The sequence below is a fragment of the Rhinolophus sinicus genome, linkage group LG06, assembly GCF_036562045.2.
Source record: "Rhinolophus sinicus isolate RSC01 linkage group LG06, ASM3656204v1, whole genome shotgun sequence".
In the NCBI taxonomy this organism is placed as follows: domain Eukaryota; kingdom Metazoa; phylum Chordata; class Mammalia; order Chiroptera; family Rhinolophidae; genus Rhinolophus; species Rhinolophus sinicus.
In genome coordinates this window covers 160,409,779-160,957,821 of record NC_133756.1, presented here as the reverse complement: position 1 = coordinate 160,957,821, position 548,043 = coordinate 160,409,779, and the positions used below count along the sequence as shown (strand labels likewise).

Sequence of the window (548,043 nt, the reverse complement as noted above, 5' to 3'; positions counted from 1 at the left end):
ATTCATATTCAAATGCAATCTGGTTCTAGTGGCCGGATCTGTCCACAGGGACAGTGACGATTCAGCAGGGCCATTCAGCAGCCCGGGGAGAGAGCCGCTCCAAGCCCATCCTGAACATAAATGGGGAAGAGGCCTCCTCAGCTCCAGATCACATGAACCTGGGCTGAAAAGCTGCTGAGAGCGCAGGGTCTGCAGGTGGCAGGCCTGAGATTTGTCTGGCGGGATTCGCTGGGTGGGCTGCTGTTTTGCAGCCCACGTTTCCTCACTAACGCCACCTGGTGCCACCGTTTTAGGGCCAGACTGTGCCTGTGGTGCCTTCAGCCCAGAGGGATTAGGTGGAAGACAGCCCCACCTGGTGGCAGCAGGCAGTAAGGCAGCCAGGAGCTGCCTGATGGTGTGCAGACACTTGGGACAGGTGGCAGCCCTTCCACAGACACAGGGGATGGAGCGCCTCACACACTTCAGCCCCTTCCCCACAATTAATACCTATTTGCAGGGTGAGTTTTGTATTCCCTTTGTTAAAGCAGCAAGAATAGGAGGACTTAAAGGATTACATTTCTTTGATCTAAGAAAAGACACTGGGCTTCCAACAGCAAACTATAAACCACTAAAATCATGCACGGCTTCTTGCCTTTAGTCGTAAATGGGAGGCAGAGCAGATGCCCAGGCCTGAGGCTCCTGTCTGTCATCCACCGCGGGAGAACCTGCCAAATGGGCTTGGGTGCTCCAGGAGACAGCTCCTTTCTCCTCTGGCTCACCAGGCAAAATGGAAGCCTGCCCACTACGTTCTGTATTCTTTGAGGGAACTGCCCCTCTATGAAGGAACCTACGTATGTTCAGTCTCCTGAATAGGACTGTGGGCTACACCTGTTCTTTCCTCAAGCCTGGAATGCAGAACCGCTTACCACTGGCTGGATGCCATACTGCCAGCTACCATGTGACAGACGCTGAGGGAGACGTCTGCAGGTTCCAAGCCATGACGGGAACAGACCAAAAAGAACACGTGACCGGCCACAGCAATGCCCTGAGAACTAAGCTCCCAGCTAGGACTGAGATGAGGACGACCGAGGTTGAAACAAGATGAGATCGCTCTTCTGAGGTCACACAAGGAGCCACGAGCAGAGGGCCCAGTGTTAAGCCCACCCCCGCCAGGTCCCTCGCCCTACCCCATAGCCATTGGTCTTGCTCACAGGGCTGGTGGTGTCTTTGCCGAGGCTGCCCTTGCTGTTGAGGCTGCCAATCTCCGTCTGTGAGCTGGACTGCGACATTCCCTCAAAGAAAGGCCTGTGGTGAAGAAGCACAGCCACGGTCAGTGGCCACCAGGGCCCAGAACAGCTGCTGCTGGAGAGCTGGGTAGAGCTGGTGTTCAAGAAAGATCAATGACCTGTGCTTCAAGGACACCGGGGAGAAAGGACAGGGCAGAGGCTGGACAAGTAGGGACCTGGACCAAAGGACTTCAGGAGAGTCCTGTCAGGACTTGTCATTTAGCAGCAAAAACCATGCTCTTTATCCAGACAGCCGGAGGTTCCAGAGGAATGAAGAACCAAGATTCCCTGGTAATGGGGGGAAGGGAGGGAGGGGTCTGGGAAGGAGAGGTGTGGGGACAGTTTGCTAGAGGCGGGTGGGCCTCACTTGAGCTTGGGCTTTGGAGTGCTAAGGATGCTCTCGGTCTCCTCCATTTCAGGGCCACTGTCGCTGGGGTTGTACATCTCCAGACTATCATACAGTTCATCCAGGTCCTCTTCCACCTCTCGGATCTGCTCCCGGGACACGTGTTCCAGCCCAAAGCCCACCTGCGGGGAAAAACGCTTTGAGTTTGGGGTAACTCCTGTTAATAGTTACGACAGGCCTGCAACTCCTTCCTCCTGGACAGGTACCAACTGGCCTTCCTAACTGGTCCCCCTTAAGGGACATGCCACAGCATCACACTCATTGGGACAGTCTTGATGCCTTTGTTGTGATCCAGTCCTGAGAGCCAGGATGTGGGGAGGCCACTGGCCCCCTTCGGTGCCTCCCTCACACTCCACACTGTGGACCTGGCATCGGGAAGAACAGTGGAAGTGCTAACATAACTCACAAAGAACGGGCACAAGAAAACCCAGAAGCCCATGACCCCATGCGGGCTAGTTCTACCCTCCTCTGTAGCCCACAGGACAAAGAAATCTGTCTCAACAATTTTCACCTTCATCCTTTTTTCGGTCCACTGAGAAGAGAAGCCTGTGAAAACTGGCACCAGGCCTGCCTGAGCCCAGGGAAGAGACTGCTTCTCCGCTCATGGCCAATCCATGGTTACTCAAGGGCTGACCGCTGAGGACACTCCCACCTCAGAGGATGTTGCTCATGACACTGCCCTTGGGAGAAGTTTGCCAATGACAACTTCTTTTGTTACTGAGAGCCCAGAGCAGAGTGGGGTGCTAACCAGTGGCTGGGTCTAACCTGCTGCCCGTCTTCAAATACTGGGAAGCCTCGGGTACTACACGAAGCCTTTCTTTCTCTTTCCAAGTAGCTCAGAGCCCTTCTTTGGCTACCCTGGCCTTGGGGGTCCTGGAATCTTGACTCTCCATGGCAACAGAGTGCACTCCAGGAACGAAGGTGAAACTCAGGGTAATCTACTCACCATCAACCTCGGGATTAAGGGGTCATACCTCATCTGAAACTTTAAACCGCTTCAGGAGGGCCACGAACTTCTGTTTGATGTTGGGTTGCTGCAGGGACAAATGGCACAAAGGTTCTCAAACATGCACTTGGGGAAGGGGATCAATTCAAGTCCACAGACTGACTGAGAGCCCACTTTTGTGAAAAACTAACCGGGGAGGACACAAAGATGGGAAGGGAGGGTTTCTACCCTCTGGCCCTTGGGACCCATGCGGGGAGATAGATGCGCGCAGGACTAATCCAGGGCACAGCACTGTGTCCTGGCGTGTGGAGACAGGTGGAAGGAGGAGGTATCATGGGTCCGCAGGGCCCTGGTGACATGCAAGCGTGCACCTCAGCTCACCCCCCTCATCCTTCAGATCCATGGTGCCGACTGGCGACCTCCACCTGCACATCCCTCCCACTCCACGTTTCCAACATGGAACTCCTCATCCTCTCCTGTAACCCTCCGCTGGCTACTGACGTCACCGATCCACCCAACCGCCTGCGATCTAAACCTGGAGTCCCTCCCCTGCCCTCTCTGCCCAGAGCCGGCACAAACTCCCACCTTCTCCATCTGGAACACCGCTACTTTCATCCAGGCCTTTCTCCTCGCATCTCTCAGGGATCACTGCAACAGCCTTCGCTGGCAACCCTCCCCCCTCCTCCCCCACTTCTAGCCAGTTTCCCATCTTGTTCCCTCTGAAGTCCACAGTGACCATCCATTCCGAATGCAAATCTAATCATGTTACTCTCCAACCTAGAGGTGTTATCTTAATGGGCCCCCGCCACCCAGGGCACAAAGCTGAAGTGTCTGCCCAATGTCTGCCCGATGGCTGGTTCTGCCTGTCTCTAGCCTCATCTCACGTCCAAACCCTCACACCCCATACTCAATACAAACTAAGTGCCTATAATTCTGTGAAAAGCTGCAGGCAGCTGTGCACCTCTGGGCCTCTCCGTATGGTATCTTCTGCCTTGACTAAACCATCCCCCAAACCACTTGGTGAAGTTCTAGTTATTCTTAGAAGCCCGGGTCTCAGCCTTTCTCATCCGTGAAGCTCTCCTGTCTCCTGCTCAGAGCTGGTCACTTTCCCCTTAAAGCCACCTCTGTTCTTACACAAAGCTCTGTCTTCCAGCTCCTATCCTACTGTGTTGTAGTCACTTGTTTAGATGTGTCTGTGTCACCAGGGAGCTTTCAGATGGCATGTATTGGGCCTTCCTTATCTCTATGTCCCCAATTCTGGGCACAATGCCTAGTATGTGGCCATAAGTACTTCCCGCCTGAATGTCAGACTCACTGTTTGGGGATGGGAAAGACCAAGCTGCAAGTAAGACTGAGCTCCGCCTTCAAGAAAGGGCAGGGCTTCCGAAGGTGGAAAGGTCATACACAGCAGAGAAAAAAGCATGTGTTCGTGGTGACAGAGAAGCATAAAACGCATTCCGAGAACAGCAAGTCAGTGTGTCTAGAACAAAGTGTTCTTGGTCAGGAGAGGAGAAACCATGTGCACAAAAGGAGACAGAAACCAAAGAACAATTACTAAGTCTCTGGAAATCTGACTGCAAAGTGCCTGCAGCTAATAAAAAACCTGTGGGGGCGTGGATATTAATAGGAGCTCTGAACTCTGGTCATATAACCAGTGAAGCTATGAAGGAGACCACAGGAGGAGGTGATTTGTAAAGCTCCAGGGGGCACCCTCTGGGGAGAAAATGGGGCCTCTTTGTGGTTACAGTGCAGGAAAAGAAAAATCGAGCAGAAGGAACTATAGCAGAGAGTGACCCTCTAGCCTCTGCCTGTTATCAGAGGACAATGGTGGCAAGGTGTGTGAGGTGCTGGTGATCCCTTCCTGGGCTATTCTGGAGCGTCAATCAAGGATCAGACAGCCGAGGACAACGAAACAGTTCTCATCCTCTCTAGTCATTACTGAGTGACAGGAAATCCAGGCCCTAGTCTTGAGGATTTACATTTAAGCCCAGTGATAGCTCAGGAGGATTGGAGAGATGACAGTATCATTTCCTGGTAGAATGCCAGCCTCAGACACAACGCATTTGGACGATCTGACCTACAGTTATTTCACTCCTAAAGATGACGAGAATCCTGCTCTTGGGGTCCCTAGACTAGCTCCGCACTACAGAGAATCAGGATGCCGCTGGGGAAAAATGAAACTGTGAATTTCTCTTCTAAAAAGCTCCCAGCACTTGTGAGTCTGCCACACTTTAGCACAGGAACTCCAGAATCAGTCAAAGTTAACCTAGAAATTCAGGTATTAGGTGTCTTAGTCCAGGACTCTAATTTCACCAAAAATAGTAACTCCTGAGGAAATCCTATGCAGGAGCTATATAAGCCAAAGGCATCTGGTCTCCAAAGTTATGGTTCCATTAAAGCAGAAACTGTACCTAATGTGGCTAAGCCTTATCAAACCCGTAAGTCCAGTACTGGTCCGTTCGTTCCGGACAGGTTCAACAAATGACTAAAAATGGTGACCGTCCTAGAGAGGCCTGGAGTCTCTACACAGTGGACAGGACGCAATTTGAAGTCATCAGCTGGAGAGGGAGGAGTTCTGTTCTCCGAGGAAGCATTGTCTGTTTCAAAGTCTAAAGCAAAGGTTCTCAACCTGTTTTTTTAAAAATCCTGAGACAACCTGAAGACTATAACACACTCCCATCAGTGACGCTGGTTCTCTACAACAGTGATTCTTGGTTAGGTGGTGGTGGTGGGGGGGACACAGAGGGTGCATCAGAACTGTGAGGGGACAGCCAGTGCAGGCTTTACAAAGCCCCCAGGAACCCTGACTAGCCATGCCCATCTTACGCCCACACTGAAAATCTCAGTGCAAACATCCCTCAGACCTTGGAGGCTCACCCTGGTGATGGCGGAGGTTGAGGTGAGTTTCCTCCGGGTCTTCTTTACTTTCCGTAGATCCTCATCTTCATAGAACAGGTCCTAGGTGGGGAGGGGGACACGAGGTTGGGAAACCCCAGCAGGGTCTGGAATTGCTCTGCTTCTCAGACACTTCAGGTGAAGGGCTGTGGAAAGTTACCTGCCCGTGGAGAGGATCATCACTGCCTTCCTGCTCTGAGGAGAAACTCTCCTCCTCTTCCTCAGAATAATTGTCAATATCAGGAGAACGATCTGGAAACAGACACCTCAGTAAGATAACCTCGCAATGGGGAGATCTGGCCTACGAGACTGGTGGGAATCAGGGTTCTCCTGGGGTGGAAATACAGCAGGGTGGCGGGGAGGGCCAGTAGGCCGCGCTGCACTTTCGGGGCGCTCTATCTAAGCTGCTCTTTCCTCAGACATTTCAGACACCCTCTTGTCTAGCTTCCCAGGATGGACATCAGCTTGATCTGCAGCGCCTCCAGACACGGCAAACAGCTTACCAGACAGCTTGGACTTGATTCCTTCATGGTCAATGGGCTGGCTGGACAGGGAGTAGATCTTTATTTCTGCCACAGGCACGGCGACGTCCTTGACGTTGCTGTGTAGGCCAAGCACCAGGGCGCCTTCGTTAGGGTGCTGCATCACCTAAGGTCACAGAGCAGCAATGGCAACGCCTCGCTGAGGAGGGGTCCGCACAGTTGTCCATTTTCATCAACCCAAATGGACGCACGAGCAAATGGGCATGGCATTCTGCGAATACATTTTCTTTTTCACTATCTTCCAAATCCATGGCTACTCTTCTCCTATTGCTGTCAAGGTCTTACTTTAAAACTGTTTCCAGAAGTGCCAGCCACTGGTCAGGCCAGGTGCTTCAAGATAAAAATCAAGGCCTGAGGTGGAAAATGATTACACCCACTAAAAGGACCACATTTTAGTGTAGGTCCTTCACAGAGGAACAGTTCTCCCGGCTGGGCGGGGCTGGCTGTAGGTGGTGGTCACCTGTGCTCACCTCACAGGGAGGAAAAGGCCCTATGGCCCGTGAGAAAACGGAAGGGCCTGACACAGCTGGGAAATGCGGCATCCACATCACTTCACTCCCCCAGTCCCTCATACTGATACCAAACCTGAAGAGGACAGAAAGATAGTTGGGGACTATCCCATATATTCGATTTATTATGGCCACAAACATTTCCTACTTAATGTACTAAAGTGCAGAATAAGTTTTAAAACCGATTTTGGGACCCTTTCTGCTTCCCCTCTGTCAGGGCTGAGAGGATTTGCACAAATGAGCAAACAGAGTATATAAGACCCGGTCTTATTTTACTATAATTTTTACTTATTTTTTTAATTTTTGCTCCAAAAGACGCATTAGAACTGATTGGTCGGCTAGGTCTTATTTTTGGGGAAACACGGTATTAAGGATAAATAGGACCCTGGAGTCTTACTGTTAGAGAAGGGAATTAGAAATATGGAAAGGCTAAAATGAGCCTTACGGTGTTGCACTACAACATAATGGAATTTACTGCACATATGGAATTGACTCCAACATAAGCTCATGATCAGATACATATAGATACGGAAAGATGGTGTATGTATATATGAGTACATATGTGCACGCATGTGTGTACGTGTGCGCACACACACACCACACACACAACTGGAGTATCGAATTGGAGTATACCAATCGATACTCCAATTGGGAAAACGAGCACTCCTACTACCAGATCTGGGTTTCTAAATACCATTTTCCACTAAAAGGAACCAGGGCTCTTCAGAGAATCAGTTCATTGCAAGGCTGGGTCAGGCAAAGTACAAGACGAGCCTAATACCTAGTATCAGAAAGTAAAGAAATATGTAAAGAATGAAGGGATGTATGAAAAGGAAACAGAAGCCAGCTTGACGGGGCTCCCACTGGCCAAATCTGAGCTAATCTGAGCATGAAAATAAACAATGATAGTAGCATATTAGACCCCATTGAATAAAGCAGGAATCCACAGGTCCATAACTGATCCAAATAAATGAATCAAGAAGGGAATGCTCTATTTTATAATGGAAAGCCAACTAACAAATATGGAAGGAATGGTGGGATTAGAAATTCACTGTTTGGGAAGCGGCAAAGTAATAACTGATTCAGGCAAGAATCATTAATAGATGCTCAAACTAGCTGGTGAAGATACGAGGAGGAAAAAAATTGTTACATAATCTCAAAACATTTCGCTACAAAATATTGTTTTCATTGGTTAAGTACAAAATATTTATTAACTTTATATTGGAAATCTTGGCAGACACCATCTTAACCAAGTGATAAAAGTTAACCCTGCCAGTAATGGAACAAATTGACGAGGAGCGCTGCCTCAGTTGTACTGAGAAGAACAGAGCACTACCTCTGTGGTAATTCTGCCCTAAATGTATAAGCTGAGTCTAATCTTCAGAAGACATCAGACAAACCCAGATGAGGAACTTTCCATAAAGTAACCAGCCTGTACTGTTAAAAATGTCAAGGGACTGGAAGATAGGGAAAACCTGAGGGAGCGCTGCAGATTGAAGGAGGCTGAAGAGCCATGACAACTAAATGCAACACGCAGTACTGGATGAAATCCCGGGCCTATAAAGGATATTATGGAGACACCTGCACAGCCGGGATGGGGACTGTGGGAGATGGTGATCCTGTTCCACGTGCACGTCCTCATCTCTAGGAGGCTCGCTGTTCACACCGGAGAGTATTCCTATTTTTCGGAAATGAACCTACTGCAGTATTAACGTGTACTGGGGCATGTCCGCAACTGCCTCTCAATGGTTCAGAAAAGAAAAGAAGACGCATAAATGTATGCATAGAGTATCATAAGGCAAAGTCACTGAAGAATCTGAGTGAAGGGTACATGAGAATTCTTAATACTATTCGTACAACTTTTCTGTGAGTTTGAAAATGTTTTAAAAGTTAAAGAAAAACGTTTTGTAAGGGAGAAAGTACTTGAAAAAAGAGGTATATCCTGAAGTTTCAATATAAGAATTAACTTATAAAATAAAGTGCCCGGGCAGCAGGCTGGGAAAATCATGTGCTGGGCTTCACCGGCAGGGCCCGTGGCCTCTCCGACTCCGGGTTTTAAAGGTTTACAGGCTGGAGACTACACTCCTCTCACCTCTGCCATGTTGATGAGTCCCACGGCCAGGGTCTTATAGCCCAAGATGGTCCGGTTCTTGTAACGCTTTCTCCTTTGCAACATGATCTGCAGCTTGTTGGCATCTCGCTTCAGGAAGTGAGGGTACTGCCAAGTACAAAACAAGAGTCAAGCACGGTTAGTAAGTATCCGGGTCCCCGGTATGTTCTGGTCCTGTTAGAGAATACACAATCTTTTGGTGCTTCACCATCTCCCGTCTGTTCAAGGGGGGAATTAAGGGGTGAGGGAAGTGTCATTAAGTTGCTGCTGGGGTCTGACTGTGCTTGGTGCCTGGCTGCCACTCTGCAGCTGTGGTGCGCACATGTTCAGAAAACTGCCTCTTTCCTTGCCAGGTGATCACGTTTTCTCCATACATTCAATTTGGGCTCCTGGAATTATGATGAGACAGACATACTAAGAGGGATGAGGAGAAAGGACGGAATGGAGATTACAGGATGGGGGCAAAACGAGACTGAAGGGGCCACACCCTGCTGGGTGTGTGCCGTGGATCAGCGAGAGGTGATGGGGCAGAGCGTGGTAGGATGGGTGGGCTAACAGCCTTATCTAAGGAAAGGGAAGAGAAGAACGAGAACGAGACGTGGCGTATTTTTCTGCAGCCCCCCGGGTCTCGGCACCCTTACTGTAGCGGCCTAGTGACGGCTCTGGCCCTCCAGGCTGGCCACAGACACTCTAGGCGACTTCACTTCATTCCCGCTATAGCTAATTAACTGGGTGACTTTAATTCATTGGGTATGTCTCTTGGACAAAAGTCTCCAGATTAGAGGACTGCTTGGGGACTAGACTGGATATGGCATATTAGTGATCTAAGATGGAGTAGATTCTCACCTGAAGGGAGAAGGTTAATTGGAGCTCTGTTTCCACCAGTCCACTAGCTGGAAGGATGATCTCGTTGGAGCGAAGAATCCTTTTTGAACCCTGAAACCAAGAAAAAAATATGTCAAAGCCGTGTTACCAAAAACCAGACCAAAAGAAACACTACATTTGCAAACAACTTGTAAACTCTCCATTCTTACCAGTCCCAGTATTTCACCAGTCTTTGTTGTATGCATTAGAATCAAGGCATCACCATAGGTATGATGTTACAGGCATTATGCTGCACGTTCATAAAGGGTTTTTGCATACAAATGATTTGTTATTGCATTTCAGAAAGAGGCAGGCAGATGTCAGCACCCCGGGGTGTGGCATGATCCCCCGTGTTCACCTCAGCCTTACTTCTTCCTCTCTAAATGACACGTCATCTGCTGCACTGTCTTATCTTTGGGCCTTTTCACGTGTGTTTGTTTCCCCTCTTCTCAGATGCTCTTTTATGCTTTTGTACACAGCTAACCAACTTGTCTTTCTGGTCTTAGATCAGGTACAATTTTTTTCTAGAAACCTTTCCTTTTGGTCCCCCCCACCCCCGCGCCCCTCCAACTTCACCTGACTTAGACAATGCAGTGATTTTAGCCCTAAAAAACTGAAGTGAGGCTAACCTATCCCTAAACTATAAAAAGAGATCAGCAGGAGGGTCTGAGGAAGGCCAGTGAATTGCATAAATTTTTTTTTTTTTTAATTGAGGTTTCATTTAACTACAGTGCAGTACACAGACTGAGGAGTTGATAAATGCATACACCCGGGTAACCCGCATCTGTACCAAGACCAGAGCTCCAGAAAAATCCTGGCGAGCCTTCCCAGTCTCGCACCACTCTCAGAGACAAGCTCTGTTCTGATTTCCTCCACCATGGATTAGTTCTGTCTGTTCTATGATGCATCCGAGGTTCATGCAGGTTGTTGCGTGTATCAACAGTTCATTCCTTTTTATTGCTGAGCATTCTAGTCTATGAATACATGTAACACACTTTGTTTATCCATCTTCTTGCTGCTGAACATTCCCTTTTGGGTCAGTCCTAGTTTTTTGCCATGATGGCTAATGCTGCCGTTCTTGTACAAGGCTGTGGGGACATGTTTTGCTTTTTCTTGGGCAAATTGCCTAGGAGAGCAATTGCTGGGGCTTAGGGTAGATGTATGTTTAACTGCACGAGATACTGTCAGACTGAGCTCCAAAGTGCCGGTAGCATCTCACACCCCCAGCAGCAAAGCATGAAGGCTCCAGTTGCCCCAGGTCTTCACCAACACTTGGTGTGGTCAGTCCTTGATTCGTGGATTCTAATGGCTACGTTCAGTGAAATATCATTGTGGTTGTAGTATGCATTTCCCTAATGACTAATAATACTGAGCACTTTGTCATTAGCTTATTGGTCATTTATAATTCCCACTTATGAAGTACGTACCTGATCAAATATCTTTGCCCACGTTGCTTAGCATCTTGTTAAGTTGTAAGTCATTTTTAATACTCGACACTGTCAGATGCATGTACTGTAAATATTTTCTTGCCTATTCATTTTCTTAATAATATCTTTTGATGAAGTATTTAATTTTGATCCAGTCAACTTCATTTTCTCTTGTGGTCAATGTATTCTGAGTCCTACCTAAGAAATCTTTGCCTAGTCCAAGGCTGTGAAGTTATTCTGCAGTATTGGAGCAGATATTCTGCTTATCTTTTTCTTTAGAAATTTAAAAATTTTAGTGTTTACTTTTAGATTTATCCTTTTTTTCAAAATAAAATGCAGATTTTTGTTTAATGCAGGAAGGAAAATCTCCTAAATATGTTTCAGAATGTTTTGCAATTAGAATACCAATTAAAAATAAGAGGGGAAACTCTGCTTAATCTATTAGACAATATTTTTTGTAGTAACCTCAAAGAAGAATCTTGACAAAGTTCTCACCTGAGTTTATTTAGGCTCTTTTGATTTAAGAAATCTCTGTAAAACGAATCTCAGAAATGCTGGGAGAATCTAAAATGTGGTTTCAATGAGGGGTAGGAGACATTTGGCAGTATTTAGATGTATTTTTGGTTGTTAAAACTGCTGTGTGTGTGTGTGTGTGTGTGTGTGTGTGTGTGTGAGAGAGAGAGAGAGAGAGAGAGAGAGAGAGAGAGAGAGAGAGAGAGAGAGAGAGAGAGAGTTCTAGAAGGGAGAGGCCAGGGTTGCTGCTGACCATCCTACAATACACAGACAGCTCCAACACTGAAGCCCGACCTCCTGAGGACCCTGCTTTCCTGGGCAGTCCTCTCAAATGCTGGTTGCTTTTCTCCTACAACTCCTTGACCACAGGGCTTGGAGGTGGGGCGGGTGGCCTCCTGCTCCCCAGCACCAGCTATAGAATATCCTCCCTTCCACCGCCCTCTAAACACCCCCTTTGAATCGATGCCATCAATTGACATGGTCCTCTATTCCTTGCTGCTGCTCATCTAGAACTACCAGTCATTCCTGCTCATTTCGGGCTTTTGGCTCCTCACTCACGGTTCCTATTCCCCAAACTAACTACTATAGTCACAATTCTTCATGATTTCAACAGATGTTGTTTCCTACATCCCGGCCTCTAAATCCCCCAGCTCCTCTCTTCCAATGGTCTTGTCCCCACACTTGTCTAAGCCACTCACTCACACGATCATACTCAGGACCTTATTGTTACCAGTAATTACAACCAACACCCAGTCTCAGCTTCATACACCCCACTCGCTCTCTGATTAGCACTTCCTATCTTTCTAGCTCATTCTCTCTAGTTTGTCAACAGTGACAAGCCTTCAAACCGACCAGAGCCTACAACCCACTGATACTCCCATCGCTTCACTCCTCCTCATGCCCCATGTTATCTCCCCTTTCTTCCTTACCCAGCTTAAATGCCATCGTCAATCTTTATAAACATGTCCTTACACACACACTTAGCCACTATTCTGACATACTCATTTGGTAAATTACAACCCTGTTTATACAACCCTGAGCATGCCTGGAGAGAATCTTATAATCAGGTTAACTGTTTTGACTTTAAATTTCTGACCCCAGATCGTAAGTGGGCCTACATGCTGCCTGGCACTCATACTGGACTCCCCAAGTCCTGCCCCCTCTACTACATGATTTCATACCTTCTTGTTTTTCCTCAAACCTCCAACACCTCCTTACCCCTCTCCTCACTCTAAGCCAGTAACCTTGATTTCCACTTCACTGAGAAAACTGAAACACTAGGAAAACAGCTCCCACCACACTTACCTACTTACCACGTTTGTACTGATGTCCCCTCCTCCCCATGACACAGATGAATCCCCTGCTCCTGTCCTATCAACCGCTCCACTGTGCATCCACTCATCGCTCTTTGAGTACAGAGATTATTCCACCCACTCTTCCCTGTCCTACATAATCAGCTTCCTTCTCTATTCTGGATCATGTCTATTAGCAAACATGCTGTTATTTCTCTCGTTCAAAAAAAAAAAAATAAAATAAAATAGGGGGCCGGCCCGGTGGCTCAGGTGGTGGGAGCTCCGTGCTTCTAACGCCAAAGGCTTCCAGTTCGATTCCCACATGGGCCAGTGGGCTCTCAACCACAAGGCTGCTGGTTCGACTCCTTGAGTCCGGCAAGGGATGGTGAGCTTCGCCCCCTGCAACTAAAATTGAACACGGCACCTTGAGCTGAGCTGCTGCTGAGCTCCCGGATGGCTTAGTTGGTTGGAGTGCGTCCTCTCAACCACAAGGTTGCCGGTTCGACTCCCCCAAGGGAGGGTGGGCTGTGCCCCCTGCAACTAACAACGGCAACTAGACCTGGAGCTGGGCTGCGCCCTCCACAACTAAGCCTGAAAGGACAACAACTTGACTTGGAAAAACTCCTGGAGTTACACACTGTTCCCCAATAAAGTCCTGTTCCCCTTCCCCAATAAAAATCTTAAAAAATCAATCAATCAATCAATCAATCAATCAATCAATCAATCAATCCTTTCTTGTCTTCACGTGCCCTGCTGTCTACCCCCCCCCATCTCGCCTTTAGAGCAAACTTTAGAGCAAACTCCTTAAGAGTTGTCTGGTTTTGCTCTCTTGAAGTCTTCTCTCATTTCCTCTTAAATGCATCCCGACAGCCTTCCTAGAACATCATTCCATTAAAACTGCTACTGACAAGGTCTCAACCAACTTCCACTTGGAGGAATCTGATGGTCCGTTCTCATGTTCCTTGACCTACTACCTGCAGCTTTGACAGAGCCGATCACTCTCTGCTTCCAGCAACACTTCCTTCATTGGACTTGCAGAACTCCACACTCCCCTGGATTTCCTCCTTCCCTTTCCGCTCTTTCTTGGTCTCTGTTTCAGGTCCTCCCCCTCCTCCCGGACTTCCTAATGTTGGAGCGCCTGGGACCTCAATCCTTAGACTGTTCCTGTCTCTGTACTCATGCACTCCACTCTGGGGACCTCACATGATTTCTCTCCCCCAGACCTCTCTCCTGGACTCTAAACTCATACAGTCAACCCCCTATTCACCTGCTCTTCCTGGATGTTTCATAGGCATCTCAAACGTAACATCGTAAACTGAACTGTGGATCTTTCCCTCCAACCCTGCTTCACCCCCAGTCTTCCCCATCTCACTTATTGGCACTTCTATCCTCCCGGCTGCTTATGCCACAACTCTGGCGCCACCCTCATTCATTTCTTGCCAGGATCGTTGTTGTAGCCTATTAACTGGTCTTCCTGTTTCCTCTTTCCTATCTACAGTCTATTCCCCACACACAGCCAGAGTGGTCCTGTCACTTCTCTGTTCAAAACCCTCCAATTCACACAGAATGAAAGCCGGGGACCTTGCAATCATCTGCATACATCCTGCCCCTCCCTCGCTTTAACCTCACCTCTTACTGCTCAGTCCTTTCCATCCCCCTCCTTCCTCTCGATTCTGCCAACGTGCCAGGCACAAACATCGCAGACACATTCCTGCCTTAGGGCCTTGCCTTGCCTTTCCCTCTGCCAGGAATGCTCTGCCTCCAGATATTTGCACAGCTCCCTCCCTCACCTCCTTCAAAGTCTTTGCATAAATGTCATCTCCTCAATGAGGCCTATCCTGACCACCACATACAATTTGTAACTTCCTCACCTCTGGCACGCTCCGTTCTCTTTCTCCTTATTTATTTATTTATTTCCCCACAGGATGTATCATTCCAAGAGCAGCAACCCTCCTTATTTGAACTGTCACTATCCAAATATGTGCTATAAATACCTGTGAACATTTCTATCCCAAATGCATTATCTCACCTGCACACTTGTTAAAATGAGTCTGCATGTGTCAGTAACAGGAGGGAGAGCATAGTACAGTCACAGGACAATTGCTAGTTCTGGCACTCTGAAAGCATGGTGTGTACTTCCCGACCCTTCTCCAAAGATTAAGACCTTCACGGTCCCAATATTTGCTTCTTCCTGGTACGTGGGGCACTACTAACTTGGATCCAATTGCAAAATGATCTGTAGTATCTTTACATATCATTTAAAATGTATATAACAGTATATCTTCATTTGCAGTATAGACGCAAAATAATTTATATCTGATACTATAGTATCATTACTTACAGCACAGAAAAATACCCATTAATGAGTATTAATGTATTTTAAAAATTAGGTTACTAGTGTTTTAAATGCTTCTTTTTAAATAAAAAATTCTCAGTGGATTATCACAGATATTTAACAGTGTTGCAGTGGTATTTGAGGAACTTGGTTGAGGTGTTTGGATGTCTGAGAATGCGCTGTCATTTTTCCCATGTAAATAATGGAAGATAGGCTTCTGCCACCCAAAGTGTTTTCAAGAATGGGTTAAATTTCAAGGAAAGCCTATATATAATTTTCTTATTATGTTTATTGTCTCTTCCTTCTACTACAATGATTTTTAAACTTTTCAGTCTCAGGATCTTTCTACACTCCTAAAAATTAGTGAGGATCCCAAAAAGCTTTTGTTTATATAGGTACATCCATCGATATTTACCATATTAGAAATTAAAACAGATATTTAAAAATACATATTAATTCATTTAAAATAAATATAATAAACTTATTACATGTGTACATAAAAGTATTTTTATGAAAAATCTTTCCCCAAACAAAAGCAATTTATTAAGAAGATGGCAGTCTTTAAAAACAGCTTTATCGGGATATAATTCAAGTATCACACAACACCCATTTAAAGTATACAATTCAATGTATACTTTAGTATATTCAGAGTTGTGCAACCATGGACACAATTTTAGAACATTTTCACCACCCCAAAAAGAAACTGCATACTCTTTAGCTGTCACCCTACCAAGTTTCTCATCCTCCTACCCCTAGCCCTAGGCTACCTCTAATTTCCTTTCTGACTCTATGGGTTTGTTTATTCTGGACATTTCATACATTCTGGACAGTCATACTTTTGTGACGGGGTTCTTTCATTTAGCATAATGTTTCAAGGTTCATCAATGCTGTAACATGGATGCACTTTATTCTTTTTTATTGCCAAACAATATTCCATTGTATGGATATACCACATTTTATTTATTGATTCATCAGTTAATGGACTTGGGTTGTTTTCACTTTTTAGCTATTATGCTGCCATGGACATTTGTATGCAGTTTTGTGTGGACATGTTTTCATTTCCTTGGGTAATACTCGGGAATGGAATTGCTAGGTCATACGGTAACTCTATGTTTAACCTTTTGAGGAACTGCCAGGCTGTTTTCCAAAGTCTGGAAAATTTGCACTATTTTACATTTCCAACAACAGTGTATGGAGGGAGATGGCATTCTTTCACATTTCTGCAAATCTCTTTAATGTCTGGCATAGAAGACAGCTGGATTCTCACACCTGTTTCTGTATTTAATCTGTTGCAAAATTATGTTTTGGTTGAAAATATGGAAAAAATGCAGACTCAAAGAGATATGGAGTTTAAAAAAGGAGGAGTATTTAACAGCCTTTTGGAATATACTTCTTTGATACTACACTAAAACTCTGCAAGTGGTAGTCTCTTCAAGGTTAGCTGCCAAGTAGAAATCAAAACCATAGCAATAAGGCTTTTTATACTCTCACATATTAACATCTGATCAATTAACAGAAAAAGGACATCAGTGGGAAAATTGGGAAATCTGAATAAAGTCTGTCACTTCTGTTAACCGTGTTGTACCAGTAATAATTTTTTAGTTTTGATAAATGTACATGGCTAAGAAAGATGTTACACTGGAAGAAGCCAGGTAAGGGGTATGTGGGAACTCTATGAACTACCCCTACATCTCTTCTGTAAATTTAAATTATTCCAAATAAAACCCAATCCACTGGTTTACTTTGTTGTCTGAATGGATCTTTTTACCCAGAATAATTTTTTAACCTCATGCAGCGGTCATTTGGAAACTACAGGTTCACTGAATTATGCAAATCTCTCAAATATTACACATTTCAATATACAATATTAAAAAAAAAATCACGATTGTTACTATCACCACTGATCTCTTCAGAAAAGTCTTTAAGAATTGGGAAGCTGTTAAGCTTACAGTGACAGAGACAAGTTTTCCAAAGTTCTGATTTCCACTTGATAGCTCAAATTTTATTGTTGGCCAAAAATATTCTCAGTTGTTTCCCCTGAAGTGATAGGTTCACTCTGTTCATTTTCAAGGAAATATCTTCCAAATACCCAAGTCTGAACAACCAGGTTGCCTGTAAGCCCTTCTTTCAAGTAAAAATGGCGTTCCAAACAAAAAGCAGCTACTTTAATTCATAACCCAACTACATTGAGACAGCAGTATTCTTTACTATGAAACACAAGTGCTTCATGCATATTTCCCATTTTATCACACAGAATATTAAAAAGGCATGGATTGCAGGGTTCGGATATAATAAATTAACCATTCTTACTGCTCCTTCAAGAATATTCTTAAACAAAACTGGTTTTTTTTTTCCTCTTCCTTCGAGTCTCACAGTAAACGACACAATGATTCCTGGTGCTATCTGTGGGGCAACTACCTTTGTGTGCACTGAGGACCTGCTGTCTTACCCACCATGGCCCCTGTACCTTTAGTGCACATGTCACTACAGTGGAAAGGGCAAATAATGCCACAGTATTCTCATAAAAATTGTTTCGACCTTGTGTATTCCCTGAAAAGGCCTTAGGGAGCCTGGGGTCTCAGACCTTATGTTGAGAACTGCTGCTCTACAACATATAAAAGTCCTTAAAGGAGGGACTTTTGTCTGGTTTGTCCACTGCTATGTCGCCTGTGCCTAGGACAGTGCCGGGCACATAACAGGTACTCAAGAAATATTTATTAAATTAATGAATGAAAAACTACGTGACTGGATAAATAAATGTGATAACATCTGTAATTACTTTCAGCTGCTTGGAAGTAAAGCAATAAAAAATTCAGGGTATTTGTAGTTTTTTGGTATAATTCTAAATTTTATAGAATGTTAAATATTTAATCAGGAAATAGAAGTTATTTCTTTTGGCAAAGGCATTTAACTGTGGGGATGGCAAGAACAGCAGGGAACTTTCAAAACCATACCAACAGTGTCTGCACAGGAAAGCAACAGCTTTTAGCAAAGGAAACAAGTCCCCAAAACTGGAACACTGCCTCTGACCTAGAAACAGGGTACAGAATCAGGAGAAGAGGGAAAGATACTGAAAGTTTCCACGTGCACATAATTGTCCCACCCCTGGTTTTTCAACTGCAGTGTTTGGGAACGTTTCACAGAATCGGGAAGAATTACGCACAAAGATGAACAGCGTATTCATAAGGTGGGACATGCAGGAATTCATAAGGAGTAATTAAAATGTTTTAAGTTTTGAGAACTAAATTAAGGTAAGGTATTTATTTCAGAAACAGAGCTGAGGGCCTCAATGCATGGTTCACATACTGTGAGTGGTATAGATGTGGATTTTAATGAAACCAATATTATTAGTACAATAAATTGCTACATAATAGTTGATCTAGCTAATAAGATAACAGTTCACTATTTTGCAGTGAATAAAAAGTTAACAAACACACCATTCTTAAGCTGAAGAATTCAATAATTATTTAGTGACTCCAGAGGCACTTCAGATTCTCAGTAAACTCTAGGGAGTTGTCATTAGAAAGGACTTACCAATAAACAAGGGCTGGTGGTGGAGTTTAATGACTATATGAATTACTCACTCTTTAGTTTCTAGTCCCACTTCTGCTACTTGGTAATTAGCTGCCAACAGATAAATTCCTTAACTTTCCTATAGTTCAGTTTCTTCTTCTTCCTTTCCTGAAATTCAGGAATGCTTAGAATATGAATGCATGTGAAATATTTTGGGTTGCTTGAAGATACTGAATCAAGTATAAGGAGCTAAATGGTTAAATATGGGAATTACCCAGAAGATAACATATCCCAGTAAAATTCTAATTTCCAATTCTGAAATAATAATCTATAAGTTTCTTTTACCCTATAGAAAACCTCCAAAATGCTTCCCCAATCCATGCATCTGCTTGGCCCTAGGAATCCTGGGAATAAGGCTGAAACTGACATGAGCCACCCCAGTGATTTCTGAATAGTTTATCAAACACTTGAGCATGTAGATCACTTGATCTTCATACTAATCCTGTTAAATAGGCAGGGCAGAAAGAACCACTTTTATTCTTCATATGAAGAAACTGAGTGATTTAAGTAAGAGGCAGAACTGGGACTAAGTAGGTCTCATGAGCTCAATCAGTGTTCCACCATTGCACTTGCTTTGCCGAGGGAAGGAAGAGAGTACAGACTCCTCAGTATTTCTGAAGCCCTAAGAATGGGCACAAGTTATCCAGCTTCTTTGAACCCTGAACAAATAATCCTGCTCAACTCACCTGGAGCTTCACAGCAATGACGACTGAGTTAAGATCTTTGTCCATTTCTTTCAGCATGACGAGTTTCTTCAGGGTCAAGCTGAATAGCCTAGAAAAATGTAAAGAAAGAAGAGCCAGTCAAATGTCAGGACCTTATGAAAAAAGTGATTGACAATCTGTTGGGGAAACACGCTTTATCTAAATTAAGAACGTTAGAATGTCATTCTCAGTCCAAACTGTGTCTTCCTTCAGTAAAACAGCACCCAGCCTCTTATTTAACTTTTGTACTTGAGAAATGTCAAAAAGGTATTTTATTCCATGAACCTCTGTGGATGCCCATTTGTCTCAAACCAAAATCAACACTAGGTATTAGTGAAGAAACAGAAAAAAAGATCAATGGAACAGACCAAAGCACCCAGAAACAATCCCACAATTATACAGAAACTTGACCTAAGGGCAGTATCTCAATAACTGGGAAAAGAATAAACTATGACTAGGAAAAAAAAATTGGATCCATACCTCACACTATGTATAAAAATAATCTCTAGGTGGATTAAATACTTAATTGTAAAAGGCAAAATTTTAGGACAAATATAGAATAATATTTTTCTGACTCTGAAGTAAGAGTGAATTTCCTAAATAAGACATTGAAAACACTGAGAAATTCGGTATTATTAAAATTAGAAATTTCAGTTCACCAGGAGACACCAATAAAGAGATTTAAAACACAAATTATAAACTTGGAAAAGATATTTGAAACTCATAATACTGGCAAAGGGTCTAGAACTATAAAGAACTATAATCTAGTAAGAAAAAGACTGACAAATCAATAGAAAAGTGGGCAAAAGACATAAACAGACGTTTCACGTTTCCAGAAGAGGAAACACTAATGGCTAATAAATATAGAAAAATATGCTCAACCTCATTAGGAAATCAGGGAAATGCAAATTGAAAGCAAAATATCATTTTACACCCACAAAATTGGCAAAACTAAGTGTGGGTGAAGATGTGGCTTAACGGGAACTCATATGCTGCTAGTGGGCGTATCAACTGGAACTTAATCACGTAGAAAACTGTTGGGCATCATTGTATGAAGCTGAACACATGTGAAAGCCAGGATGCGGCAATTTCACTTCTGGAGAAACTCCTGCCCTGTGTACCAGGAGACACGTACAAACGTGTTCATAGCCGTCATTAGCTACGTGACCGTGGGTAAGTGTCTTCCTATGCCTGTTTCCTCATCTGTAAAATGAAGACTGCAGTGCCAACTCGGGGTTGTTGTGAGGATTCATCTATATAAAAGCTCGGAGTAAGCTCTCTGTGAACTAGGTATTATTTGTGTCATGTTCACCAGAACCCAATAATACACTGTCAGAAGCGTAGACAAACTGGTATATTCATACAACCAAGTGCTATCCAGCAGTGAAACTGAATGAACTAAGTTTACACTTTAACAGGTATTAATCCCAAAACACAACACTGCGTGAAAAAAGAAGTTCTAGAAGACTACATACAGTATGATACTGCATCAAAACCAAGCAAAAATAAACTAACTTTTAGGGACACACATCCAGGGAAATCTGTAAAGAGCATGAGGATGAAACATAAAATGGGGTTGGGATATGTGAAGGGTTCAAAGAAGGCACAGAGAATGAGGGGGAGCAGCAGGATGTGACTAGAAAGGCAAACGAAGGCTAGACTATGCAGTAGGGACCTTTATGTTATGATGGGAACACAGTGAAGAATAAACAAGTGGACGATATAAAATGATCTGTGCAAGATCACTCTACTGCTATGCAAATAATGGACCACGGAAAGGACAGGGTGAAAACAGGAAGACCAGTTCGGAAGGGGTTCAGGTAAAACAGGAAGAAGGTCTGATCTGTGTAGTACCATAGCAGTGCAGGTGGCAAAAGGGTAGTGGAATTCAGGAACATTCTGGTAGAACTGATAGAACTTGCTGATAAATTGAATGCAGGGTGTGGGGAAAAAGCAAGTTTGAAGACATTCTGGGTTCTTGGCTTGAGCAACTGAATGGATGGGTGGTGGTACTATTGACTGAAATGCAGAAGTTCGGGGTGAATCGGGCAGAAAAATCAGGTCATTATCAAGGTTGAGACAGCTTACGTATCTAAAATGGAAATTAAAGTAGGCAGCGGGGCCATGAGTCTTGAGCTCTAGGGAACGATTATCTAGAGATACAGATGGAGGAGTCATGGCATAAAGACGGCATTTGAAGCAATGGAAGTGGTTGAGCTCTTACAGAGGAAAGTTCAGACAAAAGAGAAAAAAGGCCAAGGATGGAACCCAGGGCATTCCAATGCTTAGAAGTCTGGCAGAGGAGAAAGGTCCAGCAAAGGAGACTGAGAAGCTGCCAGTGAGGAAGGGAAAGGATGTGCCCCCACAAATCTGAGGAGCAAGTTCTTGAGAAGATGTATCAAGTGCTGCTGAGAAGTAGAATAAGCTAAGGTCAGAAAACCAATCATTGGATTTGGGAAAATGGACAATACTGTTAACCACAATACTAGGGATTTCAGTGTTGCACTGTACCGTGTTTCCCCGAAAATCAGAGCTAGCCGGACAATCAGCTCTAATGCGTCTTTTGGAGCAAAAATTAAAATAAAACGTGGTGTTATGTTATGTTATGTTATGTTATGTTATGTTATGTTATGTTATGTTATGTTATGTTATGTTATGTTATGTTATGTTATGTTATGTTATGTTATGTTATGTTATGTTATGTTACGTTATACCTGGTCTTGTAGTAAAGTAAGACCAGGTCTTATATTAATTTTTGCTCCAAAAGATGCATTAGAGCTGATTGTCCAGCTAGGTCTTATTTTCGGGGCAACACGGTAATAAAAAGAAAAGTCTGACTGAAGTATTTTTTCTCCTTAGAAATGTAAGCAGTTGCAGATAAAGGTGAGGACAGAGAATAACATTTCAAGCTAGAAAAAAAGTACCATGTGGTACAGAGAAGGAACTTGGTCTCCATGTTGACTAGCGTGAGGCTAGCAATTCCCATTTTCTACAATTTGGCGGCTTGTTAAGATGTTGGGACCAAATGGTCTTATCTAAGGTCCCCTGTGGTTCTCAGCGTTCCTGGGGAAGAGAAATTAAGTTTTATATGAGAATGTAGGGAAGAGAGGTGACTGGGGACCTCAATGGAATAAGTCAACAAAATATAAAAGATTGTAGCTCTGATGTCACTCTAGACTTATATACAAGAAACTTGATACAGCATACAAGTAGCGTTTCAATTATGTCCTACCATCATTATCCCAGGGATGTACTATTTTTGAAACCACACAGGTGAGGAATTGATCTATGATACATCTCCTCTGCAATGAGACTTGACTGATAAACTGAATAACACACAGGAAGGCATCTTTACTCTGCACAATTCAAAAGCAGCACAGTAACAGCAAGAGGCTAAAAGCGAAGCTCTGCTCTTGCTTGCAGGTACGGAGGCGTTACAGTCCCCCAGATGCGGGCGCTTCCCACGAACCGCAGGGTCTCAGCTCCCTGCCTGTCGTACTTGCCTTTTCTTTCCTTTAGTCCCTGGTCTCCCAACATCCAGCCCCTGGCAGATTCTTAGAATGTTTAAACAAACAAAACAAGAAAATTGCATCATCTGGATTCAAGACGTTTTTCTCTACAAAGACAATTAACACTTTTTAAGTCGGTCACATTGGGGGCTGAAACAGCTTGTCATTTTACCTTTAAAGGACACATTTTTTTTTAAAGTATTGTATAACCATCTGGCTTTTTTTTTTTAAAGCTAATTCCATCTTTCTCTGATCTCCCTACCCATCCCACCTCAAAGCAGGACCCACATTTTGCTTCCAGAAACAAATAGCTGCTCTCAGGGGTGGGTCATAGGATAATCCTTAGGCATTCTTGACAAAACGTCACAGAGAGGAACTAGCATTATCTTACTGTTTGAGACCACACGGCTTCAAAGAAGAAGATACTCCAGGTCATGTCACAGCTATCTATTCAAAGACCTTCCAGCTTGAAAAGAAGGCTGGGATACGAATGAACATCTTTAAAGTCCACTTACTGGGACCACAACACATGAAGCACAAATTTTAGACGAAAGAGCTAAAAAAAATTTCGTTTTAGATCATAAATGTTAGAGACAATAAACTAAAAAATAAAATAAAATAAGCCTGGTTTCAAAGTAATTATAAATGCTGTGTGGGACTGAGACAGTGGGATAAGAAGAGCAAGCATCAGGTCAGACGGACTCTACCAGTAACTATTTTCAAAGGAAGAGCTGCAATCATTTTTTGGTATTAATACGAAATAAAACCTGTATCATTTTTAGTATAGTTTTTAAGTTATTCTCTAATGGAAAATTTAATGGATATGCTTATAAATTCACCTGATACAGATACGCTCTCTGTCTCTCCATCTCTCAACTTTTCTAAGGGCTCCAAATAAAAAGGGTCATTTCATTTTGCCTTTTGCGATTATTTCTATCTAAAATGATATATTTGCCCCCACCCCAAATTGATTGCCTATAAAATTTTAAGATTCCTTACTTGGCTTTATACAATAGATGCATAAGTCTTGGAAAATATGTCTTTGTGACTCTGCACAATGTAACTTTCCCACTGACTACCTCAAATATACTTTATTTCCATCTCTGACTGTACTAATTTCTGAGGGCTGCCGTAACAAATTACCACACACTTGGGACTTAGAAAACAACAGAAATCTATTCTCTCCTAGTTCTGTTCACTACAAATCTAAAATCAAGTTGTCAGCAGGGCTGCATTCCATCTGAAGTCTCTAGGAGAGAACGCTTCCTTGCCTCTTATACTTCTGATGGCGGCTGGCAGTCCCTGGCATTCCTTGGCTTTTATACACCTCACCCCAATCTTTGCCTGTCTTCACATAACCTTCTCTCTTGTGTCTCTCCACTGTTTCTGTGTGTCTCAAATCTCCCTCTTCTTTTCTCTTATAAGGACATCAGTCATTGGACTTAGGGTCTATCCTACATTCAGGCTGATCTCATCTCGAGAGCCTTAATTTAATCACATCTGCAAAGACCCTGTTTCACATTCACAGGTAGGGGGTTAGGACTTAGACACATCTTTTCAGGGGGCCACTATTCAACCCACTACATGGATTAATATCCATCTAGTTGGGCCCCTAAAATAAAGTGTGTTTGCCTCTCATGACACTTGTCATATTCTTCCTAGACTCCAACTTGACTTGGGAAAAGCTTATTATTTATAGTAAGTCAACAGTGAATCCCTGATACTGTGAATGCTCACTTCCTAATTTATTTTTAAATCCAAATAAGGATTTTTCTGTGCGAAGAAAACACAGCCAATTGAATCTCTACTTTCTTATCTGGCTGAGATCCCAAGTGGGAATTTATTCATTGTCCCAATGGAATTAGACTAAAGGATTTTTTCATTATTGCTGTTTACCCACACTACACCACTCCTATTTTCTACTTGAGTTTAAAACCATGTATTTATTGCATTTTTCCCCCAATTTCCCAGGAAGAAATTATTTTCCAATAGTGAGAACTAAGATTCCACCTACAGTAGTTCCCCCTTGTCTACAGGGAGGGGAAAGGAGGGGAAGTCCCAAGACCGCCTGCGGATGCCTGAAACCACAGATAGTACCAAACCCTATATATACTGTTTTTCCTATACATGCATACCTGTGATAGTTTAATTTATAAATTAGGCACAATAAGAGATTAACAACTAATAATAAAGCAATTATAACAATATACTGTAATAAAAGTTATGCGAAGGTGGTCTCTCTAAAAATATCTTATTGTACTGTACTTGCCCTTCTTTTTGTGAAGATGTGAGGTGACAAAATACCTTATTAAGTCAAGAACTTTCATCTTTTCACCTACAGGAAGCATTTAATGGCTTCTCTTTGGCATATCCGAATTGGCAGCATCACCACTCTCGTGTTTGGGACCATTATTAAGTAAAATAAGTGTGACGTGAACACAAGTCACTGTGATAGGGTGACAGCATCTAAGTGAGACAGATACTAAGTGGCTAATGGGCATGTAGTATCCACAGTGCGGATATGTTGGACATCAGTGATGGATGGAGCAGGATGGCGTGAAATTTAAAATGTATTAATTTACCTCTGGAATTTTCCATTTAATATTTTCAGACCATAGTTGACAGCAGGTAACTAAACTGCAAACTGAAACCGTGGGTAAGGGGGGCCCACCGTAATCGAGTTACTACCTCTTGAAAAGTCGTACCTACTTTAGTTCCCTTTGTCCACTGTCCTGCCCTTCCCTAAGCTGTCCTTTCCCCTAGGTTGCGCGCGCGTACATTTATTCTCTAGGATTCTGGATTCTCTAGGCCTGCTCCCCCACCATTAATCCTACTTGTTTGTATTCTCTATTTCAGAGGCTGCCGGGATTCTATACACAAACAGAGAAGAGTAACAGCAGCAGACACAGCACGTACTCTGCCTTGCACTATTCTAAATGCCTCACCTATATGAACTTACTTCATCCTCATTCTATGAACATTTTACAACTGAGCAAATTGAGAGAGATTCAGAGAGATTAGTAAATGGTGGGACGAGGATGTGAACCCTAGCAGGTAGGCTCCGGAGTCCACGCTCCTGACCACCATGCAAGACGGCTGCTGAGGTAAGATGCCAACACGCTAACTAACACTTCCGTAGTGCTGACCTTACAGGTGGGTTTTTAAAAATGCTTTTCTGCATATCCCACATGATCTTACAATGACCACATATTACTTTTGTAACCAGAAAAAGTCTTTTAAGTATAAAAGAGTATCAATTTGTGAAGGTACAACATAATAATAGCAAGCATATAACACTATGAGCCAGGCATTACAATATGTGATTTACATAGGCTAATTTAATCCTCAAAACAATGACAATCTTCATTTAATAGATGAGAAAACTGAGGCCCAGAGAGGTTACATAGCCTGCCCCCGGTCATACAGCTAGTGGGTGGCAGCCAGGACCATCTAGCTTGAGTCTGTGTTTCTAACTAGGTTACTCGGCCTAAATTAGATGTAAAACTTCACTGCTAAACTCCAGTCTCACTCCCTGCCAGAGTGTACTAATGTCAAGAAAATAGGTGTTTCACATCCTGACATCCAAATCAGATAAAAAGACAATTAGAAACTCTTCCCTAGACTCTAAATCTGTGTCTACTGCTCCCCACTATTTCAGGTCATCCTAAATACCACCTCCTGTCCTGATTTCCTGCCACAGGCTGAGATTTTTCCCTTGTCCGAGGCCCACCCTGCTTCTACCACTTATAGCACTCATCACGTTCCTCCTTGAATTACAGTCGCCTCATAGTAAATGTGTCTGAAGGACAGGGACTCTTATCTTAGCACTTGAATCCTTCCAAGTCCTAGCACAGTGGTTTGAAAGAAAACAGGAAACAGTTTGTTTAATTAAACTGTAATTTTTACCATTCAATGTAAATATATTTAAAGGGAAGATTTTAAGAGAAGAACAAAAACCCTGCTTCACCCCACTAAGCATAGAAAAACCCAAGTGTTTTCATTCTAACAGACTTCTTAATTGGACATTACTAGACCAGATTAGAGGGCATTTAAATTACCCCTTTCTAAACAGTGTCACAAACGGAATATTTTCTCCTTTTGCCACTGGATGAGCTGGGCATGTTGCCAAGTCTTTTTCTAATTAGGTCCTGTGGTTAATTTCTTAATCTGTTAGCATTTCTTTGCATCCTGTAAAATGTAAAGAGAGTTGGACCTTTTCCATTGTTTTTGTGAAAGTGGGGGTAATTCCTATGCCAGCCTCATAGGGGTAGACTCATCACTGAAATGCCATCCTTTACCTATCAGATTAGCAAACACCACCACCACCCCCTAAAAGAAAAAGAAAGAAAAACCTGTAACATGGTGGGCAAGGCTGTTGGGGAAATGAGCACTCATACATTGCTTGTGGGAACCTAAGTTGGTACACCCCTACAGAGAACAATTTGGTAACTTCTACCCACCTTGCAAATATATACAGTCTTTGACTCAGCAGTTTTACTCTAGGAATTTATTCTACAGATGTACTTTGTTTCTAATAGCAGTAGACTGGAAAACCTAAAATATCCATCAACAGGAACTAGTTAAATAAATTATGGTACATCCATAGGATGGACAACTATGCAGTTGTAAAAACAAAAGAAGTCCCAATCAGAATACCAATGACATTTTCCACAGAACTAGAACAAATAACCCCAAAATTTATATGGAATCACAAAAGACCTTGAATAGCGAAAGCAATCTTGAAAAAGAAAAAAAGTTGGAGGTCTTGTGCTCCCTGATTTCAAACTATACTACAAAGCTATAGTAATCAAAATAGTATGGTACGGGCACAAAAAATAGACACACCGATCAATGGAACAAAACAGAGAGCCCAGAAGTAAACCCATGCTTAGTATGGTTAATTAATCTATGACACAGTAGGCAAGAATATGCAATGGGGAAAAGACAGTCTCTTCAATAAATGATGTTGGGAAAACTGAACAGCTCCATGCAAAAGAAGCAACTGGAGGGGGTGGCCAGATGGCTCAGTTGGTTAGAGCATGAGCTCTTAATAACAAGATTGCCAGTTCAATTCCTGCATGGGATGGTGGGCTGCGCCCCCTGCAACTAAGATTGAAAACGGCAATGGTGACTGGACTTGGAGCTGAGCTGCGCCCTCCACAACTAGATTGAAGGGCAACGTAGAGCTGATGGGCCCTGGAGAAACATACTGTTCCCCAATATTCCCCAATTAAAAAAAAAAGAAAAGAAAAAATCTTTTATATAGAAAAAAATCTGTATAATTAAAAAAAGAGCAACTGGACCACTTTCTTATACAATACACAAAAATAAACTAAAACTAGATTAAAGACTTAAATGTAAGACCAGAAAACATCAAACTTCTAGAAGAAAACATAGGCAGTAAACTTTTTGATATTAGCCTAAGTAATACCTCTTTGGATATGTCTACACAGGCAAAGACAACAAAAGCAAAAATAAACAAATGGGATTACATCAGACTAAAAAGCTTTTTGCACAGCGAAGAAAGCCATCAACAAAACCAAAAGTCAACCCACTAAATGGGAGAAGATACATCCAATAAGGGGTGAATATCCAAAATATATACATACTCATACAACTCACCACCAACAAAACAAACAATACAATTTAAAAATGTGTAGAGGACCTGAACAAACATTTTTCCAAAGAAGACATATGGATGGCCAACAGACACATGAAAAGATGCTCAACATCACTAATCATCAGGGAAATGCAAATCAAAACCACAATGACCTATCGCTTCACACCTGCTAGACTGGCTGTTATTAAAAACATAACAAATAAGTGTTGGCGAGGATATGGAAAAAAGGGAACCTTTGTGCAGTGTTGGTGGGATTGCAAACTGGTGCAGCCACTATGAAAAACAATATAGAGGTTCCTCAAAAAATAAAAATAGAATTACCACATGATCCAATTCAACTTCTGGGTATCTATCTGAAGAAAACAAGAACACTGATCTGAAAAGGTATATGCACCCCTATGTTCATTTCAGCATTATTTACAATAACCAAGATATGGAAGCAACCTAAGTGTCCATCAAAAGGTGAATGGATAAAGAAGATGTGGCATGTATATACAATGGAAAATTACCCAGCCATAAAAAGAATGAAATCTTGTCATGTACAAAAACATGGATGGACCTAGAGGGTATTATGCTAAATGAAATAAGTCAAACAGAGAAGGACAAATACTGTATGATTTTGCTTATAGCGTGGAATCTAAAAAACAACACAAGAACAAACAAAACAGAAACAGACTCACAGATTTAGAGAACAAACTGATGGTTGCCAGAGGCGGAGGGGAGCGGGGAGATGCGTGAAAAAGGTAAAGGGGAATAAGAAGTACAAACTTCGAGTTATAAAATAAATAAGTCATGGGGATGTAACGAAAAGCATAGGGAATATAGTCAACAGTATCATAATAACTTTGTATGGTGATATGGTTAGTAGACGGATTATGGTGATTAGTTGGTAAGGAATATAAATGTTGAATAACTATGTCGTATACCTGAAACTCGTATAAAATGGTATCTCAACTATGTTTTAAAAAAATAAATTAAAAAAAACAAAGCTCTTTTTGTACTGAAAAGATCTCCAAGATCAACTGTTAAATGAAAAGGGTACAGATCAGTATACAGCATGTCGGCATTTACATTAAGCAGGAGGAAAATTAAAATGTACATTCATGTTTGCTAGTATATTCATACAGCAATTCTGAGAGAATTAACCAACTATCAGCGGTCACCAGAATGGGGCAGGGATGAGAGCTGGGAAATGCACAGGGATGGGAATTGTAGAAATCTTACAATGACAGCTGTACAGTAGGCTCATATACCAAATGGTCCGGATTAGGAAGACGAAGACTCTAAGAACGAAATTTCTGGATAAAAAGGGGAACTCCATGCAATAAATAGTATAAATGAGAGGTGATAAAAACTTGAGAATATCATAAAGGCATATTATTCTGTCAACAAGAACAAAACAAAAGCAATGAGAAATCCTGAGGTTAAACCCAAAAAGCCATAAAAGAAATGATGTAAATACTATGAGGCAAGGTAAAATATGATTTTAAATAACTGATAAAATTTATGAAAATTTATGAAAAAATTTAGGATCTTTATCCCAGGATCACTCTCCTTTGAATAAAAAAATGTAATCTTAGTACTGCAAATACTTAAGATTTGTGTGGGGACAGTCACAATGTTTATATAATAATAAGCGTATTGTTTTTCAACTTTTGGATGGGAGGAGAAAAACTAAAGGTAATGGCATTAGTGGACCCAGAAATAAAAGTATAATTAGAACATTTAAAGTTACAAAAGTTAGCAACAACACCAAATAAATTGAAAATACAGTTTTCCAATACAGAGGGAAGAGGAAGAAAATAAAGGGTTTCGCATTAAATTCTCACCTTTTACATCAGAACGTCAACAGATCTTTTACAATTCAACAAAAAGAGTAAAAACAAATATGGAGTCATGTCTCATGGGAGGAGCCCTGCCTAGCTCACGGGGTGATTCTTGGTTGGTTTAAGCCAAGGATGTTAGCATTATTCCAAGTGGATATACTCTAAGAACAAAAAGAACGACAAAGACATCTCAACCTGTATCAAGTAACAACAGCTAGTAACAACATGGTATTATTTAAAAACTACTATATATAATGTAGGATAAGGAAAATAAGTAATTCTATTAATGTTCCTTATTTTTTCAGCATAAAAGAAATGCAAGTAAAAGCCAAATAAGTTAAAAACCCTGAGAACTTTAATTGAAATCATCACTATGAAATCATGATTTTTTTTAAAGAAAGAAAAGAAACGTTCCTTAGTTCTGACCACTGAAAAGGATGAGCAGCCATGACCATCTCAGTGGCAATAAGCATCCCTATTACCGAGACTGTGGTCTCTCAATCCCATTTCTCATTAAAGGGAAAGTAACTGATTCTAAGTCTGGGGCAGGAAATGTAAAAGATGAATGTAGAAAACCTTGTCATATCAGAAAGCAAGGAAAATATCAAAGACTACTAGGTTATATCAAAATGACAAAGAAGGGGCCAGCCAGGTGGCTCGAGCGCAATGCTCCTACTGCCAAGGTCGCCGGTTCGATTCCCACATGGGCCAGTGAGCTGCGCCTTCTAGAGCTAAGACTGTGAACAACAGCTCTCCCTGGAGCTGGGCTGCCGGTGAGCTGCTGGACTGGAACTGGACTGCTGTGAGCAGCCGGAGGTTGGCGTGAGCTGCTGCAGGCTACTGTGAACGGCTGACCCACGACCAGCGACGGACGGCCTCAGCGGGGGGAGTGCAAGGCTCTTAACACCAGCATGGGCCAGGGAGCTGCGTCCTACACAACCAGACTGAGAAACAACAGCTTGAACCGGAGGGGGGGGGGGGCGCGTGAAAGGGGACAAGACAAAGAAGCCACCTTTAAAGAGACCACAGTGATCAAAGATGTAACAATTAAAGAGACCACAGTGACCAAAAATGTGACAAAAGAATAATGATGGCAACAGACTGAAAAACAAATATATGAAAATTCATGAATTAATCACACACACACACACTGAAGGTAGCTGGGGAACTAACTAACTCACCATTCTGAAAACAGGGAAACAAAGGGAAAGAGTGAAGCCCTTTGTCATCGATAGCCCGGTAGCTCACTCTCCTTGTGGTCAGACAATGGGTGGCAACTCCTGTCACCACATCCTCAGCATCCATCACACGCCAACATCCAGGGACAGAAAATAAGGACTCTCTCAGGTCTCTCTGTTTTTAAAGTTTACTTGGATCAAAATAATAGGTGGACATTATTTAAAAGACCAGATGGTACTACAAGGCTTAGTCAATAAAAGTTTCCTTCTTCATCCCTCTTCACTTCCCCGCTGGCAGGAATGGAGGAGAGGTAGTACCCTGAGAGGGTGGGATGGGAATCTGGGTGCTAACTTTCTACATTTCAGACTTTAACGAATACTGTTATCAGGCCCAATGTATATCCAGAAGTACCTAAAACTTATCCCAGAACATTGCCTGCTTGTAGCTGAAAACCAGCTTGCTTCTCATAAGTGTCCTCCTCAAATACTTAGTAGACCAAGGAAAGTTGAAACCTAAGTTACATATGCACCTATTTTTCAAAATGTTTTGAGTAAAATTCTGACTCACTGTTATATCCTCTCCCTTTCTCTTCATCTTCATAGGTTTATGCCTTTTTCATTTAAACCAAATTCCTTTACTGTCATTTTAGTGGGGTTAGCGAAAGAGCAAATATAATCCATCACATTTCTTTGTCTTCTCTAAAAGTCCTTCCTAGCTGAGACTTCTGCTCATCTGTTATTGGCCAGAGCTGGTTAATAGAGGAGGGGAAGCAAAATCATCAAGATGAAACAAAATTACCAGAATGTGAGATAGGACCAGTCTTCCTAGGACATGACCACAAAGAGACCTGAACAAAACAGAGGTTCTGAAAAAGAAAATAAGCAACCTAAACTGTAATCATCTAGTTTAAACAGCATTCTTTAAACAGCAAAAAGGTGGTGTGTGTGTTTTTTTTTGTGTGTGTGTGTGTGTGTGTGTTTTAAGATTTTATTGGGGAAGGGGAACAGGACTTTATTGGGGAACAGTGTGTACTTCCAGGCCTTTTTTCCAAGTCAAGTTGTTGTCCTTTCAGTCTTAGTTGTGGAGGGCGCAGCTCAGCTCCAGGTCCAGTTGCCGTTTTCTAGTTGCGGGGGGCACAGCCCACCATCCCTTGGAGGAGTCGAACCGGCAACCTTGTGGTTGAGAGGACGCGCTCCAACCAACTGAGCCATCCGGGAGGCAGCTCAGCTCAAGGTGCCGTGTTCAATCTTAGTTGCAGGGGGCGGAGCCCACCATCCCTTGCAGGACTCAAGGAGTTGAACTGGCAACCTTGTGGTTGAGAGCCCACTGGCCCATGTGGGAATCGAACCGGCAGCCTTCGGAGTTAGGAGCATGGAGCTCTAACCGCCTGAGCCACCGGGCCGGCCCTGTTTTTTTTAAAAGGAACAACTTTATTGGGGGAAACAGTTTATACACAATAAACATAAAACTCACATACAATATACCAATGTGATCACGATAAAGGACATTTTTAGGTGTTTTTAGACCATCCCTAAAAGTTCCTTGTGCCTCTTTACAATCAATTCCCGCTCCACTCCAAACCCCAGGCAACTGCTAATCTGCCTCTTGTCACATATGTACATTGGTTTGCATCTTCTAGATTTTTAAATAAATAGAATCATACAATATGTATACTTTTGTTTCTGGTTTCTTTTACATAACATAGCATAATGTTTTTTAGGATTCATCCATTTTGTGGTGCATGTCATTTCCTTTTTATTGCTGAGTAGTATTTCATTGGATTGGTAGCCCACAATTTGTTTATTCATTCCCCTGCTGATGGACACATAGGTTGTTTCTGGTCTTTGGCTATGATGAATGAAGCTGCTATGGAAACTCAGGAGTCTTCGTGCCCACCTTGGTTTGCCTTTCTCTGGGATAAATACCTGAGCATGGAATTGCTGGGTTCTAAAGTATATGTTTAGCAAGAAAAGAAACTGCCAACTGTTTTCCAAGCTAGCTATACCACTTCACATTCTCAACTGAAGAGTATGAAAGAAAGTTCAACTTGTTCACATATTTGCCAACACTTGGTATTATCAGTCTTTTACATTTTAGCTCTGCTAGTGGGTGTACAATGGTAGTTCATTATGGTTTTAAATTGTTTTTCCCTGATGATTAATACTGAAAGAATCTTTTCATGTAACTCCTGGCCATTAGTATGTTATCCTGTAAAATATTCATTCACATATTTTTGCCCTTTTTAAAAAATGGGTAACCATCTTTTTACTGAATTGTAAGAATTCTTTACAGTCCCCGTCAGATATGTATATTACATACACTTTCTCCCAGACTGTGGCTTGCCTTTTCCTTTCCTTAATAGTGTTTTGAAAGAGCAACATTTTAAATTCTGATAAAGTCCAAGTTAGCATTTATTTATTTTTATGGTTTGTGCTTTTTGTGTCCTATTTAGGAAATCTTTTTATACCCAAAGGTCACAAATATTTTCTCTTATGGCTTCTTCCAAAAGCTTTATAGTTTTAACTCTTACTTTTAGGCTTCTGATTAATTTTGAGTTGTGTGTGTGTTAAAATATAAGGGCAAGTGTTCATTTTCTTCCATACAGATATTCATGCACCTTAGATATTGTCTCTACATCTTTTGTTGAAAAGACTTTCCTTTTCCCATTGAATTGCCTTGACACTGTTTCTGAAAATTGACTGTTTATACATGTGTAGGTCCATATGTGTGTGGGTCTATTTTTGGATTCTCTATTCTGTCTCATCTATCTATAGTCTATTCTTTTGCCAATATTATAGCTTTATGGTACCGCAAAGTAAATAAGTTCTCCCACTTTGTTGTTCTTTTAAAGACTGGCTTTGCCTATTCTGTCTTGCATTTCTACACACATTTTAGAATTTGCTTGTCAATTTCTACAACAAAAATAAAACAAAAATTTTTATTGAGATTGTATTGACTCTATAGATCGGTTTGTAGAAAATTAATATTTTAAGTGATATTTTCAATTCTTGAGCCCATTTAGGTCTCTTTCATTTCTCTCAGAAATGTTTTAGAGTTTTTAGTAGATTTTGCACACATTTTGTTAAATTTATCCCTAAGTATTTCATGTATTTGGATGATAAGGTAAATGAAACTATACTTTTTTCATTTTCAAATTATTTGTTGCTAGTGTATAAATACAAATGATTTGGTTTTGAGTAGACTGACCTTGTGTCCTATAACTTTGCAAAACTCAGTTATTAGTCCTAGTAGCTTTTCTGTAATTTCTTTATGAATTTTTACATGTGATCATTTCATCTGCAAATAACTAACAATTTATTTATCTTTTACAAATCTCAGGTTTTTTTGCTTCTTTTTCATGCCTTATTGTCTGCCTACAACTTCCGGTATCATGTTGAATAGATGTGATTAAAGTAGACATCCATGCTTTGCTACCAATACCAGGAATAAAGCATTGAGACGGTCATATGGCTTTTTGTCCTTTCTTCTGTTAATATGGTGAGTTACACTGATTTTGGGGTGTCTAACCAACCTTGCATTAATGGCATGAACCCTACTTGGTCACAATGTATTATCATCTTGTATATGATTGATATTATGTTCAATATAATAAAACAGTAAATCCATCTGAGCCTGGAGTTTCCTTTGTGAAATGGTTTTTAATTATAAATTCAATTTGTTGGGCAAAAGGCTACTCACTATTCAAATTTCTATTTCTGTTTGTGTCTGCTTTGGTCATTTGTCTTTCAAGAAATTTGCTCCTTTCACTTTAATCAGCCATTTATCAACATAAAATTGTTCATAATTGTCTCATATTACCCTTCTAATGTCTGAAGGATCTGCAGTGTGCCCCCTCTTTTTCTTGATCACCCTAATTAGAGATTTATTAATTTTATTTACCTTTTCTAATAATCAACTTTTGGTTCAAATGATTTTTTCTGTTTGTATTCTCTTTCAATGATTTGTTTGAATCTTTTATCCTTCTTTCTACTTATTTTGGGTTTAATTTTATTTTTCTAGTATTCTAAGGTTAAAAGTCTATGTAATTAATTTGAGATATTTCTTCTTTTCTAACATAAATAGTTAAACCTGTAAATTTCCCTTAAGCAAAGCATCCCACAAATTTTGGTATTTTTCATTATTATCCAGTTCAAAATATTTTCTAATATTCCTTGTGATTTCTTTTTTGATCCCTAGGTTGTTTAAAAATGAGTTAATTTGCAGATGTTTGGAGCTTTGCTAGATGTCTTCATAATTTATGATTTCTAATTTAATTCTTTTGGGGTCAGGCAATATACTCCATGACAGGTATCACTCTTGCCCAGTATATGGTGAACATCTCGGTTTACGTTTCATATGCATGTGAAAATAGAATGTATTCTGTACAGTGTTCTATAAAGGACAATTAGGTTAAGCTAATTATAATGTCATTCAGATCTTTTATGTCCTTACTGATTTTTGTTTAGTTTTTCAATCACTTATCAAGAAAAGACTACTAAAATCTCCAATTATGATTGTGGATTTGTCTACATTTCCCTTTAATTACATCAGTTTTTTTTGCTTCAGTATTTTGAAGCTCTGTTATTATGGGTTATACGTACACAGTAAAGATTTTTGTATTTCCTTCTTCATCTCTAGTAATAGTCCTTGTCTTGAAGTCTATTTTGTTTGATGTTAACATACCCAATTCAGCGTTTTTAATGCTTACTGTTCACATATATTTTTTTCCATCCTTTTATTCTCAATCTAAATGTGTCTTTGTATTGCCAGCCTGTGCCTTATAAGCAGGTAGAATGTAAGACCTTTCCAACAGTGTCTACTTACCCCGCCCCATCTTAGTGCTGCTGCTGCTATTGTGCTGCATCTCTGTGCACATTACAGCCTCGTGCTGGGCTATTTATTTTAGTCATGTCTTTTAAAGAAATTAGAGAAGAAACATTGTCTTCCATTTACCCACATATTTATTATTTTTAGTGCTCTTCGTTTCTTTCTCTAGATCTGGTGTAATTTTTGTTCATTCTAAAAACTTCCTTTAGTGTAAATCTGCTGGCGATAAATTTTCTCAGCTTTTGTTTATTTGGAAATGTCTTTATACTTCATTTTTGAATGGGAGTTTCTCTGGATATTGAATTCTTGGTTGATAATTTTTTTCTTTCAATATTCACTGTTCCAGTGTCTTCTGGCCTCCACTGTTTCTGATAAGTTAGTCATATTTGTATATTGATCATTTGTATGTAACTTGTCATTTTTCTCTATTTGCTTTTAAAGATTCTCTTTTATGTTTTGTTTCAGCAGTTTACCTGTGATGTGCCTACAAGTGCTTTTCTTTGTGTTTATTCTGCTTAAGAGTCCGCTGAACATCCTGGATCTGTAAATTAATGTTTTCTACCAAATTTGGGAAGTTTGGGGTTTTTCATTTCTTCAAATATTGCTTTCTGCCTATTTTTCTCCTCTGCTTCTGGGACTTCAATTACAACGTATGGGGCTACTTCATATTGTCCTACAAGTCTCTGAGGCATTGTTCATTTTTCAATCTTTTCTTTCCTCTTCTTTGAATTGGGTAATTTCTATTGTTCTGTTTTTAAGTGCAGATTCTTTTATCTGTTATTTCAAAACTGCTGTTGAACACACCTACCATGTTTCCCTGAAAATAAGACCTAACCGGACCATCAGCTCTAATGCGTCTTTTGGAGGAAAAATTAATATAAGACCCGGTCTTACTTCACTATAAGACCGGGTCTTATATAATAAATATAATATAATGTAATATAACATACTGGATCTTATATTAATTTTTGCTCCAAAAGATGCATTACAGCTGATGGTCTGGCTAGGTCTTCTTTTTGGGGAAACACAGTAGTGAATTTTTATTTTAGTTACTGTTTTATTTTAGCCCTAAATCTTCCATTTCTTTATAGTTTCTATTTCATTATTGCAATTTCTCTATCTGTTCATTTTTTCCTTTTAATTTTTCTGATCATATTTTCTTATACTTCTTTGATCATATGTATACAGCTGCTTTGAAGTCTTTGTCTTCAAAATCCAATATCTGTACCCACTTTGACAGTTTCTATGATTGCCTTTCTTCCTAAATATGAGTTGTACTTTTCTGTTTCTTTACCTCTAGTAATTGCACATCTAGTAATTGCAGGTTGAAAACTAGACATTGTAGATAAGATGTAGCAACTGTGGATTCTGTTGTGTCCTGAGGATTATTGTTTTATTCTAGTAGGCAGTTCACTTGCCCAGTGCAAACCATAAATTTGTCACTCCTGTGGTATGCAGCAGCTGATAAATCTGCTCAGTTCTTACAGCTTCTAGCTACTGCTTTTTTAGCCTGGCTCACTGGGCTCTTCCCAGCGCCTGCGTATTTTGGCAGACGGCCAAAGATTTGGGCAGCTGATACTCAGATTTGATGGTTCAAACTCTGTGATTTTCCTCTAATTTTCCAGCTGCTCTGGCAGTCTCTGGGTCTCCCAATAAGGCTTTGGCTTTCTACTGCCTGAGCTCTATTCAGTTTAGGAATGCACTGTTAAAAAAAAAAAAAGAAAAAGAAAAAATATCAAACTTAACAGTTCTCAGCTAGTATAGGTTCTTTCGAGGTTTGATTCCTCTCTTGCCTCCACCTGTTTCTTTTTGTTTGTTTCATTGATCGGTTTTTATTTTTTTGTTTTGCTGGGTCCATTGGGTCTCCCCTGCAGTTTAACAATTGTGATGGTTAATTTTATGTGTCAACTTGACTAGGCTAGGCAATGCCCAAACATCATTTCTGGGTGTGTCTGTGAGGGTGTTTCTGGAAGACATTAGCATTTAAGTTGGCGAACTGATAAGGCAGACATCCCTCCCCAGTATGGGTGGGTATCATCCAATCCATTGTGTGTCCAAATAGAAACAAGGGTGGAGTGGAGGAAGGGAGAATTTGCTCGCTCTCTCTGCTTGAGCTGAAATATCCATCTTCTCCTGCCCTCGGACATTAACAGTCCAGGTTCTCAGGTTCATGGACTCAGTTTGGGACTTACACCACCAGCCCTCTAATTCGCAGGCCTTTGGACTCGGACTGAATTACACCACCAGCTTTCTTGGTTCTCTAACTTGCAGACTGCAGATCGTGGGAATTCTCGGCCTCTACAATCACATGAGCGAATTCCTATAATAAATCTCCTTATATATATCTATATAATCCACTGGTTCTGTTTCTCTGCAGAATCCTGACTAATGCAACAGTCAACCAGGGATTTGGGCAGAGTTTTTACTCTGCCCAATGTCTAGTTTTCAACCTGGGCCTCACCCTTCCTGTAGTTCTCTCTTGCTTCCAGGATTTCCCTCGTAAATTTCCAGCTGCTCTTCTATCCCTGATCTGTTCTCTGTCACCTATTACCTGTAAGGCTGCAGTTTTCCACTGTCATTTCATTTCACTTATAGCCACCATGGGGATTAGAGCACACCTTTTGGCAAAAAATCCCACAAACCTTCAAGTCTTGCTCCTTCCAATTACAATTGTTTTAGGAGTCAACTCTCCCCCAACTCTTGTATCTGTTTTTTGGATGCTTTTAGTAGTTTGTTATGTTTTTGTCCAGATTTTCTAATTGTTATCTGTGGGAGGGTTTCAGCAGCCACTTCAATCTACCTTCTTTACTGGAAACTTCCTCTCATCCAACTGAAAATAATTTACAATTAAATATACTTTTAAGATTTTTTAATAACAACTTATACCTTTCAAAGCATAGTGCTATAGATGAGACATTTGTAAGTAAAAAAGTTGAAAATAATGAATAATAACATCTCAATGGTAAAGTGTTGATTGTCCTTAGAAATTTGTTAAGTCAAGCAGACTATGTGCCACATGTAGTGAAAATCAAAGGGAGAAAAGGCTTGGGACTTTTTTTTTTTTTTTTTTTCAATTTTAAGGAAAAGGAAACATAAAATGAAAGAAAAATAGCTCAGGTCCCAAATTAAAGAAGCTAGAAAATGGAATTCTCATCCTAGAAAATGAGTCTTTTCCCTGCCTAGGCATCACCACAGTTCAGTCTGTTCTATATTTAGTAACTGGAAGACATGGGAAAACAGAGCTCTTCTTTGTTTTTGTTTTGTTTTGTTTTGATAGTTATTTGGTTTTGATGGTTATTTTCAAGGGGAGGAAAAAGAAAGACTGTGGCTTGAATAACTGCACTGTAGATTACTGTATTGAATTCCAACTGTTGTATGGAACAATTACTATTTTATATGTCTTTTATAAATATTTACAGGTGGTCTACTATATGCAAGGCATGACTGGAACAGAGAAATGGGATGGGGAGAAGTGAATAAACATCAGTAAGATCAGTTTTGCCCCCAAAATTTTATAGTGTATTACATAGGCATGTTAAAAAAAAAAAAGAGGAGGAACACGGGAGGAGGAATGGAGGTGAGAAGTACTGCTTACAGACTGAGCACCCGATTCAGTAAACCTCACAATTCCAAGTTACAGTTAGTGTTACTTTTTAAAAAGTGTCTTTGACACAGTGTCAGACAGGTAGTAGACTTGTGGACAGGTTATCCCTATGTGAGGGGTGTAAATGTTTAACTATTACCTTGTTTTGTACACCTGAAACTGAAAAAAAAAAAAGAATAAAGGGCCGGCCCAGTGGCTCAGGTGGTTAGAGAGCCATGCTCCTAACACCAAGGTCATCTGTTGGATTCCCACATGGGCCATTGAGCTGCGCCCTCTACAGCTAAGATTCTCCCTGGAGGTGTGCTGCTGTGGGCTACCGTGTGCCACCGAGAGCGGCTGGCAGCCAGCGAGAGCTGCCGTGAGCTGCTGTGAGAGGCTGACCGACAACTGGCAACCGACTGCCTCAGCAGGGGGAGCGCAAGGCTCATAATCCCAGCATGGGCCACGGAGCAGCGCCCTACACAACTCCACTGAGAAACAATGGCTTGAACTAGAGTGGGGGCGGGGGGAGGGGGGAAAGCGGAAGAAAGGGGAAAATAAAGGAATAAAAATAAATAAAAAAGTGTGTGTGTGTGTTTACAAAGTATTACTAGTATACTGTAGAAAAACTATCTAATTTATTTTGGAAATAATTAGAAGTGAAAGAAACATCCCTATAAACCTCCAGAGAAGATCACTGTTAAAAACTCTTGGGGAAAAAGTATGTGTATGTGGGTCCACCAACCTTTGAGCATATACTTCCGTCCTCCTTTTTAACCAAATGGATCATCTTATTCATGTTTTACAACTTACACTGATTAAGTGGACATCTTTCCATGTTAGTAATGTTTATGAACTAAACCTGCAGAATCGATCTCCCCCATGGTGTGCAGCCATGATGTCTCTACTCAGGTGCTTTTTAAAAAAAAATTCTTGTTTTTATTTTTAAACCTGACTTCCTAGGGGTGGCCCCTGTGTCCACACAGTTTAGTGATCGGCCAATGATTGGTTAAAGATTGTGCTCACACACCTTGAGCCAGACAGGCTTCCACCCTCTGCCCACGGATCTGTGTGGGGGCTGTAAAACAAAGCTCTGGTCTGCCCCCACTTTTCCTTGCTGGGCCCTCTTTCATCTCTTCTACACATGTATTCAATTTCCCAGCCAAGCAGCGATATTCAGATAGCTTGGGTGGTCTCCAGTCTTACCTACAGGTGCGCACAGGCTTCTAGTCAGTCAGGAATGTGTGGAGAGCTATTCCAGCCTTTCTACGTCTGTGTCATTTCCAGGATCGCTGATCAGTTTTTGGCTAGGCCATCAGTCCGTTGCTTGACCCAACTGGGACAACTAGTTAGGCTATCAGAACTGCTTTGTTCAGTTGCCACTGAGAGCATTCCTTTTACTGACAAAGCCAACAGGCACGGGCTTTCCACCAGCTGCTCCAAACCAAGTGGGCTTTCTCTGGCAGCCAGGTCGCTGGTTTTCATGGTCTGCGCCACCCTGAGAGAACTACTGCACTCGTGGGGGGTGGGGGGGAATAGTCCCAGGCAAGCACATCAAAAACTCCCACTGTTCTTATCTGAAGTTCAGCAGCTTCTTACAGATAAAAGCTTCTCAATTTATTGTTCGCATTTGTTCTATTTCCAGAGCCCTGAAATGGTTGTTTCTGACAACTTTGTTCAGTTTATTGTTGTTTTTTGAAGAGAGATTTGCTGACTTCCTCACTGCACCTACCAAAGTCCTGCCTCTGTCCTCAACTACTTTTAAATTGTCTTTCATTTTCAAGTGTACCAGTCACATGACATAAAATTACACTGCAAGTCAAGTGTGAGATCATTAAAACGAGCACTCTTCATGTCCAGTTGTCTTCCTACGTGACTATACCACGTACTTCTAGGTCTAGAGAAAGCAAAATAGAACTTCTTAAAAGACGGTTTTAAAAGAACTCTACCGGAAACCAAATGACTATTTCTTTCAAGTCTTACCTAGGTGTCAGGAGCAGGTTTCACCTTGATTCTTTCACAAAAGAAAGTTTCTTGGCTATTTTTTGTTTTCCTTTCCTGTAAGTCATGCATTCTCTCTATTGGCTGGCATCTGAAGTCACCTATAAGCCACTGAAAGCTGGTTACCTGATTTCTAGTGAAAGCAGACAGCGCCGATAGCCTTCTGTTTATCTGCACAAAAACAAACCCAGCATTTATTCTCCCTTGTTCTCTTCCTCAACACGATACAGTTCCTTTTTGTAATAGAAATGGCTCCTATTGCTGTACCTTATCCTACTAAGACTGCAAAATATCACATGGCTCGCTCTCGTCATTTAACAAACAGGTATTACTGTTACTATTTGTTAGTCTTCCCATTCTTTGATAAGAACCCAATTCAAGAAAAAGCTAAATATAGTCAGTTATCAGCGAGAGACAAACAGGAATCAAAGTTCAAGAATTTCTGACTTAGTTCTATGATTCTAAACCTCCCAAAATCAAAAGCATTGTCCAATATTGTTGCTATGTTGATACTGCAAGATTGTGACAAAGCATTTCTCTTATAGAACTCATCCTAAATTGATTGCACATCACAATTAATTAATTTTGAAACTTCTTAAAATGCTTTTTCCCCCTATGAGAGGCTTCAACAGCAAATGGCTTCAAAACTGAATATGACACATTAAATCAGGGCAAACATCATGGCAGGTTAAACTTCCACTCATTTCCTCCCTTGGGTTGGCAGTACAACCTGACAGGCATACACGAAAGACCAAAACTGCGCTGACAAGGACGCCGTCACAACGCGATCTAGGTGAGCGCACACGGCGAAGGGCGACAATGACGGCCGGAAGATGACCCAGCACAACGCGCTGCTCTCTGTGCACTGGCTGCTCCGCAACGCTCTCCCAGCACACGCTGGCCTCACAAGTGTTCGAGTAAGGAATGTCAGCTGAGGAGGGTGGACATGCCACAGATAACGCCTCTTCCAGACAGCAAGAAGTTTTAAATAATCCACAGGACGACTCTGGAAGCCAGCAGTCCATTACAAGTAGCATTCACTGATAAGGGGGGATTGATTACAAGACGGTAATTCAATTGCAAGGCTCTTGACAACACCTTCATCTAACACTGCTCGGGAGGGAAATCACTCTTTTTGTTTGACATTTTCATTAGCAGAACCAACCACCTGACTGCAGTTTGAAAAGCTGCATCAGGAAAAAGAGCCTCTTTACCATCTTTACTAGACAAATAGACCTGATTTATCTGTAAATACAGAATTTTTAGTCAAGCCATACAGCTGGAATCAATGCAGGGTAAACTTCAGTTTGTGATTCATTCTCTTTTCGCAGTGATGGCATGCCAGACACAAAGGCCACTCCTGGATTTGGGGTTTTCCAATAAAGGGAGCTAACATGAAAGGGGACGGAATGTGAAAACCCTGGGCACGACTCAGGGCTGTTCTGCTAGGATAAGCAGTGTAAGATGGCAGCTTGCTTGAACCCTCCCCCATCTTTTTTTCAGGAGTTCCATTTGATTTGGTTTAAACTAACAGCTCTGAATTCTAGAAAGATCAGGTTTACTGACAGAAATTATTTCCTTCCTCTTTTTTTTCCTATAAGATGCTGATTGTTAAAAAGATTAACACATTCTTCCTGGATTATAGAAAAAGAATACACACACACACACACACACACACACACACACACACGTTTTCGTCTGTTCAGTGTTAATAACACTGAGGGATGAGAAAACACTTCCCAAATCCATTAAGAGAATTTAAAGATATAAATGATACCTTTTTTATAGATACTGCATTAAATATATATTACTAATATATTATTAATACATAATATTAAGTAATATTGCATTAAATGTATCAACAGTTTAAGATAAATTTTAAGACTTTATAACATGGAATATTGCTGCATAACAGAAAACAAAATGTATAATGTACAAAAATATTGAATGTAATAAATTTATTCTTTGCAGGATTGCTTGTAATAGCAGGAAATTAGAAACAAGCTTCTTTCCTAAAGTAAAATCCACGAAGAACTTCTCCAAACATTCTTAACCAAAACCCTCTCATACTTCAAGAAAACAACCCTCCTTTCTGTGGTCTATAGCTGTGGATCAGAAACTTCAGATCACTTAAGAGGTGGTTAAACATGCAGAATCCCAGACCTTATCCCAGACCTACTAGATCATAATCTGCAATTTATTTATACATATTGAAGTTTGAGAAGCACTGACATACAATGCAGGTTGCAATTAAGCTTTTTACTACATAGAAGAGTTTGATTTTGAACGAAAACCATGTTACAAGAGTCATCAACACATGGAGTGATGGTTTTGTCAAATTGAAGAAGGCTTTCATCTGTAGTTTGGCACTACACCTGCTTGAGTAACTGTTGTCAGTATTTGGGGCGTGGCTACTCCTATCTCAAGTGAATCATAAACACCCAAGGTAAATGGTGCCATGGTGTTCTCAGGTTGTAAGTAAGCATTAGTGTCACAACAGGATCTAAGAAATTAATCCTAAATGTCAGAGCTTCTAAATCTCTTTTTCAGTGCTTCTCAAACTTTGGCGTGCCTAAGAATCACCTGGGGAACTTGTTTAAAAATGCTGACAGCAAGGTCTTACCCCTCGAGTCCTGCTTAGTAGGTTCATCAGTAGTGATTCGAACAATTCTAAGAAACCTGATATCAGGGCTGGAATTAGGAGGCACCCAGGGCACACAATTTAAGGAAGCTCTCACTCTCAGGTTGGCGTGAGTACCTGGATGGCACCTGAACAAACCTCAGAGTAAGTGCCTTCTTAAATATTGCATCCAGGGCATCTTGCTGCACTCAGCCAAGCCCAACTCACGCACTCCTTGGTCCTGCATGCCACAGGTGGTCCACGGACCAGCAGCTCCAGCATGGTCTGGGGCCCTGTTAGAAATGCAGACCCTTCGCCCAACCCCAGACCTACTGAATCTGAAGCTGCACTTAGCAAGATGCTCAGGTTACTCCTATGCACACTGAAGTCTGAGAAACAATGAACAGAAGGGATGCCCAAATAAAATCTTGCAACTGATACTAAAATCCTAAGCTCTTTCAAACATCACGTTGCGTCTCTAATACAGGAAAGAGTGAGCAGTGGCTCTCCACTGATGTCCAAAAGACAGCCCTACACTGGCCAACATTTTTGTCACTTTTAATCCATGGCCTGGATAACAACATAAAAGAGATGCTTATGAACCTGCAGGTGGCACAAAGCCAGAGGCTGCTAATGCAAGAAGGAACAGAGTCAAACCACCCTGACAGGCTCAACGACAGGCAGAGCATTTGATTGGTAAGTATACAAAAAAATTTTACATTTAGACTAAAAATTTCAATAACAAAGGTATAAGATGTGTGATGATTTGCTTGGCAACAAAACATATGAAAAAACCTGGGAATAGATCCAAAAGTATGTCATGAATTTAATATAATAGCATTTCAGATCAGAGGGAGAAAATAATTTAATAAATGGTGTTGGAGTAACTGGGTGCTAGCTGGAAAAATAAACAAATTTGAACCCCTACCTCACATCTTATAACAAAATAAATTCTGGAAGGATCAAAGATTTAAACATAAAAACAAATTCATTAAAGCATTTAAGTAAATATGGGGAAAATATTTTTTAAATAATTTCAAAGTGGTTTAGGCATTTCTAAGAACGAAAACAACCCAAAAGCATATAAAATCCAGAGGCTGTTTTTAAAAATTAACAAATTTCACTACATTAAGAAAAAATCTGCATGGTAAACACCATGTAAACAAAGCCTGAAGACAAATAACAAAATGGGGAGAAATTTTACAACTTACGAGGTGTGATCAAGCAATATGGTGAATGTCTAAATTTAAAAAAATTGTATTACAGTAAAAGACACATTGCCATTAATCCCCCTTGCTTCAAACACACTTATCCCATCGTTCTTGCCACTCTCTAAAGCAGTTCTAGAAGAAGTCCTCTTTCATGAGTGTCTTTAGTTGGGCGGTCATGGCTGCCTCGATGTCCTGAATCATTTTGACTTTAGGGAAAGAGCCAGAAGTCACACAGTGCCAGATCCAATGAATAAGGTGGATGAAGACACATAGTAATGTTTTTGACAGAAATTGCCATATACCACAAGCGATGTGTGACACGGAGCGTTGTCATGACAGAGGATGGTTTACCACACACTTTAAAACACACCTTCTCGGGCCAGCCTGGTGGCTCAGGCGGTTAGAGCTCCATGCTCCTAACTCCGAAGGCTGCCGGTTTGATTCCCACATGGGCCAGTGGGCTCTCAACCACAAGGTTGCTGGTTCAACTCCTCGAGTCCCGCAAGGGATGGTGGGCTCTGCCCCCTGCAACTAAGATTGAACATAGCACCTTGAGCTGAGCTGCCACTGAGCTCCCAGATGGCTCAGTTGGTTGGAGTGTGTCCTCTCAACCATAAGGTTGCTGGTTTGACTCCCGCAAGGGATGGTGGGCTGTGCTCCCTGCAACTAGCAACGGCAACTGGACCTGGAGCTGAGCTGCGCCCTCCACAACTAAGATTGAAAGGACAACAACTTGACTTGGAAAAAAGACCTGGAAGTACACACTGTTCCCCAATAAAGTCCTGTTCCCCTTCCCCAATAAAATCTTAAAAAAAAACCACACCCACACCTTCTTACAACCATAGCTCATACCCGACTGCACCCAACAAGTTAAAACTTGTCACATGCTGTTACTAAGATTTGATGCGCCGCTTCCTGTATTGAAGATCCTGCCTTTCCGTTGGATGGCACTCAGCAACAGCATTCACCGTATTTGCTGATCACAACGGAAAGGCTCCGTGTCACACATCGTTTCTGGTATGGCAATTTCTGTCAAATAAAAACATTACGGTGTGTCCTCAGCTACCTTATTCACTGGATCTGGCACCGTGCGACTTCTGGCTTTTCCCCAAAGTCAAAATGACCATGAAAGGAAAACGTTTTGAATCAATTCTGGACATCAAGGCAGCAATTAAAGACATTCATGAAAGAGGACTTCTAGGACTACTTCAGAAAGTGGCAAGAACGATGGGATAAGTGCAACAGCTGAAGGGCACTCTTGTGTTAGAGAGAAAAAACTGAGTCATTTGTTGCTATAAATGGTTGAATCAGGATTGATGGTAGAAATTCCCAATGAGTTAAACATCAGCTGAACATACAGACGAACTTTCTAAGAATTAGGAGAGTCCATGAATGGATTCAAATCAAAGTTAAACAGCCAACTTCTAAGGAAGTTTTCAGAAGGGAGGACCACATTAGATGGGAAACTAAGCTACAGTCACTGGGGTTCCGTCAAATTCTAAAATGATGCCATTCTAGCCCAAAGAGTACATCAGGTCTGGACAAGTTAAGAGCATGAACTCCAATAATGATGGGCATTATCACTACCACCACTCCAAAGACTGGAAACCATGGTATGGTGTTCACACTCTTTTTATTATAAATGCAGTGTTCTCTGGGGAGGAGTGGGGGGTGGTTTGAATGCTTTGTTGAATCATGACTCCTGTACTGGGGAGATTTTGAGTCTATCTGTAGTGGTAGGGTGGGGCAGTCCTGCTTCAGTCACAGTCCGCCCCCACCCCCAGCTCCTTCCTCCATTACTAAAGGCAAAAGCAGAGTCTGGAAAGAGTGAATTGGGTTGGGGGGTTAAGACGAGGTCTTAGGTAATAGTATGGTTCTTCCTTGTAGAAAACCCAGAACCCATGGGAGATACTTAGATATCAACATCTTTCACTACAATCTGATTATGAGCTAAAAACCACAAACAAATATTACAAGGTACAACTTACAAATGGGCTCAATTCCAGAAGCTAGTTTGCAAGTCAGTTGGGTAGAATTTGAAACAGCACTAAAAACACAGAGAGCAAAAAAGAAGGAAAGCCTGCCTATCAGCCCACAATGTATCAGACACTGAGCAGCAGCAGTTTTCCAAGCAGAAAATACCACTGGAATACTAGTAAGTTACAAAGTAAAGTAAAATTGAAGAACTGCTTTATTTACCTTGAATCCTAATGCTTAAGACAAAGCAAATTTAGTTGGAAAAAGCTGAGATGGTTAACAGAAAGATTCTGAGGGGCAACTCCTTACATGTCTCTAAAGCTCTAGAAGTCGGCAACAGTGAGTCTATTCTGGCAACTAATTTCATTTCAAAATCTAGTGCTTCCTTTTGCTTAATAAGGACATGCCACTAAATAGTATTAGCCATGACTGGGGAAAGTTTTTAGTTCAAAAGTATATAACGAAAAGAATGAGTGAGGAGAAGGTGTAAGGCACTTTTGAGGTAAGAGAGCAATAAATAAGAAATAAGCCCAAAGAGGAGACAAGGATTATCTCAAGCATAAATACCTAAAAGACAAGAGAGAATAAAAGTGTATAAAGGTTGGGGTGGGGAGAGAGTCCCCCATAAAGGTGGGGGAAAAGAGGATGACAGTGACCAAGTTTCCATACAGGCCATCAGGGGGCACCACCTGCCCAGGACAACTCGACTGCTGCGAGGGGCTAAGGAGACGCATCTGACTGGACTTCCATGTTTATAGGACATTCCCAAGTTAGGAATATTATACTCAACTATAAACCATTAGAAATGCTTTCGCAGTCAGGTTAACGGAGGAAAAAAGAACATTAAAAACAAAAGCAGTTCTCTGCCATCCGTTTGTGTATTTGCTTATCCAAAGCAGGAAGGGCAATGATAAATAGTGTCATTTGGTATCCAGAGGTAAGGAAGCCAGGGAAAGCTGAAGAAATTTCTTCAGGGACTCCTTGCTGCTCTAAGCTCAGTGGAAAGTCAGGACGGTCAATGGCAGCACACAGTGTGGCGTACGCGCCTCAGCCCCAGGCTGGAGCAATTTCTCTAATATACCGCACGAGTAAGTAATATGTTATAGATATGACCAAGATAACGTTTCATATCGCTGAGAAATGAGAATAAACATGGAGTGTATATTACAGGCATCTGAAAAAGAAGGAAGTTAAACGTCTTGCTCAGTATCACACTTAACCAGGACATGCATTACTCGTACAACTCTTACTGGTCCAATTTTTTTCCATTAGACATTTTTGTAAATAATTAGAATCATGATGACAAAAAGGAAGAAAGCACTGTTTTAAGGTGCATTTAACAAAAAGGTCTGTCAAATACCTGAGCCTGGACAATACACATAAGCACATCTGTTTCTTCAGAAACTTTGAGCGGCCCTCAGATCTCAAACCTGCTGGCAGGGGAAATCTTTCTAAGACATCTCTTGACCTATATTCTGTTACAAACCATGAGCATTGCCGGCTGTTCCGATGATGTGTACTGGGGTTGGCGACATCCTTAGCCCTGAATGTCAGTCAACAGGGAGGCAGGCTCCACTTGTGAAGTCAGAGAGACAGAGAGAAAGAAGGCTGAGGGCAGGGCAGACAGGAGAGAAGACAGACTGAGAGGAGAAAAATGGAGAGCCCATGAAATGACCAGAAAGGGCAAAAACTGTGTTAGTAGTTTAGGCTGCAGAGAGTGCCACTCACACTGTCGTGATAGCCCCAGTTCCTAGTTGTTTGCCCCTGTTCCCGTAGTGGGTAAGAATGGTTATTCAGCTGTGCAATTTAATAGTGCCTTAACTTTATGTAATATAACCAAACATGTGAGAAGTACCGTTTTTACATAAGACACTTGGCGTTTAGGAGCTGGCCCAAAGGAAGTAATGAGCTTTCAGAATTAGGGAGGCAGCTCTGAGATGGAGGGTTCTGAGACGCAAACAGGGTACACAACTGCTGGGTAGCTGCTAGGCGTTTTCATAAATTATCTCATTTATTCCCTATAAAACACCATAAAGTATGTATTGTTATCTCCATCTATAAATGACAAAACACACCTAGGGAAGATTAAGTCAAGGTCTCAAAATCAGTAAATGGCTGAACCAGAATCAAATCTGAAAAGACATCTGCCTTCCTCTCTCCTCCAGCGGGAGCACATGGCCACCATGATTCTCCGCACGGCAAGGGACACTGCCTCTGAGCCCGCTCATTCATTCAGAATGTTTACCAACAGCACCGCGCAAACACCAACCCAAGCGTGAATGAGACCGAGCTGGTGCCCTACTCCTGACGCAATGAATCAATACAATAAACAAACAACCTAACCTCAGAGAGTATAATGACTACCAAAAAAGAAGACACAGAGAGGAGAGTGGGGCAAGGGTCCTACTTCTAACTGCGTGGTTAGCGAAGGCTGCACTGAGGCGGCAACATAATGCTGGGAACTGAAAGATAAAAGCCAGTAAGCAGGCCGGCCCGGTGGCTCAGACGGTTGGAGCTCCGAGCTCCTAACTCCGAAGGGTGCCGGTTCGATTCCCACATGGGCCAGTGGGCTCTCAACCACAAGGTTGCCAGTTCAACTCCTCGTTTCCCCGCAAGGGATGGTGGGCTCTGCCACCTGCAACTAAGATTGAACATGGCACTTTAAGCTGAGCTTCCACTGAGCTCCTGGATGGCTCAGTTGGTTGGAGCGCGTCCTCTCAACCACAAGGTTGCCGGTTTGATTCCTCCGCCACCTGCAACTAGCAACGCAACTGGACCTGGAGCTGAGCTGCACCCTCCACAACTAAGACTGAAAGGACAACAACTTGACTTGGAAAAACGTCCTGGAAGTACACACTGTTCCCCAATAAAGTCCTGTTCCCCTTCCCCAATAAAATCTTTAAAAAAAAACACGACCCAGTAAGCAGGGAAGTAGTAACACGCTCTGACTGACAATTACCTAAGAACACATAGAGGGTGCCAAGACAATGTAGACACATTTTAAGAAAGGAAAAAACTATTAGTTGTAATACTCAATATATACCGATAACAAAAGATGAATACAAGTCACGTTTGACTTCTGTAATTACAAGAGGTGCTCAAAGTGGTTGCCATCAGCGTCCAGACACTTCTGATTACAGCGAACTACTGCTTGAGCAGTGTTGACCAAAGTGTCCACTTGTGCACATTTTCTGGGCACCCCCGGCATATGAGGACTTTCATCAGAGCACTGTTTGTGGTGCAGGGAGTTGGAGAACAAATGAGGTATTCATCACTAGGGAAACAGATAACTAAAATGTGGTGGCTACTAGTGATAAAATACAATACAGTAGTTAACATGAATATAACTTAAAAATATAGTTTTAAATAAAAAAGGATCAGAATGAGAATTATGATGTAATATTATTTATATACATTTACAAAAACACCACACAAGGATACAAACACATCCAAGGATAAATATTAAACACATTAGAGAAGATGCTGATGGAAATGAGGGATGTGAATGGTAAAAGAAATGGAAAATGACAATAATGGGAAATAATAAAACAAGAGAGGGGCATCTTGCAATGTCAATATAATGTTCTCTGTCAGTATAATGTTCTCTGAACCGAACGGTATGATAAATTCAACTCTGCACTTGAGATCTAAAAGGAAAAAATAAATTTATGGGGTAAAAGGAATGTTCCTTCTGTTCTAACTGCCTTTCCCAAACTGCCTGACATTCTGCCAGTTGACTCATCTGACTTAACAGGCAAGGAAGGGGGAGCTAAGAGGGGAGGGGGGCACTATGTCAGAGTATAAATGTGGCCACCACTGTATCTTGCACCCATCTTTACGATGGCATTTATCATACCGCTGAAATTGTATGTAAATACGATTATCTTCCCACCCTGATACTTATTTCCTTAAGTGCAGGACTGTATCATATCCTGCCTCATAAACCCAGAGCTAAGCACAGTGACTGGTGCAAAGAATATATTTAACAAATGCTGATTGCCTGACTGGCTTGTTTTGGTTGGTTGGTAGACTGCATGAAAAATAATTCAAAATTAGACCCCAGTTGAATTGTTTTCAGACCCCAAGTTGAATTGTTTATACTTAGTTCTTGACTATTATAACGCAGGCAAATGAATGCTCAATGAATTATCATGGGAGATGGCTAACTGTCCCACCAAGCATCACTTCTTCCAGCATCAAAATGCATATATCCATTGGGATGATGGACACACGAACAAACATACCACACAATTCAAGCTGACTCAATGGCTGCAAGGCAGAGGATGCTAAGAGAGATGCTACGGCAAAATCACGAAAGTGCGAATGACAGAAGTTCATTTTAAGTGGAGAAAAAAATACAGAAATGCAGCACAAGTCAGATAATCTCGCTGCCTGGCAGCGTGAGGTAGCATCATGTGACCTGTGTGTACAGCATGTGAAAACCTTTCTAATCAATTATTAAATCAACTTGAGCACAGCACAATTTACGTATAATAAAGTGCCCCTGTTTTAAGCGAACAGTCTGATGAGCTCAGTGTATGCACCGTGTAACCGCCACCACAGTCGGGACCTGACACTTTCCACCCCTAGAAGTCCCGCAGGCCCGAGCAGCTAGTCCACCTTCCGGCCCAGCCCCCAGGCAACCGAATCCCTTCTGTCAAGATATCGATCTTTATATTTCTTTAAATATAAAAAAGTTTAACTTGGTATTTGGCAATCTTCAAATATACACACAGAACAGTATAACGAATCTGATTTATTAAATACTCAGCTTCAACAATTTTTAATGCATGACCAATCCTGTCTCATCCATACTCTTCTTTTTTAAACTTTATTTATTTAAGTGTGTTTTTCCAGGACCCGTCAGCTCCAAGTCAAGTAGTTGTTTCAATCTAGTTGTGGAGGGCGCAGCTCACACTTGTGGCCCAGGTGGGGATCGAACCGGCAACTTTGTTGTTAAGAGCACCGGGCTCTAACCAACTGAGCTATCAGGCCGCCCCACATACTGTCTTTTATTAGTTCTTCACAACCTTCCTCCAGAGTCAGCAACACCCACATTTTACCAACTAGAAAATGGAGGTACACAGAAGAAATATGAACAGCGGCTCAGTGGAAGGTAACAGAACTCCAAACTCCCCGGTCGTTCAGAAAAGGCTGCTAACTGTGGTTCTACTTTAATGCCTCCTCCTTCCCTTCAGGAAGATACATGAGTCTAAACAGTATGAGTCTTTGAGAGAAAGGGCTGGAGACATCGCCTAGACAAGGAACCAGGGGGCCCGGTACAGTGGCCTTCCTGCTCTCTTTGGCAGGACAAGTCCCTGCTTGACAAAAGCTAAGTTATTACGAAAAGAGTAAGAGTCACTTAATGAGATAAGCCCTGAAGCCTGGGATGGGGAAGAAGAGAGCAGCCGGCATTCTAACCTAGGAAGTCCAGGGAGGACGTGCTATGAAGCTACGCAGAGGAGGTCAGTCATCAGCAGAATGCTGGGCCTGTCTGGCGTGGCACTTTGATCAAACCCTCTGCCACCTGCAGCACACTGCTGCTCTAGTAGCTACAGGCCCTGGGTGGCCAGTCACCTCCCACTCATCTCTGGGCTTGGCTGCTGCTTCACCGCCTCCAGAAACACAAGTTACACTATACTTGTTATGCCAATATCACTACCAGGTAACATAAATTCTAGAAGCACCGGCCTCAGCTTACACACAGCATAACCTTTAATACAGCAGGATAGAGCTCTCCCTCATCCCTGCCCCCAGCCCTGGACAAGCACAGATTAAATTAAGAATTCTCAAAATTCCCAGTGGTGTCAAAAGCACTTAAAGTTGCCGGGTCAAAGATTCATTTTTGCAGCAGACAACCACAAAGGATTTCAGTGTTACATACAGTGGAAATGATTGCAAGAAATTCTAAATATGGACAGGAAGTAATTTAAATTCTTTTTCTAATGCCGAATACTTTTTTTCCCCCTCAGTTCAATATCTGATTCTAAGTCAGGCTCCAATTAAGGAAAGCAAGACCCAGTTTTCTGGTTCCACTGGGATTTACTCGTTCAGGGATTACCTGGTCTGCCAGCTGTGAATCTGTTTCCAGTCAGTGCTCTGCTGGAAACCCTGTTGTGACTAACAGACATGTCTCAGAACAAGGAAACACCCTGATTATTGGGAGTCAAGGACGAAGTAAAGCCCGAAACAAAGAACTCTCACTGGTCTGGTGCTTTCCCCAGCAGGCCACTGCCATCTGTCTTGAAGCAGCTGTGTGACGTTGGCAAACCAACCTACCTAGGTCTTGATTTCCTTGCCTCTACCTGTATTACTCACAACAGCCAAAAGGTGGAAACAACCCAAATGTCCACCACAAAGAGAGACACCGGGGTAAAAACCAGTCTTTCTTCAGATGGGTATTCTGGTGTCTCTCTGGGACGCCTAGAATTAAAACAGACTCCTGAGGATGGCAAGGCAGGAAGATGAAATGAACTTGGGTCCTGAGCTGCTGAATTAACCAGCACTGGAGTCATCCTATCTCCAGACGTCTTGTTATCTGAAATCCTGCGTTTAAAGTCATTGAGCTTTTCTGTTTCTTGAAGGTGAAAACATAAGATAATACCAACCTAAAAGGTCTCAAGAGACTTACGCAGCAATGAAAGGCCAAGTTGGATCTCTATAATTCAAACAAATGCAAAACAAAATACCCTGTTCTTGTTCTGCAAACATGAGAAAGGCTTTAGAACAGGTAAAAAACAAGGCGACAAGGAAAAGTGCAGTCAGTGGAGCCACACATTTAGCAATTCAATAAAGAAACGTGGACCTGGAAACTAGCCTGGATGAACCGATTGTGCTTCATTTCAGAAATACTAGTTAGAAGACGATGACCTGAAAGACAGTTTCTATGTTCACAACAACGCTGTGAGGCAGCTGCCCTATTCTCATTTTACAAACGAGAGAACCAAAGCACAGGAGCTGAGCACCTTGCCCAGAGCCACCTCGTCTGTGCGCTTTTCTCCACCTGCAACTCCCCCATTTTCATTTAGGCAACTGACTGCTACACGTTCCAGTGTCAAGCTAAGGAAACACACTGCCTCAGAAAAAGGCTTCTTTGTGCCCACACAGGGCCCACAAACTACTGTTCCACTCCACTGCAGTCTGTTCTCTACTGCAGCACTGTGCACGCTCGTGACTATTTAAATACTTGTCTTCTCCACCAGGGTGTACGGGCCCTGGGGACATTCTAGCTTGCCCACCACCACAGGGTATTTCCAAAGCTGAGCGCAATGCCTGCCCTTAGGAGGCACACAGTCTGATAGAGAGACAGCAAGTAATTAAACAGGTCCTTCCAGCGCCATGTGGGAGGCAGACAGGTATGCACAGGACGCTGGAGGCACAAGACGGGGTGAGGGAAGGCTTCACGGAGATGTCCCTTGAACTGAGCTCTGAAGGATAAGGAAGTTAGGAGAAAAACAAGTCAGAAGAAAGGCGTTCTAGGCAGGTGGAGCATAGGCGTATGTATAGAGAAGAAAGAGGCCGTGAAACTTCAGGGGAACTACCACAAGCTCACTAAGGCTGGAATTCGATATTAGGGAGCAAAAAATGACACTTGAGGGATGGGAAGCTTCAGTTCTATATTCAAAGGGAGCAATATGTTGTCAGCCCTCTAAAATAATCTAACGATAATGGGCATGATGAAAGTGCTTACTGTACATCAGACACTATGCTGAGCACTTCAGCTGAATCATTTCATTTTATCTTCACAACCACCGTGAGTATTATTCCCACAAGGAAGTAAGATCACACACAGCTGGTACGTAACTGGCAAAGCCAGGCTTTGAACTTCAGCTATATTATCTGACTCCAAAGCCTGTGTGCTCTTACTCACAGTCTAGTACTTGTCTAGCTTACTATGCACTGATATGATCTGACATAATTGTGTGTAATTCAAACAGTAATTATCTTGATTCTATTAGGAAAGCTGGCTATTTAAAGGAAGCCCACATCTTTTTCATTAAGCAAATCATAAACACAAATATTTCATACATTGAGTTTACTTAAAATAAAATATATGATTAGTATGCAATAGATTTTATTAAAGAAGATGAAAGGAAAATTATTGAAAGACAGCACACGCAGCGTCCTGATAACCCAGTCCTGTCCCTAGAACTATTGTTACCTCTAAACCATCAAAAATCATGCTAAACAAATACTAGAACTGCTCAGTTTGAGTCTCCTCAACAAAACTAACCTTCCAAAGGAGAATTTAATCTACTCCTTAGACAACTCAATTATTGAAAATGGATGAAAAGGAAAGAAAGTAGCTAACACAGAGGAAAGATGATATGACATGGAATCTCTTTTTCCTGTTATCATTTGCTTTAAGCAGGACAAAATGATAATATGATTGAATGTGTTTACAAGGCTAGACATACACTTTATGTGCCGATTCAAGTTAAAACATGAGCTAGAAAATGTACCAGGTAGGGAAAGTCTTGGTTCAAAGAACCCAGTGTTTTAGGAAGTCACTTACCAGCAAAAATGCAAATATACTAAGTCACAGCTGATGGACTATTAATAAATCATTAAAACAAACTACTGGGAGATCTTCTTTGCTTTTTAAAATGTCTCATAATATACAGCAGAAGTTCACAGACTGATAGCAATTATCATAGTGACACTAGATTAAATACTTATTAATGCCAGGAGTTTCAAGTACATGATCGTGTTCTTATAAGGTCATTCGCACAGCCACACTTTCAGACGTGCTAACTAAGGCCCAGACAGGTCAGATAAGCTGCTCAAGGTCACTGGGTAGGAAGTGACAGAGCCAGGATTCACACACAGCCAGAATCCATCCTCCTTACACACCACGCAGCAATGTCTCTACTGAGCTGAAAGGTACCTAGAGATTATCTGGTTTACTCACCACTCAACCCCCTCATTTAGACAGACGTGTAGGGAGGTTAAAGGACTCTCCTCGGGTCCTTTGGCTAGTTTACAGCACAACTGGGAGTGAACCCCATATTTCCTACTCTTCAGACAAGCAGTCTGTAATCATTTTGACTCATAGTAAATACCCTCTTCTTGAGAAACATTAAAAATATCACCATAAGTAAATTCAAACAGACCAAACAAGAAAGCTGTAAGTGCCTGTCACTGCGCACTGAGGTGTGTGCATTACGTTGTAATGGGAGATAGGAAACGAGAAGACAAACATTTCCTGTGCACAGCTTGGAACCAGCAGACAGAAGATAACAGGATTTCATGCGTGCTTGTGGACTACCAACATTTTTTTCTGCCTCTTGCATTTCAGTAGGGCATTAAAAGCCTTAAAGCAAGAGTCGGCAAACTTGTTCTTAAAGGGCCTAAATATTTGAGTCTGTGTAGGCTATACGGGCTCTGCTACAACTCAACTGTATCATTTCAGGGAGTAAAAAAGCAGCCATGGACGATACATGAATGGACGTGGTGGCTGTGTTCCAATAAACTTTAAGTTATGGACACATACATTTGAATTTCATGTAATTTTTTACATGTCATGAAATATTATATTCTTTTTATTTTTTTCAACTACTTAAAAAAGGCACAGCTACGGGGCGGCCGGATGGCTCAGTTGGTTAGAGGGTGAGCTCTTAACCAGGTTGCCGGTCAATTCCCGCATGGGAGGGTGGGCTGCACCCCCTGCAACTAAAGATTGAAAACAGCGACTGGACTTGGAGCTGAGCTGCGCCCTCCACAACTAGATGGAGCTGACGGGCCCTGGAGAAACACACTGTTCCCCACTATCCAATATTCCCCACTACAAAAAAGGGCACAGCTTGCAAATGGCAGAAAAGGAGGTTGTGGGCCGGAGGACATCTGCTGACCCTGCACTAAACCAAAGAAGTACTTTTAGTCAGATCAAAGGCAAAACAGTGATAAAAGAAGCAAGGCTGTGGCCTTTTTCTTGACTCAGTTCTGGTCCCACTGATTCGGGAGGCCTTCTTGGACCATCCTCCACTCCTGCTTGGGGTAGGTGTCCCACTTTTGTGTTCTCACTGAAACTTGGGCCTGTCTCTGTCCTAACACTTACCCTGATATAGCCTGTGGATTATTCAATTGTCTGTATCTCCCCAAATGAAGGATGTTTTTCTTTGTTTTTTAATTTATACTCCTAGCTGACATGGTGTTCAAAAAAATAAAAACAAAAACTGGAGAAGGGTGGGAAGGAAAATAAAAGAGAAATAAGGTGAGAAATTCTTACCTTTAAACAGACAATAGAATCACTACCACGTCTTGTCAGTGATTCAGTGACAGACACCTAAGGAGTTAAATCACTGGTTCACCTATTTTTGCATCTGTTAACAATCTGTGTTTTTATGTCCCATAAATATGCACCAACCCCTCAATCTATTCTCTTACTTATGCCTCCCTCAAGGCCAGGCATCTGACTAACTTGTTTAGATTAATCTGGATGAGAAAGACCTAGGCATTAATTTAAAATGATCGTCGGGTCTCCAGAAAGGCTTCAGGGTACCACTGGGTTCTGCAGAACACAAATGGGAAAACTACTGTCCTACAACTTAGCCTCAAAAATGAATGATGGCTTCAAATCGTTTAAAGAAAACCCAAAAAGCCACAATTACCAGCTATACTATGAAAATCAACATGGAAACGTCTACCTTATCATTATCACATCAAGCATAAAAGAGAAATAAACATTTCAATCCCACGTGGTTGGATGGATGACCCTCTCTACTGCAGGGCCCTTAACCTTTTCTATGCCATGGGTCCCTTTTGGACCTCTTCTCAGAACAATGTTTTTGAATGCATAAAATAATATGTATAGTTTAAAAAAGGAAACCAGTTACAATAATAACTAACCCCTAGTACCTCCCATTACTTCCTGTCTTCTTTCCTTGCTTTATTTTTTCTGCTTAGCATTTGTCACTATCTAAGACACTATACACGGTATTTCACTTGTGTGCTCTTTTAGTAGCTGTTTCCCCAACTAAAACCTAATTTCCACAAGGGCAGGGAAGTTTATCCATTTTGTTCACCACTCTATTCCCCAAACCTACAAAATGCCTGGTATATAACAGATGCCCAATAAATATTTGTTGAATTATTAAATTAACTTCCTGTCTCCTAAGAGCTATACTCTAAGACGAATCAAAGGCAGTTCTACTAGGACCTGTCATCCTTAAGAAAGACACTATACAATACTTCATATACACAAACTTTTGGTAGACACTGGAACCCTTTTACAAACACATTCATCCACAATAGACTTCACATCGGATAACTGATGTGAGGTAGAGAAGTGAAATGCCTCCAGGTTAGTCAGTGAACAAAACTGATAAACCAGGTTTCCTGCTTGTTAACTCTGCCCCTTCACTTTACCCTTTGCCCTCTGAAATGTTTGGTGCATTGCCTTAAAGGACAGTCTCTTTCCCGCTGAAGATATCTAGTTACACTAAGAGACGCTTGCATGGGATCCGAGCAGAAATCATTCATAGTAAACAGTTACACACCCTTTTGCAACAAACTCTAGGACTACAGCTCCTGACAAGGCAATTCTTGAATGGAGGAAATGGTTTTGTTTTAAAATTCATCTTAATCACAACAAATTAAATGGTTAACAAGAAACTAAACCCTCAGACATGACAGATTGTCTCACATAGTCCCAAGAGGAAGGAAGCTTAAAGACAAGACGACTCAAAGCACCAGAGAAATGCAATTTCTACCGACTGCAAAGCCTTCACTCTACAGTGTGTGATAACAAACTGGAAAGGCAAATCAGAAACCAACAAAGGAAAGGGAGGAGGGAAGATGAGGTTAACAATGAGGTCACTTAATATGAAAGAAAACAGTGTCTGCAAACTGTTTCATAACTCAGCAAGCAGTCAAAACCTAACAGGAAGGCAGTTTGGCCCTTCTTGGGTGGCCAAGGCCCATGTCAGCCTGCTCTCCACCTCCACTATTTGCCAAAAAGCAGAGCTGAGGAAATGCGCTTATAACATGAGGGGTTTTGAGATAATCAAACCTCTCTGCTTAAAACATAACTTTCTAATTCTGTTTAAGCACCAGAATTTTCCATATTTGTGCATCTTCCTATACACAGGACAAGAAAAAGTGAAGAAACAGGTTTTTTGTGTATTTCTTTTTAATATTTCGAATATTAATAAACCAGCAATAGCTGGTCATCAATAGAAGACAGAAAGTTATACAGCAATGATGTATATTAACAGGATTTCAAATTGAAAAAAAAAAGGGAGAGAAAACATTTTTTACATATGCTTGACTATAGCTCAGTGGGAAAGTATTAACCTAGAACAACCATTACAACCAACTGTTGATTTCTTATATGGTTCTAGTTCTAATCCTTAGAGATGTATGCTTCTTTTGAACTAACCAGGTAAAAACTGTAAGTTTCTAACTGCTTATAGTGCAGCGGCTTTGTAATGACCTCTTAAGAGAAAGCCCTGAAGACACAACGATAAACAAAAAACATAATCACAGAGAACTTATAGGTCAACCTTTTCTTTTTCCAATGCAAAGGTTTTCAAACAATGTTATTTCAACATTACAATTATCAGTGAGGTACTTCTCATCCCAATAAGCTTTTTTAAAAATATGCTATAAATAATTATATAACTGATTAAAAAAGAAATGAAAAACCCTAAAAACACAAATTATACATTATTCTAAATTCACTTTTTGATGGACAGAGTGGAAATTAAAAACTAAATATCCAATTAGTGGAATTAAATAGTGTTTTGTCCATTCTGTGGAATACTATACAGCCATTAAAAAGAATGGGAGAGACTTCTAAGTACAGAAATGGAAAAATCTCCAAGATGCCTTGGTGTGGGAAGTAAGCAAGCTGAATAACTCACAGTGATTCTGTTTATGCAAAATATTTATGTGACTCTGTACATATATTGTATTTAAATGCTCAGGGAGAGATCTAGAAGAATATATATCAAATTCTTAATAGTGATTTAGTCTGCGTAGGGCCAGAGAAGTGAGGGAGCTTTGCAAGGATTTTCACATCCTACTCTATGTACGGCTTAAATGTATGATTTTATAAGGTTGTATTCATACATCACTTGTGTATTCAAAAAATCTTAATAAAGGGCAAAAGGACGAGATGATTCTATGAAGATAAGGGAAGAACACAAAAGATGAACTTACTTGATAAATACTAAAGCAAATTAATGTGAGAGCAAGAGGTTGATTACCCACCACACCTCAATGTAGAGTTTTCAGTTCAGCCACTCAAATGATAGTAACAAGATGAACCATAAACATAAAGAATAAGGTTTCGGAAGTGGTAAGTCTACACCATAATCAAAATACACAAGTCATATCTAAAACAACTGAGAGTTTTAAATGTATACTTTTTATGTCTTCCTATCAAGCTCGGGGAACTGCATTTTCTTTTCTCATTGTGTTGTAAAATAGCCATACTTCCATTGGAAGTACTTGTTTTTCAGTATTGAAGCCCAACTACTCTTGACAGCAAGTTTGAATAGCACATGTGAAAATAACCAATAGCACTGCAATTAAAAAGATGCTTTGCCAACTAGAGATGAGGACAAGAGACCCAAAAGATGTTGCTAGATTCAGAAACAGGAATGCCAGCAGGTCTCAGATGAGGCAGCAGAAGGCTAACAAAGTCATCTGCCCAAAGTAAACTCTCTGACATCGCTCTTAGTGCTGTTTTTGTTGATGTATCTCCTCAGGCAAGGGAAACAAAAGAAAAAAATAAACAAATGGAACTACATCAAACTAAAAAGTTTTGCTCAGCACAGGAAACCATCAACAAAACAAAAAGACAACCTATTGACTGGGAGAAGATATTTGCCAATGATACACACGATAAGGGGTTCATGTCCAAAATTTATAAAGAACTCATACAAGTTAACACCACAAAAACAATCCAACTAAAAAATGGGCAGAGGACCTGAATGGAGATTTCTCCAAAGAGGACATACAGATGGCCAACAGACACATGAAAAGATGCTCAACATCACTAATCATCAGAGAAATGCAAATAAAAACCACAATGAGGTATCACCTCACATCTGTCAGAATGGCTATCGTTAATAAGTCCTCAAACAAGTGCTGGCGAGGATGTGGAGAAAGTGGAACCTTCATGCACTGTTGGTGGAACTGAAAATTGGTGCAGCCACTACGGAAAACAGTACGGAGGGTCATCAAAAAAGTAAAAATAGAACTACTTTATGACCAACAATTCTACTTCTGGGTACTTATCTGAAGAAATCCAAAACAGTATTTCAAAAAGATGTATGTATCCCTATGTTCATTGCAGCGTTATTTACAGTAGCCAAGATATGGAAGCAACCTAAGTGCCCATCAACAGACAATTGGATAAAGAAGATGTGGCACTTATATACAATGGAGTATTACTCGGCCATAAAAAATGAAATCTTACCACTTGTGACAACATGGATGGACCTAGAGGGTATTATGCCAGTAAAATAAGTCAGACTGAGAAAGACAAGTACCCTGTGATCTCACTTATATGTGAAAGCTAAAGAAAAAAATAAATGAACAAACAAAACAGAAAAAGACTCACTGATACAGAGAACAAGCTGATGGTTGCCGGGGGTGGTGAGGGTCAAGGTGAAAAAGGTGAAGGGATTAAAAAGTACAAATCAGTAGTTACAAAATAGTCATGGGGATGTAAAGTACAGCATAAGGAATACAGTCAATAATATTGTAATAACTATGGTGCCAGGTGGGTACTAGACAAGTCAGGGGGATCACTTAGTAAATTATATAAATGTCTAACCACTGTGCTGTACACCTGAAACTAATATAAAATAATATTGAATGTCAACTATAATTGAAGAAAAAATTTTTTAATTAAAAAAATAACTGTTCATTTTTAATTAAAAACCATTTTTTAAAAAGAAAACTTCATAGCTTTCAGAAGAAAACAAAAAGTCACCTGCCCAAGAAGCAGGGACATAAATAAGACAAAGAAACCCAAGTGCTCCTAAATGCAGGGACCAGAAGTTTTTTCATCAGCTTTATTGAGATACAGTTTATATGTAATAAAATGGACTCATTTGAATTGTACATTTTGATAAGTTTTGACAGATTTATACACCTGTGTAACCACCACCATATTCAAGACATAGAACATTTCCCTAACTAAACCTAAAGTTTTCATAACCCAAAAGCCTGATTTCCTTGTGTCCCATCCCAATCTGGTCCCATCGCTGGCCCTAGTAAACATTTTTCTGTTACTATAGATTAGATTTGTCTTTTCAAGAATTTCTTATCAAAGGAGTAAGTATGTGCTCTTCTGGGTGAGGCTTCCTTTTACTCAGTATCATGCTTTCAAGGTTCACCCATGTTATACCATGTGTTGGTACCGACCACGATTTGTTTATCGGTTCATCTGCTGTTGGACATTTGGGATTTCCAGTTTTGGGTTCTTACGACTAAATCTGCTATGAACATGCAAGGCACCCGAGGCTTCTGATTGCTTTCATTTTCTAATCCAGCACTGCGTGCACACTCTCCGTTCACCACAGCTCCAACCCTAACATTGGCCCAATGCACAATGGGAAAAGCAATCACTTAGTCAACAAATACATATACTAAGGACCTACTGTATGCCTGGGACGTTCAGTCACCAGGAATACAGTAATGAACAAGACAGTATAATCCCTCTTCTGTAGAACTTAGTCTGGAGGGGGGGGGATCCGGAAGGGGAGACATAAATAAACAAGATAATTTTAGACAGGATGTGTAATAGAAAAAAATTAAAATATTTTAAGTAACTAGAGGCACATGTGTCTAATGCAGGTTTGGCGGCCAGGGAAGGCCTATCTAGAGGAGATCTGAATGACATAGGAAACAGCTATGTAACTACCTCACATTCTAGGCAAAGAGAACTGAACGTGCAAAGGCCCTACAGAGAGAATGAACTTCTATTCGAGGAGCAGAAAGAAGGCCAGTGTGATAAAAACGCAGTGAACTTAGGTGAAGAGAGGTAACAGATAAGGCTGGACAAGGCAGGCAGAAATCAAGCCCAACAGGATCCTGTAGGCCATGATAAGAAGTTTGGGTTTTATTGGAGGGTATTAAGCAGGAGAGTAAAGCAATCAGACTGTATTTCAAAAAGATCACTGGCAGTGTAGAGAAGAACTGTAATGGGAAAGAGCGGAAGCAGACTGGTAAGGTGGCTACTGCACAATGCAGATGGTGGTGGCTTGGTCTATAGGGAAAGCAAAGGAAACATGAGAAATGGGAAAGGTTTCAAGATATCTTATTAGCAGAATCACCCACTTTTGCTAATGGATTAGATGTGGTAGGTACAAAAAAGAAGAATCTAGGATAATTCCTAGGTGGTTGGCTTGGGCAACTAGGTAAGTGACAGTACCATTTACTGAGATGGGGGGAAACTGGAGGAAAAAACAGGTTTGGAGTTGTAGGGAGAAGCAAGAGTTTGATTTGAGTCATGCTAAATTTGTGACGCTGATTGAACATCCAAATGCAGATAATGAGATTCTTATACGTCCATGGCACTTCCTGGAGGTTTGTATTTAAGGGTCCCAACAAGGTTCAACATCCATTTGGCTGTCTGCTCCGGCATCTCCTCTCTGATATCAGCAATTTGCTAACAAATAAAGAAACTGGAAAAACAACCAACCAAACAAACACAGATGTCAAATAGGCACCTGGGTATAAGTGTGGAGCTGAGAGGAAAGTCAGCACTGGACGTGAGGCACACGGAACAGTCCTGAAGCTGAGGAGTAGATCACACACACACGGGGTTTTGCTTCTGAAAGTAGTGCACATACATATACACCCCAGTGCACCTGGGTCACACCAGATAAACAGGATTCCACGAACAGTGTTACTTGGAATCAGGGTCAGGGAGTAGGGAGGGATAAATTTTATATTTGAACACACATACACGTAGAGTGAAATGCTGAATTTACACAAATTTTCAAGATAAAACATAGGATTTCAAAGAAATTTGACTGTGTTCGTAGCAGGCAGTCTTTGGATTGTACAAGACGCCTAGTGATACATTTTCATCTGTCTCTTGGAGAGTTTCAGGAAAAAAGTTGGAGAAGCATCAGAATACACAAGAACTAATTGACAAATATTTAACATACAGACTGGACCACCATGCCTACAGCTGGGGAGATCACAGAGACAGACTAGTATAGTTGTTAAGGACATGGCTTGCATAGACTTCAGAGTCACACAGACCTGGGTTCAAATCCTCTCCTTACTAGCTGTGGAGGCAGGAGCCTCACAGGGTTACTGTAAGGTTACATGGCACAACACGCGCAATGCACTTAAGCACTGCCTCTGATTAAACATTAACCCGAGTATTTTCTCTCTCCAGGGTCTCACTGTCTAATGAGATCTATGAGACATAAATTTATGAAAGGATAATAATGTAAGTTACAAATGAAAAACGCTAACCATGGTTGGTAGGACTGGTCAGGAAAGCACTGAAATTTGGGCTGAAGATTGATACAGAGAAAAAGGAAGACTCTTAGCTTTGATTTCTGTTTTTCTTTTTTCTTTTTTTTGAAGGGGAATAGATAAAGAAAGGAAGGAAGGTAAAAACCCACGCAGATAGGATGAGAACTTACTGAGGACTCTCATGAGTCAGAACTCTTGCCTCTGAACTTCTTTTGAGATAGAATTCATATACGATACAAGTCATCTACTTAAAGCATACAATTCCATTGTTACTGTATTCAGAGTTGCGCAACCAACACCACAATCCATTTTAGGCCATCTTCATCATCCCAAAACCCATTAGCTAGCAGTCACTCCCTATTTCCAAGCCTGACGCAACCACTAATCTGCTTTCTGTCTCTATGGGTTTGCCTACTCTGGACATTTCATATAAACAGAATCGTAAAATATGTGACTGGCTCCTTTCACTTAGCATGTTTTCAGAGTTCATCCATGTTGTAGCATGAATCAGTATTTCACTCTATTTTCTTGCCAAATAATATTCTACTGAATGGATATACCACACTTTATCGGTCCACTCATCAGTTGATGGACATTTGTGTTAGTTCTACTTTTTAGCTATTATGAGTAATGCTGCTATGAACGTTCATGTATAAGTTTTATATGGACATGTGTTTCCATTTCTCTTAGGTTTCTACCTAAGAGAAATAGTTAAACTCTGTTTAATCTTTTGAGGAACTGCCAGATTCGTAAGATACAGTTAACTCCAAATATTCAAATGATGATAACTAATTTCCTGACTAACGTCTTTGGGCACCTGAAGTTACTTTCATGTCTCATACTTTCTAACTGTTTAATAATTTTTAGGTTTGCAGTATAGAATCAGTAGGAAAAGGTGAGCATGCAGAAGATAGAGAGCAAATTAAAAGGCCAGAATAACAGAACACTGTATCTTTATTTGCTTGAAACACTGAAAAGCTTCATGGGACAAACTAGACACAAAAGCCAAAACTACAGTTATTTACGAGAAAAGAGAAAAAAAGGTGCTTCACATCAATTAAGTGCATCCATGTATTGAGGATGGGTTGTATAAATGGGAAAGTTGTAAGACCAAGTGAAGTTCTGGCCGACTTTTCCATTCTCTCAGAGTAACTTTGGAAAAGGCTCTGTTCTGCATCTTTCATCCTCTCTCGCTGTCCAATGTCAGAGAAACATTGTCTCTTAACTACGTATGTCAGCCAAATAATTGTGATTCATGGTCCAAAACAGTCTCATCAGCAAATAGAAAATTTGCACTTTCAATAAATATTACCATTGCCTGAGGCAACAAGATTGTCCTTCTAGGTCTCCATGGTCCAACACGGGAACCACTGACCACACGTGGTTACTAAGCACTTAAAATGTGGCTAGTGGAACTGAAAAACTACATTTAAAATTTTTGTTTAACTTTAATGAATTTAAATTTAAAAACTATAACAGTGGAAAATTCTTTTATATTGATTACATTTATTTAGATGTAGTGGGTTAAATTAAAAAAAAAAACCCGTATATTCGATCCGCTTTACCCGCATCTACCTCTCCCCTCCCCACTTACTCTCTGGTAACCATAAACTATTGTCTGTGTCTATGAGTTTTTGTTTCTCATTTGCTTGTCTTGTTCTTTTTGTTGTTTTTGTTTTATATACCACATATCAGTGAAATCATATGGTTGATATAAAATATATTTTGAAAATTAAAGTTCCTAGTTTTCTTTTTAACATGGCTATTAGAATATTTAAAAGTACGTATGTCTGGGGGCGGCTGGATGGCTCAGTTGGTTAGAGCGCAAGCTCTCTACAAGGTTGCCGGTTATATTATATTATATTAGACCTAGTCTTATAATAAAGTAAAACCAGGTCTTATATTAATTTTGCTCTAAAAGATGCATTAGAGCTGATGGTCCGGCTAGGTCTTATTTTCGGGGAAACTCGGTATTTACAAAACAAAGCAAGTAAAATTCTAAAGCTAATAAAAAAGAATCATCTTTTCTAAAGAAATTAACTTCACTAATTACAACTGACAGCTATCATAGTATTAGAAAATATTCCATGTGAGGATGGAAATAAAAAATGGGATGAGAAGACAAAAAAAAATATGTGTGTGTGTGTCTGTATACATACATACATACATACATACATATACGTATATATGTTAAAGCCGGGGTACAGTCAAGAGGACCAAGAAAGTTCCACAACAACTAATATCTAGTAAATGTTCAATAAATGTTAGAGGGAAAAACAGAATAGATAAATGAACAAGCAAACTTAGAATAGAAAGATAAAATGAAGGATAACAGCAAACACAATTATAGAAGCTATTGAAAATAAGTTCAACTTACCTATCAGTAGATCACCTATCTAGGGAAGTTTATGACCCAAAGACAAGAAACTTCATAGACAAAGACTTAGGAATAGAATCAATAGAAAAAGAAAAGGATCACAGAGAATATCCATCAGACTTTGAGTGTTTTGCGGAGTGTGCTATGAAGCAAACACATACCATTAAAATCAGGAGGTATTTGGTTAAGAGCTTTGGTAGTTCATCATGAAGCAATATGGCACGTAATATGTGCTTTCTAATTATTTTAAGACCATGAATCATCAATGAGACTAAGGCAGAAAAAGACGACTCCCTCTATCTCCATACTATTAGGGAAATCAATTATGCTCTCATAAATGTGTCTGAGCACCCGCAGGAAAACCAGCTCAGTTTAAAGCGTATGGCAACCAACACAAACTTAATTTAATGTTATCTGTATCCCCCTGAGAAGAAAAAAGAAATGCTGGCTTACTATGTAAGGAATTCTCTGGAGTCATACTTATTAAATCACTTGTGCCACTTATATAGTAAGAATGCCACAAAATGCAGCATCAGTAATTGCAATTTCATAAACAGAGTACTAATGCTGGCTGACACCGTTCTTTATCATTTATTAATGGCAAATAGGAGGCTCTGACAGGAACAATTTTCACTTAACACCACGAACTGCCTTTGGAGAAAGCTAGGTTCAACTCAAGTTAAAGAAAAGAGAAAAAAAAGTCAGTAACTTTCAATAGAGTATGAAGAGAAAAGTCACTGGTTATTAAAACAACACAATAAAATGTTTGGGAGGTAAAGGCTGGGGGAGGGGCTGGAGTAACCGTAGCTGAAGGTCTAAAGCCAGGTGAAGACAAAGGAAGAGGGTTCAAGCTACAATTCGAAGGAAGTGCCTTCTTGTTACTGCATGTGTGGATTATTATTATATTATTATATTACATGCTATTGTGTTATAAACTATAGATACAGTTATCGAAAGATGTGCAAGAATATACATGCTCTTCCCAAGGAAGCTTTGCCTGACACATACACGCCCTCATAGCACTCGTCACCCTTCACAGCGAAGGATTTGAGCTTCATGACGGCACGATACAGGCTATCCCCTGAATCTAGCATGGAGCTTGGCACATGGTTACTCTTCAATAAGTATCAGTTAAAAATAAAGAATGACCAAAACCAAAATGAATGAAGGCCATACCACCTGTGTGATATCGCACCTGAAACATAATGTTAGTTGTCCCAATAAAAGAGATGACATGTGTTATGGACTGAATTGTGTATCCCCTCTTCAAACTCATCCGTTGAAGCCCTAACCCCCGCTGTGCCTATATGCAGACAGGGGCTTTCAGGAGGTAATGAAAGTTAAATGAGTCAGAAAGGTGGGGCCCTAATCCCACAGGATTGGTGTCCTTACAAGAATAGAAAGATCCCTCTCTTTCTCTCTGAGTCCGCACAGAGGGAAGGCCACATGAGGACAGTGAGAAGGCAGCTGTGTGCCAGCCAGGAAGAGGGGTCTCACAAGAAACTAACCCTGATGGCACCTTGACCTTGGACTCCCTGTGTCCAGAACTGTGAGAAAATAAATGTCTGTTGTTTGGTTATGGCCTCCCAAGCTGACTAATACAACACTCAAACTAGAAAAGGGGTATTCTCGTCTCACTGACAGCTGTCAAGATGTATAGGAGGGAGCGCTATCATAGCAGACTGTTAGATGGTGTCACCTGGTAAGGTCGTGTATCACATCAAGGTAAGCTCAGTACTAGTCCTTTGAAGCTAGAATTAGATTCTCATGATAAGTGAACAGACTAGGAGAGTGAGTGCAAGACAGGAGAGCAAGCTACTTACAGCTGCTGCCAAGAGTCATACACTAAAAGTGAGACTGTTAAGACTTCTTCCATTTTCTATACTAATTCCTCAATTGTTCCTAGTACTCGAAACATTTCCTCCACCTCTTTAGCCTACTCTATATCTCACTATCTCAGTTATGGCAAAGCAACAAAGAGAAGATGCTTTCTTCTTTGCTTATAAAAGGGAACAGAGTATCCCTGGTGTCAAGGTGGCACTGCGGTAACAAACATGTAAGATTCCAAGTGAAAGGTAAAACTCAGTGTCCCAGCCACTTCATTCATTGAGCAAATATTTACAAAGCACTTAGTATGCAAATGACCCTAATCTAACCACTAGGGATGCAAGAGAGCAAAAGCAGCAAAACTCCTTGCTTTCATAGTATAATATACACTTTCATAGTATAATATATACTATATAATATAATACTATATACTATATAGTATATACTACAATACTATATACTTTCATAGTATAATATATAATATATAAGGAAATTATATAGCGTTAGAAGTTGACAAGGGCTATGGACCAAAAAAAACCCGGCAGGAATGATGTGTGTGTGGCGGGGAGGGGGGGCTAGGGCAGATCTCACTGGGGAGGTGACCCTCAAGCAAACACTTAGAGGAGTGAGAATGAACCATGTGTCTACCTGGCAGACAGTACAAAGAGGCAAGTCGGTCTGACCTTTTTAAGGAAGAGCAAGAGGTCCATGTAACCAGAATGGAGTGACCTATGAGAAAGTAGTAGGTGGTCAGATTAGTTAAGTGGAGGAAGGAAGTCATATCACATAGGCTCTTGTGACCAGTGGAAAGACTTTTGGTTTTCCTTTGAATAAATGAAAGACACTTCATCATCTTCCCATTTGCTAAACCTGGGAAGTAATATTCCCTTAAAGAGTCGGCTTCTAAAATTGTGGAATTTGTCTGTATTTTGTTTTGTGCTGCAGAATTCCAGCCCCGACAAGATACTCAGATGAAGCCTAGAGGCAATGGTGGGAACACCAACTATATATAACCTAGAAATGTCGTTTGGTAGAACAAACACAATTAAATAAAAGGACTGCAAACTCACCACATCCCTGGGAGATGAGAGAACAATTTTGTACGAGGAGAAACAGAGGTACAAAGAAAAAGACTTATCCATGTTTTTAAAAGCAGTCTGAAAGTGAAATGGGAAGAAAGGACTGCATCCACGAGAAAATGCTGCCTTTCTAGGCACCACAGAAAAGATAACCAGAACATTGTCATGTGGGTGTCAGGCGGGGTCTCAGCTCCCGCTCCCCACATAAGGACACAGGATATGGTGAGGCCAAAAAGGAACGCCCACGGAGCCATGGATAGGGGAGTCACACCACTATATTCTCGCTGGTGGCTGGGCTGGAGACGCAGGAAGCAAGAGCCACACGATCCACAACTGCCGTCCGCTCCTCTGCCAACCAATCGACCACTTGCTAACTGCAACGCGCACTTGCTAGCTCAGCCACGGCAGTTATAGCAGTGGCTAATGGCTAACTGGGTACAGCTGATGGCCAACTAGTCACAGCTGGTGGCCATCTACTACCTGAGCCAGCACCTTTCCACGTGAGGCCGAGAGCCTGGAAACTGCTCTCTGGGACTCTGTCCCCACAATATGCATCTCAGAATAACAGGAAGGCAGGAACACTGCTGTGAGAAAATGCAAATATAAGACATTCTCATCCAGACCACTCCCTTTCATGCCTGTTCATGTTCCATGTAAAATAAAAGGGCTTTTGTCTAAATGTAAATTTATAACCCAAATCAGGCTCTAACCAAGGCTGCTTACAGGGATACTTGCTACTGGGAAGCATACTGTAGCAGTTTATGATGGGATAACATGAAACATCGATCCATAACGCCCTTCAACCTTTCCAATGCTGAGATTCCATATAAACTCTAATTTCTGATTATTATATGCATTATTTGTGATCCACACTAAAGGTTAGATTTCTGGACATGGTGCAGAGATGGAAGGAGGGGAGGCATGTAAAAATTATATATTTTAAAAATCATTATTGAAAAGATGAGAAGATACAAACATACCTCATTTAATTGCGCTTCGTTTTATTGTGCTCTGCAGATTCTGCATTTTGTACAAATTCAAGACCCTCTACCAGCAAAAAGATTATGATTCGCTGAAGACTCAGATGATGGTTAGCATTTTTAGCAATAAAGTATTTTTAATTAAGGTATGTACACTGTTTTTTCGACATAATGCTATTGCACACTTAATAGACTACAGTATAGTGTAAACATAACTTTTATTCACACTAGGAAACCAAAACATTTGTGACTTGCTTTATTGCAATATTCAATTTATTGTGATGGTCTGGAACCGAATCTGTAAAATCTCCGAGGTCTGCCTGTAGTATTAAAGAAAATTTTGGAGAGAAAAACCACCCCAAAAATCTATTCTCTTAAAACAATGATGTCATTTTTGCATTATCTTCTAGTCTTTGTCCATATTCATATATATTTTACAGAGGCAATGTGAATAAGATTTTGACCCATCAGAAACATGTCCCCACTTTTCTACAGTCTTCATAATTACTAGCTTTAATTGCTGCTTAAGACTCCTTTGTATTGATGAAACAATTTTCCAAACTTTGTTGGGGGAAAATTATAACGGATTTATATAACAGCATCATTTGCACCTAAAAACACATCATCCTTGTTCCCCCAAGAAGATCCAGTGTCTAATGCAAAAGAGGAGCAAACAGACTAATGCATTCACTTATTTATTCAACAATTACTTACTGAGTGCCTACTAAGTGTCTGGCACTGATCCAGGCCCTGGGGATAGAGTAGAGAACAAAAAAGACAAAAACCCCTGAATTTACATTCTAGTGGGGGGGGGAGAGACAATAAATAACAACCGAATAGCAAACGGGCAGAGAAATTCTTAGAGAAACTTACTTTCTCTAGAGTGACTGATAATGACAGCAAAACAAATTCCCAGGCTTCTGACTCCTACATCGCACAAAACCACAGCTGCTCCTAATCAATACGTTCAATCCAGTCTTCTGACAGTACTAAACCCAGGACCCAGTTTCTTCTAGATCAGGGGTCAGCAACTTTTCTGTAAAGGGCCAGAGAGGAAACACTTTGGGCTTTGCAGGCTATAGAGTCTCTGTTGCAGCGATTCAACTCTGCCATTGTAGGGTGAAAGCAGCCATAGACCACATGTGAACAAATGGATGTAGCTGTGTGCCAATAAAACTTTCTTTACTAACACTGGCTGAGAGGAAGGCTTGGTTTGTCAACCCTGTTCTATATGGCTCAAAATGACCACTCAAACACCGTTAACCAGAAATCCAGGGAAGACACACATGCTGTCCTCAACTGGAAAATCCCACTGAGTTTTCCTCTGCAGTGACTCATACCTGCCATTTCCTTTCCACTTCCATTGCCACAGCCCTGAACCAGACTTGTACTACCTTTCACTTATGCACATTTCTCTGCTTTTGCATATGCTGTTCCCTCAATCTGAATTCCCTTCCTCCCACTCACCGCCTACTAAAATCTGTCTGTAAAGTCCAGCTCAACTGACTGTAAATTAGGAAATATAAAGAATTTACTGTTAATTATTTTAGGGGGGGATAATGGTATTGTTATGTATTTTTAAAAGTGTCCCTATCTCTTAGATATACATATAGAAACTGTTATGGAAGAAATTCTATGACATCTGGGGGTGAAAAGTAATCTGGGGGTGAAAGTGGGGGGAAGGGAGGGGTATAGATGAAACAATCTCGAGCTGAATTAATGAAGCTGGGTGATGAGTTCATATGGATTCATTACACATTTTCTCTATTTTTGTATATTTAACTCTTTCACTGCATCAATTAATTTCAAGTTTTTTCAAAATGTGTCTAAAATCTATAAAAAAATAAAAAGTTTATATTTTGACTATTTTATGCATTTAATAACATTTTGAGCTGCTTTGTACATAAACAACATTATTTTTATTTTAAACCTTTGTTTTATGGTAACAAATTTACCATTGTATTGAATTTTAGCAAAAAATACTCAAAACATACTAAGTGACATCAATTAGATAGTGCAAGCCACAGGAAAGCATATCCGAACACCACAGCAAGAGTTAAAATTTTTCCACAATAAAAACTTGAAGACAAGAATTCCAGTTCCAATGCCAGATTCTACAGAGCAATTAAAGCCCTTTTCTCCTGTGCTTCCTCCGCGTGAACCTCTATTTCTCACGGATTTCAATCTGCTTTGTATGGCTGTTAGCTGTTTCCACCAAGACAGTGAGCTCTTTAAGGACAGGCCTGTATCATAGTCACCTTTGCAGCTTCCCAGCATATTTTACATATAATTGACATCTAACATTGTTTGCTGAAGTTATGTGGGGAAAGCCCAAACCCAAAGAGACTAGAGGAAAAAACAATAATAGGAGCACCTTTTACTCTCCCCACCCCAATCAAAATTAAATCAAGAGGACTTTTATCATTTCAATTGTACCATTTACATTGAGCTCCTGGGCTATCTCTAGCTTTGAGCTTCAGTAATCCAATCTAAAAGCAGAAAATAACAACCATTCCCCTCCACTTTCCTGGAGTAGGGGGTGGGGAGGGCTAGATTTTTGTCCTAAAAAGGAGATAGCATTATTATTTTCTACTACTGACTTCGAGGCCACCAGTATTTTAAACATCCTCATCCTCATTACCCCAATGGAAGCAGTGCGGTTATCAAGGCTTAAGAGTCTCAGGAGAATCACGTGTCTGGCCTATTCATTACGCACCCATTACTTAGCTGTATTACAAATCCTCTCTCTAACATAAAAGGAGAGGAGAATTCAGTGATGTTAATTATCACATAAAGCCTGGTTGGTTTGATTTGAGAGGAGATGAAGGAGGCTCCAATCAGGTAGCTCTGGTTTCACATTTTAAATGTGTTAGGTGCCTCAAAAAGACTAGCAAACTCATATTGCTATATTTAGCAAAAGATTCTCTCAGCCCATATTATATAAAATGAAAATAAAAACTCTGCTTCTGAAAAATGGACAGACAGCTCTTTAAGGAACAGAACTTAGTGCATCAAGTGTAAATACATGGGACCCTGGTCTGGAGGGAAGACGTCTCAGTCATTTTCTGGATCCACCAGCAACAGCACACACCGGCAAGACACAGCTCTCTCAAGTGAGCACCTATCTCACAGCCTGGTCTATCAGCTCCACCTCCAGTCCTACCCTGGACTGGTGCTCTCGTCCTGTCTTCAATTGCCTGGTAAGCAATTTTAGTGCTTGCAAAACGACTCATTTCCTGGACAAAACCAACCAATGCACCTCCCCACATTTTTCCACTTCCCTGTCTCCTTCGAAGGCACATTTGGTCTAAGACCACAGGAATATGGAGTGACTCCTCTCTCTCTCATTTCCGACCATCTTTTCTTTAAAGCCTCTCCCTCTCCATTCTTGTTTCCTGAGTCCAGTCTCCTATGCCTTCACAATCAACCAACCATGTCAGAAAATAGAATATGTGCAGCTATTGAAAAGAACAAAGTGGGCCGGCCCGGTGGCTCAGGCGGTGGAGCTCCGTGCTGCTAACGCCGAAGGCTGCCGGTTCGATTCCCACATGGGCCAGTGGGCTCTCAACCACAAGGTTGCCAGTTTGATTCCTCAACTCCCGTAAGGGATGGTGGGCTCCGCCCCCTGCAACTAAGATTGAACACGGCACCTTGAGCTGAGCTGCCTCCCGGATGGCTCAGTTGGTTGGAGCGCGGGCTCTCAACCACAAGGTTGCCGGTTCGAATCCCTCAAGGGATGGTGGGCTGCGCCCCCTGCAACTAGCAATGGCAACTGGACCTGGAGCTGAGCTGCGCCCTCCACAACTAAGATTGAAAGCACAACTTGAAGCTGAATGGCACCTTCCACAACCAAGATTGAAAGGACAACAACTTGACTTGGAAAAAAGTCCTGGAAGTATACACTGTTCCCCAATAAAGTCCTGTTCCCCTTCCCCAATAAAATCTTTAGGGGAAAAAAAAAAAAAAGAACAAAGTTGGAGTGGCCAGTTAGCTCAGCTGGTTACAGCCTGGTGCCAATAACGCCAAGGTTGCCGGTTCAATCCCAGCATGGGCCACTGCGAGCTGCACCCTCCTTAAAAAAAAAAAAAAAAAGAACAAAGTAGAACAAAATCTCTTGACTTAAAGGTATTTCTACGAGGTGTTCAGTGAGAAAGGCAAGATGCCAAAATCAGTTTTAATGATTCCATTCTTTTAAACAATATCCCCAATTCACTGTATGTACATGTATATACATTTCCACATTATATGAGAATGAAGAAAAGTATGGAAGGATACACATGAGTTACCTGTATGCGGTGGTGCAAAATGAGAAAGTGAAGAGAAAAGGGGAAATGAGGCAAGCAAAAGAGAAAAACACTACACTTCACTAAACAATACATATATACATGGTATAATCCTTTTTATGTATCTTTGTAAAAAGATACATAAATATACAGAGGGTGGCAAAAAAAGTATACACATTTTAAGAAAGGAAAACTACATTAAAATTTAACTCAATATACTCTTACACTGATAACAAAAAATGAATACAAGTCACGTTTGACTTCTGCAATTACAAGAGGTGCTCAAAGTGGTTACCATCAAAATCCAGACACTTCTGATAAATGTCTAATTATTACATTGTTTTGAAACTAATAAAAAAGTTAAAAATAATAATAATAAATAATAATAGTTAATATTACTGAGCCAAAAAAAAGAAGAATCCAGACACTTCTGATTACAGCAAACTACTGCTTAAGCAACGCTGACCAGTGTCCACTTGTATACATTTTTTTGGCACCCCCAGTATTTTAAAACTTTTAAACAAAATGAATTAAAAGTACTAAACAAATTCAACTGTACAAATGAAAAAATCTTCCATTCACTCAGAAAATAAAATATTTTAAATAGTATGCCGGTTTTAAAATATGTCTACAAATTCTTTGATGCTCCTCTCATGAAAGGGCAGATACTTCACTCATATGTGGGATATAAAACTGAAAGTAACAAAGAAACAAAAACTCATAGACACAGACAATAGTTTGGTGGTTACCAGAGAGTAAGGGGGGAGGGGGATGGTAGAAGAGGGAAAAGGGGGTCAAATGTATGGTGATGGAAGGAGAACTGACTTTAGGTGGTGAGCACACAATGTGATGTATGGATGATGCAGTATAGAAACGCACACTTGAAACCGATGTAACTTTACTAACCATTGTCAACCCAATACATTTAACTTAAAAAAAAAGGCAGAAACAAATTCTCCTGCCCTTGAATACAGGCTGAGCTTAGTGACTTCTAATAAACAGAATGCAGTGGAAATGACACAGTGTGACTTCCCAGGCTAAGTGAGAAAAGGTGATACAGCTCCCACCTGGCTCTCTCTCTCATGATGTTTACCCTTGAAACCCAGCCACTCCGATGTGAGGAAGACAAACAGCCACATGGAAAAGCTACCTGTATCTTACAATGACCAAAAAAGTAAATTAATTGAGCAAATAAGTAAATATATTCGAAGATAACGAAAGCCAAATTTCTCACTCTTAGAACTGGTACTTACACACATGGAAAGGGGTGAGGCTAGAGAGGTATTACAGTGGTACCTTGGTTTTCGAACGTCTCTGTTGACGAATATTTCGGTTTACAAACGCCGTAAATTTTATGGATCTACAGTATTACTAGATAGTAAACCCCATGCTAAATTTGCAGTTTTAGGGGTTGATTTTAAAGATCTGGAACGGATTAATCCATTTTGTGTTACTTTCTATGGGGAAACTGTGCCTCGGTTTTCGAACGTTTCTGAACTTGAACGGTCTTCCGGAAGGGATTATGTTAAAAAACCAAGGTACCACTGTATATTGGAAATAAAGAGATTAGTTTCACTCATGGTTTTTTTATGGTTTAAAAAGATCTGGTTTATCTACAGAAATATATATGTATATATATGTATGTATATATATACAAAAAGAGACAGAGAGAGACATTGATTTCGTGTGGTCTGTGGTGTGTGTGTATGTGTGTTACATGCTCTAGATACACACTTACCTTTCTTGGCTCTGCCTGTTGAGAGCACCTGGAAGCAACGACATCATGTAACAATGAGCACAACAAACTCCCAAATCTTGGTTCCTAAATACCATCCTCCACTGAAAGAACCAGGACTCCTTAAAGAAGTGGCTGATCCCAGGCCCAGAGCCAGGACAGGAACAAGACAAGATGAGCCTGGAACATCTTGTTCATCTAGAATTTTAGGAAGTGTTCAAAGATTGCTAAAAACATAAAAGGCAAGCAGCCTGAAAGGGCTTCCACTAGCCAAATCTAGAGTTATCTGAGCATCAAAATAAATAACAATATTAACAAATTACAAGCCGATGAATAAATTACAAATCAGTAAGTCCATATTGAAAGGAAGGAAGGGGGGGAGGGAGGGACGGAGAGAGAGAGGGAGGGAGATGAGAAAACTCATCCTTACAGGACAAGTCCAATTTACAAATGTAGGATAACAGAAACAACAACAACAACAATCATGTGGTAACCACACAGTGGTTGCTGATTTCGGCAGGACATTAATGCCGGCAGTTGGAAGTTTGATGAGGAACAGGGTATCGTCATAACCTCAAGCTGTCGCCACTCAAAACACTTATCAGTTACAAAAAGAAAAATAGTGACTTCACAGTGAAGAAAACCTGAGATACCTGGCAGACACGATGACCAGATGAGCAAGGTTAACATCGCCAGTAACGGGACTGGGTAACATCAGGTGTCCCTGATGTGATGTACTGGGAATATCACAGCATCATTTCCATGTTTTTGCCAAGAAATCACAACCTAAGTCTGGTCATGAGGAAATATTAATGGATTCAGCTTACAGATCCTCCTCCTAAGTGTAAGAGTGCTGAGGATATGAATGACAGCAACAGACTAAGGGGTGATTCCAGACTGGAGGACATGGAGACAATGAAATCCAATGCATGTTCCTACGTGGGATCTTGGACCAAAACCTATACGGAGACATTGTTGGAGCAGCTGGCAAAACGTGCATGGGGCGCATGGACTGGAGGACAGGGTTTTATCAACACTAATGACCTGACGCAGAGGGATATGTAGTAGTTGTTTAGGAGCGCCTCTGATTGGGGGGTGGGGGAGAATGCACAGAAATATTTAGGGGTGATAGGGTAGCATGGACGTAATTCAGTCTCAATTGGCTCAGAAAAACTAATTTAAAAAAGATGGTATAATAGAATAAATGTGGTAAAATGTTAATAGCTTAGGAATCTGGGTGAGGTAAGAGGGCTGTGGGAGTTCATCCCAGTCACAAACTGGAAGAAAATAGTATATATCAGATACACACACACATGCACACAGAGATACACTCACACACACACACACACACACACACACACAGTGCCAAAAAAATGTATACACACTTTAAGAAAGGAAAAAACTGTATTAAAATTGTAATACTCAATATACACCAATAACAAAAGATGAATACAAGTCACGTTTGCCCTCTGCAATTATAAGAGATGCTCAAAGTGGTTCCCATCAGCGTAATTTTAATATAGTTTTTTCCTTTCTTAAAATGTATATAGTTTTTGGCACCCTCTGTATATCTGAAAGGACTTGATCTGCACTACACAAAGAACTGCTACAAATAAATTGTTAAAAGACAAACATATCAATTTATAAAACAGGCAAGACTTGAACACATACTTCACCAAAGAAGACATCCAAATGGCCAATCAGCCGGTACTCAACGTCATCCGTCATTAGGGAAATAATGCAAACTAAAACCATAAGAGTGAACACTTCCTACCCATTAACACGGCTAAAATTAAAAAGGCTGATAAAACTGAATGTTGTGGAAACGTGGCGCGACAGGAACGTTTGTACACCACAGCATTAGTTACCTACTGCTGCACGACCTCACCACAAGCTTAGCAGCTTGAAACACACAGGCACATTATTCCCCAGTTCCAGGGGGTTAGAAGGCCAGTCATGGCTGAGCTGGGTCTTCTACAAGGTTTCAATCCAGGTGTCTGCCAGCCTGTGGTCTCACGTGAGGCTTGAATTGGGCAGGATCTGTTTCCAAGTTTACCTGGTTGTCGGCAAGGGCTACTGGACTGAGGGCCAGGTTTCTTGCTGCCTGGGGACTTGAAGCTGCCCTCACCTCCCAGCCACATGGACCTTTTCATGGGCAGCTCACAACACGGCAACTTGCTTCTCCAAAGCCAGCAAGGGAGACAGTCTCCTCAGAAGATGGGCATCATTATCTGATGTAACGTAATCATGTACGTCCTGTCACCTTTGCCATGTTCCATTAGGAAGATTGAATCACAGGTCCCAGACACACTCAAGGGGAGGGGATTACACTAGGGTATAAATACCAGGAGACAGAGACCCTGGGGGCCACCTGGGACTCCGCCACAGTTAGTGGGAATGTAAGCTCAAACAAGCACATTTGGTAAACTGACAGTTCCTTATAAACAAACAATATACTTACACTAACACCTACCAATCCACTCCCACATATTTAACCCAAAGAAATGAAAATGTATGTCCCTAAAAAGATTTGCATAAGAGTGTTCAAGCAGCTTTATTCATAAAAACCAAAACTGTAAACAAACCATATAGTCCATCCACAGGACAACGGATAAACAAATCCTATCTGTTTCAATGAAATACTACTCGGTAATAAACAGGAAGCACTACAAACACACACAACATGGATGAATCCGGCAAAAGAAAGCCAACACAAGAACACACACCATATGATTCCATTTACATGAGGTCCAAAAACAAACAAAACTAATCTATGCTGATATAAATCAGAACCGTAATTGGTGACAGGTGAGGGTTGACTGGAAGTGATAAGAATGTTCTATATCTTGATTAAGGTGTTAACCAACACCTTAATATACATGAATGTGTATGTTTGTCAAAACTATCAAACTATAAACCCAAGATCTGTGTATTTCACTGCATTTAAATTTTATCTCAACTGAAAACATGTTTTAATAGAAAAAGAATTTTGTACGGTAATTAAGAGCACAGGTTCTGAGGCCAAACTGCCAGGGTTTGAACTCTGACTACCACTTTCTTGGGCAAGCTACCTATCTTCTCTGTGCCTAACTATCTGATAATTAAATGAATTAACACATGGACAGCAATTAAAATAGCACCTAGTACATATTATGTGCCCAATTAATATTAGCTATTATTAAACAAAACTAAAAAGACAATTATTAATGCTAGTAGAAATTAAAAATTGGCCAGGAAAGAAAAAAATCATAGTTCATTACATGGCTCAACAGTGACTTGTCTTTCTATGGTCATAATAATTAAAAACCCTGAATCTAAACGAAATTACAATTTTATTGGAAAGTGAGGTGATGGTGAAAAAGCCAATCTTCCAAATTTGGAATTCACCAGATAACATCCAAAGATTGTTTCTGAAACAAGTCTTGTAGAACAACTTAACTCTAAAACATATGCGTAATTTTGATTAAAAGTAAGTATGATGGGGCCGGCTCATAATACCAGCAGGGGCCAGGGAGCTGTGTCCTACACAACTAGATTGAGAAACGACGGCTTGAACGGAGTGGGGAGGTGGAAAAAGAGGGGGAAAAAACGTAAGTATGACAAGGAAAAAACTATTAGGGGGAAGTGGACTACTAAAAAATTAAAACTAGGGAGGAAAATTATCAAATGCTGAAAACCAAAATGCAATTAAAAAGAACATCTATCTATCTGTATCAGAAGCTGCATTCCAGAGGTACCACTAACTATGGAGACTTAAGGTTGTGGAAGGGAAATCACACTGAAATTCAGTATCTTACAAGTATCGAGCATATTCCATATCGAAATTGCACAGACAGTAGTACTCTTCCTCCCTTACAACTCACATTCCAAAATCTTATCACCTTTGTTATCCAGTAACAGGCCAGGTATTTCTCAACCATTGGCTGGAAGGCCAGGGTTATAGTGACTTAATATGAATGAGAATTTAATTATAATAATGTATCACCAATATTCACATGGAAACTTTCAATGAGGAACATAAAACTTGCTTCGATTTTACCATAATCCTTAAAGAAATGCTAAGCAGTAAGATGATGAAAGAAATGGAAAGTGAGTGGTTTAACTACTTTCATTTGAAAACCAGAATTAAGACAGGAACCCCAACAGTGTAGTACTCTTGTTGCCTTCCTATAAACAGACAAGCTTTTAGAAAATAGATGCCACTGGCCATAAATGAGTCATCTCTACAGTGGCCATGCTCAAAGAAGCCCAATGCAGGCAGCGCCTGTTTGGGAGGCTTCGTCTTGGTAATCATGCTTCAGTCCCGACAAAAAAGTTCATGAATCGACATCTATAGTAGCCTAAGACTTACAAAGCATCTATAAATTGTTTCATCTGTTCTTCCCAACAACCAGGAATAGTCAGCTAGACAGTTTTTATTTCTTTCCACTCTGATGAGAAGATCAAAGAGCAAATGGTAACTCACTCCAAATCACAGAGTTTTTGTTATTTAAAGGAAGGATTTAATTCTTCTGGCTCCAAGACCAGTGTTCAATTCACTCTACCAGTACATCTGCGCAACCAGAAAAGTCTGGGAAGATTCATTATTTGCTAATTTTTTAAAGTCTAGATTATAGATGGCAACATTTGAAACTCTTGGCTTACTTTAGGTCTCTTACCCAAACAAACAAAAAGTCAAACACACTTGAGGACATTCAAGCACACTGACATTTACAGACTAGAATAACTGTAGTAAAGGGAAAGTGTCTTTAACAGTGAGTCTCAATAGAGTAATGGTGGTGGTAATGTCTCTAGGGTGCTTTTTGGGTTGTCACAATGATTGGGGACTTCACTGACATTCAGTGGTGGAAAAACCAAGAATGCCAGACATCCTACAATCCACAATTCCTTTAAGTCCTGCGCAGTTAAGAAATGACTAGCTTTCTATGTGATTTCCAACCTTTTTGTAAGTGAAAACATTCTGCCTATAGGCAGAACCGGGTTTTTTAGGGCCTAAGCTTTATAGGATCCTCCATAAAAAAAAGTATACAAAATTACAATTACAAAATTCTAGGATTTAATTCTAATTCTAGGATGTAAAAATATCAAATATGTAGGACTACATCTAAATAAAGATATACAATACTTCTATGCTAAAGAGTGCAAAATCAATTAAAGAAGACCTAAATAAATGGAGGAACATATCACATCCATAAATTGAGACTCAATATTTTAAAGATTTCAATTTTCTCCAAATTAATCCAGAGTCAACACAATCCTAATTAAAATTCTCAAAACAAAAATTTTTTTTTAATTGAAAAATTGATTCTAAAATTTCTAAGGAAATGCAAAGATTAAATAGTAGTTGAGGCAATCATGAAGACACAAAGCTGAAGACTTAGACCCCCAGGGAACAGGCTTATTACAAAGATACAGTAATAGATAGGGCGACATCGGTGCAAACACCCACAAACTGATCAATGATACAAAACAGAAAATATAAAAATAAATCCACACGTAAACTGTCATGTGATTTATGATCAAGGTGACAATGCAGAGCAGTGGAAAAGAAATGATCTTTTAAATAAATGGCGCAGGGTTAATTGAATATCCATATGGGGAGAGCTGTATCTTAACCCCTCACTTCACACACAAATATCAATTCCAGATGTACTGTAGATCTACATGTGAAGGGTAAAACAATACAGCTTTTAGAAGGTAATATTAGAGAACATGATCTTGAAGCAGACTAAGATTTCTTAAACATGACATAAAAGGCACTAAATATAAAGAGGAAAACTGACAAATTGGACTAAATTAAGATTAAGAATTTCTGTTCATCCTAAGACACCATTAAAAGAGTAAAAAGGCAACCCCCAGAGTATGAGAAGGTATTTAGAAGAACTACAAGTCAATAAAAAACACAGACAACCCAACAGAAAAATGGGCAAATGCCTGAATAGACAATTCAGAAAAGAGCATATCCAGATGGCTGATAAGCTTTGATGAGCTTATGAAAAGGTACTCAACATTATGAGGGAAATGAAAATTTAAAACACTGGAGAAACCACTTTACCTCCCACCAGAATGACTAGCATGAAAAAGACAAAGAACACCAACTGTTGGTGGAGATGAGGTACAACTGGAACTCTCATCCATCACTAAGATGAACCCACGTAAACCCCACTATCCTGCAATTCCACCCGTTATAAACCCTCGAGAAATGAAATGAAATACACAAGAGTGCTTATATCCACCGACACACGACACACGTATAAGGTATAAGAACGTTCAAAGCAGCACTGTTCATAATAGCCCCAAACTGGAGAGCTCCCCAATGCCCATCACCAGCAGAATAGTCCGATAAATTGCGACATATCCACTCATAGAATACTAACTATACAATAAGAATATATGAAACAATGTAGATGAATCACACAAATATCAGGTTGAACAGAAGAAGTTCCGAGTAGACACAACAGTGTACACTGTATGAAGCACAAAAGCAGGCCAAACTAACTCACACTGTTAGAAGTGAGGGTACTAGTCACCTTTGGTGGGGGAAGAGGCAGTGATTAGAAGGGGACAAGGTAATGTTTTGGGGTGTTGGTAATGTTCTGTTTTCTGATATGTGGATATGTTGTTCGTAAAAATTCGTCAGCTATACTTACTACATGTGTACTTTTCTAAGTATGAATTATACTTTAATAAAAAGTTTTCTTAAGAACTTAGGTACAGGGGCATGGAAGTAGCCTGTGCACGTGAAGGGAGGGCCTTGAAGCTTAAGCTTCATTAGCTTCATAATAAATCTGCCTTTGGTTCTGCTGGACACATATGTACATAAATAAAAAGCAGTTTATAATGATCTAAGCTGAAAACTAAATAGATTTTACATAGAAATGTAACTATATTTTTCTCCATTTAATATACACTGAATTTTCCAGGACTTTAACTACTATGTAAATAGAGAAAAGGCTGTATTTTGTTTTGTGTAGAACTTGATGAAGATTTACTCACCATTCTAGAAAAACTGTATCACCGATGGCATTGCCACATATCATCTGATTCACCCATGCAATGCACCTGTATCAGTCTCTATTTATGGGTGTCATATTCAGAGATAAGCTATGTGTACCTGCAAGCACCTAACGGCTATGGTTTCTAATGTGCTGTAAACATTTGTAAATAAATGTCTTCTGAGAATTTACATTTAAAAATACATACTGTATTATGAACAGCCCTCCTTTTATTTTTTCCTTTATATTTACAATGAAGACGTTGTAGACATGTTGGTAAGCTTACTGTCTGGAAATTTCATTTCAGGACAGAAGAGGGGCCATTGAAAAGCAGTTACAAACCATTAGCCTATCAAAAGAACTGTAAAGGGAATTCTAATTCCTGAACTTGGTAACTTCTTTTATGCTAGTCACATTATCCAGATCACAAGTTAAGTAATATACTTATCTAAAATGTAAAAAAAAAAGGGAAAAAAATCATAGCCTACAGCATAAGACATAAAAGAGCAATTACCCAAATATATCCATCATAAATTTGATCTAGACATAGTGAGCAGAACAAGGGGGAAAGAAGAGTTCCAACTACATGATCTAACTGAGCCCTTTTCCTTTTAGATCAGTTAGACCCAATTTGGCATTCACAAGCGAAGGGCTCCATTATTTTTCTGTTCTCTTTCAAAAATAGCTCCGCCTTCAAGATTACACAAATTAGATCATTCTGCAGCAGGATTCCTCCTTACAGAGCAACTCCTAGGAAGCAGAGACAAGCTGTCTGCTGTAGCAAACTAGTCATTTAAAAAACCCCCAAAAACCCAGATGTTTTTTACTTTTCAGTTTCACTGGGTTAGTTACAAAGGATATGTGCTTAGTTATTAATGGCTTCTGCACTAGATCTCCCTCATCAAAAACCTAAGGATCACAGAGGAGATACCAGACCAAGCAATTATGACAGCAGAATAATTAGGGATGTTGAAAGTCAGCTGCTCCAATAGCTTCAGATAGCCTACAGCATAAAAATAATTTATCTGGATTTTTCACACAGTTGCCAATCTATGGATTATTCCATCATCCAGTAAATTCCCAAGGAAATTTATTCCCAATTAATTACAAATGGCAAAAGTAGAAACAAACTTCCTCAAGAGCTTTGAAGAGTTCTGTTACACAGATCTCGTTCTCACATGTCGTCACTTAAGAATGCTTATTTTCTGGCTCAAAACCCTCTATGGCTTCCCATCTCACTCGAGGTTAAAGCCAGAGTCCAACAATGGCCTACAAGATTTGGTCCTGTTTACTTCTGATTTTCTCTCCCATTACTCTCTGTCTGGCTCAGTTGGCTCCAGTCCACTGACCTCCTCTACGTTCCTGAAATCTACCAGTACTTGTGTTTTCCTCTCCTATAAATGTGCTCCACAAGGACTGCTCACCTTCTCTGAGGTCTTCTAGATTACCTTATTCAAAACTGTAACACTCTCTGCCCCTTACTCCACTTTCCCACTTTACTTTTACCCATCTGATATACCCTATCATTTGCTGCTCACCCGGCCCCTGGAAGGTAACCTGCAGGAGAGCTGGGATTTTGTCTGTTTTACCGACTGCTCTCTCCTCGGTGTCTAAAATGGTGACTGGCATTTGACATATGCTCATTAAGTATCTGCTGACTAAATGAAGTTACTCTTAGGTAGAGGAAGAGTTACACACTTATCCAAACCTACATGGTAAGATAAAACCAAATAAGAGACCAAAAAGTCAAAGCGTTTTTAATACCATTTTGCGCACATGGTTTTAAAGGAATTATAGCAACCTGATGACATTTTTCTCCAGATACATTCAAGAATAGAAGGAAATAATGGGCATCAAGCAAAACAAAAACAGAAACCCAAATAGAGCGTCATCCCAGTCATTTTTCTATAAAATCTTCTCTCAAATGGACTCAGATAAGATGCCGTCTCCCCACACTGAGACGTGGCGTTCATTTATCAGCGAGGCTGCCTGAGAAACAGGCCCTTCTGGAACATGAGTAAACACATCACTTGGCCTAAGTCCAAAGCATACCAAACTAATCTTGGGCCAAATCTTAGTTCAGAAGATCATCTCCCATTTCCTGCCCAGGTTTTTGTTTCTCCAATGAAATGATCCTGTCCTTTTTCTCCATGGAGAGAAAAATCAACCAAAAAGATTAATGCGCAATGTTTAATAATATTAAGCTATTCCTTTTAAAAAGTATTTTTTAAAGGAAAGATAGAGGGGATTATCTACAATAAAAACAAAGCAATATAACTGTATTACATACAGTTAATGAATAATTCTCCCCATTAAAGGCAAGGGCATAAACAATTTATCGCACATTTTGGTGTCAGAGAGGAAATACAATTAAATCCATTAATAGCCACAAGAGTTTTTATGTTCCCAGAGGACCTTGATTTCCAGAGTTGCTTATTCATTTTCAACCACAGCAAACACGGTGCATGGCAGAGATGACAGATGCTGCAGACTACTTTCCACATCTTTTAATTTTGATGACATAATTTTATTAAACAACAGACTTAAGGTAGATAACACTGCCACATTCCACTGGATATGAGCTGAAAGTGCCAACCAAAAACCCACCTGTGAAAACAATGTAAATGATGACTAATGTAAATCAGGTCTACCACAGGTCTACAAATATTACATCAACATAGTCATAGTTTCACTGACATTACCCCAAAATGTTAAGGTAATGATTTCTATGATGCTCAAATATCTTGAAACTATTTTGGTTCTCTTCGTAACATATCAACAAGGCAAAAAAAGGTATCCTTGCCTTTAAAAATAGGAAGAAAAGGGACTTGCCCAGAGCTAATCAAAACAAATTTAACTAAGTACTACATAACGGCTTTACTTACTAATCCACAATACTCCAACCCACACGTAAAATTCGACTTGGATCTCTAACTACACCTTCAACAGGGTTTCTAACCCCCTAAGACTTTAGAAGATGACACCCTGACCTCACCAGCAATCCTCCTCTTGGGAGCACAAACTAGATCAAGAGGTAAGCAGACCCTCTCTTCCTTGCCCTTAAAACACCCCAGCTGTGCCTCTCACGTTCTCACATTATACTGCCCATTACTCGCAGCCTCATAGTCAGAGCCCATTCATTCGTAACATATTTGAGTATCTGGTTCTTTAGCCCACGGTGTATTAGAAGCAACAAAGCAGAGAGAATGTATACTAACAGCCACAGACAAAAACAAAATAAAAACAGCAAACACCTGCGTTTAAAAGCTAGTTAGTTACGTACCAGTCTACACGCTTCGTGTTCACCATGAGGAGCCCATTCATTGTGCTGATCCACACTTGAGAAGAGGTTAAAGCTGTTTTGTATATTCTTAAGGAATAACCACAAACATATAAATGTATTTGTAGATTTCCAACCAAAATGGGAAAATAAAGGTAAAAATTAGCATATTTACAAAGATCCAAATGTTTAGTGATAGGCCTTAAATGTATTATCAGGTTTCTCTGGTAAAAGTACAGTTTTTCTATAGTTTGAGACATAAAAAGGAAAGCTGAAGAAGGCAAGAGAAAAAACATCAACTCCATCTAAACCCTCAATTTTCCTTGGAGTTGCACAGCGTTTAATGGTGATAAATGGCTAGCTATAAACCGGTTTAGTTGCTCCTCTGGCTGCCAAAACAGAGCTACAGAAGTCAGCAGGTAGAATAGGGAAGCTGTCAAGTCAAGTTGGCTCAAAACAAAGTTGTGGTTTGCAGGCGGGGCCGGCACCATCTCTTCCGTTCATATAAGCTGGCAGGATGTAGAAACAGGATCCCGACCCAGCCACTGCCTCAGAGAACCAAAATATTTTGCTTTGACTTTCTAGTCTATTAAGCTTGGGGTTTGGCAGGATCTGTGTCTAAAGCGAACTCAAGACCTTGTGATGATCCCACTGAGGAAGTCGGAAAATCAACAGTTGCCCTAATTCTAGAAAGAAAGCAGTTTTCCGAGGGGTGTGGAAGAAAGACAGAGAAGCTGGACTGGCAATACAATGACAACAGTAATAATAACAGCTAATATTTTTAAGTGTTTCCTATATGTCACATATGCACTGAACCTGTATTAATCTCATTTAATCCTCATAATAAATGAGGGTGGGGACAATTATTATGCCCATTTTACAGATAAGAAAATGGAAGCATCAGAAAAATTAAATAATTTGCCCAAATCACTCAAATGGTAAACAACAGAGTCAGGATTAAAATCCTGGCTACTGGCTCCAGAACTGATATCCACAGCCATTAAGCTTTGAAGCCTCTCACTATCCATAATTTGGTAAGAACAGCATTCTGTAATTCCCACATGATAAAGTCCAAAGCATTAAATATTATTCGTCAACTGTGAGAACCAGAAAGGGCTTGGGGAACACCAAGTTTAAACAGAGAAATGGCTGTGGTGTCTATTGTGAGTCATGAGACAAATCCCTGCTCCACCTGCCTCTAAGCTGCAGAGCCTTGCAAAAATGCCCCCACCTCACCTCCACTCACTGGGCCTTGACTTCTCCTTCTGGGAAAGGGATCTCAGTACCTGCCTCTGATGGTTACTGCAGCACACAGTAAATGCTCAGTCAGGGTCACTTCAATCAGGCATCAGCTCAAATGTCAGCTCACCTGAGGCCTTCCCCGACCACCCTTACCTAAAACAGCCCGTCCTCCAACACGCTCAACTCCCCATTCTGCCTTATGTTTCCTGACCTACTAACCAAAGATCTAACTATTTGTTTACTGTCTGTCTCCCTCCACTAGAATGTACACTCTGGGAGAGAATGGACTTTGTCAACCTGTTTGCTGCCGTTTTCCAGCACCTAGAGCAGTGCTTGGCACATGGAACTACTCAATAAATATTTGTTAAATGAGTGAATTGTGCATAATAGATTTCACTCAATAAACATTACAAATAAATCGGCACTGTTCATTCAACAAACATTTATTGAGCACCTATAAAGTAACTACATAAATGAACAGGATTATTTCAAATAATGATAACTAGTTGTTAAGGTTTATAAACTCCCAGAATGGACTGGGCAGGTGAGGGCAGCTTTCAAGGTGGCAGGTCAATGATGGCCTGAATGACACCCAGGAGCCAACCACACGATGATCTGACAACAGAGCAGCCAAGATAGAAGAGCAAGTGCAAAACCCGAAAGGCAGGAGCAACAGTGCCCAGGTCCAGCTTGCCTAGAGCCACTAAAAGATGAGGTCAAAGACACAGGAAGGGGTCACATCGTAAAGTATCCCTAAGTATGATGAAAAGTTATTTTATAGTGTCCCTTATTTCTCTTCACCCATTAGAATGCATATTTTATGAGACCAAAGATTTTGTTTGTGAGACCACATACCAGCTGGTCTATAAACGTTTGCTAACTGAATGAACTGAGAAGATTACAAAGCAGGGAGTGACATGATCTGATTTTCATTTTTAAACTATCACTCTGAACTGCTACCAGTGGTTACCTTCTAGGAGACCAGAGTAGCAGAGGAGGGGAAGCATTACAAACAGTAGAGTAAAATGTGTTTGAGAAGTACCGTAAAACAGAGAAACAGGAGAAAATAGCTACTCTCTAAATCTTGGAGCATTCGGTGTTCTAAAACAAGAGACAGAAAAAGGTAAGTGAGGAGGGATCAAATAAATGACAACTGATGTCCTAAGCTTTTTGTGTTTTCTAAACTATTTTTAAAAATTGCTACAAAGAATCTCTATCTCACCTATGAAAAAAAGAACAAAGGAAACTCAAAGACAGACACACACACACACACAAAATGCTTTCTCCAAAGCACTGTAAAGAAAAAATACCTCCTATATCTAAGCATTTCCTCACAGACAATTAATATGCCAATTATAACCAAAATGTTACCTGGGGCAAATCTTGCTCACAATAAGGTTTTGAGACCCAGAGTGTCATTTGGAGGAATTCTGCAGTCTACAAAGGGAGGAACAGGTATTATAGGCATCTACTTTTAAAACATCACTCCTTTCATATCTACCTAGATCTGCACTAAAAAAAAACAACAAAAAACAACAACCCACGGCAAAACACATACAGGGTAAATTACAGTGTAATTTCTAAGACGCACATCACACTTCTAAAATTTTTTGGTCAAAATAATCTATGGATATTACCTCGTGTCTATGCTAACAGAACTAAAAGTACTAAAAGCATGAATGAAACACAGGTTTACCTGGAAGTTCACAGGATCATGACTCCCACAGAGACAAGAGGAAGAAAGGTATTCAGGGTCAGAAACATTGGAAGCTAGAACTAAACTCAGATATTCTGACCATCAGTGTATTTTAAAAACATTACAGCCTAAAAGAATCTACCCAAAAACATGAAAGAAATAAATGTGTCATTATCAATATTACTTTATCACCTGTGCCTCACCATTCCCTCATGAGGAAGCAGTGGTCTAGAACATTCTCCAGTCACCATTTTTGCTATCAATAAAAATGAACAAGCAACTCTGGAACCAAGAAAGGTAGGTAATGAGTGGAGTAAAACTTTAGTCCCCCATGTCTTCATCCATTCAATCTGTGCTTTTTCTTATAGCTTTATTGTGATACAAAATTTGTAATGTTCACTATGAGGTGTGCAACCGAGTACACTCAGTATATATTTTTAAATGTATATTTTTTAAACTGGTCTTTTCTGTAATACATGTTTATTGTAGAAAGTCTAGAAATCACCTAATAACATATAAAGACAAAAATTAATACCATACATAATCCTACCATCTAAACACCATTTTGGAGTTAATGGCTCCAGGCGGTTTTCTCTACAGATATTGACTGAGACCTAAAACTGTGGGAAACAAATGGCAGAGAGTCACCAGGAAGCAAATTCCCTCCAGGAAGAAGGGAGCAGACTAGAAGATAATAACATTTAAAGTGCAAAACTAAAGAAAACTAATGCACCCTTGAAGTAGCGAAGAAAAGGGCATTTTAAAGTAATTTGGAAAATGATAAAAGTATTCAGTTTAAATGAACAAGCAAGCACAAACCATAAATATTAATACTACAAATGCCATACATAGGCAATTGTCTCTCTAAAACTAATAGAACTTTCTGTGGTCCTGGAAATGTTTTAGATCTGCCCTGTCCAACATGGAAGCCACTAGCCACATGAACTAGTTGACATGAAATGTGGCTAGTGCAACTAAGAAAGAGAATTTCAAATTTTATTCAATTTTAGTTAATTTTAATTTTAATAGCCACATGCAGCTAGTAGCTACTGTCCTGGACAGCACAGCTTTAAAGATAAAAGACGTAATTGAATGTCAAATGGAATGTTTTAAGGAAGTTGTTTTCTAGAAAATATATAAGCTAAGTAACAATGTATCATCATTTACTGGCCTTCTCTACTGTGTTACCCAAGGTAGAAGCCAGGTACAGGTCTGCCTAAGTGGCTCCCTGAGCTGTGACTAACTACAGCTATCTTTTGGTTTGTTAATAAGATTAAAGAGAATGCAGGTCCAGCAGACTTTCTAAGCAGACAATTGCCCTATGGATGGCAGTAAGAGGGAAGGAAATACTCTCAAGTTGGTTCCTAGGCACAACATCTTGGTCTTCTAAAACCCTCAGAGGCTATGCTGGTTATTTTTCTAACTAGGCCTAGAGAAGGGAGGATTCTGTCAGTGTTTGCCAATCTAGAACCAAACCACCTTGCTCAATTCCAGCCCAAATGGGCCTCTGAAAGCCGTTCTAAGATCAACTTCAAATTCTGTCTTTCCTCAAGAACCCGTAATACCACTCGGAACCCATGCTGGGGAAAGACCAATTCTTGCAATCATTCCCACAGCTACCTTGGTCTCCCAAAGTATTCCCAGAATGTGGCGCCAAGGATATAAGCCAAGCCAACTCCAAATTTCAGAGGACCCACTGAGCTTTCAAATCCTAGCCAAAACAGGACAAGGCCTCCTGGGGTGAAGTTGTGAAAAGACACAGCCCAAACATTTTCTGACCTGCACCTCCCTCATGCACACAGAGGTGAAACACTAACAGTAACAGTGGCAACTTACTGGCTCAGCGAAGAAACTGGAAAACAAGGTTAAAAAGAAATCACAAAACCCCTAATGTGTCCAAAAGATCTGTAAATCAATACATGTAAAACAGACTCTGTGAAAGTCATTCTTTCTGCCTTAAGGAATCTGAGCTTCCACAGGGACGATGGATAATATTACCCCGCCAGAGAGGCTATTCTATTACAACACTCACAATGTGAAGTTCAAATCTTCTAAGGTACAAACATGCTTTTAAGACTTTTAATGCTGGGGAAATTATAGAGATTTCACTAGGTCGCTCTTATTTGATCAACTACATTTACTTTAACTCTATCATATAAGTACTTTCTCCTGTGGATCTATCTATAGGTCTTGTTTAATATTTATCTTACGCATCTTAGAACGGACCATAAGTAAAAGTATTCCCCATCAATTGATGAAAACACTAAGGTGTGGCAGAGTTTGTCCTAGTACACAGTAAGAAAACAGAGCAATATGTCCTGGCTTGCCTTGTGCTTTTGTAGTTAGAGGGGCAACTGCCCCCACGCACCTTCATGAAACACGTCTATGGCAGGCCAGCCACGCCGACTTAGCCACGGACACCTCCTTCGGCTGTAACACCTGTACAGTAAGGCTTAAGTTCAGTACTCACTTTTTTTTTTATGTCATCTAAGGAGAAATGTGACTGATAATTACTGAACTCCTTCCCTAAATACACAGACAGATAAGAATATGTAAATGTGCTTTGTACTCAAAGAAAATGTGATATGGTTCATGAGTGATAACAGCAGAGCACATTTTGTCTCCTAATAGTTTTATGCCACTGAGGAAATGTTGTACACTTGTGAAATGTCATAATTTTTGTGCCTCTCCTACTTAAGCAATTCAAAAAGAAGAAAGAACATCAGGGAAACTCTCACCATACAAAGGCCTAAGAGAAGGGATTGATAATAAGACTCCAAAACCCTTTCTTTAACATCAAGCAACGCGCTACCTGGTGCCTACAATGGTGCCACAGCACTGTCCATACCATGGACCATAGTAGAGGAAGTACTACTTAGTATGGAAGGAAAACAATGCCGACTTCGAAAGCTGTGAATTTCATAAAGAACTGTGACAGGCCTACCTGCTCCTAACAGAATCACAAAAGCAACGCTATGTCCCAGTGATTACCTCTGGGCAGTGAGAACAGACAGAGGACTGGGGCTTTTTCCTTACACTTTCCATTTTTCTGTACTACTAGAATTTCTAATCATAGACATGTATTTATCTCTTTATTTAAAAAAAAATGCTGGCAAAATGGCAATGAATAGAATAACTTAGTTATTTTAAAGCCAACTACATGTATGCTCTTCATCCATAAGAAGTTAAAAAAAATTACAATGGATTCTGAGGGAATTTAGTGGATGTTAATAAGAACACACCAATATCTGAGGAACAACGACAATGCTATCTTTATTTAAATATCTAATAAAGGGAAAGGGATTATTTTTTTTCCTAAAGAAAATTATATTTCTATAGGGATCAAGAAAAGGAGCATGACCTCGCTACCACCTGACTTTTCAACTTTCCTCTCTGCACTAGGTAGAGGGTCACATTTTACGAGACTGAATCCCACAACATTGTTATGTACAGCTAACCTTAGATCCACAATCATGTTTACATTTATGTGTATACATCTCAGATGTTTGGGTCTCATTTGAGTTACACGAGACAAGAATGCTAATCCTAGAGTATGTGCAAATACAGAGTGCTGTGTACAGAGTGCAAGCTGCCAATATATTCTCAACATGAACAAGTACGCCAAGGAGACCTCAAATTAACCAGATGACTCTGATAATTCAAAGGGCCAATAGCAGGCCATTTTCTCCTCACAGGGTGTTAGTTTCCACCCTGCAGATAAAACAGCATGCTCCAAAGAGCACAAGTGTTCCACAAGGAGCTGGGAGGCACAGGGGTGACAGCTGAAAAACAAAGTCAGAGCAGGACAGCTGACAATCTCAGGGATTGGTCACTAGACATGACACACTGCATGCATGCTCCTGCAGGTGAAAACAAGCTAGCCTAAGTCTCACACCAAGTTAGCACAATAATTATCGATTTGATCAGGACGCCTGGCTATTTCTTGGGCTAATAACTTATTATGTGGACTTTTCAGTGACTAATGGGGCAGACCAAAAATCAACAGCCATCGGTGATTTTATTTATCCCCCCTCTGCTGCACAGTAGTGTCTTGCTAGTCGACTGGTGCCTTTTCAATCTAACAAGGTAAAGAAGGCAGCTGTCCAAATGTCATCAATCAAACACAGTGACAGATGTGAAGAAAGAATGGGCAAGCATATGTTACGAACACTGGAGCCATGTGGGAAGGTGCACAGTGCTTTTATGTTTGAAAAAGGTAAATGAGAATACTTCAGCTAGACATGAGCCTATGATACAAGAGAGAATCCTGTGCAGTACTAAGAGGAACAGCATCACATACGAAACACCCACTTGAGTTTGGTGTTGTGGTAGGGCGCTGGCCAAAGCAAACTAAACTAAGAGGCTCCTGATTCCCCTAAAGGAAGGACAGAAAAAAAGAAAAGTGTAAGTCAGTGAGGTCAATGTTGAAACAAAGGACATGAAGAGTAGAAGGGGGGTGGGAGGAATGAAAAACAACCTAATATTATCTAAAAAAGTTCCAGATGTATACCCCGCGAACAGCAATTCCACCCCTACATATAAAGACAACCAACAGAAACTTTCGCAGTGAGCACCAGGAGTCCTGGATAAAAATATTTACAGCATGATTGTTCATGCTCACAAAGAGGAAACAACCCAAATGTTCATCAAAAGGAAAATTATAACATTCCTACAATGAAATTCTATCCATTAGTGAAAATATTTAAACTACAGCTACCATGCAACTTACAGTAAGTGATGATTCTCACAAACTTAATGTTGAGTTAAAAAATACACAAAAACCAACACAATAAAATAGGTCACAGAACACATACAATACGATAGCATTTCCATAGACTTCAAAAACATTCAAAATTTAAAATTAGTGTTCACAGGTGCACATAGGTAATAAAACTAGTTTTAAGACAAGGGAAATGATAAACACACAATTCAGAATAGTGTTTACCTTTGTGGGGGAAAAAGGGGATGTGGTCCGGAAGGGGCACCCTGGAGGCTTCATCATAATGGATAATGCTCTATTTCTTAACCTGAGTCAAGTATACAGATGTACTGCACATCCTTTTTTTAATAGCCTATCTAGGATATATATATGTGTGTGTATATATATATATAAAATGTTGCATGTTGCATGCATGAAATAATTCAAAATAGAGAAAAAAAGAAAAATAGAATTGAGGGTGGAACCAGACAATGCTCCCTAACCCCCACTTACACATCCATCTGCCCAAGGCTGGGCTAACAGAGTTAAAAGTGAGCCCAAGACTCCAAGGCAACAGAATCAACTCAGAGGTGACAAAAAGATCACCTCCAGGCATTTCTCTGGGCTTACTGGGCAAAACCAGCTCTCGTGTCTACTCTAGGGGTAAACTGTAAGACACTGCATACTGTCCCCAAAGAGTTGAAAAAAGACTTCCTTGCCAATACAGAAACAGAAAATATCCCAAACTAGGGAAATTTTACCAACGGAAGGAAAGTCCCCAGATGGTGCCAATAGACAGGAATGGATTGAATTTAGGAAGAAGGCAGTAATTTTATGTAGCCCAGCAGGACTGGAGAATTTGTGACCATTTACTGGGGAGGAAGAAGCAGAGAAAAATACACTTGAAGACACACAAACTAGGACTTCTACAAGAGCGTAGAGACCAGGACAGAATGTGTGTGATCTGACGTCCAAATGATCATGTGTACTGAAGACTAACTACAGGCCCCAAGGGTTACTACATGGGCTTTACCTGGCAGAAGGTGATCGTCGAGTTTGGCACATGCCGAGTATATTGGGAAAGAATAGTATCAAGAGATCTATACCACATCTATGTAACATATGTACAGCCCACGGGCGCCGGCAAGGCCGGGAAAAGAATCTGTGACTTATGCAGGGAAACTGACCGCCAGGAAGGCCGGATTCGGTCAGTTCAACAAGAGAAGGCCCAGGGCTTGAAAATCCAGAAGGCCCCGCAAGGGGAGGGGAAGAGGGTGGTCCCGGCCACAGGCAGAAGGTGCGGCTGCCCGGAGAGGGCGGGGTCCCCGCAGAGGAGGAGTCCTGGGAGGCCTGGCAGGGACCAGGCCCCGCAGCCCGGGGGAATCTAGGGAGGAGGAGTCCCCTTGGGCGATGGGACAGGATGGAATGGAAAGGCGGGGGTCTGTCACAGCCCCAGCCGGGAGCCCCCGAGGGCCCAGCCCCCCCGCCCGCCGCTCACCTGGGCACGCAGCTGGACGAGCTTCGGTCCACCTCCCAGGTGGCGTAGAGGTTCATCTGCACGGGGGCGGGTGTGCGGCCTGGCCCCGGGCCGCCGGGAGGCGCGGAGCCCGAGGCCACCGCGACGGCCATGGAAGTGGAGGTGGATGAGGAGGAGGAGGAGGCGACCGCCGCTGAGGTGGACGAGGACGAAGTGGTGGCCTGGGCCAGCTTGGGGGGCGTTGGCTGCTGCGGCGTTGGCTGCTGTGGCGTTGGCTGCTGCTGCGGAGACTGGGCGACCCCAGAGCCCCGCTGGCCGCTCCCACCCCCGGCGCCTCCGGGACCACCGCCCGTCCCTCCGCGTTCCGCCATGGCCCGGCCGGGGGTGAGGGGCGCGGGCGTTACGGGGATCGAGGCGACCACAAGCGGACGCCCAGGCTTCTCCCCCAGCGGCGGCAGCGGCAGGGGCTCGACTCGTCTCCTCAGCCCGCCCGCCGGAGCGCGCGAGCGAGCGAGAAGCTGCACGCAGGCGCGGGGCCTCGCGACGCGCGGTCCTCGCGCTCGCCCGCCGCTGCCTGTTGCGGCTCGCGCCGCCAAGACACTGGGTGGGCGTGTCCGGGGAGGGGGCGGGGAGCCCGGGCTCGCGCCGGCCCCACCCAACGCCAAGGGGCGGGGCTCGCGCTCGCGGCCCCGGCGGGCCTGTGGGCGCGCGCCCCTTACTCTGGAAGAGGGGTCTGCGGCCCGCGCGTGCTCGGCTGGCTCCTCCCCTCAAATCCGCCGCGCGAGCTGCAGCCGGCCTGCCCGGTCCTCCCCTCCCCCCCGTCGTCCTCTCAGCGGCAGCGTCCCGGCCAGCGGAAATCCCGCTTTTCCGGGGCGCGGCCCCGGCCTGGAGGGGGGCTGCCGCGGGAGCGCGCCCTGGTCCCTTAGGGTCTGCTGAGCCCAAGCCCGGCTTCCGATCGTGGACCTGGCCCCCGCCCTGCAGCCCGCGGGTTTCTTCGCCAAGACCAACGAAGGAAGCGGTGGAGACCCAGCGGCCTGCCACTGCCACGGGTGCCAAAGTGCCGTGAAGTTTCCGCCCCTGCCTCTCTCCAGTGTAGGCTGGGGGCCTTAGGGACCTAGAGTCCAAAAGGCCCTTGGCATGGGTTAATTATAAAGCTAAGCCCTGGCCCATCGAGACCCAACCCTTTTCAGTCCCTGTGGTCCCGCTCTCCCAAAGAACCATTAGAATCCTAAGCCTGCCATCGCTGCCCGGTTTCTGCCCCTTGGAATGTTTTTCTGCGTCATCACTTACAAAGTATCTAAAATCCTATTCCTCCCCAAGCTTAGCTCAACTGCCACATCCTCCGTGGGACCTCCCACACTCCCCCCTCCAGAAACCATCTTGAAACCTGCACACTGACACCTCAGTTTAGGTACACTTATAGCAACACTAGTGGGACAGCAGCCGTATGTGACTCATCTTCCCAGCGCTGAGCAAATGCCTTTTGGACTCAGCAGTCCAACCTAGTCTAGCCTGTCAGGAAGACTTCTCCCCATGGGGGACTAGATCCTGGAGAAATCAAGCCCCACACACACAAAACATGGAGACTGGTTGACTGAAACCACCCAGGGGCTCACAGACACAGGACAATCTAGATGTTCAGCTGTGTTCTCTCCCCGAGAAGGACTTGGGCTCTTCTGGCCACAAGGTCTATTAGGAAGGCCTGACCTGGCCTACTTCCCAAGCCCACTGTACTTCCTCAACCCTGCCAGGGTGCTAAGCTGGCTATTTTTAGTCCCCAAGGACAAAGCAGTAAGGTCAAACCAACCCTTCAGGTACTTCCCCCGGAGCCTTCCTACAAAGACAGGCAGTGGTAAAACACAGATTTTGGACGGCTTTAGCTTCATCACCAGCCTCAACAGCAACAGCTGATCCAGGGGCATGCCCCTGGTCACTGGGGCAGCCCAGAAGGTGTAGGAAAACGCTGTTTTAGTTCTTTTGCAGAAGGGGACTCAAAGGAGACGAGGGAAGATCAGGAGTGTTACATACTCATCTCTTGGGAAGCAGCTTTATTTACAAAACACGTCTAAAATAAGAACATGAAATGACAAGCCCTTGGGAATGTGGGAGAGCTGGCTCTCGGGGACCCATGTGTGAAGCCCAGGCATCCAGACAGAGGGCCTAAAGAAGGGCTGGGTGTGTGAGGGGGACCTAAAATTTGAACTCCTTGTATTTCTTGCTGCCCCCACGGCTGTCCTGGGGCTGAGCTTTCCGTTTCTTTTGCTGAAGGAGAGAAAGAGAAACAGGTTAAACAACCCACTGATCCCGAAAACAAGGGTGGGCAGCCTGACACATACGTCTGTGGAAAAAGGACTGAAACTGGATTCTCAGACGTGCATGAGTTCCTCCCCACCCCCCAAGGACTCCGTGTCATCATCCTCACCGAGAGCAGCCCACCCACCAGAGCTTTTCTAAGGTTTCCCCAGCTCAGGAAAGGAAGCTCAGGGCAGCAGGCAAGAGTCCTCCATCACTTTCACCACTAGAGAACATGACTCCACGGAAAAAGCAGCGCCCGGCCCCCGGCTCCAACACCCCTCTCCCCGCGGGGAGTTCTGGTGTGAGCTCCCACCTTTTGTTTGGCAGCATGTTCCGCCACCATGTCACTGAAGTCTTCCTTCTCCACTTGTGCCTGCTGCTCCCGCACGTGCTCTTCATACTTCTGGGTCATGGCCATGGGGTCCAGCTCCAACTCTTCAGGTGCCAGGGCCACTTCTACACCTTGTAGCTCGGGTGCCGGGCCCTTCCGACTCATAACCTAGAAGAAGTATCAAAGCCTGGTCATTCCACAAGAGGCTCAGCAGCCCTAGCTTTTGCCGCCTTGCCAGCCCCCAACAGCAGTAGTTTCCAAGAGCTCACTGTGGACATGTCATAGATGTGCGTCGATCCCATTATGGCTCCCCCAACGGTGGCCGTTCTTTTTTCTGGTAACACGGTGAACAGCTGAGGCGTCTCGCTTCTGCAATGGACAAGGAGGTCAAACCCAGAAGGAACACGGACAGCACCTCTACCCAGTTCCCTGAAGAGACTCCGCGAAACCTGCTGGGGAAAAGGATGCCCACGCTACCTGTGCAGGTCACGGAAACCATGAGAAGTTAAGAAGTGGGCTGGTGCCGATTCCAGGGAATACAGGCCCGGAAGGAGAACAGAGATTAAGTTAAGGAGATCAGAGGATCAGAGACCAAGATTCCCACACGTGAAGAAGGGCAAAGGGTCAGAGGCTGAAAGTTGCCACAGGATCTCTGGTAGAGAAGATGGCAGGAGAGAAGAGGCGAGGCTACAGCAGTCCCTGCCCCAAGTTGTGCCTGGAGTTCTAATGTAACCCGAACTTCCAGCCATTCCATTGGTGCAAGAGCCATCCACAGCCAATCTCACCACTTATTTCAAGGATTTCCACTCGAAACACAAAAGCAAATCTACCAATATCAACCCAGATGTGGTTTCATCCCTACCTCTCCCCCAGGAAGAGGTGACAATCTATTCTCACACAGCAGCCAGAGCAAATGCCTTAAAACAAAATTCAGGCGGCAGGATGGCTCAGTTGGTTAGAGCGCAAGCTCTGAACAAGGTTGCCGGTTCGATTCCCGCATGGGATGCTGGGCTGCACCCCCTGCAACTAAAGATTGAAAACGGCAACTGGACTTGGAGTTGAACTGTGCCCTCCACAACTAGATGGAAGGTCAAAGACTTGGAGCTGATGGACCCTGGAGAAACACACTGTTCCCCAATATTCCCTAATAAAAATTTTTTAAAAATTGAAATAAAAAGAAATTTAGGTCCTCTCCTTCCTTTGCTCAAAACCCACTGAGGCTTCTGATCATCATCTGAATGACACTCGAACTCTTTAACATGACCTAAGGGGTTCATACTTGGCTCCCTTACCTAATTCCTCCTCACTATACTCGGCCACCGTCCCTTTCTTTTTTCTTCCTTGAATATGCAAAACTTAAGACTTCTGCATCCAGACAAGGAGCATGATGGACTAGGTGTACCCTCCCAACTGAAACAACCAAAAAAATGGGCAATACAGATGAAACAGTGGTTTTCAAGTCACTGGACATGGGACAACGAAGAAGAGGGATTCCTGAGACAGGTAACCAATGATGTGAGTCCTTCAATTGCCCAGCCTACTGAAGAGAGTCTGCAGACCACAGAACAAGGAGGAGTAACCCACGTAGAGCTCAGAGGACACCATGAGTTGAAGGGCTGAAGCTGAAAGTACACAGAGACCAAGGTGGCTAGAGATCACAGGACCGGGTGTGGAGAAGAGAAAGCGGTCCAGAGCCCGAGAACTCCAGAGACCTGCAGAGGGTCCTCTTCAAGTAGATTACTGCATCTAAGGACACTACACAGGCCAGGGAGGGAAAGGATTAGTGATAACAGTACCTGCCACTCACTAGGACTAGGAATAGTGCCTGGTCCTACTAGGCCGACTGAAAAACCTGATTAACAGGGCACTGGGTACAGGATACAGGGCGCCTTGTGCCTCAGGAGCGGAAAGGACTGAGTGAGCACTGCTTCCATCACTAAGGATCCTGACAAGCAAGACCTAAAAGAACCAAACTGTTTCCAGGTACCTTAACTGTATCCCTGAACAAAGCTAAAGATTTACAGGAATACAAAAGTATCCTAGACCTAACAAGGTACATTTCACAAAGTCTGGCAGCCAATCAAAAATTAACAGGCATGCAAACAAACAGGGGAATACAATCCTTAGTGAGAAAAATAATCAATTTAAATCAACCCAGAACTGGCACAGATGTTGGCATTAGCGGGCAAATACATTAATGTTATAACTGCATTACATATGTTCCAAAAAATTAAGTTAAGAAACATAGAAGATATAAGAAGACTGAAATCACACTGCTTAGAGATGAAAACTACATTGGATGGAATTAATGTCAAATTAGAAACTGCAGGCACTATATAAGCAAACATAGGAACAGAAATTTTTTAAACATTTTTTTTTTTTTTTTTTTAAGATTTTACTGGGGAAGGGGAACAGGACTTTTATTAGGGAACAGTTTGTACTTCCGGGACTTTTTCCAAGTCAAGTTGTTGTCCTTTCAATCTTAGTTGCCGAGGGCGCAGCTCGCTGGCCCATGTGGGAATTGAACTGGCAGCCCCGTTGCCCAGAGCTTGTGCTCTAACCAACCGAGCCACCCGTCCGCCCCAGGAACAGAAATTTTTTAAAATGAAATAAAGAGAGATATTTTAAAAATGAACAGAGTATCAGTGAGCATTAGGACAACTTTAAGAGACCTCATGGATGTATAATTGGTGTTCCCAAAGGAGAGGACAAAGAGAAGAGAACTATATATATATATATATATATATATATATATGGAGAAGTAACTGCCACAATTTTTCCAAAATTAATAAAAACTATATATAAATCCAGATTCAAGACGCTTCATAAACTTCAAACCAGGAATTGTGAAGAAAACTACACCAATACACTGCCCTATACTGCACAGCATAATCCAACTGTTCAAAACAGAGATAAAAATCTTAAAAGCAGCCAGAGAAAAATGACACACATGTATAGAGGAACAAAAGAAGGATGAAGACAGATTTCTCCTCAGAAACAATGAAAGAAAGAAGACACTAGCAACACCTTTCAAGTACTTGAAAGAAAAAAACACTCTCAATCTAGAATCCTATACCTGACAAAAATCTGTCAAAAAGGAAGGCCAAACAAAGACATTTTTAAACAGTAAAAGCTGAAAGAATTCACGACCAGCAGACCCATAAGAAATGCTGAAGGAAGACTTTCAGGCAGAAAGAAAATGATACCGGATAGAAACGCAGAGATACACAAAGAAATGAAACAACACTGGAAATGCTAATTATGTGAGTTAGTATATAATTCTTAGGATTTAAATCTCTCTAAAAGATAACTGACCATTGAAATAAAACTAATAACCACACAGTGTAGGAGTTATAATATATGTAAGTGCAAAATGTATGACAAGAATGCAAAAGTCAGGAGGAAAGAAATGCAAGTACAATTCGTAAAGTTCTTAATACTATCTGGAAGTATAATATTACCTGAAGGTAGACTGTGATAAAGATGGTTATTCTAAACCCTAAAGGAACCACCAAAACAATAAAACAAAGACTTACAGTTAATAATTCAACAAAGGAGATAAAACAGAATCATAAAAAATGTTCAAATAATCCAGAAAGTGGGAAAAGGGGAACAAAGAACAGAACAGAGAAGATCCTTTCATGAAAAAAGGGGTCAATTCATCAAGAAGACTTAACAATCCCACAGGTTTATATACCTAATAGTAGGGCTTCAAAATGCATGACTCTGCAAACCCCGTGCCTGCCCAGGGCCTGTGGACTGCTTCCCTTCCAGTTCCTTCTGCCCCACATCATCCTGTGGCTGATTCTTCCCTAACATTCAGCGCTCAGCTCGAATACCTCCTCCTCAGCGAGGCCTTCCCAGAGGCTTCCCCATCACCCAAACCCTCTACATCCCATTCCCCAGTGTCCTTTGGTTCACCATCCTATCCACATCTGAAATTATCTTGTTCTCTGATGACGTTTTCGCTGCTGACTCCCCACTGCCTAGAGCAGTGCCTGGCACAGAGTTGGTGTGCAATAATTGTTAAAAGGGGGTGGACAAAAGTCAGCCAGTCAACCAAGAGGCCAAAGGGAAGAGGTGCCCTCTCGGCCCTGCCTAGTTCTCTCACCCATCCATCGCCTCCTCAATCTTTTTCTTCCTCAGCTCAATGAGTTCAGGGGTCTCCATTCCAGCTGGCACCGACGAGAACCCTCCAGGAGTGATGAGGCCACTGTGGAGAGAGGAAGAAGCCTTGGAGTAAAGAGAAGGCCCCCAAAGACAGGCCACTTCCGAGAGGCAGACTGCTTCCCAACCTGTCTGCAGGGGTAATAAAGCCTGTCTCATCTGGCTTCTCTTCATCACTTTCCTCCTCTTCCTCTTCTTCTGAAGACTCTTCATCAGATGGCTCCAGCTCCCCCCAAGGGGTCCGATCAATCTCTTCTTCCTCAGTCTTGGTCTGAAAGAGGTCACTCATTCATTCAACAACTGTTTACTAAGTACCCATTAGGTGTCAAGCTTTTGTAAAGGTAAACAGACAATCTGTGTCCACAGAGAGCTCATATTCGAGTCAGGGGCATGCATCACAGCCCAGAAAAATGTATGCCCCTTTTTTAGACTGAAAATTCACAACACCCAGCTCCTTGATAAGAAGAAGCTATATACCAACTATCTCTAAACTTCATGACCTTAAGTAAGACCAAGCTTGCCAACCATGGCCCATACCTGAAATTCAGCAGCATTGGTTCCAAACACATCCCCATAGAGTGGTTTTCCGGTCTCATCCACTGGAGGTTTGCCCCAGCCGCCAGCATGGTACCCAAAGGAACAGCTCTGCAAGAGAAGAAATGAAAGTCAGTTCCACTAAGCTCCAAAAGAAACGCTGAAGCCCTAGAACAAAGTCACTCTCCAAAGTACAGAACTAACCCTTGGGAACTCTGGAAATTATGACTTCAGAGAATTAAATGTTACAAAGCAAAAGTAATAAGCAACAAAAATCCGGAGGCAAAAGGATGGGAAGATGAGAGGCAGAAAGTGTGAGAATAACCGTAGCCTTCATGGTCGAGTCTGTATTGTCTAAAACTGACACGTACTTTAAAAAACATGACTTCTACTTCCTACTGATTGTTTCCTAACCTTTGAAAAGCTTTTAGGACCTATTTCTCTTAAAGGACAGAAATTCTGAAACTTAACAATCACTTCTTTTTCACTTACTTTGTTGCCTGTTAATTTTAACGTGATGCTTTTTATTTAAAAATAAGAATAAATTTAATGCCATTACTGACATGAAATTATTTCTATCTGTTCAGCTATGTATATGTCAGTAAGATATATGGAAACACATTCACCGCACGTTAAATCTGGTTATTTCTGAGTGGTGAGATTGTGGGTGATTTGTTTTAACCTTTGCACTTGTCAATTCTGACTGACTATTTTATAAGAGCATGTCAGGTTTTAAAAAAACAAAACCTAATACTTTTTTTTAAGAGACACATGGTAAAATGAAAGAAGGAAGAAAAATCATCCTCTAGTTAAAAGCAGAGGCAGCTAAGAATGAAAAGACAGTGCTCACCTCGGGGATGGGTGAGTTCAGCCCGGGGATTTTCAAGTTTGGGTACGATGGGGGTGGTCCATATCGCTGCATGGCAATCAGCCATGGAGGAGGGACCTTGTGAGCATTCTGCAGGAAAAAAGAGAACAGGATGCCATCTGCCCAGCCCTATCCTTTCGTCTCCCTTCCGCTCCAATTCCCACCCTCTTCTCTGCTTCCCCAGTCAGGTAACTGGCACTCACTGGTCCTACTGGCATCCCCAAAGAAATCCTTAGCTCATCAGACAGATCTCCTGGCTTCTTCTCCTTCAGTCGTGTCTCAAACTCCTTCCCCTGAGGAAAAAGCAGAGCACGCTGTATTGTAGACACCAGACACACACTGGGACACACAATGGCCAGGGGACATGAGAGCAAAGAGGAGAAGTCCCAATCCACATCGGATACACAATGCCACTGACGGCTGCCTAGTTCCCACTCTGATTCTCATCACTGCTTTCCCTGGCCAGAGTAGGGAGAGGAATAAAGGCCAGGAAGGAGGGGAAAGGCAAGACTCCCAGCCATCATTAACCCACTATGAGAACACGGCCAAGGAAAAAAAAAAAAACTAAAGAGAATATGGCCAAACTCAGGACCTGCTTTCTCATCTGCAAAATGAGGGCATTCGACAGGATGATCACCGAGATCCTTCCACCTCAAAAGTTCCACAATATCATGGTCATTAATACTTTAAGGATGGGGGGGGCTTTCTCCTACCCCCAATATTAAATGTTTCCTAAAAGCATCTGTCCCTTGGCACAACCATAAACAATTATGACTTCAAAGACATGGTCTGCACCCGTCCAGGAAACCATCTCATTGGAAGATTTCATATTCCATCCCACTCAAGGAGAGTTAACGGACAACTATGAGGCTGAAGGGAGAGGCTACTGTACCAGCTTCAAAAGCCCTTCTGACCACGAGTTACAACCGTGAGCCAAGGCCCAGCCCTGCTCCCCAGCCCCCGGCTCCCGAACCTCGTAATACAGGTCCCCGTGGATGGTCAGCTTTGGCTTGGTCTGCCACTTGAAGAAGGCATCATGCAGTTTCTGATAGTCAATGTCAATCTTCCCCATCTTGGGTCGAACCTTCTCTCGCATTTTTGACTTCATGGTCTTCTGCTCTTCCTATGGAGAACAGCAGAAGACAGGCCATAAAAGGGGAGAACTGGCAGACTAGAGTTTCACTGGGAGGCAGTTTTCACGGCGTACTTTTGTACCTCCTGAATTTTCGCATGACGTGTAAAGTATCTAATTAAGCAGTCACACAACCACCACAAATCACTATACACGAAGTGCATCAGACTCACAATGGGGGCAGAAAACTACAGACTGAGCCAAAAGCAACATGCAGAGAAAGGGGTCAGCGTGTGCAGGTCCAAGAGAGCCAGCCAAGTGCGGGCAGAGGGGATAAGACAAAGGGACAAGGTGGAAATGGAGCCACAGAGACCCAGAAGTCTCCACTGTGAACGGAGGTGAGGACTGCCCTTCCTGCCATGTGTCACATGCAGTACGACTTCTGAACTGGAGAAGGGACGATCAGACTAAATAGGTGGGTCCTGGGAAGCAGATCCTGACTCTGAAGCAGGCTGCCATCAAGGACGTGGCTGCCCCAGGGCAGCACTGAGTCAGGCCCCTCACCTTCTCCTGCAGGGCCTCCCGCATCTCCTGGATGCCTGTGCGTTTGATGAAGTCTGGCAGCTCGAAGGGGGGTTTCTCAATGCCTCGTTTGCCCTGCAGGTACTTGCGCTTGAAACACCAGTGGCGGGGCACGGGCACGGAATTCCGAGTGGCCTTGAGGTGGACCAAGAGCTTGGGGTCCTGCGCTGTCACGTCATGCATCTCCACAACGTCGGGCCGAGCCACGAGCTGGAAAACAGCAACATGCCTCGAGAAAGCCCCGACCTGTCAGGTCTAAAGCTCTTTCTTTCTCTTCCTCAAAGGACCCACACCTAAGTCACCCACACCTCCTTCGAAGCTCTCCCCACCACAGCCAACCTCGCCCCTTTAGGGACCTAGGAGCGTTAGGGCCTGCTGCGTCAGCTTGGTCTCACCTGCTTAAGTTCAGCCACAGTAAAGCGATTCATTCGGCGCAACTTCTTCTTGGACAGCTTGGGGGCTTCAGGCTTCTTTTCCTACAACAGAACAATCAGCTCTTGTGAGCAAGACTCGCAGGTGTCACTCAGGCGCCCAAGCTTGCCCCCAGCCTTAAGCCACCAAAGGGATTCGCCCCGGCCAGAGTTCACCATGGTCCCTCACTGGACGCCCCCCGAGGGCTTGTCGCCCGGAAGGCAGGTGGTGGCCTCACCTGTTCATCGTCGCTGCTGTCATCGTCACTGTCCTTGTGCTCCTCCTCGAAGCCCTTCTTCTTGGGGACTGTGGAGTTCTCCAGTTTGTCAAGTTTCTCTGGTTCCTTCTCTTTCTCCTTCTTCACATCGTCGGTGAGCTGAGGAGACAGACAACATGGAAACCCCTCCCTAGATCCTCAACCCAGCCCTGAAAAGATGCCCTCCTCTGCGCCATCTTTTCCCCTCCCTGCTCCTTCCCTGCTCAGCTCTGCCCCATGAGAGGGCCGCTCCTTGTACCTTGAAAGCCTCAAAAATCCTCTTGAAGAAGATGAAGTTGGGCTCATAAATTTCAGGTTCTTCCGTCACGTACTCAATTTCAACATCAGCGGCAGGGGAGTCAGCGCCACGGGAGCGGGTGGACTCTTTCTCTCGCTCCCCCGAGCTCTCAGAGGATGCCCCCCGCACCCGCTGGGGCTTTTTCTTCTTCTTTCGGTTCCGACGCTTCCGGTTTTTCTGCCAACACAAGGAAAATCAATTAGGTCAGAAAATCCAAGTACTGTGCCTGCCCCCCAACCCTTAACCCCCCCCCAATTTCCCCTACAGGTTGAGAAAAAAGGCCTTGAAGTCAGACGCTAAAGTTCTACCGCTTTTGAGCTTTGTGCCTCTGGGTAAATTACTATACCTCTCAGAACCTCAGTTTATTAGCTATAAAATGTAGGCGTGCATCATACTCAGAACTCCAAGAACTCATGGCCATCGAATGGAAAATATCTACAAGATGCTTAGACGGGAGCTGGCACAAAACAGCAGCTACGGCTTACTGAACACTTCGAATGGGAGTTATTTTAGGGCCTAAACCCCGTCTCCTGCCATTCCTTCCAGACCCGGCTCCATCCCATACCTCTTTTTTAGATATGGACACTGTGTCCTCCTCGGTCTCTGACGCTGACTGGCCCAGGGAGGAGCGTGTGTCTGTTTCCATTTCCTCTTCCTCTGTAAGGGAGGGAAGGTGGCCGTCAGTCTTGTCCCAGGGCCACTGCACTGTTACTCGCTCCCGTAACCCCTCTTTACCAAGAGCCAGTTTCTCTCTAAAACCCTCCTCAGGAAAGGGATGGAGGAATGTGGACTCGGCCTCAGCTGCTCCAGGTTCTCTCCTTGCAGCCCTCGGACACGGTGACACTCACCCTGTTGAGAGTTCATCTCTTCTTGGCGGCTCTCCTTTAGCTGCAGGATCTTCTCCAAAGCCTGGGGGATCTTGGGACCCACAGAGGGGTCGTCCATCTGCCAAAGGTAACACAGGCAGAGGGAGTAATCTTAGTGCCCCTTTCCAGCACTTTCCACATCTTATACTAGAAGGGCTGCAGGCCAGATGATGTAAACAGCAGACTGGACAACACCAACTAGACTCAACCATCCTTCAGCATCCCTCAGAGTGAAGCCCAGAACGCTGCCCCAGAAATGTCTTCCTGTCCTACCTCAATACGTTTCAACTGAGTATGGCGCCCCCCATCCCCACCCCCAGAAGTCTTCCTATCTTCTCAAAGACTCCCCTAAAAATCCAGCAATAGTCCCATTCTAAACCACTCTCCAGTCCCTAGGAAGAAATCACCAATCTCACCTCTCTGTTCTCATCTCCAGGGGGTGGTGGGGGACCACGAGGCCGGGGAACTGGGGCCCCCATGGGCAAAACAGTGGGGGTGGGGCCCACTGGAGCAGCAACTAAGAGGAGAAAGAAATCCAATGTCGAAAGAGATAAAACACGCTTTTTAAAAATTACCTTCCTTGCTAAAACTCAGGGTGATGGTTATCCTTAGGGGGAGGGGGTGGCTGGAAGGTAGCCAGGAGGACTTTCAGGGTGCTGGTAATGTTTCGGTTCCTGGCCCAGGTGCTGTATGGGTATGTTCGGTTTATGAAAACTCACTGAACTACACGTCTATGAGACGTGCTCCTTTTTAACGTGCTATATACTTAAGTAAATAAATTTCTCATCATCTTCCTTGCGTTGCCCTCCCATTTCCAGGGTCTTACCTCGAGGACCCAGAGGAGTGCGAACGCCAATTTGGCCCATGTCTTGTGGGGGCCGAGGGACTGGGGTGCCCATCTTGGCAATCTCCTGCTGCCGTTCTTGCTCTAGTAACACAGCTGCCTACAAGAGAAAAGAGGAAGTGGGGCTACAGCTTGGAAAGCCACTGGGTGGGCAGCCCCTGACAAGAGCATTGTTTCAGCAGGGTCACAGGACCAAGGAGAACAATCAGGTACCACCGGAGCTCTGCCAGCCCCGCCACCCCCACACTTTCAGGCTACTGGTCCAAATGGAAAAGCCCTCTCGTCATAAAAGAAAACCCCTGGAAACAACACCAAGAAAAACCCCAGGAGACTTCTGGTCCCTAGCAGAGAATTTAATATTTAGCTAAACACTGACTTCTATTGTTTTACTAAGAGTTTTCTTCCCCAAAAGATTAAGTTATTTCTAAGAAACAGTGAATTCTGTTCTTATATCTACCCCTCAAGATCTAACACAATCTGGGCAGACAGTACTTCATAAATGTTTCCATATCTGGTGCTGTTAATGCTTATTTTCTAATACTCCTGAGTAACCCCCTAAGTAACAACTGATACAATGCACCCGTGGGGCTGAATGCCTTATGTATCATCTTTCCCTAACTCATATCCATCATTTAGTCGACACTTAATACAAATAACTAAACGGATCCAGAGTCCTCTCCAAGTTACCTAAAATGATAGCACGTAACACTACTAGGGATCAGCAAACTTTTTCTGTAATGGGCCAGACAGTAAATACTTCAGGCTTTACAGACCACTGTGTGAACCCTGTTGTATATTCTTGGGTTATTTTATTTTTTTTAACGATCCTTTAAAAATATAAAACCATTCTTAGCTTGCAGGCCATACAAAAAAAAAAAACAACAGGCTGCAGTTCATAGTTTACTGACCCCTCAGCTACAAAAAGATGGAATTATTTGGGAGATATTGGAACTTAGTTTAAGATAAGGTAACCTCCACAAGAAACTTGAATGGTGCATCTTTTTTTGGACACTGAGCACTCGAGGTGACAGCCAACAGACTAGACCATGGGGTCAAAGATTAGGATGAAGGGCATTACCCGCTTCTGCTGTTCCAAGAGCTCATGTTCCTTCAGTGAATGATCTCCCTGCTTAAAAATGAAAATAAGCTAATTATATAAATGCCTAACCACTATGCTGTACACCTGAAACTAATATAAAATAATACTGAATGTCAGCTGTAACTGAAAACTAAAAAAGTTTTTTAAAAAAAAGAAAACAAGCTCATACCAGCACCAATACCCCACAGACCAGTCTGCCACAACTCTGCTTCCTGGGGTTCTAGTCTTTTGTCCAGAGCGTCCTAGAATGCTTGGCCCCAGAATCGAGCTGTCCCTGAGGCCCCACGTCCCCTTTAGGACGCTGATAAGACCCAGACCCAGGCTGCCAGATGCCCTACCTGCTTGGCACGCTCCTCTTGCTGCATCAATAATGCCGCCTGCTGCTGTGCCAGCTTCAGCCGCTCCTCCTCTGACAACGCCACAGGCTCGCCCACCCGGAGAGGAGGCGGGGGCCCCAAGTTTGGTGGGCGGGGTCCAACTGCCATAGGAAAACCAAGGCCAAGGCCTGGTGGAGGTGGTGGGGGTGGTGGAGGAGGTTGCAGAGGTGGGAGGCCCATGGGTGGCGGTGGCATGGGAATTCCAGAGAGCTGTGGGGGAAAAATATGACCATGAACTAGGAAACATTTATCTACTTAAGATATTTGCTGGAGATCTACTATGAGCCAGGTGCTGGGATTCAGTGTCAAATGACACAAAGTCCCTGCATTCAAGAGAATACTCTATAGCAGGGGTGTCCAAACTGCGGCCCGCGGGCCAACTGCAGCCAACAGCGATCCATTGTTAATTGGCCCGCAGCAAATTCCAAAAATATATTTAGTTTACTTAAATAAACCAGGTGAGGCAATACGTACTTCACCTCGAGTGAGTGGCCCGGCTGTTTGTGTATTTTACCGCATATGGCCCTTGGTGAAAAACGTTGACGAAAGTTTGGACACCCCTGCTCTACAGCAATATCAAAAGTTGATGGGGTGGGGGTGGGGGGGCAGATGGCTCAGTTGGTTAGAGCGCGAGCTCTGAACGACAGGGTTGCCAGTTCAATTCCCACATGGGCCAGTGAGCTGCACCCTCCACAACTAGATTGAAGACAACGAGCTGCCGCTGAGCTGCTGGTGGGGCAGCCGGATGGCTCAGTTGGTTAGAGCTTGAGCTCTCAACAAGGTTGCCAGTTCAATTCCCACATGGGATGGTGGGCTGCGCCCCCTGCAACTAAAGATTGAAAACGGCAACTGGACTTAAAGAGCTGAGCTGCGCCCTCCACAACTAGACTAAAGGACAACGACTTGACTTGCAGCTGATGGGTCCTGGAAAAGCAGTTCCCCAATTAAAAAAAAAAAATGTTGATGTTAACTTTGGGGCACCAACCAATGAAAACTAACAACTCTATCCCCAGCAAAATATCATGAATATACCGTGTTTCCCCGAAAATAAGACCTAGCCAGACAATCAGGTCTAATGCGTCTTTTGGAGCAAAAATTAATATAAGACCCGGTCTTATTTTACTATAAGACCAGGTATAATATAATATACTTGTTCTTATATAATGTAAGACCGAGTCATATTAATGTTTGCTGCAAAAGACACATGAGAGCTGATTGTCTGGCTAGGTCTTATTTTCGGGGAAACACGTAGATTTTGCATACGATTTCAGGATATTCAGGGACACCTTTAAAGGCCATCTAGGGACTCCTCATCCCACACATAGGAGTCAATGGACCCCACATAAGAGCCACTGCTCTAGTGAAACAATCAAATCCTGGATCAAAAAGGACATGGAAGATGAGGGGACTTAAATAAATAGCCAGTATGCCCCAAATGACTTACTAAATGGAGAGGGTATGAAATCAAATCAAGGAGTGAGCCCTAATGTCTCAAAGAATAACATAAAAACTGTGATCTGAAGGGGGACAAAGAAGAAGGTGATTACTCCCTGCTGATGGGGTGGTGGGGGAGGATCAAGTCAGGCTTCCAGATATTCAAGCTGAATCTTAAATGACTGGTAGAATTTGGAGGAGCCGACACTGGGGAAGGATCAGGACCAAAGGAGATTTGAAGAGCTCCCAGCTCTGTCATTGCGGTACCTATCTGCCCAATCTTCTAGTTGCATCCCCAGCACACTGCACCTGAGAGGCAGGGTTACCCTGAGCAGAAGAGAACTTATTATAAAGTGGAACAATATCCTTACCTGTGCTGACATGGGTGGGGGAGCAGCTTTGTCCCCATCTTCACCTCTCAAAACTGGCCGATTCAGTACGATGCCAGTCTGCAAGAGAGAAACGACTCTAGATTAGTCCAAGAGGGGTTATTCCACTAAACGACGTTGGCTCCCATTCATTCAACAAAATTTGTGTTGTGCCTGTGTGTCAGAGCTCGGGCTAAGCACTGGGGTGGATCAATATGTATAGCAGAGATTATACCAGAGCAGGTAAAGGCAAGAATAGGCAAAAAAGGCAAGCCTCGCTTGCTGTGTCGAGGTACACAAAGAATGAACAGAGTCGTGAGGGATCATGAAGGCCTCCTCCAGAAGCTCGGCCTATCCTGACATCCCACCAACACTTACCTGGCGGGTGTAGGTCTGCAGCCGTTCCACCAGCTCCTCGCGGCTCCCTGCTGGGCAAAGCACAGGATCAACAGTGTAGGTCAGGCCGAGTAGGCCAGTCGGCCTTAGTCAAGCCCCAGGGACCCGCCTCCGCCCCCCCCAGGTCTCCGGGGTAACCAGGCTCGCTTCCCCGCAGGCCTACGCTACCGGCTCTTGACCTCCCGAGCTCCTCACCCTGGATCGGAGCTCCGATCTCTGCCAATTTGGCCTGAAGCTCCTGGGCAGCCCAGGCGCCATAGTGTCCAGGAGGTGGCGGCGGCGGCAGCTGCAACTCTCCTTTAGGAGGCTCCGGATGCTCGGTCGCCATCTTAGCCGCAGAAAGGCGCGCGACCAACCCGGAAGCTCGGGCCAGACTCTCGGCCTACTTCCCGGAACTTCCGGCAGCGCCGTACGCCACGTCCTCTCCAGGGTTGGAAGGCCGTTCGGATAGAGGCCCACCCCCTGCCATTCTCCAATGGTCCCTAGGCGGCTAGGTCGCGAAGCCTTCTGGGAGTTGTAGTACGTAGTTCACGGTCTCCGGGCCACTGCACCGGGAACATTGGGGGCTAGAGTGGGGGAGGGTCTGCTGTAAAGATGGTCCCACGCGGAGGGTTTACTTTCTGCGTCTGACCCGCCCGAGCGCAGGCCTGCGGCCTTCCGGCCCGACTCCCTGATCAGGCGTGAGAGGCCCGGGCGCTTACGTTCCCAAGCAGTCCCGGAGGACTCATTCCCCCGCGGCCGCGCGTTGCCGGCGCCAAGCGGGAAGTTGCAGCAGATGCCTGTGATAAGTGTCTGATTGTTTGCTTACCCACCCCTGACCCAGAGGTGGATGAATGCGCTGAAAGCGGATCGGAGACGGAAGAGGAGAGGACCCACCCGGGCTGAGCTCCAGCTGCCGACCTGGGGGAAGGGCGACACTAAAGCCCCTTTTCCACCGGCTCAAATGTCGTCTCCGCTAGGCCTTCTGTTTTCTTTTCCTTCTTTGGAGCTCTCATAACGCGTTCAAACCAGCACCATCTGTTTTCAACTCTTTCTTGCCCCTTCTTCCTACCTCCACCCCCAAGAACGTGAGCAGGGACCTGGCGTTCAAGAGATGCTCAATAAACGATTACTGGGGGGGGGGGGGGGGAGAAGCGAATGAAACAATCTTCCCAGCGACAGGATTTGCGTCTTTTTAAGTCTCCAAAATAAACTCCGTACTTTTTATTTTCTCATCCCCATCAGCCTACTAGCAAGAGGGTGGACCCTGCCTTGCACCCCCCACCACCACCAGTGGCCTGCGCGCTTAGGGAGAAATGCAGCTTCCACCTCTCCTTGCCCTGACCCCTCAATTCAGTTTGTCTCCCCACCTCTGCCACTAGCTCTGCGGTCCCTCTCCCATTCTAGCTCTGTCCTCTGACTGACAGGCTTACTGCCTGTGTAAGTGTGAGTAAGCATGCATTTGGTGAGAGAGCTAAGAAACTCAAGTGAAATGGTCTCATTTCCCCCACACACCCACCCCTTCAGATCTCTCTAGCATGCTCCATTTCACCAGCTGTCTCCAACGGAGAAATGGCTGGGAGCAGTGAAAAAGAATGGAATGCCAGACGCAGGGAAGGTGATGTTTAGGAGAGACAGAAAAGGACTGGCTCAGGCAGGTTGCTCACATCCCAGCCCTGGCTAGGAATTTCTCTTCTCTCTGGTCCAAACCTTGAACCTTCCCCCTTCCATCACTACCACCATCCCAGACTCCTGACTCTCCCAGAGAAGCCAAACCCAGAAAGGAGAGAAGAAAGAACAGTGGTGCCCTTCCCTCCAGCTTGTCAGCCCACTCAAGCAGAACCATTCCTGACACAAAGGAAGTGTCTTTCTGCTCCCCGTAACTGGAGAATGATGGCAGGTCATCTGAGGCTGGAGGCCCCAAGGCATGTATATGTGCTGGGGAAGGGTATGTGTGTCTCTGAAGCAGGATAAACTAAGGGGGCTGATGGGTGAGGAGGTAGTGTAGCTTAGGCCAGAAAGGGACAGGACAAGTGAGGCCCCATTTTATCTTAACCTTCCTGGGACCCAGGCAGGATAGGACCCTCATTGTGCAAATGGGAAGACTAGGGGACAGAGCGAAGCTGACATGCCCAAGGAGCCAAACTGGGACCACAAGCAATTCTCCTGACTCTGAGAGACCCAATTCCCTTCACCTCCTTAACAAGAACCCTCACACAATATCTACCAGTGTGGGTCTAGAATGGAACCCCGTCCCAGCTTTGCGTGGCGGCCCCAGCTCCAAGATCCTTGCCATACCAGGCCCAGAGGACAGGCGAAGCAGGGGTCCATGAGAACCACAGAACTAATTGGGGAGCTTGGTGTCTGGTGTGACTTTGGGAAGTGCTGCTGCCCAGCTCCCAGGTGGCAGGAGCGGAGAACTGAGAAGGCAGTAGAAAATTCAAGCCCACCTCCCACATATAGGAGCTCACACAAAGCCTCCATCTCTGCGGGCTCAGAACAGCTCCCCATCAGACAGCTAAAAGCAACCAGGCCAGGTAACGGCCTGGGCAGGGGTCCCAGGCCCACTAAGGCTCTGGACCAGAATGAGTGGGTCTGGGGTCCTGATGGAGAGTGGGAGTAGGTCCGCAGCAAAGGGCTGCCTCAGAGGTTGAAAGGGAATGGGCCCCCAGGGGTAAGAAGGTAGATAGGACCAGACCCAGGGCTGGAGCTGTGCTTCTCTGCTGGAGGTGGAAAAGGAGGAGACAGGGGAGGGAGCACGTGGATGCTTGTAAAGGTACCTGCGTCTCTAACTCCCCCAGGACCCACCAGCCCAAGAGTGGCCAGTGTGGCCAGCAATGCCCAGCAATGCGGGAGTATCCAGACAACGTCCCCGCCTCAGTTTCCCCTTCTGTAGAGGGAGGTCAAGGAGCTGGCCACATTGGTGTCCAGAATCTGCAAGGTTGCCAGGGGAAGATGCCCGCATCTGAAGACAGTACCCGGAGAATGTTCATCGCCAACCTGCCACTCAGGGCTGCCCCCTCCCCTTACCGCTCCCCTTCTCCTCCCCCTCCCCTGCGCTGCTGCTGGGCCCCCGCCCCCGCCCCGCCTCCGGTGTGCGATGGGGGGCGGGCGGCAGGCAGAGCTGAGAGGAGCGAAGCTGAGCGGACGCCGCCACCTGATCCCATCCAGGCGCGGAGAGAGGAGCGACGGGCACTCGTGCACAGGGCCCCGGCGCCCTCAGACCCGCACCAGATTTCAGGACAAGGGTTGGGAGGTAGCGGCGACCACCCACCAGCGAGGTCGGAGGCAGAGCCCGCGCGCGTATGTACTGCAGTGGCCGACCTGGGGCTGGGGGGCGGGGGAGACCGGACAGGGATGGGGAATGAGGGGTGGGCGGGAGAGTGGCGTGGGGGCCCAGAGCCTGGACAGCATGAGGAGGGGGAGCATTGTGCCCCCTGAGGAGCGGGAGATGACACAGCGAGAGGGGGAATCTGGCCTATCCCCTATGGTGACCAGATCCCCGTGAGAGATCCCTGGGGGAGGCTGGGGTGAAACTGAAGGAATGGGGAGTTGGGGGAAGGCAGGTAGTGATAGAGGAAGGAGATGAGGGGAATTCAGAGGCAGGGATGATGTGGGGGTGGATGACAGGGAAAGGGGTCTGGTGCAGGCTGGAGGGGGAGAGAGAGGGAGGTGAAAAGATATTTGATGTCCTGGGACACTAATTTGCAGCCCTTTAGCCCTTGGCCCTTCCTCTCTAGTGCCCTGGGCATTTTCCCTACTCACTAGGCTGTGCCATCTTCTAGTAAGGATGGAGTTTCGGGGCAGCCACCCGTCAGGTCCCGGTAGTCCAGGCCAGGGCGCCCTCCTCCTCTAAATGCACCCATATCAGCCCTAGAGCTTGGAGGGGAGAGAGAACAGGGCTCATTTGGGAGCGGGTGGGTGTCCAGGCCGGTTTTCACAGCTCTGGCTGGCTATACCATCTCATCTTTGGTTCCCTGGAGAAAGGAAAGCAATTTGCAAAACCAGGCAGCAGCGTGAGGTAGACGGTTCTGACTAAAATTAGCACTGATATTCTGATGAGGCTGATATTCTGATAAGCACACTGACCTGTCTGGGACAGCAGAGGAAAACTCTCTCCACGGAGAAGACACGGGGTCAGCTGGGGAGTAGTTTGAAGCACGCAAGGGACAGGAGCCAGTGGCTGGCCCCAGCAGACCGCCACGCACCCCACACCAGCCAGGAGATCACAGAGGGAAACCCAGCCCCTCCTGGCTGCCTGTGCCCTGACTCCATCTCCAGAGGCACGGGGGTGTGAACTTGCCAAGCGGCGGGAGGCTGCCTCCGGTGTCCGAGCAGCACCCTCTCTCAGGACCGAATGTTTAGCCTGGCCGAGTGCCCACCCAGAGGAGACAGGGTTACTGCTTTCAAATACCTGAAGGTCTGTCATGGGGAAACATGGTCTGTGTGGTCTAGGAGGGCAACGCTAGCAACCACGCAGAGTGGAAGGTGCCAGGGGACGAGCTGAGGATCCTCGCTCTCCCAGGAAGATGCTCGGACACGGACCAGGCTGCGTCTAAAGGTGATGAGCTTCCCTCATTGACGACAGCCAAGCAGAAGCTGATGCCCAGGCAATTCTTCTGCTGATCAAGCCCTGTTCCAAGTGAGCCTCAGACTGGGGTCTAACTGGCTGGCTTCCCAGGACTAAGGGGAATGGGATGGGGGGCCCCCCAAGCACCCCATCCTCCTCCTCTGTGTGGCCTGGTTGAAGCATTTCCCTGGGGAAAATTCTACTGTAGCTCCACCCAGGTTTGACCTCGGGGTGACTGAGTCCTCTGAAAAAAAGGGTGGTTTCAGTGAGTTTAACAAAAATGGAAATAGGCTGCCCCCCACCTTGCCCCTTTGGAAACTCCTGTCTGGTCACCAAGTCCTCTAGGCAGGATAAGTGACAAAGGGAAGAGGGCCTCCATCCTGAGAGGGCCTCCGGCTCTGACTTCTCCTGGAGGCTGCCCCCCCAGGTGGAGCCAGATCTCCTCTGCCCCAGCAAGCCTTGAAAAGCCAGGGTGTGTGTGTGGGGTGGGGGAGGCTTGGACTTTCTCTGCTATGCCCTTGGTTGTCCTCTGTGGCTGGACCCTGCACCCCCCTTGGCTCCAGATGGATTAAGTCTGTCTGCAAGCTGGTAGAGGAAACAAGGTGATGGGGCCTGGGAAGAAGGGAAAGGCATAACCAGGACATCTTTTCACCCAAACAGGTTTAAATATAATCCAGGATTAATTGGGGGCAGAGGGCGGGGGAGAAGGAGAATTGGAAGCCAAGCCCAGGGTCCCCAGGGAAGGTGATGGTCAAAAGAGTTTTCACATTACCTCACCCCTCCTGGGACTCAGGTGTCCTAGTTCCACACACATGCACATGTCCGTAAGGTTCCAGGCTCCCCCTCCCCTTTGGAGAGGGGTGTATGAGGTAAAGTTGAACTGAGGCCCCTGGGGCAGAGACCCCACCCTAGCTGCTGAAGCTGACTTTCCACTGGCGCTGCCAAAGGCTGGGCTGCCCGTGTGGGGATAGGTAACTAGCCGGGAACCAGGCCCTTCTGCCTCTCATTCCTGCTGCTCACCTGGGATGGAGGCCCACCTTCTCCAGGAGTCTCAGCCGGCAGGAGCCCCTTTGCATTCCCCACACCCCTGCCCCCCTCCCAGGCTGCCATCCCACTGCTTTGGCCAGACAACTCTCATTGCAGAGTCAGCTGATGGGGTGGCCAGGGTTTCAGGTGTCTGGGGATGGAATCCAGCTAGGGTTCCAGGATTTCAAGTTCTTCATTTCTTTCCCTCATGGATTTACTGGTCTTGGGCCCTCAGGGCAGGAGCGCAGCGGGGAGGGCTCGGGGCTCAGCAGCTTGCAGAAGTGCCAGAGTCCAGGGCGGGCTGGGAAAATCAGTTCTCTGTGGAAGCAGCACACGTCTAAGGGCACGGACTCTGTGACAGTAGGGTACAGATAGTAAGCCTGTAGTATTGACCCCTTCCCTGTGTCAGAGACTTGAGAAGCTGAAGGCTTGGTGGGTGTTTCTAAGGAGCTCGGTGTTTGGGGAATCGAGACTAACCCTTCGCTGACACCATCAGGCAAGGAGTCCTGGAGGAGGGGAAACCCTGGGTTGAGACTTCTGTGCTCTGAGTGAAGCCTTGGTGCTTGGTCTACTGGGGATCCAGATACAAATGGCAAGGCCGAATTAGGGCCAGGCAGAGCAGCAGAGACAGGGAGGGAGGGAGGGAGTGGCTACAGCCTGAAGGGCTGGCCACACCCCAGAGCCTGTAATTCCACCCAAGACTGAGCTATCTGGAGCAGTGTGGAGATAGGGTCTTGGTGACGGGAGGGAGGAATCTGATCTTCCCTGGCCTCTCCGCTCACCCCACTCTTTGGAGCTCTCCTTTGCAGCAACCTGCTGGGGCTCAGAGCCCATCTCTGCCCACTGCAAACCTGTTTGCCTCCTTCTCCTGCCAGGCCTCTCAGGAACACTGGCCCTGCTACCAGAGCCTCAGGAGCCCCCATGAGTGCCGACGAAGGGAGTCCTGGATAGCGAGATCCTGGCTGGTCCAGGGGTGGGTACCCCACCATGCCACCCATCCTCCAGCGCCTGCAGCAGGCCACCAAGATGAGCCGCAGGAAAATCCTGCTGCTGGTGCTAGGGTGCAGCACCTTGAGTCTTCTCATCCATCAGGGGGCACAGCTCAGCTGGTAAGGGGACAGGGCCTCAGGGAAGGAGAGGGGCCTGGGCGGGGCGGGGCTCCAGGGAGGGGGAGGGGCCTCCGTGAGGGGTGGGGCCAGGGGAGTTGTGTCCTCAGGCAGCCAGTTGCCAGAACTGGCAGTGCTTCTTCCCCATTTCTTGCACCTGCCAGAACAGTCTGTTTTCTGCTGGGCTTTGTTCCTTCCCTCTATCCTACAAGTGTTTTCCGTACATTCTCTTTAGATCCACACCATCTCCCTGGGCAGGGTCTGATCTCCAATGAAAGGGTTGAGAGACTTGCTTAAAGTCATAGTCAGTCAGTGATTAAACTGGGATTCTAATCCAGCCCAAGTCCTTCCCCCAGCATCACGTTTGGGGTGCCTCCTGAAAGGACTGCAAACAATTTCTCACTACTCTGTTGTGCTGGGCAAATCCCTTCACTTCTCTGAGCCCCCCCGTTTCCTCATCTACAAAATGAGGATGGTATGTGTGACCCAGCTAGTCACCCCAACACCGGATACCATGTGATGACTAATAGGAGCCCCAACCATACTCCTGGCTCACGGTGAACCCAACAAATCCCAGCACCCCTGGGGCCTCAGCTTCCACATTTTCTACATGGTCTGCCCAGGAGAATACTTTGAATGGGCCCAGTCACTCTTGCAGGATGCTTGGCTGGTCTTTGGAAGGGGCGTCTGTGTAGACATTATCCTGAGCCCAAATAAGCCACAGATAAGAAATCTCAATGATGTTCTTAAAGCTGTTTATAGAGTTGCCCTTGTTACATTATGCTTAGAATAGTAGAAAAGATACAGGAGAACGACTGACTCAAAGTCTGAAGGGAGTTTACAGGTCACCTGTCACCCCAAACACCCTTGTTTCAGGAATGAGGAAATAGAAATGAACCTTCATGAAGACTAGGATTATCTGTTTTTTATACTATCAGATTTCCTGAACCTAGAACAGTGCCTGGCACAGAGTAGATGCTGAAAAAATATTGACTAACTGAAGGAATGTGGCTCCAGAGGCCTTAATGGAATCACATGACAAATGGGTTGCCTCCAGGCCCATGCCACCCATCTACAAGATGAGGAGCCAGTGAAAAAGTAAACAAGAAAGAAGACAGAGAGCAAGATAATTTGGTGACTTTATCTGGGTTGCCAGACTTATGTAAATGATTTTTCCCTTTCTGGTCCTCAGTTTCTTCATCTGTAGAGTAGAATTCCACAAGGCTCTCCACGGACCTTTGTCCCTCTATTATCTAACTCTTTGTAACCAAATTAACTCAAAACTTAGCAGCTGAGCACTTCAAACATTTGCTATCTCACTTCTGTGGGTCAGGAATCCAGGTGGGGCTTAGCTGGGTACCTCTGGCTCAAGGTCTCTCATGGGGTTGCAGTCTCATCTGAAGGCTTGGTTGAAACGGCTCCCCTTCTAAGCTCACTCATGTGGCTGTTGGCAGACTTCAGTTCTTCAAGCAGGCTTTTAGCCTGAAGGCCCAGTCCCTTGGGGAACTGTTGCCACGAGGTACCTCCCCTTGGGGCTGCTCACAGTATGGCAGCTTGTTCTCCCCTGCATGAGTTATCCTAGAGAGAGAAAGACTCCGAGATAGAAGCCAGTCTTTTTAAGAATGTACTCTCCCAAGGGACATCCATCCTTGATGCCCTCTTCTATTCCTGAGAGGCAGCAATAAGATGCCCATACTCCTGGGGAAGGAAATACACACGGAAACACACGCAAGCATGAACACACCAGGAGGCCAGCAGGGATCACCGGTGTCATCTTAGGGGCCGCCTACCATACCCCTCTACTGCTCTGTAAAGCCGAGGAATGCTCTGTGGCCCTTCCCAACTTCCTTGGGAAGGGGGTCAAGCCGTACACCCCTCACACTCTCCTCCTTGGACCCCTCCCTGGACCCTGCAGGTACCCTAAGCTGTTCCCTCTGAGCTGCCCGCCTCTGCGGGACTCGCCTCCGCGACCCAAGCACACGTCCGTGGCCTTCCTAAAGACGCACAAGACTGCGGGCACGACCGTGCAGAACATCCTGTTCCGCTTCGCCGAGCGCCACAACCTGACGGTGGCCCTGCCGCACCCGAGCTGCGAGCACCAGTTCTGCTACCCTCGCAACTTCTCCGCGCACTTCGTGCACCCGGCCACGCGCCCGCCGCACATGCTGGCCAGCCACCTGCGCTTTGATCGCGAAGAGCTCGAGCGTCTCATGCCACCGGACACCGTCTATGTCACCATCCTGCGCGAGCCGGCCGCCATGTTCGAGTCGCTCTTCAGCTACTACAACCAATACTGCCCGGCCTTCCGGCGCGTGCCCAACGCGTCCCTCGAGGCCTTCCTGCGCGCGCCCGAGGCCTACTACCGCGCAGGCGAGCACTTCGCCATGTTCGCACACAACACGCTGGCCTACGACCTGGGCGGCGACAACGAGCGCAGCCCGCACAACGACGCCGCCTACCTGGCGGGCCTCATCCGCCAGGTGGAGGAGGTCTTCTCTCTGGTCATGATCGCCGAGTACTTCGACGAGTCGCTCGTGCTGCTGCGGCGCCTGCTCGCCTGGGACCTGGACGACGTGCTCTACGCCAAGCTCAACGCGCGCGCCGCCAGCTCGCGCCTGGCCTCCATCCCCGTGGCGCTGGCGCGGGCCGCGCGGGCCTGGAACGCGCTCGACGCCGGCCTGTACGACCATTTCAACGCCACGTTCTGGCGCCGCGTGGCGCGCGCCGGCCGCGCCTGCGTGGAACGCGAGGCCCGCGAGCTGCGCGAGGCCCGCGAGCGCCTCCTGCGGCGCTGCTTCGGCGAAGAGCCGGTGTTGCGGCCAGCGGCGCAGATCCGCACCAAACAGCTGCAGCCGTGGCAGCCCAGCCGGAAAGTGGACATCATGGGCTACGACCTGCCCAGCGGCGGCGCCGGACCAGCCACCGAGGCCTGCCTCAAGCTGGCCATGCCAGAGGTACAATACTCGAACTACCTGCTGCGCAAGCAGAAGCGCCGAGTCGGTTTGCGGGCCCGGCCCGAACCGGTTCTCGACAATCCCCCGCCTCGGCCGATCCGGGCGCTGCCCCGCGGCCCCCAGGGCCACTGAGCTCCAGGAGTCTGGCCTGGGATCGCCTCCAGGTCCCGCCTCATCAGGGCCCCTTCTTCCGAGAAGCTTGAGCCCCGCGCAGTACTTGGGAGTGTGTCTCCCTGTCTGAGCCCACCTCCCTAGCGTAGGCTGAACTCCGCCTTGGGGAGGGTGCTAATAAGGCCCGATCGAGCCCCGGGCCATCCTTTCCTCTTTCCTAACTGGTTGGTGACTGACAAGAGGTCTGAGGCCCTTCAGGAACTGTCCACCGAGCCTTTTTCGGGGGTTTGAGCCCCGCTCTTGTCTTTCCAAGAGGATTAGCCCAAGCCACAGAGTCTGAGCCTTGGGGAAAGGCCGTTCTGTCTACCAGCCTCTCCAGGCTCTTGCTCTTCCATCCAAGGGTCAGAGGTCTCCACACCGTCGGTCTTCCAGGTTCTACCCTCGCCACAGACTTGAGCTGCTCCCAGACTCCCAGAACCAAGAGTTCTTGGATTGGGCTTTTTGTTTGGTTTTTCTTTTTTTAATAAAATATCTTTAAAATGTGCAGGTTGTATGTCAGTCATTGAAAGCCGGATTTCCCATGTTTGAGGATGAGACAGATGCCCAAAAATAGCTGTGGTTGTCACCATGAGGATGGAGACCCAGCCCCAATCAAGTTTCTCCACTGCTCTTCCCAGAGACTCACAACTGTCACTGACCCCTTGATTGACTGGGCCACGTCAGCCCCACTCATATCCTTTGAGAAAATCTACATTATTCCTTTTCATTCAATTCAGCAACATTTATTAAGCATCATCTCTGTAACGGGTACACAGGTGAACAAGGCAGACAGGGCCTTTCTCCTCCTGGAGCTCGTGGGGAGACATTGAAACTGGAGCAGACATGTTAACAGAGAAGAAGGACTGCAGGGAGTGAGCAGAACTGGCCCTTGGACAGAGGGGGGGCAGGAAGGAGGATCATTCCAGGTAAGGAGGGGCTGACCTCAGAATGTTACCTCCCCCTTTGGAATCAGCGATTTCATCACTGGCCTTCCCCACAAGGAGAAGACAACCCTGACGCAAATGAGGACCAGGCCCTGCCCCCAATGTCCTTTAGCACAGCAAGACACCCAGCGCTTTCAAATGAAACCTCCCTAAGACCAGCAGAGAATCGGGACTTTTTCTGTTACTTTCTTTTCTACTTTGCAACTTAGAGCTGCATTGACATACCTGGACAAGTAATACAAATATAATAGCTAACATGGTCTACTATGTACCAGCCACTGCTGAGGGCTTTATGCATAGTATTAACTTAGGAGCGAGGTGCCATTTTATGGGTGATGGAACTGAAACTTGGAGAGGTTCAGTGATACTCAGGGTCACACAGCTAAAACGTGGCCACTAGTATTTGATCCCAGACAGTGTGGCTTCAGAGTCTGTGCTCCTTAGTGCTATCACTGTGCCAGGCCAAGGAGGAAGTTCATATGTCGCAGGCTGGGCTGAACCCCAGGACCTTCCCCCAGAAGAATGTCAAGTGAGGAAACCGAGACAGTGCTATTGGCTCTTCTGTATTTTTCACAGAGACAATCATTGACCTGTTTGGGCAATGGAGATTGCAATGTTTGGTTGACACTCCCTGAACTTGAAAGGGGGCTTTTTTTTTAGAACCCCACTTTTTACCAGTAGAGCTCTGGAAAAGCAAAAAAGGCAATAATTAGAGGCATGCAAAGGCATAATTAGGTTTCTGACATTAAACAGCAGTCAAGAATTGTACTGGACTCTCCATCATCTACCCAAAGACAAGCATGTTTGGCCCCCAGGCCAAGAAATAGCCATCTATCACTGTCCCCCCTCTTCCTCTCTCTAGCCCTAGCCTCTGGTCATATCTGCTAGGAACACCCTTCACCTTGCTCCGGGTCCTCCTGGAAAACTCAGACCTGTTTTAAGATTTGCCTTGACAGGCCTCTTGCCTTCCCTGACCCTCAGGCAGGTGGGCTCTCCTTTATAAACCTTGCCCCACTTCAGCAGAGAGCACAACTCTGGACTCCGAAAAATCTGGATTCAGGGACTAACTGGAATCATCAGGCTTTGGGAGACGGTTTCTCTGTTTGACATGGGAGCAAGGGCAGACCCTAAGTAGGCACCAAATTAAGTATTAGCCTTCAGTGGCTGAGCAGGAGCCTCTTGGATGCCTTGGTCCAAACACCTGCAGCTCTAGCCACAGCCGAGGGGAACAGACTCCAGCCTCAGGACCCCAATGCCCTGCAAAGAGGCTCCTTCCATCGACACATGGTGCTGCCCACTCTACATGTTTCCAGAGCTTTGGCAGTAGGTGAAAAGTGGGCCCTGCTTGGAGGAGCTCACACTAAGTAAGGTCTCAGATTTATAAGTAGAGGTGATTACCTCCATAGGTGCTTTGGAGTTCAAACGCTGGCTCTGCCACTTACTGATCACATGACCTTGTCTTAGTCTGTAAGCTTCACTTTCCTCACCTTTGAAATGAACCATTTCCCTCCTGGGCTTTGTGAACAGTATTTGCCATAAGACACCTAGCACCGTGCCTGGCACATGGAAATATTCCCAAAGTGGGCTTCTCCAGAACTGACACCCTTCACATTGTAGAGGTTAGGGGTGGGCACATCAATTCCAAGAGTTTTCTGGCATTCTGAGGGAAGGGTGCCTGTTTCTACTTTGCCCAAAGGCACTGCATGGGCGAGCAACCTGGATATTTATGATTAGTGAAGGATGTGCAAAGCGTGTGGGGAGCAAAGAGGCGGACAGGACTGTCCATCTGGAGAGGCTCCCTGGACGAGCGATGTCCCAGCTGAGAACAGGGATGGAGGAGGTGCTCCAGACGAGGAACAACGTGCCCAGAGGCTCCAGGTCGGAGAAAGCCTGGGCATTGGTGAGCCAGGGAGTGCTGGGCTGTCCGGGTGGCGAGAAGCATGCCAGCACCAGGTAATGAAAGGCCTTAAATGTCATGCTTGGAAGTTCAGATTGTGCATGGGACACTCGAGTAAATGGAATGGCCAGAGGTGACCAGCAGGGGAAGCCAGGCTGTCCCTGGAGTGGAGGGGGTCACCATCTCAGCCCATCTGCAGCCCATTCCTGACACAGCAGCACACGAGGTAGGGTCCTGTGTTGTAGGTGAAGGGGAGTCACTGATGGAGGCAGGAGAAAGGCTTTTCATAAACTGCAAGTGCTGCTGAGAGAAGCCACATTAATAAGCACAAAGATACTAGTAACATTTATTCAGCACTTGCTGTACGCCAGGCACTGTTCTCCACGCTTTATGTATTCTAATTTACTTGATTCTTACAATAACCCAGTGAGATAGGTGTTATTCTTGTACCTCTTTCACAGAAGGGTAAACTGAAGCACAAAAAGGTGAAGCGCCCAGGCTTACCCAGCTGGAAGAGGCTGAGCTAGAACAGAAACCAGAGTGCTCGGAGTCCCGAGGCCCAGCTCCCACCACTGGAATACGTCTCACCGCCTCACACGTGCCCAGCAATCCCTGCAGTCTCGTTATTAAACAGCTTCCTTAGATAAGCCCCCTGAGAGCGGGCTTGAGTGGGAGGAAGGGGCAGAGAGGTAAGGAAGGTAGGGCAAAGAGAGAGGATGCTGTCGACCTGCCAACACAATTGGGCAGAGTGCCAGGATGTGCTAGAGGAGCGGAAAGGGGACTGGAGGGCTTAGCACCTGAGGAGAGGAGGTTGGCCATCCTGGAGAGGAGATTGAGAGGAAAAGGGGAGGTGACTGAGGGAGGAGAGCATGGCGGCCCTTTTCTCAGTATCATCTACCTGAGTTAGCTCCTATGACCCAGCAGGGTCGCAGGAATCTGAGGATCCTAGCCAGCCATCCCTCTCCTCCCCAAGAGTTCTCTGGCATTCTCCAGTGGGCAAAGGACAGGACAGGAACAACCTCCCAATCCCCCACTCTCCACCCCTGTCTCAATCCCCTGGGATTTTCACAACACTCAGGCAAGGCGAGGGAGGCAGAGCCTGATATTCCATTACAAATGGGGAGACTGAGTCCCAGAGAGGGGATGTGGCTTCCAGAGGTGGCCTAGAGCCAGGCCAGAGACAGAGTGAGGTCACTCATGAGCTGGAGCTACAAGAGGCAAGATCCTGGGTCCTCTATCCCAACTATGTCTCCAGCCCAGAGCTCCCTTCCTGAGTCTTCCCCAGGCCCATGAAACACGCTGTGTTCAAAACCAAACATCTCATCTTCTGCCCAAACCAGCTCCTCCAATGCTCTCGGTTTCAGGGACTAGCGCCCCCATTCAAGCAGATGCTCAAGCCCCGATTCTTGGTGTCTCTTTAATGTCTCCCTCATCCTTTCCCCAATGCCACCTACCTGTTACCATGTACATTCTGACTCCTGAATAATTGGCATCTACCTACCTCTCTTTCCCCACAACGTCTGCCTTAGTCCAAACCATCAGAGCTTCTCTACTGGTTGTATCAACAGCCTCCTAACTGACCTACCTGCCTCAGTCTTCCCACTGCAAATGCAATCTCCTCTCTGTATTCAGAGGAATCCTTAAAGCCATGTGATCCCATCACGCCCTTGTTTGAAACAACCCTCCCCCCTTACTAGGCCCACAAGACCCAGCCTAGCCTGAACATTCCAAAATCTTTCAGCTACATCTCCCATTGGCCCCCACCCCTCATCATGTTCCAACCACACTGGATTACACACCATTCCCTGAATACAATGTCAAGTCTGACTCTTACTAGCTCTTGAAAGCTGAATTTTGCCAGCCAGTTGAACACAATTGAATTATATTAAAAATTAAATTTAAAATTATATTATTAATTAAATTATGTAAACTTACCATTAAATCAATTACATTAATAACAAAGGTAATAAATACTTACAACTCATTACTTTCTAATTAGTTTACGAGGTTTTCCTATTCTTTATGCTCTTAAGGTTACCTAATGTCTATTATATGTGTCTGGTGGACATCCTATAGGATGGTGTGCTACTTACTGTGTGTCTCTTCCAAACAATGTTCAGTGACATTACATAAGTGGTGTGAAATCAGCTGCCATAGTGGGAGTAGTGACACTACAAATCAGCAAACGCTATAAACCGGAGATTGATTTATTGTATTGTTGATCAACTAGACCAGGGATGGGCAAACTACAAGCCAACTCTGGCCCACCACCTGTTTTTGTAAATAAATGTTTATTGGAACACAGCCACACTCATTCATTGACTTATTGGTCTGTGGCTGCTTTTGCAATACAATAACAGAGTTGAGTAGTTGCCATAGAGAAAGTATGGCCCCCAAAGCTCAAAACATTTACCAGGCCCCTCATGAAAAAAGTTTGTTGCTCATTAACCAAAACAAAAATATCAACCAACATTCACATCAGAACTACACATTGAGGGATGAGTGTTAAACATTCACAATCGTATCACTGCCTGTAGATGCCAGGCCCATTCACACCTCCATTCTTTGCACACAGTGTCCCCTTTTCCCACCACGCTTTTTTCCTTCTGGTCCACCGGGAGAGTTCATACCCATTCTTCAAAAGACAATTCAAATGTCCCTTTTCCCATTCTGCCTGTATCAGTCAGCTATGTGCTGTGTAACAAACCACCCCAAAACATAATGGCTATAAAAAATGTATTATTTCTCATGAGATTATGGGTCATCTTGGTGGTTCTGCTGATCTGGGCTGAGCTTGGTTGATCTCACTGTGCTGTGCTCACGCATGATACATGACCAGCTGGGAGGGTGGCTGGGAGCTGGCTAGTCTAAAACGGCCTTAGCCAAGATGACTCAGCTGTGCTCCAAATGGTCTCTCTTATCTTTAGCAGAGGAGCCTCACTGCCCAAGTGTGGGAGAGAAAACAGGCAAGTTCTCTTGAGTCTTTCAAGAGACATTCCATCACTTTTGCCACATTCGATTGGCCAAAGCAAGCCACAAGGTCAGTCCAGATTCAAGGGGTGGGGAAATAGAGGCTGCAAAGTCACATTTCAAGGGGTATTGTGGATAGAAGGTGGGGAGAAATGGGACTTTTTATTTACTCAATCTATCACACTACCTTTCTCTCTTTCCTCAAGCAATGGAGCCCCTCCTGATTCTGTGTTCATATAGCACTCCTAAGGAACAAAACAAAACAAAACCTGTCATAAGCTCTTTGTCAAGATAAGGACTCTACCAGAGACATTGACTTATTTACCTTTGTGTACAAAAGGGCAAGAGACATGGATGGAGTTCTAAGGCTCTTCTAACAAAGAAAACTGGCAGTGTGTATGTCTTTTAAAGTTACTGTATCAGCCAGGATTTGATCAGAGAAATAAAGTTATTGGGAGTAATTATATAGGGTCAAGATATATTGTATTATAGGGCTATGACCCTACATAATTGTAAAAGCTGATTATATAAGTGTCGTCCCTCTAGCTGGAGCTGGAGCCTAAAGACCAGTAAGCAGGCAGTTGGGGAGAATGTGAGGTGGGGGAAGCAAGAACACACTGGCATCAGTGAAGATGAGCTAGAACCCACAGGATGGACCAGAACCCACATCAGTCTCTTGCTACATCTAAGGCTCTAACTGTGGTGATGCAGATGACCTACAAGAAAAGCCAGCACACTGTCAGGTTGCTAAACATACACCTGGAACAGGAGTGACAGTAGTTGAAGGAGGATCTGGCATAAGCTGGAGGAGCTGTGGACTGAGCTGCTGCCCCATGCCCAACAAGGTGAGCTAGCAAGTAAGGGTCATTGCTACTGCTTGTGGTGCCCCTGCATCAACCTTCCCAGTTGAAAAAGGATGCAATTACTATTTTATGTCTACTTACCAAATCTTGCACAAAATGTCAATTGTGGTTCCCATTAAGTCAGAACTATGTTGGGAGGAGAATTCTGGGAAACAGAAACAGACCCTCAGATTTGTGCTGTGGTTATTGCCCCCATCCCAGAATTTATTGGGAGGTTAGTACTCAGTAGCTGGCAGAATCTACCATTGGTTCCCTGACATTACAGTGTGAGTTATTGTAGTAAAAAGGGCCAAGTGGAAACCTGTGAAATTGTCCTCCCTCCCCTGCCAAGTTATAAACCAAAAGCAATACCATAATCCTGGAGAAATTGCAGATTAGTGCCACCATCAAGGATTTGGGAGATGCAAGGGTAGTGATTCCAGTCACGTCCCCTATAACTCACTTTTTGCAGGCAAGAAAGGAAATAATGGTGTGGTGATGCCAGTCACAGCTGCCATCCTAGATTTGATGTCTTTATTGGAGAAAATCAGTATAAACCCCAGCAACTGGTATGTGGCTATTGAACTAGCAAATGATTTCTCTTGCATTCCCATGAGTATGGTAAATTACACTCAGTTTGCATTTACACAGCAGGGATAACAGTATACCTTTACTGTCTTGCCCCTGGATTATGCCATTTTCCTGCAAACTGCAAGGTCCAGAAGGATGGTGATAGTATTGACAACACAGAGAACACTATGCTGCTACATTTGATTGGTGCCATTATGCTAATCAGACTCTGTGAGCAGGAAACAGCAAGCCTCTTAGGTGCCTTAGACATATGTGTGCCAGAGGGTCGGAGATGAACTCTGTGGAAGTTCAAGGGCCTGCCACATCAGGAAAGTTTCTACAGGCCTAGAGGTCTGGGGAATGTCAGATATCTTCTAATGTACATTTTGGATTTTGGAGCCAACATATATCACATTTGGACAAGTTGCTTTGACTCATTTACTGGGTAACCTGTAAATCTGATAATGTTAGGTCTGGATCAGAAGTCCAGGCTGTGTTACAAGCTGCCCTACCACTTGGGCATTACGCCTGGTAGATTCACATGCCTGACTTAGGTGTCAGCCAAAAATGCCATGTGGTGCCTCTGGCAAGGTCCAGGAGAAGCATCATAGCCATGACCCTTGGAGCTTTGGCCATGCTGTCCTCTGCCAACAACTATTCCACATTCTAAAAAGCAGCTTCTGGCTTGCTACTGGACCTTGGTAAAGACTGAATGCCTGATCTATGGAACACCAAATGTTCTTCATGAACTGGGTGAGCCACAGAATCATGAAATTGGATTTGAACAGTTGCATCCATAAGAAATTGAAGTGGTATATATGCTACTGGGCCCAAGCAGATCCAGAGCACAAAGGAACTGCCTGAGCAGACAGCTCAGAGTCCCATCGTATTTGTTTCTACTGCTTTACCTTTGCTCCCTTTGTTTTCGTTCAACGATTTGAAGGGGAGAAGGAAAAAGGACAGGCCTGATTTATAGGAGGCTTTGCACAGTAAGCCAGTGCCAGCCAGAGTGGACAGTTATGAAAGACAGTGGTGATAAGAAGGAAAATCCTCCCAGTGGGCAGAACCCTGGGCGAAACGTGTGTTATCCACTTTATGTGGAAGGAAAGAAGGCCTAAGATGCAGATTTATGTGGACGCATGAGCAAGCCAGGTGCAGAGACTTGGAACTTGATGACATGATGTTCGAGGAGAGAGGTCTGGGGATGGCTTCTTAAAATGCTCACACAATGGGAGGATATTCATGTCCCGTGTAAATGTCAATCAGAAGGCAATCAGTACTCACTAGCAATTAGATAAGATGACCCACTCTATGGATTTGGTCAGCCTCTTTTTCCAAATTTGTACTTTCTCAATGGACGCATGCACAAAGGGTGAAGCCACTATATTTCCGTATGTGATAGGAGATTTCTATGCTCTTTGTCCAGGTTTTCACACAGTTGTTGTTTTTTAAGTTTTAAATTTAAAAAATGTATCATAGTAAAAAATACATAACATAAAATTTACCATTTTAGCCATTTTTAAGTGTACGATTCAAGTGCACTCACAATGTTGTATGACCATCACCACCATCCATCTCCAGAACTTTTTCATCACCCCAGACTGAAACTCTGTGCCTATTAAACACTAACTCCCCATTATGCCCTCTCCATAGCCCTTGGTAACCACTAAACTTCTTGTCTCTATGAATTTGCCTATTCTGGGTACCTCATTTAAGTGGAAACATACAATATTTGTCCTTTCATGTCTGGCTTATTTCACTTAGCATAATGTCTTCAGGGTTCATCTATGTTATAGTATGTTGACAGAATTTCCCTCCTTTTTAAGGCTGAATAATATGGTATTGTATATAGAGACCACATTTTGTTAATCCATCCACCTTTTGGCTATTGTGAATAATGCTGCTATGGACATGGGTGTACAGATGGGTGTTCCAGTCCCTGCTTTCAATTCTTTCGGTACATACCCACACAGTTTTTTAAATATTCTCAAATAAACTAGTGTTTGTTTAATAAAGTTAACCATTCTGCAGCATCATTTTTTTTTCATCTCCAAGAGTCTTTGACACCAGTACCTCTCTGTGAAGCACACAGTGTGTGTGACAACATCAAGTTTTTATTTGTTGGTTTTGGTTGGTTTTGTTTTTTCACAAGAGCAGTGAAAATAAAAACTCTTATGGAGCCAACTCTCAGGAATACCACCAGTTCAAATGCCAAGACAAGTTTTCCAAGACAGACCTTTTGATTCCAGATATGAAAAAAACATTAAATATAGCTTGGCCATTTGTTTGTTTCTTTATAAAAGCTGTTGCATCAGGAAAAATTATCTTGATTATCAGCATCATTTACAAATCTTACAAGTACATGGCACTTATCAGTGAAATCTATTGACTCATCAGCCTGGATAAAGAATCTCTTGTTTTCTAGTTTAATACCCAAAGAAATAAAAACAAAAGGCTCTTCAGCATCATGAGATATGTCATTAATACATCAAGTTATGGTTCTCCCTGAGAGTAGAACCTTTTCACTTTTTGGATGGCACTTTTCGCTAGCTTGATAATTTCATATGTTGGTATTATTAGGCTCTCTTTTCTGGACAATAGGTTCTGCTACCCGATAACTTGCTTTTTGAGGCTTTTTACTGAATGTGGCCTTTAAAATAAAAGCCCTTGTCTGTTTGTTTTGAGGTACCAATAGATAGAAATTAATGCATTCACTTGTCAAATGGCCATGATTTGTAGCTCTTTTCAATTTTGCTGAAGCTATTGCTACATTTGTAAATTGTAATTCTTTATCACTAACCCTGCCAGTCCTAAGCTCCTCCTCTTTCATTTCATACCTCATTACAAAAAATCACCACATTGGATCATTAGACACATTTGTAAACCACAAATGCTAATAAGATATACAATAGAAGGCCATAATAAATAACTAAATAAGAAACTTGCAAAAAACACAAAGTCATGCTGAAATTCACTTCTAACCTGCATGATTCATGTTTTATAGTGTTTACATCAACAGCAAAGTGGCAGGAAGGCAGCTGAGTCACAGCATGTAGAAATTATTTCTTTAGTAGGAAAAGTTTGTCTTCTTTTCTGTCACACCAGAGTGTGACAGTCATCAGTGCACAAGGAGAGGTGCGGGGAGGTAATTCAGGAGGGCGAGGCTGATGTCTTCAGTCCTACCTCCTCCTCTCCAGCCAATACATGCTTACAAATAGTCAACAGACTGCCTGATCTCACGTTGAAATCTGAGAAAGGACTCACCGATGACACAGTCCCACTGTGCACTGCCAGACTGAGCTGAATGACCTCTCACAGTTTCTGACGCTGCTCAGTTACTGTCAATCACTGAAAGCACTGGCTTCACACGACACATGAAGATAAAAAACACTTTTTTTTTCCAATCACAATTCAGAATTTCAGTACAGATTTCCTGGCCTAGAAGCATCTCAAAGCCAACTCCATAGTTCCATAGAACCCTAGTTGAAAACTCTGCCCTAGAGTGTTGATTCTGTCAACTTGTGGTATCTACACGCTAGCCCATAGGAAAGGGGAAAACAGGTCCGCGCCCAGGGCTTTCAATCCAAGACCCGGAAGTTCTCACATTGCTTCTGCCCTCACCCTTTGGCCACACCTCCATGCAAAGCACACTGGGAAATGTAACCTCCAGTTGGGAGGACATGTGCCCAGGAAGACGAGAAAAATGGGTTTGTGGAACAACTAGCAGTCTACCACAAACTCTTTCCTTTTCTGCTGCTGGTAAGAGACACAGCATCTCTTTTATTTCCCCTTCCTTCCGCTTCCTTGTCCCCACTCCGATTCAAGCCATTGTTTCTCAATCTAGTTGTGTAGGACACCAGCTCCCTGGCCCATGCTGGTATCATGAGCCTGTGCTTCCTTCTGGGCTAAGGCTGCCAGTCGTTGGTCGGCCGCTCACAGCAGCCCTCACCAGCTGCTGGCTGCTCCCAATGGCTGCTGGCCGCTCATGGCAGCACACAATGGCCCAACTGCTCTTGGCAGCCCAGCTCTAGGGAGAGCTATTGTTCACAATCTTAGTTGCAGAGGGCACAGAGGGCGCACCTCACTGGCCCATGTGGGAATTGAACCAATGACCTCAACCTCGGCGTTAGGAGCACGACACTCCAACCACCTGAGCCACCAGGCTATCCCTGATACTGGGCATCTTGAGGGTAGGGAAGGTGTCTCTTTTATCACTGAGAACCTGGACCCAATGCCATTCTGGACATAGCTGTGACCAAGGACTCAGGAAGGAGCTGCAGTCAAAGGAATGACCTCTAAGCTTCCGAAAGAGCTGCACTGGCACAAATGAATTTGGTGTACAGCAAAAGCTTTGCAGTGGATTTCAGCAGGAAGACAGTACAGCATGGTGGTTAAGGTGACAGACTGAAATAGTCCTGATTTTAAGTTCTTATTCATCAAGCTACTCATTTATACTCTCTGAGCCATGGCACCTTCCTTAGTAAAATGGGGATAATAATATCCATCGTGTACAGTTGTTGCGAGGATTAAATTAAAATTGCATAAAGTAGGTCCTCAATAAATAATGGTCCTTGGAGGGGTTATCACTTTTTAAGGGGTGTAAATGTCTAACTATTATGTTGCTGTGTACACTTGAAACTAATAAAAATAAATAAAATAATAGCTGATAGTTTTATTTTAGTAGTAACGCAAGAAGGGGTTCCATCATTCTCAATGATCAAGGAGAAACTAATAATACAAATTAACATGCACTGTGCTGTTAGTATAAGCTTTACATGTCTTAACTTTTTGATCCTTTGAGGTAGGTGCTATTATCCCCATTTTACAGAGAAAGAAACTGAGGCACAAGAAGATTAAACAACTCACCTAAGATCACACAACTACTTACAGTGGAGTCAGGCAGTTTGAAACCCAGAGCCAACTGGTACCTAGGTGGGACTAGGGATTGGGCCACTTGGCCTCTTAAAGTTCTTTCTAACAACAGGGCTAAGCAAGTTGCTAAGGCCTATGGTGTCATCCTGAATGTCTCTGTCCAGCTTTGCCACTGACCTGCTGGGTCACCTTGGACCATTCCCTTCCCGTCTCTTGATCTCAGTTTCCTAATTTTACAATGAAGAGGTTAGACATGAGGATCGTTGATGCTTAACAATAGCCCAGTAGGAGGCATTTGGGAATTAGGCCTGGGAGGAGGCCTGCTGGTGACATCACAGAGAGGAGCATTCCATGGGAAGAGTCAGGCTTTCCTTGAAGCCCCATTGCCACAGCTTAGGTGAGAGGGACAATCCAGGGAGAGGCCTATTGGGCCCCTGTTTTGAGCTATTCTTCTTCCAGGGTTCCCAGCATAGTCATGCAGCAACCTTCGATGGCTGAAAAGGCTCAAAATGAGGCAGATACCAGTGATTTGGATGCGCTCTCTCACCCCAGTTCATCAACTCCGCACCATAGGCCAAGGCACAGTGGAGTCCACCACCATCACAAGTCCCATCACCACAGTGTGTCTCATCACCATGGTGCGTCCCACCAACACAGCATTTCCCATCACGGTGTATCGCATCATCGTGGTGAATCTCACCACCTTGGTGAGTTCCAAAACTTACCTGACGATGCTATCCCCCACCATTCCCACCTCTCCCACCCGCACCACCACTCCCCACATCATGATGGACCCCAACAATCCACATCCCTTGCCCCGGATCCTTCCCATGGCACTGTCCTCTCCCACCGTTCCTATGATAAGGACTACTTAGATGATGATCGCCATCCTGGTAGCAGGAGACATCACGATAGGTCCCACCACCATAGTGAGTCTTATTACCATGGTCCTAGGCCCCAATATCTCAATGAGTCCTCCCACCATGGGCGGCCCCCCCATCCCAGTGGGTCTCACCGCCATAGTGAGGTTTCCCACCATAGTGTGCTCCCTGAGCCTTACCACCATAAAGAGTCCCACCACGACAGTGAGGTGCGTCACCATGATGGACCCCATCACTATGATGCTTACGACGACAGTGGGCACCACCATCACAAGTCCCATCACCACAGTGTGTCTCATCACCATGGTGCGTCCCACCAACACAGCATTTCCCATCACGGTGTATCGCATCATCATGGTGAATCTCACCACCTTGGTGAGTTCCAAAACTTACCTGACGATGCTATCCCCCACCATTCCCACCTCTCCCACCCGCACTGCCACTCCCCACATCATGATGGACCCCAACAATCCACATCCCTTGCCCCGGATCCTTCCCATGGCACTGTCCTCTCCCACCGTTCCTATGATAAGGACTACTTAGATGATGATTGCCATCCTGGTAGCAGAAGACATCACGATAGGTCCCACCACCATAGTGAGTCTTATTACCATGGTCCTAGGCCCCAATATCTCAATGAGTCCTCCCACCATGGGCGGCCCCCCCATCCCAGTGGGTCTCACCGCCATAGTGAGGTTTCCCACCATAGTGTGCTCCCTGAGCCTTACCACCATAAAGAGTCCCACCACGACAGTGAGGTGCGTCACCATGATGGACCCCATCACTATGATGCTTACGACGACAGTGGGCACCATCACCATCAAGCCCAACACCACAGAAGGCCTCCTCATCATGCAAAGACCCATTCCCACCACTCCTATGAAGGGTCCAACCACCAAGGCACACCTCACCATTACAGTGAGCACCACTATGGCCACCCCAGCAAGCACCACCGCAACGCACATCACCATGATTACCGCCATAGTGATCACCACTATGGGGAGTACCATCATGGCAGCTCTCAAGTCTCTGGCCAACACAAATCCCACAGCAAGGTCAGAGTCGGCTCAGCCTATTCTCATGCAGCAGCCGTCCAACCTAGTGTGGCATGCAGACAGAGCATGGTCTTCGGCATGACTCGTTCCCGCAGGGCAGGGCACTCACAGGCCTCTCAGAGATCCACCAAAGTCCATCCTCAAGTTTCCTCCTCTAAAACCTCGGAAAGCTGGGCTGAAAATGACGAGCAATTTCAGAAGCACAAAAGTGAGTCTTTGCCCCTCCTCCAATTCCCAATGCCCGGCCCAGATTCCAGACCTCACTCGGGCCCTCCACCGATCTTCCCCAGATCATGCACTTGACTCTCACCTGCAAGTATATTCCATTGGCTAGTCACTCACCTGACCATTCATCATCCAATTTTTATTCCTTGAATTATGTCCCTCTTCAGGCCATCAGTTGTTTGTTCATTCAGTCGCTGCTTTATTCATTCACATGTTCATGTCTCAAACATTTTGTCTTGTCTCATACGGGTGTCTGGACTGCCTGCGCCCCGGTAGCACAGGGAAGACAAACCCTGTCTTCAAGGGGCTCCAAGGCTGGGGGTGGTCACTTAACCAACCAACCCCAAACCATCCCGTGATGGGGGCCTATCCTCCATATCAGAACACTTACCATTGTGGATTCTATTTGCCCACATTTTCCACACTAACCTGTGAGCTTCTTGAGGACAGAGACTGGGAACCAGTGCCTGAATGAGGGCCTTGTTTGAGGACAGGAAGGGACCTTGGCTGTTAATGCACAACCCACGAAACTTGGCCTCTGGGAGTTCAGCAAACATGGCAACAGTCTCATGAACAAGCAGCGAGGGGTGTATGTCTAACTGGAGAGGGGTAGGGAAGGCAACCAAGAGGGGAAGGTGTTTTCGCAGAATCTTAAAGGGAGAGGGAGAGTTTAGCCAGAGGATAGGGTGGTGAGGAGGATTGGGTTTCCAAGCAAGTAAAGAAAGGCATGGAGATGTAGCAGCATGAGCTTTCCAGGTGTGCTCAAGCAGACTCCAAATCCTAAACAGGCTGGCACCTACCACGGAAGGGTAAGGCCTGTGGCCCAATACCAACGCAGGACAAACATAGAAGCACCTTAGTGAGTGAATGGCAGGCAGGCATGAAGATGAACCCCAATCCAACCTGAGAGGGGGGCCCGGGATTCCCATGCCCCGCTCCATACAGATTTGACTTTCTGGCCCCTTACAGCCAACAGAGCCCAGCGGGCCCACAAGAAGCCGCACAGTGTTGGCTGCTTCAGTTGGTTGTGGGAAAAATTAAGCAACCTCCTTCAGGGCTTCCGGAAAATGATCAGGAACCTGACTGAGTCCCTGTTCTTCGAAGTCTTCATTTTCCTCGTCGTCTGCCTCAACACCACCATGCTTGTGGCCCAGACCTTCGCTGAAGTCGAGATCCGCGGCGGTAAGAGCTGGGAGTCCCGTTCATAAAGAGAAAGGTTTTGATCCTGTCGGCCTGATGCAGTGCCGGGTGATTTATATAACTTAGCTTATTTGATTCTCACACCTGGGAAATAAACGACATTGCCCAATATTAGAGATGAGGTTAAGAAACATAGATGAAGACAGCCAGCCAGAGACAGAAAGGCCCGCCAAACTAGACGATGTGCTGTTTGTAGCTACAGCCACCAGGTGGCGCATCTGCTCTTAATACGTATGCTGCTTTACGCGGGAAGGATGCTGGGAAGCCAGGTGGACTAGAAGGGCCAGGAGACTCTGGAGGAGTAAGAAAGGAAAATATGAGAAGGTGGCCCCTAAAATCCTGGGGAGCAGGGTGAAGGAAAGGACATAAACTAGGGAGAGGAGGATAAGAGGAAGAATGGCTGATGTTTCTTGCATGAGCACTGGTTCAGGCTCCATTTTAAGCATTTTACTGTGTTAAATGCCTTTCATGCTCATGAAAACTCTATTAGGCAGACTGTTATTATCACCGTTTCACAGACAAGAAAACTGAGGCACAGAGCAGTTAAGACACACAGCCATGTGGGCAGAGCCAGGATTTCCCTAAATGGCTGTGTGCGAGCTTCCCGTGGGAAGGAGGTGAAGGGGCCAGTGTTCCTGGGGATGACCCTGAGCAAGCCCCTGGTGTCCCCACAGAGTGGTACTTCATGGTCTTGGATTCCATTTTCCTCTGCATCTACGTGGTAGAAGCCATGCTCAAGATCATTGCTTTGGGATCCAAGTATTTTTCTGACTCCTGGAATAATCTGGGTGGGTGGGGCTGGGGAGCATGTGTGCGTGTGTAATGGGAGCCACCAAACTGCCTAGGGGAGGCTGAAGACAAAAGGGGACAGGGGCAGGCGGTGTTGGCATTTGGGAGGGCTGTGGCCTAGGCTGGGGCCTGGGCAGGAGCCCGTTGCACTCAGGCGCCCTGTGCCCTCAGACTTCTTCATCGTGGTCATGGCCGTGGTGGACTTCATGCTCATGCAGATCAACGCCAGCACCTTCAAGCGCACCGTCTACAACCAAAGCGTTGTCCGGCTCTTCAAGGTCTTCAAGAGCCTACGGGCCCTGAGGGCCATCCGGGTCCTGCGGAGGCTCAGGTCAGCTGGGCCACAGCTGCCCACCCTGGTCTGGGGACTCTGAAGGAAGAGGGGACCCAGGACTGGACTCCCAAGGAGTGTGTTGTGACCTGTTCCAGGGATGGAGAAGGGGAGGCTATAGACCCCAGCCCACTTCTGATAAGCTTCCTGTCGGATCATTCGCTTCATTTTCCAAAGAGGGGCTGGGACTCTTCCAAGTCACCTCCTGCCTTCAGCGTCAGCTCTGGCACCCAGACACAGATCCGCACCCACGCTGACAGCCTCCCTCTCAACCTCTTCCCACAGCATCCTGACCAGTCTCCAGAACGTGACTGGGACCCTGGTGCGATCCTTGCCATCCATCACCGCCATTCTCATCCTCATGTTTACCTGCCTCTGTATCCTGTGCCGTGGGGGCTGGGGTGGGAGCTGGAGGTGCTGTGGTGGAGGGGGAGGCAGGGACCAGGGGTGGGGGACATGGTCAAATTGGCCCTGGCCTGGTTTGGCCCTGAACAGCCAGTCCTCTTCTCTGTGGTGCTCCGGGCACTGTTCCGCAATTCTGACCCCAAGCGCTTCCAGAACATCTTCACCACCATCTTCACCCTCTTCACCTTGCTCACCCTGGACGACTGGTCCCTCATCTACCTGGACAGCCGAGACCAGGGTGGGACAGGCCCCAAGCAGGGCGGCGGGCAGGGCGCTGGCTGGGTGGACAGATCCTGGGGGCTCAGTTACCCCATCTGCAAAGTGGGGCTTCTGACACTTGCTGGCAGAGGTGAGGTGAGGGCCGGCAAGGAGCTCCCAGCTCCAACAATCCCTTCTCTCCCAGGTGCCTGGTATATCGTCCCCATTCTCATGATTTACATCATCATCCAGTACTTCATCTTCCTCAAGTGAGGGCCCCCGCCCCTGCTCTGCGCCCCAGCTTCACTCCCCTCCCCCAGCAACCCCTGGGCAGCCCTCCCCAGCCCTCACACCCTGGTCATGCCATGATGAACCCAGAGGAGGGTGCAGGGCCTATCCTGCAGCCTCCTCCTTGAGAGCACCCCCACCATCCCCCCACCTCCAGCCTGGTGATTGCCGTCCTAGTGGATAACTTCCAGATGGCACTGCTCCAAGGCCTGGAGAAAGTGAAGCAGGAGGTACTGAGGATGGGGGGCAGGTGGACCAATCAGGGGAAACACAGGAGGGGGCACAGAGGCTGGAGGGAAGGAAGGAAGGCGGCAGGCGTGGGACTCTGACAGGATCGAGTCCTCCTCTTCCCAGAAGGCTGCCCGGATCCATGAGAAGCTGCTGGATGACTCGCTGACGGAGCTCAACCAAGCAGGTATCAGCCCTCCTCTCTTTCCTTAGTCAAACATAGGATTTCAGGCTCAGTTTTAGAATCTGAGACTCAGGAGAACTTTCAGAATTTAGAACTTTGATCCAAAGAGCAGTACGACAGTTCTCTAAAAGCCAATTAAACTGATAGCCAATTCTTGAAACACCCATTAGCAAAATGACTAATTAGCCAAATTATGATTCCCCAAACACTCGTTTCTATTAATAACCGATAAAGTTTATAGAAGTGGTTTTATATGGGATGGTTTCGACTGATTTTGAGGGTTTTGTCAAGGTCACATACACACCTATCTAGAGTCATTCTAAGGGGATTGAGAGATTTCAAAAATGACGTTTCCTGTAGATGTTCATTTTTTCACACCTGACTTTCTTGGTGAATTGATTTTGAGTCAGTTGCTTTACTTCCTGCTTAACGATCTTCAGAACTTTAGAATCTGAGCCCTAGAATCCTGCTCTTAGGATCATTAACACCAGAGGACTAAGGGACCTCAGGGGTTACCTGGCGTTTCACCTGCCCTCTCCATCAAGGACAGACACTGAGGGCAAAAAGGCTTAAGCAAAAGGAGGAATTCATTGGCTCAAATTACTTAGCAAATTGAAGGCGCATGGACTTTGGGGAATGGCTGGATCTAGGACTTGAATGATGGCTGGGATTTGGTCTCCTTCCACCTCCCTGCTTTATAGCCCTCTGTGTGGTTTTGTGCTTAGGGTGGCAGTTCCCTGTGTTGGTAAAATGGCCACCTGCAGCTTCATTCCCAAATCCTCAATTTAGCCATCCCTGTCACTCGCAGCAGAGTCCTTCTTCTCCCAGAAGCTCCAACAAAGTCCCAGAAATGAGTCTCCTTTGTTCCAATTGATCACATGCCTAGTTCTGAACCAATCACTGTAGCCAAAAAAAAAAAAAAAAGCTGTTTCAATTGGCCAGACCTGAGTCACATGTCCTTGAAGCTGGGGGTGGAGTCAACTGCAGCTAGACAGCATGGACCCAGAAGGGGTAGGAAAACTGGAAGACTGTCACCAGAGGAAGAGGAAATGGATGCTGGACAGGCAAATTAACAACAACAAAAAAAAACTGCCACACACTCCACGCCTGGAGAAACAATCTCTTTGAGGGCATCCTGGACAAAACCTTGTTAGCCTCTGTTTGTATATCTCCGTAACACATGGGGTTTTCTCCACCTCCTTTCAATCAGGCATGTCCTTGACCTCCTGCTTCTTTCTCTACACCCAGAGCTTGAAGAGGTGATGAATGCACACACTAAACACAAGCACCTCATCGAGAAGAAATTTGGGACTCTTACTGAGAAGTAAGGAGGCCCAAAGGGAGGGGAGGCCATGGGCCTAAGGGGAAAGTTCTGGGAGGCTGACCCGTAGGTTTGCAGGGAAAGGAACATTGCCCACTTCTCTGGACGGGAGGGTGGAACACCCAGGTTTATGCAGTCTGTGGCTAAGACATGGAGAACATTAGTGGCTTCTGCTCACCAAGAGTAATCTCGTGCCACCGAGAGAAGGCCACCAGCAGTGCCTAAAGGGCCGTAAGAGGTCCTCTGAAGCCAAGGGCCAAGGGCAGGGGCAGCAGAGAGGTCCTGGAGGAGCAGTGATTCTATTCATCCTTTTACTCAAGAAGCATCCCTTACCCCTGCTGTGGGCCAGGCCCTGTGAGGACTCCAGGGACACAAAGAAGGCACAGACTAGCACCTGCCCATGAAGGCCCCACCTCTAAAGACTTGTGCTGGGCCCTGGAGCGTGGGTGGACTTCAGCTAAGTGGAGGGATGAGGGGACTGGGTCGGGGGACAGCTTGGGTTAAGGCTGAGAGGCTGATGGTCGACACCCCATTCCTGTTGACTTGAGTGGCCTGCTGGGCCAGGACAGCTGGGGTTTCGGGGCTGTGCTCATGGCAGCGGGACCTTGGCACAGACTCCTGCTGCCTGGCTCTCTCAGAGCTGGGCCCCACCCCACCTCATCCGGACCAGCTCCAAAGCAGCGGACAGGGCAGCCTGATCGCTGGCACCCTCGAGACTCTCCTCAGCCACCCACACAGCCCAAACCCCAAAGGCCTTCCGTGATCAGGCCTTGTCAACCCTGCTGATATCATTGCAGCCACTACCACGCCCATACATCCTTGCTTCACCCACACTGTTTCCCAAGTGGAACACATACTTCGCCTCTGGACCTTTGCCCATACTGTTCTCTCTGCTAGAATGTCGTCTGGTTGCCAATGCCAGCCTCCAGCGACCGAGAGCTGGGAGAGCTGAGTTCCAGTTCTGCCCACCTCACCACTTGCCCTCCTGTCCATCCTCCACTTTCCTGCTCCTTGCCCAGCCTAGGCTGGCCCTTGTGCCTCTGACGTCCTTTCCTTGGGGATCTCTTGGCCTCCAAATCTTCTTCACTGTTCCACCTCCACCAAGAGTGCTCGTTGTTGGTTTTTGTTCATTTATTGTAATCATTGTTTTTTTTTATTTCTTTAGAGAGTGGTCTTTCTTAAAAGCAGTTTTGACTTTCCCCTCCTCCTGATTTTGAAACCCTACCAGGGCTCCTGCCTCCCTTAGGATAAGGTCAGGGCACCTTGCTTTGGCCTGTCCTGGGTGTCTCCACCTCCAATCCATTCATTCTCTAAAAACGCCTTCACTGAGGCTTGCCCCAACCTGCCAGCATATGCCCCCCCTCTTCTGGAGTAGGGAACCAGGAGCCCTGCCTAAGCCTGCCAAATGCTCACATCTTTCAAACTCAGCTCAGGGGTACTTCCTCCAGAAGCCTTTCCTGATCCCCAATACTAGGGCCCTCAGTGGCCTGTCTTTACATTTGTCATAAATGTGAACACACTTGGTTTGCTCCCTGGCTCTGCCACAGGCTACGCTTCTTGAGGGCAGGGGCTGTTTTTTATTTGCTCTATGTTCTCAGAGCACCTTGCAGTGTAGATTGATTGCCGTGTTAGTTGATGGATGGATTGATAGAGCGGGCGGGCAGTGAAGGAGTTAATGAATGGGTAATAAGGTGAGTGAATGGGTGGGGTTTACGTGGATGACTGCACAGCCTGGGCAGGGGGGAGGTGGGGTTCCAGGGAACAGCGGTTGGGTGGAGGAACAGATGAGTGAGTGAAAGGGTGGGGTGGTCAGATGGGCAAAGGAACGGCTAGGTGGATGGATGGATGGATGGATGGATGGATGGATGGATGGATGGATAGGTAGGTGGTGAGTGGGTGCGGAGAGGTATGGCGTGGTGGGAGGGGCAGGCAGATGGTGGACAGATGGAGGGATGGAGGGTTGGGAGGTACACAATAATAATCAGAACCCTCTGTGGTACAGGCAGACAGGGGTGGGGGCTTATATGTGGAAAAGGACACATGCCATGAAAGGCCACACTCAGGAAAGTTGGGGCTGTGGCTGGAAATGGAGGTCTAGGGTGATGTGAGTGTGTGGGTCAGGGGGGAGGCAAGCAAGAAGAGCCATCCGGGGGTCTCTGGGGGCCCAGAAGCACAGCCAGGCAGGTTGGCCCAAGATCGCCTCTGCCCCCCCGCCCCACCCCCAGGCAACAGGAGCTCCTGTTCCAGTTCCTGCAGCTGGTGGCTGGTGTGGAGCATTATCAACAGAAATTTCGCTCCCAGGCATCTGTCATTGATGAGATTGTGGACACTGCATTTGAGGTGAACCAGGCAGGACCAGAAGGGAGGGGCCGAGGTAGGGGGATGACGGAAGTCCAGGCAAGGGGGCCCATACCCAGAAGTGGCCCGCAGTAACAGTCACATGGGCATTCAGTAGGCAGAGGCCAGCGGCTCAGCCACCCTCCCATCCCCCCCTCAGGCTGGAGAAGAGGACTTCAGGAGGTAACACATGGACAGGGACACGAGATACAGACTTCAGCCTCCGGCAAGCTACCCACCGAGGTGGGTTGGGACAAGTCTCCAGATCTGCTGGGAGGATTGTCAAGCCTGCAGGGCTGGGACCCAACAGAGTTTTAAAACCCCAGGTGGCTCTGTGTCCTCACTGGCTGGGCTCGGGCACAGGGCAGGGGAACTTGTGTGTATGCACATGTGTGTGAGTGAGTGTTGCATGTGAAAGCCACTGTTCTTGGTCCACTCCAACCCCAACAGGGCCCGACACCCTAGCCTGGCCTGGCAGTACATTAGCAGCAGCCAGAGGGGTGGCCTGAAAAACGGGCCAGGGTGTGCTAGAGGGAGAGTGGATGGTCACCCTGCTTTGGGGAGGAAGGCCTTTCTGGCACACATGTCAGGAAAGAAAGAACACGTTGGAACAGCCCTCTCTTGTCAGGGTGTGGGGTGCCGGTAGGCTCCAGAAATGGGGCTCAGAGCCCAGGAACTTGGGCCTACCACAATCCTCAGCATCCAGTATAAGAATATCATGAACCCAGAGGCCAGAGGTCATTGCCAGGCTACTCCAGTCCTTCTGGCCTCAGGATGGGGACCAGGGCCAGGGCTGGAGGGTGGCAGACAGGTTGGGAGGTGTGTGGAATGGATGAGCCTGCTGTCAGAGGAAAGCAGGGAAAGAGGCTGATGGTCGTTCCCACCCTGGTCTAGAGCTTAGATGAGTTCCCCTGCTTTCAGCCTGAGCCAGGGCAGGATGCCCAGAGCCCCTGGCCCCGTGGTGGGGGTAATAGTGGGGCACTCACCTGGGTCCCCGGGTTCCCTGGGCCTGTGTGGATGCTGGAGACCTAGCACTAAGTCAGACACAAGCTCAGCCCTGGCCCTGGGGGCTCCCATCCAGAGGAGGGGTGTCCCACTGTCTACAAGACCCACCTCACCTAGTAGAGTGAAGCCAGCATTAGTACAGGCTGGAGGGTGTCAGGAGTGGGACTCCGGAATGGGGGCTGAGGGGCGACAGACAGTCTTGCTAACCACCCCCCTGTACCTCTAAGCTGGAAGAGACAGTGGCAAAATCTCCAGGCCCCAGGACACGAGCAGCACCTCCCCTACCCAGCTTGGCCGAGGGCACTGGCTGGCCCATGCCACAGGACTAGACTGTGCAGAGGAAATACCATCTGGGATTTGGGCACAGATTCCGGGGGTGGAGAGGCCACTTGGCAGATATCTCCAGAGCTCACCTCACTCCACCACCTCACATATTCATTCAACAAGCATTTCCTGCCACCTACCCTGTGCCAGCCTTGTGCTGAAAGCTCCTGCTTGGTGGCACATGGGAGCCCTCCCAAACAATAGCCCCACCACATGCCCCTGGGCTATCAAAGCTGCCACATCTCACAGGCTTGAGCAGAAGCAAGACTGGAAGTTTCCTCTGCATCCCTAACTCCTGTCTAACCCATCCCCTCAGCTCTGCAGCCTTTCCCAGGTGCAAACCACATCTATTTTTCACTTCCCATCTCCACCCCAATATGGCCGATGAAGGCAGAGTGCAGGGCCTGGGACCTGGGGCTGTTCCTCATTAGGCCCCAGCATTGGGCAGGGGACCAGGCAGGCACAGCAAGGTGTGAGGCCTTGCCTGGAGGGGCGTGGGCGTGGGCAGGGGCAGGGGCAGGGGCAGGGGTGCGCTCCACAGCCGGGGAGCCTCAGTGCCCACACCTAGTGCTCCCAAGTGGTCCAGTCACTGCCCGTCCTGTCCCAGCTGTGCATGTGCTTTTGTGCGTCTGTGGGCCAGCTCTGGGTGGGGTGTGCAGGTCTCTGGGGTTGTGTGTTTGGGGTTCTATATATACATCTCCAGGTTGTTTCTCTGGGGGTTGTTCTGTGTGTTTCTGGGTTGCTAAGTTGTGCTTGTGTTTTTCTGGATATGTGTGTGGTGTCTGGGAGCATCAGAGTCTGTATTGTGGGTTTCTGTGTGTGTGTGTGTGTGTGTGTGTGTGTGTGTGTGTAGTGAGTATGAATTGCAGCCGCAAATTCAGGTGTGAAAACATGCTGCAATTCTTGTTTACTTTAAATACCACTGAATCGCATCTGCCCCTCATTCTTCCTGCGGCAGCTGATTTGACCTGGGTCCCCTGGGAGCTCCCTGTTCAGCCGCTTCCCAGAGTCTCCCCCGGTGTGTTTCCTGCAGTGTGTACTTGAAAGTCACTGTCCCAGTCCTAGTGGTCTCTTGACCTGCAGGGGCTCTGCCATGTCTGGGCCACATGTGGGTAGAGGAACCTTAAAGGCTGGGAGCTCAGAGTCCTGGGGCCCTGCTGGCTGAACCCCCCACATGCCACCCTGCACGGTCCTGGGGGCTGAGAAACAGCAGTGCTCAGGTGCTTCTCAGAGTATTCACCTTAGGCTCAGGGGCACCATCACTCTCCCGTGACTTTGTGAAGGACTCCAGATTTTTGGGGTGGTAGTGGTATGGGCACCCTGTCAGCCGGGTGAGCTGCCAGCAGGAGTTGGGGACAGGGAAGGAGAGAAGAGACCGATGCAAGAAGCAGTGCTAGCAATTTATTGCAACAGATACGGCCCATGGACCCCAAAGTGCCCTCCACCGATGGGCCTGTTCGCTCCTGCTCCCAAGGCTGCGGGGTCTAATACACAGGCAGGCAGTCATGCTTTAGGAGGCTAGTGGAGTTCTGCCAGGGAACCACTAGGATCTCAAACTCGCAGCGCAGCTTCTGCAGATAGAGTGTGAGGAGAGAAGGAGGGATGAGCCTGGGCCCAGGCCTGCCTCCGGCCCCCAGTCAGCCCTCCGCCTGCAAGGAGATGCAGTCCTGGCCCAAGGGACATGGAGTCAGGTGGCCGGGACTAGATCCCAGGTTTTTCTAGCCCATTCCCTCACTGGGGGGGGGGGGAGCCCCAATCTCCTCTCTGCACCCCACCCTAGCCCAGAGCTGAGTCACCCAGAAGGCAGTGACAGGTTCCACCAGGCATCAGCCTGGCCAGCCAGACCAGTTCTGGCTGGACAACCTGAGACTGCCCGGTGCTGGGAGGCAGGGGGTGTGTGGTAAGCAGGCTGTTACCTCCTCCTGCGTTCCTGCGGCCAGGGGACAGGTGGTGAGGTCTATGCCGTCTCCAGCCACCGCATTCTTCCGGCAGGCTGTACTCCCCATCTCCAAGGTCAGGTAGTACTTGATGCCAGCCACCAGCTGGGACGGAGAGCAGGGGCAGGTCAGAGGTGCTGGGAGACGACCCCACCCGGAAATCTCACCTCTCTCCCCTGCCATCTCCCATTCTCTTCCCCTGGACACATCCAGCACATTAGCCTCAGGAGTCAGACCTGGGACAGGAGGGTCCTGGTGGGGAATCCCCGGGGGTGGGAGAGGCAGAGGCCTGGGCCCCGCAGGAGGCTGAGACTCAAGTGCTCACACAGCCCTGAAGCCTCTGCCTCATCCCCTCACCTCCTTCCGCAGTCAACCCGGCAGGGCAGGGACTAGGGTGAAGTTAGCGTGATAGCTGCGCAGGTTCAGAGGAGGACCCTGCCTACTTGAGATTTAGATAGTTTGTTCATCGTGAAATCTTGCATTAATTCGATTTTTTAAAATGTATTGTGCGAGAATATTATCCCGATGACTCCTGCGGCTCCCCCTCAATCTGGCGCCCCGCTGAGTGCCTCACTCGCCTGCCCCGCCCCGCCCCGCGCCCTGCGCCCCCGTCCCCACCGCAAGTCCCGCCAGCCCAGCCGCACCTGGCTCTGCGCCTTGAGGATGTGCGTGTCTCGGAAGTAGTAGAGGCTGTTGCTGCCCATGTTGTAGCTGGCCACGGCCGCCTGCGCCGCCTTCAGCACCTGCGGGTCGCTGGTCGACAGGTCCTGCCGTCCTCCGACCATACGCTCCCTCGGCCGGGCGCCGGCATCGCGGGGCAGTGCCAGGAGGCAGACCGCGAGCAGAGCCAGGCCCAACGCCAGCGGGAGGTTCGGACGCACCATGACTGTCAGTGCCTGGCCGTGGCCCGTGCCGCTTTTACGGGCTTCGAGGCTCCGCCCGGCCCCGCCCCGCGCCTGTGTGCGCCCCCGCGGGCGCGGACGGGCGGACAGGGATCCTGGGACTGGGCAGTCTGGGGGCAGACTCCAACGCCAAAGGGAGCAGCAGACAAGCCCCAGCACATCTGTGTGCCATGATGCTTGCCCTGCCCTCCAGGACACACCCAGTCCTGTGAGGGAAAGGACAGCCAGTTTCCAAATGCCACCACTGGATATGAAATACCCATCCAGTATGAAATACCAACAGCTATGCGCGCGCTCTTACTATCACCACCATTTACTACTGTGTGACCTTGGAGAAGTTACTTAACCTCTCACAAAGGGCCTCAGTTTCCTCCTCTGTAAAATGGGCATTCAATACGTGACATGCTTAGAGGAGGCCTGGTGCTATGTAAACCAAGTAGGGACATTGCTGCGTTGAGCTGGTAGCTGTTTAACCCTCACAACCAGCATGGAGTAGAATCAGTAATGTTTCCACTTAACAGAAGAGGAAACAGGACTCAGAGGGGACAACTGATTTGCCCAACGACACCAGCTGGTAAATAGTAAATGGTGATACTACCTTTTGAGCCTGGGCGGTCTAACTCAGATCTGTGCTCTTAACCAGACTGAGACCAAAGGCTGAGAACTGGTCAGGAGAGGTGTGTGTCATACCAGCTCTGCTACTTACTGACTGGGTGACTTCTGACAAGTCCTTCACCTCCCAGAGCTTCAGCGTCCTCATCTGAAGAAAGACAACTTTTTTCTTTCTTTCTTTCTTTTTTTTTTTTTTTTTAAAGATTTTATTGGGGAAGGGGAACAGGACTTTATTGGGGAACAGTGTGTACTTCCAGGGTTTTCTCCAAGTCAAGTTGTTGTCCTTTCAATCTTAGTTGTGGAGGGTGCAGCTCAGCTCCAGGTCCAGTTGCCCTTGTTAGTTGCAGGGGGCGCTGCCCACCATCCTTTGTGGGAGTCGAACTGGCAACCTTGTGGTTGAGAGCCCACTGGCCCATGTGGGAATCAAACTGGCAGCCTTCGGTGTTAGGGGCATGGAGCTCTAACCGCCTGAGCCACCGGGCTGGCCCCGAAAGGGCGACAACTCTTATCTTCTACGTTTATTCTCTTAATGGCCTGAGACTGGATCAGGTAAGTTGGATGTGTGCTGGAGGTCCCAGCAAAACAGGGCACTATGACTTTTTGGGAATAATCTGATAATTAATACATTTTTTAAAAAAGCACTGAAGTAGTCAACACGAGAGAAGTCTGGATTTTGTTGTGATTCTTTATCTGTGTTTTAGAGATCAGCACAGTTGTGCTTTTCATCATGTTGTTGAGGGGAGGTGGGCTTTTTGCCCTTGGGACACTAAGACCTGGTCCGTGCTTAGGGCCAGGTATCATAACTGGGCCTTGGAAGAGGTAGTGATTTATAGTGTGTGACAGTCGGTGCTCAATAAGTGGTATTACAGTGGACCCTTGCACAGCATGGGTTTGAACTGCATGGGTCCACTCATGCGTGGATTTTTTTCAGTAAATAATGTAAATGTATTTTCTCTTATGCTTTTAACATTTTCTTTTCTCTAGCTTATTGTAAGAATACAGTATATAATATATATAATGTACAGAATACATATTAAACAACTATTTATGTTATCGGAAGGCTTCCGGTTAACAGTAGACTGAGCAGTTAAGTTTTGAGGGAGTCAAAGTTATATGTGGATTTTTGACCATGGGGGACTGGGGTCATTTGTGCCCCTAACCCCAAGTTGTTCAAGGGTCAGCCGTATCGTGATGAATATTATGAGTAAGCATCCAGCATTCCAGGACCTGAGTGTGGCTACTGTCCAATCCAGCTGTGACCCCACCCTCTCAGCTCAGTTGTGAAAAACAATGTTGGGATTGCAAAGAACACTCAGTCGCAAGTTTGTTGGGGCTCAGGTGTCTGCCTTAAAGGGACGGAGGCCAGTTTGTGGGAGGGCTGGCACAAGCTTGGCTTGATGAGGCCAAAGCCAGGCAGGAACCCAACCTGAGAGAAGCCAGGAGCGGGAAAAGTAAGGGGCTTAGGACCTCAACACGGGAGAGGCGGGAGGGGCAGCCCCAAGGGGCCAGAAGCTTCCTCAGGCTCTCCCAGGTCTGCTCTCCTGTCACTTGGAGTTCAGCCATGGCCATACTTACCTCCAACAGCTCCCTGGAAAACGAGCCAAGGCCTGGTCACCAGCTCACTTGCCCCTGTCCTACCTGTCACTCCTCTGTGCTGACACTGATGAGTCTTGCATCCCAACCTATCAATTACCAAAGACCTTTCACCCTTTGGTCTAGTCACACAAGCAACCGGAAGTAGTAAGCATCATCCTTATTTTGCAGAGGAAGTAGGTTAATCACAGAGTCATACTACTTGTCTAAGGTCACACAGCTAGAATTGGTGTCTTGGTGAGACAAGACGGATAGAAGGGAAATGAATGATTACTGGGTTTTTGATATGTGCCAGGGACTCAACATACGTTCTCTCATCTCATAACAGCTGTGCAGAAGCAGTGATTACCTTCTACGAGGAAGAAATGGAGGGGGCAAAGGGAGGCAGTGGTGGGACCTGCGGGGGCACCCATGTGCCAGCATCCTAGTGTGTGAGTCCTGGACTTTTCCACTGGGATATGAAGTCTGCTGTGCCAGGGGAGCGTCCCTGGAGGTGGGGTACCCCAGGAGGATTTCCCAGGGCTGGGTCTCATGTGAAGAACCCTTAGCCTGGACTCCACCCTGTTTGGACCACTTTGGCTTCCGGAAGGAGGCCTGAGCCAGGTGTGAGCTCAGGGTTGGCCATCCCCACTGGCCACGGGGCACAGCCTCGTTTTGCTGTGGCCCAGAGATCCCCACCCAGGATGCCCATGGCACCCCCCTCTTGCCCTTGGCCTAGGGGTCTCACTGACCAGGGTGAACCCTTGACATTCCCTTCACCCTGGGATCGGGCCCCCCAGAGCCCTCTTCATTGAACCTTTGGCTGCAGATATGCCTTCCCCAGGGCTCTGCTCCCATTTCCTTGTGGGACCGCATCCTGGAAAGACCTTATGGCAAGGGAAGCTGTCGTGCGGGGAGGCCTGTGGGGTCTCTGGTCCCGCTCCCCACATAAGAACACAGGACATGGTGAGGCCAAAAAAGAACACCCACGGAGCCATAGATGGGGGAGTCATACCACTATATTCTCGCTGGCGGCATCCGCCTCTCTGCAATCCGCTCTTGCTAGCTCAGCCACCATCTTCTTGCTAGCCCCCATTTTCCTGCTAGCATAGCCACAGCAGTTATATTAGTGGCCAATGGCTCACTGGTTACAGCTGACAGCCAACTAGCCACAGCTGATGGCCATGCAATCACAGTTGATGGCCATTTACTACCTGAGCCAGCACCTGTCCATGTGAGGCCGAGACCCTGGAAACTGCTTTTTGGGGTTCTGTCCCCACAGAAGCTGTGATCCAACGGTGGTTAAAGCTCCCCACTGGGAAGGAGCTCTCCTAAGTGCAGGGGCTCTCCGGTAACTAGCTGGTTGAATCTTTCCAGCTCTGCACAGCTGACAGGACAGACAGGCTCAGAGCAGCGAGGCACCTGGCTCCAGGTCACACAGCCAACAAAGGAGGAACTGAGACCAGAACCAGACCTGGCTGGCTCTTTCAGGCGACCACCAATCCAGCCAGGAGTACAGTAGAGAGAGCCCTGGGTCCCTGTAGGAGGGGGCAATGTGGAAGGGAGGTCAAGCAGCTACCAAGGTTTCACACATCTGGACAGCCACTGGGGCAGATGTGTCTAGGGCTTGGGTTCGTCCTGTAGCCTCCCCCTACTTCCTTTCCAGGGGCATCAGGACACCTTCAGGACTCTGGAGTGCATGGGTTGGGTTCACTCCCAGCTCTGGGCCAGATCTGAGCACTCATGAGTAGACTGGCTGAGGGGGGTCAAGCTCTGGCTGGGTGCAGCAGCGGGAGAGGGCTGGACAATGACATTGGGTCAATATTTGCTGACTTTCAGGCCCACCCATGCGCCTTGCCAAGCACGTCCTGTTGGGTAACATGGGCTGACATTTGGATAACCTGGTATATACACATCCTCACCTGTCCGCTTTCTCCAATATCGTAGGCCTGGGGCCCTTTGTCCTACTGGCTGGGTTGGGGTTGGATCTCTGAGAGGCCACACTGTCTCAGGGTACATTCGGCATGCCCTTTGTCTTCTGCTGTTCCAGGACTGATCCAGGAAGCTGTGCGGGGTGCACACAGGGGCCAAGATAAAGGGTTCGGGCCTTTCTAACCTGTCACTGGTACTGCCTGAGCACCAAGGGAGGTGAGAAAGCAGGCTCCAGCCTCCTCAGAGACAAAGCCTGTGGGTGAGGCAGAGAAGAGCCCATGACATGGAAGCAGAGCAGGCAGTGTGTCCCACCAGGTTCTGCCAGGCAGGCCTCGGTGCCAGAGCCATGGGCGGCAAAACTGGGCAACCAGCGTGGGCAGGACCCTGGGAAGGGCGCTGTGGAGGAGGAACCAGTCTCCATTACCTCAGAGTGCCAGCAACAATCTGGCAGCGTCAGGGCTGAGGTGGGGGAGCCCCCCAAAGCACACCAGGCCTGTGTGACAGTATCACAGCACAAGAGTCAAAGCTGAGGGGACTCTGAAGTGACCCTGGACCCATCCAGGAAAACATCAGAAACATAGGTAGGCCTGAAACTCCTGGGACAGCCTGCATTACCATCTTGGTCTGGGCTGCAGACTGGCACCCTCCCAGGAGGTGGCCTGTAACACAAGCCGGGCCCTGCTCTGGCCACCTGGTGCCCTTCCAAGGGAGCCACTCAACTTCCCAGACCCAACCTTGCTCGGAACCTCCTCCGTACTAATAACCACCAGTTTCCAATTACTCGTATAATTGCTCTATACCCAGGTCTTTACTTTGGTTTCCCTTTTATCCTCCTTCTTCTATTGAGATGGAGCTAACGTAAAGTACACAGAACGCTTCTGTTCCCTTTATCAGTTGACACCTGTATTACCACCACACAGGTCAAGAAATGGAAACTGCCGCTCCCACCTTCAGGCTGTCCCACTCACCACACCCACATCCCACCCCAAAGGCAATCATTGTTGACATTTGCATTAAACCTTTTCCTTGCTCTTCTTTCTCGTTTTACCACCAATCTAGAGATCCCTAAGCAAGAACTGACCTAACTTTACTGTGTATGTTGATGTTTGTTTGCTCAGTATTGAGATTCACTCTTGTGCCACAGCTGTTGTGAATTCATTTCCCCGGGTATTGACAGCCATCAGAGCTCTTCCAGTTGGTGCTGTTAGAAAAAAAGCAGCTCTGAAGGCTCCCATAGGTGCTGGAGCAGGTGTGCCAGTGTCCTCAGCCATAGCTCCAGGGCAGTGTAATAGCTGGGTCACAGGGTGGGTGTTCAGTTATAGAAAACACCCAACTGTTTTTCCCAAGTGTTCAGACCAAGTGCCATTGCCACCAGCTGGGTATCAGTTCCTGTTGCTCCATTTCCTCATCACTTGGTATTGTCTGGCTTAAAATTTCTGCCAATCCAGTGAGTGTATAATAACACCTCATTTGCATTTCTGATTACTAATGTAATTATTTTGTTTGCTTTTCTTCATTGCAGTTATGTTATATGCTCTGGATATAGTCCTTTGTCACGTATGTGTTACAAATATCCTTTCCCACTCTCAGTCAGTTTTGTCTGTCACTCTCTTTATGGTATCTTTAGATGGAGTTTCTACTAATCGAGTTAAATGTATCAACTTTTTCTTAATTTTTCTCTACCCTGAAGTCATGAAAATCTTCTCCTGTTACCCCAATGTTTGTATTTAATGTCTGTCAGTCTGTCCTCACCAGACTGGGAGCCTTCTGAGGAACACCCTATATGCAGCAGTTCCTCAGCGAGGCCCCACCAAAACACTGAAAGCCAAGCAAGGCTGGGTGCTGCACAGCTAGCATTTCATCTGATCCTTACAACAATCTCATTTTCCAAGTGGGGAAACTGAGGCTCAGAGAGGCTGAGGGACATGACCAAGGAACATAGGGCTCTCAGGTACATGGGCTTCTAAGTTATTTTGAGGGCCGATGGGGGTACTTCCTAGCAGAAAGTCCAGTCTCTCTGAGTCCCTGGTTTCCTCACCTGTAAAAGAGAAAACAATTCTTTACTGTGGAAGAAAAAAATATTGGTAAAGATCTTAGCTGTGGGGCTGGTTCACTAAGTGTGCAATCAAAAATAGGATGAAAATGTACCAGATAAAAGTGTAACTCTCCCTCAGCTGTGATCCCATGCTCTCTGCCTCCCTGAGTGGGGCAGACCTCAAGAGCCCTGCTCACTCCTCCCAAAGGCCAGGAAAGCACCTGATGATTAGCAGGTGAACTTTTACCCACATTCCGTCCCCCTCTTCCTGGTACCTCTGACTCCCACTTCCTTTTCCACCAGGTGCTGGCTGGCTCAGCTGACTCAGCTGACATCTGGAATAGCACAGCACACCTGGATCCCAGGAAGGGACCAACCCACACTCTCTCCCATGTTACTACGGGATTGAGGTACTCTTGAGGCAGCTGCCTGAGGCTTATGTGGCTAGGGTGGCTGCCCTCCGGTGTAGGGAGGAAGCTGCCAGTTTCGACTGGCACTGATAAGGAGTGTGACAGACCTGATCAGCCCCTGGGGAAGAGGCGACTCCCAGCCCATCTGTTTTTTGACACACAAAACCCAGTCCTGAAGGCCACTAACTTTATTGATTTAAAAAACTTTATAAGGACAATGACTATTCTGCCAAAAGAGAAGCCAAATGGCATAAAACAGACCGGAGAGGAAGGTGGGGGTGAGGGAAGGGGCCAGGAATCCACTCGAAAAGCTGGTAATTATCAACATGAAATTGGCAGGGGAAAGAGAAGGGAGATGCATGCAAAACGAAGAATTCTGAAAAAATTGAAATGGTGAGAGGAGAGAACTCCCTGAAGACCCTGGATGACACTGGAGGCTGAGCAGACATCAATCCTTTGTACAGGGCAGGGGAGGAGCCCCCACTCGGCTGCAAACTCAGGAGACTCAAGGCTGGGGCTAGGGACTGGGGGCTCCCCAGAGTGCATCACAAGAAGGCATCGCACCACTCTCGGAGGCACCCGAAGCAGTCTCGGGACTGCTTGGCGTTGGCGCCACACGTGTCCTTTAGCCATTCCCGGAAGAGGTCTTCATCTTTCTTTAGCACCAGAAACTGGCCAAGGACCACATACGCCTGCAAAACAGGCAAAATAAAGGGCATGCTGTTCAGTGCCCTGTGGGACTAAGAACAAGGCCACTCCTGTGGCATTCAGAGCACATGAGCCTAGGAGGCAGGGCAGGTTCTGGCTACCTCTTTAGATTATATACCACGGTCCTCCCCCACCAGATACACTCACTTTCCTCGCTTCCAAACTGCCAGGCAATACTGTAGTCTGCCACCCCCAGCCCTCCCCAGCTGCATGCAGCCTCCGCACACCTTGTCAAAGCCCCTTTCCTCCAGCTTCTTGCCCAGGACTTCACCAATCCCGGCCAGGCTCCCCACTGGCTTTTCCCCCATGGGCTCTGCCACGAAGTCTCGATGCTTTTGGGAGGTTGTCATCTTGATCAGGATTTATCTACGAATCCCAAGAAAGGTAGGTTAGGACTGAAAACCCGGGAACTCCCAAAGGCCCACTAGCAATCTCATATTTAAAGGAAGCTAGACCAGCGATTATGGTGGGTTATTCAATTCCCCTCATTTTACAGATGAGAAAACTGAGGTCCAAGGCAAGATTTTCCCCACTACGCAAGAGAGAAATCTCTCTCACTCCCTGCGGGAACTGGGTTTTGGTATTGCCCCAGAGGAAAGACTATCCTGCCCTATCAGGTGGCGCAGGCCGGTCAGTAGCCAGAGCTCGCCCTGAAGGTAGGTGTCACAATCTCTGTGACCTTGGCTGAGCAAAGAAGGCACTGACTCTGCCTGGAAGGGCTACCCAGCCAGAAAAGCAAACAAAGGGTCCCCCTGCCCCACCCGCCCCAATTGGCTGCTCAGAGAGCACAGGCACCGGCCAGAGCGCACACACCAGCTCAGTTCCCTAACCCCACTAGGTTCACGCCTGGGCTCCCGCCGCGCCTCGAAGGCCCCGCCCCCGAGACGCGTCGCCCCGCCTCCTCCACGCGCCGCCGCGCCCGCGCCGCGTCCCGCCCCTCCTCGCCGGGCCGCCAAGCCCTCTCCGAGTGCGCATTCTCTGGCTGGCCGTAGCGCTTACGGCTTCCCTCCTTCTCGCGCGTCCTCTGCTTCCAGTCCAAGCCCTGCTGTGCAGCTCGCGCTCACCGGCAGCTTCAGCTCCCGTAACGGATACTCCTACGCCCGGCTGCTCCCGCCGATACCTCAACTCACTAGAACGTTCTTCTACTTCCGCTTCCGGGTCGCCTCAAGAGCCGCTTAAAAAATGTGGCACTTCTAGCCACTTAGAGCCATAGAGATGAGGCTCTCTGGACCTCACGGCGGCCTTAGAAGGGGCTTCTTTCCGATCGCTTAGGGGGAAACCGGGTTGCCTTCTATTGTCTCGCTTCTCCAGAAGTACTTCCGGTCTCAAGGAGTAGAGACTTCGGTGGAGAAAACTTTTATTTCCCTGCTGCACGGCATCCGGAACTCAAGGACTTAGCTTTCGCGACCTGGGGGTGGGAAGAGTTAAAGGAACGGACAGGGAGGGAGGAGCGTGGCCGAAGACTTCCGAGAGATGGCCGGAAGTACGGTACTCGGTAGGGTCCGACCCAGGCCGATTCGTGTCGCCCTCACCGCGGTGGGACTTGTACGAGTCCGGCAGGAGCTGGAGACTCCGGAGATCTGTATCCAAGGTGACGCTACCGTCGTGATCGCCGGCAAGTTCCTTTTCTACGAAGTGAGTCGTGGACGAGCCGCTCCCAGCGAGCGTCCAGCCCGGAGAACGGAATCGTTCAAGCAACGCCTTTGGGAGAAGAAGGCCAGAAAGTAAGTGTGGGTCTGTGAGCGTCTTACCTCCGGGATAGGGAGGGAGGAGGGCAGGAAAAGGCAACCTGAGGTGACACTCGGAGTTTCCTTTAGAAACCACCAGTCTTGGTGGTGCCAATTCTTGTCTTCTCAGAACCGTCGGAAACATAGTAGATGCCGCAGGCCACGCCCGCTTACCTCGACTTTTAATGAACTCGTTCCTGGCTTGGACCATTGCGATGATCTCCAAACTGGTCTCTTATCTGTAGTCTGTTGAGGTGAGTATCTGTGTTGTATGGCTGTGCTGTACTTGGGATATACAAGCATGTTGAGGAAGATAGTTTATCTCACACTCCTCCGTGAACGGTTGCCAGAATGATTTATTTCGTTTTTATGTATGCCAGTACTTACGACAACATGAGTTATTTTTATCTGCGGTACACTGTGCTAAGTGTTCTGCTCACATCATTGCATCGTAATGACAATGTTCTGGGTTAGCTGTTATTTTTCTTTGTGGCTTGGGAAAGTTAAACAGTAAGGAATGTCAATGTAAGAACGTCAAAACCCATAGTTACCAGAGGGTGTCCAGGTTCGTGGCATCTGGAACAAAGAATTGAACGAGATACCAAGATAAAGTGGTGAAAAAGCAATGTATTAGAAGAGATAGTACTCTCCAAGGAAATAGAAGCGGATCGAGCAGAAAGCAATGGCTCAAGGGCCATTATTAAAAGGGATAGTACACTCCAAAGAGTGTGGAGCGGGCTGAGCAACAGAAGAGACTCAAAAAAGGACCTGGCTCAAAGGCCCAAAGGGTTAAGGGCCCGGGCTCAAAAAGGGCCTGACTGGGGAGGACTTGGCGTTTTTATCCTTTTTTCCCTCTAGAATGGGCTGTTCCTTTGCGGGAGTGGGACCACTTGATTGACACCTGTGATTGACAAGAGGCTATTACTTCATCTTTTTAGACTCTGCATGTTCTTTCCCAGAATTCGGTCTGTTATAATGATATTAATGAACTCCCAGGCATATGTATGATATTATAATGATGGTATTATGAGGCCCAGGTGAGATTGTGGCCTTTACTGCACAGGAGTGAGGGGCTGGTTTAATCTAGTTGGATATTTTGTACCCATTTGTTCCTCATAGGCGTAGATAATTACAATGAAAAGGGGAAGTTTTGGGCGGAGAGGGGAGGTCTTTTGGGCAGCCGCATTCTGTTCAGGAATGCAGAGACCTGATGCCTGTCTCTAACTGCGTGCCTTGTTTTCCCCTTGAAAGACATGATCCCCGTAAAAACTCTATGGGAAGTTGAGGGACAGAAGGTGTTTTTTTCTGTATCTGCTTCCTGTTGGACGGGGGCGAAGAACTGTCCCTATCTATTGGGGGATTCACGGAACTCTCGCCCTATCTGATCTCAGATGAGAGGAAGGGGTCTCGGGACCTGCCTGGAAGACCATGTTGGCTTCTTTGGTTGCAACTGGCAATCTTGCTGGGGTATCCTCTGTATCCCCAAGGCCCCTAAAGGAGGAAAAATAGATTTTAATTAATAAATCCGTTAGCTCTATGGAGCCGGTGGCCATTAAACCATTTAGGTGGCATCAGTTGCCCAGGAGCTGGGCCCAGAATGGGTTGAAAAGAACCTTAGGCTTCACTGATTACAATTAACAAATATACTGGGGGGTCTGGAATGGCTTGGAGGATGTTGGGAAGTCACAGGCTTTTAAGAGACATTCTCTGATTCAGGCTAGAAGCAATCTTTAGTCTAGGATTCAGAAACTGATTAGAAGAGTAATCAAAGCCCAGGGCTAGGGAGCTAAGAAACTAGGGAAAAGGAGACTTAAAATTTCTATAGTAAGGGGCTCTCCCATATCACCATGGAGAATTTTTATGAGTTTGAGCCAAACCGATGACCTATGCTAGGGAGCAAGATCTAAAATGCTCTGGAGAATAACAGTTTTGCAGTTTGTTTTATGCATTAGAAAGTAAGGAGAAGGGGTCTAAGGAAGATGACTTGAGGATGGGAGAAAGCAGGGCAGGGATTGGGATGCAGAGTAGTTAATAAGATTATGTGCTATCTTTGAGGGTGGCCTTAAAGGGGTATTACTTGGCTGGCTTAAAAACCTTTCACTAAAGAAGTTATATGCCTGGGGTGTGACCACCCACCATGACCTGCTCATTTCTGAATTTATGATCAGGTCACTCTGTAAGGTCACTTTCCATGGAACCCCTTTTTTTGGTCCACAGGAAATAATCAAGGTAGGATTTCAATTCAAGCAATTAGATGTTAGAGCCCATGTGCTTAACCAGGAGACTGTGTCACTCCTCAGTAAAAAGTCCCTCCCCATCTTGAAAACAGTCCTGGGTTCTGAACCTGCCATCCAAGAAACTCAGGAGCAGGAGTTGACAGCCTCTGTGTCCCTCACCCCCCGGAACAGGACCCAACATGTCTCGGGCCACCAAGAGGAAGCATGTGGTGAAGGAGGTGCAGGGGGAGCACATGGTACCCTCCGAGCGGCAGCAGATTGTGAGGGTGAGTAGCATTGGGTACAAGCTACTCCGTACCCTACCCCTCCACTCCTGTTGGGCCCCTGGGGTGGGGGAAGAGTGCAGTGGGGCTCAGTGGGTCTTTGAGCTAGCTGATGAGGCCGACTGGTTCTTGGTCTCTCCTGGACCAGGTACTCAGGACCCCAGGGAACAATCTACATGAGGTGGAGACAGCCCAGGGGCAGTGCTTCCTGGTGAGCATGCCCTCCAAATACCGCAAGAACATCTGGATCAAGAGAGGTGAGAGAGCCCTCTAAGACACAGAACCGTTTCCAGTGGCCTTGGCTTCCCCCAGTGCAAGCTGAACTGACTCTACCTTTTCTCTCTACCTACAGGGGACTTTCTCATTGTTGACCCTATTGAAGAGGGAGAAAAGGTGAAGGCTGAGATTTCCTTCGTGCTCAGAAAACATCACGTGAGCTCTCTGCAGAAGGAGGGTCGCTGGTAGGTGGTTCCCTGGGTCATTGGCTGCCTGATTTCTGGGGGATTGGCTTCCTAGCTGTGAAATTGAGGGAGGGAAGATCGATCATGGCAGCCCAGGCAGGGACAGCTGGAAATGGCTTTCATGCTGGGAGATTTCTGATCTTTCTAACCCTGGCTCTTCTCTTGGCACAGGCCCGCGGCCTTCTCTGAAGTGGCAGAGAAACACAACAGGAACAGGTAAGGATCAAACCATAGGATAGGGAAGACAGAAAATAGGGTTTTAGGCTTTGGTGCTTTGAGTGGAAAACAACCTTCCTTTCTCCTACGTAGGGTCCCTGGTGAGAGCTCCTAAGTATGTGGTTATGTATATGGCTTCAAAGTCAGATGCCCTGCGTTAAAATCCTGGCTTTGTCACTTACAACTGAGTGACTTAAGTAGGTTACTTAATCTCTTAAGCCTGGATTTCCTCACCTATAAAGAATAATGAGAATTAAAGGAGTTAATGCTTACAAAATTGTTTAGTATGGTGCCTGGTAAGCAACGTGGGTCCATTGTGTGTTAGTTGCTGGTACCATATTTCCCCGAAAATAAGACCTAGCCAGACAATCAGCTCTAATGTGTCTTTTGGAGCAAAAATTAATATAAGACCCGTCTTATCTAAAACCTGGTTTTATAGTAAAGTAAGACCAGGTCTTATTAATTTTTGCTCCAAAAGATGCATTGGAGCTGATTGTCCGGCGAGGTCTTATTTTTGGGGAAACACGGTAGTAGAATTGTTATTATTAAAAACAAGGGCTCTGGTAAACTTTTGAGGTGGGGGTAGTCTCTAGCCTGTTTTGCTTGGCTGCGTTTTCCTGCTGCCTGCTGGTTCTCTCCCTGTCTGACTTGCTGAGTTCTGACTCTTGGCCATATGGTCCTCCTTTTTGTGGGGCTCCTTGTTGCAGATCTGGTTTTCCCAGAAGGCATTGGGCTAACTGTCCTTTTCCCCCATGAAGCCGGCATCAGCCAGAACTCGCAACTGAGCCCGACGCGTCGGAAGAAAAGTCCAGCTCTGAAGATGATTCTGACCTCTTTGTTAACACCAACCGCAGACAGTATCTGGAGAGTGAGGAGGAGAGCGAGGAGGAGCAGGCAGCCTGAGACCCCGGACCCACCACTCCTCTTGCTCAGAGACTAGTCCGCGGCTCCACCGAGCTGGGACAGTCCCAGGGTACGCTGCACATCTTCCCCCTGGGGGGGACAAGGCAGGACCCCTCTCTGAACTGACCTTCTGACCTAGGAGAATTAAACCCCTGGTGGGTGGTGATTGGTGCTGGTGTCCGAGTGGCTCTTTGGAGGGAGGAGGGACCTGTGGTAAAGTTAAAAACTGACTGCTCTTTGGGGGAGTCCTCATGGGCAGATGGGCTGGATGGGCAAGAAATGGGGAGTGGCTGGGGTCTTTGCTACATGTTCTCTCTCTCTCTGTCTCTCTCTTGGCACTTAGTGAGTGCCAGGCCCTGTGCTGTGCCTCCTTGCATGCATTTACTACCCGGGCACAGTCCCACTTCATGGCTGCTTCAGTCAGTGATGCAGCCATCCAGGATCAGCGCTGTAGGACCGAGTGCCATAGGACCTGCCTCTCAGAAACACTCAGGGTGAATTTCAGGAAGCCTTGGAAGCTGCTTTTCCGGCCTTTTAGTCACAGGAATGCCCACCTCCATGCTGCTGTGTACATCCCCTGGCTGGTGGCTTCCGTGTGGCCTCTCAGACCATCACCCCTCAGCCCTGTTATAACGCCCATCATCCCACTTCTCTTTGGAAGCGTTTACCTCGGGCTCTACACTCTGCCTCTTCCTCGCTGCCATCGACCTTGTAGTCAGTGCTCAGACATGGATGAGTTTCGCTTACCTCCTGGCTTAGAGTCTTCTACCCCCGAGTCTGTCATTATTTTCTGCCTCCCATGGATGGGCCTGTTCCACACTGTGGCCCTTTAGTTCCTTGATGTCCCCATCACTAACATGCCTGTCTTCGCGTCCAGGCCTGCGGCCTCCATCCCTCCTCCCTGGACCCCTGGCATCCATAGAAATGGCAGCACCTGCCGTGGGCTGCTGTGTGCTGACCTGGGCTACCGTGAGCGGCCGGTGGCCACACTGGCTGGCAGCCGGCATGTGGCCGGCAGTCGGTGTGCGCGGCCAGCAGCCACTTTGAGTGGCTGGCAGCCGGCGAGAGCTGCCGTGAGCTGCCGTGAGCTGCTGTGAGCGGCCGACCAACGACCGGTGACCGACGGCCTCAGCCAGGGGGAGTGTGAGGCTCATAACACCAGCATGGGCCAGGGAGCTGTGTCCTACACAACTAGACTGAGAAACAACGGCTTAAAAAAAAACCGGGATGGGGTCATAGGGGTGGGGGCAAAAACAACAGAAAAAGAAATTGCAGCACCTTTTGAATTCAGCTACCTGTACAATCACCGCCTCTGGCCTTCCTACTTAACTTGCTCAACTACCCCCTCTGCAAAAATTCTTTATCTTCATCCTCCCGCACTGCCGCAGTCTCATCATGACCCTCCCATCTTCACTTCCGTCCTTGTACAGCGTGGATTCCATGGTCCACACCCTCCACTCCCTGGTCTGCCTCCATTGTCTTTATCTACTAAAACCTAATCCCGGCCCACACAGCCGCCCACCCAACCGTTCACCTCTGTGCCTGCGCCCAAGTAGCTACGAGAGCAGACCGCCAACCTGTCTCTGGGCTGTATTGCACAACTTCTATGTGGTCCACCAATTCCCCCTTCCCCTGTTAGTTACCACAGCTCTTGCTTCATGAAGAAATAGCCATTGGGGGGACTCTCACCTCCCCATTACCAACCCTGCAAATGTGCTCATGGGTTTTCCTATTTTTCATCTTTTCCTCATTTATCTACTCATTCACTTTGTTTGCTTAGTATTGCTTTAAGTATATGTGTGTGTGTGTAGACGTATGTTTAAAAATCCATGTGTGTAGACGTATGTTTAAAAGTCCATTTTTGTATATACACAAAAAATTGACTTCAGGCAAGGTAGAGTTATATGTGTGTGTATATCTATTTTTAACTTGTCTGAAGTTTATTTTTTATGGGAGACAGCTAACTTTTTTCCTAAAGGGATGGCCACTTGTCCCTATTTCATTTATTGAATGGGTCATTCTTTCCTCACTGATTTTAAAATACCTCCTTAAAATAAACTGTATTCCTGCGTATAAATGGATCTCTTTCTGTCCTGCTGATGTGAGTGCATGTACCACGTTTCATAGCGTGATTGGCACAGCTCCCTCACCCCTGCCCCACTGTTCCTTGAAAATTTCATATTTTCATATATAAGAACTTCACAATAGATTTGTCAATTTTCACTTAAAAGTCTTGTTGAGTTGTCACTGGCATGGATTTAAATCTCAGTTTAATTTGGAGAGAAGTGCTGTCTTAATAGTTTTGAATCTTCCTATCCAGAAATGAGGTGTATACGTTCTTAAGGAATTTCAATTATTTGTCGTTATGAATGGGTCTTTTGAAATTACATTTCTGACCATCACTGGCATATAGGAAATCTCTGTGTGCTCACCTAATCGATCTAATTGAATTCTCTAGTTGAGTTGATTCTCTTGGTTTTCTGGCTAAAGAGTCAAGTCATGTAGAAGCAGATTTATCTGATCCTTTATGCTCATTTCTTCTTGTGAATTAGAGAGACCAGGATCTCCAGTATAATGTTGAACGGCACCCTTATTCGTTCCTCTTAGCGGGAATGCTCATGTTTCATCAAGAAATACAGTTCTTGCTTTAGGTTTCTGGTAGTGACCTTATTAGGCTGGAGGTGTTTCCGTCTATTCTGACTGGGGGTTTTTTTCCTTTTATTCAACATGATGAATTTTGACATCTGCTGATTTTGTTTTATTGTACTGATTTTCATTAATAGGTTTCCTAATGTGGACCATTCTAACATTCTGATGTAAACCCTGCTTAATTTTATAATATTTATTTAGGGTTTTATATCTTTCCCTGGGCCAATTTCACTTTTTGTTTTAACGATCTCCCTTGTCCCATTTTGATAACAGAATTATGCTACCATGTAGAATGGGTTTAGAAACATGTCATATTTTTCTCCGGGCTTGAATAATTTATAGAAAAGGAATTGTTTCTTCAAAGTTTCTTAGAACTTGTTTATAAAAACATCTGTGCTTGATGCCTTTTTTAGGGGTAGATTCTTCATCTTTAAATTTCTTCTCTGGCATTTTATCTGCTCAAGTTTTCTATCCTTGAGTCAATTTTGGTAACTTTTTCTTTAGAATCATATATTCCATGTATATTTAAGCCTTTGGGGCAAAAAGTGGGGCGTAGTAATTAATTTGTATTACTTGTGACTTTGTTACTTACAAGTGACAAAATAATTTGAATTGCAGAAGCAAACAGCTCATTGGCCAGCGTTAGGCAGGGCTGACCCTGGGCCCAGGACTCTGTCCTCGTTTGTTTCTCAGACCATCTCTGCTCCTCTTGGTTGATCAATCCCTTTCTTCTTACAAGTGTTTTCTGCAGGAAGCTCCATCTTACACTCGGTCCTTACAGACAGTTCCTTTGTCAGGATCCATGTATTTCAAGGAAGACCAGTTGGTCTTGCTCAGGTCACTTGTCCTCTACTGAGCAGCCACGGTGGCCAGGGCAGAGTTGGTGGAGGTGGTTCGGGGGAGGCAAGATGAGCCACACCTGATCCACATGACGTGTTTCCCATGGAATAGAAGCTCTTATACCAGAAAAAAGGGCAAGGAATGAGGATATCAAACCAACAAACATCTGTGTTCTGTGTATTTTATTTTCTTTGACTAGCTTTGCAAAATGTTTGTTTACTTTATTGGCCCTTCTGTTTCGTTGGATTTAATTTCTCGTTTCTACCTTCTGAGTTGTATGTTTCATTAATTTGATTCTTGCTTTTGAATATATTTAAGGGCTGTAAGTCGACTCCTTTGACTGTTTCCCACTTGGTGTGGTTTATTTTTGGCGTCGTGTCTGTAAGCGTGGCTGTATGTTTTTCTCCAGCTCTCAGTGATTCTGTGACTTACCTAATAGCCTCTTTTTTTCCCTAAAACCTTTTCATCTCCACTTCTCCATCTTTTGTCAGCCATTTAGCTCCTATGGGTTGCAACTCGGGACCCTGATGGAGGCAGAGTCCTCGAATTTTGCATGCTACTCCCTTTGTCATTCTCTGAAGCTGAATTCCACCTCTGTTTCCCAGATTAGTGGTGGAAGCCAACCATGTGTGAATAGATCTTCCAGAATGAGCTGAGTATTCGAAGAGCCCCCTTTCCCCCAGTGCCGTGGCCCCGCCTGTGATCGGGTGCCTGATCGCACTGACCCATACTGCAATTAGGTTTGAGAGGTCTAGCACTTCAGACAGCACTTCTGTCACTTTAGGACCAACCTTTACAGCCAGGTCATTTCTACCAGGGCTTCCCCAGCTCACTTTTCTCCCTTGTCATCCAGCCACTCTGTGTATATATGTGCCAAGGAGCACACATGGCAATCAGCTAGCCACGTGGTTTTTCTCCTTTAATATGTAGGTGTGGTGAGATATCTTGGCACAGTTCCTAATGTTAAAGCATCCTTGCATTCTTGGACTGAAAGTCATGGTGGATTTTTCAATATATTGCCAAGATTTGGTTTTCTGATACTGGGGGCAGGGGGGATTTGAGCATCCAGTTTCATTAAATGAGATGATTTAAGCTTTTCCTTCCCTGTACTGCCCTTGTCTGGTTTTTATATCAAGGTTATGCCAGCCTCCTAAAATGAGTTGGTCAGCATTCTGCAGGGGCAGAGTCCCAGAGAGCAGTTTCCAGGCTTTTGGCCTCACATGGAAAGGTGCTGGCTCAGTTATTAGATGGCCATCAGCTGTAATCAGATCGCCATCCGCTGTGGCTGAGTGGCCATCAGCTGTTACCGGTTAGCCATTAGCCACTAATACAACTGCCGTGGCTTGGCTAGCAGGCACGGATTTCAGCTAGCAAATGGGTGGGTGGGTTGGCAGAGAAGCGGACTACGGATTACAGCTAGCAAGTGAGGTTAGCAAGTGTGGATGGCAGATTGCGGATCGTGTGGATCTAACTTCCTGTGTCTCACCGTGCCGCCAGCGAGACTGGGGTGCAGGAAGACCCCCTGTTGGGGTACTGGCGGATGTTTGCTTCTGTGTCTCAACCAGCCACCATCGAGACTATAGTGGTATGACTCCCCTCTCTATGCCTCCATGGGTGTTTCTTTTTGGCCTCACCATATCCTGCGTTCTTGTGCGGGGAGCGGGATCAGGCCCCGCATTACTCATTCTCTATCTTTTATTTTTATTACAAGTGTATGTATAAGGTTGGAATTTTGCATTTCTAAACCTCTTGGTAAAACTTACTGTAAAACCACCTGTGCCTGGCATTTTTGGGGTGGTGGGTAGATTTTAAATTAGATTTTTATTGATAATACATTGCTCAGGTTTCTGTTTTTGAATCAATTACTTTCAAGGACAAATGTTTTCATATTGTCTCATTATCTCTTTGGTTTCTAATTTAGTGGCACAGAATTGTAGAATTGCCTTATGTTTGTAGTCTTGACTGTATCCAAAGTTATATCCCCTTATTTACATCTCATATTATTTATTTGTGCATTCTCTTTTTCATCCTGGCAACCTTGGCAGAAGTTTATTTACTAATGTCTCTTCCAAACATAGCAGCTTTTTGTTGTCATTGCTCTTCATTGTTAGCTTTCTTCAGTTTCATTAATTCCCGCTCTTGCCTTTTGGATTTATCCTGTGGTTCTTTTTCCAATCCTTTTGGCTGGGGGCTTAACTCATTAATTTTCATCTTTACCTCCTCCCCCACCCCATACTACTTAGAGAATTTTCAAACCTAAAGGAAAGGTGAAAGAGTTGTAAAATGAATACTTGGAATGCCCTTCATCGGGGTCACCAATTTATAACATTTTGCCGTATTCTGTTTCTCTGTACACATAACACACATTGTTTTTACATGTAATTGTTCCATCTCTTTAGCCTCTTTATTTAGAACAGAATCCTTAGTATTTCTCCGTTCTTTATAAAATGGACTCTTCTGGCCAAGTTCAGGCCAGTTATCTTATAAAACTGTCCTGCACTTGGGTTTGTGTGATTGTTTTTGTGTGCTCATATTTGGGTTAAACAGTTTCAGCAAAAATAGCGTAGAACTGCCGTTTGCTGATCGCATATCTCAGGGTACCTGGTACAGGATAGCCGCTATTGGTGATGCTAATTTTGATCACCTGGTTAGAAGGGTGGTTTCTAGATCATTTCCCTATAAAGAAAGGTACTATTTTCCCTTGGTGAGTAGGTAATCTTTGAGTAGGCTAAAATTTCTCTGTGTTTATATCTAGTTTTTTAAAAATTGTGTTAAAGTACACATAAAATTTACTGTCTTAACCATTTTTAAACGTACAGTTCAGTAGTGTTAAGTACTTCTACCTGTGCAACTAATCTCCAGAACATCTTTTTTATCCATTAACAACTCACCATTTGCCCCTCCCCCAGGCCCTGACAACCACCATTCTGCTTTCTGTTTCTATGAATTTCACTAGATGGCCTCAGAGAAGTGGGACCGTACAATATTTGTCCTTTTGTGTCTGGCTTCTTTCACTTAGCATGAAGTCCTCAGGATTCATCCATATTGTAGCAGGTGTCAGAATCTCCTTCCGTTATCAGGCTGAATAATATTCCACTGTGTGGATATGGATATGCCACATTTGGTTTATCCATTCCCATCAGTGGACACTTGGATTCCTTTTATCTTTAACCCTTGTGAATCATGCTGCTATGAACATACACGGTGTACAAATGCCTCTGAGAGACCTTGCTTTCAATTCTTTGGCCTATATACCGAGAAGTAGATTTGCTGCACCATATGGTAATTCTGTGTTTAATTTTTTTAAGGAGGCACTGCTGTACTGTTTTTCATAGTGGCTGCACCATTTTACATTCCCACCAGCACTGCAGGAGGGTTCCAGTTTCTCCACATTTTCAGCAACACATCATTTTCTGTTTGTTTTTTCTTTAAATAGTAGCCATCCTGAAAGGTATGAAGTAACTAGTATTTTAATTATAGTTTAGAGTGTTTTCTAATTCCCATTATGATTCCTTTTTTGGTTCATAAATAATTGTATTTAAATACCTAGTTGGTCATTTTTGATAGTATATGCACCTTCAAACCCACCACCACAAAAGCTAGACCTTTGACAATAACCCAAGCAGTTATATGCCTCCAACACCCCCCATCCCATTCTCCGTTCTGCCACCCAAGGTAACCATCTTCTTGAATTTCATATGCCCTTGTTTTCTTTTTATATATTTTTCTTCTATCTACACATATTTTTTAAAGAGTTATTTTTAACTTTATGAAAAGGTTAATGTGCTGAATGTCATAGTTGGGAGCCGACCTTTCGTTGAATAGTACACTTTTTTTTTTTTAAGATTTTATTGGGGAAGGGGAACAGGACTTTATTGGGGAACAGTGTGTACTTCCGGGACTTTTCCAAGTCAAGTTGTCCTTTCAGTCTTAGTTGTGGAGGGCGCAGCTCAGCTCCAGGTCCAATTGCCGTTGTTAGTTGCAAGGGGATGCAGCCCACCATTCCTTGAGGGAGTGGAACTGGCAACCTTGTGGTTGAGAGGATGTGCTCCAACCAACTGAGCCACCCGTCCACCCTGAATAGTATATTTCTATGATTCTCCTTATTGCTGTGTGTTGCTGTGGTTCATTTGTTTTGACTGTCGACATTATTTCCTTATGGGACTGGATCACAACTTATCCATTCACTCCTCTGTTGTTGGCCTTGGGGTTCTTCCCATATTTTTGCTATTGTAAACATTCTTGTACATATGTTTTTGTACATGTGGGAGAGTTTCTGTTGGGACAGTTCCTAGGCGTGGAATTCCTCTTTCACAACTTCAGGCAATGCTGCAGAATGTTTTCCAAAGTGGCAACACGTTCCCATTCACCAGCCATGGATCTAAGGTGGATATAATGATTTCTTCCTGTGGTCTCAGTTTTTGCTTAATACTTTGTTAAGTACTGTTAAGTACAACATGTTTAAAATGGCCGTCTCGTTTTGTGACTTAGACCGTTTATTATGGACTCTTTCCATCCCTACAGATGCTTTTATCTTAGTTTATTTCATTGATGTTAATGTAGCTAGCCGGGATTTCTTCTCGTTACTATTTTTTCCTGATAAGTCATCTTCCATCCTTTTACCTTCAATCTATATATGTCCACATGCTTTAGGTGTGTCTTAAAAATTGAATCACTATTTGTCTTATAACTGATATTTAACCCAACTACAATTGTAATAATTGGTATATGGGACCCATCTGTCATATTTGAATGACAGTTTAGATGGATATAAAGTTCTAGATTCTAAATTCTTTTCCTTCAATGTTTTGAAAATACTTCATTTTCTTCTTGCATCCATTACTATTGAAAAATCTGATGTCAGCCTGATTCTTGTTCTTTTGTATGTGATGCGCTTTTTCCCTCTGTAAGCTTTATCTCTGATATTCTCAAAATTCTATATATGATGTATGTAGGTGTGAGTAATTCCTTTTGGCATTCTGGGCTTTTTGATCCATGGTGCTTCATGTTTGTATTCCAGGAAATTTTGTCTCCATGATTTCTTCCAGTATGTTCTCCCTCCATGTTTGTATTTCTAGAATTCCTAATAGTCAGGTGTTAACACCTGTACCTCTATCTTCCATATTGCTTAGCTTTTCTTTTACATTTTTTATTTCTTCAGTCCTTTCTCTTAGATTTTCTCAACTTGGTCTTCTAATTCACTGTCACGTTCTTAAAGTACACTCCTTCTGTTTTATATCCTGCCTGATGTGTTCTTTCGGTTCAAGTTGAGTTCTGTGGCAGGTTTAAACTATAGGTGGCCATGCTGGAAATCTTAATGGAGAGCTTTGGGGTCCAGTGTTTAACATACTTCAGCGATAGCTCAAGGGGCCAGACAGCCGGGGTATTTGGCAGGGTTGCAGGTGCTGGCCTTTGAAGTCTTGCCAGCCCACAAATCTGTTATGTGCTGAGGGGATCTGTGTGGGAGCGTGCACTTCTCAGCAGCAGGGAGAAGTCCATAAATGCAAAGCCTTGGGGGCCAGTGAGTACTGGTGGAATGTAATTTCCGAAGCTGAGACTAAGTCCACAGCATCTGAAGGAGACGGGCTCAGTGGCAGGGCTTGGCTTACAGCTTCCTGAGAGTGCAAAACTTCCTGTTTCGGGGGCCCGCTCAGACTTGCCACTTGTCTGGCAGCCCAGTACAAAGGCTTTAGTAAACTTCTTAAATGTGGAGTACGCTGCCTGGTGTACAAAGAAGCCAGATTGGTGTGGGGCTTCTCTCTCTAGTTGGAGACGTAAGGCCAGTAATTGATCCTTAGCAGTTGCCCGGGTAGCCCCCAAAGAAGTGCTTGGGTTGCAGCACCCTGGATTTTGTCTTCATTCAAGGCCCAGCCATCTCTGCTTCCCTGTATCTGAGAGGCATGCAAGGCAGTGCAGACCATTTCCCCAGTAGGAACCAGTCAGTATCACTAGTGTAATGGAGTCAGGACACCCACAGTGGCTTATGTACCCGAGCCAAAGTCCCGATGGAAGGCATGGAGGCACCAGGCATGCTTGCCTGGTGACAGGAGTAAAGCATTAGCAATGTCCAAGCCTGTCCACTAGGTGCCAGTAGCGGCAGCAGTTAGAGTCTGAGGCCAGCATGCCCACTTCGGGTGACCCTTGCTAGTTCACACTGAGGTGCTGAGAACCGGGTTGTTAAGCATGGAGACTTTGCTGGGTGTCCCTGTGTTTATTAATTCTGGTATAAGACGTGCACGCTCTTCCTCCTCGTGGTAGGACTACGGTTCCAACCTTGGCCGATATGAAGAGGTATGATCATTGCCAGCTCCGTGTTCAATCAACGTTTATAGAAGTTACCAGCAGGGGTCACTGTAAGCACATCCAGCAAGTCGGCAGTGGGCTGCAGCGCCCCAAACCGTCCATCCCAGTCATACAATCTGGGGAAAACAGCAGGCTGGGTCTAACGGAGGGGTCCAACAGCAACTGTGACTGGTCCACTGCTGGTAACAGGAGTTCCCGGGAGAGTTCACTTGCAAGGCGTCACTCCCTCCCCTCAGCACATACGCTAGTCCGTTTTCAAGTACCCACATCATTGGGGGTGGGGGCGGGGGCTCATCCGGCAGCGTCTTTGGCTATGCATGCTCCCCCCCACCCCGGAAACCCTGCTTCAGAAAATGACATAGGACTCAGGAGTAGGGTTTTCGGGTGGGAATTCCCGCCTGTTCTCAGAAATTTTTTTCGCTTTCCTGTTCCCCAATCCAGAGTTACAAACTTTTCTGTTCTCCACAATGAATCATTTCCCCAGTGACAGCTGATACTACCAACCACCTGGGTTCAAAGAATAGATTTTCCCGATTTCCCAACCAACCTTTATCGGGATTCGGGAATGGGGAAAACATTTCGAGAGAATGGGTGAGAATTCCCGCCCGGAAACCCTACTCAGGAAGCCATGGAACCTTGTAGGGTGGGCTGGCATCTCGGAATCTCCCGACTCTAAAGGGGTTTTCTCCCCAGGGACCTCCTCACCCCACCATTTCAATTGTTCCCCTTCTAAAAACTGCTGAAGCTTTCAGACTCATGTCTTCCTCTCTTCCCCTCATTTGCCTCATCTCTGAAGCCTCCAAGTGCCTTCCTCCTTCACATGGGTTCCCGTCACCTTTTGTCTCCCGTAATTAAATATTTTTGCAATCATGGTCTGATCAATCCTGTTTATCATCTGTGGCCACGCCTCGTTTTGCGAGAGGCAACTTGACTGGGCTCCAAGAGATGCCCAGATATCTGGTAAAACATTATTTCTGGGTGTGTCTGAGCATTTCAGGAAGAGAGTAGCTGTGGATCACTAGACTGAGTAAAGATGGTGAGCAGCATCCAACTCATTGCCGGCCTGAATAGGAAAGGTTGGAGGAAGGATTTGGTCTGAGCCAGGACATCAGTCTTCTGTCCTCGGACATCACCCCTTAGGCCCTTCTTGCTTTTTCAGTCTCTACCTCCAGAAACAATAGGCTGACTTTCAATAGCAGAGGTTCATTTTGCCTGTTTTTGTAGAAGTGGAAGCGGTGTGTACAATTTTATGACTGGTCTTTACCTCTATCATGTCTGCGACTCATCCATATTCATATTTATTCCATTATATGAATATCCACCATTTATCCATTCTACTGTGGGTGGACACGTGGTTTGTCTCCAGTTTGGGACGGTTATACATAGTGCTGTTCTAAACATTCTTGTCCGTCGGGCTGAACATACATACATTTTTCTGTTGCTAAGCCAACTTATTTTTGCTCTCTTAAAACACAAGTTTTATAATGGAAATTTCAAACATACTCAAAGTGGATGGAATGGAATAAACACCCTTGTACTATCACCAGCTTCAGTAACTATCAACATTTTGCTAGTCCTGCCTCAGATATCCCCACTCCCCGTATTTTTTTTACTTTTTAATGTGGAGTAAGTTAAAATCCCAGCTCTCATAGCATCATTCTATCTGTATTTAGTATAATATACATATATGTAATATGTGTAATACATACATGTGTGTATCTCTAACCATTGGTTTTTCTTAACCACCATGCCAGTATCATACCCAACAAAACTTAATTCCTTGGTATCATCTAATACCCAGTCTGTTCAAATTTCCTTGATTATCTCAAAAATGTTTTTAAGCACTTGAATCAGAATCCAAACAAGGTCTACACTCGTGTTCCTCTGGATGTCTTTTGTGTCTTTAATCTATCACACTCCTGTCACCTTTTCTCATGCCTTTTTTGATAAAACCAGTTCATTTGCCTGTAGATTTTCCCATGTCCGATTTGGCTAATTGCATCCCAGTGGTGACCTCCTAGGATTCTTCTGTCCCCCATTTCCTGGTAGGTACACCACGAGGCTATTTGGGAACTACTTCCCAGGATTTCTGATCACATCGGGAGGCGTGTTCTGTTGTTAACGAGGCGAAAATTGATACGTGGGTTCAAAAGTTGTTGGCAAGTTGCATTTTTTGTCAAGTTTCCTACCCATTCTCACTGGATGGTTTGGCAGTCGTTCACTGGCACTGCCTACATCCTTCATTCATTAGGCATTGTGAGACGGTGATTTTCTAATTCTAGTATTAGCTCCACATTCTGAGCTGGAATTTTTCTATAAGGAAAAACTTTCCATTATCATTTTTTGGTTTCTCTGAAATACAATCAGTACAGGAGAGGCAGGAAAATTCTTGGCTTTTTTCCTTCCTCTTTTTAAACTAATCTCAGTATAAACGTTTGGTGCTTGTATTAGTCAGTCGTCAGGGGGACTGGAACTCTGTTACTTTAAGTGAGAATTTTATCGAAAGAATTTTTAACAAGCTCTTTGAGAACTGAAAAGGCAAAAGTGAACACTGAGATATCACTGAGCAACTGGTGGAAGCAGCTACTACCCCACCTGGAATGCCAGAAAGTAGGGTTCAGCGAGGCTAGGGAATGTGTCAGGATGGTGAGTTGGGGAGACCTGCCCAGGGACCAGGTGGGCAGGGCAGCCTGAGAAGTGCTAGCACGCGTCAGGGCAGGGAAGGGCAAGCACCGGGCCTGGGGGCCAACAGCCCCACACCACCCCAACCAGGGAGGTTTCCTGGAGGCGGCCCATTTCTGGAGTCCCCTCCAAATCCCTGGGTCACCCCTTCCTGCCTACCCAGTCACTAGGGTCAGAGTCTGGAGGCACCCTGGGCCAAACCTGGTCTGCTGTTGCTCTGGACAAGGCTTTGGTCATTTGGGGGAAAGGGTAAGGCATGAGCTCTGACACGAGGTTGGCCAGGGCCGGTGCCAGGGACACTGGACTGCCTGTCGACACCGGATGGGCTTCACAGGCTTTTGGGAGAAATGGATTGAGATCCCCCAAATCTTACACCCAGTCTAGATATGCCACGGGCACCTCCCTGAGGGATCTGAGAAAGCAGTCAAAGTGAAAATTAAATCAGTTCTCAAAACGGGGAGACAACAGGTTCAAGAAAGTGTGCTGGGAGGGTTTGCCGTGCAATAAGTCATCAAAAGCAGTTGGTTAAGGCAACTGTATTTTGTCCTTTGTTTACATTTTTCCCACCCCAAGATTATTCGTAGAAGTTCAGTTTTTTCTTATTTTTCGGTTTCATTAAAAAAAAAAATCTGAGCCGTCTGGAATGCACCTGGGTGCTGGTGGGGGCAGAATGCCGGGTCTGTCCTCACCCATGGAGGAGGCCACCTGTCACCTTCCTCACTCAGCGCTCACTCGAGGACTCTCACCGTCCCTGTTGTGACTGTACCTGGGACAATTCTCCCGGAGGTGCTCTAAGCAGCTCCTGCCCTGAGGATGCTCTCTCTTCTCCACAGACAAGGGAGCGAGGAGCATGAGGGGCACCTCCGCCCTGCACACAGCCCAGTCCCTGCCCCGCCAGGCTGGTCAGTCCTGGGCTCGGAAGGGCAGTGACTTGTGTAGCACTGGAGGCTGGGAGACTAGGTGACCAAGTCTAAAACCTTCTACTTCTTACCTGGAATCCAGCCTTGCAGAGGATAAGGTGTGACCTTCCACCATCAGCCAGGACCTGTGTCACCATGCTAGGGGTCGTGGGGGGCAGGGGGTTGAGAAAAGAAACCAACTGGCTTCTCTGATGGGCTGGGACCCAGCGTGTGGGTAAAAGTCTTAGAGGATCCGGGCTAGTTCTCTCCCTTCATCTCATTTGGTCATTCATGTCATCTGCCCACCAGGTCTCACTTAGCAGAGTCCAGATTCTAAGCCACCTCTGAATTCCAGGTGAATGAGTCAATAAATGAGCTCATTCAATCGTCACAAGACACCCTGTACAAATGGCAAAACTAAGACTCAGAGAGGTTCCTGACTTGCCTGAGGTCACACAGCTGACCATGGATCCTGCCTGAGGGCCGTGTTGCTGATGCTGCTCCCAGCACCGCCTGCCTCTCCTCCCAGGTCTAACCCTCGAATCTGCACTATGACCAGGGAGGAAAAAATAAGGAGGGAGCTTTATTTAACATTAAAGTTGGGGAGGGGGACGGCGGGGCGGTCGGCCTCACTTGGTGATGGTGTTCCTGCAGAGAGGAGAAGGGTGTGAGGCTGGAGCGAGGGTGCGGCCAACCCCAGTGGGCACCGCGGCCCCCCGTCAGCCGCTCCCCACTTACGCATTCATGCTCTTGCCGCTGCCACTGAGCACGATGTACGGCGTCTTCTGGGCCTTTTGTTTCTCCTGGAGCAAAGCCACGGTGCCCAGGGGCGTGTCGCTGGAGCTCATCTTCTTCAGGAGCTGCGGGGGCACGGCCAGTCAGCACAGGGCAGCACCAGCAGAGGCAGAAGCCACCCCCACGTCCCCTGGGCCACCTACCGCCTCCTCGTCCAGCTTTTTCATGCGCCGCTCAGTCTTCATCTTGCCTGAGCCCTTCCCGTGGAAGCGGTGGGACAGCTGCCGGAAAGCCTGAGGACACGGGGCAGGAAGGCGTTAGAGCCGCCAGTGCCCCATAGGGCTGAGGAGGAATGGTGACTCACCTGACCCAGTGCTGGGCCCGGGGTGGTAGGAAAAGGACGGGAGGACACCCTCTGGGACTCCCCGGAGTGGGGGAGACGGGCTCAGGAGATGAAGTGCTGCACTGGGGGCACTCAGGAAAGGGGTGAGACCTGCTGGGCCGAGGCTGGGCCAGGAGACAGGGTGGAAGGAGGGCAGCAAAGTCGGAGTGTGCGCGGAAGGCGCGGGTGGGGTGGGGTAGGGGTGGAAGAGCGCGAGGAGGCAGGAGGCAGGTGAGGGCTGCCAGCTGGAGCCGGGCGTCTGTGAGGGCACAGGAGTCAGTGTAGGGCGGGGACACCGCCTGCCCCAATGGCGGCCCTAAGAGCAGGTCAAGCCACTGAGGGGGCAGGTAGGCAAAGGAACCGAGGCACCCGTCTGACCCTCCTGCCAGCCCTGTGAGGGGAACTGCTGTCTGCTAGAGAAGGATGGAGACCGAGGCACAGGGCTTCCAGTACTTCTCCAGGTGTCCCGCATCCCCGGCCATGCAGCTCTGCCCCCACGGCCCTGTCTCAGGGGCGCCCTCACCTCCTTGGGTGTGAGCTTCCGGCCCGTCTCATCCACGTACTCGATCTTCACGTCAGGCTTGTAGCCATCCTTCTCCTTGAAGTCCTGGGTGAAGCCGCGGTACTCCTCCCGCCGGCTGTACTTGTCGTCAATGGCCCTGGCCCGAGACAGAGGGGACCTCAGCAGCAGCCCCCGCTCACCCCGCCTGGGTTCCGGGCAGGCCAGGGCTGGCACCGGCCCCTGGCCCTCCGCCCACCCCGCCCACTCACATCTTGTCCTCGATGCAGTACACAGCTGACGGCAGGGACTTGTTGGGTGCCTTCACCCGGGCCACCTTCTGTACCGTCGTCTCCAACAGCCCTGGGGGGAGAGAGGGGAGTGGTCAGACGCCAGGCGCCCCCCGCCCCATCGCAGGCACAGCCCCAGGGCAGGCCTGACACCCCCAACTGCACAGCAGGCACTGTGGGACCCCCAGCTGTGCTGTGGAATAAAGACATCAGGCCCATTTTGTAGACAAGGGAAATGGAGACTCAGAGCAATCAGGCCCTTATCGAGGGTCACTGACCAAGTAAATGGAGGAGCTGGGACCCTAATCCAGGGTCTCAGTCCACGGCCTGCACTGCTTCAAGCTCCCCGACTTCTCCCCAGAGGAGACATTGAGTCTTCAGGGGTGCATGGTGCTTTGTGGGAGACATGTGAGCAAAGCCATCAAAACTGGGGTGACGCAGAGCTGCCCAGATACTACTGTGCCTGCCTCACACCAGGTGCCGAGTGGCTCCTGGGTCCTGGTTCCTGGGGAGCAGCTCATGGCATTGGGAACGAGAGAAAGCCAGCAGAGGGGCCAGAGGAAGCCGCGCCAGCACCTGGCTGTCAGAGCACCCCAGCCTCCTCACCAAGGGCGCCCGGAGCCCCTTACCTTTGTTCTGACACAGGAGCAGGGCAGCTGCCAGCCCTCTATTCACAATGGGCTCCTCGTCCAGGATGGTGGTGGAGGAGGCAGAGAACTGGGGGTGGCATAGGCGGTGCAGAGGGCGGTGAGCAGGCCACACGGGCTCTTCTCACCCCCTCACCCACCCGTCACCCCCACCACACACGACTGCCTTGGCCGTGCACCGAGATGCCTCACTGAACCCGCACAATGACCCTGTGAGGTTTATAGACCCCGTTTACAGGTGAGGAGCCCGGGGCTGAGACACCGAGTCACGTGCCCCAGGTCCCAGAGCCAGAAGGGCCAGGCCCAGGGTCCCCAGCTCCCCCACGCTCCCAGGCCCGGGGTCCCCAGCTCCCTCACGCTCCCAGGCCTGGGGTCCCCAGCTCCCCCACGCTCCCAGCCCCGCTTTGCTCATCCCTGCTCACGTCCTGATGCTGCTTCTCCTCATCCAGGTTGACTGTGCTCCAGCCAATGTTCTCCTCTCCATCCGAGTCAGAGCCGCCATTGGCCGAGCGCTCCTCGTCACGTTCAAAGTCCTGGAGGCCAGAGACCAGCGTCAGCCCAGGCGCCCCCAGCGGCCCCCAGCCCGGGCAGAGCAGGTCAGTGGGGTGGGGGAGGGGCCTGAGGACCCACCATGAGCTCCTCCTGCTCCTCTCGATTACCCGCCAGCCCGTAGGTGGGGATCTCCCCCAAGGTGCGGCAGAATTCCGACGTGGCATTGAACACGATGGTCCCCTTCCGCTCCGGGTCCTCGTCCTCCTCCCAGGCCCGCTGGCGGGACTCCAGCTTCTTCACAATCTCCACCACCTGGAGGAGGGAGCAGCTGTGGGCAAACCCAGAAGTTTCTAGGGTGGTGCTATGGAGACCCAGGAACCCAAGATCCTCCTGGGGGCAGCAAGACAAGACATTCCCACCCACTGCCCCGGGCGGACCTCTGATGGTGTCCACTTCCTCACTGACCCCCAGTCCGCTCTCCACTCTGCACTGTCTCACTAGGTCACTCCTCTGATTCAAAGCCATCAATGGCTCCCTATTGCCCTTTGAATTAATATCCAAAACCCTACACGGCCCTTCAGGACTGGGCCCGTGCCGATCCTTCTCCAAAGACCCTCCACTCAACACTCAGCCTTATATGCCTCCCTCCAAAACCAGGCCATGCCCCTGCCACCCACTCTCCACCTGACAAACTGCTGTTTTAGGACTCAGGGTAAACATCGCTATCTGAACATCTAGAATCCTTCCCGGAGGCCACAACGTGATCAGATGCTTCCAGCACCAAATCCCTAAACACCCACCACACCACACCTGCCTTTCCACCTGTGGTAGCAGATGCCAGCTCTGCTCCTACCTCGGGCCACCCTCCTCCCTGGCATGGCTTCGAGGTCCTTTAACACTCAGCTCCTGACAGTATCCCCCGACTGCACCCTCTGCCCTCGCTATGGCATCACTGCCATCAGCATACCAGGATTATCTGGGATTTCCCCCTTTTTAAAAACTCAATCCCACAACCCCGCTGCTCTGTACCAGACAGCAATCTCCTCAGAGAAGTTTCTAGTCATCACACCCACTTCTGCACCCCTCCCCTTCCTGTAGTACATGTATTTTTTAATGACTGCCATCATAAACATAAAAGGGTTATACCTAACATATGCCTATATATCAAAAACAAGCAAATGCCCACGTATGGTTGAGAAATACTATTAGTAGCTCTTCAGGCCCCCATTATCTGCGGTCATGATTCACTGGTTTCTCTACAGTGTCACCACATAAGGACCCATCCACGAACAGTGTTATTTTGTTGTGCATTCTTTAAACCTTACGTAATCTGAATCATACAGTGTAATTCTATGATTTGCTTTAAAAAATTTTTTTTAAATTAATCTTGACGTGAGGGGCCGCAGCTCATTTGCTTTTCACTACAGAATCATCTTCCGTGATAGGAGTACCCCGCGATCTAGTTATCTAGTGCTCTCAGGATGGACTATTTTCTGTTATCATAGTCTGTTTCCTGTGCGAGTGTTCCTCTGGGGTGCACACTCAGGAGTGGGGATGGCTGGGCCGTAGGGCACACACACACTTTCACTCTGTAAGAATATGTCAGTATCTTCCCAATCTGATTAGACTCACACACCCGAGAAAAATGTAAGAATTCTGGCTGCTCCACGTCCTCACTTACACTCCATTGTCAGACTTGGACAGTTTGGTCACACGGCCCGGGTGTGACCTCATACATCACTGTCTTGTTCACCTTTCCCTGGCCACTGGGAAAGCTGAGCCTCACTGGGTATTTCATCGGCCATTTATCCTTCCACTTCTGGGAACTGCCTACTCAGGTCTTCCGCCTGTGTTTCTGTTTTGTCAGTTTTTGTTCTTTATATATTCTTGACATGAACCCATTGATGGTTATGCATATGGACAAACATCTTTCCTCCTTTCGGCTTTTTACATTCTTCGTGACAGTTTTTTTTTTTTAAAAAAAACTTAAGTTCTTAATTTCTAAGTAGATTTTTAAATGTTAGTTTTTTTTCCTTGATGGTTTATGCTTTCCATTTATATCTTAAAAAATATTTCTCTTGAAATAGGCCAGTCACACACACAAAAAAAATACTCTATGGTTGCACTTATGGGGGTTCCTAGGATAGTCGAACTCATACAGAAAGTAGGATGATGGTTGCCAGGAGCTGGGGGAGGGGAAATGGGGAGCTAGTGTTGGATGGAGGCAGAGTCAGTTTCACAAGGGGAAAAGAGTTATGGGAATAGATGGTGGTGATGGCTGCACAAGTGTGAATATGTTTAATACCACTGAACCGTACACTTAAAAATGGTTAAGATGATAAACTATATGTTGTATGTATTTTGACACAATAAAAAAGGGAAATCTTTCTCTACTACAAAGTCATAATTTGTTCTGAAATATGTTTCTACTTTTAAGTTCTTAATCTATCTGTAAGTGAACTTTGTGTAAGGTGTGAGGTACAAACCCAATTTCACTTTTTTCCAAATAGATAACTGATTGTGCAAAACACCATTTATCGAACTGAGCACCCTTTCCCACTGGGACACCACATGTCATATCTCAGGAGTCTATTTCTGGGCCCCTTTATTTGATCTCAGTCCTATTAGTCCACTCATAGGCCGATACCACACCACAATCAATACTACATTACGAAAAGCCTCAGTATCTGTTAGAGCAAATTCTACCACCTTATGATTCAAAAGTGTCTTGGCCATTCGGGGCCCTTTGCTCTTCCGTGTGAATTTTAGAATCAACTCGCCAGGTCCCTATTGGGATTTTTATGGGTGTTGCTTTAGTCCATAAATGGGAGGCGGACGTCTTTACCACACTGAGTCCTATCCATTCAATGGCTGTTAGGAACTGAATTGTGTCCTCCCAAAATCACATGACTGTACTTGGAGATGGGGCCTTCAGGGAGAAAATTAGGGTCAAATGAGGTCATAAGGATGGGCCCTAATCCAACACGTTGGCGTCCTTATAAGAGGGAGAGACAGCAGGGATGTAGGTACAGAGAGAAAAGGCCATGTGAGGATAGAGCAAGATGGATCAGCAAGCCTCGGAAAGAGGCCCCAAGAGGAACTAAACCTGTCAGCACCTCAATCTGGGACTTCCAGCCTCGGGACCCGTGAGAAATAAATTTCCGTTGTTTAAGCCACCCAGACTGTGGTATTTTATTATGACAGCCCCAGTTAACTAAAACAACAGTATATCTACTTATTTATATCTTCTTTAATGTCTTTCAAAAACGGGCTGTAATTTCCCCACATAGATCTGGTATGTCATTCACTCCTTTTTATTTTGTTGGTACCCTTATTTTTTATCCATACTGCCTTCTATTGTGGTCAGATGTGGCACAGTCGAGACAGTTCCAGTGGATTCAAGAGGACTGGGAAGAGATGGGAGTTGAGGAAAGCGAGGGACACTTCCTTAGAGCAGGAGTGGGCAAACTGTTAAAGGGCCAGAGAGTAAATATTTGTGCCTTAAGGGCTTATGGTCTCATTTGGAACTAAAGTGCTCGGCCACTGTAGCAAAAGCAGCCACAGACAGTATGTACATTAATGGGCATGGCTGTGTTCCAATAAAACTTTATTTATAAGAACAGGTGATGGGCCATCGTTTGCCCTCCCTCCTCTAAGCAGGATCAGGAAAGTGCGGCAATAGCTGAAGGGGCTGTGAGCTGAGGGACATTTTTCTTTTTCATACTTAATGGTTTATAGCATTAATATTTTAAAGTTATATTCAAGAATCATAGAGTTTATGGCTGAAAGGATTGTAAAGGGTATGGGGCCCAGTGGTTCTCGGCCCAGCCACAAGTTAGAATTACTGAGGAAGTTTTTAAAACGTGGCTGAGCCGCACTCCATACCATTTACATGCAGAAAAGTTGAAAGAATATTATAATGACACCTTTATCCCTCCTCTTACACTCTTAGTGACAGTTTGTAAGTGGTAATTTGGTAGTTGTGTGTGGGTTTTGCATGTGAGGTGACTGTATGAACACAGACAGCTGGCTCAGCAGACTGCTTGGCTAAGTGGTATGAAGAGCAGGACTCGGGGGCCAAACTACCGAGATTCACCCCTCGCAAGGCCTTCCCTGAAAAGCCGGTCTGAGATATCAACCCTCCCGTCACCTTGTTTTGTCCGTCCGGCTCAGATCACTGTCAGAAATTACTGTTTGCTCCCATGTTCAAAGCTGTCTCTCCCCCAACCCCCAATGAGAAAGGAAGCTCCACGAGCACAGGGCACCTGGGCTGCCCTGTTCACCAGTGAGTCCCAGCCCCAGGGTGACGCCTTACTCACAGTGGGCACACACACACATTTACAAAAGGACAAGCGAGGGAAGGATCCGACCACTGAAACATCGCAGACTGAAAACCCTGCAGAAATCTACAAACCCGCTGATAACATGGTATCAAACAAAAAGGCCAACAACGAACGGCACAGGCGCTAGAAAGAACAGGTCACCACACACAGCGGTCACTCAGCCCAGGGGGCCCACACCCACCTGGCCCGCGCCCAGCCTTGGGAGGCCCCTTACCTTCTCACCGCTGTCTCGCAGCTGCTGTAGCTGCTGCAGCTGCCGCAGCCGGCGCCCCTTCTCCAGCTGCTTCTGCAGCTCCAGCTCTGCCTCGTCCTCCTCCAGCACCTCTGGGGACCCGGACGGCGGGGTCGCACCGTCCTCTGGTGGAAACACAGGATCACCCTCCTGCTCAGATCACCCTCCGGGACCTTGGGCTCCTGTCCCTGCCCCTCTGCCCACCCTCAGCTGGCTGGGGTCCTCTCACCCTCGTCACTGATGTCCATGTTTTCCACTCGAGTGTCATCTGACTGTGGGGGCTGAGGCACGGGCTCCTTCTCCTCCTCCTCTTCCTGGGCCTCGTCTGCCTCGGGCACTCGGTACCGCCCCCGGCCCCGCCGTCTGGGGAGAGACCTTTCCGGTGAGCACTGGCGCCTTACGTCAGCCCAGCCCCCACACCCCAACCGTGTCCAAACCCACCTGGAACCAAAGTCCTCATCTTGAGTCTGGTCCCCAAGAGGCAGCAAGTCGTCGGCCCGCACTACCACCTCTTTCTCCTTCTTGCGGATCTTCTTCACCCTCCGCTTGGTCTTTTTAAAGGTCACCTGAGGGAGGAGAGGACAGACATGAAAGGGGGGTGGGGGAAGGCGGCAGCCACAGCCCCCGAGAATGAACACTTCTTTAGTGTGACTGCCAGCCACTGTCCCAAGCACGTCACATACATGAACAAGACTGGAGGTGCGTGCAGTTATCCTCCCACCAGTGTGATAAGGAAAACTGAGGCACAGAGAGGTTAAGGACCTTGCCCAAGGTCACCCAGCTCCTAAAGGAGATAACCAGGATTGTGACTCTTGGAAATGTGGCCCCCGAATCCCGCTCTTAACCACTTAGCCAGCTGTCTACCTGTGTTCATTCAGTCACCCCAAATGCAAAACCCACACACAGCTATCAAATTATCACTTCCCAAACTGTCACTCATCGTCGCAATGGCCCCCCAAGAGGCAGCTAGCTCCCACCAGTCCCATCTCAGATGGGGCATCTCAGGCTCTTAGTTCAATGACTCGCACAAAGCACAAGCTGGCTATATGGCAGAGCCTGACCGCAAAGTCACGTCCACCTGGCTCAGTCGCTGCTCTGTCTACACCCACTGCCTCCCGGCAGCACCGCCCCATGGCTGCCAATCACGGCTCCCCAACAAGGACCAAGGACCAAACGAACACTGGGTCTCCCTCCTGAGCCCCGAGCGGAAGGAGGCACCACTGCCCCCATCATGGTGTGGGCAGCGGCTGCAGAGCTCACCATCTCCTCGGGTGTGAGGTACTCGGAAGCAATCCGGGGCCCGACCGTGCTCAGGGACTGAGCCTGCAGCCGCAGCTTGGCCCGGACCTCTTCTAGCTCGCGCTCCCGAATGCCGTCGGCCATGCCGCCCTGGTCTAAGCGGAAGGAGTGCAGCCGCTCGCCCTCGAGCTCCTCATCGTACTTGGACAGGATAGAGCGGGGTTTCTGCTGCAAAGGCAAGAGGTACAGGTTGGGACCCAGCCTGGCTCCCCAAAAGCCACAGAGCCACCCACTCCTCCCAGCCCCTACGCCGCCCGCCTGCCTGGGCCAAGTCGTCCACGCTCTCGTCCTCTGCATAGGGCAGGTAGTCGGGCTTCTTCTTCCGCAGCTCCACATTCTTCTTAGCCCGCTCCTTATCCACGAGGTTCACATTCACCAGCACGTCCTCCTCCTCCTGCAGCACGCCTGGGGGCAGGGCAGAGGCCGTTCGCACACACCCTCAACTCAGTAGCGCCTTGCCCCCAACCGGACGACGCCAGCCCAACCTACCCTTGTCCTTGAGGGTGAGGACCACAGTTTCCCCTTCTTGGAAGGACTCAATGGCGTGCTCCACAGTGAGGCCCTGCAGGTCCCGGGCACTGTACAGGTCCTAGAAGGGAGGAGAGAGGTCCCGCCAAGTCAGGCGCCCAAACCCCCCAGCCCTGGGATCCCAGCACCATGGACAGCAGTGCCCCCCCTCCACCGCCCCACAACTCCCCGCGGCTGCCACCGCAGCCTCACCTGCCGCCTCTGCCCGAACTCCTCCTCCACCAGAGTGCTGACACCAAACTCTTGGTCCATCTCCTCCAGCAGCTTGGCCTATGGGACAGGAGGGAGGTGACCCAGGAGCTCAGGCCATTCAGGACCAGAAGACACGCAGGGCCTTGTCAAGTGGGAGCACACAAAGGGCAGGCCTTGCAGGCAAGCCGCTGAGAACCCAAAGTGGACGCCACTGGCCATGGACCGCCTACCTCTCTGAGCCCGGCCTCACGCCCCAGGGGTGGGATTCCTGCCTCACCAGCCTGTGAGGCCACCAGCGGCCCTGAGCAACCAACCCCGCTGCCCAGACCCTCACCCTCTTCTCTGCCAAGTCCTTCTCCTTCTGCAGCTGCCGACTCCTCTCGATCCAAGCGGTAGTGTCATCCAGCCAGGGGTCGTCCTCCCCCAGTGCCTTGATCTTCCTGAAGTGGGAAGAAAGTGACTCTCTGGGGAGCCCCACTCCTGCTCCCCCCACCCCGACTCCAGAGCTCCATGGCAGCCTCCTCAGGCCCTTCCGTCGTCCTCCCTGGCTGGGACCACCTCACCCTAGCTTTTGGTTCAGGAGGCGCTTTTCTTTGGCAGCCGCCAGCTTCTCTCGTAGCTCCTCTCGCTGTCGCAAGGCCATAGGATTGATGACATCGGCTGCCACGGGCTCCTCCTTGGTGCCCGCCTCTGGAAGGAGGGCCCAGACGTGAGGCTATGCCTGCCCATGGCTGGTGGGGAGAGGAGGGAGCCACTCACCCTGCCCCCTTCCAGCTCAGGTGACCAGAAGGGGCCAGAAAAGGGGGAAAGGATCCTTTACCTCCCTACACCCACTTTATTCCGACACTCCCATGTCTCCCCACACAGCATGATGGGAACCCCCCACCATGCCTTCCAAAGCCACTCAAATCATGCTTAAGAGATAACCAACACCTGCACAGCCCCGTTCGGTTTGGAGCAACTGTGCACATTTCTCAGCCCATCTACTGCTACCACACAGCGAGTGAGGAGCCATGCCAACTGTGCAACTTCAAGAATAAGGGGAGTGTCAGATCCCCATGAGACAGCAAGAAGGAAGTCCCATGCCTACTGGCAAGTACACACACACATGCTCCAACCCCACTGTCTTCAAAGACCCCCTCCGATGCCCTCAGCCCCATACTTACCCTTCTTGACGGCATTGACCTCCAAGGGTTTCAGCCCCAACTTCGCCCGGAGTTTACTGAGGGTAAGAGATACAAAGGTTAAGAGCTGTCAAAGAAATGGGGCACCAAATGCATTTCCGGATAGATGGGGGATGAAAACAGGATGGGGCAGAGTGGTCCTAAGGGTCCCCAACACAGGGCCTGACCCAGGAAGCTCAGGGCACTGGGAAGGACATGGGTCTCAAAATCAGGGAATACAGGCGCTTGGCCTGGCCTGGCCCTAACCAGTGGAATGCCATCCTTCCTCTAGGGCCTTAGCGTCCTCTTCTGTAACACAAACGGTGGGCTGACGTGATTTATATGGCACTTCCAATGCCAACCAGCACACTTTAGTGTGCAGAAGCCTCCCCAAGCGGCTGCTCACAAGAAAAGAGTGCAAACATACAGGAGACAGTACTCACTTGGTCTCCTCGATGCTGAGTGACGAGGCATCTCCTGAGCCGCTTTTGGAGCTGGTAGCTGGAACAAGAAGCACGACTCAGGAGCTGAACGCAGGGCCAAAAAGCCACAGCCTTCGCTCCGCTGCACGGCCAACGATACGGGCCCCTCACCAGCACCCGGGCCTTGCTGAGACACCAGAGCACGGGAGCGTTTTCCCACCTCAGGAAGTCCTTCTACCTGAGTCCCACTCTGAGAACCCCGCCTCTTCTAGATCCCTTCCTTTCCTGACCCCAAAGGTCCAACTTTCTGCATCCCTCCCTTTGCCACCTCTCCACTGTTGTGTATTGTTTTCAACCTGCACTGCCGTCTCTGGCCTCACTAACTGACAAGTCCTATCCAAACGCCAAGATCAATCGCCAGCTCCTTCGTGAAGTCCTTCAATTACTGACCAGAATGAACTGCCCTCCCCAAACCCCGTAGCATGGTCAGTCATGTCTGGGGCTGTGGCTCCCCATATGGCAGGGACCATGTTGGTAGCATGACCATGTCAAGAAACACGTTCTTGGTGCTTGTCCCCTGCGGGATGTTGGGGACACAGCAATAAAAAAGCATTTCAAACTTCCTCCACCCACCTCACAAACAGCAAATACCTTCGCTGAACACCACAGCCAGAAGCTAAAAACCCTCAGGTGGCGCTCCCCCAACCAGCTGCCACCACAAGCTCATCCGTGCTGCAACTCGCCCCCAGCCTAACTCCTCGCCTTTTATTCCACCTGGACCCTGAGTCCCAACCCTTCCAGGCTCCTTCAAAGTCACCAGCCTCCTTATTTCTAAAACCAATGCATTCTTTTCAGCTCTGGTTTTGCTCGATAGCCTGTGGTGTGTGACCCGTCTTCTAACAATCCTCTTTCCACAAATCTCATGACAGAAGACTCTATGGTTTTCCTGCCTTTTTGGCTATTCTACTTCCTTTCTGGTAGCATCAGGCTCCACTTACTACTAAAATACTGGCATTTCTCAGGCTCTACTCCTGAGCCCGGCTTCTCACTCCCCACTCTCTTCAGGAGACTTCGCATGCCACCTAACCACTCCTAACTCCCAAACTGCTCTATCCCACCCAAACCTGGGGTCCTCCCAGGTTTCTCCCAAGCACATCACACACAACACTCTCCAAAACTGAATTCATTCTCTCCCCCTAAATGCCTCTTCCAAACTCCGGACGCTCAGTAGATGACGCCACCACCCACCTAATTGCTGACACCAAAATTTGAATCCTCAATCCCTTCTTCTCCTTCCCACCCTCATCTAAGTGTGTTAATTCCTCCAAAACACCTCTTCAGTCTTTCCACATCTCTCCATCCCCCTGTGCAGGCCATCAGCAGTCCTCACCTGGTCTCATCTTGAGTACCTTTGACCTAGTTCTCCATGCAGTCAGTGATCTGTGCAAAATAGGATCAACTCACTCCCCAGCTCAACTGCATGGCTCCCTACGACCCTCAAGACAAAGTTCACATTTCATAACAGGGCTTACAGGGCCCCTCGTGTTTGGACCCCTAGGGATCTTACTGTTTCATGTCTCTACTATGAGCCCTACACGATTTGCCTAATACCTGATTTTCTCTTGCCTCTGCACACCCTGGTACCACTTCATTCAATCATTCACAGTCACTCATTTACTCACTCACTCAACACATTTACCGAGGACCTGTGATATGCCAATTGAGGAAAACAGAGAAAAAACCTCTGTTCTCACAGACCTTAGTAGAGAGAAACCACCATTAACCCCAAATAACGGTAAGAGGACCCTTTAGTAGGTGCTAACTAAGAGAGCAGCGGGTGCCCCCGCCCGGAGTGCAGGCCCGGCATCCAGCATTGCCTCCGCACCCAGGGCCTGGCAGCCCGGGGATCCCCCTGCGCACGCCTCGCCCCTCACCGGGCTCGAAGCCGTCATCGCGCTTCTCCCGCTTCACGCGCCGCTCGGAGGGCTCGGTCTGGCTACGCTCCCGCCCGTGCGCGCCGCTACGGGTCTCGGCCTCAGCCCCGCGCCGCCCGCCCCCGCGCTCGGTTGCCCGCTCCCGGCTCCGCTTCCGTCGTTCGCCGCCGCTGCCGCCGCTGCCGCCGCTCCGATGCTTATGTTTTTTGTGTTCCCGGTGCCGCGGCGGTTGCTCGGTGGCGCCCCCGGTGCCGGCCGCGGCCGTCGTCGTCGCTGCCTCCTTCTCCCCGCGGTGCTTCTTTGACGATCCCATAGTGGTACGGCCGCCCCGAGCCCGGCCGCCGCCGAGCCCAGACTACGCAAAATGGGAACACTTCCGGGTCGCCCGCTGTCGTGTTGCCGGAAACCAAGAGCGGCTGCTTCCGTCCTTGGCTTCAGAGCCGGCCCGCAAAGGCTTATGGGAAGGCTGGGATGGGCGTCAGGGTGCACAAGCTCGGCCGCCTCCGGCAGGGTGGTGGGCCGATTGTGCGTCCCAGCGATGGAGAAACTGACCTAAAATGGTGGCCCGAGTGGAGAGAGAAGTCCCCAGCCTAAGCCCCAGGCAACTCCCTCATAACCCCCTCCAAGCCACACCCCGAGCCGGACGACACCTCCCCCTCCCCAACTGAAGGAAGTTCCTAATTCAAAAAGCTGCTCAAAACCTTGCTAGGAGCTCAGTCTTTGGGAAGGATCCCGCTGAGTCCGCCGGCATAATAAAGCTGACTCTCTTAACTCTCTGAGTGCCGCTTAGGTTCTTCCTGTCCTGGTATCCGTAACATTCTTGGTTCTCTGACCATGAAACCCAACCGCGCTGGCCCCTTGAGCCACCGGTTTGGGCGAGAGCAGGCCGTAGAGTGGCGGGAGAGCCGAGACACGGGGCTAGGCGCGCCCTGATGATTGTGGCAGGCCCAGGACCAGCGACCTCCCACTGGCTCCTGCCCCTGACTCCCTGCTGGACCCCAGTAGAGAGAAAGGACGCACAATCAACCAGGACATCGGACACGGTAAGACCCTGGGGCCCGGACCCAGTTAGGCCTGCCTAAGGGCAGAAGGGGAGCCTGATCACCGCCTGCTGAGTCCCACTTTGGACTCTAGTTAGGGCCGTTCAGGGGGAGGGCGTCTTTCCTCCCTGAATGAATGTGTGTGTGCTTGGTCCCAAATGGGATTCTGTATGGATCCACTGCCTATCGGCTACAGAGCCCCAACTTGCGTTCCATGGTAGCGTCCTGGCATATGGTGATTCGCACTCTCGGAGTGCGACCGAGCCCCGGGCTTATACGGGCACACCTTAGCCAAGACGTACCCAAAGTTCCCGTGAGGAACACGGCCAGGCGGGCGCCTGATTGAGACCATTCCCTTGTCTATGTGACACCGAACATCCTGGGAGGGAGTCACGGGAAGCCCACGGTTCTAGACTGCATGTTAAAGAATTTCAGGAAAGGTTTCAGAGGTGACTACGGGGTCAAAATGACCCCTGACGTCTCCGCACTTTATGTGAACTGGAGTGGCCAAGTTTTGACGTGGGATAGCCCCCAGAAGGCACTCTTGACCTCCCCGCGATTCACCGGGTCTACATAGTTGTCACCGGGACCCCAGGACATCCAGACCAGTTCCCTTACATTGACTTGTGGTTGGAAATAGGCCGAACCCTTCCTCCTTGGGTACGGTTCTGCTTCAATAGTAAGGGACAGTCCAGGATCCTCGTTGCACGGAACCCATGAGGCCGCTCCCAGAAAGACATGACTAAGACCATTTACCAGGGAGACCCTCGACGAAGAGCCGCCACCACCTCCTTACCAAGTTAGGGGCGCAAATCTCCTTCAAACCATCAGGTCAAGCCACCATGTCACTGCAACCCCCGTCAGAGGAACTTATTCTGTCTATCACCACCCCGAGGGAAGAAGAATGGAGGCTTTACGGGACCAGCAGTGTAGAACAGAACCCAGAAGCCTACAGGGCCGATTTCCTGGAGGTTTGGGCTGAAGATAACCCGCCTGGGCTAGCAAAACATAAGGCTCCGGTTTTGGTGGAACTGAGACCTGGAGCTCAACCCCAACACCCCATCTCCAGGGAAGCTCGGGCAGGGATTCAAAAACACCTCGTCCATCTCACAGCAGCAGGGATACTCGTAGAGTGCCAGTCGCCATGGAATATTCCCCTCTTGCCGGTATGGGAGTCCAATGGAGAATACCGGCCAGTGCAAGATTTAAGAGCGGTAAACCAAGCTACGGTTTCCCTACACCCCGTAGTCCCAAATCCATATACTCTTCTCAGGCAGCTGCCCCCGGAAGCTGTATGGTTCACCTGCCTGGACCTGAAAGATGCATTCTTCTGCATTCGGTTGGCACCCCAGAACCAATCTCTGTTTGCCTTTGAATGGACTGAATTTTTTTTTCTTTTTTACTGGGATGTACTCTTTTTTTTTCAATTAAATTTATTGGGGTGACAATTGTTAGTAAAATTACATAGATTTCAGGTGTACAATTCTGTATTACATCATCTATAAATGCCATTGTGTGTTCATCACCCTGAATGGACTGAATCTGATACCGGCCGGCAGCTCCAGCTGACATGGACTCGGCTCCCACAGTGCTTCAAAAACTCCCCAACCCTCTTTGGGGAAGCGCTAGCCTCAGATTTAGCCACCTTCCCTTGAGAAGAATACCGCTGCACTCTATTGCAATACGTGGATGATCTGCTCCTAGCCTGTGCCACCGAGACCAGTGCCAAACTGCGACGCGGGCACCCCTGTCCCACTTAGCCGAGACGGGGTATAGAGTCTCCTGGAAGAAAGCCCGGCTCTGCAGAAACAAGTACAATACTTGGGCTTTGTCATCTCCAAAGGACAGCGGGCCCTCAGCACCGAGTGGAAGAAAGTCATCACCTCCCTCCCTCAGCCCCGCAACCGGAGGGCACTCCGTGAGTTCCTCGGAGCTTCCAGCTTCTGCTGGATCTGGATCCCTGGCTTTTCGGCAATAGCCCGGCCCTTATATGAGGCTCTAACTGGTCAAGAAAAGGCCCCCATGCTATGGACAGAAGATCAAGAACCGCCTTCCAGCAGCTCAAGAGCTCACTTGGACAGGCCCCAGCCCTCGGGTTACCTGATGCTGAGAGGCCATTGCACTTATTCGTCTGTGAGAGAGACAAAGTAGCCTTAGGACTGCTGGCCCAAACAGTTGGACCATGGCTCTGTCCCATTGCCTACCTCTCAAAGAAACTAGACCCAGTAGCAGCAGGTTGGCCACCATGCCTGTGGGCCCTAGCAGCCGCTGTGATTCTCATCAAAGAGGCAGACAAGCTCACCTTAGGTCAGAGACTCATAGTTAAGGTACACCACTCAGTCACCACCTTAATGAACAGTCAAGGACCCCGATGGCTGTCGAATGCACGGCTGACTCAATATCAAGGGCTACTCCTAGAAAACCCTCGGATCTCGTTAGAAACTGTGTGCGCCCTAAACCCAGCCACTTTCCTGCTAACTGAGGAAGGGGATCCAGAACATGACTGTACAGAAGTTTTCGAGGTCTACGCCACCAGACCTGACCTCCGGGACAGCCCACATCCTAACCCGGACTTTACTCTGTATACTGATATTAGCAGCTTTTGAGGGATGGAAAACATCATGCGGGGGGTGTGGTAACCACTCCCGAAGCAGGGGCACTTCCACTGGGATGGTTGGCCCAACGGGCAGAACTATGGGCACTAAGAAGAGCCCTTACTCTATCCGAGGGCCGAAAAGTCAACATCTACACGGACTGTCCGTATGCCTTTGCAACCGTCTGTATGCTTGGGGCTATATACAAGGAAAGAGGCCTTCTGACCGCGGAGGGAAAAACTGTTAAAAATAAACAAGAAATCCATAAGCTCCTACAAGCCATTGGGCTTCCCCAGCAGGTTGCAGTTATCCATTGTCAGGGCCACCAGAGGGGCAATGAGCTCTCAGCACTCGGGAACCAGCTCGCCGACACCACGGCGAAATCAGCGGCGATGGGAAGCCCTAGTGAACTACTCTTGGTCACTGACACCACCTCCACGTGCCTCTCGCAGTACACAAAAGAAGAACTCAGATGGGCGAGGTCAGAAGGGGCCACCAGATTGCCACAAGGGTGATGGCAACTGCCCGACGGAAGCCTCTTCATCCCAGCCCTGCTGGGTCCTCAACTAACCGCTGAATATCACAAGTTAACCCACTTAGGAAAAACTGCTCTCAAAGGCCTTCTAGCCAAAAACTTCTGCGTTAGCCAGCTGTCAGCTCTCTGCAAGTCCATCGGAGAACGCTGCCTCACTTGTGCAAAGAACAATCCAAAGTCCAGCCCTAGCCCCCATCCCTGGGATTCAGAGACGCGGTACCGCGCCTTTTGAAGACCTCGAAGTCGACTTCACTGACATGACAAACTGCCGCGGTACTAAGTACTTGCTGGTCCTGGTCTGTACCTACTCCGGGTGGGTCGAAGCCTTCCCCACTAGGACTGAGAAGAGCCACGAAGTAGCCAAGGTCCTCCTTAGAGAGATTATTCCCCGCTATGGGATTCCACTTTCTATCCACAGTGACAACGGGCCAGCCTTCATAGCAGAACTCCTCCAGATGGTAACCAGAGCCATGGGCATCAACTGGAGACTCCATACAGCATACCGACCACAAAGCTCAGGGAAAGCTGAACACATGAACAGTACCCTCAAGGAAACATTAGCTAAACTCCACCAGAGACCTCCTTAGGGTGGGTAAACCTCCTACCACCAGCCGTCCTTCAGGCGCGCTGCACCCCTGGCAAATATGGATTCTCTCCCTTCGAAATTATGTTCAGGAGTCCCCCTCCCCTGCTAACCAGCCTCCCTGGCAACATTCGCCAGCTGGGGTTCTCCAGCCTCCAAAACCAGATGGCCGCGCTAGGCAGGGTCCTCACAGATGTACGTGCTTAGCTTAAATTCTGGAAAGGGCCCCCATTTCTCTTTGGGGCTCTGATACACCCTTTTACCCCGGGAGATCAAGTCTGGGTCAAAGATCGGAAGCGCGAGCCCCTCCCACCACGGTGGACAGGCCCTCACACTGTCATACTTGTTACTCCCACCGCTCTTAAAGTTTCAGGCATTGCTCACACTCGAGTTAAAAGAGCTCAGCCGGAGGACGACGCCTGGATCGCCCAATCTGACCCGGCCCGTTCACTCCGCCTGACCCTCAAGAAACAGCCCGGATAAGCCTCGCCGTCGTCTGCCCAGCCTCCATCTTCACTGTTATTGGACTCCTGTTTATTAGCCTTTGCTGGTCTTGTTGCATCCTCCCCACCGAGCTGGTCACCACTGGAAAAGGGACTATTAGGGTTCTACTTCCTGTTCTGGGCTCCTTGCCTCCTCTCCCTAACCTGTCTTAGGCAGCAACCATGATGGTTGCTTTGGCTTTTTTTGCTTTGGCTTTTTCTCATACTATCTCTTCCCTGGGAAGGAATTACGACCTCCCCTTTCTGTCCCTCAAGCTGCCGGGGAAAATGTGCTGGCCACACAGCCTTCTCATACTTTACCCTCATGCCCTCGGAGTGTTACACCACAGTCTCCCTCTGCTACCTTGGGTCCAAGTGCTGTTGGACGGGAAAAATCACTAGCCCTAACTGCCCGGGCGCACTAGGAAGACAGGCATGTGGGACCTATCTTACATCGGTCACTCTGATGGGGGAGGAGTCCAGGACCTGGCCCTCGCCCAACAAATCAAAGACAGGGTCCATCAGGTTTCCATCCTCTCTGTCAGGAATCGCCCCCTTTACCAAGGTCTCAGCCTAACCTCCCTGCAGAGACTAACCCGCATCCCTGATACCTCGCTATTCACCCGGCACGTCCTGAACACCACCTACAGTTTGTGGGCGACCACCTGGCTAAATGCCACTAACGCTGCCTCCACCCCCGCCTGCTGGATTTGCTTTCCCCTCGCCCGGACCAGTTATATTGGAATCCCGGTTCCCCCTGACTGGAGCCCAGACAACAATACCAGCCCAAACAATGTCACCTACACCCTCGGGCCAATAGCTGCCCAAATCCCAGTGGCCTCCACGCCCAACTATACCTATGTAGTTTCCCCCAGGGTCACTTCCTGGGGTAAACTACAGCCCTCCTTATGCGCCCATAACCTCTCAGTTCCCTGGGGTACCCCATACTGTGCCTCGCCTGGCATCTTTCTCCTCTGTAATGGACTTGTTTTTCACTGTATAGATTTTAATCTCTCCAATCTTTGCATCCAGATTTTCCTCACCCCCGAGGCCTCTCTGTATCTGACTCTGAGCTGGAGGCCAGGCCCCCCACACACACACCAGAAATGTGTTGCCGCAGCCCCTTTCCTACTCCTGGCAGGCATCTTCGCTGGGGTCGCTACTGGGACTGCCGGGCCCAGATCCTCTGTCAGTTTCTATCACAGGCTCTCCCAGGAACTCAACGATGACATGGACCGAGTGGCCGATTCCTTCGCCACCCTCCAGTTTCAACTCAACTGCCTTGCAGCAGTCGCCCTACAGAACAGGCAGGCGTTAGACCTACTCACTGCCAAGAAAGGAGGCACCTGTCTGTTCCTAGGAGAAGAATGCTGTTACTTCGTCAACCAGTCGGGCATCGTCACCGCTAAAGGTTGTGAACTCCACGACCGCATCCAGAAACGCAGAGACGACCTCCACGGCTCTTGGGGACTCAATCCCAGCTCGTGGCCTTCTTGGCTCCTACCCCTAGCCGGCCCACTCCTCACGATCCTCCTTGCCACCATCGGGCCATGCATAGTTAACGCTGTCATACGTTTCATAGAGACCTCCATCTCCCGTCGGGCCACCGCCCAGATCCCTGCCCTGCGGGGTTATCGTCCTCTTAGCCAATATGATGATCTCCAAGTTGTCACCACTTACGATCATCAACGGGGGAGCATGATGGGGAAACTGACCTAAAATGGTGGCCCGAGCGGAGAAAGAAGTCCCCAGCCTAAGCCCCAGCCCACTTCCGCATATCCCCCTCCAAGCCACACCCTGAGCCAATCACCAGATGACACCTACCCCTTCCCCGACTCAAGGAAGTCCCCAACCCATAAAAACCTGCTCAAAACCTTGCTGGGGGCTCAGTCTTTTGGGAAGGATCCCGCTGAGCCCGCCGGCGTAATAAAGCTGACTCTCCTAACTCTGAGTGCCGCTTGGGTTCTTCTGGTCCTGGTATCCGTAACACCAGAACTATGATCTAAAATTCATCTAAGCCAGCATCCCCAGAGCTGGAAACCCCTCCCCAGCTTCCCTCCGCATGCACACCCCCAGCCACGGGACGCTCACTGCCTCGAACTTTCCGTGGACAGCTTCCACCACTCCAATAGGCATCCTCCTAGTGGACCCCCTGGGGTCGTGCCTCAGGCGGGTGCTGGACGACACAGCATGTTGTCAAGACCCCGAGATGGACAGCCCAGCCTCTGAGTCCCTATAACCAGGATTTGTCAGCGTACGCTACCTTCCCACGTTCTCTGGATTTGGTTTTGTAACCTGCACTCTGTAAACTGCGAAGGGGCTCCAGATGAGCTTCTGTGTCCGTGAACCCCCAAAATTGAGTGCAAAATTTAGTATATCTGTGTGTGTGAGCTTTTTATTCCTTGAGGGAGGCTGTAACTTGAAGTTACTTAAAAGCCCAGTTCAACTACACAATCCCTCCTGACCCCCCCACCCCCACCCTACAGTTGCTCCATCTGGCGGTCCCTGTGCGTTGCGACCCATCTGTTATGGTGTGATGGATACGCCCATGTATGCACCCCTTTCAAGGTCTGCCCTCCTCCCCCACCAAACTGGGAGTTCTCTAAGGCAGAGGCCATTCTGTCCTATTCACTCTTGAATTTATAGGACCCAGCGTATATGCTGGAGATTGGGCGGTGAGGGGAGGTAGAGGAGTCACAGCTGTTTCTCTCTGTGAGATGCCCCACTCCTCAGGAGCAAACTTGGGGAGGTGTGTACTGGGTGGGGTACCAGGAACAGCCAGAGCTCCTGGGGGATATGGGGACAAGCTAAGCCTGCTGCCTACCCACCTGCCACTTCCTACGCCCAAATGCAGCCTCTTCCCACCACCACCAGAAATTCCACACTGTATTTCCCATAAAGCCTTTAATTTTTATCTAAGGGACTGGACTCCCTGTCTGGGCTTGGGGTGGTGGAATGCCTGTCAGGCTGGCTGCCGGTGGGTTCTGTCTTTGGGGGACTCTGAGAAGAGTGCTCCATTCTCTCCCTCATTGACCTGTGGCTCCTTAAAAATGAAGACAAAGGTCGAGGCCGCTGGGCCCTGCAGCTCCCCAACCCCACACCCAAGGAGACCTGGGCTGTAGGAGGGAAAGGTCATTGTCACTGATGATGTGGCTTCAAATTTGGCTCCTACGCTGTGTGACCCTGAGGAAGGGACTTGCCCTCCTCAAGCCTCAGTTTCCTTCTTGTGAATTGGGCCTCATAATCCCTGCTCTGCACCAGATTGCTCTAAAACATAAGGGACAGTATACGTGGGGTGACTGGCATGGCACCAGACCTTAAATGGGGGGGGGGGTTGGTGTGTGGCCCCTCAGATGGCTGCAGATTCCCAAGCTGGTTCTGTTGCTTATCCACTCCTGTGTCCTTGGGCAAGACCCTGCCCTTCAGGTCTTTAGTTTCCCTCATTGGGAAATGGGGGGCTAACCCTGGTGCCTCCTTCCTCAAGTGACATGGAGAACAGAGCCTGGGGAAGGCCCTGCTGACTGCTGGACTGGCAGGGTTCTCCAGGTTGGGGCGGGTGGCTGAGGGGTGGACAGGGCAGGCCTGCAGCTGAGATTCAGGGCGGATCAGTATGGCTGCCTACAGAGTTCTCTCAGCTTTTCCCCAGACGTCCAGCGCAGGTTGAAGGGGGGCAGGGAGACGGCTGGAGGAGACCCTGCAGGGCCCAGAGTGCTGGTGATGGCACCCCTTCTCCCCACAGCAGGGCACAGCCAGTCTCTTGGTCAGCTAGATGGCCTCACCTGGGTTTCCTGGAAGTACCCTCTGTGTGCCTCTTTCCTGCCTCAGCCACCAGCTGCTCCTCATCCAATCCCAGGGCCGACAACACCTGGGAGAAGCGCCGGGTCACCGTGAGCCGGGCGTTGGCCTGAGGAGAGAGAAGGTTTCCCACACTGCATCAGGACCACCTCTGATTACTGAAGTGGGTCCCAGGGCTTCCGGATGGGCAGCAGCCTGGGGTCCCACCTGAAGGAGTCCACTACCACTTTGCCTCCCATCCCACTCAGCCAGTAAGGAGCTTTGTTCTTGGGGGGGGGGGGGGGCTGTGTGCTTGCCCAGGTGCTAGCCCTCACCTGCATGGCCTGCTGGAACAGGTAGGGCCGGGCCTGCACCCTGTGCTGGATGCCCTGCAACTCTGCCTGGTACTCAGCAAAGCGCTGTCGCTCCTGGCGCCTGTGGGGAGCCAGGCTTCTGGACACCTCACCATGGACACCACCCATTCCCACCTCTGAGTCACTTGCCCTCATTAAGGACTGGATGTCCTCCCGCCCTTACCCTTACAAAGCCGTTTCATTCCCATCCTCACGCTGGATTCCTCTTGAGCTCAGTGGAGCGGGAATTAGTCTTTGCCCCATTTTATCCATGACTACCCTGAGGCTCAGGGGGTTTGAGGGACTTGTCCAAGGTTGCACAGCTGGGAAGTCAGCCTGAGCCCTGAGCCCAAGACCCCTGGCTGTGCAGCCAGGGCTTGCTCATCCTCCCAGCCTCTCCCAAGGGAGAGGGGCTAGCGCTGGCTTTTGAGCACCTGGGCACCTGCTTGCCCAGCTTCTCCCCTCCCCGAATCCACACCCCTGCACCCTCACCCTGTACCTGTGAGAGGAAGCTGTGGCTGTTGGCTGTGGCTTTGGGCAAAGCCCTGCGCTGGGCTCTGGGTTATCTTCTCTGTGTTACAGGGACTAAACATGCTTGCCCACATTCTCTGTGGTTCTTATAAGCGGACAGCTTAGAAAATGGGACAGAAACTAGAGAAACGTGTTGTAAATGAAAGAACCCATCCTGGAAAGCTAAAGATTCTGCTGGGAAGGCACAAACCTATTTACAAAAACTCAATTTGTGCCCTTGTCAGAAATGTATCTGCTCAACAAGCTGAGGCTTCTGGCAGCAAGAGGGGCCCTCCGGCCACATCACACACAGGTCCAGGCATCCTCTGGGGAAGCACGGAAGAGAGCTGCGGGGTGTGGTGGCAGCACCCACACACGGACGGGAGGGGACATGCAGACAAGACTGAGCCTTGCTGAGCCTGGCCCCTTGGCTATGAGCCAAGGGGGGAACTTTCCTCCACTCAAGAAATCCTATGGCCAGGAACAGAAGTTATTTCAAAAAGGAGTCTTCAAGGGCGGCCAGTTGGCTCAGTTGGTTAGAGCGCAGTGCTCATAACACCAAGGTCACTGGTTCAATTCCCACATGGTCCAGTGAGCTGCGCCCTCTACAGCTAAGATTGTGAACCACAGCTCTCCCTGAAGCTGGGCTTCCGTGAGCAGCTGGGGGTTGGCGTGAGCTGCCTTGGGTGACTGTATGCTGCCAGGAGCAGTTGGTGGCCAGTGTGAGTGGCCAGCAGGCAGTCATCGTGAGTGGCCGGCAGCCGGGAAGAGCTGCTGGGAGCGGCCGACTGTCTCAGCCGGGGGGAGCACAAGTCTCACAATCCCAGCATGGGCCAGGGAGCTGTGTCCTACACAACTAGACTGAGAAACAACGGCTTGAACCAGAGTTGGGGAGGGAAGGCAGAAGAAAGGGGGCAACAAAAAGGGAAGAGTCTAGGCGTCTTCACCTTTCAAGAGGGAATTTAAAGCAGTTACGAGGCACAAGGAGTGGGAGAAACAAGCTGGCGTTCGGTCGCTGTCTTGCCTGTGACACCATGCATGTTTTTCCTGCTTGATTCTTTATGCTACTTCTGCTAGAATTGAGAAAAAGCTCTTGTCTGGGAGCCCCGAGCAAGAAAGGAAGTGGTGTTAGTGGCTGTCAGCCATGCCCATCACCTCGGAATGAAAGGAAGGCACATCACCTCCCCGTCGCAGGACGACCTCTTTTGTGCCCACCCTCCTGGGCAGGGCAGTCTCCAGTGCAGCTCAGACAGAGCAAAGCTCACAGGCTGTAAGGGCTGAGAGACCCCGTGGGAAATACCTGCTGCCAGGTAGAAAGTAAAACATGCATGTTTGAAACACTCCTTTCACTGACATCTGCTCCTTGGAGTTCTGAACCTTACACTTCCTGCCTTAGTAAAAAACAATGAACTTGAGGTCTGGCATGAAAGCATCTCCCGGGATGAAAGAAGAGGAAGCAGAGAAAGGGCTGCCCTGGGGTGCCCTATATCTGAACACTGGGTATCAAGCCCTCTGAGGCAGTAAAAGGCTGCCTGAGTTGGGATCCCAGCTCTGTCGCTCACGTGCGACCTTTGGAAAATTGCTTAAACAGCCTCAGTTTCCTCACCTGTAGAATTATGGGAATGGTGATAATACCTACCTGAAGGGCCTGCTATGAACCTAGAAGAGATTTCCTTTTAAGTATGCATTTGCTTTCTTTAAAAAAAAAAAAAAAAATGGGGTGGAGAAGAAAATAGATGACGCTTCACCAGACTGTGAATAATGGCAGTCTCCACGAGTGGGATCCCTGGTACTGCCCACATTCTACATCGACTATTTCAGTAATATTGGACTTTTTTTTTTTTAAAGGAAGGCGCAGCTCAGAGTGGCCCATGCGGGGATCGAACCAGCAACTTTGGTGTTAGTAGCAGCCTGCTCTAACCAACTGAGCTAACCGGCCACCCCCAATAGTGGAATTTTTATAGTAAGCATGCCTGGCTTTTGGAATCAGAAAGACAAGATTTGAGAGTGTGAGAAAGCACATAGAACATTTTAGCCTTGAGTGTTTGACAGCCTCAGAGATTGTTGTTATTAACCAGGTGACCTTGGCCCAGCCCCTTCTGAGCCTCAGTGTCTTCATCTGTAAAGTGTGGCAAAGTGGCCTGGCCTGCCTGCCTGCCTGCCTGGGCTGGAGGATGGCAGTGGAGGCTCAGCCCTGAGGACAAGAGAGGGCTGGGTCTCCTGGTCCTTCTCTGACACGGCACTGCCTCCCTGTCCTCTCCCCACCAGGCCCTGCGCAGCCCGGGCTTCCTACCTCAGCTCCTCCAGCTTGTGCTGGGTGGCCCCCGGCCCCCGACTCCCTCTGGGTGCGTAGGCCGCCAGGCAGCCGGCCACCTGCTGCTGGACCCGCTGCTCCCGGGCCCTCCGCAGCTCGGCCTGCTGCCGCTTCTCCTGTTGCTGCCGCTCCCAGGCCTGCAGCAGGCTTCTTGGGTGGGAAGTGGGAAGAAGGGAGACAGGAGAGGTCTGTGGGGAACAGGAGCCTCGTGGAGGGTCAGGGGCCCGGTAGGGGTGGATAAGGGCCTGAAGGGAGGAATTGCAGGAGCCCAGAGAGCCAAGGTCTGTCATGGAAGTCTGACATGATGAAGGCCGTATCTGGGGTCAGTCCTCGGGCCCAGCTCAGGGCCTTTCCCGACTCTTCCTGGAAGCCTCCTGCCTGCTCCAGCCAGCAGTGTGCCTCTACTCCGCCCTGTGGAGCTCAGCGTGCACACCTGTGACCTCACCTGCATTGCCAACTTCGCCCTGCAATGCAGCTCTCCTTGAGAGCAGGGGCCAGATTTGTTTTCTCTGGCCCCCATAGCTAGTAGGAGCTAGGTGAACATATTTTGGCTTGAGGGACAGACATGATGAATGGATACAAAAGAGAAACAAAATGGTGATGTGATCAGTGGATGGATGAACGGTATGGGTGGCTGAATAGACAACACCTAGATTGACCTGGAACATTCCTCCACAGATCTCATGGCCAGTTCCTTCTTATCAATCAGGTCTTTGCTTCAATGTCAGGGAAAGAGATGCTCCCTGACCACACCATCTACCTCCCAGGTATTTTCCAGCTCTAGCTATACATTTTGGTAATTTCTTTATTGTCTCCTTCCCAAGTAGAATATAAGCCCCATGAGAGCAGGGTTTCTTGTCTGTCCTCTGTCACCAACGTATCCCTGTTAGGTAGAACAGTACCTAACATACACAGAAACTCAGTATTGGTAAATCCATGCATAATTGAAACATGGTCAAAGAGAAAGATAGACAGATAGACAAAGGGGTAGATGCAGTCGTTCACTTAGCACATATTTGTTGAGCACCAACTGTATGCCAGGTCCCGTGCAGGGCACCAGAGAAGTGGTGACCAACAAGATCCGGCACCTGCGCTCAGTCTATACGCAGGGAAGGGCCGACAGCCCAGCACCCCACTGCAGTGCGGTGTGGTAAGAGCTATGACGGAGGCAAGCACGGAGGACTTCCTGGAGGGGTGCCTGACTCGAGAGTCGCAAGATAAATCTGAGCTAGCTGGGTGGATGAGGGAGAGGGGTCGTCCCAGGAGAGGAGGGAGGGAAAGCGTGGGGCATTCTAGCCACTCTGACCAGCTGGCGAGGGAGACGGGAGCGTCCTTCCCAAGGAATCTGGGCTTTGTCCCAAGGGCACTGGGAAGCATGGATTTCGAGCAGATGATAACAGGGTAAGAATTGAGGGGTGCTATCAGAATGCTGAGTGGATCCACACCTGCCACATCTAATTGGTCACCAAGGCCACTGAGCCAGTCTCCAAATATCTCTTAAATGGACCCGCCTCTCTCCATTCCCATGATCACCCGGCTCAGGCCCTTATTATCTCTCACCTCGACAATGCCAACAACCCCCCCCACCCAGTCTTCCCCCTCTGCTCCCATTGTCTCTTGTTCAAACCCCAAGTACAGCAATTATCTAACTCGACTGCCATTATTGCTGCTTGCCCATCTGTCTCCTTTTCCAGCAGACCTTGAGCTTCTGGCTGGGGCCAAGTCTTTTTATCTTTAATATATCCTGAGGACCCATGAGTTAATGAATTAATGGAAGGATGGAAGATGGGAAATGAATCAAAAGTTGCTTGTGTCAATAGACTGTTGGCCAAGCAGACAGAGAGATGGATGGATGGGTGGATGGGTGGATTGGATGATCAGAAGACTGGTAAATGGATGAATGACTAAGTGTCTCCTGGAAACCTGGCTCCTCCCTACTCCCTGCTGTGGGCTCCCACCCGCCTTCTTCTTCCACCTTACCTGGTGGCCTCCTGTCGTTTGTAGAAGGTGCGGTTAGGGAAGTTGGCAAACATGAGAGTCTCATCACCTCCCAAGACATGGGCCTTCCCACTCCGGTTGGAGGCCTGAACAGCAGCACGCAAAGCCTTCCAGGGATGCTTTTCAGGGCCTATCCACAGTGGGACAGGTCAGGGACTACCCTATCTCCTGGCCCACTGGGCAGTGCCACCCACACTTGGAGCACAGCCCAGTCCTGTCTGAACTCCTGGCCCAGGTCTCTGGCTCCCCAACCTCTCTCCTCACTGTACAACTTCCTGGGGAACCCAGGTGTTGAGCTCATACTCACCACAGTCCAAGTCCTGCTGTAACTGTCTCTGTAGCTTCTCCAGGTCCCATGGCCCCTCCAGCTTCTTGGCTCTTGCCTTCCTCCTTTGCTGCCCTTGGGGGTTGTTGGAGATGCCATTGTTCCCTTGGCACTGCAGTTCACCATCGTTGGAGGCCTCCTCACAGGAATTCCACCCCTTCCTCCGAGAACCCACCCTCCCTCTGTGGGGGGCCCTGTGCTCCCCTTCCTCAGCCTCCTCTGTCGCCTCTGCAAACTGTTCTTCCTCCAAGATCGACCACGTCCTGGGGAGCTGGGGCAGTTCCCCAGGGCTCAGACGACTGCCGGTCTCCTCCGCACTCGCACTCGCACTCGCACTCGGGGCTTCCAGCTCAGATGCTTCCTCAGACTCTGCTCCTGATCCTGACCTCTTCCCAGGCGGCTGGAGGCCGCACTCACTGGGCAGCTCCAGCTCTCGGCTGGAAGGGGAGCTGAGCTGCTGTCTCCTTTCCAGGTTTGGCACCTTCATCTTCCAGCAGAAGCCCTCGGTCTCTAGGAGGTGGGACTTATGCCTGCCCTTGTGCTGGGAGATGGCTTGGGGCAAAGGCAGGGCTTGGTGGCCAGGGGCCAAGGAGGAGCCAGGCTGAAGCAGAGCCCGGCCATCTGAGGTAAAGCTCTCCCAGGCCCACTGGAAGGGGAAGGAGGGTTTCCGAGGAGGAGAGGGAAAGGCACTGAGGAGAGAGAGGGCAGGGAACAGTGGTCAGGGTCAGGGTGCCGGCCCCGAGGGGGCCTGACAGCCAGCATCCCGCCCGGCATTGCCCAAGCTGCTTACTCCTCAGCCTCAGCAGAGCCATGCTCTTTCTTGTTCCAGCTCCTGGGCCTCCGGTCCTTCTTTGCCATGTGCCCTGTACTCCGAGACCTCTGCTGCTGGCCCAGAATGATTACACCATCACCAACCCCAAGACTCCCCTGGGCGAAGACAGGAGAGGAGGCCCAGCTCCAAGCAGCCTCCTTGACCACCTGACACCTCCCCCAGGTGACCCTGCTCTTCTCTGCCCATGGGCTGGCCCCTCTGGGCCCTTGTTATACCATAATATTAAAATAGCGACTGCTACTATTTACTGAGCACCTACTGCGTGCTCACGACTTTCATGCATTAGCTCATTTAAGTTTCCCAAGGACCCGGGGAGGTAGATACTCACTGTCACCCCCATCACGCAGGTGAGAACACTGAAGCTCAGAGTTCCTGGACTTGAACATGTTGAGTCTGTCCCCAGAGCCCAGATTTGTCACCATCGCACTATGCTACCTCTGGGCCTGGACCGCTCTTCTGAATGCCCCAGAGGGCCCCAGACTTGCTAAGCCAAGGTGGAAAAGACTCATTGTCTTTCTGCAAACCCTGCTTCTCCTGCAGTGCTCCCTAAATTGTTCCATCAGAAGGCTGGGAGTCATCCCCAGAGCGGCGTCATCTTCACCCCACATCCTTTAGGCCTCCCCATGGTCCCTTCCTCCCTCGAGCCTCCCTGACTCTCAGCAGGGCCTCAGCTCCAGTCTCATGGCTTCTCGAGGGCCTCCCTCAGCCCTGGCCTCCCCTGACCCCAGACAGCCAGCCTGCCTCTGGGCAGTTGGAAGTCTCCCATAGGGCCTTCCTCACCTGCTCAGCCTGGGGGATGCCTGACAAAAGCTTGAGCAGCCCTGTGGCCTTCACTGCAGCCTGGAGCCTGCGGTCCTGCCCTGGTGTCCCCAATGGCGTCCTGACCAACTGTTGGTGGGTGTTTAGCATATTGGTATCCTGCCCATCCCCCACCCCCATCTGCCAGCCTTGGAACTGCCGGCCCCACCATCTCTATGGCAACAAGACCTCAGCCAGTCTCCAGGGCTCTGGCAAAAAGCAGGCCAGGAAGGGTCAGCCAGGGTATGGGAGGCCAACTTCCTCCCAGAGGGGAGAGTTCAGCAGGATGCTGAGGAATAGTTGAAGCCTGGGAGGTCAGAGACCCGGAGCTTAGTCCTGCCTCTGCAGGACTCCTCATTGACCTGGTGTAAGTCCCCTGCCCTTGCTAAGCCTGTGTTTCCCCATCTATCTGTAAAAGAGACCTTAGGACTTGGCCATCTGGAAAAGTCCTCACTCCCTATGAAGATGGCCAGGTGGAACCTGAGGCGGTCCCTCCCCCTCTGCCTGCTTCCTGGGCTGCCCCCCAGCTCCAGCTGAGGCCCTATGGGAGCCAAACTAAACCCTCACAAGATCTTCTTCAAAACACTTTTCCTCCGAGCCTCTGGCAGGGCGGTAAAGGCCAGAGCTGAATGCCGTGTCCAGGAGCGAGGCGGCAGGCAAACCAGAGCCCAGAGGAAGCTCTGGAGGGAGTCAGAGCATTTAAATCTTAAGCAGTGCCAAAAAGTCTTACATGGTAAATCCCCATGGGACGCCTCACACGCACCACTGCGGTACAGGGCTGTGGTGCCAGGCTGAGGACCTGGAACGGAGCGGCCAGGGCTGGAGACCTGGCTTGGCCTATCTCCAGCTCTGTGGCCTTGGGCCAGTCACTTCTCCCCTCTGCAAAACTGGAATCACGGGCCCATCTCAGGTTTGTCGTAAGGATTAAATGAAATTACAAAGACAACACTCAGTAAATGTTATTCTTACTGTAATAATAACTGACCATCACCGGGAGGCAGTGGGACGTAAGGGCTACAAGCACAGAGGAGGCACTGGCTTTCAAATACCGGCTCCTCCGCTTGTCATGTACCTTCTCGGTGCCTCCATTTCCTCATGGGCAACGTGGGGCTGGTGATCATATCCACTTCCTAGGGCCGTGGTGAGGATTCAATCAGTAAATATATTCAGATATACATAGAACATTTCCACAGCTCATTGTAACTGCTACATCGGAGTTGTTACTGTAATTAGCCCGCGGTGCCGCCCAGTGAGACAGGTGATGAAGTCAATCCCAGCCGATGCCCTTGAGCCATGTGTTTCTCAGACCTCTCTGTTCCTGTGGACCCTCATCAGCTCTCAGACTCCATCCCAGTAACACCTCTGCAATGCATACATCCAATTTGACAGCCTAAATCATGCTGCAAGTGAAGATCTTTTGCCACTCAAAATAGGTAATCTCTGTTCTTTCTGGTGGGCTGTCTTGGCCGCCATCCACTTCCTCTACCGAATGTCACCTACGGGACCCCAGGGGGAAGGCAGCGGTGTAGGGAGTTCCATTTTCAGAGAGCAAGCCCCTTCCAGACCTCCACCCAGTTAATTTCCTGGACAAACTCTGGGCCGCTTCCTTCCTTGGCATAGGGCAGGTCGGGGTTTCTTGGATCAACATTTTCATGAGGTGCATTCATACTTCTTCTCTAGCCGCACTCACTCCTCAAGTGAGCTCATCCAGTCTGACAGCCTTAAAAGCCGTCCACCGCCTCCCAAACAGCCGGGCTTGCCTATCTCGGCCCTGATCTTGCCCACGAAGTCCAGGCTCATGTCCAATGGCAGCAGCCTCATACATCTCATAGTTACTGTACCACTGGATTGCATCAATTTCTCTTGTGCTTGATTTAATCTCTTGTTGTTTTGTACAGTAGTAACATACTGTACAGGTTAGTAGCCTGGGAGCAATAAGACAGACCCTATAGCCTAGTATGTAGCAGGCAATACATCTCGGTTTGTGTAAGTGATGCTCGCACGACAAAATCGCCTAATGACGCATTTCTCAGAACGTACCCCATTGTTAAGTGACACAAGACTATATAATTTCTCAACAAAAAGGAAATCATACTTTTTTTGCGTAAGAATGTGTTACACTCATCTTTCCATGTCAGAACACGCAGAGCCATTTCAGTCTTCACCATCTTCACGGTATAATATGACCAACAGAATATGCTAAACCCATCTCCTCCAGTCCAACATGTGCGTAAGCCTCTAGCTTCTCTGCTATGGACATTGCAGCAGTGACATCCTTACTGCCTCTCAAATGCACCCTTGCACATTGGGTATTTCTACAAGATAAGTTCCTATAAAAAAAACTTGCTGGTTCTAAGCAATTTATGTTTTGATAATGCCCAATCACTCCCCCCAAATGCTCAATGAATATACGTTTCCATCAATGGTGTGTACACCCTCACTAGCAAAGTGTTTTTTATCAATTTTTTAAACTGTTATTTATCTGATAGATGAAAAAATATGCTCATTGTTGCTATAACTTGCATTCCCTTCATTATCTGTAAGATTAGTATATTTTCATTTCTTTCTGGGCCGTTTGTATTTCCTCTGTGAATTGCCTGTGCATGTCCTTTGCCCACGTCTCTTCCGGTTTTCCAGAGCAGAGATTTGAGTTGATTATACTCCTTATTTCACAGTGTACAAGAATCGTCAACGTATGCAAATTCACTCTCTTGTTACGGTTTAGTTTTTGTTTGCTGTATCTTTGATCCTCAGCCCCATCCCATTTATATGAACAGATCCTTGTGAAATAAGCTAATACCATTTTTGGTTTCGGTTTATATAAACGGTGTTTACGCTATCGGTCTCATTTTTGCTCCTTACTCTTTTCTTTGAACACTGTTTTTAAAAGCTATCTGTTGGTTCTGACTGTTGCCTAGTGTTCCGTCATTTGCCTCCATTTCACTTGACTAATCCATTCTCCTGAGGATGGATGCCAAGATTGCCCCCCAACTCCTGTTTCCATGAAGGACGCTACAGTCAATGCCCTTGAACATGCCTCTTTGTACACCTGCATGAGAATTTCTGTGGCTTATGTATGCCAATGATTGAGTGTGTGGGGTCTTGGAACGAACGTATACCTCATTTCAGATTCTCTTTGCCCAAGAGAGGCTGTACCAGTTTACATGCCTATAGAAGCGACCAGGGAGTGCTCACACCCTCACCACATGTCGGTATTATTCCCTTATGAATGTTTACTCATCTGGTGTGTGGGGACAGAGCCCCAGAGAATAGTTTACAGGCTCTCGGCCTCACGTGGAAAGGTGCTGGCTCGGGTAGTAGATGGCCGTCAGCTGTGGCTGATTGGCCGTCAGCTGTGGCCAGTTAGCCAATTGGCCGCTAATATAACTGCTGCGGCAACGGAGGAGAGCCGAGGAGAGCCAAGGAGAGTAGAGGAGCAGAGTCGAGGAGAGTGGAGGAGAGTCGTCGGTCGGTTGGCAGAAAAACGGACAGCAGGTCGCACGTCCGGTGAACCCAGCCTCCAGTGAGACCATAGTGGTATGACTCCCCTACCTATGGCTCCGTGGGTGTTCCTTTTTGGCCTCACCATATCCTGCGTTCTTGTGTGGGGAGCAGGAGCTGAGAACCTGCAGGCTGCCCCGCACGACAAATGGTGCAGCGAACAGGGTCTCCCGCACGACATGGTAGTTATGGAATGATATCTCACTTCAATTTTAATTGAAGAGCACTGATTATTCCTTTGGCCACATCTCATGAATTTTTGCCATTTGGTCCAACCCTTCTGTGAGTTGGTTGTTTATATATTCTTGTCCATTTTTTTTATATATATACAAGGGTTCACTCTTTTTTAAAAAAAGATTTTATTGGGGAAGGGGAACAGGATTTTACTGGGGAACAGTGTGTACTTCCAGGACTTTTCCAAGTCAAGTTGTCCTTTCAATCTTAGTTGTGGAGGGTGCAGCTCAGCTCCAGGTCCAGTTGCTATTGTCAGTTGCAGGGGGGCGCAGCCCACCATCCCTTGCGGGGGTCGAATCCGCAACCTTGTGGTTGAGAGCCCGCGCTCCAACCAACTGAGCCATCTGGCCACCCGGCAGCTGAGCAGCAGCTCATTGACTTCATTCTAGTTGCGGAGGGCGCAGCTCGCTGGCCCATGTGGGAATCGAACCGGCAGCCCCATTGCCCAGAGCTTGTGCTCTAACCAACTGAGCCACCCATCCGCCCCTTCTTGTCCATTTTTCTATTGTTTTTTCTCTTTCTCTGATTGACTTAGAAGAGTTCTTTATTCACTGGATCGCAACCACCTGTCTGTCAACATTATCTCTGAGGGCCTTTGTGGAACAGAAATGCTTAATATTGATATAGTCAGATCCATAAATATTTTTGAATAGGGCTTTGTATTTTAGATGTCTTAAGAAGCACTTTTCCCACCTTTAAGTGGGGCATTCTCCTAGAGTTTATTCTATGAGATTATAGTTTAACATCTGTATTCAGAGTGAAATGCTCTGTACTTTCCTTTTCTGCTACCATCCTTGTCTAGTTTGAGAATCCTATGAGGAAATGGGCAGCTTTCTCTCTTTCTGTCTCCTGGAAAACTTGTATAAGATGAGGACAATCTGCTTCTCAAAAGTCTGGTGGAACCTCCCTGTCAAAGTGTCCCCACCACACTGGAGTCTTAGATTATTATTTTATTTACTGGTTATTGCTCTATTGAAGTTTTTTATATTTTTGTGCCAATTTTGGCATTCCATATTTTTCTGGGAAGGCATTCACTTTGATTACGTTTTTATATCTACTGACATACAATGATCTGTAGTATCCTTTGATGTTTTAAACTTTTGTGGGGTCTCAGGGGTCACATCTTATAGGAACTGAAGGCCATGGAAAGGACTCTGGATTTGTCATAAGCATGATGGAATGTGCAATGGAAAATTAGAAGTTGCAACTAGGCTCCAGGATAGAATGGATATGAAACTATAAACTGAATTGCTTCAGGCCAAGGTCCAAATTTTAAAGAAAATAGAAAGAACCCATTTTGCCATGCTTGAAACCCCTCCCCAGCCCACCTCCAGAGTATAAAGGGATGGATGGTGGATTCTGAAAGGGGAACTTTGTGATGAGATTAATGTGGGAAGGGCTGATGTCACGCTGAGTTCCAACAGTGTTCAAGGTGTGGGCTGGGGGCTGCCTCCTAATCCCAAATCTGGGGAGAAATGCTTTGAGGAGGCCACCTGGAGAGCTCGAATTGGGCTCTCTGAAATTTTGTGGCAGCCCAGTGGGTCAGTGTGAGACGTCCAGAAAGGCTGCAGCACCGCAGTGGGAACTGGCCCATGGCAAGGTAGCAGGTGGTCCTGATGGAGGGTTTCTGTTACCTGACAGGGGGTACCCACCAGTCTGGGTCTGTGTGTGCCAGTCAAAAGAAAACCAAAGGGTCGGACGGGTGGTTCAGTTAGTTACAGTGCAAGCTCTGGGCAACGGGGCTACTGGTTCGATTCCCACATGGGCCAGCGAGCTGCGCCCTCTGCAACTAGAATGAAGTCAATGAGCTGCCGCTCAGCTCCCGGATGGCCAGATGGCTCAGTTGGTTGGAGCGCAGGCTCTCAACCACGGGTTGCTGGTTCGACTCCTCGACTCCCGTAAGGGGTGATGGGCTGTGCCCCGTGCAACTAACAGACAACTAGACCTGGAGCTGAGCTGCGCCCTCCACAACTAAAATTGAAAGGACAACAACTTGACTTGGAGAAAACCCTGGAAGTACATACTGTCCCCCAATAAAGTCCTGTTCCCCTTCCCCAATAAAATCTTTAAAAAAAAAAAAAAGGAAAGAAAAGAAAGAAAGAAAACCAGAGCCAGACAAAAGGGAAGCCCTGCCTGAATCCCAGGAGCTTAAGTTAAGGGGGTGGCCCATAAAGGAACCATAGAGCTTTCACAGGAGTCTGCTTCAATAGTTGCCATCCAGAGAGCAAGATGCTGTCTCATCCAGGATCAAGGAAGAATGTCTGCATGCTCGTCCCTTCCTCCCTCCCTGCTCTCCCACAGCACATGGCTCTCTGGCTGGCAGAGCGGGAGCAGAAGGACAGGAAGAGGGGCAGACCTGACCTCCCTCCTCTACAGCAGGGGCGGAAATGGCTGGGGAAGTGCAGACTGGTTAGAGATTTGGCTACACCACATGGGGCATTCTGATAGAACCGATCGAATGACTTGAGGCGACCATAGCTCTGCAAGGAAACAGCACAGAGAGTCATGATTTCATTCAGAGGGCAGAGAAAGAAGTTCCCTTCTGAATTTTAGAGGGACATTGGGAAACAAAAATAAAGCAATCTTTTATTTTATTTATTTTTTTAAAGGTCTGTCAATTTTTTGTTGTTGTTGGGGAACAGTGTGTTTCTCCAGGGCCCATCAGCTCCAAGTCGCTGTCCTTCAGTCTAGTTGTGCAGGGCGCAGCTCAGCTCCAAGTCCAGTCGCCATGTTCAATCTTAGTTGCAGGGGGCGCAGCCCACCATCCCATGCGGGAATTGACCGGCAACCTTGTTGAGAGCTCGCACTCTAACCACCTAAGCCATCCAGCCGCCCCCAGCCATCTTTTATTACATCTCATCAATCTTGTTTAGTCAAAGTAGCCATCACAGTAGACGATCTTGAAAGGAGGAGTGATATGAGATAATTTATGTTTTTACAAGATCGCTCTGGCTGCTGTGTAGAGATTAAACAGGAGGGCCGGGGTGGAAAGAGGACTGTCATCCAGGAGACGGTCTGTAGGACTTGTACCAGGTGAGGCAGAGCGAGAAAAAAGGAGAAGAGGTCTGGAGACTGAGCCTGGCCCTGCCACCATTTAGAAGTCAGGAGAGGTCACGGAGCCACAGCCATGGAGACCAGATAAGAGAGACCAGTCAGGAAGAAGTGTATCAACCCAGTGAGGGCTGCCAGCCAAGGGCAGAAAAGTGTTTCAAAGAGTGAGGAGTGACTAAGTGTTAGAAGAACTGCGGAGAGGTCAAGGCGAGGCCGATGGTTAACAACTAAATTTGGCAACCTTGCTTGTTCCCTAGGCCCATATTCCAAACGTGGGAGGCTCATTATAGACTGCAGGAATGTGGCTTGGGTTGGCCTCCACATCGCTCAGTGCCTTCTCCCAGAGCCCCAGCTGAAACTTTTCCTTTGGAGCTAAAAGGAAACGTTTAGGAAAAATGTAGCTGAAGTCTAGGGAAATTTCTCTTTCCCCTGGGGAACGTGATCATGTAGGCTCTGTTTTCTGGGGCAGAGGGAGGGTGGGAGTGGGGAAGCTAAGTTACTACATCTCCCTTTTTGCTTTGACTGCCAGGCAGCTCAGAGCCAAATTTGATATTAAATTAATCGAGCCCCTTATAGGCCTTGATGGGCTGCAGATTCATATATTTATGTTCTTGCTCCTGACTTTCATTTTCTCTTTTTAATTATATTTTCATATGCTTGAGTCTTTATTTCTATTTTATCTTGCTTATTCTTGTTGGAAGCAACCTTAGCTGCCCTGGGAATGAAGCAGGTATGCAAATCAATTCCACTCATTCAACAGATACATGAAAATGCCTTGTACTAGTCAGGTCCCTTTAGTTTGCAACCGACAGAACTAAATTAAGCTAAAAGAGAGACAATAAAGGATTGGCTTATTTTACTAAATCATAAAAAGGTCAGAGATGTTTCTGACCTCAATGTTGCCTGAATGGAGGGACTTGAGTCTTTTTGCCTCTGTGTGTGTGTGTGTGTGTCTTATTCTTCGTCACTTCACCTTCATTTCTCTGTGTATGCTCCATTCTGTCAGATGGGAATGTTGGCTGCAGGCAGCACCAGGCTGCTGTTCTTGGACCTTTGCCACCAGAGTGGAGAGAAGATTCTCCCCGCAGATCCAGGTAGAAAGATGCCACGGACAGACTCTGACAAATCCTGCTGAGTCTCATGGCCATCCCTGGACCAGCCATAGGGACCTGGCAGGGAGGGGATTTTGACCAGCAGTCCTGGCGGTACCACCTTACTGGAGATGGGGCTGTGATTTGAGGTGGCCTGAAGGAAGAGAGGCAGAGAAGACCAAAGCACAAAACATGCCCACCTCATCCTACCATGTGCCAGGCTCTCCTTGGAGGTGCAGACATAAATAAGATAAGCCCCCCATCTTTGAGATATTCACAGTCCAATGTGTGTGTGTGTGGGGGGGTAACACATGTACTCACAATTATAATCCAAATCGGAGCATGGGAAGAACCTCAGAAAAGGGACAGGCAAAGGACTTGGGGAGTTCCAAGATGGGAGAGGGATTTCTGCTTCTGGCCATGAGGAAGTGAGGTGGACTAAAATGATCCTTTTGCCACAGACATTTAAGAAACTGGGTCAAGTATGAGAAACAACTACTTTCAGATGTTAGAAAACTGGTACACAGGACTATAATCTTTGAAAAAAGGAAAGCAAATGAGGTGAGCCCCACCATCATCCAGGACATCTGCTACCTGCCTAGAAGTTACTGTCCCCCTGCAGTGTAGGGAGGGGAACCCACGTAGGGTCCATCAGTTTCCCTGAGTTAAGGACACAGTGACCAGAGTTTGGAGAAACAAAGGGCAACAAGAATTTGTGGGGCAGAACACATAGAAGGAGGAACCTACACAGAGAAGAGCTCCAAACCCTGCAGAGGCGTCCCCTTGAGCTTTGGGAGGATCTATTCTGTACAGGCAGAGGGTGAAACCCCACAAGACTGGACAAAACACGTTTCAAGAGAGGAATAATTGCTGCAGAGCCGTAAGACAAATAATTCCCAGAGCTTACACAGGACTAGAAGTCTTTGTAAGAAGATTCTCTCTAGTCAGAGTAGAGAAATCTCACTGAATACGAAGAAAATTCAGTAGAGAACCCAGGAGGGCCATGCCTTAGAAACGGGCCCAAATCAGCCCTTAATAAAGGTTACTCTAAACCCATCATAAAAGAGCTTGAAACAAATCTTGAAATGATCAAACTAATTCACATGTAACAACTAAATTGCCAGGAAAAGTCCAACACTCTTTAAAGGAATTCAATAAAATCCACATCAATAATGTGAAATTCACAATGTTTGGCATCCAACAAAAAATTAAAATACATACAAAGAAGGAGGAAAATGTGATTAGTAGCCAGGAGAAAATACTTGTCAGTAAAAACAAACCCAGAAGATGGTAATACTCTCCAAATTTATTAAATTTAAACCCTATGAAAATCTTAGCTGCCTTTTGCAAGAAATGACAAGCTGATCCTAAAATGTATACAGAAAATCAAGGGACACAGAATAGTCAAACAATCTTAAAAAAAGAACACAGTTGGAAGATTCACATTTCCCAATTACAAAACTTAGTACAAAGCTACTATCATCAAAACAATGTGGCACTAGCATTCGAATAGTCATAGACATCAAAGGAATAGAATTGAGAGTCCAGAAATAAGAGCTCTTACATTCATGGTTAGTTGACAACAGTGCCAAGACCACTCAATGGGAAAAGAATGGTCTTTTCAACAGGTGATGCTGGGACAACTGGATTTCCAAATGCAAAAGAATGAAGTTGGACCCTCACCTCAAATCATATACTAAAAATTAACTCAAAATGAATCATAGATTTAAAAGTAAGAGCTGGGCCGGCCCAGTGGCTGAGGTGGTTGGAGCTCCGTGCTCCTAATGCCGAACGCTGCCAATTTGATTCCCACATGGGCCAGTGTCAGATGGCTCAGTTGGTTGGAGCAACCACAAGTTTGCTGGTTCGACTCCTTGACTCCTGCAAGGGATGGTGGGCTGCACCCCCGGCAACTAACACTGGCAACTGGACCTGGAGCTGAGCTGCACCCTCCACAACTAAGATTGAAAGGACAACAACTTGACTTGGAGGAGTCCCAGAAGTGCACACTGTTCCCCAATAAAGTCTTGTTCCCCTTCCCCAATAAAATCTTAAAAAAAAAAAAAAAAATAGCGGAAAATCTCAGGGAAAAAAACACAAGAATGACTTTATATTTGGCAATGGTTTATTAGGTATGACACCAAAAGCACAAATGAAAAAATGAAAAAAAAATTAGATTTCATCAAAATGAAAAACTTTTATGTTTCAAAGGACATCATCAAGAAAGTAAAAAGACAACCCGCGAAACTGGAGAAAATATTTGCAAATCATATATTTGTAGAAGGATTTGTATCCAAAATATATAGAGAACACTTACAATTCAACAACAAAAAGTCAAATACCCCAATTTTAAAATGGGCAAAGGATTTGAATTAACATTTTCCCCCAAAACATAAAAACAGCCAATAAGCACGTCAAAGGATGCTCAGCGTCATTGGCTATCAGGGAAATGCAACAAACAAAAAAACAAAAAATAGGGCTGGCCCGGTGGCTCAGGTGGTTAGAGCTCCATGCTCCTAACTCTGAAGGCTGCCGATTTGATTCCCACATGGGCCAGAGGGCTCTCAACCACAAGGTTGCCAGTTCAATTCCTCAAGTCCCGCAAGGGATGGTGGGCAGTGCCCCCTGCAACTAAGATTGAACACAGCACCTTGAGCTGAGCTGCCGCTGAGCTCCCGGATGGCCCAGTTGGTTGGAACATGTCCTCTCAACCACAAGGTTGTCGGTTCGACTCCCGCAAGGGATGGTGGGCTGCGCCCCCTGCAACTAGCAACGCAATTGGACCTGGAGCTGAGCTGCGCCCTCCACAACTAAGACTAAAAGGACAACTTGAAGCTGAACGGCACCCTCCACAACTAAGATTGAAAGGACAACAACTTGACTTGGAAAAAAGTCCTGGAAGTACATACTGTTCCCCAATAAAGTCCTGTTCCCCTTCCCCAATAAAAAGAAAATAATAATAATAATAATAATAATAATAATAATAATGTGTTGGTGAGGGTTTGGAGAAATTGGCACCCTCTGCACCGCAGGTGGGGATATAAAATGGTACCACTGCTATGGAAGACAGTATGATGATTCCTCAAAAACTTAAATATGATCCAGCAATTCTGCATATATATCCAAAAGAATGAAAAGCAGGGACTGAAATAGATATTTTACACCCATGTTCGCAGCAGCGTTATTCACAGGAGCCAAAAATGAAACAACCCAAATGTCAATCGACAAACCACAAAATGTGGTCTATACATTAATGGAATATCACTCAGCCTTAGAAAGAAAGGAAATTCTGGCACATGCTACAGCACGGATGAACCTTGAAGATGTTATGCGAAGTGAAATAAGCTAGACACATAGGATAAATATTGTATGATTCCACTTATATAAGGTACCGAGAACAGTCAGACACAGAGACAGAAAGTAGAACAATGGTCGCCGGGGGCTGTGGGGAAGAGAGGAATGGGGAGTTAGTGTTTAACAGGAATAGGGCTTCGGTTTAGGATGATGAAAAAATTCTAGAGCTGGATGGTGGTGGTAGCTGCACAACAGTTTGGAAGATTTCAAGTCCCGAGGGCAATGGGATTCCAACTTAGGGAGACAGGCAGTCACAGGATTAAATTTGATTACATTTGAGCTTAGATGGCCCCACAGTGGAGAAAGACTCAGCAGTGGGGATCCTGGAGGCAGGGCAGCCAGTGAGGAGTCTGCTGGGAAAATTCAGGCAAGAGAAGATGGAGGGATGGGAGACAAAACAGCACTGTTTACTGAAGGCTTAGGAATAAGGCACCGCCCTGAGTAGTTTCATGGATTTTCTTAGCCTAGTGGTTCTCAACTACCTGCGAGGTCTTTAAAATGTACCGGAGCCTGGGCCTCCTGGCTGGTTGGATCAGAATCTCTGGAGCTGGGCCCGGGCAGCCTTCACCTTCCAATCTCCCCAGCGATTCCAACGCACGGTCAGGGTGAGAACCCCTGTGGCCAGCAAAGGTCAGGTTCCTGGAGCCAGGGACTAGGTTCACAGCCGAGTGCCGGTGCCTAGAACTGAGCCTGGCACAAAATCGGTTGTCAACAGATCTCTGTAACTATCAGGTAGTCCTTACAACAACCCTATTATCATGCCCATTTATAATACAGAAGCTGAGGCACAGACAGGTCCGGTTATCTGCTCAACGTCCCAGGCTGATAAGGGGTGGTTCTAGAATTAAAACACAAGGAGTGTCACCCCAGAGCCCATACTCTAACTGGGTGCCCTACTCCTTTGAGTGTGTCAGTGGGGTGCATCCCAAGGGAAATCGGACCAGATGAGTGAGGAAGCCTGCCTTCTGAGGAGGAACGGAGGGCTGAGGCCCCTACCCCACTATCAGTCCCTCCACCCCAAAACTGATGGGCATCCCTGCAACATCAGACGTGACTCCAAACAAAATGGGGGGCAGGGCACCCACAAGGCAGAAACAAAACTCAGAACTTAGGGGAAGGGGAAAGTGAAACCAGCCCCAGGGGTGGGAGAGAATCTATGGCTGGAAATAAGGGCTGCACCCCCACCCAAAGGAACAAGAAAGGGAGTGGGACTGAAATGGCCAGAACCCCTGCACCACCCCTCCGCTCGCTGCAGCTTGAACACAGTGGCCTCCCCCGTGCTCCTAGAACAGCCTGCACACTCCTGCCCCTCTCTCTCCCCTCTCCCTGCTTCCTCTTCCTTCACAGCACTTACGCCCCCTGACATTAGGTGTCTGTGCATTTGTCTGTCCTCTGCCTGTTACCCTGCCCAACTAGAATGGAAGCCCTGCCTGAGCAGGTTCCCTTCCTTTCATGCTTTTCTCCCCAGAGCCCAGAACAGCGCCTGGCACAAAGTAGGTGCTCAGGAAATATTTGTTGAGTGAACAAAGAAAACACATATGACCCCGTCGCACTACAGGGCCACTATTTACCTGTATTTACAGGACACAATCTTGGAGGCTAAATTGGTTTAGCCCATTCTGAAAGACAATTGGCAATATTTTGGTTTTTCTTTAAACACGGGGTGTGCAGGCTTAAGCAGTCCATGCTCCTTGGGGTGGGGCACTCCATGCATCACCAGGGTCCCCTTTAATACGGACTTTCCCCTTCAGCCCACCCTGCTCCCTCTAGCCCCCCACTCTTGTGTTTTACACATGCCCTTCCAATCTGCTACCCATGTCAGTAACTGGGGACACCATTTACTGGGTGATTACTGTGTGCCAGTCTGTGCTGAGCACTTTATGTGTCATATATCTTTTAATCATCACCTGTCCCTGAGGGAGGTGCTATTATTGTCCCCACTTTACAGCTGAGGGAACTGAAGCACAGGGAGCCCCAGTCACTGGCCTAAGGTCACAGACTAAGTGGCAGGAATCTCCAGGATTGTCTGTGTTTTTAGTTTCTGTAAACACTGCTGTGCTGTAGATCTTGTTCTGTCTGTTTCTGTTTTTCACTTAACGCTGCATTGAAGCTTTGTCCCCACTGCTATCTGCTATGCATTCCCCAGTGACGGATATCTCCAGCCTCCAACTCTCCTCCACCTCAAACCACGCCTAGGACACGTCTGTTTGTTAAGAGGTTTGACCCAGGAGTGGATCCGCCAGGGGGCACTTAGCCACCGAACTGCCCTTTTCAACATTCCTGCTAGTTTACATTCCCACCAAAAACACCAGACTTCCATTTAGCCACCTCCCACCAGCGACTGGTTTTATCTGACTTCCTATTCTTGCCAACCTGGTGGGTGTCACATGGGATCTTGTGTTCTCCTTTGCAGCTCTCTGATAACTGGGGTGGGTAGAGAAATCTCGGCCTTTAATCCGTTTTTTTAAATTACATTTGAACATGCGCATGCACACAGAATAGGAAGGATATGATTTCACAATAAAAATAGCTCACTTTGCGGATGGAAGGTCAGGGTCATAGCTCCTGCTGCACTCCCCAGCTACAAGGAGACCTCGAGAGTCCAGAGCCACCTGCCACTCTCACTAAAAGCTCTGCTTTAGGGGAAGAGGGATCACAGGTGCATTCCTCTGCCACAGTGCTCATAGCCTAGAAGAGTGGGAACTTGGTCCGGTCCATGTCCTGGAGCCAAGCCTACTGCGCCTGAGAAGGGGTGGGGGGAAATCTCAGAAGGGGGAGGTCGTTAGCTCCACCCCCACACACAGAGGCCTGTGTACAGCCTCTGCCCCCGCCTCTATGTCAACGAACAAACTCAGGCCACTCATCTCACTTCCAGAGCTTCAGTCTCATTTGTGAAATGGGGGTGCTGAGGACACCTGTTCTAGAGGAGGGCTCAGGGCTCAGGGGGACTAATATGGATTCAGCTCTGAGGAGCACAGGCCAGTGAACTGCTACAACACGCTCACCCTCCCGTCCACCACGACGGGCAGTGTTCAATAGCCCCATCTGACAGATGTGGAAGGCGAAGCCTGCAGAGGTGAAGAGGTGAAGTCACACGGGGCACACAGCGCGGCTGGTCTCACACCTCCAGGCCGGTGGATGGCAGGTAAGCTCACTCCACCCCTCAGCTCTCCGTCCGCTCACCTCCTCCCCCAGCCTGTGGGGCGTCCAGGTCCAGCAGCACCTGGGGCAGGTGTGGGGAGGAGCTCCTCTGTGCCCTCACTACTACCTTCTTCCCCTCCACAAAGCTTCTGGGGACCTGAGACGCTGCCAGTGCCACAGGACACCCCTCAGCAAAGTACAGGGCTGGTCGGTGGCTCCTGAGTCGGCCGAGTGGTGGCTGAGGACGTGGGAGCCAGGGGAGCCAGAGGGAAACCCGACAGAATCACATGTCAACCCTCCTGGCTTTTGCCCCCGCTGCCCCTCTGCCTGGGGCCCTCTCCCCAGACAATTATGTGGCCACACTTAATGGGGTTTTCTACTCAAATCCCACCTTATCAGAGGGTCTCCCCTGAACCCTGTATAGAATGGCTGGGGCCGCCTGACTTTCCCGGGACTCCCCACTCCTCCCTTATTACTCGTTTCCCCCCCCAGGGGACCTATCACTGTCTGACATACTATTTATCTTCTTTATTGTCTGTCTCCCCGCTTCAGAAATAAACCCCAAGAACATTTTGTTCACGTAATCGCCACTACCTAGCAAAGTGTCTGGTGTGCAACAGGGTCTCAATAGACAGATAAATAAAAATTTTATGAGGATACCATAAAAGTGCATGCATCTCAAGTGTGCAGCTTAATATATTTTTATATCTAACCACCACCCAGCTCAAGCTGTAGACATTTCCAGACAGCTCCCTCGTGCCCGCCTCCCAGTCAACCCCTCCCCTGAAGTAACCATTATGCTGACTTCCATCACCATTGATTAGTTTCACCTGCCCCTGAACTTCACAGAAATGAACGTCATAGTGTGCTCACTCTTTTGTTCCACATAACATCTACAAGACTCACCCGTGATCTTGTGTGTAACACGGTTTTTATTCTGTTCTGTTACACAACACTCTACCATGATTTATTCATGCTCTTGTTGATGGGCATTTGGGTTTCCACTTGGGGGCTATGAATATTCTTGTACGGGTCTTGTTGTGGACATGTGCCTAGCAGAGGGACTGCTGTGTCACAGGGAAGGGTACGTCAATACTCAAGAAACTGCTGAACTTTTTTTCTACTGTGGTTGCACCAACTGACGTTGCCACCAGCAGTGTGAGCTCTGGAGTCGCCACCTCCTCTCCAGCACTTGGTGATATCAGACTTCTTAGTTTCAGGCTTCTGGTGGGTGATTGTGGCATCTTATTTCCCTGCTGACGATGTCGGGTGCTCAACAAACGTTTGCCGGATGAATCATTAGGTGGGTTGTGGAGGGAGGCTCCCCACTTGGGAGGGATGGGTGGGCCCATACCCTTCCCCTGAAGGTCAAGGTCCCCAACTCCCACACTGGCCTCAGAAGCAGCTTCCCATTTCACACACTGGTCACACTTACACCCCAGGGCGCAGCCGAGGCTGGCTGAGGTGTTCAGAAAGGACCTGGCCTGAGGCTCAAGGCTCCCCAATGGACAGAGAAGAAAGAAAGAAATTCATCTGGTTCCCAGGCGGAGCTCTGCAGATGGGGTATTCACAAGCTGCCCCAGCCCAACCGGTGCCCACAGGGCAGAGCCATCTTTCCCTACTCCCAGGAGGCATCCAGAGGCCAGGCCCAGCCAGGAGCACTGTCTCCCCAGACCTCTGCTCTGACTCGGGATGCTGCACTCCTAACACTTGGCCAAGGCTGAGTCAGGCCCTTCCCAACAGCCTGTGAAGTCCTGCAGCAGAAACTGGCTGGTCAGTCACCCAGGCTGGCTAGGACACCTTTCCTAGCCTCCCTCAGGTAGGACCCTGTGACAATTTCAACAGGAAGTAAACAGGCGATGGTGTCAATTCCAATCCTGACCCAGAAAAGCCTCTGTGGGCGCTGAGCTTTCCCCTTCCCTAGTGACCTTGGAAGTCACGGCAGGGGGAATGGTGGGGCCACAAGATGGAAAGAGCCTGGGCCCTGAGGTTCCTCTTGGAGAAGAACAGCCCACTGATCATAAAAATCTCCTTAAGAATCTTATTGAGCATGAAATAAACTTCCATTGCATTTGAGCCTACATATTTTGAGTTTGTTACATCAGCCCTTGGTTCTACAGATAGGTATAACTAGTATGTATAGTATAGTATAGTATAGTACATACAACCAACAGTAGGTAATAACTAGCCCCATTTTACAGATAAGAACACTAAGACACAGAGAAGCTACTGAACTTGCTTGAGGTTAATAAACAGAGAAGCCGTGAATTCGTGGCTTGGCTCAAGAGATTCCACTCCTATGTACTCTCCCAAGGCCAAACCAACAGGCCGAGAAGCAGAGGCACAGGCCAGGGGCTCCTGGCCCTCTCTTACCCCAACCTACACCTCCTGGAGCCTTTTGCCTGGAGGGAGGTGGTCCCAGCACCCTGGCCTCCTCGCCTTTCACAATCGTCACCCAGCCTTGTCATTCTGAACCCTCTCAGTTCTGAATCTCAGCTTTTGGACAAACTCCAGCAAGGCTCCCAGGGTCTCTTCCTCTCCCACCCCCATTCCTCATAGCCGCTTGTTCTCAGCTCTGTGGGCCCAGGTGCCCGCCTTTCCCTGGGACTGAGCCCAACTGTTCCCGCTCCCGGGCCGGTGGGAACCACCTCCCATTCACGGTCCCTGACAGCCAGAGCTCTTTCAGTTCCAAGGGACAGAAACCCAGCTGACTTCAAGGGGGGGAAATGTTTAATGTTTATTGGCTCACATAACTAAGAAGCCTAAGGCGTGAAGGCTTCAGGCAAGACTGGGTCCAGGTGTTCAGATGTCATCAGACGTCTGTGCCTCTGCGCCAACTGGTTCTATTGTGCTGGCCTTGTTCTCAGTCAGAACTGCCCCTCAGGGTTGGAAGCAGCTTCCAGCAGCACCCGGCCGACATTCTGCCAGCTTTGCTACACTAGCATGGCCTCCATCACCCTCACCTGGACTCCTCAGAGGGTTCCCTGCTACTCCCCGAGCCACGGGGAAGCCAGCGATCATGTCGAAACGCCTTCCCAATGGTCCCATCTAAAGTCCCAATGGTCATGACCAGCCTGTACCACTCACTGGGGCCAGAGCGTGTGGAGTGGGTGATGTGATTGGCCAGGCTGGTGTGATGTTCCCATCCCTCCACCCCAGGAAGTGGGGTCTGCTGCACACACTGCAGGTGGAGTACAGAAAAGGTGATTCCCCAAAAGAAGGCAGAGGTACCATATCCAGAGGGGGAGCACACGAGAGGCAGACAGGACCCACATGCCCCAGCTCCAGCTGCCCTGGGCCCTTCCACACCTGCCAGCAGCCTCCTAATTCACAGAAGTCAGATGCCTTGGGTGAAAATTGAATTCTCCCGTCCTCCCACCTAAACCTCCTCACCGCACTCTCCCTCACCAGGCTGGGTTTGCCTTGGGCACCCCCCACCTCACTCCATTAATTCTCTCCCCTCCTATCCCACATGCCCTCCCTCACTACAAGCTTGCATCTGCCATCTTAAAAAACAAACAAACAGAAACTCCCTGCTCCTCACTGAGCTGCTGCTCCCTCTCCACTTCACAGCTCTGAGGGGTGTTGCTTCAGCTCACCTCAGTTTCTCACCTCCAGCTCCCCCCCCTTGTCAACAACCAGCAAGCCTCTGAGGCAGCTGTGGGGAAGGCTTTCCTAAAGCCTGCAATGTGTCCTGGCATTCGACAACTGGCCTGTCCCTTCTCCCAGAGCCCCCTGGGTGGGCACATCCAGTGGCTCCTGGGGGTTCTGGGTCTGGCTGCTCTTCAGTCTCCTCTGATGGGCTGCCCCTCTCTCCAGGGGTGAAGTCACCTACTCTCAAAGTTCACACATCTGTCTCTAGGCCCGTGTCCAAGTGTCCACTCCATACCTCTCCTCAGCATCCTCACAGGCACCCCAAATTCATCACAGTCAAACTTGTCATCTTCAGGCCTAATCCTGCTCTACCTCTTCTGTCCCCCAGCTGGAAAAGGCCCCTGCCCGAGTTGCTGCAGAAAGAAACCTGAGAGTCCTTGAGGGTTCCCTCCCTCTCTGCCCGTCCAGTCAACCATCAGCACTCAAGTCGACCCACTGCTTCCTATGCTTCCTGCCCAGCCTCAAGCCACTGCTCCCTGAAGCACATCTGCCTCCGTGGACACTGCAGCTCCAGGGTCCGCTCAGAAGTGGCCATGGACTGACGAACTGTGTCACTGCCCGCTCACAAGCTGGCCTTCGAGACTCTCCACAACAATCTCACCTACCTCTGCTCCTGCTGCCCCTTCCCCACCCTTCATGGCACCAGGCTCAGAGCTCTCCAGTTCCTGTTACTCGCCCTGTCTGTCCCTTTGTTGCAGCCCCCAGTGGACAAAAAGGTCTCCGTCAGAAGACAAGAGACTGTTCAGAAAACAGTAGGAACCTGTCCAGGGTCACACAGCACAATGAGATAGGTTGTCCCCTAGCACAGCGGCACCTGCTGGCTCAGGTCCTACGCCACTCTATCTACCTTCCTTCTCTCAGCACCCCTGGTCCTGCCCTGGCACACCTGTGGCCTCCAGCCCCTCCTTTCACTCAGCAGCTGCCTGGCCCACCCCTGCTCCTGCCCCAGCTCAGTGTGAGGAAGTCAGGTGGATGGATGGGAAGGCCGCCACAAAGCCCTAGACAGAGGCTGGGACAGACACTGACGTTCCCTTTTGTTATTATTTTTTTAATAAATTTAAGAACAGCTCTACCTTCTCTCCTCCCCCCAGAACAACTAAAACCAACTAAAAGGGGGTGTGGCCTGGGGGGCAGAGGGCGCTAGGAGTCATAATCTTCTTCATCCTCTGCGTCAGGTGCGGAGGGAACCGGGGGTGCTGGGGGCAGAGGCAGAGTCGAGGTGAAGGGCATGAAAGGTGTTGGGGGGCTGCAGGGCAGAAAGCAGGAGAGGGAAATCAGGTCACTCTCCAGGACCCATTCCGACCCACTGAGCCCCACTCCGCCCTCCACACAGACAGCATGGAGCCCACCACCCTCTGCACCAAACGGGAGCCAAGCCCAAAGAAGAGAAGGGCCCGAGCAGGTCACAAAGCCCCTGCCCAGGCCCCATCCACTGTAGGGAAAGGACTTTCTGAGAGTACAGTCTCCTGTCTTTAAGCCCTCCTCAGTTCTTCCCTTCCCATCCCCCAAATCTGCCACAAACAACAGAAGCAAGTGACCAGGAAGGCCAGGAAGGCCAAGTCAGCCTTGGGGAGTCTGCTGGCCCCCTCCTGGAGCCACTGAGCTGCTTACCTCTGAAAGTGGGAAGGGGGGTGGCTGGCCTGGGGTGGAGCCTGCGCTGTCTCCTCTTCCCCATCGGTGTCAGTGTCCTCAGACTCATCCTGGGAGCAAGGCAGGGGTCAGAGGTGACAAGAAAGGCATGGGCCCATCACTGAAGACCCTAGACCTCTCAGAGTGGCAGGGACAGGACGCTGACCTCCATCACCCCAATTTAAAAACAAATAAACCAAGGTACAGTGAAGTCACAGGTGAGGATGGGCCCAGGCCTCCAGCCAGCTCGAAGAGGCAGGACAGAGGGCTGGGGCGTCACTCACCTCCTGCTCAGAGTCCGTCCCTGACAGCTTCTTGTCCTTGCCTTTGTTTCCCATCCCACCATTCTTCCGGCTGCTGCTGCCTGGCTTCCGGCCCCTTTGGGAAGGTATAATCCATCTGCTCAGAGGTCTCCCTGCTTCTTCGCCACCCCCCCAGCCACCTCCAACCCCGGTGGCCTTGGCCTTCCACGCCTGGACACTTGGCCCTAACTCCCCACCTGCGGGCACCCTTGTCCCCGTCCATGTGGTTGTCTTCCCCATCCCCCTGCATGTCCGGCACAGATGCCACCAGGTCCTTTAAGAAGTCAAACTGCTGCTCCAGCTCGATGCACTGCTTCCTGAAAGAGGTGAGGCGGGGATGGCATCTGGCAGGGCCCCAGATGTCTGCTCTCTCAGCAAGGGCCAGCAAGGAGCTCTGGATATTAGGAGAATGGAGTCGGGAAAACCTCTACCACCCGACTTCCTCCCTTTGCTGGAACACCCAGCCTTTCCTCTCCAAGTTCGAATTCACCAGTCTCTAAGGCCTTGCTGGTCTCCCAGTAGCCTCCCACCTCCCCAACAGGACACAGGCTCTCTTAAGTGTGTGAACGCCTGGGGCAGGGCCCCACTGGGCTCTTCCAGCTCGCAGCCACTCACAGGTGGGATGTGGTCATGGTCTTGGCGTTTCGGGACTGGGTCACCTGGCAGGCCTTCTTCAACAGCGACTCCAGGAAGAGCTCAAGCGCCCGGGCTCAGAGTCGTCAAGGAGAACGCAGGAGTGGTGTCCCAGCCCACACAAGGCGACCCCCGGCTGCCTCCTTCCCCCACGTCCCTCAACCCGGCCAGCCCCCGACAGGATACAGATGATGACAGGCACAGCCGCCGCCACCTTCCCAATCTCTTCGTCCGTCTGCATGATCTTCTTGATCCGCGCCTGGAGAGGTGGCAGAGAGGTCGGACCTCGTCGCCTCAGTCCCAGAATGGGGTACAGGGGAGAGCGAGAGGGGTATCCCGGGAGAAAGGGGGCGGGGGGCAACAACGCTAGGAGGGCATAGAAGGGGGCGGGGCGTCCGGGTCCCGGAGCACGGCGATGCGCCCGCCCCCCAGCCAGGCCTGGGCCCGAGCCTCCCGGGAGCTGGGCCCTCTCCTGCCGGGCCCGGCCACGTGCTCACCGGCGGGAACCGCGCGTTGTACTTCTTTTTCTTGCTCGGCATCTCCGGGACTCTCTCGCCGCGCCGGGCCCAGCGCCGCCGCCTGCAGCCTCCCGGCCCCGGGGCCTGCTCGCCGCCCGCCCGTCGAGGTTCCCCCGGGTCCTGGTGCCGTCCGCTCCGCCCCCGCCGCTCCCCACGGGGTCCTAGCGCCGCCAGTAGGCAGCCGCTCGCAGGGTCCGAGTGCCCGCCCCTCGGAACCTCCTGGGCTGTGCGCGTCGGTCCGGGACCCGACCGCCACTCCCGCCCGCCCCCAGGCCAGAAGAGCGAACGTTAGCCCCGCCCCCCGCAGGCCCGCCCCTCCTGGGTTCCTTGATGGCCTCGCCCCTGGGGTCAGCCCCGCCCAAGTCCCGCCCCCTCAGTGGCCGGCCCCGCCCCGCGGCGCGGCTGCTCTGGCTCGGGGGCCCCGCCCCGTGCTGCGCTTGTCTATCTATAAAGTTGTTGTTGAGGCGGCGGGGCGCTAAGATGGCGGCGGCGGCGGCGGCCGTGGCGGGGGCGGGGCGCGGCGGCGCGGAGCCCCGGCAGGAGCGCAGCCAGGCGCGGGGCTGGGTCGGTGCCGAACGCAGCGAAGGCCGAAGGTGACGGCGGGGCGGCGGGAGGGGGCAGAGTCGGGCGGGAGCCAAGCTCTTGCGATGGGCGCTAATGGCGGCGGGCGCGGCGGGGCCGAAGGCGGGACCTCCCGCTGGTTCTAACAAGCCGGGGTTCGAGTCCGGGCACCGCCCCATTGGCCTCGGCCTCGTCACTGCCTTCTCTGGTCCTCAGTGTCCTTATTTTTTAAGTGGGCCAGATAACGCCCTCCCGGGAGGCCTTGCCCTGCAGGGCCTGCCTCGGTGCTGAGCGAACGGGGTCTCCTCCGCTTCCCTGCATTAAATGCCAGCGCCCAGGATACCTGCCAGTCACTGGCAGGGCCAGGAGGTGTAGCTGGGCCAGTTGCACCCACACTTGAATTTACAATTAGGCCCTGTCGCTCACTATAGGTGTGACCTTGGGTGAATCCCCTCTCTCTGAGCTTGTTTCTTGTCTGTAAGTCAGGAAGAATAGAAATAACATTAGCCATAACACTTAGTCGTGCTTGTTCCACCGCAGGCATTTAATTGTCAACAGCGCATTGAGCCAGGAACAGTTGTTATCCATTGTTAAGATGAGGCAACTGAGGCACGAGGACTTTAAATCTTGACCAAGGCCACACAGTTTAGTCTAATGCTTGGCACCCGCTAGGGCCCAGCAAGCTGCAAATCTGTCACGAACTTTGTTTCTCTCACAGCAGGATGGAGTCAGGTGAGGAGCTGGAGGAGGAGGACTCTCCAGGTGGCCGTGAGGATGGCTTCACTGCTGAGCACCTGGCTGCAGAGGCCATGGCAGCTGACATGGACCCCTGGTTGGTGTTTGATGCCCGCACCACACCTGCCTCTGAGCTAGATGCCTGGTTGGCCAAGTACCCGCCATCCCAAGTTACTCGCTACGGGGACCCTAGCTCACCCAACTCTGAGCCCGTGGGCTGGATTGCAGCATATGGGCAGGGCTACATCCCCAACTCGGGTGATGTGCAGGGCCTGCAGACAGCCTGGGAAGCCCTGCAGACCAGCGGGCGGCCCGTCACGCCAGGTACCCTGCGCCAGCTGGCCATCACCCACCACGTGCTCTCGGGAAAGTGGCTGATGCACCTGGCACCTGGCTTCAAGCTGGACCATGCCTGGGCTGGCATTGCTCGGGCTGTGGTCGAGGGCCGGCTTCAGGTGGCCAAGGTGAGCCCGCGGGCCAGGGAGGGTGGGCGCCAGGTCATCTGTGTTTATACAGACGACTTCACGGACCGCTTGGGTGTGCTGGAGGCAGATGCAGCCATCCGTGCAGCAGGCATTAAGTGCCTGCTCACCTACAAGCCTGATGTCTACACCTACCTGGGCATCTACCGGGCCAACCGCTGGCATCTCTGCCCCACTCTCTATGAGAGCCGTTTCCAGCTGGGGGGCAGTGCTCGTGGCTCCCGTGTGCTGGACCGTGCCAACAATGTGGAACTGACCTAGTGGGGCCAAGTTGGGGAGACCACCCTCTGTGCCCCCTGCTAGGGATGGATGCTCCCGTCTTTCTCCTCCTCCTCGTCCCAAGGAGGCCACGTCCCACAGCTCTAAGACTAGGTCACTCGGGAACTGCCTGCATCTTCGATCCCCTTGAACTTCTGCCCTCTGTTCAGGGCTGACTCAAGTCCCCACCTGCTGGAGGTTCTGGCTCTCTGAGGGCCGGACCCTCAGCCTCTCTCTTCGATGCTGCTCCCCTCTGCCATCCAGGACCATAGGCTGGGTACAGACACCTGGGAGAGAGCCTTCGTTGGCCACCCTTATCCCTGGCTGTACCTCCCCCTCCTGCATTTTCCTCTTCCTCACAAAAGAGAAAACTTAGTGCTTCCAGTCCCTCTCCTTGGAGCCTTCACAGCCCGGGGGGCAGAGGCCCTGCAGGCCTGAGCATGCCTTTTTTTTTGGGGGGAGGGTGGGGGGTGCCACTTAGCCCCTGGCAGAAAGAGGGGATGCCAGGGCCATGAACATGGTGTCTGCTCCTTCCTGCCACCTCACAGCCTGCACTACCTTCTTCCCTTCACTATCTTGCCATGTGCCTGCTCCTGGCATTTCAATAAAACCCAGCTTGGGTCTGTGTGTTGAGTGTTTTTTAAAATACTGTGTTGGTGGTTACCTGCTTTGGTTGCTGGAAAGAGGCAGGGCCAGGAGAGACTGCCTCTCCTCCCTGACTGGGCCCTTGAGAGCCTCTGCGAATCCTGCACTGCTTTGCCTTCATCCCAAGAATCAGAATCAGCTTCTCAGTGATTTCCCATAAATCCAGGGGCTTGGCCCAGCAAAGTCCAAGGGGCCACTACTAACCTACAGAGTGTATTTGTGCTTATAGGAGAAAGGTGTCCTCTTGGTCCTGGCAGTTCTATGTCAAAGCACATGCATGGTCTGGTGAGTGAGCAGAAGATGGGCTGGATTTCAGTAACGTAGGGTGGACATGCTTGTGCAGCGAACAATCGGCACAACCATAAGGAACCGTGGAATCCCAGCTGGCTGTACTCACCTCTCCACCGCCCTGGCCATCACAGGGCCCACTGGACAGTTTGCAAAGCACTCCCGTATGCATTACTTAACTCTCACAACCTGTTGAGAAGGACACATTGGCCCCATTCTGTGCTCAAGGAAACGGGGCCGAGAGGGGAAGGGAGTTCCCTCAGCGTCATGCAGTGAGCTGAGCAGAGCTAGGACTTACCCTGGTCCCTGCCTCCTCAGGCAGAGTGTGGGCGCTAGCCTCACCTGCAGTGAGCTCTTCACAACCCACCCACATGATCTCTCTGGGCCACCCCCCTCAACTTAAGCTGCTGGAGCCTCCATCAGAGCCTGACTCTGCATCCTCCCAACCCCATGCCTGGTTTTGGGCCAGGGTGTCTGGCAGGAAGCCCCTTGGGATGCTGCTCGTGCCGTGCCGGAGCTGACTCAGCCTCAAGTGGCCTCACCAAATTGGAATTTGGAGCAGGGGAGCGGAGATGCCACTAGGCTGACTGGGTGGAAGTGGGTGAGTCATGAGATGCTCGCTCAGCCCCCACCCCAAGCTTCCCCAGGGCTCAGTCCCCCCTCAGCCCAGCCCTGGGAAGTCCCCAGAGCTGGGTGGTCTCCAAGTTGGAGCCTGGTGCTCTGCCTCCCGCAACTGTCAGTGCTTTGCAGTTGGCCAGAACTGGCCAAGGCTTGGGGAGATCCTGGCCAGGCCCTCAGGGGTCCCACAAAGATGCTCAGGTGGTGTCAACACCACCTGGTTCTCCTTCCATAACTGGGCATTTCACACACTCACCCCTTCTCCAGCCTCATGGCCCTGCTTTAGTCGGTTCTCCACTCTCTTGCGAAGCACTACAATTTGCCTCCTCTGCCCCGTTCCCCTCCCACTTCTCCCTCTTCTCCCCACAGCCAGCTCTCCCGCAGAGCTGCCTGTGTCCCTCCTACTCAAAGCCCTTCTGTGGCTCCCACAGCCTGCAATACACAGTCCACTCTCCTGAGCCGGCCATGACCAACTGCCCTAGCTTCCCTCAGGCACCCATTTCTGCCCATGCTCACCCCACTGGAGCTAACTGGCACTTCTCCCCCCCCCCCCCCCCCCCCCCCCCGGCACACAGCCCTGAGCATCAGGCTGTTCCTACTGCTTAAACACCTCATGCAGCAAGGAAGGTTACTTATGTGATCACTTGATTACATCTATCTCTCGTGGGCCCATAAGCCACATACCCAGACTCTGGGCTCAGGGAAAGCAGGAACAATGTCTGAATCTCAGCCCTCTTCCCAGAGCCTAGCACAGTACTTGGCTAGAGTAATCTCTCCATAAATTATTAAACGAATGAAAGCGTGAACAGCTCAAATCCAGCCCCTGCCATTCCTTCCGGCCCCTTCTCCATTCCCTGCTTCACCCTTGTTTCAGAATCAAGAGCCGCCTGTGGTTTTCTTGCACACAGTCTGGCCTTTCTCACTTTTGTGCCTTTGCTTATGCTGTCCTCTGCTTGGCGTACGTGACACTTGCCTGCTTCCCTGGCTGACTCACGTCTCAGACCCACCATCCACTGGCTCATTTTCTTGGAGGTTTCTCCTCCCCCACCATGTGCACCCCAGGCTCCCATAGCACCCACCCACCTGTGGCTCTCATCTGAGTGTCTGGGCCCCTCAAGGACAGTGGCTGCGCTTTATCCCTCAGCATCCAGCATAGGACCTTGGCCTAGCACAAGGGCCAAATCAACATTATTGAATAAATGAGGGATTGATTAAAAGTTACTCTCTGTTATGCATCACATGAGCCAGGCACTGTGCTAAGTGTTCATGTGTGTTACCTCCTCTAAGCCTCACTTGGCTCTATTATTGTTGCCATTTTGCAGAAGAGAAAACTGAGGACCAGAGAGGTTCAGTAATTAGTTCAAGGTTATAAAGCCATAAGTGGCAGAGCCAAGATTTGAATCCAGGTCATCCAACTCCAGAGCACCTGATGTATTGTTGCGTCCCCACTATAAGAAAGTGCTGTTGGGGTGCAGGGGCTGAAAAGATAAACAAGAGCCAGCAAGGACCCAGCTGAAATCCAGAGTCTGGCAGAGACAATCCCCATTCTCTGGCCAAACCCTCTGGAGTCTGCAAAGTACACAGGTTGGGTCCTCAGAACCACCTGGGAGAGAGACTGGGCCAAGACTAAGATTTCCATTTTACTGGTAGAGAAACTGAGTCCCAGAGAATACACTGACTAAGCCTACTTGGAAAGGAAGGCTCTTACAGGCTTATCATGGGATTGCTCCCCTGCCAGGACCGGGGCTCCCCAAGACCCACCCCCTCAGCCAGCCAGGGCACTCTGCCTTATTTGGCTGACCCCTTCCTACACGGGAGTAAGGAAGTGGCCCAGTCCAGGGTGAACTAGGCTGGGACAATTTGGACAAGCCCCTGTATTCTGCTCCCTTTTATAAAACCATGGGAAGGATGGCTGAGGCCAGGGAAAGGAGATACATTCATCGCATTGTGAACCCCCGTGCCCCAGAGAGGAGGCTCCCAAAGGGGCAGGCCAGAAAATGGGGGTCATCTCTGCCTGATTCTGGATTCCAGCTGTGGCTAGGTGCTGAATTGGGGAGGACAGGAAACAGCTGAGTCAGGAGAAAGCTTCAGCCAGAGCTTTGGCTAGGTTTTGGGGATTTTCCCAGCAGGGCAACTGCGCCCCACTGCCGCCTGCTGGGAGGGGCCCTGGCAGGGATGAGACTTGGGTCACACAGCTGATTCATCGGAGAAGGGAAACTCCCCACTTTTCTGACATGCATTCCCCAGGACATTGAGGGGTAACTTGAGGGCACCCAGCCCAGAAACCCACCACCCCCATCTTTCCTTGATGACTGGCCTCCCAGCAGGGCACGAAAACCCCCTCCAGGCTGGACAGAGGGACAGAGTCGGGCAGGGTGGCTGGGCATAGGGGGCAGCTTTCTGGGGCATAACACCAGAGACTGGAACCAGAGTGACAGCTAGACAAAGAGCACCTCCTTCTCACCCACTTTTTAGATGAAAAAACTGAGGCTCAGTAAGAACAAACACATACACAGACCTCCTCTGCACCAGGCTCTACGCTAAGCAGTTTGTTCTCACTTTGGTCCTCACAGCCCTCATGTTACTGAGAAGGAAACTGCAGCAGAAAGAGGTTAAGGAATTTAGCCATGGTCAAGGCTAGAAACTCTCCGGTAGCCTCCACATCTCCCAAGAGCACTTGTAAACACCTCTGCAGCAGGCAGCTCTGTCCCTGGTCCCTGAGCAGCTCTGGCCCCTGGGAACCTTAGAAAACAGGCTTGTCGTTCTCTGGACCCTGGCTCCTCCCGGGCTAAAGGGGGAGAGCTGGTTCCTACAGGGAAAAAAAAAAGAATCAGCTGAACCCGCAGAGGCCAGGAGAGGGCAGCGAAGCATTCCCGCCAAAATTTTCCTCTCTAGGGCTTTGACTCCTTTCCAAACCCCAATCCTTTTCTCCCGAGTCAGAGCCTCCCTTTCCTGTCTGCCAACCCCCCTCCCCGCCACCACACACACTCAGGCATGCTCAACCAGGAGCACATGTGCACACTGAGAGCTCAGCCTCCAGGCCCCAGAGCCTGGCTGATCCTGTTTCCTCTGCCCTGGGCCAGGGTGTTGGAGGGGAGGGGAGAGTTGTGGCTCCATGGGGCATGGCTAAGGGCCCCACAGAGGCAAGCTGTGCCCTATCTGGATCCCATTCACAGGCTTCATGACTCACCCCCTCGCCCCCCATGATTCAGTTTACACGGGTGCCAGGAGGTACTCCCAGCGAGGGTGGGGCAGTTTACTGGCCCAGGCCAGGCCCGCCAGCCTTTCATCCTAGGATGAGAGTTTCATCCACCTCCTGGTCCTGAGCAGGAGCTAGGGCCGTGGAGCCCGGGGGTGGGGGAAAGCCTCAGGTCTGGGAGATTAGGGAGAGTCCAAGAACTGGGTGACAGGCCCCAACTGCCCTGGGCCCAGGCCTTCAGGGAATAGGAGCTGCTCCAAGAAACTTCCGGACCAGGCTGAGCAGGCAGAGCCTTCCTGGGCACCGACAGCAGAGACCTTGCTGCCCTCCATTCAGAGGAAAGGGTCTACATGGCACAAAACATAACATCAAGAAAATTCTCATTAACATTTATTAATTTCTTTTTTTTTTTTTAAGATTTTATTGGGGAAGGGGAACAGGACTTTATTGGGGAACAGTGTGTACTTCCAGGACTTTTTTCCAAGTCAAGCTGTTGTCCTTTCAATCTTAGTTGTGGAGGGTGCTGTTCAGCTTCAACTTGTTGTCCTTTCAGTCTTAGTTGTGGAGGGCACAGCTCAGCTCCAGGTCCAGTTGCCATTGTTAGTTGCAGAGGGCTCAGCCCACCATCCCTTGTGGGAATCAAACTGGCAACCTTGTGGTTGAGAGGACACGCTCCAACCAACTGAGCCACCTAGAAGCTCAGCGGCAGCTCAGCTCAAGGTGCTGTGTTCAATTTTAGTTGCAGGGGGCACAGCCCACTATCCCTTGCGGGACTCGAGGAATTGAACCGGCAACCTTGTGGTTGAGCATCCACTGGCCCATGCGGAAATTGAACCAGCAGCCTTGCCTTTGGTGTTAGGAGCACAGAGCTCCAGCCGCCTGAGCCACCTGGCCGGCCCCAACATTTATTAATTTCTTACTATACCAGTCCTGCACTGAGCACCATCCATGTTTTATCTCATTTACTCCAACAATCATGAAAATCAGGCACAAACATTATCATATCGGTTTTTACAAATAAGGAAACTGAGGCATAGAGAAGTTAAAAGAATGGCCCAGGTCTCATAGCTAGGAAGTGACTCAACCCCAGGCCATCTAACTCCAGACTTCATGCTGTTATCCCCTACTGGGTCCAGAGCTGTGCTGATAGGAGCAAGGATGAAGGGCCCAAGACCTGACCTGCCCCTCCCTCAGTGGATCTCCACTGAAACTTCTGGTTTGAAGGATCACCATATGTAAACTACTAATCTGTGAGAAGGGGAAACTGAGGCTCCCAGAAGGGAAGGGACTGATGTGAGATTGCATAACAAATCAGAGGTGGGCCAGGGCTGGGACAATATCTGTGATGCCCTCCCAGCTGCCTGGGCTGGAGAGGTGGCCAGGGAGGGGAGGAAATTCCAGGGAAGGAGTGGGGAGACGGTAACCCAACTCCTTTCCCTCTGCAGCCTCAGCGTCCTCATCTGCTTCATGGGGACAAGATGGCCATCAGAGCAGTGTGACATGAGGCTCAAAGGACAGCAGATGGACACTTGTGGGTGCTCAGATGGCATCTGGAGAATGGGAAGGGTGATAACCAGGCCATGGAGGCAGCAGCCCAGGCCCCCTCTCACTCTCCTCTTCCTCAGCCCAAGCCATCAAACTCAACTTCGTGTTGTTATCCCAAGCTATGCTGGTAGGCTAAATGCAAAACCTCCCCAAAAGGCAAAATCTTTAAAAATTATTCTAAGCAGGTTTAAAAAAAAAAAAAAAGTCATATCCTGCATAGTGCATAGGATTGTATTGCATAAAGGATTTAATCTAGATTAGGGATTTATGGAAGGCCTCCCGAGGAAGTGGTGGGGAAAGTGAAATCTGCAGGATGAGAGAGTTAGCTGGGTTAGGAGATGAGGGAGGGCATCCTGGGCAAAGGAAACAGCCTGTGCAAAACTGAGAAGCTCAGTCCAGCAGACAGCCTGCAGCTAGGAGAGTAACTGGAGGCTGAGAAGGGAGGAGCCTGGGCAGGCAGCCCAGGTCTGGAAGGATCTGGAATGCCATGTTAAGGATTCTGGCTGATTCAAGAGACAGACTAATGAGGCGTTGAGAAGCTCAGGTTTTGGCCACTGACTGCTTAAGTTCAAATCCTGGCTCCACCATGTCCTCATTGTGTGGAGCAAGTTGCTTAATTTCTCTGTGCCTACATTCCCTAATCTGTAAAATGGGTGTAATAGTGTCATCTATTTCTACAGGGCTGTCGTGAGAATTAATAAATTGCTTTGAAACAGATCTGGTTCATAAGAGCTCAATGAATGTGAGCCACTAGTGTTACCCTCTTGGCCTTCTAAGCACCCCCCAACCAACATGCAACCTAAAAGAAAACAGGGTGTATCAAGCATACCCACCCCACCCCTTCCCAGGCTACAGGGCCTCCTGTGTAGCAATGCAAAGGGTGCCACAGCTTGAAAGGGTCCAAGCCTCAGGGTGAAATGGTCAGAATTTTGAAAAGATTCCTCTGTGAACATTGTCAGGATTTTAAAAATCCCTCAGGCTGCTGGGTGGGCAATGGAAGAAAGTGAGCTGAGCTGGAGGCCTTGGAGAGTGTCCAGAAGGAAAAGGATGGGGCCTGGACTAAGGAGAAAAAAATGTTTGTTGAAGTGAGTTGAAATGTCACCTCCAGATGTGGGGCGACTGAAACTCTTATGCACTGCTGAGGGGATGTGAAACGGTCCAACTACTTTGGAGAACTGTTGCAGAGAATCAAAGCTGAATGTGTACCCTAGTACCCAACAATTCCACCCTTGGGCACATATCCAAGAAAACAGCAGCCTTATTCCCAATAGCCCCACACTGGAAGAGTCCCCAATATCACCATCAGGGGCATGGAAGGAGTGATTGTGGAATATTCGTGCAGTGAAATGCTACACAGTAATAGGAGAGACCAAGCTACTACTTTATCCAACTATACAGACGAATCCCTCACACAGGTTGAGGAAAAGAAGCCAGACCCAAGAGAGTGCACGCGGTATGGTTCCATTTCTACGAAGTTTGAGAAGGGGCAAAACTAATCTATGATAATAGAAGCCAGAATAGTGGTTACTTATGTGGGGAGGAAGTACAAGGAGCTTCTGAGCTGTTGGAAATGTATCTTTTTTCAAATAAATTTTTATTTTTATTTGTTTATTTATTTATTTTTAAGGAGGGCATTGCTCACGGTGGCCCATGCATGGATATAATCGGCAATCTCGGTCATCAGCACCACGCTCTAACCAACTGAGCTAACCAGCCACCCCCAGAAATGTCCTATATCTTGATCAGGGCAGTAGCTACATAGGTTTACATACATGTAAAAAGTCATTAAGCTGAACGTGTTTGATGAATGCACTTTATGTATGTTAAACTTCAATTTAGTCAGCAAACTAAGTATAAGAACCAAAATCATAAAACTATTAGAAGAAAACATGGGGGTAAATGTTCATATATCTGATAAGGGTTTGGCAGCCAGAATATGTAAAGAACTCATAAAATTCAACAACCACAACAAAAGCAAGCAACCCAATTAAAAATGGACAAAGAGCTTGAATAGACATTTGTTCAAAAAATATATACAAATGCCCAACAAGCACATGAAAAGATGTTCATTGATCATTACGGAACATGATTGTTTTTTAAGGACGTGCAGATCAAACACAACAAGATACCACTTTACATCCTTCAGAATGTCTTTCATTTTATAAAATGGAAAATAAGTGTTGGCAAGGATGAGGAGAAATTGAAATCCTCATACATTGCTGATGGGAATGTAAAATGGTGCAGCCACTTTAGAAAACAGTCTGCCGGTCATTACAAGGTTAAACAGAGTTTGCATATGACCCAGAAATTTCACTCTTAGGTATAGACCCAAGATAAATGGAAACACACGTCCAGACAAACAACACTTGTACACATGTCCATGGAGCATTATTCATAATGGCCAACAAGTAGCTACAACTCAATGCCTATCACCTTAAAAATAAATAAACAAATTGTGGTATACCCATGCAATAGAATATTATTCTGCCATAAAAGGAAAAACGTACTGATACATGCTACAACATGGATGAGCCTGGAAAACACTATGCTAAGTGAAAAAAGCCACATGCAATAGGTCACATATTGTAGGATCCCATTTATATGAAATGTCCAGAATAGGCAAATCCATAGACAGAAAGCAGATTAGAGGTTACCAGGGGATGGGGGAGGGTGGAATTGGGAGGGATTACTTAATGGGTATGGGATGTTTTTCTGGGATGATAAAAAAAGTTTTGAAACTAAAGAGAAGTGGTGGTTGCACAACACTGTGAGTGCACTAAAGTCCACTGAAGTGTACACTTTAAAATGGTTAATTGTATGTTATGTGAATCTCACCTCAATTTTAAAAATAAACTTCAATTTAAAAAATGAATGGAAACTGAAAAACATAAACATCACCTCCAAAGCCCTGGGGGCATTGATGGAACCTACTGGGTGCAAAGCACATTCCTCCATTACCTCCTTTCTCCTCACTGCAGCCCCAAGAAGTGGGGATTCTCAGGGGCTCAGAAAAGGAAAGTGACTGAGCCAGGCTCACACAGCTGCCAAGAGACAGTGTCTGGGTCTCTCAGACCTCACAGCCCCCAGACTCCTCTAATCACTGGGGCCCCCTGGGATTCTCGCTTGGCCTCCCTGGGTGGGGGCTGGTGAGGTCAGGGGCCAGGAACGTTTCTGCAGCCACCAGGCAGGCGTTAGTGACTGAGGAGCTTGGAATGTGCTGCCTCTGAAAGGAACTCCTTGTGGCTCCACCGACGGTTAGAGCAGGAAGGGACTTTCAGGATCATGTAATCACACACACACACACACACACACACACACACACACACACACACACACTTGAGACCTGAGCCTGGCTCAGCCACTGCCCCAGGCTGCGTGGGGAGCAGACTGGGTGGTGTTTCTGAAGCAGGCAGATGGATGCAGTCCAGGCTGACCTGATTCAGACCCTGCATGTGCCCTGACCTGGCCCCCTGTGTCACCCTGACCTGTCCAGCTTGGACTCAGCCAAGGAGTCCAGATATCAGTTAATGAGCGTGTGTATGCACTCACACGCTGCACGAGGACTTTAGAGTGTGATCAGAGCCCCAAGGTCTCCCAACCTTGGCGCTTTTTATTAACACGTGTATTTAGTTTTGTTATTTGTCAGGTTCTTACTATGCTGTGCTTACACATATGTGTTATTTCTATTCTCCAGCAACCCTGAGATGTAGTTATTATTATGTCTCCATTTTACAGATGAGCAAACAGAGGCATTGAGAGATTGTGTGCCTCACCTGGGTCATACAGCTGGTGAGCAGCAGAATTCAAACTCAGAGCCCAGAGTTGTCTGATTCCAGCATGTGTGTTCTTTTCCATGGGTCACACTGCCTCAAAAAATCTCTCTGTCTCTGTCTCTGTCTGTCACACACACACACACACACACACACACACACACACACACTTCTACACTGCTCATTCTGGTAAATTGCAATTGGTTTCTTTTCTTTTTAGAAAAAGATAAGCATTGAGTAGAACAAGAGCAAGGAGGAGGCACAAGCCTGGTAACCACCTTCTGAGCGCCCAGCAATTTCCAGCTTACAAAGCACTTTCACATTTGTGATCTCATTTGATCCCACAGCAGCCCCATGAGGTCAGCAAGAGGCTCAATTATTCCCACAGGGACTGGGACTCAGAGGGTAAGTGACCAACCACCTATGGTCACAGAGACAGAAAATGGTAGCTCTGGGACTAGAAGCCCAGGGCCAAGCTAGCCTTCTGGCTCTAAGTCCTGTGTGTAGCCACAGATCCCTGGCCTCTGTCCCCAAAACAGCACCCCAGGACTCTACCTCCCTGAAGTTTTCTTTCCCTGAAGACAAAACTTGAGCTGATCAAATGGAGGTACCAGTAGAAAGCCAGAGAGCCCAGCTCTCTTTCTGTAGCTGTGTGACACTGGCAGTTCCTTCCTCCCTCTGGGCTTCAGTTTCCTCATCTGTAGAATGGGAGGAAGCAGAGAAACTTTGGGGTGGTCTCAGCACTGACATTCTGCATGTGTGAAAAGGCATCTATGAGGGCTTTGAAAGATCTTGCCTGAGCCTGGGCTTGGAGCTCTCACAGCCCTAATTTGGCAAAATGCTTCAGCCACCCGTTTAGTGATCTTAGGCACTTAATTTCAACATCTCTCAGCCTCAGTTTCCCCATCTGCGAAATGGGAGTGATGATGGTACCTACCTCCCAGGGTTGTTGGCCTTTGGTTGTTGATATTTGACCTTGGCCTCAGTTACATAGACCTTTGACATAATCTCCAAACAACACTGATGACCACACAGCCCCAGAAGAGCACGAACAGTATTTAAAGAAGATGACATTTTTCAGGCCGCAGGACTGAAAGGCTCTAACTGCTTAGAGAGGCTGTGAATTAAAAACTTGTTATAGCTCCTGAAACTATCCTGTGAGTAGCACAATTATATTGCCTCCTATTTGTGGGTAGTTCAAAGCATTAACTTGTTCACTGCACGCATTTAAAATATACCACCACTTTTGTAACCCCGGTTTGTCATTTATTCACTTTTTGATATACTTGAACCTTAAAACAATGCCAGTAGAAGTGCCCCCACGCCACAACAGGAAGTGTTGGATGGTAGTAGTATTGTTCCTGGCATGAAATAAGCATCCACTTAATAATAACAACAATAATAGTAACAGTAGTAAGAATTATAGTAATATCAATCACATTCATAATCCCCTTCAGTTTCCAGACCCTTTTCACATTCTTCATTCCAACTCCCATGAGCAACAAGGTATCTATGTATTTCTTCCCATTTTACGGATGTAGAAACCGAGGCCCTACCAGGAGGTGATAGGGCTCCGGCGCAGGCTCGCAGTCTGCGCCTGGTGGCTGGGCGGGACGGGGCGGGTCCCTGGTTGCTCGCAGGTGCGTAAATCTGCGGGGGAATCCTCGGCTCCGCCAGGGAGCGGCGAGGAAATTGCACCATGTATGGGCAGCTACGTCAGAGGGGGCGGAACCGCCGCTGACGCTGGAGGACGCCAAATCCTCCCTTTCCCGCCCCCCAAAAAAAGGCTGCTACGGGACCGTAGGAGGCGTCGAAAAGTTCGGGGCGGAGTGGCAAAAGTCGGTGCGCCTGGAGAGGCGGAGCCCTGAGGTGACCCGCACCGCTGCGCAATGCCCCCACCCCCGTCGAAGTGGTTCAGCCCGAGAACTTTTCATTCATAAAAAGAAAAGACTCGGCGAGGAGCGAGTGAGTCAGAAGCCAAGCCGCCGACGCGGACCCCACAGTGCAGCCAGCCCAGGGCATGTTCCGAGACTTCGGGGAACCCGGACCGGGCTCCGGGGCCGGCGGTGCGTACGGCGGCCCGGCGCAGCCCCCTGCCACAGGCCAGCATCAGGTGAGGGGGACCCGATGCCTGGGACGCTGAGGTCCTCTGCCCCACGCTCCGGACTGGGACAGGGAGCAGGAGTAGGGACCGGCCCTGGGGGCCGTGGTCGTGGGTCCTGCCCACTCTCCGTGGTCCGTGGGCACTTTCCCTCACAGCCCCACGGAACGCGCGCGGCGGGGTACAAAGATCTGCACATGTCCCCTCTCTTGCCCCCTTTACCTTAGCTACCTGTCCCTCCGTCTCTGTTAACTTCTTTCTTTCCTCTTCTCCGCCGCTAATTTCTTTGTCACCTGCGTTAGAAGGGGACCCCGGACACCTGCGTTAGTCCTAGCCCTGACAGGGTCACAGGGTCTGATTCATCTCGGACTAAATTCCCGGGAATGGGATCGGAGTCCGAGCTGCGACTGAGATGTCCCCACACAGGAGGGAGGCGGGATCCATCAGCCGGCTAGCCTTGACAGACTGGGAATCCTCCGCACTCTCTGTGACCGTTTGTGTGTCTGCCCGTTTGTCTGTCCCTCTCTACCCCGTCGCCAAGTCCCTATCCCCTTCTCGCCGCAAAGCAGTCTGGTGGGCTCCGGGACACTGGTTCTTGACCTCTTCCTTTACAGGTTGGGGCCAGTGGAGACCGCGAGGTGCCGAGACGTGCCAGGGGTCATGTGGCGGGTAACGCCCCCATCCCCGACTCTCGGCACCGAACGGCGCCCGCTGCGGGTTGGGGGGACCCGGGAGACAGCAGGTGCCCATTTCCTGTCGAGGGGCGGCGAGCACGTGTCGCTAGGGGAGGGAAGGAGCGGCGTCCGTTCCGCCGAGTCACGGCGGCCGAGTCACGGTGGGTGACTCACCCGGGGCGCCCCTCCCTTCCTGGTCCGGAGCGGCGGGGGCCCGGACAACCTCGGGAGCGCGAGATGCCGCCGGCGGTGCCTCAAGCCCGGAACTGGGGTCACTGGGCCACTGGGACTTTAGTGTTGGGCCGGGGACACCGCTGTACGGACTTGCCTGGGCTTGAGATGGCGCTTCCCGGACGACGGGGCGCCCACACCCAGAACCCAGCCCCAGGGCTTGACCTCAGTTCCCCTCCGGAACACTGAGCCCCCATCTCAACCCATTCCTCACATTTCTGACTGAAAGAGATAGATCTTTCTGACTGAAAGATACCTGGAGCGCAGACCGTACAGCCAGGCATGCTGGGCGGTTTTCACCGCATTTACCGTATTTCACAGAATCTAAGACCCTATTCTTTTAAAACCCGTCATTATTTTGTACCACTAAATTTCTTTAAAAGTTGCCAATTAAACTATGCTTTCAGATCAACTAAAGGGTACTTCTTAGCATCAATGAAATGCCATAATCCTCACCTATGACAATATTAAAACCGAGGAAACTGAGGCACATTGAGGTTAAATAACTTGCTCAGAGTCACAGCCAGTAACCGACTGAGCTAAGATTAGAACTGGGACAGCCTGAACCCAGAGCAGTGTCTCTTGCCCCCCACAACCCCTGGTACCTGCCACTTACCAGGCTCTGTCACACACATTATCTCACCTGATTCTCACAGCCACCCTCAGAGTTAGGAACTGTAATTATCCTCTTTGTGCAAATGGGACTCAGGCAGGCTGCAGGAGTGGGTAAGAGCCTGGCTGCCTGGGCCCAAACCCCACTTCCCACTTACCGGCTGGTGTCTATGGACAACTGTTTTCCTGTCTGAAAATGAAGATACTGTTGTGCAAAGTATATGAGTCAGTATTTGCAAAGTGGTTGGGACAGTGCCTGGAATTCACACTTTATAAGTATTAGCTCTGATGGGAAAATGGAAGTAGAAAGAGGTTATATGACCTGCCTAAAGTCACACAGCTCACGAGTGGGAATTTGTCAGTTAGTCTCTCTGACTGCCAAGCTGTGCCCTTTCTGGTCTCTCAGGGGCTGTCTTGAGGGTGGACAGAAGTGTGGCTTCTGTGTACTGGAAGCCCCTCAATCCACACAGACCTCACCCCTGGCCTTCCATTTCTTATCCCTCAGAAGTTCCACTTGGTGCCAAGCATCAACGCTGTGAGTGGCAGCCAGGAGCTGCAGTGGATGGTTCAGCCTCACTTCCTGGGACCCAGCAACTACCCCAGGCCTCTGGCCTATCCCCAATACAGTTACCCACAGCCCCGGCCAGGAGTCATCCGGGCCCTGGGGCCACCTCCAGGGGTGCGTCGCCGGCCCAGTGAACAGGTAAGGAACAGAGGCTTTGCACTGGTTTTGATGCTAAGGTGCACAGGACAAGCTCTTACCCAAAGGGAGAATACAGACTTCGAAAGGGGGAGCAGGTAGCACCACTGGTGATTATTGGCCAAGGAGGAAAATACAAGGAATCCCTGGGGAGACCCAGAGGGCAAAGAGGTCACTTCTGGATCAGGGAAAACCTTCTGGATCAGGGAGGTATAGTAGCAAAGAAGGATGGGTATGATTTGCATAGATAGAGTTGACATTCCAGGTAGACGGGATGGCAAGAGCAAAAATGGAGATGGAGGTGAAGACATGTAAGGTGTACATGTGGAAAGGTGCCTGGACAGTAGTGGGTATCTACCTGTTGATATGTATGACGAGGGTGGACTTATGCTGCCTATGTAGCTTGGGAGAGAACAGAAAGGAGAGGGTTGCCTTTAGCTACTTTTTAGGCCTGTTTCCCTTTCATTTAAAACCTCACAAAAACCGTCTGGGGAATGCACTCTGGTTTTCCCCACATTACAGCAAAGGAAATGAAGGTACAGAGAGGTAAAGTCACTTGCCCAAGATCGCACAAGGAGTGAGGAATGAGACAGGTCTATCCAATTCTATAGTTAGATCCTAACCACCAAGCCAGTCTCACCCAGAACTAAGAGAAGGCTTGAAGCAGAGTAAGCTGGGAATTCTTGCCTCCCCAACCAGGGTTCCTGCCTGCACACTGCTAATAAAGTCCTTAACAAAGTACTTAAGAGAGAGTCTTTAAAGGAGTGGCACCTCTTTCCTCTTCCTGGAGCATTTGATATATGAGACTGTAGTGGGTGAGATTTACACGTTAAAGTGATTGCTCTGACAGCAGGGTAGAGGATGGGGGAAGGAGGCTGGGATCCTGGGAAAGATGCACAGTCAGCCGCGGGAGGCTTTCCCAGAAACAGAATGGCTGGCCTTTGTGACCAGCTGGAAAGGGACTGTGGTGTGAAACCCAGAGGCAGGCTCTTGGGTTTTCTTCCTTCAGGGTGACCTTTGATTCTGGGTGCTCATAGACTGAGGCTGTGAGCTGTGAGTGGGGTCCTTTCGGGGGAGGTGCTCTCCATCAACTGGCTTCTTGCTTCATGTTGAATAGAGTGGATTTTAATTTCTGCTCTAGGGCCACAAACAAGTTATTCATCCTCCCTGGGCTTCAGTTCCTTATATGGAAAGTTGTGTTAAGAATGAATCTACCTAAAGTGCTTAGCTGGCACACAGTAGATTCCCAATAAATAACTACTTAGTAGCACTCATTAGCCTCTCCTAGTGCTTACAGCCCTTGGAAAAGAGACTTGGTTATCAAGAGACTGAAAAGAATAGGGGTCCTTCGAAAAACAGTGGCGGTCCCAGCAGCTCCAAGGAGAAAAGGCCACTTCTAGCTGGGGAATGAGAGAAGGCTGCTTCCCGGAGGCGGAGGTATCTTAATTGAGTCCTGGGAGATGAGGTGTCTTAAGGTTTGTGGAGGTATGGGGGAGGGCATTCCAAGAGGGGCATCGCAGAACACAAAAGCTGGGTTCAAGAAGGAAATTTGACTAATGAAAGTTTACTAAAGCGTGTGTGCGGGGAACCGGTCAGGGTGCGATACTTAAAACGCAGGGTGAGGGCACCCCCCCCGCGCTGCCATGCCTTCCACCAGGGTCCTACCACTGGGTCACCGCACCAAGCAAGTGCCTGACAGCCAGTGGCCCAGGATCCACCTCATTGCTCCCTCAACCCCCCAGATCAGCCCAGAGGAGGAGGAGCGCCGTCGAGTGAGGCGCGAGCGGAACAAGCTGGCCGCGGCCAAGTGCAGGAACCGGAGGAAGGAACTGACCGACTTCCTGCAGGCGGTGAGCATCGGCCGGTGCAGAGGGTGTCCAGGCCCCGGTCCACCGAACCTCCGAGGGGCCCCGGCTCCCGTGAGCCCGTGGGGCCCCAGTATATGAAGTCCTCTCCCCCAGCTCCCTGTCGGAGGGAGTCCTTCAGGGAAAAGGACGAGGAAAAAGGGATTAAAAATTAGTTCCAGCATGCCTTACTCGGAGCAGAGCAGAGCTGAAGCCTCAGCTGACAATCTCCTAAGACTCCCCCAGCCCGACTGGAGTCTTGCCCCTTTTCTCCCAAGGGCTCATGGGAGTTGTAGTTCAGACTTGTAGACTCCACTCATCGTACCCCATCCCCGCAATTACTACCACCGCGGAAGGCGACGCGGTATTCGGCGCTCATCTTCTTGACTCCTCTCTTACCCTCTTCCTGCAGGAGACCGACAAACTGGAAGACGAGAAATCAGGGCTGCAGCGAGAGATTGAGGAGCTGCAGAAGCAGAAGGAGCGGCTGGAGCTGGTGCTCGAAGCCCACCGCCCCATCTGCAAAATCCCGGGAGGGACCAAGGAGAGGGACACTGGCGGCACAGGCGGCACCAGCAGCCCACCAGCCCCTTCAGGCCCTGTGCCTTGTATCTCCCTGTCCCCAGGGCCTGTTCTTGAACCCGAAGCATTGCACACCCCCACGCTCATGACCACACCCTCCCTGACTCCGTTCACCCCCAGTCTGGTCTTCACCTACCCCAGCACCCCTGAACCCTGTGCCTCAGCCCATCGCAGGAGTAGCAGCAGCAGTGGGGATCCGTCCTCTGACCCCCTCGGCTCCCCCACCCTCCTGGCCTTATGAGGCACCTCAGCTCCCCTCCCTGCGGGTGTTACACTAGCCAACATCTCCCCATCCTTTGGTCCAGCTGGCCTGGGCCATATCCTATGCCCAACCCCAGCAGGTTCTTCTCCATCCCTCCAGATGAGGCTGAGCATAGTTTGCTTCCTGGGTGAGCCAGCTTGGGGCTACCAAAGCTGCCCAGTTTCTTTAGAGCTGGCCTCTCTAGCACAGTTTGCACTAAATCAAAGAAAAAAGATTTCCCATTTGTGCAAGAGGACTCCTGGCAGCCCCAAAGGGATTTGTAGATCCTTAGAGGTCCTCTGGAGCCCTAACCCCCTCCAGCCCACCCCTATAGTCTTCATCACCCTCTTCCTGTGATCCACGCAACCCTACCCCTTGACAAGTGATATGCTACCAGCCTAGAACACTAACTCACCCTGCCCCACTGCCAGCAGCACAAGGTGATTGAACCAGGGCATTTTGTCGGCTCCTCTTGAATGGCACAGCTCAAGAGGGTGCCAGAGGCTTCTGTGATGAGCTGACCTGCAGCCCCCAGCTCTGAGAAGACTTTAGCTCCAGAGATTCCAGGGAATCCAAGCCTCCACCGCAAGGGCAGCTGCTATTTATTTTCCTAAAGAGAGTATTTTTATACAAACCTGCCAAAATGGAATAAAAGGCTTGAAGCTCTGGCCTGGTTTCATTGGAACCCAGAGGCTAAAGGGAGAACATTTGGAGCCAGAAGCCCTAGGCTCAGTCCTCAGCTCCACCGACTCACTGCATCAAGGTGGACAAGTTATTTGATATTTCTGGACCTCCACTGTCTTATCTGACAAATGAAGTTACATCTGTTCTGCCTCATCTCCAGGATTGAGAGGAAGAGAGTGCTGTGGGATGCAAGCCAAGAGGGTTGTCATCCTCCTCCTGGTGGGGGCCCGTCTAGCTCCTGCGTGTGCCACAGGAGGGCGCTGTTATCGCTGTTAAGCCCCTTCCAGCCTCATGGGAGGTGGCTGAGTGGCTTGTAGGTCCCCAACACCTGCTTCCTGCCCCATTGTCTTGGACAGGAAGGAGCCGGGAAGGGAGCTGGAGCCACTTCAGGGACTGGATCAAGGCCTGGCCGGGGCCTGGCGGTGGTGGTGGGGGAGGTGTTGCCAGTGGCTTACCACGGTCCCACAGACCGCCTCAGGCTTGAGGTAATGGGAGGAATCAGACACCTTAGTTCTGCAGCCCCTCCAGGTGGGAATGATACCCATCTCAAAATCCCCGCCCTTGTCCTAACCTTGGCGAGTGCCAAACAGACGCTGCCCAGGCCAAGGGCTCTACTTCCGTCCCAGTTTATTAGACCCCACCCAGCCCCCTGCAAGTCCCTCCGCTCCAGCTTCCAGTGCCCCTGATGCCCTGCCAGCGAGAGCGAGGGCCCTCCTCAGTGCCACGGTTTCTCAGTCCATGCCTGCGATCCCTCGTGTGCAGTCGGGGCGGCTTCCAGGTCCTGAGGTCCACCGCAATTCGGGCGATTGGGGAGCCATCCCGGCGGGCGTCGGCGCGAAGGAAGCTGCGTCCTCAGTCATCTGGGGAGCAGGCCAGGGGCAACTGATCGGGACTGCCCACGCTGCCGGTGCTGGAGCTTCCATCGCCCAGGTCGCGGGGCCCGCAGGGGGGCAAGGCGAGCTCGGGTGTTGGCCCGGCGCCTGAGCCCCCAGCGCCGCCGGCGCCGCCACGGGGACCCCATTCCTCGCCCAGCGCCAGGCAGAGCTCCTTAAGTGCCAGGTTCTCCCGCAGCAGCTCCTCCTGGCGGCCCTCCAGCTCGGCCAGCTTCTGCCAACAACCGCCGAGGTCCTCGCGCACGGCCCGAGATGCTTGGGTCCCGAAGAGCTGCCACTGGCGCGCGGCGCGCCGCCCGCGCTGGCGCTCCGAGTCCAGGAAGCAGCATAGGTCGCGCAGCTCGCGGTTCTCGGCCTGTAGGCGCCGGTTGAGCTGCTTGAGCTCGCGGATCTCGCCCAGGTGACCCTGCAGCTGCCGATTCACCTCCTGCATGAGGCGGCCGCGCTGCACCAGAGCCGCCAGGCGCGCCGCCTCCTCCCGCCGTAGGCGCCGCACCAGCTCTTCCTTGCCCAACGCCGCCATCTCCTCGTCCGTCAGCTCCTCCAGGCCGCCCACCTCGGCCTCCATGGCTGCTCAGGCCTCTGGAGCATCGCCTGCCCGCCGCCGCAGCCCGGGAGCCCCACGTGGAGCCCAGCACCTCTCTGGATCCGGCTCCTGCTCCGCGGAAACCCGGCTGTGGCAGGATAACATAGGTTGCAGCAACCGCGCGGGGGTGGGCATGCGGCGTGGCGCGCGCCGGGGCGGGGCCGCGTTAAGGAAGAACAGCCAATCCAGGGAACCCTCCCCGAAAGCGGCGGGGCCTGAGCTCTAAGAACGCCCCTTCCCAGCCCACTCCCGACGGCCGAGTCCCAGATTCTCCCCGGCCCTGGATCCCGGCGTCCTCGCACCCCGCGCCAGTCAACCCGAAACGAGGCGCTTCGTACCTCCCAGTTTCAAACCTCCTGGAGTTCGAGCCTAGGCCTCTCCGCTCCTGAGAACCAATTCTCCCGAGTCGTCCCTGGAACTCTCCCGCCTACTCCCCGACAGACCCAGACGGATCGTCTTTCCATCCTTCCTTAGCTCGAACTCGAGAATCTCGGCTCACTGAGCATCGCTCCCGACTCCTCCGAACCCTAAATCCAAACGTCCTGGCTCACCATCAGCCTACCCTCCCTGCCATGGAGAGTTTCCTGCCCGGGGGTGGGGAACGGGGTGACATGCAAAGGATGCATTTGTTCAATAAACTTTTTATTGTGTGCAAGACCCATGCAGAAATAAATTTGATCAATGTCCTTGTCCTCAAAAAAGTCTTAATCTGGCAGGGGAGAGAACCTTTGTTAAGAAGCAAATGGAGGAGGGACACGGTCTGAAGGGACACCCCCCCCCTCCGCAAAAGGTTTCCCAAAAGAGGTGATATCCGAGTGCCCCTGAAAGATGTATAGGACTTTGTCAAGTAATGAGAGAGTTTTATCAGGGAGAAGGAATAGCCTGGTGAAGGATGCGGAGGACTGAAAGGGCCTAGATGCTTTAGGAACAGAGAATAGCTTGATTTCTTTTTGAAAGGCAGGTGTGTGGAGAAAGTGGTAAGAATTTCGCAGGGAGGAAACAAAGATAGTCGGAAGCCAGATTCTTTTTTTTTTAAAGCTTTTCTTTTTATTTTATTTATTTATTTTAATTTTATTGGGTAACTGTTTCTTTCCAGGACCCATCAGCTCCAAGTCAAGTTGTTGTCCTTCAGTCTAGTTGTGGAGGGCACAGCTCAGCTAACTGCAAGTCCAGTCGCTGTTTTCAATCTTAGTTGCAGGGGTCGCAGCTCACCATCCCATGCCGGAATTGAACCAGCAACCTTGTTGTTGAGAACTCCAGCTCTAACCAGCTGAGCTAATCAGCTGCTCCTGGAAGGCAGATTCTTAAGGGCTTTCAATAGTAGGCTGGAGCGTTTTCACAGGCCAGTAAGGACTTTAAGCAGGGGAGTAACATTTTAAAATATGCATTTTATAAAGGATTATTCAGGCTGCTCTGTGTGGGATGGATCATGGGGAGCGGATGTAGGCAGGGAGATTAGTAAGAACACTGTGTCAATGGGCAAGGAGAGCTCTGCAGAAGGACTGGCCTGGGGCAGTGCCAGCGGATGAAGAGGACAAAACAGATAGATACTAGAAATATTCAGGAGGCAAATCAGCAGAACTGAATGTGGAGAGAGGCGAGTCTGGGAGAAAGCCCAGGTTTCTGGCACGAGAACTGGGTGGATAGTGGGGTTGTCATTAAGGTAAGGAACGCAGAAAAGAAACAGATTGGGGAGATCAAGAGGTCTATCTAGCTTTTGGGGGGGTCTGTGGGGAGACAGCGTGGAAAGACTCGCAGATAGGCGGCCCTCGGGATGTGGGCTTCCAGGCAGAGCTCTGAGCTGCAGAATAAGGGAGGTCATTAGTGGGGCGGCGGGGTCAGGGGGTGGGGTGGGGTGGGGTGGACGGTGTTAAAAACCATGGGAACAAGTGTTCCAGGCCCAGGAGAGATGCTCATGCGTGGATGGCCTGAGGAGCTCCCTGCAAGGGCCTTTGGAAGTCGGCCCAGATATCTTTATTGTAGAGAAAAGATTTAGGGTTGAGCCCTGTGAAACCCCTAAGTTTAGGATACAGGTCAAAGTAGGGAGGTCCGGAAAAGGGCAGAGAAAGTGAGGGGGGAAAAAACAGAAAGAAGTAATAGGAAGGATTCTGGGGCAGGGGAGACTGGTGGGAGGCCTTGACTCTGTCAGGATGTAGGAGACTGGAATTCCCCCTCCCGCCGAGAGGAGGGGCTACTCCACTACCTCCGCCTCTTCCCTCGCTGCTCCCGCCCCACCCGCTCTGTCCCGGAAGTGGTCCTTTCCTGGCTCCGCCGGCGGGAGCTGAAACTCGGCGCTCCCGGAAGTGGCCCGGAGGCGGCGGCGCGCCGGGTCCCGGCAGTGCTCGCTCCAGCTGGAGCGCTGCGCCCCGGTCCGGGGGTCGCTATGACCAGCGAGCTGGATATCTTCGTAGGGAACACGACCCTCATAGACGAGGATGTGTATCGCCTCTGGCTGGATGGTTACTCTGGTTTGTGGGGGGCCGTCGGGGGGTGCCATCAGGGCGAACGGTTGTTTTGGATGGGCGAGGGGGCGGGTCCTGGACTTAGGCTTCTCGTGGAGAAGCGGGCAGAGGGAGTAAGGGACGTATGGAGGTGGCGGCTGGAATCCCTGGAGGGACTCTGAGGTCGGCAGGGCGGGGTCTGATACTAGCGCCCACTCCCCAGTGAACGACGCGGTGGCCCTGAGGGTGCGCTCGGGAATCCTAGAGCAGACGGGCGCCACGGCAGCGGTGCTGCAGAGTGACACCATGGACCACTACCGAACTTTCCACATGCTGGAGCGCCTGCTGCACGCCCCGCCCAAGCTGCTACACCAACTCATCTTCCAGATCCCGCCCTCCCGACAGGCGCTGCTCATCGAGAGGTGCGACGCCATATACCCATTGTATTGGCTGAAGCCGAGACCCAGGGAGGGATGGGACTTACCCAGTCGTGAGAAAGTTGATAGCACAAAGGGCCAATCCCAGGCCCTGCCAGGCCCTCTTTCCTCTCCTTTATGGAAAGTCAATAGTGTCTTCTGCCTCCACGCAGATACTATGCCTTTGACGAGGCCTTTGTGCGGGAGGTCCTGGGCAAGAAGCTGTCCAAGGGCACCAAGAAAGACCTGGACGACATCAGCACCAAAACAGGCATCACCCTTAAGAGCTGCCGAAGACAGGTGGGCACGACAGCCCCATTCCCTCCAATAAACATCCCCTCTATATACTGCCCCTTCACTCCATCCCTTCCACCCCTGCCCCATCTCCAGCAACCTCTCTCGCCTCTAGTTATGGCAGTGGCTTCATACCCCATCTCCTCTCCCCTGTTTTTACCTATTCCAAACCATTTTCTACTCTTTGACCAGAGTGACCTTTCAGAAGCCCAGATCTGACCATAGTTTTCCCCTGCCCATACACTTTCGTTGGCTCCCACTCCCTCCTGGATAGTAGTCACACTCCTTGACCTTGAGCTTCATACAATTATGCTCCTGTGATCTGCTCCTTGCCAGCCTCTCTAGGCTTACTTTCCTCAGCGCCCAGCTTTCTTTTGCTCATGTCTTCTACCCCCGTGAAATCCAAGGCGGGGACAGATGTTGCCTTCTCCACAAGCCTTTCTGGTAGTGCCAGGGAGAAGTAATGTTTCTTTTGGGCCCTTATGGCTTTTGTCTCCTGTGAGCTGCCTGTGTACAGCTCACCATTTGCTCATTTTTTTACTTCCTGGGTTTTAGTCAGTTCCAGCACAAGCTCATGAAGAACTGGAGAGTACGATGCTAAAATAGGGGTGAATTCAGAGGTAGGAGTGAGTAAATGTTTATCTGAGGCAAGATGACAAAAGCTGGCAGACATTTGTTGAATTGGTAACAGGTATTACTAACTAATAGTTTGTTGAAAGAATAATGTGCTATATCAACATCTGTTGACTAAATAGGTGGCTAGGTGAGGGAGGGTGTTCAATAAACAGTTAGCTTATTGGGTGAGCAACCTGTGACCAGTCCACCCTCCTCCACTAATTGCCCTGCAGTTTGACAACTTTAAGCGAGTCTTCAAGGTGGTGGAGGAAATGCGGGGCTCCCTGGTCGATAACATCCAGCAACACTTCCTCCTCTCCGATCGATTGGCCAGGTGAGGGACCAGGCAAGGAGCCATTGTCTTCCCCCCATCCTGCACAGTCTTTCCTGGACCCTGAGGCTGGTCCACTTTCCCACCCCAACCCACTTGACCTTTTGGCTGTGTTTGGGGAATGGTTATCTCACGGTACTTTCTAATGGTCTGTACTTCGGATCAGACTGGCCTGAATTCAGATCCCAGCCTGGCCATTTGTCAGTTGGGCTGTTGTGAGGTGCCACATGTAAAGCGCATAGCACAGCCCCTGGGGCTTAGGAAGTGTTCGGTAAGTGGTGACTGTTACCCTTGCGGTCTCCTGCTGTATCCCTTAGGAGACATGGGCTGAAACCTCTTTGCACAGACGAGGAGGCCCAGAGAGAGGTGACTTGAAACATGTCACACAGTGAGTTAGGGCAGAGAGAGGCCAGAACTCGGATGCCCAGCCAAAGTTGCAGGGGGGAGCTGCTTGCTAAGAAGGAATTGCCAGCCCTGACATGTGCACTGTCCCCTCCCTGCAGGGACTATGCAGCCATCGTCTTCTTTGCCAACAACCGCTTTGAGACAGGGAAGAAAAAACTGCAGTATCTGAGCTTTGGCGACTTTGCTTTCTGTGCTGAGCTCATGATCCAGAACTGGACCCTTGGAGCCGTCGGTGAGGCCCCCACTGACCCAGGTGCCCGGATACCTCCCCTCCTCTCGGGGTCTGCTTTCCCACCAGCAGTTTCTCCTGCAGGCCCCCTCCCCAGCATCTTTCCTTCTCCAGAGCCCCTTCCCAGCCACCCCTGTTCGTGGTCCAGTGTCTCCACACACACTGTGTTTGCAGACAAAGCGCCCACTACTTCTCCATGGCCTGGGGCAAGTCACTCCACCTCTCTGACACTCCACTTCCTGTCTGTCTTGTGGGGGTGCAATAAGGTGGTGTGTGAGGATGGCTCAGAATGTCAGGAGAGCATTTTATCCCCCACCCCAACTCTGTTCATGGGCTTCACTCAGACTCCCAGGTGGACGACATGGACGTGGACTTAGACAAGGAGTTTCTTCAGGACTTGAAGGAGCTCAAGGTGCTGGTGGCTGACAAGGACCTTCTGGACCTGCACAAGAGGTTACTGGGGGCAGCCATGGGGTGGGGGCTGAAAAGGGGGCCCAGACAGCTCTAGGCTTGACCCTTTCTGCCTGCAGCCTGGTGTGCACTGCCCTCCGGGGAAAGCTCGGTGTCTTCTCTGAGATGGAAGCCAACTTCAAGGTTTGTGGCCAATTCAGCCTATGTCCCTTGGGCATCTTCAGCCTCCGATGCACTGTCCCACCAGGCAACTCTGCTCAAGCCCTAGATTGGCCGGCAGGTGGCGCTGCTGCTCCCTCTGCCCACCTGTGAGGTGGGGAGCCAGCCACCTCCTAAACATTGGGGAGTTATTTGAGGGAGGTGGATAAATTTAGGGAGGGTCCTGTCCCTTTCCCAGCCTCTGGGCTCAGCCCTCAGCCTTTGGGGCAGAAAGCAGAACTCCTAGGCTCCCTGTCCCCACAGAACCTGTCCCGGGGGCTAGTGAATGTGGCCGCCAAACTGACTCACAATAAGGACGTCAGAGACCTGTTTGTGGACCTCGTGGAGAAGGTGAGCTGTCCCGCCTGCTGTGCGTATCCCCAACCTGGCCTGTATCTGCGCTGTACCAGTACTAGATGTTCCTTTGGGCCCACAGTTCGTGGAGCCCTGCCGCTCCGACCACTGGCCATTGAATGATGTGCGGCTCTTCTTGAATCAGTATTCGGCATCCGTCCACTCCCTGGATGGCTTCCGGTGAGCGACCCCAGGCCTCCTGTCCAGCTTGGCCTCGCCCCAGCCAGCTTCCTGCCAGGGCCAGGCCCTCCTGCAGACTCAGGGTTCCCTGTTCTGCTGTCCTGGGGGTGGAAGTCTCTCTGTGGACCAGGGTCCTGGCTCCATCTCTTAGAAGCTGTGACCTGACCTTGGGCAAGTTCTTTAATCTCTCCTGCCTCAATTTCTGCATATATACAAACGGGATAATGATGATAAGGATCATAAGAATATCGTGAGGATTAAAGAGTGAAGGTATATAGAGCAGTGTCCTGACCTGGCGGGTTGCAGGAAAACTCAGCCGTTACTGTCCCCGTTGTCATTGCAGGCACCAGGCCCTCTGGGACCGCTACATGGGTACCCTGCGTGGCTGCCTCCTGCGCCTCTATCATGACTGAGACCCTCCCACCACCCTGCCCACACTAACAATAAAGTTGCCATGACTCTCGAGGAGGCTGTGCATGGGTACACACAGGGTCTGTGTGTGGGAGGTGTGCACACGTATGTATCTAAGTGTCGTGTGTATAAGGATCTGTGTGTACGTCAGCCCTGCAGGGGCTAGGATGTGTCAGGGAGTGGTGTCTGTGCTCTCCCTGTCTACTTCCCCACCCAGCTGACTCCACTTAGACGGGGTCTTGTCTTGGTTTATTCAATCCATAGCAAGATGATTGGGAGGACAGGCAAAGGCTTTGGGGTGACGCCAGCAAGGAGGCATCTGGCATAGCAGGAGAGTTGAGGGGTGAGCTCAGCGAGGGCAGGAAACTAGCTGTTGCTGCTTCTTAGCTGGTATGTGTACTCGGGCAGTAATTGGGTACTTGGTGATGCCGCAGGCATTGCTCCCTCGGTGCAGCCGGAAATAGCCCTAGAAAGTTAGGGGATATCAGGGCCAGAAGGTGGGGAGAGACCTGTCCTGCCCTGTGCTCCCCCAGTAGATCGCACTCACCTCCTCACCCCAGTTGGCCCCCCAGGAGTTCTTCAGGATCCAGTATGGGATGGAGTGACGAGGACGAGGACGCGACTGGGATGAAGCCGCCCGCCTGCCCTCCACCGACTTGCACTTAGCAAAACCCACCAGCAGGACAGAATGATCCACCCTCTGGGGGTCACAGTTGGTGTGCGTGGCCTTGATCACACCCTTCTGGTAGTGCTGCAGCGGCAGGGGCAGAGGGGCTGAGTCCGGGGCTCCCTCCCCTATATGGCCCTACCCCATTCCTGATCATATCCTACCTGCAATAGCGTCATGTTAATGGTCACGGTGATGGGGCCCTGGGTGGCCAGGTACCGGGCAATTCCTGAGGGTAGAAGGTACCATCAGGCCCGGTCTTCCTTATGCGTCCTGCTCTCAGCTTACAGGCGTCTCTGTGTCTCCCCCCCGCCCCCATCCTTCCATCTCAATCTGTAGTCTGGTCTGTCTGCCTCTGTCATTCCCCGTCTCCCGCCCCAGCCACGTCTCCCCCGGGTCTCCACCCTGCTCGCAGTCCGGCAGCATGATGAAGTCCTGGATCCAGGCCACGTTTCTGTACTTCTTGGCCTGGCATTTGTGGGTTCTGCTGTTCCCCCGGAATGGGTAGTCCGTTTCGCTGGCCAGGCCGCCTGGAGATACGTAACGCCAGGAGGAGACTCAGCTCCAAAACATCCCTCACCCGCAGCCACCCGGTGAGGCCCAACACTCACTGTTGTTGAGAACGGTTATGAACGCGTCCCAGACGTAGCCTCCCTTGCAGCCGTCCCCACAGCGGTTACAGTCGAGTAGCTCTGGTGCAAGAAGGGGCGATGTGGGTGACCAAGCCCCATGCCCAATCCCCCCACCCCCCACCGTCACACATGCCCCCTCTCCCAGCCATACCCTGCACGGAGACTTCCACAGACTTTCGGAATTTAATGCCCCACAGAGACTCGATGTTGCCCGCGGCTGCTATGGCCCAGCAGCACTTGCAGCTTTCCTAATGGGGAGCAGGGCAGGAGCTAGGTAAGGGGTCCAGGCCTTGCCCCTCTCCTCTCTCACCACTCGGGCTGAACTGAGCCAGGTTGGGTGGGGGCAGGTACCTGGTTCTTGACGGGTGAGATGATACCAGCCGCCTTCCGCCAGTCACAGGTGCTGGGCACTGTCTGACCCCACTCATCAGATCCTACCTTCCTGTCCACGTTGAGGGCCCTTCCAGCTACACTCTGATGCCCATAGAGCTGGCCAAACTCCTCCTCTGGGGGACAGATGGGACCATCAAGGTCACACTATTGACCCCTGCTTTCCCATATTCTGCCTCTCCCATGCCAACCATCCATATCCTTGGCCATTTGAGTAGTAGGCTGGTAGATAGAAAGCAAGGGTGCTGAGGCCTAAGAGACCAAGTTCCTGCTGCCTTGGCCCTGAGCTGGGCTGGCATACAGGCCTGCAGAGTGCCTGTCCCTGCTCCCTGTAATTTGGGACAAGCACTCAGGCCTCTGGTCCTCAGGATCCCTCTCTGGAAAACAAAAGCCAAAGGTCTGCCCTGTTCATCTGCCAGAATCCCTGGACAAGGCTCTGCTCCACCCACCACTGAGGGGCCAGGAGGTGTCCCAGTACCTGTCAGGTCACTGAATGGAGTCACCCCAAACTCGGCTGTGCCCAAGTCCTCCTCCTGCAGCCGCTGAGCCTGGGCCAGGTTGCGGGCAAAGATGTCCAGGCGGCGAGCATATTCTAGACCAAAAGGGGGTCATCCTAGACTGGCTCCCCAGCCCCAGGGGGTAGGAAGTGGCCACCGGCTGGGCTTCCTCCCATGCTTGCTCAGATGAGCACTGGCTCCCTTTCTGTGGCCCCTGTAGGCCCCACTGAAGATACGTGGGCCAAGGAAGCAGCTCTCCAGCCCACCTGGGGTTGGGTTTTCCCAGGAAGTGGGAAGGGGGCAACTGCCCACCTGGGAGGAAGGCAAGTAAAGGGTCTGAAGGCAGTGACTCAGAAGGAAAGGTTTGTGGTCAGAGACTGGCTTCCTGCCCAGTCACCTCCACCTCCACTTGACACCTCTGATCGCAGGTCTGGAGATGGAACATGGTGGGGGTTGGGGGGGCAGGATGGGGTACAGGTCCATGACATGGGCAACGTGGGCTGAAAGATGCCCATAGATGATCTCCCTAAGGGAGATGAGACCCAGAGAGGGCAGGGTAACTCATGGGGGTGAAGAAAGAACCCCCAGCTTGGGGACAAGATGGGTATCCTTGGGCTCCTGCTGAATGAACTCAGGACTAGATGGTGATCTGCCCGCTGCCTGGAGTCACAGGAAAGTGGCTATGGATGCAAAGGATTCTCTGGGACTGGGCAGACCCCCCACAGCTGCCACCTCCCTCCAGGTTCACAGTAAAGAATGGCCTTGTCCCACCTGTGCATTCCGGGAAGCCCTGCTGAGTGGCCTTAGCCAAGCCCATTCCCCGCCTTGAGCCTTGATGTCCTCATCTACTAAATGGGAGGAGGGGGTTTGGACCAGAGATATAAGGATTCCGTAATACCTGCTGGGTTCGAGTAACTTCGGTTGTACTGGATCTGGAACAAAGTGAAGACCTCTTTCAGCTTCAGTGGCTGGGGACTGGGGTCCTGGAAGAAACCAAGGTTGGTGAGGGAGGGGGTTGGGTGGGGAGTCATTGCTGGGACTGCACTTAGGCTTTCCGCCAGGCAAGGACTGGACTAGGGGGTCAGCTGATAAGCCTGCGCTGTCTCCCTGTGTGAGCTTGGGTACATCAATCACCTCTCCTGCCTCAGTTTCTCCCTCTGAGAAATGAGAACAAGGCGTTTCCGAAGGGGTGAGCCCCAGGCATGGGGATTGCAACAGGAAGGGTATGGGGAACAGGTTGTGGGCACTTACCTGGCCCCTGCGGGAGTCCATGATGTCTTGAGCCAGGCCTGCCACCAACAGTGCAAGGAAGCAGGAGAGATGGACAGTTAGTGCCATGGTGCTGACAACCAGAGTGCTGGGGGGCAGGAAGCTATGCAGACCAAGCTGGAGGGGCTGAGGGTGGAGCTGAAGAGACCACAAGGGAAACCATGCTGGGCGGGGGAGGCCGACCCCTCAAGCAAGAGGCATTCAGGCTCTAGTCCCTACAGGGCCCTCTGCCCGCCTATTCCCCATCCAACCCTTGTTCTGTATTCAACAGAGGCTCTCTGCCCACCCTGTTCTGGCCAATTCTTGGGATACAGAAACGGGTCTGTCCTTAAGGTGACAGGAGGAGGCAGGTCCTAAGAGGGCAGTGACGGCCATCAGTGCTGTAACGGAAGTCCAGGGGGTGAAGGGGGCCTCAGGCCCCTGACAATGGTGCGGATAGAGGGTGGTCAGTGCCCCGTGGGAAGTACTCTAGCTCATCCTTTGAAGCTCAGTCAGCGCAAGGGTCACCCCTTCCAGAAAACTTTCCTGCTGTTCCATCCTTTGGTGTAACCTGCAGCCCCCTGAGCCCCTGCTGTACCTGTGCCTGCGGTCTTCATCTCCCAACCACACCAGAGGTGTCTGATGTGCCTGTGTTCACAGCTCCCAGGATGTGGCCAGGCACGGGGCAAGCTCGATGGGTGTTGACTGAATAATTGGTTGTCATGGGTTTTAAACAGGAAAGTACAAGGTCCAGGGGACAGCAACTAGCAGCTACTGCCTCCTCCTTTTCCTCATTGCTTTAACTATCTGGGGATGGTGATGAGGGGTCTGCGTGGGCCTCAGGGCAGAAAGATAGCAGGGTAGGCATCTCAGATCAAGGCCAAAGCCTGTGAGACCAAGAGCTGGGCAGGGGTGTTAACCCCCGTTGCTGCTGCCTCTGTTCTAGGGCTCTTGGGTGGGGAGCTCCATTATGAGCCCCCAGGTTGGAACCAGTGTCCAAGCAAGAGATGGCTGAGAAAAAAGCTGGCTTTCTCGGGGACCCATGGGGATGGGAGAGAAGGGAAGGGAAGCGGGCTCTGATCCTGGCATTCATTTATTCATGCACTCCCTACCTCATTTTTTCTTTCATTGGGAAACTCCCCAAAGCTGTGAGGGTCCATTTTGCTGCACACCCTCACTCCCACCCCAGCGCGTAAGCCAACGGACTCCTCTATTTGGAAATGAGGGCCATGCTGCCTTTACTAAAATGCGGTAGGCAGACCATGCACAGAGGGGTACCTGGCTCTGTGGTTCTAGACCCGTCATGTGCCCCAAGCTGGCCTTGGGTTGTGTGGGACTATGACTAATCCCGTGTAAGCTGGAGGTTCCAGTGTGGGCACCAAAGAGGGTGTCATAAAATCTCAGGCAGTTAGGGTTGTGGAAATTTGGGGGAGGAGGTGTGGGTCTGGGTGGCCTTCCTCTTTGATTCACTCCTTCCCTCCCTTGTATGTGAGCCCCAGAAGACAAGGAGATTTGGGTCTTTTTTGATCAGTGCTGTGTCCCTGGTGCCTGGTCAATGGTGACCACTCAGTAAATAATTGTTAAATGAATGGACTTCCCCACTCCATCATTTATTTGTTCTTTCCCTTGCTCATCCTGCAGCTCCTGCCTGGCATCCCACGAGAGCTGGGCCATGGGCCCTGGGGCCTCAGGGGCTCATGCCTGGGCAGAGCTCACGACGTGGTGGGAGAGAGACCACCAAGATAGGCCTTGTGACCCAGTGCAGAAGGGAAGAAGACAGGGAAAGTCGTTAGGGTCACAGAGGTCAGGAGAGGTATGCTGAGGAGGCCATTCAGAGGGGCAGGCACACCCAGGCCGAATAGTTCAAAGATGGATGTTCAGGTCCAAGGTGGAGACACCAGCTTGTGCTCCCAGCCTTTCCCCTGGGGGCCTTGGATCCTCATCTCTCAGGGGCAGTGACAATGCCTTTGATTGGACCAACACTCTGGAGCACCTTTAACCTTGGCTGGCACAGAGTAGGGCCTCAAATGGTGGGTCCTTAATGCTCTACTGTGGGGCAAAGAGCCCGGAAAGTCTTGGAGTCAGAGGAACTTGAGTTCAAATCCTGTCCTTACCATTCTGGCTGCGCCTACACAAATCTCAGCCTCTGTCATCTGTGAAATGGAGTGATAATGGCACCCCTGCCCTGGCTGGGCAAGAGGATTGGGGAGGTGGGAGGTGCAGGCTGATGTCTGGAATGGTTCGATCTTGATAATTAAGTGCTAATATTTTATTATTTTTTTAAAGATTTTATTGGGGAAGGGGAACAGGACTTGATTGGGGAACAGTGTGTACTTCCAGGATTTTTTACAAGTCAAGTTGTCCTTTCAATTGTAGTCGTGGAGGACGCAGTTCAGCTCCAGGTCCAGTTGCCGTTGTTAGTTGCAGGGGGTGCAGCCCACCATCCACAGCTTTATTGAGATATGTAATTTACATACCATAAAATTCACCCTTTTAACGTGTATTTCCGTGCTTTTTAGTGTATTTGCATAATTGCGCAACGATTACCACTATCTAATTTCAGAGAATTTTCATCATCCCCAAAGAAACCCCACACCCATTAGCAGTCAGTCCTTGTGCCCTTTTCCTTTGGCAAACACTAATTTAGTTTCTCTCTCAGATTTGCGTATTCTGGCTGGATGTGTCACATAAATGGGACATGTGACCTTTTGCATGTGGCTTTCACCTACTGTAATAGTTTCAAGATTCATCCATATTGTAGCACATATCAGTTATTCATTCTTTTTTAAGCCTGAGTAATATTCCGTCATATTTTTATTCATTCATAAACATTTTGTTGATCCATTCATCAATTGATGGACACTAGGTTGTTTGTATAGTTTGGTTCTTATAGTGTGGCTATGAACAGTGTGGGCAGATTTTTTTGTGTGAACATGTTTTCAGCCCCCCGTGGGTATATACCTAGGAGTGAAATACCTGGGTCATGCAACATTTTGAGGACCTGCCAAACTGTTTTCCAAAGCGGGTTCACCATCTTACATTCCCACCCACAGTGTATGAGGGTTCTGATTTCTCCATATGCTTGCCAGCACTTGGTATTGACTGTCTTTTCGGTTGTATTATTTTTAGCCTCCTCACCGAAGCAGCTGGGAAGGATTTGGGGGTGGGGGAGACATTCTCCAGGTCACCGTGAATCCCAAGGGCTCACCCTGGGACCCACTGGCTTGTCCCTCCCCGGCACAACCTCCCTCCCGGGGCGGGGCTATGTTCTGGGCGATCGTCAGGGTAAACAGGGGTGAGAAAAGGGAGGGCTCGCCAGTTCCCGCACGCCGTCTGCCCCCAAGCTGGGGATCCCTGGACACACAGCCCTTTCCCGTCTGGCCCCGCCCTGAGACGTGGGCAGGGTGAGGCCCCGCCCCTTCCTGGGAGCCAGCTCCGCCCAAACTCCTCCCCCACAGGCTCTTGCTCCACTCGCACAAGGAGGCGGAAACCCGGAAGGTGGGGGACACGGATGGGTGAGGGCGGGGATGGGGCTGGCGTGAGACCCTAGCGTCCTGCGCGCCTGAGTTTAGCCCTGCCCGCCTTTACAGGGGCTTCCATTCATTCTGGGCCAAAAAGGAACTGCTGCCCCTGCCCTCAAACTTGTAGGTTCGAGGACCGAGGGCTCGAGGGACGCCGTCCTGGAGTGAAGGGACCACCTGGCTGAAAACTGCCCTGAGGATGGAGGGAAGAGGGGACAGAGATGAAGCACTCTGGGCCTGGGAGCGTCTTGTCTTCGGGCGAGGGTCTGGGGACCCTCGATGAAGTTTTGGTATTTCCAGAGTGACTGTCCGGGTGCACAGAATAAAATTCTGGAGGATCTAGATTGAGGACTTGGAAGCCCCAGTATTAGGTTGACATTCTTGGAAGCGCAGAAAAGTCTGGGGTCCCCTGCATTAAGATGTGGGTGCACAGGATGGAATTCTGGGGGTGCAAGTTACGTAGGGTCTGGGTGCGCAGAATGATAATTTGGAGTGCACAAAGTGAGGGCCTGGGGACTCCCGGATGTGTCTGGGGGGACGGCATCAGGGCCAATGCCCCCAGGATGGAGCACTAAGGGACCCTGGCCCAGAGCCGGTAGGCGGCTCCGGGCGGCGCCGCGGGGGACCGGGTGGGGGCCTGCGGCCGGCCAGGGGCGGAGAAGCGGGGGGTCGGGGTCCCTCCCCCTGGCGCGGGCTCAGGAATCCGCCGAGGGGCGGGCGGAGGCGCCGGGGTGGGCCGCGCCGCGGCGGGCGGGCGGGGGGCGCTTCCTGGGGCCGCGCATCCAGGGAGCTGCGCCGTCCGTCCGTCCGTCTGCCCGCAGGCACTGTCGCAGCCAGTCGAGCCGCCGGAGCCGTGGGCCGCGGGGGCGTCGCGGGCCCAAGTGAGTGGCTGTCCGTGGGGGGAGGGCACGAAACGGAGTCTCCGCCGTGTCGGCGTCAGCAAGGAGCCAAGAGGCCTGCGCTCCTCTGCCTGCGCCACTGGAGGACCGGGCGGGGGCGGGGCGGCCCCGGGCGGGTGGGCCCCGAACCCTGGCCTGCGTGAGGAGTCGGCCCACGGCCCTGGGAGGCTCCCGGGCCCCAAGTACGGTCCCGAGCGGGAGGAGGCTGGGGCCAGGGCTCTTGAGTCCTGGTACAGGGAATGGGGGTGCCGTGGCAGAGGCGCCCTGACCCCCGCCCACCACCTCCCAGCCCCAGGATGCTCCCCTTCGCCTCCTGCCTCCCCGGGTCTCTACTGCTCTGGGCGCTGCTGCTGTTGCTCTTGGGGGCAGCGTCTCCCCAGGATTCGGAGGAGCCCGACAGCTACACGGTGGGGACCGTGGGGCCATTGGCCTGGGATGGGCTGGGCAGGGACACAGACCAGGATCCTGGGGTGGCTGCTGCTGGGGAAGATTCTCCCCTTCTCTGGTTGGTGGAGCAGCTGGGGCCATTGTTTGGAGCAGTCCCGGGAGGGTGGCCAGGCTCAGGGCCCTGGTCTTGGCCTGAGTTGGAGGGGACAGGGGGTGAACACTGGCCACCACTGGTCCCCTTGTAGGAATGCACAGATGGCTATGAGTGGGACCCCGACAGCCAGCACTGCCGGGGTGAGTGTGCCTGGGGGACTGACCCACCCCCAGGAACTGGGAAGGGGATTGCAACCCGAGCTCCAAGAGCTGTAGCGGGAGCCCAATGGTCTGTTCTCTACCCAGTTCTGCTTTGTGGAGGCCAGCTCTGGTTCTCTGGGGGCCAGCTTAGCTAGGGGTGGAGAAGCCATCCAGCCCCTCCCTCTCAGAGAAACCCAAGAACCCTGCCCCCACCTCTCAGTAGGCAGGAAAGCAACAGGGCACTGCCCTGAGGAGCACCTTCTCGAATCACTCTCCTACCCAGCTGTCCCATCACATCCTAGGAGGGCAGTGTCTTCGGTGGTGGGTAAGGAGGCCTGCACATCACTCTTGGTCTGAGTCAGGGCCAGAGCTTTGGGGAAGGATAGAGACTTTCCTAAGGGCAAGAGAATGGGGGTGACTGTGGGAACAGCCACCCCACCGTCAGCTCTGGCAGGCCTTGGGGAGGTGTCCTGGGCAGGCAGCCTTAGCTTGTTGAGTACAGAGGGAAGGCCCTGCCTGGGTCACACAGCATAGACAAAGCCGAGCTGGGGTCCTGCCTCCCACCCCCTCCATGGCCAGCCCAGGAGACTGGCTGTGCCCAGCAGGCCCCTCTCTGCAGATGTCAACGAGTGCCTGACCATCCCCGAGGCCTGCAAGGGGGAAATGAAATGCATCAACCACTATGGGGGCTACTTGTGCCTGCCTCGCTCGGCTGCCGTCATCAACGACCTGCATGGCGAGGGCCCACCACCACCAGTGCCACCTGTTCAACACCCGAACCCCTGCCCACCAGGCTATGAGCCTGATGAGCAAGAGAGCTGTGTGGGTGAGTGAAGGCTGCCCTGGCGCCGAGGCTTCTAGTCCTCCTACCAAGTGTCTCTCACTGCATCTTAAAAACTCACATCTCACGTTTCTCCCTTGCTCAAAAGCCTCCTTAGTACCATTGGGATAACATCCAGACCTTCCCCCAGACTGTCACTTTGTGTGGGACCTGCCACAGGTGGCCCCAGCTCCCGTCCCACTGCCCCAGCCAGCCTCTGGCACCCTCCCCTCGATTGTTGCAGACACACTGCTAGAGCTCTACCTCTCAGCCTCTGCCCCCTTTCTGATCTGGCCCCACTCTTTGGCACCATGGGCCTTGGAGGAAGGCCCTGGAATCAGTGCTCCTAGGAGTATGGGTAGGACCTTGTTTCCTGTGCTACTCTGGCATGGGGTCTCATAGGTTAGGGGTGCCTTTGCCAATGGCTCCCAGGCTGGTGGACTGTTATTGGTGCTGTTGGGAGGGTCGAATCCATGTGTTCCTGTTTTGGGGGTATATCCCCACACACCTATGGGAGTGGTTCCTGACCTGTGTCCTCCAACATTGAGGTGTCTGTCATGTGGGGTGGTACATGGGTTTGCAGGCGGGGGCTGAGCGGTGTCTCCTGCAGACGTGGACGAGTGTGCTCAGGCCCTGCACGACTGCCGCCCCAGCCAGCAGTGCCACAACCTGCCTGGTTCTTACCAGTGCACCTGCCCTGATGGTTACCGCAAGATTGGGCCTGAATGTGTGGGTGAGTCCAGGATGGGCTCTCTAGTCTCTGCTTTGTGCCCCTGGCCTGGCTCTCACCCTAGCACCTGGCCCCCATTCCCACCGACCCCCAGGGTTCACCCGAATCCCCTGCCACCTCTGTCACCAGACACAGCACTATATGGGTGTATGTGTGAGTCCTGCCTGACCTAACCCAGCCCAGCGCCCAGACACAGACAAGAATATGGGTGGTGAAGTCTTCAGTCCCAGCCAGCTGGGGCCCCACCTGACTTCTGCCCTCTGCCCTCCTCCTGCCTCCATCCCAGATATAGACGAGTGCCGCTACCGCTACTGCCAGCATCGCTGTGTGAACCTGCCTGGCTCCTTTCGCTGCCAGTGCGAACCAGGCTTCCAGCTGGGGCCCAACAACCGCTCCTGTGTGGGTGAGGCTGGGCTAGGCCAGGCTCCTGGGTCTTGGGCAGAGTGTTATGGGGTGGGGAACTCCCTTCCTGACCAGCCCAGGTGAGCAGGTGAAATGGGGGCTCTGGGCGGCTCCTCAGTTTCACTCCTCTCCTGTTTTTCCTGGCACCCCCAGATGTGAACGAATGTGACATGGGGGCTCCATGCGAGCAGCGCTGCTTCAACTCCTATGGGACCTTCCTGTGTCGCTGCCATCAGGGCTACGAACTGCACCGGGATGGCTTCTCCTGCAGTGGTGAGAGCTCCACCCCGCCAAGTGTTCCTCCATTGGTCCCCTAGGCCCTGTGTCATGTTGCGCCTCCTGCCACCCAGTCCTCCATTTGATGCCTCCATGCCCCGTCCATTCTGCAGCCATGTACCTCCTATGTCCTCCACCCCCAGCTGGTTGCAGAACTCCCAGCCTGGTGGGAAGGCACCGAAGGGAGCAGTTAGGTTCCCACTGAAGCTCAGTGGGGAGACTGAACAGGGATGTGGGTGCTCCCCTCCCCGGGAGTCAGACTGACCTGCGTTCAAATCCTGGATTAAGGGAGATGTCTCTTCTCTCCAAACCCATTTATTCATGTGTAAAAGGGGTGGTCTTGAGGATTAAGTGGGAAAATGACAAGAGACAGGCTTCAAGTCCCAAGCAGCACCACTTTAAAGGGAACGCCATTTATTGAGACACTGTCCTGTGCAGGACACTTCCTTACATGCTTGGCCTCATTTAATCCTGCCAACAATCCTGTGAGGTATGATATTTTTTTCCTTTCTCTGCAAAATGAGGACAGTAATATCTCCTTCAAGATTTATTGAGAGGATTGTAAGAAAATAATAAGCATGAAGTCCTTCAATGAAGAGAGGTTAAGTGACTTGCCCAAGGTCACACAGCTAGGGTGAAATGAGGCCACAGCTCCATCCCGACCTCATTCCATGTCATCTGGCCACGTACCCTGTTTATATGATGCTTTGCTGCCAAGTAAGGCCCCATTGGTACCTGGCTCAGTTAGGCCACCAGAGTAGGAAACCTGGCTCCTGCCTGCGCAGCTCCTGCCTTGCAGGAGGCGACTGTGTGCCAGGGCTGATTGTAGGTTGCAGGAATTGGGCAAGTTATTGAAAACCAGAGCAGATTGGACACTCAAGGCTCAGCTAGCCTGACCCATTTTTTTTTTTATTTTTTTTTAATCCTCAAGATTTTATTGTCCTCGTGACAAAATATGAAGCTTAGAACTGGCCCTTTGTCTTCTTATCTCCTCCCAGTTCAAAATGCTTGCATCTTTTAATAGCCAGCGTTCTCTTAGATCTGCAGGTGGGCTCAACAGCTCAACACATTCAAGCCTCAGGACAATCTTCTTTGCAGAGAATCAGCTTAGTCTACCCACCATAAGCACTCTGCTTCCTGTCATAACGCCTCTTTCCCTGCACATACAGAGAATCTTTGCCCTTGTACTGTGTCACTTTGTGGGGTTGGTGCTTGCCACACTTCTTACGGTCTGGCAGGTTTTAGGAACATTCACCATATTTGTGAGAGTGCTACTGGCACGGAAAGTAACCTCCTCATTTTATTGACAGGGAAATTGAGGTTTCCAAAACTCAGTCAATAGGATTTAAAGCCAAGCCCCTGGATTCCTAGCGCTTTCATTTATTTTTGTCTTCCAGTCCTGGGACAAAGAGGTCTGTGAGCTGGGCAGTCTGAGCAGACCTTTCTTTGAATCCCCTGTCCCCCTACTGTGCTTTACCCGTCTTGTCTCATCCTCCGCTGTCTTCTCCCATTGAGCCTAGCATGGGGCTAAGCTCTTTCTGTAAATGTTTATGGGACTGAATTGAGAGGATTTCCCTTGACCCAGAGTCTTCATCCCCACTCTCCCTCAGATATTGATGAGTGCAGCTACTCCAGTTACCTCTGCCAGTACCGCTGTGTTAACGAGCCAGGTCGCTTCTCTTGCCACTGCCCACAGGGCTACCAGCTGCTGGCCACACGCCTCTGCCAAGGTACAGGTTGCCCAGGGCAGGGTGGTGTCACGGGCTGGTTGGCCTGACGTCCAGGTTCCAGCCCCTCTCCCCTGACAGACATTGATGAGTGCGAGTCCGGCGCACACCAGTGCTCTGAAGCACAAACCTGTGTCAATTTCTATGGGGGCTACCGCTGTGTGGACACCAACCGTTGCGTGGAGCCTTATGTCCAGGTGTCTGACAAGTGAGTCAACTTGACGCCAGGCCCCCCACCTAAACTACAAATCCCAGAGGGCTCTGGGGCTGGCTGGCATCTATTAGGACTGACAAGTGTCCTGAGGGCTGATGGGAATCATAGTCCGTCATGACTAAACCATGCACGCTGTTGTAAGTGGGAGGATCCTTTCGGGATCCCTAATTGTGGGGGTGGGCCAAATTTGAGGAATGGGCTAGGACCTCATTTGTGTCTCCATCTCGGGTTCCTAGTCGCTGCCTCTGTCCGGCCTCCAACCCCCTGTGCCGGGAGCAGCCCTCGTCCATAGTGCACCGTTACATGACCATCACCTCGGAGCGAAGTGTACCTGCTGATGTCTTCCAGATCCAAGCCACCTCTGTCTATCCCGGCGCTTACAATGCCTTTCAGATCCGTGCTGGAAACTCCCAGGGGGACTTCTATATTAGGGTAAGCTTTCCCCTAACCCCACCCCTCAAATGACACGCATAATCCAAAACTAAATTCCATGAAACCTTAAGTGGGAGATTCGGTTATGCCACCATGCCCCGCCTCTTCTCAAAGCCCCGCCCCGAGGAGGCAGAATTTCCATAGAAAAGTAGGGGTGTTCTAAATTCCCTTGGTACAAACTACAGATTGTTAAATGCAATTCACACCAGGCACTCAGACACTGGGCTTTGAGTCCCCCCACTGGTTTACATATCTGCCCTCAATTTCCTAAGCCTTAGAACAGGGACTGAAACGAGAGGCCCTCTAAGGGGAAGCAAGTGGAACTGGGCTTTGGAGAGAGGGGCCGCAGGGGTTGGTGCAGGGGCAGGGGTCTAGAGTCAGAGAATCAGCTCTGCTGGTGGAGCTATTAGGAGGGAGGGGTCCAGGTGTGCAAGGGCTCGTGTGGTATCAGTGCTGGTTTTCTCTTCCTGAAATGGAATGCTTTGAAGGGGTGTCTGCCTGCTCCAAGTCACTGAAGGCACTGCCATTCCGCAAAGTCTCATACCTGGCCCTGAATCATCAGTTGACCTTGATTAGACAAAAGAACTAGCTGGAAAGGGTGGGAAGAGCACCAGTGGGAGATTCCTGAAGGCGGGAGCCTGGGTGCAGGAGGAATGCTAAGGGTGTCATGGAGCTGGATGAGAGCCTGGGGTCATGACCTGGCCAGGGCTCTCTCTCTACTTCACAGCCAACTGGTTGTGGGTACAAAAGCATGGGGCAGGGAGGCAATGCTGGGGGAGGGTCCTGGCACAAAGGTTGATGCAATCTACATGTCCCCCCACCCATTGTGCCCTGCAGCAAATCAACAATGTCAGCGCCATGCTGGTGCTCGCCCGGCCTGTGACGGGCCCCCGGGAGTACGTGCTGGACCTCGAGATGGTAACCATGAACTCACTCATGAGCTACCGGGCCAGCTCAGTACTGAGACTCACCGTCTTCGTCGGGGCCTACACCTTCTGAGGAGAGGGGGGAGCCCTCAGGGAGGGGGCGGCCCCTGTAGTCAAGGAGCCTGGAGCTCAGGAATGACTGTTCTGCTAAAAGGGAAGATGCTATTGTGAAGGGTAGGGAGAGAAAGGCAATAAAGGGAGAAAGAAGGAGTCCTGATGGCTGAGGTAGGTGGGTAACACTCTAGTGAACCCCAGACGGGGGAAAGGGCCAGGCTTGTGGGAGGTGGGCCAAGTCTACCTAAAGGGGGGAGTCAGCTCAGGCTGAGGGGGACCCATTGACAAGAGTTGGGAGCTGTGTCCCCAAGGCTGGGATTGGTCTACGGTCCAGGGGCGTCAGAATCATCCTGAGAAGGGAGGAGGTAATGAGGCTGCAGACTAGATCCCAGCAGAAATATGGACTTGGCTGGTTTGCTGGGAGCCTGAGGAAGCTCGCTCCAGACAGTGCCAGGAAGGCCCTGAGGGGTTTCAATCCCAGCTTGGCCTCAAACTATCAATTTGGACAAACCCTGGTAGCTCCCTGGGCCTCAGTTTTCCAATCCATAAAATGAGGCAATTGGGCTGTTAGAGCTTGTCAAACTTTCCCCCCCAAGCTACAGAACCTTTTATCCAAGGAAATTTTATTTATCAGGGACCCGCTGACATAAAACGAGGTTCACACTTGCAACGCCTCACCGACTTCAGCTCCTTGCTAGTCTCGGTACTCCACTAGGGAACCCTGAGGTCTTGAGGAGCTCAGTTTAAAAACGACCGGACCCAATGGGCTCCCTAGTTCCTGCCTGGATATTTTATAAAGCCCTAGGGCCTGGCATCTCCTCCATAACACATAAAGCTGCAAACACTTAGATTTTTATTGTAAGGCTAAAAGATATTGGTTAAAAGGCTGGCTAACCTTGGAAGATGGGGTTGGGGTCTGTCTTATGGCAAAGTTCAGGTCAGGGGGCTGTAGCTGCAGTAAAGCTGGGCCAAGGTCCTGCTCAGAGCGGGCCCCAGATTCCTGCACAAAGAGAGAGGCTTGTGAGGGTCAGGTCCCAGGCGCAGCAAACTTTGGCCTTAGCCACTCTCCAGGTCTGTGCCTTGCCTTACCTCTGCAGTCGCCCACACTTGATGGTGCTCAGCAGCATCTCCTGCTCCTTGGGGGTGGCACAGGCATCATAGGCGGCCAGTAGGCTGGGGGTGGGGTGGGGCGTTTGAGTTTCTAATGCTTGACAATGGCTCACTGCTGGCCCATCAAAGCCGTTTAGGCCAAAGTCCCGGGAGACGGGAGACAGGCAGGAAGCGGTCAACATGGGTTCAAGGAGTCAGGGCGACTGCTGCAGTTCCGGTGTCTGCCATTCAAGGCCCTGCTCCATCCCACTCACCCTCCCTTCACACTCCTGCAAATGTTCTCCAAGTTCTTTGCCCAGTATTTATGGCCCAACCCCTTCCTCCAGGATGCCTTCTCTGCTGCACCAGGTGGAATGTCTCCCTCCCTCCTGTGGGTTCCCCCCATACCTGAGATACTGTTTGGCCCCAGCTGGCACCACCCAACCTCCATGAGCTCCTGGGGTTCAGCTGAGTCTGCCTGTCTCTGGGTCTGCACAGCCCTCACAGAACCAGACCCCCCACAAAGCCCTGGTTGAGCTGAATTCCATGCAGGGAGAACAAGAGCAGTAGACCCCTAAAGGGCTCTGTGGGGGCCTACCTGGCAGGGGTGCTGTACCGATCCACTAGGGCTGCTGCCTTCTCCCCACTCACTCCTCGCACCTGCACCAGCTGCCGGACGAACACCTCCCTCACGGACTGGGCCTGGGGTCAGGAGAGGGCTGTGCTAGGAGTGGTTTAGGGCTGGACCCCGTAAGGAGGAGCTGGGCAGGGGCAGTACCTTGTTTTTCATGGCTCCCATGTTGAAGTCATTGAAGGTGAGCAGTGAGCAGAGAGGGTTTGGGGAGGGGCCAGCCCCTGATTCGGGGTCCCCTGGGATTCCCCAGGGGCGACTGCGTAGAGTGTGGCCCTGAGAGGAGAAGGGAGGGGACTGAGGCTGGGCCAGAGCTCCAGGGAAACCACCCCCCCAGCCAGTCCTCGCCCGATCCTAGGCCTGTGGGTCAACCTGAGGAATAGGGATCTCACTTCCCTCGCCTTCCTTGGGGGAGACCAGGGCCCAGGGAAGGGACCAGTGCCAGACAGGTGTACCTGCTCACCTGGTAGAGTCTCTCCAGGCCCCGTGTCAAGAGGGCCAGGTAGGCAGCTGACTCCTTAATGTCTGCTGTGCGCTTTACAAAGAAGCCATCGATGACCTGGGGAAGAGGACCCAACAGAGGGAGGTGGCTCCTGGCCCAAGCCAAGCAACGGACGCTGGGGTCCCTGCCAGCTTGGCCCTGCCCTCCCAGCTCACCTGAGTGTTGGTGACAGCCTGCAGCAGTGTGCTCTCGGGAAGGCTGAGGTTGTGCACTGAGCCATGCTGCTCCACCAGGTATACTCTGCGCCCCAGGCCGCAGCGCTTCAGCCGGAACTGGGGAGGTGGAAAGAGGGACAGGAGGGTCAGGCCTGGATGTCCCTCTGCGGGGCCATCTATCATATCACACTCAGGATCGCCAGGGGGACCCTACTCCCACCGATTCACCTCCTTGGCCTCCCTAGTCTTTCTACCTGTCTCAGAGCAGCCTCCACACCTTTGTTCACGCTGTTACTCTTGCATGGAAAGTCTGTCTACCATCTTTGGATGATGCCCATTCCAGTCTCTCTCAGCCTGTACATGGCCTCTGACTATGGGGTCAGCCCCGCAACTCACCCTCCCTTCACACTCACTACAGCCACTGCAGTTGCACTCGTCTATGCCAGACTGCAGGGCCTGGACGCCCTGAGCACCTGCTGTGCCCCTGGAGGGGGCCGAGGGGGGCTGATCTCGGGGCTGCCCTGGAGCAGCTCTAGTGGGGTGTGGCTGCAGTTGTGGGAGCTCTGCCTCAAGGCCACCTGGAAGTCCCCTGGATTCCTCCTGGCTGAGAAAGAGGCCCCCAGAACAGGAAGGGAGCAGGGGGTGTGGTGAGGCCGGTAAAAGAACCTTCTGCTCCCGGAAGCGACCATCGATGATGCTGCTACACAGGTCATCCAGCCGCTTGCGTTCCACGATGTGGTCCAGGACTAGTTCCCCAGGTCTCGCTGCCGAGAGGCCAAGAAGGTTCCTGTTGGCTTACGTCCCCCACCCACCAGGTCCTGCCTCGGACACCCAGCTGCCCTGCCTGTCCATGCCCTTACCCGGGTCTCTGGGCCTGGTCTCCTGTGCCACCCACACGAAGTCCCCAACGTGTAGCTTGCGCACTGTGTGGGTTACGTGCAGCCGCTGCAGCTGGCGGATCAGTTCTGATCTGTGCCCCGCCCTGGAATCGCAAGGCAGGAGGCTTAGGTCAGGGCAGGCCAGTGCCACCCCGGCATCCTCTCCTTCACTTCCCCCTACCTCACTCACCCCTTGGTCTCGCCAACATCCACACACAACAGCACCCTGTACTCTCCAGGCCTCAGCTCCAGCTGCGGCTGCTGGACACTGCCTTCACTGGCGCCACTACAAGGGAAGGTTGGTATGTGTGAGGCCAGAACCCCACTGCCAGGGCAGTTTCCCTCCAAACCCAGTGGAAGTGAGACAGCCACAGCTCAGTTGTAGGTGATGGAGATGGGGGTGGGGTATTGGCCTCGTTTCTGGGACCCCCTGCTCCTTTTCTCTCCATCCCCCCTTTCCCTCCCTCCCCTCCTCACAGCTCAGCGGAGAATGATCTTGGCACTTCTGGCTCCTCCCCAGGGGGCTCCGCTGGTTCGATACCCACGTTCAGCAAGCTCAAGTCCTCTGACTCGGCCAGCTTCTGGGCCAGCTCCAGACCCTGCGGGGTCAGTGAGTACCTAGTAGGTAGAAGACACGAACACAGATCTCCCTTCTTTGCTCATACCTGGCAGGCTCTCCTGCATGACCCCAGCTAGGCTGGCCTCACACCCTCTTGGTGACCCTGCACAATCAAGTCCAGTGGCTTCCACCATCACCCGCCAGGCTGTGTTCTTGCTCCTCTAATCACTGCCCTCTGGATGGCCAGGGCCATCCCTCAGGTCTGCAATATGTCTCAGACACTTTCCTTCCTCCCAACTTTGCTCATACTATTCCCTCCTCCCTGCAGTGCTTTTCCTGCATCACTATCCTCTGAATTCTAAAGTGTGTCAAATGCCATGTCCTCAGCAAAGCTCTTCCGCTCCGCTGATAATCTGTCGTACCTCTTCCTCCTTGCCCTCACTACTCGGTCTCTCACACCCTCGCAGTATTCCCACATTGTGGGCTCCTGGGGATAAGGCCTCCCCTTTCCCCCAACCTCAACAGCATGAGGGCTGGGAATTGCTGGGTGACTGCAGGCCCCACTCAGACCGTCATGCATGTTCCCCCTCCCTGCCTCCTGCGTCCCCTGTAGTTGGCCCCACCTGGCTGGCTGTTGTGTCCTGAAGACCAGGTTCCTGTGGAGCAGGGAGCGGAGAGCTGGCCAGGATCGAGCACTTCCAGGGGCCACCTGTCCATAGGGGAGATTGTTAGAGAGCACCTGGCGCTACCATGTGTCCAGCTCCCTGGGGCCCATGCCATTGCTAGCTCCTGAGAAGGGCAGCCTCTGGTGGGCTCAAGGTCAGATGCAGAGCCACTTGGTCCCAACCTTCCCCACCTCAGTGCTCACCCCGGGAGCCTCCTGGGTACACCTCTGCAGCAGCTCCTCCTTGGTTAGGAAGCTGTGGCCACTAGGATTCTGTAACCAAGGCAGAAACATAACCAAGGCAGATTCCGTGCCTGGGCCAATCTCTTCCCAGAGCCTCACGCCCCACTACCTCGGTTCCCTGACTCTGGGTGTAGCTAGGTACTCACCAGGTGTTCCCTATAGAGCAGCAGCAGTACTGCTCGTGCTCCTGAGTGCCGAGCTGGCCAGTAGCTGCCAGAGCCTCCCGCTTTGGGCTGGGCCAGAACCTTAAAGACATAAAGGACTTTGAATATGAAAATCAGCCAGCCAGCCATTGTAGACTGAATCCCAGACAGGGCTGAGGTTCAGGTTCTATCTCTGCAGGCTGCATGGCCCTGGGCAAGTCACTCAGCTGCCTCTCAGTTCCCAGATCTGTTAAACAGGACAGATGATGGGATGATCGCCTGCAAGTTTGGGATGAGACCGTGGACACTTGTGGGGTGGTGTAATCGGCCCGATCCAGTCTCAGTTCTACCATCCACTGCAGGACAGAGGTGGTAAGACAAGAAAACTCAGTAACATCAACCCCCACAACTTACTGGGCTTGGCCCCCTAAATAACTTGATCATAGAACTGACTCTATTACCAATCAACATAGGCATACCCATCTACAAATGAGAAAACTAGCCATGAGGAAGAATAAGTCACTTGCCCAAGGCCAGGTATCACTGGTGGGGAGATGTGGACCCAGGCCTGCTAGTCCCCCAAGCCAGAAAATCTTACTCCTGGTGCCCCCACAATCCCTTCCACTCCTCTTGCCCCATCCTCACTGGCATGGAAGAGTCCTGGACTTCAGCAGGTGGTCCTTCCTGGGCTGGACTCTTTGCTCCAGATGAAGCTGGGGCATGGTCACCTGCGGGAGAAGAGAGTCAACCCCGGACCCCATGGAATCCAGCAGGCGGGAGGATCTGGGACGCTGCCAGCTCGTGTGGTAGGTGAGAGCGGTGAGGCTCTATGAGAGCCAGCACCGAGCCCTACGTCAGACAGCAACTTGGACAGAAGAGTGGAACTTGAAGCTAAGGTATCCCACGTGGTTACGGAGGCTGCACCTGGGGGTGACTCAGGGAACCCCCGACCCCTGCTGCCAGAGCTCACCACCAGATGATCGGTGCTGCTGCAGCCGCTGGTCCAGCATCCGGCAGAGCCCGTCTCCGAAATGCAGCAGGATCTTAGCTTCTTTACCGCTGCGCAGAGGCAGTGGATAACGCCGGAGGGAGCGCAGCGCCTGGCGGGGTAGGGGGTACCGTACCGGGTCAGGGCTGGCCTGGTCGTTTGGCTCCGCCAGCACCTGTCCTCATCAGGTCAGGCTGGGACCCACCTTCTGAAACACGAATTGTGTGCGGCGCCCCCTGCCGGCTGCCTCGTCCCGCCACTCGGTCAGCCAGCGTACAAAGAGCGGGTTGGGGCAAACCGGCAGCGGGCGTTTCCGGCCCAGACGCACCGGCGCCGCCATGAGCCCCAGGACTAGGCCTTTGACGCCTCACGCCGGCGGTACTGAGAGCCCAGTTCTGGAAACAGGATTCGAACCCCTGGCTCAGGAGGGTGAAGGCGGGACTTCTTCAATCACGTGGTCCGACGAGGGGCACTAACTAGAGGATAACCTCCTACTGCCCTCCCCGCCCCTCCACTACTCTGAGTGGTTGGTGCCGAGCACGGTTTCTATGGTCTTTCGCCCCCTCGCTCCTCCCGGCCAGGACCAGCCTTTGGGACGCACCCCACCCAGGCCCCCGAGCCTAGACCCGCCCCTTCCTCCCACCCCAGAATCTAGGGCGATCTGCTTTGTGAAGGCAAGAGAAAGGCGGACTGCACCCCCTTGTGGCTGGGAGGGCTGGCTGGGGCGGTGCTTAACCAAGTAATCTGAGGCTGTCATTTTCAGCTAACCTTGACGGAGGAGTCTGGAGAGACTGGGCTTGTGAAAAGGCTGAGAGGTGGGGGGTGGGAGACAAATGGTTGCAGGTGTATTTGCAGGCGAGGTATCTAGAAAGTACAGGGTATGAGAACACAAAGCTAACGCAGAAGGAGCTGAAGGACCCTCCGAGGAAATAAATGATGATCCCGAGCTGGGAGGGACGACACAGGGCAGTGGGGAGCGAAGTCAGGAATTTTCAGGGAAGGCCAAAGTTAGTAGGACGGGGGGAGGGGAACAGAGGAGAAGAGGGAAAAGCAGGGAAGTGTTGGGTATCCTGGCAGGTAAAGGAGTGGCTGAGATGGATACGTGGTTGGATATGGGGGAGCAAGCTGGAGGTAAGAAGACCCGACGAGGGTGAAAGGGGTGAACGTTTCGCCGTTTTAGTGATTTATTGGAGGTTGGGGACCCTCAGATCGGATTGAGATGGTATATTTATGCAAAAAAGGTCCCAGGTTGAGGGACACGTATGGAGGAGTTGGGCACAAGGATCTCGCTTGGGAGTTGAAGCAACCCCTAGCCGTCATACCAGAAGTCGCGAGGTGCTAATTTGGAGCCTACGAGCGTAGTGGCGGCCGTGGGAGCAACAGGCCCGCCCCTCCAGACTCCGCCCAGCCTACTCCGAACGCCCGCCTTCTGTCCGACGCTGCCTTATAAGGACCCTCCAGCCATCGTTAGGGTTGGTCCCGCCCCCTCTATTCTCTTGTCCTAATAAGGACATCTAGGGCATCCCGCGGCTAGGGGCGGGAGGGAGCGCGTCTCCAGGGTAACTGCGATATCCCCCTCCCCCTTCTCGTTGCTCTTGGCAACTCTGAGGCTCGATAAAGATGGAGCCAGTTTTCTCTTCTGACAGGGTCTCTAGGGGTAGGCAGCGGTCGAGCTATGGCCTTCACCTGGGGCTCCCCGTAGCTCGGTTGGTAGGCAGTGCGCGGCGGGACGTCCCCGACTACAACCCCCGGCATGCTCTGCGAGGTACCCCACTCTAGGGAGTCGCTCCCCGACCAGTGAAGAACGGGCTTTCAGCTCATTTACATCCTTTATTACGCTTGGAGGATCAATGGCCCTAATTCCCTTGTTTGAGACCCTTTCTTCTCTGCCTGCACAGTGAAGCCGTGTCATTGTTTGAAGCCAACGAAATTTTCCCGAGCCCCCCAACCCGTTTGTTTTTGTGAAACTTGTCTCAGTTTTGGGGGGTATTAAATGAACTATATGCCTGGTTCTTAACTCGAGAACAAGATTCAAGTTTGATTTAGTATCTATTTCTTTTCGCTCTGTAGTAAAAGGCACGTAATCCTTGAGTTGAATGCACAAACCCCTGCCCTTCTACTTTTAGTGCCTTGTAAATTTGCCAAACGTTTAAAACGACACATCTATTTTCAAAGAGTTCCTTTTAACCTTTCCCGTATTTTTTTCTCTTATTTTATTGCAGTTTCATATGGCCTTTTCTCAGGAGACAAGTGTGGCTTTGCCATGGAGGGTGCTCAATGTTTACTGGATTGAAGGCGCCTTATACTTGCGATTCTCCTGCTCAAGGACTGGATTCCGGGCCAGTGAATAGTTGCTTCGCTTCAGAAAAGCAAAATACTAATTCACTCAAAGTTTTCAGAACAAGGGATCCAGAAAGTGCTAAGATGGATCTTAAGGAAACCGTTTCACAACTGGGTGAAGGAAGAGCCGCGAAGCCGGGGCTCATTTTCAGGTCATGTTACCTAGCGCCTTTCACAGCGTTTAGCGTTTCCTGGGAAATTCGACCAATGGGCGCGCTCTCTGTGCCAGAGCCCCGCCTCTCTCGGCTGTCTCGGACTACATTTCCCGGTATGCAATGTAGCGCTGGGAAGACGGTTGACCAAAAAGACTCTGTTACCCAGCGAGCTCGAGGACGGCGCAGGACCCTTGGACTTCATTTCCCGTCGGTCCGCAGAGGGAGCGCCGGAAGCCCGCCCCGCCCCTCATTGTGCGGCTCATACTAAACGGAAGGGGCCGGGAGAGGCCGCGTTCAGTCGGATCCCGGCAGCAGCTGCAGCGGCTCTCATCTTTTCTGGCTCTCCTTGCTGTCGCCTTTTTGCTTCCGGAAACATGGTGAGCGCCAGGCCACGGTGCTTGAGGGAGGCGGCTGCGAGTTGGTCGTCTCGCGTGTGGGAGGGAACGGGGAAACGACGTCGGCACCCCTCCCCCAGCACCCCGGGCGGGATGAGGGTCTCGTGCTGAGGGGCGGGCGGCCCCGGGACGCGCGTGCGCGCCCGCGGGCGCCAGGGATGGCTGGCTGGGACGTCGCACGCGCGCCCCCTGGGCTCCCTTCCCCTCCCCCACCTCTGTGGTGCGCCCGCGCGGACACTAGCCGTGGGGGAGGGGTCCGAGGCGCGCGCCCGCCCCTCGCAGATCGGGTGGTGTCGCGCGCCGCAGCGGCGAAGTGAGTCGGTTCACGGGAACGCGCGCTTGACGGGAGCACGCGGTATCCAAACCTCGCCCGGGGGCGGCGAAGGAAAAGCGCGCGAGCAGTCTTGGCGCGCGCGCCCCACCCAAGTGCTGTTCCTGTCTCCGCGTCATCCTCCCTCGGCAGGCTGGTCTGTCTCGAGAGCAGGTGGCAAAGATGCCTGCGCCTGGGAGGGGCGGGCGCGGCGGGGATGCGCGGGCGTCAGGGTCCGGGAGTGGGCGCCCGGGATTAGGGGCTTGCACCGCGCGGCACGGATCGGACACCGCAGAGGCCACGGTCCTGCTCCGGAGCGAGCTCGCCCACGAAGCGAGCTGGGTTCTCCGCTCTGTACATCGGGCAAAGGCTGGAACGGCGTTTTCGGCAGCGCGTGCGCACACGCTCGGGCCTGGGCGCTGGGCCCGAAGCCTTGGACAAGCGGGGCCATCGGCTTTCCCGGATGGGGCTTGAGGGTGGAGTCAAGTTTAGGGAAGTGACCCAGGCGGGCACCGCCCGGAAACCACCCCGCCCGAGTTCGGCCCGAAGGCTCCGAGAACCGAACGTTGTGTAACTTGCCGAGGCTCCGGCTGATATGCCGGCTTGTAAAAGCGATTCTTTCGAGTTGAGGCCTTGGAGTTGCTACTGCCTCTGGGTAGGGGTTTCTCTCTCGGGGAGGGGCCGAGCCTAGCCTAGCTCCTTTCCCCGCCTACTCCGGAAGCGGCTGAGTCACGTGGCCGGCTTCCTCTGCAGTTCCGGGAGGGGGGTGCTCCGCAGATTTCATCGTGGACAGTCGCTGCTTTTCCGGGCTAGGGTGTCCCCCGATACGACCCAAAATAGAAGTATAAAGGGCTCTCAAGGACTGTAGGCATTTGAGTTTGCGCTGTGTACTTCTGTCAGCCTTTTGGGCCTGCATTTTCCCCAAAAAATAGGGAGTTGTCGGGTAAGGCCTTAATGAGGGGTTGTAATTTTTTGGTTGAGGAAGACTCCAGCAGAGAAAAGGATAGTTTGTGTAATAACTGCACTGAGCGACTCTGATGAATTTGCCTCAACGGCTGAGCACCTTTGGTGTTTCATCTAGCATTGTAGGGGCCTGGTTCTCTCTTTCCAGAAGAGATGGCTGTGATTTCGGTGTCTAGGTTTTCTTCAAAGAGGTTCTGAGTCAGCAGTTTTATCCAAAAGCTGAGATTGTGTAATGTGAGTAGGAAACGAGTCAGTTGCCTGTGGATTCTTCTAATTCTGGGCTCATGTCTCAATCATGGTTCTGTTTCTCACGGGTCTTCAATTTCTAGCCTGTAAGATGTTGGGGTGGGGAGAAATGATGCTGAATGAGGTGATCAGAGGTCTCTTCTGTGGCTGCCATTTTGGGGTCGTGTCCCATCTGGTTTTTTGACAGTGGCTTGAGTAGGAAAATAGGGACACTTACTTTGGGAAAGGGTTTCATGAGCTCTTGGGGCTGAGGACTATAGGTATGTTGGTTGGCATCCAGACAGGTCTCCTAAGAAAGCAAAGGAAGGGACTTCAGGGGGAGTCCCAGGAAGTTTTTTTTTATGAGGTGTGTGTGGCTCGTCCCCCAGGCCTCTGGTGTGGCTGTCTCTGATGGAGTCATCAAAGTGTTCAATGACATGAAGGTGCGTAAGTCGTCGACACCAGAGGAGGTGAAGAAGCGCAAGAAGGCCGTGCTCTTCTGCCTGAGTGAGGACAAGAAGAACATCATCCTGGAGGAGGGCAAGGAGATCCTGGTAGGTGATGTGGGCCAGACTGTAGACGACCCCTACGCCACCTTTGTCAAGATGCTGCCGGACAAGGACTGTCGCTACGCCCTCTATGATGCAACCTATGAGACCAAGGAGAGCAAGAAGGAGGACCTGGTGTTTATCTTCTGGTGAGCTCCTCCTGCAGGCACTTCTTTTGTCACCTGTAGTGGCTCTGTCTCACTCCCCCTTTCTCAGGATGGGAACTCTGCCTCCTAATTAACCAGAAGTGTGTGTTTTTTTGGGGGAGGGTGTTGTAACAGAAAACTTGTCAATGAGGAACTTGATGAAAGTTTGAATGCAAGCGGCCAGCTCAAGTGTTTCTCTGGAAGTCATCTATTGCTTGAGGGCACTTGCTAGACTTGGAGGAGACTTTGCTGCAAGTTTCTGTGTCTCTTGTTTCTATCCAGGGCTCCTGAGTCTGCACCCCTTAAGAGCAAAATGATCTATGCCAGCTCCAAGGACGCCATCAAGAAGAAGCTGACGGGTAAGGGACAGCATTGGTAGTGCCACATGCCCTTCTTTCTGCCCAGGCTTTGGCTGTTGGGTGGGGTGACTGGCATGGCAGAGGAGGTTCCTCCCCCTCCTTGTCCCTGGCTGTTTGGAATGTAACCCTGTCCTTCCCATCTGTTCCGACTGGCTCCTTCCCAGCCATAAACTACCCCTACTGCTTCCTGCTCACATATGCTCCCCCCTTTTCCCCACAGGGATCAAGCATGAATTACAAGCAAACTGCTACGAGGAGGTCAAGGACCGCTGCACTCTGGCAGAGAAGCTGGGGGGCAGTGCTGTCATCTCCCTGGAGGGCAAGCCTTTGTGAGCCCCCTCCAGCCCCCTGCCCGGAGCATCTGGCAGCCCCAGACCTGCCCATGGGGGTTGCAGGCTGCCCCCTTCCTGCCAGACCGGAGGGGCTGGGGGGATCCCAGCAGGGGGAGGGCAATCCCTTCACCCAGTTGCCAAACAGCCCCCCCACCCCCTGGACCTTCCTCTTCCCTCCACCCCTGACGGTTCTGGCCTTCCCCAACCGCTTTTGATCTTCTGATAATTCTTGGGTTGAAGAAGACCAAGTTCCCCCCAGGCACCCCAGTTTGGGGGTCTGTGTTTTTTTTAACGACATCCCAACTCCCCTCCTGTTCCTCCATTTCCCAAGCTGCCAACTTCTAACCGCAATAGTGACTCTGTGCTTGTCTGTTTAGTTCTGTGTATAAATGGAATGTTGTGGAAATGACCCTTCCCCACGCCGCCTGGTTTCCCTCCCTTTTTCCAACTGGTCATGGCCACTCACGGAAGTAGGACCAGTGAGGAACCTTCAATTAAAAAAAAAAAGAAAGAAAAAGACACACAACAATAAAAAGGCTCGCTAATAGGGTGTTTGTTTCAGGGCTGGGGCCCAGGGAACCTTGTGGGGTAGGTACGCTGGGAGTGTAAGCTGCATCTCTTCTCTATATCTTAGCTCTAACCAGCCCCTACACCCTCATCTGGCCCCAGGGACTGGCTGAGCCTCCCTTCTGACAGTCACCACTCATTCTATACCAGGTGACCAGACTGGCTGTTGAGGTAGCCAAGCCAGAGCATGTCTGCAGGGACCACGGAGCTGGAGCTTTGTGTCTAAACTGCTTCTGTAGCCTTGGCCCTCGTGGGCAGTGTTGCAGTGAGGTCCCTTCTCTGATTCCCTGTTCAGTCCTGCCCAGATGTGAGCTGTGAGATTGCAAGTTACAGGTAGCCTCTTGAGTTTGGTCTTTTTCCTGCCTTCTTCCCTGGGTGGCTGACTCATTTAGGAGGGCTGGGTTCAGTGGCTCCTGTGAGTCAAGTTGAGCCTTTGGCCTTAGGTAGATGTGGCTGGAGTCCAGGGTGGGGCCAGCCAGGTGGAGCCCAGGACTTCAGACCCAGGTGTCTTGAGTCCCACCTCCCTGTGTTTAACCAAGAGGGTGTTGGCTAGAGCCCCAAGCCTTATGCCAGTATTGCTGTGGGCTCTCTCCAGCCTGTACTTTGGGCTTTAACCTGCCCGGCAGGTAAAGGTATCCTAGAAATCTTGCCCTAGGGGTGGTAATGCAGGACTTCTGCCTCCCTCTCCCAGTCAACTGAACGAAAAAAGCCTAGAATTAGAGCTGCTTCCTTAGTTTCTCCGAGCTTGCCAGTATTTCTGGGAGGGAAACAGGGAGGGGTAAATTCCCATTTTACTGAGAACATAGGTGAAGAGGATTTGTGATTAGTCTTATGTGTGGTGCTTGCCAGGAGTTTATGGGGGTGGTGACATGCCTAGAAGATTGTTCCTGGGTTTCAAGCCCTGGGTCTTGCCCTACCTATGGAGTCAGTTGGCACTCTGGGAAATGACTGAGGATACTGTAGTGTTCCTCCGCTGCTCCCCCAGGATCTGGTCTCCATAGTTCCCTGGTAGCAGGGATGCCTGATGGGCCCTGGAGCCATGGGAAGTGAGGACAAAGCAGGCCTCCTTGTTACAGAACCAGGCTCTTTATTTGTGAACTGCTGAACTCCAGCCAGAGGGTGAATGGAGGCTGCCCCTCAGCTCCCTGGGGAGGGAAGTAAGGGCTCCTGGGCTCTCCCGTGCTGCCCTACCTTCCTCTTGCAGGGCTTGGCACCTTGGGGTGGGGCTTGGGCTTCCCCTTGGAGGTTGTGGGGCATGGCCAGTGGCTGCTTGGGTGTGGAAGGAGGCATAGGTCTGGGGGACTCATGGTATTAAACGCCACAGAGCAGGCTGGCTGCTCTAAGGCTCCCCCTTAAGGGTGACAAGTTTCGGAGAAGCAGGGTGCTGGTCTGCAGAAGAGACATCCTAGATCTCCCCTGCCACCATGCTTCCTGCGACGGTGCTGTTCTTCCTGCACTTAATAACTGTCCCCACCCTCCCCATTCCTGTCCTCAGCAGTAACAGCTGCCATTTATTGAGGGCTTACTGTTGATAAAGGCCCTGAACCTCAGCTGGGACTGCTCACAGCTGCCTCACCCTTGTCCCTGAACAGACACTAGGTAAGAACCGGGGAGGCAGCAGGAAGGCAGGTAAGGATGGAAGGCTCACCTTGGCGTGTTTGAGCTCCAGCTCCGACATCTCAGGGTTCTTGCTCAAAGAGGAGACACGCCAAGACTTGACATTCACAAGCTCTGGAGAGAAGCAGAGAGGAATGGGAACTTGGGCAGGTAGGCAGCCCAGTGTCAGGCTCCAGGGCCATGGGGCTTACCCTGCTTTGCTGAGTGAGGCGTTCAGAGCGTTGGCAGCACATTTGCTGGTGGCTCTCAGCGGTTCACACTGCCTCATTCCTGGTGTGTGCCTTGTCCAAAGCCTTGGTGGCGTTCTCATACCGTGTTTCCCCGAAAATAAGACTGCCAGACATTTCAGCTCTAATGTGTCTTGTGGAGCAAAAATTAATATGAGAATCCAGTCTTACTTTACTAGAAGACTGGGTCTTATACCATATAGTGGGTCTTACGTTAATTTTTGCTTCGAAAGATGCATTAGAGCTGATTGTCCGGATAGGTCTTATTTTCGGGGAAACATGGTAGTGACCAGGGCCCGCAGCTGCCAGTAGAGCAGGTCCTGGGGCCAGCAGGGGCTCTCATCTACCTACCTCCCTGGTTGCTCCACTCCCATTGGCCCCCAGCCCTGAGATTTGCTCTGGGGCCACCTCTCACCTTGGCTGCGTGTATAGTATCTCAGCATGTCTGAGCTTCAGGTCTTCATCTGAGGCCACTTGGCTCTCCAGCTTATGAATCAGGAAGGCGGAGGCTGGGGAGGGAGCTTGCTGAGTGGATCTAGCAATCCATCAGTTGTTTGATAACCACTCTAGATGAAACCCTGATGTGAAGGGGAGTGGTCAGGGAAGGTGTCACAGATGAGGCAGTATCAGATCTGGATCTCGGGGGTTGAGTAGGAATTAAAACAACAGCCAAAGGCTTTAGAGGTGTGTAAGCCTGGTATGGGTTCAGGGAACCTGAAGTTAAGTGGGGGCACTTGGATGGCAGTGGCCAGGTCATGAAAGGCCTCAAATGCAATCTCAGGACTGGGCTTTGTGTCTTGGGCAGTTTCTGGAAAGGGGTAGGGTCCCTGAAGGACCTTGAGCAGGAAGAGAGGTGGTCCCAACACAGTTTAGAAATATTGCCATGCTTAGTGACTTTTTTTGGAGGATTCAGAGACTAGGTCTTGGGCAGGGTGTCTGGCAAACTGCCAGAGGCTTGTGTGGCACATCCTCGTAAATGCGTTGTCAAGCTCAGTTCCCACCCTCCTCCCCCATCACCACACACACTTGAGACTGAGTCTCTGTCTCCCCTCCACCTCTTATTAAACTAGCCTGGAGGGTAAGTCCAGGGCGTCATTGGGCCCAAGTTATCACAGAACATTCCAAAGTGGTCCTGGAGCTTGACCCTTTTCTAGGACTTCCTTCCCTAAATGGGTCATTGGGTGGCCTGTCATCATGGAAGACAGTATTTACCCTTCAAAGAGTTCTGCCAGTTTGAAGACGCTCCTAGGAAGCAATGGGGACGAGTTAGGGAAGGGGCCTTAGGTGGGTGCATAAAGCCTCCTTGCCCTTAGCCCACCCTTAGGGAAATCTCCCTCTCCTGTTTCCCAAATCCCAGGAGACACTTCTGCACCTCCCACCTAGAGCTGATAGACTTCCACAGTGACTCCTGGTGGGCAGATATAGCATTACAAGCACAAAAAAGGCAGGAGGGGTGGCAGGGAGGCCTCACGTTTTCAGCTGGTTGATTTCCTGTGTTCCTTCCCAGGCTGCTCAGTGCAGAGGAGATAGGGAAATAATCGTCAGCCAGGCCTGTTGGGAACAGCCCTCCATCAGAACCCACTGGTCTGCACATCAAGCGCCATTCCTGGTGTTTGTGGCCAGACGCGGGATTTCCTGCTCTCCAGTGGGAAGGAGGACTGCTGGGGAGAAGTGGCAGGGAATCCAGGGCCCCTTGGGCCCTGCGTACACTTGTGGGAGTGCATCACACGGCCTGCCCGCAGGTAGGTATCCTCGATGCAGGTGTGGTACTCCAGCAGGGAAGTCCTCTTAGGCTCAAAGAAGTCATCCACCTCCTAAGGGAACAAGACAAGACCCACTTACACCAAGTCACCAAGAGTATGGCAGCCACTGACAATCGGGTGGCACAATCTCCCTGTAGGCCAGTGGCTTCCCTCCCATAGCCACCCTGGGCCTCAATCCTTGCTGTGGACTTGAGGCCCTGGGTGGAATCCAGAGGGGCCCTAGGGGTCACCTTGAGCCCTGACATGCTGGTGATGAGGGCCTCATCTGCAGACTTCACAACATTCCTCAGAAACCCACCAAGGAGCTCCTTCCTGTTCTCTCCTCGGACACTCAGCTGAGGCACACGTGGGGAGGGTGTGATGTTGGGGTGAACATTTGCCACTCGTGGAGCTGAAGAGACAGGCTTGAGCCCACCTAGAGCCCTGCCCTCCATCCCCGGGGTGACCCCTGTGCTCCTGCCCAGCTCCCATCCTGGCTGTATTCCGAAAAGACAAAGAAGTTGTCTTGCCACCGAGGGGTGGGCTACCAGGCGCTGCAGAAAGACTTCATGTGTCGCAACGCAACTGTCTTCTTAAAGATAGCGAGGTACTCGCTGCAGAGAATGGCAGGCAGCTCGCGGGCGCTGTGTGGTTCTGATCATCCTGCCTCCTGAGCTCTGGGCTCAGAGTCGGTCCCTTAACATCCAGGCGATAGGGGGGGAATCCTGGGGCTCCCAGGAGAGGGCTGGGGCTTTGTCACAGACAAAGCTTCTCATGCTTCTAGCTCCTGCTTCATTTTGGCAAACTCTTCCCGAGTGACGGAGCTGTCTCCTCCACCCAACTTCTATAGCTTTTCCCTTGAAGCCTCCAAGTCTGGCTTTGGAAGGGTTGGGGGCATCTTCTCAAAGGAGGGACAGCTGGAAAACTTATTGCTGAGAAGGCCATCACCCGCATCCAGAAGCTTGGGCCAGCCTTCTATCCTCACCCAAGCACCCAGGCCTACCCCTCCCAGCCCCAGCCTGCCCGGCCCCTCCCAATAAGGCCGGTGTACTCGTTTTCCACATAGGCATCCTGAGCCAGATGAATTCCTCAGGCTGCGGCATGACTGAGAACTCTGGGCGAAGGGAGGGAGGCAGCTCTGAAAGCCGGGAAGCCTGTCTGAGCCTCTCCTCCCCTCTCCAAGCCATGCATCAAGCTTTCTGAGCACCCACTCAGGGGCCTCCCCAGTCCCAACACCCAGGTGAGGCCCAGATGGGGCTCGTGTCCAGGATTCAGTCAGGATTGTGGATGGGGGATGGTTAGGACTTGGGCCTTAGGCAAAGGTAATCAGAAACTAGTCAAGATACCCACTTTCTCAGAGGCACAAGGGGCAGGAGCCAGGTTGAGGAAGAGAGCCCAAAGGCTATGACGGCACCTGCCCACCGTCCCCCGGGACAGCAGAGGCTGAAAGAAGAAGGTTGTTCATCGGAACCGCCCCCTCACTCCTCATGTAGCCTCACCTTGGTTTGAACGTGAATTTCACCTTGTCCCGCTCCCTGCTCCCTCACTGCATCAGAGATCTCCACCTGTAAGGAGCTGTCCCCCTGCATGTCCACTGATTTGGAGGAGGGCTGTGGGGGAGGGGAGGTCCCCGACACAACTGACCACTGTGCCTTTGCACATCCTCGCCGCAGCCTTCTGGTCCTCGGCCCACTTCAGCAGCACTGCTTCCGTAATGCCCCAGGGTTACCAGCTGCCCCCAGAGGGATCCTGCTAAGTCACTGCTCAGGGCTTTACAATGACCACAACACTTTCCTACCCTCTCCTCCTCTGAAGCAGGTAGAATTCTCTTTTTATAGATGTAGGAGCTGAGCCCACCAGAGAGGTGAATTAACTTATCTGAGATCTCACAGCTGTAACAGGGTTTCTCGATTTCAAACCCCATGCACTTTCTCAGTTATCTGCCCAGCCCTTCCCCAGCTGGTTATCTCAGGTCCCCTTGTACAGTGAGTTTCATGGGAAGTTCCCTACTTTCACTACTTTTAGTGCCATGAGGCACTGGCTTGTAGGCTTGTATTTCTCTAAGCGAAAAGATTCATGAGGCACCAAACTACCAGTTCATTCTTGCATTGAGCTATTCAACAAGCATTTATTGAACACATATGTCCACCTCATTGTGCCAAGTGATACTAAGGAGAAGGGAAGAGGCTTAGAACCCACTCTACCTGAAGCATTTCTCACTAGTACATAGACTGGCAAATGCCCACTCTCACACCCAGAGGTCTCACTCTCACAAGTTTTGGCACACATTGGGGACCACTATTCTGACTACTGTCACCATAAGTCTTGAACTTCATACACATGCAATTATACAGTATATACCTTTTTGTGTCCATGTTCTTTACTAAGATCCAACTGTGTTGCGTGTCATTCTTTTTCATTGCTGTCTAGTAGTCCATTATATGAATATATCATAGTTTATGTATCCATTCTACATTTGGTCATTTGGTTTATTTCAAGTTTAGGGCTATTATGAATAAAGCTGCCATCAACATTCTTGTATGTGTCTTTTGAGGGACCTAAGTACTCACATGATATGCGTGAGGATTGCTTGGCCATACGGTAGGCATGTTTAAAATACTTTAATAGATAATGCCAGTTTTCCAAGGTGATTATACTCATTTACACTCCCACCAGCATTGTCTGAAAGTTCCAGTTGCACATCTGTGCCAATACTTAGAATTGTTAGTTCTTTTTATTTTAGCCATACTGGTGGCAATATGGTAATAGCACATTGTGGCTTTAATTAGTATTCTCTGGGGAGGAATGGTTTTGAACACCATTTTTTGTACCTATTGGCCATTTGGATATCTTCTTTTGTAAAGTACCTATTTAAGTCTTTTGCTCCTCCCCTGCACCCCCTTTTTAAAACCAGATTGTCCTATTCTTATCGATTTGTAGGAACGCTTTATATACCCTGGAATAATATGTGTTACCAATATCTCCTATTCTATGGGTTGCCTTTTACTCTCTTAATGGCTTATAATTTTACAAGCTCAATATATCAATCCTTGTGATTAAGTATTTGTGTGTACTCTTGAAGAAATTTTTGTTTATCCCCAAGTCTTGAAGATATTCTCCTATTTTCTAGAAATTAAATCTTAGCTTTTATATTTAGGTCTGATTGATTTTCAATTCATTTTGTATTCAGTGTAGATCTGGGTACAATATACTAACAAAATGTTTTGTTGAATTGACAAATCCAACAAAACCTTTAACCATCATAAAATGTCCCTCTTTATTTCCAGTAATAGTCCTTGTCTTACAGTCTACTTTGTCTGAAACTAATTCAGCAATACCAGCTTTCTTTTCGTTAGTGTGTCCATGATATATATTTTTTCATTAATTTATTTTCAATCTTTCTGTGTTCTTATATTTAAAATATGTCGCTTTTAACAGAATAGAGGTCTTTTTAAAAATCCAATCAGAGAATGTTTTTTAATTGGAGTCTTTGGTCCAATCTTAATTGTAATTACTGATAGAGTAGGTTATTTTGTTTGTTTGTTTGTCTATAAACCTACCATCTTTGCCTTTTGTTTTCTCTTTGTCTCGTTTGTTTTTTGTTCCTTTATTTTTTTTCTTTGCCTTCTGTTAGATTGGTATTTTATATTATTTCATTTTATACATTTTTATTAAAAGATTTTTTTGGGGGAAGGGGAACAGGACTTTATTGGGGAAAAGTGTGTACTTCCAGGATTTTTGTCCAAGTCAAGTTGTCCTTTCAATCTTAGTTGTGGAGAGTGCCGTTCAGCTTCAAGTTGTTGTCCTTTCAGTCTTAGTTGTGGAGGGCGCAGCTCAGCTCCAGATCCAGTTGCTGTTGCTAGTTGCAGGGGGTGCAGCCCACCATCCCTTGCGGGACTCGAGGAATTGAACCGGCAACCTTGTGGTTGAGAGCCCACTGGCCCATGTGGGAATCAAACTGGCAGCCTTCGGAGTCAGGAGCATGGAGCTCTAACCGCGTGAGCCACCGGGCCGGCCCCTCATTTTATACTCTTATATTTTTACTTACATATTTATTATTATTCTCATTTCTCTATATTCAAAGGAGAATCTTAGAGAAGGCAATGCTTACTCTAGAGGACAAGGTCTAATAGTGGACTTTCAGAGAGTCTGGCACTTACAAAGGTTTGGGGGTGCACCCATCAGTTTGATAGCCCAGCACATGTTCAGAGAACATAGCATCCCATACGATAACACTAATAATAATAGCAATAACAATAATATAATAGCTAACACTTATATTTGCACTTTCTATACACCAGGTACCGTTGAGGCATTTTATATATATTAACTAATTTAACTGTGGATTATGAACATAGATAAACATTGAAACAGATACTTTCTGTTCTATACCTTGTGGCTTCTCTGACACCCCCAGGGAAGGCTCTTCCTCTGTCCAACTGCCCTACCACCACAGCAGTCTCATTGGTACAGTAGACCCCCAAGTGCCCTGTCTCCTTCCTGCTGCCTTAGTATCTCTGCTCTGACCTACACCGCTTGGTAACGCTTGAGGAGCCACAAGGTTGGTTCATAGCTGCTCCATCCTTATCCCTCAGCCACAGCGCACGATGTACACGCCTTCAAGCCCCAACTGTGCAGCTCGGTGTGTCCAGCCCCTAATCATCCTTGATACAAAGATGCTTAATAACTATTTGTTGAATGAAGTCAAGAGGAAAGGATAAAGAATGAATGGTCTTATGATTATATGAACACTGAGAACACAAGTGAAGCCATTAGCGCTGAGCAGGATTCCTCCCACCTTGGGAAAGAAGACGGATACTCCAGTTCCGTCTCAATCCCTGACATCCCTTCCTCCTTTTCTTCCCCATCAAGCCAGCATGAGTGACACTGGGGTCCCTTTCCACCTGTAAGGGCAAAGGTAAACCCCGCTTCCTTTGGCATCCTCACCAGTCCCCATGCAGCTGCCATAGAGGCGCCCCATCCGCTTGCTACGCCTGCGCGCGAACACACACACACACACACACACACACACACACACTTCCCTGATTGGGCAGCATTGGGTATAATGGAGTGAGGTGGAGGTTGGGAGAGGCTTTGCATCCTAAATCTTTACCTTGCTCTCCTCTCCAGCCTCTTGATGCTCCTCCATCACTCCCCTTCTCGGCTGCAGCACAAAAGGATTGCGCGGCTGGCCACCCGCGCGCTTCCGCGCCTCGGTCCCCCGTAATTCTCCCAGATGAACGGACCGAATGAGGATCCTATAAGCTGACCGAGACACTCCCCCCTCCCAGCCGCGGAGTCACCTGGAGTCCGGCGTGGTTCCCACCCCGTTCCCTCGCAGCCTGCCTTTTGATTGGGTACCAGGTTTATCGTTCGCGACGCCATTGGCTGCAATATTTGTCGTTCCGGTGGCTAGGCCCCAGCTTTTAATGGGAATCGCGGAACCCAGAGGGCTGGGAAAAGGCGACAGCTTGGGGGCTGGGGTCGAGGGCTCTGGGTCACAGAGGTCTCGTGTCACGTCACCCCGCCCCCAGGCTGACTCCGGCTCGCCGCTGCTCAGGGCCGCGCCTCCAACGGCCTCGCGCGGCTTACGCGTGCGCGTTAGCCTCGTCTCGCGCCTTCCAGGCGGTGGGCGGGGCGGTGGGCCGGCTGGCAGGGTAGGGAGGGTGGGTGGGTGAGTGGATGATGGGGAGAAGGGGAGGGGATGGTCAACTGGTTACGAAGACAAGAGGTAATGGCTACGGAGAAAGGGGTTCCGTTTGGATTTCCACTCTGGGACAAGAGGAAGCGGCGAAGTAAGCCGCACAGGGCGGCGAGGGGGCGCAACAAGGCCCGTCGCCACGGCGCCCAAGGCCAGGCTGGGGTCCGTGGGTCGTTGCAACTGCAGCCAGGAAGCAGAGGGCCACAGATACTGCGGGAAAAAATGTGGATGCCCTGGAACGGGCTCATCGTGATCGGGAAGAGAATAGAGCTCCTGGGTAGAAACACACAAAAGCCTAGAATGTGGGACCCGAAGCTGGAGTCTGAGTACTGGGGACTGGAAGATGTGAAAAAGACGATCTTGAAAGAGACGGCAGGCCTGAGTCAGGGAAGGATGGGTGTGAAGCTACAGCAGAGTGTAGCAAATGCACTACAGGCTTCAGCAGGTTTGGGGAAAGACAACCCAAAGGAAGTGGGAAAGCAAGAATTCAACAAAATTGGGACTGAATCCAAGAGTGAAGGGACTACAACAGGGTCTAGGAGGGGGTCTGGGTTTAAAAAGAGGTCGAGGTTTACTTGGGGGGGAACCAGTGGAGAGGACATGAGATCCAGAGGATATAAACTAGGGCAGAACGAAGAGGAGCTGAGGTCAAGTGGAGAGAAACTGCGATTAAGTGGAGAGACGCTGATCAAAGAGAAGCTGAGTTCAAGTGGAGAGAAGTTGGTTGAAGAGACGCTAAGCAGAGAGAAGCTGAGTTTAAATGGAGAGAAGCTGAGTTTAAGTGGAGACAAGCTGCAGTCAAGTAGAGAGAAGCTGGTGTTCAGGGAAGAGAAGCTGGGGACTAGTGAAGAAGATTTGAGATCTACTGGAGATGAAATACAGTCAAGTGCAAAGAAGCTTGGACCCAGTAGGCAGAAGCGGGGCACTAGTGGAGAGAAGTTGAAGGGTTCAAAAATGGGGAGCATAAATGAAGAGCAAATTGAAAGAGTGGTAGAAGTTACTGGTAATGAAAGTAATAGAAATGACTGATGCTGAGATGGAAATTCCTTTTGAAAGGATGGAAGGGAATGATGAAAAATTAGAAAGGGCTGAGGAAGTGGTAGAAGATGTCTTGGGTGGAGTGAGTAGTACTGATGAATCTGTTTCTATGGAAGAGAAAGAGGTTACAAATGAAGGTATTGGTGAATGAGGCAAAAGAAGGATTAAACCTAAAGAAGGAAAGAGCAGCAGACAGAGGAAATATTGCAAGTCAAGAGGAGAAATTAGAGCCAAACAGAACATTATTGACCCTAAAGGGGTAAATATGACAGAAGAAAGAGGAGCATCTGAGCCTAAGAGAGTGGGAATGAAGAGCTACTAGGGATGAAGGCGGAGACCAGGACCAAAGGAAACGAAGAAGAGTGATAAAGAGGGAGATGGGAACATTTTGAGGAAAAAGAGATTTGATGATGTGTTGCTAGGTAAAGGAAAATTGGATATTGGTTTCTTGGAGAAGAGCTGTGATGGAGGAGCTTACAGGAAAATGTTTGAGAAATGGATTTAGGATGGGCTAGAAGGATTTAGTTTGCATAGTGAGAAAAATGGAAAATGACAGCAGGATAAAGGCTAGATGAAGGTTGTGGAAGAAGTTGCAGGCTGGGGCGAGCAAAGAAAATTTCTGAAAGGATTCTGAAGGTGAACGAGGGGGTCTGAAGTGACAAAAGCAAGAAAAAAGAAAAGTGAAGGAAAAAAGTAAGAAGCCAAATCCCATAATAGTGACTATGTTTGTTGGGTTTTAAAGTTATTTCCTTCACTATTTCTGTACCCTCCTCTTCCACATAGTCAACTTTACAATCTAATGGGACAGGCCTGTTGGTGGGCCCTCTAGGTCTAGGCCAAGACTATCCTCACTGATCCCTCTAGCCCCCAAATTGTGTCCACAATAATTGCTAGGCTCCACTATTTTAATCACTTCACCATGATTACCATTTCCACAGGTTCCCTTCACCTCCCCATCAAACTTGAATTGCCCCAATTATTTGTATTACTGTTTTCATCTTTGATTTTTAATTCTTCATCTAGTCACATGGACTTTTCCCTTTGTTTCTGTCTTCTTTGGGACTTTCATTTATGTCTTCCACATGCCATCCACTGTCCATTCTAATCCCAGGTAAGAGAGAAGACTCTCTTAGTATCCACTAAGACATCAATGTCATAGTTTGTCTCTTGAATAGGGATATAAGAGGTGGCAAAAAGCAGTCATGGATAGTTAGGCTGAAAGAAATACTTCATCCTTTCTCCTCTCTGTACTTTTTAAAGTCTGTAAACTATGTGAGGAATAGAAACTTCATTATATCATAATACAACACAAGTGTCGTAACACATTTATAATAGCCACATGTTTTTTTAATTGTTAAATTTTCTACATACCTTTTGCTAATTTTCCCTACAGGCTCCAAAAGATCTGTAAATCCTGTGCAATATTTTTGGTCATATAGTCAAACCTAATAGAAAGTATATTAATTTCATTTTTTCCCTGGCAATTTCTTTCTTGGAGTCCTTTGTCCTTTGGGTCTAATGTGGGATGGCTGCGTTCTAGGGTTGCTCCATAGCTGCTTTCCCGAGCTTCTTAACATTTCTCTCTGTCCTTCTGTGTTGGATCTCCTACTGCCTGGATCTTAGATCTTCCTCTTTCTTGTTTTACAGGCTCATTTTGGTCAACAACATCATCTAATAGTTTCCAGAGAGAGTGACCACGAAAGGTAAACTTTTTGACAATTTATCTGTCTGAAAAATATTGATTCTCATAGTTGGTTGATAGTTTAGTTGGGTATGGGATTCTGGGTTGGAAATATTTCTCCCTTAGAATTTTAAAGGCATTGCTGCACTACCTTCTAACTTCTGAGTGTTGTTCTTTATAAGTGCAATTTTATTGTTGTTGTTGTTCTTCAACTACTTCTTCCTCTCTTCCTCCTCCTCCTCCTCCTCCACCACCTCCTCCTCCTCCTCCTCCTCCTCTTCCTTCTTATTCTTACTCTTATTCTTTTATATTCTATGCAAATGACCTGCTTTTCTACCCTATGTAAAGTACGTATTTTCTACCACTCCATGGCTCAGCCTGCACTCTCATCCCACTTTCTGGGGTTCTATTACAGGATATTGGAGCCTGAATTATAGCTCTACCTATTTTTCTACTTTCTCCCTCTCTGAACAATTTCACTTTATCTTCTTATCATTTCTATTGAATCTTGTATTTTAACGCTCTTGTTCACTGATTGTGTACACACACACACACACACACACACACAGAAGGTGCCAAAAAATGTATACACATTTTAGGAAAGGGAAAAACTGTATTAAAATTGTAATACTCTATATATACCTATAACAAAAGGTGAATACAAGTCATGTGTATAAATTTTTTTGGCACTATTGTGTGTGTGTGTGTGTGTGTATATATACACACACACACAAGATAATTAAGTTTGTGAACTTGTTGCAATGATGTTGCTAACCTTTCTTGATATCAGAGAGATTATTCATTATGAATTTGTGCCAACTGGACAAATAGTTAACCAAGTTTACTCTTTGCAAGTGCTGAAAAGGCTGCATGAAAAAGTTAAACGACCTGAACTTTTCACCAATAATTCATGGCTCTTGCATCACGACAATGCACCAGCTCACACAGCACTGTCTGTGAGGGAGTTTTTCGCCAGTAAACAAATAACTGTATTGGAACCCCCTCCATACTCACCTGATCTGGCCCCCAAAGGCTTCTTTCTTCACCTGGAGATAAAGGAAATATTGAAAGGAAGACATTTTGATGACATTCAGGACATCAAGGGTAATACAATGACAGCCCTGATGGCCATTCCAGAAAAAGAGTTCCAAAATTGCTTTGAAGGGTGGACTAGGCGCTGGCGTCGGTGCGTAGCTTCCCAAGGGGAGTGCTGCGAAGGTGACCATAGTGATATTCAGCAGTGAGGTATGTAGTACTTTTTCTAGGATGAGTTTGCGAACTTAGTTGTCAGAACTCATAAATATATATGTATATAATTTATATATATAATTTTCTGTTTTTGTTTCATGGACATGTTCTCTTTGCTCTCCAAGGAATTTTCCTGTTTTTAAGTTTTCTTCGGCTTTTCACATGGTTTCATCTGAATTCCTCCCCCACTTTTCTGGTGTGTGTGTGTGTTGTTGTTGTTGGAGGTTTTCCTCAAATGCTGGATCTTTGACAGTCTATTGTATTTAAGAATAAGACACTAAAGTAGAGCAAATTGGAGACTATGTGCACAGATGGAGCTTGCAAATTGATGGTTTTCATTCTAAGGTGACTGGAGCAAGCAGGTTTTTTAATGGTACCTACCCTCAAAAGTCAGAATCTGTAGATCACATTGCTGGGACTGGTTTCTCCAGGGAAGAATTCTCCAGTGTCTTATCTGGGGAATATTTGCATGGCCACCACTGTTGAGGTTCTGGCAGCAGGGCAGCGGGTATAGGGTTGTGGATCCAACATTTAGCATGCATATTTTCACTCAGTCCTTCTGTTTTTAGCTCAGTGCTCACCACTATCTGCAGCTGTGCCTCATGTCCCTGAGTCAATGTTTCGTGGATTCGATTTCCCCAGAGCATAAACCCTCTGGTGTCCTACAGGGGGTTGTTGCCAGGCTAAAAAGGGTTGGAGAGGGGATTTATGAGTTTAATTGCTTTATATACAGACTTCTAAACGATTTCCCTGTTTTCGATTCCATGCCTTTCTCCTCCACCTGGAGGTGCCTGGTCCCTCCAAGTCCTGAACTTTTGGGGGGATGAGTAGAGTGAACTATTACTCTTGTTTATATTCTCCTCTTTGAACACTTAAGTTCCAGCTCCCTGCACCCTGCTAACTTAATTCCCACTCCATCTCTAAAAGTTTGTTGACCTCTCTGATCCACTGTTGTCTGCTTGCCTGTCCTCTTTGTCCTCATGGCTTTTTACCATATTTATTCATTTATTTTCATCTGGTGGGGTTTAGAGATAAGCATATGTGTGTGTTCAATCTTCCATGTTTGATAAAAAGTCTCCTCTGTTACATTTTGATTGTTCTTAATTGAATTATCAAAGAGTAACCCTAATTTTCATCTTTAGGGTAACTTGCTATTTTCTTTATGAATTTTCCTGTGTGAAAGTGGCAAATAAAGAACAAATAAATTGTACTCCTGTTCTACTACAACAGTATACAACCAATTCTACTAAATCACTTACTATACATCTTTAAAGAAAAACCACAAAATCTCTCTTCAACCCACATTTCTCTCTATGTACTGTCTTATTTTTTTTGCTCCCTGTAGTAGGCACAAAAGTGGCCCCCCAAAGGTATATTCATTTCCTAATCCCAGGAACCTGTGAATATTACCTTATATGGCAAAAAAATGTGATGAAATTAAAGATCTTGCGAGGAAGAGCTTATTCTGGAATAGGGTGCGTCCTAAATGCCATCACAAATGTCCTTATATGAGGGAGAGAGAAGGAGATCGAACACACAGAAGAGGAGGAGACAGTGTGACCCCAGAAGCAGAGACTGGAGTGATGCAGTCACAAGTCTAGGAATGCTGATAGCTAGCCACCAGAAGTTGGAAGGGCAAATAATGGATTCTTCCATAGAGCCTCTGTAGGGAGTCTGGCCTCTGCCAATACCTTATTTTGGACTTCCGGCCTTCATAACTGTGAAGGAATAAATTTCTGTTCTTTTTCTTTTTTTAAGGAGGGTGCAGCTCACAGTGGCCCATGCAGGGATCAAACTGGTGACCTTGGTGTTATCAGCACCACGCTCTAACCAACTGAGCTAACCGGCCACCCTAAATATCTGTTCTTTTAAGCCACATAGTTGATGGTAATCTGTTACAGCAACCTTAGGAAACTAATATCTTCCTTTTATAGCAGAATTCCTCTAAAAAGTTGTCATGCTTACTTTTCCTAAAAATTTTCTTCTATTCCTTTTTATCCAACTTTTTTTTGCTGTACTTTATATATATATTAAATGTAGAATTAGATATAATTATTGACATTCAATATTACTCTACATCACCTTCAAGTGTACAGCACAGTGGTCAGGCATCTATACAATCTATGAAGTGATTTCTCCGATAAGTCCAGTACCCATCTGGTACCCTATATAGTCTTTACAACATTATTGATTATATTCCCCATACTGTATTTCACATCCCCGTGACTATTTTATGACTATCAATTTATACTTTCTTATCCCTTCACCTTCTCTCCCATCCCACAACCCCCCTCCCATCTAGCAACCATCAGTTTTTTTCTCTGTATCTCTGAGTCTATTTCTATTTCATTTGCTCGTTTAGTCTATTCTTTAGATTCCACATGAAGTGAAATCATATGGTATTTGTCTTTCTCAGTCTGACTTATTTCACTAAGCATAATATTCTCTAGGTCCATCCATGTTGTTGCTTTATCCAACTTCTTACATTGGACATTTTAATATACACAGAAAAGTTGAAAGATTAGAGCAATGAACAATGAAATAGTCTCTACCTATTATAGATTCAACAGTTGATAACAGTTTGCTCTGTTTGCTTTATCTCTGTATACTTCAGCATATATCTCCTAAGAATAAAGGTATTCTCCTACATATCCATAACACCTAAGTACATTTTTTTAGTTTTATATATTTTTAAATTTCAATTTAATAAAATAAAGAATAATTCTCTTAAATCATCTAATGGTCAATCTATAGTCAAATGTCCTTCCTTGTCCCAAAAATATCTTTTATAACTTGTTGTCCTTGGCCCAGGATACAATCAGGGCTCATATGTTGAATATAATTGTAACTGCTTTTAACCTACATTAATTTTCCTTCTTATTTCGTTTTTAACAACTTGACTCTTTAAAGAATTTTAGGCTGGTGTTCTGATAGAAGTCCAACATTCTGGATTTATCTGACTGTGTCCAGATGGTGTCATTAGTCCGTTCTTCTCTCTGCTGTAGGTCTTGTACACTGGAAGTTGGGGCTAAGGGCTCTTTTTCTGTAGCACTCATCACTCTCTGACTCAGAGTCTTCCTTCTGTAGTTGTTCATTATCTGTCTCCCCTCCACTAGAATATAAGCTCAATGTGTGTGCTGGGTTACCTGTTCTAGTCCACTGTCTAACCAACACATAGTAAGCACTCAGCATGTATTCGTGGAATGAAACAATCCATTACATTCAGTGATTTTACCTGTCTCAATACTATTTAACATCTATTGAGGAATTGCTATGCCTTAGAATATCACATGCTTTGAAGCCTCAAATGCCTAAAAATGCCTTTATTCCATTCTTGAGTTTTGTCTAGGTATAGAATTTTCCCTCAGCAGTTTGAAGGCATGCCCTTTGTTTTCTCCCTTCAAGCGTGGCCATAGAGAGTCCAGATCTGTTTTTACGCTTGAGCCATTGTACATGACCAGATGTTCCGTGTATGTGGCCCATTTCCTTTTCCTTGTCTCCATATTTCTGCTTATTTATTGATCAGAAGTTTATAGCTTGCTCATTCTCTGAGAACTCTGATCTTGTGGTTAGACAATAAAATAGAGATATTGGATACGGGCCAGAGTTGTAAAGATAAGCTACAGAAGGCTCAAGTCGAGCAGTAGGATCTTTTTCACAAATGATGATAGCTAACTAACATTTACTGAATTCTTGCAATGATCAGAATAATTTCATAGGTACCATGAACAAGCACTTTACATGTTCTCTATCATTTAATCTTCCCAACAAGTCTTTGAGATAGGAACTATAACTCTGTCAACTCTACGAACTAGAAACTTCCAGGACCAGGCCCTGAGCCCAGGCAGCCTGACCCCAGAGCCATACTGGAAACCACTCTGCTCGATGGCCTCTTCTGTTCTTACTAGACAAGCCCCATGACTCGGTTTTCTTGCCTGCCAAAGCAAGGTCTCCGATTCTGCCTGGAGGTTAGGCCATGAGTCTGTGCAACAAACCTTCCATTCACTCAGTGAATGCTTGTTGGATGAACGCTTCAATGGCAAGTGTTTTAAGACCATAAATGCCAAAAAACAATGATGTTTATTTTCTTTCCCAGATCTCTGCCTTCCCAAGGTCATCCACTCCTTAGCCTCCTCTGGTGATTTTCTGAGCACCGAGAAATCATTGCCTCTCTTGGAAGAGGCCTGCACAGCCATGAGGTCGAGATGGACAGTTTGCAGTTGTGTGGGTCTCTCAGATTGCACTGCACAGTATATAAATTATGAACCAAATCATCGGACTTCCCCTTTGACTGGATTACCCTTTCTCCTGGGATATCAGATGCATTCCACTGAGACTACAGAAAGAAAAAGTGAAGATCAAGATGCCGTGACAGATGGCAACCAACTTGTAAGTGCAGATATTTTCAATCATCTAGGTAGCTAGAACTTTGTATTTATAATAGCTCTTTTTACTAAAATTAACCAAAATCACACATTTCAGGGAATCGGGGCTCCTGAGTGATTTTATGTATTTTTGTTATCCTATTCTTTCTTTGCGTATTCCCAAAGGGCCCTGTTTCTTGCAACAGGATGTATTAAAAGTGACATGTTGGCTTTTGTTCAAATGCCTTCTTGGTCCTTGCTACCTATCTGTGTTCCTTTCAGCTGGGTCCTTTGCTCCCCATTTGGCCAGACCCTGCCAGCCTGCCTGGGGTCCCTGCCCTCCTCCACCAGTACCCAAGTTTGCCTCTCTCGACAACAAGCTGGTCCAGTTTAATGCCAGGCTGCGCTTGGGCATTTAATTTCATGTCAAGCCCAGGCCTCCATTGATGGCTAAATACTCTTCTTGAACTTCAGGTAATACAGTATAAGATAAAAACAACGTGTTTTGCTTTCTTTTTTGTTTCCCTTCATGCTGTGGGAATTGAGAAAAACTAAATACCTAACCATGCTTGAGTGCTCACAGGGAGGAGGGTTACATACTGGTTGTGGGGGACAAAGGTGAATGGTTATAGTTGCTGAAACCTGCACCAATTAAAATGAAATATCAATCATACCATGAAAAATGGCAAAAGTAGTGGCAGCTATACAAATCAAGCTGTGATTTTTTTTTCTGTTTACTTTGTTTTGTAATTAATAATTGGCTTGAATTTTGAGCTGTGTACTTTGGGCATTTTATAAGGAAGCTTTTGGAGAAAATACATGTCTGTGTTTTTGTGTGTGGACCATAGCCTATACAGCTTAGAATTCTTTGTAGAAATTCAGTTTCAGAACATTTTTTAAAGTTTTATGATTGATTAAAGGTTGAAAACCTGTAGCTGTACCATTAAGTTAAAATATAAGGCACAGGATGGCAAACAGGTATTTGTCCATATTAAATATTTTGTTACATTTAAAATGTAACCGTCTCCCTTGCCAGTGATCAGATTGGACATCATGGATTTTATGCTGGTGTGAATTTGTTTGCAATTTATAAATTGCACTTAGAGACACAGGTTCAAACAGGTGCAAGAAATAGAGCTGATACCAGAGCTTCAGGAGTTTGACTCCTCATCTGGATTCCTGGGACACCAGACAGTTTTCCATCATGCTTGGCCCCCAATTTAGGAACTAGAGGAAGGTGGCTGCTGCCTCTGGGCATAAATTTCTGAGGCCACTGGGCACTATTCCGGGATGGCCACTGGGTCTCAGAGGTTCCCTGTCCATCTCGCAAGGGTCATCATTCTGTCAGACTGCACTGACCTAACTCTCAAGAGGCCTTTCCCCTGGGAGCTAGAATTAATTGCAGCTCAATGTGGTCTCGGAGCCATTTTTACTCAGAATCCACCAGACTTACAAGGCCACACTCTCCTGCTCCTTGGACTCTGACCCCCTCCCAGCACATTCTCCTTCCTCCTTCCTCTCCTCCTCAGAGTCCCCACCCCCGATGTGAACACCTAGGGTGGGACCCGGATGTGTATTATGGCCAATTCTGTCCGTGTCTGTGTCACTCAGAATCCACTGTTTCTTATTGATATCATACTGACCAATGCCTAATACTATGGGGTTGCCCCATGCTGAGAGCCAGGGGTACAACAGACAGGTGCCCTGCCCTTGGGGACAAGAGGAACACTCATTTGTGAACAAGGTAGCACTTTGTTACAGTACATTAATAACTGGTATTTTATCTCTGTCACATTATAATTCCATTTTTGTGGTGTGGCCTAAAGAACCTAAGTCTCTCCAAAAGATCCAGCCAAGTACATGGTAAAATTCTACTACTTATTCATTCATTTAACAAATATTTAATAAGCACCGATTATTTGCCAGGCACTATTCCAAATATCAGGAGTAGAACAGGGAACAAACTGACAAATCTCCCTGATCTCTTGGAGCTTATGCTATCGTGGAAGGAGACAGAAAAATGGCATCAATATGTAATAGGAGCTAAGAATTCTGAAGAAAAGCCAAGCAGGGTAAGGAAGAAAGAGTGACAGAGGTGTGTGTGTGTGTGTGTGTGTGTGTGTGCACGCGTGCTCTTTTAGATGGTTGTTGGGGAAAGCCTTTTTAATGAGGTAACTGTGGAAGCAGTGCCCAGAGGAGATGAGGGAGAAGCAGCAGCTGTTGGAGGATGTCCGTTCCAGGCGGGGCAGCAGGACAGAGCCTCTGAGTGGGGAGTGATCCCGGCCTACTTGAGAAATAGGAAGTCACTAACTAAACATCTGCGCTCCTCATTCTCCTCGTCTGCAAGTCCATGGCTTGTTGGGAGGAACAAATGAAATCATTCATGTGGAAATATGTATGGAAACCATCACGCAAGGCTAGAAGTTATTCTCTTTATGTTGACTTCATCAAGTATTTGTAGAGTATCTAAATCATCATGGACCATAATGATTATATTACAATTCTGCCCTTTCATTTTCTCTCTGATTGAGGTGAAATTCACAGAACATATAATTAACCATTTGAAAGTGTACAATCCAGTAGCCTTTAGTGTATTCACACTGTTGTGCAACCACGACCGCTCTCTCATTTCAAAACTTTTTCATCACCCTACACTTTCATTTTTAATATTAGTTTGTTACCGCTCTTCAAAAAGGATTTTCCCCTCCATATCTGACTTTGCCCTTTCTGTTTCTGGCCGGCCTTCACCAAGAAAGGAGAAGCGTATGGTTCCTCCATGTGTTTATTCAACAGATAACTATTGAGTGTTTACCGAGGCAGTAGCCACCTTGCTAGGTAGGTATGGGGGATACAGCGGTGACAGAGGACACACAGGTCCCTGCTTTAGGGGACTCATAATCTAGTGGGGGGTTTAGACGCTGAACATATCATTACCAGAAAATTGATTTAAATTATGATAAAATACTTGTAAGCAAAACCACTTTGAAAATTACATTTAAAACGCTTGTGACATTATTAAAGCAGCTCCTAGAAGTGAGAAGCCACTGGCTTTTACAGCTTCGAATACCATGACTACATATAGTTTTATAATTGTGCTCTTAGTTCAGGGACACAGGAGAGAAAGCTCACCTCTGGAAAGTGACCTGGATTGTGTTAGGGCGGAAAGTAGGACGGCAGGCAAAGAGAAAAACGGTACTTCATTTATTTCCTTCTAGTAACAACCCTTTGAGGTATGCAAGGACAGATGTTGTTACCATCGCTCCCATTGGAAGATGTGGAAACTGAGACTTAGAAGGTCGTGCCTTGTTTAAAGTCCCCTTGACGGGGCTTCTATCTAGTATTTCTCTTTAGCCATCTGTCTAGTAAAGCTGAAAAGCATTTTTTCCAGTAGGGGGCAGTGGCGCACCTGGTTGGAAGAAGACCCGCATGCACGCGCTGGCTTGGTCCACAGCCACCCTGCCCACAGGATGTGCTCCCAGCTTCCCAGGAGAGGGCACTGCTAGGCTGGCCTCAGAGTCACCTCGCGGGACCTCCCCAGACCTGTCCGCCTGCCCTCTCCCTTCCCCCTCCCCCCCACTGAGACTCATGACCCAGCAAGCTCTCAGCTCCCTCCAGCCTTTTTGTACACGCTAATGTGCACATCTGTGTTTTCCTAGATGATTGTGTCTTAATCACACTGTGAAATAACAAATCCGGGCTAGTAACCCAAGTCACCTCAAGTGATGAGCTAGTGGTCACCAAAACATAGGTACAGCCCCGGGACAGGGAGCCACAAAAGCTGCTAGCGTCCCCCTGGAGGCCACATACTGCCACCGTGGCACCACCGCTGCACGTCCCTCATGCAGGCGCAATCGTCAGGTTTCTTTAGACAGGATGACCTGGCAGCATTTCCACCCCACCCACAGCTAGTTTCGCTTTCCTAATGTTGTTAAAAAGTGCCTTCTAACTGAAGTAGGGTGGTTGAACAGGTTCCAGCATTTTACTTAATTTTTTTTATATGATCATTTGTTTCAGATTTCTTCCTTCTAGTGAGTTTCCTTCCTTTTTGTCTCAGGCACATGCCCAGAGCTGTCCTCTTTGGCAGTTGTCCAAAGTCCAGGTTCTAATAGCTTCTGGACTATGGTTTAATTTTAACCAGAAATTCTTCTTTTGGAATAATTGCTTTTTAATCTGGAAAGAGCCAGTTTGATACAGAGCAGTAACACCTGCCTGAATCAGTAGACAAAGTTGTATCCGTTTACTGCCGACATATTCTTTTTAAAAGGGGAGACTGATTTGGTGGAGGAAATGAAAATGAAAATTGTGGATAGGTTCGTTTGGAGGACTGTTTGAACATCTGTTTTAATCAATGTAATAGATTCTGGGCGTCTGAGGAGAGAGGGCTGGGGAGAGAATTGAGAGATGGAATGACTGAGAGAACCTCGAGGCCACCATGGGGCATTCGTTTTCTGGAACAATCTCAATTTCTGAAACAGAGGACACACTGCCGCTTTGCCAGGTCACGCATCAGACTGCCACCAATTCTCAGTTCTGACGATGGGGTCACTGGCGAGGCCTGTCGGCATGACAGGAGATATTTCCCTAGGACTGACCTTACCAGGCAGGGAAGCAGAGCTGGCATTCCCCAGAGCTCCCTGCGCCAGTTAGTATTTCTGATTCCTCTTTCCTTACAATACAAGTCCTTTGGTGATCATTACGTGCTTGTATTTGTAGGACTTTTGTCGTGCAGGAGACCCTGCTCACTGTGCCATTTGTCATGCGGGGCATCCGGCAGGGTCTCTGCTCCCACTCCCCACATAAGAACTCAGCATATGGTGAGGTCAGACAGGAACACCCACGGAGCCATAGATGGGGGAGTCATACCACTATATTCTCGCTGGCGGCATCTGCCTCTCTTCAATCCACTCTTTCTAGCTCAGCCACCATTTTCTTGCTGGGCCCCCATTTTCCTTCTCTCTCTTCTCCTGCTAGCGTAGCCACAGCAGTTATATTAGTGGCCAATGGCTCACTGGTTACAGCTGACGGCCAACTAGCCACAGCTGATGGCCATCCCATCACAGTTGATGGCCATTTACTACCTGAGCCAGCACCTGTCTATGTGAGGCCGAGAGCCTGGAAACTGCTTTCTGGGGCTCTGCCCCCACAACTTTAAAGAATTTTTGATGCAGCAAGACAGAAATTAGTTATTTACTTGTTTGCAGTTTAGGTGGCAAACCTCTTCTTTGGTAATAAAACAAAAATCAAAGATGAAAAGCAAATGGCACGTACAATGGAGACCAACTCTAGGAAAAATGATTTTTGCCCGTCCCCCTGAGGCAAACAAATTTGGGAAGACTTACTTGCTTTGTAGAAATAGTCTTCACTTTACCAGAGAGTCATCCTTGGGCTTATTTAAATATGAAACCCTTCTGGAACACTTAAGTAGGAGAGAAAAAAACGGAGGCCAACTATCAAAAGCTGTTACCACTGCAAGATGAGTCTTAAATGAAAATAAAGGGTCTGATTACCCGGTGAGTCAGAAAGGGCTGAGGCTTCTATTTAGAAAAATCTGACCTCGTGAGGAATCTCTTAAGGGCAGGTGCATAAAGCCAGGTGTAGCCATGCTGGCCTGATTAGTCCCAGAAAAGCTTCCACAGGCAGAGACTGTCTTTCACAGCTCCTCACTGCTGGGGTTCCTTCTTCAAAAACCCTCAGTGAGTGTCAAATCGACACATTTAAGGGTGAGATTTGATATGTGTAGGAAGAACGGTCTCTCCACGCATGACCTAACCTGGCATCCACTCAGAAACCAGTGCTTCTCCCTTTTCTTGCCTCTGCACGAGTACTAAAGAAGAAGAGAGAAAGCAAAAGTTTCACATGCCCAGAGCAAAACATGCTACAGAGATGAGTTTTTGAGAAAAGAAAGCAAGCCGACCTAATCTGAGGGTTTGATCACCACTAAGAATGTGTTTCTGTTTCATCACTCAGTTTCTGGCTCAGCCTTCCAGCTGAGACCTGTGCGGCAGCCTCTCAGGCAGCGCCTTCATTTCTCAGGCCTTCTCCTTGCCCGCCGGGCACTGTTCCTCATTCGGACCCGGCTGCTACATCCCGGGACACCCCTCCTTCCTGAGTCCTCCCTCTGTACCTGCCAAAGGCAGAGAGGGATTGGGGCAGCACTCTCAGGGTGATGCTCGGCTTCCCGAAGGGCACTAGCACCCCCAGAAGTGATCCGTATTTGGTGCTGTCTCTGAGGAGCCCTCGGAGGTAGCTGCTTGGGCACGGATTCAGCTTGGAGGGAGATAACACAGCTCATTGCTGCCTACGTGGTAGAGCTCGGTCAGCCCGGGGGAGGGCGGGTCTGTGTCTCCTACTGGCTTGGGCGGGCGGGAGAGTGGCGTAGGGAACTTCTGCTCCATGAATGCTTAGGGTGTTATGATGGTTTTTCCAAGACTCCTTTATCTTTTTACCCCATCCATCAGTTTACAGAGGATTAGGATTTCTCTTTTGTCTTGGTTATATCCTCAGAAGTACAGGGAAACCCATGAGAATGAGAGTCTGCAAAACAAAAGCTCACGTACTAGGAGGCGCAGGCTATTGCGGCAAAAGCCAGAGTCTGGGCGATGAGGGTGGCTGTGGACGAAGGAGGCCACCTGGGGTGTGAGGAGAACAGTGCTGTGTTATCATCAGTGAGAACTTCCCTCTACATACTCTCATCTTGGAAAGAAAGGAATGGAACCAAGGGCTTATGTCGGAGTATCTGTAGTTGCCCTAGTTATAAGGTTGTCTGTCTGACTGTCTGTTTAATAGGTAGTTGTTCCATGGTGTAGCACAGCAAGGTCACACATAGCCCTGCATATTCACAAGGCTGGCCTGGAGCTCTGGAAAAAGTGGTGACAAAGCATTCAGCACTAGGCTTGTTCTATCTTAGTCTCCAGGCTGGCCTGGATCAGAAAGAGTAAAGTATTGAAGTGGCATCCCAAATATTAGTCCTAAAGGACAAACAGACTGGAAAGGGAAAGCACCCTTAGATCCAGCTAGGATGGCGAAGCCCCAGATGAATGATGTCACCCACGTGTGGCTCACGGGAGCCCCTGTGGCTGTTTTGAATCTGTAGTCGTATGTAGGACAATATTGCTGACAGCGTGGCTTCCTGCGATGGCCTTACCCTGTCAGCAAGACACTGTGTACATTATTTGTTTGCCAAATTGTGGTGCGTTGTGTACAATATATTTTAAGTTCAATTAAATTAATGTTTAGAAATACTGTAGCTAGAAAAGGCTAGAAAAGCACTCTAGCAAACAATGATTACTGAGATTAGAATGCTTTGAACTTGAGCAGGAGAGAACCTGGTGAATTTGTAGGAATTAACCAGGACATGTACCCATCTCTCAGGAGGCGTGCGTAGCTTCCTGCAGGGCACCAGCAGCGTGTCAGAGGTATTTCAGGTAGCAGACTAAAGAGGGCAGGAAAGAGATAAAACATAAGAAAACATCTTTGCATACCAAGAATTGTAATCTCGCTCTGCAAAACACTGGGGGCTGAATTGTTTTGGTCAGTTACCTTGGCAGAGGATAAACTATGAGTCAGAAATGCTCAGAGTCGCCTCTGGAGGAAGTGTTCCTGGATGAATACCCACTAGCAGCCTCTTTGATTTCAAAGGTAAAATAGTTGAACCCTAGACCTCACTGTAAGATGTGAAGAGTCACTCCAAATTTATAAGCTCATTAAACTCATCTTTTTGACTGTCTACACGTCTGGCTTTAGGGAAAACACGCAGAATGCTTCCAGCCACGCCTCCTCAAACCACTTAGCTGACAGTTTTTTCTTCTAATTACTCTAGTGAGCGTCTCTGTTATTTACAAAGTTTGGGTAAGGCAGGGCAGGGGGGATTTGTGCCTTGGTGTCCTATCAAGAGGGGTCAAATTCAGCCTCTCTTTTGGAATGGCCCTGGGGCCAGGGTCAGGGTTTTTGAGTTTGTGCTTCTTCATTGACTTTCTGGTTGAATGGTGGCTAAGCCACCTAAAGTCTCCCCCTCCCCATTCGCTTCTGTTGTGATGAAATGAGAAGACTTCTGCCCTTTCCTTCTTTCTTCCCTTCCTTGGCTTGGGTAAGATCAGTGAGATCATGGTCATAAAGTACTTTGAATGCCTTTAGGAAGAGTGCGCCCTGGCTGGCTATTACACTGGGAGCGGTTCACAAATCCCCACAGTCCAAGACTTTCAGCTGCTCCCCTGGGGAGGCTCCTGAGAGGAAGAAGGAGATGCTATGGAGGCAGCCCCGTGGCACTGTTGGTCAGACTTGCTCGTTCCTGACCTGGGCATTCACACTCTTATCTCCCGAAGGGGGATAAATGATATCCAGCCACTTGTGTGTCCTCATCATGCGAGCTGTCAGTCATCTCCAGCGTGACTTGCTGGGCTGCATAGTTCCTGCCCCTGTTCCAGGAACTAATAAGAGGTAGAATGAAAAGATTGTTTCCTCTGATGCACGTTTACAAGATGTTGTCCAAGAGGAGGCAGCAGGGAAGTGATGAACCCCGCTCCCTGGTGCATCGAGGCAGCAGAATTCTGACAGGAGGGCAGAGGGAAACTCCACTTCCCGGAGACCTTGCTCAGGACAGCCAGTCAGGTGGCCAGGGGTCAGGGAACATCCGGGTGACCATGGGCCGTGTAAGCTAGATATTGTGCTTTGTAGGCTGCTGATGGTGTGACATGCAGTGTGGCCGAGGGACAGCTGTGGCTCGGGCAGGCGACCCTTTCCACACCAGCTTTTCTTGGGTGACGGCTCATCACTCAGCCTGTGCTACTCGGGTTTGTCAAACTTCGCCCTGAAGCACCTTCCGTAGGGGGTGGTAAAGGAGTTGGATTTCTTAGGAGAAAAATATTAGGCCTCTGCCCCAGAGGACATCACTATGCCCTTAAGGGTTAGTCACCCTCAAGAGAGCCTCAAGGACAAAGGAATCTTCTAGAGACAATGTGGGGAGGGGGGGAGTTTGCTGAAGGAAACTCTGGAGTGAGCCCAGAGTCCAGTGGGAGCTCATTAAATCCTTGTTGAGAGGAGCCTGGCAGTTGTTTGAGTGAGGAAAGGGACACAGAGCAGAAGCCGAGAGAGACTGTGAAGATGGAGTGGAGGCCATAGAACATGACAGGAGGAGAAGGTCAATTATGCTGATTAATTAGACTAAGTACAAGGGAGTGTCACACTCATTTGGTTGCCAAAAGGTATTCTTGGCAGAAAAAAGTTATGAACTCCTGCACCGGGGATGGACGAAGGCTTGGTAACCAACATGTTGAAAAGCAGAGAGACAGCAACCCTCGCAACTATAAATGGATCATTTCTGCGGTTCTGCCATCAAAATTTGCCCACATGATGTCAAATGACTCTTAATGTTTGTGTGCGCACGTTTGTGCTATTGGGTTGTCTCCTGAGCAATCCTGAGTTTTAAGAATGTGTCGCTGAAGTCAACAACCAACAATTCCAGGAGCCCAGGTTCCACCCAGGACTTACTCAGGGAATCTGAGGCCCTTCCTCCTGCCACTCACCGTGTGGCACTCCTGTCATCGTTCTGCCTGGGCACTCCCCCTTCCTCCCGGAGAGCTGGGGTTTTGCCGGTCGTGCGCGCACACGTATGTGTGTGTGTGTGTGTGTGTGTGTGTGTGTGTAGTGGGGCTGCAAGGGAGGAGAGAAAGTCTCCTCTGTGATGAGCATGGTCAGTCAGTTGAAGGCTTTGCGCTATGTCAAGGTGAAGCAATAGTGACACCAAGTGCCAAGAGCAGGAGCTAGCTGTGGCATCAGCTGTTTTCTCTCCTCAAATTATAGGAGCAGAGAGAAAGGCTTTGTTCTGGTCCGTAGTGTTCTCCTCAAGAGAGGGTGACGAGAGCCTCAGAGCTGGCCTGACTTCCGTGTTGCACTCTGCTCGTTTGGCCAATGGATTGGCTCTCCGGGACTTAGATGCAGAACTGGGTCTTTGGATAGATTTGTAAAATAAAAAGCAAGGTGAACTGTCTTGTTGGCTAGAACATGATGCAGAGACCCAAACTGCTATTTCTACCCTAAACTGGTCCTACAACTTCCGCTGGAGGAGGGACTGTACCCTCTTTTCTGGTGAGAGAGCTCTCAGGTTACCAAGGTAGGTGGTGGGTCACCTTTGTATGCAGAAAACAACCTGGTTTCCTTTGTTCAAAAAAACATTGACCCACTTCTCTATGGGTCTCCTGGCTCAGGGTCCCTATGGCTAGAAATCTACCCTGTGAAGCCATGAGCGGAGAACTAAGAGGCATAGTCCTGCGGCATGGCCCCCCCGAGAGGGACTGAGCACTTTGAGGGGCAGAGAATTCCGTGGGCTGCTTGGAGATCACCCCTGGTACAGGCTAGACCTACAACAGTTATAGCGCCCCCTCAGACATCTGCCCAGAGGAAGAATATGGCCAAGTTGGTATCTGCCCTCCAGCCAATCCTTGTTTTCAGCTTGGAGCCTACTTGGTTTCTTCCTTCATGGAAGATAAAGAGGGAAGAGATTTGTTTGTCCAGGTGCCACCACTCCAATGACACAGAGTATTTTCAGGGCGTAGTGTCAGATCCGGTCCCCCCTGATGTCTATATTCCTGCTCTGGGTGTGCTGTAAACAGCAGGTTGATTCAAAGCTGAGAGGTGTTGGGAAACCCCTTGGGCAGAAGATTTCGAAATGAGATTCAGATCAGAAAAAACATAGTGGGGTGAGGTCCTAAGGAATGAAGGAGACAGAAAAAGCTCCTGTTCTGGTACTGGGCTGGATAGCGGAGATTAACAGAAGAGTCTAGAAGAGCCTAGAATGGGAAGGAGGCAGCTGAGCTGAGCACACGGCTTCTCTCCCCTCTGCCCACGAAGACCAGGAGGCGCTGCATCTCTGTTCACCAGGCGAAACCACCCCTGGAGTGCCCTCAGTCCAGGACATGTCAGCACCAGCACCGTGTAGCTCAATCAGGCCTCCCGCAGGAGAGGGAGGGGCTGGCGGCCAGGGGAGTAGGGTTGGCAGGAGAATTAGGAGAAAAACAGTGACAAAAAGATTTGATAAGACTTGTTGGGTAATTGAGGAAGGGACTAGTGAGGAAACGAGGAATAAAGCCCCGGATGCTAAAGCTCAGGTGGCCCTAGCAGGAAGGGGCCGTCCCAGTTGCTGACCAGCGCCATCCTGCCGTCTGCCCCGCCTCCTCTGTACTCTAGCTCAGGTCACCCAGGCATCGGGGGCTCTGAGTGGCAGGTGCCTGTGACATGAAGAGCCCAGAGGAAGGTACTGGATGGATCTAGAACCAGAGAGTGGGCATGAGGAGAAGGAGAGGGAAACTGAGAAACAAGGAGAAGAAGAGCAATTAAAATGATCCATGGAAGAAAAGGAGGTAACGATAAGGGAAGGTGGGAGGGACAGCCTAGAAAGTGCAAAAAAGGAAAAAGAGTGGAAATGGTGTGTCTCCTCTGATGGACGGATGGACTTGGAGTTGTGAAGTCAAGAATGAGTCTCCACCATGGTCAGTACTTAGAAAGCTTGTCGCATGATCAATAAATCCCTTTCATCTAGAGGGATGAAGACTCTTTGAGGACGTTTGAAGTCATCCTGCGTGGAAACTGTGAGTGGTACTGTAAGAAGCAGCGAACTGGTGATGAATGAGAGGGGCTCGTGATTCATGAGCGTGCCTACCACCTCCACCCAGAAGCCATGACTTCCCCCATCTCGTGCAGGGTGGGGACCCATCTAACCAGAACCACCACCCGGCCTCTCCCAGTCTCCTTAGATGACAAGCTCTGGCATCCTTGGTCCACCCAACTCAACCCCCAAGCATTTTGCCAAAACATCAGTAGACAAATATAGGTGAAACGGGTCACAGACCTCTGCATTTCGTACCATTTTCTCCTCCTTCCCAGAGCCCAGTACGTGACTAACCAGGGGTTGGTCATCACGGGCTGTATATTCTTTCCTCAAAGAGTAGTCACAAAGTCCCCAAACACCTTTCTCTGAGCTCAGAGTAAGTCTATCTTGCTTTATTTTTATACTCTATTACCATGGGCCAGGAAATCCAAGACTGCCTGAGCTGCATGGGGAAAACTTCCCCGATCTCCAGCACGTCCAGAATTCTCATCAGCCAGTACAAACTTGGCTGCAGTAGCTGGCCACCTTTCTTGCTAAGGTTGAACCAGAGATGAATGTTATTAACTACAACATCTAACATTTGTTTAGGGCTTTAGACCTTGCAAAGCAAATATTTATCTTATTTGATTCTCACAATAATTCTGTGTTACAGTTACTTCCCATGTATAGACACTGTTTCAGGAAGATAAGCATTTTCCTTAGTGTTAACTGGTAGACCTAAGAGTCACACACGTCCTCTGACTCTCAGTCCTCTGTGCCTTCTATGCAAGGTCATGGGCTCCCTGTAGATTTCAGAGTAACATCAGGGTTGGGGTTCCTGGATCTCTCTCCTGACCCGTCTCTGCACCCCAGGTGACCTCAGACCTCAGCCGTCCCTCACCCCACTTCTATGATCAAGTAGTAGAAGAATCTTCACTTCTTGGTGAGGAGAGTATACGTAAAGCGTGTGATTCTTACGTTTCCTCTGCCAAGGACTTTCAAAGTCACCAAGGTTTATTTCCATTCCAAAAGCAATATGGGATCATTGTAGAAAAAGTACAAAATAGAGACAAACAAACTCAAGAAAATAAAAGTCATAATTCCACCATTGAGTAAGAAGTTTTGTGAACACTGTGATATTTAGTCTTCTGTAACCTTTATGATGTATACGTGGACTTGCTTGTGTTACAAAAATAAAAAATGTGCCCACCCATAACAATGTTTTAGGACTTGCTTTTATGCTTAATATATTGTAAACATTTTTTTGTTAGTAAATGTTTTTATGATAACATATTTAATGGATACATAAGATTTCCTTAGAATTTTTAATGGTACTCTAGAGTTAAACATTTAGATTGTTCCTATTTTTTCATTATTATAATGCTTTATGATAGACTTCTATCTAGATCCGATTTTAATTTTCACTTCTTTGATTATGAATGTTGAATTTTTTTATGTGATTTGTATCTGAAGCTCTTTCATGAGTAGCTCATCTTATTTGCCAGTTTTTAATGGTGTGTATTTTTTTTCTTATTGATTTTTGAGAACTCTTTAGGCTAACATTTTTAAGGCTAAACATAATTAAGGCTAACATTTTAGTTTTTGATGTCAAAAACTCATGTTGACATCACATTTGAATGCACTATTTTGAATTTGGGTTCACACTGATTTTCCCCTCCTCTCCCACCCAGACTGCAGATGCTTTCTCTTTTTCCTCTACTTCCTCTTTAAAAATCCCCCCCAAACAAAGCAGAATTTATAGAGGGCTCTTCCTTCAGTGCTCACGCCCAGAAGCACCCTGGCCTCCTGAGGGAAGCCAGGGTCCTCCAGTCCTGCCCAGCTGGGCACCAAGCCCGTAAGGGCGGCTCCCATCCCTCCTGCCCGACCTCCAGAACCTCATCTCCTCCCCCCCTTATTCCAGCTGTTGCCTGGGGCCTCAAGGTGCATCCCCAGAGGATCCTGCATAATGTTTCAGAAAGTCCTGACATGAACGTCTCGGAATCCTGGGACCATGGTGGAAAAGAGTATCAGGGGTGTTAGTGTTAGAGGGGAATTGTCTTGCTGGGGAGGGAGGAAGTACTAGTCGGGTCTGTCATGGCAGGAATGTAGAGAACCCCTCTACATTCTCCAAGGGCCCCTCTTGCTTCTGAGTAAGGCCCCTATGGCAGGGACTCTGGCACGGGGCCGTTGGCAGCAAGCCTGCCCTCCTCTTCCATGAGTCTCAGGTGGGTCCGCTCCTTGCCCTGTTATTACCGCTGGCAGGTTCGTTTGTGCCTCTGGCAAAAGGGACACAAGTTCTACCAGTTCTCCTGGGTTCCTTCAGCAACTCACCCGCTGCGCGTGGGGAGGGGGAGGCGCCTGGGCCTGTTACCTGGAGTCCCCCCTAGAGGCGGGGGAGGCAGGGAGGGGGCCAGGCAGGAGCCGGCTGGACTGGATGGAGCTGAGGCGGTGAGGACAGGATGAGTGTCTTACTAAGATCACTACCTTGGAAAACTGGGACTGTAGGGAGGAGGTCAGGGTGTGCAGGGGGGTGGCTGTTGGGAGTTCATGTCACAGCTCCTGTGGGTTTGGAACGTCCTGACCCACTCTCGGTGCCCTCCCTCCCTTTCTCCAGGTTTAACAGGAATATTTAAGACAGCAGTGGCTTAACAGGAACAAGCACACCTGGCATTTCTGTGGCAGGAGCTCGACTCCGACGCCCTTGACCCCCTTTACTCTTGTACCACCCTCTGAGGACTTTGGCTTTTCCAGATGTTTCCAGAACTCTCTTGTCTTGTATTTCCACACATTTCCTGGGAATACAGTGTGATGTCCTGCGTAAGCCAGTCCAAGCTGCCAGGTGGCCGTGGGGACCTTGTCTGGTTGATCTCTTTAGGCTTTGCTTCCCTAGTCTGGTGGGTGGGGGCTCAACCGTGTCAGGGTTTCTCCCTCCTTTCCCTTTTCTCAACTCTATTGACATGGATGACATATGGGAGCTTCAGAGATCTCTGCTTGAAGGTGGAGCCCCAGCGGTGGGGGAGGGGAGGTGGGGGGTGTGGAGGGGGGAGTGCTTGGGGTGGGCTGGCCCCCTTCCTGCTGTCCTCAGTTCTCACCCACTAGTGCGTCTGTCCCTTCCCCCCACTGACAGGTCACATCTGTTTCCCCCACCAGAAGGTGAACTTAGGAGCGCAGAGCCCACGCCTTACTCACCTGCAGCCCCAGTGCTCAGCGCAGTGCTTGGTTCAGGGTAGGTGCTCCGTGTTAATAAATGAAGAACTGAAAGGAAAGGGTCTCCTGTTCCATAATCATTGCAAATTTGAGAGACAACAGCCCCCACTCAGAGTCCGAGAGTCCGGCAGCCCTCAGGCCAGAGGCTTCCTTCATCACTTACTAGCCGCATGACCTTGAGCAAGATACTGAATCTCCCTGAACCTCAACTTGTCTAAAAATAGGAACAATAACAACTACCTCCCAGGGTTGTTGTGGGGATTAGCAATGATGTCAGAAACGCAGCACGCTGCTGCCTGGCGCCTAGTAGGAGCTCAATAAATGGAAGCAGTGATTAGTTGCCATTACGAGACTGTTTGCGTGTGTGCCTCAAGCCAAATGCTTGCTCGGAGAACTCTGGGTTGAGCAGTGAGTGACGTGTGTCTCTGTACCTGCCCCAGGAGCCTCTCCCACCTGAATGGTCCCTCTGCCCTGGGGAATGAGACGTGCTGCTGTGGCGCTCATGGCAGTGTGGCTCCCCAGCCTGGACACAGAGCAGACCAGCTGCGCCACTCACTTGCTCTCTGCCTTGGGCAGCTCTGCCCAGGTTTCTTCTGGGTTGCGGTGGGGGCATGTTAGCTGCCCCTCAAGTCTGAAGTTAGAGGTGGAGACGGGCGGGGCACTCTCGTTTGAGATTTTAGGCAGGTCACGCAGTGCAACTGGCTCCCCACCCCGCACATCTCAGCCATTTTTAGACACCCGATTGGTGCTTTATTCTGCTTTGAAAGATTGGTCAGGGTAGAAGTCACTCATTTTATGTAGAGAGAACAGGTGGGGAACAGAGGAAATCAGTCCCTGATACCAGCTTTTACACTCAGGCAGATCTGATTCTCAACGTACCATCTTTGCCGAGGAACAGAATCTCCATACCTGCCTCAACCTCCCTTCCAGCACTGCCCCCACACTGGTATAGGACCTGAGTCCCCAGGTGTCAGCTTGTCAGTGAGCCTGCCAGCTGCCCAGAAGAGCTGCCAGGCAAGGAGGGCTATTTCGGGGCGGGGGAGAGAGGGGGAGTTGAGAGGAATGGACTGACTGGTTATAGGAACTACAAGAGTTGAGAGGTGTTGGCTTGGGGGATGGGGGTGGGGGAAGTGGGGTGTTGGGGGGCAATGGAGTTTCAAAACAGACTCTAGAAACTTGGGAGGGGGCTGGCATGAGGAAAGAAGGAGGGCAGATTGGTCTGGGACATCCTGGGTCAGGTGACTGCCATCGCCTGAGAGTGGACTGGTCCTGGGTGGGTGCAGAGGATGGGCCAGAGGCAGTGGCAGTGAGAGGGGAGCCCCTGCCCACAGCGAGCCCAGGCCTTCGTCACCCCACGCCCAGAGGACAGGAACAACCACCCAACTGGTCTCACGCTTTCCCGTCTTTTCTTTTCCGTTTCATTCTGTGTACTGGCATTTTCACCCTGGCTCTGCCTTCTTAGGAACAGCGATTAGGCCTGGAAGTCATGACCACCGCACTTTGGCCTGACCTTTTAGAATTTCGTGGGTGGAAAGAGCCCTGAAGATTGTTTTGTGCAGCCTTCAATCCCGTGATGGAGTCCCTTTAGAGATTCCTAACAAAGGGCTTCCCAGCCCGGCCAGCGGCCCTCCAGTGTCAGTGCCGGGCCTCCTCCCTCCCGAGCAGCCATTCCATAGTCAAGCTGTGCCAGGGCTTCCTGCACCAGGGTCTGCTCCCCTCTAATCCTCACCTCTTGGCTCAGGTTCTGCCTCTGGAACCACGAGAAGAAGCCTCTGCCTCTGCTTCAAGCCAGCAGCCATGTTGTTTCCTGCCCACAGAGCCCCTTCTCAGCCTTTAGCGCCTCCTCATGTCACTCCAGTTTGTCAGTGAGTTTCTTCAAGGGTTTTATGGAGATGGGAGCCTAGAGACATAAAGTCTTCATAATAGAAAAGGATTTTTGAACTTAGGACCCACCTCATTTTATCGACGAGGAAACTGAGAGGTTAGGTCACTTGCCCAAGCCCACACGGACAGCAAGACGCAGGGCTGGGCCTCGGACCCCGGCTCTGATCTTCCCCTGCCACCCACTGACTGGTGACTCGCCCAGAGCAGAGGGAGGTGATCGCGGTTGTTGACACCACGCGTCGGTTATTGTCCAAGATCACACTAGCTTTTCTATTAGGCAGCCCCATCTCCCTGTTGAAGTGTCAAACTTCAAGTCGACTAAAACCCCTAGATTGTTTTATAACTTTATTTTCTTCTGATTGTAAAGATAATATATGCTCCTTGTAAAAAAAAATTAGAAAGTACATAAAAATATAAAGTACAAACCTTCACAGCACTTCCTGTTGTAAAGTTTCCCCACCCTGCACTTGGTTGCTTTGTTTGGGGTATAAAAATAGGACTCTGCCTTCATCCCCGTTAAGGTCCTCTTGCTGGGTCCTAGCCAGCTCTCCTGTCTCTCAGAATCTTGTTTTGTTACCCGTTCTTCTTATTGGCACCTGGGCAGGGCTGGCTGAATGATTCAAATATCCAGATTGTTGATGGAAATACAGACATCCCTTGTTTTATTGTGTTTCACTTTATTGTGCTTCACAGATTTTTTTTGATTTTTTAAAAATTATTTTAATTTTATTGGGGAATATTGGGGAACAGTGTGTTTCCACCAGCAAAATGACTATGACTCACTTTATTACAATATTTTATTGAAGCACTCTGGAGCCGAACCCGCGGTATCTCCACGGCGTGCCGGTAGTGAGACCCTCTGCCCACCTCCTCTCTTCTGGGTCTGATCCCACTTTTTTCCTCCCCGAAACACCTTCTCTTCTCTTTTGTTCTATTTCCATCCTCCCATTTTTCCAGCCCAGCTGGATCCCACCTCCTCCTAGAAGTCTTTATTCTTTCAGATACAAAAGATTCCTTTTTGGGTTCCATAGCATCTGTAGCCTGGCCATACCATTTGTCCTTAGTTATATTGACATGCGTTAATCTCTTCTCTGTCCCGGCAAGGCTTATTTCCCAGTCAGTGGAGGAACCCCCCATACTTTTCTTGTTTTCCTCATGTCATCTATTCTACAAAGTCTGGAGATCATTATGGGCCCTCAAAATGTGACTTGTCTGGCCTAAGCCTGCTAGGGAAGGGCTTGTCCGAATGGTGTCCCACCTTTGAGCTCATCTGAAGAGTGGGAGAGACAGCAGAGGCTCAGGGGGACCCCAAGACCCTCCACCCCCATCTCTGGCTTCCTGGAAACTTGTCTGGCTCCTCCTAAAGTTTACATAGCAATTAATCATCTGGGTTCTCAACAATGGGCTCTGCTCATCTTTGGACACGTAAATATGAGATTTGGTTGGTCTTTCACATTGGAGCTTCTAGAGATAAAGAGAAATCCTCTGGGGGTAGCCAGATGGCTCAGTTGGTTAGAGCGCGAGCTCTGAACAACAGGGTTGCTGGTTCGATTCTAACATGGGCCAGTGAGCTGCGCCCTCCACAACTATATTGAAGACAACGAGCTGCTGCTAAGATTCCAGAGGGGCGGCTGGATGGTTCAGTTAGTTACAGCTCGAGCTCTCAACAACAAGGTTGCCAGTTCACTTCCCGTATGGGATGGTGGGCTGTGCCCCCTGCAACTAAAGATTGAAAACAGCAACTGGACTTGGAGCTGAGCTGCGCCCTCCACATCTAGATTGAAGGACAATGACTTGGAGCTGATGGGCCCTGGAGAAACACACTGTTCCCCAATATTCCCCAATAAAATTAAAATAATTAAAAAATAAAAAAGAGAGAGAAATCCTCTGTGCCTAGTTATTTAAAGAGACATAGGAGGCTTAGTGGCCCTTTGCAACCCCCTGGGCTTCTCACTGGGAGCCTTAGAGGTCAGATCAACGTTTTCCTTTTTCCTCACAGCACCAGTCTTTCTCACACCTCCCGGAACATCATGCCAAGGGCCCAAGCCTGGCAGCTCCCCTCCTCCTCCTCATCCATCTGGCACAATGGAAGAACACTGAACTGGCACTCCGGATCAGGGTCCCCAGAGCAATCAGGTCCCCTGGGCGATCCTGGGTAGGTGATGGAATAAGGACAAGTCATCTCTAAATTTCCTTCTCCTTTGAATTGCCTTGAGGTGTTATGCTGTCTCCTGGTCTCTATAATACTGTGTGCGAAGTGCTTCCAAGCAGACCCTGAGCCTGTCTGGTTTGTGTCCCAGCTCCACTACTCATTAGCCAGGAGACTTTGGGCCAGCTACCTAACATCTCTTTGCCAAGTGGTGATAACTCGTACCTCAGAGGGTAACTGGAAGATCAAGTGCGCTCATGTGCATAAAGCATGAACGTGCCTGGTATAGGACAGGGTGGCCATCCCTTACAGCTAAACGTCTGCCTGGGACGTGACACGAACTTTGTGCCCTATTATTTGGGAAAGCGGCTCTTCCTCCTGTGGTCCTGGCAGGGTGCTGGAAAAAGAAGCCAAGACTGGACCCTGAGTTTCTGCACCAGCCTGTGGAGAGAGCTCGGGGGAGGCCCCACTGCCGCTGCTGAGAGTAGAGCACGTGGTCCAGGGTCAGCAGGCATTGACTACCAAGACCCTGGGCAGGCCACTTGATCCGTCTGGGTTGGGTTCTTGTCTTGACTTGAGGCTCACTGGTAACCAGACACGGTAAAGCTTTGAACAGAAAGCATCAATTGTTTTGATTCGTTTTCGTGCAAGTGGAAAAAGAGGCCTATAAGACAAAAAAGCAGAAACACAGAACTTCATAGTTTCTTTGATTTTAATAGTTAGGGGGAAAGTTATAAAATAAAATAGACAACACAGAGCCTTGTGACTTCCTCAGATTAGCAACAAACACAGGGATACAGGAATGTAAACAGAGCTTCCAGATACTGTTATTTTATGCTAGATAACTTCCAGAATACAGCAGCTCCCACACACTCTAAGGTGAAGTAAAACAAGTCTTCCGAAACAATTATCCGCATTCGGAGGGAAGTCTGAGAGGCTCCTGGCCCTTCGCCGGTGGCTGTGCCCACGCCGCTCTTCCAGGGTGGCCCGCCGCTGTGTTCTGTGGACCTCTTTTGAGTTTGCCTTCTCATTCTTCAGCAGCCTGGCTCCAACCCCGGCCCATCTCTCCCCTTTGACCCACACCCCTTTCCTGTTATTAGCAGGAAACCCAGCCAAGCCAAGAGAGCCTGGCCGAATCCCTAGGATGGTACCAACCAGCCCTAAGATGGTGACTCTAAGGAGAGCCTTAGGTGCCTGAGACTCAGCTTTGTCATTTGGAAAACAGTCCACTGAGGCTACAAATGTAACTTGTTGACGGTCTAATACTGTCCTCTCTCTACAGGTTTCTGATGTGTGGGGTTATTATTCTGTCCCAATTGCTTGCTGCTGACTTCGGGTTTTTGACTCAACTAGAAAAAGAACAGATCTTGCAGCCTCACCCCGTGTTCCTCTCAGTACTTCAGGCCATGGCCTCTGAGCCTCTCAAAGATTCACCACCCCACCTGGCTTACCCCTAAAGCCCTCGACCTCCAGAATGGTGAGTTGTTCCACAAAAGGTCTGTTATTAGTAGACAAAGATGCCCTCGGTAACCCCGAGGTTTGCATCAAAAGGATGTGGGAGAGAAGAGCAGAAGGTGTGATGAGCTATCGCAGCAGAAGGGGAAGAACAGGAAGGGCAGTGCATCCTCCAGGCAGGCTTAGGTTAAATATCTCAGGAGGTACGAAGGACGGGGTGGGTCGGAGCAGCCACCCCAGAGCCAAGGCCCAGAGGAGGTGTGAAATGTCCAGGATAAATAGAACCACATGGGGAGGGAGATAAGCCAGCTCCATCCTCTCTTAAAAATAGTCGCCAGAGGCACCAAAAATATATTAATATCTATACATTTGTCATCTTTAAAAAAAGGAAATAAAACCTCCTTGGCACCTTGTAGTTGATTTCTTAAAAGTGAGGTGATACGTGGAAAGGCCTGCCATGTGTGTGCCCACACAGGTCTACAGCTGTGCACCCGTGTGCCTCTCCCTGTGGGAGGGCAGAGCTCCCTTAGCCCTGAGCGTTGGAAGCACTGCCAGGTGGGCTGCTGCCAGCTCCTCCGCCACCATGTTGCAGGGTGCTCTGTGCCAGCGCTCCTGGCTCTTCTGTCCATCGTCAGCCCCTGCCCCTGTGCTCAAGGCGGAAGGTGACAGGCTCACCCCATGAAACCCCCCTGGGAAGGAAGTCCTGTCTCTGGGTGTGCTGCTTCAAATTGCAGGCAGTCCTGGCCTGCCCCCTGCCCAGGACTTCCGCATGTCTGCGCAGGCTCGGAACGGCCTCTGCCCATCGTACAAAAGTGCAAATGTGAGCAGAGGTCAGTTTGGGGCCTGAGTGAGCATGGGCGCCCGGGGGCGCCGGTCCTGATCACCAATGTTCCAGCAAGAGGCTGCAGGTGAGTGGGCTGGCCAGGTGGCAGGGTGGTCGCGCTCGGCTGGAGCGCTGCCACTCAGAGGTGGTGGTTGCCCTGCAGCAAGGAGGTGACGGTGTTCTGCAGGGCCACGGCCACCTTCTTGGAGGTCTTGCGCAGCAGCGGGCTGTCAGGATGCTGCTCCTTCAGGTGCAAGACATGGCCCTCCTGGCTCTCGGATGTGCAGCCACACTCCTCGCACACGTATAGCTTGGCCCGCCGCTCCTTGTACGCGTACTTCTGCTGCACACCGTGTATCTTCTTGAGATGAGACTCGAGAGAGCAGCGCTGTGTGAAGGCCTTGTCACACAGGCTGCATTTGTAGGGCCGCACGCCTGCGGGGAGGACAGGGCTGGGCGTCAGGAGCCTGACAGGGAGCCTGTCAGCGGCTTCCTGGACACAGAAGGGCCAGGCCGCCTGCAATGCCCCACGTGACCTCACTGGTGAACTGAGGAGGCCTTCTGCCCTGAGCTCCAAGGTACCCCTCCCAGGCCACCCGTCACCCAAAAAGCAGGCCTTGTGCAGGTTCCCCGGTGGCCTCAGCCAGGCGCCCAACCACAGGGCTCCTCTCACCAGTGTGGGTGCGGACATGTCTCTTCAGGTCGAAGGTGTCATTGAAACCCTTCCCACAGTAGGTGCAGAGGTGCCTCTTGACGTCGTTGTGACACTTCATGTGACGATTCAGCATGCGCTGGTAGGTGAAGGCCTTCTGGCAGATATGGCAGGTGAAGAGGTCTCCACTGGGGCTGTCCCCCAGGGTCACCTGTGGGTGAGGACAGTGTTTGTGACAGACATCCCTGAGTTGGGACTACAGGGTGGCAGATCGGGAGGACACAAACGCCAGGCCCCAGGAAAGCGGTGTCCACCCCAGGGGCCACATCTCTGGGCCCCTGGCTCACAGAGATCAGCGGTGGCCAGGATGGAAGGAACCTTTGGGTCAGTGGCCAGCCTCCTGCTGGGTGCCCAAGTCCCCTATCAAGGTCACCACCACCCAGCCCCTTCTTTCCTGGAGCTGGGCAGCCAACTCACTGTAGAAACAGCCCGATTCATCGTCAGCAACTCTACTTGCTAGAAAGCTCTCCCTTCACTGAGCCCAAATCTTTCCCTGCAGTCTCTGCCTCCGTTCTCCTTCTATACCTTAGGGCAGTGGAAAGTGCTCCTGACATGGTCTCTGGGGCAGCCTTCCCAGGCTGAGGCCACCACTGGGAGCCTGCAGTCCTCTCAGGGCCAACCCAGCCCCCTGGTTTCACCTGAGCCAGGCCTGATGGGTACGGTGTGAGGCCCTCCACCACCTGATGACTCTCTTGCTGATTCATGTTTTTCTTCTGTGATTATGGAAACTCTCCAATCTATTCAGAAGTGGAGATGTGTTCTCGAAGCTCACCTCTGTTCTGTTCTGAGGTTGCTTGTGCTCTGTGGGTGGCCCTGTCGCTGGCAACTCCTCCTGAGCTCCCTGGGCACCAGGTGCACCCTGTCACACCGTGCCACCTCCTCTGTACTGCAGTAAATGTCCCTTGTTGCCAGCTGGTCAAGACTTTTGGGTCAGGACTCACTTCACACATTTGCTGTCCTGTGCTCTCTGTTCTCTCCCCACGCCCTCCCTCCCCACTGAGGCCCAAGGGGTGAGAGGAAGGGTGCAAATAGGGTCAGGGGCACTGCTGGCTCTCCGGCCAACTGCCCGGCACACGTCTCGGTGGTTCCCCTCATTACAACACACACTTGGCCTCTGCAGGTAACAGGAAGGGACAACATTCCACTGCCAGTTTTCTCCAGACTTTTGGCACGTAGGCTAGTGCCATGAGAACCCTTCCACTAGGTCACTGCCGGCAGGTGCCTCCAGGTCCTGGAGCTTTCCAGAATGCAGACCCAGCCAGGGACAGCCCTGCTATTTGTGCACTCCTCGAAAGCAGGGGCACTTCTGTTGCCTGGTGCACAACTTACTGCCTCCACTGCTGAGCACAGCAGAGTGCTCGCCAGGCCTGCCCACCCCCCGTGCAAGGCCTTGAATGCTGATGGGCCAAGTGCAGACCCCCGCCCCGGGCACGTGCCTCAAGGGGCAGTTAGCCACCGAGCAGACTCCAGCCCTCACTCTCGATGCAGTCCAGACAGGGGCCCAGGAGAAGGTGCTGAGCTGGCCTCATGTCTCCCTGGCTTTCCTAGGACTTCAGTGTAAAGGGGTGTCTCTCCTTCAGGCCAGAAACGAAACTAAACAACCCCCGGAACAGGCTCCAAAGGGTTAAATGTCTTTTGACCCTCACTGCTTCTTCCCAGTGTATGACATTCTCACTGTAGACCCACTTCTCTTTTTTTCCAGCCCTTGTCTATGCCCCAGTAAGGTTCACTTCTCTGCAGAAACCTGGACCCAGATCCAAGGCCAGTCTCTGCCTAGGTCTCATTTGTGCCATATCTCCTGGCGGCACACAGGGCTATACATATGTCCCTGGTCCTCAGAGACAGCGTGAGGGTCCGTACCTTAATCTTGGGGCGCAGGAAGCTGTGGTCTCTGCTCTGAGGGTCTGTCAAGTGGCCCATGTCTTCAGAGGGCAGCTGGGCCACCACACAGGGCCCGGAGGCCACACTATAGCTGGAGTCCCGAAGGCTCATGTCCAAAGCCAGGGGGCAAGAAGGGGGTTCAGCTATCGACGGCTCTGGCTCCAGGTAGTGCTGTGGTGGGCAGAAGCCCAGGCTGACTGCAGAGAGAAGAACAGCCAGATGAGGGGCTTGGTGGAGAAAAGAGGATCCAGTGGGATTTCGGAAATGTTCCCCGGCAATGAGCTGGCTGGAACCTGGAGCCTCCATCCCTCCCCTTGCAGGCATGTGGCATAGCAGGGCCCCCCCCAGCCCACTACAAGCTGCACCTCCCTCCTGCCCCATTAAGGTAATTACAGGTGACGCCAGCCAAGCGCCACGACCCACAGGTCTGCCCGCTGAGTAATTTGTGTCTTAGCGGAACTGGGAGGACGGAACCTGCCCTGCCAATTATCCCTCCAGAGTTGTCTGCCTGCCCCACCTGGGCCAGTCCCTCTGGATTCCAGGCCTCATCCACGCTCCTGCGGGGACAAAGGGCACCACTGGAGGCCTTGGGCCCAGGGACTCATCCCTGCCCCAGAAGGGTCCCTGGTGGCCTGGGCCGCTCTGGGCCTCTGCTCCAGGCAGATTCAGCTGCTGGCTTTGGGGGATTGGGTGCTCCTTGCCCCCGCTCCCCAGACTGGTGAGCCCCTGCTGTTGTAGCCCATTAGGGCTCCAGGCTCTCCACTCCCGCTGGCCCAGCTTGGCAGGCAAACAGGCCAGGTGGGGTGGAGCAGGGAGCAGCAGGTGGATGCTACGTAACAGTCTCCTGGGCAGCCTGCCCGGCTGTTACGCAACCCTCCCCCACAGCAGGGACCGCTCGCTGAGGCCCAGTGAGGGCTGGGCTCCCGCCCTCTGCGGCACCGATACCTGGCAGCCTTTGACATGACCGCTCCCCACGACAGACACCTCACACTAAACGGGGCCGGGGAGGCTTGGCTCGAGTTCTGACTAGAGAGAGAAGTTTCAAAGCTGACAGCTGGGGCAAGCAACCTAATATTTCAGTTCAGTCAGGATTTTTCTTCCAAAAGGCTACACTCTGTACTTAAAATTAAAACCCATAAGCTAGGAACAGTTTCTAAGGCTCAGAAGGAAAAATCAAGAGGGCCCAGAAAGAAAGGATGAGTGAGTTTCAGGGAGAGGGATTTAGAAGGGTGAGTTAGGGTCTCAGACCCTTGACAAGAGCCTCTGTACCCTGCCACCCATAGCCCATATGACAGTGGTCCAGGCCCCAGGGCAGGAGGGCTGCTGCCCTCATCTCCTCTCCCAGGACATTGGCGAGGCCTGAGGTGGACCGAAGGGATGTGGGGGAAAGCAGGGTACATCTTAATGGAGGAAGGGTGAATATGAAAGCACCGAAGTTTCGGGAGAGGCCCCAGTGCTCGCCCCCTCAAAACACAACAAAGGTCTGACAGGGGAAGAATGTGCCAGCCCGCCGCCCAAAACCCGTTCTGCTGGCACTGGCGTCCGTCTGTCCGGGGTACTTTAATGAGCCACCTCATTCTGGGAGTTGATTCACCAGCGCCTGGCTCTGGCCTGGCCTCTGAGCTGCCATGGCACCTCTCCAAGCCCTGGAAGGCTGGACGGCAGGCCCAAGCTCTCGGGGGTCCCTCTGGTCTTCCTGCAGTGACCGCCGTCTGTGCACATGGAATGGGGGCTGGGAGAGGACAGGGATGGGTCAGAGTGTCGGCAGCTTCTGATGCCAGTTTAGCAGCTGTTGGAGATCTTGGCCGAGAATTCAAAGCTGAATGACAATTTCCATTTCTCAATCCAGGTGGAGACAAACAGGAACCTCTACCCTCTTCTGTCTTTCAGTATCGGATAGCGTGAATGAGGCTCCCGAAAGTTGGAGCCTGGCCACACCGCCTGCATATGGAGCCACAGAGGGAGGAGTGACAGCAGGTGAGGGTTAACTGCTTGTCATTCTTGGATCCCTTGCTCCTATACATGGGGGTTTCATAGTTAGGACTCTTAGGATCCAAGCCAGCTTGGGAGGAGCCCTATTTCCTGTGCCCGCCTCTCCCATCCCACAGAAACCTTGACAGGATGGTCCTGAGGAACTGGGGACAGAGAGTGAGCCTGCCTGGTCTGGCCTCTATGCCACCTTTACCCTGAGCGCGGGGCAGCCACATGCTGCCGGGGTGGGGATGTTTGCCTCATCCCAGCCACCTTGCCAAACCTGTCCTCCCGCCACCCCCATGAGTGTGTCCCTGATGCTGCCGCACGCACAGGCAGTGCTCATCCGCATGCTGCTCCTGACATGAGTGGCAGGAGCAGGAGGCAGGAAGCAGAACTGGTTGGGCCCTGCCCGTGCGGCTCTCCGTCCCCTAATTAGATGTTTCCGGCAAGGCGGTGGCCGCTGTGGCTACTCATTGCCCACCCACAGCTATGGAGTGTGGCAAGGCCAAGCCAGCCTGGCCCTCTCCCAACTCCCTCGGGGGGTTCACAGGTTCCCCTTCTGTTGGTCTAACTTGCCTCCACCTGCCTGACATTGAGGACACAGGCCAGCGGATTCCCACCCGAGTGCCTTCCCTCCTTCAGCAAGTCCCCTCTCTTGGCTTGAAAGCTGCTGGCCCAAATAAATACTGGCCGAAGTGCCAGGGCCTGCCCCGTCTGAGGCCTCAGGTAGGCCAGGGCTGGGCATGAGGCCTGGTCCTCAGCTCTCTGGGGAGGGCAGGTGAAGCGCATGGGAGGGTGCCTGGCCCCTGACCTCCTAGGGCTGGGGATGGGGCTGCCCCAGGGGTGGGGTGAGGGCTCACTTGGCTCTGAATGAGGTGGGGGGAGCCCAGTGTGTTAGCACAGCCCAGGTTGGTATAAGGTGTCCTCACACCTTTATCAGCAAGGGCAGGGGTCCTCCAACCCCAGCAGGTCAGCTAGCAATGCCCGAAAGGAAGCCGGTGCCAGCCAATTGGCAGGAGGCAGCCCTGGAAACACAATGGGTCAGTCTCTCGGCCTGGTGTTTCCATTCTGTGGACGCCAAGTTTTTTCTCTTAGGCAGTATCTTTTCCCCGTTCTCCAACCGCTTTTCATACTGTGTCCATAATGAAGTTGAAACTGTGCACCTCAGCCCTCACACCAGGGTGGGCAGCCCTGACCAGCCGTGCACTATGCTTCCGTTTGCTTCCTTCCAGGACAGGGCTGGGCACCGGGAGGGACTCCATAGAAGACTTGTTGAAAGTGAACAGCGTTAGAAAGGAACCCTGACATTAACAAAGGCCATGCTTCGCTCCTGTCCCCTCTGTACCCAGAGGACTTGCCCTCACCTGCTCTCTTTCTGGGACAAATGGTCTGGCAGGATTCTGCCTCAGGTCACCCAAGCTAAGGATACACAGCTTGGCGGCTTGGGTGACGGCACCGCACGGGACAGGTAGGAGTCCCGTCTAGCCACTGCCTGAACCCAAGTTGCTCCGCTGTCCCCATTCACTGTTCCAGCCTTGCTCCCTGGAGGCAGACATGTCCTTCACTGCCAACACTTCCCAGGAATGATAAGAATCATCATCATCAGAGGCCAAATCTCTCCCCTCCCCTCCCCCACACATTTATTCTGGGGCCCAAAGCTGACTTTCTTAGTCTTTCGAACTTTGCCTGGAAGGAGCACTGCCCGGGTCCCCATACTGCGTAGTCAGGGCCAGGCTGAGGAAATGCCAGTCTCCTACACCACGGCCTGGCTGCCTCCCTGGGGTAGGCACGTGCTGATGAACTGGCTGAACAGAGAGCAGAGGCACCGGAGCTGAAGGCAGAGACGGGGTGGTTGGGGGCCTGGAAGAGGCCCTGGGATGCTTGTGGCTGGGAGAACATTCTAGCTTTCAGGCTCCATTTACCCTCAAAAGAGCCTTTCTGGCCTAGAGCGACTGCACCCAGCAGGGGCTTGGAGGGCCACCAGGAGCGTCCCCTTCAGTATATGAAGTGGAATTTAGCCCAAGAAATGGAATTTAGCCCTGGGTACAAGTGGCAGGTTTCATCCTCAAGAAACCAGCATTACTCCCCTAACTCCACAGTCAATATTGACATAACAAAGGAGAAACACCAGGGGAGACGAGGGGGACAGAGAGGAGTGAAGGGCCCAAATAGGTCGCATCTAAACTTAACCACAAACCCTTTCAACGCTCCCAGCATAAGTGGAGCCATCTCCTACCCTCTGTGGCCCTCCAGCCACTTCTGGGCTTTTCCCTGCCTTTGGGAGAGTGAGGCCCAGGGGAAAGGTTCTGCACCCAGGATGGGAACCTCTCGAATTGTGCCTCAGGGACTGGTCAGACTGGGGCCCTGGAGACTGAGCTGTCAGGTTGGGGCCAAAGGCCTTCAGTCAGTCAAAACCCTTCCAGGCGCTCTCTGATGCGTTAAGGCGGGGTGTCCAAACTGCGGCCCACGGGCCAACTGCGGCCCACGGGCCAACTGCGGCCCACGGGCCAACTGCGGCCCACGGGCCAACTGCGGCCCACGGGCCAACTGCGGCCCGCAATCCATTGTTAATTGGCTCACAGCAAATTCCAAAAATATATTTAGTTTACTTAAATAAACCAGGTGAGGCAATACGTACTTCACCTCGAGTGAGTGGCCCGGCTGTTTGTGTATTTTACTGCATATGGCCCTTGGTAAAAAACGTTGAAAAAAGTTTGGACACCCCTGCTTTAAGGTCTCAGAGCGCCCTGGCGGAAGGTCAGACTGCAAACACTTCCCTGTTCCCTGGCCTTCCCGGTGCCTCTCTCAGTGGGAACGGATGGGCTCAATGCTTAGCTGGTTCCAACGTGCCCAGTCTGTGAGGTGGGGTGAAGGAAACGTGCCCAGCCAGCTCCTGGGGTCACAGTCGACTGGTGATGGATGGCCCAGCCAGGGGACAGGCCACCGCCCACCCCCCCACCCCCCCAGCCATCTGAGGCACCTAAGCGTGGCCCAAGAACATTCCATTTCTCATTTCCAAAAACTGTGGGAAAACTCTCCAGTGGGCCACCTGGCTTTTGAGGCAAAATTAAGATCTTTAACTTCTACCCTTTACAGGACTCTTCCTCACCCGAGGAAGGAGGGCAAATTCTCATCTTTGCCTTCCAGGTTAGACCCTACCTAGTGTCTGGGGACCATCGTGCAGAGCGAGCAGGCTGCAAGTCTCTCTCACCTGGACAGCAGCAGCAGGTGACACAGACACCCACAAGCCCTCCTATGCACCTGGTGGGACAGGCCCTGGAGTGTAGGTCTCCCCCACCATTCCCCCTAAGGCCACCAGAACTGTGATGGGGAAAATCACTGGGACGCAAAGAAGTCAATGATTTCAACAAACGGAATTTCTTTGTCCTTTGTAAAAGTCAACACATGATCTGTAACTGATTGGGACGTGAAATAAAACTAACAGCACTCTGAGTCTCGCACAAGGCTCAGCTCACCTTTACCACAGTCCAAGTTTAGTTTATCAGATCCCAAGAAGCAGCTGAGCAGCAAGTCAAACACGGGTGAGGGAGGAGGCAGGAGGGAGGAAGCTGTTGGGTCCCTCACCAGGGAACTTGGGGAGGCAAGAAACTCTCAAGGGAAACCTGGGCCCACACCCTAATCCACCTCAGGTGAGGAGGCAACTCACTTCCCGTTTTGTCGCAGTCTCCCCACTGGAGCCATGAGAGACTTGGGGCACAGTCCCTTGTTTTAAGGAGGCTGCAGAAAAGGGGCCTCTGCGCTGTGAAACATCCCACCAGCGCCACAGACCACTGGGTCCTGGAGGGTCAGGCCACAGAGATCTCACCGCTATACCCACTGTCTCCAAATGTAGTCAGGAGAGAAATTGAGGCAAGAGCCCTCACCAGGGCCCCTCACCGCCCTCATTTCACCACTTTCTTACAAGGCCTGGGGCGGTGCCAGGGAGCCAGCGGATCAAGGGTCAAAGTCGGTTGGTTAATTACAATCACGCCCCCCTTGGAGGCGCCGGGCAGGGTGTTCGGCGCATCCCCCGCCCTACCCCCAAGGCCTGGGGAGGGGGCGTTCCGAAGGAAACCGGCTTTCTCCAGAAGATTTCGATGGGGGTGGGGGAGGACAGAAGGAGCAGAAGCGTTCTCAGGGCTAAGAGGAAGATGTCACTGCAGGAAGAAACTCGGATTACTCATTCAAAGTGGACTCGGACGCCACCATCGAGGCGTTTTCCAAAAATAAACTGGGTGCACCAGCTTCCCGGGGCCTGGTCCACGGGCTGTGCAGTGGCCTCCTTAAAACTTTCAGCTCATTTGTGTCCTCTGCAAGGTTGAAGGAGGAGCGTTTCTAACAGAGTTGAGACCTGATCCTACCTTTGTCTTCAGGGCAAGTGGGGTGCAGCCGGGCGCGTGCCCAACGGTCTTGGCGCACCCCGCCGGCGCGACCCTCACCACGACCTTCTGGCCACCAGTGTTGTGAGGCAGAGGGAAAGATCAATGAAGGCGGCTTACACTCTGAGTCTTCGCTTACATTTTGCACAAATCTCAGACGAAACTCCACCTCGCTCCCTGCCCCCCAAAGTGGCATCGCTCCAGTGCCCTCTTCCCGCCTCATAAAAGTCCCGACTTTCTAGATTTACGACGTGAGAGTGGAGGGTCGCCTGAGCGGTGACACACCCCGTTGCCTACCCTGCGCCGAGGCTTGGGTCCGTGGAGGGAGGGCGGCACCGCGCGGACCCTTGCTCCTCCGACCCGCGGGGCCTGGGAACCGCTCTCGCCGGGACCTGGCGGCCCCCGCCCCTCCGCCCCCAACCCGCGCCTCCTTCCGCCGCCCCCGGCCTCCCCTCCCCCTGCGCCCTGGGTCGACCGCGCAGCGAGCTAACGGGGCCGCGTCCGCTTAAATATTAAATCGGGCGCCCGGACTCCGCGGACCGCGGCGCTCCGCATCGCTGCGTCCTGCACGTCCGCCGCCCCGACGGGGCCCCATGCTGGCGGGCGGCGGGAAGCCCCGGGCCCATGGGCCGGCGCCTCACCTGGCACGTAGATCTCGCCGCGCTCCTCGTCCGGGAGCTCGCTCCAGTTTCTCTTGCACGTGGAGACGCACGGCTTCTTCACCAGAAATGCGCGGGGCATTTTCGAATCCTACTCGCCCGGTACCGTCTGCTTCCGTAACCAGAGTCGGCGCCGTCCCACCTTTCCCGGGCCGGGCTGGAGGCAGCCGGGGGGAGGAGGCAGGTCAGAGAAGGAGTCGCCAAAGCGTCCCTGCTTTCCTCCGAGAGACCGTGCCCGGGACGGCGCGCGCCCCCTTTCCGACTCCGCTGAGCTGTCGCCGTCCTCCCTCCGAACGAGGTCCCCTGCAGCCAGGTGCACCGGGCGAGAGGGAAGCGGTAGGTAAGCGTCTCCCGGCTCGACTGGCGTCCCCCACGGCCGCTCGGGAAGTCTTAAAGTGCGAGCCGGACGGACGGGTTCACGCTTTATTGGCTCGGGGCGGTGAGTGTTGGTGGCTGGGGCGGGGAGGGGGGTGATTTGAGCTAATTATCTTGGAGTGGCCCGGGGAACGACAGCGCATGCGTTGGGAAATAACGGTGACAACCCACCTATTTGTTACCTGTTGAACCGGTTTCCATTCCGCTGCCGGTGAGGTGGCCTCGCGGCCTGGGCTGGGTGGCCAGGCGGGGGCGGGGGAACGGGCGCGGGGCACCCAGCATCCGGCGGCCCAGCCGGCCCAGCTGCCGCCCGCCGGGACCTCCCCGCCGGGGAGCAGCGTTCGCCAACGGGAGTTTGGGAGTTTCGGAGAGAGCAGGGGAAGGGAGGGGGTAACGTTATTTGCACCGGCGCTCGCACGCTCTGAGGGTGATGAAACTCGCCCAACTGGGCCCTGCCCGGCGCGCCCCGGGCGCCTGGGGAGGCGCGAAGCTGTCGGGCGGGAACGGGCAGCTGGGCCCACACTTGTTGAACAGGGCCTGAGCCCAGGCGGCGCCGGATCCCAAAGGCCTGGCTGAGCAAATCGTGGTTCAGCCCAGAGGTATATGTTGGGTGCCGGCTGCGGGAAGGCACGCGGGGCCGCAGAAGCGCTCAGGCCGGTGGGCGGACGGACAAGTGGGGATGCACAGGGCCGCAATACAAAGCGGAGAGCGCTGAGCTGGCCGGGGAAGTATGGAAGGCTTCGTGGAGGAAGGGGCTGTTTAAATCGCTCTGAGTCCACCGAGATCCTGAAAGACCCCAGGGCCTTAGTCCCTGGGGCGTACACACCCGCAAAAACACTCATCTTTGTGCCCAACGGTGGAATTTCAGGTGCAGCAAGCCGGGAGGTGAGCCGAGGGCGGAGGACACCTGACAAAGTCAAGACCAACCTACTTTGCCTGGCTGCAGCCAGCACAGGCAGCGAGCTCAGATCCGCTTCCCCCCCTCTCTCACTCTTGGCTTAAGTTCGGCCTGGGACCTCCACCCCCAACCATTCATCATCCTTGCCCAGTCTCCAAGCCCGGCTGGAAGGAGGCTGACCCTCCTCAGAAGCCTAGAAGTGCTTGGTGGCCTCCTTGAGGCATGTCACTATGACAATTTGGCCACATTTTACCAGCCGACCTAGTCAGGGCAGGGATGAGACGTCTTCCTCTTTTTAGCTCTCTCACCGCACCATATAAAATAAACATCTCGGAGTCTCTACCACACACACGTCTTCCTCACATATTAAATGTTTGTTGGAACAGATTAGGAGGAAATGAGTTTGATAAATGAATTCACACAGTTCAAAAGTCAGGAGTCAAAAGAGAGGCAGCCTGTTGATAGTGGACTTGTAGGCATCAGTCGAAAAGGATAGTTTTTCAAGGGGGGAGGCTTCCAGAGGCCCTTTACATTCCCTCACAGGACTTCTGTGGAGCACCCATGGCTGGGTGGGGACAGTGTGGACCTGGGGGGCAAATGAGCTTCCTCCTCCGCTCCTTCCTGGAGCCTGTAAGTTTGACCAATGGGCTTTCCTTTTCAGCCTGTTTCCTTGTCTGTCACCTGAGAATCTTATCACCTACCTCCTGGGGTCACTGTGAGAGGGCTGTGGGCTCTGGTGGGGCGTTGTTTGCCCCCTTCCTCTTCCTTTCCCAGGGCTCTGCCTTTACACAGCCCACACTTCCCTGTCAGCCTTCCGCTCTTACCCTGGACTCTTTCATTCAACTGACATTAAGTGAGCACCTCCTATGCACTTATCTTTTGAATACATTCTGGAGAAACAACAATGACCAACACAGTCTATCTAGGAGAGAGGTGAAGGTAGTTCATTCACTCAACAAATATTCATTGAGTACTTTGGTTGTGCCAGACCCTGGCAAGGGCTGGTACACAGTAGGTGCTTAGGGAGCACTATGATACAGTCTTCAGGGAGGACCCTGGACACAAGAGACAATCTTTCTCTTTGGAGGAGAAACTCAAATGTCCCCACTTGTGGAAAGAAAGTTACAGTGTTTGGAATGAAGCCCCAGGAGGGAGGGATGCTCGTGGATGCTGCCCACTGCCCTGTCTCCCTGTCTACTACTGTGCCTGGCACATACTAGGTCAGCAATAATATTTGTTGAATGAATGAATATCCTATTTTTCTTGACTCGTGACCAATTCAGCTTTTCGTGTTCCCACTTTTGGGAGAGGCCTGGATACAGAGCAAAGTTCTTTATTATAAGGAGAACAATAGTGCACGTTCAGTGATAAAACGTGACTGGTGCTGGCTGTCAGGGAGAGACTAGAAAGTGGTGGGGACTTTGGCAATGTGCCCATCTAGAGGGGCAGTGACAATCAGGTCATTCCAGCACAGACAACCAATGTGGCCACATCTGTCCATTTTCCAAAAGAAGCCAGAAATCCAAATTTGTATGTGAACTCTACCAATTTTTAATTGTTGACTCAATTTTTTTTTTTTTAAATATGGAATGAGTTCAAATACATTGTGGGTCTGATTTGACACATCGGCTGCTGTTATGTGGCCTGTGGTTCATGGGCATCTCTGGAACCAGACAATGTGTGTGAACTTGGGTGAACACCGAGCTAAACTGTAAGCTCCATGAGGGCAGGCACCGTCTTCTCTGTTCACACAGTGCCTGTTAGATAGTCATTCATCCTTTAATTCAGTCAATGAGTATTGAACACCAGCATTATGCTAGGCACAAGGCAAACAGAGAACTAAGAAAACTATTAGTGTGAGGCAGGACGCTAATGATGGGATAGTGATGGGTGGGGGTGCTGAGATCTGAATAGGAGGGAATAGCCAGCTGTGTAGAGCAGGGAAGAGCCTGACCCACAGAAGGAACAGCTGGTGTAAAGGCCCCAGAGTGGAAGTAAGCCTAGTGCGTGTGCGAGGAAGCGAAAGGTGAGGTGGCAGGGTCGTGAGGGAATGGGAGGGTGTGGGAACTGAGGCTGGCGAGGCAGGCCGACCACATCATGTGAGGGGCAGTGTGGTGGAAAGCCTTGGGGTCTGCTGTGGGGAGAATGTCAAGAGAGAGGTGGTGAGGGTGGCAGTAGCGAGACCTGTAAGGAGGCTGCTGTAAGCAGGAGGTGATGGTGGCCCGAGCCAGCTGCAAACCGCCATGAGTGGTGATTCTAGGTGTTCTGAGTGGACATCTTTCATTGGCATAGTGGACAGGAGTGTGAAGGAAGACCGAAACGCAGCAGACAAGTGAGGACCATGCCCCCGAAAGAGCGCTGGCTTGTCCCTACCTTCGGTGCTCAGCTCCCATCCCAAGCAGCCCAGGGAGAGCTAGGGCAGCAGCTGGATGAAGGAAGAAGGTTTGGAACAACCCCTTCCTGTTCTCAGAGAGGAGCCGGGATGGTGTGGAGGTTGAAGGCAGAAAGGCTTATGGGAGCTGAAATGTACCAAGAGGATAAGCAGGAAAGAGCACTGAGCCAGTCAGGCTTCCCCGGACTCCTAGTCTCTGGGGACTTGGGCCAAGCTACCTCACCTGTTAAGGCCTCAGTTTACACATCTGTGAAGTGGGGCTCCTACTTCCCGTTTTTTCCTCAGAGCTAGCTACTGAGGCTGTCAATTTGTTTTTGCCCAGAAGCCTAGCAGCCCTTGAAAATGGACTCAGTCTTAAAGCAGGCCAATGGTGCCCCTGGCCACCAAGGCCTCTGCTTGGCTCAGACAACGGCCTTTCCAGTTTGACAGTAGCCCTGTGGAGGCTGCAAAGCCCCTAATAAACTATGAAGTGCGGTGGGTGACTGACTCCTACATCTCTTGCTGAGTTTCTGCCCATGGGCCTCCCAGTCCACTGTTAGGGTGGGCCAGGGCCCCTTAGGGCCTGGCGGGGAGCCAGGGGCTGCATGTGGGCAGAAAGCTCCTGAGCTAGAGCTGGGGGGAGGGCAGTAAGCAAAAGATGAGGGTCACTGAGCCAGCTGGAGCCTTAGGAACCGGGCAGGGGGAAGACGTAAGTTCCTGTTGGAAGCCTAGGAGCTGGGTTAGGCTCACCACTGTGGTCCCATGTCGGGCCTGCCAGACTATTTCATTCTCACGGTTCCCCCAGCTTTCTCCATCTCGGATACTGGCACCATCAGCCGCCAAGTACTCAGGGCCAAAGCCGAGTCATCCCACCTCCCTCTTCCCTCACGCCACACATCCACCCACTAGCAAGTCCTGTCAGCTCCCAAATCGCTGGCTTCCACTCACACCTCCATCTCCATAGTTATCACCCTGGTCCAAGCCCTGTCACATCTCACCTGGACCACATAACAGCCTCCTGACAGCCTCACAGCTCCTCCTCACCTCCCCCAGAGGGCTGTCTCCCCTCAGCTCAAACCCTCCAGGGGCTTCCATCACAGCTGGAATAAAGTCCTCGATGCCTGGCACACTCTGGCCCCTGCTGGCCTCCTAACCCCGCGCTCGTTCTGTGTGTACCAGCCACACCATTTGCCCTCTGTCCCCTGAACAGGCCAAAGCCTTAGGTTTCTCCTCTGTTACACCTGGTGCCCGGAACGCTTTTCCCTACGTGATGGCTGACTGCCTCTTGTCACTCAGGCTTCAGCCAAATACTCCCTATTCTGAGAGGCCTCTGACCACCCCAACTAAATCCTTGTCCCCCCGTGTCACCTCTGTCATGCATGTTACCCTATTGTTTTCTTTGCAGCATCTTTTACTCCTGAAACTTTGGTTTGTCTTGTCCTTCTGTGTAAGTTCTGTACATGAGGGACCTCTTTTAACACCGTTAGTAACTTTATTTAGATAGAATTCATGTACATAAAACCCCTTTAAAGTATGCAATTCAGTGCTTTTTAGTATCTTCACAGAGTTGTGCACACATCACCCCAATGAAACCCCACACCCATTAGCAGTCACTCCCCGTTCCTCCCAACACTTGGCACTTACTAGTCTTCTTTCTCAATGGATTTGCCTGTTGACGTGTTCTTTTTAAAAGATCCCTGTATCTCCAGTGCCCAAGGCTGTGAGGACGGGTTGGTCACATCCCCCATTTTACAGATGAGAAAACTGAGGCTCAGGACCCCTCAGGAAACTGACTTGCCTTTTCCAAGCCTCGTATCGAGTGTCTCCCCAGAACTGGGCTGCACTGGGGAGGATGGAAATTCAGTAGGAAGAGATGGAATGACGTGTGGGCATCAAGTGAGGTGTTCCCTGCTCAGCCACCTGGCTGAGACCCACACCTGGGCCCTCTCTGGGAGGTCACGTTCGGGAGCAGGTCTGCTGACTGTGGATTGAAGGAACACGCATGTCCTCAGTACTGAGAGGGAGAAGGGCACGCAGGTGAGGGCAGAGCCCATCCCAGGATCTACACCCAAGAGGGCTGCAGGCAGCCGGTATGGGAGGAGGGCGAGGTCAGGGGCAGTGAGGGGCTGTTTGCTGAAGTCTGGCTCTACCACTTAGGAGCTTTGTGACTTTGGGCAAGTGACTGCACCTCTCTGGGCCTTCCTTTCCCCATCTGTGACTGGTACCCATCATGGGGTATTTCGGGGTTGCTGTGAGCCTGTGAGTCCATGTGGATGCACCCACCACAGCATCAGGTACCACATGTGGGTGCCCTCCCTTTGGACCCTGGGCCCTAAGGAGCCAAGGCTCAGAAAGGCTGGCGGCTATCAGAGGCTGAGCGGGGGCCAGAGCCAGAGTCGGATTTCCTGACCCTTTGAAGCCTGTCTCCTCAACTGTAAAAAGGGGTCTAATAATCATTCCTCCCTCCCTGTGAGTGGTGAGGGCTGTGCAGTTATCAGCACCCTCTGGGCCTCAGACAGGGAAACCAGACAGGCTCCTTGTTCCCCTCCCAGGGCTGCTCTCATCCTGGCCTCTTTCATCTTAGGTTTAATTAGCCAGGCCGCCCCACCCCACAGCCTCTTGTGCGGGAGTCATCACTCCCATTTTATAGATGGGGAAACTGAGGCACCTAGAGGGAAGTGGTTTGGAGCTGCCGCCTATGAGTCAACTGTGGAGCCAGGGCCCACAGGAGCTGGGACTGGGCTTTCCAGCTGGACCTGTCCCTTGGGGTGGAGCCTTGTCTCCATCCCCCTGGCACCCAGATAGCCAATTTTTCAGCGACCCTACCACTTCATGCCACCTCCCATCTGGAGAACAGCAGGATGGGGTAGGGAGGGAGGGGCCTGTGAAGCCTGGAGGAAGGAGAGAAACTAGTTGGGAGCTGCTAGCATGGGGGCTCAGGTCTGTTTCATCTTCAAAGCAGGCTAATTAGAGCCAGAGGCGTTAGTCAGGCCGGCGGCTGTGGGGTCTGGACGCCTTCAGTTCTGTGCCCTGGAAACCTGCGATCAGTGGGGCATCAGCAACCTCGGTCCTAGGCCTAGGGGAGGCTACTGGGTAGGCCCCTGCCAGCTCCCTAGAAGCCCTGATCCAGCTCTCTGGAAGTCAACAGTGCTGGGTTTGGGCACTGCTTGGCCCCAGTTCTTCCGCAGCGAGGCCTAGGTTTCCCGGTGGGTGCTAGGCGTGCCGTGCATTGAGCCCCATGAGACACGCCAGGCCCTGCCAGTCCGCACGTTTGCATCCCGTTGTTTTCCGGCTTTATTGCGGTTTACGGTCTTGGCGTTCCAGCTTTACCACGGCCTGGCTGCCGCGACCCTGGCCAACCGTAGGCGCCGCCTAAGGCAAAGGTCAGCCAGCTTCCGCCCGCCGCTCCCCGGGCGCCGGCTCCGCGACCCCAAGCCGAGCAGGTGGGGGGCCCCGGGCTGGCGTCGGAGAAGCGAAGCCAAGCCCTGAGGCGCCAGCCCGACCGGTTCAGCCGGGCCGCGGCGCGCACTTCCTGCGGGCGCCCTGGGACCGCACCTTGCACACCCCCCCAGCGGCCATCCTGGGGGCGCGAGGACCCGTACTCCGCGGCCTCTAGGGGCCGCGCGCGGCTGGCGCAGGGTGCGGTGCGCCGGGTCGCCGGCGTGGGCCCCGCTGTTTGCCATCCTCGCCAGTCCCGTGGGCGCTGTCCATCGAGGGCCCTGGGATCGGAGGGACCCCAGCACCCGGGAACCGGGGCCACCCAAGTCCACCGCTCCTGCCCGGGCCTGCGGCGGTTTCGGGGAAGGGGGGCCTGCGTGCATCGGGACAGTTACTCAGCCCCAGCGAAACCGGCGTGTCGGCACCTGCCGGCCTGGCGGGAGGGGAGGTGGCGGCCCCGTTACCGCCCCGCCCCGCGCGGTGCCCGCCCCGTCCCCTCCGCCCACGCGCCGTGCGCCGCGCCCCGCCCCGCGCCGCCCGCCCGGAAGGAGCCTGCAGGCCGTAGCGCCGCGGGAGGCTGAGTCAGGCGAGGTGAGCTCGACCGGCCCGTTACCGCGGGCGCCAGGGGCCGGGGCGGCGCTGTGGTTTCGGTGCCGGCCGCGGGCGGGCGGCCTAATGAGCTCTCGGCACGCACGCCGCGCCGGCGGACCGCCCGGCGCCCCCGCCCTTGCTTGCCCGCGTTTCTGCCCCGCGGGTACCTTGGCGGCCCGCCCCAGCGTCACCCCCGAAACCTCTCGGTTTCATCTTGAAACCCGGACGCGGGGGTCCCTGTTGGCGTCTTAGCGTGACCTAAGGTGGCTGGGAGGGTGACCGTGGCCTCTTTGGGGTTGGAGCAGGGGCTCGGGCGCCCTCTAGCGGCCTCCGGGCCCGGCGCATCTCGAGGCCGCCAACCTGATGACCCCTCACTTCTCCCTGCAGGGACCTGCGCGCCTGACCATGGGGCCCTTGAGCCGGGAAACCTGGGTCCAGCGCCTGGGCGCCTTCCGGGCCAGCCCGTCCGCCTTCATGGCAGGTCCTGAGGGTGAGGATCTGGGTCGTGACCTGTTGAGCGACCTGAGGAGTGAGAAGCTGAGCGAGCAGACCAAGGTAGGCCCTACATGCGCCCCTTGGCTTGTCTCATATGGTCACCTCAACCCACTGGGCCCTGAACTTCATCTTTGTGATTCCCACCTAAATCCACCATCCCCAGGTTTCCTTGCTGGCCCTGAGCTTGGAGTACCCAGCCGAGCTGTGGCCCGATACCCCTGCAGCTGAGGCAGCCGTCACCTCCCTGTTGGACACTCTGGACTTTCTACCCCCACGGTCCTCAGCTCTGCGGCGGCCCCTGTTGCTGGCGGCTACCACAGCCTTGGTGGCAGGAGGTGCACTGGGCCCCACCTCTGGAGCCTCTCTCCGGCTCCTGCACCTACTGCTTGGCTTGGCTTCCGGCCGTGCTCTGGGGCAAGGTATTGGCCACGCCTCGGAACAGCGCCCCCTGCAGGCCACAGCGTGCGAGTGCCTGCGGGAGCTGGAGAGCTGCAAACCTGGGCTGCTGGGGGGTTACCTGGGGCTGCTACGGGGTCTGCTGGGGCAGGGGGGCCCCGTGGGCCCTATCCAGCCACTCAGCCTGCTGCTGGCACTTGCCCTTCGCAACACCTTGGCGATACAGGCTAGGGCCAGGGCCAGCATGCAGGGTCTGCTTACAGCCAGGGTGTCTCCCACTGGGGGTGGTCCCTGGAACTGGACACTAGCTGAAGAGGGCGATGCCCACCTTCAGCCCCAGGTGTCCCCCTGGCTGGCAACTGAGGAGGAGGAGTGTGGCCTTTCAGCGCTAGAGCCCAGTCCTGAGGAGGCCCTGGAGCTGCGGGCTGCCGTGGCCCAGCTTCTGGACACCTCTTACCTTCTCACTCCTGTGGCCCAGGCCCAGCTTCTTTGGCAGCTGGGCTGGGCCCTGCGGGGTCTACGGGGACAGCTCCCAGTGCTCTTCAAGCCGCAGTTGGTACGGCTGCTGGGCACAGCACAGCTGACTCTGCTGCATGCTGTCTTGGCACTCAAGGCAGCCTTCGGCGAGGCGCTGTTCACGGCCCAGGACGAGGCCTTGCTGCTCCGCAGGCTCATTTTGGCTGCCCAGCACCCAGCCCTGCCCCTGCCTGCCCATCTCTTCTACCTGCACTGCCTTCTGAGCTTCCCCGAGAACTGCCCTCTGGGCCCCGCAGGCGAGGAAGCTCTCCCACTGCTGCTAGAGTCCCAGCTGTATTGTGGCCTCCTGCCCAGTCTCCTGCTCGACCCAATGGCCCTCCTGGCCCGCCTGCATCTGCTGTGCCTGCTGTGTGCTGAAGATGAGGAAAAGGAGGAGAAAGGTCAGGGTCAGAGCCCCCGGCGCTACTTGGAGGAGCTGCTGGCCAGCCTGTGGCAGAGGGCAGCCCTGAATGGGGGCCCCCGGGCCTTGGCCACGCTTTGCTTCCAGGCCTCATACCTGGTTGCTCACTGCCTGGCTGGACAACCTACAGTACTGATGCCCTTGATTCATGGACTGGCCCAACTGTACCGAGCCCGGCCTGTGCTGGCTCCCCATTTTGTGGACCTCTTGGATCAGGTGGGCTCTGAAGTGGGGGAGCCCCTAAGGGTGGTGCTGCAGCAAGAGGTGGTGTCCAGGCCAGGTGGGGATGAGGCCCTTGGTTGGCACCTGCAGATGCTGGCAAAGGTGGCAGACCGGGATGCCCAGAGTGCCACCCTCAGCTTCCTGCAGGCTGCAGCAGTTCACTGCACAGACTGGGGCCTCCAGCAGGCCCTGCTGCAGGTCTGCCGGGCCCTGCTTCGGGCAGGTGTTGGGGGAGGCCTGGCAGACTTGTTGCAGGCCCTGGCTAGGCAGCTGGAGGACCCAGATGGACGGGACCACGCCCGCCTCTACTATATCCTCCTGAACCACCTATCAGCGCCCAAGCTGCGGGTGGCCCTGGGTCCTTCACTTGTTGTACCTGCACTAGCCTCTTCACTGGTGGCTGAGAACCAGGGCTTTGCTGCGACGCTGATGGTGCAGGAGGCTCCAGCCCCGATTCAGCTGAGTGTGGGGGCCCGCAGAGCCGAGGGCCCGGTCCCAGTGCTGCAGCTCCAGGTGGAGGTGCTGGAGCCCGTGTACTCTCTGGAGCTGCGCTTCCGCGTGGAAGGACAACTCTATGCACCCCTGGAGGCTGTCCATGTGCCCTGCCTATGCCCTGGCCGCCCCACCCGCCCTCTGCTCCTGCCCCTGCAGCCCCGACGCCCGGCCCCCACACAGCTGGATATCCGCGCGCTGTACACCACAACCACTGGCCTCACATGCTGTGCCCACCTGCCACCCCTGCCTGTGAACTTTGCTGACCTCTTTCTGCCTTTCCCTCAGCCCCCTGAGGGGGCCACGCTGCGCTTCTTTGAGGAGCTCTGGGAGTCTTGCCTGCCAAAGGGCACTGAGAGTCGCTTATGGTGCCCTCTTGGGCCACAGGGTCTGGAGGATTTGGTGTCCCGCCACCTGGAACCCTTTGTGGTGGTGGCCCAGCCCCCCACTAGCTACCACATAGCCATTCGCCTGCCCCCAGACTCGAGGCTGCTGCTGAGGCTGGAGAAAGCCCAGGCAGACGGAGTGCCCGTGGTCCTGCGGACTGATGACTGGGCCGTGCTCCCCCTGGTGGGGGACTACCTCCGTGGGCTGGCACCTGCTGTCTGAGCCCAAGGGCCAGGACAGCCCTATGGCTCCTTCCTGTAAAAACCTACATTCACCAATGACCAGCTCTGGTTTGTTTTCTTCTGGACCCTGATTGGGGGCAGAACCACTGGGATGAGCGTCAGAATCTCCAAGAAAGCTTCCAGGCTAGGAGCCCTCAGGCTACAGGGCTCCAAAGTTCCTTCCTACCCAAATAGGCTGGGATTCTCCAGAATCCCTACCCAGGAGGCAAGAGAAAAAACATTGTCATGTCTGCTTCCCAGAGAGGGTCTGGCCTTGCCCAAAACCACCCAGCAATTTAGGAATGAGCCTGGAGCTGGATTTGGGCCTCCTGACCCGTGGGCCAGCGTTTTTCAATTCCTGAGGTTTGCCTCAGGGATCTCAGGCTACATAGGATGATGGAGTGCCAGCCATAAACAGAAGTGGCAACCCCTTCCCTGGGGAGGGAGGCTCCCCTCATGCGACATGGGTCGGAGCCAGCTCTAGGAAGCCTGCTAGTAGTTCTGAGGCTGAGAGGGGCCTCCATGATCTGTGCTAAAACTAAGCTGGCTTTCACCTCATCCTCTAGGAAACCTCATCTATGGACCTAGGCATCTTCCCAAGTAAGAACCAACCCCTTAGTTCTTATTCCAAATATGTAAGATATTTAGGGTTCCGATGTATTGAGGCCAACTCAGCTGTCAGGCGCTGAGCCAGTGTTTTCCACATACATTGCCTCATTTCATCCTTGCAACAGCTTAGCAGGGCCCCACAGATGAGGAAATCAGGAGGCCAGAGGGGTTGAGTGATTTTCCTATGATGGCCCAGCTGGTTGGTAATCGTATTTTGTCATCCAGGAGCCGGTTTCTGTTACCACACCATCAGAGCAAAGCTTTGCATGGGACCCAGAGGCCCCACCCTCTGTGCCCTGGGCCGGCCCCTAGGAGGCTGCAGTCAGCAGTGCTGGGTGGAGAATGACCAGAGGCTGAGGCCTTACTGCTCTGGGGAAAGGGCCTATTCTGTTCCTGCCTCCTCAGCTCCCAGCCTACAGGTTCCTGTGGGCCAGTCTTGACCCTCCTGATGGGCGGGCTACAAAAGGAAAGAAGGGCCTGGGACAAGTGGGGCTGTCCCAGGCCCTTCTGTCCCTTCTGGGACAAGAAGGTCTGCCCCAAGCTTGAGCTCCTGCAGTAACTTACTGTGTGATCTGGACAAGCCATTGCCAAATCAGGAAGGGTTTGGTTCCAGGAGACAGAAACTGCTCCAGCTTTTTGCAGCAGAAAGGGATTTAAGATAGAATCAGGTGCTTACAAAATCTCGGGGAAGGCTGGAAAAGTGATCCTCCAGAAGGCCACCACTAGGACTGTTCCAGAACATACTGCCCTGTCTGCAGTCCAGTTCCTCTCAGCACCCGGGAAGCTGGGCCCAGATCCTGGAACAGCCCACTACTGCCTCTTGACCCCCACAGAGCCAGAGAGCTGATGTTGCTGCAGAAAGACAACATGCCACAACTGGCAAACGGCCTCAGCCTTGGTGCCTCCATCCACATCATTCGTAGGGCATCTAATAAGTGGAATCTGTTCTCACACAGACCTCTAGTGGCAAAGGAGTTGGAAAATGTACTTGTTTTCTTTTGAACCTCAGGTGCAAAAGGTGGTGTTAATTCTTCACCTGCGATTAAAATAATTGGCCCACATAAGGACTCACCAGCCATCCTTTTGTCCATCCGTCCGTCCATGCTTCCGTCCCATTGTATCCACCCACTCCTGTGCTGGGCACCACGTGACCTCCAGCTCCCCTGCCACCCTACCATCACAAGTGTGCCTCAGCGGACATTCTTGCAGACCTTTGTGACAGCTTACCTAGTATTCATACCAGGAGCAGAGTCGCCGATTGTAGTGTGTACATGTGCTTAATTTGACTAAGATGTCCGAGTAATTCGCTTTTAGCTTTGCATCCTCTCAGTATGGGAAGCCACACTGTGAGGTAGGGGTTGACCCTTGGTGAGCCAGCCTGCGAGTCCCACTGCAGCCCACCCCTTTGCACTCTTAGTATCCACATAACCTCTGCTCCTCCTTCAACTTTCCAAAGATCGTGCCAACAGGCTCCTGCATAGCTACCCCTCATACAACCAAAACTTCCCAGAGGGGAGACCCCAAGTCCCCTCAGCCAGTGTCCACCTGTGTGGACATGACCAGTGTTCACCAATGGCCGGTTCTCCACTTCAGGCATTCTTGCACCCTTCCCCACCTCCTGGGCGTTAGGCCAGGCCATGGGACCAGCTCTGGCTCATGAGACGTGAAGAGTTGGTTCTGGGGCAGGAGGTTTCATTGCCGGTGCTTCCACCCCTCTCTCCCCTGCGGTGGAAGCATACATTGGAGGTTCTGAAGTTTACTCATAATCTCACCTTGATAAACTGTAACAAATGCATTGGATTATGAAGTGAATCATCAATAACACCCACTTTATATGAAACAAGGAAAGACGTGGAAGGATATCGATTAATGTATATTTTACTTGCAAGGAAGAAAGTATTGCACAACAAGGTGCAAGGCAATAATTAGGGCTTCCAGCTTTAGCAAATAGAAATATCATACAGGATGCCCAGTTACATCTGCATTTCAGAGAAGCAACTCATTTTTTATACGGCCTATGCAATGTTTGGGACATACTTAGACTGAAAAATTGTTGTTTCTCTGAAGTTCAGATGTAACTGGGCATCCTGTATTTTATCTGTCAGCCCTAGTGGGGTATTTAGAACTTAATTGTCCCCCTACCCATTGCGTGTTCCTTTTGCCTTTCAGAGATCTTTACCTAGTGGGGTGACCTTTATGCCTGAAGGGTCTAAGTCATGGGTAATCCTATGTGTATTGAGTCTAGTCTTTCATAAACATTATCATTGGACCTGTCTGTCCTCAGAGATGTCCCGGGGAATCTCCTGGGTATGGACACCCCTCCCCGTCTCCGTTGTATGACAGCAACAGTTTCTTCCTTGACAATCAGGATCAATCCCCCTTTTAGAGCTGTTGGTTCTGAGGATGGCAAGATGGCAGGCTTTACTTCCAGCTCAAAAGAGAACCACTGCATTCTTTCTCAGATACTAAGGACTAAACCAGCAAAGCCCAAAGCTGGAGGAATGGGAAGCAAGTACTTTGTGAGAGACTTCTAGGTAGCTGAAGATAATGGTGGCAGTGTAGGTCCCCATCTCTTGGAAGACAACATGGAACAAAGAGAAGATACAACTATATAAAAGCAACCCTCGGCATAACCTGGAGACACAGAATGCTCTAATTGTTATTAAAAACAAACAGCACATGACAGCCATACTCCTGGTCCCAGCCCATCCTGCCATGGGCTCTGGGCAAACAAAGACAGGCTGAGAAAAATGGGGTAAAAGAGGGGAGTTAGGAATAGGGCCTATGCTGGAGCTAAGATCACACCAGAAAGACTAAGTCCACCCTAAGTCTGAAAATGTTAAAAAGTGCCGGGGGGGGGGGGGAATTGGACTATATAGGGAAGGGATTTTTAAGTATATGTGAGATTTAAAGGAGCAGTATTTGAAATACATAGATTCTGGGGGAACAAAAAAATGCAAAAAGGAAGATTTGCCATTTGGATGTGAAAGGGGAAGTAAATGGAGAAATTTCATGGTTCTGCAAGACAAGACAAAAATCTGAGGACCTACAACTCCTCCCCGACTCTACAAACAAATCCATTAAAGTATCTGGACTTTGCAGTGTTGACAGAGAGCACATGAAACAGGGATCTTATAAAACACTCAACACACAAATGAGCAAGATAAAGAGATTAATAGGTTCATACAGAATTATTGCAAAATACCAGAAAATGAATTTCATCATATATCAACCAAAGAAAATTCACACACACCCCTGGGAAAACAGCCACGAAATAGAAGAAAGCTGTCATACAACACTCTTAAAACAGAACAAAATATACTCAAAACATGCATGTGAAGATAGGCAAAACCACCTTGGAAAGAAAAGAAATAGACAAAACCCAGGAAGAAATTGAAAGAGAGTTGATTGAACTCAGGAAATGAAAGAAACAGACAAAATTATCTATAAATAAAGATCATTACCAGATGGCCAAGGAAGAATACAGTAAAAAATATAATAAGGGGCATTGAAGAAAGACAGAAACGATCAAGAGAATGAAAATGAGATAAAGTAGAAGAGGTCACAAGAAAGTAATGGAAACAGAATATAGTCAAAGAAGAAATCACAGGGCCGGCCCAGTGGCTCAGGCAGTTAGAGCTCCATGCTCCTAACTCCGAAGGCTGCCGGTTCGATTCCCACATGGGCCAGTGGACTCTCAACCACAAGGTTGCCGGTTCAACTCCTTGAATCCTGCATGGGATGGTGGCCTCGGCCCCCTGCAACTAAGATTGAACACGGCACCTTGAGCTGAGCTGCCGTTGAGCTCCCGGATGGCTCAGTTGATTGGAGTACGTCCTCTCAACCACAAGGTTGCCAGTTCGACTCCCGCAAGGGATGGTGGGCTGTGCCCCCTGCAACTAGAAACGGCAGCTGGACCTGGAGCTGAGCTGCGCCCTCCACAACTAAGACTGAAAGGACAACAACTTGAAGCTGAACGGCACCCTCGACAACTAAGGCTGAAATGACAAGAACTTGACTTGGAAAAAAAAAGGTCTGGAAGTACACACTGTTCCCCAATAAAGTCCTGTTCCCCTTCCCCAATAAAATCTTTAAAAAAAAAATAAAAAGAAGAAGAAGAAGAAGATATCACATTTGTATTATTAGGTCCCTGAAGAAAAACCAAACAATGAACCAGTACTTGAATACTGCAATCTAAGAAAACTTTCCAGGAAAGAAACACCTGCACATTCAAAGGGCTCACTGGGAACCTTGGGAAATTCACCCAGAACAGTCAACTTTGAGACATATCTTCATACCACTGTTAGATTTCAAAGATTTTTTTCAAAAATATCCCTAAGCTCTCCAGGTAGAAAGATCAAATAACTTCCAAAGGTGACAGAACTAGAATGGCAACATACAAAGCTCCTAGACAACACTGGAGCAGCATCTTTTAAACATTTTTTAAAGTGTAAACCTAGGCTTTTAAGTTCGCATAAATTGTCCTTGAGTGTCAAGGCTATAGGAAACAGTTTTCAACAAGTACTTACACACCCATGAGCCAATCTGATACAGATGCACTTCATCCAACCAAGAGATGACAAGATCTAAGACTAAAATAAAGGTGGGCACGAAGGTTAACAAAAATGTTATATATTGTGACAAAGCAGAAACAATCTAACTAAAAGCATAGAGGGAAAGGGAGAGGGGAAGAGGAAAATAGGATAAGCTGACTGATGGCTGTACAGGTGCCTGTCGGCTCCAAATCCTCCCTTCATTGCCTGCTCTGTGAAACTAGGTATGGACCCCTTAAATAGCTCTTTGCCAGCTGGCTCATTGTTAAGCTTTGTCAGTAGAGGGCGCAGAAGAACCATTGCAGAAGGGAGTTTAGCTGATGTGCTCACTAGACAATCTCCAGAAGCTTCTCCAGCACTCGGGCGTCTTCCAGCATCAAGCAACTACAGCGCTCATTGCTTCCCCAGCTACAGGCTCCTGCAGTGTGTGGTAGCCAGCAGCAGCCAGCAGTGCAGCAGACAGCTTCTACGCCCCAAACTCCACTGGAATTATTCAAACTAGCCGATCCTAAGCTGTTTACTCTGCCTTGCTTTGCCTTTCCCTCAGAAGCCCGGATAAAGGCCATAGCCCATGCTGTCCCCTCTCTCCTTTCTGCCCCCTGACAAATGCCTGTGCTTACCCATGGGGCCTGTATGGTATGCCATGCCTCCTGCTTCTGGGGGGACTGTAAGGAACACTGAACTTTTCTTTCAATAGCGTTGACCCCCTCCGTCATCACTCGGTCAGCTCTATAAGTAAAAATCCATGGGTACAATTAGGACAAGGAAATACCACATCCTATAGGACAGCTGCCGGAAACTAACTAGCAAGATCTTGTCTCCTAGTGGACGACTTATTGAATCTTCAGTAAGCAACCCTCATCCCCTCACCCCCCGCCCCTCTCACTAAGCCTGCTGTTCTGGGAACCAGGCTCATGGTAAAGCCAGTGATGCCCGTGGTTCTGGTACCATTGCTTCATTTTTCTTTCTTTCTTTCTTTCTTTTTTTTTTAATTTGGGGAAGGGGAACAGGACTTTATTGGGGAACAATGTGTGCTTCCAGAACTTTTTTCAAGTCAAGTTGTTGTCTTTTCAAACTTAGTTGTGGAGGGTGCAGCTCAGCTCAAGATCTAGTTGCTGTTGTTAGTTGCGGGGGCGCAGCTCACCATCCCTTGCCGGACTCCAGCTGGCAACCTTGTGGTTGAGAGGACACGCTCCAACCAACTGAGCCATCGGGCCGGCCCCCCATTGCTTCATTTCTTTTGCAACAAGAAGAGGTACCACACTAGGAAGCAGTGCTCTCAGGGGATATCGCCATGAAAATACCAGCTGAGGCTCTATGGTCAGAGAAGGCAAAGCCATCTCCAGAAGAAGCAAATTCTGCCACTTTCATAATGGAAGGCATCCAATGTAATCAACCTGAAACTGAGTGTCTGGCTGACCTCCTGGGATATGTTCTCCTATATTGGGAGCTCAGTGCCGGTGTCTCCTTTGGAACATTAGGCATTGGTCTGTGGCAGTTGTCAGATCAGCCTTGCTGAGAAGAAATTCATGTTGCCGAGCTCACTGTGCATCACCTCCATCCCTTGCCCATGATGACTTTTTTCATGAACTGTGGTCACACAGCAGCCTAGCCGTTTGTCCCCCCCCCAACCTTTCCCTAAGGAAAGAAGAATTTGTGGGACTGTGCCTCTCTGGGATTGAGTTTATAATATCCTGAGTCTCTCCATCTGGTCTTCAAGAGAAGGGTCTGCGGTCAACGACGAGTAAGATTCCTCACGGGAGGGACAACTCAAGCCAGACGGGACCCCGTTGAGACCCCAATGAGCTGTTATAAGAAATAATAGGAGGGAGCCTTGCCCCTCCTTCCTCTTGTTCTTGTGGGAAGCTGCTGCTGGCCCCTGCTACTCCCTCTCACCTTATTGTGAGAGAGGCCCATTAGAGCGATAAGATCAAGCTCTTTCTGCTCAGCTCATGGGACAGTTTCACCGCGAGAGACTCTCTCCCCCAGGGTGGTGCATACCGCACCTTAGTCATCTTGGGACGACATGCTTCGGCTGCTTTGGGACAAATAATTGGGTATTGAAATCATTTTTTTGAAATGGTGTAAGAGTTTCACAGACCCTGCCTCTAATCATGTGATGTTCATTGTTTGTAATCAATAAATACTGTCAGTGACCCGATTCGGGGCTCCAGTCTCTTGAGGCTGCAAGTCCCTTGGTCCTCTGTGATTTAACTGTATATGAGTCTCTGTCTCTTTATTATAGTTTATCCCTCGCCTTCCCACGGCTTGTGTTGTGCAGGTCGCAACAATGAACCTGTTGGTCAAGGACGGGCATGATTGAAAAAGGAATGTGTCCACTTCATACACCCACAGAAGGTGCTCTTTGCTGATCATTCACAGGTCAGTTAATATCACACTCTGGACTCGTTCCAAGAAGTCTAATGCCAGAAACAAGAGGGGTCATGTTACTGATCCCATGGACGTTACAAAGATAATAAAGAAAGATGATGAACAACTCGATGGCCACAATCTGATAGCTTAAATGAAATGGACCAATTCCTTGAGTGACACAAAGTACAGGCAGACCCTGGAGAAGTTGCTGATGGGTTCCAGACCCCACAATAAAGTGACTATCACAATAAAGTGAGTCACACAAATGTTTCGGTTTCCCAGTACATATAAAAGTTATGTTTACACCACTGTAGTCTATTAAGTGTGAGATAGCATTACATCTAAAGAACAATACACATACCTTAATTAAAACATACCTTATTGTTAAAAAGTGCTAACCATCATCTGAGTCTTCAGCGAGTTGTAATCACTTTGCTGGTGGAGGGTTTTGCCTCGAGGTTGACAGCTGCTGACTGAGCAGGGTGCTGGTTGCTGAAGATTGGGGTGGCTGGGGCGATTTCTTAAAATAAGACAACAACGAAGTTTGCCACATCGACTGACACTTTCTTTTACAAACAATTTCTCTGTAGCATATGCTGCTGTTTGATAGCATTTTACCCACAGAAAACTTCCATCAAAATTGGAGTCAATCCTCTCAAACCCTGCCACTGCTTTATCAATTAAGTTTATGTAATATTCTAAATCCTTTGCTGTCATTTCAACAATCTTCACAGCATCTTCACCAGGAATAGTTTCCATCTCAAGAAACCACTTTCTTTACTCATCCAGAAGAAGCCACTCCTCATCTGTTACAGTTTGATCATGAGATGGCAGCAGTTCGGTCACATCTTCAGGCTCCATTTCTAATTCTAGTTCTCTTGCTCTTTCCACCACATCTGCTCTTACTTCCTCTACTGAAGTCTTGAACCCCTCAAAGTCATCCAGAGGGTTGGAATCAAGTTCTTCCAACTCCTGTTGATGTTGATATTTTGACCTCTTCCCATGAATCACGAATGTTCTTAATGGCATTCAAAATGGTGAATCCTTTCCCGAAGGTTTTCAATATACTTTGCCCAGATCCACCAGACGAATCATTATCTATGGGAGCTACAGTCCTACAAAATGTATTTCTTAAATAATAAGACTTGAGAGTCGAAGTTACTCCTTGATCCAAGGGCTGCAGGAATGGACATTGTGTTAGCAGGCATGAAAACAAATCTCATTGTTCCGGAAGACAAAGCAACTTATAAAAGTCTCCTAGGGTCACAATCAAAAGACTGGGGAGCTAACTTGAAGAGGCTCCCAGGGGCAAAAGGCGGGGAAATTCGAATAATAACTACAATAGAAGCATTTGAAATGTTGCTTCCTGGCATAGTCATCGGTTTGGCTCAAATAAAATCTTATAAAAATTAAAAAATAATAACTACAATTAAGTGAAACCCTTCAAAATGCTAAAATCCATTATTTAATACTTGTTTTAAAGGTCACCATCGGAACATGCTAGGAAAATAACTTACTATTTTAAAAACTGGGAAATAAGAGGAAAGTATCAAGCAATTATTTTTGCCTTTCTTATACTCACCGTACCAGTGGGCCACCAAATAGTTGATGGGAGGAGTTTGGTTTCTTATAGATGTATTCCAGCTGGTAAATGAAGAAGAATTGGTGAACTTAGAATATCAGTTTGGTAACCCCTAGTAATGAAAGGATCCAGGCAATGGTCATCCATGGCTGCTAGCCTCACAAAAAAGAGAGACATACGATATTATGTCCCTTCTGATGGAAACACACACACACACACACACACACACACACACACACACACAAAGAATCCAATGAAGCTTCTAGATCTAATTTACAGGAAATACAGGGCATATGAACACGACAGTACAGGAATGCAATCACTGAAATCCAGACTACGGGAAACTTATAGAACTAAAATATGAAAAATAGGGCAGGCCAGGTGGCTCAGGGCAGTTGGATCTCCGTGCTCCTAACTCCGAAGGCTGCTGGTTCGATTCCCACATAGGCCATTGGGCTCTCAACCACAAGACTCCCCATTCGACTCCTTGACTCCTGCAAGGGATGGTGGGCTCTGCCCCCGGCAACTAAGATTGAACACGGCACCTTGAGTTGAGCTTCCGCTGAGCTCCCAGGTGGCTCAGTTGGTTGGAGCGTGTCCTCTCAACCACAAGCTTGCAGGCTTGACTCCCGCAAGGGATGGTGGGCTGTGCCCCCTGCAACTAACAACAGCAACTGGACCTGGAGCTGAGCTGCGCCCTCCACAACTAAGACTGAAAGGACAACAACTTGACTTGGAAAAAATCCTGGAAGTACACACTGTTCCCCAATAAAGTCCTGTTCCCCTTCCCCAGTAAAATCTTTTAAAAAACAAAAATATAAAAAATAAAATCCAACATCTACTCTTGAGTTAAAAACCCTTGTAGTATTTAACAAGACATATATAACATATTGAAAGGTGGCTTTATGATTATTGGTAAAGTAGCAAAACAGTTTCCCATGAAAGTTTCAGGAAAAAGAAAACGATGTCTATTGAAATCAGTAATATTTGAGATTGTTCTGATAATGCCAGAAAACCAATTACACGATGTAATGAGGAAGCAAAATTATCATTATTTGGAAGTCAGATGACTAATTCTGGAAGACTCAAGAATATTAAATGAAAACTATTAGGAGTAATAAAAAATTCAGTAGATATCTGGTTAAAAATTAATATGTAAGAATCAACAGCTTTCCTGAAAACTACGGCCTGCAGGCCAAATCCAGCCAACTGCCTGTTTTTGCAAATAAAGTTTTATTGGAACACAGCCATGTTCAGTCATTTACATATTGTCTATGGCTGTTTTTATGCTACAATGACAAAGTTGATCAATTGTGATGGAGACCATAAGAAAGGTTTGCCAAACTCTGTTATAGATAAGTAATAATCAGAAAAAATGGAAAAAAGATCTAATTTGTAATAGAAACAAATATAAGCTATATAGGAAAAAAACTTTAAAATATAATAATTTAGGTATTATTATACCTAGAAAGTTGTGAAGAAAACCTCACATCTGTGCAGAGACATAAAAAATGACATGAATAAATGGTAATATCTTATTCTTGATAGAAAACCAAAGCAACACTCTGTCAATGCCCTCCAGCCAAAGCCCACCAGGGACACATCTGTGACTGAACAAATGAGTTTATTACTCTTGCACTGTGGGGCATTTCAGTAAGAGGGTGTTAGAAAGGATTTATAGAATTTGGGCTTGTGTTAGGTGATTGGGAGGAAGGTTTAAGGAAGTGGGGCTTTTCTCTGGATTGGATACTGTCAGGAAGTGGGAGTTTTCTCTGATGGGCTAAAGTTAACAGATCTTAACTAAACAGAGGCTAAAGCTGTAATTGGTAAAGAAGCAACAGTCGGGCCACCCCAGTGGCTCAGGCGGCTCAGGCGGTTAGAGCTCCATGCTCCTAGTGCCGAGGGCTGCCGGTTCAATTCCCATATGGGCCAGTGCCAGATGGCTCAGTTGGTTGGAGTGCGTCCTCTCAACCACAAGGTTGCAGGCTTGACTCCAGCGGGGAATGGTGGGCTGTGCCCCTGCAACTAACAACAGCAACTGGACCTGGAGCTGAGCTGCGCCCTCCACAACTAAGACTGAAAGGACAACAACTTGACTTGGAAAAAATCCTGGAAGTACACACTGTTCCCCAATAAAGTCCTGTTCCCTTCCCCAGTAAAATCTTTTAAAAACAAAAATATAAAAATAAAATCCAACATCTACTCTTGAGTTAAAAACCCTTGTAGTATTTAACAAGACATATATAACATATTGAAAGGTGGCTTTATGATTATTGGTAAAGTAGCAAAACAGTTTCCCATGAAAGTTTCAGGAAAAAGAAAACGATGTCTATTGAAATCAGTAATATTTGAGATTGTTCTGATAATGCCAGAAAACCAATTACACGATGTAATGAGGAAGCAAAATTATCATTATTTGGAAGTCAGATGACTAATTCTGGAAGACTCAAGAATATTAAATGAAAACTATTAGGAGTAATAAAAAATTCAGTAGATATCTGGTTAAAAATTAATATGTAAGAATCAACAGCTTTCCTGAAAACTACGGCCTGCAGGCCAAATCCAGCCAACTGCCTGTTTTTGCAAATAAAGTTTTATTGGAACACAGCCATGTTCAGTCATTTACATATTGTCTATGGCTGTTTTTATGCTACAATGACAAAGTTGATCAATTGTGATGGAGACCATAAGAAAGGTTTGCCAAACTCTGTTATAGATAAGTAATAATCAGAAAAAATGGAAAAAAGATCTAATTTGTAATAGAAACAAATATAAGCTATATAGGAAAAAAACTTTAAAATATAATAATTTAGGTATTATTATACCTAGAAAGTTGTGAAGAAAACCTCACATCTGTGCAGAGACATAAAAAATGACATGAATAAATGGTAATATCTTATTCTTGATAGAAAACCAAAGCAACACTCTGTCAATGCCCTCCAGCCAAAGCCCACCAGGGACACATCTGTGACTGAACAAATGAGTTTATTACTCTTGCACTGTGGGGCATTTCAGTAAGAGGGTGTTAGAAAGGATTTATAGAATTTGGGCTTGTGTTAGGTGATTGGGAGGAAGGTTTAAGGAAGTGGGGCTTTTCTCTGGATTGGATACTGTCAGGAAGTGGGAGTTTTCTCTGATGGGCTAAAGTTAACAGATCTTAACTAAACAGAGGCTAAAGCTGTAATTGGTAAAGAAGCAACAGTCGGGCCACCCCAGTGGCTCAGGTGGCTCAGGCGGTTAGAGCTCCATGCTCCTAGTGCCGAGGGCTGCCGGTTCAATTCCCATATGGGCCAGTGCCAGATGGCTCAGTTGGTTGGAGTGCGTCCTCTCAACCACAAGGTTGCCAGTTTGACTCCAGCGGGGAAAGGTGGGCTGTGCCCCCTTCAACTAGCAATGGCAACCGGACCTGCAGCTGGGCTGTGCCTTCCGCAACTAAGATTTTGAAAGGACAACAACTTGACTTGGAAAAAGTCCTGGAAGTACACAGTTCCCCAATAAATAAAAGTCCTGTTCCCCTTCCCCACAGCCCCCCAAAATAGCAACAGTCACTTATAGAGGGCTGTTTCATCATTTTTGTAGGTTGGACAATGTTCGTGTCTTTGTCCACATTCCCACGATTACAGAGTGATCTTGTTTTTGTCTTGATCCCTTATGTCGGAGTGACCTTGTCTGATGATGTTCTGTGAAATTGTTCATGTTCAACAGAACACCAAGTCCACTTTCTGGACGTCTGGGGATGTTTTTCTCTTTTTCAAATCTAAGAATTAAATGCAATTTTAATCTGAATTACCAGTTTGTAGGTGTTTGTTTTATGAGACAACTTGACAAAACATACCTAAGTTGGGTATCTGAATAAACATTAGAGATAAACCAAAAAAGTATTGTGAAAACAACAAAAGTTGATAAATTTGACTACACAAATTTATCTTTTGTGTTAATAAAAATAGACTATACACAGGTTTGGGAGACAAACCACAAATTCGGATAATGTATCTTCCATGCATTTGAAGAAGGGTTGATTGATGTCCCTAGTAAAATTAAAAACTCCCTATCAGTCAATATAAAAAGTGTACATTTCGGAAAACAAATGTACTGCTCAACACCTGAAACTAATATCATATTGTATGTGAACTGCATTTGGGGGGAAAAAATGTTACTTAAAAAAAAAAGTACCATTGAAAATTTTCAAGAAAAAAAAAAGCTGGACTTGAACACAGGGAGGTGGAGCTTGCAGAAGAGCGTCAGGGAAGTACTACGCTTCCCAGGAGATTGAGTTGACTGCCCACGGCCTCCCGACAGGCTTCGCGCGGCTTACGCGCCAGCTTCGGCCTCGGCCAGCGAGCCGCGGAATCGCAGCGGAGGATGGAGAGCAGCGACGAGGAAGACGTGGTGAAGCACCGCGTCCACCTGCGCCTCGTCACTCTGCGCAACACCGCCCCCGTCACGCTGCACCTTCTGCCCTGTGAAATCCCGGTTAACCGGCCCGCCCCCGTGGAGCGCTTCTTTACTCCGGCCATCCGCCAGGGTCCGCGAGGTGAGCGATCGCGGCCGGACTACGGCTCCCGGCAGCCCCCGCGCCGGCGCCGCACTCCCGTCGGCGTGGAGGGGCGCGAGGGCTCCTGGGGATCATGGTCCACCGGAGGCAGCTGGAGGGCCGCTACCGGGTTTGCCCCGCAGGGCCTGGCTCAGGCCTTCACTGAGGCCCTGCGCCTGCCTCCTCCAGGACTTGAAGTGTCGTTTCGGGGCCGCAGCCTACGGGGCGAGGAGGTGGAGGTGCCGCCCAGCCTCGTGGGATACGTGATGAGGATGGAAGAGAAGGGAGAGGTGTTGGGGAAACAGGACTTCGCCGAGGGTTCAGAGAATGAAGAGGAGCAGGAGCTGCTGGAACCCCCCGAGGCGCTGGAGCGGGACTTCGTGAGCACAGGGGAATCGAGTTGGCCGGAGGTGCGGGTGGGAGCAGCGGCCCCCATGCTGAGTCGGACCTCTTCCCCAGGACCGCTTCATCGGAGCCTCTGCCAGTTTCAGCCGCTTCACCGTGTGGGGCCTGGAGACCATCCCTGGCCCGGATGCCAAAGTGCGTGCGGCCCTAACCTGGCCCAGCCTTGCTGCAGCGGTGAGTAGATAGATGTGCCCTCTTCCTCCCAGACCCCATGCATTCCCCCGCTCTGGCTTCAGTTATTTCCTGGGTTGCCCAGCAATTGCCTGAGTGGATTTGGGGCTTTAGGGCTGGGGAGCACAATGGGACAGATGGAGCTTGGGTCTGACAGGAGGGTTAGACTGGGCAAGGGCAGTGTGGCTTCCCCACCATTCTTCTCTGGCCTGGAAGGGGGTGTTATTCAAAGCAGCAGGTTCCTCCCCCAGCATGTGGGCCACCCAGCCACTCCATCTTAGAAATCCAATAGGAAGTAACCCCTGTTGCAGATTCACGCACCGGTGCAGGACGACTGAGAACCAGAGCTCACAGTTGAAAGCCACCAATCCTTTCACCCCAGTAAACCAGCTCTTCACTTTGGAGCCACTGATTTCATCACTCCAATAAACAAGCTCTTCACAGCACCCGTGAGTCTGCCCATATTTGGGGCCCCTAAGCCGGCACTGCCCCATCTCCCACAAGAACCTTTTCTGGCTCTGGCCTGGAGAAACAGTTTATTGCCAGGGGGTGGTAGGGGCAAGAGAGACCCCAGAATTTTGCAGCCAGTACCCCTCCCGCCCCCCGACCCAACTCCTATTTTACAAAAGAAATTTTTACAGCCACCCTCTGTACAAAGTTCCCCCCCCCCCCCCAACACTGTACACAGCTGCCTGGCTCCCTCCAGTCCCTGGTTCACGGCAGGCCTGGGCCTGCAGCCAGCTGACCTTAGAGCTGACCAGAGCCCTGAGCTCACTTTGGTGCTGGGTACCAGCCGGCCCCTACCAGGCCCATCCTCTTCTCGCGGACCTGTCCTCAGCCTGGTCCGTCTCCCTTGGTGTCCCTCTCGGGAGCCCTGGTGGGGGCAGGGTGGGCTGTCAGCCCCAGTTCTGCCAGCTTTGTTGGCACTACCACGGGCAGTACGTGGTCACCACTTCCCCCTCTTGCTCCAGTCCTTGGGAGTGAAGTGCAGACACTTGGAGTCGATGCGGAGTAGCCGCTTGAGCATAGCCCGTTCGTGTCCATCCACGATGTCCTCCGACAGTGTGAGGATATACTGGCCCTGGGCAGATGGGACCAGGCAGGTCAGCACATGTGGGGCCTGCACTACGCCCCTCCCCACACCGGTCTCCCCTGCCTGCCTCCCTACCTTGTAGTAGTTGATGAGGTTGAGGTACTGCAGAGTGGAGATGACATCCTCCTTCTTGATGCTGGTGATTTCGCTGATCTCGCTGTGGGAGGGCAAAGATCAGGTCCCCTGGGGGCCTTCTCCGCCCCAGGCCCCCAGGAGCCCCAGGAATGAGCATGCCATGCACCCCCAGGTAGGTGGGGCCAGGCTCACTTGATGGTGATCTGCGGCCTCTCCCCGCTCTCTGACTTCAGCCCCATCAGGATCTCCAGAATAGTCTGGGACCAGTAGCTTCGGTAGGATAAGAGGCCAAGATCCGACAGGGGCTTCTCAGGAGTCCCCGTTTTCCCTTCCACTTTGGAGAGTTCGTAGCCTAAAGCAGTGGAGAGGGAGCAGGTGGGTAAGCACTCGCAGCTTCCTATAACCAGTGTTGAAGAGCACAGGTTAGAGGCAGACTGCCTGCTTCTCATCCTGGCCCTGCCATGTGGTGGTCCTGTGTGTCCTGGGGTATGTGGCTTGTCTGCTCTGTGTCTGCTTCCCCATAAAGGACTAACGAACATTCACTCACCTGTGTGCTCAGTTCAAGTGGAGGGTGCAGAGGGCATTGAAAGGGGTGCTCAGGAGCCAGTGAGGGCTTAGGGGCGGGGGAGGGAGAGAAAATGGCTTAAAGAAAGTGCCCATTTTTCTGTCGTCCCACTCTCTCTGTACCTGGGAGGAGGAAAAGTGGGCAAACCCCACCCCTAGTCCAGGCCTGAGATGCTTGGATTCTCAGTCAAATCAGTCCCCGTGGCCTGAGGAATGTCAGCAGCTCTAAGACCAGGCCGGCCTGACCAGTGGTTGTCAGACCATAAGGAGAGGAGTGCCAGAGGGCTTCCCATCAGAGGGGAGCCTTTCCTTAGCATGTAACTGGCCTCTCCGGCAGCTCTTTCCCGCCCACTCTGAGTGCTCTGCCCTCCTCACCCGCTGACCACTGGGCACTGGCAGGCAGTTCCTGGTGAGACCTCAGGCCCTGCAACCATGTGGCCTCAAGTTGCTTGTGCAGAGCCTTTGTTCTCTCCATCAGAGCCCTCGGATGTCTCCACTACCAGAAGCCCTTCCTCACCCTGTCATAACCAGCCTCGTGTTGGACCAGAGCCCTTTGTGCTGTCCTCTCCTTGGTGCACCTTTATCAGCCCTTCATGCCTGATCTCATGACCTCCACCAAGCAACCCAGTGGTCAGGACAGAAAAGGCTGTACTTTGGAGAGAGGAAGCACAGAAAGGGGACACACTGGGTTCCTACTCAGCCTTGTTGGGTCTGCAATGCATGTGGAGTCCTGACAGATCAACCAGAGACCACACTGCCCTCAGCCATAGGGAACTCCTAGCCCCCCCAGGGAACAGCTGCCCACCCTGTCTGCCAAACTGAGCACACTTCCTTGGTGGCCCCGCCTGCATCCCATCTCCACTGAGGTCTGAGCCCGAAGGCTTAGACTGAGTTTCTTGAAGCATCTGCCTGCTTAGCAGGCTGAGGGCTTCCTGAAGATGTGAGCCCTATCTTGACATCATTCTATCCATAAAATTTCTCAAATGGATGACCATGACCTTGATCGAGACAAGCCTCTGTGTCTTCACCAGACAAACAGCGACGGATCCCTCCCTGTGTTCAGGTTGGCTTGGTTAGCCCCGTGAGGGGCAAGTGAATGGAGGCTGGGAAGCAGAAGGGGGCTTTGGAGGTGAGGGGACACTGAAGAGTTCATGAAGGATGAGGAGCACAGTCCTTTGTGGGCTTTAAGAGACTGACCAGACAATGCGAGGAGCGGGGGCCAAATCCACGCAAGTCAGCGCTTATATCTGTTTGCTGAGTTAACAGCATTTTGAACATCTACGGTTAGGGGACAAGTGGGGAAATGAACCACTGAGCTTTGCCCAGGAACTTGTATGACATCAGAGTACCAGAGGGGTGAGTAACAGTGGCTGGCTCAGCTTGTGCCCAAGGCCCTGGGCAGGAGCAGATGAATCCAATTTGGGAAAAGTTGGGTGGTGCTTAGAACCTTGGCCAAGGAACAGTGAGGGACTGAGAACCTAGTCCAGATAAGCAGGGCAGTCACCCTGAGAATGGAAGGACCTTGGGAGAGTCTCATCCTGGTTTCTGGCCGGCTCCCCTGGTGACAGGGCTGCACAGCCAGAGCCGAGATCCCAGCAAGCCAGCACGTCTGCGTGTGAGGCACCGGCAGGGACTGCCAGCACCCACCCCGAGCCCATCTGGGAGCACAGGTACTCACTGAATTCAATCAGCAGCTTGCCGTAGCCCCGGCGCTGGTAGGGAGGCAGGGTCAAGATGCAAGCCACGTTGTAGTCCTCTGTCGACTCCTTTTCCTGGAAAAGGGTCAGGTGAGTGTGAGAGAAGGGACCTGGTTCAGGCCGGAGCTGAGGGGCAGGCCCGGTAAGCGCTCACCTTGGAGAAGTAGCCCACAATGTGGAAGCCCTTGCAGTCGTACTCCGTCATGACGTAGAAGAGGAAGGGGTCTGTGTCATAGTATAGTGTCTTGTGGTCGAGGAAACACTTGGCCAGAAGACACAGGTTCTGGGAGTAACTCTGCAAAGGAAAAGGCCTGTCATAACTGGGGACCCCTCGAGCATGGCTACTGGGCCAGGGTCAACCAGGAGCTGCTTTGTACCCCAGGCTGATAGGTGATAAGCCTTCTTCCCTAGGGCCTGACCCATTGCACGGCAGGGCTGCTTCTCAGGGCTGAAGAGCCCATGTACCAGCCCTACTGGACAACCCGCTTCCCGATGAGCTGGGCTGGTGTACCCCTGCTCCCATGCCTCCACCTAAATCTGGCCTGGGGGACATCCACTGTCCTCTGCTATTGTTAACAACAATCAAAAAACTGCTGTCCCGAAGGAGAAAGATTGATGAAGGCTTATGAGAGAAGTCTGCCCACGTGACAGTCTTAGGACTCTGGCTGTGAAAAAACACAACACGGTCACACGTCTTGGAAACTGATCTAGTAGTCTACAACTGAGGTGAGAAATTCTGGAATTTAACAAATTAGCAGCCTTATGAGTTCCCCCAGGAGAATTATTTTTGCTCCTTTACCTCTAAACACAATTGTTCCTGCACCAGACATGGCTCCTTAACCACCTGCTGGGCACTGTCACTTGGATGCCCAAGTCCCCACTTATAATACAGAACCAACAGTTAAAGCAGCGTCTTCCTCTCAAGCTCCCCCAGCACCCAAGCCAGAGCGCTCCCCCACCAGTCAAGATGCCTGCCTCTCCCCCAGCACCCTCTGGACCCCAGGAATGAGGAAAGTCTCTCTTAAGGGTCCCTCCAAGTTACTCCTTCCTCTCCACAGCCATAGACTAAGTCAGGTTTGAAGCCCCAAGCCTCTGGTGTTCCCAGCTCCTCTCCAACTGCCATTCCCACCCTCCACTTCAGCTCTGTCCCTTGTAACAGCCTTGCCTCTTTCTCTCTGCCCTTCAGCCAGAAGGGTCTTTGCCTGTCACACCACCTGTACATCCACGCCTGCCCTTCAGGACCCCACTGCTTGGGACTCCCTTGCCCACCTTGTTCTTTTATGTCAAGGCTCGTAAGTCACCTCCTCTGTGAAGCTTTGATGACTAGCTCCTCTGGGTCCTAACAACTTACCCTTTGTTTCATGACATTTATCACACTGGAATCTAAGTGGCTGTTGACATGTCGATTTTCCCTATGGACTGTGAGCTCTCAGAGAGCAGAGATTTTATCTAATTCCTGGTTGTCTATACCTCCCAGCACCTGCCCTACAGCAAGAACTCAATAAAAATGGGTTAACTGATCTGTTGGTCAGACTGTTCAGTGTTTTCCTGAATAGGAAAAAAGTGCTCATTTGACTCCCCCGAACCCCAGCTCCAAGATTTCCCTACTGTCCTTCAGCCACTGACCTTGTTCTTGCGTCCATCGATCTCAAAAAAGGAGATGGTGCCCTTGCGGTAAATCTCATTGCCTGGAGGATGTCGCAGGTCACACTTGGTCTGAGGAAGAGAGAAAGGTCAGGGATGGGACAGGGTGGGGGTGCTAGGAGGGTGGCCTCCTGGGACCCCTCATACCAAGTGGCGCTGCAGACACTTGAGGCTACGGCCATACTTGAGACAGAACTCGCAGAGATAGAGGACAGGCAACGTGGTGAGCTCCTGTGGGTACGGGGAGAAGTACCACGGCTTGAGGCGGTGCCGGCCCAGCTCGATGCACTCAATGTTCTTCATCCGGGTGACGATGTCGTCGTGGCTCCGGTCGGACACCAGGCTCCCAGTCATGCGCGGAGCTGATGGAATTCCATCTGAGCTGTCCTGGGAGTCCTGCTCAGGGCCAGTGGAAGACACTGCGTTACAGGAAACACTACAGCTCCACCACACGTTTCCTTGTTCAAGCCTAACCTACCAGGGAAGTACTATAGTTCCCGCTTTCCAGATAAAGAATGCAAGACGTGGGAAGTTTTCATTCAAAACTTGGGAAAGATGACCCAATGACCAATCTGAACCAGCTCTGCCTGGCTCCCAATCCCACCAACACCATGGCTGCCCAACACTCATTTATTTTTAAACTGGCTACTAAACTTGCCACCCTGCCCATCTCTCCTTTTCATCCAGCTTCCCTCTTCCCCAGACCTACCTCATCAGTGCCCAAGCAATTCGATTTTCGCTTCCGTCCTGGCTGCGCTGCCACTGCCCTACGGGCTGATCCATTCTGTAGGTGAGATGATAGGAACAGAAGGGGTGGCTGTGAGATGAGTCTGAAAGGAGCTACCGGGAGGTAGAAGAAAGAAAGAGATGGTTTGGAGGACTCACCTGGGGAAAAACTGAGGCTGGGGCTGTCTCGCTGGGCACTGGAGTTGCTGGTGAAACCACCTCCACCTTCCGTTTCTGCAGAGAGAAACCAAGAAAGGTGGGTCAGAAGGTAGAGAAGGTGGGACCTGAGAGGAAAGCAAGGTCCCTGGAATTGCTGAGGGTACCGTTGAGCGGTGGTTGGGCTGCAGGCAGGAGCTGGAGGAGAGCGGCTGGTCGGGCTCGCCACCGGGAATGGCCTCCCGCTCCTTGGGCAGGTTGAAGCGGAGTGTGATCTGGACCGGGATTGGCAAGGTCTTCCCGCTGGCCTGGGTGGAGGCCGGCTGTAGAGATAGGTCCAGGGTCTTCCTCTGGGGTGGGGATGGTGGTGGGATGGGGAAGGGGAATAGGGGCTCCTCAGCATGGAGTGATCAAACCCCACCCGCTGCCCTCTCAAGGACACAGGAATAGCCGCTGGACTCTAGAAGCTACATCTGCAGCTTGGCCCCCATCCTTTACAAGCTGAAGCCAGGGTGGGAGGGTGTGGCCCGGTCCAGCCCATCCAGGAGCCACTGAGGCCAAAAGATGAGAGAAGTAGGAGGCAGGACAGAAGAGGTGAAGTAGGGGACCTACTCACCACCTCTCTCTCTGGAGAGCCGGGGCGGGACCCAGGAAGTCCGTTCTTGGTGGGGGTCTTGGCCTCTTTCTTGGGGAATTGGATCTTCTTCAGGTCCAGCCTTTCGTGGGTCACCCATTCATCCAGGCGTTTGTTGACTGCAGCAGTGGGGATGTCTCAGGAAGCAATGCCAGAGACTGCCTCCCAACCCTACCCTGCAGCCCCTCCTCACCCTGGCCCAGCACTCACAGTCAATGTAATGGACGTAGAAAAGCTTCCGGCCACTAATGTCCTTCACGCTCAGGATCTCGGCCAGGGCTGTGGGAACAGCATAGGCAGGGGCGTTAGACCCGCCAGGCCATGAGGCTCCACCTTCCTACGACCTGAACTCCACCCCCAGGCCTGATCTCTAAGCCCCAGCACTTGGAAGCTCTCGCCCAAGCCCCCTTTAGTCACCCAGTGCCAACCCCTCTCCAAGCCCCGCCCTGTCCATCTCGGAGTGGCTAAAAGCCACGCCCCTCCTGAGTATCTGCGCCCCGCCTGCCCCCAGAATTCTCGAAGCCCCTCCCCCTCCCAAGGGTTCGGTTGACTCCCGCCCCTCGCCCTCAGGTTCTTAGCCCCGCCCCCCGACGTCACTCACGCCACTCATCTTCGTTGTCCTGGTTCCGCCGCAGCACCGGCAGGCGGCAACCTTCGATTATCTCCCCCTGGGGAGACAGCGCGGCGCCAGGGTCGGCTACTGGGGGGCCTCGGGCTCTACCCACCTCCCCTGGCTCCCTCCGCCCCGCCCCGGGCACCGGACTCACCACCTCCGCCATCTTCCCTCCCTCCACTGACACTTCCGGCCCCTCTGGGAGACGTCACTTCCGGGACTGAGTGTGCAGTAGGCCCGGACCTCCGGACAACGCCTTAGAAAAGACCCTTGAAATACACCGCCGCCCAGCTGGAAGCGGGGAGCCGACCCGTTTGGGGGGCGGGGGAATAGGGTGTTTTAAGTCTCGGGTTGGGTCCTGGGAGGAATCTCCACAACGTGCACAACAATTGGAGGAAAGCTGAGTCTGTCACGTGACGCCCACCGGTGCGACGCCGGTCACGTGGACGCAGCGCGCGTCACGTGGGGGTAGTGTTTGTGCTTTGGGGGTGGCGAGATTCCGGCGTCTCTAAGTGGCGGTGGGAGAGGTCACTCGCTGTGACCCGCGAGTGCTCAGTGGGGGGGGGCGGGTCTGGAGAAGTGGGCGGGACTATGAAGGGAGTTCAATGCCTGGCCAAGTTTGTGGATTTCATTCGTTAAGGATGGGGACTCACGGAAGGTTTCTAGGTTGTTTTCTATATTAGGTTTCTAATTATAAAAGTAATACAACATTATTCATTCATACATTGAACAAATGTTTAATAATCTAACGTGTGCCAGGCACTGTTCTAGGATCCTGGAATACATCAGTGAATAAAATAGGACCCTGCTCTCATAGAGCTTACACTGGGTTTATATAACAAACAGTAAATATATTAAAAAGTAAATTACTTAGTTTATTAAAAAGTGATTGGAGAAACCAAAAAGAATGCACAAGGTAAAGGAGATGGGCAGGTAGGTTGCAATTTTAAATAGGGTGCTGAGGGCAGGACTGCTGGAAATGTATATGCTTCAGGAAAGGTTTAGAGAGGGAACAACAGAAGAGCCTTGCAAATACTTGGGGGTGAGGGGGAGGTGGGGCGGAATACTGTTTCAGAAACCTAGACCACAGTAGGGGGAGAAAATAACCTCAGATCATCATGAGGGACATGCCCACCATGAACATCTTGGTAGAAGATCCTGTAAACCAGGAGTGGGCAAACTAAGGCCTGCAGGCCAAATCCAACCTTTGCTAGTTTTCCTACAGCCAGTGAGCTAAGAATGGTTTTGTATTTTTTAATGGTTAAGAAAACAAAAGAATATTTCACAACAAATAAAAATTACAAAATTCAAAGTTCAGTGTCCACAAATAGTTGTATTGGAGTGTAGCCATACTTTTGATTCATTTACTTTTTGTCTATGACTGCTTTCACACTAAAATGGAATAATTGTGTCTGAAATACAAAGCCTAAAATACTTATTATCTGGCCCTTTACAGAGAATGTTGGCCACCCCCTGCTCTATAAACTGTTGTGCTATCTTTTGAATACAAAAATAGGTTTTTCTTGTATATACTGTTTTGTGACCAGCTTTTTCACTTAGCAACATAAATTGAACACTAGTCATTAAATATTCTATAGCACTGTTTTAATGGCTACATAGTGTTTCGTTATTTAGATGCACCTTAGGTGCCATAACCAGTTGCCTGTTAGCTATTAGTTTTTTCTTTGTTTTTTTTTTTTTTTTTAAGATTTTATTGGGGAAGGGGAACAGGACTTTATTGGGGGAACAGTGTGTACTTCCAGGGCTTTTTCCAAGTCAAGTTGTCCTTTCAATCTTAGTTGTGGAGGGCACAGTTCAGCTCCAGGTCCAGTTGCCGTTGTTAGTTGCAGGGGGCACAGCCCACCATCCCTTGTGGGAGTCGAACCGGCAGCCTTATGGTTGAGAGCCCACTGGCCCATGTGGGAATTGAATCGGCAGCCTTTGGCGTTAGGAGCACGGAGCTCCAACCGCCTGAGCCACCGGGCAGGCTACATCTGTATGTATGCATGTATGTATGTATGTATGTTTTAAGAGGAATATTGGGAAACACTGTTTTTCCAGAACCCATCAGCTTCAAGTTAAGTCGTTTTCAATGCAGTTGTGGAGGGCGCAGCTCACTGGTCCATGTGGGAATTGAACCAGCGAACGTTGGTGTTATGAGCACTGTGCTCTAACCAACTGAGCCAACTGGCCGCCCCTCTTCAATCCATTTTGAGTTAGTTTTTGTATATGGTGTTAGTAAGGGTCCAACTTCATTCCTTTGCTTGTGGCTAACCAGGTTTCCCAGCACCATTTGTTGAAAAGACTGTCCTTTCTTCATTGAACAGTCTTGGCACTCTTGCCAAAAATCATTCAACCATGTATGTGAGGGTTTATTTTTGGGCTCTCTATTCTGTTTCATTGGTCTATATGTCTATCTTTATGCCAGTACCACGTTGTTTTGATTACTGTAGCTTTGTAGTAAGTTTTGAAATCGGGAAGTGTGACTCCTCCAACTTTGTTCTTCTTTTTCAAGATTGTTTTGGTTATTCAGGGTCCCTCAAGGTTCCATATGTACTTAAGAATGAATTTTTCTATTTCTGTAAAAAGAGAATTGAGATTTTTTTGACATGAGAGAATATGTAAGATGATTGAGGTTAAGTTAAAACCCTGTAGTCCTAAATTTGAAAAGGAGATATGAGTATGAATTCCTGGTGCATTTCATATAAAAATATACGTACTCGTATATATTGCCTAACTGTTCACTGAAAAGGTCCATAATGATTGACCCACTAGCAATAAGTATCCCTAGAACTCAGACTGTGGTCTCTAAATACCATTTCCCACTAAAAGGAATCAGAATTCCTCAGAAAGCTGTCTGATTCCAGATCTTGGACACTATTGGAATTGTGTCAAGAGGACCGAAGAACAAAATTCAGAAGGTTTCCAGTGGCCAAGGATGGAACAATTTGAACTTCAATAAGAATAATTAAAACAGATTAAAGCATATCAAGTGTTTAAATCCATGCATTAAGATTTTTTTTAAAAAATGCATGGATTAAATTTTGGAGGATGCTAGAGAACTAAGGCATTATTTTGAAAATTGATAATGGGAAATTCTATACCCTAATAAATCACTTTTAGGTATATACTGAAGAAAACTCCTGGATACATGTGCAACAGGAGACATTCAAAGGAATGTTCTTAACCACACTGCTTGTAATAGTGAAAACTGGAAGTCCAAATGGCCATCCGCAGGATGAATAAATAAATAACCTGTGGTGTATTTACACAACAGAATAGTATGTAGCAGTAAAAAGTGAATGAACTATGAAACAGATAAACCTTAGTAATATGTCGAGTGAGAAAAGCAAATAACAAAAAACAAGATACTCTCTTCGTAGAAGTTCAAAACTAAGTGAAACCAAGCAACATATTTGTGTAGCCATGTATATGAGTAAATTTTTTTCTTAAAATAAAAAAAGTCAAGGGAATAACAAATAGAGAATTCTAGATGGTGCCCTGGACACCGGGATGAAGGAATGGACAGATGTGGAGCACGGGGGTAGATGTAAGTTCTGGTGATGTCCTATTCAGCCCCTTGAGTTTTACAGAGAGCACAACAGTTCAATTTATTGATTTGTTACAAATATATATGAATTTTTAAAAAGAGGATCACGCAAGGATCAATGATGATTGTGTGCCATTAACCAAAGATTATAATTAATCCATTCTGTGGACTTGAAAAGTTAGCCTCCTCAAAAAAGTAAACTGACTTTCCTAATCCTGGCCAGCCACAGGAGAAACTGAAATGAGTGGGAGGGTGGTAACTATTTTCACTTTTCTCTTCCTGTTTTTTCAGAGCCTGGTAAAGCAAGTCAGAATTTCCAATCTTTTCCAATTCCCATATGATTCCATAATTTAGAACGAATTCAGAGAAAATAAAGTCTTTTTCCATCTGGAGAAGGCTCCACCGCCTGCGACGGAGCATCCTCATTCTGGGATGAGGAACCGGCCGGGGGGTGGAGGGTGCTCCAGCCCCAGCCTCCACCGTCATCCCGCACGAACGCCGCCTAGGGCTTGAACTTGGGGACAATACCCCCCTGAGGAGTCACATGACAGTTAATTAGTGGATTTAGCCCACGGCTGGTCCCTTGCAGGAGGTCCTAGGGAGACGGCGGGCGGCGGGGGGTGCGGCGACGAGACACGGCGAGTTCTAAGCGGCCCCTGGGGGTTCCGGACCTTTTCAGACAACAGGCGTCAGGTTGCAGAGACTGGGCTTCAGTTGATATACCCCTGGGCGCCTTATGCTTAACCCATTGCCACCGAGGGCCGGCAGTGTGATGCACCTTAAACTGGTGTTTGAGTCGGAGGCGAGATGCCCTCGGCCCGGCCCGCCCGCGATAGCCGACGCGGTACGGAGCTTCTGTTGCCCCTCGCGTGCAGCAGGATCCGCGGAGCCCAGTGACCAAAGCACCGCCAGGTGAAGAAGTCCAGACCATTCCCTTTTCCCTCCGCTGCATCTAAATTAGGGTAGATGGGAAATTTAAAAAGTACTTCTGCGGCGACAATCACCAAAAGACACCTTTTAGCGATTAGGAAACTGTGAAATTCAGTCACTCGGCCGAAGGCGGAGCAGGCACGGGCCTTTGCCTGAGCAGGGCTGGCGGCAGCAGCCCAGCAGTCGTAGGTTTGCTCCAGACCCGGCCCGGGTGACATCACCAAACTCCTCTGATTGGCGGGAGGGGGCCCCGAAATCCCCTAAAAACATTGTGAGTAATCGCCGGGTCCGCCCTCCAGGCGGGGCCCAGACCCAGAAGCAAGCCAAGCCTCCCGGCCAGCGGCCTCCGGACCGAGAAGCTTCTCGGTCTCTGGCACGGCGCGCACTTGCTGCCGTTCTCCGGCAGCAGCGTGCACGCTGCCTCTCCGTCCTTGGCGCAGCGCCCAGTGGTTCCCGGCCCCACGAGGGGCCGCGGCGGCGGCGGCGGCGGCGGCGAGGCGCGCAGGCGCGGCTGCTTCCCGGCAGTGACGCGGCGGCGGGCGCGCGCGTCGCATTTCCGCCTCTGGCGAATGGCTTGGCTGTAACGCGCGCCGCGGGCCCAGCTGCGACCCCGGCCCCGCCCCCGGGACCCCGGCCATGGACGGTGAGGGCGTCCTCTGCCCCCGGGGGATGGCCGCACTGGGGCCGCGGGGACCGCGCCGAGAGCCTCCGCGCTACCTTCCGCCCCTTCCTGCGCGGACGGGCGCTGCGCAGGGAGCGGCCGGCCGGATGGTGGCGCGGGGCGGGGCAGGCGTAGAGGGGTCTGACTCATTTTCCCCTCTGGGTGGAGGGGCCCTTGACTCAGTATTTTCCTTGGGTGGAAAGGGGGAGCTTTGATTCAGTTTCCTCCTCGGGGCACAGGGGGACAGTTCTGACTTAGTTTCCTTGTTAGGGGAGAATGTATCTGACTCAGTTTCTCCCAGTAAGGGGAGACCTCCATCCCCAGTGTTCGCTCAGGAAACAGGTGTTTCTGGCTCCTTTACTCCCACCCCTTAGTTTCGCCCGCAGCTTCCAGGGAGCAGGCTCTGACTCAGTTTCCCTGGGAGGCTCTCCTTGGTGAGGATGGGAAGTGGGCTTGTGCTGACCCTTGTCTCCCTCCCCTTTCAGACCTGTACCCCCTCATCTTCCCCTCAGGTAAGTGGACCATCTTTCCTCAGTGTCTCTGGAGGAGCTCCCCAGGGTTGGGGCAGTGGGAGCAGCTGCCTGATGGGGGTTGGCCCACGTGTCCCGTGTCTCCCTGCAGAGCCAGCCCAGGCCTCTGGCCCCTATGTGGAGATCATCGAGCAGCCCAAACAGCGGGGCATGCGCTTCCGTTACAAATGCGAGGGTCGCTCAGCAGGCAGTATTCCAGGCGAGAGGAGCACTGATACCACCAAGACCCACCCCACCATCAAGGTCAGCACCGGCTGCCTGGCATGGAGTCAGTGGGGTGGGACCGTGAAACCCCAGCAGGCTTACCCCCTGCAATCTGTGTCTGGGAGTTGGGTTTGGAATTCCTGAGCCTCTAGGGTGCTCTCTGTACTTTGGACAGATCAATGGCTACACGGGGCCAGGGACAGTTCGCATCTCACTGGTCACCAAGGACCCCCCTCACCGGCCTCACCCTCACGAGCTCGTGGGGAAAGACTGCCGGGATGGCTTCTATGAGGCTGAGCTCTGCCCGGACCGCTGCATCCACAGGTGAACACCCCACAGGCGGGCAGGACATGGAGGGTGAAGTGGGAGGACAGGAGGCTGTGCAGTTGTGTCGCTGTTACAGTGTTACTTCTTTCTGGACACAGCAGAATTCGCACTGCTTACTCGCAAACAGATTTCCTTTGTCTTGAAATTATCTGTGCGTCTACTCTCTCAAGCAGACATGAACTTGGTGGGATGAGAATGGGTCTCTGTTTACTTCTAAGCTCCCTAACCCCTGTGGCTGGAAGGGCAAGTCCCTTAGTGTCACATTCCACGTAGTGAGAAAGAAAATCACTGAGCCAACAGTTTCTCCTGTAGCTTACGTACAGGAGACTGTAAATAAACATAAATAAGTAAACAAGATACTGTTCAAGCGTAACAATTTCGATGATGAAAATAAAGCGGTAATAGATTGGAAGAACGGCCTGGGCTGGGGCAGGCCGGAGAGCTGGTCCCATTAATTTGAACTGGAAGGTCGGGAAGGCCTCTGTCGGGAAAGACTTGAACAGTGAGAAAGAACAGAGAAGCACGAGAGAACATTCCAAGCAGAATAAACAAATGTAAAGGCCTTGAAGTAAAAGTTTGGAAAACAGAAAGAAGCCCTTGTGCCTGAGAGTAGGGAGCCACAGGGACTTGGCTAGTGTCAGGTCACAGGGTAGAAGGCCGTGTCACTCAGAGTCAGGATTGGGTTTCATTGCAGCACAGTGAGGGGGTTAAGCACAGAGATGATCTGGTCACAGGGTGGGCAGATCATCAGAGGAAGGGGCAAGGCAGGAGGGCCCACGCTCTGCTGGAGACAGTGTGATTGATGCTTGGGGGGGACTCAGCTTCCAGAACCTGGGGATCCAGTGTGTAAAGAAGCGGGACCTGGAGCAGGCCATCAGTCAGCGCATCCAGACCAACAACAACCCCTTCCAAGGTGAGGGCTGAGGGGGCGAAGGAGCACCCACCCTGTCACCCTTCCGAGGCCACCTTCCCTGCGTCTCTCCCTCATTGGCCGAGACTCAAGATGGAATCTTGCTGCCTATTCAGTACACATTCCTATTTTCCCATTGGGGAAACCGAGACCCAGAGAGGGGACATGACATCCAGGGTCATACAGATCAGTGATGGGTCTAGAACCTTCTCTTCCTCCTCTAGGACTCCTGTTTCACACACCCTCAAACATCCCTGCCAGCCCAGAGCTCCTTGCCCCGCCTGCCCCCTGCCCTGGCTCTCCTGACCGTCATTTTTCTGGCAGTTCCCATAGAAGAGCAGCGCGGGGACTACGATTTGAATGCTGTTCGGCTCTGCTTCCAGGTGACAGTGCGGGACCCATCAGGCAGGCCCCTCCGCCTGTCACCTGTCCTCTCTCATCCCATCTTTGACAACCGTGAGTGGCCAGGGAGTACAGAAGGGGAGAGGGATGGGCCTGTGAGGAGAAGTTGGTTGCGTGAGTGTGGCCTGCGAGAGGTGCTCTGGCTTTGTTCAGTCATCTCGCGTGTTCGGCTCTGCTGGCTTGGGGGACAAGGCAAAGAAGACCCAGAGCTGCCCTTGTGGCGTAGCTTCCAGGCTGGCAGGGAGTCACACGGGAGACAGACATTTCCAATATGTGGTGAGAGATGATGTGCCCAGAACTGTACTAATGACTGCAGGAAATACACTCCCAGGAACAAGACAACGTTAAAGAATAATAATTCAGTGATGATAGCTCACAGATGAATTGGGCTGACATTGATTAACTGCAGTCTTTAGTTAATGAATGAATGTAAAAGGGCTCTAGAGCCCTCACAACAGGAAACCAGAATGAACCAGAGGTCAGGAGGGAAGGGTTCATTGCCAAGGTATGATAAACAGGGCTTTGAAGACTGCTTGGGTTAGGTGGAGAAAGGAGGTGTGGTCAGACTGGTTTCCCCTGGACTTGAAGCTCCGTGAGGGGAGAAATGTTTAGGTTTTGTGGGTTGCCATATTCTCCATGCCTAGAACAGTGCTGGGCACGTAGTAGAGGCTAGTAGATAAATAGCTGATGAATTGGTTGTGGTGAGGAGCCAGTGGGAATGGTTGAACCTTGGCTGTGGAGGTCCGGTCCACACACTCTGGACAAACTTGACTCGGGGGTGGATCAGGAGGTTGCATCTCCTGCAGGCCAGTCCTGGAGACCTCTGGTGGTTCAGGGCTTCCTTCCTTGTTCCTGTATCCTCAGGCGCCCCCAACACAGCAGAGCTAAAGATCTGCCGAGTGAACCGAAATTCCGGGAGCTGCCTCGGCGGAGATGAGATCTTCCTGCTGTGTGACAAGGTGCAAAAAGGTACATTCCAGGAAGCAGGAGGCGAGGAATAAGGCTGAGCAGAGATGACGAGAGTCTGGGGACTGGCTTTAAGCACTCCCCCCAACACTTTGGGGGTAGCAGGGTGCGGTACCTGGAGATAAGTATCAGCAGTGGGGAAGGGGCAGAGTGAGTTGTTCAGCGGGTGAGTTGAGCAAGCTGGTCCACACTGCCCCCCCCATCTCCTGCAGAGGACATTGAGGTGTATTTCACGGGACCAGGCTGGGAGGCCCGAGGCTCCTTTTCGCAAGCCGATGTACACCGACAAGTGGCCATTGTGTTCCGGACACCTCCCTATGCGGACCCCAGCCTGCAGGCCCCTGTGCGCGTCTCAATGCAGCTGCGGAGGCCTTCGGATCGGGAGCTCAGTGAACCCATGGAATTCCAGTACTTGCCAGACACAGGTATGTGGCTGGGAAGGGTAACTCCAGCCAAGGAGCGAGGCCAGGGCTGGGTGTTGAGTGTCAAAAGCTGGAGCTGGGTGGGGATTTACACAGTAATCAGATTCTCTCTCTTGTCTCAATAATAATACCTAAAACTTACTGAGCTCTTATTACACAACTTGTCTCTATTAGTTCCTGATTTTTATTCTCTCATGAACCTTTGAGGTAGGAGATGTTATCTAACTTGCCTGAGGTCACATAGCTAGTGAGTCGCAGAGTCAGCATTTGAACCAGGCTGTCTGGCTCCAGGGTCCTGTTGCTACGCTGTGTGTCTCTTGTCACTACCACATAGCCAGGGTTCGGTCGAGGGTTTTGGCCATCTGACCGCAGTAGGAACAGCCAGAATAACCCTCTAGCCAAAGCCCGTCATCTAGCCTGAGAGAGTTTCCTACCCTAGGAGCAGTCTAATAGAATCTGGAAGGCAACCCCCAAAATAGCCGTCAATTCATTCCACAAATAATTATTGAGTGCCCACTTGGTGCCAGGGCCTGTGCCAGGTATTGTGAATACAAAGATGAATAAGACTTGTTCCCTGCCCTTCAGAACCTCAGTCACATGAGGAAGACAGACATACACAACAGATCCTTAAGTCACAGAGTAACATGTGAAACGAAGGGAGGTGTGTGCCAGCTGCCATGGGAGCTAGAGACGGCTGCACAGGGGAGGTGGCATTAAGTTGGAGGCCAAAGAAGCACGTTCCCCAGGCAGGTAGACCAGCAGCTCCTGGAAGGGCAGGGATGTTGGAGAGTGCACGGCGTATTTGGGGGCAGCTTTGTGGTGGCAGGTGACGTTGGGCCGCGTGCAGGCCCAGGCAGGAGGGCCTCGAATGTTAGGCTTGAGGCCTTCATCCGGGATTTCATCCTGAAGGCAGTGGGCAGCCACTGAAGGTTTATAAGCAGAGACGTGACATGAGCAGATCGGGAAGCGCACTCTGGCGGCAATGAGTAGAGGATCTGAGAGGGAGAGACTGGAGGAGAGAGGCCATGCTGGAAGATGTCACAGCAGACCAGGAAGGGGAGAAGCGTGACCCTCACGAAGGGAATGGCAGAGACAGACGACCTCATCTACCACTGTCCTCCGGTTACCCTTCAGCCTTTGTGTGACATCACGCTCAGTCCCACCTCAGCGCCTGTGTTCTAGCTGTTGCCTCTGCTTGAAATGCTTGGCCCCCAGATCGTCACGTGACAGGCTGACACCAGCACCTCCCTGGCGACCTGTGAACTAGACTCCCGTCCAGTATTGTTGCATCATCCTGTGTCTCTTCCTCGGTGCTTTTGTCACTTGTTGTGTTCCTGTCTTTCTGTCAATAGGAGGTCGAGTTAACTCTTGGGAGCAGGAACCTTGTCTGCTTATTCAGGGCCATCTGGGCATGGTTAGGATGGAGCCTGGCATACGGCAGGTGCTCGGGGAATATGTGCTGAGTTGGTGAAAGGTGAGAGGGCGAGGCAGTGTTGATGATCCCAAGGCTTCGCGCTTCGGTGACAAGGCAGACAAGGTCTCCGAGGGAACACAGACCGGAGGGAGACAGGAGGTTTTTGAGGCGAGATGATGAGGCTTGGTTTGGACTGATGGTGTTGGGTACTTCGGAGTTACCCAAGCGGTAGTTAGAAAACCAGTTCTGAAAGCTCCAGACGGAACTATCAAACCATCAGAGATAAGAATAAGAGCCTCATCGGAGGTTTTAAGCAAGCCAGTTGTGGCTCAACTGCCCCAGAGGGCAAAGAGGTCATTTCGAGGCCTAGATTGAGGCTGCAGATGAGTTAGGATGTGAGCAGTGAAAGTAAGAGAATGAGCTGGATACGGGCCCCACGAGGGCTCCTGTCACCCTGAGCGTGGCCCCTTTGCTTGGAGGCACTCATGTGGCCTTCTGAGGGGCAGGTTCAGCCAACAGAGGCCTTCTCAGAAAGCCGTGGGATTCGTAGAATTATTGACTGTCACACAGCTCTTCTCATCGGCTGGGAAGGATGGGAGAAAGGCTCTTAGGAAAGCTTGCCCATCACCTTCCTCCTGAGGGTCCTTTGAGAGCTTAGGGGTCCAGCCAAGAAGAGCAAGACCCACTTCTCCCTGTTGCTTTCCCAGATGATCGTCACCGGATTGAGGAGAAGCGTAAAAGAACATATGAGACCTTCAAGAGCATCATGAAAAAGAGTCCTTTCAATGGTGAGCTGGGCAATGGGGAGAATTAGAGAAGGTGGTGGGTAGGGGAGGGTAGACCCTGCGGACTGAGAATTGACCGAGCCTCGCCCCACAGGACCCACCGATCCCCGGCCTCCTCCCCGGCGCATTGCGGTGCCTTCCCGCAGCTCAGCTGCCATCCCCAAGCCAGGTAAGGATTTCCTGTTGTCCCCCTGGAACTATAGGCTCAAATGTTCAGCCTGTGGCTTACACACCTGGGAGAGAGACGAGCTGGCAGCCTCACCAGCGGGTGTCTGAAGCCTACAGTCTGGAGTATACGTCTCAGGGCCTGAGGCCCAATTACCCATGCCAGAGCCATCTGGGGAGCAGAAAAGATGTAGATTCCTGGGCCCCATTACAGACCTATGGAATCAGAAAGTGTGGAAGTGTGGCCCAGGAACTAGCATTTCCTGGGGACACTAATGCCCACTGAAGTCTGAGAATCACTATGGCAGTTTCACCCCACAGCGGATACCTAGGGCTACAGAGCTAAAAAGCTGTCTCTGCCCTCAGCTCTCAGTTGAATTAAGGAAACAAACAAACAAATCACCTCTAAAGTAGCAAAATGTATGTGCTGGTGTGTGACAGAGTGCCCTGGTTCAGGCCACACTACTGGGTGCTCCTTGGGCCCATGTCCTCTTGGGGCTTGATGTTTCAGGGGTAAGATTTGGTTTTACCAGTTGGGAGCCTGGGAGAGGTTTCTGGGCTGTAGTAGACAGGGAGGGCTTCAAGGAGGTGAGGCTAGAACTGGACCCTATAGGCTAGGTCTGGTTGGTTAAAAGGAGGGGGCTAGACTCCATACAGAGGGATTGATCCTGAGCTCTGCTCACGGGGGCTGGGTACAGAGGATGGGTGGGTGTCTGAGGCTTTCTCTGACCCCTGCCTCTCTCTCTCCTACAGCTCCCCAGCCCTATCCCTTTACGCCATCCCTCAGCACCATCAACTTTGAGGAGTTTTCCCCCATGGTCTTTTCTTCTGGGCAGATCCCAAGCCAGAACTCGGCCTTGGCGCCTGCCCCAGTCCTGGCACAGGCACCAGCCCCTGCCTCAGCCATGGCATCAGCTCTGGTTCAGGCCCCAACCCCTGTCCCAGTCCTAGCCCCCGGCCTGACTCAGGCTGTGGCTCCGCCTGCTCCCAAGCCCTCCCACGCTGGGGAAGGGACACTGACAGAGGCCCTGCTGCAGCTCCAGTTTGATGCCGATGAAGACCTAGGGGCCCTGCTTGGCAATAACACCGACCCAGCCGTGTTCACGGACCTGGCATCCGTCGACAACTCTGAGTTTCAGCAGATGCTGAACCAGGGAGTATCTATGACCTCCCACACAGCAGAGCCCATGCTGATGGAGTACCCTGAGGCCATAACACGCTTGGTGACAGGGTCCCAGAGGCCCCCTGACCCAGCTCCTGCTCCCCTTGGGGCCTCTGGGCTCCCCAACGGCCTCCTCTCAGGAGATGAAGACTTCTCCTCCATCGCAGACATGGACTTCTCAGCCCTTCTGAGTCAGATCAGCTCCTAAGGCGGTGGTGACACCTACCCTACCCAGAGCACTGGGTTGCAGGGGATTGAGGCCCTCCCAAAGCAAGCACTTATGGATTCTGGGGGGGTTCTTTGGGTAATGTCTTCATGGTGAGGGGGTTGCATTTTATTCTTTTATTGGCAATATCTATCTCTCTCTTTTTGGAGGTGCTTAAGCAGAAGCATTAACTTCTCTGGAAAGCGGGGAGCTGGGAGGACTCAAACTCTTCCTTGCCCTAGCCTGATGTTTAGCTCCCTTCTTGCTATAGGGTATTCTAGGGGCCTTCATCCCCACCCTCCAGCTTCTAGTACTCTTCTAGAGAGAGGGACAGGCTGGAGCTGTGGCCTTACAGGCCTCAAAGCCTTACTACCAAGTGTCTTCCACAAATCATGGATTCATTTACACTTGAGCCAAAATAATGCCCCTGTTACCAGTCCTGTGGTGCTGGTGTTGCCCTTGTGCCTAACACCAGAGTTTGAGGGACCAGCCCAGGGCAGGACTTCCTGCCCTGCAGTTGTCTCTGCCAGCTCTTTCGTTACTCAGCTGTGGTTGAGAACTGGTGGGATAGTAATTGGCCCTCTCCAGGGTCCAGGGAGATTCGATCTGATTCTTCTCAGTTCCCCCTTTCCTCAAGTGCCTTAATAGGAGGGTGAGTTGTTTGGAGAGTGGGGGGGAGGGCAGGCTGGCATCTCTCCAGTCAGGAGGCTCCGTTTTTACTAAAAAATCAAAGAAGTTGGATTCTTGCTCTTTCTACTCTGAACTAATAAATTTGTTGCCAAGCTGGCCAGAGATTTGCCTTCTTTCATGTCTTTGCTGGGCTTGTCAGGCTGGATTCAGAGCCTGGATTAGTGATTCAGAGTTGGATGAGTAGTTACACTGTCTTCTGAGTTTCCTCTGAGGGTACCTTTGAAAACCCTCAGTTACCGTCCAGTGGATGGTAAGCTAAGGTGGGGGGGGGGGCGAAAGGGGGTGTCCAGCATCGTGAAAGCCCAGTAGGGCCCATTGGCTATAAGAGCTTCAGGTCTTAGATCAACAGAGGGGGGTGCATCTCGCAGAGGGTCTAGCCAGCATTTGTGAGCAGGGTAAGACAGATGATGTTGGAAAGTTTCGATTGGACCAGGCTGTAAAAGATCGAGAATGCTGCACTAAGAGTTTGGACCTCATCTTTTGGGTGGTCAAGGGAGAGACTGCATCTGTTGAGGGAGGGGAGGTGCCGGGTAAAAGTGTATGGTTTGATATCCTGTTCTGCTAGAACCTAAGAAATCTTAAATTGGCAGCCCCGGAAGCCTAAACAAAGCGAGAAGGGCTAGAGCAGAGGTACTTCTGGCTTGGCCTGACGCACGCGCAGTAAAGCCGGGTCGGCGTAAGTCATGGGCTAGCTAGGCCCTGCCTTTTCGAGTGCGCATGCGCACAGTATTCAGCGAGAAGGGAACCGGATAACGCGTTTCGGGAAAACCCCTGCCCTGACGCCGATGGCGTCTACATTCCGGGCTTCGCACTGTTGCGGAAGGGTGACGGCAGGCGCAAGCGGGTTATTAGTGGGACGTGTTGCAAAAGCTAGCGAGTCCCCTGGGAACACAGTGGGCACTGGGTGCAGATTCCGATGGAAGGTAGCTACAGGGGAACATGTCAGCGGGCGGCGGAATGTTGGGGAACCGAAAAGCGTCTCTATCGTCGAGCTCGCTCCAGCCTCTTGGTCAGAGGGCGGGGGATGGGGCGGAGCCTGAGGCAGGGTGGGCTACTCAGGGACCAGGACCAGCTGCACTTCTGCGTGAGGGGCGGAACCCGATCGTGGTGGCCAGGTCAGGACCAGGGCAAACCTGCCAGGCAGCGCCTGGGGAGGCGGAGCTTGATGGAGCCGCAGCTCTGTGGGCGCCAGGGCAAGCGCGAGGAGGGCCATGGCCGGGTGAGAAGGCTCCTAAGCCGAGGAAGTGAATGGCGGAGGTGCCTATAAAGTGGCCAGCCTAAGAAGGATCCTCCTGCCCAGGCCGGCTTCCCTTTTCTTGGCTTAACCAGTGTCCTGCAGTGACCCCCGGGAGCCCTCTAATGGTCCTTCCCACACTCCCTGAGTGACCTTGTCTCCAGCCTAGACCTCCCCTGCGCGCCAGCCCACTGGACAGCTCATACTGACCCTCCCTCAGGCCTTTCAAATGCACCCTGTCCCAAATGACCAGAGCCACCCCCAGCCTGCCCTCCTCATCTCAGCCATGGCCCTGCCGTCATCAAGGAACTCCAGCCAGCGGCCACCACTGTGGACGCTGCTTCTCCTGGAGTCTGCTCTCTCACCAGGTCCTGGCAAGTCTGCCCAGTTCTCCCCATCTCTGCCAGTATCACCTAGTTTTAAGTCACCACTACCTCCCAGTAGGGTGCTGCTACAGCCTCCTTTGTGGCCTTGCCTTACCTGCAGCCAAAGGGCTCTGACACCCAAATCTCACCTCATCACTCTCCCTTTGAACATCTGTCAATGATACGACCTTCCAGTTTTCTGTAGGCACACACCCAGAGCGACCAGAGCCTTCCACACTGCCCAGTGAGGGCTGTCACTATAATCTGCACCAGGTAAAAGCTGGGACAGTGTTGGGAACTGCTAGTCCAGGATCCTTAGTGCACGCCTCACAGCCCTTTCTGATTCAGTTCCAGCCTCTTTGACCCTGGGTCCCTGCACGTGCTTTGACTTCAGTCCAGTAGCCCCCAGATTGGTCCTACCCGGAATACCTTTGACTTCTGTGCCTGGTAAACTTATATTCAACCTTCAAAACCCAGCCCTCACATTACCTCCTCCAGGAAGCCTGATCCCTGAATGCTGTTTCTCAAAGCCCAATCCATCCTGCCAAAGCCTAAGTTAATGGATGGACCCAGTGTCTGGGTCTCAGCAGGATGAGTCTCAGCCAGCCTGGGAAGGGGCTGGACTAGGCATGTGATGCTGGGCAAGTCAGTCCCCTGTCTGGGCCTCAGATCCAGAAAACTAGTTTATACAAAATCCAAGTTTAGACCTGACAGCACTCATGCGAATGGGCCCAGCCTGGTGAGGAACCAGAGGTCATGGGCTGGTGAGGAGAAGGGGGTGAAGGGCCGATTTCTTCTGGGACATGGAAATACCTCCCAGGCAATTGAGGCACAGACACTACCACCTCTGGAATTGGGCCCTGGAAGATCTGGCCCTGTGGTTGAGGGAGTACCAGGCTTGGGGGCTCAGTGATGACAGAGAGGAGAGGGGGGGCCTGCACTGGGAGACAGGGCCTTATAAGGTGAAAAGGCCATCATAGGGAGTATGGCAGACTCTCCTTGACCCCTAAGCTCCATCCTTCCCTGCAGGGTCCACGCTCTGCCCCTGATTTCAGCCTCTCAGGTTTAGTTCCAGGGCAGGAGCCTGGCTGGGCCCAGCTTGAACAACCAAGCAAAACAGGTGTGGGATGTGGCCACCTGCTTCCCAACAAACCAAATAAATGTTTGTGGGAGAGAGGCCAAGGGGTGGCCCAGCCCTCAGTGAGTGCCAGCTCAACCTGAGCCAATGTCCCCAAGGCCCGCCCTTCTAACTGGTCCTGGGAGCTTGGCTGGTTGGGGCCTCTAGAGGCAAAACCCCTTCCCGTCATGTCATGAACACCAAACAGACACAAATAGCAGTGGCTTTTTTACTCCCTGAAGTCCCCTTTTTTCACAGAATATTTACAAAACAGGAATGGGGTAGGGGCAAATTCGCCACCAAATAATGGGCCAGGGAGTGGGGACAGTGCTAAAATGCGCTTCTGCGCAGGAAGAGTTCCTGAGGAGGGAGGGCCCAGGGCCCAGTGTGGCCCCTGGTGCCCTGAGGACCTGGACAGTTCCAAGCAGGTCCATAGCCAGGCTCAGGCCAGGTCAGTGGTGGGGGCACCTAGCTGCTTGGAGGCCAGAAGCAGGCGGGTGGCTGCGCTCTCAGACTCTGCCTGCAGCCGCCGGTTGTTATGCCGCAGGCTCCGCACCTCCTCCTCCAGGGCTGCCTTGTCTGCCTTCTCCTGGGGGTTGAGGGGAGGAGGCAGGAGTCAGAGTGGACAGCACCTTTCCTGGGGCAGCCCTGTGAGTCCCCGCCAATCCTCCGCCCACCCCCATCACCTTCTGCAGGTCCTCCTGCAGCTTCCTGAGCATGGACTCCAGATGAGAGACCTTCTCGGACAGGCTCCCGGGTTCTGGCCTGAGGACATGGGGGTCAGGACTCAGTGAACTCAAACAGAGGGCAGCGCCATGGTTGGCTCCCAGACCCATCTGAATGAGAGGGGCCCAACCCCAGTCTTCTCAGGCTTATGTGAATGTGAAAGCAGAACCCCAGGACAATGCTTAAGTCCAGTGGATGGGCAAACGGTGGTCACACAGGCATGGTGAAGGGGCCAGATCAGGGCAGGGAGCCTTACTCAGCATCAGACTTTGGGGTTCCCTTGGCATCTCCACTCTCTGGGATGGGCTGTCCTGTGGGTCAGAGGGGCCATTTGAACAGGTTGGTAAAGGGAATAAGAGCCCTGTCTTGGCTCCTCCCCATAATGCCCTGGTGGCCTCACCCTCCCGGGACAGCGACTCCAGAATGGTGTTGCAAGTGGAGGCAATCTCCGAGATGGACTGCCACTCTTCTTCCAGCGTCTCACTGCTCGCCTCTGACATGACTGGGCACAAGGAGGCGGGCTCAGCCAGGGAAGCCCAAGCCAGCCTCCCCTCCGCCCACCTCCGATACTCCACCTTGCACCACACTCACTTTTGCTGATGGAGTTCCGAAGAGACAAGGTTCGTGGCAGGAAGGAGGCCCTCAGCTCCGGGGCCGGGTCACCATTGTCCTCCCCAGCACTGGGACTGCCTGGCCCATCCTGAGGGACAGAAATGGATATGAATGCAGTGAACCCACCATCACCACTGTGCTCCCCCTGCGTGTTGGGCTCCAGAGCCTTGTTTCTACTCACCTGGGTGAGGGATGACTCCTTGCCAGCACTAGGTGCTGGAGGCTTGGCTGTCGTGGCCAGAAGGAGGTCCGGGGTAGTGTTGGGCAGGACTGGCGCCTCATCTGACAAGGAGCTGGGGAGAGCAGGGACAGCTCAGCATTAGCAGCTGCACCCATGGCCCTTGCTTTCAGAGGCCTGCCTGCCCGGCCGCACTCGGCTGAGAGGGATGGCCGAGAGGGTGCACCTGCGGGATGACGGCGAGTTCTGGCTGTGCAGGAACTCAGTCCTCTCCTCGGCCAGGTCTCCGGGCCCTGGAGGACCGCTGCCATCATTCAGGCACACATGCAGTAGCTGCTTCGTGGTGGGCATTAGCGCCACCGGAGGGGCGTCATCTTGCACTGGCTCTGGGGCCCCCCGCCGGCTGGGCTCCTGCAGAGACAGCCTGTACAGCTCCGAAAAGCTCCTGGGGGGAGGGGAGGAGAGGAAGGGACAGCTTCACGTAGGAACAGCCCGCCCCAGCATCCTGCATCACCAATCCTACTCACAGTTGTGTCTGAGGCTCACTTGCAGGAGGAGAGCTCTCCAAACTCCCTAACAATGAAAAATGTTTGCCTGGCTACGGGCCATTTTTCCAGACCTAAGTTCAAGTTGCAGGACTGCCCCTGCATGACCTGGGCAAATCACTCTGAGCATCCATTTCTCCATCTATGAAATGGGGATAACACTACTGACCTCTTATCTTGCTGTGAGGATTTAAATAACAACACCAGTAAACCACGTAGTACAGAGATCCAAAAACTACGGCCTGGGGACCAAATCCAGCCCCTGCCTTTTTCTTTTCTTTTAGATGTGCCTGTTTTTGTACGAATGCAAGCTAAGAATGGTTTTTACATTTTTAAATAGTTAAATCAAGAGACCATGACACGTGAAAACATACAAAATTCAAATTTCAGTGTCTGTAAATAAAGTTTTAGTAGAAAGCAGACACACTCCTTTACTAATTGGCATCATTTTTCTACCCATGAGGAAAGTGCGGCTCTGAGAGATTAAGAGACATGGAATTCTCTCAGGAAAGAAAGTCCTTCATCTGGAATTCTTGAGAGAATGCTAATGGTGACACAGGAGGCATTAGCTGCCATGTCCTCCCACCTCCCCGGGTCCGGCGCCAGGGCCCTGACCTGCGAGGCCGGCCGCTCTCGTCTGGGGGCAGGACGGTGACGCAGACCTTGGGCGCCAAGCGCAGCAGCTGAGCCGCGGCCTCAGGACCAAGGCTGGGCAGCGTCTGGCCACACACGCGCAGCAGGCGCGCCCCAGGCCGCAAGCCCGCGGTTTCAGCAAACGTGAAGCGCTCCACGTGCGTGATGAAACCCTCGGCGTCCACTTCGAAGCCCAGGCGGCCTTGGCCGTCGCGAGGCAGCGCCAGCTCACGGGTCTCACAGCCGCGGCTCACCAGCTGGAGCGGGGAGGAGCGTGAACAGGGCTGACAGGGGTGGAGCCGTCCCAGATCCTACCCTGGGGCCCCCATCCCTGGCCATACAAACCTTCCCACACCCCCTGAAGACAGCATTAGCAACCCACCCCGCAGATAAGGACCGGGGGCTGAGACGAGAGCCACCTGCCAAAGGACCCAGCTTTGCCAAGTTCCCAGGCTGGGTCCGAGGCTCCCCTCTACTTTCCCTTTTCGCAGGAGAGGCAGCTGGAGCCAAAGGTTCCAAAGCAGGCTCAGCCCCCGACGCGTGGAGGGACGTGGGCAGCGAGTGCCCTTGTACCCTGCCCTTGCTCCCGGGTCTCACCTGCAGGCGAGCCACGACTTCGCCTACGGCTTGCCCAGGGGGGCCGTCGAACCGCAGGGTGATCGCATCCCCGCGGCCGTGATACAGGTCGAGCTGCTGCTCCGAGAAGGTCCAGGCCAGCACGTCACGACAGGCGCAGTTAAAGACTACGCGGCCGTCGCGCGGCGCCACCAGCACCAGCGCCTCGGCTGAGATGCCCAGCAGGCAGGGCACCTCGGCGCTGTCTGGGCTGCCCGCCTGGGCTCCGGCCGCGCCCCGTGCCCCAGGCGCCGCGCGCACTCCCCACACCAGCGCGCCCGCCGCCTGCAGCTCGGCACCCGCGCCCCGAGGGGGCGCTCGCCGCCTCCCGCCCAGGGAGGGCAGGCCGAAGCGCGAAGCTGAGTCCAGCGACGTGGTGGTCACCTCGTTGGTGGCCAGGTCCTGCAGGTACTGCTGGCGAGTGCGCGTGGCCATGGTGTGGAACTGGCGCGCGTGGCCTGCCGCCTGCTCGCCATTGAGCGCCTTCGCCAGCAGGAAGGCTCGGAAGTCGGCGTTGGCCGCGAAAGGGCCTCCGCCTGGGGGCAGAGCGGGTCCAAAGGCTGGGGTGTCCTGGGTGCGGCTTACGGCCACCCTGCAGCGAGGAAGACGGTCGTCAGGGGCAACAGGGAGGGTCCAGGAAGCCATGCCTGTGGCCGGACTGGAACGAATGGGTTGCCCACCTGTAGGAGGTGTGTGGAGTGCAGGGCAGGTGAGCCCGCACCACCAGGAACACGTGCTGGAAGTGCGAGCGGATGGTCGTGGGACAGAAGGGCTTGCTGCCTGGTTCCTGGAACACGATGGTCACAATGTTGTTGCCGATGTGGCGTTTCCGCAGGAGCTGGGGGTGAGATGGTGGAGGATGTGAGTGGAACCTGTCTCTTCCCCAAGTCCCTCCTCAGTCAAGCAACGTAGAGCCTGGACACCCGTGGCTTCACCACCTGCCCCTGATGAAGGCCTGGGGTGTTTGTCTTTGGGAGCAGGGCACCAGCAGGGAGGGTTATTGTGGGTCAACAGAGCTCAGGCCAAGGCTCAAATACTCAAGTACTGCCATCCCCACAGCACCCATCCATGGTTCCCCAGAAGCCCCTGGCCATCCCCCACCCCATCCCAATCCCCTCACACCTGCTGCTGGTTATTGGGGGTATAAGGCAGCATTGTGGACACGTGGAACATGATCTCGTGGTCCTGGTACACGGTGTAGAGGGAGTGCATGCCCGTGGAATCCGCTGTGGCCAGGGAGATGGGAATACAGAGGGAGAGAAAGGGAAATCTGCATGGCCTGAACCTCCCATCCCTGCCCGCAGTCTGGAGCCTCTGTGCCCCCAACCAGCAGGTGGACAACCCCTTCATGCCACCAACCAATGTGCAGGCCATAAAGTCCTCAGCCTTGGCTGCTCCCCAGGCTCCAGACTCCAGCCTGGGGTCAAGATGGCGGGGGGGGGGCAGAGGGGGGAGGTGGGTGTTGAGATAGAATGAAGACAGAAATGAGAAATGGCCTGCTAAGAGGGTGGTGGGGCAGATGTCCTAGGAGAGGACAAATGTTGGCCCACGCACCAGCATGTGTGAAACAGCGATAGGATGGAAGGCAGGCTGGAGGTGCTCAATAGAAATCCGTTTCCAGGGGCCCTGGGGCCCTTCCAACCAGGAGGCAGGGGCACTCCCAGGAGGCTGAGCTGGTAGAATATGTGTGTTTGATGGAGGGGGTGGTGCCCCCAAACCTTCTTGGTCCCAGCTCAGGCAATAGGGCATCAGGGCCTTGGGGAGAGTCCCAGCCCCTCCTCCCAGCTTAGCCTTTGCAGTGCCTGACCCGTCCTCAGTCTACCCAAAGAACTCTCGGCAGCTAGCCCAAGCCGCAGGACAATATGGGACAGAGACGTGACAAGACAGTTGGTTCTCACCAGGGCAGCCTGTTCCTCAGCAAGGGTCTTCCCCCACCCCCACCCCCAGCTCCCTGGGCCTCACTTTTGGTGTCCAGCTGGGCCCGGTAGCTCTCAAAGCCTTTGAGCCGCACCACGTCACCCAGCAGTCTGAGGAACTGCATGAAGGCTGGTCCTGCCTCCTGGTTGTTGTACATCTCCTCCTCCGAGCCCTGGCCTGCCCGGCAGTACAGGATGCCCACCTTGCGCTGGAAGCTCAGCTGGGGGGGAGGGGAGGGCGGGGTGGTGGAGGGAGAACAGGCAGAAGGCACAGGCCTCAGTCCCTCTCAGCCCCACCCCCACCAGGCCTTAGGGAATGGATGGGACACTGGCCTGGGGGCGGGGCTGCCTTGATGCCTGGCCCTGAGCACTACCCCCTCTAAGCGACCTCTGTGTCCTCGCCTATCAAGTGGGTTTGGTCTGTCCTACTCCCAGTGCTGAGGAGGGTAGAGGAGGTCACAAGTAGGATGGGACAGGGAGGGGGTTGGTTGTGTGACCATAGAGGAGGTGATTCACGGAAAGGGCCCTGCACACGACGCACTAGATCCCGATTAATGTTCACATTGTCATCCTTATCTCAAGGCTAGCCTGTCCTCCCCTCCCTCGAACCCCAGGCACAGCCACCCCAGCCCCTGGAGGCCTTGAGCCCCACACCACATCCACTCTGTGCTCCTGGCTTGTTTCCATCTGGGGTTATACAGCTCCAGGCACTGTGACCCCACGCAGACAAGCCTATTCCCCTCCAGCTCTGGCCTCCTTTCTTCATACTAAGCCTTTCTACACCCAGTCCCCACTTTAATTTCATCCCCCCTAACCCTTATAGTCCCACTTCCACCCCAGCTCCGAAACCCCAACTCCTTCCCAAATCCCTTGGGATCTTCTTAAAGTGCAGGCTCATTTAGTAGGTCTGGGGTGGGGCCCAAGATTCTGCATTTCTAACAAGCTCTCTGGTGATGTGGATATACTGCTGGTCTAGACCTCATTTTGAGAGGCAAGCTTTCAGATGACCTCTGATACCCTCTCTCTGAAAAGCCAGCTCCCCTGGGGTCACAGTCCAGTTCAGGATCAGGGTCAGGGCTAGGTATTGGGAGCTGAGCAGGCTGGGTTCAGACCAAGTCCAGCTGTAGGGCTGGGGCACCTCGGCCACCACTCACCACTTGCTCGTCCAGCGTGAGCAGTGTGCGTGGCACCTTTGGTGATGCTGAGCCCAGGCGCAGGCAGGTTGGGCTCAGCCGCGGCGCCACATGCTCCAGAAGTTTCCTTGGCGACAGGCCCCGCGGGGGCCCTGGCGGCAGTGCATCCTCTGAGATGGTGCCACGGAGGGTCCGGAGCTGAGGAGGGGATGTAGGGGCACTCAGGTTCCATACAGGTTGTTGAGGAGGCAATCCGCGGTCTGATCCCATTACCCCGGCCCACCTGCGTGGTCCGCACGATGAAACGGTAGCTATGCAGAGTGCCTCCGCCACTGCCCTCCTTCTCTTCCCGCCGCAGGCTCACTGCCACTGGGCCCAGCACCTCGTCCAGTCCGAAGAAGTTCTGGTGTTCTGGGGGAACCGGGCAGAGGATGACTGGCCCCGCTCTCCGCAGTCCCACCTCACTGGATCATGCCTATCACTACTGTCCAGACTAAGCCCCATCATCACCTAACACAGACCCTAGATTAAGTTCCACCCCTACGAAGCCCCACCCACATGCTACCAAGCCACGTGCCTGCTCCTAGCCTCTAGGCCCTATGCCCCGCCCCCTCTGCGTCCCCTCCCGTATCACACCTTGCCTCAGACCCCGGGGTCCAATGCCTGCCTGCGCCCATGCCTAGACCTTGCCATGACCCGGCCCATATTCTCCAGGACGTCTGGGGCCCTCCCTTCTAGACACTGATGAGACCAAGGTTCCCTGTGCAGGAGTTTTCAGGCCTCAGTTTTCACCTTACAGAAACATAGATAGGAAATCTCTCCCCGGCACAGAGAAGTATGAGGGTGAATTAGATGGAGGCAGAGGGGCGTGCCTGGTTGTGGGTGGACGCTGGGGTTGACCTTTAGGTGGTTAAAGTTGGGTCCAGCAGGGCAGCCTTGGCCCAGAGGCAGAGCCTAACCCTTCATATAGCCAGGGACTTGATGAGGAAAGGACAGCTCATGAGCCCTACTGTGTGCACTACAGGTAACAGGGACCTCTGCCCCTTTCCAGTAGCCCTCCCCTCACCTTTGTTGTAGAAGTACTTGCGGTAGTAGCCAGCGCCCAGGTCTGCATGCTCCAGGCTATAGGCTGAGGTTCGGTTCTGTGGCTCCTCCAGGATGGACACGGCCGCGTTGGGCAGTGCAGGGGGCACAGGTGGGGCTGCCAGTCCACCTAGGCCCAGCTCACCCTCACCCCCAAGCTCACTCACAAAGCCAGGTGCCTCAAGCAGCAGGTCCGAGCTGGCAGTCTGGTCCTCAGCCAAGGGCAGGGTCCCAGAGCTGGCCTCTGCGTGGCCCCCTGTCCCCCGAGGCCTTGGAGCCCAGTCAAACAACAGGCTCTGCACGTCATAGTGGGCAAACCAGCGGGGCTCAGGCACTGGTGGGAAGGTGGGCTCTGGCTCCTCAGCTGGCAGCCCCAGCAGTGCCAGTGGGTCAGTGAAGAGTCGAGTGGGGACTGCAGCAGGACGGCTAGCCTCCTCATGGCTATGGGCACGAGCGCGAGGGCTGGATGGTGTGGAGGGCCGGGTCTCGCCTGCATCACTACCGCTGCGCAGGAGTGGGCCCCGGGTTGGCCTCGGCTCGAAAGTGTGTGGTGTCAGTGGGGGCCGTGCTGGCTGGCGCAGCTTGCGGGCGAAGAGGTCATCAGTGGGCGCAGGGGCCGTGCCCCGCCGAGGGCTCCCAGCGCCACCGGCCCACATGTGCGTGCAGCAGACCTGGCTCTCCGGGGGCCCGGCCACATTGGCGGGCACGGTGTTGGGTGCTTGGTACCCAGCCGGCTGGCCGGTTTCTGCCCTGAGGGAGGAGTGGGCTGCTCAGAGGGGTCTGGGGAGAAAACAGGAACCCAGGCCCCCAGCCTGGTCCTCCACCACACGGGTTGGCTTCCGGCCCTCTCCGAGACCATCAAAGCCGCTTCCGCTTTCCTGGCCACTTCCTCGTCTGCCTCAGGCTAAGGTTTCCAGCCCCCTCCTCCAGCTTAGCACTGGGCAGGGCCAGAGGCTGGGTTGTCGGGGCCTTGGCCTGGAGGATCTTAGAGCCTGGGCAGCCCTGGGGCTGCCAGTGTCCCCAGCTTCCCACTCACACACCTTAGCTTTGACATGGGCCCTGACTGAGGGTCCCCACCAAGGCCTGGTCCAACCGAACAGATGATTTGTCTCGGTTGAGACGGGAAACCCCTGGGGCCACTGGTGTCTGAGTCCTGCTCACTTGACAAAGGGAGGACGTCCTGTCCCCAGAGACCTTCCTCCCTGCCCCTCCTACTTCCTCTGGGATCCCTGAAGAGCTGAGCACCCAGAGGCCTGGTCTCAATGTCCTGGCCCTCACGGCCTCAAAACCTCAAGGACACAAGCGCTCCCAGGGGGCACTGGCAGTGCAGCAGGAATGGCAAGAGGACTTCCTTTCGCACAGGAAGTGGCCTCAACTCTGGGCTCAGTCCCCTGCCCAGCCCCACATCCTGAGGAAGGTGGTGGGGTCACACCAGCTCAGTCATGGGACCCAAGTCACCCTGGTCTGAAGGACAGGCCCTGGCTCACCCTCTTGCAGGCTACTGTGGCCATGCCTGGGGCAGGGGAGGGAGTCACAAAGACTGGGCCCCTTTGCTGGAACCAGGACCCTTGGGGACCTCTGCCTACCTGGCCTTACTGATGCTGACAGTGAGGTCTGAACCCCATGTGACAGACGGTCAAACTGAGGTCCAGATAAGGGGATGCCTGAAGCAATCCCATGTCAGAGCTAGGGTTTGAACCTGGAGCTGTCAATCTCCAGGGCCCCAACAGTGCTGCACCTGCCCACTCCTTCCTTATGTGTGTAGGTATGGGGCAGATGGGGGTTGGGCTGAGGTTCAAGATCTCACACTGTAAGACTGAGACACCAAGGCCCCAGGGACCTGCTAAGTGCGGAAATGTGTCGGGGCCAGGGGAAGGTACAAAGGGGGGTGTGAGAACGTGAGGGGGAGCCACCCCTGGTGAACCCAGGATGGAGTTGGCTGCTGGGGCAGGGATGTGGGTCCCTCCACTGGGGTGCAGGCACATGTTGGTGGGTCTTTGTGCATAATCTAGTGACATTATGTGGGGCTAGGAAGAGGTGGGGGCAGAGGCTCCATGAACCTCTTGGCTAAAGTGCCAGAAACAAGCAAGCTTAGGCCTCCAAAGCTCAGAGTGCCTCCTCCCTTGTTTCTCCTAGGACAAGCTCTGACACTAACCCTGAGCCTTTGTTCTCTCATCTCTAAAATGGGGTTAACCATTCCTGTTCCCTCTCAACACTGCTGGGATGTTGAATGGAGGGTGAAGGCAGTGAAGCTGGCCATGTGTTAAGTGTACAGTGGAAGATGTGGCCCTGGCTCCATGTGCCAAGCTCTTGGGCCTGTGCTATGGTGTGTGGTGGGGGTGAGAGGGGACATGAGGGGTCTGTACAGGCCCCTTCTCCGTGTGGGCTGAGCTCCATGTGTTCCGCACAGCCAATGGGCTGCTCTTGCTCTGGCCCTGCCTTGGGGGTGTTCTTGGGCTCTGCCCCCCACCCAGCAGCTTCACACAGGGTCCATTGAGGGCTGGACATTCCTCCAGGCCTGTGTCACTGGGGGGGAAGGGGATTGGCCCCGCCCCCACAGATCCGGAAGGCCTGGCCGCCCCAGGAGGAGGCGCTGGACGCTTCCCAGCACATCTGGAGGTCATGACCCCATTTCTGCTGCCAGGGGGTGCAACAGATGTTTCCTCCCAGGCCAGGCCCAGGACTGGGGGCGGTGTGCAAAGGTTGGGGAGGAGGAGGCCGCCCAGGGGGAGGGGGAGCCCCAAAACAGGGGGAATCCCGCACACAGCCGGCAGCAGGAGTAGTCGCCAGCGCCACCGAGAAGAGTCGGGCGCCGCCGCATCCACTCATTCGCACATCGGCCGGGTCGGGCCGTCACACAGAGGACAGAGTGGGGGCCGCTGGCCGGAGGCAGGGAACTGGACATGCTGACTCGGGACTGGAGCTAGACTGGAGGGAGGTTGGTAGGGTACAGACGGCGAAAGCAGCGAAGACCCCCCCCTTCCCACATACACACCACCCGGGCCCACGCCAGGCCACGTTCTCCCGTCCGGTCCGACCGCGGTCACTCCGTTCCCCCGCGCCCGCCGGTACCTCTGGGGCTCCCGCCGGGCGGCCGCCTCCTCCGCTGGGGTCCCGCTGCCGGCTCTCCCGCTACCGCTCCCGGAGCGGGCTCCGCCTGGGGGCGGGGCTAGCCGTGGGCGGGGCCACAGAGGCGGGGGCGGGGCCGGCCCCGGAGCTTGTTGCGGCGGGAAGCGCCCCGGGCGGGGACTCGACGCCTGGCTAGCCGGTCGTCAGCCGGCATGCAGTCAGATCACAGGGCCAGAGCCAGGCCCAGCCCAGCGAGCTGTCGGGCCTCCAGCCCTCGTCTGAGAACCGGGGACAAGTGTACCTGCCCTCCAGACCAACTGGGAGGGCTACAGCAGGCCACCTAGTGTCCAGCTTCTGTGGGCACGCAACAGGTGCTCAGAAACTGTGACTATTTCTGAGCACTTGCTAAGCACTGGGCCCTGCTCTACTCATGCTCTCATTCATTCTTAAAACACCTTAGACAGGTGTCATCTTTATAGCTGGAAAAATTGAGTTCAGAGAAAAGCTTTTGGCCAAGGTCAAGGCTGATAATTGCAGGAGCCAGCCACTGGAGCTGGAAGTCTTGGAATATTATAGGGGTGAGAAATTGAACAAAATGAACTTTGGAACAAGGCTTGAAAAGGGAACAAGCTTGTGAGGAAGGGGACCCAGGACTACTTACACCCCATGCTGGTCTGATCTTTCTATCAAAACCCAGTCCCAAATCTTGCATCCCCTTCTGCAAGCTCATCCACCTAACCTGGCTACCTCCACCCAAATGTTCCCAGATAGAAGAAACCGCCAACCAAAATCAAAAATAGTGTTATTAATTCTGGTGTCTCCAAAGCACAAAAAAAAAAAAAAAAAAAAAAAAAAACCCCAGAAAAGAAAAAAGAAACCACCCTTCCCACATTTCAGCCCCAGGTCCAGGCCGAGGGGCTGCCCTGGCAGGCAGTGCAGGCCCAGAGGCCAAGTCAGTCCTGGCCACAGGCTTGAAGCGAGACCAGCCCATGGGTTTGGCTCTCAGGGCCTCGCTGGAAGGCTGCCTGCTTCAGTTTCGGGAGTCCAGGCCCAGGCCCTGGACTAGGGATGAGATCAGGGGTCAAGGTCAGAGGTCTGGGCCACTCAGTTCTAGAGCTCTGGCTAAAGCAGCCAGAGGTCAGGGTTCACAAGTGGAAGCTAAAGCCACTCAGTTCTGTGGTCCAGCAGAGAGGGCCAGAGGCTGGGATCCAGACGGCACTGGGTCACTCAGTACTGATGGTCCAGCAGGGGCTGCGCAGCTGGGCTCTCGCGCTCCTCAGCAGAGGCAGGCCAGTCGCCCAGGGCCCCCGTGGGTGTCCCACTCTCAGGAGCACTGCTGTCCAAGCAAGGAATGTCCTGGGCGGCTCTGGGGGGCGAGGCGTCGGTGCTGATATCAGGGCTGAGGCTGAGGTCTAGGGGCGCCTGGGGAGGGGAGACAGGTTGGTGCAAGAGTAGACCTGAGCTGCCCAGGACCCTGCCCTCCCAGAGGACCCTTACCTGAGATTTGGGGGTGCCTCCTTTGGGGCTCCCTGAGGCTGGCTCCCCCTCGGATCCCCCCAGCCCCTTCCGACCCCCTAGGCTCCACTTCCCACTGGGACCCTCAGAACAGAGGAGACCAGGGCCAGGGGGCCTTGAGGGCCGGGGACCCTCGGTGGGGGTGGGCGAAGCAGGGGGCAGTCCGGGGAGCCGAGGGGGGGGCCACTGCAGCAGAGGAGGGGGGCGCCCATCACCAGAACCGCTCAACGAGGGCCGGGGGCCCCAGCCAGGGCCTGGTGGGAGGGGTTGTTCACCACTGCCTGTAGGAGACAGATAAGAAGGCAGAGACCTCAGCTAGGCTGTCTCCCTCACCCACTGGTTCAGCCCGGCCTTGCCAGCTCACCTGCTGTGTTCTCAGGTGTGGGGTGTGCCAAGGGGGGGTTATTGCTGAGGGAAGTCAAGCCACTGCCTCCGCCACAGTCCGAGTCATCCACGTTCCCACCACTGTTGCACCCAGCACCACAGCCCTTGTGAAGCCTAAGGTGGGGGGAAGGCAAAGAAGTTGGCAAGGGAAGGGCCAGAGACCTCACGAGCAGAAGTCCCCAGCCCCAGGACAAGTCATCTAACAGCCCTGAACTCCAAGGTCCTAGTCCTAAGTGATTTTGCCATCTCGTTTGCAGGGTCTTTTCAGGAAGGCATTACCAATGGATCTTAAGAGTAAAGGCCACCTCCAGCTGGTGGGGCGGACTGGAGCAGAGTCAGCTCTGGGAGAGGGCCAGCTCTCAGGGCTCCATCCTGGCCCACCACCTCACTGAGACCTTGGAGGCACTGGCTTCATCCCTCTGAGCCTCAGCTTCCTGCGCCATGAACCCAGCCTCCTGGGTTGGGGTCACAGTGAGGGCTCACCGCTCCCAGCTGTGCAGAAGCCAGCGGGCAATGGCGCCCAGGCTGACGGGGCCACCCCACAGCGCTCGCAGCTGAGGGTGACTGCCGGCCAGCGAAGTGGTGAGGGGCGACACGTAGATGGGGTAGCCGAGCGGCTGGTCGCAGGATGAGTTGATCATATTGCGGAGTGCCTGCTTGGCATTCTGGATGCTGCCGCGCTCAGGGTTGCGGTTGCGTAGAAACACCAGCTCCTGCTGCTGCCCTGCCCACAGGCCACGCACACACTCGCGGTTAACCTGCGGGCGGCCACACGCAAGGGTCAGGGGGCCTGCACCAGGGAGGGGGCTGGGCTGGGTGGGTGGGCCATCCCCACCTTGATGACGCGGAAGCTGAGGTGGCGACGGTTGAGCATGATTATCTTGTACTCATCAGAGGCGTCATCCAAGACATGGCGCAGCGCCAGCAGCGACGGCGTGTTGCTGAGGATGGCGCTGCGCCAGGCCGGGTCGCCCTCATGCGAGATGACCAGCCGCTCCTCGTTGGCTGCGATGGCATCATACAGGGCGGCCGGCTCCTCATACTCATCCGGGGATGTGAAGTGGTCCTGCGGGGAGGGTGGGAGGGCCAGGGTGAGCAGCGCGGGCTTCACTCCCCCACCTGCCTGCCCCGCCAGAGCACACCTCTCCCACCTGGTGAAGCTTGAGGGCCATGCGAACCCCAGGCGCCACCACGCGGTGAAGCAGGTCCATGTCGGCAAAGACCCACTCGTCCCGTGGGGAGGTGATGCGGAAGTCTCCCTTGAACAGGGCGTGCAGGCCGTAGAGGAAGGGCTCCAGGCTGGAAGGGGGGCAGGGAGGTGAGTGCCAAGGTTCCTGCGCTCCGGCCCGCTCCACGTGCAGTGGTCTGAGCCGAGGCCGTTATTCAAGCCGGGCCTCAGTTTCTCCATCTTGACAAAGAGATCAGTCTCTGGCCCAGGTCCCTCATAGGGTGGTGAAGAGCAGATAAGGTCATAGCCTTGCCCATGAGAAGAGCCACAATGAAGGAAGGGCTGAAGTGGTTCCTGGGGGCCCCTGGCCCGAACTCTCCATGAATGGGGTTGAAGGGAGAGTGGTAGGCCCCGCTGAACTGGTGAGTACTCACCTGGCAGACATGCTATGTGAGGCTGTCCCCAGGGCCCGGCGGCCCAGTACACATAGGCCAAAACACAGCGTGACCAGCGGCGAGTTCCAATCCTGGTCCACGGGCTGTGGCACAAGGACCCCCATCCCCAGAGCCCAGCTTAGACTTGGGACAGGGAACTTGGGGTGGGGGTCGGGGCCCAGCCTCAGGGAAGCTGAGGGTGAGAGGAACCCGCCCAGGGAGGGGAGCAAGCAGCCCAGGGTCGTGATGGCCGGACCTGGGTGCGCCGCGAGGCGCAGTACTGGATCCACTCTAGGTGCACTGCGCAGAAGGAGGGCAGCGAGAGGCCAGAGAGGCGAAGGTCATAGTCCTCATCCACGCTCAGCGAGAAGGTGGGGTCCGAGTCAGCATAGCCAGGCGCCCGCACAGGCCGCAGGGCTGCTGCTATGCCCTCGTGGCCCAGCCATGCCTCCAGCTTGGGCGAGCGGCTCACGTAGTAGATGATGCTCTGAGGGGAGAGGGGAGGGCAGGCATCAGGGCAGGGCCAGTGATGGGTAGTGTCCTGGCCTGGCCACTGCAGGAGAAAACGTCAGGATGAAGAGGCTCCTCCCTCAGACTGAGCTGACGTCTGCTTCCTAGGACACTCACCCCGTGTCCCGTCTCAGCTTCCTAAAGCCACATAGACGAGTCGGCTCCTCTCCCCTAGGCCAGGGGTGATGCGAGAAAGCCATCAGGTAGCACCCTCCTTACAGAGCATCCCCTGGAGAGCCCTGCACTGTGGCCAGTGCTTGCGTACGTGCCTCAGACGATGCCGTTTGTAAAGGAAACCGAGGCTCAGACAGACGCCAGACCTGCCTAAGGTTCAACACCGGGCAGACTGACCGGTGTTGCAGTCGTGGCCCCTCCACTACCATGATGCGTGGGATGCAGATCTCAGAGGCCTTGGAAGGTCAGGCTGAGGAAGTGGGGCTGGCTGCGGGCCAGCGGGGCCTAAGTGCCCCTGGGTCACAGATCTCTAGGCCGCTGAAGTGTGACAGCCACAGGGCCTCCCCTCAGGAAAAAGGCATCCTGTGCCCAAAGTCAGAGGTTTCTGGACTCCTTAAGACACTGCTGGTTTCTAAGCAGGGGTTGGTGAAATGGAGAAGGGCTTTTGGGAGGCAGGCCACTGGCACAGGCAGCATTAATGAATGAGCAGTGGGGCTGGCAGTTGGCAGCCAGTGAGGTTACTGGGACTCCATGTGCCGTCCTGGGATGGAGCCACCAGGGTTGGCCCTCAGCCTGGGGAAAGGGTGGGAAGTCCAGGGCTGGAAAAGGTGGTGCAGCCGGCCATGAAGAGACGGGGCACCCAGGCAGCAGGGGTGTCCAGGAGGGTGGCTATGGTTGGGAATGGAGAGGCCAAGAGCCTGGGCAAAATGACCACAGTACAAGCTGGGATAAGTGAAGGGCCTCAAATAGGTCCCTGGAGGACACTGGGAGGCCATGGCTATGGGTGGGGCCTCATCAGTTCCCAGCACATGGGGGCTTACCTGGCAGGTAGAAACCTGGCCCCAGTGTCACCTTGGTGGTGGGCAGGTGGGTGGACAGTTTAGAGAGGGCTGGCTTCCCCCTTAGCAAGAGGAAGGGGGACCAGGAGCCTAATGGGGTGAGTAGGGGTAGGATGGCTGGGGGGGTCACTGTGGGCTCCAGGCGCACCTGCTCCTGGTTAACTTTCTTGCCCAGAGGACATCTCCAGTCTGGGCCCCACCAGCCTCTAAACCAAAAACGAAAACCCGCAGGGGTGTGGGGAGGAGCTGGCCTGGCACATAGTTAAGTGCTCTGTTAATTTTTGCCACCGCCTGTTAATTTCTCCCTCTTGACAAGTTCTGTGGAACTTCAGCTATCCTGGAACCCAGCCCTCAGAGTGCTTCTCAGCTGTCACAGCTCCCATCTGTGAGCATTTGTGGGGCGTCAGGCTCTGCTCAGTGTTCCATGTGGGCAGCTCACTGAATCCTCACAGGTCTCACAACTGTGGCCCTCTTCTCCTTTCATTCCCACCTAACTGCAGGGACAGGTCTGTGAACCTGTTTCCTCAGCTATCAAAGGGGCCAATTACACCAGCCCTGCTTCTTCCAAGGATTGCTGAAAGAATCAAACAGGATAATAAAGATGCCTGGGCTTGGAAATGTTGACAGGACCCCAAGGCTTGGCTGCAGGCAGTCGTGGGACCAGTGTCTTTGTGGCTGCAGGGTTTGGATTGAGTCTGTCACCTAACTGCACTCAGTGACTCTTGCAGAAGGGCAAGGTGTGGGAGGAGGCTCTGAGGGGGGCTGATGCAGTACAGGAAGGGCTGTACCTGGTCTGCCAACCCCAAGGGCTGGATGGGGCACATCTGTGAACTGCCCCAGGCCTGAGGGGCTGTCCTGAACACTTGCTGCCCCATAGGCCCTGCCCTTGGCAGCCCCAATTGGTCTTTCCAAACTACACCCCATACTCCGGCTTGAAGGTCCCTTTCCCAGGTCCTCCAGGTATCTGTATCTGCTTAGATTCTGCCCGGCCTTTGAGGCAGCCATGGCAGGTTGGCTTCCCTATGGGCCGATACACTTGGCAGAAGGAGCTCCTCTCAGCCTGCCAACCTGGGCCTGGCCGGGTGCCTGGGGCAAAGCCCTGAGAAGGCTGCACTGGCCTTGAGCTGGGCTCTTGGGAGGCAGCAGGGTGACCTGGCAAAAGCACCGTTCTTGAGATGGGAAGGGAAGGTGGCCAGGACTGACCCTTGGGTAATCAGGGGCTGGGAATGTCCCTATCAGGACCATAGCATCCTTCTTGGTGAAAGTGAGCCGGTGGGGGGGCTCACAAACCCTTCCCCAGGAGCGGGTGGGTGGACAGAAAAACAACGGAGAAATTACGGCTTCTCTGCTGTGTGACATGGGATGTCTGCGGGAGGCCAAACAACAGCTGGGGGATGCAAAGACTGCCCTAGAGAGAAGTTCAGGTGGGCAGGCTCACCTGGGCCCCAATAGGTCACCTATCTGGGCTCTACAAAGGCAGCCCCAGAGCAGATTCACAGAGGACACGTGGGAACCTGGACTGTGGCCACCAACCGCCCCCATTCTCGTAAGTTCCCCTATGCTAGGGCCCACAGAGCCTCACAGTTCCTGCCATCTCATAGAACTACCATAAGCCCCACTTCTTAAGGGGGTAAACCAAGGCACAGCAAGGGAGGTGACATCCCAGGCTTCCCAGAACCCAGCTCCTTCTGGTCTCAAGCCGCAGGCTGGGCTTGGAGCACCTGGGCTGACACAGGAGGCCTAGGCCCACCATCTAAGCCTGGCCCTGCCGCTTTCTCCTGATTCTGGGCCAATCACTTGCCCCCACAAGCCCACCTCTACACCTGAGACTGCAGGACCTGTCCTAGAGGCTGTGCGGGGCTCATTCAGCTCGGGAGAGGCGCCTGGCAGAGCCTGCCCCTCAGCAAGCATCCTTGCTTGGCAGCTGCTCCGTGACTGTCATAAATGCCACCACTGCTAGCATTACTGTCACTCTGTACTGGTGGGATGTGGCGCAGGGGGTCTGGTGGTCTACAAGGCTGGCCTCAGCAACTGCCCCTCCTGGGACCGGCAGCCCAATTCAGGGACCTGTGCGCGTGTTGCCCATCGGCCCCCAATACTCACTGCCAAGGTGAGCCTTCTGGAAGAGGGTGTCAGGGAGCCCCTCGCCCTAGGCACCCCACTGTCAGAGCCACACAAGCCACTGGGGCCCCCAAGGCCCACTGTCCAGAGTGGCCTTTTGAGGGTGCTTCAAGTCCCCAGCCTCTGTGCTCCTAAAGCCAAACAGGCTCCCAACAATCCGCGAGACAGCACGCGGAATGCGCGTGGTCAGTGAGTTCCCCGGGGGTCCCTGCTGCCCAGCCGCCAGGGCCGCACCTTCACATAGTAGGTGATGAGGATCTTGCGGAGATCGAAGACCTGCAGCATGGAGGCTGCGTTGTTGTCGCTGATGCTGTAGCCTTCCAGCACGTACTTGCTGGCCGTCACCTCCCAGGCTAGCCAGCGCTGCCCAAAGGCGGCATTGAAGGACAGGACCCGAGGCAGGTGGCCAGGCTCGCAGCAGCAGCAGCCCTCATCCTCCTCCACGCCCTCTGTGATGGCCTCCACCTCGCGCTGCTGGCAGTAGGTACCTGCAGGGCAGGGGCGCCCGGTCAGGGGGCCACTAGGGCATCCCTGCCTGCCTCCTCCCCAGCGAGTGCCCAAGCATGGCGCTGTAGGCCTGTGCCACTCACCCTTGCCACCAGCGCGCTGTGTGGGGAAATTAACAAAAGAGCCCCTCTCTCCTCCTGACTCCCAGTGGCCACAGGGGGGTGGGAGTGGGGGAACCGGGCTCTGGTCCCTCATTTACAGAAACAAAGACTGAAGCTCCATGAGGAGTGACTTGCTCAGGTTCACGGTGCTCATAAGCTGTGCTTAGAGCCCCTCTGCACCCTTAGGGTCCTTTTCTGAGGTGGACATCCAATGTGCACATCTTCCTGAGGGCCAGGAGCTCACTCCCTCACCAGGGGTCCCCTCGGCACCCCACCTGGACCAAGCCCAAGGCTACAGAGCAGGCCAGCGGGAGCTTCGGGCCCAAGCTTTTACCAGAGCAGCGTGTTCGGTCACTAAGACCAAATAGAGCAGGGACAGGGTGTGGCCCTGACCATGCCACCTCACTGCTCAGACTAGCAAAGCCAGGTCCAGGAAGAGTGCCTTGCCCAAGGTCACCCAGCAAACCAGGACAGAGCGGGACGAGCAGCCAGCCCTCACACGCTATGAGGCCACACGAGGCCCCGCGGCTCACCCCGGAACTCAAGGCCACGCAGCTGGAAGGTGACGAGGCCATTGCCAACCTCGATGAGGTGCACCAGGGCGTTGAGGTAGTCGGAAGCCAGGACGAAGCAGTCGCCGGGCCCGTAGTTGCCCCAGCGGCCCAGCACCAGGTCCCCACACAGCGTGTGCTGCAGCGAGCGTGTCAAGTGCTCATAGAAAATGGAGTTGAGGTTGTTGTCGTCAGCGCCTGGAACACAGGATGGACAGATAAGTGGACGGGGTGACAAGTAAGTGAGGCTCCCTCCCAGGAGGCCCCACCCCAAAGTGCCCTGGGAGGCTGGGTACATACCAGGGTTCCGGTCCAGCTGTGTAACCAGGCGGGTATTGGAATGATCCACACGTTTAGTGCTGTTCAGAGAGAGCGACAACACAGCTGAGCCAGGCGCTGCGGCTGCCGAGGGTTCAGGGGCGATTCCCACCAGGCCAGCACCATGTCCTCCCCAAACCCCCACGCCTGTGCTCTGGGCAGATGCCATGACGGCCCCATTACCCAAGAGGCTGAGGCTCAGGGACAGGAGGGGACTCACCCAGGACCACACAGCCAACAAGCCCAGGGTGTGAGGCCAAGGCCTTGGCCTGGCCTGGGTTTTGCCCCCATCAGATCAGCCACCGAAGCCCACCATGTCAGACACTCAGCCCCGCTGCGGTCCCCTCCATGTGCCCCATCAGGGCTGGGCTCCCAACTCCTCCCTCCGACCCAGCGACCTTCCCTGTCCCATCCGGCAGCCCCCCTCCTCCCGGGGTCCCTCTGAACAACATGCCTGTCCGCCAGGAGACTCACTTGTAGTCGCGCTCCCAGAACTTAAGGGGCCGCGCGTAGGACATGATGAAGACGGCGCTGCCCAGCAAGGGGTTGAGGGGCGTGGAGAAGAGCGCCGAGAGCAGGGCCTGAACGAACAGCATGGCCGAGTCTGGGCACAAGTCAAGGAGGTGGCCAGCACATTGGACCCTCCCTGGCCCCCCTCACCACCCCACAACTCCCATCAACCCTCCCCGCAGCCCCCCACCCCAGGCCACAGCCCTCCCTGCACACCCCCACCCAGGCAGCGGGCGGTCGGCTGGGTACGTGGCACGGCGAAAGGCTGGGCAAAAGCGTGGAAAGCCGAGCCCCAGGTGATCTGCCAGGGCGCGATGTAGGTCAGCACAAAGCGCAGCTTGTACAGCAGGTCCCACAGCTGGCAGCGTCCGAGGGCGAGAAGGGAAGAGAGACGAGGTCATTCAGAGCCGGGGCCTACCAAGTGCCACTCAGAGCCTTGGGGCTACCCCACTGGCTGCCCATGTTGGAGTCAAGCTCAAGATCACGCCCGGCCCTGTCTGGACCTGGCTCAAAGCACCTGTTACCACTAGCAACCCCCCGACAAAGCAAGTACTCTAAGGGGGCACTAGCCATTTCATCTGTGCAACTGCCCGAGGAGTTTCCCACTGCTGTCCCATTTCACAAATGGGAAAGTTGAGGTTCAGAGAAAGTAGAACAGATAAATGACTTCCTCAGGCCACGCTTCTGTCAGTGATGAGGCTGGGCCTTGACTATGGTACCAAAGGTCAAGAGACAGTCACAGTCACTGCCCTCAGAGGGGGACACAGTTTAGATCTTCACCATCCCGGGCCAGACCAGAAAACCAGACGACAATGTCCATGTGAGTGAGAAAAAGGCTCAGGCCTGTGCTGGGGTCCCACTGCAGGCCTCCAGTCCAGTGCCAGGGAACAGTCCTTTGTTCAACGCGACCCCCACAATCCGATTAGAAAAGCCTACATCCTGGCAGAGCAATCTACATACACACAGGCCCTAGGGGCTTCTGAAAGATAGCTCTTAACTAGGTTCCAGGCCCGTAGCTGGCAAAAGGGCAGAGCTCAGAAGGTGGTATCGAGGACAAGGCCAAGTTCTATTTTAACTGCTTACGAGGAGGATGGTCGAGTATCATGACTCGGAGAAAGAGCTGTGAAGTCAGAAAGACCTGAATTCGAATCCTGACTGGCTACCAATTCTCCTGGGACCTGAGGCAAGTCATTTAACGTCTGAACCACAGCTTCCTCTCTGCCCCTAGAGGAGCTGCTGCAAAGGCCTACAGTGGGGCTAACGTGGAGCAGTGGCCACGAGGGGCACAAGCCCCTGGGGAAGTCATGCCCCCACCCCCAGAGGCAGATGAGTTCTGCTCTCGCTGCACAGCCCGGAGCCTGTAATGTGGCCACCAGCTCACCTTGCTGCAGAGCAGGGACATAAGGAAGTAGTCGAGCAGAAAGCCCTGGGAGAGGCGCGGGTAGTCGAAGTGGAAGAGCAGGACTGTGAAGGCCAAGGTCAGGTACTGCTGGGGTGGGCAGCAGAAGGCCGAGCGCAGCAGCTTCAGCCCAGCCACGGTCATCAGCAGCGCCCGGCAGCTATGGGTGAGGGGCAGGTGTTAGGTACCTGGCAGGGGCTCAGGGGGCAGTGGGTATGGTGCCCATGCCTTGTAAGCCCCGGCCTGGGCTCTGCAGGGCTGGCCCTGCTCCCTTGGGCCAGTCATTCTTAGTCTCAGCCTCCTAAAGGGATCACCCCTTTTAAACACACTTGGGGGACACATCCGCTTTCAAAGAGGCAACTGCTTCAACGGAAAGAACGTTAGGAGCTGGGGTCCTACTTTAGCTTGCTGGGCAACTGAGGCAGATCTCATTCCCTCTCTGGGCCTCAGTTTCCCCAGGTGTCACATGGGAATGTAGATGGTGGGATGGGGGCGGTCCTCACTAGAGGCAGAACTTGTCCGGGTGGCTGACGACAGTGTGGGCGTCCACTGTGAGGGCGTTGAGCACCACAGCAGGGTAGATGACGTACTTCTCGACACACTGCAGGCCGGCGTACAGCTTCTCAAACCACATCACCTGGGCAGCGCCTGCAGCAGAAGGCGGGACTGCTGGCTAGCACCTGGCCCTCCACACTCCCCTCCCACTGCAGGGCCAGGACAGGTAGGAAACCTGGAGGGAGGGCCGACCTCTGGATGTGGGGTTCTGGGTCCCTGGAGACTCTAGGTGAGGGACGTGATCTCCAAGGAAGGGGATGAGGCCCAGGCAGGGCACGTTAGGGCTTAGAGAAGGTGCTCTAAGGGCTGACCAGGAGGTCCCAGATGCCCATCATAGCTGGGGCAGGCTGGGTGAAGCCAAGTACACAGTGACCCTGAGCTGCAAGGTCCCTCTGAAGGGGCCACTACTACTTGGCTCGAGCTAACTGTAGTCACATGGAGATGCTATCCCTGTAGGCAAAATCTTTCATTGTTTAAGACAAACACAGCCTATGGACCTCTGTATAGCAAATCCAGATGTGTAAATCAGGCTCAAGGCTGTGTTTGTTGCACCGCCCAAGTGTCTAGTCTACTGGTAACCAGTTTGTCATTCTGGACAAGAGAGCCTTTTAAAGCCCTGGAATTCTTCCAACTCCTCAGAGAACACAAGGTGAGCAAAAAAGGGCTGAGCAGGGAACAAGCTGGGGCCAAGCAGGCAGGAGCGGCACAGAGGGCAGTGCAGCCGACAGGGCAGCATAGGCAGAGGCTGCCCCCTGCTGGTACGCTCCCATCAGGCTGTGGTCAGCAGGGAAATCAGGGCAGGTGGGTGGGGTGGGGAGGTCCAGCCCAGGGGCAGGGGTGGCACTCACCACGCACTTCATACTGGCTGTACTCTAGCGGCTTCAGCACGGGCTGCGACAGGCAGAACCACGGCAGCTGTTTACGGAGCTGAGGCAGCAGGTAATGTGTGAAGAAGCCCACAGCCCCAGCCAATGCGTACAACACGAACCCCAGCACCGACTGCAAGAGAGAGAGGCTGGAGGCTCAGCCCACGGGCCTCAGGGGGCCTGGGCACAGGCCAGGCGGGGGCCGAGGGGATATGAGGCGATGGCTGCCCGGGGCCCTCAGGTTGAGCAAGTTCCTGCAAGGCCTGTGCCACACGAACCTTCAGGGCAATGAAGACGGTGCTGGCGCTGACGGCGAAGGTGAGCACGGCGATCACCACACACATCACCAGGTCAGAGTGCAGGACCTCGCGCTGCAGGGCCGGGGGAACACCAGCATGGGTGCCCGCCACCCAGAGGCTGACCACAACCCCTCTCAGCCCCCCACCTTGGAACTAGAGCCCCGCACTGTGGCCCCTCACCACCGACTGGCGCATCTTGTCTGGCAGTGGGTCTGGGGGCTCAGCCCGGGCTGTCTCCAAGCTCCGCTCCTCTAGCTCAGGGAAGAGCTTGCTCCGGATCAGAGACCTGGGGTGGGTAAGAAGAGTCAGGGGCCCAGGGCTGGAGAGAACTGCCCTCCTCCCTGGGTCAGTCGGTGACAGGCATAGGCAGGCCCTCCAACCCTTGCCATGCAAAGACACACACGAACACACGTGTGAGCAGACAGGCACATGCAGGCACCCACCAGAGCACAGTGGGGTCACTGCTCTGCCGGCTCAGGTGGTAGGACAGCGCCACCAGGAGGCCACAAAAGACGGAGAAGAGGACAGGGACGTGCTGCTCCGGCCAAGGAGTCTGGGGAGAGAACCCATGCCGGTCAGGGGAGGTGAGGGGAAGCATGGGGGGTGGGGGTGTCCCCCATGGCAGAAGCCTTTGCTGAGCCCAGTTCACAGCCCTGTCCCAACAACCCCTGGGTCTCAGCATGCCCCCCATCCCCACATCCTCCCTACCTTGATGGCCCCGAGGCAGAAGCCATAGAGCAGGGCAGCAGCCAGCAGGCTACGGGAGAGGCTGAAGACTGCAGTGAGGGGGCTGGTGGCGGCTGTGAGGTGAGACACAGCAGCTAAAGCCCTGCACCTACCTGATGGCACCCACCTCACCCCGCCCCGCTGCCCCTCCATGCCCAGAGCCTAACCTCCCTGGGACCCCAGCCCCAGCCCGAGAGGCCTCCAGAGCTTCTGGCACTGTCTGGTTTAAACCACTTGCCTGGGAGGGAAGGGGAAGAGACCTGGACTCTTAGAATCTACAGTATCAACGTGGTAGGAGGCTCAGCAAAGGACTGGAGCCACACACCCAATCTGTGGGCACTCCTGGGCCCCACACTGCCCCTCAACCCCCAAGCCAACTGTGGGCATCATACCTGTGCCCCCAAAGCCATGCATATCTATCTGCTCCAGCAGGTACATGAGGCAGGTGTTGACCTGGGGCAGGAGGCCCAGGAGGAAGACGAACGGGAAGCACAAGGTGAACACTGGCAGGAGGGAAAGTGAGGGCCCAGTCAGCCTGGGGGCTGCCCCTGGGCCCACCCTTGGGACCTTGTTCTCCCAGGCCACTGTAGCCCTGCCCAGTCTCACCAGTGGCCACGTCACGGGCACAGAAGAAGAAGGAGGCGGAAAAGAGTGTGAGGCCGTAGAGGGAGACGGGCGGGAAGGGCTGAGCCGAGCCCAGGGCATCCAGCAGCCAGATGAGCAGACAGCAGATGCAGAAGTAAACGGGCCGGCTGTATGCAATCACCCAGTTGTGGCCCTGGGGAGTGGGCCCGTGAGCAGCCGGGCCTCCCCCACTGACCACCCTGCACACACGTGCACGCTCACGTATGCACATGCACACACAAATGCACACACCCCAGGCCTAACCCTAGACCCAAGACAGAAAGTCTGACAGGGTGGGAGCAGCAGAACTGAAGACCTGGGGCCATGTGGGTGGTGAGGGAGCCCTGCCCACCCCCAGCCAATCCCGCCCCACCTGGTCTCAGCCCTGCCTCCTGGGCGCAGGCGCGGCTCCTCTGGTACTCACGTGCATGGGGGATGCCGCGTCGGGCTGGACACTCTAGAAGAGATGAGAGCGACATCAGCAACGAGAGCCAGCGCCCGCGGGGGTCAGAGTTCCAGCCCTGGACTGTTATGAGGGACCAGGGCAGGACCCTGAACTGTCCTAAGCCTCAGTTCTTATTTGAAAGATGAGCAGTAGGTTATAAGGGATTTAGGCATCTTATTTGCTTTCCAGCTCACCCCTCTCCAGATGGGTCATGGGAATGGGGGCGTCCAGGAAGAGGCGGGGGAAGGAGAGCCAGGGAGCCAGGCCTGACCTTCAGCAGGGAATACTGGCAGGAGGCGATGACCAGGCAGAACTGGAAGACCCAGATGTCGGTGAAGAAGCCCTTGAGCAGCAACAAGTAGCCCAGGAAGGCGACCAGGCTGCTCAGGCCGACGCCCAGGATGTTCTCCAGCAGCCCCCGAGTCCTGGAGAGACAGCAGGGTCAGGTGCACCCTCCTCCCCACCAGCAAGGGGGGCAAGGAGTGGGGGGCATACCGCCCCACAACCTCTGAATACCTGACCCTATAACCTCTCAGGGGCAGGGCCAAGTTGCACCTGCTCTAGAAAGCCACCCTGTGGCTACCCTGCACCCCAATCTTTGCCCCCTCTTGTCCCCGAGGGCTCCAGTTGCCACCAATCCGGGGACCTGCCCATCTCCAGCTCAGGCACGCCACACTATGTACACAGGCAGTGGCCAACACACACCAGTCACAGTGTCTGGAGAAACCGAGAGCACTGGAAGCCAGGACGTGCGTTCTAGGCCGAAATTGTCCACACAGACAATAAAAGTCATCTGATTTTTCGGGCCTCAGTTTCCCCTGAGAAATGGGAAGGCTGAGACAAATGGTTTTGAGCGTACACGACTCAGTTTAACCAAATCTACCACAGAAACAAATAAAACAAACAGAAACAGTTTGTTTTGAGCAGAACTTCGGGAGAGACGGGGTGACTAGAGCACCACCACTTGGCCACCCCTTTGCACCCCAAAGGAACCTACAGAAATCCCACTGCAGACTCCAGCCCTCCGTGAACCCCAGCAGTCAGGTTCTCTGATGCCAGGATGGCCTCACGTCACAAAGTCTGGAAGGCCAGGGGCCAAGGACGTGGGGCCGAGGCAGGTTGGCACTCACCGGTCCAGCAGGGCCAGCAGGGCGAGCCGCTCGTAGCGCACAGAGGTCCAGCGGCCGGGGAAAAGCCAGCACTTGTAGCTGTGCTGGGCACGGGGCGGCGCCTCCTCCATCAGCGTCTGCTCCTGGGATTCGTGCAGGGAGTCCTGGTCCAGCAGGTCAAACTGCAGTCCCCACAGCCGCGGCCATCAGCCCCTCACCCCCTACATGGTTCATCGCCACCCCCACCCCCCAGCACGTTGGCTGGTTGACCATCTCCTCCAACACCGCAAGTCCCCACTTTCTAGTGGCCCTGGGGCCTGCCCTGACCTTCCGCTGCAAGAGTCTGCTCCTTGCTCCAGGTTCCCAGCCCATAGCTCAATGGCTGCCGGGGACTTCTAGGGCTGCCAGGGGCCAGAATTACTAGCTCCCATATCTGTCTTCTGCATTCTTCCTGGGCTCAGTGAAATCTACCTTGCCCTTTGGGACTCAGCGTAAATGCTACCCACCTCCTGGACAGGGTCATCAGGGTCACTGTGACCCGTCCACCCTGGCCCACAGGGCACCAGCCATGAGGAAGGCCTGGTGCCAATGCCAGTGCTGTGAGGCCCCAGACGAACTGCTTAACCTCTTTGGGCTTCTTGGCCTTCATTCAACAAGTACTTCTAGGGGACAACCGTGGGCCTGGCCCTGTGCTGGGCCCTGGGGACACGATGGAGAGCCACAGATGCATAGCCCCCGCCTCTGAAGATGGCCGTTAGCAGTGTGAGGATAACACTGCTACCCCATGTGCAGATTAAGAAGAATATATGCATCAGGATGGGGCATCGGGGTGATACCCATGGTCTGTCTGTGGCCCGGGGCGTTAGATGCATGGGTGCTTTTATAACTATTCTTTAAACTTTGAATTTTCACGTGTTTTCAGTATTTCCATTACTAGGCTAATCGTGCAAATTATTGTCCAAATCGGGATATCTTCAGGAGTAAAAAGGCGCACTATTTATAATTGCTAAGCTGAGGAGCACAAACGGTATCCCCAATTTATCTCACGCATGAGGAGCCCAGTCACCAGGGTAAGCTGAACTGCCCCTTTTGCAGGTGTCATTGCTAACACCCATCATCTCCACCGACTGTGGGTCCCTCCAGGATAAAGAAGATAATCCAGACACGTTTGTTGAATAAGCGGCTCCTTGAACCATTCAGACCCACAGCCTGCACACCCTGCGCTGGCCATCAAACATCGACAGACCCCGGAGGGCCCCGGAGCCCTCACTCAGCGGCCTGTGCCTACTGGGACCTGGGTGAGGGCTTGGTGACCTGCCCCCCCTTACGGACCCCTCCTGCAGGTCCTTCCCCGATGCTGGGCTCACCTCCGGGATCTCCAGGGGCACTCGGCGCACTTGCATACCCTGTAGAACCACGGGCCTTGGCTGCAGCAGGTTCAGGCTACCCGCCACCTCAGGGACATCAGCCGAGTGGAAGCTGGAGGAATGTGAGTGGCGGTCCCTGTGGGAATCACAGGCGTGAGGATTAGGGCCGCTGAGGAGGCCCAGGACAGAGTGGGGTTGAGGCTGATACCAGGCTATGACTAAGGACCCAAAGGGGCTGCTCAGATACCCAGAGGAAGCACAGAAGAGGGGGGTCCAGAGAAGGCAGGTGGCAGAAGTGCCTCCCTTCCAGGCCCTGGGCTTACTGGAAGGCTCTAGAAGCCTTCTGCTTGGAAGTGTCATGGAGCCAGGGAGCCAAAGGATTCCTATAGGCCTGCCCTTCACTGCTCCTCACTCTCCTCTCCTCCTAGAGATTTCCGAACTGCTGCTTCCCCAGCCCGGAAGAGGGCGAGAAAACTTCCCAGAAACAGGAGCTCATACTTGGGAGACTCACCAGGCCCCATTGGCGGCCTGCTCCCCCTGCTGCCCGACGGGGTTCTCGTAGCCGCCTCCAGCCAGCCCAAAGGTGTAGGAACGCCGCACGCCTGGGACAGGGTGTGGGACACGAGGCAACACGTCAGGGACAGGACAAGGCCTAACCCATGTGGGCAACAGGGCCATCGAGAGAGGAAAATTCCTGTGCCATATCCCCCTGGGTGGCAGTCCAGCCCGAGGACAAGAGCTGGAGAGGAGAAGGCCAGCTGGTCTGGGGCCCGGGCCCTGCAGTCAGCCACCCTGGGTGTGGATCTCAGTCTACCACTCAGCCTGACGCCAGGCCATGCCTCAGTTTCCTCATCAGCAGAACGGAAATGATGAGACTACCTACAGCTCAGAGAGGCTGCAAGTCTGATGTCAGGTGGCGCAGAGAAAGCGCTCATCACAGGGCCAGTGGGTAATATGTGCCTGAGAGTGAGCACTGCTGCTGGGATGACAAAGACCTCAGCGGGAGAGAGAGGGAGTCCCCGCTAGGCTGGCCAGGGTCAGAGGCTGGGCGACAGGACTTGGGGAGGGGCTCACCGCTCTCGTCATAGAAGTAGTGCACGGCCCCCTCGGAGGTGTCATCAAAGGTACAGGCCTCATGCACGTTGGCACCAGCCCGGGTGAGCAGCAGCGAGGAGGCAAAATGCAGGGCAGAGGGCAGTGTCAGCGCCCGGGAGTGGGAGGCAGCCCGGCCTCGCTGAGCTTCCTGCAGGCTGCTGGGGAGGGTCAGCCATGGGTCAGCACCACCTAGAGCCAGCTGGCCCCGGGCCCTCCGACTGGTGGCAGACGCTCACCTGGGGGGCGAGCCCATGACAGATGCAGGAGGAGTGGGGTTGCTGCCTGCATTGTGGCGTCTACGGATCGCTTGGGTCCGCCTCACACTGCTCGAGCGGTCCCGCTTGCCAGCCTCCTCAGCCGCTGCTCAGAGAGAGACCTCCGAGCATAAGTGACAGTGGCTTGGACAGAGGTAGGGGTAGGGGTAGGCACTTCCGTCTGGAGATAAAGTCAAGCCTAGGCTAACCATGCCCTGGATCTGGGGCCCAGCCCGGTCACCTAACCGCTTGTGCCTCAGTTTCCACATTTGGAAATGAGGACAGTATGACTGCCCTGCCCCACTGATGGCCCAGGATGATGACTGTGGATGCTGCGAGTCGTCAGGGGCACAGGCTTCCAGTACCAACGGCAAGACCTGGAGAATGGTGCCGGAGGTCTCTCTGCCTGTCTCCCCGTTGCTGCAGCCCTGCTTATCTGAGGAGTTTGGCAGATTGTGTCACTCAATCGCTGAGTCCACATCCACCTGCTGCCTGAGACAGAGGCTGGGCTGACCCCGACCAGGTCCACACGTCTGCCCTTTACCCAGACCTAAGCCCCAACCTGGCTCACCTCCCTGCCCAACCCTGCAGCTGGCACTTACCTCCCCCTACAGCACCTTCCTCCTGCAGTTCCCCCCGCCAGCCAGGCTGGTTGGCAGCAGGTCCCCTGCGGGCCTCGGCAGGCAGCGCAGCGGGTTCACCAGCAGCCAGCTCCACCCCTGCCTGGGCCTCCAGCTCAGCCTTGGAGCCAGCCAGGGGGGCCCTTAGGACATCACCCCCCGCTCCATCCATGCTCAGCACACGGGCATGTGTTTTGGCGCTGGCAGTACTAGGCGTCCGCTGGGTCCCATAGGGCCGTTTAGGGGGCACAGCAGCCCCCTCCTCAGCCCCATGGGGGGCCCGTCGCTTCCGAGGCCCCCCTGCTGCGCCCCGGGAGCTCTCGGGGGAGTAGCAGGAGGTAGAAGAGGAGCTGTCAGTACTGTAGCGGCGCTGAGATCGGAGACTGGAGGCCGGGCTCAGTTCACTGCCCTCACTGGTGTCTTCATCCTCAAAGAAGCCCCCGCCTTCCAGCAGGGGCCGCCGAGGGGCACGGCCGGGTGGGGAGTGTCTTCGCACGGGCGGCCGCCGTTTGCTAGGCCGGAGCAGGGCCAAGTCCTTGGGCCGCACAACCAGGAGCGGCTCAGCTGGACCTGGCGGTGTCCCTGCTCCTATGACTGTGTCAAAGGAACGCAGCGTGTCATCTGAGGGGACTCCAGCATCTGGTGAGGCGGGCAGCTCAGCCTCCGAGGGTGGGTCTGTGTCGCTGCCCTCAGGGGCTTGCCCACCAGGGGGGCTGTCCAGGTGGGTTGAGTTGGTCTTCTCACTCTTAAAGCTGCTCAGCGTCTCCCTGTCAGTGCCACTGAAGCAGGAATCTGAGGAGCCGGCTTTCTGGGGCATGGGCTCTCCTGAGCCCCGCCGGTCCAGGGGCTGGTAGCCGCCCACTCCCCGGCATTGTTCCCGCCGACTACTGGTCCTCACCAGGGCCCGGTCAGGCCGCGTCAGGGTCAGGAAGCTCTTGCTCAGCTCCTGGCTGAGGCTCCCCTTCAGCAGGGGGCTCATGGGAGTGTCAGCCACACTGCTCCCACTCCAGGGGGCTCCATCTCCAGCCAGGGGAGAACGTTCCGAAGAGTCCGTGCTGGGAAGAGAGGGGTCTGGGGCAGCCCCGGGGGGCGTCTGGGGAAGGTCTCCAACTGTCAGAAGAAAGGAAGGCAGAAAATAAGTGAAGAGCACACTGAGAAAGGAACTGGTGGCTAAGGGGTCTTACGGCCTCTGCCTTCCCTGACAGCCCAGCTGGGGTAGGACCATGAGGAGGACCCATCCAGGAGAACAAAGAGACCCCAGGGTAGCACAATTGGGTGACTCAGAGGCAAAACAGCTACTGCTCCCCCAAGCGCCCGCCATTTCATGCCCACTCACTCAGTTTTTCCTGGGAGCTTAGCTTGAGCATCTCTCGATCGGCTGAGGTCATGATCACATTGTTGCTGCCCTGCTCCCGCACCAGCTCCTTGATGTCTGCAACCACAGCCCTAGAGTCAGCAGCAGGACCCCAGGGCAGGTGCGTGCCATCCCGTTCCACACCACTACCTTCTGCCCTGAGCAGCAGCGACCTACCTCGGAGGGGCCCAGAGTCTTCCATCCGGGGCAGCAATTCCTGGGCAGACAGAGACAGGTGTGAAGGAGCAAACAGGACAGGAAGTAGCCTCAGGACATACCCGTGGTGGGCATGGGCTCTCAGGAGAAGAGTGGGAGAGGCTAAGGGCCAGGACCACTCACCGAGACCTGGTTGAAGCCAAACACGGAATGCTGGGAGCTGCAACGTACTGGGGGTGTGGAACTCACTTTCCGAAACACTGTCATCTCCACTCCGGGATCCCTGGCAGTGGAGAAGAGCTTCAGCATTGCACTAACCTACCTTCTTTATCTAGTACCTCCTCTGCCATCCCGATCGCTTCTCTCTTCTCAAAGGTTCCCTTATAATTTCAGGACCAATTATGGAACAAGTACTGAACCACTCATGAAGCCAATGCTCCCTAAGCCCCTCCTCCATCCTCCAATGCTCAAGCCCAGGCAACGAGAGCCCTCAATCCCCAACAGAGCCCCTACCCCACCCACCTGAGCGGATTGTTGTCCCCCTGGGCAGGCTCTTCCTCTGGCTCCCCCATGGTAGAGTTGCGCTTCTCCACAATCTCGCCCTCGTCGAACATGGCATGCAGCCGATAGTTCACAGTTTTGATGGTAGCAAAAATGACAGCGACCACAAGGCAGTACACACTGGCCACCATCAAGCTGGGAGGCAGAACCTGGAAGTGGCAGCAAGTCAGGTTCCTCCTCATACAGCTCTGCCCCCATGGAGTGGACCTACCACATCCGTCAGCGCTAGGGTTCACAAATTCACAAGAAGACTTCATCGCCTCTCTGTGAAACTAGTACATTGACCCGACCAGTAGTTCTGTCTTCTAACTGGAGACAGATATTCCGTGAGATACTCAAGGTCACCCAGCCCAGGAAAGGAAGAATTTGGCTTCTCCTCCACACACCCCAAATCTGCAGTGGTTCCTCTCTCCACACCCTAGAACCCAAGGCACAGTCCCGAATCCCTGCCAGGCCACCAATCCTTAGTGCCATCTGCCCTCCCTTTCACTGGCAGGAGTTACAGGTGGTAGCAGCGACTTACCATGTACAGCAAGAAGGGAAAGGTGAGCAGGAAGATCCAAACGTAGAGATGGAAGCAGTTGGAGAAGGTGCTCTGGTGTGGGTCGAAGAACCAACCGCCAGTAAGCGAGGCCCACACCCCCTGGCGCAGGATCTGTAACACCTGCGACCCCATGGCACCGCCGCTGCTGCTGCGCGCGCCCTCCTCCCGGGACCCTCATGGGGGCGGCCCCCGGCCCATGCCCCGCCTGGCGCCTGAGGGCCCCGGGGCCCGGCCTAACGCTCACGCCATGGCCTCCCCCAGCGGGGGAGAGGGGTCGGCAGGGCGAGGGTACGAGCAGGGGGCGGGGTCGGCCAGGGCAGTCAGCGGGGCGAGGCCTGGGCGCGGCGACGGAGCCGCATCAGGGGCGGGGTCCGGGCCCCCACCCCCGGCCCAGAACCGCTCCGAGGGGCCGAGCCGGCAGGCAGGCGCGGGGCACGGGCCAGGCACCCGACGGCGGCATCCAGAGGTGGGCGTGGGGTGGGTAGCCCGGAGGTGTAGGCGACAGCTCCCCGGCTCCGGCCTGGGGAGAACCCCAGGACCCTGAGGTCCACTTCCGGGGTCACAGGTCACTCGCTCCGGGATCCGCGCTCGCCCCGCTTCTGCGGGAGCCGGCCCAAGGGGGAGGCCGGAAGAAGGAGCCGCGAGCCGCCAGCCTGCAGTGGCGCATGCGCCCGATGGGTTCAGTTGAGACCCGGAAAAGGAAAACCTGACGGCATGAATGCGCAAGCGCATGGAGGCGGTAGAGCGAAAAGAAGCGGGGGGAGCTCTTTGGGCGTGCACAGAGTCCAGATCTAAGGGAAGAGACGATCTAAGAGGTAGAAGCGCTTGAGCGCATGCGCTGACAATTTAGCGAAAACCACAGGGCGGAACCAAAGGGATAGTTGAGTGGCCATTGGGTAATGCAGTGGAGCTAATTGGCGGAAATCTCTCCCAATGAGTTACAGAAGGTGGGGAAAGGATGGAGGCGTGAACTCCCCAGGACCACAGAAAGAGTTCATCGCCACCGGAGCACGCCCCGACTGGTGCGCCCCTTTTAGTGTTGGACCTCAAACGTCACGAGCGTCTGTCGCCCGGAGCGGCCTCTACTTCCGGGTCAGAGCTCAGATTTGGAGTGCAGAGAGCGACCGTCCAGAACAGGCGGGAATAATCGAAATAGGATAGCGTCGTTTTTCTTAAAGTGACAGGCTCAAAGCAAGTGGGGTCAACCCAGCGGTCGTGAGGGAGACTTAGCTATTCTGAAATCCAATCACTGGGCAACAGTCTCAGGTTTCCGCCCACTGGGGAAGGGGCATGAAGAAGTGGATTATTTCCCAGGTGAGGGGAAGAGGAGAACCTTAGACAACCCGTTGCAAGAGTTTGAGATGCAGCGAGTTCCATCCTCCAATCTCTTGCACCCTCATCCCAATAGCTCTGCAAAGCAGAGCTTCTGGTCCCCGTTTCAGATATGAAGAGAATGAGGCGCAGAGAGGATGGGTCACACAGCTCTGCAACTTGGAAACCAAGACCAGACTCGGGGTTGTTGCTCCACTCCTAAGACAAGTTTTTCACCGAGTTTTGCCGATGCGGATGCAGAGGGTGGTGGTGGCACGTCCTTAGCAAAGAACAACCTCGACCCTAAGCCCGCTGTGATGGGGGGTTCGGGGTGCCCTTCCCCTCATTCTGCCCCTCCTCGCCCGCCGACCAGGGAACTCCCGGAGGCTCAGCCGCCTGCAGCCTCTGAGAGGGGAGCGGTGCTACCAGCTCGCGTCATCTGATGCTGTTTCCTGCAGGAGGGAGAAGAGCGGAAAAAAGTGAAACTCCACCCTCCACCTCTGCCTCCCGCCCCCGGGGCCAAAGTACAAAGGGAGGAGGAAGAAGGGAACGGGGGTTGGAGCGGTCGGCCAAGGGAGCTGGGCCTGGAAGGGGCGGCTCGACCCAACTCAGGACACTTCAGCGAGCCCTGCGCAAAAAGACCCAACCGAAGTCCAGGCGCTGCCTCTTTCTGGCCCCACCTTATACTTGGCGGGTGCTGGAGCTAGGCTCCCAAGACTGATCCGGGACTGAGGCACACCCCGGCCCTTCCGAACTGGCAATGGTGAGACACCGGAGACCTCGGGGTCCCATCCCCCGAGCCTGACCACACTGCCCTGGGTGGCCCTCCTCTAGAAGCTGGAGATGCAGCGGGCCAGGAGGCCACTCTCCTGGCTCCCCAGAGAGGCGTGGGTCTGGGGCTGAGGGCCAAGGCCCGGATGCCCAGATTCTGGGACTAGGGCCTCGCCAGCCAGCAGGGGTGGGGACCAGGGGCACCCGGGGAAGGTCCCCCACACGCCCCAACGCCGGCTTCCAGCCATGGAGCCCTTGAAGAACCTCTTCCTCAAGAGCCCGCTGGGGTCATGGAACAGCGGTGGCAGTGGGGGCGGCGGGGGCAGCAGCGGAGGCTGGCCAGAGGGGTCCCCGAAAGCAGCGGCTTATGCCAACCCTGTATGGACAGCCTTGTTTGACTACGAGCCCAATGGGAAAGACGAGCTGGCCCTGCGGAAGGGCGACCGTGTGGAGGTGCTGTCCCGGGATGCAGCTATCTCAGGCGATGAGGGCTGGTGGGCGGGCCAGGTGGGCGGCCAGGTAGGCATCTTTCCATCCAACTATGTGTCTCGGGGCGGCCCTCCCCCCTGCGAGGTGGCCAGCTTCCAGGAGCTGCGGCTGGAAGAAGTGATAGGCATTGGTGGCTTCGGCAAGGTCTACCGCGGAAGTTGGCGAGGTGAGCTGGTGGCCGTAAAGGCAGCTCGACAGGACCCCGATGAGGACATCAGCGTGACAGCTGAGAGCGTGCGCCAGGAAGCCCGGCTTTTCGCCATGCTGGCACACCCCAACATCATTGCCCTCAAGGCCGTGTGCCTGGAGGAGCCCAATCTGTGCCTCGTGATGGAGTATGCAGCTGGTGGGCCCCTCAGCCGTGCCCTGGCTGGGCGGCGTGTGCCCCCCCACGTGCTGGTCAACTGGGCTGTGCAAATTGCCCGTGGGATGCATTACCTGCACTGTGAGGCCCTGGTGCCCGTCATCCACAGAGACCTCAAGTCCAACAACAGTGAGTTGTGGGGAGCATGGTTGGAGGGTGGCATGGCCCAAGCACACACATATTGCCTACTCTCAGCTGAGCCTACCTGGGGATCTATTAGAGGCCGGGGCTCTCAGCCCTTGGGGAGTCCCAATTGACTGGGATCCGCACTGTCCCCAAAGCAGACGTCCCAGATACCAGAGTCCTTCATGCCCCAGCCCCAGAAGAAGTCCTTGGCCCCAGCTCACAGACGCCAAGTTACAAAATTGGGATCTCTCAGGTGGGCCATAAGTACCCTGCCTGACCATGGCTGCCACCTTAAGGAAGCAGAGCGCTGGATCCTGGCACTCCTCTACCCCTCCCCTAAAGTTCGCACTTGTGCTGTTGATTCTCTGCACTCCCCTCCACTTGTGATGGGCAGCTCCTCCAGAACAGACTTCTCTGAAGGGAAAGCCCCCCACCATGGTGGTTGTGGTGGTCCAGGCTGGGGCCTGAGCTGGAATTCTGGCCCCACCTCTCCCCTGGGTTGTTATTTCAATTCAGAGCCTCAGTTTCAGACTCTGTATAAAGGGAGTAATAGGGGAGGGGGGTGGGAATGGCTTAATGGACCAGGCAAGCCCTGGTGTATGATGCTAACACACAGTGGGTCCTCAAGCGTGGGTGTGGACATTTGAGGGTTAGATCACCAAAAGGGCCTCACCTGGAATCAGCATTTGGGGTGGGCGTGGTAGAGTTATGGCAGACTCAATCAGGGAGGCACTCCATCTCTAACCATTTCAGGCCCCACACAGTGCCCAGCATGGGCCCAAGACAAGGAGTGACAGTTTCAGAGGACTTCCGAAAACAGGCAGGCTTCCCACCAGGCCAAAAGCAGTGAGCGTTCAGAGAGGCACCCAGTTGGATAGCCAGGCAGGGCCTGACAAGAGCAAAGGCCAAGAGGCAGGACCCACCACAGTAGTGGGGAGACGGGCCTTCTGGGGCCCCGGGTGCAGGCTATAGAGCAAAAGGAAGTCCAGGAGGGGCCAGTGGAGTTACTGGAGAGGACGAGGCAGCTTTTGGAAGGGGGAGCATGGATATTTTGAGCCTCCTGGCCTGGGCTGACCATAGACAAGGGATCTCGGGGTAGCAGAACACCAGAACCCAGTGCTGTCCAAGTCGTTGCCAGGACTGGAGGGGCCAGGGGATGTCTGCCAACCACCCCACCCACTATCATAGGGGGCAGTTTCTACCTCTCAGCCTCATTTCTGGGTTCTAGCCATCTAGGGACCCCCATTCCCTGCCTCAGCCTGAGGGGGATTCCCCGAAGGCCCCAGGGGGAGGGGACTCCGTCTTCTGTTTTTCCTCCAGTTTTCTTTCCAGAGAAAATGGAACAATAGCCCAGGCCCCTGCTCCCCACCCTCCCCACCGCTTCCTGCGTTTCCTGCTGCCCCTGAGCCGGCTTCCTGCCCCTGCTCCAGCCTCTGCTCCCTCCCCAACCCAGCTGCCTGCAGGGGAGGAAAGAGCTGGGGGTGGGGGGTGTTTGTGGGAGAGGAAGGAGCCAGGGATTGCGCCCCTACTCTCCTCCAGTTCCCCTGCTTCCCTCCCAGAGTCTGGGTGGTGGTGAAAGGCAGGGAGGGTGCCCTCAGCCTTCCTGAGCCTGGCCTCCCACCTTGTAGGCCCAAGTTCTAGGCCTGGGGTGCTGTCTGCGGCATTGGGGGGGATGTCCCTGGACTGGGGGGGCGCAGGCAGGAAACAATGGCATGATTTTCCTGGACAATGGGGGCCTTGTGAGGAAGCCTGACAGGGAGAGGAGGGGGAATTCTCCAGGCCCACGAGTCACAGGACTGACCAGCCAGCCCGGCCTGGGCCTGACCTCCCCCAATTCTCCCCCAAAGGACCCCCCCAGTTGGAGACCTGGGCCAGGCCCCCAGAAAGGAGAAGTAGGGACCATGGGAAGGAAGCGGAAGAGGTGTGAGCTGCCTAGGCCACTCCCGAGGCCCACAGAGGCTAGCCTGGGAGGGGGCTGGGGGCCAGGTTTTTTCCTGAGGCCAGGGAGCCCCTAAGGGGCCACTGAGAGGGGAATCTCCAGCCCCCTCTTCTGGGTGGCCCTGACTGCCCATCCCAAAGGTCTATATCAGACACCAGAAGAGCAACTTGGCTTGGGACAAATTCAAGGCATTTAGAGAAAAACAGGGGGTGCAGAGGACAGGAGGAGGCTTTGCAGGTGTCAGGTCGAGCTGGGAGTGGGAGGTGGCAGAAAGGCCACCAGTACAAAGAAGTCCCGAGACTTTGGGTGAGTTACCTGGGCCTCAAATTACCTGACTAAAAAGAGGAGGCTGGCCTCCCAGCCTGAAATGCTGGTGCAGAAAGTGCTTCACTGGTTTGTGAGGTACCATACTCGTATGTGACAGGGAGCCGCAAGGGTTGATCTTCAAGAGGGTGGGTGGGTCCTGGCACCAGAAGAGGTAGGAGTCCCTCCCCAGCCCCAGCACACAGACCCTTTTGCCTGGTCCCATTCCAGCCACCTGCCCCTAGCCTGTTGCATTTGTTTTTGGGAATGAGCTCTGTAGGGTTTACTAAATGGTCCAGTTCTGAGCCTCCAGCAGCCAGGCCGGAGACTGTAACGAAGCTTGAAGTTGTAATAGATGGAGTAGGTCTACAGAGAGATGTTAGTGAGCAGCAGAATCTTTAGGTCAACTGGCATTTAGCATGTTCATGCTAGGTGTCACACCCTGTGCTAAGGCTTTAAAAAGTGTGATTTTGAAAAAAAGTGCGATTTTATATAATATTCAAGACAATCCTCTGAGGTGACTTTTGTTGTCCTCTTCAGCTTTTCAGCTGTTCACGACTGAGCCCCAGTTTGGCTCAGAGGAGAGAGTGGATTGCAGGATCATTTTCTGAGTTAGGAGAAATGGCAGGCACAGTGGGATGAGAAAGGTGCTTGTTGAGGGTGTACGGACATCAGGTAGGGCAGCTGGTGGTCAGCTGAATTGACTTGTGGCCTAGAGATGCCATTGTGTGGCTGGCACCTGGGAGATGCCAAGACAGCCTGAGGGCAGTGGGCCGAGGTTGAGGAGAGGCCAGCTCTGAGGAATACCAGAATCGAAAGGGCTGAGGGTGGGGGAGGCCCTGAAGGAAACAGCTCAAGCAGCCAAAGGCCCCGGCTGCCGAGGACAGCAGGGAAGTGTTGGGCAGCAGTGCCAGATGCCCCCACAAGGCCCAAAGAGCTTGGCCAGCAGTAGGGTCAGTTGTGGTTTTAGGCATGGAAAAGTGAATACCCTGCTTCTGCCACCTCTTCTGAGGAGTCTTGTCTGACTCACCGGGCTGTGGCAGGTGCTAGGGCCCGCCCCTTACCGAGTGGCATGCTGGTACTCCACCCCCAGTACACTGCGCTGCCCCCATTCCAGTGCTGTCACCTGGGCAAGAGAGCTCAGCAGTGTGCCCTGAAATGACACGTGTTCGGCAACGTAATTGGCTTGGATGTCACTTCTCTACAGTGCGGTCATCCATAACCAGAAAAGGAGAGAGGCCCTTTCAGATCCTTGATGATTCTATGACTTTGTCCTCTTTCTATTCCTCTAAAAACTTCTCTCATTTGAGCCATGTTTTTTCCTGATGAGAGATTTGCAAGTTGCTGCTTCTCCTCTCTGTATGGTGGCCCCATTTGGGTCAAAGCCATGAGCCCCTTCCAAGTCTGACCATCCACTCCTACATTTATCCCCAAATCCTCCTTTCTGGCCAAGAACCAGCACTTTCTTAGACACCCCCTTTCTCTTAACAACCAGCTGCATTAATAGTTATCCTTTGGAGTCTTCCTCTCTGCTGGGAGTGGCGGCACTAGCCACAATGCAATATGGGCAGCGGGCCTGTGGTTACCTGTTGGGTCTCCTTTCCAAACGGTTTTCTCCTGCTCCCCATCCTGAGAGAGGTTCTGCTTCACAATCCTGTCTCAACAAAATGACAAAACACGGGTTCTCTTGAAATTAAAGCCACAAAGCCTGAGAGGCTGCCATATTGCCAGTTTCTATTCAATGCAGTGTTAGGAGAAAGTTATAGGAGTTTGTTTGGAACCACACAGACTAGGTTGGAATCGCGGCATTATTTATATATGGCGTTGGCCAATTCATTTTCTTGCTCAGTTTCTTCATCTGTAATAATGTCTACCTCACAGATTTTTGTGTGTGTGAGTGCTAGAACTGAGTGTAAAAATGCCTGGTCTCTAGTAGTCCCTCCGTAAACATTTCCCAGCATTGTTGTTATTATTTTTTTTTGACATTTTTTTATTGGGGAAGGGGAACAGGACTTTATTGGGGAACAGTGTGTACTTCCAGGACTTTTTTTTCCAAGTCAAGTTGTTGTCCTTTCAATCTTAGTTGTGCAGGGTGCTGTTCAGCTTCAAGTTGTTGTCCTTTCAGTCTTAGTTGTGGAGGGCGCAGCTTAGCTCCAGGTCCAGTTGCCGTTGCTAGTTGCAGGGGACACAGCCCACCATCCCTTGCGGGAGTCGAACTGGCAACCTTATGGTTGAGAGCCCAGGCTCCAACCAACAAACTGAGCCATCCAGGAGGCAGCTCAGCTCAAGGTGCTGTGTTCAATCTTAGTTGCAGGGGGCGGAGCCCACCATCCCTTGCGGGACTCGAGGAATCGAACTGGCAACCTTGTGGTTGAGAGCCCCCTGGCCCATGTGGGAATCGAACCGGCAGCCTTCGGAGTTAGGAGCATGGAGCTCTAACTACCTGAGCCACCGGGCCGGCCCCACAGCATTGCTATTTTTGTCTGATTCTATTCCAATGCCAGCTGTGAGCTCCTCAGGGCAAGACCACCTCAGTGTCCCCAGTACCCAGCCAGGATATCTGTCAGATGACAGTTTGCTGCCAGCTCCTCCCTTGTCCCTACCACCTGAGCCTAGAGCACCCACAATCCTGCCCCTCTTCTTCCCCAGTTCTGCTGCTGCAGCCCATTGAGGGTGACGACATGGAGCACAAGACCCTGAAGATCACTGACTTCGGCCTGGCCCGCGAGTGGCACAAAACCACACAAATGAGTGCTGCTGGCACCTATGCCTGGATGGCTCCAGAAGTTATCAAGGCCTCCACCTTCTCTAAGGGCAGCGATGTCTGGAGGTGCGGCCTGGGTGGAGGCTAGACAGGCTAGCTGTGGGGCTGCAGAAGGCAGAGGTGGCTGCCAAAAATCTAGTGCTGAGCAGACAGGTGGAGCCTAGCGGGAGGGACCCAAACCATTTAGTTCTTGGTTGCTTTGGGGTGAAATGGCAATGAGTGAGTAGAGGAGGGGACACAGACCCTTTGTCTCACCCACAGCTTTGGAGTGCTGCTGTGGGAACTACTGACTGGGGAGGTGCCCTACCGTGGCATCGACTGTCTTGCTGTGGCCTACGGAGTGGCTGTTAACAAGCTTACACTGCCCATCCCTTCCACCTGCCCGGAGCCCTTCGCACAGCTCATGGCTGGTAAGGGAATGGCACGGGTGGGTGAGGGCCAGAGCTCCTTGGCCTTAGACACAGCCATCCACAGTCCCCTTCTAATTTTGTCCCCCCTCCACGCTGTGTCCCCAGACTGCTGGGCGCAGGACCCCCACCGCAGGCCCGACTTCGCCTCCATCCTGCAGCAGTTGGAGGCGCTAGAGGCGCAGGTCCTGCGGGAAATGCCGCGGGACTCCTTCCATTCCATGCAGGAAGGCTGGAAGCGTGAGATCCAAGGCCTCTTCGATGAGCTCCGGGCCAAAGAAAAGGTGGGAGGAGTCAGAGTCTCAGGGTTGGAAGGAGATGCCGGGAAGGACTGTCTCCCCGGTCTCCACTGGGCAGAGAATGGGGGCGGGCGCCAGTGTCCGTACTGGACTGACCCTACTGCCTGCCTTCACTGTCGGGGGCACAGGAACTACTGAGCCGCGAGGAGGAGTTGACCCGTGCCGCGCGCGAGCAGCGGTCACAGGCAGAGCAGCTGCGGCGGCGCGAGCACCTGCTGGCTCAGTGGGAACTGGAGGTGTTTGAACGCGAGCTGACGCTGCTGCTGCAGCAGGTGGACCGCGAGCGGCCGCACGTGCGACGCCGCCGCGGCACCTTCAAGCGCAGCAAGCTCCGCGCGCGAGACGGCGGCGAGCGCATCAGCATGCCACTCGGTAAGGGGCGGGCCCCAGCACTCCGCCCGCCATTGGCTGCGTGGACGGAGGGGTGGGGTCAAGCGTACTTGCTGGCCGCACTGGGATTGGTTTAGGGTGTTGGTGGGCGGGTCCGTGAGCTGAAGGTTGGAAGGGGTGGGACTAGGAGTATTTTGTCTGTGGGAGGGTTCTGGCGGAAATATTTGCATGCCAGCCTGGGAGTGGCTGCGGCCGGGAGGGGCGGGGCTCGTGGAAGTTCTGGGAAGGCCAAGGGACCTGGCAGGCAAGCTCCCAGGAATCCCCGACTCCTCCGCGCTTTTCCGGCGATGGAGTCCAGGCGGTCCGCTTTCCTTACCGAGAGGCTGGCCCCAGTCACATAGCCACCGTGTCAGGCCCGGTCCCTACGCTGCCTACGAGCCGGCCGACGGCCCTTGCAGGTTGGGATCATTGCTCTCCACCACAAACCTGCACCTCACTTCCTTCCCAAACCCAGACTTCAAACACCGCATCACTGTGCAGGCCTCGCCGGGCCTGGACCGGAGGAGAAACGTCTTCGAGGTCGGAGCTGGGGACTCACCCACCTTTCCCCGGTTCCGGGCCATCCAGTGTAAGAAACCTCGCCTCCCTATACCCTTCCCTTAACTCTTACCCGTCTGTCAAACTTTATCCTTGACGGTGAATCCCACCCACCATGTCCTCTTCCTGCCAGCCTCCAGTCTTCCTCTCCTATCAGTCTAAACTGGTACCTCTGAGTTCCCCAAGCAGCATTTCTTTTACTAATTTTTTAAAGTCAAATAATTGTATAACACTAGTATTTTCTAATTGTGTGACCACTCGTTTTTCTAAATGTTATGCTAATATTAACTTAATTCTTCACAATAACTCGGTGAGTTAACTATCATTACTAAGTAAATCAGAAAAGTGAAAAAAGTAACTTGCCTAACGTTACACAGCTAATAAGAATTTAAACCCAAGCAGTTTGCTGCAGTGTCTGTACTAACTACTAAGCAGCAAATGCCAGCTGAAAGACTAGATGAGATGCCCCACCTTATTGCCAGCCCCAGGACCCAAACCCACCTACCCTGCCCCAATTCTGTTCAGTTCTCTGTGGCCCAAAGCCCACCTTGGGAATGGATTGGGGCCCAGCCTGTTCCCATCCTCTAAGACGTAGCCAATGGAGCCTGACTGTCATCATAAGGGAGGATAGGATCAGGGCTTTTGACCTCAACTCAGATTCCATCGGTTTCCCTACACAGTGGAGCCTGCAGAACCAGGCCAGGCATGGGGCCGCCAGTCCCCCCGACGTCAGGAGGACTCAAGCAATGGAGAGCGGCGAGCATGCTGGGCCTGGGGTCCCAGTTCCCCCAAGCCTGGGGAAACCCAGAATGGGAGGTGAGTGCCCCCAACCCCAGCAGCATCTGCCTCCCAACAATCCTGAAATTCACAAAGCACAACTCCCCTCCCATCCTGTAACCAGGAGAAGGTCCCGCATGGACGAAGCCACCTGGTACCTGGATTCAGATGATTCATCCCCCTTAGGATCTCCTTCCACACCCCCAACGCTCAATGGTGAGTGACCTTGTCACCCCTCAGCTGCACTCCTTGCTATTGGTACTATGGAAAGGCTACCAGAAGCCAGCAGGCCCAGCAACGCCTGTCCTAGATTCCAGGTCTGACTTTTAGGCCCATGATTGAGCTGGATACAGCCCAAGCCTCAGGGAGCCCAGAGTCTGGTCCCCCTCTGTCAGGCCTGGCCTGCAAGAGGGCTCTTTCCTGGCCCTGTGGCAGCCACTGTGCCCTTAGCAGGCTCCAGGGAAGGAAGGAAGGAAGATGGAATGGCACCACCACCCCCAATTTGGGACACAGGGGAAGCTGGGCTTATAGAGGAGAAGGAAACTGCCCATGTGGGGTGTAGACAGACAAGTGGCTGCCACACTGTACGTCTAAGAGTCCCTTCTAAGGAGCTTGTAGGTGGAGAAGGGGATAAGAAAGCTGAGCAGGTGGGAATCCAGGGCCCATTCTCACTTCATCTGGGGTAGTTCTGGGCTTTTCTTTTCTCTGTGGTAATAACGGGACTTACTATGTGCCTGGCATTCCATCCAAGCAACAACCCTGTGAGGGAGGTGCTGTTATTATCCCCATTTTAGAGATGAGGAAACCAGCTCCCAAGAGGTGAAGTAACCTACCTAAAGCCCCATGCTAAAGATTTGAACCCAGAGAGAGAGACTGGCTCCTGTGCTCATGGTGAGCTTCCTCAGAAGCTTTCATGTGGAAAAGGGTTTTTCACATGCAAACCGCTTGGGAAGCTAGGGAGTCAGGCAGAGAGCAAGGCTCCCATGCCCGAGGAATAAGGGCTCAGCTCAACACTGCCCAGCATTGGCAGAGGCTAGAAAGTTGCAGCCTCCCTTGCCCATGGGTCTCTTCAGAGCCCCCCAGCTACACCTGCTTCTCACAGCCAGAACACAGCATCTGGCTTAGCGCTGTCAGGCTAGACTCCTATTCAGGAAACGGTTTAGACTCTCTCCTCTCACTCCACCCAGCACATCTCCTCCACCATTAGCTGAGCAATATTTGGTAGTAATCACAACAGCTAACATTTATTGGGTCCCTCCTATGTGCCAGGCAATGCCATGAGATGGGTATTATTAACAGCTCCATTTTATAGAGGAAGAAACTGAGGCACAGAGAGGTTGAGTGGTTTGATGCAGGGCACACAGTAGAGCAGGGATTTGAACCAGGTCTGACTCGAGGTAGAGCCTTCGGCCCCCATCTGCTGCACCATTTTCTACTCCAGCAGTTGCATTGCCCCAAGCTGGCTGTGCTGCAGGGATTGAACTGAGACTTGGGAGGCTAAGAGGCCTGCTTGGATTCCTCTGCTCTAGAATGTACCAGGCCAGAGAGTCAATGGAGAACTTGAGGTCCTGCCAACCCAGGTGTGTAGGTGGAAGCAGCCCGATATGTTCTGCAGATCCCTTTGGCCTTGCCTTCCCTGAGTAATTGGGCAGGGACCCAAGGACCTGGATCCCATCCTTCTCAAGCTTGCCACCTTACCTAAAAGGACATCACCTACCCCAGCTCAGCTGCTAGCTGAGCACTGGGTTCCTGTCGTGTAAGCCCACACTCCAGTCGCCATCTGGGGCCCATGAGAGTGCATGACCGTGACCTCCCAGCTGTCCAGAATCAGAAGCCTGGCTGAGAATCAAAGAAGAGCCTGTGAGATTGTCCCAGGCATAAGCCATGCCATTGGGGAGCCCCATCTCCCACTCCCATCCCCACCTGGATGTCCTGGCCCCTGGGGAACTGGTTGCAGTGAGTTGCTTATTGGTGGGTGTAGTCAGGCTGCACTGACAGAAATTGCCCTGGAGCTGGTAACTACCACATGGCCATGTCTTCTCCATGAGGCCCTATGGAAGTGAGTTTACCCTCATCCCTGGGTCAAGAATGGTTGTGCTGCTTTCTCCTAAACAGCTGGGTTTGCCAACTCTTAGTGCCAGGAAACTTAGAGGCAAATTAAACCCTTGCTCAGTTACCTTGGGCAAATCACTTACCTCTCGGAACCTCAGTCTCTCAGGCCATTGACTGCAGGAACTTCTTCCCACTCTCATTTTATGCACTGACCTCCATCTTCATTTAGCTTTGTCCCATTTTTCTTGCTTATCTGAAACATGTTTTTCCCATTCTGTTTAAACTCACTATAAATAATCAGTTTCTTTCCCTTTAAAATGGGGTAAAAACAATCACCTTATGTGGTTGTTGCAAGGATTCTAAGAATGGATTCTCCCATCAAATATGTATTGATGCATTTTATGAGCCAAGCATCAGAGTGTTAAGAGACCAACACTACCATGACCTTGGAGAGGGCCTAGTCTGGAGGATGAGGCAGACCCATAAATAAGTACAGTAGAAGCACTCAGTGAAGGGGGCAAGGGCTGCATAAGGTGTAACATGAGCAATAACTGCATAGGTTGGGGACATTCTGGGAAGGCTTCTAAAAGAGGAATAAACTCTTGATTTTCTCTACACTCAACTCACTTGACTTCTGACACCAAATGTGTGAGATTGTTCCCCACCCTGGCCAATTCTCCAACACCAGCCAGGTGTCCTACAATTCAGTTCAGTTCCAACACTATCTGGCGTTAGTTACCTGGACCCCCCAGGTTAAGGTCTTAGTCCCCCAAGACTGCTCCCACTTCAGATGCCATTCACAAATCCAGCTGGTCATCGTGCTTCTGACCGACTGGCTATAAATCATAGGTTCCCACCAGCCCCTGCTCAGGTTTGATAATTTGCAAGAATAGGTCACAGAACTCAGGAAAACAGTTTACTTACTAGATTACGAGTTCATTATAAAGGATACAGATCAAGAATAACCAGATCGAAGAGATGCGTAGGGCAGGGGATTCGGGAAGGGGCGCGGGGGCGACAGTGCCCTCTCCAAGCACACCACTTTCTCAGCACTTAGATGTGTTCACTAACCTGGAAGTTCTCCAAACCCCTTCAGCTAAGGTTTTTATGGGGGCTTCATTAGGTGACTGTGATTGATTGATGAATTCATTGACCATTGGTGATTGAACTCAATCTCTAGCCCCTCCCCTTCCTGGAGGGGGCTGGGGCTGAAAGTTCCACCCTCTAATCACATGGTTGGTTCCCTTGGCAACCAGACCCCAACCCTAGGGGCTTTCCAAAAGTCACCTCATTAATATGAAGTCAGGTGCTGTTAAAAGGGGCTTGTTATGAATAAAAAAAGACAATTCTTTCACTTCTATCACTCTATCACTTGGAATATTCCAAGGGTTTTAGGAGCTCTGTACCAGGAATGAGAGGAAGACCAAATATGTTTCTTATTATAAATCACAATATCAGGTTTCACCTGATATTTCAGGCGGTGACATCTGAGCTGTGTGTTGCTGGGTGGGAGAGGTGTGCTGGGAATAGTGTGCACAGGCAGGGGGCTCCCAGACCTGAGGCAGAGGAAGCCTGGCTGGGACTTAGTGGGGCGTTAAGACCCAGGGAGTGACAGGCGGGGCCAGGCTGTCCTCCTGGGTCTGTGAAGCCCAGTGCAGCTCCAGTACATCGGTCAGTGGATGATTGTTGAGTGAATGAAGCTAGAAGAACAATCAGGAGCCAATTCAGGAAGGACCTGGAAATTATGGAGAGTTTTTATGCAGAGACCTGTCTCAAGAGGTAGAGACACTGGATAAGGGTTGTGGCTGAGACTGGGACCCCCCCTCAGCCAAGTCCTGGTTCATAGTAGAAGCTCATTTTTCCCAGCCTTGCATTTCTTCCTCTTGACATACAGCCCAGTGCCCACTCCAGGCAGGCCCACTCCATGCCTGGCTCAAAGAAGAAGGGGAACATAGTAGGGGCGAGACCGGGGAGGGCTTTGAAAACCCAGCCAAGGAGCTTGGACTTTCATCTAGTGGCAGTGGAGAGCCATGGCAAGTTCTAGAGCCAAGGAGAACCTGACAAAGTTGGGGTTTGTGGGAAGCCTTCATAGACACCCCCTACCTCCTCAATGATGGGCTCCCTAGGCCCACAGGGAGGACACAGATGTCCTGAAATGCAGAGCAGAGTCTGGTTGGGAAGTGGTAGAGAGCAAAGGCTCTGTTGGCCCTGCCTGGAGTGAGGACTGCTCCACCCCTTACTGGCTGCACAGCGCTTATCCTCTCCGAACCTAGAACCCCTGGGGCATGAGGCTCAGACAACATAATGCCCCTAAATCTTTCAACTGGGACCTGGCACAAATAATTGACCCGAGCCTCAGTTTCCTCATTTCTGTAATGGGGACAGTGACGCCTGCCTCTGGGGCTATGGTGTACATTGGAGTTGACCTGCGTACCCCAGATAAGCTACCACGGGAGCGGGGGCAGGCAGGCAGAGGGGCCAGGTTCTGCCCAGCCAGGAAGGAGGGCCTAGGGCACCAGTTCCAGTCCTGTCCCTGGGGCCTTGCAGATGCTCCCTGCTGGCCATGGAGGCTACTGCGGCCCACTGTGATCTGGCCTCAGCTTGCCTCCTGGTGGACCCCCTTTCCTGCCCCTACCGCCCCATCTCTGGGCTCCAGGGCACCTGGCTGCCTCCTAGGCTTTGTCCCTACTGGTTCCTTGGCCAGCACTGTCCTCTGAAAGGCCAGAATGTGTGTATGTGATGGAGGCATCGTGGGCCTGGTCAGGGATGGTGTGGGGAGAACTCAGTCCATGTTCTGGGGCCACGGAAGGAACCCTATCTTAAGATGGCCTAACCTGTGCCCTGCCCCGGCCACCAGGTAATCCGCCGCGGCCGAGCCCGGAGCCAGAGGAGTCTCGGCGGCCGGCTGTGGCAGAACGCGGTAGCGGTTCCGGGACGCCCAAGCTGATCCAGCGCGCGCTGTTGCGTGGCACAGCCCTGCTCGCCTCGCTGGGCCTCGGCCGCGACCTGCAGCCGCCCGGGGGCCCCGGCCGCGAGCGTGGGGATCCCTCACCAGTGGCCCCCGCACCGCAGCCCACTCCATCCCCCACCGAGACTCCCCCTACCCCGCTCATCCGCTTCTCCCTCAAGACACCGGTCGCCCCCACCCTCCGGTTGAGCCCTGATGCTCCGGGCCCGCCCACCTCCACGCCCCTGCTGCTGGAGCTGGGTGTCCCCACGGGCCAACCGTCAGCCAAGAGCCCCCGGCGCGAGGAAGAGAGGCGTGGTGAGTGGCCAGCTGCATGCTTGTCAGTGATGGAGAGGAGGGGCTGGTGGGGACATGCATAGCAGTAAGGCTCTGGCCAAAGTAGCCTGCTGGACCCCAAACCAGGACGCTGAGCATGCATGTAGGGAACGGAGTTCTAAGGTCAGCCACCCAGTGGTGGGGGTGGGTTGGGGCCGGGCCAGGCTGGTGGTGAGAAAATAGAAGTAATGATAATTATGATAGCAGACTCCTACTGGTTGTTTACTTGTGCCAGGTTCCTGGTACTTTAGACGATTGTCTCATTTATCATAAGAACTCTGTGAACTAGCTGCTCTTGCTAGACTCACTTTTTGATGAGGAAATTTAAGACACAGAGCTAGGACTCGTGGCTCCCACTAGTAAGTGGCAGAGCTGGGATCCAAGCCCAGGCCTGTCTACTCCAGAGGCCTCGCTTTTAACCACTACATAGTAAACAGATGCACCATGGAGCATAAGGGACCATGGAAGTTAGGAGTCAAGTAGCTCACTGTGTAGATGGGGAAACTGAGGCCCAGAGCGGGGCAGTGCCTCCCAGGGACACCCAGGAATAAGTGGCTGCCTGACCCTGTGCCCCTCCCTCACCCTTCATAGGAAGCACTGTCTCACCCCCACCAGGGATATCCCGCTCCGCTCCTGGAACCCCTGGCACCCCACGCTCACCACCCCTGGGCCTCATCAGTCGACCTCGGCCCTCACCCCTTCGCAGTCGAATCGACCCGTGGAGCTTCGTGTCAGCTGGACCACGGCCTTCGCCTCTGCCCTCACCACAGCCTGCGCCCCGCCGGGCACCCTGGACCTTGTTCCCAGACTCGGACCCCTTCTGGGACTCTCCACCTGCCAACCCCTTCCGGGGGGGTCCTCAGGACTGCAGGGCGCAGACCAAAGACACAAGTGCCCAGGCCCCATGGATGCCGGAGGCAGGGCCTTGAGTGGGCCGGGCTGCTCCCCCACGCTCCAGCTGCCCTAGAGGGGCCACAGCATACACTGGAACAGGAGCTGGGCAAGCCTCTGTAGCTGCCTTGGTTTCCCCCAGGGACCCCGCCCCCTTTGGGGGTCAGGAACACTACACTGCACAGGAAGCCTTCACACTGGATGGGGTGCTTGCACCCCCCACACACCTGCAACCTGTGGGTCCCCCGACTTACCTGCCCCCCGGGGCCCAACACTGTACCCAGCTGGTTGGGAGGACCATAGCCTGTCTCAGGGAATTGCCCCCAGGGGTAGTGCCGGGAGGAGGGGAGGTGCAAGGGAGAGGGGCTGGCCTCAGCTGTCACCAGCACTTTTGACCAAGTCCTGCTACTGTGGCCCCCGCCCCAGGGCTTAGTGCCTGGACCCCCCTGCCCTGGGGGTCATCTGGGGCTGGGGTTCTCTGGGTGCCTTCCTGCTGCCCCGGCCAGGGTTGGGGCCTCGGCCTCAGGATCCAATGAAGCCAAATAAACTCAAGCTGTCTCCCTAAGCATAGCCTGTCACCTTTCTTGGAGGTAACCAGGGACCCAACCCACCACATGACCCTGGAGACCTCATGCCCCCAGCACAATGGGCCTGGGCTTAGGCTTTGCACCACACCCTTCTCCTGGGGTCAAGTCCACCGGCTTCGGTCGGGCATTGAAGGTCCTTGGCAGCCTCCCTGCACCCATATGCACTGGCCTTACCTACCTCCCCACCCTTGCCAGGCCTTTCCCACTATTTCAAGCAACTCTTCACCCTGATTCATCCTGCTGGCCAGACGGTCCCTGCTTATCCTCAGGGCCAGCTGCGATGTTACCTCCCCTGGGACTCCTTCTCTGGCTCCCAGCCGGGGCAGTCCGCTGAACTCAGGAACCCACAGCTCTCTGGGCAGCATCTTGGGGGGGTGTGTTGGGTGTGTCTCTATCCCATGGTCTGGACACAGGAGGAGTGACCCACCCGGCCACCTGGCTCCATGCACATCTCCCTTACTGCCATGGGATTCTAATCCTAATCCAGGCTCCTCTTCCCCAGCCCCCTTCCCGGCATGCTCCATGGCAGCCAGGTTTACTGTGTCGCCGGTGTTCAGCAGTGTGGGACTTGGGAGGGCAGGGCACAAAGGGTCCAGGGCCCTCTGTGCATCCTCAACTGCCTAACACACCAGTCTGCACCAGACCCATCCCAAATCCCACTGTGCTTTCCATCCAGGACCCCTACAATAACACCCTCCATAGGTCCCCTGGGGCATACTTGCCCTCCAGGTCCTGCATCCTTAACCCCTTGCTCTCCCCCCACAGCCAGGCCAGTTCCTTTCGCACCCAAGCTCTTTCCCTCCCTCACTGGCCTTTCATCCCCCAACTGAAATGTCACTCCCAGAGAAGCCTTCCCAGTGACAGTCCTCTCCCATTAGCCAAAGGTTTCCTTCAGGGAGCAAATGACAAGGTGAACATGTCATGTTTCCTTGCTAACAAGTTTCTTGTGTGAACACCAGGAGGTAAGGGACCTGTGTCTGTCCTCAAGGCCCTGCTGAGGGGATGGAGTACGTGACTGAGTGAGTGTGTCCTTGAAAAAACCACCAGTGTGATTTGGAGCCAGTCACTTACCTCTTTGAGCCTCACCTTCCTCCACCCAGCCCTCACCACCCCAGCTTCAGGAAATTGGGCAAATAATAGCCCCAGAAACTGGGAGGAGTGATCCCACTCTCTTCAAGCCTAAACTGTCTCCTCTCCTCGATCCACACACCCCTGCAGCTGTGTCCCAGGCTTCTCTCCCTCTCAGCCACCTACACAGACAGCACCTCCCCCCAGCCCCACCCATCCAGCCCCTCCCAGGTGCCTGCGGTGGAGCAGCCAGCTCCCAGAGCACCTCAGACTCCCTGGCGGCACACCATGTGGGGTCTAAGGCCCTGGGCCCGATATGGGCTACTGGTCATGGCTCACCTGCTGGCCCTGGGGCTTGGAGCTGTGGTGTTCCAGGCCCTGGAGGGGCCAGCAGCACTTCAGCTCCAGGCCAAACTCAGGGCCGAGTTGGTCACTTTCCAGGCGGAGTACAGAGCCTGCCTGCCACCCGGGGTACTAGACGAGCTGCTGGGCACCGCCCTGATAGCCCAGGCCCATGGGGTCTCCAGCCTGGGCAATGGCTCCGAGGCCAGGAACTGGGATCTGCCCTCGGCCCTGCTCTTCACTACCAGCATCCTCACCACCACGGGTAAGGCCGCCAGGCGGCCCGGCAGGAGGGGGCTCCTGAGGCCATGGCTCCCTGGGATCCCTGAGAGTGCAGCTCTTCCCCCAGCCCCAAAGTGCCAGACAGAGCTCAGGCCTTATTAGGCCTGACATCACAGCTGGGGCTCTCCACACCAACACACCCTAACTGGTACCTCAACTTCAGCTGCCAGGAGGGGTGTGACCTCCCAGCCCCACCCCCAGGCACCCTTTGATACCCAGGAGCATTGCCGAGACCCCATGGGCTTGAGGTGAGGCAGGGAACAAATTGTGGGATGGCTTCTTGGATGGAGGGAAATGGAGGGAACCCGGGGAGTACAGATCAGGACCACAACTCAAGAGGAAGTGTAAGGGAAGTCTCCTAGGGGAGGAAGTCGTGATGAGATGTTAGCTAAGGCAAGAAGACAGAGAAATGAGGGAAGAAAATTCCAGGCAGAGGAAGCATTGTGGGAAGGCCCAAGGAAATAAAGTAATGGGACCCACAGCCTTGGGAGGATTTTGTCTGGCAAAGTCTCTAAATATTTTTTTAAATTAAAGTGTTTTCCAACCTCTTTTGGAAAAATCCAAAAATCTATTTTCACTGAGCCCGAATCCCTGCAAGGCCAAATACTGGCTGGAGTGGAACGGGGCCTGCACATGCACTCCGGTCCACCCCACTCCCCACCCCTCCCTCTTGTCTCACATCTGGCTCCTCTAGGCATTTGAGTTTATAACCTCTGGACTAGCTGATCCTGTTCTCCCAGCACACCCCCTCTCTCACTGCTCCCTGCCTTTGCACATGCTTTTTTGGCTTGAGTTCCCTCTCTCATGCATGCTGCCTCTTTTGCAGCTCTTGATGTCAAGTGTCTTGACTGACTTTCCTATCTCCCCCACCAAATGGCAGGACCTGAGCAGACTCGGATTCCAGTGCAAGGCCCAGCACACAGGATAACTAGATGCACCTTTGGGGAATGAAACAGTAGGTGATGTTCTGCCCAGGGGAAGTGGGCAGACCTGAGGAATCTCAGAAAGCCAGGCTCCCTCTGGGGCAGGACAGCAGTTCTCAGAATTGTCCCAGTTGAAAGAGGCCTGAGGGCAGATAGTCTCTTTTCTTTCATTTTCTAGAAAATAAGAATAGCCCAGAGGGGTTAAGGGACTTGACCAAGACCCCCACTGAGTGAGCAGAGCTACAGAACAGGGACCTGAACAGTTCTGGCCATCTCGGACACTAGAGGGCAGCCTTCTGCTGAAGCGATGTTGGGGGAAGTGGGGACCCTAGCAGGCATTCCACTCAAGTGCTCATTGTCCACTGTCTCTCCCTTCTCCAGGTTATGGCCACATGGCCCCGTTATCCACAGGTGGAAAGGCCTTCTGTGTGGTCTACGCAGCGTTGGGGCTGCCAGCCTCCTTAGCACTTGTGGCCACACTGCGTCACTGCCTACTGCCTCTGCTCAGCTGCCCATTTGCCTGGGTAGCTGTCCGCTGGCAGCTGGCACCGGCCAGGGCTGCGCTGCTACAGGCAGTTGGACTGGGCCTGCTAGTAGCTGGTACCTTTGTGCTGCTACCAGCACTGGTTCTGTGGGCTCTGCAGGGCAACTGCAGCCTGCTGGAGGCCATCTACTTCTGCTTCAGCTCGCTCAGCACCATTGGTCTGGGGGACCTGCTGCCTGGTCGCGGCCGTGACCTGCATCCAGCACTTTACCATCTTGGCCAGATCGCACTTCTCAGTGAGTCCAGCTCCAAGGAGCATCAGGGGGAGAGGAGGGAAGAGGAGCTTGGACTACAACTCCCATAAACCAGTGGGGCGGGGGGGGGGGGGCTGAGCCTCACAGATGGAGGGATCCTGCCCAGGGTGTGGTGTGGGATTTGTACTCGAAATAACCCAGGTGGCAGTGTTGAGAATTGTGAGTGGCATCAGGTGCCAGGGTGAGTCACCAAGCTGGGAGGTGGGCAGGGAGCATCATCAGCACCCCAAAAGCTGCCCTAGCAACCTCTCGCCCCCAGGTTACTTGCTCCTGGGGCTCCTGGCCATGCTGCTGGCTGTGGAGACATTCTCGGAGCTGCCACAGGTCCGTGCCATGGTGAAGTTCTTCGAGTCCAGTGGTCCTTTGACCACCGAGGACCAAAGTGGCATCCTAGGCCAGGACGAACTGTCTTTGAGCACCCTGCCCCCCTCAACCACAGCCCCAGCACAAGCCCCAGCTTGCTGACAGGTGTCAGGTGATGGAGCTGAACTCCTTTCAGGTGGAGAGCCTGAAGAGGAAGCCTCTAGGGACGGGAGGAGAGGGATGGAAGTGAGCACCTCAGGGAATAATGTTAATAAAAACTAAAACGGGCAACAACCCCAATTGTGCTTTTGTCTCTTCTTTCGAAATGGTTCTTCCCTATAGTGATCAACAACCCAAACCACCATCATCCTTCCAGGCTGAGGTACCGCCTCCGCTGGCATCTGGGAACCTCAGAGCCGGCACAGCCCCATTTAGGATCGCAGACAACCTTATCAGCCTAAGCGCCAACCCCTTCCGCCTATTGAAAACCCAGCTGTCCTGAGAAAGGGTGGGCGCTGGTGTAGACTTGTTCAAATTTATTGCTCACAAGGAACAGGAAGCGGAGGAGGGTGGGGCGCGATAGTTCACAGCCATCATGCTCCCTTGGGGCTGGCCGCCCGGGCCCTGCAGTCGGGGAGGAGGTCTGCGCGGCGCTCCGGGAACCCCCCGCCCCGCGAACACGCGAACACGCGCACACACACACACACACACACACACACACACGGACACTTACACAGGCACAGACACTCACACGGACAAATAAATACGGCCGGACGGCGCTGAGGGGCAGCCCTACCCATCCCAGTAAAGGGACTACGGCGGCCCCTACAGGCCGCACAAGGGCCCAGTCGTCCCGCGCGCAGGCTGGGGCGACGACCCCGGGCGGCAGCAGAAAAGCTGAGGACTCCCCCACGGCGGCGCAGCCTCAGCTCAGCACGCAGCGTTCGCGCCGGCTCAGCTGCCGGCTCAACTTGCGGCGCCGCTGCTCCAGGCCGCGCTCCAGGCGTTCGTCCTCCTCCAGCGCGCTAGGAGGGAACCGGTGCAAATCAGCCCCAGCTAGCGGCGTGCCAGGCCCCGCACTCCTCGGGAGTGCGACCCGAGACGCTCCCTGGCCCCCAGCGCGGTCCCACTTACATCCGCTCTTTGTGGTCCAGGTCCCGGACCAGCTCGTCGCGCTGGTTCACCAGCGACACCAGCTCCTCCAGCAGGAGCTGCTCTCGGTGCTGCTGCGCGGCCGTTTTCAGCCAGTCTGAGGGTGGAGGAGGCAGAGGGTCAGGAGGCGCCCGCCCCTGCCCTGTACTGGGCCCCAGCCCTTAAGGCCCCATCTCCCACCTGGCCCCCATCTCCTACCTTCAATGGCCAGCATGGCCCGTAGCTCGCGGCTCAGCAGCTCAAATCTCCTCTCCAAGTCCTGCTCCTCAATGCTGGGGGGCGGGGGGTGCCAGGTCAGGGAAAGGGGAACTGGAGGGAGGGCCCAGGGTTGTGACCACTCCCTGGCCCCTATCCCACTTCCCCACCAGTCCCTGCAGAGGGCTGGGCTGAGGGCAGAGCTATACCCTGCAGTGATCTTTTGTCCCAACTGTTCCCAACTGCTGGGTGTTTATACTGTCTCCTCCCACCCACCTTTGTTTTTTTAAAAAATAAGAACCCAGTGGGATTATTTGCATGAACATTACTCATAAACAGCACGTATTAAACTAAAATTATTCTGAAAAATTCAAAATGCAAAATTCAAAATGCTAAATGCCTCGACTACAGAGGTGATGAGGGCCAGAGTGGCTGCTGACCCCACTTGGGAAACCAGCTCAGACCTCTCTGGGCCTGGGTATTCCTGAGGAGCAGGTCAAATTGGGGCACTCAGCCCCAACCTGCCTGTACCACATTTTTCTCTCAGTAGTAAAAATAGTACCAATTTAAAACATACACACTTCATACAGGACATTAGAAAAAAAATTAAGATGGCTGAGCAATTTTTCAATAAGATCTTCGTAGAAAGAAGAAAGCAGTGAATAGCCCTAACCAAAGTAGTGGAGGTTCCACGCTCGGTGGGCTCTGCGTGGGTAGGGGTGGGGCCCGGACGGTGAGGAGCCAGCACTTACAGTAGCTGCAGCTGGTCCTGTCTCCGGATGAGAGCGTTCTTCTTGTTGACCAGTGTGAACCACTCCTGGATCAGCACCTCCTCCTGCAGCCTGTTGGCACCTGAACCGGGCCAGGAGAGTCACCAGGCCTGCCACTGACGCCCTGGTGTCAGGAGCAGCACAGCTGGGGCTTGGGGAGGAGGCCTGCTCCCTTGTGGCATCCCAGAAGCCAGAGCTGTGCCTCCAGCAAGCCACTTCTGGGCTCAGGGCCTCAGTGTGCTGAGTTGTGAATGGGGGTGATGACCCCAGCCTTGCCTCCTCCCACGGTCAGGAAGGCTGCCAAGCTGAGCAGATCTGGTGGTGTGTGTTGGGAAGAGGGCTGCAGATGCCGTCCTACCTGACTCCATGAGGCCCCTAAGCTGAGTCTCCACCTCTGCTGCCCGCCCATCTATCTGCTTCTGCTCCTGTTCCAGGGCCTGCAGTTCTGCGCACACATACTGACTTGTGTCCTGGAACCGTTGCTGGGGTGGAAAGGGGGAGCTCAGGTCAGGCCCTACTTAGGAAGTGCCCAACCACCAGCTCCTCCCACCTCAGCCCACCTTACCAGTCCAGCCTCCTCCCCTGGGCTTGGGGGTGCCTCCTCCGATGGGGTATTCCCACCTGCAGACAGAGACCAGGCTAAGGCACCCCCAACTGACACCTGCCCCTGGGAAGTCGTCCCCAGCTCAGGATCTGTGAGCAGCCTGAGCTGAGCTGGGTCGACACCCCTTCAAAACTACTCACCAGGGGGCTGCTGCAGGGTTGTGGCTGTGGGTGGGCTGGAAGCAGGGCTGGGATCAGGGCTCAGGCCTTCCTGTGGAGGAAGGAGACCGTGAGGGCTTAGAGGGGTTCCCCAATTCCACACCCAGCCCACCCAGCTGTCTCTCCAGTCCTGCATGCAAAGCACTCCACACCCACCACCTCTAGGGAAAGTGCCTCCTCAAGGGCAGGCCACGGCCTTCACCTCCCTGGCCCTGTGGTCCTGAGTCAGTCCACTCCCACTCCCTGAGCCTCATCGCCCTGGTTCCTGGGGTCTCACAGGGCTTTGGTGAGAGTTGGGGATGAAAGGCTATGAAGGGCCCAGCAGGGGCCCCTCCTTCCCCCTCTTGTCCCTGCGTCCATGGAGCTCCATCAGGCTACCTCCGATTCCCATTGCCTCGTGCTGGCATCTCCACCATGGCTAGGGGCCCACACAGTGACACACCCAGCTGGCCTGAGGTGGTCATCCTGAGCTAGCACCTCCATCTCCTGGCCAAAAGGGGGCACCCTCCCACCTTATCAATTCCCACGTCTGGAGACTTCTCCACTTAACATACCACTCAAAACAGGGCAGGTTGGCCAGACCTACCAATTTTAGCCTGGAAGGACAGGGCTGGCCACGGATGTGCCCCACCCCTGGAGACTCACTGGGACTGTCAGCCCTGGGAGCCCCCGACTTTCAGCTTAGCTGATAGCCTGGCCCCCTTGATGGCTCCTGCTCTGGCCACCTTTCTAGGTCACAGGGCAGGGAGAAGAGGCTGAGCCACCCCACTGTCCACACCATCCTGCAGCTGTCTGAGGCAGCCCTGGACTCCCCTGGCTCAGGTGCCATCCTCTCTGGCCTGGTCAGTCAGTGGCCTCCTCACCAGCTACCACCCATGCCCTTCCTGCTGACTTTACCCTAAAGCCACAACTGACAGGTCTTCCTAAAAACCTCCACCACACCTACTTCAGCCCCTAGACTCATTGCCAAGGCCAAGGCTCAACTCTCACTACCCTGAACCCCACCCAGATGCCACCCTCCAGCCAGTCATAGACTTTCACTTCCCCAAATAGCTTCCTCAGCCTGGAGTCTGCTGGACACCAACTTGACCTTCATGACCCAGCTCATCTCCACCTCCTCCAGAGGCCCTTTCAGGCTCCCATGATACTTTTTCCCTCCCTCCCTGAGCTTCATGCCTCCTGAAGCGCCCCCTGAGCCCCAGGCTGGGCAGATGCTCCCTCCATGGCCTCCTGGGCCTTCCCCATCACAGCTCCAACCTCCCATCCACCCTGTCATGACTGTTGGTTACCCGTCTCCCCGACCAGAAGTAGCCCCTGCAGACAGGGTAGGGCCCAGAGAATGCATTCAGGGTACACCGATTCACAATAATGGCTGACACCGATTAAGCATTCATGTGGTGGACATGTGCATGTATTGGCTCATTTAGTTCTCCCAACAACCCTGGGAGGCAGGGATGACTACTATTCCCACGTTACAGATGAGGAAACTGAGGGCTAGAGATGAGGCTTATACAGGGCCTGGCCTACAGCCCAGGGCTGTCTAGTCCAAAGGTCTATTCCCAAGCTTGGCCATCAATTTGCTGTTTGTCTCTGAGCTGGGCCTCTGTTTGGGTCCTTGAACACAAAATGGGGAGAAATCCCAGCCCTGGGTAACCTGGGGTTGCAGGTACTCCAGAAAGGCATCTGGGGAAAAACACAGCTCCCTTTTTAGAGGACACCCCTAAGTGGTGCCTCAAGGCCACTTTGTAAAGAACTTTCATACATTTATTTATCTCTCATCCTCAGGAAAAGAGCACAGAGAGGTTAAGTGCCTTTACCAGGGTCACAGAGCCAGTCAATAGCACTGGGCCCAGTAGAGGGTGCCATTTAAGAGTTCAGGCTCAGAACCTGTATCAACTCCTTTGCCTCTTTCTTCATCAACCAGAGCCTCAATGCTCCCACCTACAAAATGGAATGGTCATTCCCTGGAAGGGCCATCGTGAGGAGTCAATGAAGGGTGTGGGGGCAGGCCAGGCACACAGCAAGAGCTCAAATGCCAGGGCATGCAGAGGCAGGAGAGTGGAGAAACCCCAACCTCAGCAGCAGCTGAGCTTACTCACACCAGCCCTGATGGGAATTCCAACACTTCCTCATGTCTGACCCAAATTCCCCTTTCTACACCCTTATGTGTGGCCCCTCCTCCAGGAAGCCTTGCTGGGATGCACCAGAGGCATGCTGTCCTCTTCATAGCAGCGCCTCAGCCCCACCCCAGATTCAACTTTCCTGTCTTCATCCCACTCCAGGACTTTGAGAGCTCCCAAAGGCGAGGATAGGCCCAACATTCTCCCACTGAATGCATGAAGGATGGGAGTGGCAAACAAGCAGTCCCCTCCAGTCCCACGGGTCAAATATCTCCTGTGGGACAAGGGCCGGAGCGGGGTCTGGCTTAGAAGGACCAGATGCTGCAACTTGGGCCCAGAAGACTGTAGGATGGAGTCTCCTCTTTAAGATTTAAAGAGCCAATGACACACATTAACAAGGCTGTGTCTAGAGGCCAACAGACAGGCTGGGGGTGGCTGTGTTCCTCCGACTCCTGTCTATCACATCTCCTATGGGTGCCTCTGGAGCCCTCCCTGTCAGTCATCACAGGCTCAACGCTGCATCTCTGGCCCTGCACTCAGGATGCCTGCTCCCCAGGAGGGCATCATTGCTGCTTGCGGACCTCACAGGAGATGCCCGGCAGGTCCCTACATGAGACTTGAGCTTTCCTATTGCCACATTTTTTCTTGTGTAGGCCCCTACACTTGAAAACCACCACTCCCATTTTTCCCCTGGGAAACCTGCCCATCCTAGGAACCTGGCTCAAATGGCTGCTTCTTCCACAAAACCTTTGCTAGTTTATTCTGCCCTTTTCTTGGAACTCAGGGGTCATCCTCAGGCAGCTGAAGGCTTGGAGTGGCCTGACAGCTGTTCCTGCTGCCACAGGCAGAGCGGTGCAGTGGGTGGAACCCCAGCTGGAAAGTCCATGATGAACTGCAGTGACTCTGAGTCCTCGAGCAAACCCCTAACCTCTCTGGGACCATCTCTCCTTCAGTACAGTGACCATGCGACACCCTGGGAGACTCTGACCTGAAACCTGCAGGGAATGGGGGAACATGGGTGCCCAACAGGGTCTCCCATCACCAATCTCCTATTAATACAGAAAAGAGGAAATTGGTCTCCAGCATCTGGAGTTAAAGACCAAGTCAGAGAATCTTGGGGCTGGGAGGCCCTGGACAGCCCCCATGAATATAGAAACCATGCCCCAACTTCCAGGGCAGCTGGTGGCTGCTGGCTGACCAGGGGCCACCTGCAAAGAAAGAAACGCCCCAACCAAAGAGCGCTGAGCTGAGTGCAGATAACCTGGAATATTCTGGGAACTTTCTACTGTAGCCCATGATTTCAGGAACTGGGTGCTAAGCCTGAAAACCACGAGCACATATCCCAAGGCTGGAAGCAAAGGCCAGGACGCTGCCCCTAGAGCCGCTCGGGGGGCCTGGAGGGCCTCGTTGTCCTGTGTCCCCTGACAGGGAGCTCACTACCTCTCTAGAAGACTCTTCTGCAAGCACCAGTCACTCGGCTCAGAAAGGTGGCTCTGATCAGAAAGCACCTCCCCGCTCCAGCTGAGTCCCCCTCCCTGAAGCTTCCAGCCCCCTGCCAGCTTCGCCCTTGGGGCTCTTCTCGGCCCTGCTCCCTACGACCTCCGACCCGTGTCACAGGAAGGCGCTCACCGCAGCCGCGGCTCCGGGGTCCGGGTCGTCCACCGAGAAGGAGTTGCTGTTCCGTAGCCTCGAGCGCCTCTTCTTTAGCAAGTCGGCGTCGCGCACGTGGGAGAAGGAGCCATGCGCCCGGGGCGGGGGCACCGGCCCGGCCTCCCCATTCACCGACAGCCGCCGCAGCCGCACGCCGCCCCCCACACCCGGCGCTCCGGCCCCATTCACTAGCCCCTCCGCCGGGGGCACCAACGCTCGTGCTCCGGGGCCCTCGGCTGGGGCCTCTGCAGAGCGCACTTCCTGGGAGGCCTCAGTCCCGCGGTCCTTGGAGGCCACCTCCGGGGTCTCCTTGGGCTCCTCGGGTGCCTCGGCCCGGTGCTCGCGGAGCCGCTGCGTCAAGCCGCCAGCGTCCAGGCCGTCGCGCGGGTTGGGCTGGGCGCTGGCCACGCGGTACGTGCCGGCGCCGCCGCCGCCCTCCAGCTGCACCAGCTGCAGCTCCTGTCCCGTGCAGAAGGCACGGATCTGGCACAGGTACGTCATGACGATGAGTTTGTCCGGCACCGACAGCAGCACCATGTCAGCTGGTTCCAGCAGCCGCGACACGCCCAGGGCGGCGAAGCCATCGAAGGCCTAGGAACGGTGTGCTTGTGGTTAGCGGTGGCGGGAGTTACCCAGCAACGCCGCGACCCCGCCCTTGACCACCCAGGGTCCCCGCGACCTGCAAGCTAGGGTTTGCCTAGTAACACCCCCACCTTCCTATTGGGGGAACTATAGCAACAGGGCCCGGCCTCGCGTTACCCAGCAACCACGCACCAAAAGCTGGTTTTGGAAAAACTATCTAGTGGAAATATGCTTTAAAAAAACAAAACTAAACTAAGGAAAACAAACAATTTAAAAGACCAAAAGGGTAAAAAGTGGCAGAACTTCCAAAAGCCACAGCTGGGGCCCACCAGGCCACAGATTCTTCTCCAACAGACAGACCGATCCCAAATCTTGGACGTAGGCCTGGCTCTAGACCATTTTTCCCTCCAAGCATTGCTCCATCCCCCTCTCACCTGCTTGTTGTTCTGTTTGATGTTAAGTGGGTCAAGGGAGGCATAGTCGCTGTGGAGAGAGCAGTGGTCAGAGGCGGCATTCCCACTGCCCTCCTGGCAGGCTCCCCAATTCATTCCCACCCCCTCTGGCAGCTCACATCTTGTCTGGGTAGAATCGGTGCAGGATGGCACAGAAAGCCAAGCCGTTGCGCCAGGATGTAGTGAAGTTGGTGACACGGACGCCACGGTAGCCAGCAGTGACTTCCTGGCACCATTCCAGTAGGGACTGGCTGGAGCTGACCAGAGCAGGTGGTGCCTGGCAACACAGGGATGGGCTTAGCAAATGTGAATATGGGACCCTCTGCCCCTGGGCATAGAACAGCCCCAGCTCTGGGTTTGCAGGGGTCACCAGAGACCACTAGCCAGAGCCTTGGGGCCAGGCAAAAGGGTTTCCAGCTCTGGTGTTATCAACCAAGGTCGCCTAAAGGTCAGTGGCCCCCAGACAAGATCAGAGGTCACCAGCAGCCACACCTCAGGTCAGCCCAGAAAATCAGCTTAGAGATGTCCCGCTCCATGCAGCCCAGGGAAGACGGGTCGGGGAGCCAGGGCATCCTGAGAGAGGAAGGGGTCAGGGGGCTCCTTGAAGCTGAGCCCATCCCACCCCACCCCGGTCGGCCAGGTGGGTCCATGCAGAGCCGCTGTTAGCGCAGCCTCAGGTTAGTGGGAAGCAAACGACGGTCCTCGGCGGTCCCCATCCCTACCTGGCTGCCCCGCAGCCTCCTGGCCTCTTCCGGCTCCTTTGGGGAAGAGGCCCCTGAGGGCCTGGGCACCCCAGCCCCTGCCCCATTGGCCACCTGTGCCTCAGTCGGGCTGGCCTCTGGCAGGCTTCCCTCAGCTTCTTTTTCCTTCTCGGTTCCCGAGACCCCAGCCTCTGCTTCCTGGGCCTCAAAAGTACCAGACTGGTTCTCAGGAGGCCCTAAAACTTCCGTTTCTGTTTCCTGAGCCCCCCAAACCCCAGACTTAGCCTCTGATAACCCCCAAACCCCAGTCTCTGCTTCCTGGAACCTCAATACTGTAGTCTCTGCCTCTGTTCCCTGAGACCCTAAAACTCCATACCTAGTGACTGGGGCCTTTAAAGCCTCATCTATGAGGGTCCCCCAGAGCCCAGTCTCTGCTTCTGGGTCCCCTGAAATCATAGTCTTCTTAGCCTCCAAAACTGTAGTTTCTGTCTGTTGAGTCCCCTGTCCCTCAGCCTCTGCCCTTCCAATCTCTGGCCCTGAGGTCCCTGAATCCCCCACCACTTTCTCCATCTCTGGGATCCTTGAACCCTCAGCTGCTATCTCCTGGATCCCCAATTCCTCAGCTTCTGTCTGAGCCTCAAACCCTGGAACCTGGGAACCCCCTAACTCTGTTTCCTGGGTCCCTGATATCTCAGATTTTATCAATGAGACTTCTGAATCCCTCACCTCTATCTCCCGAGTCCCCAATATCTCAGCCTCTGCCTTCCCAGCCTCTATCTCTGGCACCTCAGAACCTCCTACCTCTGTTTCCTGGGCCCCCAATATTGCAGATTCTGCTTTCTCAGCTCCTGTCCTCAGTACCCCTGAGCTCCCTGGTATCTCCTGGGTCCCCAATATCTCAGCCTCTGCCTTCCCAGCCTCTATTTCTGGTACCTCAGAACCTCCTACCTCTGTTTCCTGGGCCCCCAATATTGCAGATTCTGCTTTCTCAGCTCCTGTCCTCAGTACCCCTGAGCTCCCTGGTATCTCCTGGGTCCCCAATATCTCAGTCTCTGACATCCTACTCTTTATCTCCAGAACTCCTGAACCCCCAGCCTCTGTTTTCTGGGTCCCCAGTACCTCACACTCTGCCATCCCAGGCTCTGCCCCCAGGGTCCCTGAAACTCTCACCTCTGTTTTTGGGGTCTCCAGTTCCTCAGCTTCTGCCCTCCCAGCAGCCTCTGATTCCAGGACCCATGATCTTGCTACCTCTGTCTGGGCCCCCAATATATCAGCTTCTGCTGTCCCAGTCTCTATCTTTGGGAACCCTGATCTCCCTGCTTCTGTCTCCTGGGTCACCCAAACCTCTGACTCTGCCAACCCCATCTCTGTTCCCATAACCCTCAAATCCCCAGTTTCTGCCTCCCAGATCCCCAGATCCTTAGACATCACCCCCTGGTCAGCTGCTGGTGGGGCCCCTTGGTACCTGCTCACCTGGGGCGGAGTGCTTGCTGTTCCAACAGAGGGACCCTGCTCCAGGCGTGTCCCCCCAACACCAGAGGCTCCACCCCTCACCTCTGCACCCTCTCTCTCCTGGCCTGCAGCAGCCCTGACCCCCTTGGGGTCACTGAGATGCCCAGAGTACCCTTCAGGCTCTGCTGGGGGTGGGCTCTGGATTATAGGAGACTCATCCCCGGTCCTGACCCCTGTCTTCCCCTGAGATCCCCTTGGAGGAGCCTCAGGTGTCCCCTTGAATCTTTCTTCACACATCACCCCTTTAGCCTCTGGTCCCTTAGTGTCCACATGTCTCACCTTTGACCTCTGCTCAGCATCCATTTGACTAACTTCTGAACTCTCTTCAGCCTCCCCAGCTCTGACCTCTGACCTCTTAGTGTTTACTCCTCTGACTCCTGACCCCTGCTCAGTGCCCACCCCACTGGCCTCTGGCCTGTCCCCAATGGCTCCCTCCTCAACCTTGGCTTTCTGCCCTCTCAAAGAGTCTCTGCAGCCTCCGTCCTCAGTGCCTGGGCCTAACCTGGCTCCCTGGGCCTCTGTCCCTTCCTGAGGGCTTGCCTGGGCCTGGGTCTCCCCAGCAGAACCCACTCTCGCTGGGGGAGCCCCTGAAGCTTTAGAGGCCTCATTCTTCCCTTGGGGGACTGAGGGCCAGGGGGCATCAGAGCCTTTCCGGAGCCGAGGGGCCGGGGTGGGGGCCATGTCCTGGGCTGGCTGTCTTGAGGACCTGAAGAGAGATCAGGAGGGGACATTGGATTCATTTGGCCCCCCACTCTCAGCCCTAACCCCCACCCTTCAGATTGCTGGAGCACTGGAAAGGCAGGTTGGTAGGGGGAGTGCAGCATCCTAACAGTGGGCAGGGGAAGGAGGGGCTGGTTCCAAAACTCACCTCGTCTCCGGTGGGGTTCCTGGGGACCTTGGGGCCTCAGGCCCCATCTGGCCCCCTGATATAGTAGCTGCTTCTGACCCCTGGCCCCGGGAGGCCCTGGCTGGGGGTGCAGGGGCACTCACAGGGGTTGGGCTGGTATCCTCAGCACTAGAAGGGCTGGCAACTGGGGAGGAAGGAAGGGAGGGGGCACTGAGGCCTAGGACCTGTGACTGGAGGTCCAGTCCCCACTCAGCCCCAGTCTGGGCCTCACCTGCCTGCTGGGGCTGTCCTCGGCCCTCCTCTTCCTCCTCACAAAGTGTCTTCAGCTCCCGAGAAGGATCTGTGGTAGAGTTTTGGGGGACAGGGTCAGCCCAGATCAGGGCCCTGCAGGTCTGACCCCATCCGTCCAACTAGCTTGCTGGGCCTACCTGGGAAACGCCCCAGCCTCAGGGCACTGCCCCGGCCTGCGAGAAGAGACAGGCCCATGGATGCAGAGAAAAAGAGAGAACAGGACAGACAGAAAAAAAGCCTTAACAAGCAAAAGGGAGGGATAAGGAAGCTAGGGACTGCATTTTTGGCCCAGCTATCATAGGGCAGGGAGAGCTGGGTAGGCACCCACTCAGGGGTGAGGAGAGGGTCAGGGGTACAGGGAGGCATTGGGAACCCATCCCGCAGGACTTAGCTAAGGACCCAGGCCACCACAGGACCAGGGGCCAAGTGTAGATAATCAGGGCTGCAGAGCAGGTTGGGGCTGCCTGGGAAATCATGAGTTCCTGTCACAAGCTGGCCCTGCCCCCACATGGCAAGTGGCTTATGGCCTGGGTCATCACCCACCCTCCCTAGGTCTTGGTGGTCTCAATCCACAGAAGGTTGTGAGCCCACCTGGCTGGGGGACATGAGCCCGTGTCTCAGGGGCCCCTGGACCACTAGCTTCCTCCTCGTCACTCTCAGCAAAGTCGTCCAAGTTGCCCACGTCACTAGGCTTCACGCTCATAAGGCTCGCAAGACTCTGCATGTCATCATCCCTGGGGGTCAGAGGTCAGGGGTGAGGGTTGGGGTCACAGGTTGCAGACTGGGGCCAAGAGGGCAGGTAGGGCACTCACGTGGCACGGCCCTCCCGCAGCAGCACCCCCGAGAGGGTGAGGCTCAGCTCCGCATGTACCACCTTCACAGACTTGGCCTTTAGCCGCAGCCGCAGAGGCACTTGGACAGGCACAGGCCCCGCATGGCGGGCCAGGTCCACGTCAGCAGAGGCCAACACCTTCCGCTGCCCCTTAGACTCCTGTGGGCCGGGGCGGAGGGGCAAGGGAACAAGCATGAGTGCTGCCCAAGAGTCCAAGACCCCAGGCCCCAGCCCACCCCAGTCACTCACATTCTCAATAATAAACGTCCACTCTTTGGCCTCATACTGGTCCACATGGGGGTCCTGGGAGAAAGGGACGCTGGTTACTACAGGGGCTACTGGGGCAGGAGCAGTGCAGAGAGAAGAGCTTGCGCTGGCTTAGGAGGTGTTGGGTTAGGGCCTGCACACATGCTGGTCTATCTTGCCTGGGATGCTCCCCCCAGCTTCTTATCCCAGCTGTCTCTCCTGCTGCATGTGGCGGGTAACTGCAACCTCCTCCAAGGTGACCTCCTGGCCACTCATGCTGAGTAGGCTCCTGCTGCAATTCTTGGTCTCACCCTTCTGTTCTTTACTATTTGGATAGATAACCCACCAGGGGACGTCTGTGGCTGCCTGGGGCTGGAATTGCCCACCCAGTCCCTTTTATGGGGAGGGCTAGACTCACCCTGTAGAGGGTCACGGAGATGTCCACATTTTCAGGTACCATCCACACCACGGTGCCCCGGTATGGGTTCTGGATGCCTGGCTGCCAGCTGTGGGCCTACAAGGAGCAGTCTGAGTCCTCCCCGAATCTTAACTCTTCCCCTCACCCTTTGCCCTTGTCTCCAACCTTGATCCCATCGTTCTCTGCATTCTCTGGGTTCTGAACCTGACTCCACGCCCCCATCAGCCCTCACCTGCTTTACCCACACCCCTTCATTGGCCCCACTCCCAGCCTGGATCCCCAGTCGACACCTCCCCCACCTTGGAGCAGATGCGTCGGTTCCGCCGGGTCCACACCACCACCAGCTTATCTGGTTGCCTGGACGGGGAGGGAGAGGAAAGGGGGCTACTCAGTCAGGCCACCCAGCCCCTCTATCTCCTCCCAGGTCTTCCTTCTACCCACATCCCCCTCCCCCAGGAGAGGCATGGTCAGCCCTTTATCTGGGGCCACAAAGAACAGGGTGGGGCTGCTGAGGTAGGGTGGGGCCCTGGGCAGAAGGGCAAAGGCCTGATGTGGGTCAGCAAGGGTTATAAAGGGAGACACAGACGGAGACATACAGAGAGACAGGCACACATATAGACAGAGAGATACAGAGAAACACACAAGGACCCTGAAAGAGACACACAGGGAGAGACACACGAGAAAAAGAAGTCCATTCACTCACAAATATTTGTGGAGTGAACCCAGCCCAGTTTGGGGGCAGAGTAGAGCAAAGGGGAAGCAAGACCCTTCTGGAGCTGAGGAAAACAGAGGTGGAACAGTGCCAATCAAAAAGGAAAATAACAAGCTGACTTCAGGGAGCGGGAGAGAGCCACTTGGGTCTCCTTGAGGTCTGGTGTGGGAGCAGAGACATGGGTCGGGGAGGGATGGGCTGTGCGAGGGTTTGGGGTTTGGAGGAGGGGCCCAGGTAGAGGGAGCAGTAAGTGGGAAGTCGGAGGTTGAAGTCAGAGTGAGGGATAGGTGGTAAGAGGTGGTCAGAGGCAGAGGGACAGCTTATTAGAGACCCTCCCAGGGCCTTCCATGCCCAATCCTTTGCTGGGGTTAGGGGCCCCGAGAGTCAGCCATGCTCCCCACCTCTCAAACCCAGAGCCCTGGACCCTAGCTTTGCAGGGACCCTGCCTTCCATGAGGGGCATCAAGGAAGACTTCCAGAAGGTGATATCTAAGCTGAACAGCATCTGCCGAGGCAGATTAAGAGGAGAGGCAGAGATGTGAGGGGACAGAGACAAACTTAGAAGAAAGTGGCCTGCACAGGACCCAGTCCCAAACACTGAACACATGTCTGGGCCTGGGAGGGAGAGGGCACCTTTGCGTTAGAGGGTCCAACTGCTGCCCAGGAGGGGGGGATGGTTGAGGGGACCATCAGGCCGAAGGCAGCATAAGAGCCCTCCTTGCGTGTACCCAGTCCCATGCCAGGATACTTGGATTCACCCAGTTCACTGCCTTTCTGGAGGCGGAGGCAAGATAAAATGGCTCTCCTGTCAACCCCTGAGGATGCTGAGGACCAGAGAGGTTGGGGGCCAGGCAAGGTCACACAGCTGACCCTAGAGCCCTTTGGCCTGGAGCCAAACTCCCCTCCCCAACCCCAAATTGCAGGCAATGGCTGAACAAGGGTATCTATGGGGCCTTCCCAGAAAGGGGAAGTAGAGAAGGGGTGACTAGGGAGGGCGGGGCCTGGCCAGGCAGCCTGACTCAGGCTGGGCACGTCCTTCTGGGGAGCTGGGACCTGGGCAGAGGCAGCTTCCTAGCCTGGGCTCCAGGCTCAGAAGCCCAGAAGACGCTGCCTGTCCCCTGTGACTCAGATGAATTGACGTTGCCCACACCCTCTGCCTGCTCTCTAGGACCAGGCCTGGTGTCCTCCTGGCCTCATCCAGGATGCAGGGGCAGAAGGCAGAAGGCAGAAGCCAGAGTTCAAGTACCGGCCCTGTGCTGTGTTACCCCAGCCAGACCCTGACCTCTCTCTGTCTTGCCAAATGGCGTGAACAGCCCTCTGGCTGGCTCGGTCAAGACCAGAGGTATGGCAACTACCCAAGTGACCCCAGCCTCCTTTTCACCCTCCTCCCGCTGGACCCCATGGTCCCTTCCTGCCCCCGCAGCCCTTCCTCTTGGGAGCCTAAATTTAGCCCCTGCCTGGCGGGTGAGGTCCCCACAGCTGTGCCCTAATCCAGCCAAGGGAAGCTGATACCCATGAGCACGTATATTTAGGGTGTGACGCAGGGGCCTGGGCAGCTGCAATGGGGACATGTGAACAAGATGCCCCTGGGCTCTTCAGCAGTCCAGGCTGGGTCCTGCACCCCCTTATCTCTCCCCACCCCACCATCTTGCCCATGCCAGGCCATCTCCCCACGGACCCACAACCTCCTAGGCCCTGAGGCCCCTTTAAGCCGCTCCCCGCCACCTCCCTCCTTATTCCTTCCAGTGCTCAGTTTCCCCTTTTAAGGACATTGTGAAGATGAATCCAGCCTCCCAGAGCCCAGTCTGGCTGAACGGGGTGGGGGGATGGGGGGATGTTCCTCTGGCTCAACAAGTGGGGGTGGGGTGGGGGGGGGCGACATCGTTGTTCTGCGCTCAACTGAGGTCCGTGGAGGTTTCTGTCCCAGCCGGTCGGCCCACACACCTCAAAACTTGTTGCCTTTCCTGGTGCTACCCTGAACCATCCCTCTGGCCAAAAACATGAGGCCTCCCTTCCCCCGGCCCTGAGCGCAGCTGAGGGAAGTGTGGGCACAGACAGATTCTCGGCCCGGAAGTCCTAACCTCCACTCCCCCAAAGCTCTGACATTCCCCAACTCTAGGGGGGTCCCACAAGCTGCAAGGGCCCTTCTGAGTCCCTGTGCCTGGGAAACCAGGGCCCAAGCTGGGGTAGGGGCCCCTTTAGCCATTAGGCTGGGAGCAGGGTTCTCTCAGGCTCCAAAGGCCGGACGGGAGTCCAGCCAGTCTGGGGTATCCCCCAAGCCTCCATCCCACTCACCATTTCTTGGTGCACTCCACTACCAGCTCGTGGTAACAGGCCACAAACTGGAACTTGGCGGCCCGCTTGCCCACGCGCTGCAGGCGCTTCCACACCGAGGTCATGGCCCCCGCCGCCCCACCGCCCGCTCCTCAGACCCGAGGCTCCCGATGGCTCGCGACCGCTGGCCCGGCCCAGGTCCCCATGGCCTCCCGGGTTCCTAGCCGCACAGTCCGCCCCGTCTGTGCGGAGGTGTCCTAGGCTCGGCCCTGGGGCTGCTGTCCCCGCCGCCGCCGCTGGGGCACGCCTGGTGGTCTGGCTGAGTCTGCGGGGTCGTCTGGGGAGCGTCGGGTCGCAGGAGCGCTGAGTGGAGACCGCGCCGTTTCCTGGAGCCGCACCCCCGTCGGAAGGCGGGCGGGGCTCTAGGGAGGGCGGGGGCCGGGCGGGGAGTGCGGGGGCGGGGCGGCAGGGCTTCCGGGGCCTTGCGCGGCGATTGAAGGGTGGTGGGGCCTCCAAGACCACGGCACCAGTTGGTTGCGCCCCGAGGCGGTGTGGATGCGCGTGCCTGAGAGAGATCAACCAGCAATTTGGTGAAGCCCTCGCAAGCGCTGCCAGGGCTGCCTCCCTTCCTGGCCCGCAGCCTTGGGGGATACGTACTGGAGGCCCCCTTTCACAGTTTGGGAAACAGAAACCCAGGAAAGGGATGAGACTTGCTCAGTGTCACAGTGCGTGTCTGGGCCAGAGCTAACTGTCCTCAACACTGGGGTGGCAGACTCCTGTTACCACCCACATCTTAACCAGAGTCAGGGACCAATCTGTATGGTTCTACCTGTGGGCACCCATTTGCCAGTTTTGGAACCTGATTCCTTAGCTGTCAGGTAGGAAGATAATCGCAGTATGTCACAAGCAGCTGGAGGTTCAAATCCTGACTTCCAACAAGTGTGTGACCTTGGGCAAAGCACTACCACTCTGAGCCTCAGTTTCTACCTCTGTTAAATGTGAATAACAATAGTTCCACCTTTTACACCGTCATTGAGAGGGTGAAACCTTGGAAATTTGTATTTGTACAAGGAAAGCTGGTATTTATTATGGAACCTAGCTGATTTTGTGAGGTTTCAAGTGGAACCCGTTATCATGGATGGGAAAGTGTGTGTGTGTTTACTCTCCCTGGGAAGCCTGCCCAGGGCGTTCCCTGCTCTGTTCACACCTAGATTAGAGCCCTGTTGCCTATCCACCCGCCCTGCAGGTATCAGGCCCAAAGTTAGAGAACTGTCCTGGGGCAGCACAGCAGCCCATTCCCTCCCTGACAGCAACAACGCTATGCAAGGTTTGTGAATGGACAGTAGCCTGGTGCTTGATAAATACTCGGTTTGAACAGGAGTCTGATCTGGTGGGATTGCTAGCCGAGTTGTCTCCAGAAGGCAAGTGACTGAAGCAGGTCATGGGTATGAGCAGCCTGAAAAGCTAAGTGTGTAACTTCCAGGTCCTTTTTTTTAAGTCTCTGAAGTTGTGGGGTTGTTTGTTGTGTGTGCAGGTGGTCTGGGCATCCATCGTCCCCAAATGTGCAGGCTTCCTCCGGTGGGCCTGACACCTGGGTTTGGTTCCCAGTCCCAGCAGTGTGGCCCTCGGTTTACTCTGAGAAAGCTTTTTACTTACAACTCTCAAGGTCCCAAGTGCTGTGGGGCAGAAGCTGGCGGTCTGTATGAGGTTAAGTGCAGAATGGGGGGCGTCTGGGACCCTAATCACCCCTCACAGCCCGTCTTATGCACCAAAGCCTGGGGCTCTGCTCTCATCTCTCCTTCAGGGCTTTTCTGGCCTCTGCAGCTTTCCTCCCACCCATAGCGCACTCAGCAGGTCCCAGGCTCTTCCCGGAGGCGCCTTCTCCTCTCCCGTCAAGGGGCCCCTTGGCCCGCGGGTTCGGGCCCACCCATTTCCTGTGCCGCCCCAACTCCGCCCTCAGTCCGGGTGGAAAGTTTCTCTCCTCAAGACGGGCGGCTCCTCCTCCTTCCTTCCCGGCGGGCCAGGAAAGCCCAAAGCGAGTGGGGAGGGGTGTTGGGCTCCCAGGCCTCCGACCAGAGAAGGGAAGTGACTCGTCCGCAGTCACACAACCGCAGCGCAGGCTGAGCCAGCTTGGAACGCTCCGCAGAGAGGAAGGATTCGCACCCCGCCACCGCCAAGACTTTTTCTCACTCAGAGACTCCTGCGCCACCTGCTGGCGGAGAGGGGGGCCCGCACTTGCCAAAAACACCGCTATGTTCCCGCCTCAGAGCCAAGCAATCAGAACACAGGAACACTCAAGAGTATTTATTTATCTATGAGCCCAGGAGGATGGCCCCTCAACTTAAATATCCAGCATGGAGCCTTGGCCCTCCCGGCCGTGGGTGGGTGCAGGAATGGGTCCTGAAGCCCTTGTCTAGGGCAGTGGAACCCAGGGACCAGAGGTGGGATGCTCCTGAGCCAGCAGCTGCCAACAGCAGCAATAGGTAAAAAGGAGATGGGAGCCAAGCACTCATCCCAATCCCAGAGACGCCAAGGAGAGCGCAAGATGCTTTGGGCCCCACTGCCAGACTGAAGGTTGGCCAAGCTGGGGTGCACAAATGTGGGAGAAGTGGAAGTCCAGTGCCATGGGCAGAGGCTGTAGCCCAGGTGCCTGCCCCCGTGACAGCTTACCCAAGACCGGAGGGGGTTGGCAGTTACGCCTCTAAAGGGCCCAGGCCTTGCCCTCCTGTGAGGTGAGGTGGTACGAGGGAAAGCAGGCACTATAGTCTAAGTACTTGCAGAGGGGTGAGTTTCTGAGCCTTTTGCATGGGTACATGCCCCCTGCCAACCCCCACCCCCCAACTCCTCAGAGGCTGATATGGAAGGCATCTTGCAGCCACTGGTCACGAGCATTGTGTGTCTGGGGCACGGTGAGGGGTGGCGGGTCCGGGGGCAGGCTGGCATCAGGAGGCTCGTCATCATCAGATAGGCCAGCATCAGGTGGGTAGGAGCTGTCTGAGTGCAGGGAGGATGACAGGTCCTGGCACAGGCTCAAGTCTTGGCACAGGTGCTTATAGTCTTGGATTGACTCGTACAGGCCCCACAGCTGGCACAGCAGGGACATGTCCAGCTGCCGCAACCCCACCTGCAAAAGACTGAGGGTGGGCTGGGGTTGGGGTCCAGGCCACCCTCAGCCCAAGCCACAGCCCTAGCCAATCTCTTCACACTTTCTAAGCACAAGTTTTTGTGGACATAGACGCCACCTGCAAGCTCTGACTATTTACACAGGTCACTGATCCTCATGTCACATTCATCTAGCAAAATGGAATGAAATAAGACGCATAAAGCATTTAAAAATATATGGCAACTATTGCCATAGACGGTAATTATAATTATTGTTACCATATGCCCTCACCCACCAGGCTTCTCCATGTCCTCTGAGACCCAGGCCACATGTTCCTGGTTTCGCGCCTCTGTGTTCCGCCCCGCCCGGGGACCCTCAAGCTCGGCAGCAGCCCTCCCCTCCAACCCCTGGCCCGGGGCCCAGCGACTAACCATCTCCTTGCGCAGCGCCGCTAATGCCGAATCGAGGTTGACAGGGCGACGCAGGGCGGGGGGACCGGCGGCGGGTCCCGCGTTGGCAGCGCCCGTGGCGCCGCGGGGCCCGTCCGGGACGCGGGAGGCACGGCTCAGCTCGTCGTGGATGCGGCTGCGCTGGCTGTAGACGCGCTCCAGCTCCCGCCACGAACCCCCGCTCGCGTTAAGGAGACCGCTGAGGCCGCGCGGTAGCGGCGGGAGCCCGGCCAGGGTACAGCCTGCACCGCTCGGCGCCTCGGCCGAGGGCAGCCCATTCATGGCTGGGCCGGCTCGGACAAATATGCCGCCTCCTTCCCTCCAACGCTCCGCCCGGGATGCCACCCGCGGGGCCCGCACCCCGCGGCTGCTCCGGCGGAGCCCGGCCGCCGCCCGCAGGCCGCGCTTTGTTCCTTCCCGGACGCCTCCAACTCCACCCCTGCCCCACCCCCTCCGCATGGGCGGAGCCTCTCTTAAAAGGGCAATGGCTGTGGGACCCGGTCGCCCCATGTCGTGGAAAGCCGAGTAAGGGATATGGGGAACAGACAAAAGGGAGATGGAAAAAGTGAGCAGGGAAGAGGCCAAAAGCGGCGGGCAAGGTTCCTTCACAGTTCTTTATGCTCCCCCCCCCAGCACTTTAATTATGCTGTCCAATTATAACTCCCAAGGAAAAGGATCTAGAAGTGGGGGTCAGGAGACTGGGTTGGGTAAATCCATACTTGGTCCCTAATGTGAAACTTGACGCCCTGTCAAAGTCTGAGTACCTGAGCACGAGATGGGAAAGGATGATGGTATCAGGATGCTTCAGGGAAGAAGCAGCTACCAAAGGGACTGGACTCCCAATCTCACTCAAGGGTGGGGACTGAGCATTGGAGGACAGAGGAGACTGCAGGGGTGCTGCAGAGGCCCATCACTCTTGTTCCTGCCTTTGAGGAGGCAAGTATCACATAGCCCTCTCCCTCCCCCTCATCCTCTGAGTGGAAAAACTGAGCAGAAACAAGCCCAACTCATCTCTCAGGACATCAAGGAGAGCAGATAGTGGTGGGGTGAGAGGCCAAAAGCAGGAAGGAGTGGAACTGGGGCTGGCATGCACACTCAGAATCAAGAAAGGAATAAACCACACAAAAGGAACAGCTGTTTTTCTAGAGGGTTTTTCTCATGAGGGGGTCTCTTAGTGTTGCAGCTGTTGCAGGCTGCGTAGGGCCTCAGCACAAGCCCGGATAAGGCTACACAGCTGGATGCTAGTCTCCAGGGAGGTGCTAGAGCCCAGTTCAGCTGAGGCCCAAGTCAGCTTCTGCAGGAGGGCCTCCTGTGTGCAGGCCAGGACATCTGCATTTGGAGTCACAGCAGGAGGGGGCGGCCCCTGGGCTGCCTTGAGCCCTGCTGCAGCCCCCTCACAGTGCTCTGGGCGGGGTACTGCGGGCTGAGGGGTGGGCCGAGAGCCCGAGGGGAGCTCTGAGGCAGAGGCGAGCTGGTGCTCCCGAGCTTGGGAGAGGGCAGCCTGGGCATTCAGAGCTAAGAAAGGAGAAAGTGTGTGGAATGGTCAGGATGCCGGGCCCACCTCAGCCCTGAGCCATCTCATTACTCTCTACACTACTCTGCTTTTTCTGTGCTTGAAATGTTTACCCCGCCACTCTATAGGACAACTCATTCGTTATCTTCTTTGTATCAGATTTACTTATGCCCTTGATTCATCTCTCCCATCAGGACTATGCCTGATTGAGCTCAGACTCTCCGTAGTGTATGGCACACAGGAAGTACTTTTTCAATGCTCTTACTGAATGAATGCTCCTCTCTACAGTCGTAAGGAGAAAGCCCCACCCACAGACCACTGTCACCTCCCAGGACTACTGTTCCCAGGCCTCTGTCACCACGCTTCTCCACCAAGCACACTTAGCCCCTCACCCGGATTATCTTTATCCACGTCTGAGTCGAGCTCCTGACAAGCCACGCAGTAGATTTTCCGCTGTTTGTCTTGGAGGAGGATCGTCTAGGGGACAGAAAACACAGGGGGTAGGGGTGAGACGCTGGGCAATGGGGTCCAGAGAGTGGAGTTGGGGAAGGGCCGTGCGGCCTAGTCCGCGGACCCATCACCGACCCCACGTCCCAAGTCTCTACTCACCCCGCAGTCGGCGCACGTCTCGCCCAGCATGCGGTAACCACGCAGCAAGTAGTCGCCCATGAGCCGGGAGATGCGATCCTGCCGCTCCCGTCGCGCTTGAAGCACCTTCGTTTCCGCTTCGGTCGGAGGCTCCCAGGAGAAATCGTCTACTTCTGGGGGAAGAGAGGCACAAAGCACCGGGGGGTCTTGCCGAGGCAGGCTGCCTCCCGTACCCCGCAGCAGCAGGCCCCCGCAGCTCAAGTCCTCACCAGCGCCGTTCAGAGCCATGTTACCGTGGTCGCCGCTAGGCACACCGGAAGTGACGCGCAGGCAGAGCGCCTGCCGCCGGCTCCGCCCCCTCCATGTCGGGCAGAGAGTGAGGGCGGAAATGACGCACAGAGTGCTCCTCGGACGTCGCAATGCCCAGAGCAGGGCGTATCTGCCGCAAGCTTGACTCTGCGCAGTTCGTGCATCCCAGCGGCTGCCCCGTAGACAAAAACTTTCGACTAGCGGCGCTTGAGGAGGGACGTCTCCGTGGTAACTCCGCTCAGGTCGCAGGACCTGGAAGTGACTGCTCAGGGTCCCCCTTCCTTCCCACCGCTGAGGGAGTGAACCAGTTGGCTCGCGAAATCCCCGCTGGCCTCCTCCTTCCTTGGGGTTTCCCTTTCTTCACTGGCCGGACCAGGAGCAGGCGGGGCAGTGGCGTCATCACAACATCCTTGATAATAACAAACGGCCCCTTGCGCGCGCGTGGAGCCCTTTCAGGCTTCAGTACTTCTAGCTTCAGCCCCAAAGCTGGCCAGGCGAGGAGCGTTCTCGCTTCCTAAGCCTTTCAGCCTATTTGTATGTTTGGTGTCTCAGTATGCCCTCCCCTATCCCAAGGCCTGCGGCTGATGCAAAGTCAGCCGCTAACTTTTGAAGTTAAGCCCTCAAAAAACCTGCTGACCGAAAAGCGCCTTACTGGACATGCACAGTTCCGGTAGCAGCCGCAGTTGAGTAAATGCATGCTGGAGAGTGGGGGTGAGCAGCTTATCACATATGCCTGTGACCCTTATGCTTTGCTTGGGTGGGTGGCTATTAAAATTACTAGTGCTCCCTAACGTTGGTCTTGGTGATGTTTTTCTCTTCTGTGTTCTTTTCCATACACATCCTCTCCCTTATTAGGTCTGGAGAAGCCAGATGGGGCAGGCAGTGTTCCCCAGATGTGCAGCCTGCAGTGCCTCAAGGCTGTACAACAGGGCGGTGGAGAAGGAAGGAGCTAGGACTTAAGATCTCCATAATCTCATCAGCAACCTCCTCCTTTGATTAGACCAGCACATGCTTCTGCAGTCTCCTCCCGGCCCCATCTTCCTTCTTCACAGACTCTCTGGAACTGCCATTTTCTGACTCTTGCTACCACCTGCTTACTTGGAGAGCCCTGTGCCCCTCTTCACTCTCTCCATCTACCAGCAGGCTCTTCAGCAGCAGTGTACCTGACTCAGGCCCTGATCCCAGGTCAGCTCTGCCAAGCTGAGGAGGGATTCTTGAACTCTAGCCTGTATGCACAGACCCTCCAGGTCCTTACTGTCTTCAGTTCCCAGCCCCACCTTGAATTCTTCAGTGCGCCCTTCTGTGTCATCATTACGGCCAATATGCGCTCCACAGTCTATTCTGCCTGGCACCAACTAAGACCCTTACACTTATCCTCCCATTTATTCCCTTTCATTTATCTCTCATGACAATCTTATGGGGTAGGTGCTACTGTTATCTCCGTTTTACAGAGCAGGAAACTGGGTAATTCTTTTAAAACATAAATCAGATCATGTCACTCGCTTGTTTAATACCCTCTGGTATTGCCCCATCGCATTTAGACAAAAATCCAAAGTCCTTACTACGGCCTCCAAGGTCCTACAAATCTGGTCCTTGCATTCCTCCTCTCCCACTACTCAAGGGGATTCCCGTCACCTTTCTCCACTCAGGGCCCCTCTCTGCTTCAAGCTCTGCAGGAGGCTGGACCAAACATAGGCCTAGAATCAGGCAGGCCTGGTTTGCTTCTGGATCTGCTACTTACTGGCTTGTCACCTGGAGTAATCTATTTCACCTGTCTGGACTTCAATACCTCCTCTGCAAAGCAGGGCCAAGCACACCGACTTAGCAGGGTTGCTGTGAGATATGAAGAAAGGTGCTAGGAGATAGTCTCGAGTGTATGCAGGTCTAGTGAGCAGAGATACTACTTTTGTTCTGGACTCTCTTTCCCAGGATGTTTGTATAGTGAACAGCCTTGGACAACAGCATGTGGCCCCCGCTAGAGCAAAGGACGGGCAACTTACTGCCCATTAGAATATGTTTGGGTGCCCTAAGCTCAAAGTTCCTCTCCTAGAACACAACTCAGCTTGTGTGTAGGCATCCATGCGAGTCCATCTGCATTGTCTTCATGAGACATGAGGCTAAGGGGAAGTGACATGAATATGCTCACATTCTTAAGGCGGGCTGTGCTGGGAGTAATGAAGTCCTCCGTGTCTGACCTAGAAATCTTAGGTCTTCTGCCAGCATCCGTGCAATTGTGTCACTCTAACCTGTTTGAAAGTAAGGTGAAAGCGACCTTTCACAGTTCTTGACAATTTTGGCAGTGAGGATGGGATGCTGACAGAAACATGGTTTTTCTGTAAAAGAAATGATGAGGACCTCACAGGCAGATTAATAGCTTTTGACAGAAGGTCAAGGGATTCCACAGCACACACATTAACCAAACTGTGTAACCTACCAAGCAATAAATGGTCTTTGACTTTATATCCTGTTCGCAAGGAGGAATGAGGGAGGTAATTGCAGGCCAAGTACCGAGAAGTAGGTTCAAAGTCAGCTACCAGCGATTGCCCTGGTTGTTGCTAACTGTCCTCTAGGTGGGGTTGGGGAGTGGAGGGGTAGCTCCTCACAGCCTGGCAGTCAGCCTCAGGTCTGCCCCATTGTGACAGCCGGTACTAAGACTCATCCTGGGGGTAGAGAAGTTTTCATCCCTTTTCAAACAGCATTTACAGAGATGCAACACACACACACACACACACTAAATCTGAATGGAGACAAATTCACTACCACTATGGACAAAAACCAGATGAATCGTTAGAACTTGGGCTGATCACTTGGGATATGAGGGACAGGGCATGTGACACTTGGTAAGGAAGAATGACAACAGCTGGGCCATCTTACAGCCCAGCTCTTCCTACAGTCTATCATGCCAACCTTATATCCATTCCGAGATAACAGTAGAACGATTCCGTTTTTTCCCCCCAAGTGGGTTCTGGCTGCTATAAGGGAGCTTTGTCCCTCTCGGAGATTTCCTTGAAACAGACAAATTCCCATAGGAAACCGTAGACGAGGCAATGATTACTCTTCGAGCTCTTATTGTCTTAGTTTGGGCTTACAATGCTGATAAAAATGACCCAAAGAAATCTACATAAATTCGTATGATCAGTTCCACAGCCCTAGACAACTCTCCTGGCCCTTATATTAAAACAAAGTAAAATCGAGATATTATGACAGTGGGACAGAAATACCCTCTCTCAAGGTGGTCTCCTTTAAAAGAAAAGTCCCAGCTGTGCAAGTCAAGCCCAAGTCCTGACAAACATCTTAGAACACTGCACCCGACAACAGCAGAATTCATATTCTTCTCAAGGATACATGGAACATTCTCCAGGATAGACTATAAGTTAGGCCATAAAAGAAGTCTCAATAAATTTTTTTTTAAAGATTTTATTGAGGAAGGGTAACAGGACTTTATTGGAGAACAGTGTGTACTTCCAGGCCTTTTTTCCAAGTCAAGTTGTTGTCCTTTCAATCTTAGTTGTGGAGGGTGCCGTTCAGCTTCAAGTTGTTGTCCTTTCAGTCTTAGTTGTGGAGAGCGCAGCTCAGCTCCAGGTCTAGTTGTCGTTTTCTAGTTGCGGGGGGCACAGCCCACCATCCCTTGCGGAAATTGACCGGCAACCTTGTGGTTGAGAGGATGCGCTCCAACCGACTGAGCCATCCGGGAGCTCAGCGGCAGCTCAGCTCAAGGTGCCATGTTCAATTTTTTAGTTGCAGGGGGCGCGGCCCACCATCCCTTGCGGGATTCAAGGAATTGAACTGGCAATCTTGTGGTTGAGAGGACGCACTCCAACTAACAGCCATCCGGGAGCTCAGCGGCAGCTCAGCTCAAGGTGCCGTGTTCAATCTTAGTTGCAGGAGGCGGAGCCCACCATCCCTTGTGGGACTCGAGGAGTTGAACCGGCAACCTTGTGGTTGAGAGCCCACTGGCCCATGTGGGAATCAAACCAGCAGCCTTCAGAGTTAGGAGCATGGAGCTCTAACCGCCTGAGCCACCCGGCCGGCCCTCAATAAATTTAAAAGGGTTGAAATTATACAAACTATGTTCTCAGACCATGAGGAAATTAGGGAAATTCACAAGTATGTGGGAATTAAATAACAGACTCCCAAATAACTAATGAGTCATAGAAAAAAAATCACATGGGAAATTAGAAATTACTTTTGAGATTAACAAAAATGAAAATTTATGAGATGAAGCCAAAGCAGTGCTTAGAGGGAAACTTATAGTTGTAAATTCTTATAAATGAAAATAAAAAATCTCAAATCAATAACCTAACCTTCCACCTTAAGAAACTGAAAAAAGAAGAGCAAACTAAACCCAAAGCCAGCAGAAGGAAGGCTATAATAAAGATTAGAGAAAATCAACTAACCCACAAGTTAGTTCTTTGAAAAAAATCAACAAAAATTGACAAACCTCTACCTAGACTGACCAACTCAAGCCCCCATCAGCCAACGGGTGTGAACCTTGCAGCTCCTGGAAAGCAATATGGTTGTGCTTGCTGAGTCAATGAGTCCCATATGTGAGATAGATAACGTCAGTAATATCCCCGCCCAATAGAGGGCTTTGGATGGCAATGTTTTCAACTAACTGTGGAAACAAATCACCGCTGATCAAACGCTCTAGATCACTTATGTAGATGCCCATGCTAAGAGCCCTTTCTCTGATGAGACTGACAGGAATCAAGCTGTTGACTGAGACTGCGCTGTCCAGATTGACTCCATTTCTGTCTGGATCCATCATCATACCAGACATGGCAACATGTCCACTATCATAGAGTGGGCACAAAGCAAACGACTGTCATGCAGGGTCTCTGGTCCCACTCCCCGCATAAGAACACAGGATATGGTGAGGCCAAAAAGGAACACCCACAAAGCCATAGATAGGGGGTTCATACCACTATATTCTCGCTGGCGGCTGGGTTAGAGATAGAGGAAGCTGGAGCCACATGATCTGCAATCCGTCGTCCGCTTCTCTGCCAACCGACCCCACTTGCTAACCGCAATCCACGCTTGCTAGCTCAGCCATGGGAGTTATATCAGTGGCTAATGGTTAACTGGTTACAGTTTATGGCCAACTAGTCACAGCTGATGATGGCCATCTACTACCCGAGCCAGCACCTTTCCACGTGAGGACGAGAGCCTGGAATCTGCTCTCTGGGACTCTGTCCCCACACCGACTCTATGCTTTTGAATCCTTCCCAGTCCTTTACAGGGGTGGGCACATGGAGGGTCCCAGGAGTGCTGGTGGTAAAGCCAATTTACAGCAGTCATGGTAGGCAGACCAGTTGACTGGGAAGCAGTGGGCTTGGGCTCTTCCAAACCCTTCCTCACTGAAGAATTTAGCACATCCTCACGTGAGCCAGCCCAACACCTGTCCCAAGCTGTGGCACTGTTGACAAGGCAGTTAGTTAGGCCGATTCCTGAGTGATAGCACATGCAGTGGTGGTATATTCACACACAACTCAATAACAAGCCCCCACGACTGCCTCTTCTGGAGGTTAGGTTCACATGGTAATGAGTGGCCTATGCCACGTAGCTGTGGCTCTGAAAATCATAACTTACGTGACTGTATTTTCACACTAACAGGCTTTGAAAATGGATCGGCTTTCCTTCTTGTTTTTCACTGCAATGTGAATTGACTTGACATTTCTGTGAAACAGGAAAGAGCCAGATGATATAGTGACAAAAATAATTAACACTCAACTTTTGGTGTATGTTTTCTTTGGGCCAGGCACTGTGCTGAGAGCTTTACATGAATTCTCTCATTTCATTCTCAGGACAACACGGTGAGTTAGGTCTTATCATCAATCCCCAGTTTGCAGATGAGGAAGCTGAGGCTTGGACAGGTTGAGATTTATCTATGATCACCCTGGCAGGATGTGGCAGGACTGGGACTCCACCCAGGCAGTGTACGTCTAGACTCTAGAGCCTCATTCTCACTAGTGTACTTTTGCTGGTTCAGAAGGTGGAGAAGAGCAGTGGGGCTGAAGATCTTCTCTGATTCATGAAGGGTGCCCATCCCTCAGTGCCCTTCCTCACAGTATGGGGCACATCAGAGGGGCTCGGTGACAGCCACTTTCTGTGAAGTGTCATTGGAGAGAGATGTTTCAAGGCCAAATCGTTCCCTCCAGGTCTCTGTATCTTCCAACCCTCATCTTTAGAATTTATGAGCAGCCCCCCACCCCCCCACACACACCAAGAGCCTAGAAGCTTCCCAAACACATTCAGAACTCAGAGAGGTGCCCTAGAGCCTGGCACACAGTCAGCCCTCTTTCCATGGTACTTCTTCTCCTCCCCACACACAGCCCAGCTCCCACCAGCCAGCCTATCATGGCTCCCAGACGCAGATACTAATGAAGAGACCTAACGTATACTGAGTACTTACTATGTGCCCAGCATCCACTAAGGACTGCCTAAATGTCAGCTCATCTGATTCTCTGTTTAAAAATGAGGAAACGGAGGCAAGAAGCGGAAGACCTTTCCCAAGTCACAGAGCTGGTATAGGATGCAGCCAGGAAAAACGCATGTGAGAACACAAGAGCTGAGCTATGCTGCCTCCCAAAACTTAATCTCTTATGCCGGCTGCGGCTGCCCTGTCCAGCCAATTCCCCTAATGAGGCACCAGGAGCGTGGGTTTGAGTCCTGGCTCTGCAGTTGACTGGCTGTGTAACCTCAGCCAAGTTTCTTGCCTTCTCTGGGCCTCAAGAACCCCTCTGCACAAGGGACCCTTCCCTAACATTTAAGCAGTCTGAACATTCCCTGGGCTTGGGTCCCGTGTCTCCTCTTTGTCCCATTCTAGCAAAGCCCCTCATTGTCGCTGGGGCCCCACCCACCTATCTTTAGGACATCTGTGGGACCCCTCTCATTCCTCCATCCCAGGAGCACTGCTTAGGTTTTGGATTGAGCAGACCTGACTTCAGTCCCCACCTCTTATCACCAGATGACCTGTGTCAAATTGTTTCATTTTGCAGAGAGTTGGTTTCCTCTTTGTAGGGTCATTGAGAGGATGAAATAACTGAACGGCGTAAAGTGCACAGTAAATGGCAGGTGCTCTTGTAGTCTCACTCCATTCAGTCAGTCAACAAACTTCAGCAGCGTTTCTGTGCAACCCTGTACTAAGATCTGGAGACAAGTTTGTGCCTTCTGGAAGGGCAGTGAGATGGACAATAAGCAAGTAAACAAAGCCATGGGCCGGCCCGGTGGCTCAGGTGCTTGGAACTCTGTGCTCCTAACGCCAAAGGCTGCCTTTCGATTCCCACATGGGCCAGTGGGCTCTCAACCACAAAGTTGCAGGTTCAATTCCTTCACTCCCGCAAGGGATGGTGGGCAGCGCCCTCTGCAACTAATATTGAACACGGCACCTTGAGCTGAGCTGCCTCTGAGCTCCCGGATGGCTCAGTTGGTTGGAGTGCACCATCTCAACCACAAGGTTGCCGGTTCAACTCCCACAAGGGATGGTGGGCTGTGCCCCCTGCAACTAGCAACGGCAACTGGACCTGGAGCTGAGCTGCGCCCTCCACAACTAAGACTGAAAGGACAACAACTTGACTTGGAAAAAATCCTGGAAGTACACACTGTTCCCCAATAAAGTCCTGTTCCCCTTCCCCAATAAAATCTTTAAAAAAAAACAAGCAAACAAACAAACAAAGCCATAAAGAAGAATATTTCAGGCTGTGACAAGTTCTGGCAGGAAACAGACAGGTGATGGGATCCAGAGGGCCAGGGTGGCTGTTTTAGAGAAAGACATACAGAAATGCCTCCCAGAGGCAGGGACCCTGGACACCAGGGATCACTCAGGCAGAGGACTGGGCTTAGCACCTCTGAGGCTGAGGACCTCGCAGGGCCAGGTGAGCAAAAGAAACCACTGGAGGGCCGGCCCGGTGGCTCAGGCGGTTAGAGCTCCGTGCTCCTAACTCCTAAGGCTGCCGGTTCGATTCCCACATGGGCCAGTGGGCTCTCAACCACAAGGCTGCCAGTTCAATTCCTCGACTCCCGCAAGGGATGGTGGGCAGCGCCCTCTGCAACTAATATTGAACACGGCACCTTGAGCTGAGCTGCCTCTGAGCTCCCGGATGGCTCAGTCGGTTGGAGTGCACCATCTCAACCACAAGGTTGCCGGTTCAACTCCCACAAGGGATGGTGGGCTGTGCCCCCTGCAACTAGCAACGGCAACTGGACCTGGAGCTGAGCTGCGCCCTCCACAACTAAGACTGAAAGGACAACAACTTGACTTGGAAAAAATCCTGGAAGTACACACTGTTCCCCAATAAAGTCCTGTTCCCCTTCCCCAATAAAATCTTAAAAAAAAAACAAGCAAACAAACAAACAAAGCCATAAAGAAGAATATTTCAGGCTGTGACAAGTTCTGGCAGGAAACAGACAGGTGATGGGATCCAGAGGGCCAGGGTGGCTGTTTTAGAGAAAGACATACAGAAATGCCTCCCAGAGGCAGGGACCCTGGACACCAGGGATCACTCAGGCAGAGGACTGGGCTTAGCACCTCTGAGGCTGAGGACCTCGCAGGGCCAGGTGAGCAAAAGAAAACCACTGGAGGGCCAGCCCGGTGGCTCAGGCGGTTAGAGCTCCGTGCTCCTAACTCCTAAGGCTGCCGGTTCGATTCCCACATGGGCCAGTGGGCTCTCAACCACAAGGCTGCCAGTTCAATTCCTCGACTCCCGCAAGGGATGGTGGGCAGCGCCCCCTGCAATTAAAAAATTGAACATGGCACCTTGAGCTGAGCTGCCGCTGAGCTCCTGGATGGCTCAGTTGGTTGGAGCACGTTCTCTCAACCACAAGGTTGCCGGTTCGACTCCCGCAAGGGATGGTGGGCTGTGCCCCCTGCAACTAGAAAACGGCAACTAGACCTGGAGTTGAGCTGCGCCCTCCACAACTAAGACTGAAAGGACAACAACTTGAAGCTGAACGGCACCTTCCACAACTAACATTGAAAGGACAACAACTTGACTTGGAAAAAAGTCCCGGAAGTACACACTATTCCCCAATAAAGTCCTGTTCCCCTTCCCCGATAAAATCTTTAAAAAAATAAAAAGAAAAGAAAACCACTGGAGGTTTTTAAAGCAGGGCAGTAGCATGGTTCGAATTAGGTTTTAAAAGGGACTCTGGCACCAGGTGGTGGAGGGACCAGAGCAGGCAGAAATTCTGGTGAGGAGACCTGTTAGGTGGCAGAAATGATTTGGAATGATTGCAGAAGTAATGGTCTCCTTGGATTTATACAACAACTTATGTCTTGGAGGCATGAAAGCGTGCCGGTAAATTCTAGGAAGATGGGGGTGACACAGGAGATGAGGATAGAATGGTTGGACAGGCCAACGACACCACATGTGTGGACTGTCGCAGTGTACCCTGCAGATCCACTGTGCATTCTTGCCTTCCCTGCTCCGTGCCACGAGGCTCACGTGTGTTGTATTCCCCCGAGACTCCCCTGCCTGCAGGCTTCCTTTTGGGTTCAGCCCCTGGGAGGCCCAGCTGGCTGGCTGGAGAGCCGAGGGTAATATTTATTTCCCCAGATCCCTCCCTGCGGGCTGCAGGTGGACAGGTGGTGCTGGTCTCTGCTGAAGACCACAGCTCCAGCTCCGGTGGCTCCACTCCAGGGGGAGGCTGATGGGGGAGTGGCTCCCTCTCCTAGTCCCTTCAGTGGGGCTCTCCTTCCCTCTGCTGTCCTGCGTGCTCTCCTTAGCACTTCGTAAATAGTTTCTCCATTCAGTTCCCCTCAACTACCCACCTGAGGGTGTCCTCTGTCTCCTGCTGCTAGGTCCACTGGGCTTAAGGAGTTTGGCCATGACAATAGGTAACAGTTACTGAGCACTCGTTAGGTGCCTAGTACTGGGGGGGGGGGCTTGCTTTCATTGCTCCCAGTCACTGAGTCCCTGAGCAGCCCCTGAATAGGGCTGTCATTACCGCCATCCTGCTCTCAGCAGCGTTAGACACTGTTGGCCACACCCTCCTCCTGAAATATTCACTCCTCTTGGCTCTTCCTGCATCACACTCCTGGTTTTCCTCTCTCTGCTCCCTCCAGCTGCTCCTCTGAGTCACTTCTGACTCTGCCTCCTCTCCGTGACCTGGGAGTGGTGACCTCCCTGGTTCGCCCTGGCCCTTTTCTCTCCTGAGCTGAGCCCATCCTTTCCCGTGGCCGGAAATGTCCCTGTATGCTGAGGACCCATCTCTAGGCTACACATTCCGTCTGAGCTCCAGACCCCTGGGTGAGACGCCTCCACTTGGATGACACAAGGATCTCAATCTCAGCAAGTCCCCACCAGAACCATTCACGCCACCTGTCTCTCCAGCACCCTCCACTTCACGCAGTCTCTAGATTCCACCTCCCAAATACATCTCCACTGCGTCCAAGTCCAAGCTAGATCAGCTCTCCTGAAATGACAGCAACAGCATCCCCTTGGGCCCTGAAACAGTCCCATCGCAATGAAAACCCAGATTCCTCACGTGATCTCCACCTCCCAGTGCTCTGTCCTCCTCCCAATCCTGTTGCTCCTCTGGCTTTCTCTCCCCTCAGGCTGCCTGCAGGCTTCCCTCAGGCTTGGCTGGCTGCTCACCCATTAACTGCTCCTCCTCCAGATTCGAGCTTCGAAGTCCCTTTGGCAGAGGGGCTTCCTGGACCTCCAGATCCCACCACCACTCTTGGTCCTACCTCCTGCTCTTCTGTCACAACACTGACCTCTGTTGTAGTCACTGTCATGTGTGAATTGATTTATCACATGTCTGTTTCCCCCAGTACAGAAGCTTTAGGAGGACAGGAATTGGTTCTATTTCTTAGCAAGAGCTTGGCATGTGGTGGGTTCTCAGCTTATTGAATGACTAGATCCCCATTTCACAGATGAGAAAACTGAGGCTTAGGGAGATTAAGACTCCAACCCTGGTCTGTTGACAGTCCCGGGGTCCAAGTTGAGCCACATCCAGCTCTAGGCAGAGGACGGTCAGGTTCAGATAAGTGTGAGGAAAAAGTTACTATCAAATGTCCAGCCACACACCCAGCAAGTGGTCAGGTGGGCGGCACTCAGTATTATTCCCTGCCCGGATGTGTGACCTGAGCCCTGAGGGCGGGTGGGGCTGCCCCTCCCACTCCCTCCTGGATCCCCAGCAGCAGGGATCCCCTAGTGACAAGGGATTGCCCCATTCCACCCCTGCAACACCAGCTTAAGCAATTCAGGCAGGGGCTCCACTAAAGGGTCTCTCACTCTCTCCAAAACTACCCAAATAAATCCACCCTCAAATGAGTTCCTTACACAGGTGTGCCTGAAGACCAGTCCCCGAACGCCCCCACCGTCAGTCAGACTGCCACCCCTTGTGCCCAACAGGAGAGGGTTTGGTGCCACCCTGACTTGGCAATGTCCTATTCTGGACGCACTCTAGTCACACCTACCCCCTGCTGAGTTCTGTGAGTCAGAGACTGAATCAGGGGCTGTCTTGGTCAGCCCCCCACCTGACCGCTTGCCCCAGGACACTGCAGCCCTCCAGAGCCTCCCTCCTAGACCAGTGGACAGGCCTGGCTCCTCTTCAGCCTTGACCAAACTCAAGGCCCCTCCCCAGCCCCTGCCAACCCCTACCCTGGAGCCCTGCTGTGCCCCTCCCCAGGCCCCTGGGCCCTCAAGCAGCACCCCCCTCCTCCCGGCTGTTAGCCTGGGAAGGGGGCCAGGCCCTGAGCTCAGACCTTGGCGATTCCAGAGTGTCTGAGGCCCAGAGCCAGCCCCGCCAGCCAGGCCAGACAAGGCGAAGGGGGAGGGGGGTTTAGGGTGGGCACCAGGAAGCCATTGGGAGGGGAGGGGGATGGCAGAGAAGCTGGGTTTCCATCTACTCTTCAGGACCCCTCACTGAGCCCCTGGCCGAAGGGGAGTGGAGCAGTACCAATGAGAAGTGACTTTAGGGTGGTAGGACCCCCACATGCGCAAGGGAGGCTGGGAAAAGGCTGACGCCTGGGTTCCAGCCCCACCTGGCCTCCCCTTCTGTTCGTGACCTGGGCAAGGAAGCTCCTTTGCCCTCAGCCTCGGTTTCCCGCTTTAATGGGGCAGGCGGATGTCCAGGCCGACCTCCCCGCCCCGCCCAGAAGAATCTGGCGGCCAGGCGGGCCGGCCCAGGTGAGGGCCCTCTGGAAAGGGCCCCGCGCGGCGGCGGGTTCTGGCGGGGCGGGCATCTGGGGTGGGGACCGCCCCCAGCCTCCACCCGCCTGCACCCCCTCGCTCCTCCAGGCGGCAGCGGCGACGCTTTAAACAGAAAAAAAAAAACTGTCTCCCTGGCCGGGGGCCAGCGTCCCAGCCCCCTCGCTGCCGCGCTGCAGCCAGGGAAAAACAACTGCTCACTTCTCCCTGCGTCCTGCCCGCGCTCCCTGCTTCCCCGCCGTCCGGGAGCCCAGCCCGGCCGGGGGAGGCGTGGAGCAGGCCGGCCGCCCGGCCTTCCTCCCCTCGCTCCTCCTCTTCGCCTCGACTTGCTGCGGCCTCCTCGCGCCTGCCTCCGTCTGGGGCCTTCGCAGGCCCCGGGCCCGGTTCGTGGCTGGGCTCTTTCCCGGGCGGTGGAAGTTTCTGGGCTCCCCGCTGTCCAGCCTCCATCTCTTGGGCTCTCCTGGGACCCCGCCCGTGCCTGCTGTCCCTTCCCTGCGAACTTCCTCTGTTCCTCGCCTTCGCGACCCTCTCTACCCTCTCCCGGGGTTCCTGGCTTGCTGCCTGCCTTGGGCGCCGGGACCATAGCCCCCGCCCGGGCGCGCCCTCCGGGTCCTGCGGCCCCGGATGCCCGGGCCCCGAGGGGCTGCTGGCGGCCTGGCCCCTGAGATGCGCGGGGCGGGGGCGGGGGCAGCAGGGCTGCTGGCGTTGCTGCTGCTGCTGCTGGGCCCGGGCGGAGGGGCCGAGGGGGGGCCGGCGGGCGAGCGGGGCGCCGGCGGGGGCGGGGCGCTGGCTCGCGAGCGCTTCAAGGTGGTCTTTGCGCCGGTGATCTGCAAGCGGACCTGCCTCAAGGGCCAGTGTCGGGACAGTTGTCAGCAGGGCTCCAACATGACGCTCATCGGCGAGAACGGCCACAGCACGGACACGCTCACGGGCTCCGGCTTCCGCGTGGGTGAGGGCCAGGGGTCACGGGCTGGGGGAGCCGGGAAGGCCCGCACCAGGACAAATGCTGGATACATGGCAGAGTAGGCCATATAACATTGGGGGCCAGGGGTACTGAGAGCAGTGCTCTGGGGACCTGGGACCCGGGGGTGGAGGGCATCAGCGGGCTGGGGAGGCTGGAATCCTGGGACCTGAGTTGGGAGGGCTGCATGGCTGCCCTGACTGTACTGCTCTGGCTTAGAGCTGAGGCGTAAGGTGTGAGGGTACTGGTGGGGTCCTGGATGACACAGGCCTCTAGGAAGGTGCTGGGTTCTGAGAGGGAGTCAAGGTCAGCACACAGAGGCTTTGAGGAATGTGAACTGGGGGCAAGAGGTCTCAGAGGAGGGATAAACATTCCCCCAAGAAACAAACTTACTGGAAGAAACAGGAAAAGTCTTAAAAAATGTCTAAAGTCGGGCCCGCCAGGGGCAGACACCTGCATTCTCTGGGAGGAAGCATTAAGGTCAGGATTGGGGCGAGGGACTTAGTTACTGGCAAGGTCTGGGAGGGGAGGGGTGTGGAGGCCCAACAAGTGGGGTGCAGGCCTGGAGGTAGAGGCTGGTGTGGGTCCTCAGCCCCTCCTTTTCCTGGTGTCCCATCTATGCCATTATGGGGGACTTAAGCTCTCAACGGTTCTGCCTCAGGCCCTCAGAGTCTCCCGCCAACAAGCTCTTATGACTCCCCAGTGCCACCTGGAACCCAACCCTTTCCCAGCATCTCTCTTCAAAGAGCCAGGCCTGGGGCTCAGCTCTCCTCCCCCAGGGCCCTCTGGGGCAGGCGGAGGGAGGTGTCCCAGCAGTAATTACCCTCCTGGACAGGGTAATTAGGCCAGGCCCAGGATGGCACCAGCATTCTTATACATTCCTATACTCACAGACCCTCACAGACCCAAGGAATCCCACGGATGTGGTTCACAGTTCTCATGAGGTGTATGTGTGTGTGTGTGTGTGCGTGTGCATGGCACACACAAAGGTATGCATGGGCTTTGGAGTGGCACAATGTGATTAAGTACATACTTCTTGTGCTGTTGTCTTAGGTGTGTGTCTCCAGTCACTGTGGGAGTGTTTATATGAGCCTGTGTTGGTGTCATAACGAGTCTGTGAGTGTGTATGTGTGCCAAGATGACTGTGCATGTGAGTGTATACAGGCAGGGCCTCCCAGGCCCCCTGGCCATCCTGCCCAGGATGCTGTCTCCATCCATGCTGCCCACATCCCCCAGGCTCTGCGCCCAGGCCACAGTGGGCGGGTGTCACTGAGAGGTCACCCTCACCGCTATGGGTGACTCACTGGGAGGCAGGAAGAAGATCCTGCCTCCCCCAGCCCAGGACACACCCCTTCTGCCCTGAAAGTCCTGGCCCCAAGAGAGCAGGCAGGATGGGATGGGCTATGATGCTGTTAGCCAGGCCCTAATGGCCACGGATGTGGCCTGTCCCTCTGAAGTCCTTCAGGTGTCCAGGAGAGCAGCACCCCATCTTACCATCGTGGGAAGTGAGGGCAGCCACGGGGCAGGCAGAAGTGGGGTTGGGTCTGCTGTGTGAGCTCAGGGCCCCAAGGCTGGATGTCAGATGTGAGTGTGTGTGACACAAAGACAGAGGTCCCAGCCTCTCAGTCATTCCCCCTGCACCTCCTCTGGAACCCAGAGCTGAGGCAGACCTGGCCCTCCCCTTCAAAGCACCCTTTATGGTATGGGAGACAGACATATAACCAACTCAAGCAGAGCTGGGGCAAAGGATGATAACTCAGGAGAGGGGACGGGGTGGGTGGGGTGTGAGGAGGAGAAGCTGACACTGGAGGGATAAGATTTGAATATGTAGAGATGGGGAAAGGGCTCTGAAGTGGAGGGAATGGCATGAATAAAGCCCTGGAGACAGAAGATGTGGCTCCTTTGTAGCAGAGAGATGAGTCCTGGGCAATGGGATGCACACGGAAAATGCAGAGGGGGGTGGGCTGAAAGAAGGTTCGTTCTGGGCCACGGAGAAACTTAACTGTCCTTGCAAGGAAGCCAGCCATGAGCAGGAGTGTGACTACGCCAGGGCTTTGCCTGAGGCAGATTTCTAGGGGTGGTGGTGGTGAAGGGGGAGTGGGGGGGAGGGGGGTGCTGGGATGTGACTAGGCAGGAGAGGCTGGAAGGGGAGGGGCAGAGGGCAAGAGGAATGGGGAGATGGATGCATGAGACAGTACAGAGGCCAGAAGTAGTGGGGGCAGGGAGGGAGGGGAGCAGGAGAGATGGACTCTAGAGGCTCAGTTATGAATGAGGGGCGGGAGGGCAGGCAGGGATCCCTGGTGGTGGAAGGTCAGAGAGGGTGGGGAGTCAAGATGCTGATTTCCTGTAGTGTCCCCTGGGTGGAGGTGCCCCAGAGAGGACCTGGGGAGCTGTAGCTACAGATGTGGGCATCATCGGCAGTGGTGAGGTGTGGGCCCTGACATAGCAAGGCAAAAGGAGGGAGAGAGGAAGAGCCCAGAGGACTGAGGCCTGAATCGGGGAGAATTTAGAAGAGGAGGAAGTCCTAGGTACAGATCACATTCCCAGGAAAGGCCGAAGAAAGAGGAGGAAAAGTCTTTTCCATCATCATCATTTGCTACTACTTATTAAGTTCCCTTTCTGTACCAGGCACTGGGCTAAGCATTTGTACAGGTATTACCTCATTTAATAGACAATATCCCCACAGATGAGGACACTGAGGCATAGGGAGGGGAAGGAAGGAAGTTGCTTAGAGCCCAACAGTTGACAAATGGCCTCCTAGCTAGGATTTAAGTGCAAGACTTGAAGCTCCAGAAGCCAACATGGGTAGGATGCTGGGGAACATAGAGGTCAGTTTCTGTGTGTGTATGATGTGTTACAAAAACCAGCTTCCCAAGGAGAACAGTCAGTGGGTGGCAAGGAAGTAGGAAGGGGGGGGGGACACAGGATGTGGGTGAGGACTGGGCCTGGGTGCTGGGGGTGGGGGTTGGCCTACGCCCTGATCCACCTCCCCTCCCCAGTGGTGTGCCCTCTGCCCTGCATGAACGGCGGCCAGTGCTCCTCCAGAAACCAGTGCCTGTGTCCCCCGGACTTCACGGGTCGCTTCTGCCAGGTGCCCGCCGGAGGAGCTGGTGGGGGCACCGGCAGTTCCGGTCCTGGGCCCGGCCGGGCCGGGGCCCTGTCCACAGGTGCGCTGCCGCCCCTGGCTCCGGAGAGCGAGTCTGTGGCCAGCAAGCACGCCATCTATGCGGTCCAGGTGATCGCGGATCCACCGGGGCCTGGGGAGGGGCCCCCTGCCCAGCATGCAGCCTTCCTGGTGCCCCTTGGGCCAGGACAGATCTCAGCAGAAGGTACCGGTCCACGGGCAGACCTGGGGAGGCTGGCGTGGGCGGGTGCTAGGGTGGAGGGACCTGGGCAAAGGCCAGCCCTGCAGGAGTTGCACGCTGCCACCTGGTGTGGGGCAGTCCTGAGGCCACGGTGCCCCGCCCCCCAGTGCAGGCCCCGCCCCCCGTGGTGAACGTGCGTGTCCACCACCCACCTGATGCCTCCGTCCAAGTACACCGCATTGAGGGGCCGAATGCCGAGGGTCCAGCCCCCTCGCAGCACCTGCTACAGCACCCCAAGCCCCAGCACCCCCGGCCACCCACCCAGAAGCCTCTGGGCCGCTGTTTCCAGGACACACTGCCCAAGCAGCCTGTGAGTGAATCCATAGTCCCGGCTGGACCGGCGGTGTGGTCTCTCAGGGTTGCCTTGTCTCAACTCACAGGGATTGCTCAAAACCGAGGGACCATGGGATGAAGAGGGAGGAAAAGGGTCTCAGGAGGGAAGTCCGGTGGGGGCTGGGTGCCCTGTGATCCTGTCCATGCTCCTTCCACTAGTGTGGCAGCAATCCACTCCCTGGCCTCACCAAGCAAGAGGACTGTTGCGGGAGCATCGGTACCGCCTGGGGCCAGAGCAAGTGCCACAAGTGCCCCCAGCTGCAGTGTGAGTGCCTGTGTTCAGGGATACTCCTACTGCAGGGTGGACCCGTTCACACCCCTCCCAGCCCAGTGCAGCCTGCGCTTCCCACTGCCCACCAAATTACTCTCTACATCCCACTCTGCCCCTCCCTGTGCCCTCCCTTTCCTCCCTGCAGGGCCCTCCAGTGCCCTCCCCTGTCATGCTGTCCTCTCTCTGCAGACACAGGGGTGCAGAAGCCAGGGCCTGTACGTGGTGAGGTGGGCGCTGACTGCCCTCAGGGCTACAAGAGACTCAACAGCACCCACTGCCAGGGTATGGCCAGCGAGGACATTCTGTGGGCTGGAGGGGCAGGCCAGTTGTCCCTGGGGGAGGTCCCACAGGTGGGTGAGGGAGGAGGCGGGGCTGGGGCAGGGCCCTGAGGTTCTTGGAGCAGCTTGCTGTCACCCTGTGGCCCCAGACTAGAGGAACCAAACTCCCACTTACCACAGACATCAATGAATGCGCAATGCCGGGCATGTGTCGCCATGGTGACTGCCTCAACAACCCTGGCTCCTATCGCTGTGTCTGCCCACCTGGCCATAGCTTGGGTCCCTCCCGCACGCAGTGCATTGGTGAGACTGAGGGCTTGGGTCCCTGGGAGGTCACAAGGCGTGGGCAGGAGGGGTAAGGCTACAAGCAGGAGGATCGGAGGTCGCAGAGGTCAGAGTGGGATGAAGCGTTGACTGTAGGAGGAGCAAGGCCTAGAGTAGATAGGATCAAGGATCAGCAGGGTCAAGAGTCAGAGGGATCTGGAGTTAGAGGTCACATGGGCTCAGGGACTATATGGAGTCAAGGTCATATGAGATCATACACTTGATGGGTAGGAGCGGTAAAGTCTAGAGCAGCTAGAATCAGGGGTCAGTGGGGTCAGTGGTCACAGAGGTGTCAAGGGTCACATGAGGTCAGTGTAACACAGGTTCAGGGGTCACATGAATTCAAGGTCATATGGGGTCAAGGGCCACATGAGGATCAAGTGTTATTTGGACCAAAGAGGCAAGGTCTGGAGCAACTGTGAGGAGGGACGTGGGCAGTGTTCAGGCCCAGATGCCCATGCCCATCACTGGCCCCTGCAGCAGACAAGCCAGAGGAAAAGAGCCTGTGTTTCCGCCTGGTGAGCCCTGAGCACCAGTGCCAGCACCCGCTGACCACGCGCCTCACCCGCCAGCTCTGCTGCTGCAGTGTCGGCAAGGCCTGGGGTGCGCGGTGCCAGCGTTGCCCAACTGATGGCACTGGTGAGCCTGGGTGTGTGGGCCTAGGGGCTGGCTGGCCCTGTGCCAATCCAGGAAACACTCACTTCTCTGTCCCTTGCTCTGGCCACAGCTGCCTTCAAGGAGATCTGCCCCGCTGGAAAGGGGTACCACATCCTCACTTCCCACCAGACGCTCACCATTCAAGGCGAAAGTGACTTTTCCCTTTTCCTGCACCCTGACGGGCCACCCAAGCCCCAGCAGCTCCCTGAGATCCCCAGCCGGGCGCCACCACCTGAGATCACAGAGGAAGAGAGAGGTCTGACCTGACCTTTTCTATTTTCTGACAGATGCTGAACCCTTAGATCTGACTCTTTGATCCCTGATCCACAGATATAACCTCAGAGTCTAACCTCTAACTCCTGATACCTGTCCTAACCATTGACCCCCAGAGCTAATCCTCGCACTCCTAACTAAGATTGTAACCCCAGGATTTAACCCCTAACTGACAGTATCTGACCATCCAATGCCTTCCAGATCTCTTCCTCTGGCCCCAGAGCCCTTTGATTTCCAGACCAGGGCATCGATTCAGCCCAAATGCTGGCCCTAGATCTGACCCTTAACCCAGAGATTTGACCCTAGCTATTAGCTCCTAAGCCTTGTTCTATAACCCAGAGACCTTGAACAACCATCACTCCCCATATCTGTTCCCCTGACCAGTGATGCAAACACTCCCTGACCCCAGGATCTAACCCTTGACACTTGGCCCAGAGACATGACTGTTGAACTCTTACAGACCTTAACCACAAATACTCAACAGCTGATCCCACACTTGACTCTCTTCTCCCAGCCCCACACTTAATAGCCCCATCTTTTTCCCTTTTAGGGGTGAGCACGGACTCAGTGAGTATGAGAACCCAAGCGGGAGGGACAGGGAGGTAAAGGAGACACAGAGGGCTCATGCTGCTGTCACCTGCAGCCAGTGATTGAGGAGCAGTCAGCACAGCAAAGCCATCCAACCGCCACCACATCTCCTGCCCGGCCTTACCCCGGTGAGATGGGCACTGTAGGGACCAGTCCTCAAGAGCTGTCGCCCCGGGGGAAGTTCACGGCCTAGGCAGGGGGTGGGGGGACCGGGGGCGGTGAAGTTGGGTGTTAAGTTCCCAGCTGTTGGTCTTCCGAGAGAGGGGCGGCGCTCCCACCCTTCTCACCTCCTGACGGGTGTGCGTTGCTGCTCCCAGAGCTGATCTCCCGGCCCTCGCCGTCTACTGTGCGCTGGTTCCTTCCGGACTTGCCCCCGTTAGAGATCGCCCCTACTCAGGTCACAGGTAAGACCCGCCCACTTAGGCCACGCCCCGGGCAAGGCACGCCCCCTAGCTTAGTTTTTCTCCTCTCCTACCTCCCTCCAATCATTTCCGGAGCGAAAACGCTTATCTAGGGCTTACTGTGTGCCAGGCCCCAGGGATGCCTCGGTGTGCGGCAGAGACCCTACTCCGCCCTCAAATGATCTGGGCATTATGGTGGTCAATCCAGTCCGAAGGCATTTATTCCTTCATTCATTGAACAAACATTTACTGAGCACCTACTATGTGCCAGGCACTGTTTAAGTGCTGGGGGTACAGAAGTAAGCAAAACAGACGTAAATTCCCTGTTCTTGCCGAGTAGGCAGACAACAAATAGATCAATGAGTAAAAATCTAGGCTGTCTCATAAATGCTATGAAAAAATAAATCAGAGAAGAAGAAAGGAAGTCTGGGGGTTGTGATCATTTGTAGGGTGGCAATGAGAGGAGGCTCCGACAGGGCTTTAAGGATTGTTAGAAATTAAAGACGAGAAGGTTGGTGAAAAAAACATTCCAAGTGAAGCTAAGTTTGGGCAAAGACATGGAAACATGAAACACTAGTGGAAGAGGGAGAAACCATACACAGATCAGTGTCTCTGAACCAGGGAAGGGCTGGTGCATGGAGCCTTGTGAAGAGGTTTGGGTTTGATCCCAAAGGCTATGGGAAGTGTATGTAGCGTTTCAGGCATCATAATAATTGCTAGCTATGGCTGAGCAATCGCCCTCTGCCAGGCACTGACTAAAGAGTTTTACATACTAAATATCATTTAGCCTTCTCATACTCTGTGAAGTGGGCACTGTTGGCCTTATTTTCCGATGAGAAAGCTGAGGCTCAGAGACGTTCAGTAACTTGTCCCAGGTCACACAGCTGAGCCCGATTGAAGCCCGTGTCTGTGTGTACTCCAAAGCCACATGGGAGCCGCCAGCATGATTGAAACCCAGAGGCTAGATTTGCTCCTAGGGTAAGGATCCGGTGGAAGGTGGCTGGCCTGGAGGCCTGCACAGACTAGGACAACCCTGTGACAGCCCTGAGGGCTGTGGGAATGTGGAAGAAGAGGCACCTGGGGAGGCTTCTCAGAGGAGGGGGTGTCAAGAATGCCTAGGGAGAAGCACTCTAAGCAAAGAGAACAGCCTGCAAAAGCCCACTGGCCTGGGGTGTTTGGGGTAGGGCAAAGTTCAGTATCAAGGCCTGTTGCGTGGGGTGGGGGGTGGAGCAGGGGAGGGACTAAAAAGAGGGAGAGGAGGGAAGCAGGAAATCCTGGGACTGGTGACAAAGAGGGTGAGGGGGATTCCTAGATCTGGCCACCTATGAACAACCATGGGGCAAACCGCAATTCTCTGGAAACCAGTTCCTGCCTTCCTTAGGAGGGGAAGCAAATCAACTATTCTGGAATGGGGGGCTCAGGTTCCTGAGACAGGGGTGGTTGGGGGTCACTGGGCTAGAGGAATTTGGTGTGACTGAGGCTGCAGGGTTTAAAATATTGAGGTGACTGGGGACATGGTATAGTGAGTGGGAGAGAGTATCAAGGTGCCCTGGAATTGGGGAGATAGGATGTCAGGCACCTGGGGTCATGATTTGGGATGGTCTGGGATGGAGGTGTAGGAAACCCTAGGATGGAGTGTGGGTGTACAGGGACCTAGGGTCACCGTGTGATCAGGCTCAGGTATCCAGGTCATTAGGAAAGGGGTGGGTATGGAGGTTCCACTGGGAACATGGCAGACCGTGAGTGCTCCCTGCTCCGCCCCCTGACCTGCCACCGCCCCACTCTCGCCCCCTGGCCCGCAGAGACAGACGAGTGCCGATTGAACCAGAACATCTGTGGCCACGGAGAGTGCATCCAAGGTCCCTCCGGCTACTCCTGCCATTGCAACCCGGGCTACCGGTCGCATCCGCAGCACCACTACTGCGTGGGTGAGCGGGGCGTGTGGGTGGCCCGGGGGCGACCCTGGCTCGCGAGACCGCTGTGAAGTCTCCCTGACGGCGCGTCCTTCTCAGACGTGAACGAGTGCGAGGCTGAACCGTGCGGCACTGGCAGGGGCATCTGCATGAACACCGGAGGCTCTTACAACTGCCACTGCAACCGCGGCTACCGCCTGCACGTGGGCGCCGGGGGGCGCTCTTGCGTGGGTGAGCGAGGCCAGGGCGGGTACGGCGCCGGGGCTGAGTGGATGAGGGGGGGCTCTCCTCCCGACCGCCCGCGGAATCCCTTCCGCTGTCCCTTGCACTCCGTTCGCGCCCCCTTCCTCCCGCTCAGACCTGAACGAATGCGCCAAGCCCCACCTGTGCGGCGACGGCGGCTTCTGCATCAACTTTCCTGGTCATTACAAGTGCAACTGCTACCCTGGCTACCGGCTCAAAGCCTCCCGACCGCCCGTGTGCGAAGGTACGGGAGACGCGATCCAGACCGAGGGGGGCCTCAGCTGTCCCTCGCCCTGGGGTGGGGGCGGAGGACCTGAACTGTCTCTGCCCAGCTCAGGGCCTCTCAGAGGTTGGGGTCCGGAAGCCCAGAAGGGCCGGTTTGCCTTGCTGATCTGTGATGGAGGGAGGCCCTGCCGAGGACCCTGAGTGCCTGGCTGGCCACGTTATCCGTAAACGGGTCCTCCTTCTCCCTCCTGAACAGATATCGACGAATGCCGAGACCCTAGCTCCTGCCCGGATGGCAAATGCGAAAACAAACCCGGGAGCTTCAAGTGCATTGCCTGTCAACCTGGCTACCGCAGCCAGGGGGGCGGGGCCTGCCGCGGTGAGGCTGGGATCTGGGTCCGGAATAGGATAGAGGGCGGGACTTCGGAGGCCAATAAAAACGGCCGGTCCCGGAGTTGCCCCCAATATGGGGCCGAGTCCACGTGGGACAGGGCGAGGGTAGAGATATTGGCCGTCAGAGTCGTCTCGAGGGCGGGGCCTCCCGGGAATAGAGGTCCCCCTTCCCGGGAGGAGGGGACTCCCCACGTCGGCACAGTGCACTGTGCAGTGGGGCGGAGACCGAGATGAGCCTTCTTCGCCGCAGACGTGAACGAGTGTGCCGAGGGCAGTCCCTGCTCGCCCGGCTGGTGCGAGAACCTCCCAGGCTCCTTCCGTTGCACGTGTGCCCAGGGCTACGCGCCAGCACCAGACGGCCGCAGTTGCCTGGGTGAGCTCCAGCCCTCCCCCGCAATGCCACCCGCCACCCACTCATGCACCGAAGCTGGGGACCGGGTCACCCGGTCTCTCAGACGGGTGTGCAGGAGGTACATAATTCACCCCTCGGTTCACTGATCAATTCACTCATTGTCTCAGCGAACCTGACCCAGGAAGGGCCACCAGAATTTCAATGTAGGAAGAGTCTTAGGAGGCAAGGCTTGAAGCTGCGTTTGCAAAGCACGTTACTTAAATTTGAAGGGAAAAAAAAACATATAAAAGAAGGGGCGGTTAGTAGTCTCTGTTACACTAATATGTCTTACGCGCCAAGAGGCCCGCTGGTGGCTGGGATTACAAAAACTGGGGAACATGAGACACAGACTGTAGAGCACAGGGCTGTGGGCCTGGATGGAATTTGGGTGCTCCTGGGAAACCCCAGGGCTGGGAGGAGCAGAAGCCTGAATTGTCTTAAAAGGTCAATAGGAATTAGCCAAGCAAAGAAAGGTGAGAGGGACAGCAGGCAGAGGGCTCAGCACTGGTGGACTCAGGTGAAAAACAGTGCAGCGTGTGCTGGAAATTGTAAGGTACTAGCAGGGGGTGGGGACTGAGGCTAGCTGGTGAGGGGCATGTCCCCATCCCTGGAGGGTTCCCTAAGCACACCTCCAGGAGGTTGAGCTTCATCCTAAGGATATGATGAGGCACCTGAAGCATTTTAAAGGGACAAGATTCACCAGTTGCTGTAGAAAGTTCCCTGATGCCAAGTGTGGAGAATGGCTGGAGGTCTATTGGGGAGACTCAGAACAGAGATACTGGTGGATGCGATGAGTAGTGGCCTCCGGATGGTCATGAGATGCTGTGATATTAGAGAAAAATTACCTTGTTAACTGGATGTCCAGGTGAGGGCGAGAGGTGAGTGAGGGACCCTCCAGGTTTCTGGTTTGGGTGACTCGCTGGGATAGGGTCCCCTAGAGGGGGGCATGTTTGAGAAGGAAGACACTAGGTTTCATGTTGGACAAGTCGAGTGGGTGGCCCCTGTGGGCCTCTTGGCTGGACATGCCAGCAGAGGGTGAGCCATACAGGTTGGAAGCCTTGGGCCAGACATGCCCACCCAGAACTGTGGACTGTGGAGGCTGTGGAACTTTGGGGTTCACCTGCTCAGCCAAGGAGGGGAGTCCAGTGAGGGGAGCCTTGGAAGAGCCTTGGGGACAGTGCCACATAAGTGGCAGGCAGGGGAATAGGAGCGGGAGGTGTGGGAGAAGTAGTGGTGGGAGGGTCCCAGGAGCACCAGCTGAAAAGCTGGGGAGGGGAGGCTTCTAGGGCAGAGCTGGATGCGGTCAATGCAATAGAGAGGTTCTTGTAAAATAAGGTCCCTGGTGGCCTTGGCAGGGTGGCTTCTATGGCATGATGGGAAGCCAGGAGATGCAGGCAGCACATGAGGAAGAGAGCTGGAGACACTGTTAGGGCTGTAGGCTGAGGAGACGCCAGGAAGGTGGGTAAGGAGACAAGCGGGGCAGCTGGGAGAGGAGCTCTGGACAGGAGAAGGAACATCTCTTGCTCTAAGGGGAGCAAGAAGGGAGTGGATGTAGATAGTGATTTTTAGGAGGTTGAAGATCACCATAATTCTCTCAATAAACAGTAAAGGGCCTGAGTTGAGTAGGGACTTGAGGAGAACAGTCAAGGTTTGAAACTGCCTTAGGGACTGGCCAGAGGTCAAGGCTTGAAAGGAGGGGAGAGGGTGGCACTAGCCACACTGAGGCTCTATCTGGCCCGGCTGCAGGCCAGAGTGAGTGGCCATGGCCCAGTGTGATCAGCTTGGTGTCTGGTTCCAACTGGACCCAGCACCCAGGATCCAGAGGCCTAGAGGCCGGCCATGGCTCTGACTTTGCCAGACCATGAAGAGGAAAGAGAAGTGTTCACGGGCCCCTGCAAGAGAAGGTGGAATAGGGGGCTTGAGAACAGCTGAGGCAGTGGGAAGGAAGCAGCATCTGAGATATGCCCAAGGTAGGGCGGATCCCAGCCCCTTGTCCCAAGAGTGAGTGGCTGGCATGGAGGTGAAGGTCATGGAATCTGAGAGATCAAGGAATGTACGGTCAGAGGCTGGGCCTGGCTGACCACATGGATGTTGAAAACTCCTAGAATGGGGAGAAAGGCAGAGGGAGAGGGATTGGAAGGTAGGTTCTGACAGCAATAGAATAGAGAAGGTGGAGGCTGGTGGGGGCGCCCAGGGCTCCTCCGAGGAAGAACATGGTTTGGAAGGGGCCTGGGGTGTGGGCAACGACCAGCTTCCACCAGAAACGACATCAGAGAAGCGCATTCTCAGGAGGGAGCCAAGTTCCTTTACTGCACAAGCAGAAGAAATTATTTTGTGAGAAGGACCAAGACATAGGGGAGCTTATTTACATGGGAAGAAAGAGCCATGGCAGGTGGGGGTAAGAGCAGAAAGTGAGAGAAGCTGGGGCAAGGAAGCCCAGGGCAGTACGGGGAGGGGATGCAGGAGGGTGCCTCTTGTTTGGCGAGGACGAATGAAGGAGGGGATGCCTGCTCTTTGGAATCAGACACAGCCAGGGTTCCTGGCAGCACCTGGCCTAGTCACCAGGGCATGGTGTGACACCCAGGAGGGGGGTGAGGGTCCCATGCTTCTCTTGAGCTCCACTGGCCTCAGTTCTTGTGTTCCAGGCATGGGCAGGAGTGGGATAAAGGTAGCAAAGGTTCTAGACGACCCCACACCCCCTGATCCTGACCCTCTGATACCCCTGTGTCCTGCAGATGTGGATGAGTGTGAGTCTGGGGACGTGTGTGACAATGGCATCTGCACCAACACACCGGGCTCCTTTCAGTGTCAGTGCCTCTCTGGCTATCATCTGTCAAGGGACCGGAGCCGCTGCGAGGGTGAGAGGGGCCTAGAGCTGGGGGGCTGACCTGTTCCTCCCTACCCCAGGACCTCCAGGAGCTACCTGTAAATAAGCCGGACACTCCCATGTCCAGCCCCCATCCAGATCCAAGATGGAGCATGGGGTGGGGGCCCCACCTGGGGCTCTGTGGGAAGCCTTGGCAGCCTCAGGCTGTGTGAGGGCGTCAGCCCCTGAGGTTCTCCACCTCTTTGATCCCATACAGACATAGATGAGTGTGACTTCCCTGCAGCCTGCATTGGGGGTGATTGCATCAACACCAATGGCTCCTACCGATGTCTCTGTCCCCAGGGGCACCGGCTGGTAGGCGGCAGGAAGTGCCAAGGTATGGGGGGAACTGGGTGTGAACTCCTGAGGAGGAATGGCAGGGAGCAGTAATCTCCTAGACACACTGTTGATCTGTCTGTCTTTCCATCTATCCATCCCCTCAGCCATCCTTCTATTCTTTCACCTAGAATAACAGTAACAGTAGCGACAGTAATTACATGGTGTCTACTATGTGCCAACTCACCCTTATATGCATTCATCCAACAAGAGTTTACTGAGATCCTACTATTTGCTAGGTGCTATACTGTGTACTGGGTATTGAGCAATGACCCAGGGCTCCCAGCTAGGGGGCTGATGTGTAAACTGATCCTTACCGTTCGGAGTGCTGGGTGCCAAAAGAGGTCTGGACTAGTGATTAATTGCAATGGAAAGGTGACATTGAATCTGAACTTGAAGCATAAATAGATTCCCTAAAGCATAAATAGGTTCTCTAAGCAGAGAGAAGCATGGGATGATATTCCAGGCCCAAAGAACAGTATTTGCAAAGTGCAGAGATCTGGAAGGAGCTGGTTGTTTTCAGGGGAAAGTAGACCTGTGCCCTAAGCAGAGTTGAGTTGTTGGTGGTTTAGAGTAAAGGGTGATGAGACTTACAGATATTGAGAGACCAAACTGAAAAATTCTCAAATGCACAGCTGAGAGTTAGAACTTCATTCCGTTGTCAGTGGGAGCCATTAAAGGTTTTATGAAGACTAATGAAGTGAGTGTGGACCTGCTCACAATAATTGCAAATTCAATTCCAGGACTCATAGTCTCCCTATGTTCACACATCTACCCACATGCAGGCAAACACGAGTGAACTTCCCATTGTATGTACTTTGAAATCAAAGTGGAAATTCAGGTTCTGAACTTGTGTGCGGCCCTTGAGGCGCACCCCCAAGGAAAGGGGCTTGTTTCCCTCTGAGCAGCTCTTCCGGCTCCCCTCACTCCCCACAGACATAGATGAGTGCAGCCAGGACCCAGGCCTGTGCCTTCCCCACGGGGCCTGCGAGAACCTGCAGGGCTCCTACGTCTGCGTCTGTGATGAGGGTTTCACGCTCACCCAGGACCAGCATGGATGTGAGGGTGAGTTCCTCGGGGCTCCCTCCTCTGACCAGACAACCCCTGAGCCTCAGCTGGGATTCAGAGATGTATCCTGGTCCCACCCTCTGGAATGTTGGGAACAGGAAGAAATCTCTTTTGCCTGGGAGAGTCCAGTTGGCCAGACTTGGCAGGAGGGCCCTGAATGCCACACTGAGGATGGAGTTTGGCTCTCACCAGGTGGCTTTGGGGAGCCAGGCAATGTGGGGCACCAGAGGGATGCTGTTGGTGGGCAGCGTGGACAGGCAGAGACAGTCTGCAGGATCCTGAGCTGCCCTCCCCTGTCCTCAGAGGTGGAGCAGCCCCACCACAAGAAGGAGTGCTACCTTAACTTCGATGACACGGTGTTCTGCGACAGTGTACTGGCCACCAATGTCACCCAGCAGGAGTGCTGCTGCTCCCTGGGGGCTGGCTGGGGAGACCACTGCGAGATCTATCCCTGCCCAGTCTACAGCTCAGGTCAGGAGCCGGCAGGCCCTTTTCCTTCCCAGAGCCTCAGTTTCTTCATTAGGAAACGGATTGGGGGAAATGGCCCCTCCCTGGGTAGGTGGGGAAGTGAGGCAGAGACCTCTGACCTGCACGAGACGGCCAGCATGCACACGCTCAATCCTCCCTCCTTCCCTTCCCGCTCTCTCCTCGCAGCTGAGTTCCACAGCCTCTGCCCAGATGGGAAGGGCTACACCCAGGACAACAACATTGTCAACTACGGCATCCCAGCCCACCGCGGTAAGTCCCTACACGGCTCCGCCCACCAAGGTTTGGACCAACCCGACGCTGCCCTGCCCACGCATCCATCATCTGCCCCGCCTCTCAACTGAGCCCCGCCCCCATCACTCAAGTCGCCTCAGGAAAAACCTCTCCCACTTAGTTTGCTTGGGTCCCGCCGAACCCCCCACTCACAAGTTCTGGGCTTGCCGGACCTCAGTGGCCCTGCAGGTAGAGGCCGCTGGGCGCCCAATATTTGTCACTCCGCAGACATCGACGAGTGCATATTGTTCGGGGCGGAAATCTGCAAGGAGGGCAAGTGCGTAAATACGCAGCCGGGCTATGAGTGCTATTGCAAGCAAGGCTTCTACTACGATGGGAACCTGCTGGAGTGCGTGGGTGAGTGCAGTCGGCCCGGGCGGCCGTGGGAAAGCGGCTGGGAGATACGCACAACTCCCGGCCGGTTGCTCCCAATCGCGCTTTTCCTCCAGACGTGGACGAGTGCTTGGATGAATCCAACTGCCGAAACGGAGTGTGTGAGAACACGCGCGGCGGCTACCGCTGCGCCTGCACGCCCCCGGCGGAGTACAGCCCAGCGCAGCGCCAGTGTCTGAGTCCGGAGGAGATGGGTGAGGCCAGGGCCTGCTGGCTGGGGAAACAAGAAGAGGGCAGGGGCCCAGGCCGAGCTGTGACCACTCCACCCCCCCCCCATCCTCCTGCCCGTAGACGTGGACGAGTGCCAGGACCCAACTACCTGCCGCCCTGGCCGCTGTGTGAACCTCCCGGGCTCCTACCGCTGCGAGTGCCGCCCGCCCTGGGTGCCTGGGCCCTCCGGCCGCGACTGTCAGCTCCCTGAAAGCCCGGCGGGTGAGGGCAAGGGTCATCCGGGGCCAACTCCAGGGCCCTGTCTGCCATATGGAGTTCTGGGGGTGCAGCCTCTGTGCTGATGGGTTGGAGCGCAGACGGGCAGTCCTTGCTTTGGGCTCCTCCCTGACGCTGGCTCCCCCTCCGCAGAGCGTGCCCCGGAGCGGCGGGATGTGTGCTGGGGCCAGCGTGGAGAGGACGGCATGTGCGCGGGCCCCCTGGCTGGGCCCACCCTCACCTTCGAGGACTGCTGCTGTCGCCAGGGCCGCGGTTGGGGCGCCCAATGCCGCCCGTGCCTGCCGCGCGGTGCCGGTGAGCCGGCCAGGGAAGGGTTGGCTCAGAGAAGGGTATGGGGGCGGGAGTCCCGTGTATCCACCACGCTGATCACTGACTGGCCTCTCCCAGGGTCGCAGTGCCCGACGTCGCAGAGTGAGAGCAATTCCTTCTGGGACTCAAGCCCCCTGCTGCTGGGGAAGCCCCCCAGAGGTGAGTGTAGTGGGAAGGGACAGAGTGTAGTGCGGCCATCGCTGGGGGCAGTGATGACGTCTGTGTTCTCCCGGGCGGCTCAGAAGAGGATAGCTCCGAGGAGGATTCGGACGAGTGCCGCTGTGTGAGCGGCCGCTGCGTTCCGCGGCCAGGTGGCGCTGTGTGCGAGTGTCCCGGCGGTTTCCAACTTGACGCCTCCCGCGCACGCTGCGTGGGTAAGCGCCAAGGGGACCGATCCGCGGTGGGGACGGGGGCCTGCGGGATCAGAAGCACGGCTCTGGCGCCGTCGCTAAGTCCACACCTGTCACCCCCACCCCCACCTCCAGACATAGACGAGTGCAGAGAGCTGAACCAGCGCGGGCTGCTGTGCAAGAGTGAGCGCTGTGTGAACACGAGCGGTTCTTTCCGCTGCGTCTGCAAAAACGGCTATGCGCGCAGCCGCCCGCACGGGGCCTGTGTGCCCCAGCGCCGCCGCTGACACCGCCCTGGGCCCGGACCTTGGTGATCACCCAGCGCTGGGACGAACTCAGCCTCTCGCTTCTGCCAGGACTCGGGGCTCCGACCCAGACACTCTTCTGGCCCATAGGCCCCTTCCAGAGCCCCGTGTCCCGAAGATGCCCATCGGGCTACAGCTGGTTTACAAGCGGATATTGGGTCTCCTGGGCGCTGCAGTCCTTCCTCCCAGAGGATGTTTCCTAGAAACTGATAAATCAGATTGTGCCTCTTTACTCTTGGCTTTCAAAGCAAATTGATGTTCACCTCCATAGTGGGTGCAAACTCCACAGGGCAGCGCCAGACCTCAGCCTTCTCGGAGGAGCTAAACTGAGCCCAGCACAGGGGGTGTGAAATAGAATTTATTGTGGCTCTGATTATGTACACATGAGATGTGCCTGGCCGGGCCGGCCGGGCTCGCATGGTTTGTACAATAAATACATCCGCGGGGCCTGCTCTCCGTGGCCGGGAAGCACCCACACCAAAGGTTCAGTCCAGCTTCCGAGTCCCCAGCTTCATGGGTCCCTTAGCTGCCTTCTTCTCAGCGCGTTTGGCCTCCATCTCCTTGCGACGCTCCTCGCGCTTCTTGCGGGCCAGCTCAGCCTTCACCTGCCCTGGGAACGGGAAGGGGAGGCAGGATAAGGGCATCAGGATGACCTGGGCTCAGCTTCCCAGCCATGCCTGCTGGAGGGATGGGATGGGGAGTGTTCTCGTCATCAGCCCTCCCAGGGAAGCACTTACGGCTCTCGGTCTCTAGGCCCTCCCAGTTGTCATCGCCCCACGAGTCGGGTCTTGGCTGAAAAGGGAAGCAGGGGCTGCTGGAGTGGAGGCCAGCTCCCAGCCGATGCCCACCCCAGGTCTGCACCCTCCCACTGGACTGGCGCCCAGTACCTGTGTGCCAGTCTCCCGACGTGCTGACAGGGCAGCAAAGGGGTCGCCTTTGTCACTGGGCTCCTGTCCACTCCAGTTATACTCGCTGGCCAGCCGTGTGCCCTCAGGGGGTGGCTCCTGGGGGCTAGGCTCCTGCAAGTCCTGCTCCCATGAGCCCTCAGCTTCCCAGCCGCTCCAATCTGACTCGGGGGACTTGTGGTTGGGGTTCATGGGCTGCAGCAAAGGGGGAGGTAGCATCAGACAGGGAGGGAGGGGCCAGGCCCCACTTTCCATGTATACATACACCGTCCCACCCAGCTCACCTGCCCAGCACGGCTGGCTTGGCTCGCGGGACTCCAGTCGTCCTGCTGGGCTAATACAGACTCAGCCTCCTGCTGCAGTAGGAAGGAGAGCATGACCATAAGCCCCCCTACCCCTACCCAAAAGGGCGAGGAAGGCCCCAGCCCCTTCCCAGCCATGGGCTCCGCCCTTTCCTTCTGCTTTCCATCTCATTTGCTCCTGAGGACCCTGCTTCCCATCTATAAAGTGGACCCGCTGAACCTAGCCCACCATCACTGCTCCATGAGGCTGGGAATGCGATCTCGAGTTCCACACCCCTTTGCACAGCCTCGGGGGGCCAGAGCCTGCTGTCAGCCAGGTGGGGAAATTGGGCCCAGAGCTTTGCCATTTCCTGCAGGACAGCCCCACTCCATCCTCAGCCAGTCCTGAGCCCAGCCTCCAGGGAGGACTGGTCTGGTTCTAGGCCTGTGAGTGGCCTTTCCTTGCTGACCACTGCGGCTGGCAAGGCATTGGAGCAGGTGGCAGAGGGACAGAGTGGAAGCGGAGGAGGAAGATCAGTGCGCTGCCCCAACCAGCACCTGCTCCCAGGGGCCCCTGGAGTTGAGTGGGGGCTCGGCTGCCAGCTCTGGTATAAATGGTCACCTCCCGATGCCTCCTCAGCAGGGATGCTGTGCAGATGAGGGCAAGCCTGACTCCAGCCAAGCCCACACGAGCTCTGTGAATGGCCGCCTATGACCTTTGAGCTGAGGTCCCTTGGGGAGGCCCCCTCAGCCCACTCACCTCTAAGCTGCCCCAGTCTTCGTCATCCCATCTGTCCGCAGCACTGCTGTCCTCTGCTGTGTCCTTATCCTCCTCTTGTGTCTCCCAGTGGCCTGAGGTCACGGGTGTGGCAGGGACAGGGGCAGGGGCCGGGGCAGGAAGGCCTGAGGAGCAGAGGCTCACTGAGTTCCCACACACTGGTTCCCAGGAAAGTCTCAGAACAGGGCAGAGGTTGTGGGGCGCGGGCGGAGCTCACAGGGGACGAGATCCTATCCCATCCCCTATGTCCCCATCATGACCCCAGGGAGAGCCTTATCATAACAGATCTTGGATGCCAGCACCCCCAAGCCCTCAGTCACTGATTCAGCCAGTTGGGGACACTCACCCTCGGGCACGGGTCTCTGGGGGACATTGGTCTCAGCCGGGGTAGCTGTGGGGTGTGCACGGATCAACTTGGAGGTGAGCGAGGAGACCCCTGTCACAGCCCAGCCTGCCCAGCTTGCTGCGGCTCCTCCCATTCCAGGACTGGAGGCGGCATGGACGTCCTTTTCTAGGCAGTGACCGGGGAGAGAGACAGGTATAAGACACCTCAGGCATCCATGGGGAAGGTGATAGGACGGCAGTAACCGAAACAGAGCAGCCTGTAGTGAGCCCCCTTCTCCAGGCCTGTGTTCTCCCATCTATAAGATGGGGGGTAGGGGTGCTGTCAAGTCTGCTCTCTGGGGTTCTTCCAGCTTCCAGTGAGGTGGAAGGGGTCCACGACAGGTGACAGTCAAGGAAGGATGTGGCAGGAGGAAGAGGGAACATATGAATGTGGGCCACTCACCCACTTCAGCCAGCTGGGTGGGGTCCTCTGACACAGACTCCAGTTTGGACAGGAAGCTTCGGATGGCCTTGAAGGCCTGTGGGATAGCAAGGGGCAGAGATGGGGTCTCCAGGGTTCCTGGGAGCCCGCCAGGCCAGCGTGGGCCCTGCATCCCCTAGTGCCCCAGCTCCAGGGCCAGGCCCCAGCTGTGCCTCACCTGGTCCCGCACCGATTTCTCGGGATCCACCGTGAGGCCACAGAGCACAGGCAGGATCTTGTGGGCGCAGTCACTCATTGAATAGAGATTATGGGTGGCAGCGAAGCCCAGGACGCCCGCGACCCGGGATGGTGCAAATGGGTCCTTAGTGGCCCGGCTGAAGGCAGAAGTGAGGACCCTGTGTCTGGTCTGGGGTGGGGAAGGGGAGAGGGCTCCTGAGTGTAGGCTCAGTCCTGGGGCCCAGAACTGCCAGGCCTCACTTCCCAGAGCAGAGGCCAGGGCCCCCCAAGTCTGAAAAATGTGTTAATCCCTATCAAAGGGGGAGAATGGACTGGAAACTCTGGATCTTGGCTTCGTCCCAGATGATTGGGCTCACGCTGCCTCACAGTGACAGGGACAGAGCAGCACCTGCCCTGGGGCTGGGGCCTGTGCCTCCCCTCCCATCTGTCCCACTGACCCAATTCATTCATTCCTGTTTACTTTCTGGGCACTGCAGGCGTCAGAATGTACAAATGTTGGCTGAGAGGATACACACATACCGTGGGCTCAAGCCGTCCTGGGTTCAGTTCCCAGCTACTGGCTGTGTCACCTGGTGCCACTCAATCCACCCCTCAGACACGGGTTGGGAGTGCCCACGGCCTAGGTCTCAGGGAGGACAACAGCCCACACACAAGGAGGCCTGGTCCTGGAGGAGGCTGTGGTTCTGTAACAATGACAGAACGGCCAGCACCTGTGTGGGGCACTCACGCTGGCACTGAGGTAGGAGCCGATTTTGCCCAGGCAGACGGTGGTGTTGCAGCGGATGGGGCCCTGCTCGTCCTTGGCCTGCAGCCGTGCGAAGTGCTTCATCAGCTCCACGTTCAGGTTGGCCTCGTTCAGCTTCGGGGCCAGGAGCAGCATGGACTGCAGGGCGGGCACAGTGGAAACTGTGGGCCAAGGGCCACACGCAGGAGTGGCTGCCTGGGAGGGTGCCGAGGACACCCGCCAAAGCCCTCCCACACCTACCTCCGAACACGGTCTTGGTCCCTACCCAGAATGCTGAGGAAGGAGACCCCCGTTTCTCTATGCCCTTAACAGCAAAACCTCCAAAGTGTGTCTGCACTGTCTCCCATCTCTCTCATCTGCTCTCTCTTGCGTGCACTCTACTCAGATTTCAGCCCCCACACACTCTCTACCAATTGCCTTGGGTTGAGGTCCGCAGTGACCTCCACGTTGATAAACCCAATGGCCAATTCTCCATCCTCACCAAACTTGAGCCCTCAGCAGCTGACATTCCCGAGCTCTCCCTCCTTGAAACTTCAGTTCCTCGTCTGCCAGGACACCACCGTCTCCTGGTTCTCCTCTGACCTCGCCGGCTGCCCTTTCCGTCTCCTTTGGCTGAGCTCTTACTGTTCAGACCCCCCAAGTTACTCCTCAGGCCCCTTCTCTTTCACACCTCACCCTAGGTGATCTCACCCCTTCCATGCCTTGCTATGCCTGTTAGGTGACAATACCCAGATATGCACCTCTAGCCCTGACTCCTTCCCTAAACTGCACACGCACAACCAGACCCGACATCTCCACCCGGCTGTCTCACAGACATGGCCAAGACTGCACCCAACTCCTCCCGCACACATTCCTCCGTCTTCTCAGTAAACAGCTACTTAACCTTCCAGTGGCTCAGGCTAGAAGCTGCAGAAACCCCTTGATTCCACATCTATCCAGCAGCGAATACCGTTGGCTTCACCTTCGGAATGTGGCCCCTTCTCTTCACCTGCTGCTACCACGCACATGTGAGCCACTGTCACCTCTCACCTGGGCCACTACAACAGCCCCTAACAGTATGCCAGCTTCCACCCTTGATCTGAGAGCCAATTCTCCACACAGAAACACAGCGATTCTTTAAAAACAAGTCAGACCAGGGCAGTGCTCAGCTCAGTCCCTCAGTGGCTCCCAGCAAATCAGGTCCCTGCCACAGCCTACGGGGCCTCGGCCCCCAACCCCACCATTACCTCTCAGACTCCACCTCCCACACCCATGCCCTTTCAATCACACTAACCCTCTTGCCGCTACTTCTACACTTCGGGCACAGGCCAGTCTCAGGACCTTTGTACATGCTGTTTGTTCCTTCTGCAAGGAGCACATTTCCTCTAGATCTCCATATAGCTCAATCCCTCCCCTCTGTTCCTTAGATGACACCTCGTCAGCAAGGTCTTCCCTCATCACTGTTTCTAAAACTGGAAATCCTTCTCTTCACACTCTCTCACTTTCTAACATAATACATATTTTCTAATTCTGTTTATTGTCTGCCAAACCCACTCCCTGGCCCCTCAAAAGAAGTTCTGTGAGAGCAGGGAGCTTGGTCGGCCTATGAATACTGCATCCCAGAGAGGGGCTCAGCCAGTGTCTGCTCCCCCACCAGCTGCTGAGCTACACCCACTTGCAGCCTGGACCCACATGCAGGACGGTTCCTGCCCTTCCCACAACCTGCTCACCGACAGAGGTCAACCAAGACTTGTGTCCTGGTTACAGTAAGACCCCTTCAACCCTTGGAAAACCAGGGGTGGCCACTCTGGGCCTGGCCACACCCACCTTGACAGTCTGCTCCCGGATGGCAGGGTTGGTGTCCAGGAAGCCATGCACGACGTGGGGAAAAATCTGGGTGTTGACTGTTGGCTCATCAAGGTATTGGATGAACTGCTCCATCTGTGGCCCAGGTGTGGGGCGTGAAAACTCAGTCAGCCCCTCCACCTCCCACCACACCATGGGACCATTTGTGGCTTAATTCCCCTACCTGGCAGGCACTGGCTGGCCAGGCCAGTCTCCTGAGCCCCCACCATGCATCTGGCCTCTGTCTGGCCTCAAGCCCGCACGGAGGGGTTAGAATAGGTCAGGAGGGTGCTGGGAAGAGCCAGGGACTGGGAACAGAGGGCTTGGCCTCTGGCCCTGCTCAGCAGGCCGACTGTGTCACGCCCCCTCTCAGACCCTCCATGGCCTCTTCTGGAAGAGGGGGCATCACCCCTGCCCAGACAACTGTCGTGAGGAGGGCTGGTGCATTTGGCAGTTGGAGACGGAATGATACCTGGGAGCCACTAGATACTTCCTGGTTCACAAGGGGCCCCACCCTCGATCCCATCGGTCCTGTCTGATGCTCCCAGCTGCCCTGGGGTTGGCAGAAGAGACACCGTCCCCACTCTAGAGCAGCTGAGCCAGGAGACTGAGGGGCATTTGAGCCTGTAGCCTGGGCAGGCTGGGCGTTCCCAAAGCTGCCAGTGAGCGCTGTGATTGTCTCCACTTCCCGAGAGCTCATCTCACTGGTCCCTACCTGTGTGTATGTTTGGGCAGGGGTTTGGGTGTCAGGGCAGGGGTCAGGGCCTGGCCGGGGCCCCTACCTGCTGGAGGAGGCGGATGCGCATGGCCCGGTCGGTGGAGGAGAACATCTTGACCACAACGGGGATGATCTTCTGCTGATACTCCTCGGCGCTGAGGAACTTGCCCACCTGAGAGGAGGAGCAGGAAGAGGGGCTCAGCTACAACCACAGGATGAGCGAAGCCACTGGGCTCATTGAAGCTCCCCAGGCTCCCTGCTGATCTCCCAGGGTGGGAATGGGGTGGTGGCGGGGGCACAGGCACTTCCTCAGCAGCCCCTGCGCCATGCTCCAGCTCAGCTAGCCCTGCCCTTAACCTGTTTAGGTCAAGCCTCGCTCAGGAGGCCGACAAAGGCGCCGCATCCCTCCTATAACCAGGCGGCCGCCTGCCACACGCACACACGTGCACAGAATTCTGCCTACGCTTTCTGGGGCTTCCCAGTGATGCAGGATTTGCTTGCTGTCTTCTCCACTTCCCCATGCCAAGTCCAGGGTGGGCAGAAGGGGAATGGCAGATACCCAGCTAAGGGTGGACTGGGGTCTGAGGAATCCCCTAGCAGGCAGGAAAGCTCAGTGCCAAGTGGTCAAGTGCCAAGGATGGAAAGTGAGGTGGTGAGCAGGTGATCCCCTGGTTCCTGGGAACTGGGACGGGAACACAGGGCAGTCCAGGAGGGCTGTCTGGGGGAAATGGAGGAAGGGCTGAGGGATCGGAAACAAGGGGCCTTTGGAAAACGAAATTTGGAGGTAGAGGGTTTCCCTTCTCCAAGGACAAGAGGTCCCCCCAGCCTCCTGCCAGCTGGTCAGGTGGCCCCGGCTGGCTAAACCACCAGGGTGTCGGCAGAAAGCCAAGTTCTCACGTGGGCTCGGGTCTGCCCTCACCAAGCTGTCCCTCCCCAGGATGGTTCCACAGGGCTGGCTGGCTCCCACAGTTCCTGGAGCTCCCAGCCTTGCTCGTCTCCCCTCACTGAGGCCCTGGCCCTGCTCACCTTGAAGAGGGGTGTAAGGACCACGGCCCCTGCATTGCCAAACTCGAAGGCAGTCAGCAGCTGGGGTAGCACTTTGTGCCGGCAGAAATCCTCGGGGAAGGAGTCTAGGCTCTTGCTCAGCTCCTGGAAGAACTTTTGCTTCTCAGCCGGCTCTTTGATCTGGGGGAGCGAGGACAGGATACAAGGAAGAGGAAGTCAGCCTGGTCACAGCCCTCCCCAACCACAGGCAAGGACAGGGGGTCACCCCAGCCTGAAGGAGAACTTAAGCTTGTGAGCCCAACGGCCTGGGTTGAAATCCCCTCTCCCATCTATCAGCCTTGTGACCTTGGGCAAGTTCCTGCACCTGTAAATTGGGATGATAACTATACTACTTCCCAGCTGCCAGCAGTGCCCAGCACACCATAGGTGCTCAGTCAGGTGGTGAGTGTCATTCTCATCACTGCCACCTGACCTGTTGCTAGGGAAGCAGCTACCAGGGGGATCAGGCCCTCTGTCAGCATTACCTCTATTCCTCAAGACAGCCCAAAATGTGAGTACCACTAACCTCATCACACAGATGAGGAAACTGAGGCTCAGAGAGGTGAAGGGGCTTGCTCTTTTCTCCTGGCCCTGGCCAGGTCAGGCACACCTGCAACCCCACACTGGATGGGGTTCATGGCAGGCTGTGGGACAGCAGAGCCCAAACCACTCACTAGGTCCAAACCAGCCAGGTTGTCAACTCAAAGTCTCCTTTGATCCTCCTAACCTCTCAGAGGCCATAATACCCACAACTCACATAACCTGAGGACTACGTGCCAGGCAGGGTTACATGGTAAAATCTTTACACAGATTAAATAATCCTCCTCACAGCTTTATGAGGTATGTACCGATGTAATATACATTTACTGCAACAAGGACACTGAGGCACAGAGAGGGCAAGCAGCTTGTCCAAAGTCACACAGCTAAGAAGTGGTCACGGGAGGGTTTGACTCAGTGGCCTGGCACCTCTGCTACACCCTGTGAAGAGGTGTTGTCATTCCATTTACAGACAGGGAGGCTGAGGCTCAATGTCACCTGCCAAGAGTGGCCAGGCAGGGATTCTAACTCAGTCCAGTATGATTCCAAGGTTCCTGTGCTCTCTGCTGTATCCTCACCTCCACAGCCGCTGCCTAGCCCAGAAGAGGCGGCCTCTGGCTGGGGAGGAGGGCGACCTGGTTGGTTCTTCAGCGGCTCAATCCAACATGGGAGACAGGCTCAGTGCTCTGGCAGCAGGGCTCAGGGGAAGCCAAGGCCCAGAGGAAAGCCAAACCACATCCAAGGTCACACATTGAGAGAGTCACAGCTGGGTTGTCTCCATCCAATGACAGGAAGAGGGGCCCCCTGGGCACTGCCCTCCTGCATTCTCTTGCAACTTGACAGAAACAGCCTATTTCCTCTGGGCACATATTAAGAAGGGCAGCCTGGCAGAGCCAGCCATGTGATAAGAATTCCAGCACTTCTTCAAGACACAGCTCAGGCTCCCATCCGCCCAAGGCCCTCCCAGCTCCCATCTGAGTCATGCAAGATTCCAAAGAGCATCACGGTCTGTGGAAGTGCCTGTCACTCCTCCCAGATTCTCAGTCATCTCTCTGTGTGCCCCACACAGGGCCAGGTCAGAGCACAGCCTCCCTCCTTCATCCCCTATGACAACACTATGGGCCAACAGATACTACTGTCAACCCCATTAGACAGATATGAACACGGAGGTTCAAAGAGGTTAAGCCAAAGTCTCTCTCCTCACCATCTTTCCATTGACTGTTCCGTTTGTCTGGGACACCCTTTTCCAGTTCCCATCCCCATCCCACCTTCATGCACTTCAGGTCTCAGCTCAAATGTCACCTTTCACAGTGTCCTTCCCTGAGTACCTTCCTGGCATGTATCCTCATCCCAGGGAGCCCACATTTCCTCATTTCTGTGTTTTCTGTCCCTCTCCCCCAACAAGAGTTCCCAAGGTGGGGACCTGGTCCATTTACTCCCTGATAGATCCCTGAGGCCAGGGATCTGGGTCTGATTCCTTTCTCCCCTCAGTGCAGCCCAGTACTGGGCCCAGCACACATCAGGGACGAGGCCAGAAAGTATGTGTGGAGTTGATGGCGTGCCAAATGCAGTCACTAAGCACCTACGTGCCAGACACTACACTATGCTCTTTCAACTCACTGACTCCTCTCCACGCTCCTTGGTGGTAGGTATTATTATTAGGCCTGAGCTTCAGCCAAGGGAAGTCACACAGCAGTAAGAGCAGGAGCCAGGGTTGGAACCCAGAGAGCCTAGCTGAACCCACAGTCCATGCCTGTCTACAAAGATCTAACCATGAGGGAGCCTGCAAAGTTGTGGGGAGGGGGAACAGGGGCGAGGAACACAGGCCCAAAGCCCAGCGTGTGGCGGGGGAGGGAGCTCACCTGAATCTCTTCCAGGAAGAGGTTGGTCTCCACGAAGCGGTTGTTCATGAAGCCACCAGGTGCTCGGCAGTTCTGCAGGAAGCGCGCTGGGTTGGGACGCATCTTGGGGTTGGCTCCGACCAGCTCACAGTAATGGGGCACCAGCGATTTGGGGATCTGTGGGAGAAGGGTCAGTGTCGGGGCAGGCCTGGTTGGCTGGCAGTGAGGCGCAGGGCTTGGGCCACACACTCACCTTCCCAGGGTTGCGCAGGGCGGCGGCCCGAGGTAGGGGTCCATTGAAGACTTCCCAGATGAGGCAACCCAAGCGCCACATGTCAGCTGACCTGAGACAGTGACCAGAGGTGCTCAAGGCCCTGCCTCCTACTGGCCCAGGCCTAGAACCTGCCTTGGGCACCAGCCACATACTGCATGGCAGACCCTGGGCTGTGTCCCTCTGCTGCTCCTCCAATCAGCCCAATAAGCAGGTTTCATGAGTCCCATTTGACAGATAAAGAAACAGGCTCAGCGAAGTAAGGACATCTGTCCCAAGTCACACAACTTGCAAATTCAGAACCACCAAACCCAAAAAGCCTGTTGATCCCGCCCCACCTCCCTGAGGATGCCGGGAGCAGAGGAGTCCCAGCCGGAGGACTCTGATTCCCTCCCCAGCCAGGCAGCAGGGGACTAGCTCCTCTAGGGGTCTTGAGGCTGCAAGGCTTCCAGAACAGAGCAGGTTGGGACATGTCACCCCCAGTCACCCACCACTTCTCTCTGACTGCTTTGCCACCGCTATCAGCCAACTCCGGGGGGTCATAGTGCTCAAGCTCGGGGATCCCCTTGCTGGGGGGTCCGCCACCATTGCCCTGGGCCGAGTACATGTAATCCAGGCCTCCAAGCTTCCACTCGCCGGCGCGGTCCACAAACACAGCGGCCATACAGACATTGTTGTGGATGAGGTTGCAGTCGTTGACCAGGAAGCTGAGGGCTTTCTGGGGGCAGAAGGAGCCATCACACCCCAGTACCTGAAGCCCCCCACCCCTGGTCTCATCACCACTGCCCCCCACCTCACCACGATCTGGTGCAGCCCCCAGGAGAGCTCCAGTTCCTTCAGGCCACCAGCTTCCATGCGTGCCTTGAGGTACACTCCCAGCGGAGTCACAGCCTCTGTCACAACGTGGAGGCATTTATCTGTCTAAAGAGGGGACATGGGGATATCAGGGCAGGGTGGGGAAAGGGGGGAGGTGAGACATGATGGGGAGAGAGGTGGACAGCGGAAACAAATCTGGGGGTGCTGAGACAAAGGGGTGGAAGCTGGGAGAAAGTGAGGGGCAGAGTTGAGGCAGACTGGGCAGCAGGTACCTCCAGCCCATCGATGTAGGCCAGAATGTTGGGGTGCCGGAGAGTTTTGAGGCGCTTGAAGGCAGCTTTGGCCACCTGGGTCTGCTCTTCCGCGCCGGGCTTCACATCATACACGAAGATGGACACCGGGCTGCCCGTGGCCTGGGGGAGAGCAGAGGGACCTCAGGAGTGTGGCGCGGGCCCCGGGCTGACTACTCCAGCTCCGAAATGACCCCCAGAGCGGTTTAGTGCCTGAAGGAAAGGTCTCCCAGCTGGGTCTCTCCCCATGTCAGACCTTAGGTACTGAGCCGGGCCCACGTGACCCCGGTTCCGTCTGCCTGTCGGTCTCTCGGTCCTTCCGCCCGCCACGTCGGCACTGCTCGTCCCCCTCCCCCGGCCCGTTGACTCGAAGGCTCCGCAGCCACGTCAGGCGGGGCGCGACGCGGCGGAGCCGGCGGCGCTAACTAGGCAAGGCCGAGGTCGGCCCGCGGCCTGCGGAGCTGGGCAGCGCTCACCTTCTTGCGGCCGCTGTGCAGGGCCCAGGGCCCCGGCGGGCTTCCGTCAGCGGGGTCCGGGCTGAGCTCGAACGGGAAGTCCCGGACCGGATCCCGGGCAAAAAACCACATCGTCGCCGCCGCGGGCTCGGGCCCCTCCGCTCCCGGTCCTTGGCCGCCCGAGCCGGGGCGGGGCGGGGCGAGGGCGGAGTCTGGGCGGGAGGGGCGGTGCGCCTGTGCCAGTGGGCGGGGCCTGTGGCAGTGGGCGGGGCAGAGGGGCACAACAGGGAACGCGGCAGGTGGGCGGAGCGCGTGCTCTCCTATAGCTGCCAGCTACCGGCTTCGCCGCGCTAGCAGGTCACCCAAACTCTCCAAGCCTCCGTGTCCTTATATCTAAAATGTAGGTGGTAATAGACTACACCTCCAAGCGTTATTTAAGGATGAGAGCTTGAGAAGGGACAGATGGGGAAACCGCGGCAAGGAAGAGAGATGGGGAGACCGATGGAAAAGGAAGTCGACAGACATACAAAAAGGGGTGCAATGAGAACTGAGGCGGAAACAAGGAGGGCGATTGTCCCCAAGCCAGACACTCTTTCACCAGCCTGTGGGTGCCTTACTGTCGGTGGAGTGACCAGGCAAGAGGCACAGAGAGACAGAGCCCCTGAGACGCAGCGTGGGTGGGGGCCAGAGAGTGAAGCAAAGGTCCAGGGGAGGTCCAGGAACCCTGGGTCAGGGGAGGGGACCTGGGAAAGGAAGTGGCACTGACCCCAAAAAAGGAGAAGGGTAAAGGAGGAACACCCCAGCAAGTTCAGAAGAGAACAGAGGGCCCGATGGGGGCCCCTGCTCTCCTGGGCTCAGCAGACACGGCTCTGGTCTACAGGGCCAGCATCTCCTCCAGGACCCCCAGCGCCTGTACAGATTGGGGCTGTCAGCAGCAAAGTGCTGTCAGCAACCCAAATGCCAGTCACACTGCTGGGGACGCAGCCCCCTAGCTGGACAGATCCCAGTGTCCAGGAGGGGTTGAGCAGGCAATGGCCCCTCTACAAGTAGGGTCTCAGGGACCCAGGGTGGGGACAGTCTCACAGCCACACCGTGTGGAGTGTGGGTGAGATCCTGGAATTGCTTATGAAACGTCTAGTTGGGTTGCTTTCAGAGCAGATTCAAGGGCAAGGATGCCAAAGTCAGCAGCGCTGGGTTTGAATCCGGGTTCAGCCGCTCTCACTGGCTGTGGGAACTCACTTTACCCTCTGGGAGCTTTGGTTTCCCATCTATAAATTGGGGTGAACAGTGCCCTGCATCTCACTTGACACAGAACAACCACTCAGCAGACGCATTCTCTCCCTTTCCTTATCCAAGTACCTGTGTGGGACGGTCACACAGAGGGAGGATCAGTGTTGGCTGCTTGGAGCAGAACAGACATGATGACTAGAGATCTTCTTGTGTGACTTTGATAGGAAGACAGTGACAACATTGTGAATATAGAATCGGCAATACTGGGGGTGGGGAGCCTGCTGTCACTGGAGAGCAGAGGTCTTAAGTGCCAGAATATAGTCTAGAACTTTGTCCTACTGAAGAGTTGAGCCACAGCCTTAGCCATGTGTGTGCGAATGTGGAATGATGGAGAGGGAGAGGCTGGGGTGGGGTGATGCTTTGGGATGGAGGTCATGGTTAGGGGGGAGGGTCTAAGAACATAGGGTTCACATGTGGCATTTAGTGGCACATTCTCTTAGCACCCACCAAATGTTAGGCCTGTGCAGTGCACGGTCCGGAAGGGCAGGACCACGGGGTTGGGGGGAGACCTGGGAGTCCCCACTGCACAGAAGAACAGCGGGGGGAGGCACCAAGCCCAGGACAGGCTGCACAGAGCACACCAGAAAACACAGTTACAAATGAAGAGTCAGAAAAGGGAGCTGGGGCCGGCCCAGTGGCTCAGACGGTTGGAGCTCCATGCTTCTAACGCCAAAGGCTGCCGGTTCAATTCCCACATGAGCCAGTGCCAGATGGCTCAGTTGGTTGGAGTGCGTCCTCTCAACCACAAGGTTGCCGGTTTGACTCCTCAACTCCCGCATGGGATGGTGGGCTGCGCCCCCTGCAACTAGCAATGGCAACTGGACCTGGAGCTGAGCTGCGCCCTCCACAACTAAGATTGAAAGGACAACTTGACTTAGAAAAGTCCCGGAAGTACACACTGTTCCCCAATGAAGTCCTGTTCCCCTTCTCCAATAAAATCTTTAAAGAAAAGAAGAGAAAAGAAAAGGGAGCTGCTTCACAGATTCTCTGCTAACTAACCCTGCTTCTACAGAGGAACCCAGCACAGAGGATACCATCTTTGGAAGGGGACAGCACCCCTTTCCCAAGCTCTCATCTTGTGCTGTCCTGCCTTCACATTGTAGCCTGCATTTCATCCACTGTAGAATGGGGACAATACCAGTTCCTCATCACTGCCCGATGAGGGGAGACCAGTGTTGTTCCCATCTCACAGATGAGGAAACTGAGGCTCTGAAAGCTCATGTGGTAGGAAGTGGCAGGGCTTGAGCCCCTGTGCTGCTGGCTGCCTCCCTTACCAGCCAGGACTCGTCCAAGCATCCCTGCAAACCCTGCCATGACCTGTGGACAACCTAGGGCAGGCACGCATTGGACCTCTGGGGACACCAGGAGGCCAGTCACTCCAGAGGAGATACAGTAGGATGTCAAGCAGGCAGAACCCAGAGGTAAATGCGTAGGTCTGAATCCCATTTCTATGGGATCTTTGGCAAGTCACTTCAACCCCCTTTCCTTGTATGTAAATGAAAGCTATAAAAGTAACTGTAAGAGTTCTCCATTGTGGTTAGTAGAAGTATTTGGCCCCACATAAACAGCACACCAGGAAGGAAAATGGAAGGCCTTGAAAAGGAAGTTGTAAACAAGACTTGTGGTGTGGATGCAAAATAAAGGGAGTGATTGGAAAGCTCAATGATGGAAGTGATTTATTAACTGGAGGTCTTCAGATGACACAGGAGATGAAAACAATCCACAAAGGCAGGAAAATTAACCCCCGACCATGGTGCCTCTGGCAAGGTGGAGCGTGAGAAAATACAGCTGGAATCACAGTCAGCGTTAGGACAGTATTCTCAGTCTTGCAATACGTTATGTTGACCAAACGTTTTCTTTCTCCAGGAAACTGAACATTCTTTACTCCAGCTGTAATTTATTATTAGGAGTGTAATGTTCCTCTCCTTTCATGAAAGAGAAATACTTTCAGTTACTAAATTGATAAAAAGTTGTAAAATACTTTGGTTTTGTGTATTCAAGTAACATTCTGCTCTAACAGCATCAAGAGTGGGGGTGAGGAGGAATTGGGGTCTGCAGGCACTGAGGTGGGAAGTCCCTGGCCCAGCTGTAGTGAAGGGTAAGTCAGCAGTACCTGTGAACCACTTTGCCCCAATAATTCTACTTCTAGAAACATGTCCTACACAAACCCTCCAAGTATGCAAAGACTCATACAAAGTTGTGTAGTTGTCAGAGCCTGGATTGTGTCACCAGACTGTCGTCCCAGCTCTGCTGCTTATGAGCTGTGCGACCTTGGCCACATTATCTGCTTTCTTTGTACCTCAGTTTTCTCACCTGTAAAATGGGTGGAATAATAGTATCTGTTCCATAGGTATCGTGGGCTGTATAATGTCCACTCAAAGATGTCCACCTCTTACCCCCTGGAAACTGTGGATTTGTTACCTCCCCAGTAAAAGGGATTTTGCTGTTGTGATTAAGGGTCTTGAGAGGGGGAGATGAATCTGGATTATCCAGGTGGGCTGGATAGTCACAAGGGTCCTTATAAGAGGCAGGAGGATCACGGTGAGTAGGAGATGTGATGATGAGAGCAAGAGGGTGGAGTGAAGTGAGGAAGGGGTTGTGACCCAAGGAATGAAGGCAGCTTCTAGATGCTGAAAAAGACAAGAAAACAGATTCTCCCCTGCAGCTCTCAGAAGGGACATGGCCCTGTTGAGACTTTCATTTTAGACTTCTATTATCCAGAACTGGAAGATATTGTGCTGTTTTAATCCACTAAATTTGCAATAATTTGTTACAGTGGCCATAGGAAATGAACAGTGGGCATGTTGTGAGGGTGCGTGAGTTAATGTAATGCTTCAGTGTATATATAGCATATAGTGAGTGCTCAGTGAACAACTACTCTTATGTGGATCGCAGGACTGTTTGTAGTAACGGAAAAGTAGAATAATCCAAATGTCCGTCAGGAGCTGAGTGAGTCAAAGCTCCCTGCGTACTATGGAACCACAGCAAGAATTAATAAGGAAGGCTGCTCTATGGCTTCTGATGGGGGCGTGGAGGGGGCGGGGAAATGAACACGCTCGTGATCATATCACAGCTGTTTTCTGAGTCCTCCCCGCATGTCAGCACAGAGCTGAGCGCTCTCCTGCATTATCATCTCTGATCCTCATAACAATATGCGGGTGTGTTTCAGTCTGAGAAACCACAAATATGAACAGGGAAAGTCTAATATAAAGAATTATTAACTATAACAGGGGATCGGAGTAACAAGGGATTGGCTAACGGGAAGTAAAGAGAACTCCAAAGAATATAGGAATATAAGAAGCAGCCCCCACCCCTAGGGCTGGACTAGAGCTCCCCGTCCCCCACCAAGAACCCCTGTCCAGCCCCAGGTCTGAGATATTCACCTGGCTGGAGATGAAATGGCTGTGGCTCACTGGATAGTAGCAGAGAAGTTGCTGACGTGCTGAGCAGGTCCCGTGGAACTTACTGGAAAGCTGTCCTTTCGGGTCCTGGGGAAGAGGCACTCTAATACTCCCAGGGTCGGGGTGGGGAGCTGCTGGCCACCTGCGCTGCAGGAGCCTGGTGCTGGCAAAGCTGCCCCCGACCCAGGAGCTGAACTAGAGAAGCCGACCGGGCGGCAGAAGCCGGCTGAGAAGAGCTTGTCAACACCACCAAACAAACCTTTTCCTCAAGAAATGGCCATCACCACCCTCTACTGGCTAAACTTAACATTGTGCCATCTGGCAAAGGAAAAATCTTTCAAGGACCCAGATCCCTTTTCACAGAGGAAGCAAACATGATGAATTTGGAACTGAGAGGTAATAAATTAATAACTGACACAGAATCATTAGTTCCATTTTTACAGATGAAGAAACTGAGGCTCCAGAGAGAGGAAGCCGCACACCAGTGCTAGGATTTTCTGTGCTCTACAAAGCGTTTAGAAAGCAGGCTGCAAAATGATCCATGCTACGTCATTGCGGTAGTCACTCCTCTCTCCATGAATGTGCATAGATTGTCACTGTGTGAGGGATATAAGTGATAAATGTCTAACTATTACATTGTTTTGTGCACCTGAAACTAATAAAAAATGTTTAAAATAAATAAATAAAGTCAATAGGCAAAAGTAAAAAAAAGAGTATAAAGCAATGATGTGACAAAAACACAAAGAAAGAAATAGAATAAAATGAATCACCTTATTTAAGGTGTCTTCTTGTAATAAAAAGAAGTGCACAGATATACTCTCCAAATTTGGAGGAATACACACCAAATGCCAGTGGTTTCCTCCAGGACACTGGAATTACAGGGTGTTCTCCTTGCTATGTTAATCATTAGGTCGAACAGTATGAAATTGCTGTTTATAGGTAAAAAATAGTGAAATATTGGCAATTCATACAGTTCAAAATAATATTTATTTCTGTGATGTGATGTTTGAAGTTTTCACAATGAGCATGAATTACTTTTATAAACAGGAAATTATATATACATGTACATTTCTATATATACTTATCTACATCCATATGTATATACATATACATACACACACAATAAATGTATGTATTATGTATGTATGTTTTGGAAAGTCCTCCCTCCAACTGTCTTTTGCCTATAGTGGTATCTTTTCCTCCAATAAAATAGAAACTTTAAGTTAACAGGTATCCAAAGACTTCAGGGGAAAATATTTGTTATTCAACCCACTGCAAGTTCTCCAGAGCTACTTGCTAATGACAACTTACTGTAGGAAAAAAACTGTCATTTGCGTTCTTTGTATTTGTTTTATGAGATTTAAGTCATGAAACAGAAAAGCTGCTATTAAAAAATGGTGGATCTCATGTAGCAGTTGACCAAATTTAATTTAGAAAGTATTTGAATTGTCCTTCATCCTAAATCTAAATATTCAGAATTGAAGAACACATTTCAATATCTGCAAAAACATCTGAGAATAACAATAAGGTAAAACCTACTTTGCCTTTGAGCGGCTGGATGGCTCAGTTGGTTAGAGCGTGAGCTCTCAACAACAAGGTTGCTGGTTCAATTCCCACATGTGATGGTGGGCTGCGCCCCCTGCAACTAAAGATTGAAAAACGGTGACTGGACTTGGAGCTGAGCTGCGCCCTCCACAACTAAACTGAAGGAGACTTGGAGCTGATGGGCCCTGGAGAAACACACTGTTCCCCAACATTCCCCAATTAAAAAAAAAAAAAAAGTTACTTTGCCTTTAAAAAAAGAAAAGTTGTTTTTGTTTTGTTTTGTTCTGTTAGCAAATATGATACCTATAAAAGAAGCTGCTCATGGTTCTGGCCTGTTGTGATAGGCAGAATAATGACCCCATCCAAATATCCATATCCTAATTCTCAAAAACTGTGAATATGTTACATGACAAGGGGGGAATTAAGGTTGCAGATGGAATCAAATTTATTAGTCAGCTGACCTTAAGGTAGATTGTCCTAAATTATCCAGGTGTACCCAATGTAATCACAAGAGTCCTTGAAAGTGAGAGACCCAACATAACAATATACATTCTCAAATACACATAGAACAGTGTTCAGGATAAACTACGCGTTAGGCCAAAAAATGAGAAGAATAGAAATAATACAGTGTGTTTTCTGAACACAGTTGAATACAATTAGACATCAATCACAGAAAGAAATTTGGAAAACACAAATATGTGGAAATTAAAAGCAATACAATACTAACTAACCAATTTCAAAGTCAGGGGAAAATCAAAAGGGAAATTAGAAAATATTTTGAGATGAATGAAAGTGAAGACACAACCAAAATATGGGATACAGACAAAGCAATTCTTTGAGGGATTTTTTTGCTGTAAATACCTATATTTTCTTTAAAAAGAAAGAGATCTCAAATCAATAACCTAAAGTTCTACTTTATGAAACTGGAAAAAGATGAGAAAATTAAATCTAAAACAAGTGGAAGGAAGGAAATGATAAAGAGTGAAAATTAATGAAATACAGAATAGAAAACCAATAGAGAAAAATCAATGAAACCAAAAGCTGATTCTTTGAAAATATTAGTAAACATGACAAATCTTTAGCTAGGCTGACCAAGAAAAAAAGAAGGCGGCTCAAATTACTAGAATCAGAAGTAAAAGATGGGACATTACTAATGATCTACTAGAAATAAAAAGGAATATAAAGGAATACTATAAGTAATTATATGCCAATAAACTAGATAACTTAGATGAAATGAAAAAATTCTAGGAAGATGCAAACTACCAAAACTGACTCAGGAAGAAATATGCAACCTGAATAGCTCTATAATAAGTAAAGAGATTGAATTAGTAATAAAAAACAAAAACAAAAACAACTACACATAAAGAAAAGTCCAGGCTCAGATGATTTCACTGGTGATTTCTACCAAACATTTAAAGAAGAATTGATACCAATTCTTCACAAACATTAAAAAAAAAAAAAAAAAAAGAAGAGGAAGGAACACATCTATCAGGCCAATATTACCCCATACCAAAGTCAGACAAAGACCACAAGAAAACGACAGACAAAAATCTCTTATAAATATGGATGTAAAAACCCTCAACCCAGTAAACCAAATCCAGCAACATATAAAAAGAATTATATATTGTAATTAAGTGGGATTTACCCTAATACAAGGTTGGTTTAGCATTTGATAATTAATTAATGTAATATACCATATTAATAGAATTTAAAACATATCATCATCTTAGTAGAAGCAGAAAAATCATTTGACAATATCAACACACTTTCATGATAACAACACTCAAAAAACTAGGGCTAGAGTGGGACTTCCTTAACCTAATAAGGGCATCTATGAAACATCAACAGCTAACACCCTACTCAATGGTGAAAGACCGGATGCTTTTCCCCTCAGGTCAGGAACGAGACAAAGATATCCACTTCACCACCTCCATTCAACATTGTACTGGAGTTCTAACCAGAGCAATTAGTCAAGAAGAAATAAAAAGCATCTGGATTGGAAAGAAAGAAGTAAAACTATCTCTATTCGCAGATGACATGATGTCATCCATAGAAAATCCTAAGGAATTCATGAGAAAGCAATTAGAGTTAATAAAGGAGTTGAACAAGTTTGCAGAATACAAAATCAATATAAAAAATCAACTGTATTTCTGATACACTAACAATGAACAATCTGAAAATGAAATTAAGAAAACAATTCCATTTACAATGGCACCAAAAGAATAAAATATTTAGAAATAAATTTGACAAAAGTCCAAAATGCATACTCTGAAAACTACAAAAACACTGTTGAAAGACATTAAACAATATCTAAGTCAATGAGAAAACATCGCACATTCATGGATCAAAAACAATATTATTATTATTTTTTAAAACAATATTATTAAGATGGTAAATTGAGCAACACAATCCTTATCAGAATTCTAGTTTGATTCTTTATAGAAATTGATTAGCAGATTTTAAAATTCACATGGAATTGCAAGGGATTCAGCATAGCCAAAACAATCCTGGAAAAGAACAAAGTTAGAGGACTCAACTCACTCTTTCCAATTTCAGAACTTACTCCAAAGCAATAGTAATCAAGACAGTGTAGTACTATCACATAGGTAAACATATAGACAAACGGAATAGAATTAAGGGTTCTGTAATATCTCGACTGTGGTGGAAGTTACACGGGCACATACATTTGTCACAACTCATCAATCAGTACACTTAAAAGATATAAATGTTATTATATGTGAACAAGAGATGATTAAAACAACAACAACAGGCCTCCTGATTCAAAGAGTAAAGCCAAAAGACAGCTGTCTTCCCAAAGTACATACTGTTCGAAGGAGTTTCACAGGTACCCACCGCAAATTGTGGTGTAGGACAGCGTGCCAGTTTCTCTGCTTTTGGCTTATCTGATGATGCGTATTTGTAGACAAAAATCTTCCCCAACAGATGACTCCTGTGGGGAGACTTGGGAGGAGCCCTTGGTTTGAGGTGGGGAAGCTGGAACCAAGAGGTGGGCACGGCGGATCATGGGAGGCCCCTCGGCCAGGTTATGGAGGTTGACCATCTGGAAGAAAAGAAGTTATCGAGGGGGTGACACAATCAGACTTGCACGTTAGAAGCATCCATCAGGGGACAGCCTGGGATAGGACTGGAAGGAGTAACAGCGCCATCTGGAGGACACTCAGGAGGGGGTGTGGATGTCCAGAGAGGGACGTGATAGTTGGGCCAGAGCAGAGGTGGTGGGCAGTGCAGAAGCTGTGTAGGTGGAGGGTCAGGAAGAGGAAGGCACCAGGGGCAGGGAGCAGGGGTGGGAAGAGGGCAGGACAGAGTAGTGGAGGAGGAAGGAGGCTGCACGAGTGGGGCACAGAGGCAGAGTGTTATGTGGGGGACATTGAGGGGGCAGCTCTAAGGACTGGCGACCCAGAAGCTGGGGGAACACAGGGTGCCAAGAGCCTCATACTTGGGAGGGTTCCCAGCTGGAGGCTCCCCAAGGGGTTCAGATGAAGCAGAAGCAGCTTGTGAACTCAGATGCCTCCTCTTCCAGGAAGCCTACCCTCATCTCATGCCCTGTGGCCCTTATTCTGACTCCTGGGTACCCACTATTCATAAGTGGAAGTCAGAGCTGAAGGTATGTTCTCCTTGAGTACAAGACCCATTTCTGCTCTGTCACTCGAGCCACAGACAGTTCGCTGGGAAATATGTGTTGAGGGTGAGTGGGTGTATTCCAGGCTGCCTGGGTTCAAACCTCAGCTATTAACTGAGCTGTTATTGGTGGCATGTTGTATTATTGTTATGAGTGAGTGAATGAACAGGTGAGTGCAGGATGGGACAGTCTGGCGAGGTGGAGGGATGAAGGGACATCATCAGCTCCCCCTGGCCTCGCTCTACCTGGGCAGAAATGGGTCCAGCTCAAGCCCCCTGTTTGCCTGTCTGTTGCCAGTACCCAGGAATGCCTGGTTCCGGGGATGCCAGGTCCTCGGGTACCCATTTCAGCTCCAAGGTGGGCTAGCCTGGGAACCTGCTGACTTCTACCCCTGCCAACCTCACTCCTGATCACAAAATCACTTCTCTGGTGAAAGTGGCCCTGGTCAGGTTAGGGGTGGGAACCCCCTGCATCCCCTTTGCTCTGTGTCCTCACATCTTCCTTCCCAGGCTTGCTGCCCGCACCTCTGCCATTGTCCCAGGTCCCAGGTAGGCCACGGGAAGGAGCTGGGCCTAGGAGAGGCCAGAACCACCTCACCACTCTCCCTTTTGACTCACCTTCTGGGGGCGCCTGGCCTGCCAGAGGGCTGGGTGTGGGCTTCCCTTCCTGATGGGAAAATAAAGGGATGGGGTCTGGAGAGGAGAAGAACAGAGAGCAAAGGGAGGAGGGTAGAGGGGTAGGGGGTGGGCAGGAGCGTTCAGGTGTGAACTGAGGGGCCGCCAGTCTGCTGTCCTGGTCACACTAATTGCTGAACATTGGCAGTGCCACTGTGGCAGGCCTGACACTACGCACCAGGTTCTTCCAGGGGACTCCCTTCTCTGGGCACAGGCAGAGGTGGGTGGAGGAGGGTGGCTTTAGGGGAGGGCTTTGGTGCTGGGGCCTAAGGCTGGCCAAGTGGTCGGGCCAAGGCAAGGCACCCTAGGTCACCTTACAACGTCTGGGGCTTTAAATGCCATCTTCATTTCCCATTGCAGTGGGGCCCTTGCCTGAGCCCGGCCTCTGGTTCTGCCGGCTGTGTAACGGGCTCCTCAAACTGAGCTCTTGATCCCCATAAACTTGCTGAGCCTTGCTCAGCGGCCAATGGCAGCTCCACTCTTCCAGGCCTGAAGTCGCGGTCACCCCAATGCTTCTCACATCTTACACAGGCCACCAGAAGGTACTTGGGCTCCAACCACTTGGCACCTCCAACTCCTCTCTCCACCCCCCACCCCTACCCTGCTAGGCCACCAGCCTCTCTTGCCTGCACCCCTGCGGCAGCCACTTCACAAGTCTCCCCACTTCCATCTTTGCCCCCTGCAATCTACTGTCCTCACAGCCACCAGGGAGATCATTAGAGAATGCAAGTCAGGTCACCTGACTGCTGTCTAAGACTCTCCGACACCCCCATTTCACTCAGCGTGAAGTTGGACCCCTGACATTGGCCTGCGAGGCCAGTGCCTCCTGTCCCCAGCCTCCTCTCTGCCCACCCTCTCACTTTGCAGGACTGCTATTCGTACCAAAAGCACTTTGGGTTCAATCAAACGTGCTCCATGATTCCATTTGCTCTAGGTTGTTCCAAACTGTTGCTTTGAGTTTCTTTGTCTGAAACCGTAATATTGAAATATCATATATATTAGTGAATTTATTTGGTGCATTTCTCAGTTTAAAAAAGTCAATCTAACTCATACTATTTTTGCAACTTTTTGTAAGTCTAAAAACATTACAAAATTTATTAAAATAAAAAAAAGGGGGTGGGGGAAGGGGAGTAATTATCTGAAAAAAGAGTCACTGTCCAAAAGTCACTTTGTAAGAGCCACGTTTCCTGTGAGACAAGAGTATCGCAACACCTGGGGTCTGGGCTGGGGCTGTCACAGGCATGCACACGTGTACACCACACGTCCGCTCGGGAGGGGATGGTCCTCCTATTTTAGCTGAGTGAACCAGAGCATGGCTTCAGGTGGAAGAGTCAGACGACGCAGGGTGTGGAGGGGACATGGAACACAGGCCTCCAGGAGGCTCAGGAGGGTGGGCTTGGCCAGAGCGGCTGCAGCCCCAGTAGAGGGCAATCAGGTAAAGCTCCATCACTGAGGGAGCCTCTCAGCTGGACCTTGAAGTGGGATTTTCACTGGAGATGAGCAGGGGTAGAGAATATTCCAGAACGGAGGAACAGGGGAGAATGAGGGGCTTCCTTTAGTGGGAAGGAGTTGAATGAGGGTGTGGGTGTCAGAGGTTGGGTGGAGGCAGGTGAGGAGGGCACAGCCCAAATCTGGTGGGAACCCTGACAGTCAGTGACGGTGGGTGAGTGGGGAGGGGCTCAGCGAGCTCAGCGGGTCTGGAAGGTGACGTGGAGGGCGGCCTAGTGCCAGGGCCACAGTGAGCAGGGCAGGGGACTGAAGGGAGAGGCGAGTGAGAAAGAAGAGGCAGTTGGGCCTACACGACTTGCTGGCTGGAGGTGCAAGCAGGAGAAACGGAGCAGTTGGGGAACCGCGTGAGTTGGGAGGAGGCCCACCTCCCACTCTCCATCCCAAACCTGCACCCTTTCCTTCCCGGCTCACAACCGTGTAACTCTGTGTCTGTTCATCCCTCGAAGTGTCGGCTCCACGAGTGTGCAGACACTTACAGCTGGTTCCCCTCACTATCTCCAGGCTCTATGACTGTGCCCAGCTCATGTTCAGTTAGTATTTGGTGAATGAGTGAATGAATGAATCAGTGAATGAATGAATGTATGAAACTACATTCGAGAGGCAGGAGTAAGAGGAAACAGAGCCCAACACTGACTGAACTACACAGAGAAGCCAGGAAAGCCTGCCCAGGTCCCATCCTGCACATGGTCCCCAAGTAGCTAATCCATGCTTACGTCACCATCTGGGCGGTCCCTGGTAGCTGGCAGATCCAACCAAGACCCATTCCTGGCCTCCAGCCTGTGCATCCTGATTACGTACCAGACATCTCCGCTCTCAAACCCAGACATCCCATGGCTTCTCAAACTCCACAGTCCAACACTCAGCTCGCTGTCTTCATCTGTCCATGAACCTCCCAATCCCCTCCTTCATGCCCTGCTCTGGTTTGCCCAATACCCCTGAAATCAGAAACCAGAGGGCCTTCCTCAAAACACTTCTCTCCATCAGTCCCAGCCTGAGGGTCTTGCCCCTTCCATGCCCTGGTCTCCAGACCTCCAGGCCTGCTTGCTTTCCCTTTCTTCACCCATGTTGTGGTCAGAATGACTTGTTTTATCATCTGCTCCCCAGGACAAAGCCCTAACTTCTCTGGAATTCCAGGGCTTTTAACCATCAGCTTCCAACCAGCCACCCCAGCTTCTCTTTCTCTAGCTTCCTCCTAGCTTCCACCTCCCCTCCTCCCCCCCCCCCACCCCTCACCTCCAAGCTGCTCAGGCTGTTTTCTCCCACCATTCTATTGTCCCTCCAGCAAACCCTAGTCATTCTTTGAGGCTCCGCCCATGTGCCCCTGCCTGTCTCCAGCCCTCCCTGAATTCTACAGGGAGCACCGCCTCTGTGCAACTCCACTGTGCATCACAAGAAACGCTATTAGAGCCTTTGATTAAGCTGGTACTCAGTGCTAGCCATATATATCTCTCTCCTGTTCCCTGTGACAGCACCCTGGATGAGGTATTATTACGCCCATTTAACAGAAGAATAAAACAAGACCGAAGGGGATTAAGTAACTTGCACCAGTGCACACAGCCAGTGTGTGCAAGAGCCGGAACTGGAGCTTGAGTTTCACATTGTCGTTTGGAGGCATGTGATCATTGCTTCTTTAAATTGCTATGTCATGCAGGGTCTCTGGTCCCACTCCCTGTTTAAGAACGCAGGATATGGTGAGGCCAAAAAGGAACACCCACGGAGCCATAGGTAGGGGAGTCATACCACTATATTCTCGCTGGGTTGAAGACACAGGAAGCAGGAGCCTCACGATCCGCAATCTGCCCTCTGCTTCTCTGCTAACCCACCAATCACTTGCTAACTGCAATCCGAGCTTGTTAGCTTAGCCATGGCAGTTATATCATTGGCTAATGGCTAACTGGTTACAGCTGATGGCCAACTAGTCACAGCTGATGGCCATTTACTACCCGAGCCAGCCCCTTTCCCGGTGAGGTGAGGCCGAGAGCCTGGAATCTGCTCTCTGGGACTCTGTCCCCACATGCTACTTTAAGCCTTAGAGTTGCTGAAGAGAGCCCATTATTTCTGTGTGCATCCCAGCGTCTTCTCGGTGTTTGGCGCGCAGTAAGTGTTCAGTAGATGCTTGTTCTTGCATGTGTATATCTTCTCTTTCACAACTTTACTGACGTACAATAAACTGCTAGTATTTGACGTATATAATTGATGAGTTTTGACACAAGGGTACGTCCATGTGTCGGAGCCCCGCACCATGAAACCAACACGTCCATCACCCCTTCCTTGTGCTCCTTTGTAACTCCTCCTCTGCTGTTATTTCAGATTAGTTTTCATTTTTGAGAATTGTATATAAATGGAACCAGGCCGTATGTACTTTTTAAAAACTGGCTTCTCCCTCTCAACATAATTATTTTGAAATTCCTCCATGTTATTGTGCATATTCAAGATTTAAAATTTCTACACTTCGAAGATGAAAAGTGAAAAGGCAAGGCACTTACTGGGAGTAAATACGTTCAAAGCGTACACTGACAAAGGACTTATACCTGCTATTATATGTAAAAGCTCTTCTGAGGTCGGACAATGAAGTTGGTGAACTTGTTGCAACGATGTTGCTAACCTTTTTTGCTATCAGAGGGATTATTCATTACGAATTTGTACCAACTGGACAAACAGTTAACCAAGTTTACTATTTGGAAGTGCCGAAAGGCTGCGTGAAAAAGTTAGACGACCTGAACTTATCGCCAACAATTCATGGCTCTTGCATCACGACAGTACAACAGCTCACACGGCACCGTCTGTGAGGGAGTTTTTAGCCAGTAAACAAAAACTGTATTGGAACACCCGTCCTACTCACCTGATTTGGCCCCCAATTACTTCTTTACCCAAAGATAAAGGAAGACATTTTGATGACATTCAGGACATCAAGGATAATACGACGACAGCTCTGATGTTCATTCCAGAAAGACTCCCAAAATTGCTTTGAAGGGTGGACTAGGCACTGGCGTTGGTGCATAGCTTCCCAAGGGGAGTACTTCAAAGGTGACCGAAGTGATATTCAGCAATGAGGTATGGAGCACTTTTTGTAAGATGAGTTCGCGAACTTAATTGTCCTACCTTGTATAACTCAACAAGGAAAGACAAATATCCCAACAACAATATTGGCCAAAAAAATGAATTGACACTTTAGCAAAAAAGATTTATAAATGGCAAGTAAGAACATGAAAAGATGTCCAACAGCACTAGTTAGAGAAATGCAATTTAAACCACAATGAGATACCACTACATATTCACTAGAATTAGCACTAAAATGGCCAGATATGACGATATCAAATGATGGTAGGAATGAGGAGAAATTTGGAACTCTTCATACACTGTTGGTGGGAATGAAAAATGGTACAACCACTCTGGAAAATAGTTTGGACACTTTTTAAAGACTGTGCGTAAACGTACCATACAACATCTGAAAAAAAAGGAAAGCATATGTCCACACAGATTTGTGCACAGGTGTTTATAGCAGCTTTATTCATAATTGACAAAAACTGGAAATAACTCAAATTATAATATCCATGCAATGGAATACTACTGAGTAATAAAATTTGTTTGTTGACTATGCAATTGTATTATGTAGTCCAAGGCAGTGCATGCAATACTGCATTTGCTCACTAGATGGTGGTAAAAGCACACTCATTTCCATTCAATCTGCATCGCCTGTGGTTTCTCTTCCTCACCACAGCAGACATGACAGGTCATTATTTCTCATTCAATGGGTGAGAAAACTGGCACCTGCAGAGGGCAAATGACACTCCAAGTTTGCCCACTTGTCAGAGCCAGGACCCAAGATCTGACCCATGTCTCAGATATTCTGGGTTTCCGAGTCAACTACCCAGGTAGACTCTCCCACGTCAATTCACTCCCCCATCCTGTGTGTCCCCTCATCCCAAGTTCTCTCTTCTAGTTTCACACCTTTACTGAAATCAGAAATCTGCTGCCCACATCCATACCAACTAGCCCTGAGCCTGGGGGGCTTGAAAGGATGCTTTGGGGTGGCTGGGAAATGGTGGAGCTACCATTTGAATTCAGGTTTGTTTTAGCCCCCAACTTCTGGGATTAGCAGGATGATGAAATCCAGGGACACAGGTGTGAGAGCCCTTTGTGCAGCTTGGGGGTTATTTACAGGACATGCCTGGGGTTCATGTTGTCAAGACCCAGCCACTTAACTTCAATGTCATTTTCTGTTGGCCTCCCTTCTTTTTGTGCTCAGAGGGTGGAAGTGGCTTTGGGCCTACTTTTCTGCCCTTTCCTGGGTCTGGCCTTTACATTTCCAATCCCTGCCAACTTTGAGCCTGTTCAATCCCAGGAACCAAGTAGCCCCTCCCCTGACTATTTTGCTCCCAGTGAAGTCTTCCTACTTCCAAGCCTTCCAGCTCTGGAAAAACGCGGGACATCTTTCTCCGTAAGAGGCTCCAGCAAGATGCTGACAGACTCGGCATCACAGGGACCGTGGTGTGTGTAGTTCACCTGACCCCCTGCCCCTATTAAAATCACTTTGAGGGAATAGAAAGCCCCTCTGCCCAGGGTCTGCTCAGGCTGATGGTTTGTCTGCTGCTGCCTTGTCTGGACCGTTGCTGCACTGAAGAAAACGACGGAGCTGGGAGTGGCTGGTTAGCTCAGACGGTTAGAGCCTGGCGCTCTTAACACGGTGGCCTGTTCAATCCCCACACGGGCGCTGTGAGATGCACCCTCCACAACTAGATTGAAACAACTCTGACTTGGAGCTGATGGGTCCTTGAATAACACTTAGATAAAAGTTAAAAAAAAAAAAAGTTGAAATGTTGGAAATTGACTAGAGTTCGAATCCTAGCTAGGTTGCCTTGGCAAAGTGACCCATCAAAACCTACTTTGCTGTTTGCAACACAAGTAACCCTTCCTGAATTCAGTGATGAAAAAGCTTTCTGAGGCACCTCCACTGGGCTGAACCTGTGTGGTCATTCCTCACCGGCTCCCCTGGCTAGACCTGTGCTGGGTTCCCCACTCCCCAAGCCTGGCTGGATTTAGCCTCTCCCACCTGCTCAGGAATAGGGTCCGAGTAGCAGAGACACCACGGATTTTAGAGACTGGGTAGAACCATGAGGGTTAGTTATTTCAGTATTTCATCTGCAACTGAGAAGTATCACCTGATATTCATGCCATTCCACACAACAGGGGACGTGACCAGCTTGTAGTTTGGGCGCTGACAACTGATAATGTAACCATGAGTCACTCAAGACTTAGAACAGGGAATATCAGAAAGTTCCTTATTAGGTAAAATGTCTCTAAATTTACAAATGTCTTTCATAGAAGGAATGGAAACCCTCTGTGGGGACAGAGCCCTAGAGAGTTTTCAGGCTCTCAGCCTCATGGCTGCGCTGGTGGGTGAGTTGTCGGTCAGTTGGCAGAAAAGCAGATAGCAGGTCGCACGTCCTGTGAACCCAGCCTCCAGTGAGACCACAGTGGTATGACTCCCCTACCTATGGCTCCGTAGGTGTTCCTTTTTGGCCTAGCCACATCCTGCGTTATGTGGGGAGTGGGAGCTGAGACCCGAGACCCCGCAGGCCACCCTCCCTCCCTCTCCCTGTCCTCCAGTTGACTCTACCCCAGCCCACAGCCAACGAGGCTGCTTAAACCAAGTTCCCACTTGTTTCTGGGGGATGTTACTGGGTCACCCCAACCATACCACATCCCCTCCAAGTCCTTCCCCTACCTGAAGAGTGCGTTATCAGTGATGTGTACTTGTTATTGGACAAGTTAAACAGGAACAAGGGAGAACCCCCACAAAACACCCATCTACTCATGGGCAGAAATTTGGCTTATACACGAAAGAAGCACACCAATGAAGTTTTTCAATTTTTATTAAGCTTTTCATTGTGAAGCTTCTCCAAACAAACACTAGATGTATGGGAAATACCTGAAAATTAAAGACAAGGCAGTTATATCACATTCTCATGTAAATATAAACAAACTGATTCAGGCTTCTGACAAATTCAAAAGCTACTTCACTCCCAACTCCAGAGCCTAGCTAGTCCCAGAAGAGAAGAGGAACGTGGAGTCCAGAAGGAAGAGGTGACTTCAAGCAAAGACGCCACAGGGACTTGAACCCCGTCCTGGAAACCAGGAGTGCCAACCACCAGCATCTTTTGCTTTTTTTTAAAGCTAGGAAAAGGTCAAAAAGCAAAACCTGAGAAAACAAAGTACTTTGTTTTCTCAGGAAAAGAAAAACCTTTACAACCCTACTGAAGAGTACTGGAGAATCTGCTTCAGCTAAGCTGCTAGCTTGGCCAACTCTGTATGTTCACCTGAAAAAGTCTTAGCAGAGAATTTTTGCAATCCCACCCCATCAGCCCTCTCAACCACTAAAATGCCTATCTTCAGTTTGAAAGTTATGGCATCCCACCCAACAGTAGTTCTTAAATGTTATTATGCATTTACTGGTTCATTTTAATCACTGAATATAGTGCTGTATACTTAAGGCATCTTAGAGCCTTCAGTTGTGGTACTAACCATTTGTAGGCAAATTAATGGCCTTTTCTAGTAGTGCAACCCACCGGAAGACCTCGGCACCACTGTTACCTTGAAACATATGGACCATGCCCACAAGGATCCAAGCTACTGGCAGCATCGAGGTGAGGGGTGAAGGGTCTGCGCTAGGCCAAAGGCAGGGGGTGGCGATGTGGCAGAGAAGTCACTTGTGGGGAGACTTTGCTTTTTAACAGGCTTCTGGAAAAGCTAGGGAAAAGTGGTTGCCCGCTTTCCCCCTTTCCCTCCCCTTCAAGCATCACTTGAGGTTTGGGCTTTATTAAGAGCTGCTATAAAAACAGCTTAATTAAATGTTAGAAGCCCAGGGATTTACAAGGAAGGTACTTAAGCATTCCTTTAGATGCTTCTCTCCAGAAAAGAGGCTCAATGCATGTCTGTCAAGGGATGTTGAGGCAAGTCCTCATTTCTGACAGGAGATGGGGTTAAGAGGCCGACACCACTGTTGACCTTAGTATAATAGCGCTTTGTTGTTTCTCTTGCCACAGGAAGGCTCCGTGGTGGTCCTACTTTAAGCCTTCGGTGCCTTTAGTGAGGGGTACCTGAAAAATCTTAAAGAAAAAGGCTTAGCGCCCACCTTACCCCTCCACCCCCAAGGCCAACAACTTGCTCACGTGCTATTTACTTCAGCATAAAGCTGAAAATCTATTTAACACTCATTTACCCAGAACAGATCTGACCTGGTATGTAAACATAGAAAAAGCTTGTTCACCTGTTGTCCTCATTTTGTCCACTGGTGAATTCAACTGGAAGATCCTTCTATAGTCTGAAGAATACCATCTGAAAGAACTAGTGGTGGTTCCCAATCCCCACATTTAAAATGGAATGTTTGTTTAAAGTAAATAAGCTATTTTTCCTTACTGGGTCTGGCTTCTCTGGCCCTTCGCATACGTCTGCTGTTTTGAATGTTCCTGCGTATAAGAATTAAGACCAAGGGAGGGGAGAGAGAAACCCGCACAAAGACAATGCACTAAGACCACTGAACTATTAAAAACATTTCCACTTGCCAGTTAAATTTCTTGAAGACTGTTGCTTGTTTGGGGTTTATTTCTTGTCACTGATTTTAAGGTTGCATCTGGAAAAGACTAAAGGCTTCAGTGCCCTCCCCACCCTCCTACCAGAAGTGAACAAAAAAGCATTTTTTACCTAATGCACAGCAAAAGGTACTTGGCTTCAATCACAAACACGAACGCTTAAAGCTGCAGAAACTTCAACACTCAGCCTTTATCACTCAGCTGGATTTTCATTCAACAATCACTATTCCAAGCATTGGGCAAACACCTTTGAATCATACTCCAGTCGTTTCACAATGCATTCTAATAGCAGCGTATCAGAACAGTACTGCATTACTTGCCAACAGAACAGACAGACCTGAGGTCAAGACAACTGCATTCTCTGTGTAGTCTGTAAAAAAAAAGCTAAGAAAGTAAGCCCCACCCCCTCCTCCCTTCCCTCCAAAATGGGGGAAAAATAAGTTACTTGAGTATGCTGAAAAACTCACTGCAAGGTCTCACACACTCACTAGGAGAACAGAAGGCAGAGCCAAGCGATTATATGCAAGTCAAATCCTGAACAGCTTCATGAGGGATGAAATGAAGCCTCTGCAAGGGAAAATTCTTTAAAAACCCACATCTCCCCAAGTGGCTATACAAAAGGCCAAGTGTAAACACCGGCTAACGCTAGATGAGATGATCGTAAGCATTTAGCTAACATGCAAACTTTGGAAATGTAGGCAGTGTTTTATTAACTAAGTTTAACCACTGCCAATTTGGACTCCTTACTTTCTGGAAACAGCGTGTAGGTGTAGTTACCTGTTATTCTGATCATTATCTCCCACCTGTCTAAGAGGTATTTATTCCTTATTTAGAGGGCCTCTATTGCCATGTGCCTGGAAATATTAAATGCTCATCACTTTACGAAGAATAAAATTTGTCTTTCCTGCCTTAAGAAAGTTAAATTCCTTCTTCCGCTCAATTTCTGATCTTGTCCATTTAAGAGTGTTCGCAGACAAAGTTTCTGAAAGATTAGAGAAGAATCCCCCCAAGATTGCCCAAAACTAACTACAAACAAACAATATTTTATTTAAATAAGGAGACAGCTACTTTCTAAAAACATACATTCTCTATTTAAAAAGTTTTATTTTAAATGATTTAATGGTTTTCTGCACAATGTACATTACAAAACATTAAATTTTAGCAAGATTTTAACATATCTGGTTAACAGCACATTACGCTATCCTTTAGTTTTTCCAGAGATTCAATGCTAAACAAGTTTTCTTAGTTTTATAAACATTACGTTCTGATTATCAAGAGGCTTTCGAGGAATTAACTTGCCTCTGAGTGAGGGGTGCTATCCCATCATGGAAGCCCACAGGCACAAGTCCTGTCTAATCTAAAAAGGCTGGATGGGAAAATTCCTCACAATCCTGGAAACCCCGATGGAAGGGATCAGGAAAGTGGCCCATGATCAATACTTAAGACCACCACAGCTCTTCACAGTGAATAAGCACTTATCCCTGACATGCAATACTGCGGATGCAAATTAAACTTATCTGTTAACAGCTGCCTGCTGTTTTCTGCTCCCAGATGAAATGAAGCAACTCTTCTGATAGTGAAGAGGCACCTGTCTGAGGCAAACGAAAGATTGGCAAACAGCACAGCCTCCTCTGAATCCACTTGATCCCACTCCTCTGAATTATGCCAGCTTCTTTTATTCCAGGATTAATGGAGGATTATCATTTTCATTTCATTTCACTTCTATTCTGTCTGCTTTTATAAAAGCAGGATTTTGAGATGGACATTTGATCTTCACTGTATTGATCATCAATTCGTTATTTTATTCATCAATTCGTTACTTTTGTGGGTACAGCTTGATAAGCCATAACTTTAAAATAGTAGATTCCATTAACTTTAAATTGGTAGCTTTCATTTGCTTTTTTTTTTTTTTTTGGCCATATGCAGACAACGTTTTCATCAGTAGTAAGGATCTCAGGGTTATGCCTTCTCCCCAACAGAGGTATGAAATATAATCTTTTCTCCCTTTACTTATCATTCACCAAGGAGCTGTTCCCTCTCCATCTAGGCCATCATTATTGCCAGGCTGGTTATGACTCAGAAGATGTTATCTGAAAAAAGTCTACAGAAAAAAAAAGGTTTCCCCTCCCTCATCAACAAAAACCCACCCCCTTTTATCAGTTACGATTCAAATAGTTAAGATGCAAACGTAAAATATACAATTTACAGTAATGTTGAAGCATACCTTAACATCGTGTTTCGCAGTCATACAAAGGAAAATTTTTCCTATGCTAAAAATACTTGCTTATGCACAACTGAAAATAGAATCTTACTTGATCATATAAAAGCTACCACCAGAAGAAATCCCTTCAGGATCATTAAGCCACTTCCTTTGCTCTGAAGCTCCTAGAGCAGTATTAAGTTTTATTAAATCACCTGAAAAAAATTCCAAGAGAGAACCACACACTACCATATCCAAACAGCTTTAGTGTTTTAACAAAATTCCCAAGATGTTACCTGCATCAGCATATTGGGCTAAACCAACCCCCAGTCCAACACTTTCCTTCCCCAGCTGCCCAATGCAAAAATTGGGGAAAAACGAAATCTAGACGATTGGGCGTTACTTGCCAACTTGAAGTTGCGATTTCTTAGTTTTTCCATCCTAAGTATATAAGTTCTCTGGCATGAGTTATCTGAAATCATAAACTAAACAATTACCTAAACCCAACCCCCCTCCCACTCCCAACTACAAATTGCCAAAATTTGCCCCTCCCCTTTAATAAAAGGTATTTCCAAAGTCACATTTGAAAACTTAACTTCAACATTTGGCCTAGTCAAGCTCCTCTGAAGTTCTCCTGAGATGACTGAAATGAACCAAAGCTGCACTGTGCTGTACATTTCAGCTTCAACTGGGAATCCTCTTCCAAAGGAAAAGGCAGCTCCAATCCCTGAAGGTGTTGGTGCCAACAGCATAGCAGTACAATCCTTCTCTAACCCCGTTTGCCAATAGTACTATAGCATCTGTGGAAAATCTTAGAAAAAAAACATTCTCCCCCACCCTTTTCCCTGTTAGGACCACCCCAAAATACTTCAAGTTAAGGGGTTACATACTTTAAAAATCTGATTAAGGGTGGAAAAAAAAATTACTACCAGCCATTTCTCCAATGGACAGCTCCGCCACAGACCTCAAAGTGAGAACTGCTCGCGTTCTAGTTTCTAGAAACTGTAAACCTGTGGTGTTCTGATTATCCTGATACTGGATTTTCTGTTTTTCTGTTACCTTGAGTCATTTGCCTTTGGGAGTCTAGACAGACCTAGGGGGAAAAGAACTCAAAACATATTTTGCCCCCAACCCACAAAACACTTTCCCCCCAGAGTTACACGCCCAACTTGACATTCGCATCTATTCACAAAACTGAAATGCTTCATTACCCCAAGCTAAATATAAAAACTGCTTACAAAACTTGCCTGAATTTTTGTCTCAAATTCATTGGTTTCCCTCACATTGGTTAAAAGACAAAACCAAAAAAACTTGCCATCTACCATTCCTCCGGGCCTTGGAAGACTGCCCTCAAAAGCTTCGACAAGATGCATGAGAAAATACGCCTGAAAAAGAGAAACCTACGACACCCGGAAATCGGCCTACACCCCATCATCAATCCCTTGCCGCTTAAGTACACAACTCCCCCATTAGCATTAAGTAAAGGTTACCATACGTCAGTTACCAAACATCAGGACATGGCCAACCTCGCGGGCTTTTACACACCACTGGCTCTGCCTGCGGCCTCGCACTGGACGCTCGCTCGCTGCTCTAGGCTCCGCTATCTATCCTCCACACCGCCGGCGCCGCCGCCGCCTCCGCGTGGTCGCCAAGCCGCACGCTAGCGTCAGCACCCCGCGCTGGAGTATGCGCCTAGCTCCACCTCCAAATCGTTAGGGCTCCTGGCTTCTTCCTAGCTTCCTTGACCACACCGCACTGGCTCCCGGACTCCTCTCCTATCTTCACCGCGAACTGCTTGCTGCTGGCTTCTCCGTCCTAGCTTCACCGCACACTGGCTCCTGGAATCCTGTCTGCTGCTCCTGTCTTCCTAGCGTCACTGAATCCACTTCTGGGTAGCACCTGGGTCAGCTGTCAATTAATGCTAGTCCTTCCTCAGGGTTTACATCATCTGAGGTCTCATCACAGTCCAAAGCCAAAACGTTAAGTTGGTGGTTATTCTCGATCTTGAATTACTCCTTATGAGAGTCCTTTAAATATTCCAAACAAAGCTAAGCTAGTGTATTTAAGGCTTTTCAAACTTGAACTCTTCCAAAAACACCCTAGTCTTAATTACTTCAGTCCTTTTATCAGCTTTTTGCTGTGATTTTTAACCGATTTCCCTTCTAGCTTCCTTCCGGGTATTCTTCTAAGTTGCTCCTGGTCTACAGTAGTTTAAACCAACACCCTCCACCTCTTCAGCTCTAACTTCTTTCTGCACCACCAGAAATTAAATTCGTGGGCTCTTAAGGTTTTATTACTATAAAAAACTTCCTCCTTATATATTTTTTTGGTTCTTGTACTTTGTCCAATTTTTTGGCTTTAAACTTTACTATCTTCTAAGCTTCTGACGTCTATCTTGTATGCTGTGTTCAATAGTTCTAGCTTGATTTTCTCCTTTTCTAGCTGTAACTTCTCCTTGACAGTAATTTTCAACCTTGTTTCTATCTTCTAGTTTTCTACTAAATTTGTATCTTCGCCTTTGATTTTCTACTTGTCTTAATATTTTCTTCTGCTTCCTACCCTTTTGGGTTTCTATCTTCTAGTTTTCTACTAAATTTGTATCTTCGCCTTTGGTTTTCTACTTGTCTTAATATTTTCTTCTGCTTCCTACCCTTTTGGGTTTCTATCTTCTAGTTTTCTACTAAATTTGTATCTTCTCCTTTGGTTTTCTACTTGTCTTAATATTTTCTTCTGCTTCCTACCCTTTTGGGTTTCTATCTTCTAGTTTTCTACTAAATCTGTATCTTCGCCTTTGGTTTTCTACTTGTCTTAATATTTTCTTCCGCTTCCTACCCTTTTGGGTTTCTATCTTCTAATTTTCTACTAAATTTGTATCTTCGCCTTTGGTGTTCTATCTTGTCTCAATACTTTCTTCTGCTTCCTACCCCTTTGGGTTTTTCTGTCTTCTAAAATGCGTATTATCTTCTATTTTCCTATCTTCTCTAAGTCTTTTCTTCACCTTCCTGTACACTTCTGTCTTCCAAGTTTTCCACTTCGAATTTCTAATCTTCTTTCTCCAAAAATTTATCCTAGCACTAATTAACATTTCCGTCAATTTTTAGCTTTAAGATCAACGAAGCTTTAAATGACGCAATCTTTCCTGCGCCATCTATTTGAAGGTCTCTTAAATGACCTTCAATTTGATCTTTTTAAAAGACGGCCTTTAAGATATTTTCATCATCTACAACTTCATTTTCTAAGAATGATGTTAGGTCTTAATACTATTTTAAAAGCTTGACTTTCAATTTAAGTTTAAGGCTTTTTGAATTCGGACTTCGCAGTCCTTTCAGCAACTTCTTTGAAAATTATTCTTACTCCATATAAAGCTTAAATCTCAACCTCCCATCATGTTCTAGAAATATTTTTTCTTCTTTTTCTGAAACTACTCTTTAAAGTCTTCATATTTTCCCTTATATAAGATCTTAAGTTATGAAGATAATGCTAAGCGATCTCTAGAAGTAGTTTCTATAAGTACTTTCGCTATTTACATTTCCTAAAGAATTGTATTAATTTCTACCTCTTTTTCTATTAATTCCTATCTCTTTTTAAGAGAAAGACTTATCTGCGGGTTCCCCAAGCTGTGCCTCCGCCTCAGCAGTCCTCTCTGCGCTCGCTGCCTGAATGCCTGCCGCAGAGCCTGGAGAGGCGTATTTATAGGAGAAGGACAGTTCACGTTGCCGCATTCAGTAACCTTCCGATGCCTTTGTGAGGGGGAAGCGAAAATAGTCCCTCGGAAAGGTTAAAAATAGAAACTGGTTAACAAGCCTTTCTGGATTTTTCCTAACCATTTAAAAGTGAACTTGATTGCAAACCACGTTCCTAGAAATATTTGACTTATTAGCAAATAGATTTTAGCTGAAAATTTAAACATACAATGAAAGTCTCATTTATGTTGGCATTCAAACAGCTTCTGAAAAATCAGAGCCATTGTTTGGGAATTTTTTAGTAGCTCTCAAAAATACCTTTCATGTTTTCTTGGAGTACAGCAGGTACTATTTTGTGCTTTTTAAAGGAAGGTGAAAAGTGAGTTTACCGACGGCCTTCACTTTCATCATGTAACAGCCTCAGCCTGGCTGATACCTGAGAAATATCAGCAGTGGGAAGTGTTGGGGTCTCTCCCCAAAGTGCTGACCCTGCGAGTTGGTTCTCAGATTATCATTAATACACGTTTTGATTGCCTTTTGATTTGACAAACCCGAGTGGCCTGGGTTATCTGCTTATGAATTCTACTAAATGAGAAAATCCACCTCTAAATGTCTCAAGTAGCTACAATATATGGCTCTCTGGCAGCAGAGCTGGGACCTGTCTGGGAGGCTTCCTACAATTTAAGACACATGGGAGGGCTCACGTTAGTTAGTTGTTTTACATGGTGAATATTGTTTTTGCAGTTACTACGTGCTAGACCTGTACGCTTTGAGTTGCCTGTTTAAACATTGCAAATCGAGCCTGGATTCACTTTGTTCTGCCCAAACGTGGACTGTTTGTTTCCAGGCTTCTCTCTCATTAATCAAAATCCAAACCCACTGTCAAAACCAAGTTTAAGTGTGCTCTTTAAAGTATCCACAAAATCCAAGGGTTTTGCCTCCAAAAACACAGCGACCTGGGGGAACCAGTCCCGAAACATGTTCTCAGATGTTTGTGAATCACTTCTTATGGGTCTGCTTTTCCAGGCTCCCTTGTTTAACAGATTCTCTGTTCTCTGGTTTCAGCTCTTTTCTTAAGGCTTTTTACATTGGAGCTGGAAGGGAAGAAAAGATTTCTCCAAGCCGAAAAGTTTTTCCTTTCTGCGTTGAGTGGTTTATTTAAAAGCACCTCCTGGAGTTTCCCCACAAAAGAAAAGCTGAGTTAAGCACCGGGATGTCAGAACTTTCGGCTGCGTCTCTAGAATTTTAGGAAAAACACCGGTGCCCGGGCGGCAAAGGGCCCACCCAGCCTCCCGAGCGAGGCCTGAGGGTCTGGAAACAATGGCGCCGGGGACTCCCCGGACACTGGTTTCCACGCGGCTAAAGCGACTGCGCGGAGAAGGAAGAACCGGGAAAGAGGCCGGGGAGGGAGAGGCGCCCCCGTGGCTCCGCTCCCCCAAGCCCAGGTCTGTCTCCGGAACCCTCAGGCTGTCAGGGCCGCAGGGAGGCCCCGGCACCGGACAAAGGCTGGGGGAGGGGCACGGCCCAGCACCCACCCACGGCCGCCCCGCGCAAGGATACGCGGGCCGTGAGCCGCCGCCTCCCTTTGTGAGTCTTCAGCTCGCGGGCGGGCGCCACCGGTTCTAACCGGCTCCAGCCGGTCCAGGCCACTTCCGGGAGCTGTGGCGGTTGGCGCAGCGCGCCGCTGCGCATGCGTGTCCCCCGCCCCCGCCCCGGTCTGTGTAGGTCCGAGGGCAGGGCTTGGGGGGAGGGGGAGCAAGGCTCTGGGCCTGGGGATTTCTGGCCGCCCCTCCGCCTTTCCCCACACGTGGGCTAGCCTTCCCTTCCTGGGGCTGATGCTCCCCGTTCCCTTTTCAGCCCAACTTGCTTTTCCTCCCTCTCTCCTTTGTCCTTTTCCTCTTTGTTGTTTCAAAGTCATCCATTAATTTAAAATTCACACATGATCCCCTTGTAATTATCAAATTCTATTTCTTTATTGTAACATCCCTTGAGTGTTTGTAACATCACCAGTTCTTACTTGTTTAGAAAGCTCGGGGTGGAAGGGGTCTCAGCGACTGACCTAGCAACTCCTTCGTTTTTGGAAAAGAATCGTGGTGAGATAAAGTGGAGAGGTCAGGAGACACAGTGGTTTAAAGCGTGGAGCCCAGGAAGAGGTGGTCACGCCCACCCTCTGGGCCCTCTCTCACCTCCAGGATCTTTATTCTAGAACCTATAAAATGGCACGTCTTTAGGCAGTAAATTCCAAGAGGGGAAGACAGAACTTAGTGACATGGTACAGGTTACGATGGCAACTAAATGACAGGAATCGTACAAAATCAATACGTTATTTTTAAAACCCTTGTGGCTCCTGTACATGACAGTGGTTGTGAAAGGATGGGGGAGCTGACCTGGGGGGGGGGGGCTTTAGCAAATGAGGGTACTGTCTCATGCTAACCCCCACTTCTCCCCCATTCCCAATAAGGGCCAGTTTAAGCAGCTATTCTAAATTGACCTTGGCAAAGATGTTTTTATTTAATCAATGTTTCTTTCCCTTTCTTCTCTCCCTCTTCTTCCCCGCTCCTTCCCTATAACAGTGGAAGATTACTGAGACGCTGATGTTTCCCTTCAGACACAGTCTTGACGTTTGCTCTGGGACTGGAAAATTTTAGTACATTTTTAGCGCTGGAAGAAGGAAAACTGAGTTGGGTCACCTCATTTTATAAATGGGGATTTGGGAGCCTGGGGAGTTCGTGATTTGCCTAAAATCAGACACAGCTAATTAGTACTAGAACTTATTCTTGAATCCCAGAATTTCAACCTCAACCTCATGGCACCTCCGTTCCTCCCCCAAGACCTCCTGGGGGCCACCTTCTGCCAGCACTTCTTTCAGCCTCAACTGCAAATTTCTCAGAGCTAGGGGTAGACCTAGGACCCCCTCTGTTATCAATGATCTTTCTCCCACTCTGAAGCCTACAAAATGAATGTTAAGAGCCCTGAAGTGCTTCAAAAAATTGTTACTGTCCCTAAACTAGTGATTTCCATTCCCTTTATAGATTGTGGCATTTTTCTTACACTGAAAATGGCTGTATATTATTTGGTTAATTCTCCCTGGGTTTGGGGAAAGAAATAAGAGGATTTGAATGCAGCTCAGCACTCAGGAATCTCTTGTGACAAAAGAGATGGCTTATCAAGGCCAGAGAGAAAATTCTAATTTTTTCCCAGTTGATAAATGAAAAATATTATAAAGAAGATTACAGATACATACTAACTCCTGTTTTTACTGTTTAGGCCCAAATATTGACTGCCTTCATCTCTCCTATCGTTTACTTCACAAAAGAGTGTCTGGCTGTCTCCAAAATATTCTGATTCCTCGCTACTCTTTTATATAGTGAGCCTCTTCTTTTCTGGAAGATTTATTTAAACAAGATGGCCTTAAACCGCCATGTTCTTTGGTGAGGAGACTAAGAAGACATTCGATTATGTGCCCTTCTCTCAACTCTGTGCTAAGAATCCCTTTAGCATAAAACTACATTTTTTTCAATGTCCTTTTTCTCTGGCCCGCATCCATGTTCCTTTTTAACCTCAGAATGTCCTATTGATTAACACTGCTCTCTCCACTGGTATTTCAGTACCCACCTCAGTCTGAAACCTCATCTTCATTTGGGACTGAGGATGCAAATATGAGAGGGCAAAAATGTTGGCTCATGCTCCCCACCCCCACCCTCAAACAAGCTGAGGCTAAAAATAGGAGGCCCTTGGTTCTGGTTTCTGGTAGTCACTCCACTGACAAACACTCATGTGACCTTGGGCACAGAACCTAAATAACTTCTCAGTGGCAATTTCCTCATGTGTAGAATGAGATTAGATGAAAGAAGTGGTGATGCCAGTTCTATAAAATGCAATAAACAAAGAGCTGGGAGGAGAACATGGAGGATTTTAAGCCTCCTGGCTGTGGCTTCAAGGAGGTGGGGCACTGAAAAGGACTAAAGTAGCAAAAATTTAGAATCGGGCTTCTAGGCCTTGTCAGCACAGCCCTACCTAATCCTCCAGACTTAGGTCAGGCCAGAAACCTCCAGAGAATGCCAGAATCCTTCCCTTTTTAAGTCAGGCTTAGTCAAGAGAGAAGCTTCTGAGGCCCTCCCCCTATCTGGGTCTGGGGACCAGAGGCCAGTCTAGATGAGGCTTCTGCTATACCTGGATCCCCTCCAGGCCTCTTGTTTGATTTTCATCTACTCCTTCATTTTCATCTAATCCTACATTACCAGAGACTGTTCTAGAAATGCAGGTCTAACAAAAGACAAGGGGAGTGCCTCCCAAAACAACTTTCTTGTCTTCTACAGGCTAGGAATTTGCAGTTCCCAGCCCCCTCCTGCCGCAGCCCTTCCCAGAGCTGATCTCTGGGACAATAACTGCGCAAACATTTTGCTCCCTCATCTTTGCACAGCAGCCAGCTTCTGTGGCAGGAAAACACCCACAGAGATAACACAGCTCAGAACTCCACTATATGTTTTCTAGGGGATTTTTGGAGAGCTGAAAATGTACCCTGGAGAACATCTAAAACCAACCACTGAAACCCACCAGACACAGTTACCATATAGAAAGCTGAGGGCAATTCTAGCAAAAAAAAAGTTACAGAAACTATAATAGAAATGGCTGCGTCACTGGCCTTCCCCAAAATGCTGCCAGGAAGAGGCAGCTCCCAGGGTTTCTCTCACAGGCACTGAATGAACATCACTAAGCAGAAGAGTGAGGGAAGCATTCTCCTCTCATCTTCCCTAGAGAAGCATCCATCCATCTTCTAAATGTACCCTCCCCCAAGACTCAGAGGAAGGACTCAATGTGAGATAGAATCCTCTTTCTGGGAAGGACAAAGGAGAAGGTATCTTGAAAGAGCAGTTCCCCACCCCCAGCCTGAGAGCTCCCGGAGCTGCTAGTTCCGTTCTTTAGTTTATTTGCCACATCATGTCCTTGGCAATGTGCCCTGCAGCCTGTTTTATGGATCTTTCCGGAAGGCCTTGCTATGGAAGCCCAGCTGTAGCACTGTGAGCTGTGGAAGGACAGAGTGACAACGAAGGGCAGAGTGTGGCTCTCCAGAGGAGCTGCTTCAGCCCCATCACTCCCAGACTAACAGCTCTGCGGGAGGCCCCCACGGCTTCACGCCAGCATTTCTAGAGCTTCCTTCCCCAGGCTGTCCACCCTCCCTGCAGCCATTCCTCTTGTCCCAGTTAGTTTTCCGTGAAGATTTTCTAGTGACCTCCTCTCCCCAGCAGAGAAGAGTCTACCGCGCTTTCCTTGGTCCCTCCATTGTCCCAGTTGTGTGTGCAGGACAGTTAGTCCCGCATCCAGCTTTATTTTCTGTAACATTTATTGAGACTGTGCTACGTGCTTTCTGTACGTGGTCTCCTTTCAGTTCTCACAACCACCTTTTTATCCCCTTAGATGGATGAGGAAACTGAGGCCTAGAACGTCTCTCTTGGTATCATTAGTGCCTGGTACACAATAGAAGCTCATATGTGCTCTACTATGTTGACTGAACGTATAAATTGGAACGGTATCTCTCTTTGGCTTAAAAACCCCAGAAAAAACAGGGAAAAGAGCATGCGTGGTAGATGCTTAGTAGGTGCAGCGTGACTTGAGGGTCTGTGAGAGGACAACACTGTGTTCCTCATCCTGGAATGTCCCTACAGAGCCACCTGTCACAATAGACTCAGTGGTAATGTGATGTTCTCAGCAGTTTGTGCTGCTGTTTAAATATGGGAGTATTGTGCTAAGTATTGCTAGTGAGAAAGAAGGAAGTGCAGAAAGCACAATCAGTAACAACGGATTGTCAGGGGGACACGAAAGTCAATTTGGGGAATGTAATCAATAATGCTGTAAAGATTTTGTAGGGTATCCGATGGGCACTTGTCTCATTAGGGAGACCACCTCAGGGAACATGTAGATGCCTGATCACTGCACTGTACACCTGAAGCTGAACAATAATGAACGTCAACTACAATTTTATTTATATATATATGTATATATATATAGTTACAAGAAATGGAGTACAGCATTAGAAATAGAGACAGGAGAAATGTAATGGCTGTACACGATGTCAGAGGGGTAGTGGATGGGGGGGGAGGAGGGTTATCACTGTGTGAGGGATATAAATGATAAATGTTTAACTATTACATTGTTTTGTACACCTGAAACTAATAAAAAAATATAAATATAAATATAAATGATACATTGTTTTGTACACCTGAAACTAATAAAAAAATGTTTAAAAAAAAAAAGAAGGAAGTGATTAGACACCACATGATGTGCTTGGACAGGAACAAAATGCATTAGATTTGACGTAAACACAGCTGCCCATCAGGAGGGTGATTGCGTTGAGCTGGTAGGTACCACGTAAGAAACGGGGGGAAATGGCTCTCCTCTCTGAAGAACTTCCAGACAGACTGTGATCCACAAGGGCAGGGGAGGAAAGCCAAAGGCCACCTTACGTCTCCCTGGAGCTGCAGAGCGGAGGCGAGCGCGGAAGGCTCAGGTCAGGCCACCGTATGACTCACTGGGAGGCACTGCGTCCAGCCCTCACCTGTGCTGCAGCCTCCGGTCATTCACTCTCTGGGGCCCGCTGAGTGGGCATGGGAAATAGCCTGAAGGAACAGTGAGGCTTCCCAGGAACTCATATTTCAGTTCTTTGTGACCCTGATCTGTTCAGGCACCCACTTGAGATCCCAGGCAGATGTTTATGTTAGCATCGCATATGCATTGCACACCCAGCATGAAGCTTATGAAACATTTCACACCTTCTATACGCGCATGTTCATTCTTCCTCAACACAACTGTGGCCCACATCCCACAGAGGCAAGTCTTATGGAACAAGGGGCCAGAGATCACCCAGTTCCAGGAGTTCTGCCAATGGTGTTTCCCAACACAAGCTAGGTGAAAACAGAAGCCCATAGCATGATGGGTCCTTCTTGGTGCTCATGTAATAGTAGAACAGTGATTGAGGTGGAGTGGACCTTAAAGCTTGTTAGGTGATGGGAACTCACTAGAAAGCAGGGAAGCAGGAAGGGAAGACTGGAGTGAGGTAGAGGAGGGCTTGATGTACCCGGAGAGGGAGTTTGGACCCTGCTTTTTAGGCAGGAGGATGACTTCTGAGCTGGGAGAGGCCCTGGCTCTGGGAAGTACTGTGTGGCTGCTCTTTGCAAGATGGCTGAGCTGGGAGAGGTGACAGAGGGGAGGGCACTGGAGTCCACTGGCACAGCCCAGGCCAGAGGTCATGGAGGCCTGGATTGGGATGGGTAGTGGTCATGGGGAAAGAGAAAGAACCGGGTATAGAAGATCTGCCTGAGGGTCTCTGGGTTCCCCACACTGCCCCTCACTCCTCTGCAGCTCCCCTGGCCCTTTCCAGACTCTTATTCTTTATTCTCGATGACACATCTGCTTGGAATGTACCTCCCAGCTCTTCAGATGAGACTCATTCTCATCACCCTGCCTAGGCGTCGTCACTCCCCTGGAAGGGCCTCTGACCAGTATAATTCAAAGCCATCCCATATCACCACCCCATAGTTACCCTCTGTCACAGCACGGCCTATATTTTCCTAGATGATGATGTGTTTGTTAACATGTCCCCTCGCTCCTCTGAAAGTCAAGGGGACTGCAGGATTTGCAGCCTGCTTGGTGGGAAGATGGGGTGCCACTGCTGGAGCCTGAAAGTGGGGACAGAGGAACCTCAGGCTCACTTGTGCACAGATGTGAACATGGGAGAGGCAAGTCTGCGCCAAACTCTATGAGGGAGAGCCCCTCCCAGTTGTGGACAAAGGATGCAGGCGCCACAGAGACATCATTTGGCTCTGTTTAGCAACCCCACTTTATTGCCCGAAGGCCAGAGCTCCGCCTGGCCCCTGCATCCCAGCTGTTGTTATTGTGGGAGAACCTAACTGGAGCTGGAGCTGGAGCTAGGAGCCCAGGGAAAGGAAAGGTGGGAGGAGGGGGAGCAAAGAGAGAGCTTCCGGTGTCTTCCCAGCTCCACTCTCCACACAGAAGTCACTTCTTCCACTTGGGAGCTTCTAGAAATAAATATATAATACTCCCCCCAAGAAAATAGAGCATCCAGATCACTTGTGGGGAGCAGTGTGCACGCCCACTGGGCTTGTTCCTGGCCTGCTGCCCTGTACTCGGGGAGGCAGCCACGTGGAGCTGACCTGGCTCAAGAACACTGATAAACGGTGGAAGCTGTCATTCCTCCCCTTTACCTTCCCAGGAGCAGGAATTGTGGGGCTTCTGGGACCTGTCAGTCATGTGGGGGACAGCTCTGCTGTTCCATGCAGCACAGTGCCCAGTTGCCTGAAGTTCTGACATGGCCACACCAGACGGGCCTTCTGTGGCCGTCATGGAGTCTCTGAGGCTGCCCTGGGCCCCTTCAGCCTGCAGCCTACTCCAGCAAAAGAACTTTGGACTCAGCAGAGCCTGGGAGGAAGGCGGAGCTGAGAACAGTGCTGGGAAAAGAACCTGGGTGGAAATTTCCATGACTGCTCTGCTTAGGCAAAGACTACAGCTACGGCCCAAGGCCTAGACAGACACCTGGAGGCTAGAGACCATCAAGGTCACAAAGGGTCAACCTTTCTCCTTGTCCCTCCTTTATCACCAACTGCCTCAACCAGTTGTGTCCCCTCAGTGTCTCCTCTTTCTAGCCCTGTTTGCCCCAGATCCCTAGCTCACAGGACATCCCACCATCTCTCCCCCAAGGACATGCTCTGTAGGAGCCAGGTCAGAGCCTGTTTCCTCCTGCAGGAAGCTGCCGAATGTCAGTCCTTCCTGCCCACTCCTGTGCTCACTGTGGCCCAGTGACCCTACCAGTACTCCCGTGTTCACACCCTACACTCGGTGATTCATCTGTTGTGATCTTGAGCTATGACATATGACTTTTGTTGTTGTTGGTCATTGTCACTTAACATCCTTGAAAACGGAGTTGGAGTCTTCCTACAGCCCTGCCTCAGCTCAGCAGCTCTGCACACGGCTTATGCGGCCTCCACGAAGCAGAGCCTGTGCGGCGTTGGGCTGGTGCTGGGCATTCTGACAGGCTCACCTCACCCCAGGTTCCAGCTGCCGGTTCTCCAATCTGCCCGCAGCCCAAGCCAGCGCTTCCCCAGCAGGAGTCAGACAGGAATGTCTGTAGGCCTGCCCGCCCTCCCTGCCCCCAGCCGGAATCCCAGCATGGCCAGTTCTAGAGGCTGAATGATAAGGATGAGGTCCTGGCCCCTGACCGAACGAAACCTTCCCTGGGATGTGTCTGGCCTCACCTACCACCCCTCAGCTTCGGCCTAGGGACTTGGGTGTTTCCTCCCTGTTCTTCCCCTCAGCCTAAGTCACCCTCTGTGGTGAAGCCTTCTTTTATCCGCCCCACTCCCCATCCCCCCAACCATGGATCTCTCCCCCCTCTGCACCCTGTCCCCCACCCCATCTGGTCCTACAACACTGCAAGCATCAGAGAAGGCTCATAGAGTGGCCCTGAGAGTCCCACACACTGGTCTGAGCCTTGTTCCTCCACCTGCGGGCTGTACTCTGTGACGTTGGCAGCTTACTTAACCTCTCTGAGTCAAGTCTATTCCTCAGTGACATAGCAATGATCTGTTACACCCTCTGCTCAGGGTTGAGATGGTCAGGAGCTTGGTACAGTCCTGGCTCAAATGATGTGCCCTATAAATGATGGCTGTCATTACCGACGACTGGGGCTACTTTCCCTCCACCCTCCAAAACCAAGCACAGTGCAGGGCACCTGGCCCCTCATCTCAGGCCCTGGATCCAACTGGAGCCAGGCACGTCTCAGGAAGGGGTTAAACACTGGCAGTGACTTCATTCCCTGACTTGCAGCAGGAAGGAGGCAGAGAAGGTAACAAAGTCCAGCCGGAGGCTTGGTGGAATTTTCCAGTGCTCATAAATAGGACCAATTGGGTTGCTAAGAGAGGTCACCATGGAAACGGTCACGTGTGCCTGCCTTTTGGTTATTCCAACCTGGCTCGAGGCCCATGACACAAGCTCCAGGCCTCTTCATTGGCTGCCACCTTCCTCTTGCCACTGAAATCTAGCAGGAGATTGGCTGAGTGCAGTTGCTGGGCTGGAGTCAGACCTTCCCTACCCCCACGGAGAACCTGCTAGAAGCTGTTGTTTTGAACCTGAGGAAGATGGAAAATTGGCTGCCAAAGATGTTGTCATAGCAACTCCTTTCCTTTCTGTTCTCCTTGGAGTTAGTAATTGACTTCTTTGTAACTGAAGGACTTTTCCAAAGGCAGAGGGGGTGTCAGCCACTTTACACTAACCTGACCTTTTGAAGGGGAATGCCCGCATCTTCCAGAGCAGTCAAGGAATTTCTGAGCCTCTATTTATGGCTTTGGTTACCAATCTACCTCTGGGGGACTTGGCTTCCTTCTGTGACATGGCATATTCATTCCAGGACTCACTACCTTCTAAGGCTGGAGTAAGGCTCCCACTAGGCCAAGTCCACAAATGCTCATTGTAAACTGTAAAGTTCAGTGCACTTGCTATGTGTCTTTAATTGATATTAGCTTAGAGCGTAATGCCCCTATGAGGTGGAGTGGTCCCTACCTCCACTTGTTTAGCAAAACCCAGAGCCCTAGGACCCTGAGGGCCCCTTTGGAGTCTACTTCTTCTGCCACCAACTGCCTTGTGGTACCACCAGCAGTTCACGTAGCACCCCCCGGGGACTCACTTTCTCTTTCCATAAAAGGACTCCTGCAGATGGTCTCTGGAGGCCCATTCCAGCTCTGACCTTCCAAGATCTTCGGTTAAAGGCCTGCCCACTTTTCACAATAAATCTGTGGGACTCATGCTCATAGGAGGTAAAAATATAGGCAACTGCCCTGAAAGTGCCACCAAGCACTTTTTATGTGGCAGGCACTGCACACATATTAATTAATTCAATCTTCACAGCAACCTTAGAAGGCAAGGGTTATCATTATAGCACTTACCCATTTTATACATGTGGAAACAGGCCCGAGGTCACATAGCCAGCAAGTGGTAAGGTCAGAATTGAAAAGCCTGGAGGTCTGACAGCAAATTCACGAAGCTGTCTTTCCAGGCACAACTGAAACGAAGACGAAAACAACATGCACTGATCCAGAGTAGGTGAAACCAAGGGAGTAGCAAACCCTGGACTAGCGATCAAAAGCCCTCGGTTCTTCCCTAGGCTGTGCCTAAGTCACTTTTCCTCTCTTGGCCTCAGTTTTCCCATCTGTACAAATAAGAGGTTATGCCATCTCTCAGAGGGCTTTTCTAGGTTAAACACTCGGAGTCTTTGAGAAATATTGACCCAGAGAAGACAAATGACAGCCTTCCCGAGTCACAGAGTCAACAGGTACAGACAGCTGCGGTGGCCTGTGCACTATAGCTTTGATCTCAACATTTGAAAACAGGAGGTTTGGGAAGGATTGTTTGAAGCTGGGGCCCACAGACCATACCAGTCCGTGGTAGTGTCTGCTGTGGTTTTCCCAGAAAGCAAACAAACATTCTATTTAAGAATGGCCTTTCTTCAGAGATTAAGCCCTTTCTGCACCTGTGATGTTATAAAGTGCTTTTTCTTATGAAATGATGGTGATAGTGGATGGAGCTACTTTATTGTAATCTGATTTGGGGAAAAATATTATGTCAATATATACAATTAAAAATGTTTTATTATGGAAAAATTCAAACATATAAAAAAGTAGTAGGACTACTTTAGTGAAATTCCCTTGTTACTTACCCCTAGCCACTTTTGTTTCCCAATCTCGCAAGACTCCGTGCCCTGGATTATTCTGAAGTAAATCATATAAATTCATCTGTCAAAAATGTTTTAACATAACCACATTAGCACTTTCACACTTAAAAAATTAATGCTACTTCTTTAATATTAATCTTGAAATATAGTTTGTGTACATTTTTTTTTTTTTTTTTGCAGTTGGTTTGTTCATTTGGGATCTCAACAGAGTCCACACATTTCCTTTCATAATGTTTCTTAAGACTCTTATATTCTATAGATTTCCTCTCCCCACCTTTTTTCCCCTTGTAATTTATTTGCTGAAGAACCTGGGTTGTTTGCCCTTGGGATTTTGCACATTATGGATTTCGCTGATCACAACCCTATGATGTGGGATTCCATACTTCCGGCCTCTCCGCATTTCTTGTGAACAGGTGATTAGATCTAGATGCTTGATCCAACTGGGGTTCCTTTTTTGTTTTTACAAGAATATTTTATAGATGGTGTTGACAACATCCAGTTTAAAAACACAATTATGTATTAGCCATGGAAGACAAAAAGCTGGGAGCCACACTGCTCTGAAGGGAATTTTTTGGTTCTATGGCTCATCCCTGGGTCTAGCCAGAGCCTCAGAATATTCCTTGCTTGACCCTGCAGAGCTGCACGTACTGTCATGTTTGGCATCCTACTCACTGCTGATGTCACAATGCTCCAGCGAGAGAACAACACCTTTAATTAGGAAAGCTGCTGTTGAAAGCCACCACCTATATGAAGACCTGTATGAGAAATTGCTTATAAACGGCCAGCAGGTCTGCTTGCCTTGAGAAATTGGGAAGCTTTTCTTTATGGACAAGATGAATCATGTAACAAATTCTTTCCCCTTTTTGTTTGGCTCCCAGGAATCTCAAAGTCATAACTGAGGCATAACATGGGCAGTGACACAGAACTCTGTGAACTTTTCCCTGGTCTTTTAAGCCTACCTGAACTTTCTCTGCCTGATTTTTATCTATCTAGCCAGTGATCTCACTTTCATTTTGTGTTTAAAAGCTAACTCCAATCCTTTGTGTAAAAGGTGGCTATAAAGGGATAAAGTAAAAAAATTAGTAGCAGAGCAGGATCTGGTTTTCCTGACTTCTACCTTCAATTCTTTATATGATTCTGGAACAGAACTTCATTCATTCAACAAACACCCTCCATGCAAGGCACAGCTAGTGAAAATAAGGTTTCTGCCTTCCTGGAGCTGACATTCTAGCGGAGGAGCCAGGCAACAATCCCAGTGAATAGCAGCCATGTAAGTGTTCTGAAGAAAGTAAGGCGGTGGGATAAAGAGAACCAGAGGAGGGGACCAAATTTAGAGAGGGTGGACAAGGAAGGTGACATTGGAGCAGAGAGTCAAAGGACGAGCATGAACCAGATTTGATAAGAGATGGGAGGAATCTGGACGGAAGGAAAATCAAGAGCGGACACAGGAGGTCAGGATCACAGAGATAACCCTCTGGGGGGTGGGCTGCTCCGCAGGTGGGGAGAGAGAGGTGACTTTCCCCTCCACCCATGCAAGAAGTCTCGCAGTAATAGGTCACCTGTCCTTGGCTTATGAGTATGGAACACACAGCTGTTGTTCCTGCCCCCAGATACCAACCACCACCTGTGCTGAAACACAACCTTCTTCGTGGTTGGGGGCCCAGGCCTTCTGACCCTTGGGCTTAAACTCAGCCAGGCAGCTCCTGGTGTCCTGGCTTCCCGCACGACGTGTCCTCTGCCCATGATGCCTGCTCTAGGGGCCTGCCACGGGGCAAGAGCCAAGTTTCACTTGGACCAGCACAGCCCCATTCCCTGTGCTGGAGGCAAGGGAATAGAGCCATGTCCGTTCCCACTTGCCTCCAGAGAGCAGAGCTGGGAGATGGGGGGTTTCAGGCTTGGAATTCAGCTTTCAGGATTCAGGTGTTGGTGCATTAGTCATCACCAAACACCTTGGGCACGTCCAAACCAGAAGGGGCTCTGCCTTCTCCAGTTTATGGAAGTGGAGGCGTGGTGGGTGCTGATGGGGAGAAAGCCTGGGGGCTACTAGAGCACAGAAGAGGGCCTTAACCCAGAGCGTAGAGCCAGGAAGACTTCTGGAGGAAGTGATCCATAAGCTCAAAAGAATCCTAGAACATGAACCCAGAGGCTTGGGACTTAGCTTTGTCACAGCAAAATCCTCATCTAAACGAGTGACCAGTTTCTGCCACATACTAGTAGGTACTAAGTAAACATCTGTTGAATGAACAAATAAGTCAGGCCTGTGGAGGTGCTAATTTAAGTACTTTCTTAGTAGTAATAGGTATTGAGCTCCCTATTAGTGGAAGGAACCAAGGAGCACCTGGATGGCCACTTGTCTGGCGTCTTGTCTTAGGTAGGAGTGAGGGCCTAGGAGAGCCTTCCAACGTAGGGCAGTGTGAGGCCAACTAGGAATAATTTGGAATGGGCAATCTACATTCAGGAGACTCTGCTGAACCACTTGGAATCCCAGACCCCTCTGCGCCTCCGCAGCAGTGGACCTAGTCCACGCACTTCCAGACCAGAGGCTGCTGCGTATGCCCCACATCAGCTCCAGATCGGAAGAGCCCAGGCCTCGCCCGGCGCCACCCCCTTGCGCAGCTCAGGCTGGAGAGTCCGAGTTGGGGGGGCGGGCAGCCCGAGCTGACGTAGCTTCGGGCGTGCTTGGCCAGCTCTGGCTTCCGGGAGGCGAAGCAGGGCCGCGGGTGCGGTGACTGGAGTCCGTGCGTCACCGCCGAGAGTGACCTCAGCCCGCGGCCGCCTCCCGCGTCCCTGCGGCTAGGGGAGGAGGAAGGACGCGGGCCTGGTTAGCAGTTCCTGACCACACCCCAGACCCAACTTGGGGCACAGCAGAGCCCTCGCGCACCACACCCCTCTTTCCTTCCAACGTTGTTCCTCCTCCCACCCGGCCAAGCGTCCCTTGACACCGATTCCTGTGGAAGACGAGTGACCTGTCCACTCAGCTCCCAGCCCTGTGCGGTTCCCCAGCCTCAAAGCCCTTTCACCGCAAATGTGAGGGGTTCACACACGCATTGGTTCCTGGTTTGAGGAGGCTGGAAAGAAGTGTGGCGGAGAGGGGAGCTGGTAGATGCTCCCAGAGAAGGCATTCCAGAAGGGACTGCTCTGGAGCTGGGTACAGGGACCCCGGGGTTCACCAGGGAGAGAAGAAAGTGTTCAGAGAGGACAGCCTCATTGCAGAGAACCACCTGTGCAAAGGCACAGGGGTGTGGACGAGAGCCACAGCCGGAACAGGCAGGGACATGTGCACAGAGCAGGAGAAGGAAGGGTCCGCAGAGAGAATTGGGCTGGGTTGCGAAGGGTGTGATGCCAGGCGGCTGATGCAGTTGGGTGCCAGGGAAGGCAGCGGGCCCTGTATGTGTAGGGGGAGAGGGGAGGGACCACGAGCCGGAGGCCCCTGAGAAGCCAGCCCCAGCTGAGGCACAGCAAGGGCTTGAAAGCTCTTTTGGAGTGGGTGGGAGGACAGAGAGTACTTAGAGGCAACTTCTCAGAACACCCACATCCCCCCTTCTCCACCTCTCCCACGTGATCCTGGGTCTTTCCTCCAGGGCTCCTCCCAAGATGTTCCCTCCATCTTTTCTTCAAACCTGAGACACTCTTCTCCCTCCAGTCAGTCCTGACACACACACACCCCCGTCTGTCCTGTAATCCAGCTATGAGGGGAGTGGTCTGATGACCCCAGGGTTGCTCCTTCTAGAGCCCATTTCTGCCCCTAGACGCCCCTCCCCAGCCTGGAACTCCTGGATTCCCCAATCTGGAAAGCCAGGGCAGAGACCCTGGGCACCTCCCCCACACCATCTCTTATTGGCACCACGGGGCTGGAGACTGGTCTGCAGATTGGAACCGCCCAACCTGCGAGGCCAGGCCAGATCCTTCCTGGGTGACTCAGGCTGGGTGGTGCCTCACGTGGCTGTCCTAGTAAACATCCACCCAGGGGCTTCGGGGAGTCCCTGGACGTGGGGAAAGCCCGCTGCCCTCCCCCTCCCCCCCACAGAGGGGCACACGACCTGGACCTGGCTCTAGTAGGAACGCTGCCTCTCATCAGCGTGGTTCCCTCACCTCGGGTGGTTCCCTGGTCTGTCACTTGGGGGCAACCAGTGTACCAAGGCCAGGGTGGTCTCCTACATGGCTGGGAAGGAGAAACCTTATGGGAGGGAACTCCAGGGTCTGTGTGGCCCTCGACCTCTGAGAACTGTTTTCCCTGTGGACTTGGCCCAGGTTAGCCCTTTAATTGTGCCAGCATGGGTATTGTGGTCCCTGATCCAAAGGCCTAGAAATAGGATGGGAGCAGGGCTGCAAGGGTGGTGGGAAGGGCCCTATAACTGGGGTTCCATCTGGGGGGTCCGGGAAAGTCCCAGAGACAAGGGGGTGAGGCAAGGCAAGTGTCCCCACTTTTGCCTGATGCTCTGCTCTACCCATTGTCCCCTACTCTCTCACATCAATGCCTACTGCTTCTGCCTCCTCTCCTTCCCCCTTCCTGCCTCCATAGGCCTGAGCCTCTCCCCCTTTATCTCTGCTGTACCCCCTAGCTCCTCCCCTGAGTCCCACATCATCTGCTTTCAGGAAGCTTTCAATAAACCAATCCCTGGTCCTGTCCCATCCACAGCCTTCTTGAATAAACCCAGGCTTCTCGGGTTACATCAGGCCCTTCTCCTGCTCCAACTCCTCCTGGCACTCCTGGCTCACCTCACTACCCGGCCCCCCCCCCCCCCAATCCTGTGAACTCCAGTTTGTCCTGCGGAAGAAAAAAGGGGTTCTATGGAAAAGGAACATCACAGGGTGATCTAATCATAAATTCCTAACTGGGTAGGTCATGGTGGGTAGTTATGCCCCAGGCATATCACTTTTTAGTATAAAGCTTATCTTTCCCTTAAGCCAGCCCTATCCATTGTTTTTCTTTTTCTTTCTTTCTTTCTTTTTTTTTTTTTATTGGGGAAGGGGAATAGGACTTTATTTGAGAACAGTGTGTACTTCCAGGACTTTTTCCAAGTCAAGTTGTCCTTTCAATCTTAGTTGTGGAGGGCACAGCTCAACTCCAGGTCCAGTTGCCTTTGTTAGTTGCAGGGGCCGCAGCCCACCATCCCTTGTGGGAGTCCAACTGGCAACCTTGTGGTTGAGAGGACCTGCTGTAACCAACTGAGCCTTCTGAGCCTTCCGGGAACACAGCTGCAGCTCAGCTCAAGGTGCTGTGTTCAATCTTAACCATCCCTTGCGGAAATCAAGGAATCGAACTGGCAACCTTGTGGTTGAGAGCCCACTGGCCAACCAAACCAGCAGCCTAGCAGCCTTCGGCGTTAGGAGCACAGAGCTCTAACTGCCTGAGCCACGGGGCTGGCCCCTAAATATACCTTTTAAATAAATTGTAACTACCCTCAAGAGAGCACATATTGTTAACTGTTCTGTAATCCAATCCCCACTTTCTCCCACCCTCATATAATCTTCCTTTCTCTCCTTAATCTCAAATGTATAAAAACGGCAAAACTGTTATTCTCCAGAGCATTTGAGATCTTGCTCCCTGGCATATTGCATCAGTTTGGCTCAATAGACTCAAGAATTATCTGTAGGTTTGGATGTTTCTTACGTCAATAGTCCCGAGATCAGCTCAGCCCTGCAGCCTTGAAGACATGGCTGTAAGGGGGCTGCTGCAGGGCTCCCTGACCTTAGGGAAAGAGCTGACTCATTCCTGCTCCCTGGGGCCCAGCTCACACCTTAAGACAAGGGCACCAGCGGCACCAGGCCCAGAATGTGTCCTCAGATCTCAGAGTGCTGCCACCAAGTGTGCTCAGTTCACTCTCTGCCCAGCTCAGACCAGTGACTCCGGGAAAGCTGGGGATCAGCAGAGACGATTCAAAGAAGGGATTAAGTAACACTCCTCTGTTAAGAAAAAAATTATTCAGAATTTGAAAATAAGGCAAAAGGATTACTGCCAGTCCTAACTTGCTGATAAGTAGATTGGTAAGACGTAAATAACTGTCAGGTAGAAAAGGTGGTTTTACTACCCTGCAGGTCATTAGCCCATTTTGCATGTAACTCAGAAATCGGGTCCCAATATTACCCGATAAAAAATTTTTTAAAAAAAGGGTTGGAGATATGTTTTGGTATATGAGACCTACCTTACTCTTTTTTATCACTAACATGGCAACCAAACCATAAAATACCTAGGAATAAATTTAAGAAATGTGTGAGACTCTATATAGAAAGATTTTGCTATTTTATAACAAATGTTTAAAACAAAAGGTTGTGATATTTAAACCTGTAATATTGATACATTTTATAAACAATGAAATGTATGAAGCGAAAACACACATGCGCGCACCTGCGCACAGGCTTGTACCTGCAGGCCGGACAACACTGTGCTTTTCCAGGCTTCTTCTCTACCCTTCTAAGCATATTTCTGGAACTTGCTTTTGGGGGTTGAGTCAGGGAGTTGAGCACATCTATAAATAGCTGGGACGCAGCGTGGGCCCTGCAAAATGCTGCAGCTGAGGCAGCCGGTGCGTTGGGAACCTGCGTCAGGGAGACAGTCATGAGCACGGGGGAGGCTTCCGTGAGGGGGTGGGGCTTTAGGCCCAGAAGGATGCGTTGGTGGTTAAGCTGGGCAGGACATTCCTGGCAGGGAACCTGGTCTGAAGGTGGGATGATCATTTCTACGTGGCGGAACCCTGACAAGGGTGAGACTGAGATCCCACAGAGAGCGGTGTGGGGCTGAGCCAGGCAGAGCCCCCAAGGCCGGTGTCCTGGCTCAAGCCTTATGGAGAGCCAGGCTAGAAGCCGATGGCCATAGCCTAACCTGTGGCTCCAGGTCCAGCCTCAAGAAACAGGAAGGGTCCAGGCTGTGAGCATTCTGCTTTCAGAGTGGGGGCCATGGAGGGCCTGCGTTTCACTGCAAAGAGGGAAAGTCTGTACCCTTAAAGGTCTTTCCAGAATGCGAAGCTGGAAACATTTTTGGTGCAGGAATGGGGAGTACGCCAGCGGCACCCCTCAGGCAACGCTGGGCACTGCCCAGGGATGGAGCCCCAGAACTCCATGGTGCCCCAGAAATCAGTGGGAGCTGTCGGGAGGTGGATCGGCCTCCTCCGTCTCTCTCCCATCTCATCAACTGGCAAATGAATGTTTGTCTTGAGTCACAAGTCCCTCTTCTGACCTAGGGAATCCATTTGAGGAGCGCACACTGCCCCCTAAGGAGCTGGTGCCTGCGGTGCAGCTGGTCAGTGTGGGCAGGGAGACATCTGCTCCGCCCCCCCTCCCCCCCTTACTGCCTTCACCCTCCGCCCCTCCACAGCTGGGGAAACAGAGGCTCAAAGACAGCCAGGCCTGGTTCAAGGTCCTTTGGTGAGGAAGTAAAAAAAGCCGGTCTAGAATTCAGATTTTCTCCCCCTCAAAGTCAGGTGAGGTGTTTGGCTGGTCTTTTATTTTTACACAAATCCCATTATTCCTTGCATGAGCTGCGAGCACAGGCGTGGCAGCATGAGTGCGCTAGGTTAAGGTCTGAGTCCGCCAGATCTCCTCAGGCTTCACCTGAAATTCCCACCCCTTCCCAAAAGGACCTAAGAAAAAAGTACCGGGTGTGATAGAAAAATACGGGGAATTTTAACTAAAAAAAAAATTATTACAGTAAAAGACACACAGCCATTAATCCCCCTCAAAATACTCCCCCTCGCTTCGAACACACTTATCCCATCGTTCTTCCCACTTTCTGAAGCAGTTCTGGAAGTCCTCTTTCATGAGTGTCTTTACTTCATCCTCCATCATGACAATGCTCTGTGTCACACATCGCTTCTGGTATGTGGCAACAGCTGTCAAATAAAAACATGACAATGTGTCCTCATCCACCTTATTCACTGGATCTGCCACCATTACGACTTCGGGCTCTTCCCCAAAGTCAAAATGACCATGAAAGGAAAATGTTTTGAATCGATTCAGGACATTGAGGCGGCCATGACAGTGCAACTAAAGACGCTCATGAAAGAGGACTTCCAGAACTGCTTCAGAGAGTGGCAAGAATGATGGGATAAGTGTGTTTGAAGTGAGGGGGGAGTATTTTGAGGGGGATTAATGGCAATGTGTCTTTTACTGTAATATTTTTATTTATTTATACATTTCGCCATATTTGTTTTTAATCACACCTCGTATTTACTGTATCGTGTAACTAAAAATCCCAGAGGTGGTCTCAGTCTCTGGCAGAGCTGACCCCCTGTTCTCCACAGTTCTCTACCGTGAGGCCCTGCTAACCTCTGGTATGGCTTCCTTCTCAGACAGGCTTCTCACATGACTTGCATGAACTGGTTTGCATTGTACATAATAAACAGGAAATGCTTGTTAAACTGGTTTAATAAGTATTAAAAAACAGTTTACTGTGATTTACTCATGCTGTGGAATGCTACAACTGGAAGGGACAGCAGGGCGTCACAAGAGATTCCTGGGAGGTATTTCAGAGTTATCTAAATAGTATATTCATCAGACCACCAGGAAACCGGCAGGGAAAGGCCTGTGTCAAGGTCAAAGCAAAACAGACCAGGACAGAAGAAATGCAAAGGGGATAGGAGAGTCAAGGGATCAGAGGACACGGAGAGAGACAGGTCCCAGGAACCTGGGTGTTGAAGTGCAGTAAGAGTTCAGGAAATGGGTTGAAGCCAGAGAGAAGGACAAGCAGCTTCTCTACCCAGCTCAGCCCCAAAGATGAGGACAGCGTGACCCTGACTCATTTCCCAGGCTCTCCTGGGGGCGTACAGTGCACAGACCCAGTGTGTGGCTAACAGGGGCTTTCTCCTCCTTTTCTGCAGCGTGCTCTGTCTCTTGTGCCTCATATTTGCCTTGTCTCTGGTTCTAGCACTTTCCCATTTTCCTGCTGAGCTTTTCCAGTGTGCTGGATCTTTCTGGCTCCCTCTGTTATCTGGAGACAAAGTCACCCATGGGCAGGAATGGCCAGGTGTTGGGGGTTTTCAGTGAGAGGGACTCTGCATATTTCACGGCCTCCTGTGGGGCCCTGGCGCATGCATTTCTCTCCTGGGTCAGCTTCCTGGTCATAGGAGGACAGGGGCGTTGACCAGGAATCCAACTTTTTTTTTTCCTCATCAATATTATAACTACATGACGTTATTCAAGGACCTGCTATACATTGTTTTGCCTTACATAGTCAATTATCTTCTAAAGAGATTTAAATAATATGAAAAAAATCTTTTATATTTATCCATTATTTGCCATTTCTGGTATTCTTTACTCCGTTTTGTCCATCCACATTTCCAATCCATATAATTTCCCTTCTATTGAAGGGTTGCTTTTAACATTTATTGTAGTGTGGGTCTGCTGGTGATACATACTTTCCTGGCACGTACGAGTATGTCTGAAAAAGTATTTTGCCTTTGTTTTGAAATGTTTTTGCTGTATATAGACTACTAGGTTGACAGTTGTTATTTTCTGCTAGTACTATAGAAAATCATGGGGATCAGGTAGAAAACTCAGAAGGGTTTTGCCCAGGCAGTTAGGCAAAATCAGCCTTAGATTAAATGCTGCCCTGGTCTTACCTATGAAAGGTCAAAAACAAGACCCAAAAGGAACACGCTGTTTCCAAATTACAAAATTGCATCCCAGAACATTGCCTTCTGTTTTGCATTGTTTCCAATGAGAAGCATGCTGTTGTCCGTATCTTTTTATTCCATTTTACGTAACATGTCTTTTTTCTTTGGTTGCTTTTCCAATTTGGTGGGATCCCAGTCCTATGTGATCTCTGGGAATTCTTCCTTCTAATCCCTTCTGGTGGCTCTTTCTCTGGATTTAGGTAATTTCCACACACTCATGCATTGATCAGAACTCACCTGAAGACCCGACGGGGACCCTCTGCAGATCTTCGGAGGTCTATCTCCTTTCTGATTCTCTGCCCTGTGAACTCTAGTCACCTCGGTCTCCCAGCATCCTCTGCCTGGCTTCCCCCTCACTGTGCTGTGCCTTGGAAATTTTCTCCAGACAGTAAACTGGGAGAATTCTAGGGCTCACCTTGGTTTTTTTCCTGCCTCTTAGGGTTCATATTCCTCCATTGCCTGGTGATCAATATCTTAAATATCATTGTTTCTTATATTTTGTCTGATTTTCTAGTTGTTTGAGGTGACATGGTAAATTCTGTCCCTGTTGCTCCATCTTTGCTGGAAGTAGAAATTTGATGTATTTACATTTATTTCATCTATAGTTTCATACAATAAATGAATCAATGATACCGATATGATTTAATGGTAAAATTCAAGAATACATTCCATTCCAATCACCTTCTTTCAGAATACGTTAACATTTTCTCTTTTTGTATTTCAGAATGGACTTTTCAGATAATACGTCAGTTGATCTTGGTCAATAGTCTCCTTTTGATGCTTAAATATTCTCACTTTGGTCAGTGGAAGCACCTCGTAGTATGGCCTCTGTTATTTCAACTTGACCCTATTTATCTTTCAAATTTTCCTTCCTTACTGACATGCTAAGATTTTCCAGGCTCACCTTGTTCGCAGAGTCTGTTGCTCCAGTTCTTATGAGGACTATGTCAAATTGTTGTGGTAAGAAGACCATGGATTTGAAAACTTTGAAACATGGCTTTTCTTATTTCCCTAAGATCTGTATACAGAGATTTACTATGCAGGGATGAGCAACAGCAGCTGGAAAATATCCCATCTCAGTTTTTTTTTTAAACCACCTTTACTGAGATATAATTTACATACTATAAAACGGGCCCATTTTAAGTGTATAGTTCAATGAGTTTTGACAAATGTAACCATCCCATCATCAAGATAAGGGAGCATTTCTATTGTCCCATAAGGGTCCCTGTGTCCCTTTACAGTTAATCTACCCATTACCAGGCAACCTCAGATCCACTTTCTGTTATGTTAGATTTGTTCTGGCTTTCTAGAATTTCATACAAATGTACACAAATCTTTTGTGTCTTGCTTCTTTTTCTCAAGATATTTTTGAGATTCATCCATGTTGTTCCATATGTCAGTAGTTAGTTTTTTCCTTTTCATCGCTGAGTAGTATTCCACTGTGTGGATCTACATGCTTATCCGTCTGTGATGGACATTTAGGATGTCCATTTTGGGGTTATAGGAATAAAACTGCTCTTAACATTCTCATACTAGTCTTTCTGTGAATGTATATTTTTACTTCTCTTGGGTAAATACCTAGAAGTAAAATGCTAAGTCATATGGTAAGTACATGTTTTACATGTTTAACTTTGTAAGAAACTGCAAAACTGTTCTCCGTTGTATCATTTTACAATTTTACCTGCAGTGTATGAAAGTTCTTGGTGCTCCACATCCTTGCCTGTACTTGGTATGATTCAGACTTTTTTTCTTTTTTTTTGAGATTTTATTGGGGAAGGGGACCAGGACTTTATTGGGGAACAGTGTGTACTTCCAGGACTTTTTTCCAAGTCAAGTTGTTGTCCTTTCAGTCTTAGTTGTGGAGGGTACAGCTCAGCTCCGGGTCCAGTTGCCGTTGCTAGTTGCAGGGGGCACAGCCCACCATCCCTTGCGGAACTCGAGGAATTGAACTGGCAACCTTGTGGTTGAGAGCCCACTGGCCCATGTGGGAATCAAACGGGCAGCCTTTGGAGTTAGGAGCATGGAGCTGTAACCGCCTGAGCCACCGGGGCGGCCATGATTCAGACTTTTTAACACATCAACTTTACAGGTTTTCTTTTAAATATGGGTGCCCTCAAGATCCCTCCCCACCTCTCCAAAAATCATTTGGGCATTCATAGAGGAGAGGGGGAGACCCTTATATTCAAAACTATACAAACTTCAAAGGCTCATAATACACAGTTGGAAAGGCTATTCAAAAGCACATTTTGAAAACAGAGTGAGAATAAGTAAGGTGAAATAAAATTGAAAAGAGAATAAGACATACAATTGCAAGGAAAGGAAGTTACTGTATTATTCAGAAGAACTGCGGCATTATAAATCTGTAAAGGATTCACACTGTTTAAGGGAATAAAATATTTACAAGCCTTTCCATTAGTGGAGCATTTATCTTTTAATATATAGGCTTATTATGGGCTGAATTGTGTCCCCCCAAAAAAATTCATATGTAGAAGTCTCAACCCTCAGTACCTCAGCATGTCACTGTATTTGGAGATAAGGTCTGTAAAGGGGTGAATAAGTTAAAATGAGGCCATTAGGGTGGGATCCTATTCTAATATGATTAATGTCCTTAAAAGAAGAGGGAGTGATGCCAACGACGGCCACAAAGACAGACAGCAAGAGGGCAGCGATCTGCCCGCCCTGAAAAACCTGTCCTGGCTGTGAGAAAATACATTTCTGTTGTTTAAGCCCCTCTGTCTGTGGTATTTTGTTATGACAACCCAGCAAACGAACACAATAAAGTCCTATTGATTTTATCATTTGTTGCTGGATCCAGCTGGGCCTGAAGATGGACGCCATCTCTGGTCTTTTGAGAAGAACTAGGGCTACCATTTCCTGGCAGTGTAACTTTGGGAAGCAAATTAATTTCTCCATATGTTGTGCTTTTTTATCACTAAAAGTATACCCAATGATAACTATACTGAGGTTTTTTGGGGGGATGAAAGCACATAAGTAAGCATCCAGCACCTGGCACATAGTAGGTGATCAATAAACATTAGGCCATTTCCATTTTCTCAGACTATACCTTGTCCAGTATCTTATAATAACCTCTGTATTTATGCTGCATTTTAACTATTTATACAATCCATTTTCCATATTTTAAAAAATTAATAGGCAGGGCAGAGGTTAATATTTTGAATTCACAAACTAAAAGGCTGAGGACAAGTGCATTCTTTGCTGGAGGTCACACAGTGAGGCTGTGACAGTCAGGAAACAGGCCAGGTAGATCTTCCCTAGGCTGATTGTGGCTTCCCTGAATTTGACCTCATGCCACCTGGTGAAATGTGCCAGGCAGCCTGTCCCATGTTAAATAGACTCTGCAATCGTGCCCTTTGAACTCTGCTTTTAAATAATTTCCCCATCTCCCTCTTTTGGGTCAAGTAGCCAACTGCCCATCTGAAGCAGTACTGTCACCCCAACAAATGGTAATTTGTTGTTTCTTAGTGGCTCTGGCCTTGGAAATCAGAGCCACTTGATACCGATGCATGTAAAACAGAAACCAGTAAGCTCTGAGGTGGGATTCCAAGAGCTATATTCTTGCATCTTGTGCATGGTGTGTTTGCTTACCGATGACTATACCTGCCCAGGGGCCTTCAGGGCTCCCTCTTGGTTACGCAGTACCTTGCCTACCTGCCCGAGCCCAGCACAATCTCACCAATGGCTGTGGCACAGTCAGTGCCTACTGAATAAATGGACTGACGGTTTTGAGAACTATCAGATTTGATGTTGCCCCAACCATGCTACCGAAGGGCTCTACCCAAGGTTGCCAGGCACTCCAGCCTCTAAACCCAGTGGTCAATTTTCAATGGCTGTGGGCTACGGAAGGAAGGAAACCACAGATGGTTCAAAGGTCTCTCGCTTGAGCAATAAGAATGTCAGAGTTGGCATCAACCACAGTAGGAGTAGATTTTGAGGAAAGACCAGCAGCTCTGTTCTGGAGTTAGGAAAGAGTGGTTTGGCTGGAGGTAAAAATTGGGGAGTTAGAAGCATATTAATACTAATTTAAAGCCAGGAGACCCAGAGGGGTGTGCCCCAAGGGAAGGGGAGTAAAGGGAGAAGAGCGGATCCCTGAATGGCTTCAATGTTTAGAATTTGGGAGGTGAACAAGAACCATAAAGGAGGCTAACAGGGTCACCAAGGCGGTGAGAGGAGAGCAAAGGTAATGTTTTCAGGGGAGGGAACCATCAACTGTGTCAGATTCGGTGATTAACTACCTTGAGACCGCTGTGCTGGAGAGGTCAGCCAGAGCCCACTGAGGCTGCCAGCTTAAACCAGGACCCATGGCTGCCTTGTGAATGAGCCATCCTGAATGTCCAGCCCAGCCGAGCCCTTCGATTGACTGCAACCACATGCGAGACTCCAAGAGAGAACTGCCTAGCCAAGACTTCCCCAAATTCCTGACCCACAAAATCATGAGCAAAATAAGATGGTTGTATTGAGGTAGACTGTGAGATTTTATGAAGCAAGACCTACTCAAAGTTTTTCATCTGAGTGCAACGACCATGTGTTTATTTACCAACGAATCGTCAGGCACACAAATGCTTGGAAGAGCCCAACCATTTGGGAAATATCTGTTAAATTAGTAAATACACCCAGGAATTTGTCTTTTGGTTGTAAGTCTGTGGGAATCAGAGACTGTATCTTAGACATCTGAGTTTCGGAATCAGACTGTACTACTACTGTTTGTATCACTGTACGAAGAGAGCTTTTACAGGTATGCTTAATTCTCCATGGGAGACATGTGGTATGGTAGGCAAGCTCTAAGCTGGCCCCAGTGATCTCACCTCCTGGTATAGTCCTTCCTGGACTACACTCCCTTGTGTAGTCCCCTTCCACATAGTGTCAGGGCTGGTCTGTGTGACTGTTCTAAAATATAATGTATAAATAGAAAACTGTAGGTATCAAGGCCAAAATATTGAGAGATGGCTGTCATTGAAAAGACAGTTTGTGGGGCCGGCCCGGTGGCTCAGGCGGTTAGAGCTCCATGCTCCTAACTCTGAAGGCTGCCGGTTCGATTCCCACATGGGCCAGTGGTTTCTCAACCACAATGTTGCTGGTTCGATTCCTCGACTCCCACAAGGGATGGGGGGCTGCACCCACTGCAACTAAGATTGAACACAGCACCTTGAGCTGAGCTGCCGCTGAGCTCCCGGATGGCTCCGTTGGTTGGAGCGTGTACTCTCAACCACAAGGTTGCCGGTTCGACTCCCACAAAGGATGATGGGCTGTGCCCCCTGCAACTAACAATGGCAACTGGACCTGGAGCTGAGCTGCGCCCTCCACAACTAAGACTGAAAGGACAACAACTGAGTTGGAAAAAGTCCTGGAAGCACACACTGTTCCCCAATAAAGTCCTGTTCCCCTTCCCCAATAAAAAAATCTTTAAAAAAAAAGATAGTTTGTTACAGCCCCCAAGAAGAGGGGGCATGCCATGCCACGGGGTGGGGTAGGCACACAGGGAAGCACTGGGCTCAGCTGGAGGGGGGCACTGTGGGCAAGAGTCTATTAAGGGTCTGCAGGAATGAATGGGTGAGACAGAGAACCAGGTTTACGATTGGCTAGTCTGAGTCATTTCAGTGGGCTCTGGGGCAAAGGGGCTGTCCCTGCTTGGCTGCTACCCGGCCCTGAGGTGGTTAGATAGATGGATAGAGGCCTAGAGTGTGAGAGCCTGGTATAGGAGGTGGCTGGGATTGTGGGCTCTGGAATGGTTGGTCTGCATTTGAAAAGCACATACAAAAAAGCACATAAAAGCAGGGAGTTGTTTACTATACCTAGGAATTGGCTCACCCTGGGAGCAGCAAAGGTGGGGGGGGCAGTCCCTTCAGAGTCAGCAAGGCCCCAGATGTCAAAGCATCAGCATACAGAAAACAAAAGACATGATAAATACAGTGACCAAAAGAATATGACACAAGTGATGGTATACCACTTCCAAGGTCAGGTATAAAGACACCCTGTCTGTCTGCAGTGTGCTCTCTCTCATCACTTGCTCCGGGAAAGGCAGCTACCGTGTTGTGAGAAGGCCTATGGAGAGGCCCGTATAGCCAGGAACTGAAGCCTATTGCCAGCAATGAGTGCAGCATCTTGGCTACAGATCCTCTACCCCAGGAAAGCCTTCAGATGACTGCAGGCCCAGCTGACAACTTGATTGCAAACCCTTAAAGAGACCCTGAGCTGAAACCCCCGGCTAAGCCCCTCCCAGATTCCTGACCTACAGAAACCAATGAGATAGTAAATGTTTGTCGTTCTAAGCCATCACACTTTGACATAACTTTAATGGAGTAACAGATAACTAATTCAGTGGTACCTCAGTTTTCCTTTTTAGGTTAGGGACGCTCAGTGAGACACTCGTATCTTTACCTTGATCTGGGGTAACTGTCTCCAGGCCGGTCACTTCAAGAGTGTGCAGCTCCGGGCGCGGACAAACAGCTGCGTGGGACTGGAGGATAAAGAGCGAGGTCAGCAGCTGGGAGAGGCAGGGGGAAGGCTGTGAAGAGGCCAGGCCAGTTCGTGGGGTTGAAGAGCGCTTGTGTACAGCACAACATCCTAGGGGAATCATCGGGCAGAGATGACTTGAGGGGCACGCGAGGGGCCGGTCTGTCCTCCCGCGAGCCCGGGTTCAGGCCCCACTTCCCAGTTCCCCCAGCCCTGCAGCCGTCAGTCCCTCAGGTTTCATGTTTCAACTCTACTGGGATTTACCTGGGACCCTGCCTTGCGCCTCCGTGACCGTGGAAACGGAATCCAGAGGCCACAGAGGGCGTGAACACACCGGCCACGAGGGGCGCATTGCGTCACTGCCCCACGAACCCTCGTGCCTTCCGCCGAGGCCTCGCCCCGCTGCGGTCTGCGCAGGCGCGGGCTCTAGCCTGGTCAGTTAAGACTTTCCGAAGGGGCGGTCGGGAGGGATGCGTCCGTGCTCCGTCCCGTCCCGTCCCGGGGAGCTGGAAAGCGTGCTGCCTGTGGGACTGCGGGACGCGGCAGATGATGGGAGCCACTTAGCCTAGCACTCGGTCGGAAGCCCAGCTGTTTGTGGGGACCTCGGAGCAACGAGTCCTCGGCTAGAATTTCGGTTTTTTTCATTCGATGTGGACATCCCTGCTTAAGCACAGACAGGGTTAGGGTGCAGAGCAAAAGAGCTGGTGAAGGGTGTGCAAGGGGCGCAGGGAGCTTCAGGTGCAGCCAGGATACAGAGGTCGCAAGCCTGGAGGGGGAGGCGGGGAAGGTCCCGGGTGGTCTCAACTACAAGGAGCCACACGTCCGCTTCTGCTCTCTTGTAGGAGGCAGGGGGACCGCCCAGTATTAGTGGGTGCCAGAGCCTCGGACCCCTAGCCCACCCTCCCTTGCAGCCCGTCTTCTACTGTAACCCTGAGGCCTAGTTTACTACTGGGTGTTGTGTTGGAAAGAGAAATAACTAGAAGAGGATACTTAAGGCAGGATAGTTATGTCATAGATTGTTGAAACAAAAATCTAGGTGTGAATCGCAACTCAGAATATACCCTCTCCGAGCCCAATTCTTCTCTTGTGTAAGGCTGGGTAAAAGTGATTACTAACTTTGTAAGATTGCAAGAAATGGCTGTGACTCTCAGCACAGTGTTGGGTGTGTCTGCATAAACCCAAAACTGGGAAAAGCCTGTCCCAGAGGGATAGACTTTTTTTTTTTAATTTTTAAATTTTTATTGGGGAATATTGGGGACCAGTGAGCTTTTCCAGGACCCATAAGCTCCAAGTCAAGTCGTTGTTTACAATCTACCGTGTTTCCCCAAAAGTAAGACCTAGCCAGACAATCAGCTCTAATGCGTCTTTTGGAGCAAAAATTAATATATAAGACCTGGTATTATATTTATATTATATTACATTACATTACATTACATTATATTATATAAGACCCAGTCTTATAGTAAAGTAAGACCGGGTCTTATATTAATTTTTGCTCCAAAAGACACATTAGAGCTGATTGTCCAGCTAGGTCTTATTTTCAGGAAAACACAGTAGTTGTGGAGGGCGCAGCTCACTGGCCCATGTGGGAATCAACCAGCAATGTTGTGTTACGAGCACTGCGCTCTAACCAACTGAGCCAACGAGCCACCCCAAGGATAGACTTTTAAATATTGAAAACTAGATCTTGACCTGGTGTAATGGTTCAGACTTCAGAGCCAGACTGAGTTCGAATCCCAGCTCCGTGGTTTATAATCTATGACCTTGGGCAAGTCAGGTAATCTTTGTACCTCAGTTTTCTTATTTGAGAATGGAAATAACCTAGTCATGAGAATTGAGTAAGTTAATATATTTATAAAGCATTTAGAAGAGTGCCTGGCACAGGGTGAGTGAAACATAAATTACTGTTAATAAATAAAGAAAACACATACCATGTTAAGTTTGTGATCCAAACATTTTTTTAGAATTGTATAAATGCATCTCCTCACTTGAGCCCCACAGGAGGGAGAAGCAGACACATTAGAGCCCAACCCTTTTTCCAACCTTGCACCCCACTAGTCTGGACTCCTGGCAAGCTGAACCCAATGTTTGTTTTTTTTCCTACCTGTAGGGCTTTGTGGGGTGCTTCCAGATGCACAACTCTAGAGGTGCTGGAGGAAGCAGGGCCTCTGAGCTGATACCCTGAGAGGTATCAGCAGGGGAGGAGGGAAGATGGGCCCAAGTCAACAGGCTCAACAGCTAATTAACTCAAGGAAAGGCTATGGAGACCCGGCAGGAATAGCCAAGCAAGGGGTGGGATGGCTGGCTGATGGTGCCGGTGTCCTGCTCCTTCCTGCCTCATGGGCCCTGCGTGGTGGGAGCATATATTGTAACCCAACTCCAGCAGGAGACAAATTTAGGCTCTGGAGGAGGTGGGCCTCATACTCCTTCCTCCTAGATCACGTTGTCCCTGTGATCTCATTCCTCTAAGTATGGCTGAGCCCCTGCCCTGTGCGAGAACTATCCCAGACATGGGCTTGGAGAACAGTCCCCCTTGATGGAAAGGCCCCAGGGCAGGGGACCAGCCATGGCATGCCTCCCCCCCCACCCCCAGTCTCTTCCATTTCAGAGCCCTTTTCTCTACCCTGACATGACAGCCCTGAGGACCCTGGGCTGGTGCCTGATGCAGGGTGGGTGAGAAGCAGTTCCCTGGGACCAAGGACAAGCGTGTCTGTGTTCCATGGCTACTCTCCCCTCAGCTGATGTCCAGGATGACATGCTGCCTTCCAGCTGGGTGAAGCGCTAAGGAAAGCATCTCTTTTTGCCCCTCCCAGGCATGCGGGGGACAAGCCACCCAAATGCTGAGGGGGAGCCTGCAGGCAAGAATGGACTGGCCGTTCAGCTCCCTATCCTTTGCCTTCAAACTTGACCAGGGTCTGCAGCTGAACTCCTGTGGGGGTTTGAAGCTGAACCCCTGTTGGAGTCACATATGGGCTTTGGGGTCTCACAGACCTGGGTTTAAACCCCACTACAGATCGTGAAGCCCCTGATCTGTAAATGATGGCAACATTTTCAGATTAAAAACAAAAAGCTGGGGCAGCTGGTTGACTCATTTGGTTAGAGCGCGATGCTCTTAGCACCAAGGTTGCCGGTTCGATTCCCGCATGGGCCAGTGTGAGCTGCGCCCTCTACAACTAGATTGAAGCAACTGCTTGACTTGGGGCTGATGGGTCCTGGAAAAACACACTTAAAATAAAAGTTAAAAAACAAAACAAAAAGCCGACATACCACTTCACACCTACTGAGATGGCTATAATACAAATAAGTGTGGGTCAGGATGTGGAAAAATTAGAACCCTCATACAGTGTTGGTGAGAATATAAATGGTGCAGCCATTGTGGAAAATAGTTTGGTGGTTCCTCAAAAAGTTAAAACACAATTATTAAATGACCCAGCAATTCCACTCCTAGGTATATACCCAAGAGAATTGAAAACATGTTTACACAAAATCTCATCCATGATATTCATAGCAGCATTCTTGACAATACTCAAAAGGTAGAAACAATCCAAATGTCCGTCAAATGATGAATGGATAAAGAAAAGGTGGTCTGTCCATATAATGGAATATTATTCAACCATAAAAATGCATG

The 548,043-nt window shown here is 50.9% G+C and overlaps 34 protein-coding genes, 3 long non-coding RNA genes, 1 other non-coding gene and 1 pseudogene across 104 annotated transcripts in view; 17 read left to right on the top strand and 22 right to left on the bottom strand.

The window, feature by feature from the left end:
- PACS1 (phosphofurin acidic cluster sorting protein 1) overlaps window positions 1-97,611 on the bottom strand; it is a 115,110-nt gene extending 17,499 nt beyond the window's left edge. The window contains exons 1-10 of one of the 3 annotated variants that reach the window (XM_019737688.2): window positions 96,874-97,611; window positions 19,364-19,451; window positions 9,520-9,609; window positions 8,656-8,781; window positions 6,016-6,160; window positions 5,673-5,764; window positions 5,495-5,575; window positions 2,646-2,705; window positions 1,633-1,793; window positions 1,167-1,284 (exon numbers count right to left, since the gene is read on the bottom strand). In XM_019737688.2, the coding sequence (XP_019593247.1) occupies window positions 1,167-1,284; window positions 1,633-1,793; window positions 2,646-2,705; window positions 5,495-5,575; window positions 5,673-5,764; window positions 6,016-6,160; window positions 8,656-8,781; window positions 9,520-9,609; window positions 19,364-19,451; window positions 96,874-97,223 (1,311 nt within the window). In that variant the 5' untranslated portion in view covers window positions 97,224-97,611. Of the gene's footprint in view, window positions 1-1,166; window positions 1,285-1,632; window positions 1,794-2,645; window positions 2,706-5,494; window positions 5,576-5,672; window positions 5,765-6,015; window positions 6,161-8,655; window positions 8,782-9,519; window positions 9,610-19,363; window positions 19,452-87,741; window positions 88,103-96,873 lie in introns of those variants that run through there. The other 2 variants (XM_019737689.2, XM_074336720.1) reach the window with 2 other exon arrangements.
- LOC109450412 (uncharacterized) lies at window positions 40,740-43,365 on the bottom strand. The gene is made up of 3 exons (XR_002137845.2): window positions 42,657-43,365; window positions 41,909-42,097; window positions 40,740-41,822 (listed from the first exon to the last, which is right to left on the bottom strand). It is a non-coding gene; the product is annotated as an uncharacterized LOC109450412 (long non-coding RNA).
- A 1,274-nt stretch (window positions 97,612-98,885) lies between the features above and the next one.
- Window positions 98,886-113,433, bottom strand: SF3B2 (splicing factor 3b subunit 2). Of its 4 annotated transcripts, none has more exons than XM_019737691.2 (22): window positions 113,246-113,433; window positions 113,033-113,082; window positions 112,658-112,735; window positions 110,814-111,062; window positions 110,455-110,505; window positions 109,359-109,476; window positions 108,949-109,049; window positions 108,515-108,611; window positions 108,232-108,323; window positions 107,628-107,843; window positions 107,351-107,488; window positions 107,097-107,177; window positions 106,684-106,911; window positions 106,021-106,170; window positions 105,251-105,340; window positions 105,030-105,137; window positions 104,183-104,290; window positions 103,774-103,916; window positions 103,590-103,691; window positions 99,748-99,847; window positions 99,461-99,646; window positions 98,886-99,114 (listed from the first exon to the last, which is right to left on the bottom strand). In XM_019737691.2, the coding sequence occupies exons 1-22, from the start codon at window positions 113,376-113,378 to the stop codon at window positions 99,043-99,045; spliced, it is 2,691 nt and encodes an 896-aa protein (XP_019593250.1). In that variant the 5' UTR covers window positions 113,379-113,433; the 3' UTR covers window positions 98,886-99,042. The 4 variants fall into 4 exon arrangements, with proteins under 4 accessions (XP_019593250.1, XP_019593251.1, XP_019593253.1 ...); XM_019737692.2 differs by having other exon boundaries at window positions 113,033-113,079; window positions 113,246-113,432; XM_019737694.2 differs by lacking the exon at window positions 110,455-110,505.
- Window positions 113,434-116,145: 2,712 nt separating this feature from the next.
- On the top strand, window positions 116,146-123,340 carry GAL3ST3 (galactose-3-O-sulfotransferase 3). Of its 2 annotated transcripts, XM_074336722.1 has the most exons (4): window positions 116,146-116,332; window positions 117,485-117,671; window positions 119,501-119,734; window positions 121,647-123,340. In XM_074336722.1, exons 3-4 carry the CDS (start codon window positions 119,613-119,615, stop codon window positions 122,815-122,817), a joined length of 1,293 nt encoding a protein of 430 aa, XP_074192823.1. In that variant the 5' UTR covers window positions 116,146-116,332; window positions 117,485-117,671; window positions 119,501-119,612; the 3' UTR covers window positions 122,818-123,340. The 2 variants fall into 2 exon arrangements, with proteins under 2 accessions (XP_074192823.1, XP_074192822.1); XM_074336721.1 differs by lacking the exon at window positions 117,485-117,671 and having other exon boundaries at window positions 116,158-116,332.
- An 11,922-nt stretch (window positions 123,341-135,262) lies between these two features.
- On the top strand, window positions 135,263-144,559 carry CATSPER1 (cation channel sperm associated 1). The gene is made up of 14 exons (XM_074337099.1): window positions 135,263-135,859; window positions 135,972-136,186; window positions 136,672-137,074; window positions 138,061-138,273; window positions 138,966-139,079; window positions 139,252-139,411; window positions 139,697-139,788; window positions 139,911-140,054; window positions 140,220-140,283; window positions 140,460-140,532; window positions 140,657-140,717; window positions 141,963-142,038; window positions 144,261-144,375; window positions 144,533-144,559. The coding sequence occupies exons 1-14, from the start codon at window positions 135,406-135,408 to the stop codon at window positions 144,557-144,559; spliced, it is 2,211 nt and encodes a 736-aa protein (XP_074193200.1). The 5' UTR covers window positions 135,263-135,405.
- A 2,523-nt stretch (window positions 144,560-147,082) lies between these two features.
- CST6 (cystatin E/M) lies at window positions 147,083-148,600 on the bottom strand. The gene is made up of 3 exons (XM_019737630.2): window positions 148,283-148,600; window positions 147,618-147,743; window positions 147,083-147,272 (listed from the first exon to the last, which is right to left on the bottom strand). The coding sequence occupies exons 1-3, from the start codon at window positions 148,520-148,522 to the stop codon at window positions 147,186-147,188; spliced, it is 453 nt and encodes a 150-aa protein (XP_019593189.1). The 5' UTR covers window positions 148,523-148,600; the 3' UTR covers window positions 147,083-147,185.
- Window positions 148,601-155,274: 6,674 nt separating this feature from the next.
- On the bottom strand, window positions 155,275-157,101 carry BANF1 (barrier to autointegration nuclear assembly factor 1). Of its 2 annotated transcripts, none has more exons than XM_019737854.2 (3): window positions 156,809-157,101; window positions 156,037-156,175; window positions 155,275-155,793 (listed from the first exon to the last, which is right to left on the bottom strand). In XM_019737854.2, the coding sequence occupies exons 2-3, from the start codon at window positions 156,157-156,159 to the stop codon at window positions 155,647-155,649; spliced, it is 270 nt and encodes an 89-aa protein (XP_019593413.1). In that variant the 5' UTR covers window positions 156,160-156,175; window positions 156,809-157,101; the 3' UTR covers window positions 155,275-155,646. The 2 variants fall into 2 exon arrangements, with proteins under 2 accessions (XP_019593413.1, XP_019593414.1); XM_019737855.2 differs by having other exon boundaries at window positions 156,874-157,100.
- Window positions 157,102-157,270: 169 nt separating this feature from the next.
- On the top strand, window positions 157,271-173,293 carry EIF1AD (eukaryotic translation initiation factor 1A domain containing). 3 transcript variants are annotated; one of them, XR_002137859.2, is made up of 8 exons: window positions 157,272-157,533; window positions 157,667-157,790; window positions 159,945-160,039; window positions 160,185-160,293; window positions 160,389-160,497; window positions 160,669-160,713; window positions 161,472-161,686; window positions 171,364-173,293. XR_002137859.2 is itself a non-coding variant. In XM_019737852.2 (7 exons), the coding sequence occupies exons 3-7, from the start codon at window positions 159,953-159,955 to the stop codon at window positions 161,614-161,616; spliced, it is 495 nt and encodes a 164-aa protein (XP_019593411.2). In that variant the 5' UTR covers window positions 157,271-157,533; window positions 157,667-157,790; window positions 159,866-159,952; the 3' UTR covers window positions 161,617-161,787. The 3 variants fall into 3 exon arrangements, 2 of the variants coding, with proteins under 2 accessions (XP_019593411.2, XP_019593409.2); XM_019737852.2 differs by lacking the exon at window positions 171,364-173,293 and having other exon boundaries at window positions 157,271-157,533; window positions 159,866-160,039; window positions 161,472-161,787; XM_019737850.2 differs by lacking the exon at window positions 171,364-173,293 and having other exon boundaries at window positions 161,472-161,787.
- A 2,259-nt stretch (window positions 173,294-175,552) lies between these two features.
- SART1 (spliceosome associated factor 1, recruiter of U4/U6.U5 tri-snRNP) lies at window positions 175,553-188,533 on the bottom strand. 2 transcript variants are annotated; one of them, XM_074336717.1, is made up of 20 exons: window positions 188,148-188,533; window positions 186,235-186,292; window positions 185,795-185,850; window positions 185,192-185,318; window positions 184,963-185,068; window positions 184,629-184,706; window positions 184,398-184,497; window positions 184,171-184,313; window positions 183,870-184,073; window positions 183,051-183,175; window positions 182,839-182,972; window positions 182,592-182,734; window positions 178,173-178,346; window positions 177,965-178,075; window positions 177,525-177,612; window positions 176,878-176,968; window positions 176,630-176,765; window positions 175,928-176,017; window positions 175,728-175,849; window positions 175,553-175,637 (listed from the first exon to the last, which is right to left on the bottom strand). In XM_074336717.1, the coding sequence occupies exons 1-20, from the start codon at window positions 188,458-188,460 to the stop codon at window positions 175,619-175,621; spliced, it is 2,418 nt and encodes an 805-aa protein (XP_074192818.1). In that variant the 5' UTR covers window positions 188,461-188,533; the 3' UTR covers window positions 175,553-175,618. The 2 variants fall into 2 exon arrangements, with proteins under 2 accessions (XP_074192818.1, XP_019593322.2); XM_019737763.2 differs by having other exon boundaries at window positions 183,870-184,076; window positions 188,148-188,531.
- A 74-nt stretch (window positions 188,534-188,607) lies between these two features.
- Window positions 188,608-195,326, top strand: LOC109450446 (uncharacterized). Its single transcript, XR_012497636.1, has 2 exons — window positions 188,608-189,190; window positions 193,267-195,326. It is a non-coding gene; the product is annotated as an uncharacterized LOC109450446 (transcript).
- Window positions 195,327-196,266: 940 nt separating this feature from the next.
- Window positions 196,267-204,426, bottom strand: TSGA10IP (testis specific 10 interacting protein). Its single transcript, XM_074336718.1, has 8 exons — window positions 204,268-204,426; window positions 203,446-203,582; window positions 202,638-203,344; window positions 202,313-202,460; window positions 200,312-200,482; window positions 197,491-197,590; window positions 197,161-197,285; window positions 196,267-196,424 (listed from the first exon to the last, which is right to left on the bottom strand). The coding sequence occupies exons 1-8, from the start codon at window positions 204,424-204,426 to the stop codon at window positions 196,286-196,288; spliced, it is 1,686 nt and encodes a 561-aa protein (XP_074192819.1). The 3' UTR covers window positions 196,267-196,285.
- Window positions 197,237-204,426, top strand: LOC141572289 (uncharacterized). The gene is made up of 3 exons (XR_012497637.1): window positions 197,237-197,339; window positions 203,128-203,281; window positions 203,485-204,426. It is a non-coding gene; the product is annotated as an uncharacterized LOC141572289 (long non-coding RNA).
- Window positions 204,427-223,338: 18,912 nt separating this feature from the next.
- On the bottom strand, window positions 223,339-225,665 carry DRAP1 (DR1 associated protein 1). 2 transcript variants are annotated; one of them, XM_074336715.1, is made up of 7 exons: window positions 225,373-225,665; window positions 225,062-225,134; window positions 224,858-224,951; window positions 224,440-224,559; window positions 224,225-224,339; window positions 223,923-224,011; window positions 223,339-223,557 (listed from the first exon to the last, which is right to left on the bottom strand). In XM_074336715.1, the coding sequence occupies exons 1-7, from the start codon at window positions 225,412-225,414 to the stop codon at window positions 223,452-223,454; spliced, it is 639 nt and encodes a 212-aa protein (XP_074192816.1). In that variant the 5' UTR covers window positions 225,415-225,665; the 3' UTR covers window positions 223,339-223,451. The 2 variants fall into 2 exon arrangements, with proteins under 2 accessions (XP_074192816.1, XP_019593373.1); XM_019737814.2 differs by having other exon boundaries at window positions 224,225-224,318; window positions 225,373-225,550.
- Window positions 225,666-225,829: 164 nt separating this feature from the next.
- On the top strand, window positions 225,830-228,056 carry LG06H11orf68 (linkage group 06 C11orf68 homolog). Of its 2 annotated transcripts, none has more exons than XM_074336714.1 (2): window positions 225,830-225,986; window positions 226,676-228,056. In XM_074336714.1, the coding sequence occupies exons 1-2, from the start codon at window positions 225,874-225,876 to the stop codon at window positions 227,430-227,432; spliced, it is 870 nt and encodes a 289-aa protein (XP_074192815.1). In that variant the 5' UTR covers window positions 225,830-225,873; the 3' UTR covers window positions 227,433-228,056. The 2 variants fall into 2 exon arrangements, with proteins under 2 accessions (XP_074192815.1, XP_074192814.1); XM_074336713.1 differs by having other exon boundaries at window positions 225,833-225,986; window positions 226,673-228,056.
- An 11,255-nt stretch (window positions 228,057-239,311) lies between these two features.
- On the top strand, window positions 239,312-245,240 carry FOSL1 (FOS like 1, AP-1 transcription factor subunit). Of its 2 annotated transcripts, XM_019737817.2 has the most exons (4): window positions 239,312-239,607; window positions 241,618-241,815; window positions 243,555-243,662; window positions 244,069-245,240. In XM_019737817.2, exons 1-4 carry the CDS (start codon window positions 239,515-239,517, stop codon window positions 244,477-244,479), a joined length of 810 nt encoding a protein of 269 aa, XP_019593376.2. In that variant the 5' UTR covers window positions 239,312-239,514; the 3' UTR covers window positions 244,480-245,240. The 2 variants fall into 2 exon arrangements, with proteins under 2 accessions (XP_019593376.2, XP_074192813.1); XM_074336712.1 differs by lacking the exon at window positions 244,069-245,240 and having other exon boundaries at window positions 243,560-243,975.
- A 533-nt stretch (window positions 245,241-245,773) lies between these two features.
- CCDC85B (coiled-coil domain containing 85B) lies at window positions 245,774-246,795 on the bottom strand. Its single transcript, XM_019737816.2, has one exon. The coding sequence runs from the start codon at window positions 246,622-246,624 to the stop codon at window positions 246,016-246,018; it is 609 nt and encodes a 202-aa protein (XP_019593375.2). The 5' UTR covers window positions 246,625-246,795; the 3' UTR covers window positions 245,774-246,015.
- Window positions 246,796-248,906: 2,111 nt separating this feature from the next.
- Window positions 248,907-252,979, top strand: FIBP (FGF1 intracellular binding protein). Of its 2 annotated transcripts, none has more exons than XM_019737922.2 (10): window positions 248,907-249,110; window positions 249,307-249,505; window positions 249,673-249,799; window positions 250,642-250,742; window positions 251,243-251,397; window positions 251,718-251,826; window positions 251,904-251,967; window positions 252,247-252,333; window positions 252,419-252,516; window positions 252,860-252,979. In XM_019737922.2, exons 1-10 carry the CDS (start codon window positions 249,026-249,028, stop codon window positions 252,927-252,929), a joined length of 1,095 nt encoding a protein of 364 aa, XP_019593481.1. In that variant the 5' UTR covers window positions 248,907-249,025; the 3' UTR covers window positions 252,930-252,979. The 2 variants fall into 2 exon arrangements, with proteins under 2 accessions (XP_019593481.1, XP_019593482.1); XM_019737923.2 differs by having other exon boundaries at window positions 248,908-249,110; window positions 251,243-251,376.
- Window positions 252,980-253,159: 180 nt separating this feature from the next.
- On the bottom strand, window positions 253,160-256,519 carry CTSW (cathepsin W). Of its 2 annotated transcripts, XM_019737921.2 has the most exons (10): window positions 256,365-256,519; window positions 256,012-256,096; window positions 255,095-255,208; window positions 254,578-254,732; window positions 254,378-254,474; window positions 254,206-254,286; window positions 253,999-254,124; window positions 253,759-253,823; window positions 253,475-253,678; window positions 253,160-253,393 (listed from the first exon to the last, which is right to left on the bottom strand). In XM_019737921.2, exons 1-10 carry the CDS (start codon window positions 256,449-256,451, stop codon window positions 253,277-253,279), a joined length of 1,131 nt encoding a protein of 376 aa, XP_019593480.2. In that variant the 5' UTR covers window positions 256,452-256,519; the 3' UTR covers window positions 253,160-253,276. The 2 variants fall into 2 exon arrangements, with proteins under 2 accessions (XP_019593480.2, XP_074192802.1); XM_074336701.1 differs by lacking the exon at window positions 253,999-254,124.
- Window positions 256,520-259,712: 3,193 nt separating this feature from the next.
- On the top strand, window positions 259,713-267,200 carry EFEMP2 (EGF containing fibulin extracellular matrix protein 2). 9 transcript variants are annotated; one of them, XM_019737716.2, is made up of 13 exons: window positions 259,836-259,859; window positions 260,010-260,172; window positions 260,704-260,763; window positions 261,071-261,188; window positions 261,414-261,462; window positions 262,082-262,288; window positions 262,893-263,015; window positions 263,299-263,415; window positions 263,568-263,687; window positions 265,301-265,420; window positions 265,499-265,625; window positions 265,868-266,063; window positions 266,901-267,200. In XM_019737716.2, the coding sequence occupies exons 2-13, from the start codon at window positions 260,162-260,164 to the stop codon at window positions 267,060-267,062; spliced, it is 1,410 nt and encodes a 469-aa protein (XP_019593275.1). In that variant the 5' UTR covers window positions 259,836-259,859; window positions 260,010-260,161; the 3' UTR covers window positions 267,063-267,200. The 9 variants fall into 9 exon arrangements, with proteins under 9 accessions (XP_074192800.1, XP_074192798.1, XP_019593275.1 ...); XM_074336699.1 differs by lacking the exon at window positions 261,414-261,462 and having other exon boundaries at window positions 259,713-259,859; XM_074336697.1 differs by lacking the exon at window positions 261,414-261,462 and having other exon boundaries at window positions 259,784-259,859; window positions 259,952-260,172.
- On the bottom strand, window positions 263,734-265,306 carry LOC109450429 (large ribosomal subunit protein eL42; annotated as a pseudogene).
- Window positions 267,201-267,879: 679 nt separating the features above from the next.
- On the bottom strand, window positions 267,880-273,506 carry MUS81 (MUS81 structure-specific endonuclease subunit). Of its 3 annotated transcripts, none has more exons than XM_019737715.2 (16): window positions 273,101-273,506; window positions 272,878-273,007; window positions 272,553-272,635; window positions 271,911-272,009; window positions 271,726-271,794; window positions 271,481-271,566; window positions 270,776-270,916; window positions 270,489-270,584; window positions 270,281-270,402; window positions 270,087-270,184; window positions 269,421-269,537; window positions 269,227-269,322; window positions 268,911-269,039; window positions 268,731-268,834; window positions 268,133-268,216; window positions 267,880-268,043 (listed from the first exon to the last, which is right to left on the bottom strand). In XM_019737715.2, the coding sequence occupies exons 1-16, from the start codon at window positions 273,233-273,235 to the stop codon at window positions 267,977-267,979; spliced, it is 1,656 nt and encodes a 551-aa protein (XP_019593274.2). In that variant the 5' UTR covers window positions 273,236-273,506; the 3' UTR covers window positions 267,880-267,976. The 3 variants fall into 3 exon arrangements, with proteins under 3 accessions (XP_019593274.2, XP_074192795.1, XP_074192796.1); XM_074336694.1 differs by having other exon boundaries at window positions 268,731-268,828; window positions 273,101-273,499; XM_074336695.1 differs by lacking the exon at window positions 268,911-269,039 and having other exon boundaries at window positions 273,101-273,500.
- Window positions 273,507-275,609: 2,103 nt separating this feature from the next.
- On the top strand, window positions 275,610-279,215 carry CFL1 (cofilin 1). 3 transcript variants are annotated; one of them, XM_019737725.2, is made up of 4 exons: window positions 275,610-275,767; window positions 277,673-277,980; window positions 278,260-278,336; window positions 278,557-279,215. In XM_019737725.2, exons 1-4 carry the CDS (start codon window positions 275,765-275,767, stop codon window positions 278,667-278,669), a joined length of 501 nt encoding a protein of 166 aa, XP_019593284.2. In that variant the 5' UTR covers window positions 275,610-275,764; the 3' UTR covers window positions 278,670-279,215. The 3 variants fall into 3 exon arrangements, with proteins under 3 accessions (XP_019593284.2, XP_074192809.1, XP_074192808.1); XM_074336708.1 differs by lacking the exon at window positions 275,610-275,767 and adding an exon at window positions 275,935-276,269; XM_074336707.1 differs by lacking the exon at window positions 275,610-275,767 and adding an exon at window positions 276,863-277,038.
- Window positions 279,216-280,654: 1,439 nt separating this feature from the next.
- Window positions 280,655-288,177, bottom strand: SNX32 (sorting nexin 32). 4 transcript variants are annotated; one of them, XM_074336709.1, is made up of 5 exons: window positions 287,935-288,177; window positions 282,788-282,893; window positions 282,551-282,630; window positions 282,292-282,324; window positions 280,655-281,657 (listed from the first exon to the last, which is right to left on the bottom strand). In XM_074336709.1, exons 1-4 carry the CDS (start codon window positions 287,968-287,970, stop codon window positions 282,295-282,297), a joined length of 252 nt encoding a protein of 83 aa, XP_074192810.1. In that variant the 5' UTR covers window positions 287,971-288,177; the 3' UTR covers window positions 280,655-281,657; window positions 282,292-282,294. The 4 variants fall into 4 exon arrangements, 2 of the variants coding, with proteins under 2 accessions (XP_074192810.1, XP_074192811.1); XR_012497634.1 differs by having other exon boundaries at window positions 280,655-280,966; window positions 281,044-281,657; window positions 282,292-282,893; XR_012497635.1 differs by having other exon boundaries at window positions 280,655-281,212; window positions 281,495-281,657; window positions 282,292-282,893.
- A 340-nt stretch (window positions 288,178-288,517) lies between these two features.
- On the top strand, window positions 288,518-325,972 carry LOC109450424 (uncharacterized). 7 transcript variants are annotated; one of them, XM_019737730.2, is made up of 6 exons: window positions 288,518-290,253; window positions 291,208-291,263; window positions 296,586-296,878; window positions 316,957-317,151; window positions 322,436-322,522; window positions 325,667-325,972. In XM_019737730.2, the coding sequence occupies exon 1, from the start codon at window positions 288,526-288,528 to the stop codon at window positions 289,549-289,551; it is 1,026 nt and encodes a 341-aa protein (XP_019593289.2). In that variant the 5' UTR covers window positions 288,518-288,525; the 3' UTR covers window positions 289,552-290,253; window positions 291,208-291,263; window positions 296,586-296,878; window positions 316,957-317,151; window positions 322,436-322,522; window positions 325,667-325,972. The 7 variants fall into 7 exon arrangements, with proteins under 7 accessions (XP_019593289.2, XP_019593285.2, XP_019593287.2 ...); XM_019737726.2 differs by having other exon boundaries at window positions 322,395-322,522; XM_019737728.2 differs by having other exon boundaries at window positions 322,395-322,522; window positions 325,616-325,972.
- Window positions 316,369-327,313, bottom strand: OVOL1 (ovo like transcriptional repressor 1). The gene is made up of 4 exons (XM_074336706.1): window positions 327,196-327,313; window positions 320,525-320,742; window positions 318,626-318,815; window positions 316,369-318,387 (listed from the first exon to the last, which is right to left on the bottom strand). The coding sequence occupies exons 2-4, from the start codon at window positions 320,654-320,656 to the stop codon at window positions 318,092-318,094; spliced, it is 618 nt and encodes a 205-aa protein (XP_074192807.1). The 5' UTR covers window positions 320,657-320,742; window positions 327,196-327,313; the 3' UTR covers window positions 316,369-318,091.
- Window positions 327,314-327,449: 136 nt separating this feature from the next.
- AP5B1 (adaptor related protein complex 5 subunit beta 1) lies at window positions 327,450-345,761 on the top strand. Of its 4 annotated transcripts, none has more exons than XM_019737896.2 (3): window positions 327,450-327,893; window positions 335,618-335,785; window positions 335,889-345,761. In XM_019737896.2, the coding sequence occupies exons 1-3, from the start codon at window positions 327,492-327,494 to the stop codon at window positions 338,379-338,381; spliced, it is 3,063 nt and encodes a 1,020-aa protein (XP_019593455.2). In that variant the 5' UTR covers window positions 327,450-327,491; the 3' UTR covers window positions 338,382-345,761. The 4 variants fall into 4 exon arrangements, with proteins under 4 accessions (XP_019593455.2, XP_019593454.2, XP_019593453.2 ...); XM_019737895.2 differs by having other exon boundaries at window positions 327,758-327,897; XM_019737894.2 differs by lacking the exon at window positions 327,450-327,893 and adding an exon at window positions 333,996-335,230.
- Window positions 345,762-351,789: 6,028 nt separating this feature from the next.
- RNASEH2C (ribonuclease H2 subunit C) lies at window positions 351,790-353,053 on the top strand. Its single transcript, XM_019737775.2, has 4 exons — window positions 351,790-352,031; window positions 352,221-352,411; window positions 352,491-352,610; window positions 352,919-353,053. Exons 1-4 carry the CDS (start codon window positions 351,860-351,862, stop codon window positions 352,943-352,945), a joined length of 510 nt encoding a protein of 169 aa, XP_019593334.2. The 5' UTR covers window positions 351,790-351,859; the 3' UTR covers window positions 352,946-353,053.
- A 73-nt stretch (window positions 353,054-353,126) lies between these two features.
- On the bottom strand, window positions 353,127-360,167 carry KAT5 (lysine acetyltransferase 5). Of its 5 annotated transcripts, none has more exons than XM_019737769.2 (14): window positions 359,964-360,167; window positions 359,798-359,864; window positions 359,407-359,475; window positions 359,179-359,315; window positions 358,730-358,912; window positions 358,566-358,640; window positions 358,390-358,464; window positions 357,828-358,076; window positions 357,663-357,752; window positions 356,191-356,331; window positions 356,018-356,111; window positions 353,968-354,127; window positions 353,776-353,857; window positions 353,127-353,688 (listed from the first exon to the last, which is right to left on the bottom strand). In XM_019737769.2, exons 1-14 carry the CDS (start codon window positions 359,973-359,975, stop codon window positions 353,554-353,556), a joined length of 1,569 nt encoding a protein of 522 aa, XP_019593328.1. In that variant the 5' UTR covers window positions 359,976-360,167; the 3' UTR covers window positions 353,127-353,553. The 5 variants fall into 5 exon arrangements, with proteins under 5 accessions (XP_019593328.1, XP_019593331.1, XP_019593333.1 ...); XM_019737772.2 differs by having other exon boundaries at window positions 358,730-358,885; window positions 359,964-360,163; XM_019737774.2 differs by lacking the exon at window positions 358,730-358,912 and having other exon boundaries at window positions 359,964-360,163.
- A 4,436-nt stretch (window positions 360,168-364,603) lies between these two features.
- On the top strand, window positions 364,604-373,234 carry RELA (RELA proto-oncogene, NF-kB subunit). The gene is made up of 11 exons (XM_019737767.2): window positions 364,604-364,932; window positions 365,436-365,462; window positions 365,572-365,723; window positions 365,860-366,008; window positions 366,833-366,924; window positions 367,246-367,377; window positions 368,188-368,292; window positions 368,502-368,714; window positions 370,833-370,913; window positions 371,005-371,079; window positions 371,829-373,234. The coding sequence occupies exons 1-11, from the start codon at window positions 364,926-364,928 to the stop codon at window positions 372,443-372,445; spliced, it is 1,650 nt and encodes a 549-aa protein (XP_019593326.1). The 5' UTR covers window positions 364,604-364,925; the 3' UTR covers window positions 372,446-373,234.
- A 2,829-nt stretch (window positions 373,235-376,063) lies between these two features.
- On the bottom strand, window positions 376,064-386,466 carry SIPA1 (signal-induced proliferation-associated 1). 3 transcript variants are annotated; one of them, XM_019737871.2, is made up of 16 exons: window positions 386,362-386,466; window positions 383,273-384,039; window positions 382,490-382,617; window positions 382,228-382,404; window positions 381,120-381,294; window positions 380,280-380,383; window positions 379,838-379,995; window positions 379,140-379,749; window positions 378,525-378,799; window positions 377,591-377,809; window positions 377,368-377,479; window positions 377,166-377,274; window positions 376,975-377,076; window positions 376,831-376,885; window positions 376,535-376,613; window positions 376,064-376,437 (listed from the first exon to the last, which is right to left on the bottom strand). In XM_019737871.2, exons 2-16 carry the CDS (start codon window positions 383,943-383,945, stop codon window positions 376,291-376,293), a joined length of 3,123 nt encoding a protein of 1,040 aa, XP_019593430.2. In that variant the 5' UTR covers window positions 383,946-384,039; window positions 386,362-386,466; the 3' UTR covers window positions 376,064-376,290. The 3 variants fall into 3 exon arrangements, with proteins under 3 accessions (XP_019593430.2, XP_019593431.2, XP_019593429.2); XM_019737872.2 differs by having other exon boundaries at window positions 386,281-386,432; XM_019737870.2 differs by having other exon boundaries at window positions 386,285-386,420.
- Window positions 386,467-387,143: 677 nt separating this feature from the next.
- Window positions 387,144-408,306, bottom strand: PCNX3 (pecanex 3). 5 transcript variants are annotated; one of them, XM_019737632.2, is made up of 35 exons: window positions 407,444-408,306; window positions 406,882-407,069; window positions 406,543-406,642; window positions 406,381-406,420; window positions 406,186-406,281; window positions 404,832-405,959; window positions 404,212-404,335; window positions 403,955-404,133; window positions 403,392-403,482; window positions 402,881-403,016; window positions 401,535-401,695; window positions 400,676-400,829; window positions 400,384-400,416; window positions 399,942-400,113; window positions 399,728-399,838; window positions 399,318-399,409; window positions 399,053-399,162; window positions 398,790-398,895; window positions 398,589-398,681; window positions 398,293-398,443; window positions 397,393-397,537; window positions 396,872-397,049; window positions 395,740-395,848; window positions 395,455-395,584; window positions 394,963-395,021; window positions 394,645-394,860; window positions 393,738-393,991; window positions 390,116-390,346; window positions 389,860-389,963; window positions 389,409-389,556; window positions 389,093-389,323; window positions 388,741-389,015; window positions 388,238-388,371; window positions 387,856-388,154; window positions 387,144-387,780 (listed from the first exon to the last, which is right to left on the bottom strand). In XM_019737632.2, exons 1-35 carry the CDS (start codon window positions 407,594-407,596, stop codon window positions 387,586-387,588), a joined length of 6,126 nt encoding a protein of 2,041 aa, XP_019593191.2. In that variant the 5' UTR covers window positions 407,597-408,306; the 3' UTR covers window positions 387,144-387,585. The 5 variants fall into 5 exon arrangements, with proteins under 5 accessions (XP_019593191.2, XP_019593194.2, XP_019593195.2 ...); XM_019737635.2 differs by having other exon boundaries at window positions 401,535-401,677; XM_019737636.2 differs by having other exon boundaries at window positions 401,535-401,656.
- Window positions 408,245-424,732, top strand: MAP3K11 (mitogen-activated protein kinase kinase kinase 11). 2 transcript variants are annotated; one of them, XM_019737645.2, is made up of 10 exons: window positions 408,245-410,528; window positions 415,417-415,597; window positions 415,793-415,941; window positions 416,047-416,222; window positions 416,366-416,609; window positions 417,082-417,195; window positions 417,845-417,980; window positions 418,066-418,157; window positions 422,851-423,258; window positions 423,868-424,732. In XM_019737645.2, the coding sequence occupies exons 1-10, from the start codon at window positions 409,793-409,795 to the stop codon at window positions 424,203-424,205; spliced, it is 2,574 nt and encodes an 857-aa protein (XP_019593204.1). In that variant the 5' UTR covers window positions 408,245-409,792; the 3' UTR covers window positions 424,206-424,732. The 2 variants fall into 2 exon arrangements, with proteins under 2 accessions (XP_019593204.1, XP_019593205.1); XM_019737646.2 differs by having other exon boundaries at window positions 409,308-410,528; window positions 423,892-424,732.
- Window positions 424,733-424,952: 220 nt separating this feature from the next.
- Window positions 424,953-428,722, top strand: KCNK7 (potassium two pore domain channel subfamily K member 7). The gene is made up of 3 exons (XM_019737648.2): window positions 424,953-426,429; window positions 427,751-428,149; window positions 428,427-428,722. Exons 1-3 carry the CDS (start codon window positions 426,111-426,113, stop codon window positions 428,630-428,632), a joined length of 924 nt encoding a protein of 307 aa, XP_019593207.2. The 5' UTR covers window positions 424,953-426,110; the 3' UTR covers window positions 428,633-428,722.
- A 269-nt stretch (window positions 428,723-428,991) lies between these two features.
- Window positions 428,992-444,400, bottom strand: EHBP1L1 (EH domain binding protein 1 like 1). 9 transcript variants are annotated; one of them, XM_074336685.1, is made up of 20 exons: window positions 444,007-444,399; window positions 441,300-441,357; window positions 441,001-441,096; window positions 440,586-440,639; window positions 440,317-440,495; window positions 440,096-440,238; window positions 439,485-439,553; window positions 439,235-439,397; window positions 438,025-439,072; window positions 436,876-437,058; window positions 436,273-436,430; window positions 436,136-436,184; window positions 435,099-435,710; window positions 431,332-431,401; window positions 431,153-431,208; window positions 430,946-431,069; window positions 430,570-430,669; window positions 429,821-429,894; window positions 429,605-429,719; window positions 428,992-429,495 (listed from the first exon to the last, which is right to left on the bottom strand). In XM_074336685.1, exons 1-20 carry the CDS (start codon window positions 444,108-444,110, stop codon window positions 429,396-429,398), a joined length of 3,555 nt encoding a protein of 1,184 aa, XP_074192786.1. In that variant the 5' UTR covers window positions 444,111-444,399; the 3' UTR covers window positions 428,992-429,395. The 9 variants fall into 9 exon arrangements, with proteins under 9 accessions (XP_074192786.1, XP_074192787.1, XP_074192788.1 ...); XM_074336686.1 differs by having other exon boundaries at window positions 436,876-437,052; XM_074336687.1 differs by having other exon boundaries at window positions 438,328-439,072.
- A 1,874-nt stretch (window positions 444,401-446,274) lies between these two features.
- FAM89B (family with sequence similarity 89 member B) lies at window positions 446,275-448,530 on the bottom strand. Its single transcript, XM_019737911.2, has 2 exons — window positions 447,520-448,530; window positions 446,275-447,109 (listed from the first exon to the last, which is right to left on the bottom strand). The coding sequence occupies exons 1-2, from the start codon at window positions 448,045-448,047 to the stop codon at window positions 446,831-446,833; spliced, it is 807 nt and encodes a 268-aa protein (XP_019593470.2). The 5' UTR covers window positions 448,048-448,530; the 3' UTR covers window positions 446,275-446,830.
- Window positions 448,531-448,672: 142 nt separating this feature from the next.
- ZNRD2 (zinc ribbon domain containing 2) lies at window positions 448,673-450,650 on the bottom strand. Of its 2 annotated transcripts, XM_019737913.2 has the most exons (4): window positions 449,908-450,642; window positions 449,660-449,811; window positions 449,443-449,527; window positions 448,673-449,052 (listed from the first exon to the last, which is right to left on the bottom strand). In XM_019737913.2, exons 1-4 carry the CDS (start codon window positions 449,924-449,926, stop codon window positions 448,709-448,711), a joined length of 600 nt encoding a protein of 199 aa, XP_019593472.1. In that variant the 5' UTR covers window positions 449,927-450,642; the 3' UTR covers window positions 448,673-448,708. The 2 variants fall into 2 exon arrangements, with proteins under 2 accessions (XP_019593472.1, XP_019593471.1); XM_019737912.2 differs by having other exon boundaries at window positions 449,660-450,650.
- An 11,451-nt stretch (window positions 450,651-462,101) lies between these two features.
- LTBP3 (latent transforming growth factor beta binding protein 3) lies at window positions 462,102-480,044 on the top strand. Of its 5 annotated transcripts, none has more exons than XM_074336678.1 (28): window positions 462,102-463,051; window positions 466,063-466,392; window positions 466,536-466,738; window positions 466,921-467,026; window positions 467,222-467,314; window positions 467,491-467,613; window positions 468,118-468,273; window positions 468,362-468,547; window positions 469,115-469,131; window positions 469,208-469,280; window positions 469,470-469,556; window positions 471,356-471,481; window positions 471,566-471,697; window positions 471,825-471,953; window positions 472,191-472,313; window positions 472,578-472,700; window positions 475,454-475,576; window positions 475,802-475,921; window positions 476,857-476,985; window positions 477,292-477,459; window positions 477,643-477,726; window positions 477,976-478,104; window positions 478,197-478,334; window positions 478,432-478,572; window positions 478,720-478,881; window positions 478,975-479,055; window positions 479,139-479,270; window positions 479,382-480,044. In XM_074336678.1, the coding sequence occupies exons 1-28, from the start codon at window positions 462,727-462,729 to the stop codon at window positions 479,531-479,533; spliced, it is 3,891 nt and encodes a 1,296-aa protein (XP_074192779.1). In that variant the 5' UTR covers window positions 462,102-462,726; the 3' UTR covers window positions 479,534-480,044. The 5 variants fall into 5 exon arrangements, with proteins under 5 accessions (XP_074192779.1, XP_074192781.1, XP_074192778.1 ...); XM_074336677.1 differs by having other exon boundaries at window positions 462,103-463,051; window positions 468,115-468,273; window positions 479,142-479,270; XM_019737808.2 differs by having other exon boundaries at window positions 462,105-463,051; window positions 468,115-468,273.
- On the bottom strand, window positions 479,897-491,273 carry SCYL1 (SCY1 like pseudokinase 1). Of its 4 annotated transcripts, none has more exons than XM_019737811.2 (18): window positions 491,081-491,273; window positions 490,587-490,727; window positions 490,297-490,419; window positions 489,990-490,216; window positions 489,481-489,571; window positions 489,249-489,404; window positions 486,832-486,990; window positions 485,870-485,977; window positions 485,070-485,183; window positions 483,246-483,401; window positions 482,499-482,687; window positions 482,303-482,378; window positions 481,862-482,026; window positions 481,498-481,640; window positions 480,741-480,812; window positions 480,439-480,651; window positions 480,289-480,362; window positions 479,897-480,161 (listed from the first exon to the last, which is right to left on the bottom strand). In XM_019737811.2, exons 1-17 carry the CDS (start codon window positions 491,189-491,191, stop codon window positions 480,318-480,320), a joined length of 2,289 nt encoding a protein of 762 aa, XP_019593370.2. In that variant the 5' UTR covers window positions 491,192-491,273; the 3' UTR covers window positions 479,897-480,161; window positions 480,289-480,317. The 4 variants fall into 4 exon arrangements, with proteins under 4 accessions (XP_019593370.2, XP_019593369.2, XP_074192783.1 ...); XM_019737810.2 differs by having other exon boundaries at window positions 480,289-480,343; window positions 480,741-480,809; XM_074336682.1 differs by having other exon boundaries at window positions 480,289-480,343; window positions 490,292-490,419; window positions 491,081-491,271.
- A 44,420-nt stretch (window positions 491,274-535,693) lies between these two features.
- LOC109450391 (uncharacterized) lies at window positions 535,694-544,829 on the bottom strand. Its single transcript, XR_012497826.1, has 3 exons — window positions 544,680-544,829; window positions 544,341-544,526; window positions 535,694-536,162 (listed from the first exon to the last, which is right to left on the bottom strand). It is a non-coding gene; the product is annotated as an uncharacterized LOC109450391 (long non-coding RNA).
- Between the last annotated feature and the right edge of the window lie 3,214 nt (window positions 544,830-548,043).

Excerpts from the sequence above, each read along its gene's own strand:
- SF3B2 (XM_019737691.2), bottom strand. The coding sequence starts at position 113,378 with ATGGCGACCGAGCATCCGGAGCCTCCTAAAGGAGAGTTGCAGCTGCCG. Across the intron at positions 109,050-109,358 it reads CACTCCTCTGGGTCCTCGAG|TTGCTGCTCCAGTGGGCCCC; the intron begins GTAAGACCCTGG and ends TTCTCCTCTTAG. Across the intron at positions 107,489-107,627 it reads GGATTTTTGAGGCTTTCAAG|CTCACCGACGATGTGAAGAA; the intron begins GTACAAGGAGCG and ends CTGTCTCCTCAG.
- GAL3ST3 (XM_074336722.1), top strand. The coding sequence starts at position 119,613 with ATGCCACCCATCCTCCAGCGCCTGCAGCAGGCCACCAAGATGAGCCGC. Across the intron at positions 119,735-121,646 it reads CAGGGGGCACAGCTCAGCTG|GTACCCTAAGCTGTTCCCTC; the intron begins GTAAGGGGACAG and ends TGGACCCTGCAG.
- CATSPER1 (XM_074337099.1), top strand. The coding sequence starts at position 135,406 with ATGCAGCAACCTTCGATGGCTGAAAAGGCTCAAAATGAGGCAGATACC. Across the intron at positions 136,187-136,671 it reads TGGTGAATCTCACCACCTTG|ACCCATTCCCACCACTCCTA; the intron begins GTGAGTTCCAAA and ends CATCATGCAAAG. Across the intron at positions 140,718-141,962 it reads GACGGAGCTCAACCAAGCAG|AGCTTGAAGAGGTGATGAAT; the intron begins GTATCAGCCCTC and ends CTCTACACCCAG.
- CST6 (XM_019737630.2), bottom strand. The coding sequence starts at position 148,522 with ATGGTGCGTCCGAACCTCCCGCTGGCGTTGGGCCTGGCTCTGCTCGCG. Across the intron at positions 147,744-148,282 it reads TCCTCAAGGCGCAGAGCCAG|CTGGTGGCTGGCATCAAGTA; the intron begins GTGCGGCTGGGC and ends TCTCCGTCCCAG. Across the intron at positions 147,273-147,617 it reads CCGCAGGAACGCAGGAGGAG|AAGCTGCGCTGCGAGTTTGA; the intron begins GTAACAGCCTGC and ends CTCTATCTGCAG.
- BANF1 (XM_019737854.2), bottom strand. The coding sequence starts at position 156,159 with ATGACAACCTCCCAAAAGCATCGAGACTTCGTGGCAGAGCCCATGGGG. Across the intron at positions 155,794-156,036 it reads AGGAAAGGGGCTTTGACAAG|GCGTATGTGGTCCTTGGCCA; the intron begins GTGTGCGGAGGC and ends CCTGTTTTGCAG.
- EIF1AD (XM_019737852.2), top strand. The coding sequence starts at position 159,953 with ATGTCTCGGGCCACCAAGAGGAAGCATGTGGTGAAGGAGGTGCAGGGG. Across the intron at positions 160,040-160,184 it reads AGCGGCAGCAGATTGTGAGG|GTACTCAGGACCCCAGGGAA; the intron begins GTGAGTAGCATT and ends CTCCTGGACCAG. Across the intron at positions 160,498-160,668 it reads CTGCAGAAGGAGGGTCGCTG|GCCCGCGGCCTTCTCTGAAG; the intron begins GTAGGTGGTTCC and ends CTCTTGGCACAG.
- SART1 (XM_019737763.2), bottom strand. The coding sequence starts at position 188,460 with ATGGGATCGTCAAAGAAGCACCGCGGGGAGAAGGAGGCAGCGACGACG. Across the intron at positions 185,069-185,191 it reads CTCCTGAACCAAAAGCTAGG|GAAGATCAAGGCACTGGGGG; the intron begins GTGAGGTGGTCC and ends TTCCCACTTCAG. Across the intron at positions 178,076-178,172 it reads AGGAGCAGGAGGAGCTCATG|GACTTTGAACGTGACGAGGA; the intron begins GTGGGTCCTCAG and ends TCTGGCCTCCAG.
- TSGA10IP (XM_074336718.1), bottom strand. The coding sequence starts at position 204,426 with ATGGGGGTGGGGGATGGGCAGGATACCAATATGCTAAACACCCACCAA. Across the intron at positions 203,345-203,445 it reads GGCTCTGCTGAGGCTGAGGA|TGCCTTTCCCTCTCCTCCTC; the intron begins GTAAGCAGCTTG and ends CTCTCTCCTCAG. Across the intron at positions 197,286-197,490 it reads TGTTCCAGCAGGCCATGCAG|GCCAACGCCCGGCTCACGGT; the intron begins GTGAGGGCTAGC and ends CTCTCTCCTCAG.
- DRAP1 (XM_074336715.1), bottom strand. The coding sequence starts at position 225,414 with ATGCCGAGCAAGAAAAAGAAGTACAACGCGCGGTTCCCGCCG. Across the intron at positions 225,135-225,372 it reads ACAACGCGCGGTTCCCGCCG|GCGCGGATCAAGAAGATCAT; the intron begins GTGAGCACGTGG and ends CCACCTCTCCAG. Across the intron at positions 223,558-223,922 it reads CCCCCTTCCCACTTTCAGAG|CCCCCCAACACCTTTCATGC; the intron begins GTAAGCAGCTCA and ends TCTGCCCTGCAG.
- LG06H11orf68 (XM_074336713.1), top strand. The coding sequence starts at position 225,874 with ATGGCGGCGGCGGCGGCGGCCGTGGCGGGGGCGGGGCGCGGCGGCGCG. Across the intron at positions 225,987-226,672 it reads GAACGCAGCGAAGGCCGAAG|CAGGATGGAGTCAGGTGAGG; the intron begins GTGACGGCGGGG and ends TTTCTCTCACAG.
- FOSL1 (XM_019737817.2), top strand. The coding sequence starts at position 239,515 with ATGTTCCGAGACTTCGGGGAACCCGGACCGGGCTCCGGGGCCGGCGGT. Across the intron at positions 239,608-241,617 it reads CTGCCACAGGCCAGCATCAG|AAGTTCCACTTGGTGCCAAG; the intron begins GTGAGGGGGACC and ends CTTATCCCTCAG. Across the intron at positions 243,663-244,068 it reads TGACCGACTTCCTGCAGGCG|GAGACCGACAAACTGGAAGA; the intron begins GTGAGCATCGGC and ends CTCTTCCTGCAG.
- CCDC85B (XM_019737816.2), bottom strand. The coding sequence starts at position 246,624 with ATGGAGGCCGAGGTGGGCGGCCTGGAGGAGCTGACGGACGAGGAGATG.
- FIBP (XM_019737922.2), top strand. The coding sequence starts at position 249,026 with ATGACCAGCGAGCTGGATATCTTCGTAGGGAACACGACCCTCATAGAC. Across the intron at positions 251,968-252,246 it reads AGATGGAAGCCAACTTCAAG|AACCTGTCCCGGGGGCTAGT; the intron begins GTTTGTGGCCAA and ends CTGTCCCCACAG. Across the intron at positions 252,334-252,418 it reads TTGTGGACCTCGTGGAGAAG|TTCGTGGAGCCCTGCCGCTC; the intron begins GTGAGCTGTCCC and ends TTGGGCCCACAG.
- CTSW (XM_019737921.2), bottom strand. The coding sequence starts at position 256,451 with ATGGCACTAACTGTCCATCTCTCCTGCTTCCTTGCACTGTTGGTGGCA. Across the intron at positions 254,733-255,094 it reads TCCATTCAGTGACCTGACAG|AGGAGGAGTTTGGCCAGCTC; the intron begins GTACTGGGACAC and ends TCTGTCCCCCAG. Across the intron at positions 254,287-254,377 it reads TGTGGAAGTCTCCGTGCAGG|AGCTACTCGACTGTAACCGC; the intron begins GTATGGCTGGGA and ends TTCTTGCACCAG.
- EFEMP2 (XM_074336696.1), top strand. The coding sequence starts at position 260,406 with ATGTGTCTGGGGGGACGGCATCAGGGCCAATGCCCCCAGGATGGAGCA. Across the intron at positions 262,289-262,892 it reads TGAGCAAGAGAGCTGTGTGG|ACGTGGACGAGTGTGCTCAG; the intron begins GTGAGTGAAGGC and ends TGTCTCCTGCAG. Across the intron at positions 265,626-265,867 it reads TATGTCCAGGTGTCTGACAA|TCGCTGCCTCTGTCCGGCCT; the intron begins GTGAGTCAACTT and ends TCGGGTTCCTAG.
- MUS81 (XM_019737715.2), bottom strand. The coding sequence starts at position 273,235 with ATGGCGGCGCCGGTGCGTCTGGGCCGGAAACGCCCGCTGCCGGTTTGC. Across the intron at positions 270,917-271,480 it reads AGGACACAACAGCCAGCCAG|GTACTCACTGACCCCGCAGG; the intron begins GTGGGGCCAACT and ends TCTACCTACTAG. Across the intron at positions 268,217-268,730 it reads CGGTACAGCACCCCTGCCAG|CCTACTGGCCGCCTATGATG; the intron begins GTAGGCCCCCAC and ends CCCCACCCCCAG.
- CFL1 (XM_019737725.2), top strand. Across the intron at positions 277,981-278,259 it reads GACCTGGTGTTTATCTTCTG|GGCTCCTGAGTCTGCACCCC; the intron begins GTGAGCTCCTCC and ends GTTTCTATCCAG. Across the intron at positions 278,337-278,556 it reads CATCAAGAAGAAGCTGACGG|GGATCAAGCATGAATTACAA; the intron begins GTAAGGGACAGC and ends TTTTCCCCACAG.
- SNX32 (XM_074336709.1), bottom strand. The coding sequence starts at position 287,970 with ATGGAGGAGCATCAAGAGGCTGGAGAGGAGAGCAAG. Across the intron at positions 282,894-287,934 it reads AGGCTGGAGAGGAGAGCAAG|GAGGTGGATGACTTCTTTGA; the intron begins GTAAAGATTTAG and ends TTGTTCCCTTAG. Across the intron at positions 282,631-282,787 it reads TGTGATGCACTCCCACAAGT|GCCTGGCTGACGATTATTTC; the intron begins GTACGCAGGGCC and ends TGTTCCCAACAG.
- LOC109450424 (XM_019737730.2), top strand. The coding sequence starts at position 288,526 with ATGGTCAACTGGTTACGAAGACAAGAGGTAATGGCTACGGAGAAAGGG.
- OVOL1 (XM_074336706.1), bottom strand. The coding sequence starts at position 320,656 with ATGAGCCTTCGGGACTCCAGCTATAGTGTGGCCTCCGGGCCCTGTGTG. Across the intron at positions 318,816-320,524 it reads TCCTGCGCCCCAAGATTAAG|GTGACCCTGGGGGACAGCCC; the intron begins GTACGGACCCTC and ends CCTCACCCACAG. Across the intron at positions 318,388-318,625 it reads ACATGTCCGCACCCACACTG|GCGTGCGGCCCTACAAATGC; the intron begins GTGAGAGGAGCC and ends TCCTCCCCGCAG.
- AP5B1 (XM_019737896.2), top strand. The coding sequence starts at position 327,492 with ATGCTGGCGGGCGGCGGGAAGCCCCGGGCCCATGGGCCGGCGCCTCAC. Across the intron at positions 327,894-335,617 it reads CACCGGGCGAGAGGGAAGCG|GGACCTGCGCGCCTGACCAT; the intron begins GTAGGTAAGCGT and ends TTCTCCCTGCAG. Across the intron at positions 335,786-335,888 it reads AGCTGAGCGAGCAGACCAAG|GTTTCCTTGCTGGCCCTGAG; the intron begins GTAGGCCCTACA and ends CACCATCCCCAG.
- RNASEH2C (XM_019737775.2), top strand. The coding sequence starts at position 351,860 with ATGGAGAGCAGCGACGAGGAAGACGTGGTGAAGCACCGCGTCCACCTG. Across the intron at positions 352,032-352,220 it reads CATCCGCCAGGGTCCGCGAG|GACTTGAAGTGTCGTTTCGG; the intron begins GTGAGCGATCGC and ends TGCCTCCTCCAG. Across the intron at positions 352,412-352,490 it reads AGGCGCTGGAGCGGGACTTC|GACCGCTTCATCGGAGCCTC; the intron begins GTGAGCACAGGG and ends CCTCTTCCCCAG.
- KAT5 (XM_019737768.2), bottom strand. The coding sequence starts at position 359,975 with ATGGCGGAGGTGGTGAGTCCGGTGCCCGGGGCGGGGCGGAGGGAGCCA. Across the intron at positions 359,316-359,406 it reads CTACGTCCATTACATTGACT|TCAACAAACGCCTGGATGAA; the intron begins GTGAGTGCTGGG and ends CCACTGCTGCAG. Across the intron at positions 358,465-358,565 it reads CAGCCTCAGTTTTTCCCCAG|AATGGATCAGCCCGTAGGGC; the intron begins GTGAGTCCTCCA and ends TCTCACCTACAG.
- RELA (XM_019737767.2), top strand. Across the intron at positions 367,378-368,187 it reads TCATCCCATCTTTGACAACC|GCGCCCCCAACACAGCAGAG; the intron begins GTGAGTGGCCAG and ends CTGTATCCTCAG. Across the intron at positions 371,080-371,828 it reads AGCTGCCATCCCCAAGCCAG|CTCCCCAGCCCTATCCCTTT; the intron begins GTAAGGATTTCC and ends TCTCTCCTACAG.
- SIPA1 (XM_019737871.2), bottom strand. The coding sequence starts at position 383,945 with ATGTGGGCCGGTGGCGCTGGGAGCCCTCGGCGGGGCACGGCCCCTGCG. Across the intron at positions 377,810-378,524 it reads GAGAGCGGCCGGCCTCGCAG|GAGCTTTTCGGAGCTGTACA; the intron begins GTCAGGGCCCTG and ends CCCTCCCCCCAG. Across the intron at positions 376,614-376,830 it reads ACCCCAAAGTCTGATGCTGA|GCCAGAACCCGGGAGCCTGT; the intron begins GTAAGGCTCCCT and ends CCATGTCCTCAG.
- PCNX3 (XM_074336683.1), bottom strand. The coding sequence starts at position 407,596 with ATGGGGTCGCAGGTGTTACAGATCCTGCGCCAGGGGGTGTGGGCCTCG. Across the intron at positions 389,324-389,408 it reads TGGCCCTCAAGCTTCACCAG|GACCACTTCACATCCCCGGA; the intron begins GTGGGAGAGGTG and ends CCCTCCCCGCAG. Across the intron at positions 387,781-387,855 it reads GAGGCACCCCCAAATCTCAG|GCGCCCCTAGACCTCAGCCT; the intron begins GTAAGGGTCCTC and ends TCCCCTCCCCAG.
- MAP3K11 (XM_019737645.2), top strand. The coding sequence starts at position 409,793 with ATGGAGCCCTTGAAGAACCTCTTCCTCAAGAGCCCGCTGGGGTCATGG. Across the intron at positions 415,942-416,046 it reads CTTCGCACAGCTCATGGCTG|ACTGCTGGGCGCAGGACCCC; the intron begins GTAAGGGAATGG and ends CTGTGTCCCCAG. Across the intron at positions 417,981-418,065 it reads GGGGAAACCCAGAATGGGAG|GAGAAGGTCCCGCATGGACG; the intron begins GTGAGTGCCCCC and ends TCCTGTAACCAG.
- KCNK7 (XM_019737648.2), top strand. The coding sequence starts at position 426,111 with ATGTGGGGTCTAAGGCCCTGGGCCCGATATGGGCTACTGGTCATGGCT. Across the intron at positions 426,430-427,750 it reads CAGCATCCTCACCACCACGG|GTTATGGCCACATGGCCCCG; the intron begins GTAAGGCCGCCA and ends TCCCTTCTCCAG. Across the intron at positions 428,150-428,426 it reads TGGCCAGATCGCACTTCTCA|GTTACTTGCTCCTGGGGCTC; the intron begins GTGAGTCCAGCT and ends TCTCGCCCCCAG.
- EHBP1L1 (XM_019737639.2), bottom strand. The coding sequence starts at position 444,110 with ATGACCTCGGTGTGGAAGCGCCTGCAGCGCGTGGGCAAGCGGGCCGCC. Across the intron at positions 440,496-440,585 it reads GGACGTTTATTATTGAGAAT|GAGTCTAAGGGGCAGCGGAA; the intron begins GTGAGTGACTGG and ends CCCGGCCCACAG. Across the intron at positions 439,398-439,484 it reads AGGACAGCCCCAGCAGGCAG|TTGCCAGCCCTTCTAGTGCT; the intron begins GTGAGGCCCAGA and ends CTTCCTCCCCAG.
- FAM89B (XM_019737911.2), bottom strand. The coding sequence starts at position 448,047 with ATGGGGCGACCGGGTCCCACAGCCATTGCCCTTTTAAGAGAGGCTCCG. Across the intron at positions 447,110-447,519 it reads CGGCGCTGCGCAAGGAGATG|GTGGGGTTGCGGCAGCTGGA; the intron begins GTTAGTCGCTGG and ends AGTCTTTTGCAG.
- ZNRD2 (XM_019737912.2), bottom strand. The coding sequence starts at position 449,926 with ATGGCTCTGAACGGCGCTGGTGAGGACTTGAGCTGCGGGGGCCTGCTG. Across the intron at positions 449,528-449,659 it reads AGACGTGCGCCGACTGCGGG|ACGATCCTCCTCCAAGACAA; the intron begins GTGAGTAGAGAC and ends TCTGTCCCCTAG. Across the intron at positions 449,053-449,442 it reads CGTGGATAAAGATAATCCGG|CTCTGAATGCCCAGGCTGCC; the intron begins GTGAGGGGCTAA and ends CTCCTTTCTTAG.
- LTBP3 (XM_019737808.2), top strand. The coding sequence starts at position 462,727 with ATGCCCGGGCCCCGAGGGGCTGCTGGCGGCCTGGCCCCTGAGATGCGC. Across the intron at positions 468,274-468,361 it reads TTGCCCAACTGATGGCACTG|CTGCCTTCAAGGAGATCTGC; the intron begins GTGAGCCTGGGT and ends CTCTGGCCACAG. Across the intron at positions 478,573-478,719 it reads GCTCCCTGAAAGCCCGGCGG|AGCGTGCCCCGGAGCGGCGG; the intron begins GTGAGGGCAAGG and ends CCCCCTCCGCAG.
- SCYL1 (XM_019737809.2), bottom strand. The coding sequence starts at position 491,191 with ATGTGGTTTTTTGCCCGGGATCCGGTCCGGGACTTCCCGTTCGAGCTC. Across the intron at positions 483,402-485,069 it reads TCCGGGAGCAGACTGTCAAG|TCCATGCTGCTCCTGGCCCC; the intron begins GTGGGTGTGGCC and ends CCCGCCCTGCAG. Across the intron at positions 482,027-482,302 it reads CACCCAGCTGGCTGAAGTGG|AAAAGGACGTCCATGCCGCC; the intron begins GTGAGTGGCCCA and ends GTCACTGCCTAG.